Source organism: Taudactylus pleione, unplaced genomic scaffold (assembly GCF_031769625.1).
Source record: "Taudactylus pleione unplaced genomic scaffold, aTauple2 ptg000092l, whole genome shotgun sequence".
In the NCBI taxonomy this organism is placed as follows: domain Eukaryota; kingdom Metazoa; phylum Chordata; class Amphibia; order Anura; family Myobatrachidae; genus Taudactylus; species Taudactylus pleione.
The window spans coordinates 6153933-6630956 of NW_028284494.1; the positions used below are offsets into that span (position 1 = coordinate 6153933).

General features: G+C 46.2%; 1 protein-coding gene across 5 annotated transcripts; it reads right to left on the minus strand.

Annotated features, from left to right (window-relative positions):
* Positions 1–56166: 56166 nt before the first annotated feature.
* On the minus strand, positions 56167–423092 carry DDX4 (DEAD-box helicase 4). Of its 5 annotated transcripts, XM_088469404.1 has the most exons (31): positions 422989–423092; positions 396922–397032; positions 344134–344173; positions 323654–323713; positions 323046–323078; positions 322575–322607; positions 322324–322356; positions 321757–321789; positions 321092–321124; positions 320592–320624; positions 314131–314163; positions 288034–288069; positions 280111–280158; positions 262789–262833; positions 256374–256424; positions 229136–229207; positions 222901–222945; positions 222666–222707; positions 218756–218800; positions 193478–193525; positions 193370–193399; positions 192949–193094; positions 172055–172207; positions 158799–158953; positions 151740–151869; positions 133502–133671; positions 104253–104398; positions 96162–96261; positions 92278–92554; positions 88682–88789; positions 56167–56443 (listed from the first exon to the last, which is right to left on the minus strand). In XM_088469404.1, the coding sequence occupies exons 2-31, from the start codon at positions 396988–396990 to the stop codon at positions 56357–56359; spliced, it is 2334 nt and encodes a 777-aa protein (XP_088325530.1). In that variant the 5' UTR covers positions 396991–397032; positions 422989–423092; the 3' UTR covers positions 56167–56356. The 5 variants fall into 5 exon arrangements, with proteins under 5 accessions (XP_088325530.1, XP_088325532.1, XP_088325531.1 ...); XM_088469406.1 differs by lacking the exon at positions 323046–323078; XM_088469405.1 differs by lacking the exon at positions 314131–314163.
* Positions 423093–477024: the final 53932 nt, after the last annotated feature.

Sequence of the window (477024 nt, forward strand, 5' to 3'; positions counted from 1 at the left end):
AGAAAAGTATATACAGTAATTCACACATATATCACTATATCGCAGTGAGAAACTGCACCTTAGAAAGTCATTTTACACTTCATGCATTAACATAAATTTATATATATATATATATATATATATATATATATATACACACACACACACACACACACTATACAGAACAGCAGCATGTACAGTATTAGTCACATGTTCTCAGGCAGAATGACAAATTACATCCTATCCAGGTAATTCTATTTATTATACACATCCATAAGCCTAAGCGCAAACAGTGACAGAAAACATATACTGTATACACACGTTTAGTGGCCGATGTCTCCACGTGTGTTAGTTGATGTATTGGTAAATGTGTGGTATGAGGAGGAGACTTTTAGTGCCCGGCTTCTGCTGTCTTGCCTTGAATGGCAGATGAGAGAGTGGGTGGTAGTGCTAGAAGAAAGAGAAAAGGGGGAGGAGCTTCTGCTTTCTGATGGTGTAAAAATAGATAGCAGGGAACACCTGCGGTGTGAATCCGCCAATGTGTGTACTAAGATGCACTATCGGAGCATCTTTGGACATATGACAGGTGCAGAATGTCGGAGTGACATGGCCGCTGGTGTCTTTAGATGCAGTCATTGACACCAACACGCCTGGGACTGTTAGCCTCCCCCCCCCTCCCCCAGTTACCACCCAGAATTGCCCATCGAAATTACATGAATCTCCATGCAATTTCTATCTGTCTCTCCCGGCAGTCAACATCGTTGAGACATGCAGTGTGTCTTAGACGCATGGGCAGAGGTGAACAACCGATGTGTAACCTGAATCCACCTCTGAAGCACCCTTTATATGATTACAAATTCAACAATGATATATGATAAAGTTCCCCATATCCTAGCTAACCTCCCAGACCACACCCTTCAACGTCTTAATTGAAAATTGGCTCAATTAAATATTTAGCCATTTCCATACTGAAGACTGATGGCCAGCACTTTCACAAAAGTCTAACCCTTTCCCAATAAGAAATCCCAAAAGTGTATCTCCTTGGAGACTTTCTTACATTTCCTGGGATTTGGAGAATTAAAATTAATATATTACCCTGTAACAGTTATCCCTTCCAGTCTTTGCCAGTTAAGGAGCTACTTCAGACAAAAAACACCCCTGTAAAGGTCTACATTAGCTTTATATAGAACAACTAAAAGGTTAGGCTGAGACTTTTTTGCACTAGCTCCCCCAACATCAGAAGGCCAAGGCCTACAATTATTCTAAAGATATCACAATGCTACATACATAAGTCAGTGACCGCCTTGCACGCAGCTCCAGATGTTAAAGAAAAAAATTAGGTAGATATTGAAAACACCCCGTTACAGTAAATCCCCAAAGAATTTATTCCCTGGCTTCAGACAAAGTTAAAACGGATTCATTATCCCCACTATGAGCATTAACTCTTGAAACATGGGACAGAATTAATGGGAGCCTCCGGCTGTTGCAACTCCCTTCAATACCTATGGGACCATCTCCATCATTTATTCTGTGAATCTGCAGCAAATTTATTTGCAACCTTGAAAAAGGATGTGACCACGTGTTTGAGCATATATCTGATACATTTGTAGCCACTTGCTAGATATACACTACATGTAATCGGGGGAAAAAAAGAGAAAGCCTGACACTCGCAACCACCTTAAAGCATACTTGGTGGTTTGTATAAAGCATCAAATACAGTACAATCTGGGGATAATCACAGCTAAAATAATTAAATTTACAATATATAAATGACATAGTAGCAGCCTCACCTAATAAGCAGATCAGACAATGAAGCAAAAACAGAAGCCTTCAGGAACTTAAAAGGCAATAATAATAATACAATAAATAGCAAAAATGAAATATGACATATTGTATGTGATATGCTCCAATAAAGTTTATAAAAAAAATGTTTCATATAATCTACATAATAAAGATAACTGCAGATTACAATGAGGTCAACGCTTTGGATTTGGAATTTACGGCGCACCAGCCACTGGTCATCTGCTGGGAGCACACATGTGATGCACACATTAGGGCAAATGTGCACTGACCCAGCCCATGACGCTCTGCTGGTGACTGGTCAGTCGCTTTGCCTCTGAAGAGGACAGGCCCATGGAGGAGGATTGGAGGTAAGATAAGTGGAAGAGAAACAAAGAGGGAACAAAAATAATTAAAACATTTTATTTTTAAATGAAGGGCTGTAGAAAAAGACACTCAAGGGCAGGAGAAAGAGACTAAGGGGCAGGAGAGAAAGAGTGAGGGGCAGGAGAGAAAGAGTCTCAGGGGTAAGTCTCAGGGGCAGGAGAGTAAGACTGAGGGGCAGGAGGAAAAGACTGAGGGGCAGGAGAGAAAGTCTCAGGGGCAGGAGAGAAAGTCTCAGGGGCAGGAGAGAAAGAGACTAAGGGGCAGGAGAGAAAGAGACTAAGGGGCAGGAGAGAAAGAGACTAAGGGGCAGGAGAGAAAGAGACTGAGGGGCAGGAGCCAAAGAGACTGAGGGGCAGGAGCCAAAGAGACTGAGGGGCAGGAGCCAAAGAGACTGAGGGGCAGGAGAGAATGAGACTGAGGGTGTACAAAGGGGGAGAACAGGAGGAAATAGAAGAAAAAAACCAGGCAGCGCCAGGGGCAGCTGCTAGTGCCATATAATACCTTACATAAAGTTAAATATTTATATTAAAGAACATACTGTATTTAACCAGTAGAAAATGAGGGTGAAATTTTAATTATGAGCATATAGAATATGAAATAAAACAACCTATATAAATCTTTGATCAATAAATAGGATTCAAAACTAATAGTGTCATATGTTGTATGTTTACACAACCAGTTGGCATCTGAATATCATTCCCAACCAGCTGTACAAATATCCCTTGACTAATGTATCATGTTTTATTCCTGTTGCCAGGAGAATATAGTGACTGTGAATCTACCAAGTTATCTCGCGTAGAGTAATTATTACCCTTCACTTGATTAATTTCTGCAATGTATAATAATAAAAACCTGTAAATTGACATCTCCGAATGATTTCTAACAGCGGTTTAGCAAACTTTTAAAATTCAGACTGCCCTTAATTCATTTATATAACATGTATGGGCTATATGTCTCTAATGAAAACCTTAGTTAGAGAGAATCAAACATCTGAACAGCTGGGCAGTTTAGGAATTGCAATAGGAATTAGCTAAGGACCTCTTTATTACTACTATGTAAGAAATTGCAACAGGTTGTAAAATCCCATTACTAAATAACTTTGGGCCTGATTTTGAAATTTCTGCTAACGCAAATTGCAACTGTCATCTCTTATGGATCGCAATTGTGAAAATATGCTAAGCTTCCAAAGCTCCCCCAAGCATAGGGATGGCCCACTATTGCCTTCTTATATCCGTCCGACAATCTGCATCAGCGTGACCATCAGGAACATCGACACAGATCGGGCAGCCGCGCAGTCTGACCTGTCTGAAACACTGAGTCTCTCCTGACATGCTGAGGGCTCTCATGCTGCAAAGTAGATCGCAATGTCTAATTTATGCACGCTAATGAAACAGAGTTTAAATTGTCCTGACACGTCTGCGTTTACCTAGTCACCCCCCATTACGTCCCCCAAACGCTGACTACCTGTCACTCACTTTGCGAGTGAATCCTCTGTGTGAGTGAAATTGCAACCAATCGCTGCGTGTGTGCAGTATGGCTTTCACACATGCCCAATGGTTACAAATTGCTCAATCTGCGTAAATATTGTCATTGTGTAAATCAAGGAATCAATAGGAAGACTTGTGTATTAAAGAGAAAAGAATTAAAGCGCCGTACGCTTTATCTATTGGGGATAGTCCAGACAATTGGTTTCTTGCATTGCTGAATAATAAAGCAGTTGTCAGGTTGCGGCCTAGGATCGGCCATTACCTCAGCACCGGCTTCCCCTGACCTCTCGAGCAGTCAGACACCAGGTGCGGTGACGAGTGATGCGATGAGGATTATACCTGGGGTCTGCTAGGACATCCATGTGCTCACTCCGTGATTTGGTTCCTGCAGTTACCGTCATGAACGCAGCCATGACAGTCTACATCACCTGATTAGCCCTTTACCCAATGGTAGCATTGGTTGCTGTCAGCTGATACTATCCTCCAATGAACTGCTACCTTAGGGTATTTAACCGTGCTCCAGACAACAGGAAGTTGCCTGTACAATGTTGTTACTTCCAGTGTATGCTAGCTGTTGCCGCGTTAAAAGTTATAAGCTCCTTTCTTCTAGTGCTACTCTCCTAGTGTTTACCCATGGTGCAGTGTATGTATTCAGTACATCATTCGAGTACAATCTCCTAGGGTCATCCTCCTGTGCCAGTTCTGTGTCTGGGACCACAGTGTATGTACTCTGTACGTCATCAGAGTACTATCTCCTAGTGTCATCCTCCTGTGCCAGTTCTGCGTCTTGGACCACAGTGTACTGTATGTACTCAGTACGTCATCCGAGTACTATCTCCTAATGTCATCCTCCTGTGCCAGATCTGCATCAAAAGCTACAGTGTGTGTACTTAGGCCCTGATTCAGAGCCAGACGCTCTGACAGAGCGCTCGCTCTGAATCAGGGCCGTCCTTCTTAATTTTTAGAGCGGCCTCCCGGCCGCTCGTATAGCTGTGGGTGACCACCCACAGCTATTGCGAGCGGCCAGGAAGATGGTCGCGATGGTCAAGAGCATCGTGACCATCGGGTTTGCGACGAGACCCTTGTGGTAGGGTCTCATTGCTGCAAGCCCTGGAGTGCTTTCGGCTCTATCAGAGCCGAGAACACTCCCACTGACATCACTTGTGATGTCAGTGGGTCCGACCCATACGGTAGGCGTTCCCATGGTAACGCCTCCTTCTGGGCAGCCATGCCCCCGGCACACCCACCAAAGGGGGCGTGCTGTCACTCACCATCGACAGCACGCCCCCTTTGGTACGAGACCCGTAGCGACGGCTTGCCCGTCGCTATCCAGGTCTCGCGCATGCGCACGACGGAACCGGCTCCATCATGCGCATGCACACTGGGCCAACATCGACATGCTTGCGAGCGCACAGTGCTCGCGAGCAGGTCTGAATTAGGCCCTTAGTACATCATCCAAGTACAATCTTCTAGTGCCACTCTCCTGTGCCAGCCCTGCGTCTGGATTAACAGGGGGTGTACCCAGTACATCACACAAGTGAAAAACTTCCAGTATCATTCTCCTGTGCTTTCCCTGTGATAGTGTTCTTCCATTTCCCACTTGTGCCAGATACCTGACCAATAGGCTGCGACCTGCTTGCTGGATGCAGCTTAAACCCAAATCCCGCTTGGTTGGGCCACTGGTGAACACCTCCCAGTAAGTTAGACTCCGCGCTTTTGGTCAGCTATAGCCAGCATCTGGTACTTGTGGAAGAGGAAGGCATATATCCAGGCCCCTTGCCTCAGATTCTTTTCTCAAGCTGGGTCCACGTCTTCCAATACTTCTACAGAGGACTACCATAGCCTGAACATGACAGCAGGAAGTGAACTGTGTGTAAAATAGTGTAGGACAGAGATCAACTGGTGTCTATGCAGTGTTGCATGTTCTGTCTACTTGGGCAGCTATTAAATAGGTAACTGGAAGTGAATACAAGCAAAACATGTCTGAATGTGTTATAACTGCTTGTCTACAGTATGAGCCCATAGAGCAGTGATGGACGGCCTTCCGAACCTTCACTATAGCCTCACAGTTCATTACTGTCGGATATTTTCTCTGCTCTGTGCCCCATCACAAGCAACGTTTCTTGTGTTTATGTCAATGGTTACACCTTATACTGCATTTCAATTCATTTTATTTATCACTTACATAAAGTTGGTGGCCCAGGAAATGCAATTGACAACATACTTTTTAAATTTGGTCATCCGAGTGGGTAATCCTACTCACTCCATCCTCCAGTGGGTTACGATATACCCACCTAACTCAACAGACTGGGTTCTTCCAATCCGAATGATCGTGAAGTCAGAAACTCCTCCCTCACTAGCGTGGTGACGGTCCGAGTTTGGGCCTAAGGCACTAACGGTGCGTTTGGATCATTGGTCAGCTTGAGAGGAGCCTTCATCATTCTTCATTATCATTGGGGGCCGTGACACTACCAGCAACACTACTGCCTACACGGACATAGGTGTAATACACCGACATACTGTAGGTGTCCTCTGTCTATCATGAGGCAGCCCAATCAATACACAGCCCCAGATGACATATCATCCTCCCATCGCATTGTTAACATTGTACCTTGATAATGTTTCGTTTGCCGTTGCGTTTCCCCGGACGTCCAACTGACAGAAGAAAAATTGTTGTGTTAGTAGGGAGGGATGATAAATTTCTTGGAAAGTGAGAGTGCTTCCTCAACTTTGCCTTTTGTTCTTAAGTTGTCGCCTGCCACCTCTCTGCCTTTTGTACCTCCCTTCTTTTGTGAGTAGCATTTAACCCTACAGTGTCTGACCCTTACCACAATGTGTTTACAGTATCACATTATGCACTGAAAAGGATTAGACTACCAAATTTTACCCCCAATACCACATCTCTTATCTCCATCACTCTCACTTGCAGATCGCTCTTACCAGTGACTTGCGGTGAGGTCAATGGCTGGGTAGGCACATATGGGGATGGGTGTTGCCTCACTTCTCGCCTGTCCCTGCAATTCTAGGGAGCTCCGCCGATTTGGCCAGTTTTAAGTAAAAAATTATTACAATAAACAAAGAAGATGTTTATAAGTAATAACTATCTTCTTTGTATTATTCTAATAGTTTTTATATCAAATATCAGGAGTATGACAGGGGAATATGATAGGGGAGGGAATATGACTGAACATCCCTGACACTTATGTGTACTTTGTTTTATATCCAGCTGAGGCTCACCCACAGCCCAAGCTCTTATTAAATAACAGCTGGGGCAATGGGTTAAGTTTGTCAGATCATAAGATTAGATATGCCCTTTTGGTTGCAATAGACACTATTCCTGGATGGCCATAGACATGTCCCCCAAGGCAGTACTAGACAGTACATAGCAAGCTCCCTTTGGCACTCCTATGAAATGCCTCAACGGGGTCCACAAAGGTTAGATGAAGCCCTGCCTGTGATCCCTATTTTTCTCAGTCTTCCCTGACTCCAACTCATAGCATCCTCTAGACCTTCGACACGGACTCCTTATCCCGGGGGAACCCTGCAGAGTGCACTGGATGATTCCCAGGTGCAGAATACAAGACTGTCCTTTGTAGTTTATATATTGTGGTCACACTGAGATGTGGGGGTCTACAACCAACCAATGAGTATTTGTAATAGTAACATTGAATTGATGTACGTGTAACTCACCAGTGTTGGATACACTCGATCAGCAATAATATTAAAACCACTGACAAGTGAAGTGAGTAACATTGATTATCTTGTTACAATGGTAACTGACAAGGGGTGGGATATTTTAGGCAGCAAGTGAACAGTCAGTTATTGAAGTTGAGGTGTTGGAAGTCGGAGAAATGGGCAAGTGTAAGGATCTGAGCAACATTGACAAGGGTGAAATTGTGTTGGCTAGGTGACTGGGTCAGAGAATCTCCAAAAGGCAGGGGTGTTCCTGGTATGCACTATGCAGTGGTTAGCACCTATTAAAAATGATCCATGGCAGGACAACCAGTGAGAGAGGGAACTGTTAACCTGTATACACAAATCTGAAGGAAGAAGTAATCCCATCTGCTGTCAGAATCACAGCTCTGATCCCTATGATTAAAATCAGTGACAGAATTCCAGTCATTGAGCTCGATTGATGAGAGTATGATGAAAGTAGAATTTACAGTGGGTGAATGTAGTAGCATTTATAGGTGTTCATATTATTGTTTTTCCAACAGTAGAAAATAAAGACTTAACTGTGTATTGAGTCTTTTTGTATAAACAAAAACATTTTTTATCTTCACAATGCCACTTTAGAAAGAAAAAAAATGAGGGAAATTATAACGTTACTACTCTTTACAATATTAATATGATAGTATCAGACATCGCCTTGAGTGAATATACATAGATATATTCACCAAAAATAAAAAGGACATGCTATATAAACTATCACTCAAACAGGGGTATTCAATATGGAGCGAAAAGTCATTTTTTGCGATAATTTTGCACCTATGACGTCATTTTCGCTGGTTTTGGTTTTACACCGTATTCAATTTCAAAGACTTTTCGCAGGTTCGAAAAGTCTTTGAAAAAAAACGGGGATAACTTTTCACCACTGAATAGGTGGCGAAAAAAAGTGCAGAATTGGGGTTTTGGGGTGCAGGCTTAAAAAAAATAGCCTGCATCCCTGGGAATATCATTTTAAAATAAACTGTGTCAAAAAAAGTTTAAAAAAAAAATAGGGACACCCCAAAAAAAATGTTTTAAATTTGGGGTAAAAAAAAAAATGGGAAAAAAAGTGTTTAAAAATAGGGAAATAGGTTCAGGGCTATTCTGCAAATATGCGGCATGTGTATTCTAGAATAGGCTATTAGCGGCAGGTGCATATTTGCAGAATTTTTAAATAAAGACTTTAGGGACTTATAAATATGCTAGTACCCATTTTCATGTACCCCAAATTTGATGGGACCACTAAAAAAAACGAAAAAAAAATAACCTAAGTGCTCTTCTGCAACACTTCTTCAATGTCGGGAAAAAAACACCTGCAGCCGCTATTTAAATCCCCGACTTTCATTTGCAGGCTAAAACGGGGGTACCCATAGTGATCCCCCATGTTTTTACAGTTTTAGGGGGGTCCTACAATTTATTCCAGGAAAATTTCGTATTTTTTCGCAGATCCCACTTCGCAGGGTCCCGTTTTCGTAGCTTTTATATTGAATACGGGGATAAAGCAGGCGCGCGCCCGATACTTTATCCCTGAAAAATCTTCGATGTGGAGCGAAAAGTCCAGCACGAGCTTTTCGCTCCTATATTGAATACCTCTCAAAAAGTGAAAAGTAAATGATAATTCGCTTGGTGATTGTGTTATTAATATGGGGCCTATTCATGATGTTAATTATCAGGGTCCGAACGGACCCCGATAATTAACAATTCCAACTCGCCGCGACCACTGGAGCAATTCAGCATTTCTCCGGCGCGGTGGCAGCTGATGTGAAATCAGCTGCCCCCGCGAGCGGCTTCACTGCTCGTTTTCGGAGCAGTGAATCTTTTGTGACGGCGGTGCGCATGCGCGACCTACAGGTCACGCATGTGCACAAGAGCCCCGACATCCGGCAGAAGGAGCCAGACAGGGGCGGAGGGATCCGAAAGGATCCTTTCTCGCAACCCGGCCCTTCTTCCCATAGGGAAGAGCGGGTTGTGAATCCCAAGCGGGGGTATTCTCCATCTGAAGATAGCAAATGCCCCCGCAGTCAAGCTCCGAAAATATAATATTTTCGGAGCTTGATGAATTCTGTCCCCATACTAGTGTATGGGGACAGTGGGCCATTCCGCAAACGAAGATAAGTAGGAGATATCTTTGATATCTCCTGCTTCACCTTCTTATGAATGGCCCAAATACTTAATTTTCACAATTGCAGGTGAAAATGTGCTTTTTCACCTGCTTTTGTGACAAGTGATGATGAATAGGCCCCTAAGTCTTAATTTACAGTGCTCTTTTCATAGAGGGATGGCTTTCCTTTACAGTGTCATTTAGGGAGACCGAGGGCAATAATGATCTTGTGACAAAGTTGCCCGCACATGCACCGACCGGCCGCCGCTGCTACCCCCCGGCGCTAAGGACCGCCGCCATCGTTAAGCCCCGCCCCCTGCGATCGCGGACCCCCCCTCCCTTAATATAACTTACCTGCAGTCATCGGTGCTCCGGTGATGTCTTCCATGCCTCCGGTCAGCTGATATCCCATACTGCACTGGGACCTGATCACCGGGCCGCAGTGCACCATGGGAGACCAGCTGACCGGAGGGAGAACATCACCGAAGCCCAGACCACCGGTCCATGGAGTCAGGTAAGTACATTTTTTTTTTACTTTTTTTTATTAATTTTTTTTAGCAGAGATCAGCTTGCGGTCTGTTTAGACCACACAGCTGATCACTGGGACCGGCTCCGGGCCCTGCTCTGCCTTTTAGAGCAGAGTAGGAGAGATCCTGGATAACGCCACCTCCAGGTGCCGTTATTATCACAGGGCTTTCCCCGGTATTTTTTTACAATTTATTTTTAGTAACTTTGGTCAGATCACATTTCCCATTACAATTATGGGAAATGCGATCTGATTACTGAAAATAAGTGATACTTAGGGGTTGGAGTAGAATTTTACGAATTCTACTCCAATTGCCCTGTAATAACTATAAGTAATACTAAAATAATGTGAAAAGGGTGTGAAAACACCCTTTTTCACTTTATTTTAGTAAAAATAATGTCAATAAATTGTGCCCTAAGGGGTCTATTTACTAAGCAGTGTTAGGAGATAGAGTGAAAAGTGATAAGGTGCCAGCCAATCGGCTCCTAACCGTAATTTTTCAAAACACAGCCTGTGGCTGGCACCTTATCACTTTTCACTCTAGTCTCCTAACACTGCTTAGTAAATAAGCCCCCTAAGGGTCTGATTCAGAGGTAAACGCAGTTGCAGTAGTGACTTATTCACATGCTGTGGCCAATAGGCTTCCTACCAAGATGCCTACAGACTGCAGCGTTAATCTGCCCCTGTGCATATTAAGACGCACCGTCCGAGACTGCACCAGCTCTATGGAGGTGCATTCTCTACAACAGAATATTGCCATCTGTCAGTGCCACTATGTCTTTGGCTTGTGCTGTACATCCATCACCTCCAATATGTGCAATTCCGATGTGTGTGTGCACCTCTGAATCAAATTCTGAGAGAGGGAGGAGAAAAACCTTCTTCATCTGCTCATATGTCTGTTTATCAACACACTTCAAACAAGTATTCTAAAGCCCTAAAAAGTTTGTTTCATTTTACTAAGAAAGCAATTTTAAGGGCAATGACCTTGTTAACACCACCACAGGCTGCCTCTGCAATTATTAGGTTGGCAGCTACAAATTAAGATTTCGCAATATAAACTACAACATAAATTTTGGATGAAACTATGAATCATACACTATTTATTATCTCACAATTACAAACAGGGCATTCTTAGGGGAACCAGCGGTGATAAATATATTTTACATGGGCGAAAAAAGTTTAATCTTCAAGCTGTTGCTGCGGCTACGAACACAATGAAATCGCTTCTCCCAACATATATTTTATTTGAGGTGCTCTAGTTGTATTGCTTTGTATTGAGCCCTGTCGCGGAGTGGCCACTCACACCAATGTCACTGTGTGCCCTATGCACAGACTGCTATGAAGCCTATCCTGTTCAACTGAAGATGGGCCCAAAGCACCTCTCCCCCCACCTCTTACCAGCCGCATGCATGGTACCACACCTATTGAATAGATGATGTCAAAAGATTTAGTTTTTGTTATTACTCAGCTTTAACTTGACACAGAGCACAGATTATTTCTAGGCGTTTCCACTATAAAATTAAGCAGTTTTCATGAAATAGGTTCAGCCGTTTTGGCACCAACTTGAAATAGACACAATGTTCTCATATTAGTATAGATCACAGGTTCTCAAACTCGGTCCTCAGGACCCCAAACAGTGCATGTTTTCCATGTCTCCACACTGAATCAAGTGAAATAATTAGCTCCACCTGTGGACCTTTTAAAACGTGTCAGTGAGTAATGACACGTCAGTGAGTAATGACTGCTGGGTGACCTGTGTGGGGTTCTGAGGACCGAGTTTGAGAACCCCTAGTATAGATTATACAATATGGCCTAAGTTTTTAGCACAACCATCAAATGTGGTCCAGGAAGCTCTCATTGGGCTCTATTTATTAACATTATTTTTACTAAAATAAAGTGAAAAAGGGTGTTTTCACACCCTTTTCACATTATTTTAGTTTCACCTGTAGTTATTACAGGGCAATTGGAGTAGAATTAGTAAAATTCTACTCCAACCCCCAGTATCACTTATTTTTAGTAAAGCAGATCGCATTTCCCATAATTGTAATGGGAAATGTGATCCGACCAGAGTTACTAATAATAAATTGTATAAAAATACCGGGGGAAGCCCTGTGATAATAACGCCACCTGGAGGTGGCGTTATCCAGGGTCTCCCCCGGTTACCGGGCTCCCACTCTGCTCTAACGGGGAGAGCAGAGCCGGTACCAGTAATCAGCTATGTGGTCTAAGCAGACCGCAAAGTGATTACTGTAAAAAAAAGAAAAAAAAAATTAAACATTTTTTTTTTACTTACCTGAATCCAGGGACCGGTGATCGGGCCTCCGGTGATGGCTCCTCTCCGGTCAGCTGGTCTCCCATAGTACACTGGGGCCCGGTCATCAGGTGATCAGGCCCCAGTGCAGTATGGGAGATCACCTGATTGGGAAGCCCGGAGAAGATCACCGGAGGCCAGGAGGATGCAGGTAAGTGTAATGAAGGGAGGGGGGGGTCCGCGATCGCGGGGGCGGAGCTTAGCACCAGGGGCGGGGCTTAGCGTCAGTGGGGGGTAGTAGCGGTGGTCGGTCGGCGCATGCGCGGGCTCTTAGTTGCGGTATTTTTTCCGAAAATACCGCGACTAGAGTGCGGATGGGATCCGCAGGGACAGAGCTTTATCGCAAGCTCTGTCCCTGCAAGGGATTTATAGTAAATCCCTGTGATATTGCCTGAATTCACAATGCGAATTCACTCGGTAATATCACACTACAATCCGCATTCAATATGCGGATTGTAGTAAATAGAGCCCATTGTCACAGTTCCTCCAGCATCTGTCAGATGATGAAGAATAAATGGCTTAGAGATAGGTAGGGACCAGATATCATCTATACAATCGCTTGTAACCATTTTCCATTACTCCAACACAAATGGATAATTCTTGCAGCATTTACTCTAATCCAAGCCCATTCCTCAGGGTCCAAGGTCTCTCCAATGTTTCGCTTCCCAGGCAACTTTTTGATTCCTTTTTAAAATATTTAGTACTTTATAAATAAATCACTTTAAATCTAAATTATGTTTAAATAAAATATCCACTCCTTACCCACTTCATTCCAAACAGCTTTCTAAAAGATAAATTTACCTTGCAACAATTGTGACATACAGAATCATGACGAGTCCATCTCCACCCCAAATCTACGTAAACCCCATCCCGATACTATCCAAAATGACCCCTCTTTTATGAAAGCTTTCCCCTACCCTATGATCTCTGCCTCATTCTGCAGATTCCATGTGTGTCCCCCCACCACAAAGGAAAAAACTGTAAAATATAACGCGTGAATCACTAAAAGCAACAGATAGGAAACAGTAATTGTTTAAAACAAAAAAAATACATCATGTCCTAAAAATTGCATAACTAGTTCACACATGAATTTTGGTTACTGTATTATGAAAGTAGTTAACAAGATATGTGATATATAATATGTCTTCGACCTGCTGTAAATAATTTTTAGTAATGTCCCACTTTTCTATGCTATACAATGACATATCTCCAAACACAGATACACACAAAAGTGGTACAAAAAAATTCAGTGCAATCAAATAGCTCACTTTGTAATCTGTGCTGGACATGCTATATTTGTCAACTACCTGTTGCTCGCACTTATATAGTCTACTGTATATTATAGCTATAGAAAAATGAGACCTAGGGCTAAATGTAATAGACATCAAGCTGACGCCGTTGAAGTATTACATGCCAGTATGCCCGTATTTTTAAAGCAGCAGGCATGTTATAGGCCAAACCAGCTTGGTTTAGCCTTTAACATGCTTGCTGCATTAAAAATACAGGCATACCCACATGTATTCTTGGTTTAGCCTCTAACATGCTTGCTGGTTTAAAAATACGGGCATAGTCGCATGTATTCCCGCAGTGGCTCCGGCTTACATTTAGCCCCCAAGGTGAGTCAGGTGTAAGCAGCTGTAACTATCACGTGTAAAGATATATTCAATGCATATTTATATGCATAGGTTTTTGTGGCTTAGTGTGTGTATCATGCAGAGGTTCTTATATATGTGTGTATACAGTGTGTATATATATATATATATATATATATATATATATATATTTGTGAGGTTATCCACTAAGTGACCAGTGATGTACAGCCCTAATATTTATACCAAGCTTCAGCAACCTGTGGACCTCCAGTTGTTGTTTTTGTGGAACTACAAGTCCTAGCCCTGCATGTTGTGACCTGTAGTATTTCTTATTATGTGTTTTGTACTTTGAATTCCACACTGTATATAACTAAACACAACAATATGTGCAATTTAGCTCATGGCTTTCTTTGTTTTGTGAACCAATAGCCCCAATACAATAGCAGCGAAGCACAAATCTTTATATTAGTAATATATATTACTTTAGAGATAACTCTTACCTATCTCCATGTCATCTTGTCTGTATCATCAAGGTACTCATTTCACTCATTTCAAGAGGATTTTGTCCAAAAAATAGATCTTCATAAACAAATGTAAAAGCCAAGCCGCTTCGGTAGCATGTTTTGGTACAGTCAGTATGAGAAAAGGGGAAATTATCCAAGTGCAATTGATTTCAAAATATATCCAGGAAACAGTAGCCGATTGCTACAACTGCCTGTATCCTGCACTGAGAATTGTAAAGTGGAATTTAACCCAAAAATGAGAAGGCTCTGTTATAAACTTACAAATTTAATGGAATTACTTTGTTTTTGCCAAATGTTAAAGCTGCTATGTTTTTGAGAATTTTCAATGTTTTTTATTTATTTATTTTTGCACACGACTGAAATTTTGGTTAGGGGTTAATTTTTCAAGCTGCGGGTTTTACAAAGCTGCCACTTTCAGTTGATTTATGCAGTGGGATTTAAAGCTGCGATTTGTTTTTAAAAAGGCAAAACCAGTGTTTTCCAGCTAATAAGTTGCACCTTTAAATCTCATGGCAAATACTGCAGTTATAAATTTAGTTATGTGACAAATTATTCCTTCGGTTATGCTCATACCACAGGTCTCTTGTGAACTAGCGGGCCTAGGGGATTTAGGGGGGAGATTTATCAAATCTTCTAAAGAAGACAGGTGAAGAGGTTCCCTAGCTATAATTTTATTGAATGCATTTGATCAATGATAGCTACAGTAGAAGCCGATTGGTTGCTATGGTCAACATCTCTCCATATGAGTTGAATATAAAGAGATCTCATTTGTGTATAACAGGGATGGGGAACCTCAGGCCTGGGGACCGTGTAAGGCCCCCGGAATCATTTGGTCTGGCCCTTGGAGCTTTTTTCTGCTAGCCTCACCTAGTTAGCAGGGTGCCAAGAATGGCATCCTGCAGCCAGAATCTATGCAGCAGTGCCGTCTGGAGTGTCTCCTTAGGACGCTTCAGATGGTCACACCGCTGCCCTTACAGCTCCCTGGAGCATCCTCAGGGCATTGCTGTAATCACCGGCGGTTGTGGCACCGTCCCCATGTGACATCACATGGAGCGGACGTGGCCTGCACCGGGCCCGCGAATAATATTATATATCAAAATGGCCCTCAGCAGAAAAAAGGTTCCCCGCCACTGGTGTATAAGCGAGAATATATCTGCACATTCACATTACCATATATACTCTGGCTTGCACACATTTTAGGATAAGTACAACCAGCAGGTGTATGTGCGGAAACCACCACATTTATATTACCCGACTCCCATTCCCCTACTTCTCGACTGAGGAAAAACATTCTATATGATTTGCTGTCAACCCTTCCAAATTGCTTTGTGCCCACATTAGGAGGGGTTTTATTTCCTACATCATTAACTCTCTGGGCCCATGGTGATGGATGTAGGACACTACCTCCAGATTATCCAACAGAATAAAAATCTTCTTTCATATTATCTCTGACCAGAATTACTTAGCTTTGATGGCCAATTGGTTACTGTCTTTTGCCTTTGTCATTGAGCTACGCAGGTTATGCATATGGTGTGTAGCTGGCAGTGGCGGGCTGGGCCGGGGGTCAGGGTGCCATGTGCCCCCCCGGGCCGCTCTATCACCAAGCATCGTCTCCTCAGACAGCAAAGGGCCCTGGTGGTCCAGTGTGTTGTGCTGCTCTGTTGCAGCCGCGGCTGCACTTCGACTTTGACTGTCGGCGGCAGCCGCGGCCACATGATCTTACTGGGTCCTGCAGGCAGCTGCACGGCTACCACCAGGATGAGTGCTGCTGCTGTCAGCCCTGCCTGCGCCGTACAGCTACTGATGAGTGCCACCGCGTGCCATCCGGCGCAGTACACTCGTGACATGCAGTAAAGTTTTTGTTTTGTTTTTTTTCACAAAGACCCGGCGCGTCACGCGCGCCGCAGAAGAGAGAAGAGGACTCAGAGGAGCCGAGTGAGCAGAAGCCTGCAAGGTAAGTGCGGGGACTGGCTGGGTACATAAAACGTGGGCTGCTGGGGTCATAGAAGATGAGCTGCTGGGGCCATAGAAGATGGGCTTACTGGGGACACAAGGGAGCTGACTCTGGATTCAGAAAGGGGGGGGGGGGGGGTTCTGGTTCTAGGGGCACAAGGGGGGGCTGCTGGAGCTGGCTATAGACAGTCACAGAAGGAGGGTTGCTGGGGACACAGAAAGGGGCTGCTGGATCTGGGGACATAATGAGGACTGCTGGGGCTGGCTGGGGACACAGAAGGGGGACTGCTGGGGATAGAGACACAGAAGATGGGCTGCTGGAGCTGGGGACTCAGCAGGGGGGGCTGACTGGAGAGACAGAAAGAATACTGCTGGGGCTGGCAACAGAGAATGGGGGCTGGCTGATAATTATTATTATTATTATTATCCTTTATTTATATGGCGCCACAAGTGTTCCGCAGCACCTTACATAGTACATAGAACTAATAAGTGAACAAGAAACAAGTAACTTACAGTACATTACAGTGCAGGACAGGGACACAACTTATATACATTGCTGAAATAGTGATTAAAGCACTCACAATAAGCTGCCGGGAGTTGGCGGTCCCGTGTTAGGTGCCCTAATGGGGAGTAGAGAGTAGAAGAAAATGTAAAGAGAAGCACATGAGGGAAGAGGTCCCTGCTCATGAGAGCTTACATTCTAAGGGGAGGGGCAAAGAAAATGTAAAGAGAAGCACATGAGGGAAGAGGTCCCTGCTCATGAGAGCTTACATTCTAAGGGGAGGGGCAAACAGACAGGCGTGACACAGAAGGGGAAGATAGGAAGGAAAGAGCATGAGGTGGGTTAGGAGGAGTGCTGGAAGGCCTTGATGAAGTAGTGGGTCTTGAGAGCCCGTTTGAAGATTTGTAGAGAGGTGGAGAGTCTGATAGGGAGAGGGAGAGCATTCCAAAGGTAGGGAGCAGCACGGGCAAAATCTCGGATGCGGGAGTGGGAGGAAGTAATCAGTTGGCAAGAGAGGCGGCATGCATTAGTTGAGCGAAGTGGGCGGGTGGGAGTGTGAAGGGAGAGAAGGTCAGAAATGTATGCGGGAGAGGATTTGGTGAGGGCTTTGTAGGTGAATGTAAGAACCTTGAATTGGCATCTGAAGGGGAAGGGGAGCCAGTGTAGGGCTTGAAGGAGAGGGGAAGCAGATATAGAACGTCTGGAGAGGAAGATGAGCCGAGCAGCAGCATTGAGAACAGATTGTAGTGGAGAGAGGTGAGAGACTGGGAGGCCAGCTAGGAGAAGGTTACAGTAGTCCAATCTGGATATGACCAGTGAGTGGATGAGGGTTTTAGTGGCATCCTGGGTGAGGAAGGGTCTAATCCTGGAGATATTTTTTAGGTGAAAACGGCAGGACTGTGAGATGTGCTGAATGTGCGTTTTAAAGGAGAGGGAGGAGTCTAGGATAACTCCAAGACAGCGCACTTTGGGGCTAGAGGAGATAGTTGTGCCATCAATAGATAACGAAATTGTGGAAAGTGATGTAGTGGAAGAGGGTGGGAAGATGATCAGCTCAGTCTTAGACATGTTAAGTTTAAGAAAGCGCTGGGACATCCACGAAGAGACAGCAGAGAGACAGTTGGAGATACGGGTAAGGAGCTCAGGGGTGAGCTCAGGGGTGGAAAGGTAAATTTGAGTATCATCTGCATAGAGATGATATTGGAGGTCAAAGGAGTTAATGAGTTCACCTAAAGAGGATGTATATAGGGAGAAAAGGAGAGGTCCAAGAACAGAACCTTGGGGAACTCCTACCTTTAGTGGAAGTGGAGGGGAAGAGGAGTCATGAGAGGACACAGCGAAGGAACGATCAGAGAGGTAGGAGGAAAGCCAGGAGAGGGCAGTTTCACGTAAACCGAGAGAGTAAAGGATTTGCAGGAGGAGAGGGTGGTCTACAGTGTCAAATGCAGCAGAGAGGTCAAGGAGAATGAGCAGAGAGTAGTGACCCTTGGATTTGGCAGCAAGGAGGTCGTTGCTGACTTTCGTGAGGGCAGTTTCCGTGGAGTGGAGAGATCGGAAGCCAGATTGAAATGAGTCAAGGAGGGAGTGGGAGGAAAGAAAGGTGGTAAGGCGGTTGTAGACAATACGCTCAAGGAGTTTGGAAGCAAAAGGGAGAAGAGAGATGGGTCGATAGTTTGAAAGTATGTTAGGATCAAGGGTAGGTTTTTTAAGAATGGGGGAGACAAGAGCATGTTTGAATGCAGAAGGGACAGTGCCAGATGATAGGGAAAGATTAAGGAGGTGAGCCAGATGGGAACAGGCAGAAGGAGACAAGTGGGAGAGGAGACGGGAAGGGATAGGGTCAAGAGGGGAGGTGGAAGGAGGGGAGGACCGGATGAGGGCCAAGACTTCCTCTCCAGAAGCAGGGGAGAAGGATGTCAGAGTTGGTGAGACAGAAGGGGAGGGGTGGTAAGGGCAAGGAGGGAGAGGAGTGCTAAGGGTCTGATGGGATATGATGTCCTCACGTATGGAGTCAATTTTAGATGTAAAGTAGGTGGCAAAGTCGAGGGCAGAGAGCGAGGAGGGAAGGCGAGGAGGGGAAGGGCAGAGTAGGGAGTTGAAAGTGGCAAAGAGACGCCGGGGGTTTGAGGACTGGGAGGAGATGAGGTTCTTGAAATATGTTTGTTTGGAGAGAGACAGGGAAGCACTGTAGGAGGAGAGAATAAATTTGAAATGGAGGAAGTCAGCCTTAGAGCGTGACTTTCTCCACTGACGCTCCGCAATTCTTGAACACTTTTGTAGGTATCTGGTGCATTTGGAATGCCAGGGTTGTGGTGTGGATCTGCGAGGGTGAGTGGTTATTGCTGGAGCAACAGAATCAAGAGCAGAAGCAAGGGAGGAATTGTACAGGGAAGTAGCTTGTTCAGGACAGGAGAGAGAAATGATAGGGGAGAGAAGAGAGTCCAGCAGGGAGGAAAAAGCAACAGTGTCAATAGCCTCAATATTACGCTTAGTAATGGTAGCCTTAGGAGTTAGAGGAGGGCAAGGAGAGAGGGATAGGTTAAAAGAGAGAAGGTGATGGTCAGAGAGGGGGAATGGGCAATTGGAGTAATCAGAAATATCACAACGGTGCGTAAAGACCAGGTCAAGTGAGTGCCCACTCACATGGGAGGGTGAGGAGGTCCATTGGGCGAGACCAAATGAAGAGGTGAGGGTAAGGAGTTTAGCTGCAGAGGATTCTGTGGGAATGTCAATAGGAATATTAAAATCACCTAGGATAATGGAGGGAAGATCTGAGGAGAGAAAGTGAGGGAGCCAGGAAGCGAAGTTGTCAAGGAATTTGGAGGGAGAGCCAGGGGGACGGTAAATGACAGCTACTCTGAGGTTTACTGGTTGGAAGAGTCGTATAGCATGAACCTCAAATGTGGGGAATGTAAGGGATGGTTCAGAGGGTATTAGCTGGTATGAGTAACTGGTGGATAGAAGGACCCCAACTCCACCACCATGGCGACCCCCAGGCCGGGGGGTGTGGGAGAAGGCAAAGCCCCCAGAGGATAGAGCAGCAGGAGAAGTGGTGTCAGAGGGTGAAATCCAAGTTTCAGTGATGGCTAGGAGATTCAGAGAGTTGGAGATAAAAAGGTCATGGGTGGGGACCAGTTTATTACAGACTGACCTGGCGTTCCAGAGGGCACAGGATAGAGAGATAGCATTTGTGGGGGAGATGTGAATGAGATTGTCCGGGTTGCTGTAACGTGGAGGTGAGATTAATTTGGGGGACCGATATGAATAGAGTTTAGTGATGGTGCGGGCACCTGAGCTGGAAAGGGAATCAATAGGAGGTGGGCAGGGAGGGAGATGTGGATGGCAGTGGGGTGAAGTGACAGGGAGAGGAGTGTAGGAGGAGGGTTTGGTGGTGGGGTAGTAGGACAGAGGGGGGGTAGAACAGGAAGAAAGTGGAGTAATGGGTGAGGAGTGAAGAGTAGGCAGACAGAGGAGGGGGGAGAAGGGGAGGAGGAAATATACTGCAGAAACATGGAGTACAGTGAAAGGAGAACAACATATAGTGCAGTGAAAGAAGAACATTGAAGGGGAGGGGAAGGGGTGCTGTGCCTCTCCCTGTCACCCACAACAACTTTCCCATATACACTTACCTTATCACCTACTAGACATGCTCCCGCACACTCACCCTGTCACCTATCATTCCTGTCCCCGCACACTCACCCAGTCACCTATAGTACCTGTCCCCGCACTCACCCTGTCACTTATAATACCTGTCCCCGCACACTCAACCTGTCACCTATAATACCTGTCCCGCACACTCACCCTGTCACCTATAATACCTGTCCCCGCACACTCACCCTGTCACCTATAATACCTGTCCCCGCACACTCACCCTGTCACCTATAATACCTGTCCGCGCACACTCACCCTGTCACCTATAATACCTGTCCCCGCACACTCACCCTGTCACCTATCATACCTGTCCCCGCACACTCACCCTGTCACCTATCATACCTGTCCCCGCACACTCACCCTGTCACCTATCATACCTGTCCCCGCACACTCACCCTGTCACCTATCATACCTGTCCCCGCACACTCACCCTGTCACCTATAATACCTGTCCCCGCACACTCACCCTGTCACCTATAATACCTGTCCCCTCACACTCACTTTGTCACCTATCATTCCTGTCCCTGCACACTCACCCTGTCACCTATAATACCTGTCCCCGCACACTCACCCTATCACCTATAATACCTGTCCCCGCACACTCACCCTGTCACCTATCATTCCTGTCCCCGCACACTCACCCTGTCACCTATAATACCTGTCCCCGCACACTCACCCTGTCACCTATCATTCCTGTCCCCAAACACTCACCCTGTCACCTATCATTCCTGTCCCCGCACACTCACCCTGTCACCTATAAGACCTGTCCCCGCACACTCACCCTGTCACCTACCATACCTGTCCCTGCACACTCACCCTGTCACCTATAATACCTGTCCCCGCACACTCACCCTGTCACCTATCATTCCTGTCCCCGCACACTCACCCCGTCACCTATAATACCTGTCCCCGCACACTCACCCTGTCACCTATAATACCTATCCCCGCACACCATGTCACCTATAATACCTGTCCCCGCACACTCACCCTGTCACCTATAATACCTGTCCCAGCACACTCACCCTGTCACCTATAATACCTGTCCCCGCACACTCACCCTGTCACCTATCATTCCTGTCCCCGCACACTCACCGTCACCTATAATACCTGTCCTCGCACACTCACCATGTCACCTATAATACCTGTCCCCGCACACTCACCCTGTCACCTATAATACCTGTCCCCGCACACTCACCTTGTCACCTATAATACCTGTCCCCTCACACTCACCTTGTCACCTATCATTCCTGTCCCCGCACACTCACCCTGTCACCTATAATACCTGTCCCCGCACACTCACCCTATCACCTATAATACCTGTCCCCGCACACTCACCCTGTCACCTATAATACCTGTCCCCGCACACTCACCCTGTCACCTATAATACCTGTCCCCGCACACTCACCCTGTCACCTATAATACCTGTCCCCTCACACTCACCTTGTCACCTATCATTCCTGTCCCCGCACACTCACCCTGTCACCTATAATACCTGTCCCCGCACACTCACCCTATCACCTATAATACCTGTCCCCGCACACTCACCCTGTCACCTATCATTCCTGTCCCCGCACACTCACCCTGTCACCTATCATTCCTGTCCCCGCACACTCACCCTGTCACCTATCATTCCTGTCCCCAAACACTCACCCTGTCACCTATCATTCCTGTCCCCGCACACTCACCCTGTCACCTATAAGACCTGTCCCCGCACACTCACCCTGTCACCTACCATACCTGTCCCTGCACACTCATCCTGTCACCTATAATACCTGTCCCCGCACACTCACCCTGTCACCTATCATTCCTGTCCCCGCACACTCACCCCGTCACCTATAATACCTGTCCCCACACACTCACCCTGTCACCTATAATACCTATCCCCGCACACCATGTCACCTATAATACCTGTCCCCGCACACTCACCCTGTCACCTATAATACCTGTCCCAGCACACTCACCCTGTCACCTATAATACCTGTCCCCGCACACTCACCCTGTCACCTATCATTCCTGTCCCCGCACACTCACCCTGTCACCTATAATACCTGTCCCCGCACACTCACCCTGTCACCTATAATACCTGTCCCCGCACACTCACCTTGTCACCTATAATACCTGTCCCCTCACACTCACCTTGTCACCTATCATTCCTGTCCCTGCACACTCACCCTGTCACCTATAATACCTGTCCCCGCACACTCACCCTATCACCTATAATACCTGTCCCCGCACACTCACCCTGTCACCTATCATTCCTGTCCCCGCACACTCACCCTGTCACCTATAATACCTGTCCCCGCACACTCACCCTGTCACCTATCATTCCTGTCCCCAAACACTCACCCTGTCACCTATCATTCCTGTCCCCGCACACTCACCCTGTCACCTATAAGACCTGTCCCCGCACACTCACCCTGTCACCTACCATACCTGTCCCTGCACACTCACCCTGTCACCTATAATACCTGTCCCCGCACACTCACCCTGTCACCTATCATTCCTGTCCCCGCACACTTACCCCGTCACCTATAATACCTGTCCCCGCACACTCACCCTGTCACCTATAATACCTATCCCCGCACACCATGTCACCTATAATACCTGTCCCCGCACACTCACCCTGTCACCTATAATACCTGTCCCAGCACACTCACCCTGTCACCTATAATACCTGTCCCCGCACACTCACCCTGTCACCTATCATTCCTGTCCCCGCACACTCACCGTCACCTATAATACCTGTCCCCGCACACTCACCATGTCACCTATAATACCTGTCCCCGCACACTCACCCTGTCACCTATAATACCTGTCCCCGCACACACCCTGTCACCTACAATACCTGGCCCCGCACACTCACCCTGTCACCTATAATACCTGTCCTCGCACACTCACCCTGTCACCTACCATACCTGTCCCCGCACACTCACCCTGTCACCTACCATACCTGTCCCCGCACACTCATCCTGTCACCTATCATACCTGTGCCAGGATGTATATTATCATTAATATGTACATGCGTATATATTATACACACATGTACAAATATGCACACTAGATAGATATAATATATGGATAGTAAATAATGTAAATGTATATAACATTTATACTCTATCTATCTATAGTTTTCTGTCAGTTTTTTTTCATTGACAAACCAGGGCCACTTGCTTGTGTTTGCCTCCCAGCATGAAAGTTGCCAGCCAGCCCCTGGTAGCTGGCTTCAATAGTGATGGCTACTTGAGTAGCTGCTGTAAAATATCTGCCCAGTTGTAGAATACGGTTTGTGGTCCACCACATCAAATCTTGTCTGGTCAATAGTTGACAAGGATCCTCTTTGTTTCTTTACTTTAAGATATACTGCTGCATATGTCTCAAAGGGAGCTAGGCCACTGGAATACTTCTATGGCTACCACGATGAGTCCCGGACTTCGTCAGAGTCTTTCACCATCAGCTGCGTTTTCACACTTCGCTGTAACAATTCTCACTTTCATTTTTGAAGTCGTTCTGTATTAAAATATGTTTTCTATACAGCTAAAAATCTTACGTTATCGAACAGAACTGACTGACTTCTGCTTTGTTTACAATATTACGGTAATTAATAGTACAGTACTTGTGGCAACATAAAAATAAATCCTCTATCCATCTTGCTTTTGTACGAGTTTCACTTTGACCTGCCCATCACTGGATGATGCCACCATCAGAAAGTCCAGATAAGACCCCACAAATACACCCGCTTTCCTTAGCTTTGCATTTACTAGCACAAAGACCTTGTTAAATATCCTCAGAATGTTATCAGTCCAAAATGGGGGTATTCGAATTGAAAATGCTAACTGAAGATTGTGAACCTTCCACCAATAGTTCCCAAAATTAACATTATGTAGTCCCATTCTAATTTTGCATGTATATAGAGGTCCCTTATGTCTAGAACACCAGGAAAACCTCCATGTTTATTTTATTTATTTATTTAATAAGTAATTAATATAGTGCACACATATTCTGCAGCGCTTTTCAGAGAATATTTGGACATTCACATCAGTCCCTGCTCCAGTGGAGCTTACAATCTATGTTCTCTAACGCATACACACTGTTGGGAGCCAATTAACCTACCAGTATAGTTTTGAATTTTGGGAGGAAACTGGAGTATCTGGCAAAAAAAACACACAAGCACAAGGAGAATATACAAAATTTACACAGTTAGGACCGTGGTAGGAATCAAACCCAAGACTGCAGTGCTCTGAGGCATTAATGCTATTACACCAATCGTGTTTTCCCACTATAAAAAACTGATGGCAAAAAAAAAAACAGATGCCTTTTGAGACCTTAGAAGCTTTCCATAATCATCTTGATGTAACATGCTTAAGATTTCGCTCATGACTTTTTGATGCTTTTGAGATTCATGAAGAAAAAAGGAGACTTATTTCTTACCTGTTAAGTCCTTATCTTCGAACTCCATAGGGGACACAGGGACTAAGCTGGGGTATAGGCTGGCAGATGGAGTTTGGGCACCAAACAGTTAAAATCATCAGGATTGTGCCTCCCAGGCTCCTCACCCCCTATACCCGCCTCCAGCCCAGTCAAGTTAGCAAGCCTAAAGCAGGAGCGAGAAGAAATAGAAGAACACACACAGATACAAACACTCAAAAAGACAGGGAAACCAGAAAACAAGGAGAAACCCCGCCAGTCTGGTGCGTCATGGTGGGCGCCCTGTGTCCCCTATGGAGTTCAAAGAAAAGGACTTAACAGTCCGCAGAGGCACCAGGACGAGCTGCCCAAGAGGTACCAACCGATCTTGTGGAATGGATGGTTAAGTCGAGCCACCTGGCTAAGGTCTGCTTTGTAACCGGCCAGCCTCGTTTGTGGAAACCATTGAGAATGAAAAGGTAATCCGACTTTCGGATATTCCTGGTACGTTCGACATAGATGCGGAGGGCCCTCACATCTAAAGAGTCCTCTGCCGCCGGATCCTCCAGAGACTGAAAAGCCGGGACAACAATCTCCTGATTGAAATGGAATCTGGAAACCACCTTTGTAAGGTAGCCAAGTCGAGTCCAAAGAATGGCCCAGTCCAAATGAAAGACCAGAAAAGGAGAGCAACATGACACAGCGCTCAAGTCTGACACTTTCCAAGCCTAAACAATAGCTAGAAGGAAAATAGTCTTCCACTTGATTCGACGAAGTCCCACTGAAAGGGAGGTGACTGAAGAGCCCGAAGCACTAGTGACAAGTCCCATGGAGCCACCAGAGGAACAAACAGAGGCTGCAAGTGGAGAACTCCCTGAAAGAATGTACGAACATCCGGCATCAAGGCAATCTATCTCTGAAAGAGAGACGATATACAAAGCCCCAAATCCAGGCCGCCCTATAGAAATGAGAGGACTCGAGAAAGCCGGAAGGATCTGGGGTTAAAACCTCTGGAAGAACACCAGGAGTAGTGCAGAAGATAATCTTTGGGGAAGGTTTCCGCGCTTTCAACATGGTGTGAATGAATGACCACAAAAATCTTTGGCTCTGAAAACAGTTGTCTCAAGAGCCACCCCGTCAAAGCGAGGCAAGTCAGATCCAGATGGAAGCACGGGCCCTGAGATAGAAGATTTGGCCGTGGAGGAAGTCGCAGAAGATCTGCGTACCAAGCCCTCTGCAGCCAATTGGGAGCTACCAGAATCACAGTGCTGCATTCCAAGGCATCCACTAGAAGAGCCCCCAGGTTGCTGGTGCTTGATCCATAATTTGGTACCTTGTGATTATACAGAGACACCATCAGAAGGACATCTGGCAGGGTGCAACGATGAGCTGAAAGACGTCTGGATGAAAGGCCCACACGCCGGAGTGGACGTCTTGATGACTTAGAAAGTCTGCTTCCCAATTTTGGACCCCTGGAATTAAAAATGTAACATTATGCTCCGCCCAATGGAGGATGCGACTGACCTCTTTCATGGCGCCACAACCGCGAGTGCTGCCCTGATGGTTTATGTAAGCGATGGCCGTCGCGTTGTCTGACTGTACCTGGACTGGGCGATGCTGAAGGAATTGCTGAGCCAGACAGGGAGCCCTGAAGACAGCTCGCAGTTCCAGGACATTGATCGGGAGATGGCTCTCCTGAGCTGTCCATTGACCCTGGATGGACTGCTGGCAGGTTACAGCTTCCCACCCCACGAAGACTGGCACCCGTGGTGAGAAGGACCCAGTCCAGAATCCAGAAGGAGCAACCCTTGTCCAAGTGGGAGCTCTGGAGCCACCACGCAAGGGAGAGACGAACCTTCCGAGATAGGATGATTGTCTGCAGCTTGATCTGGAAATGGGATCCGTTCCAACTAGTCAGAATCAAAACTAGTCAGGAAGTGGGCCCATAGAGAACAACGTTGCTGCTGGGTGGGGCCATTACTGGGAGTGGGAGGAGCTAGTCATGTGGCTTGACTAATGTGAAGAAAACATTAGGTACTACAACCACTACTTATGAAGTGTCCATGTGAAGTGGTATAAAGAAAAGGGAGTGTTTAATGGATGAATGGCATAGCACTCAGAATTACGGATTTTGACAAGGAGTTTCTTCCTACAGACTATTGGTACCATTGATGCATGCACTTTCTGACCACTCAGTCCTGAGACTATACCCCAACTAGGGGAGCACAGAAACACACCTTTGTATATTTGACACATAGCAGTGGTGTTTTTCCACTTTGGGTGTTCAGCAGCTTTAGTAGTGCTACTTGTATACACCATTGTTGTTTTGAGTAGTCAGAATATCAGCGTGGAGAGGCCAGGAGTGAAACTGGGCGTACTCCACTATGTTGAAGGTGGAGACCAGAGATCCCAGGATCTGCATGCAGGTGTGAATTGACACCCAGCGATGAAGTAAGAACCCTCAAATCCTGTCCTGCAGATCTCAAATCTTGTCCACTGGGAGAAACACTCTCTGAACACGTGAATCAAACAGGGCCCCGAGGTGGAGCATCTCCTGGGCCGGAATTAGGGAGGACTTCTTCCAATTGATGACCCATCCATGTGACTATATATCTATTGTGAGATGAAGGTGCTCCTTGAGTGGAGATCTGGCTAAGATAAGTAGATCGTCCAGGTAAGGGAGAATTGCACTGCAAGTGAGCTGCCATAACCGCCATGACCTTCATGAACACACGAGGAGCCGTGGAAAGACCAAAGGGCAAGGCCCAAAATGGATAGTGGTCCTCCTTGAATGCAAACCGGATGAAATGCTGGAGACTGAGTCGGATAGGCACATGTAAATAAGCATCCTGGATATCCAAGGAGGCCATGAAATCCCCCGTTTTCCTAGGTCAAAATGGAGTGCAAAGACTCCATACGGAACTTGGGGACCCACAAATACTTGTTGAAGGCTTTGAGGTTGAGAATTGGGCGGAAGGAGCCATTTGGCTACTGAACCAAGAAGAGATTGGCGTAGAAGTCAGAGCCCTTCTGCTCCTGAGGGACAGGAGCTACTACCTTGGAGGCTGGTAGAGTGAATTGACTCCCTCAGTGCTTTTGCCGAAAGGCCTGTGGTAAAAAACCGTGCCGCTGAACACCTCCTGAAAGTCAGAGCGTAGCCCTGTGAGACTACGCCGTGAAACCAGGCATCCAACATAGTTGTCATCCAGACATCGGAGAAAAGCAAAAGCTGGCCTCCCACACTGGTGTCCCACAGGGATGGGCCTGCCCCGTCAATCGGTAAGCTTGTCGGCTGGTTTGGGCTGGATGTCTGGTAGGCCAGGACTGCTTGTTTCTGGGCTTGGAGGTCTTAGCGGAAGAATTCTGGGACTTAGAAAAAGACTGCCCCTTGGCCTTCCTTTGTAGGTGAAAGGACGATGCTCGAGCTCTAGGGGCTGCTGCAGAAGGCAGAAACTCTGTCTTGGAAGCCACCACCATGGCAACTATTATATCCAATTCTGAACAAAATAGAACGTCACTGGAATAAGGAAGGGCCTCCAGGGCCTTCTTAGAGTCAGAGTCAGCAAACCAAGAGCACAGCCAGAGGGTCCTTCTTGCAGACACAGAAGCTGACACCTTGGAAGTTAAGATGCCGGTGTCAAGAGCTGCTTCATCCAATTAGGAAGTAGCCTGCTTGATATACGCCACCAGAGGTAATAGCTGGTTCTCGTGGGCTACAGATGTAAGGCCTTCCTCCAGGGCATCCACCCAAGAGCTCAGAAAGAAACCTTCCATTGGCCTCGGCTAATGTGCAGCAAGTGATTCCTTTGTGGGGCACTCGTTTATAATAAATTAATTGATATCAGTAAATAGACATAATTACAACATAACTTTTAATCGGTTCCCTCTTTAAAGAGATTGGGGATTATTTTGACTCTCAATTTGAAAATATGACAGAGTCACCCATCATTAAACACCCATAAATATCATATAATTGATATCAGGAAATGAACATAATTAAAACATAAAACTTTTAATCGGATCCTTCTTTAAAAGAAATTGGGAATTATTAAGACTCTGATTATGAAAACTCCCTAATCTAATCTAATTTTAGGTAATATAATTTTTTGTGACACCTACAAGGCGTGGTGGAACATTAACCAAAGTCTCAACCGAAACGCCTGCTCTACTAAATACATCACTCTCTGGGGTAATCCGATGTTTAGCCCAAGTTTACATAACTCCCACTTCCTCATTTGGAAGGCTAAAGGCCTTGCAAAAATCAAAGATGTTTTTGACCCAGGGGGCACCATTCTTTCTTTTCAAATTCTTAAGGATAAATTCAATCTTCCTAACTCCCAATTTTTTATGTATCTCCAAGTCAGACATTTTATTCAACACATACCTCCTGCTTTGACAGACCCAAATGCAAAAGATGCATTAGATTCCATATTTACATTCACAATGCAAAATAATTACAAAACTAAACTTTTGACGACTGAATTCACTTCATCTAAAGCAAAATCTTTATGGCATAAATGCGCGATGAGATGGGTAGTAGATATCCCCACAATAGATTCTCCTGAAATTCTTTTAAGTTATTATGAATCCACCCTGAAAATTTTACACTCGGCACGCCTACAGGAAGTCCATGTGAAGGTTTTACACAGGGCATATATTTCACAGAGTAGCAGAGCTCACATGGTAGTAGATGAGACTGGACAATGTGTGAAGTGCAAAGCCTCTAAAGCCACCTTCTGGCACAATATATGGGAATGTGGACGCATCCGCAAATTCTGTGATAAACTTATGTGCTTTATAAATGATTTGTTATCACTACGTCTACTAAAAGATCCCTTAGCTTTAATTCTTGCGAATTTTAGTAATTGGAATGTATTCCCTCATAATAAGAAAACAGTTATTCCGCTCCTTGCGACAATAGTGACGACCGCTAAGAAAGCGATTCTCATGAATTGGACAGTAAGGACCCCTCCTTTTCTTGGTGATGTTAAACGTATGATACTTCAAGTACTTTATTTTGACCGGCGTGATACTCTCCCGGATATAGAGAAGGGGGTGGAACGTTTCCAGAGAAAATGGGGCTTTTATATATCTCACTTGGATAACTCCACTCAAACCCATATCAACAACATTTTTGAAACCACTTCATGGTACCTGCACCAAAAATTGGTTTAACTCATATATTATGTCTGTTTTCCTTGAGGGTTGTGGAAGACTTTTGTTCAAGTTTTCGGTATTAAATTATTAAAAGGTCTCTACTATAGAAGACTCAGTCCTAGAAACACCTAAAAATACGGGTACTTATCTCTCCCCCCCTATTCTATTCCCTCTCTTTCTTCTTCTTCATTATGCATATTGTCTATTTTTATTTATTTTAGTTTTTTATATTATTGTATTATTTTGTATTAGTTGGCTAAGGATATAAAGTGTCTTTATCTAACAGAATACCAGAATCTGGAGCCTGGAAGTTCTCAATCGTTACAGTTTTTATGTGATTTCTGAGATGGGAACTTCTTTTAGAGTTCCTTATTTCTACATTGTTTGAACTCATTTGTATTCAGTCTGAGATACTTGGTAATAACTGTTTGTTTCCTGGTCGACTTTTATGTCTTTATATCATTGAGCAGTATGTTTGTATTTTTGTTATACTTACTCGAATAGTTTGTTACTTTTTTGTATTTTCTTCGTCTGAAAAACTAAAATAAAAAGATATTTAAAAAAAAAAAAAAGACTCTGATTATGAAAATATGATAGTCACCCATCAATAAGCACACACAAATATCATATCCATCAATAAGTACGCATAAATATCATATTAGACATTCTGTTAGTGTGTATGAAATAATTACCTTGTGGTGATCATATTTAATCATTAACAATGTATCCCCTAATGGATAAAATAGGCAGGTTTAGCAGTTATAACATTCACTCCCTTTCTACATTAATTCATTAATGTAGTAGCACTAATGTATATGCAACCAACATACAAATCAATTAGAATTTAAGCACTACTGTATAATGCTTCTAAAAAATTGAATTTGATAAATGTTGAATATTTAGTATATACATACAGGACAGATATATTCTCGACATACTTTTGTTATATGAGATAGTTTGTTTTATCTCTGCCAGCAATTCAGTATCATGTATTAGAAACAAATAGAAAATAAATAAATGACACATCTAGTCATGTGTGTATATGTATATATATATATATATATATATATATATATACCCAAAATTTGGTAACTAATTATTAGAATGTACTAAATTACTGGTCTATAAATTGAATTACATTTTTGTTTTATTTGTGTTTCTTGTCACCCCCCCAAGAGCCAATCGCCTTAGTCACCCATGGAGACTAGGGGGGAAGGAGCCAGTACTGCACAATCCTGAAGATTTTAACTGTTTGGTGCCTAGATTCCATCTGTCAGCCTATACGCCAGCGTAGTCCCTGTGTCTCCTATGGACTTGTGTAAAAGAAAACAATGTTTTCTGGAAGATTCTAAAACTCCAACTTGTATGAATCATTCTAGCTCACAGTACATATGGCAGTGATTGCGCTGAGCGACAAAATATGTGGGTCCCAGGGACCCACAACTTTAAAAAAAATGGGTCCTACCTGACCATTTCTGGGTCCCATTATAATTTATGCTTTAGTGCTCCCCACATGCCCCTCTGCCATCCCACATACTCCTAGAATGCCCATCTGAAACCCCTAATAGCATCAGTTTTGTACATAGATGTCAGACTTCAGTACCCATTGACAATAATGGGGACTGCAGTCTGCTGCGGTAGTTAGCCTTCTGCACGAGATTTCTGTGAAATCTTCTGCATTAGACTGTTCTTACATAGCGGTGATACGTCAAATTATGCAGAAACTGTAGTTGCTGCATAATTTTATGAACAACCATGAACCAATAAATGCATTTTTAAAATATACCAAAAATGCTCAAAGAATTCTCTTTTTCTAGCTGGGTACTGTTCTGCCTTTTTTCTGTGTGAGCTGGATGGGGGTGGCTGCCCTCATGCGGCAGGTCTTTATGGCTCCTACTCGTCTTGATGTGTGGGAGGCGGAGTTGGGGACAGGAGTAAGAAGTGGGAAGCCAGTGACATGAGTAAGAGGTGGGGAGCTGAGAGCAGGAGTAGGAGGTGGGGAGCCATGGACAGGAGTAGGAGGTGGGGAGCCATGGACAGGAATAGGAGGTGGGGAGCCAGAAACAGGAAGAATCGGGGAGTCAAGAGTATAGGTGTTGGGGAGCTGCGAGCTAGGGGCAGGAGGAGGTGGGGTGCCATGGACAGGAGTAGGAGATGGGGAGCCATGGACAGGAGTAGGAGGTGGGGAGCCGGGAACAGGAAGAATCGGGGAGTCAGAGTATAGGTGGAGGGGAGCTGCAAGCTGGGGGCAGAAGTAGGAGGCGGGAAGCCGGGGACAGTTGTAGGAGGTGGAGGGGAGCTGGGTTCAGGAGGAGTAAGCAGAGACAGGAGAAGGGGCTGGGTGCCAGGTATTAGATTGGGAGGGGAGCTAGGAATCGCAGGAGTAAACATGGACAGAAGGGGCCACTGGGTATTAGATGTGGAGATGAGGTGGGGATTGGAGACAGAAAGCCAGGAACTGTTGGGGCCAGATGCGCTGCAGTACTCTATCTTTTTTCACAGCACTATTCTGTCACTCTACCCCCTCCCCCCACCGCCGGCTTCTGCTCCTCCATGTGACCCTGATATCCGCCTCCAAACAGCAGGAGGGGTGGCAGTGCATGATTTCCTTCGGACCGTTTCTATTAATAGCAACACCGCTGCGCATTATAACTAAACCCCCACCGCACCTAGCCCCCGCATTACTGCACACCGCTGCGCATTATAACTAAAAGCCCCCCCACGCTATTGAAGCGCTACCCGCTATCCACTTACCTGTCCCAGGGAGAGTAGCCACACGTGCAGTGTCTTCTTGCCTGCCTGGTCCATGGCTCCTTCTGTATGCCGGGTGCTGTCTTCACTCCGGGAGGACGGGCTGGTCCGTGGCGTCTTCTGTATGCCTGGTGCTGACTTCACTCCAGGGGGCCGGGCCACAGTCTACACGCACGCCAGTACACACCAGTCCTCCCGTATGAGCTGCTGCTGGCTCCACCCCCGTTTTAGTCCTCCCTGCTGCTGGGCCAGGGGAGACATCAATCATCTTACCAGGTGCCAGGGAATTGGTTGGCAGCAAGGCGCATCCCTGGGGACCCACCCATTTTGAAAAAGTGAGTCCCCGGTCCTCATTTGTGAGTAAAATACGCGCTATAGCGCGTATTTGCGATCACTGCTATGACGTCATTAGGGTCCAAACTGCTAAAACAATACTATTCTGCCCCCTCTTTTTAGGAGCACAGACTTCTCTGGTGTCAAAGATGGCTTTCTAGCACACCTTTAGTATTTCTACCATTTTTCCGACTAAATATTTGCATACTGAACCCTGCTTGATTGCACCTTCCATCATTTTTTCCCAGCTTTAGATAACATTTATGCTTTGTAATCTAGTGGTAGACTATGGGGCATATACAATTAGCAGCGGGCTTTACCCCGCAACTAATTGTTGCGCTGGTGGTGAGTCAATTAGTGGGGATTCCACGTGCGGGTGTCCACGAGACCCCGCACGCGAGTCCCCGCTGTCGTGCTTTCCCTCGCACCTCTTGTAGGTGCGAGGTAACAGCTGCACGAAGCCGCCCTTGTCGTCCTCGCACGCAAGACAATAACACACTGTTTCCGCACTTCTCACAGAAACAGTGTGTTCCCGCGCGCGAGAGCACATTTACCGGCGCGGGGAAAAAGCTATTTTATTGAATAGCTTAACCCCGAGCCGCAGGACTTTCGAGCCCCAATTACTCGCGGGAGAAGTCCCGCGGGTAATTGTATATGCCCCTATGATTGAGACATTAGTTATTGGGAACTTACCAGCACCAGGGGAATACATTTGTTTAAAGATGTAGACAGAGACTTGGAATTCTTCAACTAGACTCCAAGGGAAAATACGATAATTTTAAAGATGATTCTGGCAATTCACCAAACTTGTTAGTAAAAATTTTAGGCCAAATGGAAGGGGTAATGAATTCAATATTTATGTCTGTACCAGGAATAAAAGAAAATAGTGTACACTGTGGATAGATGAAAATTCACAAATATTCTATTGCAGTCACCAAATCTGTTTGGAATACACCACATTGTATAATTCTACACTGTTACCAGACTCTGGATACTTAGGCACCAATGTCCTGGGGTACTTCTGCTGTCCTGTAGGAATTCTGTAACACCCCAACAGATTGGGCAAATTGAGTGGTGTGAATTCTCTACTTTTGGTTCTCTTTCTTACTTCAGAGAGGTAAGTACAGGCATCGATAGGCATTAGTTTAGTTTCATGCACAAATCGTAATTTATTGAACAGACAATATCACACAATGGGTAACAACTAGCATATGACAATTTACAAAAATCCTTCTAATGCATACACTAGAAAATCACACCATAACCAAACTGAAGGTTTTATTTTGCTGGAACACTAACAGCAAGTGGAGAAACTGTGGAATTGTAGTGGGTCAGTAAAACAAGCACATACCGTTAAATCAGTATCATACAACAATATAAGCAAGAATAAAGATATTGCAACAATATATAAAAAAAAACAAATCACAAAAGAATTTACCTTTTGAATATATTCAAAACTCAATTTCCCCTAACTATATTTACAGTTTACAATAAGGTCTGAGCTCTTTCTTGAAGGTGGTGCACATTAATGGATGGTCTTTTGGCTCATTTAAATCCCACTTTGTGAAGAATATTATATATTTGCTCTGGTGAAATATACTGCTGGCTGTTGCCCGGGGTTTGTTAGAGGAAGAAGCTGTCCGTTCCACTACAGCACATTTAAAGGCAATCTGAGGCACGGATTTAGTCCCATTATGTCCTGCACATTACTTAAAGGAATAATTTTCTCCCTTATTGCTGTTAGTCTCTTCTGTGATCACTCTGTCAGCTTTTATTTCCCAGCTGGAGACCTGTCTCTGTATAGAGATTTGGAAAAACTATACCACAGCACAACTAAACAGGCGGCATGGAAATATATAACAAGTCACCCGAAATTGTACAATATAACATAAAAACAAAGAATATGACAAACAATCCTTGCGCCAGCAATTTTCCAATAAAAGTTCAGTGTATAAATTACAGATGTGAGTACATTCAAGGATCCAACCTTAGGTACTGGGGCAATCCTCCACCGTCACTCCTCCTTAGAGTGACTTAAGGTTGGATCCTTGTATGTACTCACAACTGTGGAATACCCGAGTTTCACCATTCTGTTGGTGTACATATCTATGTGAACGCTGTTTACCATCTATCTGGTACGGAAGTTAATCCCCACTTTTTAGGTTTATGTCTCTTCTTAATGTGTTTATTACATTTTTGCCAATACCTATTATACTATATTCAGTTTCTTTTCTACTTTTGGGAGCCTTTTTGGGATCATTCATGATTTAAGGGTTTTCTACACACCAGTTCCAAGTAAGCTTTCATGTGAGCATCATACACTTTGTCATCATAAATCTTATGGGTAAAGAAACTTTGAAGTGATTCACACAATGTTCACAGGTAACAATCATGTGAGCATTGATTACCATAACGAGACACTGTGTGGGGTGTTATTTTTCTTGCTTGACACATGAGGATTACACTTTGAAGGGTCTCTCTAACAGTTTCCTTCTGAGGTCTTACTGACAAGCTACTGACAAGCTATCGGTTTTAGATTATTTTCTAACACCGTCTTCTATATATTGTTCTGTTTTTATATATCTATGGAGCCACTACATCCAACCATATAAGAAGATTTGGTTGTCCCAAAATCGTTCTTCACCTGTCTCTGTATAGTCTGATGTTTGCGCTGCATGCAGTGATGCGATACCTGCTTTATAGTCTGTGGAGTTTATAGGCTGGGAGGTACTGAGGACATTCCCTCGGTGCTAGCCTTCCTGAGGAGACTGCGATAAGCTGAAGACACTGATCTGCCTGTGTTTGTCCTATAGTAGGTCGTCTGTGACTGAACTATGCAGGTATACATGGAATAGCCCGGCATAAAAGGTCTCTATAAGGAGAAAGACTGAGGCAGGCACTCGGACTGCATTCATCCTGCTCCCTGTCACTTATACTGTCCCCCTTAGCCACCTGCAGATGGTTCCAGTACGAGTCATGTGACCTGCTGCTGACTCACCACATACTACCTGCACTAGTACATATGTTTTGTTTTTATAGTGGTTTTAAATACATTGGTGATACCCACCATAGGCTTAAACACAGTGTTTGGGTGGGGTATCACAATTCCAGCTGCTCAAAGAGGGATTAGATAAAACTTGTCAGATAATACTATACAAAATGGTGAAATTTCAGTAGTAGTCTGTGAATGGTACTCACCCTGCAGATCTTAAATATAAGTCTTGGACATTCATTTAATATCCCAATGCCAGTCAGTCTTTATTTCTTATTATAAAAGGTCAATCCAAAGATTTACATTTTCAGGTGAAAATTGTAATAAAAGATATATTACAAAAAAACTAATTAACAAAACATTTTAAATATTTATTGCATCAAATGGTGTTATAGGAATATACAAATTTAATTCCCTCAACTAAGGAATTATAAGGATGATGTCTCGCTCAGGCTAAACATTCTAATTAAAGGCAACAGTACATTTAATCTACAGGTACTAGCACTAGTGTATTATTGAATAGCAAATTTACAAATGATCTAACCAAAAGATCCCTACAAGAATCCAACTCTGGTTGCTGTACCCCACAAATTGGAAAGATGGTTCTTCATGAAGTTGAAAAACATATCTATTTTTGTGCATGAACTAATCAGCGTGTGCCTGTTTTTGTACATTCCAATTAATGCTCAATTACACTGCTTTTATATTTAAACTCCGAGTCTGACTATGGTTGGAATAGGGTTCCAAACCCGGATCAGACCTCGAATTTAGCCGGCGCCGACCCAGGAAGTTCTCGAGTCGGCGGCGTTCACACCGGAGCCAGGTCTGCAGGGGTCCGGCTCTTCTTGCGTGGAAGTGGACTTTTGGAGATAACGTCATCTCCAAGAGCCACTGAAGCCGGGATGCGGTGCGCTCCAGGTCATTGTGACCTGGTTCGCGCTGTTTACACTGCAGGGTTTCACAGGGTTATTCCAGTGTTAAATCCTGCAAGTTACCCGGGTTGGATTGCCGAGTCACTCGACCCGGAAATCCAACCCTGTCCTCTTTTACACCAAGGAGCTACCCGGGTTACCCCTACAATAACCCGAGGTTTAGCTTTGGTGTAAAAGGGGTATTATATTAACTACAATCCATTATTTTTGTCAAGAAAACAACACTCCTTATGCTTAATGTGAATAATATTGTGTATGTGAAACTATTTATTTGGTATAATTAGGGATGTGCAGACTCGGGTAGGTTTGAATTTTCCCGCCAAGTTCGGATTTTTCCCGCCAAAAATTGGGTCTCAGAAAGGCAAAAACATCATCTTTCATGGACAAACATCATTCCTGGACAAAAGTCCATGAAAGATGACGTTTTGACTCTGAGTCCCGATTTTTGGTGGGAAAAATACGAACTTGGCGGGAAAATTCGAACCTATCCGAGCCTGCACATCCCTAGGTATAATTAATATCATCGGGACAAGTCATAACAAATATTCATGCTTGTTTTATATGGCTATGGTTTACATATAAAATATTTGCATAGGCTTCTATAAAATGACTGTCGGGACCAGACATTTACAACCCCCTGACAAAATCATAGAAAGTGGCTAAATGCATAAGACTGGTTCAGCCCAATGCACACGAATCATTTAAGAGAGGCTTGCTCCGCAGCAGGACATAACCTAACTCCAATTTGGGAGCTTGTAATTAAACTGGGAGCAGGTAGTTGATCTTTAGTGAAATTACTATCAAAAATTGCAAGAAATACATATAATGCAAATCAATTGATTTAATACAAATCTATTAATTTAAATACTATACTTTTGTATAAAAAAATAATACGATTACTGCCAATAAAAAAGGATGCCGATGTCATTCCCACCCATCTCAATATTGCTGTCAATGTACCATCTAAACCTATAAGGAAACTATATCATAATTCTCATTGAGACCTTTTTTCTTGTGGTTTACACTTACAATAATGAATTATGTACTGAGTAGTCATGTGTAATATATATTTAAATAGCATATAAAAACTGCAGTATACACCTTTATTTTGATTGGCAGTAATCGTATACATTTTTATTATAAATTATAGTCATTAAATCAATAGATATATTTTAAATAAATCGATTTTCTTGCAATTTTGTCAGTACAACCACATTATTATCCCAAACACGTCATTTAGAAGTGCTGTAATTAACTGTGTTTTATATATGAAGTGTATTTTAATATATACTTTTAGACCAGATGGTTCTGATTATGTTAATTGTTGAAAAGGAACGGGAGTATAAGTTTATCAGGGCGTCATTAAGACACACCCATTGACTAAGTCTATAGTGATGAAATATGCATTGACATAATTTGCTCTTAGAATGAGGCTTGTAATACGCGCAGCTAGCAGCGTGCTTGGAGCCTTGAGCAACAGTCCTCACACAGCATGCATGTGAACAGAACCCCATCGGGGAAAGAACATTTGACCATAGGCTAGGTGAAGGCCGTTTAGATGGAAGCAGCATTTTTGAAGACTATAATTGGACTCATTATGACTGAATTTTATTGGGACACAAGAGAATGCACTATACAATACCATAGTTTGTGTGTATATATATTATCCTATTATATGGCACCACAAGTGTACCATAGCGCCTTACAAAGTACATAAACAAAAAACTGAACAAGAAACCAGTAACTTACAATACAATACAGGACAAGGTTTATACACATTGCTGCATTAGCGATAATAACACTCAAAATAAGCAGCAGGGCTTCAGCAACCAAGTGTTAGGTGCCCTTGTGGGGAGTAAAGGAGTACATCCACTTGCCGACCCAGGGAAGACAGTACGATTACAACATCGTAATCGTACAGTCGTTCCCCTAGGGTTGCAGTGCTTACACTAAACGATTGATCGTTCAGTGCAGGCACCCTCCATCATCCCGAACATGGTCAATCTGTCGTTATCGGCAAATTGAATGGCATGTTCGGACAATGGTTGATGTCGGAAACTACCAGCGGGAGCGCACATCGCTGGTCATTTCCAAAATTTTTATGCCCGATTGCTGAGCAATTGCACGATTAGGGTTGTAATCGTGCAATCACTCTGTGTAATCAGCTAGTGGATGTGCACCTTTAGGGGTAGACGAAAATATAAGTAAGCAGAAGCACAAGATGGTAAGAGTGCCCTGCTCATGAGAGCTAACATTCTAAAGGAGAGGGGCAGATAAACAGGCATGACACAGATGGGGTAGACAGGGAGGAAAGATCATTTAGTGGGTTAGGATGAGAGCTAGAAGGCCTTGATGAAGTAGTGGGTCTTGAGAGACCATTTGAAGATTTGTAGAGTCTGATAGGGAGAGCGTTCCAGAGGTAGGGAGTAGCACAACAAATCATTGTTGGCGGTGACGTATCCAATCCATGGGAGGAACTTTCCGATTGCCGGCAGTGACTACAAGCTGGACCAGGAGAGCCCCAGGACTCTAATGGTGAATTACAGAATAAATACTTGAAAGAACTGACCATTGCCAGTTCTAAGCTCCAGCTGGTAATTGTTTTAATGTTCCACCTTTAGGATACAGCTTTAAGTGCTAGACATTGTGGATTCTATTTTGATGAAACCTTGATGTTACCCACTGCGGGCGCTACCTTTTGTGGGTTTCTATCTGTAACCTTGTGTAAATTCCTTTTGTTGCTTTCTATTAAATTCTAAAAAAAAACATTTCACTTTTTTTTAATGTATTTTTCAGCCATGTATCAATATATGCTGAGATATGGTTTGTTTCAAGCTGATCAACGCATCATAATATGGCGTAAAGGAGTATGTTCTGTGGAGGATTCCAGTTTGTTTGTGACAGAAAGAGGGTACATTTTCCATATAAGGAATGTGACTATACTTTATACATTTCTTGTTACATTTGTGATATGAGATAGCTCTGACTAATTGAACTCTAGCCTTATTTTTCATTCTTATATATTTGTGGTGTGGGAAAAAACAGATCTCAACAGTGGCTGCTGTCAAGTTGCGCAGGAGATTCACAATTTCTATCCATACACAGGAATGTTGGTTTAGGATTAGGAGGATGTGAAAGTGAAGAAAGAAAGTAGGTGAGTTTGTGTGTGAAAAACCACAGTAACAAAAAGGCACTAATAATAATTCCCACATGTCTCTTTCCAGAAGCTACAAATAAGGGTATACTCAAAAAGATGCAACAAAGTGAAAAAAATTTAATAAAAATGTAACGCTTAGGAAAAGAGAAAATCACATTCAATTACATTAAAATATATATATTATTCACACACAAAAGTTTATAACACCAGCCGGTTATTAATAAAACAAATGTTAAAAAATAACAATACTCATCTCTGCAATAGACTACATAATGGTCTGCATTTATGCCATTCTGTTGCACATATGGTAGCAATCAGTGTTTCTTATATTATATATACACATTGATATCAATCAAAAGCAGATTTTATTTTTATTTATTAAGCTTTAGCAGTCTTGTCCTCCAGTTGAAAGCAATTATTGTATATTATGCTTTAGCAGTCTTGTCCTTTATTTATTAAGCTTTAGCAGTCTTGTCCTTTATATATAAGCTTTAGCAGTCTTGTCCTTTATTTATTAAGCTTTAGCAGTCTTGTCCTTTATATATAAGCTTTAGCAGTCTTGTCCTTTATTTATTAAGCTTTAGCAGTCTTGTCCTTTATATATAAGCTTTAGCAGTCTTGTCCTTTATATATAAGCTTTAGCAGTCTTGTCCTACAGTTGAAAGCAATTGTTGTATATTCTGCTTTAGCAATCTTGCCCTCCGGTCATAAAAATAAATTAGTAAAGCAATCCTTAAATAGATGTTCTGTATACTCACAGACTTCTCAACTGGACCAAGTGGTATGTCAGTCTCCAATAATTCACAATCCTGGCCAGGCAATGTGTTTGATGTAGCCATTCAAAAGTAACTATGCAGAGTGATCACAGCCCATGCACCTCTGCACTGCTTGCATAGCCTAATAGCGCAGCCTAATACTCTCCTCCTCAGTACTGTGTGCCCCGTAGAATTGTCCCAACTGCAGACTTCAGAGAGGTAATCCAGCTGGTGAGCAAGTGTAGCCTTAACACATTTCCCAACCTGCCTACACGGCTTTCAGCAGCTTCTTCAGAAGGAATAGATCATGTGCTAAACACTCGGATTTAAGTACTGTATTTCACCAGTTAGCACATTCGTTATGCGTGTCCTACCAAAGCCTTGTTTTAGGTTGGCCTGCATGCGCAGTTCAGCTGCTGGTGCGTTTTTAATATGCTTCTTGAATGTCAAGCCTCATTTTCAGCTCATTGCATAAGCACAGACCGAGATCTGTATAAATTAGATTTCTGTTTTTAACGCCAGCAGCTACATTGTCTCAAACATGATTGGCCAATATAGTCATCCACTTTGACCAATATGAATTGTGACACCCTAAAACAAATTAAGAGTTATGGTAGACTTACCTTTGTTAACTCTATTTCTTCAAAGTCCATAAGATCCACAGGAATACCATGGTGTGTGTGGTTGGAGTGATCCAGACACCAGTCAAAAAGCTTTAACTCCCAGGATGCACCGGTCCTCCTCCACATATTCCCCCACCCTTTGCCACAGGCAGACAGTTTTGTAACAATCCCAAGGCAGGAAAGAGGAAAAGGAGGAATAGTACACTCAAGAAAACACTCTCCCAGAAGATGAAGGAATCAGTGACCAAGAGAAAACTACCCAATGAGGCCAGGTGAGTCAGGATGGGCGCCCTGTGGATCCTATGGACTTAATAGAAATAGTTAACAAAGGTAGTCTACTATAACTCCTCATTTCTTCTTCAGGGTAAATCAGGGGATCCACAGGGATACCATGGGGATGTCCCATAAGGGTGGGGATACTCCTGAGCAGAAAAAGAGAATCCGATGCCCAAAGGAAGCATCCTGAAAGGCAAAGGTATCAAAGGCGACGCATCTGAGAAAGGTGTGGATGGAAGACCACGTGGCCGGCTTGCACAATTGTTCAGCAGAAGCGTCCCACAGAGTAGAATGTGCTGAAACCCTGTGTTGAACAGGAAGATTAAATTGTGTGTAGGCCTGAGAGATTGTCATGCAGAGCCATAGTCAGTCTGTTAGCTGGCCAGCCTCGCTTGTGAAAGCCATACAATACAAAAGAGAAACTGATTTCCTAAAGGAATTAGTACAATCCACGTAGATCCGAAGAGCATGAACCACATCCAAGGATGCATCACCTGCAAAAAGATCCGATGACTGGAAGGCCGGAACCACAATCTCTTAATTCAAATGGTACGGGAATACCACTTTAGGTAGATACCCAGCCTTGGTACAGAGGACAACTCTGTCGGGATAAAAGATCAAGAATGGGGAGCGACAGGAGAGTGCTGCCAAGTCAGATACCCTGCAGGCAGAGGAGATAGCAAAGACACTTTCTCCTCGCTATCAGCCACTTGAGGTCTACTGAGCCCAGAGGTTCAAACTGAGGAGCCTATAGAACCAAGGACAAAAGGAGGTGGAAGGTGGAGAACAACCTTAAAGAATGTTCTAACATCAGACAGGGGAGCGAACCTATGCTGGAACCAGACTGGAGAAACCTGAACTCTAAGGGAGGCCAGGCGGAGACCGAGGTCTAACCCAGCCTGGAGAAAGGCAAGTACCTGGGAGACCCTAAAAACTGTAGGGTCACAGCCTCTGGGGGAGCACCATTGAAAGTAAGAGTGCCAAACTAATAGATGCGGGCTGAGGAAGACTTACGCACCCAGAGCATCATCTGGACCACAGTGAGAAACCCTTGGCTCTTAAGGGGGATGATTCAAGAGCCACATCGTCAAAGACAGACTAGGTAGGTCTGGGTACAGGCAATGAGACTGTGCTAGTAGATCCTGCTGTAGAGGAAGTGGAAAAGGAGTATCTATGGAGAGACTCTATAGGTTGGTAAACGAATGTGTCCCCTGGGCCAGGTTGGAGCTATTAGAAACACCGTGCCACTGTCTTGCTTGAACTGACAGAATGTCCACGAATGTGGCAGAGGGGTTTCTGGTCCTGGACCCGTACCTGAGGACCTTGTGGTTGTGACATGAGGTCTATGTCTGGCAGGCTCCATTTGTCCACCAGAAGTTGAAAGACACGCTGGGGAGTGGGCTCTCCACCTGGATATGTCCTGATGGCTTAGAAAGTCCGCTTCCTAGTTGAGGACTCCGGGGATGAATACAGCCGAGATTGCCGGAAGATGACATTTGGCCCAGACCAGGATGTGTGCTACTTCCCTCATGGCTGCCTGACTCTGCATGCCTCCCCGATGGTTGAGGTAATCACGTTGTCGGACTGGATTTGGACCAGCCTGTCCCGGAGAAGATCTTGTGGAAGAGCGCTCTCTACAGTGCTCGCAGCTCCAAGATGTTTATGGGCAGGATACTTTCCTGGGTTGTCCCACGTCCCTGATAGGTATGACAGATTATTGCACCCCATCCACCAAGGGTGGCATCTGTAGTGAGAAGATCCCAATTTGGAATCCAGTAGGGGCGTCCCTTGTCCAGATGGGATGTCTGTAGCCCCCATGAGAGAAAAAGTCAAAGCTTCGGAGAGGATTGTCTGGGACCGGATCAGATGACAATGCCCATTCCACTGGGAGAGAATCAGTTGTTGAAGGGGCCTGGAGTGGAACTGGGCGTACTCCACCATATCGAAGGTGGATAACATGGAATCCAGGACCTGCATTGAATGAATAGACACCCTCCAATTGTAGAGCAAGTTGCCTCATACCCTACCTTGTGAAAGGATCAAGCAGAGGATGTCCAAGGCTTAGAGGCAGCTGCTGAAGGCAGAAATTGAGGCTGCCATGGTAGCCACTATTTTGTCCAACTCTGCGCCGAACAGCCTGTCTCCCGAGAAAAGTAAGAATTCGAGTGCCTTCTTGGATCCTGTGTCTGCCTTCGAGGACCGCAGCCAAAGGACCCGGCGGGCGACTACCGAGGTCGCAGATGTCTTAGAGGCAAGGCGTCCAGTATCAAACACAGCCGATTCCAAATAAGAGGCCGCTTCCTGAATATGGGAGATGTAGGCCAGTTGTTCCCTGGTAGAATCTGATGGCAGGCTCTCTTCCAGTGCATCTGTCCATCCTTCTATAACCTTAGCCACCCAGGCCGTGGCCATAGTGATCGCGCCAGAATGCGAGTAGACTTGACAAGTTTCCAGTTTTCTATCTGTGGCATCCTTAAGGTAGGAAGTATACTGTAAAGGGAGCATAGAGCTTCTGACTAAGCGTGCTACATGCAAATCAACATCAGGAGGGACTTCACACTTTGTACATTCACTAGTAGGGAGAGGGTGAAAAGACTCTAGTGTTTTTGGGACCTGGAACACTTTGCCGGGAGTACCCCAAGCTTCCCCAGTGAACTCAGCTTTAACCAACTTTTGAGGTTTAAACATAAGGCTTTTAGGCTTAGGGGCCGGTTCATCATCCTCTATATTGAGGATCGATTTAACCGCCATCTCTAAAGAAGGGACAGCTACTGTTGAATGAATGTTCTCATCAGAGTGTGACCCGGAGAGAGAACAGTGTGCATCATCTGATGCATCAGAATACGAAAGCTGGGTGGACTGAGGGGATGATACAATCCACCTATGTGCTTTGGTGGCAGGCTTTATGCCAACTCAGTTAAGAATATGGCTCAAACATCCATCCAAGGAGGATGCATGGGGGTACAAGGAGGATGCATGGGGGTACAGACATAGTAGTCTGTAATAGCTGTGGTACCCCATGGTGGGAGACAGCGCGGGGGCTGATAACCAGTCAGTAGCTGCATCATAACCTGGGATAAGGAGGACACCTAAGGTGGCTCCTGGACCGGTACAGTGGCCTGGAGATGTGGTACATAACAGAGCACACAGACTATACTGCACGGAATCCTGAAGGGACAAGCCCGCTGAACAGGATCTGCAAGTAACCAGCACAGGAGCCGCAGGCTCTTGTTAACCCTTGCCTTTAGAAGACATAGTAATAACCAGCAGCACTGGGCAAATCAGTGCAGTGTGACACCCTTCACAAATACAGGAAAAATGAATTATGGTAAAACTTACCTTTGTTAACTCTCTCTCTTCGAAGTCCATAGGGTCCACAGAGAGACCTTGGGGTGTAGGTGGTGGTTGAGGGCTGGGCACCACACAGTTAATGCTTTCAGTTCCCAGGATGCATCAGGCCATCCCCCTATACCCCGCCCCACCTCCGTTCGTGACAAGCCAAAGGCGGGAGGAGAGAAGAAAAACTGGTACACACAAGAATCACACACTCACGTAGGAGATGGGAAACCGGTGACCAGAAAGTCCATAAGAAGCCAGGTGCATCAGGGTGGGTGCCCTGTGGACCCTAAGGACTTCGAAGAGTTAACAAAGGTAAGTTCTATCATAACATTTTCTTCAGGGTCCACAGGGAGTCCTTGGGTATGTCCAAAAGCAGTTATTCAAGGGTGGGGACGCTCCTGCGCTGAGAGGAGAATGCGACATCCTAATGAAGCATCCTGAGAGGCAAACTTATCGAAGGCATAGAACCTCAGAAACGTATTGACAGAGGACCACGTGGCAGCTTTACAAAGCTGTTCAGCTGAAGTGCCACAGGGAGCTGCCTACGAGGGACCCACAGAGCGAGTAAAATGAGCAGTAACAGTAGCAGTGACAGGAAGGCCTGCCTGCGAGTAAGCCTGTGAGATAGTCATGCGAAGCCATGGGGCCAATGTCTGATTGTTGCCTGGCCATCCCTTCTTGTGAAATCCATGGAGCACAAATAAAAGGCATCTGATTTCTGAAGAGAACTGGTACAACAGTCCACATAGATCCTGAGGGCACGGATCACATCCAAGGAGGCCTCACCTGCTGATAGGTCTGGTGATTGAAAGGCCGGGACTACTATTTCCTCATTAATTTGGAAACAAGTAACAACTTTTGGAAGGAAACCAGAGTGAGTCCAATGCACAGTCCTGTCCTGATGGAATATCAGAAATGGGGAGCGACAGGAGAGCGCCCCTAAATCTGACACCCTTCGGGCAGATGCCATAACCAGAAGTCTTCACTGTGAGCCAGTTGAGTTCCACAGATTCCAGGAGTTCAAACGGAGAACCCTGAAGGGCCCAGAGTACTGACAAATCCCATGGAGCCACTGGAAGGACAAAGGGAGGTTGTATACGGAGGACACCCCGGAGGAAGATGTGGACATCCGGGAGTGGAGCGAGTCTATGCTGGAACCAAATGTATATAGAGCAAAGACATGCACTTTCAGCGACGTAAGGTGGAGTCCAAGGTCCAATCCAACTTTAAGGAAGGCCAGGACTCTGGAAATCCTAAACACTTGAGGGACGTAGCTTCTATTACACCATTGGAAATATATATGCCAGAGACTGTGGTAGATCTGAGCAGAGGCTGGCTTACGCGCTCTGAGCATAGTCTGGACAACAGAGCTACAGAATCCTTTGGACCTCAGGAGGGATGTCTCAAGAGCCATGCCATCAAAGACAGACGATTCCGGGTAAGGACCCTGAGACAATAGGTCTGGACATTGAGGCAACAGGCACGGAGTGTCGATGGAGAGACTCCGAAGATCTGAGTACCAATGACGTCTGGTCCAAGCTGGAGCCACTAGCAGGACAGTGCCTCTGTCTTGTTTGAACTTCTGAAGAACTTGAGGAAGAAGGGAGTCTGAAGGGAAAAGGTACACAAACTGGAAGGTCCGCTTCACTGACAATGCCTCTACGAAGATTGCCTTGGAATCCCTTGTTCTGGACCCGTACACCGGCAGTTTGTGATTGTGTTGTGAGGCCATGAGGTCCACCTCTGGTAGACCCCATCTGTTCACTAGGAGTTGAAAAACCTCTGGGTGAAGAGACCATTCCCCGGTATGCATGTCGTGACTGCTGAGGAAGTCTGCTTCCCAATTGAGAACTCCCGAAATGAACACTGCAGAGATTGCCGGGAGCCGACCCTTGGCCCATGTCAGAATGCATGACACTTCTGTCACTGCTGCCCGACTTGAGTGCCTCCTTGATGGTTGATGTAAGCCACTGTTGTGGCATTGTCAGACTGTACCTGTACATGTTTTCACTGAAGTATGTCCTGGGCCAGTATGAGGGCTCTTTAGACAGCTCGAAGTTATAATATGTTGATTGGCAGGGTTAATTCGACTGATGTCCAAAGGCCCTGAAAGGAGTGTAGACTGGTCACTGCGCCCCAGAGACTGGTGTCCATTCCCCAGTTCGGGATCCAAAAAGGGGCGACCCTTGGTTAGATGAGATGTCTGTAGCTACCAAGATAGGGACAGACGAACCTCTAGAGAGAGCACAATCGTCTGAGCTCTGATCCGATGGGGCAGCCTGTTCCACCTGGAGAGCATTAGCCTTTGCAAAGGCCTGGAGTGGAACTGAGCAGACTCCACTGTCGACGGTAAACACCAGGGATCCCAGAACCTGCATTGCTGAGTGGACTGATACTCCACGACTGTGGAGGAATCTGTGCACTTGCAGTTGAAGTGTGGAGATCTTGTCTGATGTCAGAAAGATTCTCTGATCGTGAGAATCTAGCGGGGCTCCCTGATGAACCATTCTTTGTGAAGGATTCAGGGATGACTTTCCAGTTGGTTATCCATCCGTGCTTTTGAAGGAAATTGTTAGCTGCAGATGGCATTGAAGCACCTCCAGGGATCCTGCTAAGAGCAGGAGGTCATCCAGATATGGTAGCAGTCGAACACCCTGACCACGTAGGTGGGCCATGATGGCCATAATTTGGTAAATGTCCGTGGAGCTGTGGATAGAGGGCACACCCATGAGACCACTTCTCTTACCCAAGCGTCCGTGGTGGTTTGACACCAGCACTAGGCAAACTGAAGTCGGCCTCCTACTCTGGGGTCCCCTAGGGGGAGGCCTGTCCCATTAGGCTGAGGGCTTGTCCTCGGATTTTGAAGCAGGTTGTCTGGTGGTCGAGGCATGCTTGGTCCTTGGCTTGGCGGCCCTAGTGGAAGCCTAAAGGTCAGGAAAGGATCTAAAAGATGTATACTGATGCTTTGTAGTAGTAGATGCTGAAGGGAGAAATGCAGTTTTCGATGCTGCCAATGTGGTTACAATAATTGTCAAGGTCTGGGCTAAACAAGATTTCCCCGTTGCAGGGCAAAACTTCTAAGCCCTTCTTAGAATCCGCATTGGCCTTCCATGAGCGTAGCCACAGGGTACGGGGGACAGACACCGCCGTAGCTGAGACTCTAGAAGTTAGGAGACTGGCATCCAATGTCGCTTTTCCAATATAGGAAGCTGTATCACATATTTGAGCTATGAAAGACATCTGAGCCTTAGACGCGTCTGAGGGTAGAGTCTTCAAGTGAGTCAGCCCAGCTTTCTATTGCTTTAGCCACCCATGCAATAGCCATGGTTGGACGAGCAACAGCCCGAGAGTACATCGAATTAAGGCAAGATTCAACCATTCTATCCAAAGGGTCCTTCACAGAGAGAATACTGTAGGGATAGGCAATGTAGCACTCTTAATTAATCGCGTAACATGGGAATCCACCGCAGGGAGAGTCTCCCATTTTGAAAGTTTTTGGAGCTGAAACCTCTTACCAGGTGTCTGCTAGGCTGCTGCCATTTGTTCAGCTAGTTGATCCGATAGAAAAGTGGCTTCAGCAAAATTCCCTCTATCATTTAAACAGTGGGTGCTTTGATTTAGGGGCTGGTTTGTCATCTTCTTTTAGTAAGATGGATCTAAAGGTGCCCATCCACTAGCAGACCTCAAAACAAATGCACGATTATGACATTGTAATCGTTCACTCATTTGTCAGTCGGTGATGTGCCTACACTGAATGAGCAGTCATTCAGTGTAGGCACATCAATCATTTGTAAACATGCTGAACCTGACGTTATTGTCAGTTTGCCCGATGATAGATGTCTAAACGACCAGCGGGAGCGCGCATCGCTTGTCGTTTTAGACATTTTTGCAAACGATTTATGAACGATAACGTTCAATTGCTCAATTTAATAGTCTACTGGATGGGCACCTTTACAGCTCACACCAAAGTAGGAAAATTTATTTTTGACTGACTCTCTCCCTCCCCCCCAAGAGATTAGCATCGGAGTGGTCGGAGAGCAGCTCAGGGAAACGAGACCTCAGAGGAATGGCACTCTGAGCTGAGGGGCCGCTTTAATGGGGGAAAGCTGACCTCCCCATGCTGATTATTAACCACTGGGATGCTGGATTCCCACTCCATAATGTACCCTGGTGGTCTAGTGGATGACTGTGGACAAAGCCTGTGTTCACTCCCAGCACCTCCGGTCCGTCTAGAGACCGGAGGTCCTTACCTGTCCCCGGGATGCAGACTGGGTGCGACCGCGAGGTCGGCTAGCAAGGTCCCCGGGATGCCCACCGAAATCCCCAGCCGCAGCTGGCATTTGTGCGCCTGGAGGGGTGATGGAGCGTGAGCACATATGTCCTATGGGAGGTCTGCTGCTACCTCAACAGAAAAAACAATGAAAAATAAATCAAATCATACAAATAAAGCTATTGGGGCTTCCTAAGCAGCCCACTGCAGAATGGTGACCTGAGAAAACTGAGATTCCTCTGGCTCAGGGTATAGACCGATGCATCCTGGAAGCTGAAAGCTTTATCCTGCGTGGTGCCCGTTCCTCAACCACAACCTACACTCCAAGGTCTCCCTGTGAAGCCTTATGGACCCTGAAGAAATGTGAATAATTGACCCCTACACACCTGGTAGTTGATGGTTCAACGAGAGCAGCAGGGATATATAACGGACACTCAGAATATTTTAAGACAGTATATCACAACAGCAGAGCTAGCACAAGTCACATACAATGCATATAAAATATACTTATAATGGGCACTGAATCAACTACTCAAGCCGCAAAGGGCTGGTAGGATTTGTGCGCTGTATAACCTGACACCAGTGAGATACAGGGAGACTAGACCAGATCTCCTGAGACGTGTAGCTTATGAAAAGCCCTGATTAATGGCTGCTGGGTGTCTCATATAGGGTGGAGGGTGAAAAGGAGCAGCTCAGATGCGGGAAACCTCTTGTGAAGTATCGTCCTCTGGGCTGGGGGAGAGCCTACCTCCCCCAGCTGCTGCATCAACCGCCAGCCTCTACATGGTCCCCGACCCAGCTATTAACTGCCCTGGTGGTCTAGTGGGGGAGCAGACAAACCAGTCGCCCCACTGCAGCATCCTCTGGCAGGCAATTCCCCACTTTATGTTTTTGAGCAAAGGTCCGCTGTAACTACCAGCAGCCTATGTAATTATATAGCTCTTTTCAGAGACTGGACATAAACAACATAACTGCTATTCCTTGCACAATACATTACAGAGTATTCTAAAGGTTCCCATACATCAGCGACTTTGTCGCGATGCAATGGGAAATGCCGACCTCCCACCATCGATGTTCTGCGATCAGCCACCGGATTGCAGGCATTTGTCATGGTAAATGTTGCTTATGTACGGGGCCTATAAGCTGTGCTGTGAAGATTTAACAAATGTCTCTGGAATAAATATTTTCCATGTACGCAAAATATACAGTATATTAATGTTTTTATAGGGAAACAATCTGACTTATTTGTGTTAATGTTTTATTGTGCTTTGGGTAGTTATGCTAATTAAAAACACATGCAATTCAAGGCGCTGTCAATTTTTATATATTTAGTCTGTTTAGTGGGGATGTATAATTCCCATCTGTGGTTAGTTAAGCGCCAGTTTCCTTTTTGTTTTCTCATGTCAGCAAAGCCTACTAAATATATCTCCTCCTCGGTAGGTCGCTTTAATATGTTCAATGGTGACAATCGTTATCTACAAATTAAAATTCTGACATCTTGATAATGTTCTGATAACACTGCACAATGAAAATGTTTCCGATGTGAAAATATAGTTACTTCTAATTGATTTCAGCATGCAAAGAATGAATATGACATTTAAAACTCAAGTTAGCTCTGAGTTCCGAGATATAGCCCATTTAGGACTATGTACGGGTATTCTTAGTGAAGTAGGCAGAATGGATAGAATCTTACCAGCAATCTGCGTTCTGCACAGAGGGGGCAGGGCCTAATGACCCAATTAAATGAATCAGTTATTTGTCCCCTCCCCTATTCAAATATATGCGATTCACAGGATTATCCACTCAAGATAACTGTGGTGCACTGAGTGACAAGCATAGTGAGCAATTCCACCAAGACATTTCAGCAATGGAACAAAGATATCAGGGTAGGTGAATCACTACTGTTGAACAGTGACAAAAGATGCCCCAGAAGAGTACAAGCGACAAGCAAAGAGAAAGCACCCCCATGAATAGGCCACTATATTAGATAGTACTTTCGTATGCTGTACGTTTGTTTCGTTTTGTGATTTTATTTGTGATTGAATTAAAACTTATTTTCTATCAAGAAAATATCAAGATGATTTTAAAATAGCTTTTCACTGACTATATTACTAATGTACATACAGTATAGTGCAACAAAAAATAGAGCTAGTAAAAACATTCTGAAATCATTTGTTTTTCTTGACCTCAAATTAGTAATGTATGACTATTTTTAGAAAGGAAAAATTAAAAGTATTAATTTGTTGTACAGTGTAATTAATGGATGTGTTTTAATGCCGCCTAAAATGTTTCTTCTGTGTTCCAAGTACCTTATATGGTGCATACGGGTTGCGTGCCCCACATACTGTTTCCCACAGCCACAATGAATTACATAAATAGATCACATATGTGGATTTACAATTCAGAAATTCATTTATTTGAAAAACCTCTTGATATATACAATCTAAATTCTGTGGATTTCTTAGGTTTTGTATACATGTTAAACACATGGAATTCCCACATCTATAATAACATGGTGGTCTAGTTGGAAGCCATGCTGTTGTATAGTTGCCTATTTTAAATGGTTGGGAACCAGTTTCAACCTCGAATTATCGGAGTTTCAGAATATAACTAACCTCTAAATTAATTTGTTTCAAAACCTCATCCAACATTAAAGATGTTACTCTTTATAATATATTTAATATTCCCAGAAAAGCTGTTATACTGTGTTGTGAACATTGCCACCCTTTTACTGTGTCCATTTGTCTCTCAGATCCTTACGAACTACTTGAAGTAAGGTTTCCCTATAAATTTGATTAACTTCTTCATATGCCCCTTATAGTAAATCTTCAGGGTATTCCTGCTCGGAAATAGATTTCAATAAGGATGTGGCTTGTCTATGGAATGCCTATTCAGACGAACAACTCAGTCGAATTCACTAGCTGCTCCTTTGGGATATTTTTCTTCCATATTTGAGAGTGTGAACTCTCAAAATGAAGATACCTATGCTGGTCCACTGGTTTAACATAAGTTTCTATCTCAGGTCTATCCCTTCCTGCAGTGTGTGGGATATCTAAGAAATTAATTGACATGGTCTCAAAAGAGTGAATTTTAAACAAAACATAATTAAGGCCATCTATAAACGAACAAAGACGCTAAATCCCCATTCCAAATAATAAAGGTCATCTATATCTCGCCCATAGAGGACCAGGTTTGCCCCGAATTTCTCATGCCATACATGGTTCTCCTAAAAAAAACCAGCATGTACAAATTGGCAAAACTCAGGGCGAACTTGGTCCCCATAGCAGTGCCACATGTATGGAAATTAAATGTCATCACATATATATGAAAACATTAAATAAATGGACAGGGATACCTTCAAGTAGTTCGTAAGAAAGGATCGTAGACAATGAGCACAGTGAAAGGGTGGCAATGTTCACTACACAGTAGAACAGCTTTGCTGGGGAAATTAAAAAGATGAATAAAGATGTTTTATAATGTTGGATGAGGTTTTGAAGCAAGAATTTAACTTGAGGGTAAAGTTATATTCCGAAAATCAGATAATTTGAGGTCTAAAGTGGTTCCCAGCCATTTCAAATAGGCAACTATACAATCACCAAATACAACATGGCTTCCAACTAGACCACCAGGTTATCATAGATGTGGGAATTCCATTTGCTTATCATGCATACAAACCCAAAGGTTTTCAACTAAATTAATTTTTTAATTGTATATCCACATAAATGATCTACACGGCATCCGGAAAGTATTCACAGCGCTTCACTTTTTCAACATTTTCTTGTTACAGCCTTTTTCCAAAATGGAATAAATTAATTTTTGTCTCCAAAATTCTACACACAATACCCCATATTGACAACGTGTAAAAAGTTGAGTTTTTTGCAAATTTGTCCTCTTTCATCTTCTTTTAATAGTGGTATCGAAGTGAGATTGAGTTGTTCTAAGTCGACCTTAACCTTTTGTAGCTCAACACCTACTTCTAAGGACCAAGACCATCAAGTCTAGGGAGCATTTGTTCATAATTGCACACCACCTGCTGCAGAAGACTGTTATTCCTCCTAAGTGTGGGGATATTATGTATGTGAAAACCTCTAGGTAATTGCTTACGGTGGTACTCAGAGAAACTGTTCGTGTAATAGGTCAATTTCTTTTCGTCTGAGTTTTAACAATCTATAGAATATATTGGCAGATTTTTCAGCTGGGAAAGCATTGAAGTCCAATTTCTCAGAGCACCTTTTCTATCTCCATCTGTAAGAGATGGCTCCACATCCTGCTTGCGAGAGTAAACCTTCATCAACTGTGAACCGATCGGTTGCAGCCCAGATTGTTACAGAAATGCGGCATCTGCTTATATGATGTGCTAAGTCGTACTGAGACTTCAATCCATAGGCCGTGGACGATTGACATACGACTCCGGGATGCTGGCTTTCTAGGCAGAGTGGCAAAGAGAAATCCATATCTGAAGACTGGCCAATAAAAGGAAAAGATTTATATGGGCAAAAGAACACAACATTGGAAGATTAGAAAAGTGTTATGGACAGACGAATCGAAGTTTGAGGTGTTTGGATCATACAGAAGAACATTTGTGAGGCGCAGAACAAGTGAAGAGTGCCTGGCACCATCTGTCAAGCATGGTGGATGTAATGTGATGGTCTGGGGTTGCTTTGGTGCTGGTAAAGTGGGAGATTTGTACAAGGTAAAATGGATTTTGAATAAGGAAGGCTATCACTCCATTTTGCAATGCCATACCCTGTGGACAGAGCTTGATTGGAGCCAATTTCCACCTCCAACAGGACAATGACCCAAAGCACACCTCCAAATTATGCAAGAACTATTTAGGGAAGAAGCAGGCAGCTGGTATTCTGTCTGTAATGGAGCGGCCAGCGCAGTCTCCATATCTCAATCCCATTGAGCTGTTGTGGGAACAGCTTGACCGTATGGTACGTAAGAAGTGCCCATCAAGCCAATCCAACTTGTGGGAGGTGCTTCACGAAGCGTGGGGTGAAATTTCTTCAGATTACCTCAACGAATTAACAGCTAGAATGTCAAAAGGTCTGCAATGCTGTAATAGCTGCAAAAGGAGCATTCTTTGAGGAAAGCAAAGTTTGAAGGATAATTAATTCAAATAAAAATCATTATTTCTATGCTTGCCAATGTCTTGACTACATGTTCTATTCATTTTGCAACTCATTTGATAAAGAAGAGTAAATTTTTATGTAAAACACGAAATTATCTGGGTGACCCCAAACTTTTGAACGGTAGTGTACCTCTATCAGTTTGAACCCACAGATGTAGCTCAATTAGTTACATCAAAGCAGTTACTTCTGCTCAGTCAGTATTTAAACCCTGTGGCTATGTGTTTCTGCTCTCACATAACCAGCATGACTCATGTACCACCGCCCGGGCCGACTAGTAGGGGATTTCACTCAGTACCCGTTGATTTAGGCAAACCTCTGTTTTTGACACCTACGGCGTTATTAATCTGTAAGACACGCTCTATTATATCTCTGTCCAGCGCAGCCAGCATGGGGACTTCATTCAGCACTTGGTGATTCAGCAACTTTTCAGGTACCGCTAACTGCCAGCGGTCAGGTTGTACTCACTTTTGCCATGCATCATTTGTGTGCATAAACCATTCCTACCTCGCAACTTTATCATATGTCCGATTGCTATATTATATCCTCTTATCTGTATGTGTATTATACACCAGTGTAGCTTCATCATGAGATGTCTGATTGTTACATTTTATTTCCTTATCTGTATTTATACGATACATTAGCTTATGCCACAGATATGTTGCAATTTGTTTCATCATAGTATGTGAACCCTGCAGTAACATGTATTTGCTCTTACATGCTGTGATTTGTGTCATCATAGTAAGTAATATCAATCAGCATATATTAGCCCTACCCTGGCTTTATACTATACCATTATAATTTTGATAGCTGATTCAGGGTGCACTATACAGATAATATATGATGTTGAAATAGTTATGCTTTTACGTTTTACATAGACATTAAACACATATAGTGTTAGAGATATAAACAAAACATGGCGTATTCCATTGTTTTGTTTAGGTTTCTTCATAATTTAGTGGAGCCCGTTAGACATTGTCTTGATTATCCTTCTTTATTCATTCACAGATGTAATTTCTTTGTATACCACATTGTACTACCCGCCCATCTTCAGAAAAGTTCTCATATTGAACCGAAACGTCGGATTATAAATAACGCCTGCCTAGGCGGATTATAAATATCTATTATATATATATAATAATAATTATATATAATAAAAAGACTGGTTGTTTAAACCTAATTTCCAAGTGCTTTCTATTGATGTTATATTTAAGATCATTGATCTTTAGCAAGCACCCCGAGGTTGATACTTTGAGATGCGAGTGCAGGATTTCTTGGATAGATCGATCTATCAAGCTCTTGTTGCCACTGTCATCTGAATCACAGAAGTTTGTATTCTCTTGCTGCAATAAATATAAATTAACAATAATTGAAAAGACTGATTATTTTCTTTACAGGTGTGATAAAAAAACATTAAAAAAATTTGCCATGTAAAGATGTATTTTGCACTCAGCATATTGTTTGTACATACACGATTATGAAAACACAAAAGCACAACCAAAACTGCATTAGAAAAAAAAACCCAAAAAACTAGTTTTGTGCTCAACAGAAAGTTTAATGAGACGTTACATATAGTACTACAAACCAAAATTTTCAGTTTCCATAACAGGATACTAGCTAACATCATATTTTAGCTAGCAGCAACAAGTATTTTAATGCTCACAACATATAAACACGCGGTTTCCAAAAACGAATTCTATAACAAGTGTTTTCTTGATTTGTTTGATAGCTTTTCACTACCCCCAATTCTCCTCCTCATATACAGCAGTTGCAGCTTGTGAAAATCCTTGACTGCTATAATTGTCTTCTCGAAAGCCACCTTTCTGTATTGGAGAAAGCAAAAAAAACAAAAAACAAAACATTTAAACTGTTAAATCAGTGTTGTGAAGGAAGCAAACATTTACATTCCCCACTTGCTTTAACCTGGTATCGATATATGGGATAGCTACAATAGTGTACGACAGTGCTTCTCAAACACAGTCCTGGAGCACACTAACAGTTCATGTTTTTCAGGTCTCCTCAACATCATAAGTGAAATAATTTAGCACCACCTGTGGATCTTCTGAACTGTGTCAGTCAGTAATGAACACACCATTAATCCAGCAAGGTCATCTGGAAAACATGCACTGTTAAGTGTGCCGACTGGAGTTATTCTTTTAGTTTTCTCAATATTTATTGCACTCTATGTATTAAATGGGACAACATCAAACTACATGAGAGAAAAACCATTAAAGATTTGATTAGGAGTAAGAAAGCTAACATTTCCAGGCAACAAAGATTTAAAAACATATTTCCAGAAAAACAGTTGAACATTTTCAAAAACTTTGTTCATTACTTGTGGTTTTACGATTGTCTAAGTTATAGCTTATATTTAGTATTTCTTTTGTTTATAGTAACAATGTCTGATTTTGCAATATATTGTAGTTAAATTTAAAAAAAAAAAAAATGTGACTTATTTGGGATGTTTACTTTAACCTATTTAAAACAAAAAGACACTGTCAAGATTAACTATTATACCTCGGAGGCAACAAGTTCTCTATTCTAACAGTTTTGAAAAATTGATACATTTTGGTATTATACATTTTATAAAGCAGTTTTTGATACATGTATACAACTACTGTATTATGTATTAAGCCAGAGGTTCTCAAACGCAGTCCTCAAGGCACCCCCACAGTTCAGATATTGGAGATATTCATGGTTGAGCAGAGGTGGTTAAATAAAATGGACTGTGGTATTAATTAAGTCACCTGTGGTCAACCAACCACAGATCGCTCTAAAACCAGAACTGTTGGGGAGCCTTGAGGACCACGTTTGGGAAAGCACTATCATACAAAAAAAAAAAACTTTTGTATTAGAATTAATCTGAACCTCTGTAATATAATTCAATGGGACATACACTGTTGCTTGATTTGTGTTCCAGTGAATGGAATGAGCTTTAACCTGCACCATAAAAGAGTATTTATTAGAAGCTTAGATAGTTATAAGTAGTTTGCCTGTGCAAGAAATTTGGTATTTCAGTAGACTAATTTCTGATTCCAGGGAGCACCACCAACATATAATAAACAGTTAATGCTCCCATAATTATTTTGCACAGTTGGTTTATAGAATACATTTTTCTTTTGCATAATCTTTTCCCAGATACCCTTTCCCTTTTCTTTCTAATTTTGAGGGAATACAGATTGTAAGCTTCACTGGGTCAGGGACTGATGTGAATGGCATATACTATGCTCTTTAAAGCTCTGCAGAATATGCGTGTGCTGTATAAATAACTGATAATACTTTCTACTTTTGGTAGAGGTCCAAAGAAGAGGACACCATGCACTAGTGATGTTAAGAGAGTTTCTATAGGAGATAAGTACTTAAAAACAGCTGTCCACTGTAGTGGACTCAATACATCTCTTCACTACTGAAGCTCTTTTGGCACTATTTTGTGTAATAGCCACATTTATCATACCTTTTATCACAAGGCAAAGATAAACTGCCTAAAATATATTTTTATTGAAATTGCAAGAAACACAAAAGCAAATGAGTAATTTTTTTTAATTAACCAGAACTAAGAGATACTGTACTTTGTGGTTATTGCTTTGGCATTAATCCACACTTTGAAACACAGCAAAAAGCTGATTCTACTGCAGGTTTTTATAATAAAATCTGCACTTTTCGTTTCAATGAAAGGAGTATGAATAATAGTTCAATGGTGCACAGCATTTTACAAAATAGACAACTTGCTGCATTAAATGAAGGGTGACTGTTTATTGATGCCATAGTGTAAGTGATCTGGGCATTAGAACTCTCCCATCTCTGGACTTCTTAGCGCTTTCAAGAAAATATCTACTAACAGGATAAACTGTTGGGACATCTATCCAGACTGTGTAGGTACCAGCATGGGGAAAATCGTACATACTAAGTGCCTGTCCCAAACCACCAGGTCTACTTAGATTTCTGCAGTGCTTAAGATTAAAAGACAGTAACCATTAATAGGGCCACATTATTTTGAAAAAATAAGAGTTATGGTAGGACATACCTTCGTTAACTCTTTTTCTTCAAGGTCCATAGGGTACACAGCCAATACGTTGGGTATGAATCCCGGTCACCACACAGTTAATACAAACGAGCTCTCAGGATGCACCGGGTCCCTCCTCATATTCCCCACCCCCTGCCTCAGGTAGCCAGTTCGTTACCAAGCTCAAGCAAGCAGAGACAAAACAAAGGGTAAGAAAGAAGAAACCCATATTCATGAGAATTTTTTGTTGGAACCAGACCAAAAGAGCAGACACCTGTACCCTCAAAGAGGTCCGGCGGAGCCCTTTTTCCAAACCGCTTTGAAGAAAATCAAGTACTCTGGAGATCAGAAATTTCTCTGGGTCATACCTTTTAAGTTCACACCACTGAAAGAAAGTATGCCAAATTCTATAGTATATACGAGCTGAGGATGGTTTCCGTGTCTTCAGCATCGTCCGTATAACTGATTTGGAAAACCCTTTTTTCTCAAGACGGAGGCCTCAAGAGCCATGTCGTCAAAGATAGCCGATGAAGATCCAGGTACCAGAAGAGACCCTGCAGCAACAGATCCGGTCTCAATGGCAGAGGCCATGGAGTGTCTATGGAGAGAGACTGTAGATCTGTGAACCAGTGCCATCTCGGCCATGCCGGAGCTATTAATGTCATGGTACTGCCCTCTTGTTTGATTTTTCGGACGACCCCGAGAAGAGCAAACGGGGGGAACAGATATGCCAGCTTGTAACGCCACTTTACTGTTAATGCGTCTACAAACTCGGCTCTCGGATCTCTGGTCCAGGATCCGTACCTGGAAACCTTGTTGTTCCTTCTTGACGCCATAAGATCTATTCTGGTAGACCCCACCTGTCAACAAGGTTCCGAAAAACCTGTGGATGTAGGGCCCACTCTCCTGCATTTATCTCCTGCCGACTGAGAAATTCGGCCTCCCAATTCTGGACCCCCGGAATAAATACGGCAGATATCGTGGGAAGATGACTCTCTGCCCACACCAGGATTTTTGATACCTCTGACAAGGCAGCCCGACTCCTTGTGCCCCCTTGATGATTTAGGTAGGCAACAGCGGTGCGATTGTCTAACTGTATCTGCATCGGCCTGCCCTTTAGGATTTCATGAGCCTGCACTAAAGCTTTGAATATAGCTCTTAGTTCCAGGATGTTAATTGGTAGCTGGATTTCCGCCACTGACCACTTCCCTTGGAAAGTGTGTGACCCCCATCATCGCCCCCCAACCCTGAAGACTGGTGTCGGTTTTGAGCAATGTCCAATCCGACACCCAAAAGGGGCGACCCTGCCTGAGATGCTTTGTCTGCAACCACCAGGACAGAGACAACTGTACCTCTGGAGAGAGACGCAGCAACTGAGACCTGATCGTGCGGTGATCCTCGTCCCAGCGAGACAGAATTAATTGCTGCAGCAGTGGTCTGGAGTGGAATTGAGCGTATTCCACCATCCTGAAGGTGGCCACCATCGACCCCAGGACCTGCATGGCCACTAGAACGCATATCTGCCTGTTGCGGAGCAATCTGCGTATTTGCGATTGTAAGGCAAGAATCTTCTCCTCTGGCAGATATATTTTCTGCACCACGGAGTCCAATCTTGCTCCCAAGTGACACATCTGTTGTACCGGACAGGGTGACTACTTCTTCCAGTTTATGATCCAGCCGTGACTGTCCAGACATGATACTGTCAGCCCCAATCGATCCTGTAACTGCTGCGGGGACTGCCCTAACAACAGGTGGTCATCCAAGTAAGGCAAGATCCTGATGCCTTGGCGTCTGAGGCATGCCATCAACGCCATCACCTTGGTGAATACCCGAGGGGCTGTGGACAGCCCTAAATGTAGGGCCTGGAACTGAAAATGTTCCCCCCCCACCGCAAAACGAAGAAACCTTTGATAAGCCTGTGTGATTGGTATGTGGAGGTTGGCATCCTGTATATCTAAGCTAAGGATACCATATAATCCCCCTGCTCCATTGCCAATACAATCGATTGCAATGTTTTCATCCTGAACCCGGGGGCTCGAACAAATTTGTTGAGCTCTCTCAGATTCAGAATGGGCCAGTACGACCCGTTCGTTTTTTGAACCAAGAACAGATTGGAGTAAAATCCGTCTCGGAACTGATTCTCTGGCACCAGAACCACTACCGCCGATGCTAGTAACGCAAGAATTGCTTTCTGAAGGGCCAAAGCTCTTTCTGAACCCTCCTGTGGGTTTATACAAAAAAAATCTTTAAGGAGTCCTCCAAAACGTCAAGGCGTACCCTCGGGAGATGACTCCTCGAACCCAGGTATCCTCCGACGTGAGGTGCCAGGGCTCCGAGAACCGAAGTAGTCGGCCCCTCACCCAGGGATCCCCCAGAGGGAGGCCCGTCCTATCAGGCCACTGGTTTACCCTGGACCCTAGATGTTTGTTCTGCCAGGGCTTCCTGGGTCCTGCCGTTTTTGGTGGAAATCTCGCCGAGGGCTGACCCTTGGCCTTGCCCTGTGGCCGAAACCCCCGAAAGGACGCCAGTCTAAGTTTAGACGAGGTTGCTGATGGCAGACCTGCCGTCTTTGAGGCTGCCATGGAGGCTACAATTTTATCCAATTCTGGACCAAAGAGTACTGCCCCTGTAAATGGAAGGGATTCTAGGACCTTGTTGGACCCAGCATCCGCCTTCCAATCCTTTAACCAGAGAATCCTACGTGCCACCACGGATTCCACTGAAACCCTGGAGGAAAGGATCCCTGCATCCAAGGCGGCATCTCCCAAATAAGACGCCCCTTCTCTAATAAAGGAGATCATGTCCAGCTGCTCCTTAGAGGCATCTGGTAGGGACTCTGCTAAAGTTTTAGCCCACTCCTCAATAGCTCTTGCTACCCAAGCAGTAGCCATAGCTGGACGGGTGGCCGTTCCCGCCAGTCAGAAGATTGATTTGAGGCAACTCTCCTATCCGTGGCGAAGCCGCTGGGATCAGCAGCGTGGTACGCTTAATCAGCTGCGCCACATGTGCATCAACTGACGGTGGATTCTCCCACCTAGCACAGTCCTCTGCTGGAAAAGGATAGAGAAGTGCCATTCTTTTAGAAGGATGGCTTTTCTTATCCGGACAGACCCACGCTTCCTCCATAAGTTCTGATAAATGCTCAGACTTCGGGAATTCTGCCTTGACCACTTTCTGGCGCTTGAACAGGGGTGCCTTCCTAAGCGGAGGATCCCCTTCCTTGATATTTAATACAGATTTCACAGCCCTAATCAGAAAGGGGACATCGGCTACTGGGAAATGATCATCGCCCTCCTCGGAGCTAGACTCCTGAGAAGAGTCCTGTGCCTGTTCCTCCTCAGAGGCGACACTGGAGTACTCACCCACGTGAGAAGGTAAATGGCGCCTAGATTTAGGCTGCTTTGGTTTGACAGCCTGAGGAGGCTGAAAAACCCCACCAGCACCAGGGTCCATCTAAGGTGGCCACATCATGGGCATAGGATGCCTCTGCGGAGGCAAACCCCAAACTGGTACCAGGGCAACCAGCCGCTCCGCCACCTGAGCCATAACCTGAGAAAATGATGCCCAAGGGGGCTCAGGGCCTGTAACAGGCAGAGTTAATTGGTGTGGTGGCTGTCTAAAACAGTTCCCACAAAGCCCATTTTGTAGAAAGTCCTGTGGGGACAAGCCTGCCTTGCAGGCTATACAGGATATCAGCAACGGGGCTCCCGCCACCTGACCCTCAGACTGCTTGCTGCTTTCTACTCTCAACCCACACACCTGCAGTAAGGGAAGGGGAGAGACAGTGACAGTTTACAGGAATTACAGTTCTTTTACAGACGAAACAGTATCCAAACAATCACATGTTATGCATAAACACTTCTATGAGTCATACGCATATAAGCTCTTACTACCATAATCAGAGCTAGGCTTAGTAGGATAGAGCCCTGTAGAACCTGAACCAGCAGTAGGAAAGGTATACAGGGAGACTGCCCAGCGTCCTGAAGGAGCAGCAACTGACATACACGCTGGCTGCCTTATATGGAGGCTGGGAGGAGCAATCCAACCCTCTGCGCGAGAAGACTGGACTAGCGTGTCTCACCGCTGGAGGCCAGACCGCCAGGTGGTCCCGGCGTCATCGGCCGCAGCGACCACCCGCTTACCTGCCATCCCCTTGATCCGAATGCGGCCCAGGGCATGAGAGCCCCTGCCGAAGCCCTAGCCATGGCCTGCCAAGGCTAGCGGTGCGGCGCCGGAGGAGGTAGTTGCAGCGTGTGGCCGGTGCGTCTCCAATCAGAGAGGCTGCTTCCAGGAAAGCTCATACTACCCACCTAGATAGAGTTAAAAAAAGTTTTACTCTTTGTTACTCGTCTGCAGGACTGCTCCTGCAGTCCCACTGTCTATGTGGTGTACACACCAAACAGGTAGAACTGGCTACCTGAGGCAGGGGGTGGGGTATATGAGGAGGGACCCGGTGCATCCTGGGAGCAGAGAGCTTGTTTGTATTAACTGTTTGGTGACTGAGATTCTTACCCAACGTATTGGCTGTGGACCTCAAACAAGAAAAATATGAGATATGGTAAGAACTTACCCTTGTTATCTCTATTTCTACGAAGTCCATAGGGTTCCACAGGATACCTTGGGGTATAGGTGTGACGTCAGTCGCAGGGCACCAAAGAGTTAAGCTTTCAGCCTCCCAGGATGCACTGGGTCCCCCTCCTATACCCCACCCCCGAGCCAAGACACCTCAGTTAGTTACCAAGCCATAGGCCGGAGGAGAAGGAAGAGAGAGAACAAAGATCTGGACACATACAAGAATCACATTCTCACCAGAGGGAGACGGAAAACCGGTGACCAGAACAAAGCCCATTTGCAGCACAGGTGCGACAGGGCGGGAGTCCTGTGGAACCCTATGGACTTCGTAGAAATAGAGATAACAAGGGTAAGTTCTTACCATATCTCATATTTTCTACTTCAGGGTCCATAGGGTATCCACAGGATACCTTGGGGATGTCCCAAAGCAGTATCCTTTAAGGGTGGGGACGCTCCTGTGCTGAAAGGAGAATCCGCCGCCCGAAGGAAGCATCCTGAGAGGCGAAGGTGTCAAACCTGTAATACCTCACGAAGGTATGGACAGAGGACCACGTAGCAGCCTTGCAGATCTGGACTGCAGAGGCACCACGTCGAGCTGCCCACGAAGGACCCACAGACCTAGTGGAATGAGCCTTCAGAGAAGGAGGAACCGGCAGGCCTTCATGAAGATAAGCTTCAGAAATAGCCATACGGATCCAGGCTGCCAAAGTTTGCTTTGAAGCAGGCCAACCCTTTTTACGGAAGCCATAGAGGACAAACAAAGCGTCCGACTTCCTAAACGAAGAAGTGCGGTCAACATAAGTCCTTAAGGCCCGCACAACATCCAAAGAGGCCTCACCCACTGAAAGACCAGGTGAGTTAAAGGCCGGAACAACGATTTCCTCGTTAACATGAAACTGGGAAACAACTTTGGGAAGAAACTCGGGCCGAGTGCGGAGTACTGCCCTGTTCCCATGAAAAAACAAGAAAGGGGGTCTACACGAAAGAGCCCCTAACTCAGAAACACGTCTGGCCGAAGCAATAGCCAGAAGGAAAACAGTCTTAGCTGTTAGCCATTTAAGATCCACTGAGCCCAGTGGTTCAAAACGGCGGTCCCTGGAGAGCCCTCAGGACCACAGCCAAATCCCAAGGCGCCACAGGTGGAACAAAGGGTGGCTGAATGCGAACACCTTGCATAAAGGGGCGCACATCCGGGATTGTAGCAATCCTACGGTGAAACCAGACAGACAGGGCGGAAACCTGTACCTTCAAAGAAGCAAGGCGAAGCCCATGATCTAGTCCCGCTTGCAGGAAGGCGAGAATCCGAGACAGACGAAACTCCCGCGGTGCATAACCTCTCGGTCGACACCACTGAAAGAACGTATGCCACACGCGATGGTATATCCTCGCGGAAGACGGTTTCCGAGCTCGCAACATGGTACGCACCACAGAGCTGGAAAACCCCCGGGACCTCAGCATGGCCGTCTCAACAGCCACGCCGTCAAAGACAGCCGAGTCAGGTCCGGGTGAAGACAAGGACCCTGAGACAAGAGGTCCGGTCGTAGCGGAAACCGCAGAGGACTGTCCACGGACAGACCCTGAAGGTCTGAGAACCAGTGCCGTCTGGGCCACGCGGGAGCTATCAACAGGAGCGTCCCTCCTTCCTGTTAGAATTTCCGGATTACCCATGGAAGAAGGGAGACCGGAGGGAACAGGTATGCGAACCGGAACATCCACCGGACGGACAGAGCATCCACCAGAGACGCCCCTTCGTCTCTTGTGCGAGACCCGTACACCGGCAACTTATTGTTGTGCCGGGACGCCATGAGGTCGATCTCTGGAAGACCCCATCTGTCCACCAGTAGTTGAAAAACGTCCGGGTGCAGGGACCATTCCCCCGGATGAACGTCCTGGCGACTTAGAAAGTCCGCCTCCCAATTGAGCACTCCCGGGATGAAGACCGCTGATATGGCCGGAAGATTGCGCTCCGCCCAAACCAGGATCCGAGACACCTCTACGAGAGCAGCCCGGCTTCGGGTTCCTCCTTGCCTGTTTATGTAGGCCACGGTGGTAGCGTTGTCCGACTGGACCTGTACCGGGTGACCCTGGAGAAACCGATGTGCCTGCTGGAGAGCATTGAAGACCGCACGGAGTTCCAAGATATTGATTGAAAGCTCCGCTTCTGTCGGAGTCCACCTGCCCTGGAACAGATGTGGAGCCGAAACTGCTCCCCAGCCCCGAAGACTGGCGTCCGTAGTCAACAGGACCCAATTTGGAATCAAGAACGGACGTCCCTCGCTGAGGTGGGTCGTCTGTAACCACCAAGCAAGGGACAGGCGAACCTCCGGGGTGAACACAATCGTCTGGGACTTAAGAGACTGAGGCAGCCCGTTCCACTTTGACAGGATTAGGTGCTGCAGAGGTCTGGAGTGAAACTGGGCATATTCCACCATGTCGAACACCGACACCATGGAGCCCAGTAACCTCATCGCCGAGTGTAGAGACACCTGGCGGCTGTGCAGACAACTGCGCACCCTTGACTGCAAAGCAGAGATCTTTTCCTCCGTCACGAAGATCTTTTGCTGTCCCGAGTCCAATAAGGCTCCAAGATGCAGAATCCTCCGAGACGGGATTAGAGTGGACTTCTGCCAGTTGATTAGCCAGCCGTGCCGTTGCAGCAGGGCAATGGTCAGGTCTAAGTGGCGTAACAGGAGCTCTGGAGATCCCGCCACTAATAACAGGTCGTCCAAGTACGGCAACATGCGGACTCCCTGCAGCGCAGAGAAGCAGCCATGACCGCCATCACCTTGGTGAAGACACGTGGTGCTGTCGCCAGGCCAAAAGGTAACGCCCGAAACTGGAAGTGGACGCTGCGGATTGCAAACCTGAGGAACTGTTGATGGCGCAAAAGAATAGGGACATGCAGGTAAGCGTCCTGTATGTCCAATGACACCATGTAGTCCCCCGGTTCCAGCGGCAGAATGATGGACCGTAGGGTCTCCATCCGAAACTTCGGCACCCGCAAAGACTTGTTGAGTGCTTTGAGGTTGAGAATCGGACGATACGACCCATTGGGTTTCTGTACCAAAAAAAGATTTGAGTAGAAACCCTGGCCCCTCTGGGAGAATGGAACAGGCACTATAACTCCAGCCTGGAGCATAGTGTGCAATACCTTCCGCATTTCCGTAGCCTTGTTCCGGTCTGATGGTAGACCCGTGGTGAAGAATCGAGCCGGGGGTCTGTGCCGGAAGGAGAGGGCGTACCCGTGGGAGACCACCTCCAGAACCCAAGTGTCTGTCGTAGCGACCAACCAACACTGGGCGAACTGCAGCAGGCGGCCTCCCACCCTGGGATCCCCCAAAGGGAGGCCCGGACCGTCAGGCCGCAGGCTTGTCATCTGGCTTGGGAGCCGGACGTCTGGTACTCCATGCCTGCTTCCGGGGCTTGACCGATTTCCTAGGGCCAGCCTGACGAGGAAACGACTGTGGTTTGGGCCTGCCCTGGGCCCTAGATGACCGAAAGGACGATGGTCCAGAACCAGAAGGAGCAGCGGCCGACAGGAGAAAAGCCGATTTGGCTGCCGCCAGCGTGGCCACAATCTTATCCAGATCCGGACCGAAGAGAACTTCTCCGGTAAACGGCAAGGCTTCCAGACCCTTCTTGGAATCTGCGTCCGCCTTCCAGGATCGCAGCCACAAGGTGCGACGAGCAGCTACCGCTGCTGAAGAAATTCTAGACACCAGAGTACTAATGTCTAGAGCCGCCTCGTTGATGTAAGTGGCCGAATCACGGAGATTGCCAATCAACTCCGCCTGTTCGGCCGGACAGTCGGAATCAAAAGAAGCCTCTAATGAATCCGCCCAGCGCTCCATCGCTCTGGCAACCCAGCAAATGGCCATAGCTGGCCGTGCTGCCCCCCCCGCAAGGGAATAAGCGGACTTCAGGCAGATTTCCACCTTGTGGTCCGTAGCATCCTTAAGGGAGGACATGGATGGCATCGGCAATGTGGCACTACGGACAAGACGGGTCACGTGAGAATCCACCTGTGGAGGGGATTCCCACTTAGCAAAATAATTATCCGCGAACGGATAAGCCACCGCCAGGCGTCTCTGCGGCTGGTATCTTTTGCCAGGCTGTTTCCACGCCTCCTCTAAATGGTCCACCAACTGACCCGAAAGAGGAAAGACTGTGGCATCGCCCTTCACATCTTTGAAAAAGGCATATTTAGACTTAGCCGCTGGGGGAACTTCGTCCTCAATCACCAAGGCTGTGCGGACCGCCCCAATAAGTCCAGGAATATATACTTTGGACTTAGCATCAGCGTCCTTAGTATGGAGAGGTTCCTGATCGTAAGGATCCAGAATCTCCCCATCATCAGACGTCCCTTCGTCATCCTCATAAGGAGCGGACAGAGACGCCACCGGCCGTTTATGAGGCCGCATCACAGACTCCCCTTGCAACACATCCGACAAGTGCTGTACAGAACTCGTCAGGGAGTTAACCCACGCTGGCTCCTGAGAAACCGGGAGCGGGGAAATAGGGAGACTGTGGGGTACCACCAATTGTCGTGGGAAACCCTGCATGGGTGACGACACCACAGACTGCTGGGACAAACCCATCGGAGTAAACGCGGGCTGCGGAGCTAACTGGCCCACTAAAGCTGTTAGCGCCTGAGCGAAACAAGCCCAGGGCGGCTCCTGTACCGGTACTGTAACCGTAAGAGGCCGCGCCATGGACAAACACTGCCGGCAAAGGCCCTCCGCGCTACCTTCCCCCTCCGCTAACGGTACTTTACACGTGGTACACTGTAGCCGGAGGGGAAAATCACTTTCAGACATGATGGCACCACGTATGTGACCCCTCTCACCAATTATATATTAAATAGGCGAGAGACTACCCTGCAGCACCGCACCGCAAGGGCTTAGCAGAAAGAACAGGGACAGTAATAAAGCTGACAGTTTAGAGAAGAAAAGTTACAGGCAGCGCTAGCACAGTCACATACAATGCAAAGAAAATCAATTCCTGCACTAACAGCGCTGATCACTCAACTACACAGACACAGGGCCTGGTAGGACACAGCGCTGCATACACAGACCTGACCACAGCGGCGGAGAGGTATGCGGGGGGACCCAGACCACGATGCTTCCGTCCAGTGCTTCCAGCAGCGTTCACCATGCGTTCAGGAAGATGGCCGCCGACGAGCAGAGAGGAGGCTGGCCTGGGGGAGGAGCGCTGACACAGGGCCAGTCAGCTCAATGCAGAGAGGGCTGAGTGCAGCGGGGGAGGCGCTGGCTGTGAGACAGGGAAGGCGCGCTCCCCTGGCATGCATTTAACCCCTGGGACGCCGCAGCGCTACCGCTCTGCTGCGGTCCGCTGTCCCAGGGGGTAGTCGCCTGGCTCCACGCTGCAGACAGTCCCCAGGGAGCCCCCTGCCTGGGGACTTAGGACCATGTGATCAGCGGGGACCCACCGCGGGACCCCGCTGCTTACCTCTGTCCCCCTTGAATCCGGCCATGGTCCGGAACATCTGGGGTCACCGCTAGCTGTGACCCCAGATGCCCACCAGCATCCCCGGATCAGTACCGGCGTTCTGGTACCGGCGGGGTGTAGGGAAGACAGCATGGACGTCAGGACTGACTGTCCATGCTGTTCATCCAGATGTGCAGCCACAGCTGCATGAAGAAAAAGCTTCAGGGGCTCTTCTAGCCCCCACTCCAACAGGTGCACCCGACTCCGGCCGGGCACCAAACTAAACTGAGGTGCCTTGGCTCGGGGGCGTAATATATAGGAGGGGGACCCAGTGCATCCTGGGAGGCTGAAAGCTTAACTCTTTGGTGCCCTGCGACTGACGTCACACCTATACCCCAAGGTATCCTGTGGATACCCTATGGACCCTGAAGTAGAAATAAGAGTTATGGTATAACAACTTAGTTAACTCTTTCTTCGAGGTCCATAGGGTCCACAGGAACTACCTTGGGGGTATGTAGTTGGAGTGATTCACTGCACCAAACAGCTTTCCAGTTCCTAGCATGCATAGGGCCTCCTCCCTATATACCCCAGCCATTCAGTTTGTAAACAAGCCTAATGGCAAGAGACGGAAAGTTGAGAAAGAAGTAGATTGTACGCAAGAAGCACTCTCAAAAACCGAAAGAGGGGATCAGTGATACAAAAATTAAGAAACAGATCCCAACTGAGGCCAGGTTCCCTATGGACCTTGAAGAAAGAGTTAACTAAGGTATGTTATACCATAACTCTTATTTTCTTCTTCAGGGTTCACAGGAACTACCTTGGGGATATCCTAAAGCAATTCCTTTAAGAGTGGGGACGCTCCTGAGCAGAAAGGAAAATCCGCCGCCCAAAGGAAGCATCCTGGGAGGCAAACATATCAAATGGAATGAATTTGATAAAAGTGTGGGCCGAAGACCAAGTCGCTGCCTTGCATAATTGTTCTTCAGAGACGCCATGTCTAAATGCCCACGACTGTACCACAGACAGATCTCCCTGTTCCGAACACGATGACAGCACATTCTACTGTATATGAGAATACACATGAGAAAGTCAAACGCAGCCACTGAGCCAGAGTCTACTTGTTAGCTGGCCAGCCTCGCTTATGAAAGCCATAACACAAAAAATGCATCAGATTTTCTGATGGTGCTCGTACGATCCACGTAGATACGAAGAGCTCGAACCACATCCAGTGAATCTTCAACTACAGAATGGCCAGAAGACTGTGAAAGGCTGGGACTACAATTTCCTCATTTATATGAAAATGGGATACCACTTTGGGAAAGGTATACCCCCCCTTGTACGGAGGACGGCTATATTCTGATAAAAAATCAAATATGGAGAGTGACATAGTGCTGCCAAATCAGAAACTGTGCAAGCTGAGGAGATAACGAGGAGAAAAAGTCTTCACTGTAACCATTTGAGGTCCACAGTGTCTAAGGGTTTAAAGGGGGGAGCCTGCAGTGCCCTGAGAACCAAGGATAAATCCCACGGTGCCACAGGAGGGACAAACGAAGGTTGCAGACTGAGAACACCCTGAAATTTTTTTTCTAACAGCTGGCATAGTAGTAATTCTGTATTGGAACCAAACTGACAATGCAGAAACCTGAACTCTTAAGGTAGCCAGACGAAGACTTAAGTCTAGTCCAGCTTCAAGAAAAGCAAGAACTCTGGAGACCCTGAAAACCTTAGGGTCATATTTTCTGTGGGAACACCAATGAAAAAAAAAAGCCAAATCCTGTGATAGATGCGGGCCGAAGCAGGCTTCCTCGCCCTCAGCATCGTCTGGATCACAGAAGTAGAGAAACCTTTGGCCTTTAACAAGGAAGCATCAAGAGCCATGCCATCAAAGTCAGCCGAGATAAATCCGGATATAGGCAGGGACCTTGTACTAGCAAATCGGGTCGTAGAGGCAGTGGAAGCGGACTGTATGGATAGACATGTCAGATCGGTGTAGGAGATATTCGTAAGATCCTGCCGCCTTTCTGATTGAACTTTCCGACGACCCTTGAGAGGAGGGAGATTAGAGGAAACAGTTATGCCAATCTGAAGTCCCACCTTACCGTCAGAGTGTCCACGAAGGCGGCTGAGAGGTCCCTTGATCTGGACCCATACCTGGGGACCTTGTGGTTGTGACGTGATGCCATAAGGTCTACGTCCGGTCGTCCCCACTTGTCCACCAGGAGTTGAAAGACCTCTGGATGAAGAGCCCATTCTCCAGCATGTATGTCCTGACGACTTAGGAAGTCCGCTTCCCAGTTGAGGACTCCTTGGATGAACATTGCAGAGATAGCTGGAAGATGGGATTCTGCCCACAGCAGAATGTTTGCCACTTCCTTAATGACTGCCAGACTTCTTGCGCCTCCCTGATGGCTGATATAGGCCACTGTGGTCACGTTGTTGGACTGAATCTGGACAGGCCTGCCCTGATGGAAGTCCTGCGCCAGAATGAGCGCTCTATGCACTGCACGAAGCTCCAAAATATTTATCGGTAGGTGATCTTGCTAAATCATCCACCTTCCCTGAAAGGTGCGACGACCCATCACCGAGTCGTCTGCAGCCACCATGCGAGGAAGAGCTGAACCTCTGGCGAGATGCGGATCATCTGAGACTTTATCCGATGATACTGACCATCCCAATGAGACAGAATCCATTGTTGCAGGTACCTAAAGTGGAACTGGGAATAAGCCACCATGTCGAAGGTGGACACAATGAAGCCCAGTACCTGCATTGCCAAGTGAACTGACACTTTCTGCTTGCAGAGTAGACTGTGCACATGAGATTGTAGCGCCGCAATCTTGACCATTGGTAGAAGAATCCTTTGCCCCAAGGAATCCAGCAGCACCCCCAAGTGCACCATCAGCAGAGTTGGAGAAAGAGAAGACTTCTTACAATTGATTATCCAGCGGTGATTTTGCAAGCAGGCAATGGTCATTTGGAGCTGACGTAACGCCTCCTGAGATTGTGCCAATATCAGGATGTCGTCCAAATATGGTAGTATCCAGACTCCTTGTCGTCTGAGGTGAGCAGTCATGACTGCCATTATCTTGGTAAATACCTAAGGGGCTGTGAACAGACCGAAGGGTAGAGCCTGAAATTGCTAATGAACTACAGCAAACCTTGCGCAATAGGAATATGCAGATACGCATCCTGTATATCTAGGGAGACCATGAAATCTCCAGGCTCCATCGCCAGCATAATTGACTGTAGGGTTTCCTTACGGAACTTGGGCACATGGATGAACTTGTTGAGAGATCTCAGATTCAGAATAAGGTGATGTGACCCATTTGGTTTCTGAATTAAAGACAAATTAGAAACATAACCCCTTCCCTGTTGCGTAACAGGAACGGGGATTATAACTCCTGACCACAGGAGGCCAACAATAGTCTCCTGGAAGGCCAAGGCCCTGACCGGGTCTGAAGGAAGTGTTGTACCAACGAACCTCTGATAGGGATGGCTCAAGAACGTGAGGGCATAACCCTGAGACCACCTCTCGAACCCAGACATCCGTAGTTGTCTGAAGCCAGGCCTGAGAAAACTGTAGAAGAGACCCCCCCAGGTGGAGGACCACCCCATCAGGCAATAGGCTTACCGTCCGGCTTAGAAGCTGGACCCAATATTTCTTGGTCTGTGGTTTCTTGTTGGAATTACCCCGTCTAGAGGAAGACTGCCCCTTTGCTCTACTCTGTGGGCAAAAGGACTGAACTGACGACTGCCTATACTTAGGGGTAGTCGTAGATGGCAACCCAGCAGATTTAGATGTTGCCAGAGAAGCCACTATGTCATCCAGTTCTGGCCCAAACAGTACTTTACCAACAAAAGGCAAAGATCAGAGCCTTCCAGGTTTTTAGCCAAAGGTTTCTCCGAGCTGCAACTGCCGACACCCTAGAAGCCAAGATACCCACATCAATAACCGCTTCCCCAACATACACAGCTGCCTCTCGCATCTGACAGAGATAAGACAGCTGTTCTCTGGTAGCATCTAGCATGTTATCTTCCAGAGACGTCGTCCATTCTTCCATAGCTTTGGCTACCCAGGCCACAGCCATAGCTGGTCTGGTAATAGTTCCAGATAATGAAAACACTGATTTCCTCTGTAACCTCCTTTAGTGAGGATGCAGAAGGAATGGGTAATGTAGAGCTCCTCATCAATCCAGTTACATGAGTATCAACCATTAGAGGAACTTCCCATTTGTTACATTCACAAAGTGAAAATGGGTACCAAGAGGTTAAATTCCTTGTAGCATGGAAATGCTTATTTGGAGTACACCATGCTTCAGACATGAGAGTCGTCAGTTGCTCAGACTGAGGGAAATAACCTTTAGCCATCTTCTGGTGCCTAAAGACCGGAGTCTTCCTCTATACTTAGGACAGATCTAACTGCTCTCACCAGAGAGGGGACATCCACAGAGGATGAGGCAACGTCTGAAGTGAACCTCTCTTATGTCCCTGCTTTACCGCCACTGGTCTATTTGTCTGCTTTACCTGCTGCGGGGCTATAGAAGGCAGCCTACTCTGACTAGAGTGAGGAAAAGAATTAAACCAGACAGGATTCATGGGGGACATATACATAGAAGGATGCAAATGCTACCCCATAGCAGGAGGCAGCACCGAAGCAGGAGCTTGTGACGCTGCAGCCCTATCCACTAAATGTGACAAAACCGGAGACCAAGAGGCCACCCAGGGTGGTGGTTCTTGTGCCGATGCAGGTATACCTGATAAAAAAAAAAAGGTGGCTGTTTACAACAGAAGCTACACAAACCATCTTGCACAAAATCTTGCTCTGACAGGCCTGCTAAACAGGGTTTACATGACCTTAGCACCGGAGGCTCAGCCTTCTCCCCTTTATCTTTAGACATAGCAATGTGTAACAGGTATAAGGTATAAATACAACGTGACCCTCTTCACATTTGAAAAGCCAATGAAAAACCCCACACACCTTTTCAGAGGGATGAGGAGAAACAGTGATAGATATATCTGACAGTTTGGAAAACAAAAGGCAGTAGAAATACAGCAGCTAGCATTAAAGTCACATACAATGCATATAAACATTCAAATGCTATTGCAAATTGACTTGAATCAACTGACCAGCCCCCCGGGATATTGACAGAATCTACAGCTCTATATACCTGACCCAGGGGAGAGGTATACAGGGAGACAGACCAAACATCTGAGACAAACAGTTTTCAGCAGTGCACCCAAGGCGGACTGTGGGAGTCACACACAAGGTGGTTAGAAATAGCGACCCAGACACGGGTATCCACACCTGAAGTTGCATCTGGGTTGGAGGAGCGCCTATCTCCCTTAAACTGCGATTTTGACGGCACGGGTACGCTGGCCTCAGAGTAGTAGACACATACTAATGCGTCTACTACCCGTCCCCAGCGATAAACGATATGACCCCGGCCGCCTTATTGAGGACTTGCTGCCTAATCCTTCATCCGCAGCAGCCTCCGAAGCGTCTCCTACACCGGAAGCCCGGACTGCAGCGCACGATCCCCCGCAAAGAGGTATCACCTTACCTTACCATTGCTGTGAATCTGATCGCAGTCCGGACCCCAGCGTTGCCGCTAGCCAAGCCTCGCTGTGGTCTTCCGAAATCCCCAGGGCACATAGCGATACTGGCATTTCGGCGTCAGAGGCAGGAGTCGCAGTACAAGCGTCCTATTCGGCGCCTAGTACTGCTAAACTCAGTACTCTCCAAAACGAAGGTAAATCAAAAAGAGAAAAGCCTGGGACTGCCTAAGCAGTCCCGCTGTTATAACCAATGCATCTGGATACTTGCCGCACACCAAAAAAAAAATCCCTGAATGCCTGTGGCTGGGGGCGGGGGTATATAGGATGCTGCTGGGAGCTGGAAGCTGTTTGGTGCAGTGGATCACTCCAACTACATACTCCCCAAGGTAGTTCCTGTGGACCCTGAAGAAAAAAGGGAAATATTTAAAATAAGGGCGCATGTACCGGTATGTTTATTGAAGCCAGGATGGGAGATTCTTTCATCTCAGAACTTCATAATTTCTGTAATAAACGATCACTAGAGAATAAGATGCCCCATTAAAAAAAGTCTCCCCACTTTCAAACCCTGGAGTCTGTGGGTGACTGAGTTAGATATTAATGCTTTTTCCCCTATTTTCTGCATTTGAAAATGCTCTGCAATGTTGATCCTGGAAGTTTCAGGGCTTAAAGCCCGATGTGATGACAAAAAACCAAGCCCCCTATTAACTCCAACTCATTCTTAGCAGCAAAGGGGTTAAATCACCAAGTATTCTATCAAAATGCAACTTATAATATAATGCACTCATAAGTGTCGCTGTCTCTAAGGTATAAAACAGTTAACAATTTATGAAGACAAAAAAAAAAACTGCCAAGATTAAGTAACAAGCCCAAAAGAATTGCCAGGTTTTTTTTTTGATATCGGAGAACAATATAGCGCAATTTCAGAAACAAGTACAGATCTCATTTTGAAATTTGGTATTGACAAGCAAAAACATGAAAACAAAGTATTTGAAAATCTTTGACAATGTATTTCTGGAAACCTGTTTTTAAACATTTCAGTCCATGTACATTAATAGTAGGGGTGGGCAATAAGCTGTCCCCCAGATGTTGTAGAACTACACATCCCAGCAAGCCTTGTAACAGTTTTGCTATTTGGCTATGCTAAAAAAAAGTTCCAAGGCATGCTGGGATTTTAAAGTTGAACAGCAGATAAAGGGCCGCTTATTGCCAACCTCTGCCCTATAGTATTAAATAAAAAAAAGTGAAATGCAATTTGCATTTGATAACTTTAGCCCTTGAAAGTGTTATGGTGCGGTTTTGGGGGATCTTAACACCCCCTATTTAGCCCCCCGAGTGTCTTGTCCGCTCCATACACATGGATACCCCTGGTGTGCTTCCTGATGCTCCCAACACCAGCTTGCAATTGAGGCCTAGCAGGGCTCCAGAAACCGTAGCCTCAATTTTGCCGTGGCTACCTCCCTGGCCCAGATCATCGCCGCCCGGCTCCTCCTCCTACCTTGCTCTGCCCAACTACCTCCAAAAGATACATTCCTACATTTCCTCCTCCGCCAAACATGGAGGGTCTGACTTATACAAAAGCCTCAAGAAGTTTGCATATGCCAGTAATAAAGTCAGAAAACTTAAAGCCTTCCCATAATACGAACTCCGATTCGAAGAACTCTGACCACTCCCCATTGACTCGCAAAGATTTGCAGTCTCTCATGAAATTCAGGAAACGAGACGGTCTGTTCAAGCAGTGGTGCATAAGGCGGTTAATTCTCTTTAAGCTGAGTTGAACGATCTGGACGACAGAACTGACCATCTTGAGTCTAAAATTGATGAGGTGGTTTCCTCTTAACAGGCAGCAGATGCAGAACTCCTTAGTTTGAGGCAGGATACGGATATGGACCATATTTGGAACAACAACCCCTTTGGAGCGAATCTGGTGTCCTGGTCTAGATACATAGACGACGTCTTTTTTATTTGGAGAGGTGATTTTGTCATTTTGGAAGAATTTTTTACTTATTTAAATACTAATGTTTTACATATAGATTTTACATTTACAAGTACTACCACCTCAATCAATTTTTTAGATATTACAATTTTTATTGAAAATAATTCAGTACATACGAAAAATTTTAACAAACCAACAGATTCAAATGCCTATATCCAAGCGAATAGCTGTCATCATTCGACATAGTTAAAGACAATCCCTGGTGGACAGCTAAGAAGACTTAAGAGGAACTGTACAGACCAAAACATGTATGATGTTCAGGCAAGAGAGATGTGCACTAAATTTACAGCATCAGGCTATACTTAAGATGTTTTAAACAAAGCCCTAGAAGTAGTAAGAGAAATTCCAAGGGAAAACCTATTGGAGAATAAAATCAAAGCCAGTATAAGATTATAGAAAAAGTCTTATGTAAACACTGGAAAATCCTACAAAAGGACCCTCTGATAGGCTCTCATTTACCTTCTAGACCGAAGTGTATCTATAGAAAGGCTCCAAACATTGGCACTAGCCTAGTTAGAAGTGCCTTCCCTCGAACAGATTCTGCATTGAGGATTAAATCTCAAGGCTTTTTTCGATGTGGAATGTGTCTAGGCTGTAAAGAAATAAAAGGTGATGGCCAAAGTAAAACTACGGAAGTAACGATTAATGGACATAATTGTAAAATAAAAGAGTTTGTTACATGCAACACTAAAAGCGTGATTTACGCGATAGAATGCAGTTGCAATCTGTATTACATTGGTAGAACCTCCAGGCCCCTTAAGGTACGAATTGGTGAGCACCTTCGAAACATCAAAAGGGGTCTGGAGACCCATGCGTTATTGAATCATTTTAAAGTATTTCACAATAGTAATACGTTAGGCCTTAAAAGCTTTATAGGACTCCAAAATATAAAGGGTCACTGGCGTAGGAGGGACCTAGCCCAGCAATTGGCCCAGGCAGAACTGAAAAGTATTTTCAATTTAGACACATTGAAACCAGGAGGACTCAATCTTGATTAAGAGATAAAATGGTTTTTATAACTGGTATTTGTGGCCATAATACCTACTATATTATATGCACTTTATTGCACGTTTGACACTTTCACTTCTTTTTTATGTATTTTAATATGTACTGCATCTATGGTCTTTTTGGAGTTTTATATTTGATTATTAATTATGCTGTTTTTATTTACCGAGGTTTTGTGACTATTAAATGTCACATGATAGAATGTAAGAGATACCAACATCAAAGAAGAAAATAATGTACCAGAGATTTATCCACATGTGGGAAAACGAATAATACTTCATTTAAAGCCAGTCAGAAACCAGAATATGATACAGAGCTGTTTGTTTACATCACCTTGACGACAAAGCAGAAGTGACGTTACGCATCTGATTCCCTGTCAAAGACAACCGGAAGTATCAGGACTCCAACGGAACGCGATTGGTCGGGCGCAGCTAAGGATCATGGGACTTGTAGTTTGATTTCTGTCTAGGGATCAGCTGCGCCCACGATTGGAAGGGGGATTATTAGGTTAGGCCACGCGATTGGAGGAGGGGGATTATTAGGTTAGGGAAAGAAGTGTGCACCATACTCCCCTTTGAAAAAGACCCCAGTCAGGGGTTGAAACACGTTGGTGATAGACGGGAGAACCACGGACGAGCAGGGAGTGCAGTATCCGTAGTGGAGATCTAAGCCCAGACAAGCGCAGTTCCCGGGACTACTTCTGTGTCTTCATACACTCTGGCTTATCAAGGACTGTTCGTTAACAGCTCCTTTACTCCAATCCGGTAATTGTTACCCTCCAGCTATTTGTGGACACCCGTGTTTTGAAAACTCTCATTTATATGTGTGGATCTATCATATGTTTTACACAGGTGCTTCATATGCACTTTTCAACTTCTTGTGGACATCCTTGTCTTGAAGATTTTCTATCTTTATTTATGTGGATGTGACTATGTTCATTTCATGTGTCATATGTATTAAACTATACTTCACTATATATGTTTTCCCCTTACTTTTTTGGGAATCAACCCTGGGGACGTGAGCATTATGCATCTCATATGAAAGAGAACCAGAAATCTGGTTAAGGTCTGTGATTTTATTATATATCTACAGCGCAGACAAGGAGGTTTTCAAATATTTGGATATATTAGGATACGCATCAAGATCAACAGGAAAACAGAGCTAGGCGTAAAGATCGAATTGCCCTCTTTGGATGATTACCTAAAGAAGCTCTGTCTCCTGCAACCCCTTAAGATCATCTACTACTAGACAGAGCACATAGGGTCCTCCGCCCTCTGTCACAGGACTCTTCTCAACCCAGAGATGTCATTCTCCAGTGCCACTACTACACAGCTAAGGAGGACATCCTGCAGGAGGCTAGAAAACGCCCCTCTGTGTCGTATGGCGGATCCTCTCTACAAATTTATCAAGATATTGCTCCAGCTACACTGGAGGAAGGATTTTAAACCTATCACGTCCATACTTAGAGACAAAAACATTCAGTATCGTTGGGGTTTTCCTTTCCGCATTCTAATATGGCACCAAAACAGATTTCACCCTGCTAAGACCTTGGAGGAGGCTCATCGTTTACTCAAGAACTTGGGTCTACCCTCTCCGGCCCCCTTATCGAGTGATGCGAACTCGAGCCAAGATGCCTGTCCTCCGGTCTCCATGCCTCGACGAGTCTTGGATTCGTGACTGGACGAGGGTATCGTCTGGGAAAAATCTGCCGCTCCTGGTCCTGCAACTTGACCCCAGCAGCCGATGCTTAGTCTTGCTTTACATTTTTATTTATTCCCCTGTACCATGTTGACTGTATCTTTGTTCTCTAATTCTGCTAATTGGTATCTCCATCTCAAATTATGTTGTACCGTAGTATAGGTTTTATGTGTTTATTCTAGTTAGGTATTTTACTTATTGTATAGCTCTTTCACTTCCTTGTTTTTTTTTACGAGCATTACAAAGTAGTAGGAAGTAGTCCCCTCCTTTCAACACCCCTCCTGTGTTATATTTCCATCTTCCATTTATTTACTTCTACCCCAAGTGCGGGAAACTTATCTTTTCACCACGAACTAGCCCATGTTAAGTTCGGTTGGCCATGCCCCCTCCATGGGGTGTAACACCCCGTTCCTGCCTTTGCCACTACCTGGCATCCCTATTTTTTCCCTATGGCCGGCGCCTTACACCAGATCTTGTAATTTATTCTGGTCTTTACCCTGCCCCCACCCAATTTCTTTCCATTTTTTTTTTTGTTCCCATTTCAAGTACCTAGAGTTGTATGGAGCATTTCTTGTATTAAATGTAATGTTTTTCTTTTGTTTTTTTATTCCAGTTTCTGCAACCCTAGTAGGGAGACCCAGAGCGGCTTCTGTGGATGATTTCTATGGCTCTTAGGATCTTCGCAGAATGTCAAAGGTTTGAACACCCCCAAAAAATGCACCTATTTCTTACACTTAAAATACCACAGGGGTGACTGTTCCTCCAGGAAACCCACTTTAAGAAGCGGCTTCATCCGGAACTGAAATCTTGGTTATATCCCCTCACTTTTCATGCTTGTGATTTCAAACAGAAAAAACAGGGGGGTAGCGACTCTTATACTGTAGCTTCTCATTTAAATTTCAAGCTACTGGACACCCATGCTGACAAAGAGGGCAGGTGGCTGATCCTGGTCGGTAAACTTAATACCCTATACACCTTGGTGAATGTTTATGACCCTAACCAAAATCAACAGTTTTTTCTAAACTGGACTCTCTCCTTTCCCATATTCGTAAAAGGAAAAGTAATTATGGCAGGCGATTTTAATGGGGTAGGTAACAGCTCTTATAGATAGGTCTTCCCCACAAAGCAGTGTCTGCCCCGCTCAGAGCACAATATATCTACAGTACACCCTTATTGACTCTTTATAACCACCTTCTTTTTGACTCCTTTAGGATCACTGACCCTACCGCAAGGAACTACACATTTTATTCGGCTGTCCATAAAACTTATTCTAGGATTGATATAATCCTCCTCAGCCGTGATTTAACTCAAACTTCAAAAGGCCTGTATACACCTTCTGACACTCGCTTCTTGCCCACCCCCTTCTAGTTGGAGGATTAATGATTCTCTTTTGCATAATCCAGAATATCTCCAGCAAATTAGGACCCTATTAACTGAATATTTTCAACTAAATATTCATCCAGACATTTCTCCCATGACCTTGTAGGAATCCCATAGGCTGCCATATGTGGTTTTCTTATCAGTATGGCCTCCCAACATAAAAAATGAGTTATGGTAAGAACTTACCTTGGTTAACTCTTTCTTCAAAGTCCATAGGGTCCACAGAGAGACCTTGGGGTGTAGGTTGGATCTGGATCCCGGGCACCACACAGTAAAAGCTTTGCTCCCAGGATGCACTGGTCCATCCTCCCTATACCCCACCCCCGAGCCTAGAGTTGACAAGTAGCCAAAAAGTAGGAGAAGGAAGACTGAAACACTCTCAGAGAGAGAATCACACTCACAGAGAAGGAGACGGGAAACTGGAGACCAGCAACATAGCCCATATGATGCCAGGTGCATCAGGGCGGGTGCCCTGTGGACCCTATAGACTTCGAAGAAAGAGCGTTAATCAAGGTAAGTTCTTACAATAGCTAATTTTCTTCTTCAGGGTCCATAGGCTCCACAGGGAGACCTTGGGGTCGTCCCAAAGCAGTCCTTTTAAGGGTGGGGACACTCCTGTGCTGAGGGGGGAATCCGGCGCCGAAAGGAAGCATCCTGAGAGGTATCAAATGCATAGAACCTTAGAAAAGGTCTAAATGGAAGACCACGTGTCCGACTTACAAAGCTGAACAGCCAAGCGCCACAATGAGCTACACACAAGGGGCCCACAGACTGAGTAGAATGAGCAGTAACAGAAGCAGATACAGGCAGGCCTGCCTGTGTTCACAGAAACAGACAAATCACAGGTGCACAACTCCAAATTACTGATTATATATAAATACATAATGCAATAAAATTTTGCAATCAATAGAGGATTTTAGCATAATCATGGCCAAGGTTATGAGCCTACCCACCATATCCAGGTAACCTCTGTAGGTTAGGTCCCCAACATACTAGGGTTCAAATCCAGAGCGCAGGACACCCCCAAACCAGCTCAGCCGAGCCACCCCAGGGAATCGCTCTAATAAGAAAATATGAGATATGGTAAGAACTTACCCTTGTTATCTCTATTTCTACGAAGTCCATAGGGTTCCACAGGATACCTTGGGGTATAGGTGTGACGTCAGTCGCAGGGCACCAAAGAGTTAAGCTTTCAGCCTCCCAGGATGCACTAGGTCCCCCTCCTATACCCCGCCCCCGGGCCAAGGCACCTCAGTTAGTTACCAAGCCATAGGCCGGAGGAGGAGAAGGAAGAGAGAGAACAAAGATCTGGACACATACAAGAATCACATTCTCACCAGAGGGAGACGGAAAACCGGTGACCAGAACAAAGCCCATCTGCAGCACAGGTGCGACAGGGCGGGAGTCCTGTGGAACCCTATGGACTTCGTAGAAATAGAGATAACAAGGGTAAGTTCTTACCATATCTCATATTTTCTACTTCAGGGTCCATAGGGTATCCACAGGATACCTTGGGGATGTCCCAAAGCAGTATCCTTTAAGGGTGGGGACGCTCCTGTGCAGAAAGGAGAATCCGCCGCCCGAAGGAAGCATCCTGAGAGGCGAAGGTGTCAAACCTGTAATACCTCACGAAGGTATGGACAGAAGACCACGTAGCAGCCTTGCAGATCTGAACTGCCGAGGCACCACGTCGAGCTGCCCACGAAGGACCCACAGACCTAGTGGAATGAGCCTTCAGAGAAGGAGGGACCGGTAGGCCTTCATGAAGATAAGCTTCAGAAATAGCCATACGGATCCAGGCTGCCAAAGTTTGCTTTGAAGCAGGCCAACCCTTTTTACGGAAGCCATAGAGGACAAACAAAGCGTCCGACTTCCTAAACGAAGAAGTGCGGTCAACATAAGTCCTTAAGGCCCGCACAACATCCAAAGAGGCCTCACCCACGGAAAGACGCGGTGAGTTAAAGGCCGGAACAACTATTTCCTCGTTAACATGAAACTGGGAAACAACTTTGGGAAGAAACTCGGGCCGAGTGCGGAGCACTGCCCTGTTCCCATAAAAAACCAAGAAAGGGGGTCTACAAGAAAGAGCCCCTAACTCAGAAACACGTCTGGCCGAAGCAATGGCCAGAAGGAAAACAGTCTTAGCTGTTAGCCATTTAAGATCCACTGAGCACAGTGGTTCAAACGGCGGTCCTTGGAGAGCCCTCAGGACCACAGCCAAATCCCAAGGCGCCACAGGTGGAACAAAGGGCGGCTGAATGCGGAGAACACCCTGCATAAAGGTGCGCACATCCGGGATTGTAGCAATCCTACGGTGAAACCAGACAGATAGGGCCGAAACCTGTACCTTCAAAGAAGCAAGGCGAAGCCCATGATCTAGTCCCGTTTGCAGGAAGGCGAGAATCCGAGACAGACGAAACTCCCGCGGTGCATAACCTCTCGGTCGACACCACTGGAAGAACGTATGCCACACGCGATGGTATATCCTCGCGGAAGACGGTTTCCGAGCTCGTAACATGGTACGCACCACAGAGCTGGAAAACCTCCGGGACCTCAGCATGGCCGTCTCAACAGCCACGCCGTCAAAGACAGCCGAGTCAGGTCCGGGTGAAGGCAAGGACCCTGAGACAGAAGGTCCGGTCGTAGCGGCAACCGCAGAGGACTGTCCACGGACAGACCCTGAAGGTCTGAGAACCAGTGCCGTCTGGGCCACGCGGGAGCTATCAACAGGAGCGTCCCTCCTTCCTGTTTGAATTTCCGGATTACCCGTGGAAGAAGGGAGACCGGAGGGAACAGGTATGCGAACCGGAACGTCCACCGGACGGACAGAGCATCCACCAGAGACGCCCCTTCGTCTCTTGTGCGAGACCCGTACACCGGCAACTTGTTGTTGTGCCGGGACGCCATGAGGTCGATTTCTGGAAGACCCCACCTGTCCACCAGTAGTTGAAAAACGTCCGGGTGCAGGGACCATTCCCCCGGATGAACGTCCTGGCGACTTAGAAAGTCTGCCTCCCAATTAAGCACTCCCGGGATGAAGACCTCTGATATGGCCGGAAGATTGCGCTCCGCCCAAACCAGGATCCGAGAGACCTCTACGAGAGCCGCCCGACTGCGAGTTCCTCCTTGCCTGTTTATGTAGGCCACGGTGGTGGCGTTGTCCGACTGGACCTGCACCGGGCGACCCTGGAGAAACCGCTGTGCCTGCTGGAGAGCATTGAAGACCGCACGGAGTTCCAAGATATTTATTGGAAGCTCCGCTTCTGTCGGCGTCCACCTGCCCTGGAACAAGTGTGGACCCGAAACTGCTCCCCAGCCCCGAAGACTGGCGTCCGTTGTCAACAGGACCCAATTTGGAACCCAGAACGGACGTCCCTTGTTGAGGTGGGTCGTCTGTAACCACCACGCAAGGGACAGGCGAACCTCCTGGGTGAGCACAATCGTCTGGGACTTCAGAGACTGAGTCAGCCCGTTCCACTTGGACAGGATCAGGTGCTGCAGAGGTCTGGAGTGAAACTGGGCATATTCCACCATGTCGAACACCGACACCATGGAGCCCAGTAACCTCATCGCCGAGTGTAAGGACACCCGGCGGCTGTGCAGGCAACTGCGCACCCTTGACTGTAAAGCAGAGATCTTGTCCTCCGTCACGAAGATCCTTTGCTGTCCCGAGTCCAATAAGGTTCCAAGATGCAGAATCCTCCGAGACGGGATTAGAGTGGACTTCTGCCAGTTGATTAGCCAGCCGTGCCGTTGCAGCAGTGCAATGGTAAGGTCCAAGTGGCGTAACAGGAGCTCTGGAGATCCTGCCACCAATAACAGGTCGTCCAAATACGGCAACATGCGGACTCCCTGCAGCCGCAGAGAAGCCGCCATGACCGCCATCACCTTGGTGAAAACACGTGGTGCTGTTGCCAGGCCAAAAGGTAACGCCCGAAACTGGAAGTGGTCGCTGCGGATTGCAAACCTGAGGAACTGTTGATGGCGCAAAAGAATAGGGACATGCAGGTAAGCGTCCTGTATGTCCAATGACACCAAGTAGTCCCCAGGTTCCAGCGCCAGAATGATGGACCGTAGGGTCTCCATCCAAAACTTCGGGACCCGCAAAGACTTGTTGAGTGCTTTGAGGTTGAGAATCGGACGATACGACCCATTGGGTTTCTGTACCAAAAATAGATTTGAATAGAAACCCTGGCCCCTCTGGGAGAATGGAACAAGCACTATAACTCCAGCCTGGAGCATAGTGTGCAATACCTTCCGCAGCTCCGTAGCCTTGTTCCGGTCTGATGGGAGACCCGTGGTGAAGAAGCGAGCCGGGGGTCTGTGCCGGAAGGAGAGGGCGTATCCGTGGGAAACCACCTCCAGAACCCAAGTGTCTGTCGTAGTGGTCGACCAACACTGGGCGAACTGTAGCAGGCGGCCTCCCACCCTGGGATCCCCCAAAGGGAGGCCCGGACCGTCAGGCCGCAGGCTTGTCATCTGGCTTGGGGGCCGGACGTCTGGTACTCCATGCCTGCTTCCGGGGCTTGACCGATTTCTTAGGGCCAGCCTGTCGAGGAAACGACTGTGGTTTGGGCCTGCCCTGGGCCCTAGATGACAGAAAGGACGATGGTCCCGAACCAGAAGGAGCAGCGGCCGACGGGAGACAAGCAGATTTGGCTGCCGCCAGCATGGCCACAATCTTATCCAGATCCGGACCGAAGAGAACTTCTCCGGTAAACGGCAACGCTTCCAGACCTTTCTTGGAATCTGCGTCCGCCTTCCAGGATCGCAGCCACAAGGTGCGACGAGCAGCTACCGCTGCTGAAGAAATTCTAGACACCAGAGTACTAATGTCTAGAGCCGCCTCGTTGATGTAGGTGGCCGAATCACGGAGATTGCCAATCAACTCCGCCTGTTCGGCCGGACAGTCGGAATCAAAAGAAGCCTCTAATGAATCCGCCCAGCGCTCCATCGCTCTGGCAACCCAGCAAATGGCCATAGCCGGCCGTGCTGCCCCCCCTGCAAGGGAATAAGCGGACTTCAGGCAGATTTCTACCTTGCGGTCCGTAGCATCCTTAAGGGAGGACATGGATGGCATCGGCAATGTGGCACTACGGACAAGACGGGTCACGTGAGAATCCACCTGTGGAGGGGATTCCCACTTAGCAAAATAATTATCCGCGAACGGATAAGCCACCGCCAGGCGTCTCTGCGGCTGGTATCTTTTGCCAGGTTGTTTCCACGCCTCCTCTAAATGGTCCACCAACTGACCCGAAAGAGGAAAGACTGTGGCATCGCCCTTCACATCTTTGAAAAAGGCATACTTAGATTTAGCCGCTGGGGGAACTTCGTCCTCAATCACCAAGGCTGTGCGGACCGCCCGAATAAGTCCAGGAATATATACTTTGGACTTAGCATCAGCGTCCTTAGTATGGAGAGGTTCCTGATCGTAAGGATCCAGAATCTCCCCATCATCAGACGTCCCTTCGTCATCCTCATAAGGAGCGGACAGAGACGCCACCGGCCTTTTATGAGGCCGCATCACAGACTCCCCTTGCAACACATCCGACAAGTGCTGTACAGAACTCGTCAGGGAGTTAACCCACGCTGGCTCCTGAGAACCCGGGAGCGGGGAAATAGGGAGACTGTGGGGTACCACCAATTGTCGTGGGAACCCCTGCATGGGTGACGACACCACAGACTGCTGGGACAAACCCATCGGAGTAAACGCGGGCTGCGGAGCTAACTGGCCCACTAAAGCTGTTAACGCCTGAGCGAAACAAGCCCAGGGCGGCTCCTGTACCGGTGCTGTAACCGTAATAGGCCGCGCCATGGACAAACACTGCCGGCAAAGGCCCTCCGCGCTACCCTCCCCCTCCGCTAACGGTACTTTGCACGTGGTACACTGTAGCCGGAGGGGAAAATCACTTTCAGACATGATGGCACCACGTATGTGACCTCTCTCACCAATTAAGTATTAAATAGGCGAGAGACCACCCTGCAGCACCGCACCGCAAGGGCTTTAGCAGAAGAACAGGGACAGTAATAAAGCTGACAGTTTAGAGAAGAAAAGTTACAGGCAGCGCTAGCACAGTCACATACAATGCAGAGAAATAACAATTCCTGCACTAACAGCGCTGATTACTCAACTACACAGACACAGGGCCTGGTAGGACACAGCGCTGCATACACAGACCTGAGCCACAGCGGAGGAGAGGTATGCGGGGGGACCCAGACCACGATGCTTCCGTCCAGCGCTTCCAGCAGCGTTCACCATGCGTTCTGGAGAAGATGGCCGCCGAGGAGCAGAGAGGAGGCTGGCCTGGGGGAGGAGCGCTGCCACAGGACCAGTCGGCAGCATGCAGAGAGGGCTGTGTGCAGCGGGGGAGGCGCCGGCTGTGAGACAGGGAAGGCGCGCTCCCCTGGCATGCATTTAACCCCTGGGATGCCGCAGCGCTACCGCTCTGCTGCGGTCAGCTGTCCCAGGGGGTAGTGGAAGCGCAGGTTGGTCGCCTGGCTCCACGCTGCAGCCAGTCCCCAGGGAGCCCCCTGCCTGGGGACTTAGGACCATGTGATCAGCGGGGACCCACCGCGGGACCCCGCTGCTTACCTCTGTCCCCCTTGAATCCGGCCATGGTCCGGAGCATCTGGGGTCACCGCTAGCTGTGACCCCAGACGCCCACCAGCATCCCCGGATCAGTACCGGCGTTCTGGTACCGGCGGGGTGTAGGGAAGACAGCATGGACGTCAGGACTGACTGTCCATGCTGTTCATCCAGATGTGCAGCCACAGCTGCATGAAGAAAAAGCTTCAGGGGCTCTTCTAGCCCCCACTCCAACAGGTGCACCCGACTCCGGCCGGGCACCAAACTAAACTGAGGTGCCTTGGCCCGGGGGCGGGGTATAGGAGGGGGACCTAGTGCATCCTGGGAGGCTGAAAGCTTAACTCTTTGGTGCCCTGCGACTAACGTCACACCTATACCCCAAGGTATCCTGTGGATACCCTATGGACCCTGAAGTAGAAAAGTGAAGTGTAAAGTAAGAAAGGCAAGAGCAGCTGCTGCTGCATGTATAGGATAGAGAAGTGAAAATACAAATATAATAAAAAACAGTGAAAGTGTTAAAATGTGCCAAAAAATGTGTTATAATGCGATGCCCTGAAGCAGACCAACCAAAGCAATCCAGGGGACCCACGCCCCAAAAATCAACCCAAAGTTGCACTACAGTATATAATTTGTAGGACTTACCTAAAATTGTGCCTGTTACTAGTGTGCATTCACAATACCAGACTCCATACTTTAAACCAATAAGGTAGGGGTGCTAGGCCAGGTTGAAGGTGTCTCAGCCTTAAGGTGTACAAAGAAGCACACTAAATGAAAGGGTCCTGGACTGCACATCCTGAATATTATATATATATATATATATATATATATATATATATATATATATAAAATGGGAGGTGCTACCTCTTGAGACTATTATTGCAGGCACAGAAACAGACAAATCACATGTGCACAACTCCAAATTTCTGATTATATATAAATACATTATGCACTAACAATTTTGCTATCAATAGAGGACCTATGTCTGCAGATATATTCGTGCACCATGCTGTGTGTACAGGCGGTCAGTTTGTTGCATGGACCAGCAGTGATTGATAGCTCAACTGGACAGGCGCATGTCAGTCATGACTAATCGGGCAGTCTGTATGCATAACATATGTTCTGCACAGTCTGCAGATATATCTGCAGATCAGTTGTTCTGTATATATATCGGTCAGGTATAAACCCACCTTAAGCCTGGTACCCTCACATTTGTGACCGGCAGTGGGATCGCTTAACCCTGGGGCTACAACCAGGTGGAGCTTTCAAGGTTAATGAATACAATAGTCGAGTTCAGATACAACACTTGGGGAAAACTTTTCAGGCAATAAAACATTTAGGTCCCAAAATAATAGCTCTGATATGCAGCAGCCCTTCCAAAGAACCAAGAAGCAGCATCTGCAAGACCTGGGCTGGAGCTCTACCCTTAGTGGATACTCTAGAGGTGCCCAATGCCAAACTGACAAAGGTGGGACTGGAAGCAGCCCAGCAAAATGGTCAAGAGAAACTCTGATGACAACATCAGAGCCCTGTAGCCAAGAGCTTTAGAGATAGGAATTGATCCAATGAGGGATCGCCAATTACTCAGTGGCCCATCTATTGGACCTTCAAGCAACTTTTGGTCAAAATTCGCTGAGAGAACTTGCACAATCGAATCAGACATTAAAGTGCCAGTTCGGCAACAGGGATACAAACACTGATAGTGTTTCAATCAATGGTGGTGAAAAGAATTAAGGAGTCAAAAAAAAAAATCTTATACAGAAATGATAATCAACATACAGTATTGCTTCACTATACAGACCATGCTTTCGCTTGTTTAAACCTACCTTTCTGTTATCTACTGAAGCAAATGTATTTGCCTGTGGGTTATAGCTAGACATTCCATGAGCACTGAATGCAATCTCTTCAAGCCAAGCAGGTACCTCCTGATGAGCCTATGCAAAAGAAAAAAAATGGGAGTTGGAAAAAGCATGTTTGTGTACTCACAAGATAGCTCAACTTTATCTTCATATATGTTTTAAAAGATTTTAGAAACACGTTTAACTAAGCTTTAATTCTCAAAATAAGCCCAGGGCCTTATACATTTGTTACTGATTTGGAAGAGAATGAACACAGATTAACCCTGCAGTGTTATACATGTTTAACATTTTCAATGATTGTTTGTGGGGTTTCTTTATATAACCACCAAAGGAAAAAATCTTTACACATCCGAAAAGATTTAACAATCTTCAGACTATCTAAATGAAAATAAGGTGCTATTGTATATCAAATATGTATGGTAAACATAAGATTTCATTATGAATGCAAACTATACAGAGGCTAATTACAAAGTATAACAAAGTATGATTTATTTCAAGCAAAAGATCTAAGAGTGCTTGGTGAATTTTGAAACGTCTGCAGAAATGGATTATCCTATTAGTTGTTCTAATGGACTCTGTTGGTGAGCATTCTCAGGAAAAAGAACTGTAGATGAAATATTACTTTTGTACGGAACATATAATCTCTCTCGGTATCCATATGGAGGATCCTGTTGAACTTTAGAGAATAGAGTAGGCCAGGGCTCGAGCAGGGCACAGTTACACAGAAGAACTTGATGGTCTTTGACACCCCTCTCTATGTCCCTTTACTGTAAGAACCGTAGTTCATTATTAAAGCATATCAGAAGGACTAAACCAATCATACAACCAATCAAAAACACTAGAAAACTACCAAGTTAAGGTGCCATCACGCCAAACTCTGGGCTGACCCCAGTTGTTATTTGTTTCTAAATCTCCACATGGAAAGACCATTCTCCAGGGTGCATGGTTATCAACTGAGGATGTCTTTTCTCTAATGTTCACTGTGACCCTCTGTTCTGGCCAATGCATGATCTTGGAGGTTTCTTGCATGGTCAAATTTTTCCTGGTTATCCCTTTTTGATTGATGTAAGCCACAGCCCTCACATTGTCTGATCTAGTTTTTACTAGTCTGCTCCTCAAAAATATCTGGGACAGATTAAGGGCATTGATAATTGCCCACAACTAGGTCATTTGATAGGAAGTGGCTAATTTTCCTGAGTGTCAAAAGGGATATGGTCCACTGCTCCACAGTCCTATAGGCTGGCATCTGTAGTCGCCACAACCAATTCCATATAAGTAGTATGGCCCCTGTGGAGGTTCTGGACTTTTATCACTCAAGGCAGTGAGATCTCTGGCTGGAAAGGTCTTGAATGAAAACAGAAATGACAAATGCTTTGAAGAAAAGACCATCCTCCCTAGAAACTTCACGTATTGCAGGACGGAAAGTTTCAAGACAAAAGGTTACTGGCCTGGGACTGTACAAGAAGAATGCTCTCATTCGGTAGAAAGGCTCTGATAGCTGGTATCGCAAAGGGACCCAGGAATATCAACCACTGATTCGGAGTTAAACTTAACTCGTTAATTGATTAGACAATCATGTGACTGCAATGTTGTTTTAAGTGTTGGCCAGCCATCCTCGCATTGACTACGGTATCAACCAAGGAATTACCATAATTCTTTTAGCTCAAAAGATAGCTGCCATGGCAGCCAATACTTTCGCAGAAACTATTGGAGCTATGTGGAAGCTGAAAGGGAGTGGCTTGGAATTAAAGGTGGCTTTTCCACACAATAAAGGAGGAGAGCGAGATAGCCATTCCATATAGGAATATGGAGGCAAGAGTTCTTTATGTTCAGAAAACCCAGGAACTCTACCCATCTCTATGGAATACACAAGTAATTGCATAGACTCCACCCAGAATCCGTCCACTCATTAAATATAAAGAAAGAATCTAATCCTTTTTTACCAGAGTCTGAAGGTTTCAGTTTCTGAACAAGGAAAAGATTAGATCATCACCTTAGGCCTCTTACTGCTCTTAGAACAGGTAACAATGCCACTTTTTATTCTGAGGGTTTCCATGGGGGAAGGGGCACGCTGTGGAGGTCTAGGATGCATCATCTGATAACTATATGGATGGCACATGCGTCGAAGAAGACATGGACCACTAGTCTCAGACAGTGTCAAGCACCCACTACAGAATAAACTGGGCAAAGTGAGATCACTTCACAAAGAAGGTTCAACTGTAGGATTCTTAGAGCTTGCCCAACTATGGCTGTCTTCCCAGTTAGAGATCCCTTTGTAGAAAGTGCTTTGACTCCGCACAAAGGAACTGCTGTCTACCCATAACTGATAGACACAAGGACTGGAACTCATTGGCACTAGATTTTTGTTGCATTAACCCAAAGAATTAGAGTTGTCTCCAAAAGGTGTCACCTTCGTTTTGACAAGCTGGTTCAGAGTTTGCATCGCCCAAAAGGAACAATGGTGTTTATTAAGATTGCTGGAAACAAACATCAAAACTATATAAGGAGGAAGAAATGTTGTTAAGTCCCCATTCTAAATTGCAAACCCAGGAAGGCTCTTTGACTACGAGTGGTGGTTGGGGTAATGTGCCAAGGACTGAATTACCAAGAAGTTCTGTAGGGGGCTGATACTCCCACAATTCTGGGCTAATACTTGCCCACTCGGGATCAGCTCGTACATCTAAAGGCGCAAACTTGGGCCTTAGGCTCTACCTTCACAAGTTACAGATTGGGGGATCCTATTTTAAAGGGGCACATCCACTAGACAATCTACTCCCTGTCCAATCTCTAAACGATTTTCCCTTGATTTTTTCCCTTGAAATTTTATCTCTGTGTCTGAACGATTTGCAAACTATCTTTAATAGATCAAGTGAAATTGACCTGCACGTTCAGTCGACTGATGAGACTATCAAACGACCAGCAGGACCGCGCATCGTTGATCGTTAACGACCTTACAGTGCACGATTTATAAACGATTGAACGATAACGACGTCGTTATCGTTCAATTGCCTGCTAAAATCGTGTAGTGGATGCCCCCCTTAAGACTCCATCAGGTAATTTAATCCATTTTGAGCAAGGCAAGTAGTGTACAACATTGGCAGTCTGACTTCGTGATCTCCATGGAGTCTCTAGCAATCTGTGAGTTAGAAATAATAGAGGTGAACTGCACTAACCCTGTCCCTGTTCAGCTGGATTCATTAGAAGACTGCTGTAGAAAGACAAACAAAAGAAAAAGTAAAAATCCTGTGTAAAAAGGTAAAAGTGCCCTATTCCATGGGCGTGAATTGAAGGTAATTCCAGTGGATGGGAATAGAGGCAGGAGTCAGACCTACAAGTTTTTTAGTTAAAGGATGCCCTACTTCAATACTAGCAACCTCTTATATCACAAGGTTCAGCAGTGTCTTAAAAGGATGAAAGAAAAAAAAAACAACTCACATATAATCACTATTGACTAAATTAGTGAATAATTTACAAATTAACTTCTATCTGAAAAAGTTTAGTTATCACACAACTACAAAATAATTCCACGACATTAAATAGACATGTATTTTCTATTAACTTACATCTGTTAAGACTTTGACTAGTGACCGAACAACTCTCTGTTCATCATCCCCTCTTCTATCAAAAAAGGATACTGCTTTTCCAATATTGCCACAGCGCCCAGTGCGTCCAATTCTATGCACATATTCATCAATATCACCTGGGATATCAAAATTTATAACATGAAGAACATTCTCAATATCAAGTCCTCTGGCAGCCACAGAAGTGGCAACAATCACAGGACACTGTCCACAACGAAAAGAATGAAGAGCAGACTCTCTCTCCCTTTGTTCTCTATCTCTGTAAAATAAAATACAGATAAAACGTAAAAAAAATATATTAAAAAGGGAAAGTGCAATTTAGGAGGAATTCTTAAAACAATTGTAAATTGTAGCAAATGTGTCACAAGCAATGTTTTATTACTACGCAAAAGTTTAAGACTTACCAAACTGTTCCTAAAGCAGAAGGAAAATAACCTGGAAGGTGGAGATGCCAGAGATCAATGGTAAATCAGCTAGACAGTCGAGATGCCAGATACCAGTCACATACATAGGCAGAGTAAAGCAGCATACACACTTGGCCATTAGGAAAGACAGTACGATTACGACATTGTACAGTCATTCCTGATCCCCTGTAGTGCCTACACTGAAGCATTCAGTGTAAGCACCCTCCCTCATCCCTGAACATGGCCAATCTGTCGTTATCGGCAGATTGACCTACATGTTCAGGCAATGATAGATGTTGGAAACAACCAGCGGGAGCGCGCATCGCTGGTCGTTTCCGACATTGTAGTGCATGATTAAAGAGCGATTGAACAATTACGATGTTGTAATCGTTCAATCGCTCATTAATATAGCCAAGTGTGTACGCTGCTTAACTGAGGTCCAGATCTGGCTGAGCTACATTAGGGGGATTTGACAATGAACAGATAAAAACCCATTTCAGGCTGCATCAACCTCTGTCCTGTTTGACATCTAAATGGCTAACGCCCAATATATATTTAGACCAGCGGTCTATGGCAAACTTGTAACTCAAATTTTAACATGAATTGGCACACTTATGGTTTCTGAATGTGTTATGCCCTGTGACACATCTGGAACACCAGTATTCAGCCTTTTTTGTTTTCATAAGCGAGTGCCCAGAACAAACAAAATTCACCATGTGGACTTCAATTATGTTTAGTCTCACCAACTCTGGCTTAATTAGTGGGACATGATTATATAGTAACAGGAATATGCTTACCTAATCATAGCCCAACTTCCATGGACTTAAAATCCATTTTAAACATCTACATTTCCAATCAAACCCACAAAATACAGGGCTATTCACGTAACACTAAATGGTGAGAGAAGCATATCAGATGTTTTTATTTTTCCATTTTTGAAGTATGGTATTTTCAGAGCTCATAAACGTCGCCTCTAAAATATCTATTCTCACCTAGCTTTACCACAGCACCCAATTAAATTGGAGACACCAAGGTTTGCCAGTTGCTAGACTTTGTGATACCAACACTACTAGCAATCAAGCCAACCTGTGCCGAAAGTGTTGATCACCAGAAACTATTACAACTGGTTTACTCAAGATACAAACCTGACACTTAAGTATATCATGTTTTATTGTCCAACAAACAGGTTCCTTTGTTCTACACCAAAACTTGCCACTGTTGTAACTTGAGTTACGAGGGTGGCTAACAGACAGGCCTCCGAGGTACCCAAACCAGAAAGGAAACCATATATAAAACCTGGTAAACTGAAGTCCACCATGAGGGAACCAATCCAAGGCTAAAATATAGGATCTTGGCATGCAGCCAAAAGTTCTGCTTATACAAAATACTGACAAGCAGTTAAGACTCCTTTTGGGCTGGTCCAGGATTGTGTTGTGTTCAGTTTCACTGGAGAGAAATAAATTACAGACTAAAAACACTAAAGACGCATATCCACTACACGACTATGTACAATTACGACATCGAACAATCATTCATTATACTGTGCAGTGCCCACACTGAATAATATGTCGTTCAGTGCAGGCACCCTCCCTCATCCCCAAACATGCACAACCTATCGAAATCGGCAGGTTGGGCAATACGTTCAGGCGATGACAGATGCAGACAACGACCAGCGGGAGCGCGCATCGCTGGTCGTTGCCGGCATACTCACTGCACGATTAATGAACAATTGAACTATAACGATGTCGTAATCGTTCAATTGACCATTTATAACGTGTAGTGGATATGCGCCTTAAGGGGTCAATCCAATTAGGTGTGAATTGCGAGTTGCAATCCAATTAGCAACTTGCACTGAGCCAGTCAGATTGAAATCGCATTTTTCCATTCGCACCTCCTTGAGGGTGAGAGATGGAAAGGAAATTTTTATTTTAAGGTTAAAATGTCAGGACCCCTTGGACACCCCCCCCCCCTGATGACTAATTAGGCAATTGGATGTCTCCAATTAGCTTAATTAGTCCAATTATTACATACTTTTGGGGCAAAAAGAACATTGTCCTCAAATCACCCCCAAATCATCTTTTTCGTTACTTTAGGCACCCCTAATTTAATGACATATATATATATATATTTTTTTAGAATTCAAGGTGCTCTCAAAGTAACCCCAAATCACCTTGCTTTTCCTACTTTTTTTTTGCATTTTTAGTTTAATTTGTTTGAGATTAAATGAAAGTTTTTTTTAAATATTTTTTTTTGCATTTGTTTAAATAAAAAAACAAACACAAATCAGTCATTTGACACCATTTAAAAACTTACACTATCTTCCGAATACCCACAAACAGCCTTCTATACGTTCCTGCTAACGAAATTATAAATTTTCGGGGGTCCAAGATAGTCTCCTCACTTTTTCATTCACTTCTCATCGCATTTGGCAGTCAATTCGCAAACCTTTGCTGCGGGTACCGGGAATAGGCATTTTTAATTGGATTGGGGAATTCTCGGAAGCACGCATTCGTGCGAAGTCTGCGAGTTTCAAGAACTCGTCAATCCAATTAGGTGCGAGTAGCATCTAATAGTGAACCATATCAATGTCACACAATACAGTATAAAAGTAAATGTTATCCACTAGTTGACAGTAAAACTATATCTAAGCATGCAAGTAAAAATTTAATAATTACAAATGATTGTTCAATTCATGACATATATAAGCCATATAAGGAAATAATGCAACATTGAAAGAGAGACTACTATATATTGGGAGTCTTGGACCAGGTACACACTTAACAGATAATAACATTGCGTTCTATGTGCTACTGGCATCCTGTGTGATCGATCAATACACACACATACAATAAGACATTTTGTTGGCTAGAGTGATTCCAAACTTAGGGGTATAATGTATTTACTGAAGTGCGGGTTTTTGAAAGTGGAGTTGTTACACATAGCTACCAATCAGATTCTACTTATCACTTCTAGAAGATAATAGCTAGAACAGTATTGGCTAACCTTGACACTCCAGCTGTATGGAACTACATAACCCAGCATGCACTGCTACAGTTTTGCTATTAGGGCATGCGAAAACTGTGGCAGGGCATGCTGGGATATATAGTTCCACAACAGCTGGAGTGTCAAGGTTAACCAACTCTGAGCTAGAATGTGATCAGTTGCTATGGGTAACAACTTCACTTCTAAAAACCCTCACTTTAGTAAATATACCCATTAGAATGAATTTTATAATCGTAGCTTTAACTACAAGCACCCATCTCATTTATAAAATTCCCATACCTTTCAACCCACATAACCTCGTTGGATCTCAATCTCTAAAACTTTCACTACCAGTCCTATTTCTGTATAAACCATGCATTTGTCATATGTTTGTAAAGTTTTGAGAGTCTAAACAATTGTGCATTGTTGTGTCTCTGTTCACTGATTATTTGTTAAGACAATATTTAAGGATTGGCTTACCCATGGATGCTGGTTGTGGATATTTTTTCCTGACAAAGAAATGAAGCAATGAAATCCGCCTTCTTTTTTGTCTTTACAAACACCATTGTGCGTTCATGACCTGAATACAAATGAAGCTTTGCTGCACATAAGAATATCAACAATTTCTGACATTTAAAGATGAGTTCTCATATACTATTGCCACAGTTTATATGCTATGTGTTGGCTCCCTCCAGACCACGTAGCAATATTTGAGGTATAGATGAGAAGGTATGTCTAGGCGCTTTCTTGGTTGGTTTCTAATCTTCCTCTCAATGTGCATATATATGTTAAAACAAGAGAAAGGGGAAGTGTGTGTACTTTTGGATCGTGTGGACGTATACACATTGAGAGTAGGTTTAAGCACCAACCATGAAACCAAAAAAGCACCTGTGACATACCTCCTCATCTAAACTTCACCCACTAGGAAGGGACGTTGAACAGCTCTACTGTCCGGAGCAGCACATCTGTACACAAAATGAAAAGAAAAATAGGTAAAATTGAAGCATTTTAAACTGAATCAAAAATGCATCTACTTTACAATTTGAGGCCATTTACTGAAATAGCTCATACTGAATGTTTAAAACAAAAATAGCATAAAAACAATTACTGATTCATTAAAATTCATAGTTTTAACAGTTTTAATGTTCACCTATTATACATAAATTTGTAGCATGCTTACATTAAATGAGGCTGTGTGTTACTAAAACATGTCAGGTGGTACTGCAGAAATAGCTCATACACTAAATACAGACATAATTCATGGCAATTCCCTGAGATAAATACTCTAAAGTGCTGAATGTAATGTTAAAAGAAAAAATATGAGATATGGTAAAAACTTACCTTTGTTATCTCTATTTCTATGAAGTCCATAGGGTTCCACAGGATACCTTGGGTATAGGTGTGACGTCAGTCATCAGGCACCATAGAGTTAAGCTTTCAGCCTCCAAGGATGCACTAGGGTCCCCCTCCTATAACCCGCCCCCGAGCCAAGGCACCTCAGTTAGTTACCAACCCATAGGCCGGAGGAGGAGAAGGAAGAGAGAGAAAGAAGATCTGGATACACACAAGAATCACACTCTCAGAGGGAGACAGGAAAACCGGTGACCAGACGAAAGCCCATCTGCAGCACAGCTGCGACAGGGCGGGAGTCCTGTGGAACCCTATGGACTTCGTAGAAATAGAGATAACAAAGGTAAGTTCTTACCATATCTCATATTTTCTACTTCAGGGTCCATAGGGTATCCACAGGATACCTTGGGAATGTCCCAAAGCAGTATCCTTTAAGGGTGGGGACGCTCCTGTGCTGAAAGGAGAATCCGCCGGCCGAAGGAAGCATCCTGGGAGGCGAAGGTGTCAAACCTGTAATACCTCACGAAGGTATGGACAGAGGACTACGTAGCAGCCTTGCAGATCTGGACTGCAGAGGCACCACGTCAAGCTGCCCACGAAGGACCCACAGACCTAGTGGAATGAGCCTTCAAAGAAGGAGGAACCGGCAGACCTTCATGAAGATAAGCTTCAGAAATAGCCATACGGATCCAGGCTGCCAAAGTTTGCTTTGAAGCAGGCCAACCCTTTTTACGGAAGCCATAGAGGACTAACAAGGTGTCAGATTTCCTAAACGAAGAAGTGCGGTCAACATAAGTCTTTAAGGCCCGCACAACATCCAAAGTGGCCTCACCCACTGAAAGACCAGGTGAATTAAAGGCCGGTACAACTATTTCCTCGTTAACATGAAACTGGGAAACAACTTTGGGAAGAAATTCAGACCGAGTGCGGAGCACTGCCCTGTTCCCATGAAAAATCAAGAAAGGGGGTCTACAAGAGAGCCCCTAAATCAGAAACACGTCTGGCCGAAGCTATGGCCAGAAGGAAAACAGTCTTAGCTGTTAGCCATTTAAGATCCACTGAGCCCAGTGGTTCAAACGGCGGTCCCTGGAGAGCCCTCAGGACCACAGCCAAATCCCAAGGCGCCACAGGTGGAACAAAGGGCGGCTGAATGCGGAGAACACCTTGCATAAAGGTGCGCACATCCGGGATTGTAGCAATCCTATGGTGAAACCAGACAGACAGGGCCGAAACCTGTACCTTCAAAGAAGCAAGGCGAAGCCCATGATCTAGTCCCGCTTGTAGAAAGGCAAGTATCCTAGACAGATGAAACTCCCGCGGTGCATAACCTCTCGGTCGACACCATTGGAAGAATGTATGCCACACGTGACGGTATATCGTCGCGGACGACGGTTTCGGAGCTCGCAACATGGTACGCACCACAGAGCTGGAAAACCCCCTGGACCTCAACATGGCTGTCTCAACAGCCACGCCGTCAAAGACAGCCGAGCCAGGTCCGGGTGAAGACAAGGACCCTGCGACAGAAGGTCCGGTCGTATCGGCAACCGCAGAGGACTGTCCACGGACAGACCCTGAAGGTCTGAGAACCAGTGCCGTCTGGGCCACGCGGGAGCTATCAACAGGAGCGTCCCTCCTTCCTGTTTGAATTTCCGGATTACCCGTGGAAGAAGGGAAACCGGAGGAAACAGGTATGCGAAACAGAACGTCCACCGGACGGACAGAGCATCCACCAGAGACGCCTCTTCGTCTCTTGTGCGAGACCCATACACCGGCAAGTTGTTGTTGTGCCGGGGCGCCATGAGGTCGATCTCTGGAAGACCCCACCTGTCCACCAGTAGTTGAAAAACGTCCGGGTGCAGGGACCATTCCCCCGGATGAACGTCCTGGCGACTTAGAAAGTCCGCCTCCCAATTTAGCACTCCCGGGATGAAGACCGCTGATATGGCCGGAAGATAGCGCTCCGCCCATACCAGGATCCAAGACACCTCTACGAGAGCCACCCGACTTCGGGTTCCTCCTTGACGATTTATGTAGGCCACGGTGGTAGCGTTGTCCGACTGGACCTGCACCGGACGACCCTGGAGAACCCGATGTGCCTGCTGGAGAGCATTGAAGACCGCCCGGAGTTCCAAGATATTTATAGGAAGCTCCGCTTCTGTCGTCGTCCACCTGCCCTGGAACAAGTGTGGACCCGAAACTGCTCCCCAGCCCCGAAGACTGGCGTCCGTTGTCAACAGGACCCAATTTGGTACCCAGAACGGACGTCCCTTGCTGAGATGGGTCGTCTGCAACAACCAGGCAAGGGACAGGCGAACCTCCGGGGTGAGCACTATCGTCTGGGACTTCAGAGACTGAGGCAGCCCGTTCCACTTGGACAGGATCAGGTGCTGCAGAGGTCTGGAGTGAAACTGAGCATATTCCACCATGTCGAACACCGACACCATGGAGCCCAGTAACCTCATCGCCGAGTGTAGAGACACCCGGCGGCTGTGCAGACAACTGCGCACCCTCGACTGTAAAGCAGAGATCTTTTCCTCCGTCACAAAGATCCTTTGCTGACCCGAGTCCAATAAGGCTCCAGGGTGCAGAATCCGCCGAGACGGGATTAGAGTGGACTTCTGCCAGTTTATTAACCAGCCGTGCCGTTGCAGTAGCGCAATGGTCAGGTCCAAGTGGCGCAGAAGGAGCTCCGGAGATCCTGCCACTAATAAAAGGTCGTCCAAGTACGGCAACATGCGAACTCCCTGCAGCCGCAGAGAAGCCGCCATGACCGCCATCACCTTGGTGAAAACAAGTGGTGCTGTTGCCAGGCCAAAAGGTAATGCCCGAAACTGAAAGTGGTCGCTGCGGACTGCAAACCTGAGAAACTGTTGATGGCACAAAAGAATAGGGACATGCAGGTAAGCGTCCTGTATGTCCAATGACACCATGTAGTCCCCAGGTTCCAGCGCCAGAATGATGGACCGTATGGTCTCCATCCGAAACTTCGGCACCCGCAAAGACTTGTTGAGAGCTTTGAGGTTGAGAATCGGACGATACGACCCATTGGGTTTCTGCACCAAAAAAAGATTGGAATAGAAACCCTGGCCCCTCTGGGAGAATGGAACGGGCACTATAACTCCAGCCTGGAGCATAGTGTGCAAAACCTTCCGCAGCTCCGTGGCCTTGTTCCGGTCTGATGGTAGACCCGTGGTGAAGAATCGAGCCGGGGGTCTGTGCCGGAAAGAGAGGGCGTACCCGTGGGAGACCACCTCGAGAACCCAAGTGTCTGTCGTGGTGACCGACCAACACCGGGCGAACTGCAGCAGGCGGCCTCCCACTTTGGGATCCCCCAACGGGAGGCCCGGACCGTCAGGCCGCAGGCTTGTCATCAGGCTTAGGGGCCGGACGTCTGGTACTCAATGCCTGCTTCCGGGGCTTGGCCGATTTCTTGGGACCAGCCTGTCGGGGAAAAGACTGTGGTTTGGGCCTGCCCTGGGCCCTATAAGACCGATAGGACGATGGTCCTGAACCAGAAGGAACCGCGGCCGACGGGAGACATGCCGATTTGGCTGCCGCCAGCGTGGACACAATCTTGTCCAGATCCGGACCGAAGAGAACTTCTCCGTTAAAGGACAACGCCTCCAAACCCTTTTTGGAGTCAGCGTCCGCCTTCCAGGATCGCAACTACAAGGTGCGACGAGCAGCCACTGCTGCTGAAGAAATTCGAGACACCAGTGTACTAATGTCTAAGGCCGCCTCGTTGATATAAGTGGCCGAATCACGGAGATTACCAATCAACTCCGTTTGTTCGGCCGGACAGTCGGAATCAAAGGACGCCTCCAATGAATCCGCCCAGCGCTCCATCGCTCTGGCAACTCAGCAAATGGCCATAGCCGCCCGCGCTGCCCCCCCCGCAAGGGAATAAGCGGACTTCAGGCAGATCTCCACCTTGCGGTCCGTAGCATCCTTAAGGGAGGACATGGATGGCATCGGCAATGTGGCACTACGGACAAGACGGGTCACATGAGAATCCACCTGTGGAGGGGATTCCCACTTAGCAAAATAATTATCCGCGAACGGATAAGCCACTGCCAGGCGCCTCTGCGGCTGGTATCGCTTGCCAGGCTGTTTCCACGCCTCCTCTAAATGGTCCATTAACTGACCCGAAAGAGGAAAAACTGTGGCGTCACCCTTCACATCCTTAAAAAAGGCACACTTGGATTTAGCAGCTGGGGGAACTTCGGCCTCAATCACCAAGGCTGTGCGGACTGCCCGAATAATTCCAGGAATATACACCTTGGACCTAGCGTCAGCATCCATAGTATGGAGAGGTTCCTGATCGTAAGGATCCAGAATCTCCCCATCATCAGACGTCCCTTCGTCATCCTCATAAGGAGCCGACAGAGACGCCACCGGCCGTTTATGTGGCCGCATCACAGCCTCCCCCTGCAACACATCCGACAAGTGCTGCACAGAACTCGTCAGGGAGTTAACCCACGCCGGCTCCTGAGAAACCGGAAGAGGGGAAATAGGGAGACTGCGGGGTACCACCAATTGTCGTGGGAAACCCTGCATGGGTGACGACACCACTGACTGCTGGGACAAACCCATCTGCGTAAACGCGGGCTGCGGAGCTAACTGGCCCACTAAAGTTGTAAGCGCCTGAGCGAAACAAGCCCAGGGCGGCTCCTGTACCGGTGCTGTAACCGTAAAAGGCCGCGCCATTGACAAACACTGCCGGCAGAGGCCCTCCGCGCTACCCTCCCCCTCCGCTAAACGTACTTTACACGTAGTACACTGTAGCTGGAGAGGAAAATCACTTTCAGACATGATGGTATCAAGTATGTGACCCCTCTCACCAATTGTATTTTAAAGAGGCGAGAGACCACCCTGCAGCACCGCACTGCAAAGGCTTAGCAGAAAGAACAGGGACAGTAATAAAGCGGACAGTCAGAATAGAAGATACAGGCAGCAGTGCTAGCACAGTCACATACAATTCAAAGAAAATCAATTCCTGCACTAACCAGCACTGATCACTCAACTACGCAGACACAGAGTCTGGTAGGACACAGCGCTGCATACACAGACCTGACCACAGCGGAGGAGAGGTATGCGGGGGGACCCAGACCACGATGCTTCCTACCAGGCTTCCAGCAGCGTTCACCATGCGTTCAGGAAGATGGCCGCCGAGGAGCAGAGTGGAGGCTGGCCTGGGGGAGGAGCGCTGCCACAGGGCCAGTCGGCAGAGTGGGCTGTGTGCAGCGGGGGAGGCGCCGGCTGTGAGACAGGGAAGGCGCGCTCCCCTGGAATGCATTTAACCCCCGGGACGCCGCAGCGCTACCGCTCTGCTGCGGTCCGCTGTCCCAGGGGGGTAGTGGAAGCGCAGGTTCTTACCTGGCTCCACGCTGCAGCCAGTCCCCAGGGAGCCCCCTGCCTGGGGACACCGGACCATGTAACAGCGGGGACCCACCGTGGGACCCCGCTGTTTACCTTGCTGTCCCCTTTGATTCCAGCCATGGTCCGGAACATCTGGGGTCACCGCTAGCTGTGACCCCAGATGCTCACCAGCATCCCCGGATCGGTACCGGCGTTCTGGTACCGGCGGGGGTGTAGGGAAGACAGCATGGACGTCAGGACTGACTGTCCATGCTGTACATCCAGATGTGCAGCCACAGCTGCATGCAGGAAAGCTTCAGGGGCTCTTCTTAGCCCCCACTCCAACAGGTGCACCCGACTCCGGCCGGGCACCAAACTAAACTGGGGTGCCTTGGCTCGGGGGCGGGGTATAGGAGGTGGACCCTAGTGCATCCTGGGAGGCTGAAAGCTTAACTCTATGGTGCCCGATGACTGACGTCACACCTATACCCAAGGTATCCTGTGGATACCCTATGGACCCTGAAGTAGAAAAATACAATAAAAAAACAAAAAATAATTGCATGTAAAATAATTAATGAAAAGCGAACAGTCAGTGTATAAGTGCATTAATCACTTGCCTGGCTTTATCGCATCAGATGCAAATAAAGCCAAACTGGGCTTTCCCTGACATAGTTGCATCAGATGTGCCAGCACTTGTCAAAAACGCCTACCAGCAGCTGTGGGAAAAGTCATCTTCCAGCAGCCACAGGGATCACCGTGCCTGGCCATCCAGTCTTGAACCGCGGTTCCTCCCTTCTCTTCCAGGCCATGACTGAGACAGAGAAACTTCCTGCAGCCTCAACTCACATGGCTAACTGAAGCTGCACCACGCCCCAAAGATTGATGTACTTTACAGGATTGCTAGCTCTTTCCAGCAGGTAATCTTCCTGCAGCCTTGATGTCTCTCTGCATAGGTACTCTCATTGGATCTTATACCTATTATGTGATCCTGTGCTGATTTAACAGGATACACTTTAGTTAAAGGCACAGAAGCAGATCCCTCTATCTTTTTCATCCCCTAAATAGTAGAAAGGGTACCGTCACACATTGTTCAATGCTTCTTTAGCATAGTGTTCTGCAGCTACCCACCCGACAAATACTAGGGGCTTACTGACAAGACTGCCATTTGCCATTACATCTGCCCTTATTATGAAGTAACATTCCCCAAATTATACGGTTACCTTTATCGGATACTGTATTATACATCAACACCTGGATTATAGCACCATGATTTTTGACGCAATTGCTGATTTATTTAATTGACCACTAATATATGGATTATGCACTTTTGTTGCAGATTACAGCGATTTATTTACCATATAAATAACAACCATTTTCTTTGGTTTCTTTCCACCACTGATACTATAAATGGTCATTGTGCTGGTTATTTACAAGTTATATTTACCAGAACATAGACGCAACTATAACAGGAGACACCAGCTTTTAACACAATTAAAAGTTTTAACTCTATACTGTATATACATTTTCTATATTTCACTGACCTGCACTAAGCAAAGTTAGATAACTTAATTACTGATTATACTTAGGGACTTGTAGTCTCTCTGGTTTTAGATTTGCGTTTGTCACATCTATTGTATATGGTCATTTAGTGTATGATACATGAGTTGAGTCTGATCAGGACAATTTTAGAATGCATTAATAAATGATAAGTTTGAACCACCACTTTAACATAGAGTGCCCCTATACATACATATACATATATATATATATATTTACCAACATGCTTAATTATCTGGATGGGAAGGGAGCGAGAATAGGGGAAATCTTGTGCACGCACATTCCTTAGACATTTATGAGTAATACCTATATTTTGCAGAATTTCAAGCAACTTGTCTTTCTTTCCGTATTCTTCAACTTCGACTATTCTTTGCTCCACATCGCTGCAAGCACCACCAACTTGTCCAACCACGACAAACAGGTAATCATTCTTCAAAATATCTCTAGCAAGACTTATGGATATAAAAATGTGTTACAATGCAAGATTTAGACGATGGTTAAAAAACATAACATTGATGGGTTTTTATGAAGACCTTTAACTGAGAAAACGGACTGGGTCATTCCATGCCAAATCATCACAGCTTCCAACCCGACTGTTTAAGATTTTTTATGAAATTTGGTAAGATAAGACGGCATAAAGTTACTTTAAAATGTAATATTTTAGCCCTCACGTGATACACTGTGTTCATGCTACAGGGTTGCAAACATGGCAAAAAATTCTAAATTTATGCTTGCAAGGTCAAATAAAAAAATCATAACTTTGCTTCTAATTGTGGTAGAAATTTCATGTTGATCTTGTTTTGAAGCTAAGGGACCATAGTTTTCTTATAAAAATAGTTTTATATTTAAATATTGAGTTTTACAGTTCAAGGTCACATGATTTGACCTTAAATATCTAAAAAATTAAGTGTTATGGTATAACATACCTTTGTTAACTCTTTCTTCGAGGTTCATAGAGTCCACTTGGGGTATGTAGTTGGAGTGATCCAGGCACCAAACAGTTACAAGCTTTCAGCTCCCAGGATGCACTGGGTCCTCCTCCATATATACCCAGCCCCTGGCTACAGGCATTTAGTTTTTTTGTTTGGTGCGAAGGGGTGCACCTTACTGAACAGAGGGACTGCTTCAGCAGTCCCAAACAAGTTATTTTTTCTTTGTACGAGTAAGCAGCACTGGGCGTCCATATGGACGCTTGTATTGCCGCTCCGTCTACCCCCACCGGCGCTGCAACAGTCAGTAGCGTGTACGTCGAGTCCAGGACTGCAGCCGAGAACATCGGGGATGCAGGTAAGGTGACTCCCTGCGGCCGTTGACGGCGGGGAACCACGTGGCATGCCGTGCCTCCGGCGGTGGAGACCTGCCGGGGGACGCTGTAGTAAGGGGCCAGGTGAACTGCCTTCCCCACTAGACCACCAGGACATGAGGGATCCTGACAGCCGGGGGTGACAACGGCGGCGGCCATGATATGTCCGTGTTCCCATTGGATCCATACAGCAGATGGGAGGTACGCTCTCCTCGGCGGCCCCTCCCCCAACCCTGATCCAGAGGCGAGGTTTCCTGCGTCTGGGTTGCCCCGCCCAGCATCCCTGTATATGAGACGGCTAGAGGCCACTCTTCGGTGCTCTCGTGGCTGCAATCTCAGGAGGTTTTGTCAGTCTCCCAGTATACCTCTCCTTAGGTGGCCAGGTTATACAGAGCTCCATATCCTACTTGGCCTTGTGTGCTGTTTATAGCTGACTAAGAGCTGAAGAGCTTATAGCGCATATGTGACTTGTGAAATCTGCTGTGTTATATTGCCTTTTTACTCCTGAATGACAGTCAGTTATAGCCATCCCTGCTGTTTTTCCTCATAAGCCCTCTGCTACAGCTGTGTGGGTTATTGTGGGTGTGGAACATTGACACATTGTGTATTACTTTGCATAACTTTAGGGATATTGTTATGTCTAAAGAAACTGAAAAGCAGGTGGCTGAAGCCCCTGCACTGGTGTCATGGATGACCTGTATAGCGGGGTTATCCTTCAGGATTTAATGCAGAATGGATTATCTGGTCACTGTTACAAGGAGTCACCACATCAATCAAATATACCATTTCCTGGGCAGGAACACCCTTGGGCTTCCTTTTCCCAGATCATGGCACAGGTTGTAGATGGGTTATCTGCTCCTAGGCCGGCCTTTAATATGGGGTACCAATAGCAGCTACAACCTACAATGTTTATGCCCCCTATGCATCCATCCTGCCCACTCAGGTCAGAGTATGACTTCGTTCCCTGCAGCATTTCAGCAAGCAGCTAGGCCGGTACATCCTAAAACCAGAAGGCTGTTGGCTTCTTCCTATCACTCTGTCTAGCCTGTAAACTCTGGTGCATCTTCTGATGTGTGAGAGGATATACAGGGCTCCTCAAGAGTCTCTCAGGAGAGGAGGACCATTTTCCAACAGCGGATGCCCCCCTCCTTGATTAGGGCGGTCAAAGCTGTGCTAAACATAGATAATGAGGAGCCAGAACTAAGAAAGGCTCCAGTGTTCAAACACCAGAAAGTGGTAAAAGCTGAATTTCCCAAATCTGAGCACCTCTCTGAACTTATGGGGGAAGCATGGAGTTCTCCAGATAGACTATTCCATGTTACAAAGAAGATTACAGCCTTAAACCCCCCCCCCCACCAGACAAGTGCGCTAAGTGGGAAGTTCCACCAATGGTAGATGCGCATGTGGCACATCTGGTCAGGAGAGCCACATTGTCCATACCATCTGCATCCTCCCTTAGTGCTTCCACAGATAGAGAAAAGAAAAGCTTTAAGTCTCCTATCAGGTTACCAGCCCGGCCTGAGTTTCTAAGGCCATTGAGAATTGGACAAAGGCACTGGAAAATATACTTCCAGAGAACAGCTGACAATTATCTCCTATATTAAGGAGGTTGCCTCCTATCTAGGAGAGGCAGCATTCTGTCGCCTAAGGCTTCAACTGCCTCAGTTGTAGCTCGCAGAGCCCTATGGTTAAAGGTACTGGAAAGCAGATGAAGGGTCCAAGAAGGCCCTGGAACCCCTTCAGTTTGACACAGAATTGGATTGTAGCTATGGTAGCAGCCCCCAAGGCAGCTGGCCTGTCTTCAACATCTACGCCTAGGAAGTAGTTTTCGAGCCATTCGGTCACAAGGGGCCAGTCTTCCTCTACAACCAGTTCTAGTAAGAGACAGCAATCTAAGAAAACCTTGGCCAAAGACATCCGGCTTCCAGGTCAGACTAATCCCAGGGAAGGGGGCCGACTTCTTCAGTTTTCAGATACCTGGCATCTCACGACAACAGACGCCTGGGTTCGGGAGGTGTTCTCTCAGGGGTACGCCCTTACTTTCCGGAGAAGTACCCCGCAGAGATTCTTCTGCACAACTCCTTCAGAGCAGTCTGCAAAGGCCATGGCCCTCCAACAGGCCATTCAATCGAGTCAGTGGTAATAATCCGGGTTCCAGTGAATCAACTATGAAAGGGTCATTATTCCAACCTAATTTTAATCCAAAAACCCAATATATCTCACCGGCCTATTCTGAATCTAACAAGTCTCAACACATTTATCCAGTTGCCCAGGTTCCGTATGGAAACCTTTCGGTCAATTGTGGTGGCAATGGAACCAGAGTATTTTATGGTGTCCTTGGATATTCAAGATGCATATCTGCATGTGCCAATTACAACGTCCCATTAACAGTTTCTGTTGTTTTGCATAAACCTTTCCAATTTCAGGAGCTGCCTTTTGGTTTGTCAACAGCTCCTCAGGTGTTTACCAAGATAATGGCAGTGGTGACAGCCTGCCTCAAGCACCAGGGAGTCAGAATACTGCCATACCTGGAAGAACTGCTAATATTGGCACAATCTTCACAGGTGTTTCAGCATCATCTCAAGACTGACAATTGCCTGTCTACACAGATACGGCTGGATCACAACAGATGAAGCATTTAGGTGCACGCTTAGATTCTCTGGCGCAGAGGATATCTGCCAGAAGACAAGATTGTGGCACTTCAGTTGTGGATTTCTCCAAATCAGTGTCTGTTCATTCAGCGATGCAGGTTCTGGAACCCATGGTGTCCACCTTCAATATGGTGGAATATGCTCAGTTCCACTCTAGACCACTGCAACGGCTAATCCTCTCCCGCAGGAACGGGGAGCATCACTCGATAAAGTCAGACGATCAGTCTTTCTCCAGAACTGCGGCTGTCCCTCTCATGGTGGTTGCAGGTGTTTTGTCTGAACAGGGGTCGCCCATTCTGGATTCCAGATTGGGTGCTCCTCACTACCTATGCCAGACTCCGCGGATGGGGAGCAATGACAGGCCGGCACACATTTCAGGGAAGATGGACGACCAGGTAAAGTCTCCTGTCCATAAACATCCTGGAACTATGTGCAGTGTTCAAAGCACTCGTTCAGGCACAAGATGTACTGAAGGGCAAGCATGTCCAGGCTCAGTCAGACAATGCCACCGCAGTGGCCTACTTCAACAATCAGGGCGGCGCACGAAGTGAGGCTGCCATGGCGGAAGTTTCAAACATCTAGGCAGAATGTCATCTTCCAGCAATCTTGGCAGTGATCATAACAGGAGTCCTAAAGATATACACGTCAGAGAATGGACTCTTCATCCACAAGTATTCCAGAGCCTTGTGGACAGATGGGGACTACAAGAGGTAGACCTCATGGCCTCAGGCCACAACAACAGGGTCCCCAAGTACGGGTCCAGAACCAGGGCTTCCGCAGCTGAATTTGTGGACCCTCTAGCAGTGAATTGTAACTTCAAGCTAGCATACCTGTTTCCTCCGTTTTCCCTTCTTCCAAGGGTCATCAGGAAATTCAAGCAGGAAGGCGAACAGTAATACTGATCGCCCCTGTTTGGCCCAGACGCCATTGGCCTCTTCCTCTAAGGCCGCACTTGCTAACACAGGGTCCCTGTCTGTATCCGGACCTTCCCCGTCTGTCTTTGACGGCGTGGCTCTTGAAACTTCCATTTTAAAAGCCAAGGGTTTTTCCAGTTCTGTAATTCAGACGATGCTTAGGGCGCGGAAACCTTCCTCGGCTCGCATTTATTAGAGTTTGGTACTTGTATTTTCAGTGGTGTAAACATAGAAAATATGATTCTGGAGTGTTTCAGATCTCTCGAGTGCTTGCTTTTCTTCAGGCTGGATTAGACCGGGGTCTCCGCCTGGCCACCCTGAGGGTTCAGACATCTGCACTCTCAGTTTGGTTTCAGCGAAGCATCGCCCCACTGCATGATGTTAGGACTTTTTTTCAGAGTGTTCTGAGGGTTCAGCCTCCCTTTGTCCTCCAGTAACTCTGTGGAATTTGTCTCTGGTTCTCAGGGCTCTACAGGCTCCCCCATTCGAACCCCTGAAATCAGTAGACCTTAGTTGGTTGACAGCGAATAGTTTTTCTTCTGGCTATCACCTCTGCCCATAGGGTCTCTGATTTGGCAGCTCTTTCTTGTCGCTCTCCCTTTTTAGTTTTTCATCAGGATAGAGCTGTTCTTTGTACCAGGTCGGGTTACCTTCCTAAGGTTGTATCTCATGTAAATGAAGAAATTGTGGTTCCAGCCCTCAGGCCTTTCTAGGGGTGAAGCTTCACTGGATGTGGCACGCGCCCTACGTATTTACGTGGAGCGCACCAACTCCATTAGGAAATCAGATTCTCTTTTTGTGTTGTATGGCTGTCATAAGGTAGGCTGGCAAGCTAACTAACCAACTCTGGCCAGGTGGCTTCGTATGACAGTTTCTCAAGCATACACACAAGTTGATCGCTCTGTTCCAAACACAGTGACAGCACATTCTACTCGATCCTTGGGACCATCATGGTCGTTTCGCCGTGGTGCCTCTGCTGAACAATTCTGCAAGGCAGCCACGTGATCTTCCGTGCACACTTATCAAATTTTACGCATTTGATACATTTGCCTCTCAGGATGCTTTCTTTGGGCGTCATATTCTCCTTTCTACTAAACAGGCGCTTCTCCACCCTTAAAGGGAACTGCTTTGGGACATCCCCAAGGTAACTTCTGTTGACCCTATGGCCCCCAAAGAAGAAATTAAGAGTTATGGTATAACAAACCTTTGTTAACTCTCTTCGAGGTCCATAGGGTCCACAGGACACTCACCCTAACGCACCTGGTGTTATTGGGTAATCTTTTCTTTATGTATTTCTATGATTCCCTATTCCTAAAGAGTGTGTTTCTGAGGTACAATCGTCCTTCCTTCTCCTAGTTTGGGCTTAGTAACAAACCAAGTGCCTGTATCCTGAAGGGATAACCCCGCTTTACAGGCCATGCATGACACCAGCGAAGGGGCTTCAGCCACCTGCTTTTCAGTTTCTTTAGACATAACAATATCCCTAAAGTTATGCAAAGTAATACACAATGTTCCACACCCACAATAAGCCACACACCTGTAGCAGAGGGCTTATGAGGAGAAACAGCAGTGATAGCTATAACTGACAGTCATTCAGGAATAAAAGGGCAGTATAACAGCAGATTTCACAAGTCACATACACTGCAAATAATACATAAAATATATATATGCAATAAGCTCTATGTCAACTATGAACAGCACACAAGGCTAAGTAGGATATGGAGCTCTGTATAACCTGGCCACCTAAGGAGAGGTATACAAGTAGACTGACCAAACCTCCTGAGATTGCAGCAGAGAGTACCTGAGTGTGGTCTCTAGCCGTCTCATATACAGGGAGGCTGTGCGGGGCAACCCAGACGCGGGAAACCTAGCCTCTGGACAAGCGTCTTGGTTGGGGGAGGGGCCGCCGGGGAAAGCATACCTCTGTATGGATCCACCGGGCACACTGACATATCATGGCCGTCGCCATCACCACCCCCGGCTGTCAGGATCCCTCATGTCCTGGTGGTCTAGTGGGGAAGGCAGTTTACCTGGACCCTATGGCCCTGCGCGAAGAAGGAAGTTTCATTTTGGGAAGACTTTTGGAACAGGAGTTAAAAAAAATAAGCATAGCAGTTGAACAATGCAACTGGCGAGTTCAGATTGGTCTTGTAGTGTCTCTCTGTCTTTTAGAGATGGTCATCTGTGGTTTTCCATCGATGTACCATAGATGTTTGTCATCTATGTTGACCAACAACAATCTATGGTGAACCATAAATGGATTGCACCACTCAGTCTAGCTGCAGCTTCTACATTGAGAACAAGTGATACAAGACATGCTTGCATTCGGGAGGGGGCAGTCAGGTCAGCACAGTGGGTGGAGTGGCACGGCACAGGTGGCGTGGCTGGGGATATGGCCCGGCATTAGAAGAGGAGCAGGGGGCATGACCACACGTTCGTGTCATTTTGCCCTGCCACACAATGTCGAGATCACCGGCATTGTGATGTAGGGGGGTGGGGCCATGATGACGCGATTCATCGCAAATTGAATCATGGGGGGGGGCCCTCGCGCAGCGGTGTGAGCTCTGCAAGGAGGGATGGGAAGGCAGCCGGCCGGGAGACTTGCCCGCTTTTCTGGGGGAGCCAGGAAGGCCATCTGAATTGCGGGAGGCTCCCAGCCATTTTGGGAGAGTAGGCAAGTATGATAAAAGGGACTATGACAGTTTATCTCAGAGGATCTTAAACTCAGTTCTCAGGGCACCTTAACAGTCCAGGTTTTAAGGATATATAGGCTTGACCACAGGTGACTTACTTTGTACCTCCGTCAGTTTGATTTAACCACCTGTGCTCAACCATAGATATTTTTAAAACCTGAAATGTTGTGGTGCCTTGGGGACCGCGTTTGGGAACCTCAAATTTATCCAATACAGTTTATCAGCTAAGAATGGTAGTTTAATCAAGACTGTGACAAATGGATAAGAAGTACATTAGAATTCAGTGCTGCAACCCATCTGATATTAAAGGACATGTCAGCAGTAGAAAACTATTAAGGAAGGTGCTACCATGTATGAAAATACAGCCATATGTCAATAGTGATTAAATTATTTGTGATAACTGTAGAAAACAAATTAAAAGGGATTCTTTAACTGCTGAGGAAGGACCAAGCAAATCAATTGATGAGGAAAGTGACGCAGAAGTGGCAACATGCAAGACTGAATCAGCTTTGCGGTCATTAAATGAAAATTCTACAGTGTTTGAGCATCACCTATCAAGAGGAAAATAATGAAAGAAAACTATTGCAAAAGGAAAGCTGTAAACATTTTTTTTTTTTTTTCTTAAATATGAGATATGGTAAGAACTTACCCTTGTTATCTCTATTTCTACGAAGTCCATAGGGTTCCACAGGATACCTTGGGGTATAGGTGTGACGTCAGTCGCAGGGCACCAAAGAGTTAAGCTTTCAGCCTCCCAGGATGCACTAGGTCCCCCTCCTATACCCCGCCCCCGGGCCAAGGCACCTCAGTTAGTTACCAAGCCATAGGCCGGAGGAGGAGAAGGAAGAGAGAGAACAAAGATCTGGACACATACAAGAATCACATTCTCACCAGAGGGAGACGGAAAACCGGTGACCAGAGCAAAGCCCATCTGCAGCACAGGTGCGACAGGGCGGGAGTCCTGTGGAACCCTATGGACTTCGTAGAAATAGAGATAACAAGGGTAAGTTCTTACCATATCTCATATTTTCTACTTCAGGGTCCAAAGGGTATCCACAGCATACCTTGGGGATGTCCCAAAGCAGTATCCTTTAAGGGTGGGGACGCTCCTGTGCAGAAAGGAGAATCCGCCGCCCGAAGGAAGCATCCTGAGAGGCGAAGGTGTCAAACCTGTAATACCTCACGAAGGTATGGACAGAAGACCACGTAGCAGCCTTGCAGATCTGAACTGCCGAGGCACCACGTCGAGCTGCCCACGAAGGACCCACAGACCTAGTGGAATGAGCCTTCAGAGAAGGAGGGACCGGTAGGCCTTCATGAAGATAAGCTTCAGAAATAGCCATACGGATCCAGGCTGCCAAAGTTTGCTTTGAAGCAAGCCAACCCTTTTTACGGAAGCCATAGAGGACAAACAAAGCGTCCGACTTCCTAAACGAAGAAGTGCGGTCAACATAAGTCCTTAAGGCCCGCACAACATCCAAAGAGGCCTCACCCACGGAAAGACCCGGTGAGTTAAAGGCCGGAACAACTATTTCCTCGTTAACATGAAACTGGGAAACAACTTTGGGAAGAAACTCGGGCCGAGTGCGGAGCACTGCCCTGTTCCCATGAAAAACCAAGAAAGGGGGTCTACAAGAAAGAGCCCCTAACTCAGAAACACGTCTGGCCGAAGCAATGGCCAGAAGGAAAACAGTCTTAGCTGTTAGCAATTTAATATCCACTGAGCCCAGCGGTTCAAACGGCGGTCCTTGGAGAGCCCTCAGGACCACAGCCAAATCCCAAGGCGCCACAGGTGGAACAAAGGGTGGCTGAATGCGGACAACACCTTGCATAAAGGTGCGCACATCCGGGATTGTAGCAATCCTACGGTGAAACCAGACAGGGCCGAAACGTGTACCTTCAAAGAAGCAAGGCGAAACCCATGATCTAGTCCCGCTTGCAGGAAGGCGAGAATCCGAGACAGACGAAACTTCCGCGGTGCATAACCTCTCGGTCGACACCACTGGAAGAACGTATGCCACACGCGATGGTATATCCTCGCGGAAGACGGTTTCCGAGCTCGTAACATGGTACGCACCACAGAGCTGGAAAACACCCGGGACCTCAGCATGGCCGTCTCAACAGCCACACCGTCAAAGACAGCAGAGTCAGGTCCGGGTGAAGGCAAGGACCCTGAGACAGAAGGTCCGGTCGTAGCGGCAACCGCAGAGGACTGTCCACGGACAGACCCTGAAGGTCTGAGAAAGAGTGCCGTTTGGGCCACGCGGGAGCTATCAACAGGAGCGTCCCTCCTTCCTGTTTGAATTTCCGGATTACCCGTGGAAGAAGGGAGACCGGAGGGAACAGGTATGCGAACCGGAACGTCCACCGGACGGACAGAGCATCCACCAGAGACGCCCCTTCGTCTCTTGTGCGAGACCCGTACACCGGCAACTTGTTGTTGTGCCGGGACGCCATGAGGTCGATCTCTGGAAGACCCCACCTGTCCACCAGTAGTTGAAAAACGTCCGGGTGCAGGGACCATTCCCCTGGATGAACGTCCTGGCGACTTAGAAAGTCCGCCTCCCAATTTAGCACTCCCGGGATGAAGACCGCTGATATGGCCGGAAGATTGCGCTCCGCCCAAACCAGGATCCGAGAGACCTCTACGAGAGCCGCCCGACTGCGAGTTCCTCCTTGCCTGTTTATGTAGGCCACGGTGGTAGCGTTGTCCGACTGGACCTGCACCGGGTGACCCTGGAGAAACCGCTGTGCCTGCAGGAGAGCATTGAAGACCGCACGGAGTTCCAAGATATTTATTGGAAGCTCCGCTTCTGTCGGCGTCCACCTGCCCTGGAACAAGTGTGGACCCGAAACTGCTCCCCAGCCCCGAAGACTGGCGTCCGTTGTCAACAGGACCCAATTTGGAACCCAGAACGGACGTCCCGTGTTGAGGTGGGTCGTCTTTAACCACCACGCAAGGGACAGGCGAACCTCCGGGGTGAGCACAATCGTCTGGAACTTCAGAGACTGAGGCAGCCCGTTCCACTTGGACAGGATCAGGTGCTGCAGAGGTCTGGAGTGAAACTGGGCGTATTCCACCATGTCGAACACCGACACCATGGAGCCCAGTAACCTCATCGCCGAGTGTAAGGACACCCGGCAGCTGTGCAGACAACTGCGCACCCTTGACTGCAAAGCAGAGATCTTGTCCTCCGTCACGAAGATCCTTTGCTGTCCCGAGTCCAATAAGGCTCCAAGATGCAGAATCCTCCGAGACGGGATTAGAGTGGACTTCTGCCAGTTGATTAGCCAGCCGTGCCGTTGCAGCAGTGCAATGGTCAGGTCCAAGTGGTGTAACAGGAGCTCTGGAGATCCTGCCACCAATAACAGGTCGTCCAAGTACGGCAACATGCGGACTCCTTGCAGCCGCAGAGAAGCCGCCATGACCGCCATCACCTTGGTGAAAACAAGTGGTGCTGTCGCCAGGCCAAAAGGTAACGCCCGAAACTGGAAGTGGTCGCTGCGGATTGCAAACCGAAGGAACTCTTGATGGCGCAAAAGAATAGGGACATGCAGGTAAGCGTCCTGTATGTCCAATGACACCATGTAGTCCCCAGGTTCCAGCGCCAGAATGATGGACCGTAGGGTCTCCATCCGAAACTTCGGGACCCGCAGAGACTTGTTGAGTGCTTTGAGGTTGAGAATCGGACGACATGACCCATTGGGTTTCTGTACCAAAAATAGATTTGAATAGAAACCCTGGCCCCTCTGGGAGAATGGAACAGGCACTATAACTCCAGCCTGGAGCATAGTGTGCAATACCTTCCGCAGCTCCGTAGCCTTGTTCCGGTCTGATGGTAGACCCGTGGTGAAGAATCGAGCCGGGGGTCTGTGCCGGAAGGAGAGGGCGTACCCGTGGGAGACCACCTCCTGAACCCAAGTGTCTGTCGTAGTGAACGACCAACACCGGGCGAACTGCAGCAGGCGGCCTCCCACCCTGGGATCCCCCAAAGGGAGGCCCGGACCATCAGGCCGCAGGCTTGTCATCTGGCTTGGGGGCCGGACGTCTGGTACTCCATGCCTGTTTCCGGGGCTTGACCGATTTCTTAGGGCCAGCCTGTCGAGGAAACGACTGTGGTTTGGGCCTGCCCTGGGCCCTAGATGACCGAAAGGACGATGGTCCAGAACCAGAAGGAGCAGCGGCCAACGGGAGACAAGCAGATTTGGCTGCCGCCAGCGTGGCCACAATCTTATCCAGATCCGGACCGAAGAGAACTTCTCCGGTAAACGGCAACGCTTCCAGACCTTTCTTGGAATCTGCGTCCGCCTTCCAGGATCGCAGCCACAAGGTGCGACGAGCAGCTACCACTGCTGAAGAAATTCTAGACACCAGAGTACTAATGTCTAGAGCCGCCTCGTTGATGTAGGTGGCCGAATCACGGAGATTGCCAATCAACTCCGCCTGTTCGGCCGGTCACTCGGATTCAAAAGAAGCCTCTAATGAATACGCCCAGCGCATCGCTCTGGCAACCCAGCAAATGGCCATAGCCTGCCGTGCTGCCCCCCTGCAAGGGAATAAGCGGACTTCAGGCAGATTTCTACCTTGCGGTCCGTAGCATCCTTAAGGGAGGACATGGATGGCATCGGCAATGTGGCACTACGGACAAGACGGGTCACGTGAGAATCCACCTGTGGAGGGGATTCCCACTTAGCAAAATAATTATCCGCGAACGGATAAGCCACCGCCAGGCGTCTCTGCGGCTGGTATCTTTTGCCAGGTTGTTTCCACGCCTCCTCTAAATGGTCCACCAACTGACCCGAAAGAGGAAAGACTGTGGCATCGCCCTTCACATCTTTGAAAAAGGCATACTTAGATTTAGCCGCTGGGGGAACTTCGTCCTCAATCACCAAGGCTGTGCGGACCGCCCGAATAAGTCCAGGAATATATACTTTGGACTTAGCATCAGCGTCCTTAGTATGGAGAGGTTCCTGATCGTAAGGATCCAGAATCTCCCCATCATCAGACGTCCCTTCGTCATCCTCATAAGGAGCGGACAGAGACGCCACCGGCCTTTTATGAGGCCGCATCACAGACTCCCCTTGCAACACATCCGACAAGTGCTGTACAGAACTCGTCAGGGAGTTAACCCACGCTGGCTCCTGAGAACCCGGGAGCGGGGAAATAGGGAGACTGTGGGGTACCACCAATTGTCGTGGGAACCCCTGCATGGGTGACGACACCACAGACTGCTGGGACAAACCCATCGGAGTAAACGCGGGCTGCGGAGCTAACTGGCCCACTAAAGCTGTTAACGCCTGAGCAAAACAAGCCCAGGGCGGCTCCTGTACCGGTGCTGTAACCGTAATAGGCCGCGCCATGGACAAACACTGCCGGCAAAGGCCCTCCGCGCTACCCTCCCCCTCCGCTAACGGTACTTTGCACGTGGTACACTGTAGCCGGAGGGGAAAATCACTTTCAGACATGATGGCACCACGTATGTGACCTCTCTCACCAATTAAGTATTAAATAGGCGAGAGACCACCCTGCAGCACCGCACTGCAACGGCTTTAGCAGAAAGAACAGGGACAGTAATAAAGCTGACAGTTTTGAGAAGATAAAGTTACAGGCAGCAGCGCTAGCAAAGTCACATACAATGCAGAGAAATAACAATTCCTGCACTAACAGCGCTGATCACTCAACTACACAGACACAGGGCCTGGTAGGACACAGCGCTGCATACACATACCTGAGCCACAGCGGAGAGGTATGCGGGGGGACCCAGACCATGATGCTTCCTTCCAGGCTTCCAGCAGCGTTCACCATGCGTTGCAGAGAAGATGGCCACCGAGGTGCAGAGAGAAGCTGGCCTGGGGGAGGAGCGCTGACACAGGACCAGTCAGCACAGTGCAGAGAGGGCTGTGTGCAGCGGGGGAGGCGCCGGCTGTGAGACAGGGAAGGAGCGCTCCCCTGGCATGCATTAAACCCCTGGGACGCCGCAGCGCTACCGCTCTGCTGCGGTCCGCTGTCCCAGGGGGTAGTGGAAAGCGCAGGTTCAGTACCTGGCTCCACGCTGCAGCCAGTCCCCAGGGAGCCCCCTGCCTGGGGACTTAGGACCATGTGACCAGCGGGGACCCACCGCGGGACCCCGCTGCTTACCTTTGTCCCCCTTGGATCCGGCCATGGTCCGGAACATCTGGGGTCACCGCTAGCTGTGACCCCAGATGCTCACCAGCATCCCCGGATCGGTACCGGCGTTCTGGTACCGGCGGGGGTGTAGGGAAGACAGCATGGAAGTCAGGACTGACTGTCCATGCTGTACATCCAGATGTGCAGCCACAGCTGCACTGAAGAAAGCTTCAGGGGCTCTTCTAGCCCCCACTCCAACAGGTGCACCCGACGCCGGCCGGGCACCAAACTAAACTGAGGTGCCTTGGCCCGGGGGCGGGGTATAGGAGGGGGACCTAGTGCATCCTGGGAGGCTGAAAGCTTAACTCTTTGGTGCCCTGCGACTAACGTCACACCTATACCCCAAGGTATCCTGTGGATACCCTATGGACCCTGAAGTAGAAAAGCACGTTAGGTGGACGTCTCGTAGCCCAGGTCTGTTTGGTCCTAGGCTTGGAGGCCTTAGTTGAAGCCTGATGCCTTGGAAAGGACTGACCTTTAGCTTTTTCCTTGAGAACGAAAGGACCGAAAGGATGACGTCCGTGGCTTTGCATTATATGCAGAAGGCAGAAACGCAGTCTTGGAAGTTGCCAAGGTAGTCACAATTTTACCTGTTTCTGGGCCAAACAGGATATCCCCAGAATAAGGCAGAGACTCCAGAGCCCTTTTAGAGTCTGAATGTGCCGTCCAGGAGCGAAAAAATACAGCAGGCTACCGCCTCCTGCTGCAGTATGTCTGGGGTGCACCCTATGACAGGATACAAGGAGTGCCCCCCAATGCAAGGGGGGGGGGCCTATACCATCCTGGGGTACACTACCCTCTATTAGGGCTCAATGAAAGTTACACCTAAGCACCTGGCCAAATAAGGGGCTGGGATGAAGTCACAGGAGCACTGATGGGGGGTAAGGGCAGCAGGAATGGACCTAGAGAGCTGAAGGAACATTGACCAATAATGTAGAAAGAGACGGGCCTTTCTCCAGTCTTGCACACTGGCAGGACTGGAGAAAGGCGATCTGTGAATACATTAAAGACTTTCAGCAGGCAAATGTCACTGGGGATCTCCGGGGGACTCTCTTCCCTCATCATAGCAGGCTCAGGAGGTACCCTATCGTTCACTGGCATGCAACAACGGTTCGTGGATGGATTTGGAGGGGGGGGGGGGGGGGGGCTGTACTTCTACGAGGGTGAGTCAAAAATTATCAGCACTCAGGCTGTAGAATTTATTTTAATGAACTTTCAGAAAAACACCAAATACATTTTGCAACATAATCTCCTTGCTTTTCAATACGCTATCTGTCAACAAGCTTTCGTATTCCCTAATTTAAAAATGTTTTAGGCTGAGCTGCGAGCCACGAATGCACCCTGCTGTCTTCCCTTGTGGATTATTGCATAGGCAGAGCCATGGCCAATTTGCAAAATAATCCACTGTCACTCATCTATCCAACAGAATCAGTTCACGTGCACGCTGAATGTTCTCAGTCGTGGACAGGTGACCGGCTTCTCCTTCATCGACGACACTTGTGCGATCTTCTTGGAACTTCTCTATCCATCATACACACTTCTTCGCGACATACTGTGCACAAAGTTTTCGAAAAATATCGGTACCAGGCACACCCTCAGACCACAAAAAAAACGAATCACTGCACGCTGCTCTTTTGTGCAAATCACAAGTGGGGCAGCCATTTTTCGTTGCACTGCAGTCACAAATGAACTAACGTAACATTTTCAAACATATACAGCAGTGACTGGGGAGACAGCGACCTATTATGGAAAGCGTTGCTAAGACAGTGCAGCCAACAGAAGTTTAATATAACTGGAGTACGGATAATTTTTGACTCACTCTCGTATTACCTGGGAGAAGAAGCAAAGGGTGGCTCTGCAGCTGTTGTAGAAATAAAAGTAGTAGCATGCCTTTGCCAGTAGCAGAGCACCTCCTCTACAACAGTGGTTGCCAACCTTAATTTAGGTGTAAGGTATTTTAGAAAAATGAAACCTCCTAAAGAGCTACTAAAATTGTAGAAATAAAATATCTGGCTAATGTGAAGGAAATTTAATGAAAAAAAATGTTTCGTAGAAATAATGCATTTATATATTACAGTGATCTCGTAAATTGTAAATAAAATTGAAGCACAGGCACATTTCACAGTTAATTCATGGCTCCAAGGAGGTACGTGCAGTAGAGGAGCAAAAGATATAGGCAGGGCTGCTGTGTGATTTTCTGGTAGGGCTGGGCGGAAGTCACTTGCTGGGAAGCACGTCAGATGCCAGGAAGCACGTCAGATGATTGCTGTAAAGCAGGCATGTCAAACGCAAAATACCAACCGGGCCTAATATTCAAGGTCTAAGAGTGTGTGGGCCGCAAGAGGAAAAAAAAAAAAAGTATTCTATGCAATTTTTAAAGGTTTTTTTAATGTATGTTAATGTTTAATGTTTTGTATTTATAAAAACGAATGTAGTACCCCCTGTAGTAGAGCCCCTTATGCAATGCCCCCTGAAGTTGTGCCCATTATGCAATGCCCCCTGTATTAGAGCCCATTATGCAATGCCCCCTGTATTAGAGCCCATTATGCAATGCCCTCTGTATTAGAGCCCCTTATGCAATGCCACTGTAGTTGTGCCCCTTATGCAATACCCCCTGTATAAGAGCCCCTTATGCAATGCCCACAGTAGTGCCCCTTATGCAGTGTCCCCCGTAATACCTCTAGTAGTACCCCTAATGTAGCGCCCCCTCCCACTGCAGTACTTACCTCACACTTACTTTCCTCTTCACGCTGGCCACCGCTCCAGCGTACATGCTGCCGCTGACTGGATCTAACTAGATCCAGCAGACGCAGGCTCGTTTAATCGCGGGTAACGTCATGAAGTCACCCACAAACTACATCACTGGGGACGCTGTCCTTTTTGGCATTTTATTCTCACATTTTGTACAAGTATCAACAGTGATTTGTTCTTTAGAACCCTTGTCTGGCTTATCCATACTGAGAAAGAAAATCTACTCCAAAACCGATAGCTATCTAATTTCGCATAGAAAAAGTGTAGCCCTGAATAAATAGAAATAAAGAGAGGTTAAAGAAAACTCCTATTGACCCATTTGTTTAAATGCAAAATATCCATGGCCCCTAAATCACCAAATTCTTTGCCAATAAACCAAAAGGTAAAATAAAATGTCACACACACCCCCTTTAGGTTTCAGAGAAAATAGATATATTTAAATTCTATCGAGAGAGAGAGAAAGAGAGAGAGAGAGAGAGAGCGAGAGAAAGAGCGCGAGAGTGTGCGCGCGCGCGTGTGATTGTAAAACTTGACACCAACAGAAAAAGCTTTTCCTATCTCAGGATGGTCCGGTCCTCCCACAGCCTGAAGGAAAATCAGTTTTGTTAACAAGCCCAAGGTAGGAGCAGGATAGGTGAGAAGGAAGACTGGTACACTGAAGAATCACACTCACAGAGAAGGAAATAAGTGACCAAGAGAAGAAACCCATAGAAGCCAGGTGCGGCAGGGCGGTTGCCATGTGGACCATATGGACTTCAAAGAAAGTTAACAAGGGTAGCTTTTACCATAACTCCTTTTCTTCTTCAGCTCCAAAGGGAGACAATGGGGATGTCCCAAAGCAGTTATGGGCGGGGACACTCCTAAACTGAGAAGGAAGTATCCTGAGGCGCAAATGTATCAAAGGCATAGAAAGGTGTGAACAGAAGACCACGTGGCTGCCTTGCATACTGTAGTTGTTCGGCAGACTTGCCACGGCGAGACTCCCACGAGGGACCCACAGAGCGAGTAGAATGAGCAGATATTGTAGCCAGCACAGGAAGGCCAGTCTGAGTGTAAGCCTGTGAGAAAGTCATGTGAAGCAGTCAGGCCAGAGTCTGTCTTAGCTGGCCATCCCTTCTTGTGGAATCCATAAAGGAAAAAGAGGTAGTCCAATTTCCTGATGGAACTAGTATGGTCCACGTAGATCTTCAGAGCACGGAACACGTCCAAAAAGGCCTCACCTCTCGAAACGGTCTGGTGATTGAAAGGCTGGAACCACAATTTCCTCATTGAGGTGAAACAAGAGACACCTTGGGAAGGAAGCCAGGGCGTGTTCTGAAAAAAGCCCTGTCCGGATGAAAGATTAGAAATGGAGAGCGACAGAAGAGCGCACCTAAATAAGATACCCTACGTGCAGATACTATAGCCAAAAGAAACAGAGTTCGCAGTGAGCCATCTGACATCTACTGAATCCAGGGGTTCGAATGGAGATTCCTGAAGTGCGTGGAGAGCCACTGAAAAATCCCACAGAGCCTAAGAAGGGACAAAGGGAGGTTGTATACGGAGAACACCTTGCAGGAATGTGTGAACATCTGGTAGAGGAGCAATTATGCGCTGGAACCAGATGGACAGAGTACAGACGTTTACTTTCAGAGAGGCTAGGCGGAGTCAGAGATGCAATCCAGCCTGAAGAAAGGCAAGGATTCCAGAAACCCAAAAATTCTGAGGGTCAGTTTCTAGTAGTACACCACTGGAAATATGTATACCACACTCTGATCAATCCTGGCAGAGGCCGGTACGCACTCTGAGCATGGTCTGGACCACACAGTTAGATAACCCTTTAGTCCTTAGGAGGGATGTCTCAAGAGCCAAGCCGTTCAAGTCAGACGGGCCAGGTCTGGATGTAGACAAGGTCCCGATGAAAACCAGTCTGGTCACAGAGGAAGTTGGAGAGGAACGCCTATGGAGAGACTTTGAAGGTCAGAGTACCAATGGCGTCTGGGCCAAGCCGGAGCTACCAACAGGACCGTGCCCCCTCTTTCTTGAACTTCTGAAGAACCCGAGGATGAAGGGAGACTGGAGGAAAGAGGTATGCCAAATGGAAGGACCACATCGCAGATTATGTGTCAACGAAGGATGTGTGTCGGGGTCCCATGTCCTGACACACTGGAAGCTTATGGTTGTGTCGTGAGGCCATGAGGTCCACGTCAGGAGCTGAAAGATTTCTGATTGTAGAGACCACTCCCCAGCATGCACGTCATGACGGCTGAGGAAATGGGGATTCTCAATTGAGAATCCCCGAGATGAACACTGCGGGGATGGCATTCGGCCCATGTGAGAATGCGGGACACTTCTGCCGTTGCTGACCAACTTCGAGTGCCTCCTTGGTGATTGAGGTAGGTCACTGCTGTGGCATTGTCAGACTGTACTTGTGAATAAGGGAAAGGGAAAAATGGAAAGAACTTTTGCACTAGTAGGTATATATAAGCTAATAACACGAATGCCCCAATTTAAATATTTTCAAATGATATTATTTATGAAGATAATGGGGGTGCTGCCAAGGACAATGATATATCAAAACACAAGAGAAAAAAAAAAAAAAAAAAAAAAAGAGTGTCCTCTTTGTTGGCGCACTAAAGATCAGACTGTACTTGTACTGGAGTGCCCTGAAGAAGATCTTGAGCCAGAGTGAGGGCTCTGCAAAAGGCTCAGAGTTCCAGGACGTTGATTGGTAAGACCGCCACGGTTGGAGTCCAGCGACCTTGAAAGGAGTGCTGGCCGGTCACTGCGCCCCACCAGCGGATGTTTGCATACGCGGTGAGGAATGCCCAGTCCGGGATCCAAAAGGGCGACCCCTGTTTGAGGGAAATCTGTAGCCACCAGCAGAGGGACAGGCAAACCTCCGGACAGAGGCCCATTGTCTGGGATCTGAGCAGATGGGGCAGCCCGATCCATTTGGATAGGATCAAGTGATGTATGGGCCTGGAGAGAAACTGAATGAACTCCACCATGTGGAAGGTGGACTACATGGATCCCAAGGTCTGCATTGCAGAGTGAATTGACAATCGGCGACTGGAGTAATCTGCGCACTCGATTAAGTAATGCAGAGATTTTGTCTGCTGTTGGGTAGATTCTCTGAGCCTGACAGTCCAGTAGCGCTCCCAGATGTAGCATTCCTTGAGAAAAAGTCGGGGAAGACGTTTTCCAGTTGATCAGCTGTGCGTTTGTAGAAAGGCAATGGTTACTTGTAGATGGCGGTGAAGAATTTCTGGGGAGCTTGCTAAGGGCAAGAGATCGTCCAAACGAAAGAACCGAAAGGATGACATCCGAGGCTTCGTAGTAGATGCAGAGGGCAAGAAGGCAGTCTTGGAAGCTGCCAAGGTAGTCACAAATCTTGTCCAGTTCTGGGCCAAACAGGATGTCCCTAGAATGAAGAATAGACTCCAATGCCTTTTTAGAGTCCGAATCTTCCTTCCAAGAGCGAAGCCAAACAATATGGCGGGCTACGTAGCAGATGCCTTGGAAGCTAGGAGACAAGTATCCAGAGTCACTTCACATAAATAGGAGGCTGCATCTCTAACGCGAGATATGTAGGAGAGTTGTTCCCTCGAAGCATCAGAGGGAAATATATCTTCTAGGGCCTCTGCCCAACTCTTAAGCTGGCCACACATCTAAAGATTATCTGTCCAACCAGCCAACTAGTTGATTGGTTGGAATGAAAATCTGGTAACGTATGGGAGTAAATGATGATCAGCAATTTGCTCCTAAATGCCAGAAAACAGATGAAAATGGTCGTTCAGAAAAGTTTGTTAAATGTTTGGTCTATACAATTTGTTCAAACAACAGTTTTTGTGCATTTTCCGGCGTTTGGGAGCAAGTTGCTGATTGTCATTTGCTTTCACTCCTTACCAGATTTTCATTCCAACCAATCAACTAGTTGGATGGTTGGATGTAAGTTGGTCTAGTGTGTGGCCAGCTTTAATGGCTTTTGCCACCCAGGCCGTAGCCCTGGCAGGACGAGTAATAGCTTCTGTAAGAGTATATTAGATTTCAGGTAAGCTTCTATCCGTAGACTCCTTTAAGGAGGTTGCAATATGGATAGGTAAGGTAGCGTTTTTAACTAGGCGTGTCATGTGGGAATCCACTGCAAGGGGAACTTCCCTTTCAGTGCAATCAGTAGCTGGAAGAGGGTAAAAGGAAATTAAGCATTTAGGCAGCTGAAACCTTTTACTTCGCATATTTCATGCTTCACTCATATGAACAGATAGTTTTGCCAGTGTGTCCTCACTCTGATCAGCTAACTTCTGTCGCATAAATAGTGGATCTACTGCCTTAGGATTGGATCCTGCCTCTTCTAATTGAAGGATAGATTTTACAGATCTCACAAGTGCAGGTATATTTAACTTAGAGGAGTCTTCACCTCTCCCGAGGGAGAGTCAGAGTGAGAGATGCGAGTCTTCTGCCTCCCCAGATGATAATTCAGAATCTGATAGCTGGGTGGACTGGGAAGATAACAGCACGTTTAAAAGGTTTACTAGGTAAGGGTCTCTCCTTATGCAGCATTTGTTCAAAGGCTGTAGAGGTATCCACCAGACTATGGAGGTAGAAAGTATGTCTACCCATGGAAGGGTGGCAAAGAATTTGCAGGGAGTACCTGCTGTGGCCGTCCCATAGGGGTAGCTACCACAACGACTGCAATTTACGCCAACACCTGTAAAAAAGTAGCCATGGGGGGGTCCTGAGGAGAGGACGCAGGGGCTGAGGAGCCAGGTCCCGTATAACAAGATACACAAAGACCATCTTGAATGAGATCCTCTGAAGCTAAGCCTGCTAAGCAGCGCTTGCAATACACCTGAGTGGGAGCAGCAGGCTGCTCGTTAGTCTTGCCTTTGTCAGACATAGCTGCAAGACAATGTTGCACACGATCTGGCACAGTTCAGTGAGCAACCCAGATATACAGTCAGGTCCATAAATATTGGGACATTGACAGAATTTTCAGATTTTAGCCTCTATTCACCACCACAATGGTTTTGAAATTAAACAAAGAAGATGTGATTTAACTGCAGACTTTCAGATATAATTTGAGGGTAATTACATCCAAATCGGGTGAACGGTGTAGGAATTACAACGGTTTCTAAAAATGCCTCCCACTTTTTAAGGGGCCAAAAGTAATGGGACAAACTAAACAATCCTAAATCTAACTTTCACTTTTTAATACTTTGTTGCAAATCCTTTGCAGGCAATTACAGACTGAAGTCTGGAACGCATAGACATCACCAGACGCTGGGTTTCATCCCTGGTGATGCTCTGCCAGGCCTCTACTGCAAATGTCTTCAGTTCCTGCTTGTTCTTGGGGCATTTTCCCTTCAGTTTTGTCTTCATCAAGTGAAATGCATGCTCAATCGGATTCAGGTCAGGGGATTGACTTGGCCATTGCATAACATTCCACTTTTTAGCCTTAAAAAACTCTTTGGTTGCTTTTGCAGTATGCTTCGGGTCATTGTCCATCTGCACTGTGAAGCGCCGTCCAATGAGTTCTGAAGCATTTGACTGAATATGAGCATATAATATTGCCCGAAACACTTCAGAATTCATTCTGCTGCTTTTGTCAGCAGTCACATCATCAATAAATACAAGGGAACCAGTTCCATTGGCAGCCATACATGCCCACGCCATGACACTACCGCCAACATGCTTCACTGATGAGGTGGTATGTTTTGGATCATGAGCAGTTCCTTTCCTTCTCTTCCCATCACTCTGGTACAAGTTGATCTTTGTCTCATCTTTCAATAGGATGTTGTTCCAGAACTGTAATGGCTTTTTAGATGTTGTTTGGCAAACTCTAATCTGGTCTTCCTGTTTTTGTGGCTCACCAATGGTTTGCATCTTGTGGTGAACCCTCTATATTCACTCTTGTGAAGTCTTCTCTTTATTGTTGACTTTGACACATATACATCTACCTCCTGGAGAGTGTTCTTGATTTGGCCAACTGTTGTGAAGGGGTTTTTCTTCACCAGGGAAATAATTCTTTTGTCATCCACCACAGTTGTCTTCCGAGTCTTTTGGTGTTGCTGAGCTCTGCGATGCGTTCTTTCTTTTTAAGAATGTTCCAAACAGTTGATTTGGCCACACCTAATGTATTTGCTATCTCTCTGATGGGTTTGTTTTGATTTTTCAGCCTAATGATGGCTTGCTTCACTGATAGTGACAGCTCTTTGGATCTCATATTGAGAGTTGACAGCAACTGATTCCAAATGCAAATGTCACACCTAGAATCAACTCCAGACCTTTTACCTGCTTAATTGATAATGAAATAACGAGGGAATAGCCCACACCTGTCCATGAAATAGCTTTTGAGTTGATAGTCCCATTACTTTTGGCCCCTTAAAAAGTGGGAGGCACATATTGAAACTGTTGTAATTCCTACACCGTTCACCCGATTTGGATGTAATTACCCTCAAATTAAATCTGAAAGTCTGCGGTTAAAGCACATCTTGTTTGTTTCATTTCAAAACCATTATGGTGGTGAATAGAGGCCAAAATCTGAAAATTCTGTCAATGTCCCAATATTTATGGACCTGATTGTATGTGTATCTATAGTATGTGATAGCCCTCACAAATATAGGGAGATGTGAGGTACAATGAACCCCCTTATACCTCAGTATTCCAGGGTTATAATGAAAACAGGGAAAGGTATAAGTTGACAGTTTGAGAAAAAAAATTAACAGACAGCAGGGCTAGCACAAGTCACATACAATGCAGAGTATACAATATAACAGTGGGCACTAAAATCAACTACACAGACCGCAGTGTCTCGTAAGAAATAGCACTGTATAACCTGGCTCCTGAGAGGGGTATACAGGGAGACAGGACCCAGCGTTCCCTGGAGACCTGAGGCTGATAATGGACGCCGTGAGTCTGAGGGGGCAGAGGGTGAGGGAGGAGCAGCTCAGGGACAGAAAGACCACTGTGGAATGGCGCCCTGAGCTGGGGGAGGGGCCGCATGGATAGGGTCTTCTCCCCTATGCTGACATCAACCACCGGGTCCCTGGCCGTAGTATTCTGTCCCCTGCGCCAGTATATTATACTCTGGGCGTCTAGTGGACTCCCGATGAACCGGTGTCCACATCAGCGCCTTCGGTCTCCTGAGACCGAAGGCAAGACTGCGCATAGACGCAGGTCCACACAAGCAGGGACCCGCCTTACCTGTCCCCATGAGTCCCAGTTGCAGTCTGGGGTCCGAGGAGCCCTGCAAGAACCCCTATCGCCCCACCGAGAGTACCTAGCCAAGGGCTAATGTCGCTGCGCCGCAGAGGGGTGATGGAGCAGCAGTGCAGACGTCCAGAGGATTGTCTAGCACTGCTGCTCTGCATTAAATATTTTAATAAATCATAAAAATAAAGTTTCGGCTGCTTAATAGTAGCCCCACTGTTCAAACAGTGATCCAGCTCCTGCCGGACACCAACGAAACTGATTTGCCTTCAGGCTGTGGGCGGGGTATAGGGGGAAGGACCGGAGCATCCTGGGATAGGAAAAAGCTTTGCTTTTAAGCCCAGACCACCAGGTTAAATACACAATAGTAATAATCCCAGTATACTGTCATACTGACTACAGCAAACCTGTTCCCTAAGGGCTATTTCACACCAGCTGTTATTCACTTAATTGAGCATGGAAAGTGGTGGGTCATTTTAGACGGCACAGTTGACGTGTTACAGCTGGGAATATCCACTGAGCAGGACGGCTGCCGCGCCATGTCCGTGCCGTCCCTGCAAGGCAGTCGAGTATATGATACAATGTTTGCTTTCACACACTGGTTCGCTTGTTCTGTTGCTGCTGCGCATGCCCATTACATGAAGAAAAAAACCCAGAATATTAAAAACGTCTCAAAGCCACTGCATGTGAAAGGCACAGAGTGCTTGAAAAAAAAAAAAATGGTAAGCTTTTGCTTTTTTTTTGACGGCCGGTGAAAGCCGGCTGGTGTGAATTAGTCCTTAGCCTCCGGCAATCCCCGGAAACTACTTGTGGCCGGCCTAATGACATCCCTGCTGTGCACCTGCACGTGCAGTGGTGTCCTGGAACCCAGCAAAGCACCTCTCTCCTTTAAAGGCAGCAGCATGTTGCTGCTTCTGTAAACCCTTCCAGTTGTCCAATGTAAACCCCCTGAGGTTTGAAGCAGTGTGGTGCTGAGCAGCCCATGGAGGTGCAAGACAAGCCGGCTGTACAGTACACTGAGTAATAACAAGCCTCAAAAGCAGTGTGCCGGAAGCAGTATAATGGCAACAAGATTTTACTTGTAACAGATCTTACCTTTTTGTCTGCGGGCCCCCTCAGATGTGTGTCTGGCATGGAGACAGACCCAGGGACATGGTAGTTTGGTGACTCTCTGAAGGGCAGTCTTTAGAGTGGGGATACAGGCTCACACAAACCTTCTAAACTATATAACTCCCACTCTGTTGGTGCTTTTCGCCTGTCTACAGAAACTAAGCACCCAAATCATTAAAACATTAAAATAAAACCTAATGGACCTATCTAGCTACTGCCTTACTCCAAAGGCACTAAAACAAGAATGAGCTTACAGGGAAAGGGAGGGGCTATATAGGGAGTGGGAGACAGTTTTCAATTAGCTAGTGTGACTCCACCCACCACTATACATAAACCAGATTAAGGCATCCCCCAGATAGATGAAAAAGGAATCCGCAAAGCTATTCTATACAGCCCTGTGATTGTGTAACAAATGTGTATAGGAGGACAGCAAGGCAGCCAGAGACCTACAGTTACACAAAGGATAGAGCGCGAGAGTTTGCCTACATACAGTTGGGTGGATGTTGGGACTGAAAAAGGGAGTAGGTCTGGAAGTGGGAGTAAATGACAGAAGCGAAGAGGAGTCAGTATAATTCTTAAACTGCAGCCCCCTAAAAGTTCTAGATCCATCCCTGGTAAGGCTAATGCTATAATAAAGAAAATAAATAACTTACTTCTGCTATAAATGTATATAACTGAGCCTTCTGTCCTAAAGAGCTAAGCCCTTCCCACTGCTTGCTCAGTTTAGGACACAAAATGTCTAACAGAACTGTTTGCAAATGCCTGTCAGTTTAAAAAACCTTGAGCCCACAGAAAACCTTGAGCCCACAGAAAAGATGTAGGAGGAAGTTTATTAAGCGCAAGTTCAGTCCAAATGAAAACTTCATGATCTCCGCCAAGAAGATGGAGCGTACAGAGGACTTCTACACAGTTTGACTTAAATAGAATGAAGTCATTATATAAAAGAGGAATGAAAATGGACTATCATTTTTATTTGAAAGCATTCTCTCAAAGCACACGATTACACAGGTTTTGGGTGTTCAAAATAATAAGGGGAAGGAGCAACACTTGAATTAAATATATGTAATCAGCACTGCCTATTGTGGAAAGGGTTAACTCAGCCCTGCGGTGTGCATGATTCATTCTCAGGAAGTCATGGCAATGCCTAGGCTTAGTACCAGGAAACTCCTGATTAGCGGTATGCAGTTAAAGGAAACCTGTACTTGCAAGACATGAAGAGCCTAGAAGTGGCTCGTGGGAAAGCAAGAATATCTAGAGACAAAATATATATACACAAGTATGGTCATCATCAGTCACAAAGTGAGAAGAGTCCAGTCTGAGTAGAATCTAGCTTATCACCTTTTTTGTAGTTGACAGGCAAGAGTGTTGATGGCATACGGATATTCCATCCACAGAAGAGCAATGACTAGAGTTTAAGCCACCAAGGTCAGAGAAAGCAGACCCCTGTCCAGCGCAGGTGGTGCCAGAATTAGTTTGTAGAGTGGCATCTTAAGACACTTCAAAATAGAAGCTCAGGCTGGAGAGGAGCCGCCGGTACCTACTCCATTTGCCTGGCACCCGCTGAGATTTTGTTACCAGCGGGCTCCCGGCAGCTCCTTTTTTCACTGCAGCAAGATGCAGGAGCTCACTCCTGAGCTGTGCCTTCTGTCTCCAGCAGTGGGTGAAGGGAGAGACGTCACGACACCTTTCAGTGATGAGAGGGAGGAGCAGTGGGATGGCGCCGGGCTCAGGTAGGGGGATTCAGGTAAGTATAGTGTTGCATGTGTCTGTGTGTATAAGGGGGCAACTACTGCTGTGGGCATGATGTGTATAAGGGGGCAACTACTGCTGTGGGCATGATGTGTATAAGGGGGCAACTACTGCTGTGGGCATGATGTGTATAAGGGGCAACTACTGCTGTGGGCATGATGTGTATTAGGGGCAACTACTGCTGTGGGCATGATGTGTATTAGGGGCAACTACTGCTGTGGGCATGATGTGTATAAGGGGCAACTACTGCTGTGGGCATGGTGTGTATAAGGGGCAACTACTGCTGTGGGCATGGTGTGTATAAGGGGCGCTGCTGTGGGCATGGTGTGTATAAGGGGCGCTACAGTGGGCATGGTGTGTATAAGGGGCGCTACAGTGGGCATGGTGTGTATAAGGGGCGCTACAGTGGGCATGGTGTGTATAAGGGGCGCTACAGTGGGCATGGTGTGTATAAGGGGCGCTACAGTGGGCATGGTGTGTATAAGGGGCGCTACAGTGGGCATGGTGTGTATAAGGGGCGCTACAGTGGGCATGGTGTGTATAAGGGGCGCTACAGTGGGCATGTGTATAAGGGGCGCTACAGTGGGCATGTGTATAAGGGGCGCTACAGTGGGCATGTGTATAAGGGGCGCTACAGTGGGCATGTGTATAAGGGGCGCTACTGTGGGCATGTGTATAAGGGGCACTACTGTGGGCATGTGTATAAGGGGCACTACTGTGGGCATGTGTATAAGGGGCACTACTGTGGGCATGTGTATAAGGGGCACTACTGTGGGCATGTGTATAAGGGGCACTACTGTGGGCATGTGTATAAGGGGCACTACTGTGGGCATGTCTGGGCATGTTTATAAGGGGAATTACTGTGGGCCTGTGTAAAAGGGGTACTGCTGTGTTTCATAATCTGAATAAGGGACACAACTATGTGGTGTAATGTGAATCAGGGGCACCCCATGTGCGGTGTAATGTGAAGAATTGTGCTACTCTGTGGCGTAATTTGAAATGGGGATATGGTGTGTGATTTCGGTAAAACAGAACCCACACCCCCTTTTGCATGCCTCGGTAGATCACAAAAGATATTTAGCTTTATAAGTAGATCAGAGTGCAGAAGTCTGGCCATCCCTGACCTATCAGCTCTCGCAACTGTAAAAGTGTGCAACTTCAAAGTGCTTGCAGCATAAAGAGAAAGCCTAGCGAAGCAATATATTTACTTTTCAGCTACTAAATTAAATATGATTTATATATTAGTATTTGCCCAAGATTATGTTGTGTTGCTGCTAGCAATGATTGTTTTATTTATGCGTTATGTTGCACTGATTACAATCAGCTCCCAAGAATTATTTTAATTGCATTTAAAAAATGTTTCGTAAATCATAACATTTGTTTGTGGTTTTTTTTCCAGCACTGCAACACCCGATATGTCCGTGAGCAACGTCGTTCACAGACACGCAGCACAGACTATGTTGATATATCTGACAAAGTGTACGGGCGACCCACCGACCGGAAGTACACTGGCTGCAGGTACCGCCAACATCTCAAATTGGCGGGCAAAATTAAATACCCGCCTAACTGATACCAGTCCAGGCACATCGAGCGAGCTATAGGAAAGTGTGTAGAGCGGTTCCTCAGAACAGTCTACTGACCAATCCGTCGTCCTAGTGTGTAGGCAGCTTTAACCTGGGTACACATCAAACGATTGGACCCCCGGCAAGTGCATACACAATTGCCGATGCTGGGAGGGACGTGCCATGCTGAATTCTGTAGCATGGCATCGTTAGCGACATTCCGTCTGCCCGGCCGACAAGGGATGTCACAAACGACCTGCGAGAGCGTGCATATCATGGGTACACACTAGACGATGAACCCAGTATGTCACTCCGATCTGCGGGATTGGACGACATGTCGTCTAGTGCAGTGGTTCTCAAACTCTGTCCTCACAACTCCAAGCTGGTCACGTTTTCCAGGTCACAGAGGAGGAAAACAGGTGTATTCATTACTCACTGACAAAAGATCCACAAGTGGAGATAATTATTTCACTTGTGTTTCTGTGAGGAGACCAGGAAAACATGCACTGTTTGGGGTCCTGAAGACAAGAGTTTGAGAACCTGTGGTCTAGTGTGTACAGATTTAGACCAGGATCAAATACATTTGGATTCTCAGACACCAGCATTTTTTTTCCTTGTTGTGAAGATAATCTTTACCAGGACAATTCCTGTTTATTTGTGTCGGTACTCACTTTGGTATACAGGTTGAGTCGCCCATATCCAAAATGCTTGGGACCAGGGGTATTTTGGATATCGGAATATTCCGTATTTTGGAATATTTGCATAATATAAAGAAATATCTTGGGTATGGGACCCATATCTAAACACATAATGCATTTATGTGTTATATACACCTTATACACACAGCCTACAGGTCATTTTATACTGTATTTTAATGATTTTGTGCTTTAAAAAAAGTTTGTGTACATTGAACCATCAGAAAGCAAAGGTTTCACTATCTCAGTCATACTAAAAATATTCCGTAATTCTGAATATTCCGTATTTCGGAATATTTGGATATGGGAGACTCAACCTGTATATGTTTTCCAAGGGCCATATAGGGGATTACACGTACTACTCAAAAACTCATTACATTATACTGGTTTAAGAAAAGTTTTAGTAACTATTGCTCTATCCCTGACGGTGAGGGCAATATTCCAATAAAAAAAATAAAAAAAACACAGTAAGGTGCAGAAGTAAAGAAATATTAAATTCAAATAAAGGTGAACTATAAAAGACAAAATTGAACGCGCATACCCATCCAAAAACAGGAAAAATAAAACAAAGTGTACACATCTACTATAGAGCGCTAGGTTTGATCTGAAGGGACCATTTCATATACACATTCACGTGGTTTAAATTGGATTTAACAGCATCTGACTTTACTAAGAGTATGGTGAAAGCACTAGCATTTCAGGTGGCATGGACAAAGAAGAAAAGCTGAATTTGTTAGAATGAGATAGGACAATTTCAGAATTGTTACCTTTGTATGGCTGCAGGAAATGTAGCGCTAAACATTAATGTTTGTCTCTCTTCTCTGCTTGGAATGTCTGGATTTTGCAGCAATCTCATTATGTCCTCTTGAAACCCCATGTCCAGCATACGATCAGCTTCATCCAGTACCAGGTATTTCAATTTACTCAATCCAACTTTCTGAAATAGAAATGTGGACTATAACTCAAGCAACTGAGCCAAACCCGGCCCAAAGCATTGCTTAAGGCAAGATTTGTGTTGGTGCCCCCAAGCAGGAAATCCCACCACAAAGCTTAGTGTTTATACACGGACAGAAAACAACACATTGGTTTATGGCTTATTTTTTATTGTTAAAGAAACATGTGCTAAATGCACAAAATATACAACTATGCAGGAATCCTCCTTTTTTACAGCCCACGGGCGCAAACGTGAACGGCATAGAATGAGTCAGATCAGACATATTATACTGCTGTGGGCCCCTTCACTGTGGCGGGCCCAGATCGATTCAATGTACCAGCTGCGTCACCGCTAGTTCCGCCTCTAACCCAGCACCCCTCTCCCTGTCTCACAGCACCCATCACCAAGCAGCACAGATCACAGAGGCAGCCAACACTAATCACCCCTCTCCCACACAGCAATCCTTACCCAGCACAGCACCCCACGTAGAGAACCACTCTGCTCTCTCCCAGCACAACACCCTTGAACCAGCAGCACAGATCACAGCCACACCCAACACTTATCACCAAACAACCCTCACAGCAGTCAGCTCAGCACCCCATCACTACTTGCTGACCTGACTAATAAAAAAAAAGTTTAAAACCGTCACTTTCTAAAACTGGCTGGCTGCCTGTGCATCTGCCCCTGCTGTTTTGCAGTTCCTGCTGAACCCTCCTCACTATCGCTTTGTGGGGGTGGCGCTAGCAGGCTACAGGGAGTCAGTGTAGCCCCCCCCATACAGTGCCCCTAGTAGCGGCCACTACCCTTATGCAGTGTCAGTGTCTGCGCCCCTTACACACAAAACCCCCTCCCCCCCCCAAAAAAAAACAACCACCGGCTCCCTCCGTAGACTCAGCAGCCAATGAGAGAGTGTCTGACTCTCGTTGGCTGCTATAACAAACACCGCCTGTTTGTTACTGTGTAGTGCGCTCCGCTCTCACTGCGGTCTGCACTACACTTAAATACTGTGGGGCCCGGGGGACACTGGCGGCGGGTGCAGCAGCGCTGTTGGGATGCAGGTGGCTATGGGCCCCTGCACCACTGCGGGCCCCGATGCAAGCTACCGGCTACACCACAGCTAGTTCCGTCACTACGCAGCAGCTCTCCTTTAGAGACCAGCTGACATTTTTGTTGATGCCCAGTGCCCACACTGCTCCAGCCTCCCAGGACCTGCTTGCTTTCGCAGCAGCAGCCCGCTGTTACTGACTGTGAGCTGCCTGCTGCCTGATTGGAGCAGAGAGCTCAAATCGTGGCCGCCTAACCACTAGCAGAGCCCCGACGTCCAGGTGCCCTGCCCCCGCCTCCAGCTATTCCGCCACTGCATGCCTGCTCAGTGTTTGCTGCTGCCAGGCCTGATCGTAGGCCAGCTGACAGGTCATATCGGGCCTGGCAGCAGCAAACAGTGGACCTTGCGCTGCAACAGTAGCAGCTTCCTCAGCCGATGCCCTGTGCTTCAGTGTTTGCCCCAAACCTCCAATCCTAGGCGGGCTTGGATGCCCCTAGGCATTTCAAATGCCCTGGGCAATTGTTTAGTTTGCCTATGCATAGTGCCACATATCACCAAGTGTTCAGCAAAAAAACAATTTTCAGAGAATATTAGACGTATATATTTTGCCACTTATACCCCTTTCAGACATACGACCCGGGAAATTTCCTGCTCAGAGGCGGGAATTTCTCCTGTGCAAAATTCCCGGGTATTTGGTCGAGACCCCCCCCTTTCACACTACAGCGTCTACCCGGGAAATTCCCAGATAGACCCCTTTCAGATATAAGACAGGTTTTTTAGTTTTAAATATTACCTGCCTCTCCTCTGCCTCACCTATCCCCTCTGCGGCTTACACTGATCATATCATGCAGCAGGCAGCCGTCCAATCAAAATGCAGCCACTATTAAAATAGTTAATAAAATAAATAATTTATCTGCCCTTGTGGTCCAGCGGGAGTGCGGGCGGCCAGCTGTGGCTGCGAACCACCGGCGGTCTCCAGCGCCAGTGTGTGTCCGCAGCGTCCGGCTGGGGTTCTCTGTGCCTGAGGACCCGGCAATGGTCGCTGACTCGATTGTCAGCGCCACAGCCACCGGCGTGGGGGGTGGTGAGCAGCAGCGCAGTGTTGTGTCTCAGGGTGGACTGATGATTAGCCCCCCTACTGCAACTGATATCTGCACTTAGATCAGTGTGCTTAAAGGGGAATTTATCTGCAGCACATGCGCTCCAGAATGTTGTTTGCGCGATTCCGGCCGTGATGTCAGCGGTCACAGACTGCCACAGGGCACATAGCAGGGCAGCACGGTGGCAGGTGAGGTGACCGTGCAAGATGAAATACTTCAGGCTGTGGTCGCATCACTTGCGACATCGCCAGTTAATGGTTGAAAACATATTTAAAAAAACAAGTTTACTGATGCCTTGTGGCCTGTCAAAAGGACAAATCCCAAATGTCAGCTACTGAGAGATTTGTGCTCTTTTCCATCTGATATCCTCCTATAGTTACTTTATGTTAATTAGTGAATCCATCATGACCGCTGAAGTTAGAACTACTCAAACATGTTTTACAAATATAGAACAAAGATGGAATTTTAAATATTAGCGTGTACTCGATTTTGCTTACAACTCCTTATTTAAAGGTCTATTTTTTTGTGAAGGGAAAAAAGCACCGCCCTGTCCTGGTGAAAAATCAGAAAAGGAGAACGGCGAGAAAGTGCGCCTAGTTCCGAAACTCCTCTGAACTTGAGTTCCACCGACTCCAGGAGGTTCAAATGGAGGACCCTGCAAGGCCCGAAGCACCACTGACAGATCCCAAGGAGCCAGTGATGGAACAAAAGGGAGGATGAATCCTGAGGACTCCCTGGAAAAAGGTACAGACATTAGGCAGCGTAGCGTTTCTATGCTGGAACCACACAAAGAGCCTGATTCAGAGCCGCTCGTAAGCGGCCGCTCGTTCGTTCCGAGCGATGTTTGCCCAACTGCGCATGCGTACGGATCATAATACACATGCGCGAACCAGTCAGTGCGGCCAAAAATAGTTTGTTCGCAAAATAGCGAATGAGGAGTTTGTGGGTGGTAACAGGGGAAGGTGCTTGAAAACGGGGAGTGGAAATCAGAACGCAGGCGTGCTTAAAGGTCAAAACGGGCGTTTTATGGGTGTGCATAATTAATACAGCAGCGTCATTGACCACGTCACTGGGTTATTTTATAGTCAGAACTGCTCGCAAGATTGTGGTAGGAAAAACCAACCACAAGAATAGTGAGCAGTTCATAGGCTGGTCGATGTACTCGATTAATCTAATAAATAGCGGACATGACGTAGGATGCGAGCGGCCAGGGGGCGTAGTTATCCAAAAAACGACCGCAAGTTTTGTTCGCTCGTTCAGAGGCGTGAACAGACCGCAAAGAGCAAACGGTTCATTTGAATAGCCACCCCCTTTTCCTGAACGACCGTCCGCAAATTGCGTCCGGCTCTGAATCAGGCCCAAAGTGCAGACACATGAACTTTCAATGAAGCGAGGCGTAAACCTAAGTCCAATCCAGACTGAAGGAACGCCAAAATCCTAGAAACACGAAACGCTTGAGGATCGTAGTTTCCGGACTCACAAACATTGAAAATAAGTATGCCACACCCTGTGGTAGATCCTGGTGGAAGCAGGCTTGCGCACTTGTAGCATTGAGCTGATGACTGAGCTGGAAAAACCCCGGGCCCTCAAGACTGATGTCCAAAAGCCACGCCATCAAAGACAGACGACCCTGGTCCGGGTGTAGGCAGGGCCCCTGAGACAACAGGTCCTGACGTTGAGGCAGAAGAAACAATGTCTATGGATAGTCCCAGAAGATCGCTGTACTAGGGACGTCTGGGCCAAGCCGGGGCCACCAGCAGAAGCATGCCACCGTCCTGTTTGAGGCAGCAAGGCTATCGGAGGGAAGAGATACGGCAGTTGAAATGTCCATTTCACTGACAGCACAATCACCAGGCTTGCGCCGGCGTCTCTTGTCCTGGACCCGTACACTGGCAATTTGTGATTGTGACGGGAAGCCATGAGGTCCACCTACAGCAGTCCCCACCTGTCCACAAGCAATTGAAATACATTTGGATGAAGGGACGGGATGCACGTCGTGACAGCAGAGGAAGTCCGCTTCCCAGTTCAGAACTCCTGGAATGAAGACTGCCGAGATGGCCGGAAGGTGGCACTCCGCCCAAGACAGGATGTGCGACACCTCCAACATTGCTGCTCGACTGCGAGTCCCTCCTTGACGGCTGATGTACGCCATTGTGGTGGCGTTGTTGGACTGAACTTGCACTGCTCTTCCGTGAAGAACGTGACCGGACAACTGGAAGGCCGTGTACACGGCCCGAAGTTCCAGAATATTGATGGGAAGAACCGCTTCTTCCGCTGTCCAACGTCCCTGAAGTGAAAGGGGACCCGACATCGCCCCCCAACCCCGGAGACTGGCATCCGTCGTGAGCAGGATCCAGTGTGGGTTCCAAAAGGGGCGGCCCTTGGTGAGATGAGGCATCTGAAGCCACCAGGTCATCGACAGGCGCACCTCCAGAGACAACACAAGCATCTGAGTCGATACGGTGCGGTAACACGTTCCATTTGGATAGAATCAGCCCATGCAGGGGCCTGGAATGAAATTGGGCATATTCCACCATGTCGAATGTTGACACCATGGGCCCCAGATCTCACAATGCCGAGTGAACCGACACCTGGGAACTCTTCAGACAACTGCTCACTCGCAGTTGTAGGGAGGCTACCTTTTCCAGACTCAGGAAGATCCGTTGCTGACGGGAGTCTAGAAGGGCTCCCAAATGAACCATCCTCTGTGATGGAGTGAGAGAGGACTTCTTCCAGTTTATCAGCCAACCATGCGCTTGAAGGCAAGCGATCGTCAGGTGTAGATGTTGCAAAAGGACCTCCGGAGAGCCGGCTAGCAATAGGAGGTCGTCCAGATACGGCAGAAGCCGTATACTCTGGCTGCGTAGATGTGCAGCCATGACTTTGGTGAACACCCTCGGAACCGTGGAAAGACCAAAGGGTAGAGCCTGAAAAGTGAAGATGTTGTATAGCAAACCTCAGATACTGCTGGTGTGAAGTGGCTATAGGAACATGGAAGTAGGCGTCCTGGATATCCAGGGAGACCATATAATCCCCCAGTTGCATAGTCAGAATGATGGAACGCAGTGTTTCCATTCTGAAAGTGGGCACTCTGAGGAACTTGTTCAACGATTTCAGGTTGAGAATGGGCCGATGAGACCCATTAAGTTTTGGAACCAGAAATAGAGAATAGTAACCTGTCCCGCGTTGAGATTGCGGAACAGGAACAACCACCCCTGCTTTCAGCAAGGACTCTATGGCTTCCTGGATCAACAATGCCTAGGTCTTGTCTTGGGAAAGGCTCGTGCAGAAGAACTGTTGAGGGGGGTCTGTACCGGAAGGACAGGGTGTACCCCTGAGAGACCACTTCTTGTGCCCAAGCATCCGTGGTGGTATTGCACCAGCATTGGGCCAGTTGAAGAAGTCGGCCCCCCACCCTGGGATCCCCCAGAGAGGCCCGTCCCATCAGGCTTATCTTCGGGCTTGGAAGCAGGGCGTTTAGTGCTCCAGGCCTGCTTCTTTGCTTTAGGGGCAGTCTTGGTTGACGACTGTCTCGGGGAGGATTGACCCTTGAACTTGCAGAGTCCGAAAGGACCGAAAGGCTGTTGTCCGAGCTTTAGAAGGCGCAGCAGCTGATGGTAAAAATGCCGACTTAGACTTTACCAAGGTATCTACAATTTTGTCCAGGTCAGGACCGAACAAAATTTCCCCATTAAAGGGTAAGAGTATAGACAAATTTGAATCCCAAATTGCGCAAAAGACAAAAACAAGCAGCCTATTAGGAACCAAGGAATATTACCAATTCCTCATAAACATAGCATGAAAAAGACAATGGGTCCTAAAATGGCGCTAATTGTCATAAAGTTCGCTTACATTAGAATAAGTCAATAGTATCAAAGTCCGTCCAGTTCTGTAATGTAAAAAATCCCTGTTGTAGAAATGTGTTGGACCGGTGTTCTTATAAATCGAAAATTCTTCATTTAATCGTGCATTTCAAAGAAGAAAAGAGAAAAAAATCATAGTGCAACACTGTAATCCAGAAAATACATAGGAATTTATTCAAACATTACACTCACATGGTTTAAAAATTAAAACAGCATATAGCCACAAAAAGTGGTAACTCCAAAATAATGTCTGCTGACAAGAGATTTTTTTCACCGTAATTGATACTCCAAATGTATCAGGTTCTCACCGGTCCCGGGCAGCCAGGGTCCCTGAATGTAATGGAGGATGGTAAATCAAATGGTGATCCAGCAGTACACATAGAAAGGTCCTTTCTCACCATGGGCTTAACATGTTTCGGACGCTCTGGTCCTTCCTCAGAAGCCTTCTAAGGAAGTATCAATTACGGTGAAAAAATCTCTTGTCAGCAGACATTATTTTGGAGTTACCACTTTTTGTGGCTATATGCTGTTTTAATTTTTAAACCATGTGAGTGTAATGTTTGAATAAATTCCTATGTATTTTCTGGATTACAGTGTTGCACTATGATTTTTTTCTCTTTTCTTCTTTGAAATGCACGATTAAATGAAGAATTTTCGATTTATAAGAACACCGGTCCAACACGTTTCTACAACAGGGATTTTTTACATTACAGAACTGGACGGACTTTGATACTATTGACTTATTCTAATGTAAGCGAACTTTATGACAATTAGCGCCATTTTAGGACCCATTGTCTTTTCCATTAAAGGGTAAGGCCTCCAGGCCTTTCTTGGAATCTGCATCCGCTCTCACTCTAGACGTGAGAAGACTGGCATCTAAAGACGCCTCCCCAATTATAGGAAGCTGCATCTCTCATCTGACCATTCAAAGCTCTCTGAACTTCCGAAGCTTCCTCAGGAAGTGTATCATCCAGTACATTGGTCCAGCTCTCAATGGCTTTAGCCACCCAAAAGATGGCCATGGACGGACGGGCTGCCGCCCCCGAATAAATGGACTTCAAACAAGTCTCCACTTTCCTGTCCGTGGGGTCCTTTAGGGATGAAATGGACAGCATTGGTAAGGTAGCACTCTTGATCAGGCGAGTGACGTCAGAATCCACCGCCGGCGGGGTTTCCCACTTCTTGCAATGACTAGCACGAAACTGATAACTACTGCTTAAATGTTTCTGCGGCTGGAACTTCTTACTAGGCGACTGCCAGGCCTCCGCCATATGATCAGTCAGTTGGTCAGATAAAGGAAAAACAGGCGACGTCACTTTCGCCTGTTTAAAGTTGGGATATTTGGACTTGGGGGACGGAGCATCATCCTCTATATCCAGAATGGACCGCACCGCCTGCACATTAATGGTAGACTTCGTCTCCACTTCCAGAGCAGGGGAATCTGAACCAGAATCCTCATGCAATTCCCCTCATCAGAAGACGCATCTGAGTCTGATAACTGCGCAGACTGGGATGACGGAACAGTGCGTTTTGGCACCTTGTGAGGCTTGTCACTCCGCAACATGGTTTGAACAGCCGAAGAGGCCGCCAAACTCTGGACAGAATTGGAGAACACATCTACCCACGGTGGGTTAGCTTGCGGGAGACCCTGGAAGGGGATGACAGACTGCTGCATCATCGGAGGAGACTGAACATACATAGGGAACCCCGCATATGGATGAACTGTCTTGAGGCCCAGGGGGAGAGTGCGATAAGTGCGGTACACCCGGGGAAGGCGGGTTGTGGTAACTCCCTATGGGGGAGGGTAGTCTGAACCGCTAGACGGTCCGCAATGGAGGCCAGCACCTGGGAAAATTGCGCCCAAGGGGGATCCTGTCCCGAAGTTGGGGGATTAGAGGGACCAGGTAACTGACGACATCTTACACACACACCATCATGCGATAAATCCTCTCCACTGCAGCGCCTGCAAGTGTGCAGATTGGGAGCCGCAGAGCGCTCAACTTTCTCATAAGACATGCTAAACAATAAAATTATATTGACAAAGGTCCACACTTGGGACCGAAACGTCGACATACTATGATACCTGCTGCTATGTAACATTTAAATAAAGGATTTTATTGGAAGACTGGTGAGTGCACCCCATTTTTTGCATATTTTTATATATATATATATATATATATATATATATATATATATATATATCCAAGGATATATAGCAATACAACCGGGAAACACAGTGTAGCACATAACCATATGTGCCGACCTCACAAATACATGAATTTATATAAGTGAGATTCTTGAAAAGCCCTTCCCACACACACCAGCCAGGGCTGGAGGAGAAGGAAAGAGACAGGTATAGACTAACAGTAAAGTAGAAATACAGCAGATACAGTCAGCACTAGCAAAAGTCACATACCATGCAGAAAGTTAAACAGCCTGCACTTTGTCACTACCATCAACCGCCCAGATTCAGTGTCTGGGAGGGATATAGCGCTGTGTACACTAACCTTTTGTTGGGGAGAGGTAACACAGGGGGATCGACCACACACTTCCAGGAGAGTTCTGCTCTGCCCACCAAGAAAGATGGCCGCCAGAGACCTCAGAGGAGGAGTGGCCACAGGAGGAAGCAGCTCAGCGGTGCCAGAACAAAAGCTAAAGGCTCGCTGAGCTGAGGAGCCGCTAAACAGGGAAGGCTCTCCCCCCTGGCTAGCGTTTAACCCCCGGGACGCCAGTTCCCGCTTCCGGCATGGCATCCCCTGGTGGTCTAGTGGTCTCATGGGTATATCTCCTAGAAGGGGGAGCCCACCGCCCACTTAGCTAGCGCCTCCGGTCTATCCCCAGAGACCGGAGGCAGAAGGCTGTACGCGCGGGTCAGCGCAAGCAGTGACCCGTGGCTTAACTTGTCCCCGGCGACAGTCAAGGGAAAGCCCATGCTAGTGCAGACGCGATCCCCAGATCTGTACTGCCGTTGCCAGCAGGGTTGGAGGAGCGGCAGCTTAGACATCCAATGGACAGTCTGAAGCTGCCACTCTGAAAAGTGTTAAAAAATAAAAATTAATTACACTAATGTTAAGCTTAGGGGCTGCCCAGCAGCCCCCCTGCACTAAGGTGACCAAACTCCTGCCAGACACGAACTATAACTGAGGTGCCTGTGGCGGGGTATATAGGAGGATGGACCAAGTGCATCCTGGGAGCAGCAAAGCTTTAACTGTGTGGTGCCCGTGGATCCAGATCCAGCTATACCCCAAGCTCAACCCTGTGGACCCCCTATGGAACCTGAAGTAGAAATACACTATATGGACAAAAGTAATCGGACGCCTAACCATTACACCAACAGGGACAGTGTGTCGGTGTGCTTTACACCACTTCATCAGACGCTTGCCATTGGACATGGTAATGTGATGCTTGCATGCAGCTGCTCGGCCATGGAAACCCATTCCATTAAGCTCCCGCCGCACAGTTTTTGTGCTTCCATTAATACCAGTGGAAGTTTGGAACTCAGTAAAGCGTTGGCGACTTTTATGCACCATGCGCCTTAGCAGTTGTTGACCCCACTCTGTGATTTTACATGGTTTTCCGCTTTGTGGCCGAGTTGCTGTTGTTCCTAAAAGCTTACATTTTCTAACATCATCACTGACTGTGGAATAGCCAGCAGGGATGAAATTTTATGAACAGTCTTTTTGCAAAGGTGGCATCCTATCACAGTACCACACTAAAGGGGCCTATACATTAGCAGATGGTTTTCTGAACGATGAAAGACAAAAGATATCTATTGAAAATTCCGGTGGCTGTGCTGAAAGATATCGGTCATGTACATGACAGATTTTTGCAAAAGACGAACGATATTGCATGACATCATTGAGGGAGTGAATTTTTTCTTCTCTCCAGTGCTTTGTAGCTACTGTTAATATCGTTCATTGTTCACCACATATAAACTGTCAGATATTTCTTATATCTGGCAGCAATATGCGATAATTGACCAACATGTTAGCGAGACTAAGGATAAAATATATTTGCCGCGGGAGTGCGCATCTGTCATCATTCAGGGCCTATCCATTAGCAGATAAATTGAACGACTGAACGCAATTTATCTGCTAATGGATAGGCCCCTTAAGTCACTGAGCTCTTCAGAACAACCCATTTTGTATCACAAATGTTTGCAAACGGAGACTGCATGGCTAGGTGCTTGATTTTATACACCTGTGGCAACGGGTCTGATTAAAACACCTCAAATCAATAACAGGTGTGGCCAAATACTTTTGTCCATATAGTGTATCTGACTGTTGTGAAAACAATATATTGTTCAGTGTACCCAGCATTAAGAAAATCACTGTAGCTAGTAGGATCAGCTGTGAGTGGCAGTGGGGGAGCAGCAACAACGGTCGGTGGTCCCATACCTATCGTATGGGTAAGCAAACAGTATCAGTCGGTGAAAGTGACAAAAAGTAAGGAAGAGGGGTACTGGTGGTATGGATAGTGCTAGGAGCAGAATAAGGGACAGCCCTATAGTGGGAGCTTACATTCTAAAGGGATTAATAGGGAAAGAGAAGATTGAGTGCCTGAGTGAGGATTTAAGAGCATGGCAAGTAAACTTTAGTAAAGAAAAAAAAAAAAAGTGTTTTAGGACACTGCCACCTGTTTCATGACAGCCAGCATGGGCTCAGAATTTAGTGAAGTCAGATAGGGGTTTTCTACAAGTATCCTCTTCTCTAAAGGAGATATTGTATCTTCTTAATTCATCCTGTGGACCCAACGTCTGTTTCCCAGTACCCTTCAATCTTGGGATGATACAGCTTCTGACGTATCTTCTCAGCCAGAAGAGAAGGCCTTACCAGATTTTGATCATGAGTTCTCTTCTCAGATACGAGGCGAGGCCAGTAATAGCAGGGAGTGGACACTTTGATATTGGCTATAAAACAGGTTCTTCACTTAGAGCAGAGGTCCCCAAACTCTGTCCTCAAGGCACCCTAACGGTCCATGTTTTAAGGCTATCCATGGTTGAGCACAGATGGCGGGTGTGGCCGGAGGCCGACCACACGTGATTAAAATGTCTGCCAAGGCATTGAGGGGATTAACCCTCATACCATTGCTCCATTTTTAAAAGGACAGCACATGGTTCATAGTAAACTGTATGAATATACACATATTGTGCGGTAGAGCACTGCATCGGCAATGCATTGGTATATAAAGTGGAGTAGTATAGTCTATGATATGTTTGAATATATTTTTGTATGTAATATGGGTGTAAATGCACTTATAGAAATGTAAAATGTCTTGACCTTTGGAGACAAACTGCTGGTTAGACATCCTCACCTAGGGAAGGATATGGTAATTACCCTAGACTGGCAGTGGAGGGTTAGGTGTTAACTGAAGAAGCCTTTACTTTGAAATGCAGGCTAGGGAGACACCTGTGTGTCTGTATACGATACCAAGCAAATTTGTGAAAGACAAGTTGTTTGTGCTTAGGAAACCAAATGTTTTTGGGTGGTATCAAGGAAATTGATTTAAATTCTGTGAAATGTAAGACGTATTTATTTATGTTTTCGGAGATAGCCTGATTGGCTAGAAGGAACACAGGGTGGATTTGCCCCCCTGTGATGTTGTGTGTAAGAATGACATAAAAAAAGGGCCTGTGAGCCCCGTATGTGTACATCTTGTAAACCCTGTGTGGAGAAGAATTGCTGTAACATGTTGTACTGTATGCTGAAATTCCCCTTAAATCCGAAGAGAGGGTCTTTTTTAAGACCAAGAGCAATAAACATCTTGCCTGACTTTAATTGTATCTCAATCCTGCGACCAAAAGAATTGCACCAAACGCTATTCCGTTCTCCGACTGATCTGGGTAAGAGCTCCGTGTTTCCAAGTTCAAATCCTCTGCCAAGCTACCGTGCAGACCTGGTCCATTGCGAGGGATCAGGAGGAATCAGCCGACACCAATCAGGGGGTGTGGCCGCAGCTAGTCAAACGCATACGCAGCAGAAGCGGTTCCAGGTGCCGAGGCAAGAGCCTGAGGGTAACGTAAAAAGTGGTTCCAAACGCCGATGGAACAGTTTGGTGGTGGCAGCATCGTTACACGCCCACGGCGCAGTGGGCGGAGTCAGTGACAGGTGGTCACTGACTGTGATTGGAATTTCGAAAGCGCTAACCCGTGACCAGGGCCGGCTTAGGCGAAAGGCGTCCGGTCACAGCAGGAGACTGCAGTACTAATTAACTCACCTGTGCCCAAGCTTGGTCATCGTAAAAACCTGGACCATTAGGGTGCCTTGAGGACAGAGTTTGGGAACCTCTGACTTAAAGGATATGCCAGAACAGAAGTTTCCGGACTATCATCTTCAAGCGTAAAAGAAAGCAGGTTATAATTAGAGGATCTTCTTTCAGAAGCTTGGTCTTGACCAGAATGTAAGTTTCAGGACTCACAGAAACTATAGTCCTGTCAGCTTCCGGAGGTGATGAGTTAAAATGAGAATATCCCTCCCTGGTTGATACCCCGATCACTTTCCTTACAAAGTTTCAGGTTCTGCTTCCTTAAAGGATAGCATTGACTGCAAATTAGACAATTGAAGAGGCAAGTGGATGGAGGTGTAAAATTACCTTTTTTTTTAATGAATGAAGGTGTTATGACCTAGGGATAGTAGTAACAATGTTACTTTAAATGTTGGTAGTTTATTTACAGATATATTTTGTAGCTAAACGTGCATGTCCAATTCATGTCAAATTTATCTTCTAAACGTAACATAACACCTTCATCCACTCACCTCTTATTCATTAGAAGCAGTCTTTTAGCCTCTGCCTGGGTTAACAAGGTGGTTGAAAGATGGGGTTGGAGGAGGGCTTACATTCAGGTATGCCCCGTTTAGATTTATTTTCTTTGGTAGAACACAGAAAACTATTTAGGGAAGGCTGCTTTAGATGCTGCTTTGGTCACAGCTCATGTTTCAGCTTCTGCGGTAGCTGCAAGACGTACCCTTTGGCTCTGTTCTTGGGATGCTGATTCAAAAAAGCCTTACATGCCTTGCCTATTGACGGAAATGTCTTAGTTTGGTCCAGAGAGACAAAATAATTGATTAGGCCAACGGTGGTAAGAGCTCCTTTTTGCCATTGGCAACCTGTTATTATAGACCTTCCTTTCCTCCGAGTCAGGGAGACAAAGATCTGTCATATGAAGCCAAGCCAGAAATAAGCTTGCATGGGCGTTTCCATGCCCAGAGGCCAAGCAGAGAGAAAAACCTTTAGTGTGATGGAATCTCCTCCCGCCTAGGAGATTCGTTGGGAGGTTGTCTGGTTACAGACGACCAAAGCTTCATTTAAAACAGCGATGATGGGGTAAGGGATGATGTTTCAACACGTTACAAACAAGATTTTTTGGGCCCACAACACCATCAGTTTTTACCACGGGTCTCCCCTTCAGACTATCAAGCATTCTGCTTTGCAGAATGCGGTACGGATTTGTAGCTGAATCCGCACTCATCTCTCTGGTTCCACAAACGCAACAAGGAAATGTTTTCTACTGAAATCTTTATCTGGATCAGAAATCAGATGGGTCCTTCCACCCTATACTAATTTTAAAGTCCATGAACCATCATATCGCTATGCAGACTCAAGATTGAGCCCCTGCATTCAGTCATTCAGGGCATGGAGCCAGAAGAATTTTTGGTATTCATGGACATAAACTTACCTCCATATACAAATATATGAACATAATTAATTCCTAAAATACACAGTTCAGAATCAATATTCTAAATGTTGTGCTCTTCTCTTTGGACTTGCTTCTGCTCTAACAGTATTCATAAAGGTTATGTCAGCATATACGAGCGTGCAGAATGGTCGCGATGGTCTTGACCATCGCGACCATCGAAACTGCGAGTAAAAGCCTGCGGTTGGGTTTTTCAACCGCTAGGCCAGGAGTGATTTTGGCTCTATCAATCAGAGCCAAAATCACTCCCACTGACATCACTAGTGATGTCAGTGGGGCCGGCTTCAGACGGTAGGCGTTCCCTTGGGAACGCCTCCGTCTGGCAGGCACGCCCACCAAAGGGGGCGTGCTGTCAGTCACCATCGACAGCACGCCCCCTTTGATGAGACACTCTGAGCGAAGGAAATTCCTTCGCTCGCCGGGTCTCGCGCATGCGCACGACGGAGCTCCCTCCGTCGTGCGCATGCACAGTGGGGACCATCGACCCACTTGCGAGCTGACAAGACGCTCGCGAGTGGGTCTGAATGACCCCCTCTGTCTCCACAGGAACTTTTTTCATGACCAGTTTACGCGGGAGGCTCAAACTTCTCTGGAATGGATCAATGTGAAGAAATCCAATATGACTATCTAAGAAACTGGTCTTCTTGGGCATGATTTTCAATATCTACTCCCGGAGGGGTTTTTTTTCCTCCAGAAAATTTTCAGTCTCTGCAGACCAAGGTTTGTCTGATTATCAGACAAAAGAAAGTGGGGAGTTAATCTTTGCATGAGATTCCTAGGATATATGGTGCCTACCTTTAAGGCAGTTCTCATCTTCAAGTTCCACAGGGAATTGTAGCTACATCTACTCTTGAATTGGAACATGTGTCTTGCCCAGAATACAACCTTAACCGAACAAACTCATCTCTTTGGCGTGGTGGTTGCATATCAGCAATCTGTCCAGAAGTCTGTTCTCCATATAGAACTGAATACTCCTTATCCAACGACGTCTGTCTCATCAGGGGTCAAAACTTTTAGTCAGTCAATGTCTTGAAACTAAAGTCTGTATTCTAAACCATACTTTTGGGTCAGCCGGTGTGCGCATTCAGACAATGTCAAAGCTGTGGAATATCAATCACAAGGATGGCATTTGCAGGGCCTTGGCTATGACAGATTTTAAGATCATAATATGAGTGAAATGCCATATAACAGCCATCTCTGTGGTATTCATACCAGGTGTGGAAAATTGGAAGGCCGATTTCTTTAGCAGGCAGTATCTGCTCCCAGGAGAACTCTTTCACATGGAGGCATTCAAACTCCCAAGTAAATAAGTGGAGGATGCCAGAGGTCAACATGTCGTTGTCTCGGCATAACCACTACGTTCTGCAGTATAACACAACAAGAGATGCGGCAGCCACTCTGATGGACACCTTAACAGCACCTTCAAATTTTCATCTGCCTGCGTCTAGCAATGTTATCCTGAGAGTTCTGAAAAGAATAAAATGGCAAAAGGCCACAATCATCCTCATGGCCCAGGAGGGCATGCATGATTTTCCTCGCGGACACAGAATCTCAAACTCAGTCCCCAAACAGTGCATGTTTTCCAGGTCTTCTCACATGGGGCCAGATGTACTTAACACTGAAAAGTGATAAACTGGAGAGTGATAGACCACCAGCCAATCAGGTCCTGTCATTTCTTCAAACACAGCCTATAACATGACAGTTAGGAACTGAGTGGCTGGTTGTTTATCACTTTCCAATTTATCACTTTCCAGAGCTTCGTACATCTCCATAATCACAAGTGAAATGACTAGCTCCACCTGTGGATCTTTTAAAATGTGTCTGAGTAATGACTACACCTTTGCTCCTGATGGGTGACCTGAAAAACGTGACCTGTGTGGGGTTCTGAGGACAGAGTTTGAGAACCACTGCTCTAACATTTTAGGAATGATGGAGACCCCCTCCTGCTGTGCCTTCCTTTACAACTCAACATTTTCTTGCAAAATTCTTAGCACCATTACGTCATCTGGCTTTAACTAGGTGGCTGTTGAGGCCACCATTTTGAAAGCAAAGGGCATCTCGGACTTGGATATTCAGACTATGCTGAGAGAGAGAAACGCACTCAAAAAATAATTACCTTTAGAGTGACGTGCTTACGGAATCAGTTCCCAACTGCTTCCTGTTTACCGCTTAGTCTTTTGTTTTTACAGCTGGGATTAGACTTAGGTTGGGCTCTCTTAAAGTTGAAATCTGTGTGTTGAAGAAGGCATTTCCAGAAATGCTTAGCCTTCATTCCAAACATTTTTGCATGGGGTTCTGCACATGCAACCAGTCCTTTGTGCCCACCCTGCGCTTGTTTTTTTGTTTTTTGTTTGTACTTACATGTTCATTATTTTTTATTCCTAACCATTAGAGACTCATAGTTCAATCCTATTCAGTGAGAAGGGTGCATGTGCCATTGAAACGGCGTTAAAACGTTAACGGACCAGCACATCGCACCCTTTACAGCCCAACTCAACCCTGAATTTGCCAAACTTTGCTTGCAGCCCTATGGGCGAATCCAGGCTGCCACGATGTCACACACCAGCGAGATCATCGTGGCTAATAGGAGTGACCCCTTATTGTGTTATTTGCTTCTTTCTCCCTTTGTTTTCGCTACTGTGCTTAGTTCTTTCTACTAAATCCCAGTTCACGGACAGTCTAGGCTGCAGTGGTATGTTCTATTTTCTTAAAGTGCCAGCCTGCGCACACCACTTGCCAAAACAATCCTGCAATTCTATTAAAAACATCAACTCACAGGTTCAATTTTGCATTGTGCGTGCTGCGTAAAGTACATTGGTTCAGTTGTACAAATTCAGTTGTAAAATCCACACACAAATGTCCGTTCACCTATACAGCAAGTTGCCATAAAAAACCTGTAACAGGCTGTTAGATCTATGTTGGTGTCCATGATTTGCTATGAAGCTTAATATCAAGTTTAAATTCTAACCTGCGTTTGTACTGCAGCAAACATTTAATGTAGACTTTCCCAAACTCCACTATTACTGTCCACATTTTAAGGATATCTATTGCTTGAGCACAGGTGACTTAATTAGTAACTCAGTCAATTTGATTTAACTACCTGGACTCGAGCATGAATATCCTTAAAAGTTGGGAGTATAATGGTGGAGTTTGGGAACCTCTGATTTACTGGGACGGTTTGTGTTATATATACACACGTCATTTAAGTGTTTATAATATTTGGTGTGCTGTGCCATTTTAACATTTGACAAACCACTTCGTTCTCTTAAAGACATAACCTTGGAGATAAGGTTCTCAGCTCTCCTCCCTTTTCCCCCTCCCCTTTCAACTCCACGTTGACATGACAGCAGTGCAAACCATTTAATAAAATGCTGTGGATGAACCCTAAAGTGTACAGTATTATAAAAGCTCACTATTTAATGACTGGTGTTGATTGGCTACTTAAGTGTTTATTAAGATATGGATGAAGCAAAATAATTGGAATGCTAGTGACAATTATAAAAGGTCAAGACAGTAGTAGCAAACTAATACAGTACTTTAAAAAGTCAGTATCTATATGCTTGACTGATTATATATTTTTAAAAAAGGTTAACATTGCTCGGGTGGAGCTATACATAGGCTAAAGCTGCATACACACACAATGATTTTGTTATTAACGATTTTCTGTCAGATTATTTGTCAGATTTTTAAAGTGTAATGAATGATTTTTTTTAACTAAAAACGATTTTTGCATATTCCCTTAATGAAAATCATTGAATTGACAAGTCTGACTGAACTACAAATGTAAACGCGCATGAACGATGATCGTTCATCGTTTGACTCAAAGTAAATGATAATCGTTAAAAAAAAATCGGTGTGTGTATGCAGCTTTAGCATTTATTTGGGACACATGAATTACACAGGTCCTGTGGCTGATGAAATCTAGGTGAAATTAAGTCAAACATCCACAAAATCATAATTCATGCATGTCCAGAATTAAACGGATGATATGGAAAGCCTAGAAGCATTAAAACGCTAGAGCTTTAAAAATTGGCTAAGAACGGTGAAAGGAAAAAGACAAGTTTTATATTTGTTTGTGTGTTTCTAGTTAGTATATGTCCACACTTAACAGGACTGCAGCAGAAAATGGAGTGCAATTTTCATTCATGTTTCAATTGTGAAGTTTACTTTATATTAAAAGGCCCTATTTAGTCAAAGCAAGAAAACAGTATTTGGTTTATCTTTATGAAGTCATTTTTCCCCCAATGCTTTGTATCAAACATGAAGCTTTCAAGTATTAATAAATGTGTTGAAATCTAGTTTAAAAATTAAAATTTCACGTTCATCGCAAAAAATGTATTTAATGTTCATTACAGCTCATGCTACTTTACCTTCCTTTTGTCAATCACATCCAATAACCTTCCAGGAGTTGCACAGAGAATATTACAACCTTGAGAAATCTGTTGTAATGAATGACCGGTCTGTGTTCCTCCATAGATCACAACTGGACGCACACAGGTTCTGTAAAGTTTTATTTAAATGACAAATGTTACCCATGAATTTTTGTATTTCAAAATGTTTTTTTTTTTAAGAGATGGATATCTGTAACATTGTATGCAGCCCAGTCTGATTGGAAACTTCAGAACCATGCTCTCTTAAAAGGGTGACAATTACTACACTGCAAAAGCAAAAAAAAAGAAAAAAATACAGAAATGTCTATTGGTGTAAAAATATGAGATATGGTAAGAACTTACCCTTGTTATCTCTATTTCTACGAAGTCCATAGGGTTCCACAGAATATCTTGGGGTATAGGTGATGACGTCAGGCATCGGGCACCATAGAGTTAAGCTTTCAGCCTCCCAGGATGCACTAGGGTCCCCCTCCTATAACCCCGCCCCCGAGCCAAGGCATCTCAGTTACGTACCAAGCCATAGGCCGGAGGAGGCGAAGAGAGAAAAAAGATCTGGACACACACAAGAATCACATTCTCACCAGAGAGAGATGGAAAAACCGGTGACCAGAGCAAAGCCCATATGCAGCACAGGTGCGACAGGGCGGGAGTTCTGTGGAACCCTATGGACTTCGTAGAAATAGAGATATAACAAGGGTAAGTTCTTACCATATCTCATATTTTCTACTTCAGGGTCCATAGGGTATCCACAGGATACCTTGGGGATGTCCCAAAGCAGTATCCTTTAAGGGTGGGGACGCTCCTGTGCTGAAAGGAGAATCCGCCGCCCGAAGGAAGCATCCTGAGAGGCAAAGGTGTCAAACGCGTAATACCTCACAAAGGTATGGACAGAGGACCACGTGGCCGCCTTGCAGATCTGGACTGCAGAGGCACCACGTCGAGCTGCCCACGAAGGACCCACAGACCTAGTGGAATGAGCCTTCACAGAAGGAGGAACCGGCAGGCCTTCATGAAGATAAGATTCTGAAATCGCCAGACGGATCCAGGCTGCCAAAGTTTGCTTTGAAGCAGGCCAACCCTTTTTACGGAAGCCATAGAGGACAAACAAGGCGTCCGACTTCCTAAACGAAGAAGTGCGGTCAACATAAGTCATTAAGGCCCGCACAACATCCAAAGTGGCGTCACCCACTGAAAGGCCAGGTGAGTTAAAAGCCGGTACAACTATTTCCTCGTTAACATGAAACTGGGAAACAACTTTGGGAAGAAATTCAGGACGAGTGCGTAGCACTGCCCTGTTCCCATGAAAAATCAAGAAAGGGGGTCTACAAGAGAGAGCCCCTAAATCAGAAACACGTCTGGCCGAAGCTATGGCCAGAAGGAAAACAGTCTTAGCCATTTAAGATCCACTGAGCCCAGTGGTTCAAACGGCGGTCCTTGGAGAGCCCTCAGGACCACAGCCAAGTCCCAAGGCGCCACAGCAATCCTACGATGAAACCAGACAGATAGGGCAGAAACCCGCACCTTCAAAGAAGCAAGGCGAAGCCCATGGTCTAGTCCCGCTTGTAGGAAGGCTAGCACTCTAGACAGACGAAACTCCCGCGGTGCATAACCTCTCGGTCGACACCACTGGAAGAACGTATGCCACACGCGATGGTATATTCTCGCGGAAGACGGTTTCCGAGCTCTTAGCATGGTTCGCACTACAGAGCTGGAAAAACCCCTGGACCTCAACATTGCCGTCTCAACAGCCATGCCGTCAAAGACAGCCGAGTCAGGTCCGGGTGAAGACAAGGACCCCGAGACAGAAGGTCCGGTCGTAGTGGCAACCGCAGAGGACTGTCCACGGACAGACCCTGAAGGTCTGAGAACCAGTGCCCTCTGGGCCATGCGGGAGCTATCAACAGGAGCGTCCCTCCTTCCTGTTTGAATTTCTGGATTACCCGCGGAAGAAGGGCTTACGGAGGAAACAGATAAGCGAACTGGAACGTCCACCGGACGGTCAGAGCATCCACCAGAGACGCCTCTTCGTCTCTTGTGCGAGACCCGTACACCGGCAACTTGTTGTTGTGCCGGGACGCCATGAGGTCGATCTCTGAAAGACCCCACCTGTCCACCAGCAGTTGAAAAACGTCCGGGTGCAGGGACCATTCCCCCGGATGAACGTCCTGGCGACTTAGAAAGTCCGCCTCCCAGTTTAGCACTCCCGGGATGAAGACCGCTGATATGGCCGGAAGATTGCGCTCCGCCCATACCAGGATTCGGGACACCTCTACGAGAGCCGCCCGACTTTGGGTTCCTCCTTGCCGATTTATGTAGGCCACGGTGGTAGCGTTGTCCGACTGGACCTGCACTGGGTGACCTTGGAGAACCCGATGTGCCTGCTGGAGAGCATTGAAAACCGCTCGGAGTTCCAAGATGTTTATTGGAAGCTCTGTTTCTGCCTCAGTCCACCTGCCCTGGAACAAGTGTGGACCAGACACTGCTCCCCAGCCCCGAAGACTGGCGTCCGTTGTTAACAGGACCCAATTCGCTACCCAGAATGGACGACCCTTGTTGAGATGGGTCGTCTGCAACCACCAGGCTAGGGACAGGCGAACCTCCGGAGTGAGCACCATCGTCTGGGACTTTAGACTCTGAGGCAGTCCATTCCATTTGGACAGGATCAGGTGCTGCAGAGGTCTGGAGTGAAAATTGGGCATATTCCACCATGTCGAATACCGACATCATGGAACCCAGTAACCTCATCGCCAAGTGCAGAGACACCCGGCGGCTCTGTAGACAACTGCGCACCCTCAACTGCAAGGCAGAGATCTTTTCCCCCCGTCACAAAGAGGAGAATCCGCCACCCAAAGGAAGCATCCGTGGAAGCAACAGTATCAAATGCATAGAATTTGATAAAAGTATTGATGGAAGACCAAGTGGCCGCCTTGCACAGTTGCGGCACCATGTCCAACTGCCCACGATGGTCCCACAGACCGAGTAAAATGTGCAGTCACCTTGTTTTGGACAGGGAGGCCAACCTGTGTATAGACTTGAGAAATTGTCTTCTCTCACCTGCAGGTAAATGACTACAGCTCCCAGCATATTCTTGCTGCATTGTATTTGTATGTCCCAGGCTCATGAGCTGTATTAGGTAAATGACTACAGCTCCCAGCATATTCTGGCTGCATTGTATTTGTATGCCCCAGGCTCATAATTAGGTAAATTACTACAGCTCCTAGCAATTAACTTAGAAGTTAAGTTAAGTAGTTTATCACTGCATACTAGCTGATGGTTTTGAATTTGAATTTAGTAGAATAAATATGTGCAATTACCTTTGGCGCTGAGCAAAATAGAGCACAGCAGACTAAATATACTGACTAACCAGTAGCTGCTACAAGATGGTTGCCACTATCAATAGCAAGGATACTTAAGAAAAAACACAGCAGCGCTTGGTCTTCAATATATACAATTACCCAACAGTAGAGAATAATTTAAATAACCACAGATCGATATATGTATTTATACCAAAACACAATTTAATAAAATGCATATAAAAAAATTAGAATAGTAATCAAATGAATACACCCGGATACAAATTCCACCCTTATATATACATATGTATGTGGAAATATTACACCCGAGGCATCAACCACATGTAATTAGCACTCCAAATAGGTTTAGAGTGTGTAAAATATCCTCTATTCACACACACAGGATATTAAATCTTAAGATTTGCAACAGAGTGAACTTGTACAGTAGTAACGGTTAAAATTCCTTCAATTAGTCGCAGCTTGAATTATATATTTGAAAAGGCTCTAATGGGAACAACAAATATTGCAATCACATGTAAGGAGCCAGCATCGGCAAATCTTTGAATAATAAATCCAGGTTCAGGTCATCCAAGTCTACCACTGACTGTGCTCCCGGTTCCCAGACATCCTCTGCTTGTTTGGATCCTGACTCACTACAACCAAGCTTCCTTGTGCTTTCCATTTCGCCGGGATATAAGACATCCCATTGAAGAACATTTAGGACACACCTCTGACGAAGTAGTCAGGTGTGAATAAACTCGTTAGGAAATCCAAAGAAGCCCAGTGGTATCCTGTGGCATCTACTGCTACATGTTTGCGGCATAAGAAAGAAGAGCTCCTATAATTCTGCAGCCGGGTTACGCTGGAGCATCCCGCGGCTTTCTGTGAGTGGTCTCTACATCCAGATGTCTTTCAGCTCCTGGTGGACAAATGGGAAGAGGTGCCACTAAGCAGGGAAGGCTGTCTCCCCTGGCTGGCTATTAACCCCCGGGATGCCGGCTCCCGCTTGCCGCATTAAATCCCTGGTAGTCTAGTGGACACGCAGGGTATGAGGGGGGGCCCGACGCGCCACTGCCAGCGCCTCCAGTCTGTCCCCAAAGACAATGGACTGCATGCACACGGTGACGCGCGATTTCTTACCTGCCCCCGTCGATCTAGCAGCAGTCCTGGGAGCCCGCCTAGCACAGACTCTGGGATCCCGCCGTGATCCCCAGATCTGTACTGGCGTTACGGCGCCGGAGGGGAGTAGTATCAGCAGCTTGGATGTCTGCTGGACAGTTCAACGCTGCCGCTCTGAAGAGTCCAAAAGTAAAATAAAAACGAAGAACTCAAAAAAATAAAAATAAATCAAAGCTATGGGGCTGCTAATCAGCCCCCCTGCGTAAACGGTGCCCCGACTCCGGCCGGGCCTGTGGCTCGGGGGCAGGGTATAGAGAAGAATGGACAAAGTGCATCCTGGGAGCTAAAGCTTTAACTTCATAGTGCCCGTGGGTCCAGATCCAGCTATACCCCAAGGTCAACCCTGTGGACCCCCTATGGACCCTGAAGAAGAAATGCAGTTTTTGATGCTGCCAATGTGGTTACAATCTTGTCAAGGTCTGGTCTGGGTAACACTTCTATGCTTTTCTTGGAATCCACATCTGCCTTCCATGAGCGTAGCCACTAGGTACGGCAGGCAGACACTGCCGCAGCCGAAACTCTGGAGGTTAGGAGACTGGCATCCTTACGTCACTTCTCCAATATAGGAAGCTGCATCTCGTATGTGAGCGATGAAAGACATCTGATCCCTAGAAGCATCTGAGGGAAGAGAGTCTTCGAGTGCGTCAGCCCAGCTCTCTATAGCTTTAGCCACCCATGCAATAGTCATGGTCGGACAGGCAACAGCTCCTGAAAGATTATTGATTTAAGGCAAGGTTCCACCTTTCTATCCGTAGGATCCTTCAAGAGATTATTGTAGGGATAGGTAACGTAGCGATTTAAACGCGTAACTTGTGAATCCACCGCAAGGGGAGCCTCCCATTTTGAACAATGAGCCGCATGAAAAGGATAACAGGAAGTCAGACATTTTTGGGGCTGAAACCTCTTACTAAGCGTCTGCCAGGCTGCCATGTGTTCAGCTAGTTTATCTGATAGAGGGAACTCAGTGTTAAGAGAGATCAGCATCTTCTGGCTCTTCAGATGACACTTCAGAATCTGAGAGCTGCGTGGACTGTGATGATAACACAGGACGTTTAGAAGGCTTACTGGGTAGGAGCTTCTCACCTTGCAACATAGTTTGAAAGGCTGTAGAGGTAGCCACCAGACTATGTACTGAGTTAGAGTAGGTCAACCCATGGAGGGGGCACAGGAGACACCTGTATTGCCTGAACCCGTTGTGGCAATCCCATAGGGGAACTTGCAGCTTGTTATGTTGTGGCAGTCCACAATAGTAGCCAGCACCAGAGAAAAGGAAGCCCAGGGGGCCTCTTGTGCAGGAGCTGGAGGGTCTGATGGGCATGGTGGAGTATAACACTTAATCCATATTGTATCAAATCCTCCTTACTTTAACCTGCAGCACATCATTTGCATGATAGCAGTATGGGTGCAGATGCTTGCTTGCTACTCTTGCCTTTGCTAGACATACCATATAACTGCAGAAGGGCACTACAGTCAACTACACAGATTCTGTGGTCCGTGACTCAACATCTGGTAGGCTATAGTGCTACATAACCTGACTACAGGGAGAGGTATGTAGGGGGACCAGACCCTGCGTTTCTCTGAGAGCGCTGTGGCTGAGCTTGGAAAAATGGCAGACGGAGACCTCTGAGGGGGCCTGGTTGAAGGAGGAGAGCAGTTCAGGGAAGCGAGACCTCAGAGGAATGGTGCTCTGAGCTGAGGACGGGGCCGCTTTAATGGGGAAAGCTGACCTCCCCATGCTGATTTTTAACCTCCGGGATGCTGGATTCCAGCTCCATATGTACCCTTGTTGTCTAGTGGATCACTTTGGACAAAGCCTGTGTTCACTCTCGGAGTCTCGAGACCGGAGGTATGACTGCCAATCCACGGGTCACCGCAAGCGATGACCCATCTTACATGTCCCCTTGCGTCCGTCCTGCAGTCTGGGTCCGTCCACGGCGTCGGCTAGCGAGGATCCCGGGACGCCCGCCGAAATCCCCAGCCGAAGCAGGCGTTGCGGCACCCGGAGGGATGTTCTGTGGACAGTCTACTGCAGCACGCCGAGCAAGAAAATATTAAATAAACAAATCATAAAATAAAAGCTATTTGAGCTGCCAAAGCAGCACACTGCATAATGGTGACCCGACTCCGGCATGGCACCGACAAAACGGAGGTGGCTCGGGGGCGGGGTATAGGGGGATGGACCGATGCATCCTGGGAGCTGAAAGCTTTAACTGCGTGGTGCCCGATCCTCAATCACCACCTACACCCCAAGGTCTCAGCTGTGGAGTCCTATGGACCCTGAAGAAGAAAGGTTTATTTCTCGTTCATTTTGTATAGTATAATCTGAGTAATTTTCTAATATATGCTCTTAAAATGACATTTAATGCTGTTATCCACCCTTTCCAAAAATTATTAGATGTGTAATATCTTGAGAATATATATATATATATATATATATATATACACATACATACATACACACACATATACATACACACACACACACACACATATACATACATACACACACACACACATACACACATATACATACATACACACAATTAAAAAAAAAAAAAAAACTTACCCAAAAGAAAATTTCCGAGCTTCCAGATATATTTGGTTAATCAGCTCTCTAGTAGGTGCAATAATTATAGCTTCAGGTTCCTGAATTTCTTTAAATTTACTTGCTGTAACTCCATTTTTCATCATATAAGCCAAAATTGGCAACAGAAAAGCTGCCTATATATGGAGAAAAAAAAAAAAGAAAAACATTTAAGGTGCGTACACACGTAACGATATCTTTCAACAATCTGAATAATAACTATATTGTTCATATCGTTCCGCGTTTGTATGCAATGGACGACATACGATGCGCGCTTCCGCTGGAAGTTAACGATATCGTCCAACGGGGATGTATGGCCAACCTGGACGATATTGTTCATTTTCCATATGGGAGAACGATCATTTGTCATTGACGATATCTTTGGTTAGTGGATGAACAATATTGTTCATCCAGTACACCGGGAATTTCAAGGGAAATCGTTCAGCAATATCGTTCGCTGAACAGATCATCCCGTGTGTACCCAGCATTAAACAGCCATTATTTACGTTCGACTAACTGCAAGTTACCAGGATAATTTCACCAAAAACTAACCAAAAATATGGTTTGAGTAGAGTATTATAAAATAGGAAATCATAACCTGATCTACTTCAGTCTTCAGGTATCACAAGTTCACAGGGTTAGATTTACTTCTTTAGCAGCAGCATTATTCACTGTACTTTACAACTGAGGTGGCGAGCAGTAATGTGTCATAAGTCCCTAACTAGACGGGTTAATAAGTTTTACGCGACTAATCTCTAATTGGGAGCGAAAAGCGCGATAATTAATGGGCGCTCACAAACAACTGAATTGCAAAAATGGGGGGCCATTAGTTAGCACACCTTGCAAAAAGAACCGAATTGCCCTCAAAAAAGTACCCATTCACATTCGGAAGGCTCGAAAAAAGAAGCTAGGACCATTTTTTACCATGGTTCAAGGATAAAAAAGTAAAATGTTACAGATAAAGAGGCTGTAATATAGATCCAAAATGAATCTATATTCAATTGATACGCTGGGTACTGTTAATCCTAGCATATCAAATTAACATATATGTAAAATAACCACAATATTAACAGGTATTAAAACTCAATGGAGAACTAATAATGCAGAGAAATAGAAGGTAACTACAGACCAGTGAGCTCAGTAACCTCAGTAGCAAATAAGATAATGGAACCTTTGCTGAAAACAATTTTACAAATATATAAACTACTTGCAGTAACCTCTACTGAAACTTATTAGTAGGATACAACCGTTTTCTAAGATGAACTGGACATAATCAAAAAGACTTTATAAGCCTTCTGAAACTGTCACATGCTTTGGTAAACAACAGGTTAGAATTAATCATCAAATTGTTTACATTTTGTGAAAGGAATGTAAGTATCAGACTGATGGTGTGCTTAAACAGGAAGGTTCAACAAGCAGTGAGCCCCACTGCCCTCAGATCCATAATCTATATCACGGATGGGGAACCTCAGGCTGGGGGGCTGTATAAGGCCCGCGGAATCATTTGGTCTGGCCCTCTGAGCTTTTTCTGCTAGCCTATTCTGGCTAGCAGGGTGCCTAGAATAGCACCCTGCAGCCAGAATCTATGCATCAATGCAGCCTGGAGCATCCTTACAGTTTCCCAGAGCCTCCTCAGGAAGCATTACTGTAATCACCGACGACTGTGACCCTCGCCCCCGTGTAATGTCACACGGAGGGGCGTGGCCTGCACTGTGCCCACGAATAATGTTATATATATATCAAAATGACCCTCGGCAGAAAAAAGGTTCCCCCATCCCTGATCTATATAATATGCTTTAGAATGCTAAGTGTGAGCCCCCTAAATGCAGAGACAGAGAGAAAGTAGTGAGAATCAAGTGCAGCCGGGTAAGTAAAAGGACTGTTGGTAGGAGAGCCCTTACGACCAGCATTTACCGCATCCTATATACTAGTTAATTATTATATACCACAATGTGATATGAAAAATAAGACATCTAAAGAGAAAGAAAAGTACTGCATTAGGTGTGTCTTCACAACCAAAAGTATTCCATAAAGACCTAGAAGCGATTCTGTGCTTCAACAGAATACCGCTAACAGAGTAGTCAGGCAACAACCCAGCTTTGCTGTAAAGGCAGTTAAATTGGTAGATTTTATAAGTAATATTAAATACCCCTTTCACACTACAAGCAATTGCACCTGAACATGCAGTAACCTGAGTTACTAGCGTTTCTGCTAGGCTGTTTTAGCGGGGCACCTATTTAAAAAGGGCAGACAGCAGCACATGGGGGCAGCCCGGCATGTCCGTAAGTGCCGGGCACACCCCCAAGAGCGAGGAAAAAAGGGTGTGCCCGGCCCTCATTTCAGGGCGGCAGACGTGCCTTTTCTCTAGGTCTGGTCACGAGTGAACACTAAGTAACTATGTAGTGTGAAAGGGACAGGTTGACATAAGCCGGGTTACTGTCGAGAGAACCGGCATTTCAACCCTGGTCACGAGAAGGGTTGAACACCGGTTCAACCTGTCTCGTGATGCAGTGTGAACGAGTAACCCGGGTCGGTGGCATCCGGGTCCCGTTCTCTGCATAGGAAGCGCCGGCTCACAACGTGATGGTGGTGAGGTCATCGACCAAGCATTATTGCCAGGGTCGGACCGCCAGTCTGAAAGGGGTCTCTGCCAGGTCACACCCGGGATGGACCGGTCAACAAAATACCAGGTGTGACCTGACATCTGATATGAAAGTGGTATTACTAAGCACTGTGCCCAGGTTTGAGAAGTCAGTCAGCGTGGAAGACTTCAGGACAAAAGGTAGAAGAGAAAACCTAAAGGTAAAGTCTCAGATGATCAATGTTAAAAATTAAAACCATAAAATAAGAAAGCTACAGACAAAAACAAGAAAAAACAGATTCACATTATATGGGGTATCCATGCACATTACACCCAACTCGTATGAATCAGAGATTTAACGTTCACGTACATTTGCTGAAATGCACTTCCTCAGCCAGCAACCTGCTCAAATCCTTCCCTGAACCCCCTGACACTTTGATCCTACAAATTAAGATGATCTACACTATTCTAATCTTCCTACTATACAGACACTCCTCTTGATCCTATACCCTCACAAATCAGTAGAGCTCTATCTCTGGTGCTCATCCCAACCTTAACTAAAATCTGTATTCGCTCTCTACTGGTATCTTTCAGTCACTGTTCAAGGATGCAGTAATTAGTCCTATTCTGAAAAAAAAAATTCTGACCCGAATCTTAAATTAACGTCCTCTCTCTCAGCTTCCATGCCACTCCAAGCTACTTCAGCCTAGGGGTGAGCGGATTCGGTTCTACTCGGTTCCGTTCGGATTTAAAAACCGAATCTTATTGGCTATCCAAAACTCGTGACAGCTGATACCCAATAAGCTGATACCCAATAAGATTCGTTTTTTAAATCCGAACGGAACCGAGTAGAACCGAATACGCTCACTCCTACTTCAGACACCTTCCGTGAACAAGCCACGCAGGCGAAACGCGCGTCGGTTTCCAGGATGTCCTGCATGTGCACGATGTAGGACACCCCTACACTCAGGTCGTTTTGGATTTAATTATTTTCTTTAATTAGACCATTCCTATATGCAGCGTATATAGTTCCTAGGTTTCGGATGCACTCCCTTTGATTTAATACTGCCATATTATGCTAACTTAGCTTGTAATTCAATGTGTTGTTTATATATACTCTCATGGTTTACTTACCGACCAATGAACACTTTATTAACAAACGCTGCATGATATAATATGTTGACAAGCTACTCAGAGTATCCATGGTCCTTATATTCAAGATACAGTCCCTAGGATTTAATATTGTTACACTATAACAACTGAAAATATACTTTCTAGGATAATTGAATTTTCATTATCTTTTCTGTTGGATTTATTGCCAAGCTGCTACTTTGTTAGGTAAGAACAGATAAAGTATTGAACCTAAACAAAGAGGCTGACTATTCAATATTTTTATCTGGTTAAAGAAAATTGCATGATTGAAATTACTGTTGAATTGCCATTTTATATACCTCTAAAACATTGTAATCCAATATATACACAAAGAGGTTTTCTACTATTTTGTATGATTATATACCTGTATCAATAAAGGGTATACTTTGCTGTACATTCCTATCTCTCCCCACTTGCAGCCGAGTAATTTCCCCCTTCTTTTTGTCCTAGGCATACCAGCAAGACATTAAAGGGGTAGAAACGAATATTTGCTAAAGGGGTTTAATATTGACTACATTTCTATTGGGGCTACTGTGTAGTACGAGTCTCTCACTCCCCAGCCTCTGCCAATTGCAAGATGGGAAGCAGCAGAACTCATTAACGACACGGGCTATTTCAACCCCATACTTTTTTCCTTCTGTACTATATGGTATAAAGGCCACTGTAACAATCTTTTTCTGTGGCCGTTTTGATTGATTTCAATTATTGGTATACTTTATATTTCTCTCACCTCCCGCCTGCAGCCTCTTCCCCTATTCTGTCCAATGCTAATTTAGCATGACAGATAGGAGTTTGAAGTGAATGCCTGCTACAGGGTTGTGACTTTACTTTAATTTCGTGGAGTTACTGTGACACACGGGGTCTCTCACTTCCCATTCTCTGCTATGAAGCATAATGGCAAGAAGCAGAACTTTGTGACAGATCAGGTTCTTTATACCCCCTAATTTTCTTCTTTCTGTACTATACAGTATATTTTATATATCAATTTATCCATTTACAGGTTCTGTCATCTATTATTAAAACCTAAGGACTCTGTTATTACAGGTTAAGCTTGTTCTTATAACAGGAATGTGTCTCCTTTATTATATCGATATTGAATATTAATCCTTACACACCTTTATGACCTGGGTGTATTTTATACACTGTCTTTGTCGCATCAATACTGTTAAGTATTGTGCATTATTGTGAATGTGTATTGTTTCATGTATATTTCGCCTTTCTCATAGGGATAAAATTATTCTCTCTTTCCCTCACATTTTCTTTTCTTACAATGTTCAGTATTTGTTTGTCATGCGAGTCCAAGTTTATAATTAATATTCATTAAAAGTTATATTTTAATTTTGCTTATTAGCTATAAGAGTGCTCTAACAGAGTCTTGGATTTGGTCTTTGGACCTTCTCCCCCTGTTTTGTATTCTGTATCCCCTTACTCTTAGTAGCACCACCACAACTCCTATATATTTACAAATATGTGTTGATGGGAACACTGTGGAGATAGCTTCTTCTTTTTCTCTTAAGCTTTGAGTGATCAATACTAATATCTTTGAATTCAAACATGATATTATGGTGATACTATTAACTGTGCAGTGAGTCCCTTCCCTTTTCACCTTCCTGTTACTTTATCAAACTTTCCTCTAATCACCTCAAATGCTTTCTTCACTCACAACTTGTTTGATCCACTTCAGTCAGGGTTTCGTTCCCAACACTCCACTGAGACAGCACTGAATAAGGTAGTGAATGATCTGATCACTGCCAAGTCTAAATGCCATAAGCTCACTTCTTATTCTTCTAGATCTCTCTTGAGCATTTTACACTGTTGACCACTCTCTTCTCATACAAACCATACGATCCCTAGGTCTTCAGGACACAGTCCTATTCTGGTTCTAACCCTACTTGTCTAATCGCTCTTTCACTGTTTGTTCCTCTGAATCCAGCTCCTCTTTGCTACCTCTATCAGTTGGAGTACTGCAAGACTCAGTCTTAAGTCCTCTGCTTTTCTCAATCAAAACCACATTTCTTGTCAAACTCATCAGCTCATTAAGATTTCAGTTTCATCTGTATGTGGATGATACTCAAATCTACCTATCCTCCCGAGATTTGTCACCTTCTCTATTGATCCGCATTACCGAACGTCTTCCTGCCACTTCATCTTGGATGTCATCTCGCCACCTCAAACTTAACACTTCTTAATATTTCTACCAGCCAATAGTAGTTAACGACCTGATATTGCTATTACTGATTACTCAACAATCAAACACATCACAAGCTCGTTGTCTAGGTGTCATTCGTAACTCTGAACTGTCCTTTGTTGCCCACCTTCAAATCTCCAAATCATGTTACACATATCTAAAAAACACATCCAGGATTGCACAAGACACTGCAAAAGAGGACTTAACCAGGTAAGACAAGTTCGTTTCTTCGAACTCCATAGAGGACACAGACTTAGACCATGGGTATACGGTGAGCAGGAAGAGTCCGGGCAACAAATCTTTAAACTGCTCCCAAAAGCCCCGGCATCTCCCCCCCTAAACCCCGCCCCAGGCAGGCCAGTTAAGTTAGCAAGCCCAAGGCAGGAGCGAGGAAAGGAGAAGGAAGATCGAACTATACATAGGGCCGTAATCAATTAGAAGCGAAAAGCCGTTTACAGCTAAACTTCGCCGGTGATGTCATTTTCGCCAATTTCATATATCGCAGTATTCAATTTCAGCGTCTTTTCGCCGGCGCTATAACGCAATGTAATAGGCAAAAAAGTTTTGCCTATGTACTCCTGGTGGAAATATTTACAGAATTGGGGTTTTGGGGTGCAATGTTGCGAGAACCACCCTGCACCGTTTGTAAGAATCCCTTCGCTAAAAGCCGCGACTAGAAAAGTGGCAAATTAACAGGAATAAAGTATGGGAGTACCACAGGGCATCTCTCATACAAAGCTGCTCAGCAGAGGCAACGCTGGAGAGCCACCAAGGGAGCACAATCGGGTGAAAAAATCTGACCATAAAGACAGAGGACCGCCATCGCAAAAGCACAACGGAACATCAAACGAAGCCAACTGGCTAAGTCCAGCGTGGAATCCGGCCAGCCCCATTTACGAAATTCGTATAGGACTAAAGTGCTGCCCTCCAACGTAGAACTCGAGTTCGAACGCCAAAGATCCGGAGTGCCAGCACAATCCAAAGAGGCCTCCTTCATAGAAAAATATAGCACAGGAACCAAACAGTCCTGGTGAAACCCGAGGGACCACCGAAAGAACGTAGCCTAAGCAAATTCAAATGACAGCCTGGTCCCAGTGAAACAACACCATGGTGAGGGACAGAACAACGCACCCGAGAGAAACACTAGCCGGGAGCAGGAAAGCGGTCATCCATGTAAGCCAACAAATGTCAGCAGAGCCCAAGTGCTCTCCAAGGAGCTGAGGAACAACTCCATCCGAGAAGGAAATATAAGTCAGGTATCCAAGCAAAGAGCTTCTGAAGAGGACAGAAAGTGTAGGAACCTGCAACTTCCAAGAAGAGAGGTAGAGGGACACATCCAGCCCCACCAGCTAAAGGGAGAGGACCCAAGAGAGGGAAACCCGCTGGGCATAAAATTCCACACCGAACCCCAAGCAAAGTAAAGCCGCCGAAGCAGCGTCAAGGCTTGCAGAGGGCAACGTACGGGCATACAGCATAGTACGAATGACCAACCTGGAGAACCTGGAAGTGCTCAAGACTGAGTCAAGAGCAACGAGATGGGCTAGATTCAGACAGAAGCACGGGCCCTGAGACAGAAGCTCCCGCCATAAGGAAGATGCAGCAGAGCGTGGTTAGAAGATCTGCGTATGAGGCTTAACAAGGCCCATTGTAGGCAAACAGGATTGCCTCTCTGCAACTTGCGGAGAACCCGCGGGTCCACGAAATTGGAGGGTGGGCATAGGAGAGAAGGAACACCTGGCGTACTGGCAAGACATCCACCTGAAAAGCTCCCAGAACCCAGGTATGGGTAAGGTAAAATCATCTCAACCCGGATTCGAACCCAGGTACCTTTGCTGTGACTTAGCCCTTTGAGCCACAGCAGCTTCATAACAGTGCCTCAATAGTTGTTCGTGCCGAGATGCCATTAAGACTGCGTCTGGCCACCCCCAGCGAAGAACTGATACGAACGGCGTGTGGACAAAGCCCCCATTCGCCTGGGTAGGTGCCCAGGTGACAGAGGAAGTTCTCTTCCACAACCAAGACTCTAGGGAGGAAGACTACAGACAGAGCCAGAAGCCGACACTATCCAGGTGAGAACTCTACTCACCTTCAATGCGCCGTGACTGCGAGCGCCACTGGTTTACATAGACAATGGCAGTCACTTAATCAGATTGAACCTGGATCGGACCAGGTTGTAGAAGCAGTCAAGCCAGGCAGAGGGTTCTGAAGATTGTTTGGAAGTCTACAAAGTTGATGGGCACCCGAAGGCTGTTCACTGACTTGTAAGGTTGTTGACGACGGTGGTGAGGAGGACCTTGTGTGGAATCTCAAAGGGGGCAGACCCAGTGTAAGTGGGGACACCTGGACCACCAGAAGAGCCTAACCTCCCAGGAAGGTGTGAGTTGGTGGGAACTGTTCCACTGGGACCATCTTTCATCCAAAGAGGCAGAAAGAAACTGGGCATATTCCGCAATGATGAATGTGGTGACAAACAACCCCAGGATTTGATTGAAAGAGTAATGACACTCAGCAATGACTAAAAACTTTGTGAATACTTCACATGGTACATCTCAGGTGATGGAGTCCAGGTGGAATACATCCCAGTGATTACTTATACGTAGGACTGGAGAGAACAAAGAGGCTGATGTGTTCCTTGAGAACATCCGGTGACCGGCAAGGATGAGTCTGTGGGCTCTGGAAAGACCAAATGGAAATGTCTGAAAATGCTCCCTTCTCAGACCGCCAGCCAGAGAAAAAACTCTGGTGACTGGGCCATATAGGAACCATGAAATATGCCTCCTGGAAAACCAAGGAGGCCCAGATTCCCACAGAGCCGGAATGGAGAGAGACTCCCTGGTTCACCAAAAAGCCTGTTGAAAGCAGGTAAACGAAGAGATTAGCCAAAAATTCCCACTCAGGAGGCCAGCAGGGCGTTATCAGTAGGAAGAAATAGGATCTAAGGCCGTTCCAGAAAGGCTACGGCATAGCCCCAAGAGAGAAAAATTCACCCTCAGGCAACCTGTGCGGTCGCCATCCAGGTGATGAAAGCAGCAAAAATAACCCTCCCACGCTGGGAACACCATTAGGTGGAGGTCTGCCTTGTGAAGCGCAAGTTTATCAGTAGGCCTGGAGGTAGGATAACTTGTAGACCAGGCTAACCAGGAGCCCTGAGAAAGGTTGGCCCTTGGACATTCCCTCAGAGGAAAGGAGCAAAAATTATAAGCTCACGATTTAAGTCACAGAAGGGGGGGGGGGGGAGGTTTATCTGGACACCGTCATTGTGGTTACCATCCTGACCAAAACAGGAGCACAGCAAATGACCTGAAAACGGAAGATCTTGTATGGCCTGTCTGAGTCAGCACGCCAGAAATTAAGCCAGAAAGTTCACCTAACCACCACCAAGCATGCAGACACCTGAAGTCAGGACACCAGTAGCTATTGTCGCCTCTTCAATACAAGAGGCCACCCTCTGGCATTCTCACCTGACGCAGCTGAGGCTCTCCTAAAAAGAGCATCCATCCAACCTCCAATGACTTTAGCCACATAAGCAAAAGTCAGGAATGGAAGCGCGATAGCGTCTACAGTATATAAGACTTTTCTGAGGAAATTTCCATTGTCCAGTCTGACAGATCCCAAGGGATGCCATATTTGGACTAGGACAGCATTCTTGACTAGGCGGACCAAGTGAGCATTCCCTGAGGAGGAGGCACAATATGCCCAGTCCGCAGCATGTAGAGAATTGAAGGGAGCAAGGAGCTTAGAAAACCGGAGGTGCCTATTAGGGCGAGCCCTCCACAGAATGTCCACATTCGGCGCAAAAAAACAGGAATGCAGTAACAGTCTACCAAAGCGCTAGCCTTAAGCGTCTGTAGCCTACTGGTAATCCCAGTTGGTCCAAAAACTAACCAGGACCTGTCCCTGTTTAGCTTCTGAGATCAGACGTCATCAGGAGCATTCAGGGTGGTGTGGTCATAGGCCTTGGTAACCTTGTAGCTAATAACAGCTCTTATCCCGTTAAACTGGGCGCTACATTTAGCTACGGTATGGGATAGACAAAAGTCTAAAATATTAGACAGTTTCCCAATGAGCTGAGATCCTTCCAGATACTGGACAAGAACTCAACACTATTGACGCAGCACTACCTAGACTGTCGTGGGAGGGAACCGGAGCACACGGAGGAAACCCACGCAAGGACAGGTAGAATATATTAACTCCACCCAGTTAGGGCCGTAGTGGGAATCAAACATACAACCTCAGTGCTGTGAGGCATGTCAGAAGTGCGGTTCCTGTCCAGCCTCGGCTGGAAAGATACAGGCACCTGCGCTTAAAGCGAGAAGGGCTGCATCCCTGGCTCCTAAGGCAGAATGCTATAAAGGTACCCTGCTAAGCCCCAGTAGGGATACTAGTTGGGGAAGTGAGCCTTGGGGTTGTCAGTCTGTGTGACGGGCAAACTGACACACTGCTGCAAATCTGCGAAACACTAGACACAGCCCATCGTGGTACGGAGCCTGAGAACGTACAGAGGTACAAGTCCTGCAGTTACACAACACTGAAACCACCTTACTCTGGGTGCTTTGCCCTTGGAGAACCTGATAAGCAATCCAGGGCAATTCTCACACACCAGTCAGAAAAACTAGTGTGTGTAATAAAAGGGGGAGTGCAATGAATGTGACCTCACCCCACAATAAAAGACGAGAGATTTACAAAACTGTAAGAAGAAACTGAAAATAAAATGTACTCAACACAATTCTATACACACAAACATTAAATGCTGTATATAGATATACAGGGAGACAGGAGCCCTTTGCTGCTCTCCAGAGACTGACAGAGGCAGGCACTGGGTAAAATGGCCGCTCAGTGTCTTCGTTGGGAGGGAAGAGAGGAGGGAGAATCCCTGTGGCTTGGCTGTCACAGTGAGGAAGCAGGGGAGGGGCTGAATGTGGAGAGCCTACCTCCCTCTTACTGATACTAGTTCCCCCAGGGCAATGGCTGCTTCTAATGAAGAGCCCCATTGCCTGTATGTGCCCTGGTGGTCTAGCATAATACGAGCCTGCATACTCACTTGGTTTGTGTTGTATATTGTGTATTTTTTGTGTGTACGTCATATGATTTGTGATACCCACTTATTTTAAAGTATAAGAATAAAAGTAAAATTTTAATACACTTCAGAATCCTTCACTTTCTGAATAGTGCCCCCAGCAGAGAGTCTTCTTTTTCTTCACCAATGTAGTACCTTTTTCTGACTCTGGGGAGCACCACCAACATATCCAAATGTACACGAATACCCTACGTCAAAACCTGATTAAGTTGGTCCTTGACCATTTTTTCAACCAACTCCATTCTTTAGTCTCTGTTGACAATTCTGAGATGGCACATTTTCTATTTATCCTGTGTGGGACCTTTAAAAACCATATGTTAACCGGTCTAACAGAGGCGCCAGGTGTCCTGGGTGACTGCTGTCAGCACCGCTGGTGGTCTCCCACACCGGTGGTAACAGCCGCTACAGTGCGGTTCCCTGCAAACAGGGAGCCGCATCTTACCTTAGTCCACCGCCCGTGCTCCTTCCACAGCGTCCAGCTGCGGTAGTCAGTGCCGCGGTCACCGGGTGTCGTTGGAGCGACAGTGTGGGCGTCCTATAGGACTCCTAGAGCTGCCTGCTCATAGTAAATTTTAGACTGCAGAGCAGTCTCTACATGTGCCTTACTCCTGCAGGGCACCAAACTAAACTGACCTGGCCTGGGTATAGGGGGGAGGTGCCCTATACCCATGGTCTAAGCCTGTGTCCCCTATGGTTCCTGAAGAAGAAACTTTTATTCATGCAATCATCTCCCGCATTGATTATTGCAATAGTCCAGATGTTCCCAAACTCTGTCTTTAAGACACCCTAATGGTCCAGGTTTTAAGGATAACCATGCTTGGGCACAGATGACGTAATTACTACATCAATTTGATTTAACCATCTGTGCTCAACCATGGCTATCCTTAAAACCTGGACCAAGTTTTGGAATCTCTAATAGTCTCTTCACTGATTTTCCCCAAGACACTTTAAAACTACAATCCATTCTGAATGCAGCTGCGAGGTTAATAGTCTTTGCTAAGTGTTCATCGTCTGCTGCTCTGTCAACCCCTCCACAGGTTATCGTTTTTCTACCGTATTCAATATAAAGTACTTTTACTTACGCAAAAAGGCCATCAACCAAACTACACCAACACATCTCTTCACTTATCTAAAAATATCTCCCAACCCGACCTCTGCGTCACAAACACACACACTACTTCCTTTCATGGTTACAAGACTCTTCGGGCTGCACCCACTCTGTGGAATGCCCTCCAACGCACAATTAGACTCATCTAGTCTTCAAGCGTTCCCTGATAACTCATCTCTTCAGATGAGCTTATCAAATTCCAGAACCACCCACATTACCTTCATAAGTGATCAGACCCAATTAAATCCCCACAACTTTACATACCTTCCCATGTGACTGGGTCATACGGCCCACCAAGAACCTCTGCAATCTGGCGGGACACTTATGCAATAGGTAACACCTATCCTTGTGTAACAAAGCATATTTCCCTATAGATTACATATACGTCGGTTATAACTCAGTTTTATTTATTTTTTTATTACTGTGTTCCCAACTGTAAAGCACAACGGAATATGCTGCACTGTGTAGATATTAATAAAATTAACAGTTTACACATTTTCTTTAAACTGACTTCTCAAGATACATCTGTCTCGTGCACATTCTGATACATGTATGAAGGTGGCTTCAACAATGGCACAAATATGGCTAGGTTGCCCCTATTACATCCACTGCAGGGCCAAGCTCATGACAAAACACTAAACGTCTGGAGGGTAGTGAAGGAACACATGACCCAGACACCACGTAAGCTCAAAGTCGAATGATAAATCAATTTTGTTGTAAGGGAAAAAGTTAGTCTTAACTTTTCTTAATTTAGAAAAGCGACTTATGAACACTGACAGAATGATCATGAACAGAAATCAGAAAGATACTAAACTAGTTAAATTCAGATAAAAATGTACTACTTGTTTATTACCAATTATATAGCACACATTCTGCAGCGCTTTACAGAGAATATTTGGCTATTAACATCAGTCCCTGCCCTAGTGGAGCTTACAATCTAGATTCCCTATCACATGAACACACACATTTGGGGTAATTTTGTTGCGAGAAAATTAACCTACCAGTATATTTTTGGAATGTGGGAGGAATCCGCAGTACCCAGAGGAAAGCTGAGCATTATGAATAATATTGGTGCAGTGAGTTGTAATTTTAGGGAAATTTTTTTTTAAAAATCATCAACTAAAGTACTTACTGTTTTTCCAGATCCAGTTTGGGCACATGCCATTACATCGCGACCAGCAATTATGATAGGAATACTATGTTTTTGAATTGGTGTCAACTTCACGTATCCAGCCTTAAGTACATTTCGGTATAGCATGTCACTCAGATTTGCTTCTTCGAAAGTCTAATGGCAAAATGAAAAGTAGTCAATACTATGAACTATACATTAAATATCAATATATTAAATATTGTGACAGAATTACAATACATTTGAAAATTTTAGAACTTTCGCCATTACTTAACAGGGTGGTATAATCAAAATAAAGCTATAACAATGCTTGTCATGACGTTGACAAAAAATATATAAATATCCAGATATCAAACAGTAATATAGGACCTGGCGCTAGCAGTGGTGTATTGCAAAAAAGTGTCACAATGCTGCACACCTACACAAGAAGCTATGCCAATCTTCTCTCAATCAAAACAGAACAAAGAAATGGTGTGAGGTGGTGCTCATCAGACAAGGCAATAAGGATTAATAACCTATTTTAATCGCAATAAAAATGCAAAATACACATCCTGAAAAAAAAAAAAAAAAAAAAAAAAAAAAAACATTCACATGTACATATTGAATATCCAAAAAGTAAAATGAATCTCAGCAAGGGCCTAAATATATCCTGATTCCAAACGATACTAAACAAATTGGTGCCAGTGTTGTTTCAAATAATTTAAAGTACATATTTATGTAGCCATGATTCTATAAATGTAGCAGACAATGTTGCAGTAAAGTTAATACGTTACTGTATTAAAGTTCTAGTGACACTTCTAAAAGATCTTTTATAGAATGTCCTGAGTGGATTTCATAAACAGGTTGAGTCTCCCATATCCAAATAGTCAGAAATACGGAATATTCCGAAATACGGAATTATTTTAGCATGACAGAGTGAAACCTCTGTTTTTTGATGGATCAATGTGCACAAACTTTGTTTAAAGCAGACAGTTATTAAAACTATTGTAACTGCAGATTGTATGTATAAGGTGTATATAAATCATAAATGCATTTTGTTTATATTTGGGTTCCATTCCCAAGATATTTCATTATGGTATGCAATAACAAGAGATATGGTAAGAACTTACCTTTGTTATCTCTGTCCATAGGGTCCACAGGGTTGACCTTGGGGTATAGCTGGATCTGGATCCACGGGCACCACGCAGTTAAAGCTTTGCTGCTCCCAGGATGCACTTGGGTCCGCCCTCCTCTACACCCCGCCCCCGACCCACAGGCACCTCAGTTGGTAAGCAGCCAAGGCCGGAGGAGGGGACGAAACAGAGAGAAGGAAGACTGGAACACACAAGAAACCATACTCACAGAAATTTGAAGCCAGGTGCGTCAGGGCGGGCGCCCTGTGGACCCTATGGACTTCGTAGAAACAGAGATAACAAAGGTAAGTTCTTACCATATCTCTTGTTTTCTACTTCAGGGTCCATAGGGGGTCCACAGGGTTGACCTTGGGGATGTCCCAAAGCAGTTCAACTAAGGGCGGGGACGCTCCTGTGCTGAAAGGAGTACCCGGTGCCCAAAGGATGCATCCTGAGAGGCGAAGGTGTCAAACGCATAAAACCTCAAAAACGTCTGAATTGAAGACCAAGTAGCCGCGTTACACAGCTGAACAGCGGAGGCGCCACATCTAGCAGCCCAAGAGGGACCCACAGAATGAGTGGAATGAGCCTTAACAGAGGCTGGAACAGGTAAACCCTCCTGTGCATAAGCCTCACAAATAACTGAACGAAGCCAACGGGCTAACGTTTGATTGTTGGCAGGCCAACCCCTCTTGTGAAAACCGAAGAGGACAAACAAAGAATCCGACTTCCTAACCGAAGCAGTCCGGTCCACATAGATTCTAAGTGCCCGGACCACATCCAAGGAAGCCTCACCAGCAGAAAGATCAGGTGACTGAAAAGCTGGCACAACAAGTTCCTGATTAATGTGGAACTTTGAAACCACTTTGGGCAAAAACTCAGGACGCGTGCGGAGCACTGCCCTGTCCTGGTGAAAAATCAGAAAAGGAGGGCGACAGGAAAGCGCCCCCAATTCTGAAACCCTCCTGGCAGAAGCAATTGCCAGGAGAAAAATGGTCTTAAACGTCAGCCACTTGAGCTCCACCGACTCAAGCGGCTCAAAAGGAGGACCCTGCAAGACCCTCAGTACCACCGCCAAGTCCCACGGAGCCACCGGAGGCACGAAGGGAGGTTGGATCCTGAGAACACCTTGGAAAAAGGTGTGAACATCTGGCAGTGTAGCAATCCGTCGCTGAAACCACACGGACAAAGCAGACACATGAACCTTCAGAGAGGCCAGGCGTAAGCCGAGGTCCAAACCCGATTGAAGAAACTCCAAGATTCTGGAAACCCGGAACACCTGCGGATCATAGTTTCTGGATTCACACCACTGAAAATAAGTGCGCCACACCCTGTTGTAAATCCGCGCGGAAGCAGGCTTGCGTGCCCTAAGCATGGTACCAATGAACGAACTGGAGAAACCGCTAGACCTCAAGACGGCTGTCTCAAGAGCCACGCCGTCAAAGACAGCCGACCCAGATCCGGGTAAAGGCAGGGCCCTTGAGACAACAGGTCCCGACGCTGAGGAAGAAGGTACGGAGCGTCGATGGAGAGGCACCTCAGATCGGAGTACCAAGGACGTCTGGGCCACGCCGGAGCCACCAGCACGAGCGTGCCGCCGTCCTGCTTGAATTTCCGCAGAACCCGAGGAAGCCGGGATATCGGAGGAAACAGATACGCCAGGTAAAACGTCCATTTCACCGACAGAGCGTCTACCAGGACAGGCGCCTGCGTCTCTTGTCCTTGACCCGTAAACGGGCAACTTGTGATTGTGACGGGAGGCCATCAGGTCCAGCTCCGGCAGCCCCCACCTGTCCCACGAGTAGCTGAAACACCTCTGGGTGAAGCGACCATTCCCCGGGATGCACGTCGTGACGGCTGAGGAAGTCCGCCTCCCAATTGAGGACTCCGGGAATGAAGACTGCCGAGATCGCTGGAACGTGACACTCCGCCCAAGCAAGAATGCGAGACACCTCCGACATTGCTGCCCGACTGAGTTCCCCCTTGGTGGTTGATGTACGCCACCGTGGTGGAGTTGTCGGACTGCACCTGAACCGCCCTTCCGTGAAGAGCGGGGCCGGACGACTGCAGGGCCCTGTACACAGCCCGCAGTTCCAGAATGTTGATGGGGAGAAGTGCTTCTTCCGCGGACCAACGACCCTGAAGCGATAATGAGCCGGTCACTGCCCCCCAACCCCGGAGACTGGCATCCGTCGTGAGCAGGACCCAGTCCGGGATCCAAAAGGGGCGCCCCTCGACCAGATGCGCTGTTTGAAGCCACCAAGCCAAAGACTGCCGAACCTCCGGGGACAACACCAGCATCTGAGAGCGGTTCAGGTGAGGTAACCCGTTCCATTCCGATAGAATCAGCCCCTGCAGGGGCCGGGAATGGAACTGGGCAAATTCCACCATGTCGACACCATGGACCCCAGAACTCTCATAGCTGAATGGACCGACAGGCGGCAACTGCTCAGGCAACTGTGTATCCGCAGCTGCAGGGAGGAGACCTTCTCCGGAGTCAGGAAAATCCGTTGCTGACGAGAATCCAGCAGGGCTCCCAAATGAACCATCCGCTGTGATGGAATCAGGGAGGACTTCTTCCAATTTATCAACCACCCGTGTGCTTGAAGACAAGCAATGGTCAGGTGGAGATGTCGAAGAAGCACCTCCGGGGAGCTCGCCAGCAGCAGAAGATCGTCCAGGAACGGCAACAGACGTAGACCCTGACCCCGAAGGTGGGCAGCCATAACTGCCATCACCTTGGTGAACACCCTCGGAGCCGTGGAAAGACCGAAAGGCAATGCCCGAAACTGGTAGTGATGGTTCAGGATAGCGAACCTCAGATACCGCTGATGTGCCGATGCTATGGGCACATGGAGATAGGCGTCCTGGATATCGAGGGAGACCATATAATCCCCGGGATCCATCGCCAGAATGATGGACCGTAACGTTTCCATCCTGAACCTGGGAACTCTGAGGTATCTGTTCAGAGACTTCAAATTCAGGATAAGGCGATGAGAACCATTGTGTTTCTGTACCAGAAGCAGAGTAGAATAGTATCCCGTCCCGTGCTGAGACTGCGGAACGGGAACAATGACCCCTGCTTGTAGCAAGGATTCTATAGCTACCTGAATCTGACCAGCTTTGGTCTTGTCCAGAGAAGGACTCGTACAGAAAAACTGGTGGGGCGGCCTGAACTGAAAAGAAAGGGCGTACCCCTGAGAGACTACTTCTCGAACCCAGGCATCCGTGGTGGTATTGTGCCAACACTGGGCGAATTGGAGAAGTCGGCCTCCCACTCCTCTGGGGTCCCCCAGAGAGAGGCCCGTCCCATCAGGCAGCAGGCTTATGTTCCTGCTTGGAAGAAGGGCGCCGAGCACTCCATCCATGCTTGCTTCTTGGGCTTGGGTGCGGCCTTGGTCGCCGAATGTCTCGGGAAGGACTGGCCCTTGGCCTTACCCTGAACCCGAAAGGACCGAAAGACAGAGCTCCTCACTTTAGCCGGCGCAGAGGCCGAAGGGAGGAAAGCCGACTTGGACTTAGCCAAAGTATCCACTATTTTGTCCAAATCCGGACCAAATAGTAAATCACCATTAAAAGGCAAGGCCTCCAGACCCTTTTTTGAATCTGCATCAGCCCTCCAGGACCTCAGCCACAGGGAGCGTCGAGCAGACACCGCTGCAGCCGACACCCTAGAAGTGAGCAGGCTGGCATCCAAAGACGCTTCCCCAATATAGGAAGCTGCATCCCGCATCTGTCCCACTAACGCTCTCTGGCTATCCGGAGCCTCATCAGGAAAGGTATCCTCCAAGGCATTGGCCCATGCCTCAATGGCTTTAGCCACCCAGGAGATAGCCATGGACGGGCGAGCCACCGCCCCGGAAAGAGAATAAATGGACTTTAAACAAGTCTCCATCTTCCTGTCCGTGGGATCCTTCAAAGAGGAGATAGACGGCAATGGCAGCGTCGCGCTTTTGATCAAGCGGCTAACGTGGGAATCCACCGCCGGCGGAGTCTCCCATTTCCTGCAATAAGCTTCAGGAAAAGGATAGTTCGCCGCCAACCTCTTCTGTGGATGGAACCTCTTACTGGGTAACTGCCAGGCCGCCGCCATATGATCCGATAATTGATCAGACAGGGGGAACACAGTTGAAGTCACCTAGGCCTTTTTAAAATTAGGTAACTTCGACCTAGGAGCCGGCGCATCATCCTCAACATGTAGGATAGCCCGCACCGCCATAACTAAGGCTGGAACATTAATAGAGGACTTAGCTTCCACCTCCTGCCCCATGGCATCAGAGTCAGAGTCCTCATGGATTTCTCCATCATCTGAGGACACTTCCGATTCCGACAACTGCGCAGCTAGTGAACTCACAACCGGACGTTTAGACGCCCTTGGTGGCACATCACTTTGCAACATGGACTGAAACGCCGAGGATGAAGCAGCCAGACTCTGTACGGAGCTGGAGAGAACATCCGCCCAAGGCGGAGGAGCCGTCGGAGCAAAACTCTGCAAAGGCGCTACAGACTGACGCGTCACTGGGGAAGACTGCACATACACAGGCAGTCCCGAGTAAGGACCCACAGTCTGGGCCCCAGGGGGGAGACCGCAACACTTGTGGAACACCCGGGGAAAGGGGGATGGTGGGCTGCGGCAACGCCCTAGAAGGGACCGCTGATGGGATCGATAACCGGTCCGCAATAGACGCCAGCACCTGTGAAAACATCGCCCAAGGAGGGTCCTGTGATACAGGGGGGTTGGAGGGGCCCGGTACCAGCTGGCACCGCCCGCACAGACCATCCTGATATAAGTCCTCCCCATCAACTCCAGCAGCACAGCGTCCGCAGGAAAATAGCACAGGAGCCACAGAGCGCTCAGTCTCCTCATCAGACATGATACCGTAAATCACAAGAAATACGTATCACCAGAGGAATTACGGTTTTAACACCCGCGCACTCACCAGTATGCAACACAACAGCCCAGATATGGTACTGTGTAGCACACAACAGTATGTGACTGACCCCACAAATACGTGATTTATATAAGTGAGGGTCTCAGAAAAACGCCCTTCCCCCACACACCTGCCGGACCGTAGGAGAAGGAAAGGGATAGTTATAAGCTGACAGCAAGGAGAATAAGTCACAGACAGGCAGCACTAGCAATAGTCACATACAATGCAGAAAAGTTAGTACTCACTGCACCTTCCGCTACAATCAACCGCCCAGATTCAGTGTCTGGGAGGGCTATAGCGCTGTGTACACTGTCCTTTAGCAGGGGAGAGGTACACAGGGGGACCGGTCCTCTTGATACCGCCTGGGAGTCTGCGATGCCTGCCAGTAAAGATGGCCGCCGGAGACCTCAGAGGAGGAGTGGCCGTAAGATAAGAGCAGCTCAGCGACGCCAGACTGCTTGTTGAAAGGCGCGCTGAGCTGGGGGGAGGAGCCGCTAGACAGGGAAGGCTGCCTCCCCTGGCTAGCAATTAACCCCCGGGTTGCCTGTCCCGCTACCAGCCTGTTACCCTGGTGGTCTAGCGGACACGCGGGGTATTCCTTAATAGAGGGGGAGCCCGCCGCCGCTAGCGCCTCCGGTCTGTCCCCAGAGACCGGAGGCTTCTGACTGCATAAAAAGTATCCGCGGGCCACCGCACGCGGCGACCCGCGGCTTACCTGATCCACGTCGCGTCCGGCAGCAGTCAAGGGAGACCCCAGAGCCCGGCTAGTACAGGCTCTGGGGTCCCGCAGCGATCCCCAGAGCTGTACTGGCGTCGCGGCGCCAGCGGGGGGAAGGAGCGGCAGCGTGGATGTCCTAAAGGACAGACTGATGCTGCCGCTCTAAAAGTGTAAAAAAAGGAGAAAAAAATAAAAAATTTATCTTTTAAAATAAAGCTTAGGGGCTGCTCCTGCAGCCCCACTGCGACAGGGTGACTCCGGCCGGGCACCAACTAAAACTGAGGTGCCTGTGGTCGGGGGCGGGGTATAGAGGAGGACGGACCCAAGTGCATCCTGGGAGCAGCAAAGCTTTAACTGCGTGGTGCCCGTGGATCCAGATCCAGCTATACCCCAAGGTCAACCCTGTGGACCCCCTATGGACCCTGAAGTTGAAATTACAAAATATGGAATATTCCGATATCCAAAATACCCCTGGTCCCAAGCATTTTGGATATGGGAGACTCAACCTGTACTCACAATCCTGGATTAGTATAATGTAGGAAATGATCTAGCTCCTCACTAATTAGGCTGTATGTGTGAGTGAGCTGAATTGTCCAGATCATCCGTATGCACCAAACTGTGCGGCTCTCTGTCAGGAGACCCAGCGTATTCCAGCAGTTGCCCAGCATCTCCAACAAAGTAATGAGAGCAGGGTCTGCATTCACAATAAATTGCAGTGGAACAGTGTTCTTAATACAGAGACTAGGTATTCACTCTCAGTTAAAGCAGCATGCACCCTCAAATAACGGCTTCCATAATAATTGTAATCAGGTAAGGGGCAAACAGAGCAGCAGTCCCAAAGTCTAGCACTTGTATTCTCACCCTCAAATGGAATGTCCGTACTTTGTGGTTTAAATCCAAGGTGCAATAAGAAATAGGTTGATTTTCAGGTCCAGTGAGAGCATCTTAGACAAACTCCTTCTGTATCCTTAACATGTTTGTCCTCACATGGAGGCTTTCTCAAAAAGGCAGCCAGAATTGAATGATTTTGGCATGTGAACAAACCTTAAGTAAAAAAGGGACTCATTTATACAGCTTAAAGGTGTGTTTGTAGTCAGAGAGATTGAATGTCTCCACCACAGTTCTAATTATATTCACAGCCAGTTCAATAACCATTTAGAACCAAATGCTTACAGTTCTATTTTAAGATCTCTGCAAAAATCATAAAAAGGGTATTTCTGTTTTTACCTGGTAAGATCCATGTAGGGCACAGCGACTACGCTGGGGTATAGGCTGTGCAGAAGGACTGGGCACCAAAGAATTAACATCTGACATCACGTCAGCCCAGCCTCATTCTCCCCTATACCTCACCCCCATCCAGGCCAGTTAAATTAGCAAGCCCAAGGCAGAAGCGAGAAAGGAAAAGGAAGACTGGCACAAACACAGATCCAAAAACACTGAAGAGCTGGACAGAGGAACCAGAACAAGCCTCCGCTAGCCTGATTCGTGAGGGTGGGCGCCCTGTGTCCCATATGGATTTCCAAGACAAGTATTTAACCAGGTAAGAACATAAATGTCCTTTTGACAGTACAGCTGTCCTACATGACACTCCAGATCACTTTATTAAAACATGGTCCCCATGGACCGCGCATTTTTCAGCTGAACCACCCCTGACAACGATTTAGTTTTGTCTTATTTGGACATAATTTGTCTCAGCGATTTTGCTCTCTAATTGATTGGTACACCCCCCTCCCTCTTCCCTTCTCTTCTCTTTTTCCCACTTCTTACTATTCTGTATAACCTATTCTTTTGCATTTTTGTATTCAATTTTTACATATATGTTTCTGTATCTATATACAATATATTCCTTTTTTGTGATATATCTTGTGATATATGTTTATTAATTCTAATGTTATTGTAGTTCACAGAGTTTTTTCTGTGATAATGTTATTTTATTTTCTGTGTCAATTATGGTAATGTTACTATTTTAAATGGAATATGAAAAATGATTCAATAAAAATATTTCTCAAAAAAAATAAAATGTCCTTTTGACAGAAGACTACGCAAGCGGCACTGCAAGCTGCTCCAGACCGGCGAGCTGCTCAAGTAGTACCTACCAACCTGGTGGAATAAGCAGTTAACACAACGGGCGCAGGGATATCTGCCGCCGCATACATGTTGCGGATGGTCAAACTCATCGGGCCAAGGTCTGCTTTTAAACCAGCCAGCCCCATTTGCGAAAGCCATAAAGCTCAAAAAGATAATCGGACTTCCAAATATCCCTAGTGCGGTCTACACAGATCCAGAGGGCACTCACCACATCCAAAGAGGCATCATCCGGAGAAGAACAAGATGACTAAAAAGCCGGAACCACAATCTCCTGGTTGATGTGGAATAAACTGCCTTCGGGAGATAGGCTAAACGTGTCCGAAGTACAGGCCAGACTGAGTGACAGACCAGAATAGGAGATGGACATGACAGCACACCCAAGTCAGACACTCGCGAACTGACACGATGGCCAGAAGGAATAATTTTTCACGTAAGCCAGGGAAGGTCCAGACTCTAAAGGCTCGAAGGGAGAAGGCTGGAGAGGCCTAAAGCACTAAAGACAAGTACCATAGAGCCACCAGCGGAACAAATGGGGCAGCATTTGGCGAACTCCCTGAAAGAAAGTTCTGACATCAGGCCACAATACAATCAGTCTCTGAAAGAGTACAAAGAGGGCTGAAACCTGAACCTTCAGGGACAAAAGGCGTAGACCCAAATCCAGACCTGCTTACAGGAAGGAGAGAACTTGGTAAGAACAAAACTACCTGGGTTAAGGCCCCTGGCAGAACATTAAGAGAAGTCTTTCATACCTGGTGATAACTCTTAGCTAAGGCGGGTTTGCAAGCATTTAGCACGGTACGAATTACCGGCCGCAGCAGAAGACGCAATGGAAAGTCGATGGAGGCCTTGAAGATTCGCGTACCAAGTTCGCCACGACCAATCGGGAGCCAATAGGATCACAGTGCTGCCTTCGACTTTCAATTTGCAGAGAACCCGCGGCAAAAGCAAAATAAGAGGGCATAGGTACTTGACACATTAGACCCACCGAACCACTCCTGTATCCCTGGTGCGAGAAAAGTACTTCGGCAGCTTGTGGTTTTCTCCAGACGCTATCAAGTTGATGTCTGGAAGCTGAAAGATGTCCGGATAACGAGCCCACTCACGTACGTTAACATTCTGTCGGCTTAGGAAGTCCCCGTTCCAATTCTAGACACCTGGAATGAAGACCGCCAACAGAGCTGGTAGAAGACGCTCTGCCCAGCTGAGAATGACTCATCTCCATTGCGCCGCAACTGCCTCCTTGATGGTTGATTTAGGAGACACTAGACACGTTGTCAGACTGAAACTGGACCAGACTATGCTGAAGGAGCAGTTGCACGAGGCAAAGAACCCGAAGAAAACTCTGAGCTCTATGATGTTTTTTGTAACTCGGCTCTCCTGAACCATAAGACCCTGAAAGGATTGCTGGCAAGTTACTGTCCCCACCCGCGCAGTCTGGCGTTGATGGTGAACAAAACCCAATTCTGAATCCAAAAGGGATGGCCCTTGTCCAAGCGGAGCCACCACAAGAGGGAGAGCCGGACCTACAGAGTGGGGATGATGGTCTGCATCCTGATCTGGAGATGGGAACTGTTACATCAGTTCAATAAGAAAAGAATCAGCAGAGACGGCCTTAAAACTTAAAAAGTCATCCCCTATATTCTTAATAAAGATAAATCAGTATCTCATTAAGGGGAGGTGCACCCGGGTATAAATTAAATGTAGAAAGAAAAATTACTCCCATAACGGGGCACTCACAGATCACATATATTATTTATTGTAATATCTCAATAGTATTCCTAATATAGTAATGACATCCTATTGAAAAAATTTTTAAATATAACTTTTTTTTAATTCACCAGGTGGAGGTATGTCTGGCAGCTCAAGGTTGTTTCTCCAAGGGCTCCAAGCCCCAAAGCAAAGAACCCCGAAACCTGGAGAAAGACTGGCCCTTGACCTTTCCTTGAAGACATGGAACGAAAATTAGAGGCTTGTGACCTAAGGGTCACCACAGAAGGTAGAAACGCCATAATGGAATGCCACCTTAGGGTCTGGTCGTAAGCCGCGATGGTGATCACCATCGCGACCATCAACCTGGTCGGTCGTTGAGCTGTGGGTGATAACCCACAGCTTAACGATCGACAAGGAGGCAGCCGTTCAGGATGCAAGCGGCCGCCCTGATTCAGAGCGACCGCTTGCAACTAACTACCGCCTCTGAATGAGGTCCAATAACTGGTTCCTAGGAGTACCAGAGGAGAGGTCCTCTTCCAGAGTGTCTGCCCAATTGCGGTTGGCCTTAGCCAACCCAGCGGAAGCCATAGCCAGACGTGCGATGGAATAAATAGCTTTAATAAAGATTTCCAATTTTCTATCCGTCGGATCCTTAAGGGAAACCATATTAGGGATAGGTAGAATTCTTAACTAGGTGGGCAAAAATGCGTGTCAACCGGGGGAGGAGACTCACATTTGTGATGCTGCACAGCAGGGAGAGGATAAAAGGCTACAATGCTTTTGGAAACCTCAAAGAGAATTAGGAATGGTTCAAGCCTCCACTAATACCCCTTTCACACTGAAAATGAAAATCCCAGGTAATTCATTTTTACCCGGTAATTTGTAAAACTACCTGGGATTGTGTGAAAGGGTCATCCCGGGACTAAATTAAATTCCCGGGTCTCCGACCCTGGTTTTTTGCAAGGTCATAGACCCGGAAATTAAGTCCCAAGTTGACCCTTTCACACAGGGAAAAATCCCGGGTTGTTTGGCAAATTACCGGGTAAAAGTGAGTTACCTGGGATAGGATGCTCAGTGCTGCTCACTCAAAAAAAAGGAAGAAGAAAATAAAGACTAAGGCTCCATATGCAGCCCCTATAATAAGAGCCCCCGACTCCTGCCGGCACCAAATGAAAACTGGCTGCCTGGGGCATGGTATAGGGCTGAAGGAAACTGGGCTGTCTGGGAAATAAAATACTTTAAAATGTTTGGTGCTCAGTCCTTTTGCACAGCCTATACCCCCAGCGTAGTCCCTGTGTCCCCTAGGGAGTGTAGAAGAAAAGGAGAGTTATGGTAAAACTTGCCCTTATTAACTGTCTTTCTTCGAGTCCACAGAGAGACAATGAGGTGTAGGTGGTACTCGGAAACCAACAGCAAAGCTTTTTTTTCTATCCCAGATAGCTCCGGTCCTTCCCCCTAAACCACGCCCACATCCTTAAGGCAAACAAGTTTTGTTAACAAGCCCAAGGCAGAAGCAGGATAGGAGAGAAGGAAGACTGATGCACTGAAAAATCACACTCACACAGAGAAGGAAACAAGTGACCAAGACAAGAAACCCATAGAAGCCAGGTGCATCAGGGCGGGTGCCCTGTTGACCCTATGGACTTCGAAGAAAGAGTCAAGATGGGTAAGTTTTACCATAACGCTCCTTTGCTTCTTCAGGGTCCATAGGACTCCACAGGGGAGACCCCGAGTTCTTCCAGGGCGGGGACTCTCTTGAGCTGAGAGGAGAACATGGCACCAGAAGGAAGCATCCTGAGAGGCAAAAGAATCAAAGGCATAAAACCTATGAAAGGCGTGGGCAGAAGACCACGTAGTCGCCTTGCATAACTGTTCAGCAGAGGCACAACGCTAGGCTGCCAACGAGGGACTCACAGAGAGTAGAATGAGCAGATACTGTAGCCGGCACAGGAAGGCCTGTGAGATAGTCATGCGAATCCATCTGGCCAGAGCCGGTTAGCTGGCCATCCCTTCTTATGGAATCCATCTAAAATGAACAGGGAATCAGATTTCCTGATTGACTAGTACGGTCCACGTAGAGCTTCAGACCACAGACCACATCCAAAGATGCATCACCTGCCGAGAGGTCTGGTGATAGAAATGACGGAACCACAATTTTCTCATTAAAGTGGAAACGAGAAACCACCTTGGAAAGGAAGCCTCAGCACATTCTAAGACTAAACCTGTCCTGATGAAATTATTAAATAGGGGGAGAGACATGAAAGCGCCCCTAAAGCCGATACCATATGGGCAGATGCTATAGCCAGAAGAAACAGACGTCTTCGCAGTGAGTCACTTGACAAACTAATTCCAGGGGTATGAATGGAGGTTCCTCAAGTGCGTGAAGAACCAGTGACAATTCCCACAGAGCCACAGGAGGGACAAAGGGAGGTTGTACTCGTAGAACACCATGTAGGAAGGTGTGAACCTCCGGTAGAAGGAGCAATCCTGGAACCAGATGGACAGAGCAGAGACGTGCACTTTCAGAGATACTAGGCGGAGTTCAAGATCCAGTCCAGCCTGAAGAAAGGCAAGTATTCTAGATACCTTAAAAACTTGAGGGTCAGTTTCTAGGAGCACACCACTGGAAATATGTATGCCATACCCGGTGATATATTCTGGACGAGGCCGGTTTAGGTGTTCTGAGCATGGTCTGGACCACAGAGCTAAAAAATCCCTTAGACCCTAGGAGGGATGTCTCAAGAGCAAAGCAGTTAAAGACAGGCGGGCCAGGTCCGGATATAGACAAGGACACAGACAACAGGTCTGGTCGTAGAGGAAGTTGAAGAGTAACGTCTATGGAGAGAGTTTAAAGGCTCGAGTACCAATAGCACCTGGGTTCCTGTTTGAACTTCCCAAGAAAGTAGTGAGATTGGAGGGAAGAGGTACGCCACATAGAATGTCCACCTCACAAACAATGCATCCACGAAGGACACGTTGGGGTCCCTTGTCCAGGCTCCATACACTTTATGTTTGCAGTTGTGTCAAGAGGCCAGTAGACCCTATTTGTCCACCAGGAGACTAAAAGACTTCTGGATGTAAAGACCACTATCTTGCATGCATGTCGTGACGGCTGAAGAAATCTGCTTCACAAATGAGAATTCCTAAGATGAACACTGCCGAGATGGCTGGGATATGGCGTTCGGGCCATGTGAGAATACGGGGCACTTCTGCCATTGCGGTCAGACTGAGTGCCTCCTTGGTGTTTGAGGTAGGCCACTGCCGTGGCGTTGTAGGACTGTACTTGTACTGGCCTGCCATGGAGAATATTCTGAGCCAAAGAAAGCTCTGTAGATGGCTCCAGGACGTTGATTGGTAAAACCGACTCGGCTGGAGTCCAGTGTCTTTAGAAGGAGAGCTGCCAGTCACTGCAGCCCACCCGCGGAGGCTCGCGTCCGTGGTGAGAAGTGCTCAGTCCGGGAACCAACAGGGGAGCCCCTTCTTTAAGTGGGACGGCTGTAGCCACTAGGCTAGGGACAGGCGAACCTCCGGGGAGAGGCCCATCACCTGCGATCTGAGCAGATGGGGCAGCCCGCTTCACTTGGAGATTAGGTGTTGTAGGGGCCTGAAGTAAAACTGAGCAAACTCCACCATGTTGAAAGTGTACACCATGGATCCCAGGGTCTGCATTGCAGAGTGAATTGACACTTGATGACTGCTTAGTAGTCTGCCACACCTGGTGCTGTAATATCAAGATTTTGTCCGCTGTTAGGAAGATTCTCTAAACCTGAGAGCCCAGAAGGGCTCACAGATGTACCATTCTTTGAGTTATTGAGGAAGACTATTTCCAGTTGATCAGTCAACCGTGGATTTGTAGAAAGGCAACGGTTACCTGTAGATGGCGGTGAAGAATTTCTGGGGAGCTGGCCAACAGCAAGAGGTCTTCTATGTATGGGAGCAGTCTGATCCCTTGACGACGAAGACAGGCCGCCATAACTCCCATGATCTTGGTAAAGACCCGAGGAGCCGTTGAAAGGCCAAAAGGCAGAGCTTCAAATTGGTAATGTTGCTGTAGTATAGCAAACCGGAGATATTGTTAATGAGAAGGCGCTATAGGTACATGTAGGTAAGCGTCCTAAATGTCCAGAGACACTATAAAAGTCCCCAGGCTCCATAGCCAAGACAATAAAGCAGAGGGTTTCCACACGAAACTTGGGTACCCTGATAAACTTGTTCTGAGACTTGAGATTGAGGATGGGCCGATTAGACCTGTTGGGCTTCTGAACTAAGAAAAGGTTAGAATAATATCCCTTCCCTTGCTGTAAGGAGGGGACTGGAATTATTACTCCAGAGAGCAGTAAGGACTCAATGGCCTTTTTGGAGCAGCAGAACCTTGCTTGGGACTGAAGGAGGTCCTGTGTGAAAAAAACTGCCGCAAGGGGGGGGTGTTGCCTCAGGAAGGAGAGGACATATCCATGGGAGACCACTTTTCTTACCTAGGCATCTGATTTGGTCTGACACCAGAAATGGGCGAATTGAAGAAATCGCATGTCCTCAGGTTTGGTAGGTGGACGTCTAGTAGCCCAGGTCTATTTGGTCCTAGGCTTGGAGGCCTTAGTTGATGCCATGGAAAGGACTGACCTTTAGCTTTTTCTTGAGGTCGAAAGGAGGACATCCGTGGCTTCACATTATATGCAGAGGGCAAGAATGCTGTCTTGGAAGCTGGCAAGGCAGTCACGATATTGTCCAATTCTGGGCCAAACAGGATATCCCCAGAATAAGGCAGAGACTCTGAATCCGGACCTGCCTTCCATGAGCCGAGCGTAACAATACGGCAGGCTACTACGGAAGTGGCAGATGCCTTGGAAGCTAGGAGAGCAGTATCCAGAGCTGCTTCACCTAAATAGGAGGCTGCATCTCTAATGTGAGATATGTAGGACAACTGTTCCCGAGAAGCATCGGAGGTATATGTATCTTCTAGCTCTCAATGGCTTTTGCCACCCAGGCCGTAGCCCTAGCAGGACGAGTAATAGCTCCTGTAAGAGTACATAGGTTTTAGACAAGTTTCCATCTTTTTATCTGTAGTCTCCTTCAAGAAGAAGTATGGATAGGTAAGGTAGCATTCTTAACCAGATGTGTCACGTGGGAATCCACTGCTGGGGGGACTTCCCATTTAGTGCAATAGGCAGCTGGAAGAGAGTAAAAGGAACTTAAACATTTAGGCAGCTGAAATCTTTTACTGGGCATATTCCATGCCTCACTGATATGATCAGATAGCTGATCAGAGTGAGGAAACCATGGTAAAACTACCTTTTGTCGCTAAAAAGAGGCTCTTTTGCCTAAAGAGTGGGTTTTGGCTCTTTTCACAGCTCTCGTAAGTGCAGGTATATATTCAACTTGGGGGGGGGGGGGGGGGGTTACTCCTCTCCCGATGGGGAGTCGGAGTGAGATTTGTCTCTTCGGCCTCCTGAGACAATAATTCAGAATGAGATAACTGGGTGGACTGGGAAGATAACAGCACGCTTAGTAGGTTTACTAGGTAAGGATCTCTCCTTCTGCAGTATTTGTTGAAAAGCTGTAGAGGTATTAACCAAACTCTGCACTGAGGTAATAAACACGTCTACCCATGGGGTGGGAAAAGGATTTGCAGGGAGTGCCTGCTGTGGCCAACCCATAGGGTGAGCTACCACAGTGACCGCTAGGTGGACCGCAATTTTTCCCAGCACCTGTGAAAAAGTAGCCCAAGGTGGGGCATGAGGAGCGGATGGGCCCGGGGCAGTATAACAAGATGCACAAAGACCATCCTGAATGAGGTCCTCTGAAGCGAAGCCTGCTGAGCAGTACTTACAAGGCACCAGAGTGGGAGCAGAAGGCTGCTTGTTATTCTTGCCTCTGCGAGACATAGCGACAGTGCAGTAGGCAACCCAGATGTGTAATATGGTACAGTGCAGTGCACAACAGCGATATATAGTATGTGATAGCCCTCACAAATATAGGGAGATGTGAGGTACAATGAACCCCCTATACCTTAGTATGCCAGAGTGATAGAAGAATAAATTGAAAGGTATAAGCTGACAGTAAAAGGAAAAAAGAAAACAAACAGCAGCGCTAGCACAAGTCACTTACAATGCAGAATATGCAACATAACTGCGGTGGGCACTAAAATCAACTACACAAACTGCAGTGGATGGTAGGATATAGCGCTGTATAAATCTGGCCCTTGGGAGAGGTATACAAGGAGACTGAAACCAGCCTTCCCGCAAACCTGAATGCAGAAAATGGCCGCCTGAGTCTCAGAGGGGGCAGAGGGTGAGGGAGGAGCAGCTCAGGCAGCAGCAAGACTGCAGTGGAATGGCGCCCTGAGCTGGGGGAGGGGCCGCAGGGAAAGTGCCTTCTCCCCTATGCTGACTTTAACCACCGGTTCCCTGGATTTAATTGTGCCCTGCGCCAGTGCTTGTAATGCCCTGGTGGTCTAGTGGAGTCCCAGGCGAACCGGTGTCCACATCAGCGCCTCCAGTGTATCTCCTGAGACCAGACACAAGACTGCACATAGACGCTTAGATCCGCCCTACCAGTCCCCTTGAGTCCCGGCTACACTCTGGGGAGCCCTGATAGCTAGTCTGTGCCCCCTTGGAGCTCCACCAGGAGTACCTAGCCGAGGGCTGGTGTCACTGCGCCACGGAGGCGTGATGGAGCAGCAGTGCAGACGTAAAAAGGACTGTCTCGCGCTGCTGCTCAGTAGTAAAATAAATGAAAATAAAGGTAAATCATAAAAATAAGTTAAAATGGTGATCCAGACACCAACGAAACTGAGTTGCCCTCAGGCGGGCATATAGGGGAAGGGCAAAAGCATCCTGGAATTGATAAGCTTTGCTGTTGGTGTCCGGTCCTCCAAGTCCCACCTACTCCCACCCCATTGTCTCCACTGTGGAGCCCTATGGACCCTGAAGAAGAAATATGTACAGTCAGGTCCATAAATATTGGGACATTGACAGAATTTTCATATTTTGGCCTCTACTCACCACCACAATGGCTTTGAAATGAAACAAACAAGATGTGATTTAACTGCAGACTTTCAGATTTAATTTGAGTGTAATTACATCCAAATCAGTTGAACGGTGTAGGAATTACAACGGTTTCTATATGGGCCTCCCACTTTTTAAGGGGCCAAAAGCAATGGGACAAACTAAACAATCCTAAATCTAAACTTTCACTTTTTAATACTTTGTTGCAAATCCTTTGCAGGCAATTTCAGCCCGAAGTCTGGAACACATAGACATCACCAGACGCTGGGTTTCATCCCTGGTGATGCTCTGCCAGGCCTCTACTGCAAAGGTCTTCAGTTCCTGCTTGTTCTTGGGGCATTTTCCCTTCAGTTTTGTCTTCATCAAGTGAAATGCATGCTCAATCGGATTCAGGTCAGGGGATTGACTTGGCCATTGCATAACATTCCACTTTTTAGCCTTAAAAAAACTCTTTGGTTGCTTTTGCAGTATGCTTCGGGTCATTGTCCATCTGCACTGTGAAGCGCCGTCCAATGAGTTCTGAAGCATTTGACTGAATATGAGCATATAATATTGCCCGAAACACTTCAGAATTCATTCTGCTGCTTTTGTCAGCAGTCACATCATCAATAAATACAAGGGAACCAGTTCCATTGGCAGCCATACATGCCCACGCCATGACACTACCACTACCATGCTTCAATGATGAGGTGGTATGTTTTGGATCATGAGCAGTTCCTTTCCTTCTCCATACTCTTCTCTTCCCATCACTCTGGTACAAGTTGATCTTTGGTTCATCTGTCCATAGGATGTTGTTCCAGAACTGTAATGGCTTTTTTTGATGTTGTTTGGCAAACTCTAATCTGGTCTTCCTGTTTTTGTGGCTCACCAATGGTCTGCATCTTGTGGTGAACCCTCTATACTCACTCTTGTGAAGTCTTCTCTTGATTGTTGACTTTGACACATACATCTACCTCCTGGAGAGTGTTCTTGATTTGGCCAACTGTTGTGAAGGGGTTTTTCTTCACCAGGGAAATAATTCTTTTGTCATCCACCACAGTTGTCTTCCGAATCTTTTGGTGTTGCTGAGCTCTGCGATGCGTTCTTTCTTTTTAAGAATGTTCCAAACAGTTGATTTGGCCACACCTAATGTTTTTGCTATCTCTCTGATGGGTTTGTTTTGATTTTTCAGCCTAATGATGGCTTGCTTCACTGATAGTGACAGCTCTTTGGATCTCATATTGAGAGTTGACAGCAAATGATTCCAAATGCAAATGTCACACCTAGAATCAACTCCAGACCTTTTACCTGCTTAATTGATAATGAAATAACGAGGGAATAGCCCACACCTGTCCATGAAATCGCTTTTGAGTTGATAGTCCCATTACTTTTGGCCCCTTAAAAAGTGGGAGGCACATATTGAAACCGTTGTAATTCCTACACCGTTCACCCGATTTGGATGTAATTACCCTCAAATTAAATCTGAAAGTCTGCAGTTAAAGCACATCTTGTTTGTTTCATTTCAAAGCCATTGTGGTGGTGAATAGAGGCTAAAATATGAAAATTCTGTCAATGTCCCAATATTTATGGACCTAACTGTATATTCACACATTTCCACAGAAAGATGCACATCTTGTAACACCCAAGTACCAATCATTATATTGTATTATTTTTATGTGTGTAATTGAAAATATTTTGTACTTAATTGAGAACTGTGGGTGTTTTACATTATTTCATGTGATAGGACTTATATAGTGGGGACTAAGATTATAAAGCAAAATATCTCCCAACCCGACCTCTCCTCTCAGCACAAGATATGCGTCTCTCATCCCCGCGCATTACTTGCTCCCATTTACGGTTACAGGACTTTCTTCGGGCTGCACTCACACTATGGAATGCCTTACCACACACAATAAGACTTACCTCTACTCTTCAATCCTTCAAGCGTTCCCTGAAAACTCACCTCTTCAGACAAGCTTATCAGATTCCAGAACCGACCACATAACCTTCATAGCTTCCATGTCTTATTACATCCCCTCTCACAGTCCACACATAACCTCACATATTGTCTTTCTTTCACATACTCCTGACATTTTGCCGACATTCCTGTGTGACTAGATCATGCAGCCCACCAAGAAACTCTGCTTCTGGCCGGACCAAATTGCAATATATAGCACCTATCCTTGTGTAACAATGCCTATTTCCCTATAGATTGTAAGCTTGCAAGCAGGGCCCTCTTACCTCTATGTCTGTCTGTTATTACCCTGTTTTGTTCTATCAATGTTTCCAATTGTAAAGCGCAACGGAATATGCTGCGCTATATAAGAAACTGTTAATAAATAAATAAAGCAAAGAACAGTATAAAGAATTAAATCAAAGAAAAGTATCCCCTAACACGTGACCACCTCTATGTTTGCAACTACATTTCTAGGAGTGCAAAAGTCGTACTTAGAAAATGTGCCATTTCACTTTGGTCCAAATCTACATAGTCTGCAGTTGCGTCACTGCCAAGTTAAAACAACTGCACAACTGTACTTTTCACCTTGTCAGGACAATTTCTGTTCATCTATGCAGAACTAAGGAATTCAGGAACATGGCATCCTCCTTAAAAAATAGATCAGGGATATTACTGCCCAGGCTTACAAGAGGAACTTTGAAATGCACATTCTACAGTGGTGGCAACCTGGTGGGCAAGCACAGCCCAGGTTTCAGGAGATTAACGTAGTAAAGCTTCTTGGCTATTCAACTCAAATTTGGATTTATTTTTCCAAAGACACCAGGGAAGATTTACTGTGTATCTTCAGGGAAAACCACTAATTCAGAAAAGTCAGAAGAACCTCTGATGGTTACTGTACCATAAACCTGTACTTAAGAGATACTGTACACGATTTTGCAAAGTTCTAAACATTTTATTAAAATGGACACAATCACCACACATTTGATCAGAAATAATCAAGGACCTTAAAGGTTAAGAACACGCAAAACATTTTAGCATGTGCAGTTTGTCGACTTCTGTAGATCATTTCAGTAAGCTTACGTGAATTTTCCTCTGCATTCAATCATGCATACATCCGTGGTTATGCAAGTTACTAGTCATGTAGAGTATGAGACTGCTATAAATGAACATGCCCTGTCATAGTTAAAAGGTTAATTTCATTGGAAGTTCTCTGTAAAGGGGCCTGTTCCATCTGCTGCAATGCATTTATTTATTTTAGACAAATTAAGAAAATTCCTCGAGAGGTAGTTTCTATGTAGGTAACTTAAAGAATATCATTTATCCAACAGCCTCGAACATTGTAAAATTAGACAAAACATTCAGTCATTTTTTATTTATATTGCTTATATATGAACTTACCAATATAGCTGGTGGCGCATCGATTCCAGATACATCAACAACAATGTCATCATATTTATCAAAATTAATTCCAGTTTGATAATGTTTAAATATATCATCTTCAGATTCAGGTGGAGGAGGGGGTATATATGACGACACTTTAGGACCTAGAAAAGAAAAATTAAAGGATTATAAATCGTCAAAAAACTAACTACAGATGTGTTATCATACACCTATACATTTTGCGGCATGTAGCGGGAGACGCCTGTTGCGATTTAGATGCTCTGTCATGGGAAGCGAATCCCGTCCTTACATACTTTCCTAAATATTGCTTCGTAATTAGCTATCAAAATAAGTATTTAGCGCTATTTGAGAATAGGTATGTGAAAAAAAAATTGGAACTGTATTGAAATAAATAAATAAGAAATTGCGTATTACATACCCAGGTCTGACTTTTCAAAATCGTCTTGACCTAAAGGAATAGAAACCAACTTACAGTAACAAATCAAGGTATAGAGGAGATATAATTGGCAAATTACAATCCTATTACCTCTTCCAGATTCCACACCTACATCTTCATTTCTCCCCCGGTATCCAGCTAAAACATAAGCATTAGAAAATACATTTATTTAGACCACACCAAAGCACCCCTGAATTCACATCGAGACCACCAAAAGTATGACAACATACTCCCCACACCTGTACCTGGTGGGTTCTAAAGATAAAGTACAAAACGTATTTTAAATCATACCATTTAAATGAAAATTACTTACATTATATTTTTTAAAGCTACTAATATACAATCAGCTTACCTTAATTAGGAGGGTGGTTCAATCAGTAAACTAACAAAACCTCACACGTGTAATGTTCTCCATTTCATTCTAAGCAGGTAGACCCCTGCTTTCCATCATGACCATTAGACTGCGCATCATACCGGTCATACTGTCGCAACATCAGCTGTAACATGGCAAGGTTAACCGAAACATAACATTGAGGTGCGTAGTGTGATCAGATTTCTGCATCTAAAGGGCACATCAGCGACTGAAATTCATCGCTTGTTGAGGTGTATGGCTATAACATGTCAAGGAAATGGGTTTGGTGCACTGCCTTTGATAACGGCAGGACAGATGTCCAAGAGTAGCAATCTGGCAGGCCAAGCACGTCCACCACAGATAACAATTTGTGCCACATAAGGTCCAACTCAAATGCATAGTTTCCCCATGAATCAGTGATATGGCTAATTAACTGAGCATCTCAGTGGCTACTGTGAGCATCATTCGTGAGAAACTGGGGTACAGAAAAAAAAAAAATAGTGTTCACGCTGGGGACCAAAGCAACTCACAGAAGTTCACAAAACCAATAGGATGGGAATCTCTCTCGTGCACTTGACGATGTACCATGAAGAGGGAATGCAGTTCCTGCAGCATATTGTTACAAGCGATAAAACATGGGTGCATCATGTAACACCAGAAACAAAGCAAGCATCCATGACATGGAAACACGCATTGTCCCTACTTTCAAATAACTATGAAAAAAAAAAACTCAATCAGCAAAGAAGGTGACCGTGCTTTGGGATCACAAGGGTTTTTCTTTTTGAATTTCTCACCAAAGGAAATACTGTCAATGCTGTCCCTTATAATGGCACAATGAGCAGATTGCAAAGGGCAATTAGTCGAAAATGACAAGGTTGCTACGGACAGGTGTCGTATTGCTACACGATAACGCCAGGCCAAACTCAGCCAACCGCACACGCGAGTTAAAGAGCTATCATTGGGAGGTACTGGACCATCTTCCCTATAGCTCTGAATTGGCACAGAGTGATTTCCATCTTTTTGGACCATTGAAGAAGCACCTGGACGAAAAACGATTCGCAACCAATGATGAAGTTCAGCAAGACTTCAAGTGCTTAACACTAATTTCTATGCCGGGATAGGTGCCTTGAAGAACCGTTGGAAAAAATTCTTAGACAAGTATGTTGAAAATTGATCTGTACCAAGGCCATACTATTGACTATACGTATAGATGAGTTGAATAAATTTATGCAATAAAAGGTCTTGTTACCTTATTTATTGAACCACCCTTGTACTATACATGCTTTTCAGCTATGTTTTTTATAAAACGAGACAAATATATAGATGAATTGCCCCATGGGACAGAACAAAATGTTTTCTGTTAAAGTACACATACAAGATAAAAGTTGTACCCAAGTGTGAAAACCCCCTCCAGAATTTGAAAGTGCCCTACAAACAGCTAGCGACTGAGCTGACCAAACAGCGTGAAAAAGGTGTATTGGCATGGACAAGCATAGAGAGTTACAAGAACTGAGTAGCATGAAAGATCTAATATGCAAGCATCTCGTGTAATGATTACAAAGCTCTGCACTAGTGCCTAAGCAACCCTGCACTGGCACTTTCATTTGCCCGTCCTGTTGAATTGTCAATCACCGACTGTACCTGCAGCATGTTTACAGGCAGTCGGCGGGTCGCCCGCACACTGCTAGATGCGCTGGTATACTGTATATCTGCAGATATATCGGGCATCAGCTGTGCTGCATGGCCGATGAGATGTCTGAACACACCTGCCGATGCTCAAACAATATATCGTCCAGTGTGTACCCAGCTTAACACACCTCAATTCAGATTTATATGGGCAAGTCAACATAATTTGGACGTTTGCAAGTTGTAACAAGTCCATGGAGTCCATAGGGAGACCTTGGGGTGTGGCGATGGATCTGGAATCCAGGCACCATGCAGTTAAAAGCTTTCAGCTCCCAGGATGCACTGGTCCACTCTCCCTAACCCCACCCCCGAGCAAGAGGCACCTCAGTTTGTAATAAGCCAAAAGGAGGATAAGAGAAGGAAGACTGGTACTCAAGAACCACATTCTCACCAAGGAGATAGAAAACTGGTGATCAGCAACATAGCCCATATGAAGCCAGGTGCGTCAGGGCGGGTGCCCTGTGGACTTCAAAGAAAAGAGTTAACAAAAGGTAAGTTCTTACCGTAACTAATTTTCTTCTACAGGGTCCATAGGCTCCACAGGGAAACCTTGGGGATGTCCCAGAGTAGTCCTTTTAAGAGTGGGGACCGTCATGCGCTGAGAGGAGAATCCGGCGCCCAAAGGAAGCATCCTGAGAGGCAAAAGTATCAAATGCATAGAACCTTAGAAGACCATGTGGCCGCTTTACACAGCTGAACAGCCAAGGCGCCATGTCAAGCAGCCTACGAGGGACCCATAGACCGAGTGGAATCAGCATTAACACAAGCCGGAACAGGAAGGTCTGCCTGTGTGTAGGCCTCAGATAGTCAAACTAAGCCATCTAGCCAATGTTTGTTTATTGGCTGGATATCCTTTCTTGTGAAATCCATAGAGCACAAATAAGGAGTCCGATTTTAGGAGAGAGATGGTACTTTCCACATAAATCCTGAGGGCGCGGACCACATCCAAAGAGGCCTCACCTGCCGAGAGGTCCGGTGATTGAAAGGCCGGGAGTATAATTTCCTCAATAATACGGAAATTAGAAACAACGAAGCACAGCTCTGTCCTGGAGAAATATCAGTAAAGGGGAGCGACAGGAGAGCGCCACCAACTCTGACACTCTCCTGGCAGATGTATTTGCCAGGAAAAAAAGAGCCTTAGCTATTAACCACTTGAGGTCCACCAAATCTTGTGGTTCAATTGGAGGACCCTGGGAGGGCCCGAAAAACCATTGCCAAGTCCCAAGGAGCCACTGGGGGGCAAAGGGAGGCTGAATCCGGAGGACACCTTGGAGGAAGGTGCGGATATCCCGTAACGGAGCAATTCTACGTTGGAACCATACTGACATACTGACAGAGACATACACATTCAGTGGAGCCAGGCGAAGGTCAAGGTCCAATCCAGCTCGAAGGAAGGCCATGACTCTGGAAATGCAAAACACCTGAGGGTCGTAATTTCTTGGACACCACCACTGGAAATATGTATGCCACACTCTGTGGTAGATCCTAGCAAATGCTGGCTTACGAGCTCTAAGCATCGGGATGATGAAAGAGCAAGAAAATCCTTTGGACCTCAGGAGGGATGTCTCAAGAGCCACACCATCAAAGACAGACGATCCAGGTCCAGGTAAAGGCAAGGACCCAGAGAAAACAGGTCCAGACACTGAGGCAACAGGAACAAAGTGTCGATGGAGAGACTCTGAAGTTCTGAGTACCAATGACGTCTGGGCCAAGTTGGAGCCAAAAGCAGAACCGTGCCTCTGTCTTGTTTGAACTTCCAAAGAACTCGAGGAAGAAGGGAGACTGGAGTAAACAGGCATGCAAACTGGAAGGTCCACTTCACTGACAGAGCATCCATCAAGGTTGCCTCGGCATCTCTTGTTTTGGACCCCTACACTGGTAATTTGTGACTGTGTCGGGAGGTCATGAGGTCCACCTCTGGGAGGCCCCATTTGTCCACTAGGAGTTGAAAACCCTCTTGGTGAAGAGACCATTCCCCTGGATGCATGTCTTGACGGCTGAGGAAGACCGCTATGAAAATAGCCGAAACGGCCGGGAGGTGACACTGCCCATGTCAGAATGTGACTTCTGTCATTGCTGCCCGACTTCGAGTACTTCCTTGATGGTTGACGTAAGGCACCGTGGTGGCATTGTAGGACTGAACTTGCACAGGTTTTCCGTGAAGTATGTGCTTGGCCAGCTTGAGGGACCTGTACACCGCCCGAAGTTCCAATATGTTGATTGGAAGGGTTGCTTCGACTGCTGTCTAACGGCCCTGAAAAAGAGTGCGGACTGGTCACTGTGTCCCAGACCCCGGAGACTGGTGTTAGGAGTACCAAGTCCGGGATCCAAAAGGGATGACCTTTGATCAGATGAGAAGTCGCCACAAAGATAGGGACAGATGCACCTCGGGAGAGACCACCATTGTCTGAGCTTTGATCCAGTGGGGTAACCCGTTCCACCTGGAGAGGATTAGCCCCTGCAGAGGCCTGGAACGAAACTGAGCATATTCCACCATGTCGAATGTGGACACCATGGATCCCAGCACTTGCATCGCTGAGTGGACTGACATCCGGCGACTGTGGAGGCATCTGTGAACTCGTAATGGGGAGATCAAAAAGATTCTCTGCTGTTGAGAATCCAAAGGGACTCTCAGATGAACAACTCTCTGTGAGGGGATCAGGGAGGACTTTTTCCAATTGATTAACCACCCGTGCGCCTGTAGAAAAGCAATGGTCAGTTGCAGGTGGTGGTGAAGCACTACTGGAGAACCCACTAACAGGAGTAGGTCGTCCAGGTATGGTAGTAGTCGAATACCCTGACTCTGTAGATGATAGCTATAACTTTGGTAAACACCCTTGGAGCTGTGGACAGGCCAAAGGGTAGCGCCCGAAACTGGAAGTGTTGCTGTATTATAGCAAACCGAAGAGAACGCTGGTGAGAGGGCGTTATAGGAACATGTAGGTATGCGTCCTGAATATCCAGTGATACCATAAAATCTCCAGGTTCCATAGCTATTATGATGGAGCGTAGGGTTTCCATCCTGAACCTGGGCACCCTGAGGAATTTGTTCAGGGATTTGAGGTTGAGGATAGGCTGATGAGACTCATTCGGCTTCTACACCAGATACAGTAGAACAACCAGTCCCTCGCTGCGATAGCAGGACTGGCACAATAACCCCCGCTTGCAGCAGGGACTGTATGGCTTTCCGGATCTGTAAGGCCTTGTTTGTGTCTGAAGGAGGGCCTGTGCAGAAAAACTGGTGGGGAGGTCTTTGAAGAAATGAGAGGGCATACCCATGAGACCACTTCTCTTACCCAAGCGTCCTTGGTGGTTTGACACCAACACTGGGTGAATTGAAGACGGCCTCCCACTCTGAGATCCCCCAGAGGGAGACCCGCCCTGTCCGGCTGAGGGTATATCCTCTGGTTTGGAAGCAGGGCATCTTGTGCTCCAGGCCTGGTTCTTCGGCTTGGCCGGCTTCTTGGCAGCTGACTGTCTAGGAAAAGACTATCCTTTGGGTTTTACTTTGGGACGAAAGGACCGAAAGGAAGAGGTTCCAGACTTTGAAGGAGCAGATGCTGAAGGCAGAAACGCAGATTTCGATGCTGCCAATGTGTCAACAATCTTGTCCAGGTCTGGACCAAGCAAGATCTCCCCATTGTATGGTAAGGCTTCCAGGCCTCTCTTAGAATCAGCATCTGCCCTCCAAGAGCGCAGCCACAGGAAACGGCGAGCAGACACGGCCGCAACCGAGACTCTGGAGGTCAGTAGACTGACATCCAGTGCCGCCTCAAAAATATATGCAGCGTATCCTGAATGTGGCCAACCAATGACACTTTATTCTCAGGAGCTTCCGAGGTGAAGAAGTCCTCAAGTGCATCGGCCCAGCTCTCTATAGCCTTAGCTACCCATGAGATAGCCATGGACGGGCGGGCAACAGCTCCTGAAAAAGAGTACATGGATTTCAGGCAAGCTTCCACTTTCCTATCTGTACAATCTTTTAAAGAAGAAATGGAAGGCATAGGTAATGTAGCCCTTTTAATTAAACGTGTAACTTGGGAATCCACCGCACGAGGAGATTCCCATTTTTAAAGAGAGTCTCAGGAAGTGGGTAACTTGAGGCCAAACGTCTTTGAGGTTGATACCTCTTACCAGGTGATTGCCAAACTGCAGCCATGTGTTCTACTAGCTGATCTGATAGAGGGGAATACTGCCAAAGTCACCTTTACCCATTTAAACAGAGGGTGTTTGGATTGAGGGGTTGGCTCGTCAACCTCTATTACCAATATGGACCTGACAGCACGTACCAAGGCAGGAATATTAATATTTGACTTTGTCTCAGCCTCTTGCTAATGGGATTCGGGGTTAGAGGCATCAGCAATCTCCCCGTTGTCAGATGACATCTCAGAAATAGCTGTGTGGACTGAGATGACAACACAGGACGTTTAGTTGGCTTTAGGGGTTTCTCACTCTGCAACATGGTCTGAAGGGCAGTAGAAGCTGCTGCCAGGCTCTGCAGAGGTAAACATCTACGGATGGTGGACGCATAACCTGTGGAAGTTGCTGTGAGGGAATGAAAGTCTGCTGTGGGACAGGAGGAGTCAGCATAATCTGTGATAGACCCTGCTGAGGTAACCAGATAGGGGAAAAACTGCCGGGACTGCCAGGCGGCCCGCAATGGAGTCCAGGACCTGAGAAAAAGCAGCCCAAGGGGGCTCCTGTACCGGAATCGGTCAGATTTACTGCTGGACTCATGCCCGGCGGTTGGAATCCCAACAGCGGCATCCCGGCAGAGGAAGAAATCCTGATAGTCAAAAGCAAGTATTAACTAACCTATTTCTACCCCATAACCCTAACTTTCCCCCCCAGTGCCTAACTCTAATCCCCCCTCTAAGTGCCTAAACCTAAGTCCCCCGGTGGGGGTGCCTAACCTTAAGTCTCCCTACCCCCGGGAACCTCCCTTCGATCGGGATGCCGGGTTTCGGGCTCCCGGAGTATGTCTAATGACATGCGTCGGCATATCGACGCCTGTCTTTAGACTCATGCCAGGATATGACAGTCGGGAAGCCGCCTGTCGGGATTAGGTCCGCCGGCTTCCCGACTGCATACCCCTGTACAGGTGTTGGGGTGGTTAGAGGTGCATAGAGGATTATAACACCTCACACATAACCCATCCCGAACCAAATGCTCCTCACATGACTCTGCAGTACATAATCTGCAAGACAGCAGAATGGGTGCAGAAGTGTGTTCATTACCCTTGTCAGACATATCTGCAATATGGCACTGGGATCAAAGCAACCACAAGTATATAGGCTACTAGTAGGAGCAGGAACTGTCTGATGCTTGGGTAAGATGCAGTAGCCCACTGCCTAAATATGGCATAGTGCAGCACATAACAGCACGTGAAAGACCTCACAAATATTACTTTTTTATATATATGCGAGGTATAAAAACCACCCTAACTACACCTGTATTAGGGCAGAATTAGAGAAAACAAGAGATAAGGTAAGAACTTTTGTTATCTGTTTCTACGAAGTCCTTAGGGTCCACAGAGATACCTTGGGGTTTTGGCATGGGCTTGTCCCTGGGCACCACACAGTTAAAGCTGTCATCCCAGGATGCACTGTGGCCCCTCCTATACCCGCCCCCAGGCCAAGGCACCACAGTTTTAGTAGCAAACTATAGGCCGGAGGAGGAGAAAAAGGAAGAAGAAAGTCTGGAACAATCAAGATTCACATTCTCACAGAAAAGGAGACAAACTGGCGACCAGAGCACCCTATAGAAGCACAGGGCGTCAGGGTGGGCGGCCTGTGGACTTTAAGGATTTACGTAGAAATAGAGATAAAGGTAAGTTCTTACCAAATCTCTTGTTTTCTACTCCTAAGTCCTTAAGGATCCACAGGGAAACCTTGGGGATGTCCCAAAGCAGTATCCTTCAAGGGTGGGGGACGCTCCTGTGTAGAAAGGAGAACCTGCCGCCCGAAGGAAGCATCCTGAGAAGCAAATGTGTCAAAGGCGTAATATGCCTGACAAAAGTATGGACAGAGGACCACGTGGCCGCCTTACAAAGCTGAACAGCCGAGGCGCCACGGCGAGGAGCCCACTAAGGACCCACAGACCTCGTAGAATGAGCCTTCACAGAGGATGGCACCGGAACACCCTAATGAGCGTAAGAGATTGCCATGCAAATCCACCGTGCCAAAGTCTGTTTATTGGCAGGCCAACCCCTCCTGTGAAAGCCATACAGGACAAACAGTCTGATTTTCTTAAAGAACTGGCACGGTCCACAGATCCGCAGAGCCCGTACCACGTCCAAAGAGGCCTCACCAGCCGAGATATCCAATGAATTAAAGGCTGGGACCACAATTTCCTTGTTAATGTGGAAACTAGACACCAGTTTAGGAAGGAAACCAGGGGGGGCCTGAAGCACCACCCTGTCCGAATGAAAAATCAGAAAGGGGGGGCGACAAGAGAGCCCCAAAATCCGACACTTGTGGTCGAAGCAATAGCCAGAAGGAACACTGTCTTTGTTGTAAGCCATTTCAACTCCACGGAACCCAAAGGCTCGAATGGAGGACCTTGGAGCACCCTCAGAACCACAGCCAAATCCCAAGGAGCCACTGGAGAAACAAAGGGAGGCTGGATGCGAAGGACACCCTGCATAAATGTGCGGATATCAGGCAGCGTAGCAATCCTACGTTGAAACCAAACTGACAGGGCAGAGACATGCACCTTCAGAGAAGCGAGGCGCAGACCTAGATCCAAACCTGCCTATAGGAAAGCACTCTGGATATCGGAAATTCCTGAGGATCATACAGTCTAGGGCAACACCACTCAAAATAAGTATACCACACCCTGTGGTAAATTCTCGCCGAAGCAGGTTTCCGAGCTCGGAGCAAGTATTCACCAACGATCTGGAGAAACCCCTAGACCTTAAGAGAGAAGTCTCAAGAGCCACGCCGTCAAAGACAGAAAACTCAGGTCCGGGTAGAGACAAGGACCTGAGACAACGGGTCCGGGGCGTTGAGGCAACAGCAATATAGTGTCGATAGACAGACTCTGAAGATCCGAGTACCAATGCCGTCTTGGCCACACAGGAGCCACCATACTTACTCGAGGCAGAAGGGAGAACGGAGGAAACAGGTTCGCAAACTGGAAGATCCACCGTACATCCACCAGGAAAACCTCTGCGTCTCTTGTTCAGGATCCGTACATCCACAGCTTGCAGTTTTGTCTGAAAGCCATGAGGTCTATTTCGGGAAGACCCCACATGTCCACCAGGAGTTGAAATACCTCCTGGTGAAGAGACCATTCCCACGGATGTACATTATGACGGCTGAGGAAGTCTGCTTATAGTTGAGTACTCCCGGGATGAACACTGCTGAGATGGCTGGGAGATTGCTTTCCGCCCAAGTTAGATTGCGAGATACCTCCTTTAGAATCGCCTGACTTCGAGTTCCTCCCTGATGGTTTATGCAAGCCACCGTGGTGGCGTTGTCTGACTGAATTTGCACGGGTTTCCCCTGCAGGAAGAGTCTTGCTTGCTGCAGCGCTCTGAACACTACACAAAGCTCCAATATATTGATCGGCAGGACAGATTCATCAGACGTCCACCGTCCCTGGAAGACGTGTGGGTCCGTCACATCGCCCCAGCCCCGCAGGAAGGCATCCATTGTTAGAAGGACCCAAACCGAAATCCAAAACAGACGTCCCGTTGAGATGAGACGTCTGTAACCACCAAGTCAGAGACAAGCGTACCTCAGGGGAGAGCACGATCAATTGAGTCTTTATCCGACGGGGAATTCCGTCCCATCTGGAGAGGATCAACATCTGCAGAGGCCTGGAATGGAACTGGGCATACTCCACCATGTCAAACGTCGACACCATGGAAACCCAGTAGCCTTATTGCCGAGTGAAGAGACACTCGGCGGCGTTGTAGACAATTGCATATCCTGGACTGCAACAGGGCTATCTTTTCTTCCGTCAAGAAGATCCTCTGCTGCCGAGAGTCCAACAATGCTCAGATATGGACTATTCTCTGAGAAGGAATTAGAGAGGATTTCTTCCAGTTCACTAGCCAACTGTGAGCCTGCATATTGTCAGTTGCAGATGGTTGTAAAGGACCTGTGACGACCCCGCCAACAACAGAAAGTCGTCCAAATAGGGCATCAGGCGAACCCCCTGCAACTGCAGGTGTGCACCCATGACCACCGTTACCTTTGTGAACACCCGAGGGGCTGTGGAAAGGCCAAACCGTAGAGCCTGAAACTGGTAATGGTGATCAGACACTGCAAATCTGAGGTAACGCTGATGATCCCTGGCAATGGGGATATGCAGGTAGGCATCATGGATATCCAGGGACACCATAAAAACCTCAGGCTGGTTGAGGATAGGTCGGTATGATCCATTCGGTTTCTGAACCAAAAAGAGGTTGGAATAATATCCCGTCCACCTCAGGGGAGACTGAACAGGCACTATGACTCCCATATGGAGCATAGAGCACACCACCTCCTGGATTGATAGAGCATTCGTTGGTTCTGAAGGAAGGTCTGCTGCAAAGAACTGATGAGGAGGCTGTCTGCGAAAAGAGAGGGCATATCCCTGAGATATCACTTCCCTTACCGAAGTGTCTGTGGTGGTTTGATACCAGCACTGGGCATATTGCAGAAGTCGGCCTCCCACCTTAGGGTCCCCCAAGTGGAGGCCAAACCAGTCAGGCTGAGGTTTTGTCGTCCGGCTTGGCGACTGGATGTCTTGTACTCCAAGCCTGTTTCTTGGGCTTGGCTGTCTTTTTGGGACCTGAAGGTCTTGGAAAGGACTGCACCTTAGATTTGCCCTGTGGGTGATAGGGACGAAAGGACGGGTTCTTAGACCCTGACTGAGTCGGGGCTGAAGGCAGACATGCCGATTTGGGTGCCGCCAGCGTGTCCACAATAGTATCCAAAGCGGGCCCGAACAGGACTTGTACATTATAAGGTAAGCCTTCCAAACCCTTTTTGGATTCAGCATCCGCCCTCCAAGCACATAACCATAAGGAGCGGCGAGCAGACCCAGCCGCAGCGGAAATCCTAGATGTCAGAAGACTAAGATCCAAGGCCGCTTTGTTAATGTAGGTAGCGGAATCTCTGAGATTACCCATTAACACAACCTGTTCACTGGTAGCTTCCGAAGCAAATGATGCTTCAAATGCATCCGCCCTTCTTTCCATAGCCTGGGCCACCCAGCAGACTGCCATAGCTGGCCTGGATGCTCCTCCAGCGAGGGAATAGATGGATTTAAGGCACAGTTCCACCTTAATGTCTTCTCTGACAGACACTACAGACGGTAACAGCATAGGTACTGTGCACTCTTTACTAAGCGCGTCACCCACCTGAGGGGGAAATTCCCATTTAGTGAAATAATCCTCCGCGAAGGGGTATGCACTTGCCAGACGTTTCTGAGGTTGAAACCTCTTACCTGGAGATTTCCACGCCTCCTCCAAGTGATCCACCAGCTGACCAGATAGAGTAAAAACTGCTGCAGCACCTCTAACGTCCTTAAAATAAGCATGTGTAGGTGCTGCTGGTAGATTGTCGTCAGTAATCCCCATGGCCGTACGGACTGCCCGTATGAGACCTGGAATACATATTTTGGACTTAACCTCCACCCCTAATTGAGGAGCATCAGTGTCCGACAAATCCAAAATCTAGCAGTCATCAGACGACCCGTCGTCATCTAGTTGTGTAGCTGGAAACTAAAGTAGCGGTCTTTTAGCATGTGTTGTGTCCTGCTCTGCAATATTCGTAGCAGACACAGAGCACACCCAAATAGGCTCCACCGGAGGAAGAACCTGCTGAGGGGCACACTGCGCCGCCACCATCTGTCACAGACCCCTTAATACGGGGGAAGGGACAACCGCCTGCTGTGCAAACACCTCAATTGGGGAAACACAGGGGGGGGGGGCTGTTAACCTATTCACAAGGACATTCAAGGCTTGTGCAAAGGAAGGCCAAGGGGGTTCCTGTGTGGTGCTGGGTACAGCAGGCGTACCAGGAAGGGTTAATCATGTAGAACATATACCATCCTGAAGTACCATCCCCTCACCCACACCCGCTCTACACTGAGCAGGAAAACGGGAGAGGTGCACCCATAGACACAGAATCCTCACTGGACATAGTGGTATGTGACCCCCGACAGTAATAGGAGGTAAACTCCCACCCTGACAGCAGCCGCCTAAAGGTCACACCAGCCCTGTAAGCACATTTAATCACATAAGCTAGACCTAGCTGTACATTACACCAGATCTCTAAAACATAGTCCTTCCTAATAGCTCTTACAGCTTGTAAGTCCCTAAAATATCTTGCAGGTGACCTGCGCTGAACAGTTATACCAATAGGTCTAGGGCTTGCTGAGTGCATGAAGTTTATTTTACCTATACCTGCAATAGCCATTCTTCGTAATTAAACAATCAATGTTGGATTTGTGTCATAGTAATATAACAAGAATGGTCCTCTCACGATCCTCTCACACCCCACACCCCCCTCCCCCCAGGTACTCAGACTCCTGCCGGACACCAAGCAAAACTCAAAAGTCTCAGGCTCAGGGGCGTGGCAAAGGGAGGGGGCAAAGGGAGGGGGCAAAGGGAGGGGGCAAAGGGAGGGGGCAAAGGGAGGGGGCAAAGGGAGGGGGCAAAGGGAGGGGGCAAAGGGAGGGGGCAAAGGGAGGGGGCAAAGGGAGGGGGCAAAGGGAGGGGGCAAAGGGAGAAAGGGAGAAAGGGAGAAAGGGAGAAAGGGAGAAAGGGAGAAAGGGAGAAAGGGAAAGGGAGAAAGGGAAAGGGAGAAAGGACCGTGGCATCCTGGGAGTCCAAAAAGCTTAATTGTTTGGTGTTCGGTCCTTAACCACCACCTACACCCTAAGGTCTCCCTGTGTATCCCTGTGGACTGAAGAAGAAATACATTTTACACATTTCTCATGGACGTTCTAACAGTTATCTGGTCTAGTTTGCGGATATCAACATCAGGTGTTGTGACCTTGGTGTCTATAGAAAAACTGTTAAGTTGAAACCACATAGGAGATTGGTACAAAGTCAGAAAGCAAAAGAAAAAGGAGAACATAGCATCAATATATTGCGTTGAGAAATAATTTCATAGATAACATTTAGCCAAAGCAGTCTTTGAATGTTAATGAGCAAGCTTACTTGGGCAACAAATTATAATGCTCTCTTTTGGACTGAAAACTACTGAAATGATATTGGCCCTCATTCAGAGCAGTACGCTCTGAGCAGAGCGCACGCTCTGAATGAGGTCCGCCCTCCAAAATTATGGAGCGTCCTCCTGGATGCTCGTATAGCTGTGGGTAACCACCCACAGCCTATACGAGCGTGCAGTTTGATGGCCGCGATGGTCTTGACCATCGCCACTACGTGCCGGAGCCTGAGGTTGAGTTTTTCAACCGCAAGGCCCGGAGTGATCTTGACTCTATCAGAGCCAAAATTACTCCCACTAACATCACTAGTGATGTCAGTGGGCCGGCTTCTGACGGTAGGCGTTCCCTTGGGAACGCCCCCGTCAGGGAGGCACACCCACCAAAGGGGACGTGCTGTCAATCAACATCGACAGCACGCCCCCTTTGATCAGACACAACGAGCGAAGGAAAGTCCTCCGCTCGTCGCGTCTGGCACATGCGCACGACGGAGCTCCCGCCGCCGTGTGCATGCGCAGTGCACAACATCGACCCACTTGCGAGCGGGTCTGAATCAGGCCCATTGTTAGCATTCAGGTGTCTGATAAAGACTCAGAAAGATTATACTATTCAAGGTTGAGAAACAATTGAAGTTGGCACTAGGAGAAGACCAATCACAGACTGTTATACATAATGAATCTTTATGTGCATCATATTTGAGGCTTTTCTCTTTAAGTACTGTTCATTTCTCGGAATTTGACATGATGTGCAAGGAATAATTATGGATATGCATTAGCCTAGTTAGTCTGAAGTTAATAAATATCACAAAGTTAAGAGATGTTAGAGATTCTTATTGAAACCTCTGTAAATGTATTTACTATTTGTACTGCGACACAAAGGGCTGATTTATGGTTATAGTTTTTTCTTATGAATACTGGGACTAAACTTATCTACTTTAATTCTTGCTGTGCAGACATTACCACTAATGGCAGTTATCCGCAAGTCCTTGCATCTGTGGTCAAACGGTTATTTTATTACACCCCATTGATCTCACTTGTGGTAGACATGTTTTATTGCACTGAAATAACCTATCAATAACCACCAACAGAAAAACCAAATTGACTACTGTATTTAAGACTACCCATAGGCCACGAGTGTGAGCCATGTAGAAATATGTAAATTAGCTGCAACAAACGGTATTATGAAAAGGAAAGTGACAGGAAAGAAAAGGCATAAGCACTTATATCGCACTCCAATAAAATCCAGGTGGTAGAGCCTTAAGCTGGGTACAGACCTGAAATATATATCTGCAGATCGACTGATCTGCATTAATGGTTGCTCATACACACTAAAAATCCATCACTGCCATCTGGCCTTGGGTCCAGTTGCTCCCCCCACCCTTGCGGCTTATACAGCTAGCGAACGTGTGGTCGTCTGACCGCCCGTACACACAGCATGATGTGCAGATATATCTGCCATTGGCTGTGCTTCACAGCCAACGTGATATGTCTGAACGACATATGGTCTGTACAGAATGGCAGACAGACGCAATATCGTTCGATTGAACTTTGATCTTACTCTAAGGACACATCTAAAACTGACCCTGCTTATGCCAATCTAGTAGTTCTAGTCGTAAACAACCTTGTCTGCCTTCAGTGGGAGGAGCTTAGGAATGCTGTAAATATTCAGCAAGTTGGCTGAAATAGGAATTAACTATATAAACAGATCAGTGAATATTTAACATCTTACTACACTGTTTAATTGAATCACAACCAGAGAAAGGAAAAACAGCAAATAGGTGAATTTGTCAGTACAGATCTGCATTTGGGCTCGATTCACTGCTACTGTGCTTTCCTGAAATATGGCTTTTGGCACAAAAGACTTTTCAGTTACAATCAATCTAAAAACATGGGGGGGATTAATGTTCTTGCCTGGTTAAATCCTTTTCTTCAAGTTCCATAGGGGACACAAAAACAACGCTGGGGGTATAGGCTGCGCAAGACTGGGCACCAATTAGTCAGGCAGCCCAGCCTCCTTCTCCCCTATACGCCGTCCCCAGAAAGCCAGTTCAGTTAGCAATCCCAAGACAGCAGTGAGAAAGGAGAAGGAAGACTGGCACACACACCAATCCAAACAAACTGAAGAGATGAAAAGGGGAACCAGAAATAGAACAAACCACTGCAAGCCACGTGCGTCAGGGTGGGCGCCCGGTGACCCTTTTGGAACTCGAAGAAAAGGATTTAACCAGGTAAGTACATAAATCTCGTGTTCTTCCTTTCTATAGCTGACACAGGGACAATGCTGGGAACGTCCAAAAGCAATTCCCCCCTAGGGCGGGGGACGCTGATGAGCTGCATTGGAGAACCTGCCGCCCAAATGCTACGTCCGCGGTGGAGAAGGCATCACATGAATAGAAACGGAAAAACATGTGGAGATAGAAGACCTCACAGCCACTCTACAAAGCTGCTTCATCGAGGTACCCCAGGCAAGCTGCCAAAAAAGCTCCTACTGATCTGGTGGAATGAGCAGTCACCACACCCGATACAGGGAGGTCTGACGCTGCGTAGAAGTGGTGGATGGTCAAACGGAGGCAGCCTGCCAAGTGCCTTGCAGCCGGCCAGCCCTGTTTTGAAAAATCATAGAGGGGAACGGACGTACAAAGATCCGGAGGGCCCTCACCACATTCAAAGAGGCCTCCTCCGGCAATTAATCAGGAGACTGAAAAGCCAGAACCACAACCTCCTGGGTGATGTGGAACCGAAAGACTGTCGGAAAGTAGCCTAAGGCCAGTTTCACACCTGCCGATTTTGACTGGCCAGGCATGAATTGGGCGGCAGTCATCCGGGTTTTTCCAGGCACTGTGTGCCTTTCACAAGCAGCGGTTTTGAGCAGCTTTGTATGTTTTAAAAAAATAAAATTAAAAAAAAAAACAAATGGGAATGCGCAGCAGCAGCTGCCCAAGCCCGGCCGGCAGAAGCCAGTGTGTGTGAAAGGAAACATTGTTTCCTTTACACCACTGACGTGCAGGGACGGCACGGACACAGCAGACGTCCTGCACAGTAGATATTTCCGGCTTTAACACGGCGACTGTGCCGTGGCCGTGCCCGTATGAAAAAAGCCAGCAGATTCCCTGCATTACTATATTTCACAGCCGGCTAAAAACAAGGTGGCTTTTTACCGCCCAGCCAAAACCGGTAAATGTGAAATAGCTCTAACCATGTCCGAAGAACGGCCCGGTCCGGGTGAAACACCAGAAACAGAGTGCAACACGAAAGCTGCCCTCTGTTTATTTATTTTTTTTATTTTCTACTTATTATTTTTTTTTAGTTCCAAAGCATACAAAATAGAAATACGATAACGCCTGACATTTTTATAATGCAAATAATGATCAAGAGTGATAAACATTGAAAGGTATAATCCAAAATAAGTACAGGTTGAGTCTCCCATATCCAAAATGCTTGGGACCAGGGGTATTTTGGATAACAATATTCTGTATTTAGGAATATTTGGATATCATAATGAAATATCTTGGGAATGGGACCCCAATATACACATACAATGCATTTATGTGTTATATACACCTTATACACACAGTCTGCAGGTAATTTTATACAATATTTTCAATAATTTTGTGGCTCAAGCTAAGTTTGTGTACATGCATGAAATTAATTTGTTTCATATACACCTTATACACACAGCCTGAAGGTAATTTTATACAGTACTTTTAATAATTTGTGCCTTAGACAAAGTTTGTGTACATTGAACCATCAAAAAAATCAAAGGTTTCATTATCTCAGTCATTCCAAAATTAATTTGTATTTCGGAATATTTGGATATGGGAGACTCAACCTGTATTAAAAAAAAAAAATATATATATATATATATATATACATATATATATATATATACATACATATATATATATATATATACACACACACACTTCAGTACTTCACCTTTTCTCAATTTGCCACCAAGGTAATCTAAATCTCTGCAACCAGAAATTACTGGGGCAGAGAGAAAAATGTAACTATCAGAAAACCTAAATTAACCCCAAGCATGTGAAAAACAAATCTACAACAAAGCTTCTCTCACAATAAGACAATAGTTATGATAACCGTATGAACGTTAGATATTAGAACATAGTACCAGTGACCGCGCTGAGCGACAAAATATGTGGTTCCCGGGGACCAGCCACTTTACAAAAAAAATGGGGTCCTGTCTGACCATTTCTGGGTCCCATCATAATTTATGCTTTAGAGCTTCCCATATACCTTTCAGACCTCCTCACATACTGACATACCCCTAGAATGCCCATCTGATACACCAAATAGCATCGGTTTTGTACCCAGAGATCAGACTGCAGTACCCATTAACAATAATGGGGAATGAAGTCTGCGGAATGGGACTTGCAATGCCGCCGGTTCAACTCTCGACTGCAGATGCCCGACTGGGTTAGGTAAGTATACTAACCTTCCCCTCTTCCCCCGTACCCTCCCTTAGTGGTGCCTAACCTCCCCCCACCAGGGGTGCCTAAACCTAACACCTCCTCCCCGCACCCTAAACCTAGATGATGGGTGTCTAAACCTAACCTCCACCCAGGAGGGAACCCTGGCATTTGGGTTGGCATCTTCAGCGTTCCAGCGTCGGGATTAAAATAGTTGTCGGTATTTCGATGACTATGTTACATTCCTTGCCAGGATTACGCTGTCGGCATTGAGACTGGCTGTCTCATCACTATATCCCAAAATCTGCTGCGGTAGTTAGCCTTCTGCAGGAGATTTCTGTGAATTCTTCTGCATTAGACTATTGTTACATAGCGGTGATAAATAAAATTATGCAGAAACTGCAATTTCAGCATAATTTTATGAAAAAACACAAACCAATAATTGGATTTTAAAAAAATGTTGTTCTCTTACTTTTGAACAAAAATTCTCAAGGAAATATTTGCGTCTAGCTGTGCTGTCTTTTTATACTGTGGGAGCTGAATGGGGGCCAGCTGCGCTCATGCTGCAGGTCCATTTGGCTCCTTGTCTTGATGTATGGGAGGCAGAGCTGAGTACAGGAGTAGGAGATGGGGAACCAGTGACATGTGGATTCGGGGAGGAGAGCCACATACAGGAGGTGGTGGACGGGAGCTGGGGACAAGAGGAATAGACAGGGAGAGCAGAAGGGGCTGGGTGCCACCGGGTATTAGGGGAAGAGGGGAGGCGGGGATTATAGGCAGAAAGCCCAAAATGCTGGGACCAGGTACGCTGCGGTACTCTCACCCTCATTCACAGCAGGCACCTAGCTATTCAAAAATAGGCTGACACACTGTAGCCTATGGCCGCGCTGGGAGCGGGGCCTCGCGTCTCCACTGTCCTACTAGGCAAATAACAGTGGTGCATCGGTCACTCTATCCCCCGACCTGCCCCCTCCCCCCCTCTCCACTGTCCTACTAGGCAAATAACAGTGGCGCATCGGTCGCTCTATCCCCCCCCCCACCCCCCAACCTCAGGAAGATAGTACAGGGAACGTCCATTGAATATCCAATAAAAGAGGGTGGTGTACTTCAGCAGCTTTTTGATAAACACAGGAAGTTTATATGGCAGCATGCAAATATATCCCCCAACACCACCTTCGTCAATCAGCTCCAGTAGAGTAGCAATACACTCTAAGCAGCAGTGGCTCACTGCCTAGCCAGGCACCAGCAGAATAAGTGTTGCTCAGGCTCCAAAAATCAGCAGTAATTGCAAACCCAGTCCCAAGACAGCAAGCTCCGGCAGCCACAGGCATCCAGGAGAGTCACCACACGTGCAGCTCACAGGAAAGCCGATGGCAGCAGAGAAGGGAATCAGGTAGCAGGGCTCCTTCAGCAAAACATTCAGAACAACCCCAAAAGTAGCCACCACCTCAAAGGATTAGGTAAGCAGCAACCAAATGGGGGGGTGTAGATGGAGGAACTGCTGCCGACAGGCTCACGCCAGGTGGGCCCTGGCGATCAAGAAGGCCACCCACGCTGATGGCTTGACTCCGATGTAAATATTGTTCTCCGAGAAAATTGCCGCACCAAAATATTCCTTACACCAAGGATAACTTATAGTGATAAGATGCAGCCCTGTTTTCAGTGTAGATGAGGAGGATAAAAGAAGATTCTGTAATGACTCTCAGGAGACTAGCTAAAAGGCTGCCATACTAGATATCCTGCCCACCGAAAGTCTGCACTCTGGGCCTGATTCAGACCCGGTCACAAGCGCTGAGCACTCGCAAACGGGTCGATGGTGGCCCAGAGCGCATGCGCACGACGGAGCCAGCTCCGTCGTGCGCATGCGTGAGACCCGGATAGCGACAGGCAATCTGTCGCTTCGGGTCTCGTACCAAAGGGGGCCTGCTGTCGATGTTGAGTGACAGCACGCCCCCTTTGGAGGGCGGGCCGGGGGGGGGTGGCTGCCCAAACTGAGGCGTTCCCATGTGAACACCTCCGATTGGGGGCAGCCCCACTGACATCACGAGTGATGTCAGTGGGAGAAATCTCTCTGGGGCTTGCGGCAACGAAACCCTACCACAAGGGTCTCGTCGCAAGCCCGATGGTCGAGATGGTCTTCACCATCGCGACCATCTTCCTGGCTGCTCGCTATAGCTGTAGGTGGTCACCCACAGCTATGCGAGTGGCCAGGAAACCGTTCTAAGAAAAAAATAAAAAAATAGCCCGGCCCTGATTAAGAGCGAGCGCTCTGTGAGAGCATCCGGCTCTGAATCAGGGCCTCTGTTTCTGGTGTTTCATCAGGTACTCTCAAGGCCATAGCAATGGCCAGAAGGAACAGATTTCCACATGAGTCAGCAAAAGGCCACAGACTCAAAAGGCTTGAAGGGAGAAGACTGACTAGCCCTAAGCACTAAGGACACATCCCAAGGAGCCACCAGAGGAACAAAGGGGGACTGCATGCATTCCATGACAGAAAAGCTATGACGTCAGGCAACAACGCGATCAGTCTCAGAGTACAGAGAGGGTGGAAACCTGAGCCCTAAGGGATGAAAGGCCCACCTGCAGGAAAGAGAACCCAGGGAAGATGAAAAGAACAAGGTCTAAAGCCCCTGAACACCAAGAAAAAGAAATCCTCCAAACCCGGTGATAAATCCTAGCTGAAGCGGATTTGCGGGCAAGGAGCATGGTACGAATGACAGACCTGAAAAACCATTAGTCCTCAGAACGGATGTCTCAAGAGCCACCCCATCAAAGAGAGATTGGCCAAATCCGGATGGAAGCATAGACCCTCAGACTAGATCTGGCTGCATCGGGAGACGCAGAGGAGAGACTATGGAGAGGCCCCGAAGAGCCGCGTACCAAGCTCTCCAAGGCCAATTGGGAGCCACAAGGAGCACGGTGCCACCACGAGGAGCACGGTGCCGCCTTTACGTGTAAATCTGAATCAGTGAGTTTGGAGGGAATATGTACGAGTCCAAAGACCCACCAAACCGCTATGGCGTCCACAAAAGATCCCGGTTCCCTGGTGCGAGAAACGTATCTTGCTTTCTTGTCACAACCACAAGATGCCATCAAGTCAACGCCCAGAAGGCCCCAGCAACGAACCAGAAGCTCAAAGACATCTGGATGAAGAGACTTATTGCTCGAGTGATCATCCTGGCGGCTTAGGAAGTCCGCTTCCCAAATCTGGACCCCTGGAACGAAGGCCGCAGACAGCCAGGAGAGTCTGCACAGCTGCGAATGCGACTGACCTCCGTCAAGGTGATGCAACAGCGAGTGTCTCCCTGATGGTTGATGTAGGCAACGGCGGGTGCGTTGTCACACTGAACATGGATCGAACAATGCTGGAGCTCAGGCTGTGCTAGACACAGAGCCCGAAAGACCGCTCTGAACTCCAGAATGCTGAACGAAAGACTGCTCCCCTGAACTGTCCACCGACCCTGGATAAACTGCTGGCAGCCATCGGCCCCCACAAGCACAGGCTTGCGTCGGTGGTAAAAAGGACCCAAGCTTGCATCTAAAAGGGGCAGCCCCTGTCCAAGTGGGATACCTGGAGCCACCACAAAAAAAATAGCCATACCTTTTGAGAGAGGATGATGGGCTGCGACCTGATGAGGCGATAGGAACCGCTCCATCGGGTTATAACTTTCCTCTGAAGTGGCCGGGAGTGAAACTGGGCATACTTCACTCTGTCTCTGGTGGAGCCCATGTAGCCCTGGATACGCATGCTGGAATAAAAGGGCACTCGGTGGTGATGTAAGACTCCACACACACTGTACTGAAGGTCCTGAACCTTGTCCCCCAGAAGGGAGACTCTAACCTGTGGAGTCCCGAAAGACACCCAGGTGGAGCATCTGCTGAGACGGAGTTAAACACTTTCTCCAATAGCTGTTCCACCTGTGAGATTGTAGCAGATCTATAGCCAGACAAAGATGACCCTGGAGGACCACCAGTGTCTGGGCCAGGATAAGAAGTTCGCCCAGGTAAGGGAGAATTCTGACACCTGTGCACTGTAACAGAGGTGTCATAACCACTTACTTATGTGAAAACACAAGGAGCCACGGATACTAAAAGGCAAAGTTCGAAACTGTTACAGATCCCACCGGATAGCAACCGGAGGAAGCACTGCTGACAGTCCTCAATGTCCAGGAAGGCTATAAAAACCCTTAGTTCCAGCACCAGACTGATAAAAGGCAGAGACACCATGTGGAACCTGCGTACCCGGAAGAAGCGGTGAGAGTCTACAGGTTGAGTATTGGCCAAAAAGGCCCGCTCGGCTAAGAAGAAGTTAGTCTAGAATTCAGTGCCTCCCAAAGTACTGGGACAAGTACCCAGAAGACCAGAAGGAAGAAAAATGCACTCCAGCATAGCTCATGCTTTTCCAGGAAACAATGGTAGGCGTGTAGAAAGGACCTGGGTTGGAGGACGCTCCCGGAAGGGTAGAGCGTAGCCCTGAGAAACCACCCCGCATACCATGGGGTTCAAATTGGTCGCTAGTCTGGTCAAAAAAAAAAAAAACAAGCCGGCTTTCTACCCTGGTGCTCCCCAGGTGGAGGTCCGCCTCATCAATATGTGCCACTAGGGGTCGGTTCCTCGTCCTCTATTTGCAGGACCGACTTAATCTTAACCAAGGCCACGAGATTGCCAGGGTAGCCTTAGCCACCCCAGCGGAAGCCATAGCCGAATGTGCAATAGTAACTCCATGGTAATAAAAAAATCTTGGGTTAGGTTTCCAATTTCCTATCAATCAGTTCCGTAAGGGAAGGCGAAGTATAGGAAGGGTAGAGTTCTTAACTAGGCAGGCAATATGTGCATCAACCAGGGAGCAGACTCCCATTTGTGACGCCGCTTGTCAGGCAGCGGAGAAAAGGAAGACCTAGGCTCGGAGACCTGAAAGTCTGTCAGGTCTGGTCTAAGCCTCAGTTAAGAGGTCCTCAAGCCATTCTGACTTTGCTGGGTATTAAACCATCTCCACATCTGTAATAATGGACCCGACCTCCTCAAGGTCAGTCGTAGGCATAAGCAAACTGAAGGGTAGTGTTTTTCTGCCTGGATGGTCCGTGATTCCCTCCTTCCAGCAACTGCTGGATAAGGACAAACACCTGTGTCCAACCCTGAACTCACTGGAAGAGGTAACTAATTCATAGCTGCTCCCAAGTGGATGGCTGCAGGTTAGACTGCAGAACCGCGGCAAGGTGGGCCCCCGTAGGTGGGGGTATAACAAACCCGACCAGCTCATGTGGGATGTTAAACGGTTAAGCAGCTGTCATCTTACCAGCAACAGGGAAACCGACAAAGTTGGCTCCTGGTTGGAGACTAAATGGAACCTCTAGCTGCGCACCCATGCAGTACTAGATAGAGACTAGCCTGGATTGGATACTGAGGGGAGAGACCAAATAAAATGTGCATAACACAGGAGCTCCCACCTCTTTGTTTGCTCTTGGACGACATTATAGAATCAGAGGCAATCCCCACACACGAAGCTGTAGCAACAGATGTGTGCAATAAGGGAAAAGTGCAATGCATGTAAAGCAGCACCAATTGATATGTGGGGCGTAAAGGGGGGCACAGTGAACCCCTCACCCTGTTAATACAGGGGTTAACTGCCAGGGTCAGTGACTGACAGGCAGAAGAGAGAAAAAAAATTCCAATGAAAACAAACACACAAAACATATGCAAAAATATATATATATATTTATTTATTTTCTAGAGCGGTGAGCTGGCAATCCGATGCTTCAATGAGAGCAGCTGCATCCAGTGCCTTCCTATTACTCGGGCAGGGGTATAATACATATAGTGCAAACAGGCGACACTCAAGACAACTTACAAGAAACACAAACTCTGCTGGTAGGTTCCCTGCAGTCTGGCTGCGCACCTCTGTGCCTGTGAAGGACCAGACCAATATCACTGACCCAGTCCCCAGCACCATGGCCACTGGCCCCGAGGGTGGTGGAGGGGCAGCGCTGAACGTCCTACAGGACGCTCTGCGCTGCCACTCAAAATAAAATAAATACTTCAGAAGCAGCATCTGTTTGTAAGTGTGCCTGGCTCCTGCTGGCATCAAATGAGAAGTGGCTTGCCTGGGGCTGGGATGTACGGGAGAAGGAGGCTGGACTGCTTGAGAAGTCAGACTTTAAACCGTTTGGTGCCCAGTCCTACTGCACAGCCTATATCCCCAGCATTGTCTTTCTGCCCGCTATGGAAAGGAAGAAAATAGGACAATTCTTTGTCCATTTTCCTTGGGATGCCATATTGGGTTTCCAGATATTTGGGTTTATTAAGTCCTCCAAAAAACATATTGTCAATGTTCTCCATTGTCTATCACATCCTCAGATTGAGCAGCATGTTCAGCAAATCTGAGGATGCGACGGCCGCCGCCACTGGAGCGCGCATAGGGCCTAATTCAGACCCGCTCGCTAGCATGCGGCCGCTTGTTGCAGACTATGTTCACTAATGTGCACATGCATGTAGTTCGCAGTGCGTGTGCGCAAACTAGTACGAGCGATTGGAATGTGCTCGCTCGCCCTGCAAAGACAGCCCAGTGGAATGAGTGACAGGAGAGGCAGTTTGTGGGTAGTAACAGGGGCAGGCCAGTAGTAACGGGGGAGTAGAGTTGCGGACGCAGGTGTGCCAGAGTGTTTTCATGCCGTTTCTGGGGTGTGCATAATTAACAGGCAGCGTCATAGTACACGTCACCTGGTTGAATAATACACTGTAGTACTCGCAGTGCTTGCGGTAGGGTACAGTCGATGGCTGTATATACTTCCTGGAGATGACGTACGCTAGTGGGCGGCTAAAGACAGGCTGGTGGGCGTCTGTAAACACAAAGTGATCACTTGCCAAGACATAGTGGGCGTGCTTATGCCTTGCCGTGCAAGCGGCTCTTGACGTCACTTAGTGAATTTCCATAAGCAGGGAGCGAGCGGCAGCATCTAGCGAGCGGGTCTGAATCAGGCCCATAGTGTACACACACTGGACGATTTGATGTTCTGACCTGCCGGAAGACAGCAAATAGTTAAAAAAATAGTCTGTGTACCCAGCTTTAGACTGAATTCTGCCCCCAGTGATTGGCTTCTATTTCTCTCCTCTTTGATTAATTTCTCTATTTCTTCCCCCATTTTTTTTCCTTTTTAATGTTGTAGGGTTTAAAATTTGTTGAATACATTTATGTTCTCATTATTTCTGCTACTATTACCGGAACGATGTTCTTTCTTGTTATTACATTTAGCTGCTGAATGGACATTTTTTTTATTCTTACTCTTATGCTGCATACACGGTCAGATTTTGTTAAAGATCTGAACAATAACTATTGTAAAAATCGTTCAATCGTTCATATGTTGGGCATGCATTGACCAACGTTCCCGCATTTCAGATAACGATATCTGACATCGACTGTTTGCAGTAAGATTTGGACGATTTCATTCATTTTAATACTGTCAGAAGTTGTTAAAAAAATCATTCAAATCGTTGATGAAATCGTTCATCGTTGATCTAGCAAGTCTGACTGTGAATACAGCATTACAATAAAAACGATTTTAAAAAAGGTGCACCAATTTGACTTAAACAAAATTATATAAATTGAGCTTTAGTGCATTAAAAGCCAATTAAAAAATATACATTTATCTTATCTGTACAGCTACAAGTTGGTCTGATGAAACTCCTAGAGATGTACTACCATTTCAAGAAGGTTGGCAAGTCACTAGACACAACTGGATCTCACCTCTACTTCCAAAGTCTCTTCTGTTATCAGTATCACCACGATCACCTTAAGAGATAAGTAGATAAGAAATACCATACATCATAAAGGCTAATGTGTGAAATTGACTTTTAAAAGAACCACTATAAGAAACCATCACATAGGATAAGTACTTTGTCGGCAGCTACTTAAGAGAAAAGCTGGGTACACTCTATACGATATATTGTGCAATCATACGACACGTGAATAAACTGTATGACCATCATACAGTGTGTACAAAAAATTATAGTTATGGTAACACTTACCCTTTGTTAACGCCCTCGTCGAAGTCCATAGGGAGACCTTGTGATGTAGGTGGTGGATGAGGACACAGGGCACCACGTAGTTAAAGCTTTAGCTCCCACATTGGTCCATCCCTCTACACCCCACCCCCGAGCTAGAGGCACTTCAGTTCGTGACAAGCCAAAGGAGGAGAAGAGAAGGAAGACTGGTACACGCAAGAATCACACTCTCACAGAGAAGGAGACAGGAAACCGGTGACCAGAAACATAGCCCATATGAAGCCAGGTGTGTCAGGGCTAGTGCCCTGTGAACCCTATGGACTTCGAGGAAAGAGTTAACAAAGGTAAGTTTTACCATAACTCATTTCTTCTTCAGGATCCATAGGGCTCCACAGGGAAACATTGGGGATGTCCCAAAGCAAGTCCGGCGCCCAAAGGAAGCATACTGTGAGACGAAGGTATTGAAGGCATAGAACCTCAGTAAGGTATGGACAGAGGACCACGTGGCCGCCTTACAAAGCTGTTTAGCTGAGGCGCCAAGGCGAGCTGCCCACGAAAGACCCACAGAACAAATAGAATGAGCAGTAACAGAAGCCGGCACAGGAGGGCCTGCCTGCATGTAAGCCTGTGAGTTAGTCATGCGAAGCCATCTAGCCAATGTTTGTTTGTTGGCTGGCCATCCATATAGCACAAATAGGGAGTTCGGTTTCAGAAGGGGACTAGTACGGTCCACATACATCCTGAGGCCACAGACCACATCCAAAAGAGGCCTCGCCTGCCAAGAGGTCCAGTGATTGAAAGGCCGTGACTACAATTTGCTCATTAATGTAGAAACTAGTACAACCTTAGGAAGGAAACCAGGGCGAGTCTGAAGCACAGCCCTGTGGAAGATTAGAAAGGGGGAGCGACATGAGAGCGCCCCCAATTCTGACACCCTTCTGGCAGATGAAACACCAAAAGCAAGCGAATCTTAGCTATTAACCACCCGAGTTCTACCGAATTTAATGGTTCAACTTGAGGAACCTGGAGGGCACGAAGAACAACCGCCAAATCCCAAAGAGCCACTATAGAGACAAAGGGAGGTTGAATATGGAGGACACCCTGGAGGAAGGTGTGGATATCGGGTAGCGAAGCAAGTCACCGTTGGAACCACACTGAGAGCAGAGACATGCACCTTCAGTGAGGGCAGGCGAAGCCCAATGTCCAAACCTGCTTGAAGGAAGTCCAGGACTCTGGAAACTCTAAACACCTGGGGGTCATATTTTCTGGGACACGTATGCCACAATGTGCTCAGGAAGCCCTAAAAGATTTTTTTTATTTTAGAATTTGTTCATTTCAACTGGCTTACATCAACCATCAAGGAGGCACTCGAAGTGGGGCAGCAATGACAGAAGTGTCACTCATTCTGACATGGGCAGAGGGTCACCCCCCAGCTTACGCGCTCTGAGCATGGTTTTGACTACAGAGCTAGTGAATCCTTTGGACCTCAGGAGGGAGGTCTCAATAGCCATGCCGTCAAAGAGAAGATCTAGGTCCGGGTAAAGGCAAGGACCTTGAGCCAACAGGTCGGTCGTTGAAGCAGCAGGAACGAAGTGTCGATGGAGAGACGCTGAAGATCTGAGTACCAATGACGTCTGGGCCATGCTGGAGCCACCAGCAGGACAGTGCCTCCATCTTGTTTGAACTTCCGAAGAACTCTAGGAAGAAGGGAGACTGGAGGGAATAGGTACCCAAACTGGAAGGTCCACTTCACTGAATGCGTCTACAAAGGTTGCCTCGGCAGCTCTTGTTCTGGACCCATACACTGGCAGGTTGTGATGGTGTCGAGAGGCCATGAGGTCCACCTCTGGGAGGCCCCATCTGTTCACTAGGAGTTGAAACACCTCCGGGTGAAGAGACCATTCCCCAGGATGCTCGTCGTGACGGCTGAGGAAGTCCGCTTCCCAAATGGGAACTCCCGGTATGAACACTGCAGAGATGGTCAGGGGGTGACCCTGAACCCTGGTGGGCCCATGTAAGAATGCGTGACACTTCTGTCATTGCTGCCCAACTTAAGAGTGCTTCCTTGATGATTGATGTAAGCCACCGTTGTCGAACTGAACCTTTACAAGTTTTCCATGAAGTGCTGGTTTAGTTTGAGGGCCCTGTAGACAGCTTGTAGTTCCAAAATGTTGATTGGCAGGGTTGATTAGACCAATGTTCAACGGCACCAAAAGAAGTGTGGATCGGTTACTGCGCCCCAGCGACTGACGTCCGTTGTTAGGATTACACAGTCCGTGATCCAAAAGGGGTGACCCTTGGTCAGATGATAGGTCTGTAGCCACCAAGATAGAGACAGACGCACCACCGGAGAGAACCATCGTTTGAGCTTTGATCCGATGGGTAACCCCGTTCCACCTGGAGAGGATCAGCCTTTGCAAAGGCCTGGAATGGAACTGAGCATATTCCACCATGTTGAAGGTGGACACCATGGTTCCCAGGACCTACATTGCTGAGTGGATCGACACTCGGCGACTGTGGAGACATCCGAGCACTCATAGTTTAAGTGTGGAGATGTCAGAAAGATTCTCTGATCCTGAGAATCCAGCAGGGATCCAAGAAATATTCTCTGTGAAGGATTCAGGGAGGACTTATTCCAGTTGATTAACCATCTGTGCTTGTGAAGGAAAAACAATGGTTAACGGTGGATGGCTTTGAAGCACCTCTGGGGACTCTGCTAAGAGCAGGAGGTCAGCCAGATATGATGAGAGGTACACTTCCTGAATTCACACTCACCGTCTCCGGTCTGTCCCGAGACCGGATGTATGACTGCTGCGGTGACCCGCTCTTACCTGTCCCCTTATGTCCGGCTGCAGTCTGGGTCCTTCTACTGGGCCGGCTAGCAGGGACCTCTGGATGCCCGCGGAGATCCCCAGCTCTGTACTGGCATCGCAGCACTGGAGGGGTGACGGAGCGGCAGCGCAGACGCCCTATCGACAGTCTGCTGCTGCACGCTCTAAGTAGAAAAAAAGTAAATGAAAGAAATTAAAATAAAATGCTTTAGGGCTGCCTAAGCAGTCCTCGGTGTAATGGTGACTGGCTCTGGCTGGGCACCAACGAAACTGAGGTGCCTTTGGCTCGGGGGCGGGGGTATAGGGAGAGTGATCAGTGCATCCTGAGAGCTGAAAAGCTTTAACTGCGTGGTGCCAGGATAACTGATCCACCACCTACACCCCAAGGTCTCCCTCTGGAGCCTATGGACCCTGAAGAAGAAATCATGTGTTCTGTGCAAGTCTTGTCTTAAGTGAAATTTGAAAAACTGTTGCATCGTTTGTTACATCTTTCCAGCTTAATGCTGGATACACAGTGTACGACCCAGCGATACATTGAGTACACAGTACACACTGTCTGATCTGGAGCTATGAGTTACATTCTGCATGTAACAGCACTGTGTAGTTCATTGCATCGTCCCACCTGTCGTGCAGTAGAGCAGATGGGACGATGCAATAAACAATGGATCGACCGTACAAACTACACTGTGTACCCGATTCGCTACGGAACTATATATCGTACAATACTTTGTTTAGTGTGTACCCAGCTTAAGGCTCATCCCAAGTCTTCTTGCTCATGATTATATCCCTCCCCACATTACGACCTAGACAGAAAAGACTCACTTCTTCCAAAGTCTCTTCTATTGTCAGTATCACCACGATCACCTAAAATAGATCAGTACATGAGACCTCAACCCAAACATGCTAGGTGTAGGAGCAAGCATCACTATGAGAAAACTAGAGGATAACTAATCTATTGGAAAACTGAGCTACTTATAGTAACTGTCAGATTACACCTTCCTGATAGCAATTATTCCCACCACACATTATTACATAGACCCAAACAGAAACTTCTCACCTCTTCTTCCAAAGTCTCTAGCGTTATCAGTATCACCACGGTCATCTTAAACAAAGAATAAAAATGTGAAAAAAAATTATGAATTTTGCTTCAGAAGTACTATTGCGAGATACTATGGTAGAGTTTTATGCATAGTCAAGAGGGATTATCAAATGTATGTCTAACATTAACATTTTTGCAAAATATAAGAGCAAAACCATTGCGCCCAAACAAAATATATGGAAATATTTATAGGAAAAGCCATACCTGCATAATAAATACAGACCAAGCATAAAACAAATCTATGTGTAGAACTTGCGTCCATGAACATGCCTGAGCACTTCTTATGATTGCTGGGTCTGGGTGAGAGGGGAAACTCAAAAAGTTCCACATTTTAAAAAAAAAATATACAGTAGCTGATGCAGATTGCAGTGAGGGTCTGACACATATAGCAAAGTCGAACAGGAGCAATGCAATAATATTCCACTGGTGCAATTGGCAGAAACGACAGTGTAGAAAAAGAAAAAAACAAACAAACAGCCTTTAAATTCATTCGGATTGTAGAGCTCAGTACAGCAATTGAAATGTAGGCATGTGTAAAATAATGAAGTGACCACCAGAGAGCAGCAGCATCTAACGTAGTAAAATGAAGAACTTGTGACCTGTTTATTTTGAGCAGAAAGTCATTGAACATGAATGTCTGCATTCTGTTAGCAGGCTTATAAACTGGAAGTTGGCTGCATGTGTATTCCCTGCTGCTAGAGAGCTGTGACAGAAATACTATAGAGCAGGGTGTCAGGCTCATACAGCCACACTTTGTGAAGACAAGATGTCATCAAGACGTCAAAGAGGGTGGCTGAACACACAGTAGAGATACATTAGCAAATAAGTGTGGCAGCTAGTCTAGTTTTCTGTTGGCTCCTGAAGGGTGAATAAGCCGAGTGTCATTTGCAGGGAGCTAGCCTAGGCGGCACATAGCTCCTCATATACAAAAAGTGCCTTTTAGGGCAGGGTAAAGAGATCTGCTTCACAGGCAGGAGTTAGTCACCAGGACTAAAATCAGTCAGCAAAGCACATATACATGTGCATGGTGGTATTTGAGGGTAGGGAACCAAAAAAAAAAAAAAAAAAGAGAGTTATGGTAGACTTACCTTTGTTAAGTCTCTTTCTTCGAAGTCCATAGGGTCAACAGGGAGACAATGGGAAGTAGGTGGTGGATAGGAGGATCAGACACCAACAGTTAAAAGCTTTTGCTGTCCCATGATGCTCCGGTCCTTACCCCCCCCTATAGCCCGCCCACAGAGAATCAGTTTGTAAAGAAGCCCAAGGAGCAACATGAAAGAGATGGAAGACTGGTACAGTTAATCACAACAGAGAAACAAACTGGTGACCAAGAGAAGAAACCCATAGAAGCCAGGTGTGTGAAGGCGGGTACCCTGTGGACTCCAAGGACTTCGAAGAAAGAGTTAACAAAGGTAAGTCTACCATAATTTTTTTTCTTCAGGGTCCAAAGGGCTTTATAGGGAGACAATGGGGATGTCCCATAGCATTGTTCAAGGGCAGGAACGCTCCTCAACTGAGAGGAGAATCCGACATCCAAACAAAGCATCTCGAAAGGCAAAGGTATCAAAGACATAGAACCTAAGAAAGGTGTGGACAGAAGATCACATGACCGCCTTGCATAGTTGTTTGGCAGAGGCGCCACGGTGGGTGAGAGAAATGGAGAAATGGTAGAGACAGTTTCCGACACAGGAAGGCCAGCCTGCGTGTAAGCCTGTGAGATGCAAAGCCGTCTGGCCAGAGTACGTATGTTTGTTAGCTGGCAAGCCCTTCCTGTGGAATCAATATAGTGCAAAGAGTGAATCCGTTTTGCTGATAGAACTAGTACGGTTCACGTAGATCTCCAGAGCAAGGACCATATCCAAGGAGGCCTCACCTGCCGAGAGGTCTGGTGATTGGAAGGCCAGAATCACAAATTCCTCATTAAGGTGGAAACGAGAGACCACCTTGGGAAGGAAGCCAGGGTGCGTTCGAAGAACAGTCCTAACTGAATGAAAGTTCAGAAATGGCCCAGAAGAGCGCCCCAAGGGCAGACACGATCGCAAGAAAAAAAAAAAAAAAAAAGTCTTTACAGAGATCCATTTGACATCTACCGATTCCTGGGGTTTAAACAGAGGGGCCTGAAGAGCTTGGAGAACCACTGACAAATCCCACGGAGCCACTGGAGGGACAAAGTGTTTTGAATATGGAGGCCACCTTGAAGGAAGGTGTGAACATCCGGTAGTGGAGCAATTTTATAATGGAACCAGATGGACAGAGCAGAGACAACACTTTCAGATAAGCCAGGCGGAGTCTGAGATCCAATCCAGCTTGAAGAAAGGCAAGGATACTAGAAACCTGAAAAATCTGAGGGTCAAACCTTCTGGTAGCACACCCCAGTCATGCCTGAATTTCCGAAGGACCCGAGGAAGAAGGGAGACTGTAGGGAAGAGGTACGCCAGATGGAAAGTCCACTTCACTTACAAAGCGTCTCTGAAGGCTACTTCGGGATCCCTCGACCTGGACCCGTACACCGGAAGCTTGTGGTATGAGGTCATGAGGGCCACGTCCGGTGGGCCCCCTGTCCACCAGGAGCTGAAAGATCTCTGGGTGTAGAGACCACCCTCCAACGTGCACTTCGTAACGGCTGAGGAAATCTGCTTCCCAATTGAGAATCCCGGTATGAACACTGCCGAGATGGCCGGGAGAGGACATTGGGCCTATGTGAGAATGCAAGACTCTTCCGCCATAACTGCCATGCTCATGGTAAAGGAGTCGTAGGAAGCCTAAAGGGCAGAGCCTGACATTGGTAATGTTGCTGTAGTATAGCAAACCGGAGATACTGCTGATGAGAAGGCGCTATAGGTACATGCAGGTAAGAGTCTTGAATATCCAAAGACATCATAAAGTCCCCAGGCTCCATAGTCAGGACAATAGAGTGTAAGGTTTCCATACGAAACCTGGGTACTCTGATAAACTTGTTCAGAGACTTGAGATTGTGGATAGGCCGATGAGACCCATTGGGCTTCTGAACTAACAAAGGGGTAGAAAAGCCCTTTCCTCGCTGTGAGGGGACCGGAATTATAATCCCTGAGAGCAGTAAGGACTGAATGGCATTCTGGGAGAACACCCACTGGTGCATAAGCCATAAGGAGAGTATACCTGCTTTTACTGTGAATTTTGATGACAGTGCATTTTAATGATTCTGTACATTTTATAAGTTTGTTTATTTCTGGTTACAAGGGCCCAACACGTTTCGTCAGATAAACTATCAAGGGTGTGCACACCCTTGATAGTCTGATGAAACGCGTTGGCCCTTCCCAGACTGCACCACTGTCTCTTGAAAAATTACCATCTTACTCATCTTTTATTTCTTATATTTATCTATTTTTTTTTTTTTAAAAATACATTTAAATTTTCCCTTTAAAAAATAAAAAAGTGCGGTTTTATTTGACTACCAGTGCAGCAGTGTCTGATTTTAGTGCCGATTTATTATTACACCTACTTCTAGCGTATTTTTACCGTGATATTTTATGGAATATATTTTATGCCTGATTTGTTTTTACTAAATAAAATCGTTGTTATATTTAACACACATCTGTCATAAGTTTACGGACTTGGGACACCAGAGGTCGCAGTCACGCTATTTTTGTCTTGCTAATTGTTTATATAGGCTACTTGCCATCAGCTATTTTACTTAAGGTTGAGCTGATGCCTAATATATCCATTGGGAGTATCAAATACGACTTGAGTTCTGCTAAACTGTGTGATAAAGACTGTTGTACTGTGGTGCTGTCTACAGCCTTCATATAAAATGCTTGTTATTCTTGCCTTCGTCAGACAAAGCTGCAAGAATGTATCACACAATCTGGCACAGTGCAGAGAGCAATCCAGATATATGTGCAGTATGGAACAATGTAGTGCACAACACAGATACATATGTGACAGCCCTTACAAATATAGGGAGATGTGAGGTACAATGAACCCCCTATACTTCAGTATTCCAGGGTTATATTGATAAACAGGGAAAGGTATAAGCTGACCATTTGAGAAAAAAAAAGAAAGACAGCAGCGATATTGTAAGTCACATACAATGCAGATTATACAATCTAACTGCAGTGGGCACTAAAATCAACTACACAGACCGCAGTGGCTGGTAGGATAAAGCGCTGTATAAACCTGGACCTTGGGAGAGGTATACAGGGAGACCGGACCTAGCGTTACCAGAGACCTGAAAATGGCTGCCGTGAGTCTGAGAGAGGGGGGAGGGTGAGGGAGGAGTAGTTTAGGGGCGGAAATACTGCAGTGGAATGGCGCCGAAGGGAGAAAGTCTTCTCCCCTATGCTGACAACCACCGGGTCCCTGGCCTTAATCTGTGCCCTATGCCAGTACAGTAATGCCCTGGTGGTCTAGTGGACTCCCGGACGAACTGGTGTCCACATCAGAACCTCTGGCCTATCTCCTGAGGAAAGACTGTGCATAGACGTGGGTCTCCCCACAAGTGAGGATCCACCTTGCCTGTCCCTTTGAGGTTCCGGCTGGGGTCTGAGGAGACTGCTATCTAGGTCCCCCTAGTACCTAGCTGAGGGCTGGTGTCGCAGCGCCGCGGAAGGGTGATGGAGCAGCAATGCAGACATCCAGAGAATTGTCTAGCGCTGCTGCACTTAGTAAAAATGAAAAAAAAAAAAAAAGTTAAATCATTAAAATAAAGTTTGGGCTGCTTAACCTGTTCTAACGGTGGTCCAGCTCCTGCCAGACACCAACGAAACGGAGTTGCCCTCAGGTTGTGGGCGGAGTATAGGGGGAAGGACCAGAGCATCCTGGGACAGGATAAAGCTTTGCTGTTTGTGTCCGGTCCTCCAAGTACCACCTACACCCCATTGTCTAACTGTGCAGCCCTATGGACCCTGAAGAGAAAAAAAAAGTTCCTAACACACATGAACATACATGTAGATTTCTATAGTTTGTGAAATCATTCAAACACATTAAAACATACATGTGAGCAAATCTTTGTTCTTAGCAAGTGACTAATAAAACTTTTTAAATTTAATTTCTATTCGGCTTGTAATCCCGTAATCATTAATCAAGATGACTAATGGTCTGTAGGTGTGACAGGATTAATCAAAGCTAAATGACAATTTACACTCATTAGTGAATACCCACCTCTGCAACCATTAAGATTTAGAGGTTTATGTAACAATGATCGCGGCAGTGCCGCAAGCAGTCCATATTGCGACTGACTAACTTAATTTAAGTATCCCTGCTAGGTACTGAATGTCCCTGGAGTCACATCCCGGCCACATCGGAGGAGTCTTTTACATTTTCTAAAGACGTCTTCTGAGAATCTAACACTGCGCATGTGAAGTGTCAGTTTCCGGAGCCAAGTGGAGGGATCATACATAAAACTACATAGGCATAAAGTGGATTATGCCATCTGTCGACAGCGTAAAGTGAATGCGACCAGTAGAGGTCATAACAGTACGCTGCACATTATATCGTACGGGTTACAGAAGCACAAGTCCTGTCCCTACGTCATTGCAGTCTACTGCAAACAGTGAAACTCCTCTAGTTTGCTCAGCAACACATGTTGGATAGTAGATGATTGGAAACTGGTCATGTGGTCTGACAAATCATGTTATCAATTACACCATGCAAATGGTAGGGTGAGGATATGGTGACACCTGCACAAAAGCATGGATTTCTTTTATCATCATCTTGACTCATCAGCCTGGCAGAGGGCTCCAGATGTAATGAGCGGCATACTGTACTCCAAGAGGCCATCTTAATTGATCAGTTTCAGAATATCAATAATTTGATGCACGGTTGCCTGTCTGTGGGACCGAACAAGTCTGACCACTCTCCATTTAAACAGCATCCAGTACCCACTAACGACCACAGGCCTTGCGCTCAGACCCAGGTTTTGTCTGCTGGTCCATTCTGTGTACACTAACTGCCGCTCTCTAACAATTCACCAGGGCAGCCGTTTTGCTAATGCTCACAACACTGCTGCGAGTGCCAATCATCCAACGTCGTTCAAAGTACATCAGATAGTCTCTGCATACCTTCGCTTTTACAGATTCAGATATGTTCGCACTCTCTGCGTAACAGCCATATAGCATAAAATCAACTAATGTTCATAATTTAGCCAGTATTATGTATATGCACATGGAACGCAATCTTGAGATGGTACTGTAGTTAATAAAAAATATAAACTCACCAGAATTGAATGAACCTCCCCGGCCTCCTCTTCTTCCTCTTGATCCAAAGCCAGAGTTTTCATTGTTAAAGCCTAATTGACAAAGATGGGGGGGAAAAAAAAAAAATAAAACACAGAAATACACACAGATCCTCCATCTAAGCTGTACTAATGCTGCATACACACAAAGATTTTCTGTCCAACCATCCAACTAATCGATTGGTTGGAAAGAAAATCTGGTAAGGTATGGGAGTAACTGATGATCAGCAATTTGCTCCTAAATGCCAGAAAACAGACGAAAATGGTCGTTCATACAAGTTTGCTTAATGTTTGATCTAAACAATTTGTTCAAACTGTTTTTGTTCATTTTCCGGCGTTTGGGAGCAAATTGCTGATTGTCATTTGCCTTATCATACCTTACCAGATTTTCATTCCAACCCATCAACTAGTTGGATGGTGTATTGGGAGAGCAAAATGGCTACTGACAGCCATTTCTATTCATGGTTCTTATGGAATGTGGAAAGCAGACAAGTCATAAATCCACAAGGCGTTGTCTACTGCGATGTACGCTTGCGTTAAGTTTTAGAAAGTCTATCAGTAGTTAACCAATAGAGTAGTTTGAAGTATGTTTATGCCCATATTAGTAAGAGTTAGATGGGTATGACAAGTAGGATACTATATAAACGAAGAACAAAGGAGATACCAGTGGCCTGCCCTATGTCTGGACCAGACTGCAGTTGGTGGCCAGGAAATTGTTCGTCCAGCTATTTCTGAAATAGACCCAGGATCGTATAATCATTTTATATTCCGAAGCTAAATAACTATTATTCTTTAATATCTTGTTATTTCTTGTAATAAATTATATCTTTTTTTAAGATACTGGTATGTGTCGCTTAATTAACCTTCTGTATCCAAGAACCTTATTTCGTACCACCGGGAACAGAAGGTTGGACAGAAAATATTTACGTGTGTACCCAGCTTAAGGCTCATTCACAAACCATCTGCTTTTATTGCGTCAATGAAAGAATGAAAAGCACACAAAAAAGGACAATCCAAATCAATGTTGTAGCTCACACCAACACATTCTAAAACCTTTAACCACTTACCTGGCGCAGCCACATGGGATGCGACTGCAGCCAGCTAAGGCTTTCACAGACAGTGGCATCCTATGAGAAAGGCATTGTAGATTGCCCCTCTGAGCTCTATTGCTGACCTCTGCATGAGTTTTTAATGCTGACTTATGGGCACTGGGATGAGGGTAATGTCACTGGTTGATCTATTGCCACTGTGAAACGTGTTGTCATTGGGGAATCAAAATGGCTCAAAAATATTGACATGTGGTTTTAAAAAATTTGGTAAAAATAGTCAAGTGATAAAAAACCAATAGTCACAATTTAAAACGGTTTTAAAGTTAATTATATAGGTCTATTATTTACATGAACAATATAAATAGTTTTTATATTTGGCTAAAAGGGTATCCCATTCTTTCACTGCTACTAAACAGGATGCAATGAAAGGAAGAGCTTATCTAAAATGAAAGGAATACAGCAGTTGCCAACAAATGTAAAGAAATCAATGAAAAGTTAAAATTACCAAATAAGTTCACTACATCTTCTATTCAAACATCAGAAAATTATTTGTATACAAAATTCAAGGGCAGTCCCCGATGTCCAGGTCCTCTGTCAAATCTAAGATTGCGAGCAGGGCCACCTGTGGACTATTTGGACCAAAGACCATGCATGTCTCGGGGAAGGGGGGTAGGGGGTATGCATCAGATATAGAGGAGCTAAGTCAGGAAAAACAAGAGATATGGTAAGAACTTACCTTTGTTATCTCTGTTTCTACGAAGTCCATAGGGTCCACAGGGTAGACCTTGGGGTATAGCTGAATCTGGATCCATGGGCACCACGCAGTTAAAGCTTTTGCTACTCCCAGGATGCACTGGGTCCATCCTCCTCTATACCCTGCCCCAGAGCCACAGGCACCCAAGTTAGTAAGTAGCCAAGGCCAGAGTAGAAAAAAACAGAGAAGGAAGACAAACACACAAGAACCATACTCACGGAAAGGGAGACTGAAAACCGGTGACCAGCCACATAGCCCATATGAAGCAATAACAAAGGTAAGTTCTTACTATCTCTTGTTTTCTACTTCAGGGTCCATAGGGGGTCCACAGGGTTGAAGCAGTTCAACTAGGAGGGAACGCTCCTGTGCTGAAAGGAGAATCCAGCGCCCGAAGGATGCATCCTGAGAGGCGAAGGTGTCAAACGCATAGAACCTCAGAAAGGTCTGGATGGAAGACCAGGTGGTCGCCTTACATAGCTGAACAGCCGAGGCGCCACGGCCAGCAGCCCACGAGGGACCCACAGACCGAGTAGAATGAGCCTTAACAGAGGCCAGAACAGGCAAACCCTCCTGTGCATAAGCCTCACAAATAACTACACGAAGCCATCGGGGCAAAGTTTATTTGTTGGCAGGCCAACCCCTCTTATGAAAACCAAAGAGGACGAACAAGGAATCCAACTTCCGAATGGAACTAGTCCGGTCCACATAAACTTTGAGAGCACGGACCACATCTAAGGAAGCCTCACCAGCCGAAAGATCAGGCGACTGAAATGCCGTCACACCAATTTCCTGATTAATGTGGAACTTAGAAACCACCTTAGGAAGCAAACTCGGGCGAGTGCGAAGCACCACACTGTCCTGGTGAAAAATCAGAAAAGGAGGACGACAGTACAGCGCCCCCAATTCTGACACCCTCCTGGCCGAAGCAATAGCCAGGAGAAAAGCAGTCTTTACCGTCAACCATTTGAGTACCACCGACTCAAGAGGTTCAAATTGAGGACCCTGCAGGGCCCGAAGCACCATCGCCAAATCCCAAGGAGCCACAGGGGGAACAAAGGGAGGCTGAATCCTGAGAACCCCCTGGAAAAAGGTGCAGACATCTGGCAAAGTAGCGATCCTACGCTGGAACCACACAGATAGTGCAGACACATGAACTTTCAAAGAAGCTAGGCGTAAACCTAGTTCCAAACCAGACAGAAGGAATGCCAAAACCCTAGAAACATGAAACGCCTGCGGATCGTATTTTCTGCACTCACACCACTGAAAATAAGTATGCCACACGCTGCGGTAAATCCTGGCGGAAGCAGGCTTGCGCGCCTGCAGCATCGTGCTGATGACAGAGCTGGAAAAACCCTGTGACCTTAAGACTGATGTCTCAAGAGCCACACTGTCAAAGAGACTACCCAGAGGTCCCTGAGACAACAGGTCCCAACGTTGAGGAAGAAGGAACGGAGCGTCGATGGAGAGGCTCCGAAGATTGGAGTATAAGGACGTCTGGGCCAAGCCGGAGTCACCAACTGAAGTGTGCCGCCGTCCTGCTTGAATTTCCGAAGTACCCGAGGCAGCAGGGATATCGGAGGGAATAGATACGCCAGCTGAAATGTCCATTTCACATACAGCGCTTGCGCCGGCGTCTCTTGTCCAGGACCCGTACAGGGGCAGCTTGTGATTGTGACGAGAGGCCATAAGGTCCACCTCCGGCAGTCCCCATCTGTCCACGAGTAGTTGAAATACCTCTGGGTGAAGCGACCATTCCCTGGGATGCACGTCGTGACGTCTGAGGAAGTCCGCCTCCCAATTGAGGACTCCTGGAATGAAGACTGCCGAGATGGCCGGAAGGTGACACTCCGCCCAGGCCAGGATGCGTGACACCTAACATCGCTGCTCGATTGAGAGTCCCCCCCCCCCCCCCCCATGGTTGATGTATGCCACCGTGGTCGGATTGAACCTGCACGGCCCTTGCTTGAAGAGCGTGACCGTACAACTGGAAGGCCCTGTACACGGCCCGAAGTTGCAGAATGTTAATGGGGAGAACCGCTTCCTCCGCAGTCCATCGGCCCTGAAGTGAAAGTAGACATGTTACTGCTCCCCAACCCCGGAGACTGGCATCTGTCGTGTGCAGAACCCAGTCCGGGATCCAAAAGGGGCGACCCTTGGAAAGATGAGATGTCTGAAGCCACCAAGCTAGCGACAAGGGCACCTCCGGAGACAACGCCAGCATCTGAGTCCTGATCCGATGTGGTAACCCGTTCCATTTGTTTAGAATCAGCCCCTGCAGGGGCTTGGAATGGAACTGGGCATACTCCACCACGTCTAATGTCGACACCATGGACCCCAGAACTCTCATTGCCGAGTGAACACTCTGCAACTCTTCAAGCAACTGCGCACCCGCAGTTGTAAGGAGGAAATCTTTTCTGGAGTCAGAAAAATCTTTTGCTGATGAGAATCCAGCAGGGCTCCCAAAATGAACCATCCGTTATGATGGAATCAGGGAGGACTTTTTCCAATTTATCAACCACCCGTGCGCTTGCAGACAAGCGATCGTCAGGTGGAGATGTTGAAGCAGTAGCTGCGGAGAGTTTGCCAACAAGAGGTGGTCGCCCAAATACGGCAAAAGCCGTATACCCTGGCTCCGTAGATGGGCGGCCAAGACAGCCATAATCTTGGTGAATACCCTTGGAGCTGTGGAGAGGCCAAAGGGCAGAGCCTGAAACTGGTAGTGGTGTTGAAATATAGCAAACCTCAGGTACCGTTGGTGTGAAGGCGCTATAGGAACATGAAGGCAGGAGTCCTGGATGTCCAGGTAGACCATGTAGTCACCAGGTTCCATAGCCAGAATGATGGGACACAAAGTTTCCATCCTGAATTTGGGCAATCTGAGGAACTTGCTCAGCGACTTTAAATTGAGGATAGGGCGAAGAGACCCCATGGGTTTCTGCACCAGAAATAGAGTAGAATAGTAACCCGTGCTGCGTTCAGAAGGCGGAACGGGAACAATGACCCCTGTTTTCAGCAAGGAGTCTATCGCTTCCTGAATCTGCAAGGCCCTGGTCTTGTCCTAAGAAGGACTCGTGCAGAAGAACTGATGGGGAAGTCTGTGACAAAAAGAGAGGGCGTACCCATGAGATACCACTTCTCGAACCCAGGCATCCATGGTGGTGTTGTACCAACAGGGGGAGGCCCGTCCCATCAGGCAGAAGGTTTATCCGCCGGCTTGGAAGAAAGGAGTCTAGCGCCCCACACTTATTTCTTAGGCTTAGAGGTGGCCTTAGTCGCCGACTGCCTCGGGAAGGACTGTCCCTTGGACTTTCCCAGAGTACGAAAGGACCAAAATGCAGAGGTCCTAGACTTAGAAGGTGCAGCTGCCGCAGGGATAAAAGCTGACAGACTTAGCCTAGGTATCCGCTATTTTGTCCAGGTCTGGGCCAAATAATTCCCCATTAAAAGGTAAGGCTCCCAGTCCTTTCTTGGAATCAGCGTCCACTCTCCAAGAACGCAGCCACAAAAGACCGGCGAGCAGACAACGCTGCAGCAGATACTCTGGAAGTCAGAAGACGCTTCTCCAATATAGGAAGCGGCATCCCTCATCTGTCCCACTAAAGCTCTCTGCATTTCTGAAGCATCCTCTGGAAAAGTATCTTCCAGAAAATTGGTCCAGCTCTCAACGGCCTTAGCCACCCAAGAGATGGCAATGGACGGACGGTCCACTGGCCCGGAGGGAGAATAAATTGATTTTAAACAAGTCTCCACTTTCCTGTCTGTGGGATCCTTTAGGGAGGAAATGTACGGCCAAGGCAAAGTAGCGCTTTTGATTAAGCGAGTAACATGAGAATCCACCACGGACGGAGTTTCCCACTTTTTGCAATGACCTGCAGGAAACTGATAACTAGACGCTAAACGTTTCTGCGGCTGGAACCTCTTACTAGACGATTGCCAGGCCTCCGCCATGTGGTCAGTCAGCTGGTCAGATAGGGGAAGAACAGCCGAAGTCACTTTTGTCTGTTTGAAATTTGGATACTTGGATTTAGGAGCTGGTGCGTCATCCTCTATATTAAGAATAGACCGCACAGCCCTAACCAATGGCGGCACATTAATGGAAGATTTAGTTTCCACCTCCCGGACCGGGGAATCAGAGTCAGAGTCCTCAAGCAATTCCCCATCATCTGAGGATGCCTCAGAGTCTGATACCTGCACAGACTGGGACGACGCCTTCTGAGGCTTGCCACTTCGCTGCATAGATTGAAAGGCTGAAGATGAGTCCGCAAAACTCTGGACTGAATTGGATAACACATTCACCCATGGTGGTTGACCCGTCTGAGGTAGACATAGAAAGGGAATGACGGACTGCTGTGTCGCCGGAGGGGACTGAAAATACATATACTTTCCATGCGCTGAAAAGGTGCGCTGAGGAGACTGCAATAGATGCGGTATACCCTGAGAAGGGGAGGGGGGGGTGGCTGGTTGGGGTAATCCCCTAGGGGGAAGGGTAGTCGGGACCGCCAATCGGTCCGCGATGGAAGCCAGCACCTGAGAAAACACCGCCCAAGGAGGTTCTTGCGAAATTGGGGGGTTAGAGGGACCAGGTAACTGCTGGCACCACACACACACAGCCCATCCTGTGATAAATCCTCCTGATTAACACCTACAACATAGCGCCTGCAGAAAAACAGAGTGGGAGCCGCGGAACGCTCAACTTCCTCGTCAGACGGTAAAAAAAAAAAAAAAATATATATATATATATACACACACACACAGATATATCAATGCAATGGGGAAGTTCAGTGATTTACTCCTGGCGCATCCCCAAGCGTGCAGCACACAAGCCCACAGATATGGCACCGTGTAGCGCGCAACCGTATGTGACCGACCTCACAATACATGAATTTATATAAGTGAGATCCAAGAAAAGCCCTTCCCATACAAGGGATAGGTATAGACTGACAGTAAGTAGAAATAAAGCACAGTCAGCACTAGCAAGTCACATACAATGCAGAAAGTTATACTCACTGCACCTTTACACTACAATCAACCTGCCCAGATTCAGTGTCTGGGAGGGCTATAGTGCTGTGTACACTGTCCTACCACCAGGGGAGAGGTACACAGGAGGAACGGTCCACTTGGCTGCCCGAAATCTGCGCTGCCTCTTGATAGAAAAGATGGCCGCCGAATACCTCAGAGGAAGAACGGCCGCAGGAGGAAGCAGCTCAGCGTCGCCAGACCATGCGCTGGAAAGGCGCGCTGAGCTGAGGAGACGCTAGACATGGAAGGCTCTCCCCCCTGGCTAGCATTTAACCCCCGGGATGCCGGCTCCCACTATATTCCCTGGTGGTCTAGTGGACACGCGAGGTATGCCTGCATAGAGGGGGAGCCCGCCGCAACCGCTAGCACCTCCTGTCTGTCCCCAGAGACTGAAAGCTGCATGCACCCGCGACTTCACTGTTCCCCCGGCGATCCGGCAGCAGCCTAGAGATTCCGCCAGAGTCCGGCTAGTACAGACTCTGGGGTCCCACTGCGATCCCCAGATCTATACTGGCATCGCAGCGCCGGCGGGGTGTAGGAGCGGCAGCTTGGACGCACAATGGACAGTCTGATGCTGCCACTCTGAAGAGTGTAAAAAATAAACTAAAAAAAAAAAAACTTAGGGGCTGCGTTACAGGGTGACCCGACTCCGGCCAGGCACCAACTAACTGAGGTGCCTGTGGCACAGGGGCGGGGTATAGAGGATGGATGGACCCAGTGCATCTTGGGAGCAGCAAAAGCATTAACTGCGTGGTGCCCGTGGATCCAAATCCAGCTATACCCCAAGGTCAACCCTGTGGACCCCCTATGGACCCTGAAGAAGAAAAGGTGTTTCTTTGATCAATCACGGAATAGACAAAAAGGTCTGCGCATCCGCAAGTTAAACTCCTCCATCCATTCCAATAACAATATTGGCTGTTAACCCTTCTTCCAACAACAACTTCTCTCAGCAGGACAAGATCCTCCGGTGGTAATCCTGTAATCTCTGTGTATAAATCCCTGTACAAAGGTTTAGCCTAACTTGCACTTTGCAGGACAGGTTCTGAGAGACCTAGACATACAGTGTAGCCTATAATAGTCAGGGTTCCACTAAGCCAGAGGTTTCCAAATTCGGTTCTCAAGGCTCCGCAACAGTTCAGGTTTTAGAGATATCAAAGGATGAAGGATGAAGACAGCCGACTTAACTATTAGTACCTCAGTCAATTTGATTTATCCACCTGTGCTAAATCATGGATATCTGTAAAACCTGAACTGTGGGGGAGCCTTGAGGACCGCGTTTGGGAACCTCTGCACTAGGGACAATCCCCACCATTTATCCAGAGGAAGGAGATAATTCTGAGGACCTCTCACAGGACAGAAGAATGATAACTATGCACTAAATGGGACATCAACGATGCCCTTAAATCTAGAAAGGGTTTGAAAAAGTCAAAATTTTGGTACACGCACATAAAAAAAAATTCATTTTATCAGGTCAAGATTAAGACATTTCTTCAGAATACGATAGGCTTTGATATGCCACATGACAAGGTTGGATTCAACATTTACCAAATTTCAGGTTGGGATCTCCATTAATCTTACATTTGTTAGGTATTTTTGTTCATAGCACCAGTTACATTTTATTTCAGTCAAATACCCAATTTTTTTTTCTTTTTTAATTGCTAGCCCTGGAGGGCGTGGCTTGTCTGTCAAGGACAGAGGACACGTCCTGCGTCAGCTCCCGCGGCCTTGCCACTATTTGGATCGTTTTCGGGAACTCCCCCCACCCAAGGTTTGCCCAGCACATTAACCTTCTGCAGTGACCCCAGTTTTGCTGCTTTCCCATATTAAGAATAGAAGGTGTCTTTGGAGATTCCTGTGCTGGTTCACCTGTGTTGTCCCTCACCTTGGCTTGGCGTTCCCTCTAGAGGAGTGGCAATAGGGAAACCATTCAGCATCCCAAGTAGTAGTCTAGAGGAGAAGCTCCCCCTCGCGAGGCACTATATTAACCCATATTTTTGTATGCTTTGCTGTTAATTTTGTGAGTCACTCACCAGGTGTAGTTATTAAGGCCATCATATGTTACCCATATTGACCCTTGCCGGCAATTCGTCCTTATGCTCCCTGGTTTCATCATACGGGTGATCATCCATTTAGGCTGGTGGTTCGACTAAGCTTCCCATTTGCCCTATTCACCCCTCAGTTAGCAGTTTAAGGTGGTCTCTTTTGTTGAGGAACGCCCTTTCTCAAGCAATGTCTAGTTTGAGAGATTTAACAGTTAGCACAATTTCTTTTGTTTATCTGTTATTACTTTATCATCAAGGACGACAAGGTCATTGGCCACTAGTGCGCCCGCACCGCAATTTTTTTTCCCGTGACATGGGCATCCTGGTGGTCCCCTCCCTGTCTGGATGCAGTTATTTCAAGTTTCTATTGTTCTTTAGTGTATCTCAAATTTTATATTTTTTCCTAATGTGTTTTCCGGTCTTTTTTCCTCTTTTCTTCTTTCTTTGACCTCTTTTCACTCACCTTTCGTTTCTCCCTTATTCCTTCAACTCTCGTTTTCTACAGCCTTTTTTGTTCCACCCCTTTTCTGCCCATGGCTGAATCCCTTAGAATAATTTCTGTTAATGCCAGAGGGCTAAATCTCCCTGAAAAGCAGGTTAAGGCCCTACTCTCCTTTCATGCAGAGAGCCGATTTTGATCTAGTACAAGAGATGCCCTTCTGTCACTGATTCAGCCTCTAGCCTTCACAACAGATTCTACCACACAGTTTACTGCTTCAATTACACTCAATCCAAGTCGAAGGAAGTGGCAAGGTAGAAAACACTGCTGGCTTGAAGCAGCTGAACACTGATTGACGCGGCTTAGACTAGGCTGTGGTGTGAATATTCCGCGGGCTGCGGAGAGGTAGGCCGCGGCTGCAGAAGTCGCTGCTCGAGTACCAACAACAGGGACATGAGCAGGTGAAACAGCAGGATAAACCAGAAGGACTTCTGAATAAGAACAGTAGGTTCAGGTACTGAAAGCAGAAACTGCAGAACAAGGTGGGACCGGCTAAAACTCAGGCTTCTGAGCACAGGGATAAACACTCGAAGTCAGACAATATCAGACAGGAAGTGTAGGGCTGGCTGTAATTTATCAGAAGCAGGAACCAATCAGCGCAATCTCTGCAGAAAACCTCTCTAATCACAGGATAGTATGCAGCTGAGCTCTGCACACAAACTGCAGGAATGCAGCAATGAGTTGCAGACAGACAAAGTTCTAGCTGCCTACAACAGTTGGAACTGAAATCAAAGCATGATGCAGCATCTAAGTTGCCTAATACGGCTGGTAACTGCCACCAAGATGATCCACTGCCGCTGATCATAACAGATAGACCATAGACATCTCCATTTGGTTCAAGATGCCTCCATAAGTCTGATTTGGTCAGTTCACACCCCAGTCCTGCTAAACCTCTCTAGAGGTTACTGAATCCTCCTGTAGATCTTGGTGTTTCAATGATTCCATACTGAATGACCACTATTGTACATCCCAACTTGAAGAGGCTATTGATGACATCTTCTCTTAAACTAGACCTGCTGTTCAGGACAACGCATAGAGGGGGCCTCCGGCTTCATAATATTTAGGGATACTACCCCACACGTCTCCTCACTAGAATCCTGGAATGGTCTAGAGCTGATATACCACAGCTATGGATCCAGATTGAGAAGCAGGCACTAACTGTCCCCATTTCCATAGCTCCATGGCTTCCCATCCTACCATTGGCCCTGCATTGTCCTGCTGGAGTGCTCTCTGAAGGAACCCCTCCATCTAGTCTAGGACTTTCCCATATTTGTCTTTTCTATTGAATGTTCGTTTTCCTCCTGGGTTAGACCTCAGTGCTTTTCATTGCTGGTTGGATAGAGGCCTCTTTCGAGTCGGTCAGCTGGTGAATGGGGGCAATATTGCGTCCATCGCTGACATACAGGGTAACTGACTTACCTCAGGGAGAATACTGGAGATACCTACAGGTGCGCCACTTCCTCCACTCTCTTGGTCCCTCTGCCATCCTTCATGGGGTCCTAACTACTTTTGAACTTCTACGAGCTAGTTCCTCGGCCCCTTCTCACATTATGTGATTTGGAGGATGAGAGTCTCCACCTTCCACATTTTACTAAAACATGGGACCTGGAGTTGGGTGAGGATGTGGGGGAGGCCAACTGGGTTAATATATTTCGCTTGGCACATGCTTTCTCCCCTAGTGTAGGTGTTTGGGAGATCCAATACAAATTATCTCGTTGGTATAGGTGTCCAGATGTCCATACCAAGATGGGGATTGGTGTGCCCAATACATGTCTGTTTAAACGTCCCTAGCAACCCGTTTCCCATATGGTGGCATTGCACCCAGCTCCAACCGTTTTGGTCGGAAGTTCTTAAACTCTCCGTTATAATAGGCGAACCGGTTCCGTCTGATCAGTTATTCTGTTTGTTTCACCTGTCGTCCTCAGCTCCTATCTCCAGATATAAACAGTCCCTGCTGTCTCACTTGAATAAGGCTGCTAAGTTAGTTATCCAGGTAAGGTGGAGCTCCTGCTCTCCTCAAACGGTTTGAGATTGGTTCACTAAAATCAATTTCTGTATGAAAATCAGATATTTTGTCTACTACGGAAGGTAACTATGTAGCCTTCAGGGATACATGGTTCCACTGGATAATTCCTTTTCAATTTTATCAGTAATATGAGGATTTCTTGATCTTTTTCTATTGTGAGACTGTTCTTTATCTTTTTGTTTTTCTATTATATTAGGTGGTCTTCACTGCTTATGTGTATGCAGACTGATATCTATAGCTGACAATGTCTTGTTTGTTTATTATAAACCAATTAAAACTAATTTGCATTTTTAACTGCGAGCCCTAACAATTATTGGCTGCTCCAGCCCACTGGTTCTGTTTATTACCCCAGGAAATTCCTGTATGAGGAAAGGCTTATGTTTTTTGTGTATTACATAATTTTAAATTCTCTCTTGTTTAGGTATTCCAGATTGTATTCTACCTCCTTTCATATATGTTAATTCTATTTTTCATGTTGAAAATGTTACCTGTATACCATTTTTGCATCACTCATGTATTTAAAAAAGGAATTATAAAGAATTTTTTTTAAATTCTGCTCGTTACTTTCTTTGTCTTGAAAATTTTTTCTTCATAAATTAGTTTCATGTAGTTTCATGAACTCTTATACCTGTGAGATGTCAACAAGTTTAGTACAGATTGAGAATGTTTTTACTGAAATTTTTTTTAAAGCCAATAGTTTATTAAATTTAGTTTTTGAATATGCAGATAAATTACATTAATAAAACATTGTAAACATTACAGTAATGCAGTAACAATAAAAAAAAAAATACATACATGTGTGGTTTCACTTCTGGCTATTTAAATCTCTCTGTATAATACAATCTTTCCTCCACATACAGATCAATTAGTAAATATATTAATCAGACATATATAATCATAATAGTGACATTAAATACAGCATTGCACATATAATACTGTACTCTTATTCCTAGGAACTACTCGGTAAGTAGGCAAGGATCTACCGCCCCCGAATGATTGTGTGGGGAATCTTGCCATCTATCCCATACATTATAGTACTTATGTGTTATATCTCTAGCAGTATAAACATTTTTCATGTGAGACAACCGCTCCAACTGCCATTTGCCATCCATTCCCTTGCTATAAATACTTTGGCAAGCGCACAAAGGTTATTAGTATAACGTATAGCAGGCTTATCAATTGCGTCTGCATTTATTACGGACAAAATACATGCCGCAGGGGTAAGAATATCCTGAGGTATGCCCGTAGAAACAAGAACCCTGAATACGCTTTGCCAAAAGGAGTTTACTATAGGACATAACCATAACAAATGCCAAAAATTACCCTCGGACGAATTGCACATGGGACACTTTGAATCTGTCCTACCCCCTATTCTCAATAATCGGACGGGTGTCATATATACTCTATGTAATATGAAATATTGTATCTGCTGATATCTTACAGACCTAGTGGCAAGGCGGGGACTGTCAAGAGCTACACTCACATCATCCTCCGCCAGTACCCAAACGTCATTTTCCCATTATATAAAGAAAGGGGGTGGAAACCTGCGCACTGAGATAGAATGTGGATCTATGGCGAGCTGCAATATACAAATGATAGCGGACTATCGTAAATGGTTAGAAGAAAAGGAATATATGCGCTCAGCTATAGTTCACCATGCTTAAATGCGGAATGTTAAATTGGGAACTAAAGGATATAATCAATATTCTAAATGTGCTTCTAAGTGACAGGATGAGATGTATACAAATGAATAGAATGTAATAAAAGAAAAAACACTTTACTGATATGAAAAACGCAAAACACATGAAAGCAGTGTTTGAAAGAACATAAACACATGCATACAATGAATGCAGTATCAAAATGGCATAGTAATATCGGGTCTGCCAGGGGAACCCCCCAACACAGAATAGATGCTAACAAGCAAATAATGATAATCCAAAGCATCATAGACTCCTAAGTGTTACACTGAGTCTAGTACATGAAAATGTTCCACCAAGTAGAAGTGAGTGTGAAGGAAAAAGCTGGCTTGTACTGATAGTAAATAGCGGCGTCCCGCTAGGGTACAATGTACATACAGTGCTGCTGGCCCAGGGTGATCTTCCCGAGGAAGGCAGTACGGGTATGCGGCAATGGACAGTGGAACTCCACACAACCTGCTAACGTCTGGTGCTCTAGCCGGCAGCACACCCGTCGTGGAGGTCTGCTCGCAGAGCACACTGAGGAAGCTGCTGTGGACGGGGAGGAGATGTCAAAGGCTCGGGCTTGCTGACGCCGTCCCCCGTGCACCCCCTCCTCGAACGGAGACTCACCTTCTGGCGCCTTGCCGATAAGACGCTCCTTCCTCTAGCCGGCTGTGCTGTCCTGCGGCACGAGTTCTTCCTCCCTCTCCGGGATCTTCTGTGTCCGGTCTCCTGTCGTCCTTTATGCCTGTAATCCGTCTGCTTCTTCTGGGTTGTACCACGTGATGGTATAACGTTCAGCAAATTTATATATATTCGGATTATCTTAACTGACAAGGAACTTGCAGCAAGAGTTAACAGATGGGATTACTGGACATTAGACTAAGACGACAAGATAGGGCAGAGGCTGTTTTTTCAGATCTCAGCACACATATTCCATCCAAACATAATGACATTCTGTGACACATTTTTACAGTTAGAAAAACTTATCACTAAGGAGACACGCCTATGGTGGGACACTCATACTCTCCAATGGTATTTAAACAACAAAGTTATACCAAAGGGCTTACGCATTAAGAAAGCACCCACACACAATCAAGACGATACATAATTCATGAACAATTGGAATAACATCTTGTCAGATTGTTCCTATGCATTAATCAAATTACTATTAGACAATCATTCAAAAAAACTCCAAACCCTAGAGCCAAGAGATTCAATTAGTAGACAAATCATTAGATCCCTACAAAGAAGATGCAGAATTCATTACTTCGTCTAAGGTAACGGCAAATAGAGTCACAAAGGGTGAAGATAAATTGATCAAAATTAAAAAGGATAAAATACTTACGGACAAATTTGGTCTCAAAAAGCATTCCATAAAAAAAACGAAACACAACAGGAAACAGCTATTCAATAAAAACACCCAAGAGCAGAGGAGCAAGTCACCTCCTACTAGTTACGGCAACCCAATTGAGAAACATACACCGATATATCGAAGGTTAAATCTGACATATCAGGAGTATATGTCCAAAATACATAATACGTATAAACCTAAAAAACATACATCTTTTGCACGGAACACTCATTTGAACTATCTTCGGAAGATTCAGATGTAGAGACATCCTTCTCAGTATATGAAGCAGATGACATTTCTCAGTACGAACAATTAAAGGTTGGCAAACCAGTGACATCAATATTACATTAAATACTGAATCAAAGATAGACACACCCATTAATAAACCCGAGGTGATTAATGCGGAAGAATGTGTCTCCGAACCAGCTGTTTTTTTAGAGGAACTTCTTCACAAAACGCCTTTCACAACACACAACAATGCACATACAGGAAAAAGAAAAAACTGGACATACAAGAAGAGGTTGTAGGGGGAGAGAAAAAAGCAAGAATATAAATAGGATCAATAATACCATGCCTGGACAAGGTATATTCAATTTGAGTAGTACCATACTATCCAATGACCATTTATCATTACTGGACAAAGGTCTCAAATTTGCCCCTGTGAATATGAACAAATTCCAAACATACATGGACTTACACAAATTTACTAGGAAATTGACCTTAAAGAAATACTTTGCAACGAACACACCAGCAGAGACTAGAAATTATGAAACAGACCATCCTAAAAAACTGACGGAACTCAGACCTCAGTCCACGTTCTACCCTAGTCATATGAAAGGAACACACATAGAAACATTCACCAGACTAATTGAAAAAGATATAGAAAAAAATTACCATCTGTAACACAAAATATAATAACTTAACCAGAGCAATATATCCTGCACACGGAGCTGTATGGATCACTGATAGCAGCTCCTGCCGTGTAACAACAGTACACGCAAAACAACAGTTGACATTTCACTGGGATTATAGTAACCCCTAAGGGAATCTAAGTTTTCAACTGCTATGCTTATATGCTAGAATATAATAACAGCAGAAATACGTAAATATAAGAGCTATCCCAGCATCAAAGGGGTGCTAACAACGGGGTACATATCCAGTAAATGGGCTGATATTGTAAGCAGAGATATTGTTGTAGCACAGTGACCCTAAAATAGAACTAAGAGATCACTGCTAAGTTCTTGGGAAGAAGTGAAAACTGATACATATTAAATACTGTATATGAAACTAACTAACGATCTGTAGATTTAATTCATTGTTACAGTAGTTAGAGACATGAACTGCAAATAAAGCTACTAATCATCATACTGTCACAAACAGTGCCTGGGAATATATTCCCCACGATATTCAGTGTACTGAAGAAATAATAAAGATAAATAAAAGTCAATCAGAACACTGCTTGCATCCTGATCCATATTACCTGTGTGTATAATTGACCAACGGCAGGTGTTATTTTAAGCACCATCTCTTTTTTCTATTTGTATTTATGTGTACACACACATACATACATATCTCACATTCTATCATTTTAATCATTTTCGCCTCTCTAGGACCCAATTTTAAGTGTTAATAATAAAAGTTATATTTTATTGAGGAGTTTAGTTATTGATACTGACTACCAGGATCCCTACAGTGCACCAGAGATCTTTACTTTTCTTTGCTTTTGTTCAATGAATGCAGTATGTTCTTTCAAACACTGCTTTCATATGTGTTTTGCGTTTCTCATATCAGTAAAGTGTTTTTTCTTTTATTACATTCTATTAATTTGTATATATCTCATCCTGTCACTTAGAAGCACATTTAGAATATTGATTATATCCTTTAGTTTCCAATTTAACATTCCGCATTTAAGCATGGTAATTTTCCCATTGTTGTTTTATGGAAACTAAGTCAGACTTATGATGCTTTTTCAATAAATTAGTATAAATTACAGATATCAAGCGACTAGTACTAACAGATTGTAAGAGTTTTAATAGGAGATTCCTGTATAGTCAAAGGGGCTTCAGAGAATTGGGCATTGATAGCATGTCTGAGCTGGAGATATCGAAAGAAAAAAAAAAAGAAAAGATTGGGAAACATCAAACTCTAGCTGCAATTGATGAAAGGAGGACTCCGGCCTGAAATATCTGTCCCAGAGATACTACATCCCACTGACCCCATGCTTCTCCGACCTGGAGGGCAGAGAGCTCTTTAAGGCTATTGACATGAGCTAGCGGAATTTGTGGATCTATGCCTTCCGCCTGCAGTATACGTGAGGCAAGCCTCCAAACAGTGATGGCCTGCTTAATTATGGGCATATTAACTATGTGTATTATCACTCAAGAGTAGACGCAATAGCGATAAACCTGTCTTGGACTGAGCTAGTATTAGGGTAGGTAAGGATTCAGCAGTTTTATCATTCCATTCCCATATATGTGATAATTCTGCGGCATAGTAATATAATTTGAAAAGGGGTAGCGCCAAGCCACCACAATCACGAGGTCTGGTTAAGGTGTCCAACTTGATCGTAACTTTTGTTAATCCAGAGTAATGAGGACAATAGACCATCAAATGTCTGAGGGATATATACCAGGGAATGATTCAAAATGTAGAGGATTTTAGGTTGGAGAACCATTTTGACTAAATTTACTCTGCCTGTTAAAGTTAGTGGCAATTTACCCCATATCGGAACACGTGACTTGAGATATTCAATCTGTGGCTGTATATTCAGTGATGTATACTTTTGAGGTGTATTAGAGATCCAGATTCCCAAGTATTTAAACGAATCCACCCATTTTAAGGGAAGATTTATGATAGGATCATTGGGGCGAGTCCCCCTAAATGGAAGGATACAGGATTTGTTCCAGTTAATTAATAATCCTGAGTATTTCCCAAATAAATCAATAATTTTGAGGGCCTTAGGCATAGAGATCTCATATAGCGAGATAAAGTAGTATGTCTGCATAAAGTGCAATTTTATCTATCCTGGAACCTAGCTGAAACCCATGAATATTTGATTGCGCTCTAATCATACAAGCCAAAGGCTCAATAGCCATAGCAAATAAAATGGGTGACGGGACATCCCTGCCTTGTTCCCCTATAAAATGAAAATGATGTAGACACAAAACCGTTCACCGACACCCTTGCCACAGGATCCATATATAAAGAGTTTTACCCACTTAATATATCCCGGGCCAATACCAAAGCGCTCCATGGTTTCCCAAAGAAACAACCACTTGACCTAATCGAACGCCTTAGCAGCATCCAATGAGACAATAGAGGTTTGTGCATCCTCCCGTTTTAACTGTGTGTGAATAATCAGCGTAAATTGACTGCCGTGGACTTACCATGTATAAAGCCTGTCTGATCAGAATGAATCAGTTGGGTTATGACCTGATTAATCCTGGAAGCCAATACTATTGCTAGGATTTTTACATCTGTGGGGAGGAGTGATATAGGTCTATATGAATTGGGCCGAGTAGTGTCTTTGTCTGGCTTTGGTAAGACAATTATTAATGCCTCAGACATGGATTTAGGTAATTTATTATTCGTATACATTTGATTAAAGAGCTCAAATAGTTGGGGTACAAGCATTATATGTTTTTTGTATATCTCAGGTGGGATCCCATCTAACCCTGGGGCTTTACCATAGGGAAACGAGTTTAAGGCCACCTCAATTTCTTCTAATGTCAAGGGAGAATCCAGCCAATCCCTAGCCTCTGAGGAGAGTGTCGGAAGTGAAACAGCAGACAGGAATTCTCACACTTCCGATTGAGTGTAGACCAACCTAGATTGGTATAATTGATGATAGTACCTTACAAATTCCTCCACTATCTCTGGGGTACGCACATATGCAACGTTATCTGAACCAACTAATTTAACCACAGTATTGGATGACTTCTGTTCTATTCGAGCCAGGTTAGCTAAATATGATCCATGTCTATCACCTGTTGCATAATGTAAATGTGAATTAAAAAGAATCTTATATTGGGCCTTGTCCATTAAGCAATCCTTCCATAATTTTTGGGCATCACACCATGCTCTTTTATTTGTTTCTGTTCCGTGAGAAATATAGGCTAAACTCTAGAGATTTGCAGGAAGCTTCCAGATCCAATTCAGTTTTTTCATAGGAAGACTTTAAATTAGTAACTCTCTGAATTAAAGAACCTCTTAGAAATGACTTAAAGGTATCCCAGAGAACAGCAACAGTTGCAGTGCCATTATTTAATTTAAAAAAATCTTTCAAATTGGCCTCTAATTCCGCTCCAGATCCCATGCGTGACAACCAGAACTGGTTAAATTACCAGTATTGTTGACCCCGTTGTCCCTCCATGTGCAGACTGACTGTCAATGGGGAATGGTCGGATATACCCCTAGTCTCATATCTATTATTGTACTTAGCAGTAAACCTGATGTAACTAATGCCATATCTATCCTGGAAAACAATGTGTGTGTACATGAGAAACAAGAAAATTGTCTCATATTAGGATCTCTCATGCCACAGGCATCCCCGGACCATATTTGAAAAACCAGTTCCCCTCCCCTGTGTAATCAGGAAAAAAGAAAATATATCTGCACTCTACCAATTTTGTTATATCAAGACCCCAAATTATTATACATTAATTGTTTATTAGTTATGGGGGTGCTGCCCTATTCCAACCAAATTTAATGAAATGTAGAAAGAGAAAGACAAGGGGTTGTATACTCCTGGGCGCACAGATCATAATATCTTATACAATAAAAAATAACTTATTAATATACATAAAAATGATCCCCATGAATGGGAAATACAGTGAAATATATATAAAAAAACCATAAATAAAATATAAGTGAAAAAAACATTTTTAAATAAAGTATTGAAAACAAATGATATTTATTAAAAAGCGAAGTCCACTAATGAGTCTCTAATAATACAGGATACTGACTTAGTAAATACTGAAATATATATGAGAATAAAGAATGATATTACTTCAATATCAAAATGCCTAGTATTGGCTGAAACTGTTAATGCATGTCCTAATCATTGGACAAACTTCCTGCCTCATAATAGAAAAATCCTCCTACAAATGACTAGTGTCCGCACAGATGACTAGTCAAGAAAGAAGATATATACTATAATGAGCTAAATCAGATTGGTGAGATAATATATTCCCAAATACGATAAGGACTAAATAATTCCAAAAGGAATAGGACTCTGTTCACTTAGTCATTCATGCTAATGATTTCAATATACTCCTCAGTCAAATTATGCAACATACATACTTGACTGCAATAAAGTCTGTTATATATATTTAGTGTATGTTGTACTTTCAATTAAATATACTATGGGTACATATTGGCATAAATGCTAAAGATATTTATATAATATATATTGGATTACATACATCAGCTGACCCTAACCCTCCCTCCCCCTAGCCTAACCCTAACCTCCCGAGGGGGGGTGCCTAACCCTAAGTCCCCCTCGGGAGCCCTAAACCTAAGCATTGGGCTTTGGCATGGACTTTGGCCCTCATTCAGACCCGCTCGCAAGCGGGTTGATGGCGGGGCACTGCGCATGCGCCGCACTTGCGCAAGCCCCGTAGCGAGTGAGAAATTAATTCGCTCCGGGGGTCACTTCAAACAGGGCGGCTGTCGATGTTGATCGACAGCTCGCCCCGTTTTGTAGGCGGGGAGGGAGCACAGCTGGACAAATGGAGCTGTTCCTTAAGGAACGCCTGCCGTTTGTGGGCGGCCCTACTGACATCACTCGTGATGTCAGTAGTGAGTTTCCTGCTCAATTAGAGCAGGAAATTCACTGGGGCTTGCGGCAGACGAGACTGTACCCACAAGGGTCGCGGCGCAAGCCAGATGGTCGCGACCATCGCCTGGCTGCTCGCAAAAGCTGTGGGTGGTCACCCACAGCTTAGCGAGCGGCCAGGAGGCAAGCTTAAAAAAAAATAAATAAAGCGGCCTCCCTCATTCAGAGCAAGCACTCGCTTTTTGCGGCCGGCTCTGAATGAGGTCCTTTGTCCGTTCTTGCACTTACAATACAGCGATTTGTAAAAAAGGTGTTGACCATGGCAACCTCTTAAGCTGGCCACAGACATAGCGATGTGTTCATGATCAGACATCGAGCACGATTTCCCTTGAAAACTCTTCTCGGCAGCTCTGCACACGATTTAGTGTTTGCAGTGTCCAATCTTCAAACGATCTATCGTGCAGCCAGACATTTCTCCAGTGCATTTGTATCCCAGATTGGCAGATCTGCCCTACAGAACGGCAGATCTGAAGATGCGATGTGCGACCAGCGGGGACCAGATCGTGTAAAATATCGCTATGTCTGGCCAGCATTAAACTCCAGCTATCATTTATCTGGTAGTCTATAAAATGAAACCATTGTTGCAATCTCACATTAGCAGAAAGGTGCAGGTTTTTAAAAGAGCAGTGTCGTAACTAGGGTATTTGGAGCCCAAGTGGAAGATGAAGATGGAGCCGCCCTACCCCTCATGTGTGCAAGCCGAAATGTAGGCATTGTCACATCACATGGGGCATGGCCGCTGAAAAAATGGGGGAGTGTCAACATGTTTCTAATCACTCTGGGAACATTCCTTTTCATATGCACCTAATGCCCCCAGTAGCAGTGCCCCTTATGCAATACCCCCAGTAGCAGCGCACCTTATACAGTGTCCCTAGTAGCAGTGTCTCTTACACAACACAGACAAAATTATACTTACCAGAGTACCAGCACCTGCGCCAGTCGCTGTCCACTCCTCAGGTGGAGGATGGGGAAGAACGATACATCCAGTTTTTGGACGAGAAACAGGTTGGCATGAAATCTGACACTTCTCTTAGACAGGGTACAGGGATAACCCGGAAGGCCAGAAGAGTACTCATGAAGAGTGGAAGAACTGTGGAGAAGATTTGGACCAAAGGACTTTCCCTGAAGTTTGGGGCGTAATGCTGGGACACTACCCTCCAGGAATCAGAAAAAAGCAAAAGACTGATTCCCACTCTGCAAAAAGCTGGAAGGGGATAAATTGTATAATGAGTTTAAAAATAAACGCTTACTGGAGTGAGCCCAGACCTCCGCCAGGAGGTTTTCTGAGCAGAGGAAAGAAATTTAGCTGCGGATTTCTTTTGGAGCTTAAATACAAGAGAATCTGACTTAAGAGGCTTGGTCAGTGTTCTTAATTGAAATGCTGACTTCTCCACCTTGATCAGGGCTTCAACATCTATCTGCGGTTGGGAACCTTCCCGAATGTCTGAATCGACAAGACGTCATCACCCTAGTCTGAGGAAACTTCTGAGTCAGAGTCGTTACCAGAACGGAGCTTATTAATTTTCAGGCTGGAGTGCTTACGCTTGAATGCGTGGTCCTCCTCATCTAGCATCTGTTGGTAAGAAGCAGAAACCTGTACCAGACCCTGAGACGACTGAAAAATGATTTGAACCCAGTGCTGTTTTGTGTCAAAAGGCCACTTGACCCAATACTGTAGTTAGACTAGCAGGGAGTGTTGGCCTAGGGGTTTAGAGCTGGTTTACTAGCTGCAACATTACATGTGAAAGCCCATGCTGGCTTCCGGGACTTCAGGCTGCGAACCAGAGAAACACAAACAGTCATGGTCTGGAACAAGAGAGGAGAGCGCCACAAAGCAATTTCAGCAATAACACGGCAGCACACCTCTCCATGGGTGCATTAGCCGATAGACCCTTGGAAGACATGATGGTGTATTCCAGGTGTTTCCCCCAAACAAACACAAAAGTTCAGAGGTAAAACAGTTGTGTCAAAATCAAGGGGTATAGCACTGAATGATATCGCACCACAGATAATTAATAAGTGGTGCTATTGTGTCAGTAGTAATGGCAGAGTGGACACGATATAACTAAGTGCTCATCAGGCGACAGACATGTTAATTAATTTCCCACAGAAAATACAATGGAAAGAGTTAAAACTTTCGTATAGAAAATCCCCATAAAGAAACACAATAGAAGGAGAGGAACAGAAGTGAAAGGTAGAATGTAATGTTATCAAAGTAAACGTTAAATGTTATCAAAGTAAACGTTAAAATGGCCGCCCAGCATTTTAGGGAAGGAGGGAGAATTGAGTACAATCCACTGTGGCAGGTATCCTGCATGAAGGGATGTGCCAAGAGTTGGGGGAGGAGTCAATAAGGAAGGCCATCCTCCTTTGTCTGACTAAACCCACAGGGATATGGTCACCACTAATTAGTTATGCCCCATTGCCAGCAACTACCCCTGTGGACGGACTAGTGGGGGTGTGGAGACAACCAGGCCCCTGCGGTCAGTACTGCCGATGGCCTCCCTCATCGGTGTTAACAGCTGCTCAGTACACGGCTCCCTTACCTGTTCCCCTATGCATCAGTCTGCAGCTCCCTCTGTTTCCTGTAGCCGTGCCGGGATCACTGACCCAGTCGCCAGTGCTCCAGCCGCAGGTGCAGGAAATTGCAGGAGCGGCAGTGAGGGTCTTTGTCAGACACTGTCTGCTCTGAGAATAAAGTAAAATTAAATAAGTAAAATGGGGCTGCTTAATGGCAGCCCCTCTAAAAACAGTGCCCACTCTTTGGGCTCCAAACGAAAACCGGTCACCTAGTGCTGAAGGCTGTTCTGCCAGGAAAAATAAATTAACTGTTTGGTGCCCAGACTCTAGCTCACTTCTAGAAGATCATGGCTAGAATCGGATTTGTTTCTATGGGCAACTCCACTTGTAAAAATCGTCACTTTAGTAAATATACCACCTCACAGTGGAATTAATGTTGGTGTCAGACAAGGTGGTTTGAGCATTACAGAAACTGCATCTGTCCTGGGACTACCACAAAAGTCTCTACAGTTTGCAGAGAATAGTGCACAAAACAAGAATAAAATAGCGAGACAGTGCGGTGTTCGTAAACGTGTTGTGAAGGTATGTAGTCAAGAAGCCAGCAGTCGGCATTTCGATCGCCAGCTTCCCGACTGTGGGAGTAATAGGCATTGATATCCCAACGCCTAACATCCACCCGCTGAAATCCCGACGCCCGGCATACCAAATGAAGGTAAGCCAGGCATCGCAAACTGACAGCCACTGGGGGTGGGGTAGTTATGGTTAGGCCCCTCTAAGGGAGGGTTGAGGTTAGGGCAGGGGGGGAGAAGAGTACTTACCTGCCCTGTCGGGATTTGCGCTGTTCGGGCTGCCGGCGTCGGGATTTCAACTGCCGGGCTCAAGTCTGGTGGTCATTCATACCGATCCCATTGTTAAATAGCAGAAATCAAAGACAGAAGGGTAAAAGTAACTCAAGAAGCATGTTATAATAGTGGTTCGCAAAATAGTATCACTCTACATACATGTAGAATCTTGAAGTGGATGGACTACAGCAGCAGAAGACAACACCAGAACCTATTCCTATCCACTCAGAATAGGAAAAAGAGGCTACACAGAGGGCACAGACTCAGCAAAACGTGATAATGTTGCTTTGTCTGAGAAACTTATATTTCTGTTGCAACATGCAGACAAGACAGAATTTGGTGTTTAAAGGAATCCACCCAGCATTCAGGTAATGGTGTGGGCAAGTTTTTGTTGGCACATACTAGGTCCCTAAATACCAATTGAGCATTGTTCGAATGCCACAGATTACATGAGCATCCATTTATAGCCAGTCTATCCATCTTCTAAATTGCTACTTTCAGCAGGATAGCATGTCACGTCACACAGCATACATCTCAAGCAGGTTTGACAAAAATGACAGACTTCTCACATCCACCAGACTACACTCTAGTGAACCTCACATATACGAGAAGTCACCTATTAGTGGCAGCGAAACAGGTACATTCCCAGCATACATGTGCATCTGACAACTTTGCAGCAATTTTAGGATATTATAGTAACCTGGATCACAGTCCATGTTTAAAGAACCTTTTTGAATCCATATGCCATTGAAAATTTAATTTCTGGGGGCATCGGGGTCCTAATCAGTAACTAATAAAATGCCCATTGCCTGTATGTTGAATGCAACTATACAATTATTTGACTTTTTTTAATTAAGCATTATGTATGTGGTTTTTTACAAGTTTTCAATGATCCAGATGTAAACATACATTCTAATTTTGAAGCATGTATGGGGTGGCTGTGATATAACAAAATCCAGCGTTGCGCTCCAAGCACCTTTGCCCTTTATAGTATGGAGGCACTTTATTATATTGCTTTATTAATTTTTTTACAACCCTCTGGAGATATACTGTGAGACTGAGAAATATCCAAGACTCAGGACACTTACAGATAAGCTCTCATTTTTCACTGTACACATGCACTTTGCTTGGTGAGTCAGTCTTAATTTAAAATACTACACTAGAGGATGCCAGAGTTCTGCCAGTCACCCATAATTAGGGGGCATATATTGCAGCAAAGGCTTTCGTTTATATGTTTAAATGCAAATTCAAATCAAAGGCAAAATGCTGGGATAGCCCTTTAGATCACTCTGTGCAAGTCACCAACTTGCAATCCAGCAAAAAGCCCCAAGACCTTCCACCTCCATGTTTGACAATTGGTGTCACAGGGGTTTATTTAGAGTCAGGCAATACTTTTAATAACATGTATAAGCCCCTCACATTGAGGACCCATCCTTTTGGCTAGTCGAGGGTGTACAAAAACCTGAGTGATGAGCCAAAAATGTCACATTTCCACCTTAAAACCTTTGTCCAGTCTTCAGTAGGCCAGTGCTACATACCTGAGACAAGCTGCTGAACAGCTTTAAAGCTGGGTACACACTAGATGTGTGTACCCAGCGATGGCAGATGCAACTGGATATATTGGGCAGTCCATACACACTGCACCATCTAGTGTACGACCGCCTGATGTCATTTCCCCACCACTTCCAGATACATTGTGTCGGCTGGCGGATGTTCAGATTAAAAACACACAGAGGACAAACCTCACAATGGCACTAGTGTGACTAAATTCTTACAGCTCTCCACAATAAAGGGAAATAAATGTGATCCTACAGAAATTCTGTGACACCTCAATATGGTTGTGGCTATAAGGAGCTGAGCATTATCTAAAGTAAACAACAGAAAAACTCTCAAAAAGAAATAGCGCTAACCATAAATATCATCACAGTTTAATGATCTTAATAAGCATTCAATAAAGATAAAATGAATAGACATGAAAAAATATTCTGCTGGTCACAATATCCAATTCCAACATAAAATGATTGGCACAATCAATTAGACAAAAAAAACCCCATTAATTCCTAATCATGTGTGCAGTAACTACACATGTAATAACTAGTCAACTGGTTCTCCCATTCAGATAGAAAGATTAAAAACAAAACATATCTGGACTCTGACATATTGGTGATCTTAAATTAATATCAACAGCCTCAAGCACCTGGTATCAAAGATTCCTTTAAAAAAAAATAAAAGTTTATTGCATGCACACAATTGGTGTTATGAACTGCAATTGAGTGCGTCTCAGTATGTGGATTCTTGCAGTTTTCCTTTTCCTATCTTGCGGCAGTATGTTTGTAGCAAGATGAAAATTTGTTAAGGTAAATGGTAACAAACCATCTGTAATGTCTCAATCTGATGGCAACAAAAAACTTAAATTAGTCAGTCCTGAGGCTGATTATCAAGTGGCAGTCTGTTGGCAAACACTTTTGGTAGTGAATAGGTCTTGCGCAGGTTAAATCACCTTAATATTCATTCCAAACAGTCAGAGAAAACGGTCAGTAATTATTATCCTGTGTATTGAGTATGCCCTCCGTGCACGGCCCAATTCCACTTGGAATGTGGTAGAGACCATCAAACACGGTTGGGGCAGAGTAGCGCTATACAGGTGCTGTTTACCACTACTACCTCGTACCTCAGAAGGATTGTTTGTTTCGGATGATCAGTCCGGGCTTTTGACTGCTGAATAGCTGTGTACACGCGCGCTTGTGTGCTCCCGGCAGCTGTGGGAGAAAACTTTTTTTCCAGGTGACGTCCTTAGCAAAGAAAAGAGCGATAGAGGCCGACGCGTTTCTCAGCCACGAACAAGGAGTTGTTTACTCAGAAGTCAGGAAACAGTCACTTGTTCGTGGCTGAGAAATGCATTGATATGTTTTGTTTTTAATAGCTTTCTATCTGAATGGGAGAACCAGTGGACTAATTACATGTGTAGTTACTATACACTATTAGGAATTAATTTTTTTTTATTGTTCTTTTTTGTGTCTAATTGATTGTGCCAATCAATTTATGTTGGAATTGGATATTGTGATCGGCTGAATATTTATTCATGCCTATTAAATTTATCTTCCTTTATTGAATGCTTATTATTAAGATTAAACTGATATTTATGGTTAGCGCTCTTTCTTTTTGAGGGACCTTCAGATTAGCCTGCACTGCAGGCAGATCTGAAGATCAGATGAAAGACGCACGGGAGCGCGCAATAGTATGCACAGTGGACTATGTGAACAATTCAAAACGACAAATCGAACAATATATTGTCCAGCGTGTACACAAATAAGTTTTTAACCCGTTTCTTGTTCCCAGAAAAAGGTTTATTTCTTAAAACTCTCAAATACCTTTTCCTTAACTAGCAGCTTACTACTTACCTCTGTACCATTTCAGGCAATTCACTGGACTTTAATTACTTAAAATTCAATAAAAGCTGGAAAAATGACAATGTTCTAAAAATTTTGACAGGTAGTGTATATAGGAAGTCATTAACGCCGGTTAGCTGGAAAATATCCAATAAATTCATTTAATACTAAACATGACTGCGCTCTGATTCCAGTTCTTGTATGCACTTACCATCTCTGCCAGAAAATCCTTTCGATTCATTTCCATTTTCACCACCAAAACCTAAAATAGAAGTTAAAGTCAGAAATTCAAAACAAACTAAAAAATTTAATTTTCAGCTTATAAACAATTTATCTGGTCACATCTGAACATTTCCTAAAAATGATTCAGCTACACACATTTAAGCAAAAACAAAAACAAACAAAAAATTAGATTTCAGCTCACTACAAACTACTGACTGTTTTTATGATACAATATTGTTTCAAAAAATTCCTATAGTATCACTCCCACACAAATTCTGCTCGAGATTGGATCGGAGTTACAAAAGATCTTCTGAAGAACCCATGCACAAACTAAAAATTAAAATTTTCCATTTCTTAAGCACTTAACCATTTTTCTAGTATGACTTTGAAGTTTAATCTGTCAAAACAAAGAATTTTGGCAGCTGAAAAGCGCTATAAAAATATGAGATATGGTAAGAACTTACCCTTGTTATCTCTATTTCTACGAAGTCCATAGGGTTCCACAGGATACCTTGGGGTATAGGTGTGACGTCAGTCGCAGGGCACCAAAGAGTTAAGCTTTCAGCCTCCCAGGATGCACTAGGTCCCCCTCCTATACCCCGCCCCCGGGCCAAGGCACCTCAGTTAGTTACCAAGCCATAGGCCGGAGGAGGAGAAGGAAGAGAGAGAACAAAGATCTGGACACATACAAGAATCACATTCTCACCAGAGGGAGACGGAAAACCGGTGACCAGAGCAAAGCCCATCTGCAGCACAGGTGCGACAGGGCGGGAGTCCTGTGGAACCCTATGGACTTCGTAGAAATAGAGATAACAAGGGTAAGTTCTTACCATATCTCATTTTCTACTTCAGGGTCCATAGGGTATCCACAGGATACCTTGGGGATGTCCCAAAGCAGTATCCTTTAAGGGTGGGGACGCTCCTGTGCAGAAAGGAGAATCCGCCGCCCGAAGGAAGCATCCTGAGAGGCGAAGGTGTCAAACCTGTAATACCTCACGAAGGTATGGACAGAAGACCACGTAGCAGCCTTGCAGATCTGAACTGCCGAGGCACCACGTCGAGCTGCCCACGAAGGACCCACAGACCTAGTGGAATGAGCCTTCAGAGAAGGAGGGACCGGTAGGCCTTCATGAAGATAAGCTTCAGAAATAGCCATACGGATCCAGGCTGCCAAAGTTTGCTTTGAAGCAGGCCAACCCTTTTTACAGAAGCCATAGAGGACAACAAAGCGTCCGACTTCCTAAACAAAGAAGTGCGGTCAACATAAGTCCTTAAGGCCCGCACAACATCCAAAGAGGCCTCACCCACGGAAAGACCCGGTGAGTTAAAGGCCGGAACAACTATTTCCTCGTTAACATGAAACTGGGAAACAACTTTGGGAAGAAACTCGGGCCGAGTGCGGAGCACTGCCCTGTTCCCATGAAAAACCAAGAAAGGGGGTCTACAAGAAAGAGCCCCTAACTCAGAAACACGTCTGGCTGAAGCAACGGCCAGAAGGAAAACAGTCTTAGCTGTTAGCCATTTAATATCCACTGAGCCCAGTGGTTCAAACGGCGGTCCTCGGAGAGCCCTCAGGACCACAGCCAAATCCCAAGGCGCCACAGGTGGAACAAAGGGCGGCTGAATACGGAGAACACCTTGCATAAAGGTGCGCACATCCGGGATTGTAGCAATCCTATGGTGAAACCAGACAGATAGGGCCGAAACCTGTACCTTCAAAGAAGCAAGGCGAAGCCCATGATCTAGTCCCGCTTGCAGGAAGGCGAGAATCCGAGACAGACGAAACTCCCGCGGTGCATAACCTCTCGGTCGACACCACTGGAAGAACGTATGCCACACGCGATGGTATATCCTCGCGGAAGACGGTTTCCAAGCTCGTAACATGGTACACACCACAGAGCTGGCAAACCCCCAGGACCTCAGCATGGCCGTCTCAACAGCCACGCCGCCAAAGACAGCCGAGTCAGGTCCGGGTGAAGACAAGGACCCTGAGACAGAAGGTCCGGTCGTAGCGGCAACCGCAGAGGACTGTCCACGGACAGACCCTGAAGGTCTGAGAACCAGTGCCGTCTGGGCCACGCGGGAGCTATCAACAGGAGCGTCCCTCCTTCCTGTTTGAATTTCCGGATTACCCGTGGAAGAAGGGAGAACGGAGGGAACAGGTATGCGAACCTGAACGTCCACCGGACGGACAGAGCATCCACCAGAGACGCCCCTTCGTCTCTTGTGCGAGACCCGTACACCGGCCACTTGTTGTTGTGCCGGGACACCATGAGGTCGATTTCTGGAAGACCCCACCTGTCCACCAGTAGTTGAAAAACGTCCGGGTGCAGGGACCATTCCCCTGGATGAACGTCCTGGCGACTTAGAAAGTCCGCCTCCCAATTTAGCACTCCCGGGATGAAGACCGCTGATATGGCCGGAAGATTGCGCTCCGCCCAAACCAGGATCCGAGAGACCTCTACGAGAGCCGCCCGACTGCGAGTTCCTCCTTGCCTGTTTATGTAGGCCACGGTGGTAGCATTGTCCGACTGGACCTGCACCGGGTGACCCTGGAGAAACCGCTGTGCCTGCAGGAGAGCATTGAAGACCGCACGGAGTTCCAAGATATTTATTGGAAGCTCCGCTTCTGTCGGTGTCCACCTGCCCTGGAACAAGTGTGGACCCGAAACTGCTCCCCAGCCCCGAAGACTGGCGTCCGTTGTCAACAGGACCCAATTTGGAACCCAGAACGGACGTCCCTTGTTGAGGTGGGTCGTCTTTAACCACCACGCAAGGGACAGGCGAACCTCCGGGGTGAGCACAATCGTCTGGAACTTCAGAGACTGAGGCAGCCCGTTCCACTTGGACAGGATCAGGTGCTGCAGAGGTCTAGAGTGAAACTGGGCGTATTCCACCATGTCGAACACCGACACCATGGAGCCCAGTAACCTCATCGCCGAGTGTAAGGACACCCGGCGGCTGTGCAGACAACTGCGCACCCTTGACTGTAAAGCAGAGATCTTGTCCTCCGTCACGAAGATCCTTTGCTGTCCCGAGTCCAATAAGGCTCCAAGATGCAGAATCCTCCGAGACGGGATTAGAGTGGACTTCTGCCAGTTGATTAGCCAGCCGTGCCGTTGCAGCAGTGCAATGGTCAGGTCCAAGTGGTGTAACAGGAGCTCTGGAGATCCTGCCACCAATAACAGGTCGTCCAAGTACGGCAACATGCGGACTCCTTGCAGCCGCAGAGAAGCCGCCATGACCGCCATAGCGTCCTGTATGTCCAATGACACCATGTAGTCCCCAGGTTCCAGCGCCAGAATGATGGACCGTAGGGTCTCCATCCGAAACTTCGGGACCCGCAAAGACTTGTTGAGTGCTTTGAGGTTGAGAATCGGACGATATGACCCATTGGGTTTCTGTACCAAAAATAGATTTGAATAGAAACCCTGGCCCCTCTGGGAGAATGGAACAAGCACTATAACTCCAGCCTGGAGCATAGTGTGCAATACCTTCCGCAGCTCCGTAGCCTTGTTCCGGTCTGATGGTAGACCCGTGGTGAAGAATCGAGCCGGGGGTCTGTGCCGGAAGGAGAGGGCGTACCCGTGAGAGACCACCTCCAGAACCCAAGTGTCTGTCGTAGTGAACGACCAACACCGGGAGAACTGCAGCAGGCGGCCTCCCACCCTGGGATCCCCCAAGGGGAGACCCGGACCGTCAGACTGCAGGCTTGTCATCTGGCTTGGGGGCCGGACGTCTGGTACTCCATGCCTGTTTCCGGGGCTTGACCGATTTCTTAGGGCCAGCCTGTCGAGGAAACGACTGTGGTTTGGGCCTGCCCTGGGCCCTAGATGACCGAAAGGACGATGGTCCAGAACCAGAAGGAGCAGCGGCCGACGGGAGACAAGCAGATTTGGCTGCCGCCAGCGTGGCCACAATCTTATCCAGATCCGGACCGAAGAGAACTTCTCCGGTAAACGGCAACGCTTCCAGACCTTTCTTGGATCTGCGTCCGCCTTCCAGGATCGCAGCCACAAGGTGCGACGAGCAGCTACCTCTGCTGAAGAAATTCTAGACACCAGAGTACTAATGTCTAGAGCCGCCTCGTTGATGTAGGTGGCCGAATCACGGAGATTGCCAATCAACTCCGCTTGTTCGGCCGGACAGTCGGATTCAAAAGAAGCCTCTAATGAATCCGCCCAGCGCTCCATCGCTCTGGCAACCCAGCAAATGGCCATAGCCGGCCGTGCTGCCCCCCCTGCAAGGGAATAAGCGGACTTCAGGCAGATTTCTACCTTGCGGTCCGTAGCATCCTTAAGGGAGGACATGGATGGCATCGGCAACGTGGCACTACGGACAAGACGGGTCACGTGAGAATCCACCTGTGGAGGGGATTCACACTTAGCAAAATAATTATCCGCGAACGGATAAGCCACCGCCAGGCGTCTCTGCGGCTGGTATCTTTTGCCAGGTTGTTTCCACGCCTCCTCTAAATGGTCCACCAACTGACCCGAAAGAGGAAAGACTGTGGCATCGCCCTTCACATCTTTGAAAAAGGCATACTTAGATTTAGCCGCTGGGGGAACTTCGTCCTCAATCACCAAGGCTGTGCGGACCGCCCGAATAAGTCCAGGAATATATACTTTGGACTTAGCATCAGCGTCCTTAGTATGGAAAGGTTCCTGATCGTAAGGATCCAGAATCTCCCCATCATCAGACGTCCCTTCGTCATCCTCATAAGGAGCGGACAGAGACGCCACCGGCCTTTTATGAGGCCGCATCACAGACTCCCCTTGCAACACATCCGACAAGTGCTGTAAAGAACTCGTCAGGGAGTTAACCCACGCTGGCTCCTGAGAACCCGGGAGCGGGGAAATAGGGAGACTGTGGGGTACCACCAATTGTCGTGGGAACCCCTGCATGGGTGACGACACCACAGACTGCTGGGACAAACCCATCGGAGTAAACGCGGGCTGCGGAGCTAACTGGCCCACTAAAGCTGTTAACGCCTGAGCGAAACAAGCCCAGGGCGGCTCCTGTACCGGTGCTGTAACCGTAATAGGCCGCGCCATGGACAAACACTGCCGGCAAAGGCCCTCCGCGCTACCCTCCCCCTCCGCTAACGGTACTTTGCACGTGGTACACTGTAGCCGGAGGGGAAAATCACTTTCAGACATGATGGCACCACGTATGTGACCTCTCTCACCAATTAAGTATTAAATAGGCGAGAGACCACCCTGCAGCACCGCACCGCAAGGGCTTTAGCAGAAAGAACAGTAATAAAGCTGACAGTTTAGAGAAGAATAGTTACAGGCAGCGCTAGCACAGTCACATACAATGCAGAGAAATAACAATTCCTGCACTAACAGCGCTGATCACTCAACTACACAGACACAGGGCCTGGTAGGACACAGCGCTGCATACACAGACCTGAGCCACAGCGGAGGAGAGGTATGCGGGGGGACCCAGACCACGATGCTTCCTTCCAGACTTCCAGCAGCGTTCACCATGCGTTGCAGAGAAGATGGCCGCCGAGGAGCAGAGAGAAGCTGGCCTGGGGGAGGAGCGCTGACACAGGACCAGTCAGCACAGTGCAGAGAGGGCTGTGTGCAGCGGGGGAGGCGCCGGCTGTGAGACAGGGAAGGCGCGCTCCCCTGGCATGCATTTAACCCCTGGGACGCCGCAGCGCTACCGCTCTGCTGCGGTCCGCTGTCCCAGGGGGTAGTGGAAGCGCAGGTTGGTCGCCTGGCTCCACGCTGCAGCCAGTCCCCAGGGAGCCCCCTGCCTGGGGACTTAGGACCATGTGATCAGCGGGGACCCACCGCGGGACCCCGCTGCTTACCTCTGTCCCCCTTGAATCCGGCCATGGTCCGGAGCATCTGGGGTCACCGCTAGCTGTGACCCCAGACGCCCACCAGCATCCCCGGATCAGTACCGGCGTTCTGGTACCGGCGGGGTGTAGGGAAGACAGCATGGACGTCAGGACTGACTGTCCATGCTGTTCATCCAGATGTGCAGCCACAGCTGCATGAAGAAAAAGCTTCAGGGGCTCTTCTAGCCCCCACTCCAACAGGTGCACCCGACTCCGGCCGGGCACCAAACTAAACTGAGGTGCCTTGGCCCGGGGGCGGGGTATAGGAGGGGGACCTAGTGCATCCTGGGAGGCTGAAAGCTTAACTCTTTGGTGCCCTGCGACTGACGTCACACCTATACCCCAAGGTATCCTGTGGATACCCTATGGACCCTGAAGTAGAAATATAATTGCGTGACAGGGAAACAATAGATCACATTTAGGACATGGCTTCCGGGAAATGCTTTTAATTTTGCAGTGGCACAACAAGTATTTGACAAACTGAACACTACAAATTATTGAAAGCGTAAAACTGAAAATTCAACCTGATGGGGAAGGCTTTCTTGCTTACCTCCTCTTCTTGGGAAACCATTAAGTTTTGTACCATCATTAAATCCTAAAATTAATGAAAAACATAATACATTACTACATAGCTCTAACTGGTAAAAAAAAACTTCAGGGGGAGAAAACATACTGAACATGGCAAGTGAAGTAAAATGGGGTGCTCCCTAATCATGCTGGTATACAAACTGAAGGATAGTCAACATAATTATATTTACACAAATGTTTAAGACCTAACATACTGCAAGTTCTGATAAACAAAAAGGTCTTCAAGTTTTATCCTTGAAACAAATGTCTGTTTAACAGGAGCATCAGTATCACCAGATGGTGTGCCCTGCTCCTTTCATTCGGAGGCCCTCCACTTAACAATCCTTCTCAGACACTCTTCTATATAGTCCAGTGACTAGCACCACTAGACAAAGATAGTATTCAAAATATTAATGTGCTGCTTGGAACACACTTATTAAACACTTTGCTGCTTAGGACTAGTGGTGTTCAAATAGAGGAGGGGGACTTCCCCAGAAGTCAGCCCCCACACCCCATATAACTATGGTTTCAGACCCCCAGGGCAAGGTTTTATGTACTAAACTAAGGACAATAAATGACATTAAACTCAGCACCTTCTAGGAAAACCAAAAGAAAAATACAATAAAAAAAAAACAGGAAACGTTAAATGTTTCTTTTCCACCCTGACACCTATTCCCGCTTCCAAATGATGTGATGTGTTATCAGAAACTATTGTGATGTCTATGGATGAGGGAGTATCTCCTTATTCTGGCTTCAGGAGGACCTTTATTGAAAAGTGTTATGGTAATTGGACAGACACTTCATTTCTGTGCAATATGAACTCTATCCTTAACACAGGCAGCACCTTCTCCGTATGCAAGGTGTTGCCTTTGTTATTAGGATACTAGTTTAGGATAGATAATATATGCGTACATACACATATATACACAGTGCATCCGGAAAGTATTCACAGCGCTTCACTTTTTACACATTGTTATGTTACAGCCTTATTCCAAAATGTAATAAATTCATTTTTGTCCTCAAAATTCTACACACAATACCCCATAATGACAATGTGTAAAAAGTTTAAGATTTTTGCAAATTTAATTTAAAAAAAAAAAAAAACTAAAATCACAAGTATACATGCTCAATACTTTGTTGATGCACCTTTGGCAGCAATTACAGCCTCCAGTCTTTTTGAAGGTGATGCCAAAAGCTTGGCACACCTATCTTTGAGCGGTTTCGCCCATTCCTCTTTGCAGCACTTCTCAAGCTCCATCAGGTTGGATGGGAAGCGTCGGTGCACAGCCATTTTCAGATCTCTCCAAAGATGTTCAATTGGATTCAAGAAAGGACATTCACAGAGTTGTCCTGAAGCCACTTCTTTGATATCTTGGCTGTGTGCTTAGGATCGTTGTCCTGCTGAAAGATGAACCGTCGCCCCAGTCTGAGGTCAAGAGCGCTCTGGAGCAGGTTTTCATCCAGGATGTGTCTGTACAGTACATTGCTGCATTCATCTTTCCCTCTATCCTGACTAGTCTCCCAGTTCCTGCCACTGAAAAACATACCCACAGCATGATGCTGCCACCACGATGCTTCACTGTAGGGATGGTATTGGCCTGGTGATGAGCGGTGCCTGGTTTCCTCCAAACATAACGCCTGGCATTCACACCAAAGGGTTCAATATTTGTCTCCTCAGAACAGAGAATTTTGTTTCTCATGGTCAGAGAGTCCTCCGGATGCATTTTGGCAGACTCCAGGCGGGCTGCCATGTGATTTTAACTAAGGAGTGGCTTCCGTCTGGCCAATCTACCGTACAGGCCTGATTGGTGGATTGCTGTAGAGATGGTTGTCCTTCTGGAAGGTTCTCCTCTCCCCACAGAGGAATGCTCTACCTCTGACAGAGTGACCATCAGTTTCTTGGTCACCTCCCTGACTAGGGCCCTTCTCCCCCGATCGCTCAGTTTACACGGCCGGCCAACTCTAGGAAAAGTCCTAGTGGTTCCGAACGTCTTCCATTTACGGATGATGGAGGCCACTGTGCTCATTGGGACCTTCAAAGCAGCAGACATTTTTCTGTACCCTTCCCCAGATCTGTGCCTCGAGACAATCCTATCTCGGAGGTCTACAGACAATTCCTTAGACTTCATGCTTGGTTTGTGCTCTGACATGCACTTGCAAGTGTGGGACCTTATATAGACAGGTGTATGCCTTTCAAAATCATGTCCAATCAACTGAATTTACCACAGGTGGACTCCAATTAAGCTGTAGGAACACCTCAAGGATGAACAGTGGAAACAGTATACACTTGAGCTCAATTTTGCACTTCATGGCCAAGGCTGTGAATAACAAGAGATATGGTAAGAACTTACCTTTCTTATCTCTGTTTCTACGAAGTCCATACGGTCCACAGGGTTGACCTTGGGGCACAGCTGGATCTGGATCCACGGGCATCACGCAGTTAAAGCTTTTGCTGCTCCCAGGAAGCACTTGGGTCCATCCTCCTCTATACCCCGCCCCCGAGCCACAGGCATCTCAGTTGGTAAGCAGCCAAGGCCGGAGGAGGAGACGAAACAGAGAGAAGGAAGACTGAAACACACAAGAAACCATACTCACAGAAATGGGAGACTGAAAAACCGGTGACCAGCCACACAGCCCATATGAAGCCAGGTGCGTCAGGGCAGGTGCCCTGTGGACCCTATGGACTTCGTAGAAACAGAGATAAAAGCTAAGTTCTTACCATCTCTCTTGTTTTCTACTTCAGGGTCCATAGGGGGTCCACAAGGTTAACCTTTGGGATGTCCCAAAGCAGTTCAACTAAGGGCGGGGACGCTCCTGTGCAGAAAGGAGAATCCGGCGCCCGAAGGATGCAACCTGAGAGGCAAAAGGTGTCAAATGCATAAAACCTCAAATATGTCTGAATGGAAGACCAGGTGGTCGCCTTACATAGCTGAACAGCCGAGGCGCCACGTCTAGCAGCCCAAGAAGGCCCCACAGACCGAGTGGAATGAGCCTTAACAGAGGCTGGAACAGGTAAACCCTCCTGTGTATAAGCCTCACAAACAGAACAAAGCCATCGGAATAAAGTTTGTTTGTTGGCAGGCCACCCCTCCTGTGAAAACCAAAGAGGACGAACAAGGAATCAGACTTCCTAACGGAATCAGTCCGGTCCACATAAATTCTGAGAGCACGGACTACATCCAAGGAAGCCTCACCAGCCGAAAGATCAGGTGACTGAAAAGCTGGCACAACAAGTTCCTCATTAATGTGGAACTTAGAAACCACTTTAGGCAAAAACTCAGGACGAGTGCGAAGCACCGCTCTGTCCTAGTGAAAAATCAGAAAAGGAGGATGACAGGAAAGCGTCCCCAATTCTGACACCCTCCTGGCAGAAGCAATTGCCAGGAGAAAAACAGTCTTAAACGTCAACCACTTGAGTTCCACCGACTCAAGAGGCTCAAAAGGAGGACCCTGCAGGGCCCGAAGAACCACCGCCAAGTCCCAAGGAGCCACTGGAGGCACAAAGGGAGGCTGGATTCGAAGAACACCCTGGAAAAAGGTGTGAACATCTGGCAGTGTAGTGACCCTACGTTGGAACCACAAAGACAGTACCGACACACAAACCTTCAGCGAGGCAAGACGTAAGCCTAGATCCAAACCTGACTGAAGAAAAGCTAAAATCTTAGAAACCTGGAACACTTGAGGATCATAGTTTCTGGACTCACACCACTGAAAGTGTGCCACACTCTGTGGTAAATCTTAGCGGAAGCAGGCTTGCGTGCCGAAGCATGGTACTAATAACCAAGCCTAAGAAGCCCCGAGATCTTAAGACGGCTGTCTCAAGAGCCATGCCGTCAAAGACAGCCTACCCAGATCCGGGTAAAGCCAGGCCCCTGAGACAACAGGTCCCGTCGCTGAGGAAGATGGTACGGCGCGTCGATGGAGAGGGCCCGCAGATCGGAGTACCAAGGACGTCTGGACCACGCAGGAGCCACTAGCAGAAGCATGCCGCCGTCCTGCTTGAACTTCCGCAGGACCCGAGGCAGCAGGGATATCAAGGGAATAGATATGCCAGTGGAAATGTCCATTTCACCGACAGTGCGTCTACCAGACTTGCACCTGCGTCTCTTGTCCTTGACCCGTACACGGGCAACTTGTGATTGTGACGGGAGGCCATCAGGTCCAGCTCCGGCAGCCCTCATCTGTCCACAAGTAGTTGAAATACCTCTGGGTGAAGCGACCATTCCCCGGGATGCACGTCGTGACGGCTGAGGAAGCCCGCGTCCCAATTGAGGATGACGACTGACGAGATTGCTGGAGGGTGGCACACCGCCCAAGCTAGGATGCGTAACACCTCCGACAGCGCAGCATGACTGCAAGTTCCTCCCTGGCGGTTGATGTATGCCACCGTGGTGTCGTTGTCGGATTGAACCTGTACTGCCCTTCCTTGAAGAGCGGTGCCGGACGACTGCAGGGCCCTGTACACGGCCCGCAGCTCCAGAATGTTGATGGGGAGAACCACTTTTTCCGCAGTCCAACGGCCCTGAAGTGACAACGAGCCTGTCACTGCCCCCCAACCCCGGAGACTGGCATCTGTCGTGAGCAGAACCCAGTCCAGGATCCAAAAGGGGCGACCCTCAACGAGATGAGCTGTCTGAAGCCACCAAGCTAGAGAAAGCCGAACCTCCGGGGACAACACCAGCATCTGAGACCGGATCCGGTAAGGTAACCAGTTCCATTTGGATAGAAGCAGCCCCTGCAGGGGCCTAGAGTGGAACTGGGCAAATTCCACCATGTCGAATGCAGACACCATGGACCCCAGAACTCTCATTGCCGAATGAACAGGCACTCGGCAACTGCTCAGGCAACTGTGTATCCGCAGCTGCAGGGAGGAGGAGACCTTTTCCGGAGACAGGAAGATCCTTTGCTGACGAGAATCTAGCAGGGCTCCCAAATGAACCATCCGCTGTGATGGAATCGTTAAGGACTTTTTCCAATTTATCAACCACCCGTGCGCTTGCAGACAAGCGATCGTCAGGTGGAGATGTTGAAGCTAGCCAGCAAGAGGTGGTCTTCTAGATACGGTAGCAGTTGTATATTCTGGCTCCGAAGGTGGGCGGCCATGATTGCCATCACTTTGGTGAATACCCTTGGCGCCGTGGAGAGGCCAAAGGGTAGCACCCGAAACTGGTAATGATGTTGTAGTATAGCAAACCTCAGACACCGCTGGTGTGAAGGTGCTATAGGAACATGGAGGTAGGCGTACTGGATATCCAGGGAGACTAAGTAATCCCCAGGTTCCATCGCCAGAATGATGGAACGTAACGTTTCCATCTTGAACTTGGGAACTCTGTGGAATTTGTTCAGAGACTTCAAATTGAGGATAGGACGATGAGAACCATTTGGTTTCTGCACCAGAAACAGAGTAGAGTACTCCAACCCCCGTTGTGACTGATGAACGGGAACAATGACCCCTGCTTTCAGCAAGGACTCTATAGCTTCCTGAATTTGTAAAGCTTTGGTTTTGTCCTGAGAAGGACTCGTGCAGAAAAACTGATGGGGCGGTCTATGCCAAAAAGACACGGCATACCCCCTGGGAGACAACTTCTCGAACCCAGGCATCCGTGGTGGTGTTGAACCCCAGAGGGAGGCCCATCCCATCAGGCAGAAGGTTTATCACCGGCTTGAAAGTAGGGCGCCGAGCACTCCATGTTTGCTTCTTAGGTTTAGGGGCGGCCTTGGTCGCTGACTGCCGCGGGAAGCAATGTCCTTTGGACTTACCCTGGGTGCGAAAGTACCGAAATGCACAAGTCCTCACCTTAGAAGGAGCAGCAGCCGAGGGGAGGAAAGCAGACAGACTTAGCCAGAGTATCCACGATTTTTTCCAGGTCTGGACCAAATAACTCCCCATTAAAAGGGTAAGGCCTCCAGGCCCTTCTTGGAATCCGCATCTGCCCTCCAAGAACGCAGCCACAAAAGACCGGCGAGCAGACACCGCTGCCGCCAATACCCTAGAAGTGAGCAGACTGGCGTCCAAAGACTCTTCCCCAATATAGGAAGCGGCATCCCTCATCTGTCCCACTAAAGCTCTCTGTATTTCCGGAGCATCGTCTGGAAAGGTATCTTACAGTGCATTGGCCCAGCAATGTATATTTTGTTAATGGGGTATAAATTTAACCTGTACTCTGTATCTGTGTTAAAGTTTCAAGCACATTATCAGGGTTGTTGAGCAGAAAATTTCAGTCAGTTAAATTGCGCATCTCAATTTTCTGCATAATCTTCATACGATCAGTTTCATTGCTTTGCAACTATTTAGGTGCAATCTCAATAATTTACAAAAAAATTTTTTTTATTAATTTTTTTTTTTTGCAGTACTTTTCTGGGATAACCACTTCTGTATAGTTAGTTTTCCCTTGTTCAATTTACGTGCCCTGTGTATGTTAATTGTAGTGTGCAACTATGGGCCGGATTCAATTACCTGCGATATCATTTACTGACGATTTTTCATTGAAAAATTTAGCTAAATTAACAGGGGGGCAGTTCAAAGGGTTCTGAAGGAAATCCCCACACTTTTACCCAAAAATAGATATTTTACACATTTTTCCCCATTTCTCAAAATGGAGAAAAGTTTAAAATTTTTCAATGAAAAATTGGCGATATAATTATCGCTGGTGCGATAACGCCGGTTATTGAATCCGGCCCTATTTTTGTAAAGGGAAATTCCTCAAGAGCTGCCAAGGAGAAAGGTGCTTATGTGCTGCAACTGTCAGGACAAATTCTCTAGTGCAGCTCAGGATGACAGGGGCTGTGTGACTAGTACTTCACAGCGGCGCAACCGCCAGGTAACCCGGCAGTAGGGCCCATGTACTGTAGGAGCTGGAAATAGCGAAACAATTCACTTGTTCCAGGACTTACGCTATAGACTGCCCTACTGCGGGTACCTTCTCTTGCCAGTCATCGCCCAACTGGCGCCAGTTTAACAGTCTTGGGTGCAAGGATTATTCCAGTCCATACAGGGACTTGCGCAGGTCTCCAACTCTTTACAATAGATGTTAGACCCTGCTGTCCTCCAGAGGCCATTCAATTGTCCTATGACAACCCCCTGCAGTTAGGATGAGAGTTAAACTCAGAGGTCTCATCTATTAGAGGAGAAATGTCCACACAATTCTGAACTGGTGTTGTCCTCAGAGTTAGACCAACGTAGTCCAGTAAATGTTTTGTTTTCCAAAGTTCTGGCAGTCCAGGCCCACCGGTCTCTGTGTGCCCATTATTTCTCTTCTTCCTACTCCCTGTCCATTTCCAATTTGTTACAATTAACTGGCTTTTGCAGGCAGAGGGTGCAGTATAGGGTAGGAGGAGCCTGTGCGGATTTAAACATTAACCTTTTGATGCCCACGCTCCACCTATACCATTGGTTACAGTGTCCTCCATGGAATCAGAGAAGTGTAGTAGTTTGTGATCACCAACACCACAAAAAACATTAAGTAATACTGAGATGAGGGGCACTAATGCAAAGATCTCCCCCACACAGGCTTTAACAATATTATTCCAACACATTTTACAAACAATTATAAAGTACAATTAAAAAAAAAAAATAAGTGTAGATTTTATTATGAAAACCTACATGTAGAATATTACTATTTACTGGTTTTGAAAGCTGGTTTACTTTTGAACCCAAGAACCAAAATAATATGTTGACGGAGGTTAGTAAAAAACCAAAGCACCCTCTTGGTTATTTCGGCCAGATTATCTGCCATGTGAGGAGAAATAAGGTGACCCGGTATATACCGGTTCCCTTTACTAGTTTACTAAATTATAATAACAAAATGAGAAGACAAATCAAACCGTTGAAATACAAAGTCAAACTGCTGAAAATATAGTTTAATATTGTCTACAACACAAATAAAAGAAAACGGTTGACCAGGGTGACGGGTATTCGGGTAATTGTTTAATAATTCATCAAAATGCTATGTTGAGGATATGCCATTAACATTTTTAAAACTCAACCTTCAATTAATTTGTCTGCTCCAGCTAAAGAAAGCTTTCTTCCCCAAACAATTCTTTTATCCACCCATAAAATGATTTAGATAATCAATGAGAATAGTCATTCTCCTGGATAATCTTTTGGTGGTCCGTCTAAAAAACATTCTAATCAGTAGATAAAGGTTACATACAAATTGGGAGAAAAACGGTCAGTGCTCAAATTATTCTGCCAGCACTAAGGTCACTGGGGTCTATTCATTTAGCAGTGAAAAGCCCTTTTTCTTCACCTATCCATAGAGAACACAGGGACTACACTGAGGTAAAGGGCAGTCAATTTCTTCAGAGATGTGAAGCTCAAACTCCTCCTCCCCTATACCTCCCCCCAGCCCAATCTAAAGTGGCCCATACACCGTGCGATTTTTTTGCATGATGTGGCCGATTTCGATCGATCGTAACGATCAATCATGCACATCGTGTGTTTTTGTCCTTTTAGGATGCAGATGCACGTCCTCGCCGTCAGAGCTGGATCGTAGTTCTTAGGGGAAAACCATAAGGTTGCGACCTATCGTGTAGGATGTGATACATACGCATATCAGGATCATATGCTCTTATGTACAATCGTGTACACCATTTGACCACATCGTGTTGAGAATTTCAAAGAAAGAATATCAAGGGAAATCGAACACATCGTTAAGTTTCTAAATTGCACAGTGTATGGACGGCATAAGTTTGGTGCAACAGGAGCATGCACCTATACAGTGGAGCTGCTAATATAACATCAGGGAGCCGCATCATCACTTTAGTCACCGCCGATGTTGAGACCACTAGTGGTGCTGACAAAACAGGAGGCCAGCTCGGCTGCTAGACCACCAGTGCACTTGAAGGCAGCGGGGGGTCTCCAGTGCTGGTGGTATCACTGAAGATTATAGTGACCGCCAGCGGTTCTGTAGGCAGCCATTGCTCAGTGGATCTACGTCAGCAGGGGAGGTAGGTTATCCCAGTTAGCCCCTCCGTTCCCTCACGGAGGCTTCCTGCCATGGGCTTACTCCTCCTCTCTCCTCACTTGCAAGACACAGAGCAGCCATTTTACACAGCTGCTAGCTACAGATGGTCTTCAGAGAGGTTTGGCTCCTGTCTCCCTGTATACCTCCCCTAAGGTCAGGTTATACAGTCTAGCTCCATCCAGCCAACTGGAGTTGGTTTTTTGAGCATTATTTGTCTATCATTATTATTGCATTGAATGTGACTCTGTGCTTGTTCTCATTTTTCACACTATTCTCTCTGTACTATCTTTCTATCTATAGGTGTGCAAGGCGTTAACTTATCCTCTTTTGCCTCATTCATTGTTAAATTTGTGTGGCCTCTACATTCAGTGTACTGTTTCCTACTGCACCTGTTATATAACTAGGTGGGTGGGACTTTTCTTGGAAAACTTTAACATGTCTTCCAAGAACAATGCGCCCAAGGAGGATCCTCTGCTGAGTACATGTAGACACTGTTCTTCAGGTCTTTCCCCACAGGTTGCGGACCAGGATGGTCTCTGTATCAGGTGTTACTCAGACACGCAGCGAGACGTCTCATCTATTGCATCCAACCAGGAACAGACATGGGCGGCCAACTTGTCACAGGTAATGTCGTAGTTGGTGGGGGTCCAAGCCAACCCTATTATGCAGCCTCGCCTGCACTTAAGCCCCTATGAAAGAGCACCTTCTCACAAATCAGTGCAGGGCTTAGGTTTAGCTCAGGTGTCTGCCTCCTTTCAGCAAATGCTGGATAGGGACCGTACTTCCGGACACAAACCGTCCAGACGTGAGAGCTCGGTGCCCCAGATGGTTGAGACTTCTGATTCGGAACTCTCCTCATGCCAATGAGGAGGATTTCTTCCGGTGTCTATGAGGATACGTAGTCTGTTCAGTAGGTGCCTCTCCCTTAAGTAGATGTTGCCTTAGTTAGGGCCGTCAGATCGAACCTATTGAAAACAAGGAACCGGCTCCTAGACCCAAGGCGCCGGTTTTCAAACGTCAAAAAAAGGTCTCAGTGGTTATTCCTAAATCTGAATTTGAGGAAATTCTAGCAGAGGCTTGGACCGCTCGTAACAAGCGATTTCATGTCACCAAGCGCATTGCATTCTTTTATCTGCACCATGCCTTCTCATCAAGAGTTCTATCCTTCCTATTTCCAATAAGGTTTCCCTCAAGGATCCGACGGACAGGAAATTTCCTTAAGGGAATATATACACAAGCAGGAGCTATCGCACGTCCGGCCATTGCGTCTGCATGGGTGGCTAAGGCGATTAGCGCTTGGGCGGATGCCCTGGAGGAGGGCATTACGTCGGGGGCACGTGACTATCAGCTACTACCTGCGGTGGCGCATGTCAAGCAGGATGCGTCCTATGTGGATGAAGCAGCTCTCGACATCTTAAATTCCAAGGTGTCAGCTTCTTCTGTCGGCCAGGAGGGCCCCCTGGCTGCGCTCATGGCGCGCAGACAAGGCCCTAAAAGGCCCATCCTTATGCCAATGACGTTCTATTTAGGCCAGAATTGGAAAAATTGTTGCCACGGTAACAGCTTCCAACATGGCTTTCTGTGGTAGCCACTAGAGCACGAGCTTCCTCCATTCACTTTCAAGGGAAATCCAAGCGGCAGTCTTTCTAGGTCACACAAATCTTCCGCTAAGACCCCCAAATCGAGAGGCACGCAGTCCTGGCCTAGCAGACACCCTGCTGCCAAGCCAGCCGACAAGCCTACCGATTGACGGAGCGGGCTTCTCCCTGGGGTACCCCAGTGTGGGAGTCCGGCTTCTGCTTTTCTCCTGTGTCTGAATGGCCAGCACGTAATCTCGCAGGGCTACGCTTACTTTCAAGAGGCGTCCACCGGCAAACATTTACCACAGGCCTTACAGGTAATCCTTGAAAAGCAAAATCACTGCGGGAGTCAATTCGCTCTCTACTAGCCTATAAAGTAATAGTTCCTGTCCCTCAGGATCAGGGGAGCTCTGGCTTCTACACCAATCTTCTTGGTTCAGAAGCCGAACGGATCCTTCCCCAATTCTCAACATCAAATCCCCCAACAAGTATTTGCGGGTTCCCAAGTTCCGTATGGAGTTTTTGCGCTCCATCATTTTGTCCTTGGATCCGGGAGATTTCATTGTCTCATTAGATATCCTGAAAGCTTATTTACATGTGCTTCAGTCACCAGCATTGTCCCTGGTTTGCAGTCGAGGAGCACTACCAATTTCGGTCCTTGCCCTTTGGTATTTCCACGGCTCCATTTGTGTTCATGAAGGGCATGGCGGTAATTGAAGCTCACTTGCGTTGCAAGGGTATCAGAATTCTCCCTTACCTGGACAATCTTATCCTAGCCAGATCTCGGAATATGCCAAGGGAGAGTCATCGCCTCACAACAGATTTTCTATAGTCGCACGGGTGGGTCAGCAATTCGAAGTCCTCCCTGACTCCGGCCCAGGAAATGCTTCAACCTGGGGGCCCTGTTAGATTCACGGGTTCGGAGAGCGTTTCTCCCAGTGGACAAGATTTGGGATCTGCAGGACAGGATTTGAGGGTTCTTACTTCATCACCAGGTGTCAATTCACACCTGCATACGGTCTCCACTTTCGACATGGTTAAGTACGCCCAGTTTCACTCCCGGCCTCTCCAAGCAGAACTTCTGACTCGTTTGCTCAATCTGAGGACATAATCAAATATTCTCCACAAATCGTGCAGCGCGTAATAACTACCAGGTGATATATTATATAGTTAACGATTAAACGACCGATAAACGCACAATAGATAGCTTGGTCATTTCGAAGTTTGCACAGTGTGTATGCACTATATTGTTTGTCCGGGAGTTCAAGGGAAATCGTGCAGGCACACACTGATCAGCCAGCCAGGCCGCCACGATCGGGGCACAGCTCCGATCGGGCAGTGTTACTGTAGTTAAGAACATGGCCGACGGGGGAGCTGCTGCACATGCCCACCCGCAGCAGCTCCCACCATAAGCCTTTGCAGAGCAGTGTCACCACTGACTACTTCCTCCAACCCATCAGCAAGGCAGCCTGGCCCTTCCCTGCACACAATCACACACAGCAGCAGCCTGCCCTGCAGCGTGCACACCAACAGAAGTAAAGAAGAGGAGCCAGCCCGCAGATTCTGACTGTCACAGTAGTGCGCCAGTCAGTAAGTAAATTTATACTTTAATAAATCTGTCTGCCAAGTGTAAAGGTAGGGTGGGTTGGAGCTGAAGACACGGCTGGTGAATCTGGGGAATGGTGAGGCTCAGAGATGGGCTAAGGAATAGTGAGGCTGGGAGACAGGGGCTGGGGAATGGTGAGGCTGAGATAAAGAGGGAGGACATAGTCTTGTGCAGTGCATGCGTGTAGCGAGGTGAGCAGGGTGGCTGGAGCATATATATAATTTTGTAGGGAGGGGTCTGGAGCATATTATTGGAGGGAGGGGGATGGAGCATATTACTGAGGGAGTGGGGCTGGTGTTTGTGGAGCATATTATTACAAGGGAGGTCTGAAGCATATTATATTATGTCATGTGGTGATGGGGTCTGGAGCATATTACTGAAAGGGGTTCAGGAGCATATTATTGTATTAGGTCATGCGATTGTTATATTCACTTACTTTGCAACCTAACTTTGCCTGCAATTTTTATAATGTTATATTGATTGAACCTTATATTGAACCTTTCAAAATTGCATATAGGACACTTTCTTGCAGCCCACACACTTAGACCTTGAATATTCGGCCCGGTTGGGATTTTTAGTTTGACATGCCTGGTCTTTTGTGTATCCAGCTTTAATCATAGAAGGGGTTATTATTGAGAAATCTTAGATATCCCCAAAGGTTCCCCTGATTTTTGTAGTGATCGCTTCCCCATACACTAGTATGGAGAGATTCATATAAGCAAAGAAAATAGTTTTCCATTTCGCTTCGCTAAATCCATTTGCCATCTCAGGATGGCGTAAGGAGACTTGTTAGTGGAGAAGAGCAGTGAAGACCGCTGTCTCCCTGCCTCCTTCATGGACAGGAGCCAATCAGGAGCCCAGGATATAGGCCTATTTATAAGCCAAGTCACCTCATGAGTCCCAACTGCCTGCTGTCCCTGTATCCCCTTGCTCCGCCCCACAGCACTGCCGGCGTTATTAGTAAGGTGACCCAACATATGCATATGCTGGATCACCACCTCCTTACTGCCCATGGACCCAGCTGCCCCAGTGCCATCTTGATTTGCCATACCACCACCGCAGTTAGTAAGGTGACACGACATATGCCGGGTCACCACCTATTAACTGCCAGTGCCCCCAGTTAGGTCTTAGTAAGGTGAGCTGACATATGCATATATGCCAGGTCACCACCTCTTAGCTAGAGATGAGCAGTAAAACCAAACCGCTCATTTCTACTCTTAACTGCCTGCTGCCCCCTCGCACTGCCCCACACCAGTCGCAGCACTGATGTGAGTTGGCAGCCGGTACATGTGCAAAAGGGGAGAGACTTCCCGAATCCAGAGGATTGCAGAAAAAAAGACTGCATCGCTGGAGCCCTGGATACCGGATCACATTGCATAAAAAAGTCAAATATACTTATTGCTACATAGTCAAGATATAAATCGCATCAAAATGATCCCATATATAGTGAAAAGTACTGCAATACTTTATGAATAGATCACACTATCTGGAACTGAATTCCCCACTTATAGATGAACTCTTTGTTCATACACTATTGAAGGTTGTGACAAGATGAAGTCATCATGTTTTTACATTTTCACTGATTCAGCCTGTTATGCGACAGGATGGGCTTACAATGTCAGCAGAGCTGAGCTGTGGTTCTAGGGTTCTGTTACCATAAGTAATCTGACTTTAAAGACCACCCTTACACTGCCACTACTTACCATTTGCACAGTGGTTGTAGAAGAGAAGAAGCTGCCAATACCAGGCTCCTTCAAGAACACCTGGAAACACTTCTGGGTAGTCTGTACAGCTGCTGCAGCACCTCTTTGCGGTTGACTATGGCTTGTACCTCCTAACTATATTAGGTCAGAACAAAGCAGCAGACAAGCGGGGAATGGACTTGCATGCTAATTCTAAACTGTAGGTCATAGATGACCACATGCAACAGGAGTCATGTAGAATCTGTTTATAGCTCAGAAGACCGCTCATACAAGAGCTGCTGCACACCAGTACAAGAGGGGGCTCTAAAAGTCTTATTCACTGTTGCTGTACATATGTTCGCAGAATGTGTATCCATGCATAATCAACTTTGGCCTGAGACATTACATAATACATCAGTAGAGTGAACAAGAATCTAAGCATGAGCTAATGTTAAGTTTAAAACAGAAAACTGCAAATAAAAGAATACTCCTCATTCATCACAATTGGATATAAACAAAATTCACAATAATTCTGCACTTTAACAAATGAATGTGTATACTTAACAGACAGAAAACCTTCTGCTGTGCACTCTAGTGCAAACTATGCGGTGCAGAGGGCTGACATACAGCTCAATTGCTGAGCGCATCTTGATCACACATACTGTGGCTGCTAAAAGCTATTCACAGCCTGCGGCAAGAGAACAGATGCACATGATTTTTTTATTTTTTTTTAATGGGGAAGACTATTGATGTTATCATTTACCTTAATTAGTAAATTTTTTTGTATTTGAGTCTATATTATGTGGTATAAATGCAACTTTGTATACATAAGTGTCCAATTCACCCCATTGATCTTATGTATGTGTTAAGCAGAACATACACGGTGCGATTTGAAAATGTACGACACCTCGGTATGTTTTCAAATACAGCCCGATGCATCGCATGCTGTTGTGAATAGTAAACGATACATCTTACAAGATGTTTCGTTTACCTATTTAACAACATGATTGAACGCATATATTATGGTTTTTCCATAAGATCTACGATGCCTATGTACGATGGTGGGGACGAGCATCGCCATCGTACAGCATGCCAAACCACACATGATATGCACGATTGATCATTGCGATCGATCGAAATCGTGCATATAGTTTGTAAAATTGTCCCGTGTATGGGCAGCTTTACATAAGTACAGTGGTAAGAATTACATACTGGAACTTTAGCATTTACTACAACCACATTCTAGTGGGGAAGTAGTCACCATCTCAGCGTTCAGAACCCTGGCTCCAGAATCCCGACAGTCGGCATTCCGGCTGTATTAGCGTTAGACACTACTGGGAGGGTTAAGATCAGACTGTGGATGGATGCCAACTCCATTTTGCATATCCCAAAACTACCTAGACATGTCCAAAACAATCACTTTCCTCCCTTCCTAGTTTAGACTTCCTCACAGATTACATCATCCTTGACTCCACCCTCAATTAAATTCACATAACCAGCCCTACTTGTGCAGTCTTTTATGCCCCTATTCTGCCACAGTCTTAAGGTGTTAATAAAATGCTTACCCATTATCAATTACTATCCGCCTTGACTATTGTAACCCCATATATGACCTACCTCCTTGTGGTATTTAGAATACGTTCTAAATACCACAACAGACATTCCTGTCACTGTTCCACAAATACTGCACCACTCTGAAAATAGCTACATTTCCTCCAGAATTTAATTCAAGCTTCTCTTACCAATTCCACCTCCTCTGGTAGCAGACTCTCACTTCTACCTAAAAGGCATCTCTCCCCCACTTATGGAACTGTTTACACCAGACTGAATATTAACCTTCAAATCATCTAGCACTCTCAAAACTCACCTTTTCCTAATTTTCTATGGTGGCGCCACCTGATACTACTTTATCTGCATGTTTGTCTAGCTCCAGACCTACTGTATGTCCACTCTAAGTCCTACAAGCTCCTATTGTCAGAAATGCCCTCATCTAGACTGTAAAATCTCAGAGGCAGCACCAGCTACCTCTGTCTTTCAACTACTTAGTATTTACAATTATTATACTCAAATCTAAAGGATTTGTAAGAAACTGTCCAGGGCAAGTATTGCAACACGTTCCAAATAATTGTATGAGCACTAGTTTTATTCTTGTAAAAAAAAAAAAAAAAAAAAAAAAATAGATTAATACGCCTCCTTTACATTTTTTTAAAATGTTGTAAGTTTTGTAATTTTAAGAAACACTACAAAAAAATTTTCCCCACCACAAACATTACCTAGCTCTATGGAAAACTACTTTAAGATAGAACTGGTTCAAAACAGAAATGTTATTAGTGGGTTTTTTTTGGTGAGGGGGTGGACACATTTAATCATAAGTCATTATTTGTGCAGTACCAACACATACCATTTTTTTTTTTTCAGTAGACCATTTGTTTTCTTCTTACACAAGAATGTACAAAAAAAATGGGCAATTTAGATAAAAATGTAAAGAAAATGAACTAAAAGGCAAAATAGTTGTATATTAATTTGTAATCACCACCAGAAAAAACACTGTGCTCTTGCATCAATTTTAACTTTAGAAAACTCCAACAAAACAGGATTCTGCACATACGTTAAACCTCTCCCCTTAGTGCCTAATTGGACCCCCCACCTTCCTTCCTTTCTTTTTCCCCCATGACGTAAAGCTAACCCGGCCCACTATACTTGCGTTCAGGACGCCTGCTGCCGGGATTACGGCTTTGGCATCTCAACTGATAACGTGATTCCGGCGCCTGTTTCTTGCTCGCGGGTTGGGACTCCGGCACTGGGAATTCTTCCAGTGGCATCCCGTGTGGCGGCAAATTAACTACATCCCCATGTAATCACCAGGGAAAGGCCATTAAGGGGTCACATTTAAAAAATGTGACTTCTTTAAATAAAGGTGCCATTAAATTAAATGAAGCCAAAATGGGAAAGAAACTCCCCCATCTCAGGACTTCCAAAATGAATTGTACATTGCAGGGGTTTTCTCTGGTTGATACAGAGATCAATTCATTTGAAAAAGGGGGCTTCCCTCTTTCAAGCAATGGTACACTTGAGTCTTTGGGTGGCAAGATGCGCGTGAACACTTTTAATGCTCTCTTTTATGACTTGTAAATATGTATGCAGTGTGTCTTGCCTGGAAAGGACAAGGCTTAGGGGCAGATTCAATTAGCCACAGGGTTCTCCCTGCGACCAGACGGTGCCGCACGCATCCGTGGGAGCACGCATATTAGCCATACACACAGTGATGAGGTAGAAATGTTGTTCCGACTCGGCCAGAAACTACATATCGCGCCGATATCGTTTCAATGTGTACCCCACTTACCAATAACAATAATTCTGCACCTTTTTCCATAAGTCATAAGCCAGAGTAAAATAAACAGAAAAATATACAGAAAAATTAAAATCAGCCTCCAGATTACATTGTGTGAAAGTAGGCTAACAAATTCCTACCTCCTCTCCATGAAGATTGAGATTGATCATTTTCTTTTTCACCATATTCTATAAAAAAAAGGAGAGAGAAAAAAAAACTAACTAAATACTAGGAACACCTCTACTTTGACCTGGGGCCGCAGCATACAGACCTTTAACAACCGGACAACTTACCTTAGAACAGCAGTTAGGAAATACTACAGTGACGTTTTCACAAATTAGATTAAAGTGGACAGATTGGCAAGAAACTACAAAATATAACATTGGAGGTTAAATCAATTGTTTTATTGCAGCCAATCTCCTGACTCCACTGACAGTTCAGGGTGCGATATGGAATTGTTTTTGGGTACCTATATGCCTTATAACAAATACCGCCCCTAAACAGACAAGGTTTTGCTGCCTAAAGCCCCCCATTATGTAATATATGGTTATGACCCAAAACTTGCAGGCCTGAGACTAAACCCTTATAAACAGATAAACTGTTTGTGCACTGTACTATTTAACACCAGATTAGAGAGAAGAATTCTTAGATGCAGAGAATGATGACTCAGGAGCAAGGCCGGGTATACACTAGAATGACAAATCGGGACCATGGCTGGAACAAATTCCCTTAGGCCCAGACCATCCTTGTCCATACGCTCTGCAATGTACAGACGTACCGATATTTCGTTCCGCCCTTCATTAAACTGCACTACCTCGTACACAATATCTTCTGATTGGCCGTGCTGCACAGCCAACCAAAAAATTGTGCACGACCCGCAGGAGCATGCAATTGGGCATACACAGCACGATATGCACGATCTGTTCCAACTTGCGTGGAAACGACAAATCATGCAGATGATATTGTGTGTACCCGACCTAAGATCAATTTGAAAGCACAAAAGAGAGTCTACCAGTGTAGTGAACAAACTCCCTTTCTGCACCCAACAGCTATCCCCTGCTGTGTGGACAGGAGATAGCTGGCCAGAGAATAGTAAATTAACCGATCACCCCAAGGCTTACTAATAACCCTTGGTGTAGAGGTTGACTATTCATACAACATAATGCAAAAGTCATTTTGTCATTGCTTTACTTTACAACCTAGGCCCGTATTCAATGTTTCGCTCCTGCAATACTTTTCAGCTTACATTGCGTGTTTTGCAGGCGAATAAAGTATCGCGCGTATTCAATTTGACAGGACGCGAAAACGGGACCCGGCGAAACTGAAACAGGCAAAAAGTCCTGTCAGTTTTGAGGAAATCTGTCCGACACCCCCCCCCAAAAGAAGCACTGACATGGGGGTTCACTATGGATACCCCCGAATAGGCCTGCTGAAGGAACTTAAATGTTCTAAATAGGTTGTAATTAGCGTCTTTGCATAAGTGGTGAATAGCATTTAGCATTTTTTTCCCAGCAAATTTGGGGTACCTGAAAATGGGGGGTAGCATATTTAAAAATTGCTAAATTGAAGTTTAAAAAATAGTAAAAAATCCACCTCCCGCAAGCACCTGCAATCAAAAAACACCTGGGGCATACTTGGGGACCCCTGGAGTCTATTTCGCTAGCTTTTAACTTTGTCCCCCAACTTTATTTTCCGCCCCCAAAACGTAAGTACTTTTTTGGGGGGGGTTCTTAAGTGTTTTTAAAAAAATTGACAGTTTACCTTTGGGGGACTATCTTAAGGCTGCACGGAGGTTCCCTCAATGTTCCACCCCAAAAGCACAATTCTGCACTTTTTTCCGCCTGGTATTCATTGGCGAAACTTCCTCCGGGTCCATTACATTGACTTTCCGCCTGGCAAAATTACGTTACCGGCGATACTTTTTAGTCTCAAATTGAATACGGCCCCTAGTGAACACCACGAGTATAACATATAAAGGGGAGATCTCTAAAGGAATCTAGAATGAGAGATTAGGTCAGGTTCAATGCACTTGGAAACCCATAGTCAGCCGCTAAAGCTTATAATTATAATACAGCACTAAAAAAAGGCAACCTCCATCTCTTGCAGTCATAGGAAATAATTTTTCTAATATTTATTCTATCAATAAAAAAAAAAAAAGACAGAAGATGAAAAAAAAAAAAAAAACGACTGCATGAATATTTAAAGCAAATTTTTAGTTTTATTATAAAACTAGAAAAAAAAAATTCAAGATAACTCCACCAGTGTTGTGGATCACAGATTAAACTCCTTGGTAAAAAAATTTTGGGAAAGGAAGCTTTTATATACACATTGTAGGAGGAGGTGTCATACTAGCTCAAAAGACCTCATATCACATGAGAAAGAATGTAGTTTGCCCAAGTAGACACTGGAAAAAGAAAAATGAGAGCTATGGTAAGAACTTACCTTTGTTATCTTTCTACGAAGTCCATAGGGTCCACAGGGAGACCATGGGGTAAAGATCATGCAGAGTCATCCAGGCACCTTACGCAGTAAACTTTTCTCCCAGGATGCACTTGGGTCTTCCTCTAAACCCCGCCCCCGGGCCAGAGGCACCTCAGTTTCGTAGCAAGTCAAAGGCCGGAGGAGGATAAGAGAAAGTGAAGAAAGTCTGGAACATACAAGAATCACATTCTCACACAGAAGGAGACGGAAAACCGGTGACTGGAGCAAAGCCCTTCTTAAGCACAGGAGTGTTAGGGTGGATGCCCTGTGGACTTCGTAGAAAGATAAAGGTAAGTTCTTACCATAATCTATTTTCTACTTCAGGGTCCATAGGCTCCACAGGGAGACCTTAGGGATGTCCCAAAGCAGTACCTTCAAGGATGGGGACGCTCCTGCGCAGAGGAGAATCCGCTGCCCGAAGGAAGCATCCTGAGAGACAAAAGGTATCAATAGCATAATACCTCAAAAAAGTCAGGACAAGACAACGTGGCTACCTTACAAAGCTGAACAGCCAAGTAGCCACGGCGAGCTGCCAACAAAGTACCCACAGACCAAGTAGAATGAGCAGTAACAGAGGGCGGCACTGTAAGGCCCTCATGAGTGTAAGCCTCAGAGATTGTCATGCAAAGCCATCTAGCCAAAGTTTGTGGAAACCATAAAGGACAAACAAGAAGTGTTGGCCAGCTAATTAACAATGAGTTTGACTTCCGAAGGGAACTGGTACGGTCCACATAAATCCTGAGGGCGCGCGCCACATCCAAAGAGGCCTCTCACCTGCTGAGGTGTCAGGGGAATTAATAGCCGACAATAATTTCCTCATTGATGTGGAAACTAGAGACCACCTTAGGAATGAAACCAGGGCGAGTCCGAAGCACCGCCCTGTCATGATGAAAACCCAGAAATGGGGAATGACAAAAGAGCCCCCAAATCTGACACTCTTCTGACAGACGCTTTAGCTGTAAGCCATTTGAGAACCACTGAGTCCAGGCATTCAAATGGAGGGCCCAAAGGACAACAGCCAAATCCCAAGGTGCCACAGGAGGGACTAAGGAAGGCTGAATGCGAAGGACTCCCTGCAGGAAAGTGCGGACATCAGGAAGATGAGAGATTCTACTCTGAAACCACACTGAAAGGACAGAGACATGCACCTTCAGTGAAGCAAGACTGAGACGAAGGTCCAAACCCGTTTGCAGGAATGCCAAAACTCTAGATATCCGAAACATTTGGGGGTATGCCACACCCTGTGGTAAATCTTGGCATAGGCAGGTTTTCTTGCTCTGAGCATGGTGTTAACCACAAAGACAGAAAAACCCTTGGACCTCAGGAGGGATGTCTCAAGCACCAAGCCGTCAAAGACAGATTACCCAGGTCCGGGTAAAGGCAAGGACCTTGAGACAACAAGTCCGGACGTTGAGGCAACAGCAACGGAGTGTCTATGGAGAGACTCAGAAGAGCTGAGTACTAGTGACATCTGGGCCACGCTGGAGAGGAAGAAGGGAGATTGGAGGAGACAGGTACGCAAACTGGAAGGCCCACTTGACTGAGAGCAACTACCAAGAGAGCCTTGGCATCTCTTGTCCTGGACCCGCACACTTATTGTATTGGGAGGCAATGAGTTCCACGTCCGGAAGGCCCCACTTGTTCACTAGGAGCTTTAACACTTCTTGTTGAAGAGACGATTCTCCGGGACGCACGACATGATGCCTGAGGAAGTCCACTTCCCAATTGAGAACTCCTAGAATGAACACTGCCGATATGGCTGGGAGATAACCTTCCGCCCATGTCAGAATGCGTGACACCTGTCATTGCCGCCTGACTTGTAGTTGGTTGACGCAAGCCACGGTCATGGCGTTGTCTGACTAAACTTGCACGGGCTTTCCGTGAAGGATGAGTCTGGCATGTTGCAGGGCCCTGAAGACCATCCGAAGTTCCAAAATGTTAATTGGTAGGGCAGACTCCTCTGCTGTCCACAGTCCCCGAAATGTGGGGACGTGTCACTGCGCCCCATCCCCAGAGAGTGGCGTCCATTGTTAGAAGGACCCGGACTGGAATCCAAAAGGAAAAAAAAAGCAGAACTCCGTGCTTACACCATAGTAAGCTCAATATACATAGTATAATAAGAAATAACAATGGAATGCATGAATATATACATATATTATTTAATTGCCACTACTGACATAAAAACACAACTTGACAAAATATGTTCAGAAATCAAATTAAAAAATGAAAGGTAATAAAAACAATAACGACAGATATTGATTCAAACTTGAATACTGTAACAATTACAAATAATATGGCTAATCACTGTGCTCCTTTTGCAAACAATACAAAAAATAATCTGTATTGAAGGGCTGTATGTTGGATCTTCATACGGAACTAATTAGCACTTCCGCAGACAGATATAGCAAATTAAGTTTAGCTGGATAAAACAGTGATATCCTGATATCGGTGGTGGTATTGTCAATTTCAGATGGTTAATCCCACAAAGTATCAGCCGTTCAAGTAACAGTCTCTGTATATTTAATCGTAATAGTGTGCTGGCTCCTAAGAATAACATTCGCATTCAGCTGTATTTAGAACTTCATTCACAGCTGATCAGTTAGAATTCTCCTGAGTAAATATTGAGCCAGTTACGGGATATTTAGAGTTACTAGGCAAATGATGATCGTTCAGCTAGGAGAAATATGTGTCCACAGGCAGCTCGTAAGCAAGGCCTTTAGCCTACTAGCCGGACCACTTTGAAAATAAATATCTGTGAGTACTCATGGTGTAGATACAGAGTGGGGGTCCCCTTTTTATATTCTTATTTCCGAAGTGCCCACGATGTTTGAGCAAGCAGGTCCGCACACTGTAGGGATGCCTTCCGACCCGCACGTGGCAGAGCGTGGAACTGGTCGGACAATAGCAGGATAGCAACAGAGTAGCAGTGAAAAGTTGAGAGAGCGTCCCGCTAACGCGTTTCGTCACCTGTCATGTGACTATCACCTTTGATACAGTATATATATATATATATATATATACATATATATATATATATATATATATATATATATACACACACATACATACATATATATATATATATACACACATACACATATATATATATATATATATATATATATATATATATATATATACACACACATACATATATATATATATATATATATATATATATATATATATACACATACATACATACATACACACACACCCTGTCACTAAGCAAGCTAATCGCCTGCAGAGTAAACAAAAAACCAGCACTCACGTTCAGATGAATCCACAGGTTTATTCACAAGGCATGTGAACAGACATACCACGCCTTGTGAATTCATTTCTATATTGTCTGAACCTGGAATGACCACCACCACAAAATCCTGTAGTCCTTTCATTGCCAAAGAACGCTGGGTGCCCCACAGATGATTCAGCTATGCACTCACCATGGTGTCGGACTGGATTGTTAGGGGTCAACTCAATTGTTTTAGCCAAGGTTATTTTGCAACTTCGTCGGAGCAATTCTATTGTTGATCCGTTCGTGGGCCAATAGCCGCAGCTGCGGGCGCAAATAGCAGAGGTTGCACACACTTCTGCTCGCAGTCTCCTGGTGTGGCAAGCAGAAATGTGCAATAAGTCAGCCATTTGGCCACCCAAACTAGGACTTTAGACGGGGTTAGCTGCTCAACCGTGTTCTTTTGGGCGCACATACTTGACACTGACGCACGAAAGAAGCAACAATTGATTTGCTCTGTTGGGCACCCAAAACTCATTTTAATCACTACCATAGATCAGACCACACAAGAGGATATTCGCTTACAAAAACTTTTAACACCGCCATTCACTTATGGAGATTAACTGGAATTCTGGGGTCTTACAAGTCCTCAAAGTGCCCATGAAGTATGACGGCTTCCCAATCCTGATGGCTTGCATCCATGTTCACTAGCAGACACATGTTTAAAGAATATTCCGTGCTCTTAAAAAAAAAAAAAAACACAAATGCACTTGGTGAAGGCTGATTAGACTTTCGAAACTTCAAAATGAGTGACTTAAAATCCCTCAAATGAAAATGTGAATACCTGTCCTATTTCGAGACCATCTTTTGTCAGAACCCTGATGAAAATATAAACCAGTCAGCATGCAAGTCCAGTATGAACTGCACCAAACCCTGAAATAAAAGGTTGTCTACAGCAGAAATAACCAGTGTATCAGGGTGTAAAATGAGATCCAGAAAAACTAGATCCTTGGGTAGGGGTAAATTTTGACTTCTTTTAATTGACAATTTCAATATATCCACCCCATGGGTTTGGAGCAAAGATAGGGAAAGAGCACTGATCAATTGATTCTTCAGAAAGGAAACAATAGCCACCATTCAAACAAACGGCCATTCACTGCCATGATCGTGACCATAAGCAGAGCTGTTGCCATACCAAAAGAAGTATACTGAACTGGTAATGCCGGTTCTCAACTGCAAACTGAAAAAGGCACTGATGTCCCTCCCCATATGAGGGTGCGCAAATACATAACCTTGATGTCCAAAGATAAGAGGAGCTCACACTTCTCAATACTGTTCATCATATATCTCAAACCCCATCTGTAGTCAGTTCACCATGAAAGATTGCTTTAGTTTCCACACTAGGAAAAGATTTGAATAAAAAACTCCAAATACCCCCAGTAAATATCAAATAACTTTCCAAAAAAGAAAGATTCTTTTGCTTGGTGTCCGAGAAGACCAGTGGTGATTAATCATATGGGAGAGAGGCCTAGGAGATCTAGAATTACACAGCTCACAATACCTTTAACCATACATCTGTAGTGGATTCTGAACTCTGAAGAAAATGTGCTCCCATCACATTCATGGTGGGAGAGTTATAGTCCTACATTACTTCTTGACAATTGTCAATGAATGCAGTGGTTAAAGAAATATTTTTACATATGGTTGAGAAGTTGAATTTAAATACCTGAGATGATACAGGCTCCGTGATTACTTTCTGACAAATTTGTAAGGCGCAAATTGTATTTCATACCAATATTCAATGAGATGACTTAAGGGGGGCATCCACTAGACGATAAAGTTGAACGATTATGATAAAATCGTTCGAACCTCGTGCAGTAATTGTTTCTAACGATGTACGATGCGTGCTCCCGCTGGTCGTTTATAGTCTCCTCCATCGACTGAACATGCAGGTCAATTTTACGTGACTGCTTACAAATCGTTTATACATCGTTTACACACTGTTCACGCTGAACAATCAAACGATGAACCACTGTCTGCCCACTATAGCTGAAAGCTCTAAATCACAGAATGAAACAGTTTATCGTTAGATCTTTTGCAAATCTTTTACAAATTGTTCAGAGTGGAAGATCAAATTTCAAGGGAAACTTCAAGGGAAAATCGTTAAGAGGTTGGACAGGGATAAAATCGTCTAGTGGATGCCCCCCATTACTAATTAGATTGCTCAACTCTACTACAGCATATGTCTTATGGAAATTGTTAACACCCATATGTCCTACTACACAGATTAAGGAACAATAAAAAAAATTCAACAATTAGGCATTAAGAAAAAAAATAAATAGCTGTGTACCTCTACTGAACATGCCAGATCCTCCTCTACCTCGACCTGGAAAAGGATGAGGAAAATTTAGGTTACCAATTCAAAGTCTTAAATAAATAAAAATGCTATCTGACTGTTTGACACTTACTATATAGAACAGTTTTATGAAGTCCTTTGCAATTCTTTCAGAGATAAAATGAGTTTGTAAATATAGGATCTGTATTACCAATTGTGAAATATAACAAATGACAAGCCAAAATCTTGCTGAACGCGAGCACAAATCAAGGGAAGTCAAACAAATGGGCAAGCATTAAACTACATGGTAGGCATGTTACAACGCACACAACGAATGCTAATAGTTTAGCTATATTGTCGCCATTACATATGTAATTCAGACACCTACACACAAAAAATTACTAGTTTTCTATAAAAAGCCTCCACATTATGCACAGAGCTGTAAAGAGAATACAACAGTATATGCTGATGCAATATATAAAAATGTTAATTCACATCAGTATCTGCGCCAATGGAGCTTAATATGCTTTTGTATGGTATGGAAGAGATTAGACAATAAGTTCTGTTTTTTGGCAACATGGAAAAATATACAGCTATGGCCAAAAGATTTGAGAATGACAGTATTGGTTTTCACAAAGCTTGCTGCTTTAGTGTTTTTAAACCTTTTTGTCAGATGTTACTATGGTATACTGAAGTAAAATTACAAGCATTTCATAAGTGTCAAAGGCTTTTGACAATTACAATAAGTTTATGAAGAGAGTCAATATTTGCAGTGTTGACCCTTCATTTTCAAGACCTCTGCAATTCGCCCTGGCATGCTGTCAATCAACTTCTGGGACACATACTAACTGATAGCCACCCATTCTTGCCTAATCAATGCTTTGAGTTTGTCAGAATTTGTGGGTTTTTTTTGTCCACCTGCCTCTTGAGGATTGAACATAACTTCTCAATGGGATTAAGGTCTGGGGAGTTTCCCGGCCATGGACCGAAAATTTTGATGTTTTGTTCCCCGGGCCACTTAGTTATCACTTTTGCCTTATGGCAAGGTGCCCCATCATACTGGAAAAGGCATTGTTCGCCACCAAACTGTTCTTGGATGGTTGGAAGCAGTTGCTCTTGGAGGATGTTTTGGTACCATTCTTTATTCATGACTGTGTTCTTAAGCAAAATTGTGAGTGAGCCCACTCCCTTGGCTGAGAAGCAACCCCACACATGAATGGTCTCAGGATGCTTTTACTGTTGGCATGACAGGACTGATGGTAACACGCTCACCTGTCCTTCTCCGGACAAGTGTTTTTCCAGATGCCCAAAACAATCTGAAAGGGGCTTCAGAGAAATAACTTTACCCCAATTCTCATCAGTCCAATCCCTGTACCTTTTGCAGAATATCAGTCTGTCCCTGATGTTTTTCCTGGAGAGAAGTGGCTTCTTTGCTGCCCTTCTTGACACCAGGACATCCTCAAAAAGTGTTCGCCTCACTATGTGTGAAGATGCACTCACACCTGCCTGCTGCCATTCCTAAGCAAGGTCTGCACTGGTGGTGCCCCGATCCCGCCGCTGAATTAACTTTAGGAGACTGTCCTGGGGCTTGCTGGACGTTCTTGGGTGCCTTGAAGCCTTCATCACAACTATTGAACCTCTCTCCTTGAAGTTCTTGATGATCCAATAGTTGATTTAGGTGCAATCTTACTAGCAGCAATATCCTTGCCTGTGAAGCGCTTTTTGTGCAAAGCAATGATGACTGCACGCATTTCCTTGCAGGTAACCAGGGTTAACAGAGGAACAACAATGATTTCAAGCTCCACCCTCCTTTTAAAGCTTCCAGGTGCAGATGTATGAAGCTATGGAAAGTGATAAACTGCGGAGTGATAAACAAAGAGCCACTCAGCTCCTAACTGTCATTTTACAGGCTGTTTGAAAAATAACAGTTGGAGCGGATTGGTTGGTCGTTTATCACTCTGCACTTTATCACTATCCAGAGCTTCATACATCTGCCCCCAGTCTGTTATTGTAACTCAATCAGCCTGACAGTGATCTCCAGTCTTGTCCTCGTCAACACTCTCACCTGTGTTAACGAGAGAATCACTGACATGTCAGCTGGTCCTTTTGTGGCAGGGCTAAAATGCAGTGGAAAGGTTTTTGGGATTAAGTTAATTGTCATGGCAAAGAGGGACTTAATAATTAATTACAATTCATCTGATCACTCTTCATGACATTCTGGAGTATATGCAAATTGCCATCATAAAAACTGAATCAGTAGACTGAAAACTCATACTTGTGTCATTCTCAAAACTTTTGGCCATGGTAATACATACTAACACAGACAGCACCCTGTTTGGTCTCGAACATATGGTCTCAGAGGTGTCAAACAGCGATGCTGTAAAACCATACAGTTTCAAAAGAAGACAACTGGGGGAGTATGGCCTAGCTGTTATTCAGGTTGGCCGCCTCTTGTTGGAGCTTCCGCCTGCTAAACACACAGCCCAGGGCTCCACGCTCTACCAGCTCCCTTACCCTCCATCGGCCCTCTCCCATCATTGGGGGACCTCGCTGGAAAGGACTCTTACCCCGGCACAAGGCCAACTTGCGACTCCGGAAATTGGAGGCATTTAACTCCATTAGAAGTTCGGAACTGCTGTTTCAATAGCCACTATCGTGGCAATAGGTACGCATGTTAATTTTTATTATTGCCCAAGCTGCACTTTAAATTATTTCCCAGTATCCAGAGGAAGTCCCATAAATGGTCACTGTTTAGTTACATATATTCAGCATTTCTTCATTGTCCTAACTGGGAACTGCTACTTGTTTACTCAACTGAGCTCCACTGAGCTGCATTATATCATTCTCTACACAGTGCAGATGTGACTTCCTTTATGATGGAATAATAATCTGTGTGTCTCCTATATCACAGGCTTCTTAATGGCTTAACTTCTACAAAACATAATGGAGTCTCAATTCTTGTAATACACTATTGAGTTTATTTTCTTAAAATTACCTCAACTTTATTATGGGCCCTAAAAAGTTCAAAGTGTCAGTCTGTCTCCAAGCTTGCTTTTTTTCAAACCATCTTAGCTTACTAAAGCTAAAGGCCCAGGGACGACAGTTTCTCAAAAGGAGACACCTGCCTCTTCATCTAGTGTGAACTTCTCTTCAACCCATGTTGGCTCTGCTCTGAGTTCTCCTAATGACTGAAGCCCTCACGGTTGGCACTATGAAACAGCTACAATCACAAGTTAAGGAGGTAGTGGCAGCAGATTTCCACGCCACTTTTCAAGCATGTCAGCAATCCATAGATGATCTAGGTGGGAGGACAGACTATCTAAACTGGAGAAGGTGGTTGAGTCACACAAAAATCTTATAGTACTACAAGACAGCCTGCAAGCTGAGGTTGCAACTCAGACAAGGAAGGAAATTTGGAAGACAGGGTTACAAAGTAATCATTAAATCCAGGAGAGTCCCAGAAACCGTTTCAAATAGTAGCATTCATCACTTTGAGGGTGATTTTTTAAGAAGCTTCTACCTAATATCCAGTCAGTTGACCTTTCATTTACCGCATCCATCGGCTTCCAAAGGCCAGGGATGCCCCGGGAGGGGCTCCTAGGGATGTGTTCCTAGGGATGTGTTTATGAGGATGCACTACTTTCACATTAAAGCATTGTTGAAAGCTGCTAGACCTTCAGAGCGGGCAGCCCATATCCTTAATGGCTTCAGGCTTTCGGTTACTTATCTCAAGCAACATTGGCCAAACGTCGTTCTCTTTATCGGCTTACAAGTGCCCTTAGGAAAGCGAATATTCTCTAATGGCGTTTTTCTACCAAGTTATTAATATCGCATATTGGCTCCACTGTTTCGAATACCAACCTAGAAGAGGGGTGGAAAGCGCTCTCTGAATAGCACATTGATGGAACTTCCTCAGGTTCTCAACCATAAGTACCACTTGCTCAAAATGTTTTTGATTGCTGCTCTACATTTATTATGAATTCTTTTTTCCTCCTTTAAGTGATTAATGCGATTTAGTTTAATTTTAAGCAGCCTTAATATTTCTGCTTGAAATACTTTACCCATGTTATTTGCAGGCTAAGTCGTTAAGCCTTCATTTGTTCTCAATGCCTTTCTCGTTTCAATTTTCTGTGTTACATTAAGGTTTTACACTGCGCCATTGTTAGGCTTATTACTATTATAGTGTTTACTACACCCATGCCAGTTTATTTATGGGTAGACTAAATTACTGTAATATGTTATTGTTTACAAATATATGGGTGAAGGAGAACTGGCCTCTACCCCATCCCCCCCACACTACTTTTTAATAGTCACCTTATGGCGACACTTTCTGCCAAGTGGTTTCATTGCAGTTTCCCCTTTAAGTCTCTCATATGTTACCCTTGTACACCTTTGATTGTCCCTACCTTGCCAGGGTTGCATCACAACTATGTATCCTTAGTGTGTCGGTCAGTGTAAACTACCCTTTTATTACCTGCTATATTGAATATTATGTCAATGTTAAAGGATGAAACTCACCCCCGAAAGAGATGGCTAGCTTTAAATCATTTTCACAGACTTAAGGCCCATATTGTGGCGTTTCAAGAAACCCATTTTCAACTGTCTGCTCCACCACTCTTTAGTAACACTCGATTTTCTCATTGTTAAACAGCCAATGGTCCTACTAAGAAAGCTGGTGTGGCCATCCTCGTGTCTCAGCAATGTGCATTCTCATTGATATCACAACACGCTGATCCTGATGGGAGGTACTTAACTTTCGAGGGACACCTGGAAAATGTTGATGCTCCTTTAGTTGCTATGCACCCAATAGTAGGCAGTTGTCCTTTAGTAGGAAGTTTTGCTTGATACTTCAGAAACACTCCAAAAGGAGCAGTGTTGATCCTTGGGGACTTTAACATGGTTTTAGACCCTGTAATGGATAGATCTCATTTGACTGTTTCACGCTCAAGTCAGCCCAAAGACTTTGCTAAAGGTTTTCATCACTTATTAGCAGAATATGACTTATTTGATGTGTGGAGAACTAAGCACCCCACACAGTAGGGACTTCTCCTTTTACTCGCATGTACATAGATCCAACTCTAGGATTTAGCACTGTCGTTCCCAGGCCCGTGGAGGTTAGGAAACTATATCCTGTCTAAGCCAGAGGCTCACCAAGCTATACAGAAATCTCTCTCTTTGTATCGAAGTACTAATAATCCCGAGGATACTCAAAATTGAATTTTTGGTGCTCCATAAAAGAAATTGTGAGAGGTTCGGTGATTAGGCTACAGCTAGATTTGAGATTATAAACAGCGTTATGAACAAGCGGAAACTGAAGCAGCTAGGTTAGTGGCAGCTCAAAGCTGATCCTGTTAACAGAACAGTGTTTAAATAACTTCTTAGCGCTCGAGAGAAGGTAAATGTTTTCCAGCTTCAAAAAGTTCAGCGCAATTTAGCTAGTTTTAACCAGAAATTAGTAACCGTAAATTGAGAAAACGGCGGGCAAGAGTGGGTACAGAACCATCTATACCTCTAGAGGAGCAAATGTACCTGACCCAGTTGAGATTGCAAATATGTTTGCTAACTATTACTCAATTGTACAACCTTAAAGAAGACCCTAACACTCCTCAGCCAACTAAGGTTGAAATTGATACATTACTAAATGATCTCTCTCTTCTTTAGACCAGTCTGTCCCTTAACTCTCCTTGGTCATTGGAAGATGGTTATCATTCAAATTTTTATAAGACTTAAAACTGATCTGGCTCCAGTGCTGTTGTATTTAATGAAGCCTCGGAGACTAAAGCGTTCCCGAAGGTAAAGATCCTACATCTGTGCACAATTATCGCTCTATTGCTTCATTGAATACAGATGTCAAATTATTTGCTAAATTAGTAGATAATAGTCTGTGCAATCTTCTACCTGCTCTTACTAAACCTGACCAGGTGGGGTTTGTGTTGGGCAGAAAGGCCCCAGATAATACGCGCCGGGTTCTTATTATAGAATATGGTGATAACCTTAAGGAGCCTTTGTTAATTTTGTCTTTGGATGCCAAAAAGGAGTTAGACTGCATTGGGGGTATTTGCAAACTATTTTACGGTGATTTGGTTTTAGAGATAGAATACTCAATTTTGGTTGTTTATACTCGGGTGTAAACTAACAGCAGCCTTTCCTCAAGGTTTAACATTGCCAATGGCAAGTGTCAGGGGTGCCCCCTTTCACTTCTCATTTTTGTACTGGCAATTGAGCCTCTAGCTGAAAGGATTAGGTCCACTCTGCCTGTCTCACTAGTCAAGCCAGAGTTTGATTCGAACTGAACTTATCGAAACCTTGGGTAGTCATAGAAAGAATTTATACTCCCTTTTCCTCTCCCTGATTTGTTTTGGCTGCCTCCATCTGCAGTCCCCTCTTGGACCAGTCCTTGCAAGGCAATCCAAATTACACTATCAGCTTGGCACAAGTTGGTATATTCTAGTGAGGAGCCATCTTTACCCTCTCCAGCTCTGTCCCTAAGATCTGTAGCTAACATGATTGCAGATTCATAATTAGAATCCTGGCCCAGAGGCGGTCTTTACTCCGAGCGATATCCTCTTCGAGAACGGCTTGGCATCCTTCTCTTTCAAACGCATTATGGTCTTATGAAGGAAGATTTTTATAAGTATCTACAACTGCGGCATTGGTTGCAGAATTACCTCCCCTCGCCACGTAGAAATAACATGGGAAAGGACTTTTTTTTTTTTTTTAACTCATTTACAATCTTCTAAACATAAAGGGGGCATTTCTTGGTGGTATCAGTATCAATTTGATGGTAAGAAAGGGCAACTGCCATCCCATTATTAAGTAGGAAAGAGACCTATTTAGGACTGAGGATGAGTGGGATATATTCCGCTCTTGTCTTACAATCTCTAAATGTATCATTCAGAAATGTTTAATAAACTGCTTTTTCCAGAGCAGCAGCGCAAAATCTGTCCCTCTGTTTCTCAGTACTGTTGGAGGAATTGTGGATTTGTAGAAGATATTTACCATGTTTTTTGGCCGTGCCCTCTACTTCGGCCACTTTACTAATCATGAGAAATTCTGCTGTCCAAAGTGATAGGGGTCAGTATTCATGTAAAGCCTTTGACTGCTCCATTTCATTTCTATTCTGGGAAGCTGATCCGTGGAGATAGGTACCTTATGTGTTCATTTTAGTAGCCACCAAAGCCTCCGTTGCCCAGTTGTGGAAGAGCACTCCTGTACCCAATCTTAGTTATTGAAAATAAAGTCCTTAAGCATTTTCTTTTTAAAACAATAGACTGTAAACAGGTGCGGATTTGGCCATAGAATTTAGCAGGAATATTCCTGGTGGGCCAACACACTATGAGGCACCCGTCAGACAGTTTTTATATCAATTAAATTTAAAAAAAAAAAAACAACATGCCGGAGGTGAGTGATCAGGTGAAGGTGTTGCAGGTGGGGCCACGGGTGACAGTGTCGGAGGAGAGTTGAGCCAGTCTACGTGCACAGCAGCATTGGTTGCTTCATTGGGAGGGGGGGAGAACAGAGCAGTCCAGCGCAGATACCAGTGAGAAGTAAGCTGTAGGCAGGTCACCAGCAGAATCATCATGGTGGAGAAAAACGCTCCTGCATGTACAGAAGCTAAGCAGCACTGAGGAGGAAGCTGGAGAGGACGACGAGGGTTTGCTGGTGGAGCCATCCATGAAGAGGCCGCTGGCCACTCACAGACAGCCCCGGCCGCAAGCCGATGGCGCCATCAACTGGGACAAGAGGCTCCTGTGTGGAGAAGGTAAAGGCCAACTGAGGCTGGGGCACACTTACTGTGGGTGATACAGGCGCAGGGGGGTACTATGTGAAACAGGCATAGGGCATTAATTGTGGGTGATGTAGGGGTAGGAAGGCACTTACTGTGGGTGATGTAGGGGCAGGAGGGCACTTACTGAAGGTGAAACAGGGCCAGAGGGGCACTTACTGTGGGTAATACAAGAGCTGTTTACTGTGTGACAATGAGAGATATGGTAAGAACTTACCTTGGTTCTCTCTCTACGAAGTCCGTAGAGTCCACAGGGAAACCTTGGGGGATAGGAGATTATGGGAGTCATGCGGGAAGCACGCAGTTAAAATTTTCTACCCTGCCCCCGGGCCAGAGGCACCACAGTTTCGTAGCAAATTACCTTAGGAAGGAACCCAGGGAGAATCCGAAGCACCGCCCTGTCCTGATGAAAAACCAGAAATGGGAGACAAGAAAGAGCCCCAAGTCTGAAACTCTTCTGGAGGAAGCTATAGCCAGAAGAAAAAAAGTCTTTGCTGTAAGCCATTTGAGATACAGTGAGTCCAGGAGATCAAATGGAGGACAACAGCCAAATTCCAAGGCGCCACAGGAGGGACAAAGGGAGGCTGAATGCAAAGGACACCCTGTAGGAAAGTGCGGATATCAGGAAGAGGAGCAATCCTTCGCTGGAATCACACTGAAAGAGCAGATACATGCACTTTCAGCTAGGCAAGGCAGAGACCAAGTTCCAAACCCGCCTGCAGGAAAGCCAAAACTCAGGAAATTCCAAACACCTGGTGATCCTAACATGGGACGATACCATTGAAAGTAGGTGTGCCACACCCTGCTGTAAATCCTGGCAGAGACTGGTTTACGCCCTCTGAGCATGGTGTTAACCACAGAGCCAGAAAAACCCTTGGACCTCAGGAGGGATGTCTCAAGCGCCACAGCCGTCAGACACAGACAACCCACGTCCGGGTAAAGGCATGTACCTTGAGACAACAGGTCCGGACATTGAGGTAACAGGAGTGTCTATGGAGAGACGCTGAAGAGATGAGTACCAGTGAAGGGCCACACTGGAGCCACCAGAAGTACCTGAGGAAGAATGGAGATTGGAGGAAAAACGTAAGCAAACTGGAAGGCCCACTTGACTGACAGAGCAACTACCAAGAGAGCCTTGGCATCTCTTGTCCTGGACTCGCACACTTGTGTCGGTAGGCCATGAGGTCCACGTCCTCAAGGCCCCACTTGTCCACTAGGAGCTGAAATATCTTGGTGAAGAGACCATTACCCGGGACGCACGTAGTGACGGCTGAGTAAGTCCACTTCCCAATTGAGAACTCCTAAAATGAACACTGCCGATATGGCTGGGAGATGACCTTCCACCCATGCCAGAATGAGTGACCCCTCCATCATTGCTGTCTGACCTAAAGTTCCTCCTTGATGGTTGACGTAAGCCACAGTCGTGGCGTTGTCTGACTGAACTTGCACTGGTTTTTCATGAAGTATGAGTATGGCTTGATGCAGGGCTCTGATGACCGCCCAAAGTTACAATATGTTGATTGGAGGGCAGACTCCTCTGCCGTCCACCATCCCCGAAATGTGTGGACCGGTCACTGCGCCCCAACCCCAGAAAGTCTGGCGTCCGTTGTCAGAAGGACTCAGACTGGAATCCAAAAGGGGCACCCCTTGGTGAAGTGGCCCTTCTACAGCCACCAAGCAAGAGACAGACGCACCTCCGGAGAGAGCACCAATGTTAGCGCCTTCATCCGATGGGGCATCCAGTCCCACCTGGAGAGGATCAATTTCTGCAGAGGCCAGGAATGAAACTGGGCACATTTCACCATGTCGAACAAAGACACCAAGGAAACCAGCAACTGCATCGGAGTGGATGGACCCTTGGCGACTGTGGAGTCATCTGCGTACTTGCGTCTGCAAAGTGGAGTTCTTTTCCGTTGCTGTTGTGAATCCAACATAGCTCCCAGATGTAGCATCCTTTGGGATGGGATCAGGGAGGACTTATTCCAATTGATTAACCATCCGTGCATCTGTAACATAGATATAGTCAGCTGTAGGTGGTGGTGAATTCCCTCTGGAGACCCTGCCAACAGTAAAAAAAAATCATCCAGGTATGGTAACAGGCGGACCCCCTGCAGCTGCAGATGGGCTGCCATAACTTTGGTAAATGCCCGAGGTGTAGTAGATAGGCCAAACAGCAGAGCCCGAAACTGGAAATGTTGTTGCAGTATAGCAATCCTGAGAAAAAGCTGGTGAGCCGAAGCAATTGGAATATGCAGGCAAACATCCTGAATATCCAGACACCATAAAAGCCCCAGGTTCCATAGCCAGCAATATTGAGCGTAGGTACCCTGAGGAATTTGTTCAGGGAGTTAAGATTAAGGATAGGCAGGTGGGATCCGGTCGGAATTTGAACCAGAAAAAAATGGAACAACCACCCGTTCCCCTCAGGGGCAACGGGACAGGTACAATTGACTTCTGCTTGAAGCAAGGATTGTAATGCTTTCTGGATTTATAAAGCCCTTTCTTCCCATGAGAGACTACTTCTCTTATCCATGTGTCTACGGTGGTCCAACACAAACACTGGGTGAACTGAAGTCGGCCTCCCACCCTGGTATCCCCCAGAGGGAGGCCCGTCCCGTTAGGCTGAGGGCTTATCCTCTGACTTGGAAGCAGGACGGTTTTTACTCCAGGCCTGCTTCTCAGGTTGACAGGCCTACTGGAAGCTGACGGCCTTGGGAAAGCCTGATCTGTAGGTTAACCCTGAGGACGTAAGGAACGAAAGGAGAAGGTGCAAGACTTCGCCGAAGCGCAGCCGAAGACAATCGCAGAATTAACCGCTGCCAAAGCATCCACAATCCTATCCATGTCAGGACCGAACAATACTTCACCAGTGTATGGGAAGCATTGTAGGCCTTTCTTGGAATCAACCTCTGCCAAGAACGCCACCACAGGAAACGGCGAGCCGACACAGCTGAAGCCGAGACACTGGAAGTCAGGAGACTGATATCCAGAACAGCCTTCCCAATATGTGTGGCTGCATCTCTGATGTTACAAACCAAGAAAAGGCCTAGAAGCATTTGAGGGAAGGTATATAGACTTCCGGCAAACATCTACCTTCCGAACATTCAGGGAAGAAATGGAAGGCATAGGTAACGTAGCACTTGCATATTACATGTCCACTGCAGGGGATGTTCTATTTCGAGCAAGGTTGATACCTCTTACCGGGTGTTCGCCAGGCTGTAGCCCTGCGATCAACTAAATGCTTCAATAAAAGGAATGCTGCAAAAGTAGCCCTTTATTTGTACAAACAGAGCCTGCTTGAACAGCTGGACATCCTCTGACTCAGACGGCTCTGACAGTTCACACCAAAGCAGGATAGTATCTGAGTCTCCATCTCCAGTGGAGGGGGACTCAGGGTTATCTATCGGTCAGCAGGTGACATCTCAAAGGTGTGTGTGGACTATGCGGACACCATACGACGCCTAGATGGCTTAGCGGCTTTCTCCTCCTGCAACAAGTCTGTAGAGTAGTAGAGATAGCCGCCATCTACACCTGGTGGGGGCACAGGAGGAATCTACATAGCAGCAATTTGTTGTGGCAATCCCTACAAGGGAAAAAAAACAGACTGCTGTGGTAACCCCATAGAGGGGAAGACAGCTGGCACCACTAAGCGTCCCATAATAGTGGCCAGGACCTGAGATAAAAGGAAGCCCCAATGAAGAGGTTCCTGCACAGGGACAGGGACATTAGAAGGGCCTGGTGGATTATACCACATAATCCATCCTGTACCATCTCCTCCTCACAAAAGCCTGCAGCACCTGACCTGCAAAATAGAGTGGGTGCAGCAGAGCGCACATTGTCTCTCCCAGACGTAGCTGTAGAGCAATATCGCACACAATACGGCACTGAGTATTAATGCCACCACTAAGTATATATACAAAATACTAGGTAGGAAGGCAAATTACTGGACCAGTCTTACGCTAGGGCAAGCTGGAGGAGTTTACTGCTGTGAGTGCGACGTACAACAGTATGTGTTAATTCTCACAAATACCTAGCTTTATGTATGTGAGATATCTAGAAAGACCCTGACTACACCTGTAAGCAGGGCATATATCAGAGATAGAGACAGTTGGAAGAAATGACAGTTTGGTACTGACAGTTGGTGAAAAATATAGAGACAGAGACAGCGCTAGCATAAGTCACATACCATGCAGAAATGAACCTGCACCATGGCACTATAATCTACTACGCATAGTATCTGGTAGGCAATAATGCTGCATACACTGACCCAAAAGGGAGAGGTATGCAGGGGGACCGGGCACACACTGGCCAGAGAGAACTGCGACATTGCCATTCAAGAAAACGGCCGCCGGAAACCTCAGAGGTGGAGTGGCCAGAGGAGAGCAGCTTAGCCCAGCCAGACCGCAGTGGAAAGGTTAGCTGAGAGGAGGAGCCGGCTGTTACGACAGGGAAGCAGCCTCCCCATGCCAGCGTTTAGCTCCCGAGACACTGAAGCATTTCCGTTATCCCTCCAGCCTGCTGTCCCTGGTGGCCTAGTGTCTGGCTCCACATGCTGTCATCCCCAGGGAGTCCCCAGCCCTGGGGAAAAGGACTGCGCCTTGGCAAGTCACCACCGCTTACCTTAGTTCCCGCATCGCCCGGCTGCAGCCCGCCGAGATCCCTGGATCCATACCGGTGTCGGCGGGGTGACGGAGCGGCAGCGCAGACGTCCCCTGGACTGAAGTTAAATTTGTTTAAAAATAAGATCTTAAGGGGCTGTTTATCAGCCCCCCCCCACGTAGCAGTGACCCAACTCCGGCCGGGCACCCAACGAATCTGAGGTGCCTCTGGCCCAGGGGCGGGGTATAGGAGGGAAACCCAGTTCATCCTGGAAGAAAATTTTAACTGCGTGGTGCCTGGATGACTCCCATCACCTATACCCCAATGTCTCCCGTGGAGCCTATGGACACTGAAGTAGAAATATTCCTCTGCTTCTTCCATTCATATGAAATAGTTCAGATGGAGAGAATATAGAGAACAGGGACACGTCCTATATATAGAGCTCCTGTTGATCTTACTGTTCTCTCTTCCCCTCAATCTGACTCTTAATGTGTTAGACTAATGCTAGACCCTGTTTCGGTTTATTTTTTCATATTAATGTGGGATTTGACCCTTTGGATATGGTATTTGCCTTGCTTCCCTTCCTTACATCTCATTTCTTTTGCACCCCATCTTATTTCTGTTAAATTTCAATACAAATTGTAAAAAAAAAACAACTGGGTATATGCTATGCGTGCGCATGAGCAAAAGTTACCCAGTTGCAAGTTACAACGTGATTCGTCTACACCTCGGCATCAATGGATTTACCCTTTCACTTATAAAGTACCTTATATTTGCATGCTCATCAGTGCTCCACATGATTTGTATTCCCCATATAAAGTTAGTACCCTGGCATACAGCAGATGTAAACTGTACTTTTGACACTTGAAGATATGCACTACCCAACTCTCACTTGCTGTTCACTGCTGAATGCACACAGAAAACAGAAAATTAGAGCGCATATGACAAGTCTTCCCTAATTTGACTATTTTAGTAATTCAGCTATGACATACTTCATCTCTGGAGAAATTCCTACCAGTGCAATATTACAAGTAGTGTGACCATATCAAATGTGAGCCCTGGTTAGTGGTGCAGTGTTCATTTAACAGTTATAAAAAAAAAAAAAAAGAAGGAATATATCCAATTATTGTATATATTGGAGTATCACCAAGGATAACCACTTAATTGGCACATTCTCACATGTCCATTCAAGTTAGGGGTGTTTTTTTTTATACAAGTTATATATATTTATTTGTTGGTTTATGACCAAGACATTTAAACTGCAATTTTATTTTTAGGTTATGCTAATTAAATTATGATTTATTGATACTTAAGTGTCCCCAAAGATTCTTGTCTTCTATCAAACATATTCCATCAACTTTGGAATGCATTCCCAAAGTGTATCATTAATTTATTGGTGAATGTATTTGCTAATAATCTCTCAACTACTGGTCATCAGATTTCCAATGTAACCAGTGCAGGATACTACCTCTACCTTCTCAAGTAACTTATGCAGCATAATAAATGGAATAAAAAAAAAATGCTTGGGACCAGGGGTATTTTGGATATCGGAATATTCCGTATTTTGGAATAATTTCATACTATAATGAGACATCTTGTTAATAAGACCCTAATCTAAACACAGAATGCTTTTATGTATTATATACACATTATACACACAGTCTGCAGGTAATTTTATACAATATTTTCAATAATTTTCTGGCTCAAATAAAGTTTGTGTACATACATGAAATTTATGTTTCATGTACACCTTATACACACACAGCCTGAAGGTAATGTTATACAATTATTTGAATAATTTTGTGCCTTAAACAAAGTTTGTGTACATTGAACCAACAGAAAACAAAGGTTTCACTATCTCAATTCCGTATTTTGGAATATTCCATATTTTGGAATATTTGAATATGGGAGACAACCTGTATTTCACTACTTGATTAGTGAAATTTAAAATGCAATGTGAATGCCAAGTTCCAATATGAAAATCTAAAGGGGCCTATCCATTAGCAGATAAATTGAACAACTGAACGATATATCGTTCAGTCGTTCAATTTATCTGCTATGGATAGGCCCTGAACGATGACAGATGCGCACTCCTGCGGCCGATAAAACAAGAGATATGGTAAGAACTTACCTTTGTTATCTCTGTTTCTACGAAGTCCATAGGGTCCACAGGGTGACCTTGGGGTATAGCTGGATCCTGGATCCTCGGGCACCACAGAGTTAAAGCTTTCAGCTGCTCCCAGGATGCACTTGGGTCCAACCTCCCCTATACCCCGCCCCCGAGCCACAGGCACCTCAGTTGGTAAGCAGCCCAGGCCGGAGGAGGAGACGAAACAGAGAGAAGGAAGACTGGAACACACAAGAACCATACTCACAGAAATGGGAGACGGAAAACCGGTGACCAGTCACAGAGCCCATATGAAGCCAGGTGCGTCAGGGCGGGTGCCCTGTGGACCCTATGGACTTCGTAGAAAGAGATAACAAAGGTAAGTTCTTACCATATCTCTTGTTTTCTACTTCAGGGTCCATAGGGGTCCACAGGGTGACCTTGGGGATGTCCCAAAGCAGTCCAACTAAGGGCGGGGACGCTCCTGTGCTGATAGGAGAACCCGGCGCCCAAAGGATGCATCCTGAGAGGCAAAGGTGTTAAACGCATAGAACCTCAAAAAGGTCTGAATGGAAGACCAGGTGGCCGCCTTACAGAGCTGAACAGCAGAGGCGCCACGGCTAGCAGCCCAAGAAGGGCCCACGGACCGAGTGGAATGAGCCTTAACAGAGGCTGGAACAGGTAAACCCTCCTGCATATAAGCCTCAATAATAACAGAACGAAGCCAACGGGCTAGAGTCTGTTTGTTGGCAGGCCAACCCCTCTTGTGAAAACCAAAGAGGATAAACAAAGAATCCGACTTCCTCACAGAACTAGTCCGGTCCACATAAACCTGGAGTGCCCTTACAACGTCTAAGGAAGTCTCCCCAGCCGAAAGATCAGGTGACTGAAAGGCTGGTACAACAATTTCCTGATCAATGTGGAACCTGGAAACCACCTTAGGTAGGAAATCAGGACGAGTGCGAAGCACCGCTCTGTCCTGATGAAAAATCAGAAAAGGGGGACGACAAGAAAGCGCCCCCAAATCTGAAACCCTCCTGGCAGAAGCAATTGCCAAGAGGAAAACAGTTTTAAAAGTTAGCCACTTGAGCTCCACTGACTCCAAGGGCTCAAAAGGAGGACCCTGTAAGGCCCTAAGAACCACCGCCAAATCCCACGGGGCCACAAGTGGCACAAAGGGAGGCTGGATTCTCAAAACACCCTGGAAAAAGGTGTGTACGTCCGGCATAGCAGCGATCCTGCGCTGGAACCACACCGACAGACCAGACACGTGTACCTTCAGTGAAGAAAGACGTAATCCTAAGTCCAAACCGGACTGAAAGCCAGAATACGCGAAACTCGGTACACCTGGGGATCATAGTTTCTGGCCTCGCACCACTGAAAGTAAGTGTGCCACACTCTGTGATAGATCCTCGCGGAAGCAGGCTTGCGCGCCCTCAGCATGGTGGTAATAACGGAGCTAGAAAAGCCCCGAGACCTCAGGACGGCTGTCTCAAGAGCCACGCGGTCAAAGATAGTCGACCCAGATCCGGGTGAAGACAGGGCCCCTGAGACAACAGGTCCCGCCGTTGAGGTAGGAGGTACGGAGCGTCGATGGACAGGCTCCGCAGATCGGAGTACCACGGCCTTCTGGGCCACGCTGGGGCCACCAGGATCAGTGTGCCTCCGTCCTGTTTGAACTTGCGCAGGACCCGAGGCAGCAGAGATATCGGAGGGAACAAGTAAGCCAGTTGAAACAGCCATTTCACCGACACCGCGTCTATCAGACTTGCGCCTGCGTCCCTTGTCCTTGTCCATCAGGTCCAGCTCTGGCAGCCCCCACTTGTCCACGAGTAGTTGGAATACCTCTGGATGAAGCGCCCATTCCCCGGGATGCACATCGTAACGGCTGAGGAAGTCTGCCTCCCAATTGAGGACTCCTGGGATGAAAACTGCCGAGAGAGCTGGAAGATAGCGCTCCGCCCAAGCCAGGACGCGGGACACCTCTGACATCGCAGCTCGACTGCGAGTCCCTCCCTGGTGATTGATGTACGCCACCGTGGTGGCGTTGTCTGACTGCACCTGAACGGCCCTTCCGTGAAGAGCGGTGCCGGACGACTGCAGGGCTCTGTATACTGCCCGCAGTTCCAGGATGTTGATGGGAAGAATCGCTTCCTCCGCCGACCAACGACCCTGAAGTGACAAGGAGCCTGTCACCGCCCCCCAACCCCGGAGACTGGCATCTGTCGTGAGCAGAACCCATTCCGGGATCCAAAAGGGGCGCCCCTCCAGGAGATGCGCTGTCTGCAGCCACCAGGCTAGGGACAGACGCACCTCCGAGGACAACACCAGCATCTGAGAGCGGATCCTGTGTGGCAATCCGTTCCATTCTGAAAGAATCAGCCCCTGCAGGGGCCTGGAATGGAACTGGGCAAACTCCACCATGTCGAATGCCGACACCATGGACCCCAAAACTCTCATCGCTGAGTGCACCGACACTCTGCCACTGCTCAGACAACTGTGAATCCGCAGCTGTAAGGAGGAGACCTTCTCTGGAGTCAGAAAAATCCGTTGCTGACGAGAGTCCAGCAGGGCCCCCAAATGAACCATCCGTTGTGATGGGATGAGGGAGGATTTCTTCCAGTTGATCAACCAGCCGTGCGCCTGTAGACAAGCGACCGTCAGGTGGAGATGCTGGATCAGTACCTCCGGGGAGCTTGCCAGCAAGAGGAGGTCGTCTAGATACGGTAGCAACCGTATCCCCTGGCTCCGAAGGTGAGCCGCCATGACCGCCATCACCTTGGTAAATACCCTTGGTGCCGTGGAGAGACCAAAGGGTAGAGCCCTGAATTGGTAGCGGTTGTGGAGAATAGCAAACCGCAGAAACCGTTGGTGCGATGTTGCTATAGGCACATGGAGGTAGGCGTCCTGGATATCCAGGGAGACCATATAATCCCCCGGTTCCATCGCCAGTATGATGGAACGCAAAGTTTCCATCCTGAATTTGGGAACCCTGAGAAACCTGTTCAGGGACTTCAAATTGAGGATGGGGCGATGAGAGCCATTGGGTTTCTGCACCAGAAACAGCGTAGAGTAATACCCCATCCCACGTTGAGACTGTGGTACGGGTATAATGACCCCCGCAGTCAGCAAGGCCTCTATGGCTTCCTGAACCTGCAAGGCCTTGGTTTTGTCCTGAGAAGGACTTGTGCAAAAAAACTGGCAAGGCGGCCTGTGCCGAAAAGACAGGGCGTACCCCTGGGAGACCACTTCTCGCACCCAGGCATCCGTGGTGGTATTGTGCCAGCACTGGGCGAATTGAAGAAGTCGGCCTCCCACTCTGGGGTCCCCCAGAGGGAGGCCCGTCCCATCACGCAGAAGGCTTATCTTCTGGCTTGGAAGAAGGGCGCCTAGCACTCCAGGCTTGCTTCTTTGGCTTTGAGGCGGTCTTGGGTGCGGACTGCCTCGGGAAGGACTGACCCTTTGCCTTGCCCTGAACCCGAAAGGAACGAAACGCCGAGCTCCGGACCTTAGCAGGTGTAGTAGCTGAAGGGAGGAAGGCTGACTTGGATTTTGCCAGGGTATCTACTATTTTGTCCAGGTCCGGACCAAATAGTAATTCCCCATTAAAAGGTAAGGCCTCCAAGCCTTTCTTTGAATCCGCGTCTGCTCTCCAAGACCGCAACCACAAGGATCTACGAGCAGACACTGCTGCCGCCGAAACCCTAGAGGTCAACAGGCTAGCATCCAAAGATGCTTCTCCAATGTAGGAGGCGGCATCTCTCATCTGTCCTAACAACGCCCCCTGGACGTCTGGAGATTCATCCGTAAACGTGTCCTCCAAGGCGTTGGCCCACCCCTCAATGGCCTTGGCCACCCAGGAGATGGCCATGGACGGCCGGGCTACAGCCCCTGAGAGAGAATAAATAGACTTTAGACAAGTCTCCACCTTCCTGTCCGTAGGATCCTTCAGCGAGGATATAGACAGTAATGGCAAAGTAGCACTCCTGATGAGGCGTGTTACATGGGAATCGACTGCAGGCGGAGTTTCCCATTTCTTACAATGCGCTTCCGGGAATGGATAATTGGACGCCAAGCGTTTCTGTGGCAGGAAACGCTTACTGGGCGTCTGCCAGGCCACCGCCATGTGATCAGTCAACTGATCAGACAAGGGGAACGCTGCAGAAGTAACCTTAGCTTTTTTAAAACTAGGATACCTTGACTTGGGAGCGGGTGCCTCATCCTCAATCAGAAGAATAGCCCGCACCGCCTTAACCAGAGCCCGCACATTGATGGAAGACTTAGTGTCTACCTCCTGGACTGAGGCATCTGAGGCTGAGTCATCCTGTACCTCACCATCATCTGAGAACCCCTCAGAATCCGAAAGATGCGCAGCCTGTGCCATGACTGAGCGTTTAGACGCCCTGGAGGGCACGTCACTGCGTAACATCGACTGAAAAGCCGAAGATGCTGCCGCCAAATCTTGGACAGTGTGGGAAAGCGCATCCACCCAGGGTGGAGGAGCTGTCACAGGAGCCTGAAACGGCACCACAGCCGGCTGTGCCACAGGGGTGGACTGAATATACATTGGCAACCCCGCATAGGGACCAACAGGCTGAGACCCCGGGGGAGTCTGCAATAATTGTGGGACACCCGGGGAATGGGGGATGGCAGGCTGGGGCAACGCCCTAGTAGGGGCGGCAGTCGGGACCGACAGACGGTCCGCGATGGACACCAGCACCTGGGAAAACATCGCCCATGGTGGCTCCTGCGAAATGGGAGGTTTAGACGTACCAGGAACCGCCTGGCACCGTCCGCACAGGCCGTCCTGTGACAAATCCTCCCTATCCACTCCTGCAGAACAGCGCCTGCAGGAGAACAATGCTGGAGCCCCGGAGTGCTCAATCTCCTCCTCAGACATGACTTAGGAAGAAAACGTGCGCACTCACCAGTGTGCTGAACAACAGCCCACAATATGGCACCGTGTAGCACACAACTGTATGTGACGGACCTCACAAATACGTGATCTATATAGGTGAGGTCAGTAGAAACACCCTTCCCCCGCACACCTGTAGGGCTTGTAGGAGAAGGAAAGGGATAGGTACAGGCTGACAGTAAGTAGAAAAAAGACACAGACAGGCAGCACTAGTAAAAGTCACATACCATGCAGGAAGATATACTCACTGCACCTTTCCACTACAATCAACCTCCCAGATTGTGTCTGGGAGGGCTATAGCGCTGTGTACACTGTCCTTCTGCAGGGGAGAGGTACACAGGGGGACCGGTCCGCGTGCTCCCTGAGAGTATCTGCGCTGCCACAGAGAAAATGGCCGCTGGAGACCTCAGAGGAGGAGTGGCCGTGTATCTGCAGCTCAGCGACGCCAGACTACGAGCTGAAAGGCGCGCTGAGCTGAGGGGAGGAGCCGCTAGACAGGGAAGGCTTCCTCCCCTGGCTAGCATATTAACCCCCGGGTTGCCGGCATCCCGCTTGCCGCGATATTAACCCTGGTGGTCTAGTGGTCTGGCGGGGTATGCCTCCGCTGGAGGGGGGGCCCGCCGCCACCGCTAGCGCCCCCGGTCTGTCCCCTAGACCGGGGGCATGGGACTGCATTTGAAAGGAACCCGCGCACCACCGCTAATCAGCGGTGCGCGGCTTACCTGATCTCCCCGGCGTCTTCCGGCAGCAGTCCCGGGGGAAGCCAGAGTCCGGCTAGTACAGACTCTGGCTTCCCCCGCCGCGATCCCCAGTTCAGTGCTGGCGTCGCGGCGCCAGCAGGGAGAAGGAGCGGCAGCGTGGGCGTCTGTACAGACAGCCCAGCGCTGCCGCTCTGTAGAAAAACTGTAGTAAAAAAATAAATAAATTTAACTAAGTTAAAAAAAGCTTTAGGGGGCTGCTCCTGCAGACCCCCCCCCGCAGGGTGACCCGACTCCGGCCGGGCACCATCTAAAACTGAGGTGCCTGTGGCTCGGGGGCAGGGTATAGGGGAGGTTGGACCCAAGTGCATCCTGGGAGCAGCTGAAAGCTTTAACTCCGTGGTGCCCGAGGATCCAGGATCCAGCTATACCCCAAGGTCACCCTGTGGACCCCTATGGACCCTGAAGTAGAAATTTAATCTTTCATCTCTCCAACATGTTGGTCAATAATCACATATCGCTGCCAGATATTAAAAATCTGTCAGTTTATATGCGGTTAACGACGAAAGATATTAGCAGCAGCTACAAAGCGCTGCAGAGAAAAAAATCCACTCCCTGCATGTCATGTGTTAACATTCACCTTTTGCCAAAATCTGTCATGTACATGACAGATATCTTTCAGCACAGTCACCGGAATTTTCAATAGATATATCTATTGTCTTTCATCTTTCAGAAAAACATCTGCTAATGGATAGGCACCTCAAGTTCTGCGTTGGGGTTGATACAAACATACATATACAACATACATACAAATGGGGCAAGAAAGTATTTGGACAGCCACAGATTGGGGCAAGTTGTTGCACTTTAAAAGATGAGATTGGTCTGTAATTTCCATCATAGGTACACTAACTGTGAGACAGAATCAGAACAAAAAATTCTGGAAATCACATTGTATTTTTAAACAATTTATTTGTATATTCTTGCGGAAAACATATTTGGACACCTACCAACCAGCAAGAAATCTGGCTTTCACAGACCTACTACTTCTACTTTAGGAAGCTCATCTATCCTCCACTCGTTACCTGATTTAATGGCACCTGTTTGAACTGGTTAACTGTATAAAAGACACCTGTCCACACCCTCAGTAAGACTGCAACCTCTCCACCATGGCCAAGACCAGAGAGCTGTCTAAGGACACCAGGGACAAAATTGTAGACCTGCACAAGGCTGGGATGAGCTACTTGACAATAGGCAAGCAGTTTGGTGAGGAGAGATCAACTGTTGGCGCAATTATTAAAAAATGGAAGAAATAAAAGATCACTGACAATCTCCCTCGACCAGGGGCTCCATGCAAGATCTCACCTCGTGGGGTATCAATGATCTTGAGAACAGTGAGGGATCAGCCCAGAACTACACGGGGGGACCTGGTCAATGATCTCAAGAGAGCTGGGAACACAGTCACAAAGGTTACCATTAGTAACACACTACGTCGTCATGGATTCAAATCCTTTAGCGCCCGAAAGGGCCCCCTGTTTAAGCCAGCACATGTACAGGCCTGTCTAAAGTTTGCCCGTGACCATCTGGATGATCCAGAGGAGGATTGGGAGAATGTCATGTGGTCAGATGAGACCAAAATAGAACTTTTTGATATAAACCACACACGCCATGTTTGGAGGGAGAAGAATGATGAGTGGCATCCCAAAAACACCATACCCACTGTGAAGCATGGGGGTGGAAACATCATGCTTTGGGGATGCCTTTCTGCAAAGTGGACAGGATGACTGATCCGTATTACAGAGAGGATGAATGGGGCCATGTATCGTGACATTTTGGGGAAAAACCTCCTTCCCTCAGTAAGAGCATTGAAGATGCAACGTGGCTGGGTCTTCCAGCATGACAATGACCCCAAACACACCGCCCGGGAAACTAAGGAGTGGCTCCGTAAGAAGCATTTCAAGGTCCTGGATTGGCCTAGCCAGTCTCCAGACCTCAACCTAATAGAAAATCTGTGGAGAGAGTTGCAAGTCCGGTGTTGCCCGGCGACAGCTTAAAAACATGACACATCTAGAGAAGATCTGCATTGACGAGTGGGCCAAAATACCTGCTGCAGTGTGTGCAAACCTGGTCAAGAACAGGAAACGTTTGACCTCTAATTGCCAACCAAGGTTACTTTACAAAGTATTAAGTTAAACTTTTTGATTGTCCAAATATTTATTTTTCGCAAGAATATACAAATAAATTGTTTAAAAATCATACAATATGATTTCCGGACTTTTTTGTTCTGATTCTGTCTCTCACAGTTGGAAGTGTACCTATGATGGAAATTACAGACCTCTCTCATCTTTTAAAGTGCAACAACTTGCACAATCGGTGGCTGTGCAAATACTTTTTTGCCCCACTGTATATACATAAACATACATATATACACAAACATACATATATCCTAGATTTTTATCTGAACAAACTTAATTTTTTTAGGGAAAGGGAAAAGGAAAGTTATGGTAGAACTTACCCTTGTTAACTCGCTTTTTTCGAAAACCATAGGGTCCCCCAGGAGACAATGGGATGTACTGTAGGTGGTACTTTGAGAGCAGACACCAACAGCAAAGCTTTTTTCTATCCAATGATGCTCTATTCCTCCCCATATACCCCGCCCACAGCCTGAAGGCTACTCAGTTTGTTTGTTTTTTTAACAAGCCCAAGGTTGGAGCAGGATAGGAGAGAAGGAAGACTGGTACACTGAGGAATCACACTCTCACACAGAAGGAAACAAGTGACCAAGAGAAAAAAACCCATAGAAGCCAGGTGCATCAGGACGGGTGCCATGCGGACCCTATGGAAGAAAGTTAACTATGGGTAAGTTTTATCATAACTATAGTTTTCTTCATCATGGTCCATAGGGCATCACAGGGAAACAATGGGGATTTCCCAAATCAGTTGTTCACGGTGGGGACGCTCCCGAGTTGAGAAGAGAACCCAGCGCCCGAAGAAAGCATCCTGAGAGGCAAAAGTATCAAAGGCATAAAACCTAAGAAAGGTGAGGACAGAAGACCACGTGGCCGTTGTGCATAGTTGTTCGGCAGACGCTTCACAGTGGGCTGCCCGCGAGAGAACCACAGAGGGAGTAGAATGAGCAGAGACTGGAGCCCGCGCAGGAAGGTCAGCCTGGCTGTAAGCCTGTGAAATTGTCATGCAAAGCCATCTGGCTAGAGTCTGTTAGCTGGCCATCCCTTCTTGTGGAGTCCATATAGGACAAAGAGGAAAACATTTTCCTGATGGAACTAGTACGGTTCACGTAGATCTTCAGAGCACGGACCACATTCAAGGAGGCCTCACCTGCCGGGAATTCTGGTGATTGAAAGGTGGGAACCACAATTTCCTCATTAAAGGTGGAAACGAGAGACTACCTTGGGAAAGTAGCCAAGGGCACATTCAAAAAACAGCCCTGTCCAGAAAAAAAATAAAAAGTGGGGAGCAACAGGAGAGCGCCCCTAAATAAGATACCATACGGACAGATGCTATAGCCAGAACAAAAAGTCAGTGAGCCATTTGACATCTTCTGAATCCAGAGCGTCCATGGAGAGCCTTTGAAGATCGTAGTACCAATAGAGCTTGGACCAAGCTGCAGTTATCAACAGGACCGCGCCCCCTTCGTGCTTGAACGTCCGAAGAACCTGAGGAAGAAGGGAGACTGGTGGGAAGAGGTACAACAAATGGAAGGCCCACCTCACAGATAATGCGTCCACGAAGGCTGCGTCGGGATCCCTTGTCCTTGCCTCGTACACTGGAAGCTTGTGGTTGTGTTGGGAGGCGATGAGGATCACGTCCGGTAGATCCCATTTGTTCACCAGGAGCTGAAAGACGTCTGGATGTAGAGACCACTTGTCTGCATGCACATCGTGACGGCTAAGAATATCAGTTTCCCAATTGAGAATCCCCAAGATGAACAATGCGGAGATGGCGTTTGGCCCATGTGAGAATGTGGGACACTATTGCCATTGCTGGCAGACTGAGTGCCTCCTTGGTGATTGAGGTAGGCCACTGCTGTGAAGTTGTCGGACAGTACTGTACTGGCCTACCGTGAAGTATATCCTGAGCCAGAGTGAGGGCTCTGTAGATGGCGGAGTTCCAGGACGTTGATAGGTAAGATAGCCTTGGCTGGAGTACAGCGTCATTGGAAATGTGCTGAACGGTCCCTGGGCCGCACCCGCGGAGGCTTGCATCCGCGGTGAGGAGTGAGCTGTCCCCCTGTGCCAGTATAGCTTATGCCCTGGTGGTCTAGTGGAATCCCGGATGAGCCGGTGTCCACATCAGTGCTTCCAGTCGACACGCATATCCCCTACACGAGTAATGAACGATTCTATGAATACAACAGTTATCGTACAATCGTTCATTATACTGTGCAGTGCCCACACTGAACGAAATATCGTTCAGTACTGGCACCCTCATTCATCCCCGAATATGCACAACTAGACGATATCGTCAGGTTGGGCAGTATATGTTCAGGCGATTACATATGCCAAAGACAGCAGGAACGCGCATCGCTGGTCGTTGCCGGCATATTAACTCCACGAATAATGAATGATAACGATGTCATAATCGTTCAATTGTATCTTGTAGTGGATATGCGCTTTAAGACTGCCTAATTCCAAAATGGAATAAATTAATTTGGTCATCAAAATTCTACACACCATAAAGAAAACGTGCAAAAAGTTATTAGGAGATTTTTGAAAATTTAATAAAAAATAGAAAAACTCAGGAACATTCACAGAGCTGTCCTGAATCCACTCCTTTCATATCTTGGCTGTGTGCTTAGGGTCGCTGTCCCGCTGAAAGATGAACAGTCGCCCCAGTCTGAGGTCAAGAGCGCTCTGGAGCAGATTTTCATCCAGGATGTCTCTGTACATTGCTGCATTCATCTTTCCCTCTATCCTGACGTCTCCTAGTTCCTGCCACTGAAAAATATCCCCACAGCATGATGCTGCCACCACCATGCTTCACTGTAGGGATGGTATTGGCCAGGTGATGAGCGGTGCCTGGTTTCCTCCAAACATAACGCCTGGCATTGACGCCAAAGAGTTTTGTCTCATCAGACCAGAGAATTTTGTTTCTCATGATCTGAGAGTCCAACTGCATTTTGGCAAATTCCAGGCGGGCTGCCATGGGCTTTTTACTAAGGAGTGGCTTCCGTCTGGCCACTCTACCATACAGGCCTGAATGGTGGATTACTGCAGAGATGTTTGTCCTGTTGGAAGGTTCTCCTCTCTCCACAGAGGAATGCTCTAGCTCTGACAGAGTGACCGTTGGGTTCTTGGTCACCTCCCTGACAAGGGCCCTAACTCCCCCGCACGCTCAGTTTAAACAGCCGGCCAACTCTAGGAAGAGTCCTGGTGGTTCCGAACGTCTTCCATTTACGGATGGAGGCCACTGTGCTCATTGGGTCCTTCAAAGCAGCAGATATTTTTCTGTACCCTTCCTCAGCTTTGTGCCTCGAGACAATCCTGTCTCAGAGGTCTACAGACAATTCCTTGGACTTCATGCTTGGTTTGTGCTTTGACATTCACTCAAGTGTGGGACCTTATATAGACAGGTGTATGCTTTTCAATAATGTACAATCAATTGAATTTACCACAGGTGGACTCCAATTTTGAGCTTCATGGCAAAGGCTGTGAATACTTATGTACATGTGATCTTAGTTTTTTTTTTTATCATTAAATTTGCAAAAGTCTTAAAAAAAAAAAAAAAAAACTTTACACGTGGTCATTAAGGGGTATTGTGTGTAGAATTTTGAGGACAAAATGAATATTTTCCATTTTGGAATAAGGCTGTAACATAAAATGTGGAAAAAGTGAAGCGTTGTGAATACTTTCCAGATGCACTGTATGTCCACTAACACTGGACTATGGCCATCTATCAAGCAAAGCCAATAAGAATCATTATCAAATTGGAGATTTAATAAATGTACCCAGAATTTACATTTAAGCAAACTTTTATTCTTAATTCTCACCTCTATCAAAACTACTTCCGTCAGATCTGTTCCCTTAAAGAATGGTAGAAAAGAAATTCAATATTGTGCAAACTAATAAAAAAAGGATGACTCATCTAAATAAGCAGAGTGCATAAAATGGTGGGGAGAGTTTGGGGGCAACATCTTCAAGTGTTATTTACTTAACCTATACAGAAGTGATGTCATTTTATTTACTCAGGGATTAGAACAGAAGGTTTATCTATTTACGGTAGTTACAGCTTAATAAATCTGTCTATATGTGCAGGGCACCAACGTTTTTCAAAACATTAAATAAAATCACACATTTTACCACAAATCACTAGAGACGTGCAGGCTCGGATCGGTTCGGATTTCCGGCCAAATTCTGATTTTTCCTGCCAAATTTGGGGTCTCAGAAAGAGGCAAAACATCATCTTACGTGAGTCATTAGACTGAAACATACCAGTGGATAAAGGGAATCTATTTATTTGTTTGGAGCATTGCATCAGTGACTGACATTAGAAGTACGGATACCTGGCTGGTTAAGAACATCCTGCCTAAAGTTATTGCAAACCTAGACTCCATATACACTTCCAGGACATTAGACTTCACTATAAAGAACGCCCACCCTACAGATAACTAAGTGGTTCACACCAGGACAATAGGCCTGATTACAAGAAAACCCACCTTATAGTTAAACAGTATATTAGGTGACATACACCATGTCTCATATTCAGCTTTGAGCTTAATTTACATGTGTCTCAGTGCAAGTCAATTATCTATTAAGTAATAACATCTAGCTGTCCACTAGATCACAGTTCTATCTCGCAGCGCTAGCACCTTTGCTTGTGATTACTAGTATACATTTGTATGAGGTTGGGATACCTCTTTTGTGTATAGCAGCTAGAGATAGGAGAATTATCCTGTAGCGCGGACCACTATAGAAAGTCCAAGGTCCAGTCCAGCTTGAAGGTAGGCAAGGACTCGAGACCCTAAAAATATGCGGGTCATAAATTCTTTAGTTATACCACTGGAAGTAAGCACCACAGTGTGATAGATCCGGGCATAAGCCGGTTTACGTGCCCTGAGCATAGTCTTTACTACTGCCCGAGAAAATACCTTAGATCTTAAGAGGGATGTCTGAAAAGCCACGCTGTCAAAGACAGACGACCCAAGTCCCAGTGTAGACATGGACCCTGAGATAACAGATCCGACCTTTGAGGCAGCAAAAGAGAAGCATCGAAGGAGAGTCTCTGAAGGTCTGAGTACTAATGTTGTCTGGGTCACGCTGGAGCCACAAGGTCAGTGCATCAGTCTTGTTTGAACTTCCGAAGAACTCGAGGAAGGAGGGAAACAGGAGGAAACCGGTACGCAAACTGAAAGTTCCACTTTATGGACCATGAGTCTAAGAAGGTTGCCGCGGCATTTTTTGTTCTTGAACCGTACACCATCAGCTTGTGTTTGTGTTGAGAGGCCATGAGGTCTACATCAGTTAGGCCCCACTTGTCCACAAGGAGTTCACTTGTCCAACACTTCAGGGTGGAGAGACCACTTCCCGGCCTGTACATCATAACGGTTGAGGAAGTACGCTTCCCAATTCAGGACTCGGGGAATGAACACTGCTGAGATTGCCAGAAGGTTTTTTTTCCCCCAAGTGAGAATGTGAACCACTTCGGACATGGCTGCCTGACTTCAAGTGCCTCCTTGGTGATTGAGGTAGGCTACTGCCGTGGCATTGTCGGACTGTACCTGTACAGGTCGTCCCTGAAGAATATGTTGCGCCAGAGTGAGGGCTTTGTATACTGCTCGGCGTGCCAACAACGTTGATTGGTAGAGCTGTCTCGACCGGTGGCGGCCCTGGAAGGAGTGCGGCCCGGTCACCATGCTCCAACCCCAGAGACAGGCATCTGTCGTCAGGATGACCCAGTCCAGGAGAGACGTCTGGTTAGGTGAGACGTCTGTAACCATGAGAGGGAAAGACTAACCTTTGGAGATAGAACCATTGTTTGGGATTTTAATCGATGAGACAATCTGTTCCACCTGGAGAGGATCAGGAGTTCATTACGTTTTAACATAGTGCACTACTCATGACATTTCACCTCTCTTCCTTTGTTCTTGGATACTTTATATTGATGTCTGTGGTAGCAGTACAATATAGCAGGGCCCATGTTTCTCTAATCTTTGAGAAGTAACCCAAATATTCTTCTGCGATTGTTAATTCTTTATTGAGGATCAGGAGTTGCAGAGGTCTTGAGTGGAATTGGGCGTACTCCACCATGTCTAAGGTGGAGACCATGGATCCCAGGACCAGCATTGCTTTGTGAATGGACACTTAGCGACTGTGAAGTAGTCTACGCACACGCTGCTGCAGTGTGGAGATCTTGTCAGCTGTTAGGAAGATTCTTTGAACATGAGAATCTAGGAGAGCCAGACACCCCCAAACTAGCCCAGCTAAACCACTCCAAGGCACCGCTCTAATAAGAAAAGTGAAGTGTAAAGAAAATAGTTAAGAGCAGCCACAGCTGCATATACAGAATAAAAATAAAAAATGAAATACATACTGTATATAAAAAACAGGCCGTGAAACGTTAAAATGTGCTGTAAAGAAAAACTATTATAATGCAGCGCCCTGAAGCAGATCAACCAAAGCAATCCATGGGGACCAGCACCCCAAAAATGAACCAAAGCTGGACTACAGAGTCTAATTATTTGCAGGACTTACCTATATTGTGCCTCTGACTGGTGTGCATATTACAATGCCAGACTCCATGCTATAAACCAATGTGGTAGGGGTGCTAGTCCATTTCCTTTACACTTAACTTTTATTAGAGCGGTGCCTTGGGGTGGCTTAGCTGGGCTAGTTGGGGGTTTCCTGAGCTCTGGATTTGAACCCTAGTATGTTAGGGACCTACCGTACAGAGGTATAACGGAAGTGGTGGGTAGGCCCATAACCTTGGCCAAGATTATGCCAAAAACCTCTATTTACTGCAAAAAATGTATTTATATACAAACAGTTAATTTGGAATTGTGCACTTGTATTTCTTCTTTTTGTATAAAAAAATTGAGATATATATATATATATATATATATATATATATATATATATATATATATATCTCTATATCAATGGTCTCCACAGGTAGCACCTCCAATTAACAAAAAAAAATTTATATATATATATATATACACACATACACACTTGGTATGTGATATTGCCATTTTGGAGCCCTTGGAGTGCTGTGTCTTATTTGGATGGCATGGAAATTTTCACGCAAGTACCAGGGTCAGATGCATTGGACAGTGCAGACTGCCGGCAGTTCTGGGACAAATATACACACACACACACACACACACACACAGTGTGCAGTCTGAGGCCCATTTTCTATGTACTCTAGCCCCCAAGATGGACCATTCTTTGTGAAGGAACCAGGGAGGATTTCTTCCAATTGATTAACCAGCCATGATTCTGAAGAAAGGCAATGATAACCTGAAGATGTTGAAGAGCCTCTGGGGAGCATGCTAAAAACAAGGTAGTCGTCCAGGTATGGTAAGCAGTCTGACTCCCTGACAATCGAGGTGACCTGCCATAATCCTGGTAAAAACCTGTGGTGCTGTAGAAAGTCCAAAGGGCAGAGACTGGAACTGGAAATGTTGCTGTAGAACAGCAAGCCTGAGAAATATCTGGTGAGAAGGCGCTTTAGGAATATGTAGGTAAGCGTCCCAAATATCCAGTGACACCATAAACTCCCAAGGCTCCATAGCTAGGACTATAGAGTGCAGGGTTTCCATCCACAACCTGGGTACCCCGATAAATTTGTTCAGGAATTTGAGGTTGAGAATAGGCCGGTAAGACCCATTTGGCTTCTGATCCAGAAACGAGGTGGAATAATAAACCTGTCCCTCTCTGAGATAAAGGGACCGGAACTATCACCCCCGCCTGCAGTAATGACTGAATAGCCTTCTGTATAAGCAGGGCCTTGATTGGGTCAGAGTAAGTGCCTATGCAGAAAAACGGTTGGGGCGGTATTAGGAAAGAGGGCGTACCCGTAAGAGACCACTTCCTGTACCCAAGCGTCTGAGGTAATTTGACGCCAGCGCCAGGTAAAGAGAAGAAGTCGGCCTCCTACTCTGATCACACAGAGGACGGTTTATCCTCTGATTTTGCAGCAGGAAGGCGGGTGGCCCATGCCTGCTTGGGCCTAGGTTTGGTTGACTTAGAGGAAGCCTGCTGTCGAGGAAAGGACTGATGTGAAAAAAAAAAATCAAAACAGACAGCGCTAGCAGATCACATACAATGCAAAAAAGTAACTTCAGAATTGGCACTAAAATCAACTACTCAGACTCTGTGTGGTAGGCTATAGCGCTACATAACCTGGCTCAAGGGAGCGGTATGTACGGGGACCCGGACCTTGCCTTCCCAGAGAGCTGTGGCTGAACCTTGGAGAAAATGGCCGCCGGAGACCTGAAGGGGCGGGGCCGGAGAGGAAATGCAGCTTAGACTCCAAGGAATAGCGCCTTGAGCTGGCGGAGGAACCGCTTAAACAGGGAAACCTGGCCTCCCCTGGCTGATCCTTGACCCCAGGGACACTGGTTTCCAGCACCATATGTACCCTGGTGGTCTTAGTGGAGCATGCGGACTGCCCCGGTGTACACTCAGCTTCCTCCAGTCTGTGCCGAGACCAGAGGAAAGACTGCCACCCACGCTCGGTCTACCGCAAGCGATAATCCACCTTACCTGTCTCCTAGTTCAGAGTTCAAGTCTATGGTCATCCCGCAGGGCCAGCTAGCAAGGTCCCTGGGTGCCCGTTGAAGAGTACCAGACGAAACTGGAGTCGCTACGCCCGGAGGGGTGATGGAGTGTCAGCACAGACGTGTCATGGACAGTCTGATGCTGAATACTCAGTGGTAAAATAAGTAAAAACTATTAAATCAAAGAAATAAAAGCTTAGGAGCTGCCAAAAGCAGTCAACTGTCTAAAGGGTGATCTGACTCCTGCAGACACCAGAACTAACTGGGGGAGGAGTATAGGGGGAAGGACCAGTGCCCCTGGGAGTCAGCAGCTTTAACTAACTGGTTTTAACCTCCACCTAAACCCCAAGGTATCCCTGTGGATCCCTATGGACCCTGAAGAAGAAATCGCAGTGACAGTTATAACAGTTATTCAGGAATAAAAAAGGCAGTATAACACAGCAGAACTTACGCAAGTCACATAAAACGCAATGATATTGATATATAATATATGTCAACTACGAAAAACACAAAATCTTAGTAGGATATTGAGCTCTGTATAACCTGGCCACCAAGGAGATGTATACAGGGAGACTGACCAAACCTCCTGAGATTCGCAGCTACAGTAGAGCACCTGAAAATGATCTCTGGGCGTCTCAAATACAAGGGAGGCAGTGAGGAGCAACCCAGATGTGGGTAACCTAGTCTCTGGAGCTGCATCTGGGCTGGGGGAGGGACTGCCAGGGAGAGCCTACCGCCCCCTAGGCTGTCTCAATCCACTGCCGCCACTGTCCCCAGCGCCAAAATTAACTGCCCCAGTGGTCTAGTGGAAAAAGCAGTCCTCAGGGACAACAGCAGCCTCCGGCAGGTCTCCACTGCCGGAGGTACGGACTGCCACGTGGTTGCCCCCCCAAGTGGGGAACCACCTTACCTGTATCCCCGTGTCTCCGGCTGCATCCTAGGCTCAGTGTCTATTCAAACTCCGCTGGCGCACGCCAAAATCTCCAGTTCCCTCACTGGTTTTGCGGCGCCAGTGGGAGTAGATGGAGCAGCAGCACGGGCGTCCATCCGGACACCTAGCGCTGCTTACTCATTAAAAATGAAAAAAAAACGGGACTGCCCAAGCAGTCCCCTGTTCCAAGGTACACTGATTCTGCGCACCAAACAAAACATGCTAGAAGATAATTTCTGTGGACCCTATGTAACCCGAAGAAGAAACATGGGCTGTTAATGCTCCCTGAGGAATCAGTTTTGGAAACACTGGTCTAGATGGATGCAGTACCCATATGCCAAACAGGGATTTCACTATGGAGTCCATTTCTTCTCCTATTTCGCAGGGTCACTGATTTCTAAAGTATGTTTATAGTGTGCTCAGTTTTTTTCAGTAAAGCCTTCACACCCTGCTATACTTGTTCACTACTGCTCTACCAATAACTTTATTATTAATAGTGCTCCCCATGACAATATTGCTGTACTGTACCTCCTGATGCCTGTGCTCCCTGACTTCTCCATTACTTTTTGTTATTCATAAACATGTATTTTCATGTATTTACAATGTCTTGTGTATACTTAATATTCGTGCCAGTTTGTTATACTAACTTCATACTCTTATTGTATAGCACCTTGAGATGTTTTTTTTCTGTATTAGTTTTGTTAATTAGTATTGTTTCTTTTTCTGTTAATTGAAAAAAAAAAAATCAATAAAGATTTCTCAATTAAAAATAAGTCACAACATTAAGACAATCTTAACTCACCTCTGCCGAAACTGCCCCTGTCAGATCTTTTCCCTAAAACAATGACAGAAATGAAATTCAACTTTTGCAAACTATTTCCAAAAACAAAAACATAAATTTGATATACAAAAGGGGTGTGACAAATGGCGGATTAAATGAACTAAAACAGCAGATTGATTTCTACTTATGGTAGATATTAGCAAAGACAAATTGGTATATGCAGAGTAACCTTTAATTGAAAAGAAAAAAAATTTAAATAGGATTTTATTACATTTTAGCTGTGCAATTTTTCGGAATCCATTAACCCATACTTTAAACTTACAGAAAATTATGGCTCGACCAAATTAGGTGCGAAGGGCTTGCAGCTTGAGTGCCACTTACGGTACCACCTGTCACGCAAATTTTTGCTCGCAGCTTTATGGGGAAGGGGGGGGGGGGATTGTACACAGTTACAAAAGCAACTCGCCTTTTCGTTCCTAATTCGATCAAGCTGTGTGTCAATAATACTGATGCAAATTTACCTCTGTCAAAACTGCCCCCATCTGATCTGTTACCTTAAAAAAAAAAGGTAGAACATAATATCAGACATTGGTATGTAATGAAAAAAAAAAACACCTTAACGTGGATATATGAAGCTAGGCATTCCTCTAGATTTGTGGAGATAGATTATAAGGGGGTGTAACTTTTCTAAAGCAATCATAAAAAAAAAAAATCACAGGGTGAGAATCTTCGGCTTACGCACGATAACTCAGATTCCGGAAAAAGTACCCGGGGATATGGGTTAAAGTATTTGCAGCGGTGGCAATATGGGGAGATAAGCCAACTTGCCGCAGGTCATTGTTCAAGCGAGGAGGTGAATAGAAATCCACGTTAAGTGCAGCCTACAGACACACTGAATGTATGATAATTGATTTTTTCCCAAAATGCCATTTTATATACTTAGGGATTAAAATAGTGGGGGTTGATCTCTATTTTGGGTAGTTACAGGTCAGGAAATCTCAAATCAGTATGTTTAGAGTACCTACAATTTTCAAAAAAATTTAACAAAATTTAAAGTTTCAATTACAATACAGCAGGTGCATTTCTTTGGTTACTATTAGTAACCCAACAATTAAACCCATACGTTAAAAAAAAAAAAAAAAAACTTGCAGCAATTTCTATTTCATAAATACTGATGCCAACTCACCTCTGTCGAAACTGCCCCCATCAGTTCTGTTTCCTTAAAAAATTTATAAATAAATTCAACATTTTTTAACCCCCCAAATAAAACAACAGAGGACAAGAAAAACAAAGCAAAAATTTGTTTTATAAAGGGGTGTGCGCAAATTGGTGGGGAAGGCATAGATGGTAAAATCTACAAGTTGGTGAGAATTTCTAATTAAAAAATAGTAAAAATGTACCCAAGCTAAATTGATGTAAAATGATCTACACAGATTACAAATGTGGGGGTTGATAAATAATTTGGGCAGAAACTGGTTCAGAAAAATTAAATCAGTATGTATAGAGTGCCTACAAATTTTCAAAACACAAAATCCAAAGTTTGCTATGAATTTTAGCAGGTTTTGCATCAAGCTGTTTTATACAGATAATTATGCAGAAACTACAGTGCCTGCAGAATTTTAAAAATGAAAAAATTCCCAGCGATATGGATACATAATTGCGGAATTCATTAATAACCCCACAATTCACCCATTCTTTAGACTAATTGGAAATTTTACATTATAAATACACCTTTTATATCATAAAAACTCACCTCTGTCGAAACTACCCCCATCAGATCTATTTCCTTAAAGAACAAAAGGCAAACTTAATATTTTGTAAACAAAAAACCCACAAGAAAAAAATATATATATTTTTTACTATATAAACGTGTGCACAAACTGGTGGTGGGAAGTTGGGGGTAATATTTTCAAGTTGGTTGGCTACAAAACATAATAAATGCTATTTAAACCATAATTGAAACATACATCATAAATACATCTATTTTACATCGTATAAACTCACCTCTGTCGAAACTGCCCCCATCAGATTTATTTCCTTAAAGAACAAAGGTAAAATTCAACGTTTTGTAAACAAATTAAAACCTCTCTCCAAAAATAAGTAACTTAGGAAAAAACGTCGTTTTTTTTTTTTTATATAAAACGTGCACGCAAACTGGGGGGGAGGGGGGAGGCTTGGGGGTAATATTTTCAAATTGGGTGATTAAAAAAAAAAAAAAACAGAAAAACATTGTTACTTAAACCATTCTATCCAGTCTAACTAAAACAGTGGGTTGAGTGCTACTCTGGGTAGATATTGGTTAGGAAATCTGAAATGAGTATGTGCATAGCAACGTTCAATATCCAGGACATTTTTAATACGATATTGTAGTGGGATATCTTTAAGCTTTGAGTTGCAGCAGGTACAAATCTCAAGAGCAACAATTCACTCATATTTTGCCTGTCAAATTATATGTCAACACTGATGTAAACTCACCTCTGTCGAAATTGCCCCAGTCAGATCTATTCCCTTAAAAAATTGTGGAAATTAAATTCAATATTTGCACATAAAGCATACTCCCCCAACACACTTTGTAATGTAGGAATGTATTTTATACATCGGGGTAATACAGGCATGACATCAACACCTCCCCCAAAATAAATAAAAAAAACACACAATTTGAGTGGATAATAATTTCCATAACTTTTCTTAAAAAGATTTTAAGCGTTATTGAAGTTGCTGCAATTCTTAAAGTTTATAATTCACCTCAAATTCCTAATGATTATTTTTATGGAAAAAGTCAAGATGGTGGTGATGCAGTTTGAAAAAGCATATACCGTGAAACTAAGACTAACAGTGTACTAGTTCTAGTACCACAGAACTGCACATAACCAATAAGCTTTGCTCTACAGCAGATAATTTTGTTTGACCCCCCATGTATTTAAGAAATGTAAGTGTTTGGTGTCTTGGATGGCTCATACTATGGAACAGTGAAGTGATCTAGCAATGACTGCTGCAGACCTGGGACCTATCACATGCAGTGCAATAATTTCTTTGGAGAGCTCACTACTATTACTTTTAACTTTCTGAGTAAAATCAATTACCTCTTTGGCTTCCAAAACATCTTTCCACGGATCCAAAGTTTTGATTGAAATCACTGTTGGCTAAAATTGAGAAAAACAGTTCTATGGTGGGAATATGAAATGTCTACATTTACTTTATTTTATACCTCATGAAACAGAAACAAGACATTTATAACATGTATTTCACTAATAGAAAAATTAACGAGAGATTGCATACAAGATAACACTATACAAAACTCATATTTTGGATATGAACGAGCCACAGACTTGAAGCATAATTAGTGGTTATATTTAAAATAATCGCAATAAGTAGTGGCAGTTTGTTTGCAGTTTATCATGACAAATGTTCATATTACACCTTTACAATAAAACACTAAATATATTTAAAAAAAAAAAACATTTAATTTTTTTTTTGTTACCTGAAACGAGCTATATTAAAACATTTTAAACTAATTCAGTAATAGCAAAGTATGTGTGCATATCTAAATCTCTCATCCCCTATAAAAGTCTGATTCAATAAGGTTAAAGAATGTGTATTTTTAAGATCACCATTTGTAGACTAATTAATATAAAAAAAATTATATATATATATATATATATATATATATATATATATATATATATATAAAAAAAATTCCTATTCAAGTCAGTCACACACTGTAACAAGATGACTATAGCAGACTCAGAACTGGTTTACCAGGTCACTTAACATATCGGGATGTGGTCTGGAACCAGACGGTCTAAATGCCGACCGCCGGCTTCCAGAATGCTTTATCCCGACTAAAAAGTGGGAGGCACATATAGAAACCGTTGTAATTCCTACACCGTTCACCTGATTTGGTTGTAATTACCCTCAAATTAAATCTGAAAGTCTGCAGTTAAAGCACATCTTGTTTGTTTCATTTCAAAGCTTTTGTGGTGGTGAATAGAGGCCAAAATATGAAAATTCTGTCAATGTCCCAATATATATGCACCTGACTGTAGATGGACAATCTGGCATACTGAAATTCGGCACTTAACCTTTTAGAAACTTATCACCGGAACACACAGCATTGGCAAATGTTCACTTATAGCCTCTGACGTTAAAAGAGAAACGAGTGTAAACCACTGTGCTATGAGAAATTTCCTATCAAGCATTGCCATGGTTCTGCTACTAATATCCCTACCTTGTAAAAGCACAATACAAGCTGTATAATCAAAGCTAAGAATTTCGTTATTCACAACACTCATCTCTTTCAATAAAAGGGGAGACTTATTTTACCTGTTAAGTCCTTTTCTTCGAACTCCATAGAGGACATAGGGACTACACTGGGTATAAGCTGGCAGGTGGAGTTTGGGAACCAAATAGTCAATTTCTTCAGAGATGTCCAAGCTCAGGCTCCTCCCCCCATTACTTGCCCCAAGACCAGTCAAGTTAGCAAGGCAGGAACTGGAAGAAGGAGAAGGAAAACACACAGAGAAACAACCGAAGACACAGGGAAACCAGAAAACGAGGAAAAAACCCTGCCAGTCATGTGTGTTAGGGTGGGCACCGTGTTTGAAGTTAAGGACTTAACCAGGTATAACGAATCTCCTTTTCTTATTCACCTATCCATAGGGGACACAGGGACTATGCTGGGGATAGTCCCAAAGCAATCCTCCTAAGGTTGGGGATGCTCATGAGCTGCCCTGAGTACCCGTCGCCCAAAGACCGCATCCGTGGAGGCGAAGGTATCAAACACATAAAAGTGGATAAACATGTTAACAGAATACCAATTGGCCGCCTTGCAAAACTGCTTCACAGAAGAACTACGACCAGCTGCCCAAGAGGTACCAACCGACCTTGTGGAATGAGCAGTCACCACGGCTGGACCAGAAGTTTCACCGCTACATACGCGTGCCGGATGGATTAAGGTCTGTTTCGTAGCTGGCCAACCTCGCTTGTGGAATCCAGAGAATGAATAGGGAATCCAACTTCCGGATATCCCTGGCACAATCGACAGATGCGGAGGGCCCTTACAACATTCAAAGAGGCCTTAAATGCCGAATTCTCCAGAGACTGAAAGGCCAGTACCAATCTCCTGATTGAGGTGGAATCTAGAAACCACTTTCAGAAGGTAACCTAGTCTACTCCGAAGAACGTCCCGGTCCGAGTGAAAGACCAGAAAAGGAAAGCGATACGACAGTACGCCCAAGTCTGACACTCTTAGCCAAAGCAATAGCCAGGAGTAAAATAGTCTGTCAGCCAACGAAGGCCCACCAAATCCAAAGGCTCGTCCCACGGAGCCACCGGAGGAACAAACAGAGGCTGCACGTGGAGAACACCCTAAAAGAAGGTATGAACATCCGGCATCAAGGCAATCTGTCTGTGAAAGAGAACAGAACGGGCCAAGCCTATACTTTTTTCTGTAAAAGCATTTTATAAATTTTTCAATAGTACAAAATAGAAAGTATTGACATTGGGACCATACAATTTGTCATCAACAGGTAAACAATGCAAGAATACAGTGTACAAACATAAGGATGACTCAAGAAGCAGCTAAATGGCAAAAGTACTCCGCATGGCACATTCATGTATCAGTAAAAAAAAGTCTTCGTGGTCCATAAGGCAGAAGTCACAACAAGAAAATACTATGGTGATCCTGCAGTAGCATGGGCTGAAGCATAACACAGGATTATGATATGCGGAAGCAATACTGTATATATGAAACACAAGTTTTAATGACCCGTATAACAAACCAATACCAGCAACACCCTCAAAAAATAATAAAAAATAAAAGAAACAGATGTAGGCAATAAAGAGGGAAGAGGGGAGACAAGACAAAGGGTCTTAGCTTAAAGCATATGTTTTCCATTAACTAGATGTCTAATGTAATAAGGCGCTTAAAAAGAGAAAAAAATAAAATGTACAGCAAACTGAAGCATAAATAATCATGAGAACTGTCTAAGACGGTACCAAGTGGCGGATGCAAACATCTTCTGGATCTGTTGTTGAACAGTAGAGTAACTTAACAATACAGGTTTCCCACTTTTTATTGAAATGCTCCACCTCAATCTCCAGCAATGCAGTCTGGCGATCATAATAGATCAGTTCTAGCACTACAGCCTTAACCTCAGCGAGTAAAGGAGGGTTTTTTTTGATCCAGTGCATCAAAATCAGCTTTTGAGCCACCGTTAAAACAGAGTGCCGGAACTATGTTTCTAAAACCTAAGTTCCAATGTGAAAAATTTAGAAACAGACAGGGAATAGGACGTTTGATCAGATTGATAGAAAAGACTTGGTTTAGAAATGCTACTACTTTATCCCAAACACACCTTATTTTGACGCATTCCCAGAAATTGTGGAAGAATGAAGCATTTATCGCACCACATTTTGGACAGTAACCAGATTCACCCGGGACCATGTGTTTTCTCTGTGCTTGCGAGACATGCTCTGTGAACAACTTTTAGGTGAACCTCCAGTAGATCCATTGAGTGTAAGTATTTCAAAGAAGTGGAACAATGCTGTATCAACACTTCAGAAGTCTCCAGGGAAGGGATATCATTGACCCAATTTTTCAGTGTACCAGCCCAAGGGAAGTGTTTTTTATTTTTAAGTAAAGATGGGTATCAAGTCTGTACTTTTAAAGGAAGACAGACGAAGACCCAAATCTAGGCCGCACTGTAAAAACTAGACGACTCGGGAAAGCCGGAAGGTTCTGGGGGTTAAAACCTCTGTAAGAACACCAGGAGAACAGCACCAATTCCGATGAGAACTTGCCGGAAAGTTTCCACGCATTGGACATGGTGCGAATGACTGACCCTGACAGAGTCCTGAAAACACCTCGAAATTCGAGGACATTGATCTGGAGATCTGGTTAGGATAAATAGGTCGTCCGGGTAAGGGAGAATTCTGATACCCTTGATCCGCAAGTGAGCTGCCATGACCTTCATAAACACCCGGGGAGCCGTGGAAAGACCAAAGGACAAGGCCCGAAACTGGTAGTGCTCTTCATTGACTGCAAACCGGAGGAAATGCTGGTGACAGAGTCGGATAGGCACATGTAGAAAAGAATCCTGGATGTCTAAAAGCCGCCATGAAATCCCCCGGCTCCAGGACCAAAATGATGGAGCGCAAAGACTACATACGGAACTAAGGGGACCCGCATATACTTGAGGTATTTGAGGTTGAGAATTGGGCGGAAGGAGCGGTTTGGCTTCTGAATTGACCCCCGCTGCGCTTTTGCGGGATCTCTTGGAATGCTTGTGGTAAAAAAACATGTCTGTGTACAACTCCAAAGTCAGAACGTATCCCTACGAGACCACGCCGCCAACCAAGGTGTCTGACGTGGTCATCTAGACGTTGGAGAAAAGCAGAAGCCAGCCTCCCACACTGAGGTCACCCAGGGAGAGGCCCGCCACGTTAATAGGTGGGCTTGTTGACTGGTTTGGCAGACGGGCGTCTGTTAGGCCAGGACTGCTTGCTTTTGGGTTTTGAAATCTTAGCTGAAAAATTCGGGGACCTAGAAAAAGACTGCCCCATGCCTTCCCTTGTGGGTGAATTGAGTACGCTCAAGCTCTAGGGGCTACTGCCAAAGGCAGAAACACAGTCTTGGAAGCAGCCACTGTGGCAACTACTTTATACTATTCTGCTATAAATAGAGCGTCACCGGAATAAGGAAGGGCCGCTTTAGAAACTGAGTCAGCGCAACAGGAACGCAGCCAGAAGGCCCTTCTTGCAGACACAGGAAGAAGATGACGACATCTTGGAAGTTAAGATGCTGCTTCATCCAAATAGGAAGCAGCCCGCTATATATGCACAGGAAATAGCTGGTCGCCATGGGGCCCCCCCGACGTAAGGCCCTCCTCCAGGGTATCCAACCAAGGGCTAATCGGCACCTATGCAGGTGCCATGGCCGGACGTGCAATAGTACCTGCATGTGTATAAATTCCCTTAAGGAAAATTTTTAACTTCCTGTCAGTCGGATCCTTGAGAGAAGCTACCTGAACAGACGAGGTCTCATCCTCAGAGATACCGGAAAAATCCTCCTCTTGGTCTGAGGAGAGTGCCGAATAAGAAACCTCAACGGTCTGGTGGACAGAGCTCTCACGTCTGGACGGTCTGCATCTGGAAGTACGGTCCATTTGCTGAAAGGAGACAGACACCTGTGCTAAACCCTGCAATGATTGTGAGAAGGTGGTCATACATGGGGGTTCCAGGGCAGGCAGCTGCAATTGAGGCTGCATAATAGGGGTGGCATGGAACTCCAAAGTAGGAAGGACAGGAGCTGTAAGGCAATCCACCAACAGCGACAAGTTGGCCGCCCATGTCTGTTCCTGGCTGGAAGCAGCAGATGGGACGTCTCGCTGCATGCCTGAGCAACACCGGATACCATCCTGAACCACATCCTGTGAGGAAAGACCAGCAGAACAAGTTCTACATGTACGCAGCAAAGCCTCCTGCTCATTGGGCGCTTTGTTCTTGGAAGACATGTTAGTGTTCCAAGAAAAGTTCCACACACCGTTATATAACAGGGGTGCGCAATAGGGAACAGTGCACTGTAAGTAGGGGCCACACAAATTTAACAGAAAATAAGAGATATGGTAAGACCTTACCTTTGTTATCTCTATTTCTACGAAGTCCATATGGGTCCACAGGAGACCTTGGGGTATAGGTTGATGACGTCAGTCGTCGAGCACCTCAATAGTTACATTTGTGCTCCCAGGAAGCACCGGGCTCCTCTCCTATACCCCGCCCCCAGGCCAAGGTACCTCAGTTTCGTAACAAGCCAACACTTAATTATCACATTCTCACATACAGGAGACATAAAACAGATGACCAGAACACAGCCCATCTGCAGCACAAGTGTGACAGGGCGGAAGTCCTGTGGAACCGTATGGACTTCGAAGAAATAGAGATAACAAAGGTAAGGTCTTAACCATATCTCTTATTTTCTACTGCAGGGTCCATAGGGCTCCACAGGGGACCTTGGGGATGTCCCAAAGCAGTCTCCTTAAGGGTGGGGATGCTCCTGTGCAGAAAGGAGAATCCGCCGCCCGAAGGACGCATCCTGAGAGGTAAAGATATCAAATGCATAATACCTTAAGAAAGTATGGACAGTAGACCGCGTGGCCGACTTGCACAGCTGAACAGCAGAGGCGCCATGACGAGCTGCACACGAAGGACCCACAGACCGAGTAGAATGAGCCTTAACAGAGGACGGTACAGGAAGGCCCTCATGAAGGTAAGCCTCTGAAATTGCCAAGCGAATCCAGCCTGCCAAAGTCTGCTTAGTGGCAGGCCATCCTTTCTTTCGGAAACCAAAAAAGACAAACAACGAGTCCGACTTCCGAAATGAGTTGGTAAGGTCCACATAAGTTTGTAGAGCACGTACCACATCCAAAGAAACCTCACCAGCTGAAAGGTCTGGGGAGTTAAAAGCTGGTACTACAATTTCCTCATTAATGTGGAAGACCACCTTAGGTAGGAAACCAGGGCGAGCACGAAGAACCGCCCTGTCCCTATGAAAAATCAGAAAGGGAGGCCGACATGAAAGAGCCCCCAAATCTGACACCCTTCTGGCCGAAGCAATGGCTAGTAGAAACAGTTTTAATTTTGAGCCATTTTAAATCCACTGAGCCCAGTGGTTCAAATGGCGGTCCTTGTAGAGCCCTAAGGACCACAGTCAAATCCCAAGGAGCCACCAGTGGGATAAAGGGAGGTTGGATGCGAAGCACACCTTGCATAAAAGGTGTGTACATCCGTAAGAGTAGCAATCCTACGGTGAAAGATTACTGACAGGGCAGAAACCTGCACCTTCAGAGAAGCAAGGCAAAGACCGTGATCTAAGCCCACCTGTAGGAATGCCAAAATCCTGGATAATCCAAATGTCTGAGGATTATAACCTCTGGGGTGACACCAAAGAAGGTGTGCCACACACTGATAAATTCTCGCAGAGGCAGGCTTGCAAGCTCTGAGCATGGTGTTTCACCACAGAGCTGGAAAAACTGCCCTCTTGGAAATCAAGAGGGCAGTCTCAAGAGCCACGCCATCAAAGACTGACAAATCAGGTCCGGGTAGAGGCAACAGCATCGGAGTGTCAATGGATAGACTTCGAAGACCTGCGTACCAGTGACGTCTGGGCCACGCTGGAGCTACCAGCAGTAGCATACCTCCTCCTTGCTTGAACTTCCGAATCACCCAAGGCAGAAGGGAGAATGGAGGAAACAGGTACGCGAACTGGAAGGCCCATTTGACCAACAGAGCGTCTACTGGCAGAGCCCCCCACAGGATCAGAGTCTGTAGAGGCCGGGAATGGAACTGGCCATACTCCACCATGTCGAAGGTCAACATCATGGAGCCCAGTAACTGCATTGCCGAGTGAATCGACACCCGGCAACTGTGCAGGCAGCTGCAAACCCGCTGCTGCAGCGTGGTTATCTTGTCCCTGGTCAAGAAAATCCTCTGTTGTTGAGAATCCAACAATGCCCTAAGATGTAGCATCCTCTCTGAGGGTGTCAGCGAGGACTTCTTCCAGTTGATCAACCAATCGTGGCTTTGTAGCACTGTTATTGTCAGCTGTAGATGCTGAAGTAGTAATTCCAGAAACCTGGCTAGCAATAGTAGGTCGTCCAGGTAGGGCAACAGACTGCAGCCCCCCCAGCAGCAGCAGTTGGGCCGCCATCACTGCCATAAGTTTGGTGAACACCTTTGGTGCCATGGATAGTCCAAACGGCAGGGCCTGAAACTGGAAGTGTTGTTGCAACACTGCGAACCTGAGGTACCTCTGGTGAGCCGAAGCTATCGGGACATGCAGGTAGGCATCCTGAATGTCCAGACACACCATAAAATCCCCAGGTTCCATAGCCAGTATAATTGACCGCAGGGTTTCTATTATGAACCGAGGCACTCGGAGAAACTTGTTTAGGGACTTGAGGTTTAGGACAGGCCTGTATGCACCATTCGGTTTTGGAACCAAAAAGAGTGGAATAATAGCCCATTCCCCTTTGGGGAGTAGCTACAGGAACTATAACTCCCTGTAGGAGCATAGATCGTATAACTTTCTGCAATGCCTTTTCCTGATCCATCTGAAGTCCCGTAGGGAAGAATTGATGAGGTCTGAATTGGAAGGAAAGGGCATACCCTTGAGACCACTTCCCTTACCCAAGTGTCTGTTGAAGAAGTCAGCCTCCCACCTTGGGGTCACCCCAAGGAGAGGCCAGCCCCGTCAGGCTGAGAGTTTAGTGTCGGGCTTCGCAGCTGGACGCCTGGTACTCCAAGCCTGCTTCTTGGGCTTTGTGACCTTCTTAGCTCCTGACGGTCTGGGAAAGGACTGAACCTTGACCTTACCCGGAGGATGGAAAATCCAAAAGGACTGAGTTCCAGATCCTGATTGCATTGGGGCCGAAGGTAAACAGGCAGACTTGGCAGCAGCCAGAGTGTCCACGATTTTGTCCAAATCTGGCCCAAATAAGACCTGGCCACTAAAGGGTAAACCTTCTAACCCTTTCTTGGAATCAGCATCCGCTCTCCAAGATCGCAACCAAAGAGCGTCTAGTTGATACTGCAGCCGATGAAATGCGAGATGTTAGGAGACTAACATCCAAAGCAGCCTCATTCACATATGTAGCAGAGTCTCTGAGGTAAGCTACCAGTTCAATTTATTTACTGGTAGCCTCTACAGTCAAGGACGCTTCCAAGGCATTTGCCCAATGTTCCATGGCCCTGTCCACCCATCATATAGCCATAGCTGGCCTGGAGGGGCAGCAAGCCGACCCATCAGGGTAGTTAGTGCTTGTGCAAAACAAGCCCAGGGCGGCTCTTGAGAAGAGCTGGGCCCAGCAGGTAATCCTGCATTTCTGGTACACACAGGGTACACAATCCTCCCACAATAATCTCTCCCTCCTTCTGTCCAGCAAAGCACCTGTTGCAGGACTGTGTAAGGGGGATATCAGCCTGAGCAGAATCACTGCCAGACATAATGAATGTATGTGTCAAACTCCTCAGCTCAGCTTAGGCTCCGCCTTTCACCACTGTGAACTAATTTGATCCCTCAGCAGCAATGTCACCACAAGGGCTAGAGAAAGAGAAATAACAGGAATAGCTAAAATGGCTGACAGAAAGAGTTGTACAGTCATACAGCGCTAGCAACACATACAATGCCAAGAAAACCTGCACTATACTGCACTATTATCAACTAACTAGACCATGTGTTTAGTAGGAATAGTGCTACATACACCGACCTGCTTGGAGCAGGGGTATGTAGTGGGACCCAGGCTCCGCAGCTCCCTGTGAGGCTAGTATTTTATGCACACTAAAATGGCCGCTGGAGGACTCACAGGGAGGAGAGCTGCCTGCAACCGCCAAATCACTGTGGAGGCGTGCAGTGCAGCGGGGGAGGGGCCGGCTGTGCCATACAGGAAAGGTCTGCTCCCCTGGCATGCTATTATAACCCCTGGGTTGCCACAACTTCCGCACGCGGTGACCCCCTATCCTTGGTGGTCTAGTGACAGCGCAGGCACGGCAGGCAGCCTCTTCCCAGGGACCCCCCAGCCATGGTAAGTAAATGAACTGCGATATCAGCGGGCACCCGCCGCAGACGCCCGATGCTTACCTGAATGTCCCCCGTGACGTACGGCCACAGTCCTGGGCTTCTGGGGGCTTTTGCTAGCCAAAACCCACAGACACTTGCCGCAATCCCTAGCACAGTGCCAGCGTCTCGGCGCCAACGTGGTGTCGGAGTGGCAGCATGGGCCATGCTGACCACTCTTGCAGTAAAAAACTATTTTCTGGGCTGTCAACCCAGCCCCTCTTGAAGTGACCCGACTCCGTGCCAAGCACCTATGAAACTGAGGTGCTTTGGCCTGGGGGCGGAGTATAGGAGAGGAACCCGATGCATCCTGGGAGCACAAATTTAACTATTGAGGATCTCGACGACTGACGTCATCAACCTATACACCAAGGTCTCCTGTGGAGCCCTATGGACCCTGCAGTAGAAAGTGGAGCTTAATAGAGGGGAAGTTAACCCCTTTCACAGCTATATCAAGAAAAGTAGACAGACAATAGTGAAAAATAACAAGCACACAGTCATAATCAATGCAATAATAGGCAAATCATGCTCACCAATCCAACCCCATTCAGCTGGATGGAGCTTGACTGTATAACCTAACCTGAGGGAAAGTATACAGGGAGACAGGAGCCAAACCTCTTAGACTAATGGTGGGTACACACTGGGCGATATTACTGAGCGACTGCACGATTACAACATCGTAATCGTACAATCGCTCAGTAATCGTGCACAACATGTCGGAAACGACCAGCGATGCACACTCCCGCTGGTCGTTTCCGACATTGTCCATCGCCTGAACATGCAGCACAATCTGACGACCTCGTCAGGTTGCTGCATGTTGGGGAATGGGGGAGAGAGCCTGGCGCTGAACGATATCGTTAATGATATCGTTCAGCGCCTGTGCTCAATGTCATGAACGACATTGAGCACAGCCTGCCGGGGACACACTACACGATATCGCTCAGGGAGCATATCGTGTAGTGTGTACGCACCATAACTGTAGCCAGCACCTCACTGAAATGGCTGCTGAACATCTGCTTGAAGTAGGAGAGAGGTAGAGGAGTAATCCTGTAGCGGTATTACTCCGTGAGGGATCACACTAAGGGCTGGGGGAGGGGCTAACTAGGAGAGCCTATCTCCTCCTGCTGACAGATGCCCCCTGGCAACGGTCGCCTACAGTTCCGCTGGCGTTCGCTAATTCTTTGGTGATCCGCCAGCACTATAGACCACCCACTGCCCAAGTGCCTGGTGGTCTAGCAGGGGTGCAGCCTTCCCGGGGGTTCCCACTGTCAGCACCGCCGGTGGTCTCCACACCGGCGGTGACAGCCTTGCTTGATGCGGCTCCCTGCATGCAGGGAGCCGTCCTTACCTTGTGCTGCCCCAGGTGTCTGGCTGCAGCTGGGTTCGTCCGTGTGCAGAGAGGACCTGGCTGAAGTAACCAACCTGCTCGCCAGCGCCGCAGAGACACCTGGCGCTGCCTGCTCAAAAAAAAATACAAAGAAATATGAGGCTGCCTCAGCAGCCCCACTAATAGAGGTGCATGCTCCTGTGGCACCAAACTTGCCTGGCCTGCCGGGGGTGGGGTAAAGAGGGGGAGAAGACTGGGCTGCACATCTGTAAGTAATCAACGGTTTGGTGCACAGATTCCACCTGCCAGCCTATACCCAGCGTAGTCCCTGTGTCCCCTATGCATAGGTGAAGAAAAAAGCCTACACAATCAGGAGCATGTGATATTGGGACAGTTTCCCATATATTCAGTTATTTTACATTTACAAAGCTTTATTCTGTTTAAAGATTATCTGCTTTATCATTAAACATCTTAGACCAAGTGCATCACCCAACTTCGCCAAAACATCTGCTACTATGTATGAGAATATAAAAAAAAAAAAAAAAAAGTTAAAAACTATTTAAGATGGCTTTTAATCTCATACTTATACATCCTTATAATAAAGACTGAAAAAATTCCTATCAACACATTTAAGAAAATCAGTTGCTGAAACTGAAACTTTGGCAAATCAGGTCACAAGTCCCCTATATTTGCACCCCTTCCATTGAGTTTGACCCGTTACAATACTTCGAATGCAGAGAGTGATTGTCTTTGTGATCTTATACATGTTCCATTAAAATCTGTTTCTTTAACTATACAGGCAATTCTTTTTACAAAAAAATTAAAATCAAAAGCCAAGCAGGGTAATGCAAAAGATGCGATATGGTAAGAACTTAACTTTGTTATCTCTTTCTACGATGTCCATAAGGTCCACAGGGTGACCTTGGTGGGTGGGGAGGGGGATGTATAGGTGATGCAGCATCATCCGGGCACCGTACGAAGTAATTTTTCTCCCAGGATGCACTTGGCCTCTATACCCCGCCCCCGGGCCAGAGGCACCTCAGTTTCATAGAAAGCCAAAGGTCTGAGGAGGATAAGAAGAGAGCAGAAAGTCTGGAACACACAAGAATCACATTCTCACACAGAAGGAGACTGACCAGAGCGAAGCCCATCTGAAGAACAAGTGCGTCAGGGTGGGTGCTCTGTGAACCCTATGGACTTCGTAGAAAGAGATAACAAAAGTTCTTAACATATCTCTAATTTTTCTTTTTTCCAGTGTCTACTTGGGCAAACTACATTCTCTCATTTTCTACTTCAAGGTCCACAGGGTGACCTTGGGGATGTCCCAAAGCAGTACCTTCAAGGGTGGGGACGCTCCTGTGCAGAGGGGAGAATCCGCCGCCCGAAGGAAGCATCCTGAGAGGCAAAAGGTATCAAAAGCATAATAACGCAAAAAAGTCTAGACAGAACACCACGTGGCCGCCTTACAAAGCTGAAAAGCCAAGGCGCCACGGCAAGCTGCCCACGAAGGACCCACAGGCAGTAGAATGAGCAGTAACAGAGGGCGGCACTGGAAGGCCCTCATGAGTGTAAGCCTCATAGTCATGCGAAGCCATCTAGCCCAGGTCTTGACAAATTATTCTAAAATCTAGGAGCCAGAATGAAAGTGTAGAAGCCAGACCGCCGTCCTCCCAAAAAAATTACTGGAGTGAGGGAGGAGCACAGCTGTGTGTTATGCAATTGTTATACACACTATACTAGTCCACAAAATGTAAGCAGTTGAATGGATATAGAAAAATGGAGGCACCCTCACTGCTCTCCACAGCTCCCACGGGGCCACATTCCTGAGCACCTACCCTCCAGGCAACCATCCCCCACAGACACACTACTGAGGGGGTACCCCCAAAGCAAACCACCGCTCTGCAGCAACATTGCTGTGCAGCTTCCCCCTGGGCAAACAACCTCCCCCGCGGTCACATTACTTAGAGCCCCCAAATCTGACACTCTTCTGGCAGACGCAATAGCCAGAAGAAAAACAGTCTTCACTGTGAGCCATTTGAGAACTACTGAGTCCAGGGGTTCAAATGGCGGGCCCTAAGGACAACAGCCAAACCCCAAGGCGCCATAGGAGGGACGAAGGAAGGCTGAATGCGAAGGACCCGCTGCAGGAAAGTGCAGATATCAGGAAGAGGAGCGATCCTACGCTGAAACCACACTGAAAGGGCAGAGACATGCCTGCCTGCTGGAAAGCCAAAACTCTAGATAACCTGAACACTTATGGTCGTAAACCTCTGAGACAACACCATACAAAGTAGGTATGCTACACCCTTTGGTAAATCTTGGCAGACAGGTTTTCTTGCTCTGAGCATGCTGTTAACCACAGAGCCAGAAAAACCCTTGGACCTCAGGAGGGATGTCTCAAGAGCCACGCGTCAAAAGACAGACGACCCAGGTCCGGGTAAAGGCAAGGAACTTGAGGCAACAGCAACGGAGTGTCTATGGAGGGACTCCGAAGAGCTGAGTACCAGTGATATCTGGGGCACACTGGAGCCACCAGCAGGACAGTGCCTCCTTGTTTGAACTTGCAAAGTACTCGAGGAAGAAGGGAGTTTGGAGGGTAAAGTTACGCAAACTGAAAGGTCCACTCGACTAAGTCTACCAAGAGAGCCTTGGCATCCCTTCTCCTGGACCCGTACAGAGGCAGTTTGTGATTTTGTCAAGAGGCCATGAGGTCCACGTCCGGAAGGCCCCACCTGTCCACTAGGAGCATAAACACTTCTTGGTTAAGAGACCATTCCCCGGGGATGCACGTCGTGACTGCTGAGGAAGTACACTTCCCAATTGAAAACTCCTGGAATGAACACTGCCGATATAGCTCGTAGATGGCCTTCCACCCATGTCAGGATGCGGACACCTCTGACATTGCCGCTGGATTTAGAGTTCCTCCTTGATGGTTTATGCAAGTCAAATACGTGGCGTTGTCGGACTGACCTTGCACAGGTCTTCCGTGAAGTATAAGTCGGGCTTGTTACAGGGCCCTGAAGACTGCCCGAAGTTCCAAAATGTTGAGTGGCAGAGCAGACTCCTCTGCTGTCTACCGTCCCTGAAAAGCGTGGACCTGTCACTGCGCCCCAACCCCGGAGACTGGCGTCAGTAATTAGAAGGACCCAGTCCAGAATCCAAAAAGGGCGCCCCCTGGTGAGGTGGACCATCTACAGCGACCAAGTCAGTGACGACGCACCTCCGGAGAGAGCACCATCGTATATGACCTTATCCGATGGGGTAATCCGACCCACCTGGAGAGGATCAATATCTGCAGAGGCTGGGAATGAAACTGGGTATATTCCACCATGTCAAACGTCGACACTATGGATCCCAGTAACTGCATTGCCAAGTGTATCGACACTCAGCGACTGTGGAGGCATCTGCGCACCCACATCTGCAAAGTGGAGAACATGTTTGCGGTCAGAAAAATCCTTTGCTATTGGGAATCTAACAGAGCCCCCAGATCCGTGCATCTGCAGCACAGATAGTGTGCTGCAGGTGGTGGTGGTGAAGTACCTCTGGAGACCCCTATAACATTAAGAGGTCGTCCAGGTATTGTAATAGGCGGACCCCTGGCAGCCGCAGATGTCCTGCCATTACCGCCATAATTTTTGTAAATGCCCGAGGTGCAGTAGAAAGGCCAAACTGCAGAGCCCGAAACCAGAAATGTTGTGACACAGCAAACCTGAGAAAACTCTGGTGAGCGAAGCAATCGGGATATGCAGATATGTATCCTGCATATCCAGTGACACCATAAAATCCCCAGGTTCCATAACCAGTATGATCGAGCATCCTGAACAAAGGTACCCTGAGGAATTTGTTCAGAGACTTGAGATTGAGGATAGGTCGGTGGGATCCGTTCGGTTTTTGAACCAGAAAGACTGGAATTACCAGTTCCCCTCTGGGATAACGGGACCGGAACAATAACCCCTGCCTGAAGCAAGGACTGTACTGCTTCCTGAATAGCCAAAGCCTTGTCTTTGCTGGACAGGAGGCCTGTGCAGTAGAACTGATGGGGAGGCCTTCTGCGGAAGGAGAGGGCGTACCCCTGAGAGACCACTTCTCACCCAGGTGTCTGTGGTAGTCTGACACCAGTATTGGGCAAACTGAAGAAGTTTGCCTCCCACCCTGGGATCATGCTTACCAGCCAGACATCGCGCACACCAAGCTCGTTTCTTGGGCTTGGTAGTTTTTTTAGTGGTTGACTGCCTAGGAAAGGACTGAGTTTTAACTTTCCCTGGGGTCAGATAGGACGAAAACCGAGACCCCGAGGGAGCAGGAGCAAAAGGCAGACAAACCGGCCTAGGCGCTGCCAATATATCCACGGTTTTGTCCAAATACGGTGCAAACATGACTACTGTTATAAGGTAAACTAGGCCCTTTTTGGAGTCCACACCGGCCCTCCAAGAGCGAAGCCACAGAGCAGCGAGCTGCAATGGAAAACCTAGCATTCAACAAGTTGACATCCAAGGCAGCCTCGTTAATATAGGTAGCTGAATCTCGTAGTTTACCCACCAGATTCAACTGCTCCCTGGTCGCATCCGAAGACAAGGACCTGTCCAGGTTGTTTGCCCAACATTCCATAGCCCGAGCCACCAAGCAGATAGCCATGGCTGGTCTGCACGCTTCACCTGAAAGGGTGTGCAGTCCAGAAATCTTTCCCATATACTCTATTTAATGTGCTTTATTGCACACCTGAGGTAAAGGAGATGCCCTCAGTCTGGATTAGCACCCCTACCTTATTGGTTTAAAAGCATGGAGTCTTGTAATGAATATGCACACTAGTAATAGGCACAATTCTAGGTAAGTCCTACAAGTTTTATATACTGTAGTGCAACTTTGGTTCATTTTTGGGGCGTGGGTCCCCCTGGATTGCCTTTGTTGATCTGTTTCAGGGCACCGCATTATAACACATTTTTCTTTTATAACACATTTTAACCCTTCACTGTTTGTTTATTATATATGTACCTCACTTTTTATTTTCATTCTTTATATGCAGCAGTAGCTGCTCCTAACTATCTCTTTCACACTGCACTTTTCTTACTATGGCGGTGCCCTGGGGTGGCTTAGCTGGGCTAGTTTGGGGGTGTCCTGCGCTCTTGATTTGAATCGTAGTATGTTAGGGACCTACCCTACAGAGGTTACCTGGATATGGTGGGTAGGCCCATAACCTTGGCCAAGATTATGCTAAATATCTCTATTGATTGCAAAATTGTATTGCATTTATATATTAATAATTTGGAGTTGTGCACCTGAGATTTGTCTGTTTTTGTGCCTGCAATTTGTCTCATCAGGTAGCACCTCCCATTATATATATATTCAGGGTGTGCAGTCCAGAAATCTTTCCCATATAGGGAATAAATGGATGTCAGGCAAACCTCCATCTTCCTATCTGTAGAATCCTTCAGGAACGACATGGAAAGCATAGGGAGTGTCGCGCTTTTAACCAAGCTCGTTACATGGGAATCCACTGCCGGTCAAGTCCTCGGCAAAAGGGTAAGTATAGGCCAGACACATCTGCGGCTGGTAACGCTTTCCAGGTGTTTTCCAAGCCACCTCCAGCTGGTCAGATAAAGGAAATATAGCCGCAGTCGCCTTTATGTCCTTGAAATATGCATGCTGGGGACTTAGGTGCTGAAGGTTCATCCTCCTCTATGACCAAGGCTGCCCGGACAGCTTGTATCAGACCCGAATTATATATTTTTGATTTGGTGTCTACCTCACGTGTAGAGGATTCAGAGTCAGATTCATCCGGGAGCACCCCATCATCATACAGAGTAGATTGAGACGGCAAAAATCTATGGGAAGCATCCCCCTGCCGCACCTCAGCCAAACTTTACACCCATACAGGTGTTCTCCCCTCCGTATGTTAATATGATTCCCACTGCGTTACAGTCTGCTGAAGCAGGCTCTGAGAGGGCAGAAGCTGCTGCTGTATGAACCCTAGTGGGGAAAACACAGGAGGGGCAGCTAAACGTCCCACAATGGCCGCAAGTGGGGTTCCTGCGGAGTGGCAGACACTGCAGAGGGACCTGAAGGAGCATAACACCTCAAACATAATCCCTCAAGTACCATGTCTCCCACCCCTAATTCCGCTGTACACTTTTACATGACAGCTGGGTGGGAGCCAAATTTGGCATATCACTTTCACTACCAGACATGGTGAAGAGGATACCAATATACTGTATGTGACCCACCACACAGAATAACAGACTGAGGCTGCACCCTGACAACACTTGTATTAGGGCTCAGTGAGAAAAAGACACAGGGAAAGGTAAAATGACTGACAGATTTAGAAAGTGAAACTCAGACAGACAGCCCTAGCATAAAGTCACATACAATGCAGACCACCACCTGCACTTAACAGCACTACCAATACACTACAGAGACTTAAGGCACACATCCACTTAGCAATAATACTGAGCGATGGAACGATTACGACATCGTAATCATGCAATCTCTTGGTAATCGTGCACAAACCATGCACTTTTATGTTGGAAACGACCAGCGATGCCTGCTTCCGCTGGTCGTTACAGACATCAGTCATCGCACGAAAATGCTGTACGACCTGACGATAACGTCAGGTTCAGCATGGTATTGGATTGATGCGTTTACACTGAACGTTCAGTGTAGGCACAGTGCAGACTGACAGACGACTGCACAATTACAATGTCGTAATCATGCAGTCGTTTTGATGTCTGCAAGTGGATGTGTGCAGTTAAGAGTCTGGTAGGATATAGTGCTACATACACTGACCAGGTATGTAGGGGGTCCCGGAGCTCCGCACCGCCTGTGTGATCTGCGACTCAGCCAGGAGAAAAAGGCCACCGCAGACCTCTGAGGGGGCGGATCCGGAGGAGGAGAGCTGCCACAGTCCAGCCAGACCGCGGTGGAAAGGCGCGTTGTGCAGTGGGGAGGAGCCAGCTGTTGAACAGGTAAGGCAGCCTTTCCTGGCCAGCATTTAACCCCAGGGACGCTGGAGCATATCCAGAACGCTGCAGCCCGCTGTCCTTGGTGGCCTAGTGGAAGCGCAGGACTCAGTGCCTGGCTCCACTTGCTGTCACCACCAGGGAGTCCCCAAACCTGAGGCAAAAAAGACTGCGCGCCGCTTACCTGAATCCCCGTAGTGCCTGGCCACAGTCCAGGGATCCTCCAGGGTCCCTGCTAGCGGAGACCCATCGAGATCCCGGATCCGTACTGGCGTCAGCGGGGTGACGGAGCGGCAGCGCGGACGTCCCCTGGACTGTCCACACAAGAAATTAAACTAGTTTAAAACCAAACTTTTCAGGGGCTGTCATCAGCCGCCCCACGTAGTAGTGACCCAACTAAAATGAGGTGACTATGGCCCGGGGTATAGAGGAAGGCCAAAGTGTGCCCTGGGAGAAAAATTCACTGTATAAGGTGCCTGGTGCCCCGATGACCCGCCTTACCTGTCCCCTTAGAATAATAATACAGAATAATTTAAAGAGAGCTAACACATTGCAAACATCTCTTACTGCAAGCTACATCCCGCTAGCAGAACCAAGCACAAACAATGGCAGCAAGGGATTCTTCCATTGTAACCACTGCAAAGGATGTACAACATTGGAAAAGGTAACAACGAAAGGGATACACAGTTTCCTATCAAAAGTAACAAATAAGGAATATACGGTGAAAGAACATCTAACTTGCAATACAGAAGGAGTAATATATTTGCTACAATGTGACTGTGGACTTCAATATGTGGGCCGCACGAAAAGAAAGTTCAAAATTAGAATATGTGAACATATCAATAACATCAGGAAAGGCTTAAGAACACTGAGCGTCTCTGACCATTTCTTCATTAAACACAACAGTAATCCTAAGGGGTTAAGATTCATGGCTATACAGAAAATAGAAGATTGGAGAGGGGGGAATTTTATACAACGAATGTCCAAAAAAGAAACACAATGGATTTATGAACTGAAAACTTTGCATCCCGGAGGACTCAATATAGATTTTGAACTGAGTTCATTTTTAACTAGTGCTTAATAACCTGTTTTTATACATCCTGTGGTCCACTATTTATTATTTTTACTTCATTCTATTTTATTTTATTTCATTACATTTAATTTTTTTATATGCATTTCCAAATTTTTATTTTCAAAAAAAAAAAAAAAAAAAATTTATTTTATTTTCATTTTTACATAGTTATCTTATTTTTTATCTATACCATTATCAAACTTGTCGTTACCAATTCATTTATCTATATAAGCATTATGCTATTTTTAATTATTAGTTTCATTTAGTCAGCAATTAGGCTGATATATAGTTTTTGCTTCTAATAAAGTTTTTTTTTTTTTTTAAATCTATCACACAGCTGCATTAACTTGCAGTAATTGGTGCAATCAGCATAGTATAATTAAAGCAACGACCAACAGCCTGGCTTCCTTGAAAAAGTCCATTGTGGATGAAACATGTTGGAGCCCAGACCACTACCCAAGCCACCTTTCATCAATAGAGCCAGAGGCCAGAAAGATTGCCGGAGGCACAGCGGAGATCGCTGCATGCTGAGCAGCAACCCCCGCTAACAGACTGGGTACAGTCCGCTGACAGCAGAGTGGGAGCGAGTACAGCATCAAGCAGCACATGTTCACCAGCAACAAAGGACAAACGCCGCTTTTAGGGTAAGATAGGGACAGTTACCGGTTTGCACTGCACCAAAGCAGCGGGCACCTATCATTCCCACAAAAGGAGTGTAAACATTTATGCTTAAATATCACTGGTACTTTATCAATTTCATTTAATTTTGCACTAGCCACATTTAGTTTTTGTTGTTTGATATTATTTTTATTTTATTTTATCTTCATTTCTATTCAAAGTAACTCATCCTCTTTTCTTCTTTTTAATTTTATTTAAGTATTTACATACCTCCTTTTTATTTGTTCGTTTGGTTTGCAGTTTGATTATTTATTTATTCATCTTTCTGTGGACCAGCAGGTATCAATAGTAATTAGTACATCCGAATCCCAAAAAAAAAAAAAAAAGCGCTTCTTGCATTAACCATGTTTTCAGGATATTCTTAGTCTACTTGGTGGAGTCAGTAACTATCCTACCAGTTCCAAGACAAACCCACATAACGAACTATTAGGGGGTGTGTGAAGGCTTAAACATTTAACAAGGTACTCTTCAAATCTAGGAGCCAGCTTAAATATAGGAGGAAATAAAAAAATTATGTAAAATCTGCTAATGTAATACACCTAGCCCCACCCATATTTTTTCCCTACAGCTAAGGCTTCTTAAGAAACATCACCCCATTCAATACACTTCTCGATTCTCCATCCTTCTTGTCTCTCTGCTATACCCACCTAGTTGCTTCTCTATGCTCCCTTCTCAGACCCACTTATGTTCCAAATTAACATCCCATTTAGCAGTTATATATTCAGCACCCTGCTCACACTCTCCTGTTTCAATATAAACCACCCTCACCACCTCCATTTTTAAGTAATGTTAAGCCCTACATTTAGTCTATAAATGTTGAACCTGTATGTACCCTTATTCTGTAAACACAGCTTGTACAGTTAGGTAACAAAATTAGATGCTTGGTGGTCATCCTCGAACACAAGATTTTGAAGTATACTTACATGCATATGAACTTTTAACATTCTCTTGTGAATCTGGCTCCTGAATTTAAAGAAAAATTAAAGGTTAGTTTTGTGCAACATAAAAAACGTTACAAATAACAGACTAATAGAACAATAAACCACTTTACACATCTGTAAAAAGTATTCCCTCAGCACTCAGAATAAAATCAGCAAAAAGCTTTGAAAAAGAACATGGTGGTAGATAATTCAGAGATCTCGCTTGCATATATTTGCAAAAAAATGTGTAAGCCTCCAGGCCACATCATGGCTTCTGATACTGGAGGATCCCTAATATTTGCTCAAAGTCTGGGGTGCAGAACCCCAAAAGCCGGCGAACTCCAGCCACTCTAGGGAAGCACACCAGTGAAAGACTAAAGTGTTTAGTGTTAATAAGAATAAAGCAAAAACTGCGGGTTAATAGGAGATATATAAGTGAAAGGTGTAATTACAAATCAAACTGTAAAAATGTTTTTGGGATCAAGTTCATGGTCATGGCAATGAGGGACTTTGCAATGAATTGAAATTTATCTGATCACTCTTCATGACATTCTGTAGTATATGCAACTGTCATCATCAAAAGTGAAGCAGCAGACTTTGTGAAAACCAATACTTGTGTCACTCAAAACTTTTGGCCATGGCTGTATATAGCCATTTCCAAAAAACAAAATACAGCTCTGAAATTGTATTCCTTCCCACTGAAATACAATCAAAAAAATAGACCTTTCTTAAAATCTGGCAATTAACTTTGGGATTAAATTTCAGACATAAGGAAGTGAGGTAGGTAAATAGTTACATGACAACAATGTAGCTTGAAATGTGCTGAAAATAATGATTTTTTGATCCCAGCTTTCTATGACTTTTCAGAGCTGAAATATTGCATTTACCCCAAAAGTCAGCAACAGTGAAAACTGTCATACGCCATGATACAAAAATGGTCCAATCTTCATAGGAAGGTAAATAAAGTAATGATGGTTTCTGACTACTAACTTACAGGGGTCATTACACAAAATAAATGTAAAATATGGTCAAGCAACCAATTAATTTAATTCTGGACCATTTAATATGGATTGACCCTGCAGTCAGGTATTCCTAGTGAAGCCTATCGAATGCATTCTCTGCATCTAAAGAAAGCAACAATGGTTCACCAGTGGTGATGAAAGCCTCCACAAAGTCAATAACACCTAGTATTGTCTATGGTTTGCCGGCCAAGAACGAAACCCACCTGGTCCTGATTAATTCGGAAAGGGAGCAATGGACTCAATTAGCTATAAGTTTGGCAGAGTTTAACATCAGAATTTAATACTACTATTGGGAGATAATTAGGAATCAAGGTAGGGTTCTTCCCTGTTTTAGAGAACGCCAATATCCTCGCTTCCAGCATCTCTTTGGGAAAAAACCCTGCTCAGAGACCTCGTTGAAAAAGTCAAACCAAAATAGGGGTTAGCGTATCCTTAAACTCCTTATAAAATTTAAGGACCAGGGTCTTTATATAAGGGTAGAGTCAATAACCACACCCACCTCTTCTGCTGACCGTGGTTCATCTAAAGCAGGGGTAGGGAACCTTTTTTCTGCCGAGGGCCATTTTGATATATATATAACATTTGCTGGCCCAGTGCAGGCCACGCCCCCTCCACGTGACATCACACGGGAGTGGGGCCACAATCGCCACTGATTACAGCAATGCCCAGAGCATCCTGAAGATGGTCTGCGGAGCTGTAAGGGCAACGGTGTGACCATCTGAAGCGTCCTAAGGACGCTCCAGGCGGAACTGCTGCATAGATTCGGGCTGTAGGGTCCCATTCTATGCACCCTGCTAGCCACATGAGGCTAGCAGAAAAAAAACCTGAGGGCCACACCAAATTATTCCGCGGGCCTTATACAGCCCCCGGGAAGGAGGTTCCCCATCCCTGATCTAAAGATTGAGCAGATGTTTAATCCGACAAAGGTAACTACAGTATTTAGAAATATCCATCGGAGTTGGCTGTGGTACTTGGGGATCCTCTGACAAGTTAGAATTTGGAAAAGTAATCTGCGAATGCATTCGCTATTTCCAGAGGATCAGTATTTTAGTTCCTACAGTATTAAAAACAGCTCGAATCTTCTACCTTCGCCCTCAACTTCCGCACTAATAATCTCCCGGGCCCTATTGCCATAAACAAAATTTCTGTTTCAATTTAAAAATAGTTTTATGCACCTCCTTTAGGGCCAATATATTCCATTCTTCCCAGGTCTTCAGTTCGCGATATAATTTACCATTGAGAGAAGAGATCTTTATGTCTAGATTCCAGATCTGACAATTTAAGTTCCAGATCCGCTTGATGTTTAATAGAGGCCTTCTTAAGTCGTGCAGCAGATTGAATTGCGGAACCTAGTGAAACTGCTTTTGAGGAGCACCGGAATGCAAACAACGATGGTTTATTGGTCTCTGAATATATTGTGTCTGAAAAATATTTTGTTTAGTCACAAGGAAGCCAGGGTCTGGGAGTGGTTTTAATTAAATCTACATTCCAAAACAATACAAGAGCTGAATGAACAGCAGGATAGAAGTTTTCATCTGCTGCAACGTCCATTTATCAGCAAGAGCTAATTAGATCTGCAAAAAGGAGCGTTGTACATGTGAGTAAAATGTATAGTCTCTAGATGAGGGATTCTTTGCCCTCCAAATATCATAGCTCATACTAAAAAACACTAAATAAATAAATGAGACTGATCAGATAGTTTAAGGACGTAATTTACATGAAGGGTAGATTTATCCATAGCCGAATCTAGGATCATATTAAAGTCCCCCAAAATGATCCTGTACAATCTTTTTGGAGGGTAGTACAAAATTTCCTACAGAATAAAACTTTTATGGAATTGGCGTAAATACAGGTTGAGTCTCCCATATCCAAATATTCCGAAATACAGAATATTCTGAAACAGAATTTTTTTGGCTTGACAGATAATGAAACCTTTGATTTTTGATGGTTCAATGTACGCAAACTTTGTCTAAGGCACAATTATTAAAAATATTGTATAAAATTACCTTCAGGATGTGTGTATAAGGTGTATAGAACACAAATGCATTCTGTGTGTATATTTGGGTCCCATTCCCAAGAATATTTCATTATAAGCAAATATTCGAAAATACGGGATTATACAGTTATCCAAAATATCCCATGTCCCAAGCATTTTGGATATCGGAGACTCAACCTGTAGTAGCAATTAAAGCGACCCGATCCTCCAGTTTCCCAATCAGAATTAGAAAGCAGCCATTAGGATCTGGAATAGGTTCAAACACAAAATTACAAGTGTGCTCAAACAAAATGGCCACACCAGCCTTTTTCTGAAGGCCATTAGACATAACAGTGAGAACAATGAGTCAAAAAATTTAGGAGGTGACAGATAAAATGTGTTTCCTGAACCGCAACTATGTGCGCTCTAGAAAATATATTATAGAGCAAGTCAACTCTTATTAGGTGAATTTAAACTTTTGACATATAAAGACAATAGTTTAACCATTGCACCAAGCAAAACCAGCGATCTGAACACATATGGACTTGGAGAAATATAACAAAGCTACAGACTTTGTACCCAATCTGGAAAAAAAATAGGGAGACAAACACTACTATAGAAACAAAAAAAGTGTAAAAAGAAAAACCGAAATAGCACCCGAAAGGGGCTAGAGAAGACCACCTCCAGATGTGGCACAGAGAGGAAATAGGGGGTAGCGGCCTCTCCCCACCACTCTCTTTCCCCACCACTGTACATATAACAGTTTTGAAACATTGTAGAACATTGTAGTAAATAACATTAATAAGAAAACACCAGCTAACCAAAAAGGAGAGTTATGGTAGACTTACCTTTAACTCTTTCTACGAAGTCCATAGGCTCCACAAGGGAGACTATGGGGGTATAGGTGGTGGTTAGGAAAACTGGACACCAACAATTAAAGCTTTTCTGTCCCAGGATGTTCTGGTCCTTCCCCCCTATACCCCGCCCACAGCAAATTCAGTTTTGTCAACAAGCCCAAGGCAGGAGCAACATAGGATAGATGGAAGACTGGTACACAAGAATCACACTCACACAATATAAAGGAAACAGGTGACCAAGAGAAGAAACCCATAGAAGCCAGGTGCGTCAGGGCGGGTGCCCTGTAGACGCCTATGGACTTCGATAAAGAGTTAAAAGTCTACCACAACTCCTCTATCTTCAGGGTCCATAGGGCTCCACAGGGGAGACTATGGGGATGTCCCAAAGCAGATGTTAAAGGGCGGGACGCTCCCGAGCTGGGAGGAGAATCAGACACCCAAAGGAAGCATCCTGACAGGTAAAGGTATCAAAGGCATAGAACCTAAGAAAGGTGTGAGCAGAAGACCATGTGACCGCCTTCCATAGTTATTAGGCAGATGCACCACAGCGGGCTGCCCACGAGGGACTCACAGAGCGAGTAGAATGACAGTATCCGGCACAGGAAGGCCAGCTTGCGTGTAAGAATGTGAAATGGTCATGCGAAGCCATCTGGCCAGAGTGTTAGCTGGCCAACCCTTCTTGTGGAATCCATATAGGACATAAAGGTAATCAGTTATCCTGACTGAACCAGTAGGGTCCACGTAGATCCTCAGAGCACGGACCACATCTAAGGAGGCCTCACCTACCGAGATGTCTGGTGATTGGAAGGCCGGAACTACAATTCCTAATTACTACGACCACCTTGGGAAGGAAGCCAGGGCAAGTTCGAAGCACAGCCCTGTCCTGATGAAAGATCAGAAAAGGAGAGCCACAGTAGAGCGCCCCCAAATCTGACACCCTATGGGCAGACGTGATAGCCAGAAGAAAAAGCATCTTTGCAGTGAGCCATTTGATGTCTACCGAGCCCAAGGGTTCAAACTGTGGTCCCTGAAGTGGAGAACCACTGACAAATCCCATTAAGCCACAGGAGGGACAAAGGGGAAGACACCCTGAAGGAAGGTGTAAACATATGGCTGTGGAGCAATTTTGCGCTGGAACCAGATGGATAGAGCAGAGACGTGCACTTTAAGAGAGGCCAGGCGGAGTCAGAGATCCAATCCAGCATGAAAGTAGGCAAGGATCCAAGATACCTGAAAAGCCTAGAGGGTCATAGCTTCTGGTAGCACACCACTGGAAGTATGTATGCCATACCCAGTGATAGATCAGGGCAGAGGCCAGCTTACGCGCTCTGAGAATGGTCTGGGCCAAGCCGGAGCTACCAATATGGATTCCATATATGATTAAGAGGGAGTCTGATTTCCTGATAAAGCCAGTGCGGTCCACGTAGATCTTCAGAGCACGGACAATATCCAAAGAGGCCTCACCTGCCGAGAGGTCTGATGATTAAAAGGCCGGAACCACAATTTCCCCATTAATGTGGAAACGAGAAACCACTTTGGGAAGGAAGCCCGGACGCTTTCTAAGAAAGGCCCTGTCCTGATGAAAATTAAAAATGGGGAGCGTCAGGAAAGCACCCCTAAATCAGATACCCTGTGGGAACATGCTATAGCCAGAAGAAAAGTCTTTGCAGTGATCCACTTGACACCCACTGATTCCAAGGGTTCGAATGGAGGTGCTTGAAGTGCGTGGAGAACCACTGACAAATCCAACGGAGCCACAGGAGGGACAAAGGGAGGTCTGAACATCCGGAAGAGGAGCAATTCTGCACTGGAACCAGATGGACAGAGCAGACGCGTGCACTTTTAGAGATGCTAGGTGGAGTCCCACGTCCAGTCAAGCCTGAAGAAAGGCAAGTATTTTAGAAAAACTGAAAACTTTAGTGTTAGTTTCTAGGAGCACACTACTGGAAATATGTATGCCATACCCTGTGATAAATCCTGGCCAAGGCCAGTTTACAAGCTCTGATCATGGTCTGGTCACAGAGCTAGAAAATCTATCAGACCTTAGGTGGGATGTCTTAAGAGCCAAGCCGTTAAAAACAGGCGGGCCAGGTCCGGACATAGACAGGGAGTCCCTGTCTGGGACAACAGGTCTGGTCGTAGAAGAAGTTGAAGAGTAACGTCTATGGAGAGACTTTGAAGGTCGGAGTACCAATAGCGACTGGGCCAAGCTGGAGCTACCAACAGGACTGTGCCCCATTTCTGTTTGCGTTTCTAAAGAACTTGAGGAAGAAGGGATATTGAAGGGAAGAGGTACGCCAACTGGAAGGTCCACCACAGATAATGCGTCCATGAAAGCCGCATTTGGGTCCCTTGTCCTTGCTCCATACACAAAGTTTCTGGTTGTATCTTAATGCCATGAGTTCCACATCTGGTAGACCCCATTTTTCCACCAGAAGCTGAAACACTTCTGGATGTAGAGACCACTCTCTGGCATGCACGTCGTGACGGATGAGGAATTCAGATTCCCAAATGAGAATTCCTGGGAGGAACACTGCGGAGATAACTGGGAGTTGGCGCTCGGTCCATGTGAGAATGCGGGTCACCTCTGCTATTGCTGCCCGACTTCGAGTGCCGCCTTGGTGATTGAGGTAGGCCACTGCAGTGGCGTTGCCGGACTGTACTGGTCTGCTCTGAAGAATATCCTGAGCCCGAAAGCTCTGTAGATGGCTTGGTTCTAGGAGTTTGACTGGAAAGACTGCCATGGCTGGAGTCCAGCAGCCCTGGAAGTAGTGCTGGCTGGTCACCACTCCCCACCCGCGGAGGCTTGCATCCGTGGTTAGGAGTACCCAGTTCAGGATCCAAAAAGGATGTCCCTTGTTTAAGTGGGACGTCTGTAGCCACCAGACTAGGGACAGGTGAACCTCCGAGGAGAGACTCACCATCATCTGGGATCTGAGCAGAGAGGCAGCCCGTTCCACCTGGAGAGGATCAGGTGTTGTAGGGGCCTGGAGTGAAACTGAGCGAACTCCACCATGTCGAAGGTGGACACCATGGATCCCAAGGTCTGCATTGCAGAATAAATTGACACTTGGCGACTGTGTAGTAGTCTACGCACTTGGTGCTGTAATACCCAGATATTTCTGTCGTTAGAAAGTTTCTCTGAACCTGAGAGCCCAGGAAGGCTCCCAGATGTACCACTCTTTGAGAAGGTGTCAAGGAAGACTTTTTCCAGTTGATCAGCCAACCGTGTGTTTGTAGAAAGGCAATGGTTAACTGTAGTTGGCAGTGAAGAATTTCTGGGGAGCTGTCCAACAGCAAGAGTTAGGCCGCCATAACTGCCATGATCTTGGTAAAGACCAGAGGAGCCGTTGAAAGGCCAAAAGGGCAGAGCCTGAAATTGGTAATGTTGCTGTAGTATAGCAAACCGGAGATATTATTGATAAGGCGGCAGATATAGGTACAGGTGGGTAAGCATCCTGAATGTTTAGAGACACCATAAAGTCCCCAGGCTCCAAAGCCAGGATAATAGAGTAGAGGGTTTCCATACAAAACCTGGGCACCCTGATAAACTTGTTCAGAGACTTGAGGTTGAGGATAGGCCGATGAGACCCGTTGGGCTTCTCAACTAAGAAAAGGACAGAATAATAGCCCTTGTCTCGCTGTGAGGAGGGGACCAGAATTATTACTCCTGAGAGCAGTATGGACGGTATTGCAATCTGGAGCAGCAGAGAATTGCTTGGGTCCGATGGAGGTCCTGTGCAAAAGAACTGCTGGGGCGGGGGTTGCCTCAAAAAGGAGAGGGCATATCCGTAGGAGACCACTTCTCTTACCCAGGAGTCTGATGTGGTCTGACGCCAGAACTGGGCGAATTGGAGAAGTCTGTCTCCCACCCTGGGAATCCCCAGAGAGGCCCGTCCCATCAAGCTGAGGGCTTGTCCCCAGATTTGGCAGGTGGACGTCTTGTCGCCCATGTCTGTTTGGGCTTAGGCTTGGAGTTGGAGTTGATGCCTGATGCCTTGGAAAGGACTGACTTCTAGCTTTTCCTTGAGGGTGAAAGGACCTAAAGGATGACATCCGAGAGTTTGTATTATATGCCAAGGGCAGGAACGTCGCAGTCTTAGAAGCTGCCAAGGTAGTCACAATTTTGCCCAATTCTGGGCCAAACAGGATATCCACAGAATAAGGCAGAAACTCCAATGCCTTTTTGGAGTCCAAATCTGCCTTCCCATAAGCATAGCCAAACAATACGGTGGGTTACTAAAGTGGAGGCAGATGTCTTGGAAGCTAGGAGAGCCGTATACAGAGTTGCTTCACCAAAATAGGAGACTGCATCTCTAATGTGAGATATGTAAGGCAGCTGTTCCCTCGAAGTGTCAAAGAAGAATGTCTCCTCTAGGGCCTCTGCTCAACTCTCAATGGCTTTAGCCACCCAGGCCATAGCTCTAGCAGGACGGATTTTAGACAAGTGTCCATCCTTCTATGAATAGTCTCCTTTAAGGAGTTTGCAGTATAGATAGGTAAGGTAGCATTCTTGATCACACGTGTCACATGGGAATCCACTGCTGGGAGACCTTCCCATTTAGTCCTATCAGTGAAAAAGAGGGTAAAAGGAACTTAAACGTTTAGGCAGTAGAAATCTTTTACTGGGCATTTTCCATGCCTCACTCATATGATCATATAGCTACCTTTTGACGCTTAAAATACTGGCTCTTTTGCCTTAGGAGAGTGTTCTGCCTTTTCTATTTGAAGAATAGTTTTAACAGCTCTCACAACAGCAGGTATATTTAGTGTAGAGGGCGGCTCTTCTCCTGAGAAGTAGGAGAGAGAGGTCTGCGTCTTCTGCCTCCCCAGATAATTCAGAATCTGATAGCTGGGTGGACTGGGAAGATAACAGCACGCTTAGGTTTACAATACCTTTTGCAGCATTTGTTGAAAGGCTGTAGAGGTATCCGCCAGACTCTGCAGGTAGAAAGTACTTCTACCCATGTGGGAGGCAAAGGATTTGCAGGGAGTACCTGCTGTGGCCATCCCATAGGGGAAGCTACCACAGGGGCCGCTAGGTGGACTGCAATTTTTACCAGAACCTGTGAAAAAGTAGCCCAGGGTGGGTCCTGAGGAGAGGACACTGAGGCTGATGGGCCCGGGGCAGTATAACAAGATGCACAAAGACCAACCTGAATGAGGTCCTCTAAAGCGAAGCCTGCTGAGCACGACTTACAAGACAACAGAGTGGAAGCAACAGGCTAATAGAGAACAGGTGCGCAGTATTGTCTGTGTAAGAATTAGTTGTGCTACTGAGCTGCCACACTAAGTGGGACCTGCAACCCACAAAAATAGCAAAATGGAAAAAGAAAAAAGTGCAGCGCTAGTAGACAATAACAATTAAAACACAATGTTTGTTATTCTTACCTCTGCCAGACATAGCTGCAAAAATAATGTAACACAATCTGGCACAGAGCAGTGAGCAACCCAGATGTATGTGCAATATGGCACAGTGTAGTGCGAATCAGCGATATATAGTATGTAATAGCCCTCACAAATATGAGCTGTGAGGTACAATTAACCCCCTATACCTTAGTAAGCCAGGGTGATAATAGAATCAGGAAAGGTATAAGCTGACCGTAATAGGAAAAAGAAACCAGACAGCAGCGCTAGAACAAGTCACATACAATGCAGAATCGACAATATACCTGCAGTGGGCACTAAAATCAACTACACAGACTGCAGTGGCTAGTAGAATATAGCGCTGTATAAACCTGGCTGTTGAGAGAGGTATACAAGAACACTGGACCCTGCAATCCCGGAGACCTGAATGCAGAAAATTGCTTCGCTCCCAGGATCCATCCTCCTTAAAACCTGCCCCCGTGGCACCTCAGTTTGTAAGTAGCCAAAGGCCGGAGGAAAAAAAAGAGAAGTTAGACTGGAAAACTCGAGAATCACACAGAGAAGGAGATGGGGAACCGATGACCGGACATATAGTTCATAGGAACCCAGGTGCATCAGGGTGTGTGCCCTGTGGACCCTATGGACTTCGAAGAATGATTTAACAAAGGTAAGTTCTTACCCAAGCTAATTTTCTACTTCAAGGTCCATAGGCTCCACAGGGAGACCATGGGGATGTCCCAATGCAGTCCTTTTAAGGCGGGGGGGGGGGGCTCCTGCGTTGAGAGGAGAACCCGGCGCCCAACGGAAGCATCCTGAGAGGCTAAGGTATCATATGCATAAAACCTTAGAAAGGTCTGAAGGAAGACCACGTGGCCGCCTTACAAAGCTGTACAGCCGAGGCGCCATGGCGAGCCACCCATGAGGGGCCCACAGAGTAGAATGAGCAGTAACAGAAGACGGAACAGGCAGACCTGCCTGCGTGTAAGCCTGAGTTAGTCATACAAAGTCATCTGCTCAATGTTTATTGGCTGGCCATCCCTTTTGTGAAATCCATAGAGCACCAACAAGGAGTGCGATTTCCGAAGGGAACTGGAATAGTACACAAAAATCCTGAGAGCGTGGACCACATTTAATGAGGCCTCACCAGCAGAGGGGTCTGGTGACTGAAAGGCCATCCTGTTTTATATGGAAATGAGAAACCACCTTAGGAAGAAACTCAGGGCGAGTGCGAAGCACAGTCCTGTTCCAGTGAAATATTAGCGCCCTTAATTCTGACACCCTCCTGGCAGATGCAAGAGCCAGAAGAAGAAAAAAAAAAAAAGTCTTCGCTGTGAACCGCTTGACTTCTACAGAATCCAGGGGTTCAAATGGAGTACCCTAGAGGTAACGAAGAACTACTGAAATCCCACGGAAAAACGAAGGACAAAGGGAGGTTGAATCTAGAGGACACCCAGGAGGAAGGTGTGCACATCAGTGGAGCAAGTCTACACTGCAGCCAAATGGATAGGGCAGAGACAAGCACTTTCAATGAAGCCAGGCGAAGTCCAAAGTCCAATCCAGCTTGAAGGAAGGCCAGGACTCGGGAACCCCTAAAACTTTAAGATCGTAGCTTCTGGCACGACGTCATTGGAAATATGTACGGCACACTTTGTGGTAGTTCCAAGCAAAGGATGGCTTACGCGCTCTGAGCATAGTGCTGACTACAGAGCTAGAGAACCCTTCTGACCTCAGGAGGGATGTCTCAAGAGCCACGCCGTCACTGACAGACAACCCAGGTCCAGGTAATGGCAAGAACAACAGGTCCGGACGTTGAGACAGCAGGAACGGAGTGTCGATGGAGACTCCATAAGATCTGAGTACCAGTGACGCCTGGGCCAAGCTGGAGTCACCAGCAGAACAGTGCCTCCGCCTTGTTTGAAATTCCGAGCAACTCAAGGAAAAAAGGGGGCTGGAGGGAATAGTTAAGCAAACTGGAAGGTCCACTTCACTCTCGTACATAAGCAGTTCGTGATTGTGTCGGGAGGGCTACCAGTTGAATCATTCTCTGTGAGGGATTCAGGGAGGACTTTTGCCAGCTGATTAACCCTACGTGCTCCATAGCTAGGTTGATGGAACATGGGGTTTACATCCTGAACCAGAGTACCCTGAGGAATTTGTTGAGGATAGGCCGATGTGACCCATTCTGCTTCTGAACTAGAAAGAGTAGAATAATAACCTGTCCCTCACTGAGATAGTGGGACCGGCACAATTCCCCTACTTGCAGCAAAGACTGTATTGTAAGGCCTTGTTCGGGTCTGAAGGAGTACTTGTGTAGAAAAACTGGTGGGGAGGCCATCTGAGAAATGAGAGGGCGTACCCGTGAGAGACCACTTCTCTTACCCAAGCATCCGTGGTGGTTTGACACCAGCGCTAGGCGAACTGAAGACGTCGACTTTCCACTCTGGGTTATCCCAGAGGGAGGCCAGTCCCGTCAGGCTGAGTGTTTATCCTCGAGTTTTGAAGCAGGGCATCTTGTGTTTCAAGTCTGCTTGGTCCTGGGTTTGGCAGCCCTAGTGGAAGCAGACTGCCTAGGAAAGGACTAACCTATAGGCTTTCCCTGAGGACGACAGGACTTAAATGATGTAGACCAAGGCCTAATAGAAGTAGTTGCTGAAGGCAGAAATGTAGTTTCTAATGCTGCCAACGTGGTTACAAACTTGTCAGGGTCTGAGCCAAACAAGATCTCCCGATTGTAGGGTAACCCTTCTAGGCCTTTCTTGGAATCCGCATCTGCCTTCCATGAGCATAGCCACAGGGTACGGCGGGCAGACAGCCGCGGCCAAGACTCTGGAGGTTAGGAGACTGGCATCCACTGTCGCTTCTCCAATATTGGAAGCTGCATCTCGTATGTGAGCGATGAAAGACATCTGATCCCTAAAAGCATCTGAGGGAAAAGAGTCTTCAAGTGCGTCAGCCCAGCTCTCTATAGCTTTAGCAATCCATGCAATAGCCATGGTTTGATGGGCAACATCCCCTGAAAGAGTATATCGATTTCTGGCAAGCTTACACTTCCCTATCTGTAGGAACCCTAGGAAAAGGCAACTTGGCGCTTTAAATAAAACGCGCAAGATGTGAATCCACCGCAGGGTGTGTTTCCCATTTTGCACAATGAGCAACAGGAAGAGACTAACATGAGACTAGCGTGAAACCTCTTACCAGGCTGCAGCCCTGAGTTCAGCTAGATGATCTAATATAGGGGGATTTCTGCTGAAGCTACTTTGTCGTTTAAACAGAGGGTGCTTGGATTTAGGGGCTGGCTTGTTACCTTCTATTAATAAGATGGATCTGACAGCTCTCACCAAGGAATAAAATTTCTGACCCATTCATCCTCCTCCGGAGGAGAGTCAGGGTTAGAGAGATCAGCATCTGTGACGATAACAGGACGTGTAAAGGATTTACTGGGTAGAGGTTTCCCACTTTGCAACAGGGGTTGAAGGGCATGAGATGTAGCCATCAGACTCTGAACTGAGTTAGAGAGCACGTCTACCCATGGTGGGGGTACAGGAGGTACCTGTATCCCCTGAACCTGATGCCCCAAAGGGGGCATTACAGCCGGATCCGCAAGGCGGTCCGAAATAGTAGCCAGTACCTGAACAAAAGGAGCCCAGGTTATATGTATATAGCCCCTATCAAATCCCCCTCATTAAACCTGCAGCCCATTACTTGCTTGATAGCTGTATGGGGGCAGATGAATGGTTAATACTCCTGCCTTTTCTAGACATAGCTGCAGAGTAAATGGAACACAATATGGCACTGGGTATAATGCAACCACCGTGTATGTAGGGAACTAGTAGGAAGCAATATACTGGTCCTGTCTTATGCCTGGGTAAGCTGCAAGGGAAACAGCCCAAATATGGCACAGTGCAAAGAAAGAATGAATGTCACAAAACCACAAATAGTTCTATAAATGTGAGGCACAGGAAAACCCCTGAATACACCTGTATGTTAAGGTAATAGTACAAGAAATAAAACACTGGTCCTAACTGATGCTTGTATAAGTTGCAAGAGCCCACTGTCTAAGTATGCGATACACTGGTCCTGTCTGACACTTTGGTAAGCTGCAGGAGCCCCTTTGCCTAAATATGGTACAGTGCAGCACACAACAGTATGTGCCCGACCTCACAAACATCTTTTATATATGCGAGGTAAAAGAACCACCTTAACTTCACCTGCATTAGGGCAGAATTAGAGGAAAGGTATAGATATATGCTGACAGTGAGGAACAAAGACACAAACAGGCAGTTCTAGCATTAGTCACATACAATGCAGTAAGTATACTACAAAGTGGCACTACAATCAACTGGCCAGCTTCAGTGCCTGGGAAGGCTATAGTATTGCATACATCAACCCAAAGGAGAGGTATGCAGGGGGACTGGACCACACGCTGGCCTGAGAGATGCGATTAACCACCAGAGAAAATGGCCACCAGAGACCTCTCAGAGGGGTGTGGCCACAGGAGGAAACCACTCAGCAAATCCAAACCACAGTGGAAAAGTGCGCTGAGGGGAGGAGCAGCTACAACAGGGAAGGTTAACTCCCCTGGCTGAAAATTAACCCCTGGGACGCTGGCTTCCCGCGCCGATACTGTCCCTGGTGGTCTAGTGGAAGCGCACAGCATGGGGGGGACTGCGTCCACCTCAATGACTGCTAATACGCAAGCGGTGAGCCGCCTTACCTGCCCCCGTACGTCCAGCCGCAGTCTGGGAAGTCCGCGAGCCCCAGCTAACACGGACCCCAGGATCCCGCCGAGTTACCCAGAACGGTACTGACATTGCGGCGCTGGCGGGGTGACGGAGCAGCAGCACAGACATCCCATGGAGAGTCTGTTGCTGCGCGCTCTGAAGATAGTTTAAAAACTATAAAAATCAAACTAAAAGTAAAATAAAAAAGCTTTAGGGGCAACTAAGTATCCCCTTTGCGTTAAAGTGACCCGACTCCGGCCTAGCACCAACTCAAACTGAGGTGCCTCTGGCTCGGGGGCGGGGTATAGGGAGGATGGACCGATGCATCCTGGAGCAAAGCTTTAAATGTGTGGTGCCCAAGATTCAGGTCCAACCTACACCACAAGGTCTCCCTGTGGAGCCTATGGACCCTGAAGAAGAAAAGTTTTGGTACACTTACCTTTGATAACTTTCTTCGAAGTACATAGGGTCCACAGGGATATAGGGTAATGTGGTTGGAGAGATCTAGGCACCAAATAGATAAAGCTTTCAGCTCCCAGGATGCCTTGGGGCCTCCCCCATATATACCCCACCCACAAGCCTTCAGTTTTGTAAACAAGCCTCAAGGCATGAGAAGGAAAGAGAAGGAATTACAATCGTACACCAAAAACTCACAAGATGAGGGAATCCGTGACCGAAATAAAAGAAAATGTATCGGGGCGTGGTCTGACTGCAGAGCTGAACAGCAGCACTTGGGAAGAGCTCCAAGGAAAAAACCCGGTTAAACCCCTTTTTTACAAATAAGAGGGGCGCACACAACCTCAAACTACAGCTTGTGACCTGCTGTATCCTGTGAGCGCCAACAGGAAGTTTATCTGACCCCAGTGAGCGGCTCCTGGACTCCGGAATATCTGCGGCCTACACAGCGCCAAAAGCCGCGGGTTGATTACGGGTGATACCCGCTGCCGCCAGCAGAACAACGTAGACTTCACAGCGACGTTGCCGACAATACCGCGACATTGTGGACCCCGCAGGTACCTCTATTACCCTCCCAACAATCCCCGGAGAGCCCTGGGAGGTCGCCGCTGCCCGTCGCATTTAGTTGGGTGAGCGCGGTGAAGAATGCGGTGAAGCAAGCCGCCGGTCCTAATCATTGCCGCTTACCTGCAGCCGCTATGGTGTGTGCCGGTGCCCTTCTCTTCCCCTCTGATTACCCTGGGGACCTGCGTTACTCCAGCTTTACACTCCACACACTGGAGGGTTAATGGAGGGGCACTAGCAGTAATACACAGCCTCTCACTGTGCACAAGGCCTTAACTAAACACTCCTATATCTGGCTGGATTGTCTATTGACCCGCTACTACAAAAAACATATAGACAAATATTTGTAAGAAAACTAAAAGGTATTCACAAAGTACGCATTGCTGCTACAAATACCTTACATCACTGAATACTTGGTGTGGAGCTCCCTCCTGTGGACACTAGTGAAATTACAAATAAACTCCAAACAAAATACTGGACACTTCTCATCTGTTACATAAGCACCAGGAGCCCTCCGTAGAATCTTTATACGATCATTCGTTGGATCTGTGGTGACGTTGGGAGATTCCTGTTTGCAATAAATTTCGCAGGGAGACACGTAGTAGAGAAACACCAGTTTAGATGGCCCCCAACAAACCGGGACATAACTAAAAAGGATCTGAAAATTCTTTAAACAAATACAAGAGGACCTCCAGTGGGCGGTTCAGATTGACTGGCCGCTTTTAAATAAGAGCTCCCTGCAGGGCACCTGAGTCAAAACCGCTATTGGCCACGAATACCATTACTTGGCTCTCTCGAATCAACAAAGGCCCCAGGGACACTGCCAGGAAAGAGTGGCTATAGCCCCGGCTCCCTGTGCAACATACCACTGGAGTCTAGCTGCACGTAAGAGCAGCGTCGCTCATAGCCGCAACTTTGAGTTTGTGGCTGAGCATTTACTTCCACATCAACCCCTTGTTCTAAATTACTATAAAAAATTTTAGTAATAAATCTGAACAGTTACCTAAGCTCTAGGTGATTACGCGCACCATTATAGGTGAAGTTGTTCCATTGAACCCCAGATAAGAGATCAATCTCAACTTATCATGGAGAAGTTTGTAAAGTCCCAGAGGTGCCCCAGAGGCTCTCAAGTAACAAAAAATAAGGATAAAGCGACGATCTCGGGACCCTCTTCCTCTCCGACCTCCCCGTCTCCGTCTCCTCAGGATCCTCTAGACAATCTGTTTGATTCAAATAAATACAGTACGGTTTCCGTTCAAAAAGCTAAAGAAATAGCTGACAATTTCACCTTTACTAGACCAAAAATTAGCCCCACTGACGGAAGCTATAAATTCAGCTGTTACCCAACTATCGCAACACTCACTGAGGCTGACGGAAGTGGAGGAAAGAGTGTCGGTGCTACAAGATGAGTTACATGAGACCAAAAAAATGGTACAAACCCATGAATCTCACTATAACGGCAATGCATGATAAAATAGAGGACCTGGAGAATAGAAGTAGATGTAACAACCTCAGACTAATCGGACTTCCTGAATCGATCAAACCAAGAGAACTCCTGTCGTTTGTCTCCTCATGGGTACCTACTGCTTTAGATCTTGAGACATCGGCGAATCTCATCCTGGTTGAGAGAGCACACAGAATTGGTCCACTCCGACAGGAAACACAACAGCGCCCAAGACCGGTAATCTTCAAGATCCTGAATTATGCTGACAAGATGCGAATTATGGAGGCATATCGCAAAAATAATTCTCTAACCTTTGAGGGCCACAAGTTGCTCCTATTTCAAGACTCTTCGTTCCAAGTCTCATCACAACGTCGAGAATTTTCTCCTTTCTGCAAGGAACTATTTAACAAGGGAATACGCTTCGCACTGATGTACCCAGCAAAACTACGTATAATGCACGATGGCAAGCCGGTATATTTCGATTCACCTAAACCCGCTCAGAACTTTCTGAAATCTCTGGACACTAGCTCTGCTTTGCCTCGCCCAATCCGAAATGACGACTGATCCATGAAGGAGATGTATTTTTGATATCAATATGTTGAGGAAAATGTATTTTCTACTATTCTATGTGATGTTTATATTGTGCACTACATCTAATGTTTCGGGGAGTAATGCACCATTTGGTTCTGATTTATAATATCAGTTTTACTACACGTATTATATTCGATACCTTTTAGGGTTGTTCTACTGGAATCATTACTTATGTTTATTTCATAGTAATTATGAGCAACTATTTTGGTTGCTCTCCTGGGTTCTTAAAATTAAAAATGTTGTTAGGATTCTATGGATAATTGCTATTAATTGCTACCAAAATGCAGTTTTTGTTTCGAACTTGCGTACCATGGTAAATAGATTGAGTTACACGATCTTTCTCCCTTGTCCGGCTTGCTGGGACCGGATGGGAGAAACCGATAGGTATATACACGAATACTTGTTGCCTAAGACTGATATTGAATGATGACTACTTCAAATTCAGTGGAGCCATTAGCTAAGAGTACATTGAAATTCCTTACATGGAATGTTGAAGGGCTAAATACCCCTATAAAGAGGAAGAAAATATTGCGCCATTTAAAACGTTTCTCACCAGATGTGGCGTTCTTGCAGGAATCCCACTGGAAGCAAGGAGACTCAAACACTCTTAGAGATAATTGGGTAAAAGAATTTAAAAGTGCATCTTTCGCTACTAAAACCAGAGGGGTGATTATTTTGTTTAGTAAATTTATTACCTATGAGATATTAGATGAAAAAGCTGACCCAAATGGTAGATTTTTATTTTTGAAATTGCGGATAGAGGGAGACATGTTTACTTTTGCATGTGTTTATATGCTCCTCCTGGCCCTAATGCATCTTTTTTTTCTGACATATACTCAAATATACAGTTTTGGGCAGAAGGGACTCTAATTTTAGGGGGAGATCTTAATGTGACTATGGAACCAGCTGTAGATTATTCAAGCAGCTTGGGGAGGGATGGACTCGACAAGGTGCACCACCCACTATCGTTACTTAAAGAAATTACACTTGATAGACCCTTGGCGCTATTTACATCCTGTATCCAGAGAATATACTTTCTTTTCCCATCTGCATAACTCGTTTTCTAGGTTGGACTACTGGTTGATTTCTGAAACTTTACTACATAGAGTGATAGACTCAGAGATAGCGGATATCCTGATCTCTCACCATGCTCCAGTGTGGTTTTCTCTCAGTTTGCAATCCCCTACTCTCTTCTTATAATTGGCGTTTCCCAGACTATTTCTCCTCCTCGGAAGACTTTAAACAGCAATTAATAAGTAATTTTCAAAACTATATAAATGATAATCTTATTCATAAACAGGATATAAATCTTCTCTGGCAAGCCTCTAAGCCAGTCATGAGGGGCCATGTGATAGCTTATGTCTCATACAGGAGAAAATCTTTTAAGCAAAGATTCCATCAAGCCAGTATTTCGGTAGCCACAGCTTATGCCAAAATGTTACAAGATCCTTCTGATTCTCATACTAAGGGATAATGGGATTTTGGTACCTACCGGTAAATCCTTTTCTCCGATTCCACAAGGGACACTGGAGGTGCTTACGCTGGGGTATAGAGGCGTGGATAGCTGGAGCTGGCACTTTAAAATTTAGAAGTGTGAAGCTCCTCCCCCTCTATGCCCCACCAGCCCTCAGTTTAGAAAATGAAGACCGAGAGGAGGTGGAGAACAAGCGGAGTGAAAGGATAGAAGAACACACAATAACTAAATCATACAACATACAGAACAAAACCGAACAGGCAGACAGAGCGCAGAGGTGGGCGTCCAGTGTACCCTGTGGAATCAGAGAAAAGGATTTACCAGTGGGTACCAAAATCCCATTCTCTTTCATCCACTAGGGGACACTGGAGGTGCTTACGCTGGGGACGTCCCAAAGTTTTCCCCACGGGCGGGAGCGCTCTGCGGCGCCTGTAGAACAAGGCGGCCAAAACGGGATGCCGAAGTAGCAAACATATCAAATTTGTAAAACCTGACAAACGTGTGAACTGAAGACCAAGTAGCCGCACGACACAACTGACGTGGAGGCTCCTCTACCGGCCGCCCATGACAGAACGTGTGCAATGAGCCGAAATGGACGAAGGAGGCCGACTGTCAGCACTATCATAAGCCTGATGAATAGTCAGCCGGATCCAACGTGCCAAAGTCTGCTTAGACGCCAGCCAACCCCTCCGAACAGCATCATAGAGGACAAAAAGCGACTCAGACTTACGGAGGGACGCTGTCCTGGCAACATAAATGTGGAGAGCCCTAACCACATCCAAGGTAGAAGACCCACCAGAGTCCTCCAGCAACGACGGTACCACAATAGGCTGATTGATATGGAAAGCCGACACAACCTTGGGAAGGAAGGTGGCTACCGTCCAGAGTTCCGCCCTATCAGCATGAAACACAAGGTAAGGTGGCTTACAGGACAGAGCACCCAATTCCGAAACTCTACGAGCCGAAGCGAGAGCCAGGAGGAGGACAGTCTTCCAAGACAACTACTTAAGATCGACCTCCTCCAAAGGTTCAAACATGGGCAACTGAAGAAACAGAAACACTAAGTTTAGGTCCCAGGGAGCTATCGGAGGTACAAAAGGAGGCTGCACGCGCAAGACCCCTTGAAGAAACGTCTGCACCTCAGGAATGAGGGCCAATTTTCTTCGAAAGAAAATTGAGAGGGCAGAAACCTGCACCTTTAGAGTTCCCAGCCGAAGGCCAGAATCCAGACCCATCTGAAGGAATAGCAGAAACCGGGACAACCAAAAAATTCTAGACGGAAGACCCCGACTGGAACACCATGAGATATAAGCACGCCAGATGCGATGATAATGCGCAGCCGAAACTGACTTTCTGGCGCGTAGCATGGTGGGAATAACCGCGTCTGGGATGCCCCTGCGTCTTAGGATATCGGTTTCAAGAGCCACCCCGTTAAACGCAGTTGCGCTAAGTTGGGGTGTACGAATGGACCCTGCTGTAGAAGATCCGGGCGTAGAGGAAGGGGCCACGGATCGTCTGACAATAGGGACCGAAGGTCCGAGAACCAACTTCTCCGAGGCCAGTTCGGAGCTACGAGAATTACAGAGGCCGATTCTTGTTTTATCCTTTTTAGAAGACGAGGAAGAAGCGGAATAGGAGGAAAAAGGTAAACAAAGTCGTAGATCCACGGACTTGTCAGGGCGTCTACCGCTCCCGCCTGCGGATCCCGAGTTCTTGAGACGTATGCTGGGAGCTGACGATTCAATCGCGACGCCATGAGGTCCACCTGAGGAGATCCCCATCGACGTATCAGCGCGTTGAACACCTCTGGATGAAGCTTCCATTCCCCGGGATGCATATCCTGTCGACTCAGGTAATCTGCTTCCCAGTTGTCCACACCCGGAATGAATACCGCCGACAGGATTACTGACTTTTTCGGCCCACCGAAGGATCTGAGTTACTTCCCGCATAGCCATGCCACTCCGAGTCCCTCCTTGGCGGTTGATGTAAGCGACGGCCGTCGCGTTGTCGGACTGAACTCTTACTGGACGAGCCTTTAGAAAGTCTGTTGCCTCTATCAGAGCATTGTAAATCGCTCTGAGTTCCAACACATTTATGGGCCACTTCTAGAGGGGACCATCGACCCTGAAAGTGATAATCGAGGACTAATGCTCCCCATCCTCGAAGGCTGGCATCAGTTGTTACGATGATCCAGTCCCACACTCCGAATATTCTGCCCGCTAACAGATTGTTGGATTGTGTCCACCAAAGAAGGGCCACTCTGGTAACCGGGCTGAGACGGATCTGTCGATGAAGAAGCAGATGAGATCCTGACCCCTGTGCTAGCAGGTTGTTACCAGTGGTTAAATAGTTAATTTCTACATAAGTATATAAGTTACAAACACATATACCCCTTGCTAGGCCTCCTGTAAAATCTTGGCCTTGCTTGCAGGCATTGGCAGACTTGTGGTGAAGAACCAAGGTGGAGGGGGGGGGCTTAGAAGTCTATTCGGTACCCCAGGGAAATTAGTCTGCGGATCCACGGTTCTGTAGAGATCTGGTTCCAAACCTGTTGAAAGTTTTGCAGGCGAGCTCCCACTGCAGGAGGTCCCAGGTTGGACAGAAGACCGTCATGCCACCTGCTTTTCCGCTGGTTTAGGCTCTGGTCTACGTGCAACAGGGTGTGGACGACCTCTACCTCTGCCACCTCTATGTTGCGTGGGAGCACCTCTGGCTCTACCACGAAAGGAATGTGGCGCACGAAAGGAATGAAACGAAGGTCCATTGTAAGATCTTCTGGGAGCTGGAGCAACCGACGGGAGGAAGGAAGACTTACCCCCCGTGGCCTGGGATATCCATTTGTCCAGTTTCCGGGCCAAACACCGCACGCACCGCACGCTTGGATTCTGCGTCCGCTTGCCAAGCGCGCAACCAGAGGGCTCTGCGGCCCGAAATAGCAGAAACAGATATGCGAGCACTAATCTAACTAATATCTTTCAAAGCTTCTCCCAGGTAAACTGCAGACTCATGGATGTGTTCTGCTAGTAGACGTAACTCTGCTCTGGAGGTACCAGAGTCCAAACCGGTAATCAACTGGTCAGCCCAGCCGACCACTGCCTTGTTAACCCAAGCGGTAAACAAGGGTGGGTCTAAGTTGAGCACCCGCTGCAGTAATTGATTTTAGCGTTGTCTCCAACTTACGATCCGAAGGATCTTTTAGTACTGTAGCTCCCGGTACTGGGAGTGCAGTTTTCTTAGAGACGGGAAACTGACACATCTACTGGAGGGGGTGTTTCCCACTTTTCCATCATGGATGATGGAAAAGGATAGCTAGACGGAAACCGGCGCAGAATTAGGAACCGTTTTTCCGGTTGCTTCCAGGCCACTGAGAGCTGCTGTTGAAGTTGCTGTGAGAACGGAAAAACCGCAGAGCTCTTTGGTTGTTCATGAAATAATTCACACTCCTGGGATGCAGGTATTACATCCTCAGGTAGATTCAGAACTTTTCTGACCGCCAAAATTAGAGATTCCACCCTGGAAGAAATGCCCTCTAATTCTTGAGGGGGAAGCGTCCTGTAACGCTTCCTCCAATTCCCCTTCTTCTGTTTCCTCCGTAGCGAGGAATTCTTCGTCCGACTCTTCTGATTGGAGAACAGTCGCCAAAGTACGCTTTTGTGTCGGTCTTTGGTAGGAGGTGGAGGGTGCAGGCACCACTGTACCCATAACCTGTACCAGGGTGTCTAGAGACTTGGTTAGCCCCGCCACCCATGGAGGTTGAGACTTGCGTGCCTCAGCTAACTCAGACGTTAAATCCGTCATTACTCCTACCATGTCAGCGCCCCATGGGGGAGCAGGTGAGGCAGTAATAGCCATAGGTGGATCTACTGCCATACAAGCATCACATAACGTGGACCCAGCGGCATGCGGCTTGGATAGTTTGTTGTTACACTTCGAACAGACAAACATCTTTGAGCCGCTTTTGTTCTGTTTGACATGGATACACACAGTCACCCAGACAGAGGGACAGAGTATATACAGAAGTAAAGAAAAAAACAGAAGGCTGGTTTGGGACACAGAGAAAGAGGCACTCCCCACTCTTTCCCACAGATTAGATTCCCTGCCAAACACCCCAGTGTTACTCACAACCTCTTGCCAGGGATGTAGTCAGAAGAATCAGCCTTCTGTATATACTGCATACGACCTGTAGTGGAGAGATGCAGTCTTTAAAACACGTTAAACACGGCAGCCACGCTGTGCACACAGCCGCTGCCGCGTTATCTAGACAGGGAGCCGCTCTATTGAGACAGGGAGCCCGCGCTGTTAGGCTCCGCCCCCTTTCTTTATGCCCTAAGGGCCGGAAAATGGCTTCCCCCGCCTGCAGGATCATCTACCCCCTGTGCAAGCCCCGCTGAGTAGGAGCCGCTAGCCGCGCTCATCAGCGGGGAGAGGGGATATAGTGTAATCAATGAGCAGCGCTATCGCGCTCTCTGAAGCCAGCACTGGCCGTGGGACAGGAGACTGGGGATGTGCATGTGATTAGTACTCACTGCGCTCCCTCTCCGGACGGCTCCTCTGAACAGCACTCACGTGAAGGCAGCTGTGGTGTGTGTGCTGTGTGCGGCATTAAGGAGCTGTCAGATGCTTTTGGTTAAGCACTGCACACTCCTTCCTGTAACCCAGGAGGTTAACAGGGTGCCAGTAACCCGGACCCCACCTTTAGAGAGGTGGCGAAGGGTACTAAGAAAAATTATGTAAAAGATGCTTAAAATAATAAAGAAAAACTAAAAATAAAATATATATGAAATAAAAAATAAATTCTGTGGCTTGGTGGATCACAGCAGGTTGTGACTAGCTCCAAGGGCACATTTTCTAAAGTGAGGGCTGGTGGGGCATAGAGGGGGAGGAGCTTCACACTTCTAAATTTTAAAGTACCAGCTCCAGCTATCCACGCCTCTATACCCCAGCGTAAGCACCTCCAGTGTCCCCTAGTGGATGAAAGAGAAATAGGAATGCTAAGGCTTTATATGACCAGATATGTACCGAACAAGCCCAAAAAACCTCAATTATCAAAAAAACAAATACTTTTGGGGAAACAGTCTTGGTAAGCTTTTAGCAAGAATGGTTAAATCTTACACGTTTTCTAAGCCTATTTCTTTAGTCAATTAGACCCCCTCCGAATCCACTAGGATGCCTGATAAAATCGCAGAAGCATTTTTACAATATTATGAAACATTATACCAGGCACCTATAGATGACTCGGATAAAGGAATGAAGTTTTTAGAACAGGCAGGATTAACCAAACTTACGCCATTAGATCCAGTCTTCTTTTACCCATAACCGAGCAGGAGAATACTTCTATTATAAAAGCGTTACCTACTGGCAAAACCCCGGGCCCTGACGGATTATTAGCGGCATACTATAAAATGCTCACACCGCAGATCACACCCCATCTTTCAGCTTTATATAATTCAAATACTTAACGGAAATCCTGCACCACCTGCATTTAATACCGCGCGCATTATAGTTATACCGAAACCCAATAAAGACCCTGCTTTAGTCGCCTCATACCGCCTAATTTCTTTGCTTAATCAGGACCTGAAATTGTTTTCCAAAATTATGGCCCAGCGCTTACAATCTTTACTACCTAAATTATTGCATCCGGCTCAAACAGGCTTCATTAAAGGACATCACTCTACTCACAATATACGAACAGTTTTAGCAGCAATCAGTCACATACTGAGAAAAAACATTGTGAGTTGTGACGCTGACAAGGCATTCGAAAATTGATTAAATATCAAGAGTTTGGTCCTGATTTTATTCATATATTTGAAAGATCCGAAAGCCTTTTTGACAATAAATCTTTTAAATACCAGACCATTTTGCCTAACTCGAGGCACGAGACAAGGTTGCCCACTTTCGCCACTACTTTTTGATTTAGCCCTAGATCCCCTCTTACGTCACTTTGAAAAAGCAAGAGGCTGGCGAGGCATTTTTTTTGGGCCAAACACGAGATCAAATTTTCGGTATTTGCTGATGACCTCTTACTATATTTTGACAACCCTAAGGAAGCTATCCCACTACTCCTACAAATTCTGCAGGTGTTCGAGGAGATAGCGGGTTTTAAAATTAACTATGCGAAAAATATACGAAGTCCATAGGGTTCCACAGGATACCTTGGGGTATAGGTGTGACGTCAGCCACAGGGCACCAAAGAGTTAAGCTTTCAGCCTCCCAGGATGCACTAGGTCCCCCTCCTATACCCCACCCCCGAGCCAAGGCACCTCAGTTAGTTACCAAGCCATAGGCCGGAGGAGGAGAAGGAAGAGAGAGAACAAAGATCTGGACACATACAAGAATCACATTCTCACCAGAGGGAGACGGAAAACCGGTGACCAGAGCAAAGCCCATCTGCAGCACAGGTGCGACAGGGCGGGAGTCCTGTGGAACCCTATGGACTTCGTAGAAATAGAGATAACAAGGGTAAGTTCTTACCATATCTCATATTTTCTACTTCAGGGTCCATAGGGTATCCACAGGATACCTTGGGGATGTCCCAAAGCAGTATCCTTTAAGGGTGGGGACGCTCCTGTGCAGAAAGGAGAATCCGCCGCCTGAAGGAAGCATCCTGAGAGGCGAAGGTGTCAAACCTGTAATACCTCACGAAGGTATGGACAGAGGACCACGTAGCAGCCTTCCAGATCTGGACTGCAGAGGCACCACGTCGAGCTGCCCACAAAGGACCCACAGACCTAGTGGAATGAGCCTTCAGAGAAGGAGGAACCGGTAGGCCTTCATGAAGAGAAGCTTCAGAAATAGCCATACGGATCCAGGCTGCCAAAGTTTGCTTTGAAGCAGGCAAACCCTTTTTACGGAAGCCATAGAGGACAAACAAAGCGTCCGACTTCCTAAACGAAGAAGTGCGGTCAACATAAGTCCTTAAGGCCCGCACAACATCCAAAGAGGCCTCACCCACTGAAAGACCAGGTGAGTTAAAGGCCGGAACAACTATTTCCTCGTTAACATGAAACTGGGAAACAACTTTGGGAAGAAACTCGGGCCGAGTGCGGAGTACTGCCCTGTTCCCATGAAAAACCAAGAAAGGGGGTCTACAAGAAAGAGCCCCTAACTCAGAAACACGTCTGGCCGAAGCAATAGCCAGAAGGAAAACAGTCTTAGCTGTTAGCCATTTAAGATCCACTGATCCCAGTGGTTGAAACGGCGGTCCTTGGAGAGCCCTCAGGACCACAGCCAAATCCCAAGGCGCCACAGGTGGAACAAAGGGCGGCTGAATGCGGACAACACCTTGCATAAAGGTGCACACATCCGGGATTGTAGCAATCCTACGGTGAAACCAGACAGGGCCGAAACCTGTACCTTCAAAGAAGCAAGGCGAAGCCCATGATCTAGTCCCGCTTGCAAGGAAGGCGAGAATCCGAGACAGACGAAACTCCCGCGGAGCATAACCTCTCGGTCGACACCACTGGAAGAACGTATGCCACACGGGATGGTATATCCTCGCGGAAGACTGTTTCAGAGCTCGCAACATGGTACGCACCACAGAGCTGGAAAACCCCCGAGACCTCAGCATGGCCGTCTCAACAGCCACGCCGTCAAAGACAGCCGAGTCAGGTCCGGGTGACGACAAGGACCCTGAGACAGGAGGTCCGGTCACAGCGGCAACCGCAGAGGACTGTCCACGGACAGACCCTGAAGGTCTGAGAACCAGTGCCGTCTGGGCCACGCGGGAGCTATCAACAGGAGCGTCCCTCCTTCCTGTTTGAATTTCCGGATTACCCGTGGAAGAAGGGAGACCGGAGGGAACAGGTATGCGAACCGGAACGTCCAACGAACGGACAGAGCATCCACCAGAGACGCCCCTTCGTCTCTTGTGCGAGACCCGTACACCGGCAACTTGTTGTTGTGCCGGGACGCCATGAGGTCGATCTCTGGAAGACCCCATCTGTCCACCAGTAGTTGAAAAACGTCCGGGTGCAGGGACCATTCCCCCGGATGAACGTCCTGGCAACTTAGAAAGTCCGCCTCCCAATTGAGCACTCCCGGGATGAAGACCGCTGATATGGCCGGAAGATTGCGCTCCGCCCAAACCAGGATCCGAGACACCTCTATGAGAGCCGCCCGGCTTCGGGTTCCTCCTTGCCTGTTTATGTAGGCCACGGTGGTAGCGTTGTCCGACTGGACCTGTACCGGGTGACCCTGGAGAAACCGATGTGGCTGCTGGAGAGCATTGAAGACCGCACGAGTTCCAAGATATTGATTGGAAGCTCCGCTTCTGTCGGCGTCCACCTGCCCTGGAACAGATGTGGACCCGAAACTGCTCCCCAGCCCCGAAGACTGGCGTCCGTTGTCAACAGGACCCAATTTGGAACCCAGAACGGACATCCCTCACTGAGGTGGGTCGTCTGTAACCACCAAGCAAGGGACAGTCGAACCTCCGGGGTGAACACAATCGTTGTCTGGGACTAAAGAGACTGAGGGAGCCCGTTCCACTTGGACAGGATCAGGTGCTGCAGAGGTCTGGAGTGAAACTGGGCATATTCCACCATGTCGAACACCGACACCATGGAGCCCAGTAACCTCATCGCTGAGTGTAGAGACACCCGGCGGCTGTGCAGACAACTGCGCACCCTTGACTGTAAAGCAGAGATCTTTTCCTCCGTCACTAAGATCTTTTGCTGTCCCGAGTCCAATAAGGCTCCAAGATGCAGAATCCTCCGAGACGGGATTAGAGTGGACTTCTGCCAGTTGATTAGCCAGCCGTGCCGTTGCAGCAGGGCAATGGTCAGGTCCAAGTGGCGTAACAGGAGCTCTGGAGATCCCGCCACCAATAACAGGTCGTCCAAGTACGGCAACATGCGGACTCCCTGCAGCCGCAGAGAAGCCGCCATGACCGCCATCACCTTGGTGAAAACACGTGGTGCTGTCTCCAGGCCAAAAGGTAACGCCCGAAACTGGAAGTGGTCGCTGCGGATTGCAAACCTGAGGAACTGTTGATGGCGCAAAAGAATAGGGACATGCAGGTAAGCGTCCTGTATGTCCAATGACACCATGTAGTCCCCAGGTTCCAGCGCCAGAATGATGGACCGTAGGGTCTCCATCCGAAACTTCGGTACCCGCAAAGACTTGTTGAGTGCTTTGAGGTTGAGAATCGGACGATACGACCCATTGGGTTTCTGTACCAAAAAAAGATTTGAATAGAAACCCTGGCCCCTCTGGGAGAATGGAACAAGCACTATAACTCCAGCCTGGAGCATAGTGTGCAATACCTTCCGCAGCTCCGTAGCCTTGTTCCGGTCTGATGGTAGACCCGTGGTGAAGAATCGAGCCGGGGGTCTGTGCCGGAAGCAGAGGGCGTACCCGTGGGAGACCACCTCCAGAACCCAAGTGTCTGTCATAGTGACCGACCAGCACTGGGCGAACTGCAGCAGGCGGCCTCCCACCCTGGGATCCCCCAAAGGGAGGCCCGGACCGTCAGGCCGCAGGCTTGTCATCTGGCTTGGGAGCCGGACGTCTGGTACTCCATGCCTGCTTCCGGGGCTTGACCGATTTCCTAGGGCCAGCCTGACGAGGAAACGACTGTGGTTTGGGCCTGCCCTGGGCCCTAGATGACCGAAAGGACGATGGTCCAGAACCAGAAGGAGCAGCGGCCGACGGGAGACAAGCCGATTTGGCTGCCGCCAGCGTGGCCACAATCTTATCCAGATCCGGACCGAAGAGAACTTCTCCGGTAAACGGCAACGCTTCCAGACCCTTCTTGGAATCTGCGTCCGCCTTCCAGGATCGCAGCCACAAGGTGCGACGAGCAGCTACCGCTGCTGAAGAAATTCTAGACACCAGAGTACTAATGTCTAGAGCCGCCTCGTTGATGTAGGTGGCCGAATCACGGAGATTGCCAATCAACTCCGCCTGTTCGGCCGGACAGTCGGAATCAAAAGAAGCCTCTAATGAATCCGCCCAGCGCTCCATCACTCTGGCAACCCAGCAAATGGCCATAGCCGGCCGTGCTGCCCCCCCCCCGCAAGGGAATAAGCGGACTTCAGGCAGATTTCCACCTTGTGGTCCATAGCATCCTTAAGGGAGGACATGGATGGCATCGGCAATGTGGCACTACGGACAAGACGGGTCACGTGAGAATCCACCTGTGGAGGGGATTCCCACTTAGCAAAATAATTATCCGCGAACGGATAAGCCACCACCAGGCGTCGCTGCGGCTGGTATCTTTTGCCAGGCTGTTTCCACGCCTCCTCTAAATGGTCCACCAACTGACCCGAAAGAGGAAAGACTGTGGCATCGCCCTTCACGTCTTTGAAAAAGGCATACTTAGATTTAGCCGCTGGGGGAACTTCGTCCTCAATCACCAAGGCTGTGCGGACCGCCCGAATAAGTCCAGGAATATATACTTTGGACTTAGCATCAGCGTCCTTAGTATGGAGAGGTTCCTGATCGTAAGGATCCAGAATCTCCCCATCATCAGACGTCCCTTCGTCATCCTCATAAGGAGCGGACAGAGACGCCACCGGCCGTTTATGAGGCCGCATCACAGACTCCCCTTGCAACACATCCGACAAGTGCTGTACAGAACTCGTCAGTGAGTTAACCCACGCTGGCTCCTGAGAAACCGGGAGCGGGGAAATAAGGAGACTGTGGGGTACCACCAATTGTCGTGGGAAACCCTGCATGGGTGACGACACCACAGACTGCTGGGACAAACCCATCGGAGTAAACGCGGGCTGCGGAGCTAACTGGCCCACTAAAGCTGTTAGCGCCTGAGCGAAACAAGCCCAGGGCGGCTCCTGTACCGGTGCTGTAACCGTAAGAGGCCGCGCCATGGACAAACACTGCCGGCAAAGGCCCTCCGCGCTACCCTCCCCCTCCGCTAACTGTACTTTACACGTGGTACACTGTAGCCGGAGGGGAAAATCACTTTCAGACATGATGGCACCACGTATGTGACCCCTCTCACCAATTATATATTAAATAGGCGAGAGACCACCCTGCAGCAGCGCACCGCAAGGGCTTAGCAGAAAGAACAGGGACAGTAATAAAGCTGACAGTCTTGAGAAGAAAAGTTACAGGCAGCAGCGCTAGCACAGTCACATACAATGCAAAGAAAATCAATTCCTGCACTAACAGCGCTGATCACTCAACTACACAGACACAGGGCCTGGTAGGACACAGCGCTGCATACATAGACCTGACCACAGCGGAGGAGAGGTATGCAGGGGGACCCAGACCACGATGCTTCCAATGCAGGCTTCCAGCAGCGTTCACCATGCTTCTGAAAAGATGGCCGCCGAGGAGCAGAGAGAAGGCTGGCCTGGGGGAGGAGCGCTGACACAGGGCCAGTCAGCACAGTGCAGAGAGGGCTGTGTGCAGCGGGGGAGGCACCGGCTGTGAGACAGGGAAGGAGCGCTCCCCTGGCATGCATTTAACCCCTGGGATGCCGCAGCGCTACCGCACTGCTGCGGTCCGCTGTCCCAGGGAGTAGTGGAAGCGCAGGTTGGTCGTCTGGCTCCATGCTGCAGCCAGTCCCCAGGGAGCCCCCTGCCTGGGGACTTAGGACCATGTGGCGGGACCACGCTGCTTACCTCTGTCCCCCTTGAATCCGGCCATGGTCCGGAACATCTGGGGTCAACGCTAGCTGTGACCCCAGATGCCCACCAGCATCCCCGGATCAGTACCGGCATTCTGGTACCGGCAGGGTGTAGGGAAGACAGCATGGACGTCAGGACTGACTGTCCATGCTGTTCATCCAGATGTGCAGCCACAGCTGCATGAAGAAAAAGCTTCAGGGGCTCTTCTAGCCCCCACTCCAACAGGTGCACCCGACTCCGGCCGAGCACCAAACTAAACTGAGGTGCCTTGGCTCAGGGGCGGGGTATAGGACGGGGACCTAGTGCATCCTGGGAGGCTGAAAGCTTAACTCTTTGGTGCCCTGCGACTGACGTCACACCTATACCCCAAGGTATCCTGTGGATACCCTATGGACCCTGAAGTAGAAACAGAGGCCTTGGCCTTTTTTAGGGAGGCAAAGGCAGGCTGGGAAAATTCCTTTCCCTTCAAATGGGCAGATAAATACATTACTTACTTAGGGGTCAATGTTCCTTCACACCCTTCTCAGCTATATGATGTTAACTATACCCCACTATTGCTAAAAACATATGATTTCAATAAATGGGCCCATCTTCCACTATCCTATATAGGTAGATGTCACCTTTACAAAATGATCAGTTTCCCCAGATTCCTTTACATTCTCCAAATGTTGCCAATTATTCCAGACAAAAGAGACCTCAAATTTTGTAAGCAGGCCCTACAAAAATTTATATGGGCAGGAAAACGACCCAGAATTTCATTGTTTAAATTGCAACAGCAGACACATTTAGGAGGGGTAAATTTGCCATGTCTCAGACAATATGCTATGGCTGCTAATTATCGTATAGCAATGGACTGCATTGGAGGCCATAACATTTATACCACATACTCTATGGAGCAGGCATTTATTCCCCACCACAACTTGGTATCTCTTTTACATACCCATCCTCGTAGTATACCTACAGAAGCTAGAGAAAACATTAATACGACATATATAGCATGGTGAGTTATTAGATCACAATCCCATTTATCCAAATTGACCTAAATTTTTTTACCATTATGGAAAAATCCGTCTTTTCACCTGGTAATTTAAATGCTGGTACGCCAGTGGTGTTCGGTACATTTACCAATTTTTACACGACCAAACACTTCAACCTCTCACCCGTTCACAAATGCAGGAGAAATTTCCTCTGGTCACTATCCCTTTATTTCCATATTTACAGGCGATGAGTTATATTCAAAATATGTTACATGGACTTTCGGAAACCGATCTAAATTGGAGTCTAGATAGTGCACTACGCTGTAGACCAAAAGGACCATTTTCAACAGCTTATATACTCCTGTGCCCGACCACTTATAGATTTAGAAACAAGTACTACAGGACTTGCAAAATGGAAGGAGTTCTTCCCACAAATCCCCATAGAGTCTATTGCTCTTTCATGTTTTAAAATGAACTGGGATCAGTATCTTATGCTGAAATGCATCTAAAAATATTACACAGAGCATATTACACCCCTAAATTGAAATATATTATTGGTGATGCGCCTGACGCCAACTGTTATAAATGCTCAGCGCCTAACGCTGATATCGTACATTGCCTGTGGGATTGTCCACAGGTACAAGTTTTCTGGGAGGAACTTTATATTAAAGAAATAATAAAAATTGATTTTGTGATCCTTAGAGAATGGGCTTTTTTGGAATATATCGGAAAACACACATTCTCAAGAGATTGACTAAGGGAAATAAGCTACTTATGACCAAATTGACGGCAGCAGCTAAAAAGACCATCCTCTCACAATGGATTGACCGTCACCCACCTACTCTTACATTATTACACCCTAGAATTATATTTGTGTTTACAATGGATTGGACAGACGTCCACAGATAAAGAAAAATATACTGAAACATTTTTTGGCACATGGCTGCCCTATATTCATACTCTATCCCCATCACTTAAATACTCCGTACGGAAATGCTTCCAACTATCATGGTATAATTTAGAAGTGCTTGATAATGGCCCCCCTTTTTGACTTAACTCAATCTATGATTTTGAGCTATGTCATTAATGGTTACCGATTTACTGACAGTACTAATATATGTAACAATGTATGTAAATATTTCTTATTTGTGCAACTACAATTTATATCTGGATTTTCGCACTGCAAATATAATTATTTTGTTGTATGATCGTTCTTGCAAAGTGATTGTTCTATTTACCATGTTGAAGATGATTATGCATATATCTGTAGCACAATATTTCGTTGTCCTAACAAAAATTATTTTGAAAAAAAATAAAAAAATGTACCCAATGCAGCCAGGTGCGTCAGGGTAAGAGCCCTGTGGACCCCAAAGAAAAAGTTGTCTATCATTACTCTTTTCTTCAGGGATCCACAGGGATACCATGGGGATGTCCTAAAGCAGTTACCCTAAGGGTGGGGGACGCTCCCGAGCAGAAAGGAGAACTTGTCGCCCAAAGGAAGCATTCTAAGGCAAAAGTATCAAAGGCATAGCACCTAAGATAAGTGTTGACAGAAAACCACGTGGTTGCCTTGCACAATTGTTCAGCAGAGGCACCACGACTAAATGCCCACGATGGCCCTACAGACCGAGATTGTTGTTTGGGACAGGGAGATTAGCCTGTGTATACACCTTAAGGATAGTCATGCATAACCATCGAGCCAGGGTCTGCTTGTCAGCTGGCCATCCTCGTTTGTGAAAACCATATAAAACAGCATCTGATTTTCTAACAATTTGTATGCTCCACAGACACGGAGAGCACGAAGTACATCTAGGGAGGCTTCACCTACAGAAAGATCTGGAGCCTGAAAAGCTAGAACTACAATTTCTTCATTTACATGAAAACTGGACAATACCTTAGGAAGATAACTCTCCCTTGTACGAAGATCAGCTCTATCCTGGTGAAAAAGCAAAAATAGGGAGCGACAAGATAGCGCTGCCAAATCAGAGATTCTGCATGCAAAAAGATAGCGAGGAGAAAAAAGGTGTCTTCGCTGTCATCCATTTCAAGTCTACAGTGTCCAGAGGTTCAAACCGGGGAGCTTGTAGCCCCTTAACCAAAAAGACAGATCCCAGACCAGTCGGACAAAAGGAGGCTGAACTCGCAGGACTCCCTGAAAACATTTTATTAACATCTGGTAATGAAGCAATCTTTCCCTGGAACCAGGGTGACAATGCAGAAACCTGCACTCTCAAATTGGCCAGGCAGAGACTAAGGTCTAAACTAGCCTGGAGAAAAGCCAGTACCCAGGCGACCCCTGAACACCTTAGAGTCATACTTCCTATGGGAACACCATTAACAAAAAGAGTGCCAAACTAACAAATGCAGACAGAGGCAGACTTTCGTGCCATAAGCATCGCTTGAATCACAGAGCTGGAAAAACCTTTGGCTCTTAAGATGGAAGATTCAAGAGCCACGCTGTCAAAGCCAGGCAAGGTAAATCCAGATGCCGGCAGGGACCCTGCGTGAACAGATCCTGCCATAGAGGAAGAGGTTACGGACTATCTATGGATAGATTCTGTATGTCTGAACCAATGACGTCTGGGCCAAGCCGGAGCCACTAGTATTACTGTTCCACCTTCCTGCTTGAATTTCCTGAGGACTCTTGGGAAGAGGGAAATTGGAGGAAAGATACACCAGCTTGAAGTCCCCATCTTACTGACAGTCCGTCCACAAGTGCTGCTGATTGGTCTCTGGACCTGGACCCGTACCTGGGGACCTTGTGGCTGTGACGTGATGCCATGAGGTCTATGTCTGGTAGACCTCATTTGTTCACAAAGAGCTGAAACACTGCCAGGTGGAGAGACCACTCTCCAGCGTGTATGTCCTGACGACTTAGGAAGTCTGCTTCCCAACTGAGGACCATGGTATGAATACTGCAGAGATGGCCACAAGTTAACGCTCAATCAGAACCTTTGTCACTTCCTTCATGGCTGCATGACTCTGCGTGCCTACCTGATTGTTGAGATAGGCCACTGTGGTCGCCTTGTCAGAATGGATCTGGATCGGCCTGCCCTGGAGCAGGTCCTGTTCCATGATGAGTGCATTGTATACTGCTCACAGCTCCAGAATGTTTACTGGCAGATGACTTTCCCGATTTGTCCATCTTCCCTGAAAGGTGTAGTCATTGCCCCGTTACCACAGCTAGCTGGTAATCAATTGTAAAATTAAATCTATTTTAGGAATATGACATTTTAAAGTGAGAAATAGATTAAATAGGTTTGAATATACTGTATAAGTATGTTTAGAGCTGGTATTTAGAGATATGCTTTAATTGTAAGGTTTAGTAATTGTGGAAGAAACAAGTTTTCATGCTTATGTCATAAACAAGGAATGGGCACTGGTATGCACAGGCGTATACTGTAGGTGACACACACATAATAAAGATCGGAATCAAAATATAGCATATCTTTGGCAATTATAAACCAGCTCATCTATCCTCCAGCCAAGGGGCAATCTATCTACTATATCATCAAGAGGGCACATTATTGATTATCACCTCAGACAAAACCGATCTGTGTGCACATCAAATAATCAAAGGTAAAATGTTTGATGAACAAACGAATACCAAATTTTATGATCCCAAAACACATTCCCTGCTGCCCACCTAAGGGGTGAAATTGAGCTGACACTTTTACAACACTCCAGAATCACGTTTAGGGAAACCCGTAATTATCTGCCACATTGGAACAGAATGACAGAAGCAAAACTGTATTGAAGGATTTGGGATAAAATACAGCACTGCTAGCTAGTCAGTTCAGAGGGACAGAGACAAAGAAAGGATCATAAGACATTAAGCAGGTAGCTATGCATTGTTCCCTTACATATCCTTGCAAGTGTACAGTACAGGTTGAGTCTCCCTTATCCAAAATGCTTGGGACCAGGGGTATTTTGGATAACGAAATATTCCATATTTTGGAATATTTGAATATCATAATGAAATATCTTGGGAATGGGACCCCAATATACACACAGAATGCATTTATGTGTTATATACACCTTATACGCACAGCCTGCAGGTAATTTTATACAATATTTTCTATAATTTTCTGGCTCAAGAAAACTTTGTGTACAGAAATTAAATTTATGTTTCATATACACCTTATACACAAAGCCTGAAGGTCATTTTATACAATATTTTTAATAATTTATGCTTTAGACAAAGTTTGTGTACATTTAACAATCAAAAGTTTCATTATCTCAGTCATGCCGAAATTATTCCGTATTTCGGAATATTCCGTATTTCAGAATATTTGGATATGGGAGACTCAACCTGTATGTGTATTAATTGTTTAAGTTTGTAATAGTGTTTGTGTTTTGTTATGTATGCATCATAGTTAAGGAAGCGTAATAAGACTTATTATCATTGTGTTTTTCGTATCTTGTATACCTATAATAAAGCGTTCGTGAAATAGAGCTGATATTCCATGTTTCGAACTCATTTTTGGAATCTCTAAGATATACATGAAAACTGCATATATTATATGCTCTGCAAGGTTGGACAATATTTGTACTGCTACAGCATAGAATTTATATGTAAAAGGGTCCAGGAGAATACATCCCTGCATAAAGTATATTTACAACTTGCATAAATGTATTGCCTGGATAGTTGCTGTTTGCAACAGAGATATCTATACATAGTCAATGAGCCAGGATTATACATCTCCGTAAAGTATATTAGACTTTGCCGGGACATATTTCTTGGACAGTAGAGCTATAACTCCTTATACCATATGAGCCAAACTAATTTGTAAGCCTATTATAATATATTTGCAGAAATAAGATACATAAGACATATCAATATATGATATAATATATAGATATAAGATTCCACATTTCAATACCCCCATTTGTAAAAACTGGCGTCCGTAGTGAAAAGCATCCAATTTGGAAACCAGAATGGGCACCCTTTGTAAAGATTATCCTTTTTCAGCCACCACAGGAGGGAGAGACAAGCCTCTGGAGTGAGAAGGAACCTCTCGAACCTTATTAGATTATACTGTCCGTTCAACCTGGAGAAAATCAATTTTTGCAGAGGCCTGGAATGAAAGAGCATTTCCCACCATGTCGAAGGTAGATACCATTGATCCCAGGACCTGCATCGTTGATAGAATGGATACCCTTCGCTAGCGTAGCAGTTAGCATACTTGCAATGATAGGGCCGGAATCTTGTACTCTGATTGTATTGGGATAGCAAAATGGCTACTGACAGCCATTTCTATTCATGGTTCTTGTGTGTATCAGACATGAGGTGGTGTATCAGGCATGAAATGGTACACTAATGTGGAAAGCAGACAGGCCATAAATCCACAAGGCGTTGTCTACTGCGATGTACGCTTGCGCTAAGTTTTAGAAAGTCTATCAGTAGTTAACCAATACAGTAGTTTGAAGTATGTTTATGCCCATATTAGTAAGAGTTAGATGGGTATGACAAGTAGGATACTATATAAAACGAAGAACAAATGAGATTCCAGTGGCCTGCCCTATGCCTGGACTAGACTGCAGTTAGTGGCCAGGAAATTGTTCATTCCAGCTCTCCATTCTGAGAGAGGAGGCTCCTGGATCATGTAACCAGCTTATATTCCGAAGCTAAGTAACTATTATTCTTTCATATCTCATTTGTTGTGATAAATGTTATCATTTTTCAAGAAACTGGTTTGTGTGGCTTAATTAACCTTCTGTATCCAAGAACCTTCTCGTTCCACCAGGAACATTAAAGTGGTGTCAGAAAGTGGGATACAGAGAGTTAATAGTCATAAACATGCTTGGAATGTGTAGTTGATTGTTTTAGCATTGCTGTGCAAACGTAGTGTTTTGCAAATGCAGGTTGTGCAAACCCATGTAAAAAATCCTGTCTCATAAGTGAATGAGGGAGGTGTGACCTGATCAGTCACAGAGTGTATACTGTACGTCACAGTATATCTGTATGTTCTCTGTTTACTGTCTTTGTGTTTAGACAACGAGAATAATGCATTTTAAGATTTTCAAGAAATATGTAAATATGTTGAAAGATGAATTGGGATTTCAGCTGGCTGTTTTCCAGAAAAAGCATAATGTTGGTTTCTCACTGCCTGGTATTGATCATAGTAAAATTAGTGAAATTTTGCATAGAATATATGTTGAAATAAAATCTGTTCAGAGAAATGCAGTGATAAAGCCTGTCTCACAGACAGAGTAATCCTGAATTCACATTGTCCCAGAAATTCCCAAGGGAGGGGTAGTGAATGTTCACAAGTAGCAGACATTTTAGGTGATTTACACAGCAGAAATTGGTGAGTTAGAGATATACAGAGAAGTGTTTCAGAAAGAACTTGAAATAGAAAATGTGATTGATCAGAGGAGTGTGTGATGAAAATGTCTTATGATTTCACAAAATGTGAACATAATGTTGAAATCCATTAATGCAAAGAATATGTCCAGAAATCAGAGTCAAAATTTAATGCAAATGAGGTTTCTGACAACATGCCATTAATTTGTTGTACTCATGAGATGAATGATATGTCTGAATTGTCCAGGACTGTCCAGCTTGCCACCCATTGTGATATAAATGGAGAACAGGATGTGTTTTCGTGGCCATTCAAAGGGGTGTTGCTAAGTGAAGGGGTGGTGATGCCTTTTGCCTTGCCCAATGAGAAAAGTGAAGGGGTGGGAATTAGGCAGTATCGCAGTTAAAGACCATGCCCCTGAGATTGAAGACTCCCCCCGTGACAACATTAAATTTACTTGGCATGATCAACGTGTCATTGTTGAGTTTAAAAATGCATAAAGTGAACAAGATGTGTTTTCCGTTCAAACATCCATTGCCAATGATGTTCATGGTTTACTTGCTCATTGTGAAGGAGGGGTTGGTGGGTACACACTGAACACAAGGGGCATACATACATCAGACACACTGATTGTAGGTTTGTTTTGTGACAAAGTTGCAGATTTTGTGTTTGGTAATGAAATTCGCTTCCCAGTGTATTTCCTTACAAAGTCTTACCAGCCAAAGGTTTTGAAGTAGCTGAAAGACAGTTGCTAACTACAACGGCAGAAACTGATGCTGATTAAGGAGATTAAAGTGCTACTTGCTGGCCGAGGGAAATTTAAACCAATGTTTGAACTGTTCATACTGGATTTCTTTATGATCACAGCTCCACGGTGATGGAAAGATTTCCAATACAGAGCATTATTGGTTCATGGACTATGGTGCTACCGGGACCCATACAGAACTGCTGATCTTTGCTGAAGCAAAGCAGCTTTTTTTACAAGCTGACAGCCGACAGACCGAAGAAGGAGCTAGTGAACTTGTTGCATCTATGACTTATCCAAGTCACTGACAAGACTAAAGACCCTGTAAGTCTTCACACTGAGAAATGGACATTTGACACAGTCTATATGGACTGCTGCTGTCCAAAGCTGAAAGATCGACGTGGGACATGCTGATACACATACCTACAGCTTCAATGGTGTGTGCACAAGTGAACTGAGCACAGAGCATTGTGTGCAATTCACAGCAAAGACAGCACTGATGGTGCTAGGAGAACTGTTAAGCCATGATGGAGCTGATGCTGCATTCGAGCAAGCTCAAATCAAAGGGATTCCTTATAGCCAAACCATGGTCAGAGATATTGCAAAAACCTGTTATGTTTGCCAACAGCTGGAAATGTTGTCTACCTTGCTTGTTACCGAAGGCCTAAATAACTGTAATTACTGCACAAGTCTGGAAATTTGAATTCATTGTTTGCCACCAAGAAGATGGAGAACAAGTGTTGTACTGAACAGCTACAAAACACAGTCATTCAGGAGTGAAGTTGTCTTAAGCAGAGTGATACAAGATAAGAGACTTTCCTGTACATGTGACAGACTGATTTGTTGATATTATGGGATGTCCTAGAGGATTCAAGCAGACACCCATTTTACAGAACCACATGGAGTATATTGGGTTTTCTATGCTTCATACCATACACAAAACTGACATCAGTATGATTGAATGAGTGGATGTGTTTAGGAAACAGGAATGTTCATATTTACAGTCAGGTGCATAAATATTGGGACATTGACAGAATTTTCATATTTTGGCCTTTATTCACCACCACAATGGCTTTGAAATGAAACAAACAAGATGTGCTTTAACTGCAGACTTTCAGATTTAATTTGAGGGTAATTACATCCAAATCAGTTGAACGGTGTAGGAATTACAACGGTTACTATATGTGCCTCACACTTTTTAAGGGGCCAAAAGTAATGGGACAAACTAAACAATCCTAAATCTAACTTTCACTTAATACGTTGTTGCAAATCCTTTGCAGGCAATTACAGCCTGAAGTCTGGAATGCATAGACATCACCAGACGCTGGGTTTCATCCCTGGTGATGCTCTGCCAGGCCTCTACTGCAAATGTCTTCGGTTCCTGCTTGTTCTTGGGGCATTTTCCCTTCAGTTTTGTCTTCATCAAGTGAAATGCATGCTCAATCGGATTCAGGTCAGAGGATTGACTTGGCCATTGCATAACATTCCACTTTATAGCCTTAAAAAACTATTTGGTTGCTTTTGCAGTATGTTTCGGGTCATTGTCCATCTGCACTGTGAAGCGCCGTCCAATGAGTTCTGAAGCATTTGACTGAATATGAGCATATAATATTGCCCGAAACACTTCCGAATTCATTCTGCTGCTTATGTCAGCAGTCACATCATCAATCTATACAAGGGAACCAGTTCCATTGGCAGCCAAACATGCCCACGCCATGACACTACTACCACCACCATGCTTCAATGATGTGGTATGTTTTGGATCATGAGCAGTTCCTTTCCTTCTCCATACTCTTCTCTTCCCATCACTCTGGTACAAGTTGATCTTTGTCTCATCTGTCCATAGGATGTTGTTCCAGAACTGTAATGGCTTTTTTAGATGTTGTTTGGCAAACTAATCTGGTCTTCCTGTTTTTGAGGCTCACCAATGGTTTACATCTTGTTGTGAACCCTCTATATTCACTCTTGTGAAGTCTTCTCTTGATTGTTGACTTTGACACATATACACCTACCTCCTGGAGAGTGTTCTTGATTTGGCCAACTATTGTGAAGGGGTTTTTCTTCACCAGGGAAATGATTCTTCTGTCATCCACCACAGTTGTTTTCCGTGGTCTTCCGGGTCTTTTGGTGTTGCTGAGCTCTCCGGCGCGTTCTTTCTTTTTAAGAATGTTCCAAACAGTTGATTTGGCCACACCTAATGCTTTTGCTATCTCTGATGGGTTTGTTTTGATTTTTCAGCCTAATGATGGCTTGCTTCACTGATAGTGACAGCACTTTGGATCTCAGAGTCGACAGCAACTGATTCCAAATGCAAATGTCACACCTAGAATCAACTCCAGACCTTTTACCTGCTTAATTGATAATGAAATAACGAGGGAATAGCCCACACCTGTCCATGAAATAGCTTTGGAGTTGATAGTCCCATTACTTTGGGCCCCTTAAAAAGTGGGAGGCACACATAGAAACCGTTGTAATTCCTACACCGTTCACCTGATTTGGATGTAATTACCCTCAAATTAAATCATCTGAAAGTCTGCAGTTAAAGCACATCTTGTTTCATTTCAAAGCCATTGTGGTGGTGAATAGAGGCCAAAATATGAAAATTATGTCAATGTCCCAATATTTATGCACCTGACTGTATATATACAATATTGGGTTTTTAGAGCAGGATGTACAGTTCATATATTTTGATACCCGGAGGGTGGTAAAAGGTTGAACTTTTAAAGTACTATATCTGGTGCACAGACTCAAACATTTATGATGAGGTTGTTGTGAAGAAATGTTTAGTAGGAAGAGAAGAGAGACAGGTGTAAGACAATTGCAGCAGGATAAGTAAATGCTTATTTTATTTTGTTGTTATGGTTTATCTCACACTGTTTCTTTAAGCCAACAGGTTGATGGTTGGAGCAGGAGGTGAGAGAATGTCGCTGGAGGTGTGCCTGAGATGACGATGGCCAGAGAGTGATTTCTTATACAGGAGAGAGTCCTGGAGGACAAAAGTTATAAGATCTGATGCCACATACATCTATGTGTATTCTGTAAGACTGAACTTGTGCCTTATATCGGTCGGATCCACACACCAATATTCTTAAGACTTTTTCAAGATTTCATTGAACTGAACTTTACTGATAATTATCTTATAAGTAACTGATATATATTGATATAATTATATGTATTATTCACTGTTTTATTAGAGTATTCACATATAAAAGGGGATTGTTTGTCTGAATGTAGGGTGGATAGGAAGACATTTAAAATACGGGATGTAGGAGCTCAATTGGTTAATATTGCCAGGGAATGGTGGGCTCTGTTAAACATTACACGTAATTGTAGTGATACCCCAAACATGATGCAATTAACACCGGATCCTGATAAGAGCAGAGATCTTTTGGTCAATGTATATACTGTGGTGGCTAATATTCCATATATTTTTCCAGATGTGTATTACCTTTGTGGGAGAAAGGCATACAAATGGTTGCCCTATGGGGGGATTTGGTAATTGTACATTGGGACGTTTGATACCCACCACATTCTTTACAGATGGGAATCAAGTTAATACCAATCAGATTCCACATCATTTGTTAACAGAGAGCAGTGCAGCCTTTAAAACAGTATTATGAGGAAAGTTGGTTACGGTGGTTCAACCCTGTTCAAAAATAGGGGGTAGGTTCATTGGTTTACTGCACATGCTCATCTATGGAATCATGATTAGAATGTATGCATCTTGGGATCAAGGTATTTCTTTGTGCAGGGAAATGTTGCAACACGCTGGATTCTGCTAAATTGATGATGAGAACATGACATACACGTCTTCCACACCATAGCAAAATGGCTAACAGCCATTTCTATTCATGGTTCTTATGTGTGTATCAGACATGAAGTGGTGTATCAGGCATGAAATGGTACAGGAATGTGGAAAGCAGACAGGCCATAAATCCACGAGGCGTTGTCTACTGCGATGTACGCTTGCGTTAAGTTTTAGAATGTCCTTATCAGTAGTTAACCAATAGTGTAGTTTTAAGTATGTTTATGCCCATATTAGTAAGAGCTAGATGGGTATGACAAGTAGGATACTATATAAACGAAGAACAAAGGAGATTCCAGTGGCCTGCCCTATGCCTGGACTAGACTGCAGTTAGTGGCCAGGAAATTGTTCATTCCAGCTCTCCATTCTGAGAGGAGGCGGCTCCTGGATCGTGTAACCATCTTATATTCCAAAGCTAAGTAACTATTATTCTTTCATATCTTATTTGTTGTAATAAATTATATATTTTTTCAAGATACTGGTTTGTGTGGCTTAATTAACTTTCTGTATCCAAGAACCTTATCTCGTTCCACCGGGAATACTGATAGAAAGACCCTTTTGTGCCCGAGTCTCCAGAATTGCTCCCAGATGTACCATCTGCTGTGTTGGAGAAAGAGGATTTCTTCCAATTGATGATCCAGCCGTGCTTTTGAAGGCAGGCTATGGTCAGTTAAAGATGGTATTGTAAATGTGTTGTGCCAATATCAGGTCGTCCAGATATGGTAGTATTCTGACTCCATTCCGCGTGATCAGTAATTTAATGGGAAGACCCCAGTGATCAGGAATATCAGCCTTTTGGAGGGCTGTGACTGGATAAAAGGATCTGCGTTTGGCCAAGGCAGTTAGAGAAATCTCCAAACACTTGAAGGACCCCCAGGATTGGAGTAGAGCTCTTATAAAGTCTGGCTGCACTGTGGAAATAATGCATTCGCATAAGTGTCTCTCGGGGGGAACATTGCTGGAGAATATTTCGCTTTAGGAAGGCAGTGGTTGCGGTCCAAGAGAAAGTCTGTAATGGGAACCGAAAGAAGGAGTTTGGAGCACACAAACCATCATTGTCATAGTTGCAGGGTTACTAAAGAAAAAAAAATAGTGCAACTGGTCGGCACAGATTAGAAGAATAAAAATAAAATGAAATTAACACCAGGCCACTACTAGTAAGAGCTAATAGTTGGACTGCCTATACCAGTGGTGGCGAACACCGGCACTCAAGCTGCTGTGGGGTTACATAGCCCGGCATGCACTGCCAGAGTTTTGCTATTCGGGAATGCTAAAACTGTGGCAGGGCATGCTGGGATATGTAGTCCCACAGCAGTTGGAGTGCCAGGGCTCGCCACCACTGGCCTATACCATAAAATGGCAGATAAAATTAACTGATATTGCCCACATTATAGGGCCAATGAGAAAAAATTAGAGATATGGTAACTTACCCTTGTTATCTCTCTTTATTCGAAGTCCATAGGGTCCACAGGGTTTACCTTGGGGTATAGGTTGGGAACCAAATCAGGGCACCACACAGTTAAAGTTTTCAGCTCCCAGGATGCAGTGGGTCCATGCTACCTATAACCCCGCCCCCAAGCCAGGGGCACCTCAGTCTGTAAGTAGCCAAAGGCAGGAGGAGGAAGGAAAGAAGACTGGAACACTCAAGAACCATACTCAGAGAAGGAGACGGGAAACCAGTGACCAGTAACAACACAGACCATATGAAGCCAGGTGAGTCAGGGCAGGTGTGACAAAGTTTGGGTGGAGAACGAAAACTTAAAAAAAAGACAAATATGTCTGACTGGGTGCACTCTTATAACAGTATATATAAAGAGAAATAGAAAAATAGGAATTAATTAAAACTTAACTTTTAATGAAAATCAATTACGAAGGCAAAATCTCTTCACCGTATTAGATCACACTTATTTATGGGCCTACGTATAGATACAATGATCAATATATGTAGATGTTGAGTCTAGGTGATACATACACAATAATTGTTGTGTTTCCTGCGAGGAAAGTCTAGGCACAGAAAGCATGGGGTGATATACAATATATGAGATATGTCTATTATAATTAGTCCATGCTAAAAGGCATAATGCAGGAAAGGATGGCGAAAATAAATGTTTAAGTAAAAGGATCTCTAAAGTCCTGTTTTGTGATTGAAGTCCACAATGGACACAGGAACACCACACATAACACACATCAAAAATGACTGACAAAAAATAATAAATAATGAATCAATTCTATACGAATGATATGTACAGTGTCAGTCAATATGATCGCTACTGACACTAGTTATCGTTGATTGGTGAAGTCTGCAATGGACACGGAGACACCATACACAAAAAGAATCAAACATAAAATGAATCAATGCAGTGCGTTTGATATATATGAAGTCAATCGGTAAGATCGCCACCGATGCCAATCACTGTTAAATTCTCCCAATATTAATAGGTATTATTAACACAGATAATTGTAAAACTATTAATTAACAAGGTGCAAGACCAGGCTAGACCTCAAAACAAAGGGGTCTAAAACATGGGTGTATAGGAATAATGTTGGGAGTCACATGAGTGGAGAGAAACAGTAAAGTCTGAGGTGAGAGAAACGCTCTAAGTCTCTTCTGCTGTTCCCAGTCAATCAAACTGGAAATGAGAGTGACAATGGCGTACCCTCAGATGAAACAACAGAAAGGCACTTCTGCTTTCTGAGGTGTAGCTGTGTCTGAGCCCTGATACCGCTGGGCATTGCAGGGGGAGTCACTTGCTAAGAACTCAGATGAGAAAGCGCATCTGAGCGATAGTGAAAATACCTGTGTCAGAGGTGATTTGGCTGGAGTGTGGTGTGTGTGAGATCCAGGAGCTGAATGCTGTCACCACACTCCAGCCAAATCACCTCTGACACAGGTATTTTCACTATCGCTCAGATGCGCTCTCTCTTTTATGTTTGATGCTTTTGTGTATGGTGTCTCCGTGTCCATTGCAGACTTCACCAATCAACGATAACTAGTGCCAGTAGCGATCATATTGACTGACACTGTACATATCATTCGTATAGAATTGATTCATTATTATTTTTTGTCAGTCATTTTTGATGTGTGTTATGTGTGGTGTTCCTGTGTCCATTGTGGACTTCAATCACAAAACAGGACTTTAGAGATCCTTTTACTTAAACATTTATTTTCGCCATCCTTTCCTACATTATGCCTTTTAGCATGGACTAATTATAATAGACATATCTCATATATTGTATATCACCCCATGCTTTCTGTGCCTAGACTTTCCTCGCAGGAAACACAACAATTATTGTGTATGTAACACCTAGACTCAACATCTACATATATTGATCACTGTATCTATACGTAGGCCCATAAATAAGTGTGATCTAATACGGTGAAGAGATTTTGCCTTCGTAATTGATTTTCATTAAAAGTTAAGTTTTAATTAATTCCTATTTTTCTATTTCTCTTTATATATACTGTTATAAGAGTGCGCCCAGTCAGACATATTTGTCTTTTTTTTAAGTTTTCGTTCTCCACCCAAACTTTGTCATATGTGTTTTGCACAAATTTGGGGTGCACCACCAACCCAATGTCATCCAGAATTTATTTGATGTGATAGACTATTATGTTGGTATTTTCTAATTCTATTCCATTATAACCAAACAATTTAACATTACATTACTTGTGCGGACTCTCTCCCTTCTTATTTGGAGTCAGGGCAGGTGCCCTGTGGACCCTATGGACTTTGAAGAAAGATAACAAGGGTAAGTTCTTACCATCTCATTTTCTTCTTCAGGGTCCATTGGGGGTCCACAGGGTTGACCTTGGGGTTGTCCCAAAGCAGTCCTTACAAGGGTGGGGACGCTCCTGTGCAGAAAGGAGAATCAGTCGCCCAAAGGTAGCATCCTGAGAGGCAAAGGAAGCCAATGCATAGAACCTTAGAAAGGTCTGGACATAAGACCACATGGCCACCTTGCAAGGCAGAACAGCCGAGGCGCCACAGCAAGCCGCCCACGAGGGGCCCTCAGCCCGAGTAGAATAAGCATCAACAGAAACAGAAAGGCCTTCCTATGTGTAGGCTCCTGAGATAGTCATACGAAGCCAACTAGCCAATGTCTGTTTATTGGCCGGCCATTCTTTCCAGTGAAATCCATAGAACACAAGTAAGGACTCTGATTTCCTGGAGGAACCTGAATGGACCACGTAAATCCTGAGAGGCCGGTCCACAGTCAATGAAGCCACCCCAAGCGATCGGACTGGAGACTGAAATGTCTGTACAATTAGTTCCTGATCATCATGTTACTTAAAAACCACTTTAGGAAGAAACACAGGGCAAGTTCGACTCACAACCCTGTCTTGGTGAAATATCCAGAAGAGGGAGCCACATGAGAACGCTCCCAATTTCGACACTATCCTGGCAGATGCAAACGCCATAAGAAAGCCTAAGCCATAAACCACGTTAGGGCTATCAAAACTAGTGGTTCAAATGGAGGCCCTCAGGAAGGCACGAAGAACCACTGCCAATTCCCATGAAGATGAAGGGAGGTAGAATCCAGAAAACACCTTGAAGGAAGGTCTGGATACCCGAGAGTGGACCACATCCGAACCATACAGACAGTGTAAAGACCCGCACTTTCAGGAAGGCCAGGCAGAGGGCCAAACCCAAGCCAGCTGGAAGGAATGCCAGAACCTCTGGAATTATGTATGCCATAATCTGTGGTAGATCCCAGCAAAAGCCGGCCTAAGCGCTCTAAACATCCCGATGACAGAGCCAGAGAAGCCTTAGGACCACAGTAGGGACGCAGTCAAAGAAACAATCCAGGTCCAGGGAAACCCTGAGACAGCAGGTCCGGATATTGAGGCAGTAGGAAAAGTGTGTCGATGGAGAGACTCCGAAAATCTAAGTACCAGAGACGTCTGGGTCAATCTGGAGCCACTAGCAGGACAGTACCTCCATCTCGATTTAACTTCCAAAGAACTCGAGGAAGAAGGGAGACCGGAGGAAACGGGTACACAAATTGGAAGGTCCACTTCACTAACAACATGTTTACGAAGGTTGCTTCAGTACCTCTAGTTCTGGACCCTACCACCGGCACTGTGTGATAGTCAGGATGCCATGAAGACCACCTCTGCAAGGCCCTCTCTGCTCACTAGGAGTTGAAACCTCTCTTGAAAAGACCAGTCCCTGGGATGCACGTCGTAATGGCTGAGGAAGTCCGCTTCCCAATGGAGAACTCCTGGAATGTCCACATTGGTCTATGTCAGAAGGTGTTACATTCCTGGCATTGCTGCCCAACTACGAGTGTCTCTTAGATGTAAGCCACTGTTGTGACATCGTCGGACTGAACCTTTACAGTTTTTACTGTAATGTATGTGTTAGGCCACAGCGAGGGCCCAAGATAGTTTGAATGTCCAATATGATTGGCAGGGCGGAATCGACAGACTTCCAATCGCCCCAAAAGGATTGCAGACCGGTCACTGCGCCCCAGAGACTGGCGTCCGTTGCAAGGATTACCCTAGAGGAAATGGTCTAAGCCACCCAGATAGAGACAGACGCACCTCTGGAGAGAGCATCATCGTCTGAACAGTGATCTGATGGGAGAAATCCGTTCCATCTGGAGAGGATCAGTATTTGCAAAGGCCTGGAATGGAGCATATTCCACCCTTCTGAAGGTAGACACCCGGGCTTCCAGAACCCGTATAGAGTGTAATGACACTTGTCGATATCTGCGAAATCTTATCGGACGTCAGAAGGATTCTCCGATAATGATAATCCAGCAGGGCTCCCAGATGAATCATACCCTGTGAGGGATTCAGGGAGGACTTTTCCCAGTTGATGAAGGAAAGCAATGGTTAACTGGAAATGGCTTTAAAGTACCTCGGTGATCCTGCTAAGAGGAGGAGGCCGTCCAGATACAGGAGCAGTCAGATACCCTGAACAGGTGGGCTGTCATAAAATCCATTAATCTGGTAAACCCCGATGGTGTTGTGGACAGTCCAAAGGGCAGAGCCCGAAAACTGGAAGTATTGCTGTGGCACAGCAAACCTGAGCCAACGCTGATGAGAGGGTTCTATAGGTACCTGTAGGTACGCATCCTGAATATCCAGGGATAGCGTAAAGTCCCCAGGCTCCATAGCTCGGATGATGGAGCATAGGGGTTCCCTCCTGAACCTAGGCACCTTTAGGAATTGGTTCAGGGATTTGATATAGAGGACAGGTCCATGAGGACCATTCGGCCTCTGCACCAGAAAGAAAGAAGAACCAGTCCCTCACTGAGATAGTGGGGCTGGCATAATTACCCCTGCTTACCGCAAGGACTGTATAGCTTTCTGGATTTGTAAGGCCTTGTTTGGGTCTGAAGAAGGGCCTGTGTAGCAAAACGTGGGGAGGCCGTCTGAGCAATGAGAGGGCGTACCTGTAAGAGACTTCAACTCTTACCCAAGCATTCGTGGTGACTTGACACCAGCACTGAGCAAACTGAAAAAGTCGGTATCTCACTCTGGGATCCCCCAGATGAAGACCTGTCCCGTCAGACTGAAGGTTTACCCTTAGGTTTAGGAGCAGGGCGTTTGGATGTCAAGGTCGGCTCGGTTCCGTGGAGGCCGACAGTTTATGAAAAGACTGGCCTTCAGGCTGTCCCTGAGGACAAAAAGAATTAACAGATTTAGCCCAAGGGCTTGTAGTAGGCGTAACCGAAGGCGGAAATTTTCCGTTCGTGATACTGCCAACATTGCTACATTCTTGTCAAGGTCAGGACCAATCAAGATCTCCCCAATATAGGGTATCAAATTTAAGACCTATCTTGGAGTCCACCTCTGCCTTCCTTGAGCGCAGCCATAGGGTATGGCAGTGATACAGTCGCAGCCGAAACCCTGAAGGTTAGGGAGACTGGCATCAAAACTGCTTTTTGAATGTGGTCAACAAAAGGCACCTGATCCCCTGAAGTTTTTGAGGGAAAAAGTTCTACAAATGCATCAGCCCAGCACTCAATAGAATCAACCACCCATGCGATAGCCATGGATGGGCAGGCAACAGCCCCTGAAAGAGTATATTGATTTCAGGCAAATTTAACACCTACGGCCCGGTAGAATCCGTCCGGGCAGGGAGGCTTAGTAGCGCTCTTACTGAGACGAGTAACATGACAATCCACTCCAGGAGGTGATTCCTATTACTTGTAATGACCCTCAGGGAATGGGAAACATGAGGCCAAACGCTTTTGTGATACCTCTTATCTGGCGATAGCCAGACCCCCGTAATGTGATCTACCCGCTGGTCAGAGAAGGGGAAAACAGCCGAAGACACTTTAATGCTTAAACTGATGGTGATGTGATTTAGGTACAGGTTCGGCATCCTCTATAACTAGGATGGACTTGACCGGCAGCACCACTTGATTTAGGCTCCCCCCTCGTGTGAGAAGGAAGGAGTCCGATACAAAGTCCAATTCACCCTTGGCTGACTATGTTAGACAGCAGTGCAGACTGAGAAGTAACCACAGGGTGTTTATTACGCCATTTTGTGTTTCACAGAAACTACATCCACCCAGGGTGGCTGTTGTGGTGATCCCTGCACGGGAAATGACAAGACTGTTGTGGTACCTGAGGGAATTGCATGTACTGTGAAAAACCCCGGTAGGGAGCGATAGTCTGTCACAGGGGTAAACCACAAGGAACTGCGAGCTACCCAGAGATGAAACTAACATATTGATGTAACCCCAAATGAGTTATAACAACGGGGGCTGTCAGGCAATCCGCAATGGAGGCCAGGGTCTTGAGAAAAACCGCCCAAGGGGGTCCTGTAAGGGGCCCGGGCACCTGATGGCGCTGTATACGTAACCCTTTCTGAGTCAAATCCTCCGTACTCATACCTGCAGTACGACTTGCAGGATAGCAAAAATGGGTGCAGTATCGTGCACTATTTTGTGGTCAGATCAATCTGACTAACCATCATGGTGGAAATATCAAGTAGCCCTATAATGGTTCTGACTAACGTTAAGATTAGCTGCAGGGACCCATTATCAGCGTATGCAACAGCTTCATCTAAAATATGGCAACGTGCAGCACGCAACAGTATGTGACAAACCTCACAAATATTAGGGCAGATTGTAAAGAAAAGGGTTAGATATACACTGACAGGTGAGAGAAAAAGCACAGTCAGCACTAGCATAAGTCACATACAATGCAGAAATATATATACATAAACATTACATATAATATACCGCAAATGGCACTACATTCAACTGCCCAGATTCAGTGTCTGGGAAGGCTATAGTGCTGTGTACACTGATTTAAATGGTGAGGTACGCATGGGTACTGGACCAACTCACATCCTAGGAGATCTGCTGCACCAGAGGGAACATGCCCGCCCAAAGGCCTCAGAGGAAGCGTGGCCCACGGAGGTAGCAGCTGAGGTACGCCAGACCATGCGCTGGAATGGCGCCGCTGAGCTGAGGGGAGGAGCCGCTGAACAGAGAAAGGCTGCCTCCCTGGCCAGCTATTAACACCCGGCTGCCGATTATTAACTCCCTGGTGGTCCCAGCTGCCGATCGTTAAGCCCCTGGTGGTCTAGTGGACACGCGGGGTATGGGGGGGAGCCTGCCGCCACTGCTAGCGCCCCCGGTCTGTCCCCAGGGTATGCAATTGGGAAGCAGACAGCCTAAATACCGGCAGCCGGCTTCCCGACTGTCATATCCGGCAAGGGTGAAATGCTGGGCGTCTAGATGTAGACGCCCGGCATTTCCCCGACGCCGGGAGACCGGCGCCCGGCATCCCGATCGTAGTGAGGCCGGGTGCCGCGAGCAGACAGCAGCAGGGGGGGGTTAGGTTTAGGGCTCCTGGGGGGACTTAGGGTTAGGCACCCCCCCCCGGGAGGGTTAGGCTAGGGGGAGGGAGGGTTAGGCACCCCTAAGGAGGGTTAGGTTAGACAAAACTTCCCTATCCACGATCGGGATTTCCAGCGCTGTCGGGCTTCCGCTGCCGGGATCTCTGCTGATGTCGGGCTGCAGCTGCCGGGAATCGAACCATACGAATTTCACACCAATTCCGTCCCCAGAGACCGGAAGCAATAGACTGCAGAAATGCGCAGAACACCGCAAGCGGTGATCCTCGACCTTACCTGCTCCCCGTTGAACCGGCCGCAGTCCTGGGCGCCCGCAGAGTCCGGCTAGCACAGACTCTGGGGTCCGCCAAGATCCCCAGATCTGTACTGGCGTCGCGGCGCCAGTGGGGTGACGGAGTGGCAGCTTGGACGTCCAACAGACAGTCCGATGCTGTCGCTCAGAAGAGTCAAAAGTAATCACTCATAAAATAAAAAGTAGCTTAGGGGCTGCTAATCAGCCCCCCCTGCGATAATGGTGGCCCAACTCCGGCCGAGCACCTACTCACCTGCCTCTGGCTTGGGGGCGGGGTTATAGGGAGAGTGGACCCAGTGCATCCTGGGAGCTGAAGCTTTAACTGCGTGGTGCCTGGATTTGGTCCCAACCTATACCCCAAGGTCAACCCTGTGGACCCCCTATGGACCTTGAAGAAGGGAAAAAAAAAAGTGTGGTTATAATGAAGTTAAAAAAAAAATCACCACTACCAAATTATATCAGGTACAGTGGCCACTTCACTCTGGTCTGCCAGTATACACAAAGGAGGCAAGCAGGCTGGAAACAGAGTATGCTGCAGGGAGGAATAGGGAAGATGGTGTCTGCCCAACTCCTAAGGACGGCTTTTCCCCTCCTCAGGCCGGTTGCAGTAAAGGAGGAAATCTAGAAATGGAAGCAGATGCCAGATTCTACCTCCCTTAGCTAGTAACAAAGGAGCCGTGGTGGGAGCCAAGACTGTAGGCGGGTCTGCTCCAAGTCACTCACCACCACAGGAGGAAGCGTCGGCTGCAGTCGCAACTTGAGACCTTATACCGGTCAGGTGAGCAGGCTGCAACCCGCAATTTTGCAGGTGGCGTCCCACGACTCCGCCAGACCTTGCTCACCGTCATGTGCCGCCTGTATAACAAATGTGGGGTCGGTCTGGGGTCTCATGGCAGCAGTGGTGGGCAGTTTAAATAGATGCCGTCCCGGAGCTCCTATGCCGCACGCCTATTCATGTTGCCTGTCAGGCCACGCCCCCAATAAACTAAGTAACAGATTTCTGCATATAAGTTCTACATACACCAGGTCCAACACCCCACCCAGATAAAATCACCTGAGTTTGGTTTGCTGGACCTCCGCCTCTCAAAACACAAAACTATCAGCCTGATTGTACACTAAATTGACACCTCGACAGTTAAATATATCACTAGTGTCACATCAACCGGCCTAGCCTCGGACAGACAACTAATAGCCTTACATGACGATGAGGTCAAAGAGAACAGCTGAAGTGCACAATGAGGAGCACATTTAAGATATGTTTCCAGTGCCACTATACAGCCCGATGGCATTAGTGGCAAAGGTGTCCAGGTCAAACCCTGTCATAGCAGTCACTGGGTACCAAATCCCCCCCCCCCCCCTCTTAATGCCAAACTCGCATAAGTAGTTGTGCCAGCACTGACTACTCAAAGCATCCTGCAGCAGTCTCAATGCCGACAGAATGGAGAAGAATCTTAGTTGAAAAAGTGTAAATAAAATAAATGGCTAAAGGTAGTGGCTACAACTAATGTCCATTAACAGTGAGCCCAGTTTCAGCAAGCACCTTAAAAAGCTAAAGCTTTCAGTGAAGATTGGTAATGTAGAGATGGGGAGGAAGTTGAGCTTTTTGGAGTTGAATTTTAAAGTGTCCAAGCTCCTGCAACTAGCATGTCAGTGCATCATGACCTCAGGTGAACATTTCTGAAAAAAAAAACTAGTGCTGAAACAAATATGGATAGTGTTACAGGTGTAAAACATGATAACAATGAACACAAAAATGTCAACACTGCACATAATCATGCCCTACCAAGTTTGAAAAATTTGGAACACACGCAGGTGAGCTGTCAAGTTCACTCTCCCAGTCTTCCCCAGACATGGTCAGTCAGAAATAGGATGATCCCTTTTCTCCAGAAATGCACTGTAAAAAAAAAAAAAATATTAAATTATGTACAGTTTTGAAAAAAAGATATCAGACAATGGGGGCAATACAATTCAACGCGAATTGAATAGCGCCGGGAGCGAGCTTCCGGGGCTATTCAATTCAGTGCGCTGTGTGGTCGGAGAATGCAGGTTATCGTGCCTTTATAAAGGTGTTAAGGCGCGGTAACCGGCATTCTGACCAAAGTGCCAGGCGCGCGGCTGTTAGCACCGTGCTATGTAGAAAAAGAGCCACGCACCCGGCATTTTGGTCGGATTTCTCTTCGCATCCCCAGGGGGGTGCGAGAAGAAATCCTTAGCGCGCCCAAATAGCGCAGTGTATTGAATAGCTGCAGGAGTCCCTCCCGTCGCTATTCAATAGCGCGTTGAATTGAATTCCCCTTTATGTGATTTACCAAATGCCTATCACAGGCATTTTAAACAATATCTTAAATTTAAGTAGGCACTGAAAGAAAAGATAAAGTATGTAGTGATCACACTGAGTGACAAAATATGTGGGTCCCAGGTACCCTCCACTTTAAAAATAAATGGGGTCCTAACCTGACCATTTCTGGGTTCCATCATAATTTATGCTTTAGAGCTCCCCATATGCCTCTCAAATCTCCCCACATCCCCCTAAAATGCCCATCTGATACCCCCAATAGCATTAGATATCCCCACATGCTCCTTAAAGGCATGGTTAATGAATCCATGATCTTACAGGTGATATGACTTGTCTGTACGCAAAACCCATAGTGAAATAAGTAGGCTTACCATATCATCCCTTTAAACTGGGACACTCATGGATTATACAGGTTCTGTGGTTCATTAAAACCAGGTGAAATCCAGGCTTGAAGTCAGCCAGCCACATAACCAGTGTAATTAATTCATGTGTCCCATTTTAAAGGGATAGTATGGTTAGCCTATGAATAAAGCTTTAGGTAAAGAGGCATATTTATCAAAGGATATATGTGGTATATCCTAAAAGGCAACCATTTTCTGAGGTGGTATATAAATATTAAAAACTACCAGGGTGTATATGTACAGGAGACCACAACAGATATTCCAGGCATCTGCTGCAATGCCCTAGTCGTCTTCTTAGGGTAGGCTGGGGCCGCTTTTCAGAAAGGGACACTCCGCACGCCAAAGGCGCGCACCCGAAAAAGGGGACGTGCCCTTGAGCTGCGTCCCCTTTTCAGCACTGTAGGGGGTGTGCCCAGCACTCACAGAGATGCTGGGCTGTCCTCAAGTTCTCCTTGCAGTGTGAATACAAGCCATGCCATGCCGGTCACTGCGGCCCGCGAGTGGGGATGGCAGTTTTAGCTTTTCACTGTATAGTAGGCCCTATTCACGTTCTGTCACACAGAAGTGCCCTTTATAACATATGCCACGCAGTACTGCCCAGTCTTTACACATTTTGCCACACCGTAATACCCAGTGTCTCTACATTATGCCACATATTAAGGCAGGCTTTTACACATTAAGCCACACTGCAGTGCCCAGCCTTTACATATTATGCCACACAATGCCCTGCCTTTACACATTATGCCACATATTAATGCCCGGCATTTACACATTGTGCCACATATTAATGCTCAGCACTTACACATTATGCCACACAGTAATGCCCCTTACAAATTATGCCACACAGCCATGCCCGGCATTTACACATTATGCTATTTATACCCCTTATATTTTATGCATCACCCCCTCCCCGGCAACCTTTTACCCAACAGTGTCCCTCTAGCAGACCTCACCTGCTGCCGAGCCCCCCCGCATCAGCAGGCAGCCGCACAAGCTTGACACTCAGTGGAGCCCATGAGAATAGCGCTGCTGTCATACAAATTTGGCACCGTGCGCAAGCCAATCGGAGCTCGCGGACCGGCAGCTGCTGCGGATTGGCTGCCGGTCCGCAAGCTCCAATTGGAGTTTATAGATACGCGTGCAGGGCGGCTGGGCACCGAAGATGTGATGTGGTGCGGCCAATCCCTGACAGCCTGAGGGGGATTGACATTGGCACAGCGCATCCCCGGCTCTTTTTATAATGTGAATCCCCAGTCTTTATAACCGGGTAAAATTAGTGCAGTAGCGCGTATTTGCGATCACTGTGTATGAAAGGGGCAGCTGAATAAAAAAGCTGACAAAGTAGGCCTCTGAAGCGTCCATTTCCTTGGCTACATCACTAAGGGCAGAGTAACTAGCAGTGCAACTAGTGCGCATGCATGACCCGCACAAGAGCCCTGATGTCTGGCGGAAGGAGCTATACAGGAGCGGAGGGATCTGAAAGGATCACTTTTCGCGACCATGGGCTCCTTCCCATAGGAAAGGAGCAGGTTTGGTTGCAGGAGTACACTCAGTCTGAAGATCGCAATTGCTCCCCGCAGTCAAGCTCCGTAAATATTGAAATTTCGAAGCTTTATGAATACTGTCCCCAGACTAGTGTATGGGGACAGCGGGCCATTTCGGTATAGAAAGGTAAGCAGGAGAGATCAGTGATCTCTCCTGCTTTACGTTCTTGATTAATAGCGGAAAACTTAATTTCTACAATTGCAGGTGAAAGTTAATTTTCACCTGCTTTTGTATAAATTAAGTGATGAATAGAGTCCCAATGTTTCTAATAAACCAGACAATCCATAGTTTGCAAAGGTTATTAAATTATGAATAGCAACTGTGTATAGTTAACGAAATCACTTAATTCTTAAAAAAACACTGCGTGGGTTCCGAAAAGGGATAGGTGGGGTCAGCTGACCTATAAAATCCACTATTTACAATTGCCGTCACATATACCCTGACAGGGGTTAGATTCTTGCTGTAATATCGCTGGTCAAAAAAAAAAACACAATCAAGCCTCACCATTACAGGCAAACCAGTAAATGGGATAGAGAGCATTAGAAGTGCTGTACCTCCAATATCCTGGTACGCACACATTCGTTTGTTTAAAATAAAGCCCAATTTTCCAAATGATGTGAGAAATTAATCTCTGGTAATCATTAGGGACCACTGTACTGCAGACATTGTTTTATAGGGCGCCTAAACTAATGGATGCCCGACAGCAATTCAATTGTTGCTCCATTCAGGCGCGCATAGCCGCGGTTACACATTTTTGCTTGCAGCCTCCTGAAGTGGAGAGCAGAAATGTGTGATAAGTCTGCTGTTTTGGTGCCCACGGTAGAAGAACCCAAATGGAGTAACAGAATTGCTCCATTGGGCACCCAAAAAACAATTATATTGACCCCAATTAAATCCAGGTGCAGGGGAATACAGAAATGTGCGTAAAGTATGTGGTTTGGGCGTTTAAACAGCAGTCTGGGTGCCCTAACCAAGATTTTAGACTAAGTTTAGACTAGTTTAGCAGTGTTACGCAGCTAAACCAAGTCTAATAGCGTGCAACAACCTCGATTAGTGGGCATCCAAAAACAGTTGCAAAATTGTGCGCAAATTAAATTAAATTCACCCCTCTACAACGACTGAGGAATTTATTCTATGGTGAGGGCTAATTCCTCTATAGTCTTACGTCCTTATCTGAAGGACAAAGCAGATTGTAGGACTTCCAAGAGCAAGCCGCACGAAGGAGGGGGTGGTCCAGATTAGCCATGCACAAAACCTTATGGTTAAAACTGGAGTCTGGCAAAATGTGTGAAAGCGATAAAATTAAGCCAAGGTGCACACAGATAATAGTAGCCACCCAGCACAGCTGTAACCGAGGCATCCTGCCACGCTCCCCAAGATGCACTCACCATGTACCTGGTCACGCACAGGAACACCTATTAGACATAAGCCTGCTTAATAGCAGAAGTGATTCAAAGAGCCAGACTGTGGGCTTCAAGGGATCAATAGACTGCCGAACATCTGACAAGACACGGTCGGTCCACATACACCTTCAATGCCAAGATAACATCCAAGAAACGAAGGAAAGACTGGAGTACAGAGCACTGCTGGGTGAGTGGAAAATCAAAAGAAGGTCAATAGCAGACCCTCTGAGCGAAGGCAGTTGCGAACAGAGAAGCCACCTTCCAAGTTTGCCACCCCAGGTCAATCTACTGTACCATCAGGGGCTCAAAAGCAGCATGCTGAAGGGCCTCGAAGATCAAATTGAGGTTGCAAGGCGGGACCAGCAGAATGTATCGAGGCTGTACATGCAGTGCTCCCTGCATGAAAAACTGAACATCCAGCAGCAAGGCCAGACACTTTTGGAACAGGACGAACAAGGAAGAAACCAGACCCTATAACAAAGCCAGAGACCCTGAGACAATGCGACCTGTAAGGAGGAAAGGCGACGCGGCAAGCAGAACTGAAATAAGATGAAACTCCCTGTCACTCTCACCAGCCAATGCAAGTTTTCCATTCATTTTTTTAGTGCAATCTGCACCATCCAAAACAGCGATATGCCATCTCTGAAAATTATTGCTCAGGATGCATAAGCCTACAACACCTGGTATTCCCAGACGGTTGCTTAGCTTCCGAGATCAATTGTATTCAGGGTGGTGTGGTCGTAGGCTATTTTACAGGGAGAGCACACAAACTCCACACAGCCAGAGTCGCAGTTCCAGTGCAGCAACACAGCAATGCCAACCATCACACCATCTGTGCTACACAATAGGGAGTTAGATGACTGTCCCTGTGTAAACTATTCTGCACAATATTTGCAGGTAAATCGTAGAGACGCTTGAGAGCCTCACCATACAGACCCTACACAAAGTGTAGTGAAAAAGGTCAAAATAAGAAACTGGGATATAGAGGCAGGAGAGAGCCACACTTAACCTAATAGCACTCCTAGCAGTGCCAGAAAACACTAGGCATAGAAGGAAGTATTCAGATGCTCTCCTGACTTGCCTAACCACTGCTGTGTACTTACAGTCCAAGATTAGGCTACCAGTTCTATGCAGCTGCGATTCATTCATTCAACAAACAGGGTCCCTCCATGTAATGGCCACCAGCACTTCCAGAGAAGCACTGGGGCCGTTGGGAGGAAGAAGCAGGACTCTGGAGCTAAGCTCCGCACCCCCCAGCTACAGCGCTCAAATTTAGTTATAAGCGCGCTGTGTGAACATAAATCTGTGCGCGTCAACCTGTGGAGCCACAGCGATACACTTATACCTGTCTGCCGTTTTGCTGCTCCGCTAGTCAGAGCAGCCTGCTGCTAATTATACCGCCTTTTAAGATAATAACCTGGCTACCCTGCTACTCGGGGAGCCAGGAAATACTCAGAGCTGCTCATGCTGCCGGCAGCAGGATGACTGATTGGGAACCTTATGCGCGCTGCAAGCAGCGGCATGTGAAACCCCCTACGTGTAGACCATGGTCTAAGCAGTTAGGGACCCCAGGCGAAGTGCATGCACTTGCGAGTCTGTAACCTCGACAGATTCATCGTTGCAGACAGGCAGTGCAGCTACTGCAGTTTTGCCCTCAATGTTTCCTCAAACTTCAGCGCAGCAGCGCTCTTTCAATTAAAAAAGCCTGAGAAGCGTGTATACAGATCCAGCTTTACTTGGGCACAAATTAAGACTGGGGCTAGAGGGGAAAGAGCTAGTCACATCTTGAAATATAAAGTGCCAGCTCCTACTTAGCAGTCTATAACCCACTGTCTTTGGCCTCCAGTGTCCCCTAGTGGACGAAGGAGAAATAGAGCCATGGCTTTTGAGAACCCATCCATAGATTGAGCCAAGGACCTAGCCCATGCTGGTTCTTCTAGAGCCGCTGACCTGGAAGCCTCTCTTTCTTTCCGAGAAGCCTCCAGCTTAGCAGCGTCAGCTACTATGTTAAGCATGGTAAGTCTGGACAGCTCACTACATACCCATGAAACTGTCAGATGATGTTAAACTACCAGCCAGGTATGTAGGTTTCAAATACATTTCATAACAAGTGTATCATTAAGAATTCATAACAGATTTTGATGTATAAGGTTATATAGAAATGCCCTTATGGGTGAAATTAGCCACAAGCATTGGGTGGATCAAAGCCAAACTCTCTGCGGCTAAGCAAAATGCATTCTTTGTTCTGCTGTAATATCCCTGACATTCAAATGTTTTTCAAAAGTAGGCAAGTATGTAATGGGGTGGATGGGTGAGTATTTTATTTGTAATATATGTAGATTTAGTGTTTTGTTAAGTTGCTTATTGACATTAGGATGAATGCATTTTATTTTAATATTGGATTTTGAGATGGTACATACAACCAGTAAACAAGCAATAGGGTCATGGGTGATGGGAGTAGCGTAGGCTAGCCCATATGGTCCTATCCAAAAAAAAAAGTGCTACTTTAGCACAAATTGCTGAAAAAATTAAAGCTGGCTATAGAAAGGAGTCAGAACACATTGCATTGTAGCTTGAATGGCCATAGACTGGTCAGTGCCCAGCATGGTCAGTGCCAATGCTGACCACTATTTGACGCAAAATGCAACTACAAAGGGAATTGTGGTATTACACAATAAAGAAATCAACTCCAAATGGTAGACATACAATTGGTAGACAGGGACAAATGCGAACAAGTTCAAATGGTCAACAGTCTTTGTAATTTACCTCTCATCCTAACCTAACCCGCTAATCTTAAAAATAATTTTAAAAAAATACATAAAAACACATGTAAATCTTAACAGGTCAACCTTTTTATTGTTGATCTTCTATCCGATACCACAATGGGCACGTGTGCGTTAGAACCGTATCATGGAGCAATGGAAGGTGGCCTGGTCTGATGACTCATGTTTTCTTTTACATCGTGTGGATGTAAACTCAGGGTGCATCTTTTACCTGGGGAAGAGATGGCACCAGGATGTTCTATGGGAAGAAGGCAAGCTGTCAGGCAGTGTGATGTTCTGGGCATTGTTCTGCTGGAAAACCAGACAACTGGTTGCAAAAACAGAGTTGGAAAATAGTCAGGGGAGGGCTGGCAAATTAGTGTCCTATTAACTCATACCTTGCTGTTTAGCCAGAGACCAGTCAGAGTGATCATGCTGACCAATGCCCCCTGCTGAAAGTGACTACAATGAGCTTGTGAGCTTCAAAATAGGACCATGGAGTAATAGAAGGTAGCCTGTTCTGAATAATCAAGCTCTCTTAAATCATGTGACTGGGCGAGTGAGTGGACGTCAATTACCTGGGAAAAAGATGGCATCAGGATGCTCAATGGGAACAATACAAGCCAGCTGACATGGCGCGGAAGGTCTGGGGATATAGTATCTGCACGTGCTCCAGAAAGTAGTGTCTGAGTGAAGGAGGGGTGTGTTCTTGTGACACACCCCCAATTGGTCACACATGGGGGCATGCCCAGCACTTAGAGATGCTAGGCTTCCCCAAAGCGTTTACCTCACGGTGAAAGATGCATCTATTCACTTGGCGGTTATTGGTCACTGCAGCTTTTCCCACCCACGGAACACTGCGGCCCGTGGGCGGAAAAGGCAGAGGGCAGGCTGCTTTAGCGGGGTGCCGTTAAGGACATTCACATTATGCCCCTTTAAAATCGGGCAGAGAGTGGCGCCCTGCTAAAACAGTGTGATGCTCTGGACAATGCTCTCAGATCATTACGTTTGCCCATGTTCCCTGCTCCCAAACAACAACTTCAAGAACTGAGTGTTTACTTACTGCCCAATATATCCCACCCTTTGACAGGTGCCATTGTAATGAGGTAATCAATGCTATTCACTTCACCTGTTTAAGTTTAATGCAAACTTTCATCAGGGTTTTAATTTAACTGAAAAATTTACCATATCTGTGCCAAGACGGCACTTGGGCACATTGAAATAATAACTAGGGATAGAGTGACAGTCAATATCTCTCCCTCTATTAATACATACATAAACATCCAGGGATACTGGCACTCAACCTCACTACGTTTCATCTTATGGTACACCTTAATACCATAGTCTGATCACATTAAGATAGCACTTCAGGTACTTCATATTGCAATCACAGGTCCATGCTAAGCGGCTCTAACAGTCTCACAACTTTAATTAACTTTCCTCAGGGATGGACATAGATATAGATATAGATATATATATACACACACACACACACATATATATACACACACACAGATAAATATATATATATAGATATATAGACAGATATATATCTATCTATATCAAAAATAATCCGGCACAAATATACACCAGGCTCAATTGTGTGTATGCCAGCTTGGCATGTGTGTATGACAGGACCCTGTGCAGTCCAGAAATGTTGCTGCGGACATGACACGATATTACTATATTTCTATTATACTGCAGTGCCGCACCATATATATACTATATATATCGCAATTATGCGCGTGCCGGGAAAAGGGGTATCTCCCTTACCATTCCAGCCCAACAGGTCTCAGGCTGCTCCCCCACTGGCTCTCAGTCAAGTGACCATTATACAGTGCCCACTGTAGTAATCACCATATGCAGTGCCCCCTGTAATTGTGCCCTTTATACAGTGCCCCCTGTAGTTTTCCCTTTTATACAGTGCCCCCTGTAGTTTTGATTTGCCCATATGCAGTGCCCCCAGGCAGTAGTGCCCCTATGTAGTGCCCCCAGGCTTAAATAGTGCCCAGACTGGCCCCTTAAGCAGTGCCCCCAGGCTTAAATAGTGTCCCTTAAACAGTGACCCCAGGCTGGCCCGTTATGCAGTGCCCCCAGGCTTAAATAGTGCCCCGTAGGCAGTGCCCCCAGACTGGTCCCGGTCCCAGCCCAGAACTTACCTTAATTTGCTCGCCACTCGCGCTGCCTTGCTCTGACTGGATCTAATTAGATCCAGCAGATGCGTGGGGCAGGCTCCTCACGTCGCCCGCGCACTGCATCACTGGGAACGCTTGCCTCTGAAGCGATCAGAGGCTTCTTTCTCCTCCGGTCACTTCAGAGGCCAGCGTTCTACTGCAGGGGTCGGCAGGGGAAGTGCCGGGCGGTAGGCTGTTTCGGCCGGGCATTGCGCCCGCAGAAAACAGCCAGGGGAGAACACTGTATATACACACACACTTGTGCCACCACATGTCAGGTTCTAAGAGAGGGTGGAGTTGAAAACAGGTCAGTGGTACTTTACCCAATACATATCAGTACTTGACAGGAGGAGGAGCTGGGAGCTCCGACTCTGGACTTCCCCATTGGCCGCATGTCTTGTTGAAGGGACGCGCGCACCACAGGTATGTGAGTGCGCCACCCTTTAACTCTTTCAAGAGGGCCCCTAGGCATATGGTGTCTACTGCTCAGATGCAAGACAGGGCTTTATACAAGATATATACTGTACGTATGAACATATTAATACAGTGTATACCTCAACCATATTGTCACCCCAACATCTTTCCCTCGCTATGTGTATGTGGGTTATACAAACACATAAAAACTAGATTCTCAAAGCAAGTATAGAAAGTTTACCACTTTTAGGTGGTTTAGTGTTCACTCTAGGTGGCGCCAGACCTATAAAATGGGCACTCTTGGATGCGCAACCCAAAAGGGGGCATGTCTAATATGCGCACCCTTTTCATCACTCTTGGGGGTGTGCCCGGAACTTACGGAAATGCCGGGCTGACCCCAAGCGCTTATGTCTCTTGAGAATAAACGCCATTCACCCACAGAAATAGATATACAGCAATTTTCCCCACCCGCAGAACACTGCAGCACGCGGGTGGTGACGTCATCAGCAGTTTTAGCGGAGCACCACCAATGGGGACAGGACGCATTCTGCCCTCTGAAATCGGGTAGGGCACAGCACCCCGCTAAAACAGCCTAGCATGAACACAAGTTGTCCACTTTAGACATGAGCTGCACGAAGTGGCCTATGTATTAATAATCACAGAACTGCCAAGTAACCATTTTGTATTTTTAATGAAAATATCCCCCCTATATATTAAGTAAAACTCGCAGGGACAGTGGCACAGAGTAAATTCCTTGGCTTTATGGAGAAGATTTTCACATTTGTTAAAGACTCCTCTGGAATCAGACACTGAGGGCAGTATTTACAAACCAGCGGCTTCTGTAAGCCGCTGCTTCCCGGCTGGTTGCAGGTGAATATTTGAAACTGCACTCTGAGTCAGTGTAAAGCACGCCGGGCTTTACACTGACTCCAGGTGCCATTTTAAATATGTACCTGCAACCCACTGGAAAGCAGCGGATTACAGAAGTCACTGATTCGTAAATTCAGCTCTGAGCATACGGGAGCGATCAGAAAACTTTTCCTGCTTGCAACCCTCCTTCTAAAGATGGTATACACTAATAGGGTCAAACTCTGAAAAGCTTAGATTTTTCGAATTTGGTACATAGGGGTAGGATCTTAGACCCCCATTGATCATGAATACTGCATTTATAGGGCACAATTAATTTTTTTTTTGGCCCCTCCTCCCGCCCCATCGGTGCTGTTCTATTGTTGCTCGTTGGGTGTGAACAGCTGCCGGCGCAAAAAATTACCCCTATGGCCGCCAAAACAGCACTTCGCGATTGCGCCCAGAACTTTGGTCAGGTGTAGCAGTTTTACACAGCTAACCCGACCTCTTTGGACATGATCGACGCGAAGATAGGCATCGATTGAATAGCTCCCCACAATATCCTGTCACTTTAGACGGGGGGAGATCGGGCGAGTTAAAACAATTAAAATGTGCCCTGACAGTTCTGTTAAATCTCCTGCATTACGCTATTAGTACATTACAACAAACCATGGAATTGGGCAGAAAACAGGATTTTGGTACTTACCGATAAATCCCTTTCTCCGATTCCACAGGGGACACTGGAGTCTCAGTACAGTGGGGTATAGAAGTGGGTTAACCGGGGAGCTGGCACCTTTAAAAATTTGAATGGTAGCTAGCTCCTCCCCCTCTATACCCCCTACAGGTTAATCTGAATAAACTGTGCCCAAGGGGAGCTGGGACATGACGAGAAAGGAGATAGAAAAGCTACTGCACTCATGAACAAAAGTAAATCGTGTTATAAAAGAAACATTCCAAGCAGACCCTGGATAAAAACAACCATCTGAACCTGGAAATCAATAACTTATGCAGGTGGAACAGCAGAGGGTGGGCGTCCAGTGTCCTCTGTGGAATCACAGAAAGGGATTTAATCGGTAAGTACCAAAATCCTGTTTTCTCCTTCATCCACTAGGGGACACTGTAGTCTCAGTACAGTGGAGAAGTCCCAGAGCTCACATCCCGGGCTGGAGAGCGCTGAGATCCCTGCAAACTGCACGGCCAAACTCCGAAGCAGAGGCCGTAAATGTATCAAAATGATTAAACTTTATAAAAGTATGCCTGACTGACCAAGTGGCCGCTCGACAAAGATGGTTTAAGGAGACCCCACGAGCAGCTGCCCATGAAGGACCTACCGAGCGCGTAGAATGCGCCGTAAAGGAAACGTGGCTGTCTTGAAGCCGCCTGATAAGCCTGTCTGATAGTCAGACGAATCCACCTAGAAATGGTTTGCTTTGAAGCCGGCTAACCTGGTCGCGCCAGATCAAACCGAACAAAAAGTGCATCAGACTTTCGGAGAGAAGCAGTTCTGTCAACATAAATCCGGAGCACTCTAACATCTAAGGATTTAGAGGTCGGAGACTCATCCTTAAACACTGGGCGCACAATCGGTTGGTTTATATGAAAAGCAGATACAACCTTAGGAAAGAAAGACATCTGCGTACGCAGCTCCGCCCTATCCTCGTGGAAAATGAGATAATATGAGATATGGTAAGAACTTACCCTTGTTATCTCTATTTCTACGAAGTCCATAGGGATCCACAGGATACCTTGGGGGTATAGGTGTGACGTCAGTCATCGGGCGCCATAGAGTCTTTCAGCCTCCCAGGATGCACTTGGGTCCCCCTCCTATACCCCGCCCCCGAGCCAAGGCACCTCAGTTAGTTACCAAGCCATAGGCCGGAGGAGGAGAAGGAAGAGAGAAAAAAAATCTGGACACACACAAGAATCACATTCTCACCAGAGGGAGACGGAAAAACCGGTGACCAGAGCAAAGCCCATCTGCAGCACAGGTGCGACAGGGCGGGAGTCCTGTGGAACCCTATGGACTTCGTAGAAATAGAGATAACAAGGGTAAGTTCTTACCATATCTCATATTTTCTACTTCAGGGTCCATAGGGTATCCACAGGATACCTTGGGGATGTCCCAAAGCAGTATCCTTTAAGGGTGGGGACACTCCTGTGCAGAAAGGAGAATCCGCCGCCTGAAGGAAGCATCCTGAGAGGCGAAGGTGTCAAACCTGTAATACCTCACGAAGGTATGGACAGAGGACCACGTAGCAGCCTTGCAGATCTGGACTGCAGAGGCACCACGTCGAGCTGCCCACGAAGGACCCACAGACCTAAAGGAATGAGCCTTCACAGAAGGAGGAACCGGCAGGCCTTCATGAAGATAAGCTTCAGAAATAGCCATACGGATCCAGGCCGCCAAAGTTTGCTTTGAAGCAGGCCAACCCTTTTTACGGAAGCCATAGAGGACAAACAAAGCGTCCGACTTCCTAAACGAAGAAGTGCGGTCAACATAAGTCCTTAAGGCCCGCACGACATCCAAAGAGGCCTCACCCACTGAAAGACCAGGTGAGTTAAAGGCCGGAACAACGATTTCCTCGTTAACATGAAACTGGGAAACAACTTTGGGAAGAAACTCGGGCCGAGTGCGGAGCACTGCCCTGTTCCCATGAAAAACCAAGAAAGGGGGTTTACAAGAAAGAGCCCCTAAATCAGAAACACGTCTGGCCGAAGCAATAGCCAGAAGGAAAACAGTCTTAGCTGTTACCCATTTAAGATCCACTGAGCCCAGTGGTTCAAACGGCGGTCCCTGGAGAGCCCTCAGGACCACAGCCAAATCGCAAGGCGCCACAGGTGGAACAAAGGGCGGCTGAATGCGGAGAACACCTTGCATAAAGGTGCGCACATCCGGGATTGTAGCAATCCTACGGTGAAACCAGACAGGGCCGAAACCTGTACCTTCAAAGAAGCAAGGCGAAGCCCATGATCTAGTCCTGCTTGTAGGAAGGCGAGTATCCGAGACAGACGAAACTCCCGCGGTGCATAACCTCTCGGTCGACACCACTGGAAGAACGTATGCCACACGCGATGGTATATCCTCGCGGAAGACTGCTTCCGAGCTCGTAACATGGTACGCACCACAGAGCTGGAAAATCCCCTGGACCTCAGCATGGCTGTCTCAACAGCCACGCCGTCAAAGACAGCCGAGTCAGGTCCGGGTGAAGACAAGGACCCTGTGACAGAAGGTCCGGTCGCAGCGGCAACAGCAGAGGACTGTCCACGGACAGACCCTGAAGGTCTGAGAACCAGTGCCGTCTGGGCCACGCGGGAGCTATCAACAGGAGCGTCCCTCCTTCCTGTTTGAATTTCCGGATTACCCGTGGAAGAAGGGAGACCGGAGGGAACAGGTATGCGAACCGGAACGTCCACCGGACGGACAGAGCATCCACCAGAGACGCCCCTTCGTCTCTTGTGCGAGACCCGTACACCGGCAACTTGTTGTTGTGCCGGGACGCCATGAGGTCGATCTCTGGAAGACCCCATCTGTCCACCAGCAGTTGAAAAACGTCCGGGTGCAGGGACCATTCCCCCGGATGAACGTCCTGGCGACTTAGAAAGTCCGCCTCCCAATTTAGCACTCCCGGGATGAAGACCTCTGATATGGCCGGAAGATTGCGCTCCGTCCATACCAGGATCCGAGAGACCTCCACGAGAGCCGCCCAACTTTGGGTTCCTCCTTGCCTGTTTATGTAGGCCACGGTGGTAGCGTTGTCCGACTGGACCTGTACCGGACGACAATGGAGAACCCGATGTGCCTGCTGGAGAGCATTGAAGACCGCACGGAATTCCAAGATATTGATTGGAAGCTCCGCTTCTGTCGGCATCCACCTGCCCTGGAACAAGTGTGGACCCGAAACTGCTCCCCAGCCCCGAAGACTGGCGTCCGTTGTCAAGAGGACCCAATTTGGAACCCAGAACGGACGTCCCTTGCTGAGATGGGTCGTCTGTAACCAACAGGCAAGGGACAGGCGAACCTACGGGGTGAACACAATCATCTGGGACTTCAGAAACTGAGGCAGCCCGTTCCACTTGGACAGGATCAGGTGCTGCAGAGGTCTGGAGTGAAACTGGGCATATTCCACCATGTCGAACACCGACACCATGGAGCCCAGTAACCTCATCGCCGAGTGTAGAGACACCCAGCGGCTGTGCAGACAACTGCGCACCCTCGACTGTAAAGCTGAGATCTTTTCCCCCGTCACGAAGATCCTTTGCTGTTCCGAGTCCAATAAGGCTCCGAGGTGCAGAATCCGCCGAGACGGGATTAGAATGGACTTCTGCCAGTTGATTAGCCAGCCGTGCCGTTGCAGCAGCGCAATGGTCAGGTCCAAGTGGCGTAGAAGGAGCTCTGGAGATCCCGCCACCAATAAAAGGTCGTCCAAGTACGACAACATGCGGACTCCCTGCAGCCGCAGAGAAGCCGCCATGACCGCCATCACCTTGGTGAACACACGTGGTGCTGTCGCCAGGCAAAAAGGTAACGCCCGAAACTGGAAGTGGTCGCTGCGGATTGCAAACCTGAGGAACTGTTGATGGCGCAAAAGAATAGGGACATGCAGGTAAGCGTCCTGTATGTCCAATGACACCATGTAGTCCCCAGGTTCCAGCGCCAGAATGATGGACCGTAGGGTCTCCATCCGAAACTTCGGTACCCGCAAAGACTTGTTGAGAGCTTTGAGGTTGAGAATCGGACGATACGACCCATTGGGTTTCTGTACCAAAAAAAGATTTGAATAGAAACCCCGGCCCCTCTGGGAGAATGGAACAGGCACTATAACTCCAGCCTGGAGCATAGTGTGCAATACCTTCCGCAGCTCCTTACTGCAGCAGGCGGCCTCCCACTTTGGGATCCCCCAAAGGGAGGCCCAGACCGTCAGGCCGCAGGCTTGTCATCTGGCTTAGGGGCCGGACGTCTGGTACTCCATGCCTGCTTCCGGGGCTTGGCCGATTTCTTAGGGCCAGTCTGTCGAGGAAAAGACTGTGGTTTGGGCCTGCCCTGGGCCCTATAAGACCGAAAGGACGATGGTCCAGAACCAGAAGGAGCAGCGGCCGGCGGGAGACAAGCCGATTTGGCTGCCGCCAGCGTGGCCACAATCTTGTCCAGATCCGGACCGAAGAGAACTTCTCCGGTAAATGGCAACGCCTCCAAACCCTTTTTGGAATCTGCGTCCGCCTTCCAGGATCGCAGCCACAAGGTGTGACGAGCAGCCACCACTGCTGAGGAAATTCTAGACACCAGAGTACTAATGTCTAAGGCCGCCTCGTTGATACAAGTGGCCAAATCACGGAGATTACCAATCAACTCCGCCTGTTCGGCCGGACAGTCGGAATCAAAAGACGCCTCTAATGAATCCGCCCAGCGCTCCATCGCTCTGGCAACCCAGCAAATGGCCATAGCCGGCCGTGCTGCCCCCCCCCCCGCAAGGGAATAAGCGGACTTCAGGCAGATCTCCACCTTGCGGTCCGTAGCATCCTTAAGGGAGGACATGGATGGCATCGGCAATGTGGCACTACGGACAAGACGGGTCACGTGAGAATCCACCTGTGGAGGGGATTCCCACTTAGCATAATAATTATCCGCGAACGGATAAGCCACTGCCAGGCGCCTCTGCGGCTGGTATCTTTTGCCAGGCTGTTTCCACGCCTCCTCTAAATGGTCCACTAACTGACCCGAAAGAGGAAAGACTGTGGCATCGCCCTTCACATCTTTAAAAAAGGCATACTTGGATTTAGCCGCTGGGGGAACTTCGTCCTCAATCACCAAGGCTGTGCGGACTACCCGAATAAGTCCAGGAATATATACCTTGGACTTAGCGTCAGCGTCCTTAGTATGGAGAGGTTCCTGATCGTAAGGATCCAGAATCTCCCCATCAGACGTCCCCTCATCATCCTCATAAGGAGCCGACAGAGACGCCACCGGCCGTTTATGTGGCCGCATCACAGACTCCCCTTGCAACACATCCAACAAGTGCTGTACAGAACTCGTCAGGGAGTTAACCCACGCCGGCTCCTGAGATACCGGGAGCGGGGAAATCGGGAGACTGTGGGGTACCACCAATTGTCGTGGGAAACCCTGCATGGGTGACGACACCACTGACTGCTGGGACAAACCCATCGGCGGAAACGCGGGCTGCGGAGCTAACTGGCCCTCTAAGGTTGTAAGCGCCTGAGCGAAACAAGCCCAGGGCGGCTCCTGTACCGGTGCTGTAACCGTAATAGGCCGCGCCATGGACAAACACTGCCGGCAGAGGCCCTCCACGCTACCCTCCCCCTCCGCTAACGGTACTTTACACGTAGCACACTGTAGTCGGAGAGGAAAATCACTTTCAGACATGATGGCACCAAGTATGTGACCCCTCTCACCAATTATATATTAAATAGGCGAGAGACAACCCTGCAGCGCCGCACCGCAAGGGCTTAGCAGAAAGGACAGGGGCAGTAATAAAGCTGACAGTTAGAAGAAAAGTTACAGGCAGCAGCGCTAGCACAGTCACATACAATGCAAAGAAAAATCAATTCCTGCACCAACAGCGCTGATCACTCAAATACGCAGACACAGGGCCTGGTAGGACACAGCGCTGCATACACAGACCTGACCCAAATCGGAGGAGAGGTATGCGGGGGGACCCAGACCACGATGCTTCCGTCCAGCGCTTCCAGCAGCGTTCACCATGCGTTGAAAAGATGGCCGCCGAGGAGCAGAGAGGAGGTTGGCCTGGGGGAGGAGCGCTGCTACAGGACCAGTCGGCAGTGTGCAGAGAGGGCTGTGTGCAGCAGGGGAGGCGCCGGCTGTGAGACAGGGAAGGCGCGCTCCCCTGGCATGCATTTAACCCCCGGGACGCCGCAGCGCTACGGCTCTGCTGCGGTCCGCTGTCCCAGGGGGTAGTGGAAGCGCAGGTTCAATACCTGGCTCCACGCTGCAGCCAGTCCCCAGGGAGCCCCCTGCCTGGGGACTCTGGACCATGTGTCAGTGGGGACCCACTGCGGGACCCCGCTGCTTACCTGCTGTCCCCCTTGAATCCGGCCATGGTCCGGAACATCTGGGGTCACCGCTAGCTGTGAGCCCAGATGCTCACCAGCATCCCCAGATCGGTACCGGCGGGGGTGTAGGGAAGACAGCATGGACGTCAGGACTGACTGCCCATGCTGTTCATCCAGATGTGCAGCCACAGCTGCATGAAGAAAAAGCTTCAGGGGCTCTTCTAGCCCCCACTCCAACAGGTACACCCGACTCCGGCCGGGCACCAAACTAAACTGAGGTGCCTTGGCTCGGGGTATAGGAGGGGGACCCTAGTGCATCCTGGGAGGCTGAAAGCTTAACTCTATGGTGCCCGATGACTGACGTCACACCTATACCCCCAAGGTATCCTGTGAATACCCTATGGACCCTGAAGTAGAAAAGGCAGACAACAGGATAGAGCACCCAGCTCAACAATCCAGGTTAAATACTTAATCTCCACCCTCTGTAACGGCTCAAAGTTGTCAGACTGGAGAAAAGACAGGACCAAATCCAAGTCCCATGGTGCCGTGGGAGGCACAAAAGTAGGCGGAATTCTGACCACTCCCTGGAGAAAGGTCTGGATATCCGGCAATGAGGCTAATTTTCTCTGAGAGAAAATAGACAGCGCGGATACCTGCACCTTTAAGGAACCAAGACGAAGACCAGCTGTTAAACCAGCTTGTAGGAAAAGGAGGCGTGATACCTTAAATTCTGACGGAGGTAAACTGCTTCATTCACACCAAGCTACGTACGTCTTCCATATCCGGTAATGATGTTAAGGCGTGACCTCCTTCCGAGCCCGAATCATGGTAGGAATCACACTGGACAGGATACCCTTTTTCCTGAGGATGGCCCTTTCAATAGCCACGCCGTCAAATGAAGCCGCTTTAATTCTTGATAAATAAACTGACCCTGAAGGAGGTCTTCTTGTAGAGGTAGCAGCTACAGCTCGTTTATCAGACTCCATATGTGGGAGTACCACACTCGTCTGGGCCAATCCGGAGCTACGAGTAGAACCTTGACTTTCTCAATTGATTCTTTGAAGCAATCGAGGGAGGAGCGGAAAAGGAGGGAACAGGTATACGTAGTGAAACGGCCACGGTGTTGTCAGTGCATCCACTGCGACTTCCTGCGGGTCCCTCATTCGAGAGCAGTAAACTGGCAATTGGTAGTTCAATCTCAACGCCATGAGGTCGGCATGAGGTCGACCCCAACGTAGAGTCAGTTTGTGAAATACTTGTGGATTGAGCGACCATTCCCCCGGATGAATGTCCTGCCGACTGAGGTAGTCGGCCACCCAATTTTCTACTCCTGGGATGAAGATGGCTGAAATAGCCACTGAAAAATCCTCTGCCCAAAGCAGAATTTGGCTTACCTCCCCCCATGGCAGCCCGGCTTTTGGTGCCGCCCTGCCTGTTTATATATGCCACTGCCGTGGCATTGTCAGACTGTACTCCGATTGCCTGACCCTGCAACAGAGGTTGCACCAGCCCGTATTTCTAGGATGTTTATAGGCAGTCTTGCCTGCCGCTGAGTCCAGTGACCCTGAAAATGTCTTCCCAGAGTCACTGCCCCCCACCCTCTCAGACTTGCGTCCGTGGTAAGGAGAATCCAATCCCATACTGCAAACAGTCTTCCTGCTAAAAGGTGAGAGATTCAACCACCAAACGAGAGATGTGCGAGTTTGGGGGGAAAGTAGAACTCGCTGGTGGAGAAAGATGGGATTCTGACCACTGGGAGAGAAGGTCCAATTGAAATGGCCAGGCATGAAATCTCACGTATTGAATCGCCTCGAAGGTCGCCACCATCTTCCCCAGATGGCGAATACACAGATGTACAGAGTCTGCGATGTTGCAGTATCAGACGCACCATGTGCTGAATGGAGGAGACCTTGTCTTGAGGGAGGAACACCTTTTGTTCTACAATGTCCAAGATCATGTCCAGGAATAGCAGGCGTTGTGTTGGTATTAGAGAGGATTTTGGGAAATTGAGAATCAACCCATGTTGTAAGAGCAGCATGAGGTAATTGAATATCCAGTAACAAACGAGCTACTGACGGGGCCTTGATCAGGAGATCGTCCAAATAAGGAACTATTATAACCCCCTGAAGCCGAAGCAGGTCCATCATAACGGCCATGACCTTCGTGAACACTCTTGGTGCAACGAAAGACCGAAAGGTAAGGCCTGAAATTGCATATGAGAGTCTAGCACCGCAAACCGAAGAAATGCCTGCTGAGGCCAGATGAGGATGTGGAGATAGGCATCTTTTATGTCTGACACAAGAAACTCGTCCTTCTCGAGTCCTGCTATAACAGACTGGAGGGACTCCATCTTGAACTTGAAGGCTCGTAGATAGGGGTTGAGATCCCAGAGGTTGAGAATGGGTCTTCATTGATCTGTCCGGCTTGGGCACCACAAACAAGCTGGAATAAAAACCCTGACCTCTCATGGTTCGGAACATTCACTACCACCTGAGACAATAGCAGTTTGTGTATGGCTTCCTGAATTATCACCCGCTTTTCTGTTGCCAGTGGTAAACTGGTCATGAAAAAACAAGAAGGTGGTTGGATTTTGAAGTCCAACTTCAGTCCCCAAGTAATGATGTCCCAGACCCAGGCAACCAGACGAGATTTGATTCACACCTTTGAAGTTCAGAAGACTAGCTGCCACCCTGGGATCCCCCAAGTGAGAAGGGATAGCGTCATGCAGTGGGCCTTGCTGCGGCCTTGTCCTGCTGGGACGAAGATGCAGAAGCTCTACCACGGCCTCCAGAACCGTGGGAGAAAGCAAGAGCTCCTCTGGAACAACCTCTAAACCTTCCTGGGGCACGAAAGTACCGAAAGGACGGTCCTGCAGCAGGTCTTCTAGGAGGAGGAGCAGCGGATGGTAGACAAGTGGATTTACCACCTGTGGCCTGTGAGATCCACTTATCTAACTGTTCCAAATAGAACGTCCCCAGTAAAAGGAAGAGCCTCTACTGCTCTTTTAGATTCCGCATCTGCTTGCCATTGACGCAGCCAAAGAGCTCTTCTAGCTGAGATAGCTAAAGCCGAGGATCTAGCAGAATGACTACTTATGCCCTTAGAAGCTTCCCCAAGGAAATAGGCTGATTCAGCAACCTGTTCGGCCAGCTGAATGAGATCCTTGGTTTGTGCTCCAGTCTTAAAACCCTCTGAAAGCTGCGTAGCCCAAGCTTCTACAGCCTTGTGTACCCAACAGCTAAATAGCGCTGACGAAGGGATACCCCTGCAACTGTATGTATAGATTTTAACGCGTTTTCCAACTTCCTGTCAGAGGATTCTTTAAGGGAAACTGCCCCTGGTACCGGGAGTACTGTCTTTTTAGAAAGACGGGACACTGAGGGATCCACTACTGGTGGAGTCTCACATAATTTCCTGCTTTCTGTGAGAAAAAGGTAATAAGATAAAAGTTTCCGAAACATTTGAAACTTATCTGGGTGTTTCCACGCTGAGGTTAGGATCTCATCCAATTCCTCCGACGCTGGAAAAGTGGCAGCCTGTCTTTGTCTTTTACTACACAGACGGTCTAGCAGCCACTTCTAAGTCCTCCACATGTAAAACTTGGCGTACTGCAGTAATCAAGGCTTCTACCCCTGAGTTTGCAGGTTCTGACTCTTCAAGAATCTGAATCTCTTCTGGTTCTTGAACCTAGTCTTCCTCTGACTTGTGCATTTCTTCCTCCTCTGATTCATCCCACCTTAAGGGATTCTGAATCAGTCTCTTATTAGGGACTTTAGAAGACGAGGTTGCAGGAGGGTCCTGGGACATCACCTTTGTGAGCCCCTCTACAGACCTGGCTAATGAACGAGCCCAATCTGGTTCTGAGATGGAAGACGTCTGTCTGATCACCTTCCTCTCTCTGCGAGCTGCTTCCATTAGATTAGACATAACTGATGTTAATTGATCAGAACATATAGGCTGTATTAGTAAGCCAGCTGTCTGACATTGAGAAACACACTTGTCACACAGCGGGAAAGTATTAGACTGCCTCTGTGTGAATTTCTCTGCACAATTCTTGCAGGAGAATGATTTTTGTGCAGCCTTAGAACCCTTGGTAGACATGACTAGCACTTCACTGTCACACACACACCAGTGAAAGGACAGTGAGATTAACACAAAGACTGAAGAAATCGAAAGGGGCATAGAGGGAGATATGCTATGACCCTGGCAGCGCTGATTGAATAGTGCTATTATGTAATAAATGCTGTGAAAACAGCTGTACTGGCATGACTTGTGTCACAGAGCCGAGAATCAGACAGTCTCAGCGTGTAGCATTAAAATGTCTGACGGCCTCCTTGTGGAAGCGCCTGGGGCTGTTGGGAGGCAGGAGTAGAATAGTACATTAGGCTCCGCCCCCCACGCTATGGCGCCCGTTCTTAGCGCTAGCGGACCGCTTTTGTTTGCCCGCCTAATGTCCTGGCTCCCCTGCTATTCAGAGTGCCAGGACACACTAACCTAGATGCTGCCGGCGGGCTCTGTTGTGGGAGACCGCGACTTGCGGCGCCTGCAGCGCGTCTTGGACCTCCCCAGAGACTGAGGTCTCTGTAGCAGGAGACCACAGCGCATACCGCGAGCAGCTGCGGTGAGGTCTCCCCGGCAGCTCCAACGTAGCAGACAGGCAAGGGCAGTGAGCTGCCTGTCTGTGTTCTCAATGCTTGTTGTAGAGGAAGTTTTCTTCGAGAGCCCTAAGGAGTATAGGTCCAGCTCCGAGGGCATACATTTTAGACTGACCTGTAGGTGGTATAGAGGGGGAGGAGCTAGCTACCATTCAAATTATTAAAGGTGCCAGCTCCCGGTTAACCCACTTCTATACCCCACTGTACTGAGACTCCAGTGTACCCTAGTGGATGAAGGAGATACTCAAATTTCTACATAATTTTATGACAAACAAGCAAAGACATGTAATACTTCTAGTTAACAGCACTGTATCTGGAGAAAGTTGTTTGTGTATTTCTTTTGTATATAACCCTTCCACTGAGCACCTGCTGCACATTTACACAAAATGGAAGTTAAGCGAATAATTTGTATCAGGGATATAGAGACTTCTTGTAAATGGATTAAACTCCGGCTGCATAGAGCTCTCCGGTAAGAGGGTCAGGGCTTGCGGAGCAGCTTCAGAGGCATAGTGGTGTGACCACGAGCGGGGCGGCATGGCTGCGAGGAGTGGTGGTATGCTGGAGGTACCTCACTAGTTGTGTGGCCAATGGGAGGGGCCAGCTGCTCAATAATGTGACCACAAGGGGGGGGGGGGAGCTGCACAGCAATGTCGCTGCAGAGCGGTGGTTTGCCTGGCGGTACCCCCTCAGTAGTGTGGCTGTGGGGGTTGGTTGCCTGGGGGGTAGGTGCTCAGAAATGTGGCCCCGGGGGAGCTGTGCAGAGCAGTGGGGGACTTCATTTTACTATATCCATTCAACCACGTACATTTTGTGGACTAGTATAGTGTGTATAACAGTTGCATAACACACAGCTGTGCTCCTCACTCCTGTAATTTTTTGGGGGGGACGGCGGTCTGGCTCCTACACTTTCATCCTGGCTCCTAGTTTTTAGAAAAATTAGTCAAGCCCTGATCTAAAGTGTCGTTTTTGGGCGCCCCAACTGTGGTTTGAGTGCAAAAACAACTGTTTGGGTGCCCTAACCTCCTAGACTGGTTTAGCCGCTTTGTGCTCATGGACTGGCGGCATACTAATGAGTCAGTCTGAGTCAGTCTGATAATAGAACTGCGGGCACTGCCATTAATTCCACCCTTGACAGCCAGGGGCTTGGACTCGGTGGAGGTCTGGAGGAAGCAGCATGCATATAGAGGAGAATGGAAGGGGCGGAGCCAGAGCGCTCAGCACTGTGTAAATGGCCGCACGCTGTAGTTATGGCTAAAGCAGCGTGAGGGCAGTCTAATAACTTGATGCCCTAAATTCCTTTTGGGACCAGAGTAGACCAGCAGGTCGCGGCACCCCTTTAAGTGCACTGCGGCACCCCAGTGTGCCGGGCACACAGTTTGGGGAACACTGTACTAGAGTATAGATATAATGAAAGATGAATGTCAAACCAACCATATAAGAAATACTAGATATTGTGTGCCTTGCAGAATGTTATTCGTTATATTGGTGGTGCCCCCAGAGACAAAATTAGTACCAGTATGTATTTATATTTAGTTATTATAGCCAAAGAGCAACAAAACAAAATTACTCTTTGGAGGCTCACTAGAGATGGACATCGGAAGTTGGTCAGCAACCATCGTTGTTTCCGATTAGATTAAAGTACATTTTTTCATCAAATAGAGGTAATTCGATGGTTGCCAACAATTGGATGTAACTTTCCGATGGCCATCCGATGGCTGGCTGTGTGCGAGAGCACAGGGTGAATAAATGGTGTGCATTCACACGACATCTATTCAGTGTTAGGGGGGGTTGGAGCCTGAGGGCAGCCCAGCATCTCAGCGTTTGCTGGGCACACCCCCAGTGACGTAAAAGGGTGGATCCGTGAGGCTACACCCCTTTTCCATTAGCCCCACCTCCTTTCAGGCACAAGTATAACAATCGTAATGGTAATACTATTGAATGGTCGCAATGCAATGGCTAGTTGCCATCACATTGCTGGATTTGACGACAGATGCCCAGCAACCAATCGATGCCGGGCTTCCCATGTCCCTTCCCTTGGGTACACATTTAGAAATATGTTTCAAAATATAACTAAATAGTTCAACAAATTATATTAACAAGTCTCAGTGTTCACTTGCTCCACTTTTTTTAATCTTTTCAAAAATGTTTTTTATTGAAGTCAGCAGGTATAATGCAATGTACAAATACGTATACCAGAAAAGTATCATTCATAATATCAAGACACTTGAATGAAAAAAAAGTTACAGCTTGTATTAAAATACAAGAAAAACACACATCAAGTCAACTACCTGCATAATTATTAGTTTGGTTCATTTACACTAGCCCAGTGGTTCCCAAACTTTTGAACCATAGCGCCCTGGAGTATCAGCACTGTATTCACGACACCCCTAAGCCAAAAGTTTGTTATTGAGAAATTTTGAAGAAATTTAAGTATTTAAGTGAAGTAAATTGTGCTTACCTGTCATCCTTCAGTTATGTGGTGGTTAAAAGGCTTGCGCTTGTTTATCCACATATTTACATTACATTGAACAAAAATAATTTGATTTGATGCTGGACCACAACCTGAGGCATCCCTGCAAGTGTCTTGAGGCACCCCAGGGTGCCAAGGTGCACAGTTTGGGAACCACTGCACTAGCCAATTATCAAGTGTATAATTTCAACTTGTCTTGAAAGAAGGACTTTGCCAGACTTATTTTTCTTAAATCATCTATTTCTATAAACCCTGATTTTAATTGAGTATAATATACAATGTATAGAAATGGAAAGGCGTTAAGATGGGTACACACTGAACAGATATCTGCAGATCGAGTGACCTGCAGATGGGCGTTCATACACAATGAACGACCTTCAGTCTCTGGCCGCCAGCCACACTGGATCAATTGATCGGCCATTATATTTGTCAGTGTGTAACCAGCTTTTAAAGAGTGCACACAATACAAATAGCCGATTGTGTACTCCTTACACCATGATCTGAATTGTCAATGTGAAAATATGTGATCCAAAGGGAATCAGTAAGTATAAACTAACCTAATTCTACCCCCTAACCCTCCCCAAGTGCCTAACCCTAAATCCCCCCCCTTCCCCGCAGCCTAACCCTTAGCCTCCCGGGGGGTGCCTAACCCTAACCCCCCCCATTCCCCTAAACTAACCCTAACCCCCCCCATTCCCCTAAACTAACCCTAACCTCCCGTGGGGGGGCTAACCCTAAATCCCCCCCGGGAGCCCCTAACCTTACCCCCCCTCCCCCCTCCTCCCCTGTCCGCACCTGGCTTAAATTCAATCGGTAAGCCGGGTGTTGGGCTCCCGGGACAGGTCTAAAGACAGGCGTCGAGATTTCCACGCCTGTCATTTGTACCTTGCCAAGATTAAGCAGTCAAAAAGCCAGGGGTCGGCATTGCGACCGACTGCTTCCCATCCAAAACACCGCTGAGTGAGTGTCAAGACATTATATTTTATTAATTATTATTATTATATTATTATTATTATTAAGTTACATTTTAAAACCCTCAAATCCAAAAGTGTGCCCCCTAACTCGCATTGTCACTCTGTGGCAAAAGGAACAAAACATAAAAACAAAATAATTACAGCCACCCTGTACATAAAAAAAAAAAAAAAAAAAATTAGAAAGGCCAAGGAAATAGTATGCGCCATCCCGTGCCCTAGAAGCTTATATTAAAAAAAAAAAAAAAAAAAAAGCAGTTCAGTCTTTTCCTAGAGGGGGATGAGCAAAGGAGGTCCGGCAGTCTATGACCCATCACAAATTTAAAAAAATATTACACAGTTGACACGTATTACACTAATGGCTAATCAGAGGATAAGAAAGCAAATAAAACTATGTACTTGGCACATCTATCGCTATAGGCAACTGTCTCCCTCTCTTAAACAGCCCTGGGCAAGCGGAGTGGGGACTATATGCCAGGAGGAAAGCCCTTTCTCTAAAGAAGAGGGGACACTGGCTGACAGTGGAGTGGAGGTGGCTCCAACACTACAGAAGGGGCACGCCGCCATCCACGTTAGCAACCTCTGCCACGGTGCCGTACCGTTACTCCGGGAAATACATTACCCCCCCTCACCCATAGAGGAAAGCAGTGACCACCCGACCCCGATAGCTCTACTCTCGCTACGAACAGCTGGCTATGGAGAACGCGACAAAGGCCCGGCACCCGCGTGTTACCCACGTACACACTGGGCCCACCGACCCCCGCCGGGCCATAACCACCAATGGATAAACGCCCTCGCACAAGCGACAGACGCAGAGATTAGGTTAGGAGCGTGTGTACGCCGCCTGGGCCGGTTCTCTTGTCGCGGATACCCGCCACAGTTCTCACCTCAGCAGTTACCGGCCGGGACAGAATGGTTCCGGCGAAGAGCGGCGACTGGACAGTCTGGGGCGTGACCCGCGGCAACTCACTCCCTCATATACATTCGAGGCGGTGGCGCCAACAGCGCCCGGCCAATCAGAGAGCGAGATCTTTCCCGCGAGCCAAGGGCAGCACGGTCACGAGGTGTGACAGCCGTCCCGAGAAGTGCGCCGCGGCCGTGGTGTCTGTGTAATGTGTTGCTATACCCACCACGCCCTTTCTCCTGTTCAAGAAGAACCCATGGTGCGGCCTGCAAGTCTGCAAAAGGACATTACTTTAAGCAATAAAAAAAACTTTGTAGCTATCTACCTATCTATATATATTTAGATGTGTGTGTGTAAACAGACACATATTATTAGGGCACAGGCGTGTCCTCAAATTAAAAACTGAATAGAAAAAAAAAAAACTGAATTCTTCCATAGAGAACTCCAGGGTTGGGGGCATGGTGTTTAAGGCGCTACACCTCAAAACCTACTGGAGGTACTGAGCTGAAATTTGGCAGGGATGTGTACAGCTGTCGCTTGGTGCTGCATGCCAAATAAAGGTCAAAAACATAAAAAATTAGTATTTGGGAGTAATCCAGACTTGCAGGGGTGGCTTTGGATGGAAATCCAGCCTGGAAAGCAGCCCTAATGAGGGTGGGGTCTGCCTAGGGGGGAAGAATCCCTCCTCGTAGAGCCTGATTCTGAGTCAGACGCAAAAATATCTATATAAAGCAGCAATGTTTTTATATGAGCGCAGGGACACTGAGGGAACGTTACAGGGAGGGTGAGGGCTGGGACACGGGGATTTACAGGGATAGTGAGGGCAGGGACACTGAGGGGACCTTACAAGGAGGGTGAGGGCTGGGCCACTGAGGGGACATTACAGGGATAGTGAGGGCAGAGTAGGTGAGGACAGAGGGCCAGATTCAGACCCGCTTGCAAGCGGGTCGATGGTGCCCGAGTGTGCAATGCGCGTGCGTGAGCCCCGGAGCGAGTGAGAACTTCACTCGCTACAAGACTGTGGTCACCCACAGCTTAGCGAGCAGCCTGGAGGCCGGGGGAAAAAAAAAACGGCCCGCCCTGATTAAGAGCGAGCGCTCGCAAATAGCGAGCGCCTCTGAATCAGGGCCAAAGACACTGAGGGAAATTACAGGGATATTGAGGAGACGTTACAGGGAGGGTGAAGGCTGGGACACAGGAGACGTTACAGGGATAGTGACGGCAAGCACATTGAGGGGAGTACAGGGATAGTGTGGGCAAGGTGGGTTAGGGTGAGGACAGGGACACTGAGGGGAGGGATAATGTGGGCAGGGACACTGGGGGGACATTGCAGGGAGGGTGGTCTAATTCTTGTATGAGTGCCGCCTCCTATTCCATTATGAATTGACGTTCCCTGCATCTAAGAAGGCACTTGGGCAGATACCATTATTGTGACACACACAGTGTATCATATTACTAAAGCAGACTGAATTCACAAATTCATAGAAAAGTAGGCATTATATATATATATATATATATATATATATATATATATACATATATATAACAATTTGTCTTTTCATGGCCCTTATAACAGTGATGGCACTACAAGTCTCAGCACATCCAGTTGACAAAGTGTGCTAGGGACTTGTAATCACATCTCAGCTGGACAGGCACTCAGTGATTTACGTGCGCATACAGTAGGACCCCCGGACGTCTTCTTCAGGTAGAGCTTCATGCTATGCTGTAACAGTGCACAGGAGCCGCAGGGTCCTCCAGGATCACTGTATGTTTATAGTTATATTCTGACTCGCGCTGGCCGAAGAGAAGGCGACCCACCCCCGGCTAAATCTTCTATCCACGTGACCCGCTGTTGAGTCCGTCATCTGACCGGTGATGCGTTACCTAGCCACTGCTTGCACTGCTAAGGGCTGGTCTTGTGCACAAACAGATCACCCCTTGGTTTCACAGGGCTCAGTCTAACACAGCCACTGCCCCCACAGAGGTTCACTCTGGCTGGAGCACAAGCTCCAGCCTCCATACACTACGCTGCACCACCGCTGCTCCTGACTAACGGAACCCCGAAGTGCCCGGCCGCTAGTTGGAGCAGCTGATAGCTTCCGGTTTGCGTTCCAGTGGAACGCAAATCCAGGTAGCGTGGCAGCTGGCACATAGCACTTGGCCTGGGCTGGCAGCCGGCCTGGCAGGCAGTGTCAGCCGGCCCTGCAGAGAGGTGAATGGGACCGGCCCAGCGGGAACTGTCCCGGTGGCCCAATCTGCCCCTGCAGGCTTGCCTACCCTCCCGATTTGGCCGGAGCCTTCCAAATATCAGGTGTCGCTCCCAGCCCCCAGAAAGGCAAACAAGCCTCCGGGCGGCCGCCAGGGAGCAGTGACGCGATTTGCGCTGAATCGCATCATCGTGGCCCCGTTCCCTGCTTCACAATGTCGTTCATTTCGGCATTGTGAAGAGGGGGCGGGGCCACAATTGTACGACCCCGATACTTTATCACTGCCCGGCCACGCCCCTCTAGTATGCAGACATTGAGCTCCCTCCCGGAAGGAGGGAGCTGAATGTCGGCAAGTATTGAGTAATCTAAAGTTTCATCTGTCAGTTTTTTCTGACACTCAATTAGGACCACTTTTCTGCTGTTCTCTGTGGGGGATTTTTGGAAAGGCATAGGTAAGGGTACAGGTGAATTTAGACTTGGGGTTTGTTTCATTAGGTAGCTATTGTTACAGGGTAGCTGCTTTTGGGGTTCAGGTAAATTAGAAAGTTACAGTTTTTAACTATTACTTCACAAATGCCCCTTTATATACAGTAGTTAGGGAGCTTCAACTTGTTGCGCAGCCTCAGTAGGTGCCACCAGCAGGGGGGTGTACTCACTGTGGCTTTACTTGGGTGCACAAAGATGGCTGTCCTTTGCGGGCGGTAGCGGCGGTGGGACTTGGGGGAAGGAAGCGAGTGTTAGCTGCGGCCGGGAATTTAACTTGTGTAAGAAACCTAAAATGTTTTGCACCATATCGTGTCATGGAGTGCTGGGAAGTGTTTTTATAGGAAATCATTCACGATATCGCATTGTGAGCACATCGTTCTGTGTGTAGGGGCCTTAAGAAGCAGTTCAGGGCTGGGACCGTCAGTGCCAGTGAGCCCCTTTGCCCCCTGCTGCTGCCACTGCTCTGCACCCCCACTGCTTCCCCTCTGCACTGCTGCCACTGCCCCGCACGCCTGCAGCCTGCCCCCATCAGCGTCTCTCCCTCTGCACTCCTGAAACACCTCCTGTATGCAGTCCCCTCCACCACCAGCGCTAGTGAACCATTTTCTTGCCCTTCTCCCCTGCTGGTGGCCCAATTTGCTGCTCCAAACCCTGATGGTTAATATATTATAAAAAATAAATGAAATTTCATAGACAAAAAATCTTATGGTTTCACATGTCCCTTTAAGGCTTCTTAGATCTGATATTTCACAAAACTTACTGAATTTCTGCCACTCAAAACAAAAAAGCAATGAAATTCCTAACATTCAGTCTGACGCCTTAATGGACATGTTCCTTCACAATACAGATATGGTATGCCATCACACCCTGTGGTTAACTGCAGATTCAGCACTCTAGCAGTGTGAGATTGCGGTCACTCACAAAATGGTGGAGCTGCTAATTCTCAGAATTGTGTGCTCATTGGAATACACACATGCAGTATATGCAGCTGAGCTCTGAGCAGTAATGTGGCACACACATTCTACTCAGTGCTCACAATCTTCCCATTCGGTCACCACAACAATTCCACTGGGTTGCAACATCCTTCTCACTCCATACATCTATTTCATTTAGAAAACACATTCAGCTCCCTAATTGCTAAAATTATTATACTGTATCTATGCATGTACACTTTCTTCCCCTATACGCCTGCTCTATCTTCCCCAATCTCTACTGCTGTGTGGTCTCCCAACTGTTCTAGTCCGTATTCCCTCATCCGCACCAATCTGTCTTTCCCCATCAGTGCTGCCCTGCCTTGCAGCATCCATGCCATTCCGTTTCTTTACATCTGCACCACTTCCTTCCCCCCAGCCACACTGCTCTGTCTTCCCCTCATCTTTACCACTCTTTCTTCATTCTTCTACACAATTCTGTGAATCAGCAGCTCCACCATGTTGTGAGTGACAGCAATCTCACTCTGTGAGAGTGCTGAATCTGCAGTTAACCACAGGATGTGATGGCACACCATATCTGAATTGCGCAAGGAACATGTCCGTTAAGGTGTCAGCCTAAACGATCAGAATTTCATTGCTTATTTTAGTTTGAGTGGCAGAAATTCAGTAAGTTTTGTGAAATTTCAGATCATATCGAAGAAGCTTTAATGGGACATGCGAAACCGTAAGGTTTTTTGCCTATGGAATATATATATATATATTATATATAAAGCAATATAATGACTGGAACTCCACTAAACAAATATAAATCTTGCCTTGGTGCCCTCCCGGGTGTGATGTACACCATTGTAATAGGTAGCTTGAAGGGCGGCACTCACAGGACTTCCAAACATTAATGTAATAAAGGAACAATTAGACCTTCATGTAGCTGACGTTTCAATCTCCTTTATTAGAGATTTTCCTAAGAGGCACGATCAGAGGCCAGTGCCGGGGGAGGTGACGTCATCATGCAGCGCCCCACAGGTTTAGTGTTTTCATTGTTTGTCATCTGTTGGTGTATATTCTTTTTGATATTGGTTATGAGTCAGTTATGTTGTCTATCACTATGGTTACCAGACGCAGCCTGGAGTGTGAGGGCACCGCACGCCCCGGCAGCGGGGCGCTGCATGATGACGTCACCTCCCCCGGCATTGGCCTCTGATCGTGCTCTACACGGGTGAGTGTTCTTCCGTTTCTTTGTCTATATAAGTGTATGTGTCTATATTTTGGTTGATCCCTGAGGAAAATCTCTAAGAAAGGAGATTGAAACGTCGGCTACATGAAGGTCTAATTGTTCCTTTATTACATTAATGTTGGGAAGTCCTGTGAGTGCCGCCCTTCAAGCTACATATATATATATATATATATATATATATATACATACATACACACAGCGGGTAAAATAAGTGTTGAACACATCAACCATCAACATTTTACTCAGTAAATATATTTGTAATAGGGCTATTGTAATGAAATTTGCACCAAATGTCAGCAACAACCCATGCAATCCACACATGCAAAGAAATCAAACCATGGATATCCATAAATTAAGTTATGTGTACTAATGTCAAATGACACAGGGAAAAAGTATTTAACAAATGAAGAAAGGGCGGTGCAAAAGCTGAAATCTATCAGTTACTAGAAATCAATCCTGCCCCTTGTCATTGCAAATTAATATAAGCTGGTTCAGTGCCAACTGATGGCCTATAAAAAGGTGTCTCATTACCAAGGTGTCACACAAGAAACATCTCATGATGGGTAAAAGCAAAGAGCTCTCTCAAGACCTTCACAACCTTAATCGGCGTCAGGAGGCTGATTAAAAAAAAAATGCCGCCCTAATTCAGAGCAAGCGCTCTGAAAGAGCGTCCGGCTCTGAATCAGGCCCAGAGAACGGGAGAGAGCATCAGCCTTTTGATTCAGGGATCCTGGTTGAAAAGTTAAAGTAAAGTTAAATCGGGAAAAGAATATTGCCCATCAAGCCAAACGGGAACTGAGGCACTGAATGTTTTTTAAGAATAGTAGGTTCTGATGATCCGTATATACAGTGATGGGAAGTTTAGCTCCCTCAAGGAGATAACGCCATTCTGTGAAAGCTGATTTGATTGGCAACAATTCTTGATCCCCGATAGGATAATTTCTCTCTGCTGGTAAAAAATTTTTTGAAAAATATCCACAAGGGTGAATCCGGTCATCTTCAAATGTTTGTGATAACACCACCCCCACAGCCTCGGATGAGGCATCTACCTCCAAGAAAAAAGGACTGTTGACATCGGGTTGTCTCAAGATAGGTGCAGAAATGAAGGCCTGTTTCAGCATTTGGAAGGTTGTCCTGGCCTCAGTAGGCCACTGAGAGGGATTAGCTCCTTTGCGGGTCAAAGGCGAAATGGGGGCCACTAGAGTAGAGAATCCCTTTATGAATCTTCTGTAGTAGTTGGAAACCCCAAAAATCTCTGTACTGCTTTTAATGAGTTAGGACGAGACCAATTCAAAATGGCTTGTACTTTCTTGGGATCCATCTCCAACCCGGAACCCGAGATAACATATGCCAAAAACAGAATGGAGGGTACCTCGAACACACACTTTTCCAGCTTGCAGTACAAATGATTCTCCCTCAGGCGAGACAAGACTTCCTTAATGTGTGATTGATGTTTCGTAAGGGTAGAGGAAAAGATCAAGATGTCATCCAGATACATAAAGTAGATCTCATTCACAAAGTTCTGGAAAACCGCTGGTGCATTACAGAGACCGAAGGGCATTACTAAGTACTCGAAATGTCTGTCTTGGGCATTGAAGGTGGTTTTCCATTCATCGTCTGGACATATTCTGAGATTGTACGCTCCTCTTAGATCCAATTTTGAAAATACTGTGGCCCCTTTGACGGTTGAATAATTCAGTGATAAGGGACAATGGATATCCATTTTTCACCATAATGTAATTCAAGCCTCAGTAGTCAATGCAGGGTTGGAGACCCCCGTCTACAAAAAATAACCCAGCACCAGCAGGAGAAGTGGAAAGGCAGATGAAGCCCTTTTGAAGATTCTCTTGTATGTATTCTGACATGGCCTTGGTCTCAGGTAACAACAATGGGTACGTACGACCTCATGGAGGAACCTTGCCTGGAATCAGATCAATGGGACAATCCCAATCTCAGTGCAGAGGTAAAGCGTCAGCCCCAGTTTTACAGAACACATCACAAAAAGAACTATAGTGACCAGGAAATTGTGGATTTTCTGAAATTTGTATATTTTTAATAGGTTTTATACACGGTAGACAGGAAGCATGACAGGAATCTCCCCAGGATAAAACTTGCATGGAGCTCCAGTCGATTCTGGGACTGTGTTTACATAACCATGGATACCCCAGAATAATTCTGTGAGAGGTTTTCGGAATAACCAGAAACTGAATCAGTTCTGAATGAAGCACCCCACACGAACTTGAATAGCATGAGTTTGCAAGGAAACAGTTCCATATAATAATAATAATAATAATAATAATAATAATAATAATAATTTGACTGCCATCTACTGCTGACAAGGTGATGATGTGGTCGAGGGGTTTAACAGGGATCTGAAAATCTTGGACAAGTTCTGCGGTGCCAAAATTCTCAGCCCCCCCTGAATCGAGGAGAGAAAAAAACAATTTCAGACCTTTGTCTAAATTCCAAAGTAACAGATATAGTTGGTTTGTTCTTAATTGGAGACAATGACATAACTCCCAACCTGGTGTCTCTGGTGCCAGTTAGGAGCAGAAGTTTCCCGGACAATGAGAGCATGAAACTACTAGATGACCAGTCTCTCCGCAGTATATACAGAGATTCTCATGGCAACGTCTTTGTTGTTCCTCAATCATGAGGCGAGCCCGGTTGATCTGCATCTGTTCGTCATTTACTGATTCTGGTGTAGATTTAACAGGAGGGTTGGGAGCGCGAAGCCTGAAACAATCCCCCTTATTTCTTTCAATTTGCCTCTCCCGATAACGTGAATCCACTTTATTACAAAAGGAGAACATTTCATTTAAATTCATAGGAACGTCTCGAGTGGCAAGGTCATCCTTGAGTCGATCCAAAAGGTTGAAACTAGAGCTTCTTCGTTCCACTTTAGTTCAGAAGCCAAAGTTTGAAACTGGATAACGTATTGGCTAAGTGGACGATTCCCTTGACGGAGACGCATAAGCTCAGTGGAGGCGGATGTCGTTCTTCCTGGTTCATCAAATATCCTCTGAAAGGATGTCAGAAAGTCAGTGTAATTGTCCAGCAATGGATCTGATCTCTCCCAAAGTGGAGAGACCCAGTCTAAAGCATGAATTGGACAGAAGGGACACAATGTATGTGACCTTGGATTTAGAGGTAGGGAAGTTCGACGGTAATGTAAACTGGACATCACACTGATTAAGAAATCCGTGGCACATTTTAGTGTTTCCATCAAATTTGCTCAGAGTAGGTAAATGCAGGTGTGATGGAGCAGCTGGGGCAGTAACAACCGGAGTGTATTGCTGATTGGTAGTGGCAGGAATATTCATTGTAACGAGAGAAGCTTGCAGAGCATCCTGACGGAGCGACATATCTTGCAGAAATTGGGCTAACTGCCGTTGAGAGGCTTCTAGTCCTTCCAGGCAGTTGGCAATACCCTGAAGTACATCCGCACTTGGACCCTGTCCACTAGCTGCATGAATTGGGCCAGTGCAAACTGACAGAACTTGATTGAAATTTGAATACGGAGTGGAGACAAGTGATGTCCATGGAACGGTTTGTTGATACTCAAAATAAGTCAGTCTTAAGGGGGTGTTATTCATGAATAAGAAATTCAATGGTGGAAATCCAGTCTGTAATATAGAAAAGACGTGGAGTATTTCAGACACTGGAAATGAGATCTGGAGGGAACACTTGAACCCCGGGGATGGCAGGACCTCCAGCTGGGTAGGCAAACAGGAAGGTGTATACAGTAACTGGAACCAGAGGTGGAAAGGCTGGAACTGACACTGAGTTGAATGGCAGGCAGACTGCTAACGAGCTGCAGCAAAGCACTTAGCACTAAGGTAAAGGGAGCACAGGAACTAGCACACAGCTTGCGCTGTGTATAACGTTGCACTGACAACTAAAGGACTTCCAGCCAGCACTTATATACCATGGGATGGTGCAGGATTGGTTGCTAGAACTCCCAGGAATGTGCAGTGACTGGATTGGCTCAACCAGGTCACATGTCCAAATCCAAGAAGGCAGCCCCCAGTGGTCAGCAGCACTGGAGCACTGCCAGTAAAACCACCAGCCAGTTGTCCTGCCTACTTCCCTGAGATATCACCTGTACCAGCACTACCTCCAGAAGCCAGCACCACTGCTGAAGGGACCCCACCAGAGCGTCCGGACAGGTAAGGTCCGCGATCTCCAGTGACACACAGCTCTGGTTATGACATATAGGAGGTGTCTTCAAGATGTCATTGCCAACAAAGGCTTTCGTACAAAGTATTAAATACATTTCAGGAAGCATGTTCAATACTTTTTCCCTGTGTCATTTAACATTATTACACATAACTTAATTTATGGACATCTATGGTTTGATTTGATTACATGTGTGGATTGCATGGGTTGTTGCTAACATTTTGGTAAAAATGAAATTACAATAGCTCCATTAAAAATATATTTACAGATAGAAATGTTGATATGTTCAATACCTATTTTACCAGCTTTGTGTGTATATATATGCCCTTATATTAAGGTTGAATAGAAAAAAACGGAAATCTCCGTAGAGAATACCGAAGGGGGGGGCAGGGTGTTTAAGGGGATACACCTCAAAAGCTATTGGAGGTACTGAGCTGAAATTTGGCACGGACGGGTAGAACTGTCGCTCGGTGTTGTGTGCAAAATTTCAGGGCAAAAACTTAAAAAATTAGGATTTGGGAGTAATCTAAAGCTCCAACTGTCACTTTTTTCTGACATTCTCAATTAGGACAACTTTTCTGCTGTTCTCTATAGGGGATTTTTGGGAAAGCATACCTCAGGGTAGGGGACGAATTTAGACTTGGGGTTTGTTATATTAGGTAGCTATTATTCCAGAATAAGGCCTTTTGGGGTTCAGGTAATTGTGAAACTTACAGTTTTTAAACTATTACCTCACAAATCACCATTATTACCATTATACAGATAGGAAGTTTCAATTCCTTGCGTAGCCGCAGTAGGAGCCTTCAGCAGGTGTATTCACTGTGGCTTCACTTGGGTACAGCAAGATGGCTGCCTTTTGCTGACGGTAGCGGGGGCCAGGTCCGGGGGGAGGAATCCAGCGTTTGCTGCCGTCGGGATGCGGGGGAGAGGGGGTAGGGGTTAGCGGGCATTAGCTGCGGCCGGGAACCAGGGACGGTAGCGGGCATTAGTGTTGGCAGTGCGGGCGGCGATGTAGCAGGCATTAGGACTCGAGGGAGATAGCAACACACAGATGCAGGCTCGGATCTGGAATATCCATAATACCTGCATCTCTGTTTAAAAAACAAATAAACACAGAAGCAGGGATGTGTTTAACCCCAAAAAAAAAATCTGTGTAAAAAAAAAATGCCGTGGCCCCCTCCCCAAAAACAACAACCAGCACCGGGCTTTGGAAAGCCAGTGCTAGTTGTGCTAAATACAGGGGATAAATGACGTAGTGGTCCCCTGTATGAAGCACAACCAGCACCAGGCTTTGCAGAACCAGTCCTGGTTGCCAAAATACGGGGGTACAAATGACGTAGGGGTCTCACGTATTCAGATCAACCAGCACTGGGTTCTGAGCCAGCCCTGGTTCTGGAAATACAGGTGGAAAAAATGCGTAGGGTCCCTCTGTATTTACCAGAACCAGCACCTGACTTTTTCTAGCGGGGGGGTGATTCCACAGCCAGGGGTGCCCTTTCACTGGGCCCCCCAGCCGAAGCATCACCCCTGACCGCTAGTCAGCCTAGGTCGGGGATTCTTGGGGAGCTGGGGTCCCCCCGCGTAAGAGTGCCCCCCTCTCCAGGGCACCCCAGGCCCAGACTGATAGCCCAGGGCTATCCCTGGGCGGTGGGTGCCGGGTTGATTGTGTAGTGTTGTGCAAGTAAAGTAAAAATATTGTCTTTTGCTGTGGAACTACAGTTCCCAGCAAGCCTCCCCCGCATGCTGGTACTTGGAGAACCACAAGTATCAGCATGCGGGGCATTACGGGCCTGCTGGTACCTGTAGTTCCACAGCAAAAGCAATATTAAAAAACCACAGAACACACACACCGTAGAAAAGTACAATTTTATTAAAACATACATGCACACACTATCTCACATACTCACCTAGTATCCCCAATCTGTCCTCTTCTCCAGTAGACCATCCTATGGATTACCTGTAATAAAAATTTCGTTCTCACCTCCTCCTATGCGTGGATCTGTCCTCTTTAGGCAAGCCAGGGTCTTGGCAAAAAAAAAAACTAAAGTACGCGGACCCTCGTACATTAGTAGTGTCCTCTAAGGACACTACTACCTGAATGACAGCTCCACCCGGAATTTCAGTTCAGAAATCCCGTTGCTGAGTGCTCATTGGCTGAGAGAGACAAGCCTTCCGCCTGTCAGCCAATGAGCTGTTCTCACCATTGACTTCAATGGTGAGTACCGAGCGTGCGCTTTTCAAAAATGGTGCCTTGTAATTCTAAGATGGCAGTCGCGAGCCAATGTCATCGCCCCGTATCTTTGGCTGGCTTATATACAGCCAGCATGAGGCGCCGTGCACTCAGTCGTCGGCCGGGGAGCTGGAGAGAAGACCAGTTTAGAGGACACTACTAATGTACGAGGGTCCGCGTACTTTATTTTATTTTTTTGCCAAGTTCCTGGATTGCCTAAAGACAGGGCAGAAACTTGGATCTTTGTCACCCGGGGCAAAGCAGTATTTGGCGCCCCCCCGTTTGTGACGAGCAGCCCCATTTTGGGGGTGAGTCTGCGAGTCATGTCCTTGTTCTTGCCATGATGTGGGCTTGGCCAGAGCTCTGAAGCTGTGGGGCAGCCCCATTGTCTCCCGTCTCAACGCGGATGAAGAGCGCATGTGCGACAGTGCCCAAACAACCTCCCTCCGGACTGCAGGACACTGTGGCCTGCAGGTGGTATAGCGGTACAATCTCCAAAAAGTGGGACTGTCCCGCTGAAATGGGGACAGTTGGGAGGTATGCAAAATATAATAAATATATATATATATAATTATATATATATATATATATATATATATATAGAACAATAGGAATCCGGCACTCAGATAAACCAAAAAAACAGCTTGCCCGGGTTCCCCTCCAGAGAAACACTCGTATATAGCAGGAAAAAGCGGACGGAACTCCGGGGCTTAACAGTGTAAAGATCACAGCAGGCTGCAAAAGGTAGAAGTCAACGTTTCAGAGCTTTAAGCTCTTTTATCAAGACAATATCACAAAAAACAAAAGACAAAAAACATTTAAATATACATACCATAATCAGACACCCGGGTGCTCGTGTCACGCTGACCCAGCAGAGTCCCGATGATGTCATGGGCGTCAAATGCGCCGGCGGTTGGTGACTCACTAGGGGGCGTGGTCTACATATGTTCATAACGTGAACCTTCACCAGGGGAGCAGAGAGAAGCATAGTAAATAAATAGCCAGCAACCTAAGACCATAGAAACACATACGCGAAATATGTAGTGGTCAAACAACCCTAATAATTATGTAAGCACTATGCTATATCAGAAATACTGTATAGTCGGCAAAAGCCGACACTGTCAAGCCCCGGAGTTCCGTCCGCTTTTCCCTGATATATATATATTATATATATATATATATATATATATATAATATATACAAAATTACTTTATGAAGAAACACTTGCTAACAAATTTAATAAATAATTTGTTTTCTATGATACAAGCTGGTGAGTGCAGGCTATTTTTTATATATATATATATATATATATATATATATGTGAGTGTATATATACAGTACACACACATCATATATACATAGACACACACACATTATATATGTATATATATTGTGATAGGATCATTGGTAAAGTGGTCGGTGGCAGGTACATTTGTCCCAGATTCCTGTCTTATGTGTTTTAAACCCCCAGGAGAAAGTCTGCAGTGTAGCAGGCTTGAGTCTCGGCTTTTTGAAAAGCCGGTTTGGGACCTGGGGGTTGTGGGTGAGAGGAGAGGGAGGGCACCACCCACGGCCACTCCAGGTTTTGGGCCTTGCAACCTGGTAACAGGCTTGTTAAGGTTTCCACCTGAGAGTGGCCAATATAAGCCTAGTGTGTTTAGGGCTGAGTGTCTCACCTGGGAGAGCAGACAGGGAGTTTGCTCAGAGACACTTGAAAACCTAACTGTAAGTGTTGTGCTGTGCCCTTGTTGCTGGTGAGGGCATTAGGCCCTGCCAGGTTCTGGTAGTGAGGGAACTACCTGTGAAGTTAGTGCCCCGACAGGGCTAGGATTTTTGTTTATGTTTTCTTTATGTTGTTTCTGACATTGTACAATAAAGACTGGCGCCGACCAGCTTGTACTTGCCTCCAGTCTGGCGTACTGTTTCCCAGCTGCTGTGTGTGAAAGGAAGGAGTCCTCTACCCAGGAGAGGGACCCCCTAACCTAACTGTGTCACAATATATAGCCTCCCAAAAACGCTCGGCACTCCCGCTGTAGTGATAGAAAAAGTCCTGGGTGCCTTCCCCAAATGGATATCCCAAGTACAAACAACTAGATATGGGCGGCACTCTCAGTATACTGGAATAAATAAGAGAGGATTCCCAGCCTCTAACTCGTTCAACGTTTCAAATTTACTTCAAATTTTTCGTCAGGAACACAGAAATACGATCAGACCTTTCGGTCTGAATGAAAATTTATCATTGACTTGTTTTCTGTAATTCTATTTTTTTTCTTATTAGTCACACAATCCCATACATTTGATCTTTTCATCACGTATTTTTGATCATTCGTATACACCTATGATACATTATTTGCTAGCCCTCTTTTGCGATATTTTATGGCTTAGTAGGTATTATATTATTCTATTTTTTTTATATATGTATCTTCCTGCTCTTTCCAGATTTGCTTGGGTGTTCCTGTTTGTTAATGTTGGTGTTGATCACACGATATCTTTTTTGGTGTTAGTTTGCGTTGCCTGGCAACCTCGGACCTGGCGTCTGCCGTCAGACCCGCAGACAGACGGCGCGGTGGATGACGTCATTATTGCAGCCCAGACATGAGCGTGCCAGGATCAGTCACGGTGGAGGGTGTCTTTCACTGATATTTAAGGTAAGATGTTTGCATTATTTCTGTGTTCCTGACGAAAAATTTGAAGTAAATTTGAAACGTTGAACGAGTTAGAGGCTGGGAATCCTCTCTTATTTATTCCAGTATACTGAGAGTGCCGCCCATATCTAGTTGTGTGTGTGTATATATATATATATATATATATATATACAAACACACACACACACACACACACACACACACACACACACACACACACACACACACACACACTCAGAAATAAGAAGCTTTAATTTACTATTTGCAGGAGCAGGTAGGGCTGGGATGTGATGTGATGTGCAGGGCTGGGCTGGCAGGCAGGGGCCAGGGAGGGAGGCTCTTCTCCACTGGCTACCATGGTCTTTATGCCGGGGACTTCAGACTCCCGACGGTGCTGTGGAAACAGCAGGAAGTGCGGAGTCGCACCAGCTTAGAGAAGAGGCGCCGGGGTGTGATGAAAGAAGGGTAGGGGAGGGACTTCCTCTGCCTCTCCTACAACCCGACTGTTTCCTAGCTTCTCCCGTGGCAGCCACCAGCATGCCTTGCTTGCCTGCTGTTATTGACACTGGCCGCGGGTCCCTTTATTGCGGCGATGCACTGGCTGCACCGCCGCTAGTTCCTCATGACCCCGGAGCAGTCCTGCGGCACCCCCTCAAATCTGTCACCCGGTGCACACGCACCCCTAGCCCCCCCAGTTGCGGCCCTGCTAAAGAGGACAGATCCACGCATAGGAGGAGGTGAGAATGGAATTTTTATTACAGGTAATCCATAGGATTGTCTACTGGAGAAGAGGACAGATTGGGGATACTAGGTGAGTATGTGAGATAGTGTGTGCATGTGTGAGTACATGTGTGTGTGCATGTATGTTTTAATAAAATTGTACTTTTCTACGGTGTGTGTGTTCTGTGGTTTTTTTAATATTGCTTTTGCTGTGGAACTACAGGTACCAGCAGGCCTGTAATGCCCCGCATGCTGATACTTGTGGTTCTCCAAGTACCAGCATGCGGGGGAGGCTTGTTGGGAACTGTAGTTCCACAGCAAAAGACAATATTTTTACTTTACTTGCACAACACTACACAATCAACCCGGCACCCACCGCCCAGGGATAGCCCTGGGCTATCAGTCTGGGCCTGGGGTGCCCTGGAGAGGGGGACACTCTTACTGGGGGGGTACCCAGCTCCCCAAGAATCCCCGACCTAGGCTGACTAGCGGTCAGGGGTGATGCTTCGGCTGGGGGGCCCAGTGAAAGGGCACCCCTGGCTGTGGAATCACCCCCCCGCTAGAAAAAGTCAGGTGCTGGTTCTGGTAAATACAGAGGGACCCTACGCAATTTTTCCCCCTGTATTTCCAGAACCAGGGCCGGCTCAGAACCCAGTACTGGTTGCTCTGCATACGGGGGACCCCTACGTCATTTGTCCCCCGTATTTTGGCAACCAGGACTGGTTCTGCAAAGCCTGGTGCTGGTTGTGCTTCATACAGGGGACTCCTACGACATTTGTCCCCTGAATTTAGCACAACCAGTACTGGCTTTCCAAAGCCCGGTGCTGGTTATTTTTGGGGAGGGGGCCACGCCATATTTTTTTTTTTTTTACACAGCAGCACAGACAGGTCTCACTGACCCGTCTCTGCTTCTGTGTTTATTTAAATACAGGTATCACAGATCATTCAGATCCGAGCCTGCATCAGTCTGCTGCTACCTCCCCTGGGTCCTGCCTCCTGCACCACAGCCACCGCTAACACCCATGGGTACCAGTGGCAGCTAACGCCTGCTATCCCCCAAGTCTGGCCGCAGCTTACGGCTGCTTCCTTCCCCCGAGCCCACCGACACTACCACCCACACTGATTTGCCATCCTGGTGCACCCAAGTAAAGCCACAGTGAAACTTCCCAGTGGCAAACACAGGATTTTGAAAGGGGGGTTTCCAATACTTGGTTACAAAACCAATGGCAAAAAATCTAACCAAATACAGGCATCACTCCTCGGGTACTCAATAATCCAAGTTTGTTAATCCATTACTGTCACGACCAGGGCTGTGTGTGCTCGGGGGCAGCGGACCTTATCTGTCTGGACGCTATGGCGCGGTCCCGCTGGTGGAGGTTTGGGCACTTGGAGATCTGCACTGCATGCCAGGGGGTTCCGGAGACATACTGTCCTGAATGCTTGTAGTGAGTCTGGGTCAGGTTTCGCAGTGCTGCAGCGTGACATGGGGGCTGCCATCTTGGATTTCAGTCGGTACCCATGTGCCTTTCTGGGTAAACGGCCATCTGAGACACTCACTATCTAATGGGCCACTCATGAGCAGTACTCCTCTCAAGCCAGTGTCCTTCCAGTATCAGAAGACTGTTAAACACACTCCTGATTCCACTCTGGGTCCAAGTCCACAACCATCCGTGACAGTTGCACTGGCCATATGGATTTGGCCAGTGGACAGGATCCTAGGACAGAACTTCTCCTAGGCATTGCCAGCCGCCTAGAGGGACTGGAGGCTTCCCAGTGACAAATGGCCCAATTTCTTCAGGAGATGTCGCTACAGCAGGATGATCTTCAGGCTTCCCTGGTCACAGTGAATATGCCCTCTGCCACTAATCCACAAGCCTCTCCAGGAGCTTCCACTCCAGCCGTACCAGCCACTCCGGCCACTCCACCCAATCTGCATTTGCCGACTCCCAATAAGTTTGATGGAAGTCCAAAGCTGTGTAGGGGCCTCCTGAATCAGTGTAATGTTCACTTCACTCTCCAACCCACAAATTTCCTGTCCACCAAATCCAAGGTGGCCTATATAGTGTCTCTATTATACGGGTCTGCTCTGGACCGGGTGTCACTACTCTGGGAGAGATCCGATCCTTTATTGGAGAATTATCCTGAATTCCTGTCCTCCTCCAGACAAATTTTTGATGAACCAGGGAGAACAACCTCAGCAGCTGCTGAGATACTACGACTTCGCCAAGGCAGCTGTCCCATGAGTCATATGAATACCTAATGATCTGTATACCTAAATGTCGCTATTTAGCGTTGTAGGTCGCACAAGAAATAATTGCTTTCCAGACTTTGAGTGTGGTTCCAAAGCACAAAAAGTTATTATTCATATAAAAAGCATTTAGTTACATGCTGTGATCTAAATACAATTAGCGCAAAAGATTATACATAAACAAGGTACAGTCACTCTGGATCCAGATTTCATACACAGGCGCTCTCCATACACAGGCGCTCTGGATCGAGATTTCCAGCATCAAAGGTGAAACCTCCGTCAAAAGAAAGAATATGATGACTGACTACCAGAAATAGAGAGCTTGCATATATACCCTTACAGAGATAGGCAATACAATAGAATGAGTTGGCATAATCCCATTGGTTCTTCCTCTTGGTTCTTCTGTCATAGGTCAGTTTGTGCAATGTTAGTTCAGCCCTCCAATGGCTCTTTGTGTGTGTTTTAACTAATCAATAGACACTACATACAAAGTACATTCTAACACTTAATCTCTATAATCCATAACTTGCAGATGCTTGTTGCGATCTCCTTGCCGATGGAACCAGATTTCTGCAAATAGACAGTGGTTTACAATGGTACCAAACATGGTCTGCTTACCATGTACTAAACCTTAGCTATCAAATACATACATTTTACATCATAATTAATAACTATCAATACCTATTTAAAACCTCTATTCAATCCTGTCTATACCTTCTAAAATAAAATACAATAGGCGGGCACTGATTCAGAGCGAGCACTCTGAAAGAGCGTCCGGCTCTGAATCAGGCCCATATATACACTTACAGGGATATGCAATACAATAGAACAGATTGGCATGATTCCATTGGTTCTTCTTAAAGGTGCTTCTGTTACAGGATAGTTCATAGGTCGATTCAAATGGACACAAGTCAGCCTCCAACAGCCCTTTGTATCCTTTTTCCCCCTGCATGCTAATCTAAGCTGGTAACATTACAAAGTACATTTTAATGTTCTAACTCTCTATAGTCCATAATTTGCAGATGCATGTTGCGATCTTCTCACCGATGATACTGGAAATCTGTTGAGACACAGTGGATCAGTACAACACCAAACACGGTCTGCTTATCTTGTACTAAACCTTAGATATCAAATAACCTTTATTTCACAACATTAATCATTACTGAATAAACCTTGAATATTACACTTTAATGTTAGGGAACCTTTTGTGTAAGTGTGCAGTGCGTAAGTATTGGGGAATTGGCAAAAGACACTAGTTAGCGCTGTGCTACTGTGTTTTGTAGAGTACGCCATGGTACGTGTTTTGCAAGGTTGATCATTTAATATGTTTTGGTGACTGTCTGTATTTATATGGTGCAGACTTTTAACTTCTTTCTATTGCGTGGGATCACACGGCGCTAAATAATAGCATCGCCGTATGTAATATTATTTAATGTTATATTTATGGGATGGCACAAGGTGGTTCTTAATCCATCAATAATGTGTCTCTAGGAGGGGACATAAAACTACCCTTATACGCACACCGCGGATCTTGGAAGATCATGGGAAAGATGTGGGGATGCACCAATCCTATAAAGAAAGTCTTGAGGGGGGAATAGTGACTTACATCATTTAAGATGTATTAAAATAACATTTTAATAACACATTTTATGCATGTCTAAGTCTTATATATTATACGATGGTACCTTCTAGTTCAGAGTTGTAATACAGTCCTACATTTACCTCAGTATTCATATTGTTACTACTGACCACCATCATAATTTCATTCTTCTGGTTTACCTTATCTTTACATTTTCCACATTTCAACACAGTAGGAGCACACCTGACAAATATGCCAATTACTATGATGACACCCAGTATAAACATCAGGAGTTTACCTATGCTCGCAATCATTTCCTGGACCCATTCTCCTAGACTTGAGAACCATTTCACTGGGTTCAACCATGAAACCCATTCCTCTAGTTTCTCCTCTACTTTAGCCACTGAAGCATTACGGTTTTTTCGAAATTCCCATTTTAACTGCAGAATTTCATCCATCTTCCGGTCTATCACCTCTTTGGGATCGCTGGTATCGTTTGTAATGTAAGTACAACACTTTACTCCAAATTGGGTGGACAAAGTTACGCAATACCCTCCAGTGACAGCTGTTAAATAATTTAGTCTATGTTGCACGAGTTCTTTCTTGTAAGAAAACGTGTCATCATACATCTCGGTGATATTATCTATTAATTTAGTAAGGTCTTGGATATACCTAAAATTTTGTGTACACCGAGCGATCCTGGTGGGATCCAATGCTACCAAAACTTGAAAGCCAGTTGTCTCACTAATTAGCTGAGTGGCTTTATGCACATCACCAGGTATCATATTTATTTTGTCTCTGTGTTCATACTGTGTGTGAAGATATGGTGATGGTGTTTTTTTATGAATACCAAGCATTTCACCATGCGTAAAGGTCGTAACCTCTGGGACTACTCTTCCCAGGTAGTACAAACCCTCGGAACTCGGAGAGAGCCACTTATACGCTTTCCTTCCACATATAAAATATACATCATCGGGGAGAACATAAGGAATAGAATGCATCATAATCATCCAACACATTTCCCTAACAAATGATCCTATCTCAAGTTCTCCCATCTGGCTAATACATGTTTCTGGTTGTATAACTCTGGCACAGTACCCTTCTGATACTCTGTCAACCATTTCTTTGGTGTTACTCAGTGTATATTTATACCGGAAGTGTCTTCCACCTGACCTAATTTGTGTAATAGTTCATAATGATAATAATGTTTAAACATAAAAGTGATTTATCTACTTGGTACTGGTGGAGTTTAAAATGGGGTGGTTTGGTGTTAAGAAATTTTCCATCCAGTGTCTTCTCTTTTTGCAATTCTAGAATTTCAAAGATATTTAATGGGAATGGTACTAACCCTACATTATGTTGTCCTTGGGGCACGTGAGAGCACACCCAACAGTTGGTTTGGTTCAAAATTTTGCCCACCATGGTGTGATAATCCTCTACAGGATACCCACCCCAATACTGGTTATACTTAGGTTGACACTGTTGGATGCATCTCTCATTGACTACGGACCCACAGAACGCACACATACAATAATCCTCAGACGATAGACCTTCACACTGTCTCTGAGTATCCAAAATAGCAGATCTCTTAACAATTACTGTACTAAGATTGGTCAAACACTCCCCTGATTGGCATAGCACTCCTCCTCTCGATTCCACTCCATCAATACTGCCATTAGCTCCCATCTCCTCTATCGGTCCCCCGTCACAGAAACCAGAAATCCCCAAACAAACCAGGATGATGGAAACTCTGGAAGAGAATACAAAAATACAGTAGACCAGTCCATTGCCGTAGCAAGGATCTCCAAATTTCTTTAGCTCAGATATCTCACTGCAACCTTTTAATCCTCCCAGAACAAGCTCGCGATCGTCAGGTCCATGTTATCTGCCTCGTCTCCGCCTTGTTTCTCCACCGGTTGGTTGACCTTTTTACAGTGAGTGGAATGGACAAAGGTATCTCTCTCGGCCACCTTCAAAGATGTGGTACTCGTCAGCAACACCTGATACAGGCCTTCCCACCGATCTGTCAGACAACCTGAACGTAAGAAATTTCTGATCATAACAAATTCTCCAGGTTCAACATCATGACAGTTTGTTTCAGGCATATCAGGTGACAACAATTTCAATTTCTGTTGCTGTTGCTTCAACTGTTTACTCATTGTTATAAGATACTTCACAGTAACCTTATTGTTACTCTTCAAATCTTTCATGTGGACTTACAATCAAATGAGGTTGTCTACCAAACAGTATCTCAAAGGGGGACAGATTAAGAGGGGGCCTAGGAGTTGTCCTGATGCTCTGAAGGACTAGCGGTAATGCTTCTGGCCATCCCAGTCCAGTTTCTGCCATGATCTTACTCAATTTATTTTTAATAGTACCGTTCATCCTCTCCACCTTGGCGCTGGCTTGCGGTCGGTAAGGGGTGTGAAGTCTACTATTAATACCCATCAACTTACACATGTTCTGGAAGACATCTCCTGTGAAATGAGTACCCCTATCACTTTCAATAATTCTGGGGATACCGTATCTGCATACAAATTCCTGAACAATCTTCTTAGCAGTGAACGCAGCAGTATTAGTGGCAGCTGGGTATGCCTCTACCCAGTTAGAAAATACATCTGTACAAACTAATACATACTTGAGATTCCTGCAGGGTGGTAATTGGATGAAATCAATTTGTATTACCTGGAAAGGTCCGTCAGTCGGAAGAATGTGGGATGGTTCGGTAGGGATCGTTTTCCCAATGTTTTTCCTCAAGCAGGTCAGACAGGACATTGCTCTCTTTTCTGCTTGCGAAGAAAACCCTGGGTCACACCAATATACTCTCACCAATTTGCACATACCTTGCTTTCCCAAATGAGTCAGACCGTGCGCTGCCTCAGCCAGGCTTGGGTAGTATGCCTTGGGAGCCACTGGCTTACCTTGTCCGTCTCTCCAGAGTCCAGAGGACTCTTGCCCACATCCCTTGGACCTCCAGACTGACTTTTCCTGGATAGAACACAAATTTTGCATCTCAATTAATTTCAGCATATCAATTGTTTGAAAAGTCATGATTTGTTCAGTTAGTACATTCATTTTTAACCCTGCTGCCCATTTTGCAGCTTTGTCTGCCCTGTTGTTGCCCAGTGACACCGGATCATCCTCACATGTATGGGCTTTACACTTTATTACTGCCACTGCCTTTGGCAATTCGATTGCCCTTAATAGTCCTTTTATATGTTTGGAATGTGCAATTGGTGTGCCTGCTGCTGTCAAACTTTCTCAGACGCCATAGGGCACCGAAATCGTGTACTACCCTGGAGGCGTACCTAGAGTCAGTGTAGATATTAGCAGATTTACCTTCCGCTAATTCACATGCTCTCTTTAGTGCCACCGGTTCCGCCACTTGAGCCGAGTGTGGTGGGCCTAAAGGTTCGGCTCCTATAACAACCTCATCATTTACCACAGCATAACCTGTACATAACTCTCCAGTGTCAGTTTGTCTATGACAACTCCTATCCATGTAAAATGTCACATCTACATTTTCTAAAGGTGTATCCCGTATGTCAGGTCTTGCAGTAAAGGTTTGATTCAGATATTCCATACAATCATGTGCATCAATATACCTGCAGAACTCACCTTTCGCCAGTGACTCACCTCTCTCCACCCTTTGTGCATCATGTTGCACATATGGTAAATACGTAGCTGGATTTAACGTACTGCACCTATTGATGGTGATGTTTGCAGGTGCTATTAAGGCTAGTTCCCATTTCGTGAACCTAGCTGAGGAGACATGTCTGGTTTGGAAAGAGTTTAGCAAAGCAGATACAGCATGGGGAGTATAGACAAGCATTTCATGGCCTAGTACCAAATCCCCACTCTTACTAACCAATAGAGCAGTTGCTGCTACACTTCTTAAACACGTTGGGAGTGATCTTACCACAGTGTCCAATTGTGCACTGTAGTATGCTACGGGCCTACTGGCATCACCATGTTTTTGTGTGAGGACACCTGCTGCACAGCCATCGGCTTCCGTACAATACAAATCAAAAGGTTTTTCATAATCAGGTATTCCCAATGCAGGTGCTCTTCTCAGACTATCCTTAAGATTAAGGAAAGCCTGCTCTGATTCTTCTGTGTGCATGACACAATCTGGCTTTGAGGAAGAGACTAAGGGCCTGATTCAGAGCCGGACGCTATTTGCGGACGCTCATTCAGAAAAAGGGTCTGGCTATTTAAATTGAGCGCTCGCTCTTTGCGGTCTGTTGACGCCTCTATGTCTGAGCGAGCGAACGAAACATGCGCTCGCTATTTTGTAAAGACGCCCCTTGGCCGCTCGCATCACACGTCATCTCCGCTATTTATTAGATTAATCGAGTACATCGAAAGGCGTATGAACTGCTCGCTATTCTTGTGGTAGCATTTTCCTACCGCAATCATGCGAGCAGTTCAGGCTAAAAGACAACCAAGTGACGTGGTCGATGACGCTGCTTTGTTAATTATGCACACCCTTAAAACGCCCGTTTTGACCGTTTGGCATGCCTGCGTTCGGATCTCCACTCCCCATTTTCAAGCACCTTCCCCTGTTACCACCCAAAAACGCCTCATCCTGTCACTCAAATTAGCAGGCATTCGCTATTTTGTGAGCACACGATTTTCGACCGCACTGACTGGTTGGCGCATGCGCATTACAACCCATAGGCATGCGCAGATGTGCGAACATCGCTCGGAGCGAACGAGCGGCAGCTTACGAGCAGCTCTGAATCAGGCAAGGCCAAAATAGAAAAACCTGGGATCCACATTCTGCAGTATCCACACATTCCCAAGAAGGTACGAATTTGCTGTTGATTCTGCAGCAGTGTCATGTTCTGTATGGCCTGGATTCTGTCATTTGTGAGATGTCGTAACCCCTGGGTTAGGCAGTGTCCCAATTATTTAACCCTGTACTGGCATGGCTGTAGTTTGTCTTTAGCAACTTTGTGTCCTGTTTGTGAGAGATGAAGCAATAAGAGTTTAGCATCATTTAAACATGACATAAACAAATCAGAACATAACAATAAATCGTCCACATATTGTATTAGAACAAATCCATTGGCAGGTTGAAAAGATTGTAAACAGTCATGTAAGGCCTGGGAGAAGATACTGGGGCTGTCTATGAAACCCTGGGGCAATCATGTCCATGTGTATTGTACACCCCTGTATGTAAAAGTGAATAGGTACTGACAGTCAGGATGAAGAGGTACAGAGAAGAAAGCAGAGCAGAGGTCAATGACAGTGAAATGGGTTGCATTTGGTGGGATCTGCATGAGAATGACAGCTGGATATGGCACTATGGGAAATTGGCTCTCTATCACCTTATTAACCCCTCTAAGGTCTTCTACCAGCCTATAACCCCTCCCACCACTTTTCTTCACAGGAAAGATGGGACTGTTGGCTACACTTGCTGTACGTACCAAAATTCCCTGCTGTAATAATCGTTCCATTATGGGATAAACCCCTAACTCTACCTCCTGTATTAATTGGTACTGTGGAATTTTTGGAGCTTGCCTACCGCTTTTTAGGTTTACCATTACGGGAGCTACATTTGCCATTAATCCAGTGTCCTGTCCATCCTTGGTCCAAAGTGAATCTGGAATTTGGGATAACATTTGATCTACCTGAGATGGATTTTTATCTGACCCGGTAGAGTGGTACATTATCCTTTGGGGAGTGTCCAACATATCCCTCATCTCATGCCCAAGTCTCTCTGGGATATCTAGAAATATACCATCAGGGGTACAATATATGACACATCCCAGGAGGAAAGAATGCCTGGTATGCAATGGCCCGATAGTGACCTCTGTGGATTTTGTTAAAGGATAATGTTGCACTTTACCCGTTACACCCATTGTTGGTACTGTCTCGCTGGTCACCTGTAAGTTAGCGGGAGATTTTATCACTGACCTGGTCACCCCTGTGCCTACAAGAAAAGGATATTTAGTACCAGCTACATCAACCATCATCACCGGTTCTTCCCTAGTACTTCCCGTTAACCTGACTATCTGTAGACTACAGGTATGACCTGACCCCTAGAGTTGACTCTCACCCTCCAATACAGCATTTACGGCTACAATTGGAGCTGTGACTGCTAGAAATTCCCTGTACTCTGTGTATATCCCTTAAGAGGATATCCAGGTACTACCTGGTTAGGGGGTCCTGCCCTCTTTACCTTACAGTTCTTACTTATTTGTCCCACTTGGTTGCAGTTGAAGCACCTTCATGAGTGGGGTGGGCAAAAAGGTTGTTGTGTGGGTTGAGCGGTAGGGAATGATTGTGGGTGTGGATAAGGAGTTTGTGGGTAATATGGTGGTTGTGGGTAGTATGGGTTTTGTGGCTGTGTGTGATATGTGGGGTAGGGCTGTGTTTGTGGTGGTACAGGATTGGTGAGAACGTGTAGTTGTACAGGTGCAGGTGTGTCCGTTGGCTGTGATGTCACAGTAATTCCTTCTAGAGCTTGAATACTAATAGCCATTAGCTTCTCGCTTTGGGTCTCTCTCGTTTTAAGAATGTTCTTATCATGTTCAAAAGTGGATTTTGATGAGGTTGTCTACAGTGACTCCCCTCCAGCCAGGTAGTGAGGTCTGAACTCGGGTCTTTAGGTTCTCTTTTAGACCATCCATAAGTACAGTGATGATCATTCCCCTGTGATGAGTGCTATCTTTAATATCCTCTAACCCAGTGTACTGAGTGATAGCCTGCAGAGCTCGGTTACAATAATCCTCTGCAGATTCACTCTCTTTTTGTTTTATGGTGAAAATTTTGCTCCAGTTAACTACTACTGGAAAATATACACCCAATTGAGTTATAATGCGGGTAATGTTACCTTGGTTATTTTCGTCTGTTAAAGGAACTTCTCCATCCAATACGCAATCCGTGATAAACTTTTTCACGTCGGTATTGCGTGGAAGACAAGCCCTTAACACCACTCGCCAATCTTTATTGGTTGGCTCGTGAGCACTACCCAAATTCTTTAAAAATATTTGGCATTTGGCTAATTCCTTTTTAGGGTCAGGGAAATAATTCATTATGGAATTTAGCTCTGCTCTTGTCCAAGGACAATGCATTACTACTTCCCTTGTGGGCACTACACCGTTCGCATCTGCATTCCTATTCGGAACAGTTATTTTCCTAATGGGATGCAGACCGGCCGCACTGCTACTTTTGACCTTGTTACCTGGCTGGGGATTCAGTCTATTACTGCTACATATATGGTTAACAACTTCATGTACGGGCGCAGGGGATGTTAACACTTCCTGTACTGTCACTGATGAAGATGGGGCCACCATTTGTGCTTGTTGTGATGGAGCATCTAACATGTGTACAGCATGGGAAATGGCAGACATAACAATAGGCTCATCATCCGCATCAAACATTTTGTTTGTGATTACTTAAGAGAGGGTACAAGTTATTTGTTACATTTTTATGGTTTTTTTCAACAACTATACCTGCACCCCCATCCGCATAGGGCGGTGGTGGTGCGCGTGAACCACTGGCAATACCTTCCGCAACACTACCTTGCTGCACGTGCGTGCCATTTTGCGGCGTGCACGCACCACAGTTTAGCGCTGAAGGTGCGTTCTCCTGTAACATGCTCATGATGCTAGTTTGCGTCACGTGCACACCTTTAAGCCACACATCCCCCTCATGCTGCCATAACTTTAAACACTCATTATATATATGCGCGCGGCATCCATTCACTATCCGGGGGTCCGGCTCCGCCGCACAGCTTTGGCGGTGGGGGTCCCCAAACTCCCGATTAGACTACCCGCGGGCCACTTCAGCACGCGGGTGGAGCAGCGGGACAGTACTGTCCCGCTGAAATCAGGGTGCTGGGGAAGGGTCCGCCCTCTAGGGGTGGCGCCCTTGTGCGACCGCACTGGTCGAACACCCCTAGAGCCGGCCATGCAGGACAGCACATACATAGGAGCATACAGAGAGCACTGACACTAGGTGACAGGCCCTGCCCGTACCTGCACTGCCTTCCGCTGTCTTGCAGATCTGTCCATGCAGCTGGCTGTTAGTGTTCCCAATTTTTCTGGGTCAGTGTCCGTACACCCCGTGCTCCGTGTGATTGAGCCTGCACCCAGCTGGCTGCCACGTTCTAGTGGCCAAGCCTGACCGACATGGTAGTGCCCGACTAGAGCAGTGGGATGTCTCTCCCCTGCGCATTGGGATATCTTCACGGCTGACGGCCACGCCTGGCATTCTGGGACACCCAGAATGCCGCGGGGGGTGCTGCAGGGCACTATGGGAGGAAAGTGAGAGGGAAAGTGGCAGCGCCGCTGTGGTGGGCTTAGGTGGCGGGCAAGTGTGGGCGGACGCCATCTAATTAGACAGCGCCAGTGGGGACACCGCGACTGCGCCCTTAGGCTGCAGCGCCCATTCAATAGCCCTGCTTGCCCACCCCTAGAACCGCCACTGTGTGTATAGAACGGTATCTACTACCGAGCTACTAGGTCGACCCTTGCGCCTAGTCTTTAAGGGTCCTACGATACCCTTAACTAGGGAACAGTTGTCCCTATCAACAAATACTCAGTTACACACCCTTTTCCTGTGCAGAAAAATACACATTTTCCCAGACTATGGCAACACTGATCAAGATGCTTACAACAATGCTATCTATCAATTCGCTCTCAACGGCTTTGTTCAAAACACGTGGCAGCACTACCGTAAGTACGTATACGCTATTGAGCGACTAGTTGCATACACAATAATGCGACCACTACACAAAACATATTATGACTTTTACGCTATAGTGCGACTGGTCGCATACACACTAATGCGACTTCCCCTTTTTAGCACACAAAAAAAACTATCGATGAAGGAAAACAAACTTTTTCCTCCCTCGTCCCTGGATTCTTAATCAGCGCTCCTAAAGCCACAATAACAGGTAGCGGACTCTCAGCAACAAAGTGGTAGCAGATTTCAAAGGCACAATGCGTTCTCCTGCTATGGCGCCTCCACCCTTTTGCTGAGAGATCGCTACCGAGTGTTACCTAGTGACCGGTAGAGTGATTTCACACTGCGAGCCCCCAACTATCGATACCTATTTAAAACCTCTATGCAATCCAGTCTATACCTTCTAAAATCCTGCCTATACCTTCTAAAATTGTCGCTATTTAGCGTAATGAGTCGCAAAGTAAATAAATACTTTCAGACTTTGAGTGTGGTTCCAAAGCACAAAAAATTATTATTAAATATAAAAACAGATGGTTACATGCTGTGATCTAAAGACAACTAGCGCAAATAAATCATACAGACCCAAGGTACAGTTGTTACATACGCACGCGCTCTGGACCCAGATACCGGCATCAGCAATAGGAACCTCCGTCAACAGCGCAGCAAGAAGACTCTCGACTGGGGTCAGAGAGCACACATATATACACTTACAGGGATAGGCAATACAGTAGAACAGATTGGCATGATTCCATTTGTTCTTCTTAAAGGTGCTTCTGTTACAGGATAGTTCATAGGTCAATTCAAATGGACACAAGTCAGCCTCCAACAGCCCTTTGTATTCTTTTTCCCCCTGCATGCTAATCTAAGCTGGTAACATTGCAAAGTACATTTTAATGTTCTAACTCTCTATAGTCCATAATTTGCAGACGCATGTTGCGATCTCACCGATGATACTGGAAATCTGTTGAGACACAGTGGATCAGTACAACACCAAACACGGTCTGCTTATCATGTACTAAACCTTAGATATCAAGTAACCTTTATTTCACAACATTAATCATTATGGAATAAACCTTGAATATTACACTTTAATGTTAAGGAACATTTTGTGTAAGTGTGCAGTGTGTAAGTATTGGGGAATTGGGAAAAGACGCTAGTTAGCGCTGTGCGACTATGTGTTTTGTGGAGTACACCATGGTACGTATTTTGCAGGGTTGATCATTTTATATGTTTTGGTAACTGTCTGTATTTATATGGTGCAGACTTAACTTCTTTCTATTGCATGGGAATCACATGATGCTAAATAATAGCATCGCCGTCTGTACTTATAATGGGCGATATTCACTAAAATGACGCTGGGCAGCCAGTCGCAAAATGAAGTCTCATTGCCATTTGCAAAATGGCATCGTCCCAATCTAATTTTAAACCGATCCTGTCTCAGACAATTATCCGGCTTCAACATACCTTTAATATAAACCATAGTGTGCAGGAACCTTTTATGAGTGCGTGTATATTTATGATTATATGTAAGTATGCGCTGTGTGTCTTCATGCAGCGTAAAAGGTGCACTGTGTGTGTTTCTATTTATAATTGCAACTGTATATATATGTGTGCACCCATTGTGGATACCCATGTGATCGTTTCAGTGTATATATATATCTCAACAGTGGACATGTTAATAGCTGGAAAACAAATATTCCATTCTCACAATTTTGTCGTCTACGAAGGAATTGTAGTTCAACTAAAACCTTTGAAGACCAGATGGGAAGATATTCAGAGAGATTTCGTGAAAGAGAATATCCTGAAGAAATCATAAATGAAGCAACAGATAAAGCAAGTATTTTAAAGCATGAAGATCTTTTACTCTATAAGCCAAAGAATACGAATGATAACAAAATCATTTTCATCACCCAGTATAACCATAAAGAAAAAGAGATTAGAAGAATTTTCAATAAACACTGGAACATCCTGAAAACAGATACTATCCTCTGTAAGACACTCCCAGATAAACCCATGCTAGCCTTCAGGAAAGCCAACAACTTGAAGAACCATCTTGCTCCAAGCAACCTAAGACCTTTGGATATAAAACCCACACAATGGATTAAACAGACAAAAGTTTTTTTTAAGTGCAACAACTGCAATGTATGTAAGCTAGTTAGTAACACTAATACAAAATTTTCCAACCACGATAATACTGCTTCATTCAATATAAAGAGCCTCATGAACTGCATGAGCAGGTGGGTTATATATGTCATAGAATGCCCATGACATTTAAAATATGTAGTCAAAACAAAAAGAAATATTAAATTCAGAATTCAGGAGCATGTACGTGCTATTAGAAACAAAGTGGAAAACCATTCCGTCCCAAAACATTTTAGCAAATATCATAATGCTGATCCTTCGGGATTAAGGTATAAAGCAATAGAGCATGTTCAATTAGGGGACAGAGGTGGTGACAGGGATAAAAAACTGTCACAAAGGGAGATGTTTTGGGTGTTCTCCTTAAATACAATGGCTCCTTTTGGTTTAAACGAGTCATATGAAATTGCACCTTTTTTATAAAACTGTTCTAATAATGCACCTTTTTTGTATGCTTTTATTGTCATATTTATTCCTAAAATGGAGAGTTTTATGCATGTATATACCACATATATGTATAGGTGTATTGTGCCCTCTGCATATACATATATATATATATATATATATTATTTTTTTTTTTAAAACAAATAATGATCATGAGTACTGTGCTGTTATAATCTATTTTATGCACTAAATGTCTTATATACCCTATATCTCTTTTAAAATATATATTTTTATATGTTTATAACTACTATTGTAGTAATTGATATGTAATTTATTGTATTTTAATAAGTTTTATATATATATCTTTTTAAAATATTTATTGGGATTAAGATTCCTAGCATAAGAGGAATGGGGCTATATATCTCCATAATGAAATGCTTCAATAAAATGGCCACCACATTTTGGAATATTTCTAATTAGAATATAAAGGTTTGTGCCATTTTAGTTGTGGAAAACACCCCCCCTTTTTTTCGCAGGCGGAGCTATAAGTATCAAGTCCTAAAGGAATACATAAATTTGTCCCGAGCATAGTTACCCGCTGATCTGCGCGGTAACGAATGCACGGGGAAACACAATATGGCAGTAATGTCCGCGCATAGCGCTATTGCGTATGCGCGAGAAAACAAACGATGACGCCGGACTATAGATACTGGTATACTTGCGGATCAATAGTGAATCCCGCGCATGCGCAGTGGCATGCAAAATGGCGTCGATTACCGGAAACTCAGTGTATGGAGATCCGGTAATTACCCTTAGGGTATATAAGACAGTTACATGTGTTTACCTATATCCTCCTGAGGAAGTCCAGATATATTATAAGGGACGAAATGCATTGAGGACTAGAGTGTACCCTGCCTCTCTATGACCAGTGATTATCAGATAAGCCCAATATCTATTTCATTAATGTAATTATTCATTTTTATGTGTGTGTTTGTTTCTGTGATTAAACCTATTTGAGAATTACTACACTATGAGAGTACCTCTCCTTTTGCTCTTTTATATGGCTCTGGAGTAATGGTGATGTGCATTGGAGTATGAGAGGAATCCTACTTGTGGAACAAGAGAAGGTTAATACACACAAAACCTGATGCTCTTTCATGTGGGTTAATACGGTACGCATTATCTATACAGAGTGTGCCCTTCATGCCCTAAATTACTACACTATACGGCGCTTTTTGTCACTCCTCTTTTTCATATATATATATATATATATATATATATATATATACATACATACATAGCTTTAAACAGTAATATTACTTCTGTCTGAACTAAAATAATGACAGACAATGGAGTTTGTCCTGTTCACAGGTGGAGCAAGCTTTGGCAAGAAGTCTGATAACTTTGACAAAAGGCTATCCTATGTTTATTCAGAATACACTTGTCAGTCCCTCTTAACCACATCAGCATGGAACACAAGGCCTACAATTTCTAACGATAGCTAAATGTCTGACAATTGTTTCTAAATCCACATTCAGAACACTCTCTCTGAGCATATCAGTGGCTGTGTTATACTTCAATTGCCACAGACATACTGCTTCTATATGTGAAGTAAACACTCACAGTATCTTTGTGTATTCCAATTACTGGTCCCAGACATGTCCACAAGACTTGTTTGCCAGCACTGAATATCCAAAGTCTTTAAATATATGTATATTCATGATTATGTAAAGACTTTAACAGTGTGCAGTAACACGGCAAATGTACACAACGCTAAAATAGCGCCGTGCACAATAATAGTATACTGACTACGCCAGATGGCATCGTGCAAATATTATTTGTACAATTTAGGTCTCAGCCAACCATCCGGCTTCGACAGTCCACCCTTTGATAGCAAACAATACGCTATCACACTCTGGTCTTACTTTTTATTTTTAGTCTTACACTATGAAATATTATTCAATGTTATATTATGGGATGGCACAATGTGGTCATTAAACCATCAATAATGTGTCCCTGAGAGGGACATAAAACTACCCTTATGTGCACACCGCTGATCTTGGAAGATCATGGGAAAGATGTGGGGATGCATCTATCCTATAAAGGAAGTCTTGAAGGGGATAGGGACTTACATTATTTAGGATGTTTAAAATAACATTTAATAATACATTTCATGCATGGCTAAATCTATATATCATCTGATGTTACATTCTAGTTCAGGGTTTTAATGCAGTTCTTCCTTGACCTTGGTATCCATAATATCATTGCTCACCACCATCATCTTGATTTCTCATTTCGCACTGGTACATTTTCCGCACTTCAATACATTAGGAACACACCTGACACATAAGCCAATTACTAAGATGATGATCAGTATAAGGATCAGGAGTTTACCCGCAATAGCAACCAGTTCCTGGACCCATTCTCCTAGGCCGGAGAACCATCTCACACGGTTCAACCACGATAACCACTCTTCTACCTCTTCCTCTTCTTCAGCCACTGAAGCATTATGGTTCTTCCGAAATTCCCATTTTAGCTGCAGAATCTCGTCCATCTTCCGGTCTATCACCTCCTTGGGGTCACTAGTGTTATTTGTGATATACGTGCAGCATTTGACACCAAATTGGGTGGCCAAAGTCACACAGTACCCTCCAGTGACAGCTGTTAAATAATTTAACACTAACCTATGTTGCACAAGTTCTTTCTTATAAGCATGTAACTCCCTACCTGTATACCTGAATGTGTCATCATACATCTCGGTGATATTATCTATTAATTTAGCAAGGCCTTGGATATATTTAAAATTTAAAGTACCCCGAGCGATTCTTGTGGGATCTAGTGCTACCAAAATTTGGAAACCAGTTGTTTCACTAATCAACTGTGTAGCTGCATGTATGTCACCAGGTATCATGTTTCTCTTGTCACGGTGTTCATAATGCATATGAAGATATGGAGATGGTGTGTTTTTATGGATACCAAGCATTTCACCATGTGTAAGGGTCATAACCTCTGGAAGTATCCTTCCCAAATAACATAAACCTTCGGAACTCGGAGAGAGCCACTTAGACGTTTTCCTTCCACATATAAAATACACATCATCTGGGAGTACATAAGGGATAGAATGCATCATTGTCGTTGAACATAATTCTCTAACAAATAATCCTACTCCAGATTTTCCCATTTGACGAATACACATTTCTGGTTGTACAACCCTGGCACAGATCCCTTCTGGTACCCTACCAACCATTTCCTTGGTGGAACTAAGGGCCTGATTCAGACCCGCTTGCGAGCACTGAGTGCTCTCAAGCGGGTCGATGTTGGCCCAGTGCGCATGCGCACGAGGGAGCCGGCTCCGTCATGCGCATGCGCGAGACCCGGATAGCGACGGCCAAGCCGTCGCTCCGGGTCTTGCTACAAAGGGGGCGTGCTGTCGATGTTGAGTGACAGCACGCCCCCTTTGGTGGGCGTGCCGGGGGCGTGTCTGCCCAGACGGAGGCGTTCCCAAGTGATGTCAGTGGGAGTGCTCTCGGCTCTGATAGAGCTGAAAGCACTCCAGGGCTTGCGGCAACGAGACCCTACCACAAGGGTTTCATCGCAAGCCCGATGGTCGTGATGGTCTTGACCATCGCGACCATCTTTTTGGCCGCTCGCTATAGCTGTGGGTGGTCACCCACAGCTATGCGAGTGACCAGGAGGCCGCTCTAAGAAAAGAGAAGGATGGCCCTGATTCAGAGCGAGCGCTCTGTCAGAGCGTCCGGCTCTGAATCAGGGCCTAAGTGTATAGCTATACCTGAAGTGTCTTCCACCTGACCTATTTGTGCGTAATAGTTTATAATTCATAGGCTCACGGTCAGCTCTTTGTGAGAAGGTCATCGTCTGGTTATTCCCAATCACCTCTCAACTTCCTGGTTTCTTGGAGTTGGTGATGTTCAAACATAAAAGTGATCTATCTACTTGGTACTGGTGGAGTTTAAAATGGGGTGGTTTGGACATAAGACATTTTCCATCCAGTGCCTCCCCTTTTTGCAATTCTAAAACCTCAGAGACATTCAGTGGGAATGGCACTAATCCTACATTATACTGTCCCTGAGGCACGTGAGAGCACACCACACAGTCAGTTTGGTTTAAAACTTTGCCCACCATGTTATGATAATCCTCTAAAGGATACAGGTCCTCATTCAGAGCCACTCGCTAGCGGCAGTACGCTCGTTCCGAGCGATGTTCGCACATCTGCGCATGCGTACGGATCGTTATACGCATGCGCGAACCAGTCAGTGCGGCCGAAATTCATGTGCTCGCAATATAGCGAATGCCTGCTATTTTGAGTGACAGAATGAGGCGTATGTGGGTGGTAACAGGGGAAGGTGCTTGAAAATGGGGAGTGGAGATCCGAACGCAGGCGTGCTTAAAGGTCAAAACGGGCGTTTTATGGGTGTGCATAATTAATCCAGCAGCGTCATTGACCACGTCACTTGGTTTTTTTTAACTCAGAACTGCTCGCAAAATACTGGTTGAAAAAACCAACCACAAGAATAGCGAGCAGTTCATACGCTGGTCGATGTACTCGATTAATCTAATAAATAGCGGACATGACGTATGGTGCGAGCGGCCAGGGGGCGTTTTTAACAAATAAACGAGCGTATGTTTTGCTCGCTCGTTCAGACTTAGAGGTGTGAACAGACTGCAATTTGCGAACGGATCATTTGAATAGCCACCCCTTGTTTTTGAACGAACGACCGCAAATAGCGAACGGGTCTGAATCAGGCCCACAATCCCCAATACAGGTTATACTTAGGCTTGTACCTTTGGATGCATTTCTCATCGGCTAGGGACCCACAAACCTCACAAATACAATATTACTCAGACGATAAACCTTCACACTGTCTCCAAGTTTTTAAAATAACAGATCTCTTAGCAATTACGGTACTGAGTTTGGTCAGATACTCCCCCGATTGGTTTAGCACTCCTTTTTCCGACTCCACTCCATCGATATCATCATCAGCTCCTCTCTCCGTCATCTGTACTCCATCACAGAAGCCAGAAATCCCGAAACAAACTAGGATGATAAAAACTCTGGAAGAAGACACAGACCTAATCCCAACACACCGCTCCATTGCTGGAACAGTGATCTACAAATTTCTTTTTAGCTCAGGTGTCTCACCGCAACTTTAACTCTCCCGGAACAAGCTTGCAATTGACAGGTCTACGTTATCTGTCTCGACTCCGCCTCGTATCTCCACCAGTTGGTTGACCTTTTTGCAGTGAGTGGAATGGACCCAGGTATCTCTCTCTGCCACTTTCAAGGAAGTTGTATTCGTCAGCAACACTTGATACAGGCCTTCCCACCGATCTGTCAGACAACCTGAACGTAAGAAATTTCTGATCATAACAAATTCTCCAGGTTCAACATCATGACAGTTTGTTTCAGGCATATCAGGTGACAACAATTTCAATTTCTGTTGCTGTTGCTTCAACTGTTTACTCATTGTTATAAGATACTTCACAGTAACCTCATTGTTACTCTTCAAATCTTTCATGTGGACTTACAATCAAATGAGGTTGTCTACCAAACAGTATCTCAAAGGGGGACAGATTAAGAGGGGGCCTAGGAGTTGTCCTGATGCTCTGAAGGACTAGCGGTAATGCTTCTGGCCATCCCAGTCCAGTTTCTGCCATGATCTTACTCAATTTATTTTTAATAGTACAGTTCATCCTCTCCACCTTGGCGCTGGCTTGCGGTCGGTAAGGGGTGTGAAGTCTACTATTAATACCCATCAACTTACACATGTTCTGGAAGACATCTCCTGTGAAATGAGTACCCCTATCACTTTCAATAATTCTGGGGATACCGTATCTGCATACAAATTCCTGAACAATCTTCTTAGCAGTGAACGCAGCAGTATTAGTGGCAGCTGGGTATGCCTCTACCCAGTTAGAAAATACATCTGTACAAACTAATACATACTTGAGATTCCTGCAGGGTGGTAATTGGATGAAATCAATTTGTATTACCTGAAAAGTCAGTCTGTCAGAGGGATGTTCGATGTCTCGGTTGGTATTGTTTTTCCAACGTTCTTCCTCAAGCATGTCAAGCAGGACATTGCCCCCCTTTCGGCTTCAGAAGAAAAACCCGATGCGCACCAGTACGCCCTCACCAACTTGCACATACCTTACTTTCCCAGGTGAGTCAGACCGTGTGCTGCCTCAGCCAAGCTTGGGTAGTATGCCTTGGGTGCCACCGGCTTACCTTGTCCATCTCTCCAGAATCCAGAGGAATCTTGCCCACATCCCTTGGATCTCCAGACTGCCTTTTCCTGAATGGAACACAAATTTTGCATATCAATTAATTTCTGCATATCAATCATTTCAAACATCATCATTTGGTTAATTGGCATGTTCACTCTTAAACCTGCTGCCCATTTGGCAGCTTTGTTTGCCCTGTTATTGCCCAGTGACACCGCATCATCCTCACATGTATGGGCTTTACACTTAATGACGGCCACTGCCTTTGGTTTCTGAATCGCTGTCAACAGTCCTTTTATGTGGTATGAATGTGCTACTGGTGTGCCTGCTGCTGTCATAAAATTTTGAAGACGCCAAAGAGCACCAAAATCATGCACTACCCCGAAGGCATACCTGGAGTCAGTGTAGATGTTAGCTGACTTACCTTCTGCCAGTTCACACGCTCTCCTTAATGCCACCAGCTCAGCTACTTGTGCTGATGAGGTGGACCAAGTGGTTCAGCTTCTACAACATCTTCATCATTTACAACAGCATAACCTGTGCATAACTCTCCAGTGTCAGTTTGTCTATGACAACTCCCATCTGTGTAAAATGTCACATCTACAATTTTTAAAGGTGTATCACATATGTCAGGTCTTGCAGTAAAGGTCTGATTCAAATATTCCATACAATCTTGTGCATCAATATATCTGCAGAACTCACCTTCCGCCAGCGACTCACCTCTCTCCACCCTTTGTGCATCCTGAGGCACATATGGTAAATACGATGCTGGGTTTAACGTACTGCACCTTTTGATGGTGATGTTTGCCGATGCTATCAGGGCTAGTTCCCATTTCGGGAACCTAGCTGTGGAAACATATCTGGTTTGGGCAGAATTCATCAAAGCAGATGCAGCATGGGGTGTATGAACAATCATATCATGGCCTAATACTACATTCTCACTCTTACTGACCAATAGAGCAGTTGCTGCTACACTTCTTAAACACATTGGGAGTGATCTTGCCACAGTGTCCAATTCTGCACTGTAGTATGCTACGGGTCTGCTAGCGTCACCATGTTTTTGTGTGAGGACACCTGCTGCACAACCGTCAGTTTCCGTACAATACAAATCAAAAGGTTTTTCATAATCAGGTATTCCCAATGCAGGTGCTCTTGTCAGACTGTCCTTAAGGATAAGGAAAGCCTGCTCTGTTTCCTCTGTGCGTATGACACGATCGGGCTTTGAGGAAGAGACTAAGTCCTGCAATGGTAAAGCCAAAATAGAAAAACCTGGGATCCATGATCTGCAGTATCCACACATCCCCAAGAAGGTATGGATTTGCTGTTGGTTCTGCAGCAGTGTCATGGTCTGTATGGCATGTATCCTGTCATTAGTCAGATGGCGTAACCCTTGGGTTAGGCAGTGTCAGAAGTATTTAACCCTGGTCTGGCATAGCTGTAATTTGTCCTAAGCAACCTTGTGTCCTGTCTGTGAGAGATGAAGCAACAGTAGTTTAGTAGCATTTAAACATGACAAACGAATCAGAACACAACAATAAATTGTCTACATATTGCATTAGAACAGATCAATTGGCAGGTTGAAAAGATTGTAAACAGTCGTGTAAGGCTTGGGAGAAGATACTGGGGCTGTCTATGAAACCCTGGGGCAATCGTGTCCATGTGTATTGTATGTAAAAGTGAATAGGTACTGACAGTCAGGATGAAGAGGGACAGAGAAAAGGCAGAACAGAGGTCAATGACAGTAAAATGGGTTGCAGTTGGTGGGATCTGAGAATAACAGCTGGATTTGGCACTACAGGAAATTGGCTTTCAACTACCTTATTAACCCCTCTAAGGTCCTGTACTAATCTATAGCCCCTCCCTCCAGCCTTCTTTACTGGAAAAATGGGACTATTGGCTACACTTGCTGTACGGACCAAAATTCCCTGTTGTAATAACCGCTCAATTATGGGATAAACCCCTATATCTATCTCTGGTTTTAACGGGTACTGGGGAATTTTTGGAGCTTGCCTACCACTTTTTAGATTTACCATTACGGGTGCTACATTTGCCTTCAATCCAGTGTCCTGTCCATCTTTGGTCCAAAGTGAACCTGGTATTTGGGATAACATCTGCTCTACCTGAGATGGATTTTTATCTGAAATAGTAGAGTGAAACATTAACCTTTGGGGAGTGTCCAATATATCCCTCACCTCATGCGCAACTCTCTATGGGATATCTAAAAATATACCATATGGGGTACAATAAATGACACATCCCATTTTACATAACAAATCCCTTCCCAGTAGGGTAGTAGGGGCCGCTGCTGCCAGGAGAAAGGAATGCCTGGTATGCAATGGACCGATAGTAACCTTTGCAGATTTGGTTAAAGGATAAAGGCCCTCATTCAGAGCCGTACGCTCTGAGCAGAGCGCACGCTCTGAATGAGGGCCGGGCTCCATTTTCATGGAGCGTCCTCCTGGACGCTCGTATAGCTGTGGGTCACCACCCACAGGCTATACGAGCGTGCTTTGTGATGGCCGCGATGGTTGAGACCATCGCGACCATCGAAATTGCGAGCCGGAGCCTGCGGTTGAGGTTTTCAACCGCAAGCTCCGGAGTGATTTTGGCTCTATCAGAGCCAAAATCACTCCCACTGACATCACTAGTGATGTCAGTGGGCCGGCTTCTGACGGGAGGCGTTCCCGTGGGAACGCCCCCATCAGGGAGGCACGCCCCCGGCACGCCCACCAAAGGGGGCGTGCTGTCAATCAACATTGACAGCACGCCCCCTTTGATCGGACACAACGAGCAAAGGACTTTCCTTCGCTCGTCGCGTCTGGCGCATGCGCACGACGGAGCTCCCTCCGTCGTGCGCATGCTCAGTCCATAACATCGACCCACTTGCGAGCGGACAGCCGCTCGCGAGTGGGTCTGAATCAGGCCCAATGTTGCACTTTACCCGTTACACCCATTGCTGGTAATGTTTTGCTGGTCACCTCTAAATTGGATGAAGAATTTAACACTGATCTGGTCGCCCCTATGTCTACAAGAAAAGAATGTTTGTTACCAGCTATATCGACTATCATTACAGGTTCTTCCCTAGTATCCTCAGTTAACCTGACTGGTTGTAGACTACAGGTGTGACCTGACCCCTAGAGCTGACTATCTTCCTCCAGTAAAGCATTTACTGCTACAATCTGAGCAGGTGATTGCTGAAACGGTCCTGACTGTGGTGGGTGCCCCCCTGGCAAGTATCCCCGTGTTCCCTGGTTTGGCGGTTCCCACTTTCTAGCTTTACAAAACCTACTTATATGTCCCACCTTGTTACAAATATAACACCTTCGTGGTTGACGTGTATTGGAAGGTTGTTTTTGTGTGGGTTCTGGAGTGTGGAAAGATTGTGGTTGTGTATGGGGATGTGAGTTTGGAGGTTGTGTGGGACAGGTGTATTGTGGCCGTGAGTGATAAGAATGATGCGGTGATATTTGCATTGCGTCCAGAGCTAGAATACTAAAGACCATTAGTTTCTCGCTCTGCATTTCTCTCTTCCTGAAGATGTTTTTATCATGTTCATTTACAGATTCCCTGAATGTGTCTACCGTAACTCCCCTCCATCCAGGAAGTGAGGTCTGAACCCTGGCCTTTAGAGTGTCTTTAAGACTATCCATAAGCACCGTGATTGTCATTTCCCTATGGTGTGTGTTGCCCTTTATATCTTCTATACCTGTGTATTGGGTAATAGTTAATAGCCTGCACCACTCTGGTGAAATAATCTGCTGCAGACTCACTCTCTTTCTGCTTAATTATAAAAATTTTACTCCAGTTAACTACTACTGGAAAATAAACGGCCAATTGGGTGACAATGCGGGTTATGTTGTATTGATTACGTTCATCAGTTATAGGACCATCTCCATCCAATACACAGGCCGTAATAAACTTTTTCACATCGGTATTGTGTGGGAGACATGCCCGTAATACCACACGCCAATCTTTGTTGGTTGGCTCATGAGCATTACCTAAATCCTTCACAAATCTCTGGCACTTTGCTAGTTCTTTCCTAGGGTCAGGGAAATATGGGGGCCATTCAGACCCGCTTGCGAGCAAAGGACGCTCGCAAGCGGGTCGATGTTGCCCCACTGCGCATGCGCGCGACTGAGGGAGCTCTGTCGTGCGCATGCGCGAGACCCGGATAGCGACGGGCTCTCCGTCGCTCCGGGTCTCGCACCAAAGGGGGCGTGCTGTCGATGTTGATTGACAGCACGCCCCCTTTGGTGGGCGTGCCGGGGGGTGTGGCTGCCAGACGGAGGCGTTCCCATGGTAATGATGTCAGTGGGAGTGATTTTGGCTCTGATAGAGCCAAAATCACTCCTGGGCTTGCGGAAGTGAGACCCTACTGCAGGGTCTCGTCGCAAGCCCGATGGTCGCGATGGTCAAAGACCATCGCGACCATCTTTTTGGCCGCTCGCATATGCTGTGGGTGGTCACCCACAGCTATGCGAGCGGCCAGGAGGCCGCTCCATTTTCAGGTAGGAGGGCACTGATTCAGAGCGAGCGCTCTGGTCAGAGCGTTCAGCTCTGCATCAGGCCCTCTGTCATTATGGAATGTAGCTCCGCTCTCGTCCATGGACAATGCATCACTACATCCCTGTGGTCACTATTCCATTTGCGTCCGGATTCCCATTGGGAACAGTTATTGTCCGGATGGGATGGAGGCCTGCCACACTGCTACCTTTGGCCTTGCTACCTGTTTGAGGGTTCAGCCTATTACTACTACGTATGGTATTAACAACCTCTGCTACTGTTACAGCGGGTGTTAATACTTCCTGCACTGGTGGGGCTACCTCCATTTCTGGTACTAGTGGGTCAGTTACCTGTGCTTGCGGTGATGGTATATTTAACATTTGGGCAACATGGGAAAGAGCTGACATTACAACAGGTTTATCATCTGCATTATAAACATGTTCCTTATAGTTATTCAGGAGAGAGTACAAGTTACTTGTTACATTTTCATGTTTTTTTAGATCGACTTTACCTTCACCCCCATCTGCATAGGGCGGAGGTGATGTGCATGCGCTACTAACATTACCTTCCACAATGCTATCTTGCCATGCGTGCGCGCTCTTTTGTGGCACGCACACAGTGCTATTTTGCATTGCGTATGCGCTCCCTTGCGGTGTGAGCATGACACTAGTTTGCGTCGCGTGCATACCGCTAAGCCACATGTTCCCTTCGTGCTGCCACAACTTTAAACAATCATTAAACTTTATCCTTTTCTTTAGAGATTTCACTAAACATATACTATCTCTAACATTATTCAGTACCTCCAAATCAAAGCTACCAAACTTAGGAAAAAATTTTCTACATTGCTTGGTCATAATGACCCATATGCTACAGTACGCTGTAGCGTACGCACCATACTTTTTAAACATGATATACCTGGCCGATCCAGCCGGCCCTTCCATCAGCAGCACATCATCGACCATTACCAGAGATTGCTTTGCACCCATCTGAGAAAATGCTTAGCAATTTCTAGAGGATTTCGATTGGTGAACGATTTTGAGAGAGCTACGTTTACGCACTCCCTTCCGTTATACACAGCTGGCCCGCAGGGCGTTACAGTCAGCTTGCACAATGAGGAACAGAATAATCACCTATTGTACATTATACTACCTGCGGTGAATTCAAACAAGCTTCAGCCGCTCGCTTCATCCAGTCATGTACCACTTTCCCGATAAGCGATATGGTCCGTGTGCATAAACGAGGAGTAAAATAATCACCTAGCTGATTATTCTACTTGTGGTGAATTCACCTCAAGCTTCACCACTTGGCTTCCTACTTTGAGTTTACTCCCAGCTGGTAGCATCTAGGAGCTCCAATAACTCCTAACATTGCCAGCAGTTTCACTCCCACAACAATCCATTTCACAATCACAGTATTATATAACCGTGTGGTTTGATCGCATTGCCCAAAGAACCGAACTGATCAATGGACTTTGCGATTAATGGGTGTCGGACCAAGAAACCCCTTCATTTCTCGATAACCACAATGTACCTGCTTTGTACACTGGCCCAGTAGTTTGTACGGCCCCGTCGGGCACCTACTGAGTTTCAACCTAGGCTTAACCTAATAAATAATCAATAGACACTACATACAAAGTACATTCTAACACTTAATTCTCTACAATCCATAACTTGCAGACGCATGTTGCGATCTCCTTGCTGATGGAACCAGATTTCTGTAAATAGATAGTGGTTTAGAATGGTACCAAACATGGTCTGCTTATCATATACTAAACCTTAGATATCAAATACATACATTTTACATCATAATTAATAACTTTAATATAAACAATAATGTGCAGAAACCTTTTATAGGAGTGCGTGTATATTTATGATTATATGTAAGTATGTGTTGTGTCTTCATGCAGCGTAAAAGGTGTGCTGTGCGTGTTTCTATTTCTAATTGCAACTGTGTATATATATATATATATATATATATATATATACCGTGTTTCCCCGATAATAAGACACTGTCTTATTTTTTTTTTGGCTCCAAAAAACACCATAGGGCTTATTTTCGGGGTAGGTCTTATTTTAACTAACATTGACAGCCCCTTATGCAGGCCCCCCTGTAGCAGTGCCCCTTATGCAGCCCCCCCCCTGTAGCAGTGCCCCTTGTGCAGGCCCCCCTGTAGCAGTGCCCCTTATGCAGGCCCCCCATGTAGCAGTGCCCCTTATGCAGGCCCCCCTGTAGCAGTGCCCCTTATGCAGCCTCCCTTGTGTAGCAGTGCCCCTTATGCAGGCCCCCCCTGTAGCAGTGTCCTTTATGCAGGCCCCCTTATTGCAGTGCAAGTACGTACTTACCTGAGTCACCGCCATCCGGGATGTCCTTTCACCTGCGCGCTGACTGGATCTAATATGATCCAGCAGGCGCGGCCGCACAGGATCCTCAGCGCGCGGGTGACGTCATGACGTCACCCGCGCACTGCATGACTGGGAACGCTGGTCTCTGCAGCGTTCCCAGCTAAAAAGAAAAAAGGTAGGTCTTATTTTCGGGGTAGGGCTTATTTTAGACCGGGCTTCACAAGTAAGGGTAGGGCTTATTTTCAGGGTAGGTCTTATTATCGAGGAAACATGGTATATATATATGTGTGCACCCATTGTGGATACCCATGTGATCGTTTAAGTGTGTATATATATATATATATATATATATATACACACACACACACACATACATACATAGCTTCAGACAGTAATATTACTTCTGTCTGAACTAAAATAATGACAGACAATGGAGTTTGTCCTGTTCACAGGTGGAGCAAGCTTTGGCAAGAAGTCTGATAACTTTGACAAAAGGCTATCCTATGTTTATTCAGAATACAATTGTCAGTCCCTCTTAACCACATCAGCATGGGACACAAGGCCTACAATTTCTAACGATAGCTAAATGTCTGACAATTGTTTCTAAATCCACATTCAGAACACTCTCTGTCTGTGTTATACTTCAATTGCCACAGACATACTGTTTCTATATACGAAGTAAACACTCACAGTATCTTTGTGTATTCCAATTACTGATCCCAGACATGTCCACAAGACTTGTTTGCCAGCACTGAATATATAAAGTATTAAAATATATGTGTATTCATGATTATGTAAAGACTTTAACAGTGTGCAGTAACATGGAAAATGTACACAATGCTAAAATAGCGCCATGCACAATAATATTATACTGACTACGCCAGATGGCATTGTGCAAATATTATTTGTACAATTTAGGTCTCAGCCAACGATCCGGCTTCGACAGTCAGTACATTGTTCAGTTCCAGACGCTGGACTGAATTAAAATGGAATGAGGAAGCATTGATTGCAGCTTTCTGGAGTGGGCTGTCGGACCGTATTAAGGATGATCTCGCCACAAGAGACCTTCCCACTTCACTGGATCAAGTTATCTCACTATATCTCTCAATAAAGTGGATCTTAGATACTGAGAATGTCAAGTGGAAAAGACCAAAGGAGACCGCTATCGGTATCGCCCTACCAACCTCCCTAGTTTGCCTATGCCCGAGCCCGTGACGGATGAACCCATGCAGATTATTAGTGGCAAAGACATCGCCGTGAAAATCTGTGCATGTATTGCGGAGGGACTGGTCATCTGGTGGCTTCCTGTCATCCAGGAAACTCCAGCTCCTAACTGGCATCGGAGACACCAGGTTAGGAGTCATGTCTCAGTCTCCAGCCATGAAAGAATCTACCCTGTCCCTTTCCCTGAAACTTACACAGGGTTCTAAAACTGTGCTTTCTCTCCTAGAGTCAGGGGCAGCGGAGAACTTCATTACCTCCGAACTCGTCCTCCAACTACAGATACCAGTCATGACTCTCGATCATGGCATCACTCTATCAGCAGTTGATGGCAGCCGAATCCATAATGGGACTGTGACTTCCAAAACCCAATCTGTACGAGTCCAGGTAGGGGCTCTCCATACCAAACTTATCCAGTTTCTAGTTCTTCTTAAAGCCTCACATGGGATTATCTTGGGATACCGCTGGTTATGCAGACATAACCCCAAAATTGATTGGGACTCTATGCAAATACTGTCCTGGGGTGAAGATTGTCATGCCTTCTGTTTACCCCATGTCAAACCAGTAAAGAAAATACAAATGTCTGATAATCCACAAATTCCTTGTCAGTATGTTTTGTTTAGTGATGTGTTCTGTAAAGCTGGAGAAGATTCTTTACCTCCGCACCGGGACTGGGACTGTCCTATTGAAATGATGCCGGGCAAGACTTCTCCTAGGGGTCACACATATCCTCTGTCCCTGCCTGAAACTAAAGCCATGTCTGAATATATCTGGGAGAATCTAGAAAAAGGTTTCATCAGACCTTCCACTTCACCAGCTGGTGCAGGATTCTTTTTTGTGGCCAAGAAAGATGGAGGTCTCCGACTCTGTATAGACTATTGAGGGTTAAACGATATCACAGTGAAGAATCATTACCCTCTGCCTCTTATTACGGAACTATTCGACAGAGTCAAGGGGGCTATAGTATTTACAAAACTGGACTTGAGAGGGGCATACAACCTCATCAGGATTCATTCAGGGGACGAATGGAAGACCACATTCAATACCAGGGATGGACATTTTGAGTATCTGGTGATACCTTTTGGCTTATGCAATGCCCCCACGGTCTTCCAGGGATTCGTGAATGAGATCTTCAGAGATTTGCTTTACTCCTCAGTCGTAGTGTATCTTGATGATATTTTGATCTTCTCTACTTCACTCGAGAAACATCGACGCCACGTAAAAGAAGTCTTATCCCATTTGAGAAGGAATCAGTTATACTGTAAGCTTGAGAAATGCGTCTTCGAGGTGCCTTCTATCCCTTTCCTAGGTTACATCATCTCAGGGTCTGGATTGGAGATGGACCCAAAGAAGATACAGGCCATTCTCGATTGGTCCCGACCTACTTCCCTAAAGGCAGTTCAGAGGTTCCTCGCCTAGCCCGATGGGCAATTTTCTTCTTCTGCTTTGAATTCATTCTAACCTTTCGCCCAGGATAACAGAATTTAAGAGCTGATGCACTGTCACGATCTTTCTCTTCCGAGGGTTCTGCCAGAGATCTTGTAGTAGCACCTATCCTAGAGTCCAAAGTATTTGCCGCTACCAATATCCAGCCACCTCCAGGGAAGATCTATGTAGTTCCAGACCTAAGGAAGCAACTTCTAACCTGGGCACATTCATCACGATTTTCCGATCATGCTGGCACCCAAAAAACCCTAGAATTCCTTCAACAATCCTATTGGTGGCCTACCATGAGAACCAAAGTCACAGAATTCATTGCCTCCTGCATCCAGTGTGCCTGACACAAGACTTCTCGACAAGCACCAGTAGGAGAGCTCAGACCCCTTTCCATCCCAACTCGTCCTTGGTCCCACTTGTCCATGAATTTTGTGACTGACCTGCCCGTCTCAAAAGGCTACACCACCATTTGGGTAGTGATAGACCATTTCTCAAAGATGGTACATTATATCCCTCTCAAGACATTGCCTTCTGCCCATGAATTGGCTCAAGTCTTCGTTTCCCATATTTTTCGTCTACACGGATTACCAACTGAAATTGTGTCTGACCGTGGACTCCAGTTCGTGGCAAAGTTTTGGAGAGCTTTATGTTCAGCCCTGCAGGTCAAGTTAAAATTATCCACAGCTTATCATCCCCAAACTAATGGGAGCACAGAGAGTGAACCAGGACCTTGAGACATGTTTGAGGATCTACAAGTCTTCCTCTCAAGACAATTGAGCAGATTCCTTACTATGGGCAGAGTTTGCACATAACAGCTCATATCACTCTTCTACTGGACAAACTCCGTTCCTCGTGGTGTTTGGCTACCATCCCAGAGTTCCAGAGTTCACAAGTCTGCCAGCCTTTGACGTGCCAGCAGCGACTACTTTTTTACGGAACTTTTCTCAAATTTGGTCCCAGATTCGTTCTTCGCTGTTGAAAATATCCCATCGATACAAATTAGGGGCGGATAGGAAGAGAAGAGTTGCTCCCAGCATGAAAGCAGGGGATCAGGTATGGCTCTCCACCCGTAAACTATGTTTAAGGGTTCCCTCCATGAAGTTTGCCCCCTGCTTCATTGGCCCATTTACCATCACAGAGGTAATTAATACTGTAGCTTACAATTCAGGCTACCTACTTACCTCAAGGTTCCAAACGCTTTCCATGTCTCCTTACTCAAGCCACTTGTTCTTAACCAATTCTTACAAGTCCTGCCACCATCTCCCAAAGTCCAGACAGAGAGAGGGGTTGAGTTCGAGCTTAAGCAGGTCTTGGATTCTCGATTCCGTTATGGACAACTTCAGTACCTGTTGGACTGGAAGGGCTATGGCCCAGAAGAAAGATATTGGGTGAAAGAAGGAGATGTCATCGCACCCCGTCTCTTTAAAACATTTCATTCAAAAAACCCAGAGAAACCCAAGAGGTGCCCAGAGGTCACCCATAAAGGAGAGGGTACTGTCACGACCAGGGCTGTGTGTGCTCGAGGGCAGTGGACCTTACCTGTCTGGATGCTATGGCGGGGTCCCGCTGGTGGAGGTTCGGGCACTTGGAGATCTGCGCTGCATGCCAGGGGGTTCCAGAGACATACTGTCCTGAATGCTTGTGAGTCTGGGTCAGGTTTGGCAGTGCTGCAGCGTGACATGGGGGCTGCCATCTTGGATTTCAGCATGTGACACATTCCAGCCAATCCAGGCAGAGCATTCTGGGAGTCCTAGCAACCAATCTTGCACTTCCTCTGGGTATTTAAGGGCTGATCTGCAGTCCTTTCATTGCCAGTGCAACGTTATTCCCAGCTCTTGCTGGGTGCTAGTTCTCTGTGCTCCTTTGCTGTGTTTCCAGTCCAGTTTGCCATTACAACTCTGCTTACTTCAGGATCCAGCTACCATTGTTTACCTCCATGTACAGCAGTGCTTCTCCTGGCACTCGCTCCCAGCTGGGGATCCCTGCTAAAGTCCGCGACATCAACGTACCCTCCGGCTATCCAGTTACCTACAGTCGGTACCCACATGCCTTTCTGGGTAAACGGCCATCTAAGACACTCACTACCTAACGGGCCACTCGTGAGCAGTACTCCTCTCAAGCCAGCGTCCTTCCAGTATCAGAAGACTGTTCTTAAACCCACTCCTGATTCCACTCTGGGTTGAAGTCCACAACCATTGGTGACAATTACTGTACAACGTTTCAGATGAATTTATCACATATTTTGGCAAAGCTTTGATGAAATATGTAATCATTGCATCTGAAACCTTGCACAGTAATGGATTAACAAGCTTGGATTATTGAGTACCCGAGGAGTGCTGCCTGTATTTGATTGTGTGATAAAGACTGAGTGGTCTGCACCCCGGCTCCTGAACTTTATTTGGAGTGCTGGTCTACTTGACTATATTTATGCTGAGCTTTTCAGCTCCTCGAAGAAATAAAAATACGGCACTGCAAACATACACACGCACACAGACGCACATACTGAGAAAGCCTAAAATGCACACACTGACAGAAACACTCACTGCACTGACAAAGGGCGTGATTCAGACCGGCTCGGAAGTGCACAGCGCCCGCAAGTGGGTCGATGGTCCCCCACTGCGCATGCGCTGCCTCCGGCATGCGCGAGACCTGTCCTGCGTTTATCATGCTCCGTGGACTTTGACCCTCATATTCGTTTGGCACCATCTTTTCACCGCTGCTAACTTCCTGTGGACTTGTCTTCAATGCACCTCCTGGATGGTGGATTCAATTTCTGGGTCTCTCCGACTTCTGCACTCTCGGCAGCATCTAACGCTGAGCCTCTCAGGTAATCTGTACACTATTGCTGATACTCGGTTAGGTGTCCATCTGTGAAGTTGTAACCCAGCCGTTTGTGCCTGCCTGCCTGGTACTACACCAATCTCCTGGATTTACATTCTCAGCTGTACCTGTGTCCTTACTACCGATCTGCTTAAGAACAGGGACATTGTCAATGGCATTATAATATTGCTGGACTCACTCAAACTTTATCAGCTTTCTAGTATTGTTGTGATTGAATTTACCAATATGCCATCTAGTGGTAAATTATATTCAATACGACTTACCTACCGATTACACTTTTATCACATTGTCACTGATATTTTCAAACCTGTAATTTTTTTGGTTACAGTTTATGTTTTCAGTTGACCTGTGTTCTAATTGTACCTTACTGCTCATACAATATTGAATTTGTACTGTTTTGCATTACCTGTGTTCCTTTGACTGTACCTTTATTTGGCTATGGATTCCTTGCTCAAATTTTCCATTGTAAACAGTACACAATTAACAGATTTCGTATCTCAGCTCTGTAACAAGTTGGATGTTATCTGGCTTTCTCTCCAAGCAGTGCTGTCACGATTAAGCGCTATTGCACCACCTATCTCCAACTTCCAACAGAATCTAGAGGATGGTGATTATGTACCAGCTTTACTGGCAAATATTGCTCAGTCTCCTTCTCTAGTTCTTGTTTTCCCACCCACTGATCTGGTTGACCTGGGTACTGTAGTCATGATGCTAGTCCTAACCTTTAAATCCCTTTTGTGCCGGGGGAATCGGGAAATCTGAGCTGCCTAATTCGTTTAATGATGATTTATCTCTCCCTCCCATTTCCACCTTTGGCCTCGCACATGTGCCTCCTGGGACTCCCAAAATGTTTTTTTTTTAATGTTTCTGGCTACCAGGGCTCTGCTTGCTTAATATCCGTGGATGAGTTGGATACTCCAAGGTTGGTTTCAGGCATTCCCATTCATTTATTAAATCACCCCTTTTTCTTCCCTAGAAGCAGTATGGGATGATGCATACATTTTTTGGGCTAATCTACCTCTCTCCTGATGATTTATTGTCGTCTAAGACAGTTTACTCAACTCCAAGCTGGCCGCATTTAAACCATGATTAATGTCTCACTCCTCAAATATTACTTTACTTGCCATTGTCTGCAACTAAGATTTCATATCTCAAAGTTGATCGCATGTACAAAATGTATCCAATACATTATGTTTTACTATCTGACATGTGACATTTAGACCAATTTGTGTTATTGCTGCTTTCCTTGTTTTTCCTTTCCTGGACTCCTCTTATCCGATGATTATACTATTTAGTTTTGCTTACATTTAAAAATTAGAAAGTTTCTTGTTACATTATCATCCTTTGACATATACTGTATCTATCTATATGTACACCTTTGTTTCTCCTTATTTATTATTTGGAATAATGTTTTCTTGTGTGTGTGTTATACAACCATGTTGTATGTCTCTCTCAATGGTTGTACATCTGTAGAAACTTTCTTGCAATAAAAACATTTTGGAAACCCTATTTCAATTTCCCTCATGCTACCCCGTTTAGCCTATTTATACCAGATGGATTGGACTGAGTGTTCCATTGATGTAGAATCCTGAGCAGATACATTTTTCATGATTTGGCTCCCCTATTTAGTCACTCTTCCACCATCTACTATAGATCATGTTAGAAAAGTGGTTAGTTTGTCCACATGGTATAACACGGAAGTACTTGCTAGAGGGTCTCTTCCGTTTTAACTTTGCCTGTTGCCACAATTTTCTCAAGTGTAGTTTTTTTTTGTAATTCTATTTTATTTCTTTGTAAAATGTTTCTGTTTTGTCATTTCTAATTGGATAATGTATTTTTGTGTCTATTTTTCTTTTCTGATTGCCATGTTGCATTTTATATATAATACCAACTGTTATTGTATGATGTATTTTTTTTTCTTCATAATAAAAACATTGTGCAAAAACAAAAACAAAAAAAGAAAACAAAGGAAGTTGTGTAGTGGATAACCCACCGATCAAGTACAGTAGGCAAAGAAATGCTATATATAAAAAAATTAAAAAAACACATTGGATGATTTGCAGGAAGAACAGCAATATTAAATAGAAAAAAGAAAATATATAGATGGTGTCACGATTCCAAGCTGACTCTCAGATACAGTAATCTGGACCAGCTGGTCGTGATGACGGTGCAACTCGGTCCTTTACCAAAATCACATTGCCACCATAAAAGAAGCTTCACAGAGTTTTTGCGTTCTCTAAACAATTATTACTTATTCACCTTCAGTTACACACAGGTATGTAGCATGGGCCCCACAGGCTCGAAGGTTCAATAAGAATCACGGAGAATATGCTAGATTAAATGTGTTTAAGATGAAGAAATCTTTCAAGGCTTAGTTACAAAAAATGATTAAATAAAATTACATATCTTTTTATACAAGCAAATAAATTAAGAAATAAAATAAAAGGGAGGAATCAGAGAATACGGAACGTACAATAAGGCATATCTCTCTGTTGTGCAGCTCACATGAAAGTTAGTTTTGGTGCATCTCAACCTGAAGGCTGCTCCCTGGAAATGGACTTTGAATGTTGGATGGCATGTCTTTTTATGGACATCCACCTTTTTTGTTTCCACATAAACAGGGTCTCCGTGTCAGGTGATCAATAGCATTTCCAATACACCTCTTATCATAATGATATGTGCCTGGTATTCTGGCAGGAAATATTTTGCGTTCAGTGATTTTCAATGTCCTGTAACCTGTGTAATGTCACTTCAAAAGGTTTGTCCTCTATGCTCTTGATGGGGAATATAAGGGTTAAAAAAAACCCACAGACTTCTCGTTCAGATCAAGCTGGGGTAAATAAACAGGGCTCTGCCCTTTGATGTGAACCCTGACTCACAGGGTTCACATTGGTTACACACTACAAAGATATATCTGCAGATCGGGTGATCTGCAGATATATCTGTAGATGATGGTTGTTCATATACACTGGATGACCATCATCTTCCAGGCGGCCGCAGGTCCCACTGGCCGTGTGGCGAGTCCGCCCCCCTCCCCGCTGCTGCCACTGCATGTGTACAGGCAATTGGCTAATCGCCCGTACACACTTGCTGATAGACAGATATGTCTGCAGATATATCTGTCCATCGGCTGTGCAGCACAGCCGACGTGATATGTCTGGGAACGTTGTTCACAGACATATCGCTGGTACACACTGGCCGACGGGCACCAGATATATTGACCGATCAATTGTAATTACATTTGCAATTGACATACAGTTTGAAAAATAGCATGTTTTCCATAGAGAATAAACATTGATACAACAGATAATCTGCATGATTGCGACAGATGGCAGCACGAGAAGTTCTTTCCGAGAACTCACTAGCAGCTCCCTCTTAGGGGGAGTTATTAGAAGTTGATTGGATAATTATCTTGTGGAGAAAGTCTTTCCTTTCATTGACTGATCGCATGTCTTTCCATTGGCTTCTATCAAATGATGAAAGGGGAACCCCCATTTGTACTTATATTCATTATTTCTTAAGAGTCGAAGTGACTGCACACAGGTCCCGTCTTTTGGTGGGGGAGCCAGGTTCTGGAAAATCTGAAGTTTTGCTCCTTCAAATAAAATACATGAGGATGTCCTGCTGGCTGAAGTAATAATGTACTTGGTTTTAAAAGAGAGGAGATTTATCACCACAGCCCAGGGAAGGTCAATGTTCTTCGGTTTAGGCCATAAAGCTCTGTGGGTCATTTTAGAAGGATATCTGAAGTCAAAATCGTAGGGAGCAAATGAGTGAATAGATGTATAAGGTAGGATTCCAATTCGCCAGACGTGATAGACTCTGATACATTACATATATGGCAATCCGGCCGGCAGGCTACTGTGCTCTCAGGATGTGGACAAGGTAGGCCCAGCTCCGGCAGTGCAGAGTGGATGGTGGTACTCGCAGGCACAAAAGGCTGATCTAAATGACTCGGCGGATCCCCCGGCCTCTAGCATACTTAGTTAGCATGTGCAGGTGTATGGGAACTGGGGTTAATGGCTGAAAAACCCTGGTGTTATCAGGAGCTGAGAAGATGCCCATCTGCCTAAGATGGCCACCAAGTCACGCCCCCAATAAAGGTCTTTTCTGTACTCACTCACATCATTTTATTCCCTGTTGTTGCATCTGTGTTTTTGGTATCGCACATGCTGGTGACCTGCTCCCACCTATTGGCAGATCCTATGTTGATAGGTGTCAGCGGTGTGTGATGGAGGTTAGTCCGCACTATGAATAGCTTAATCAGGCATTGGTTTATATCCAGCTAGAACAGCAGGATGTAAGACAACACAGGGTTAATGCAGCACAATGCAGGAACATGCAATATGAGACAGATCCAGCAAAGAGCGGTTAATGCAGATGGTGTGCAGTGTTTGTAATACGCATCTGCAGATACATGCAGTGGTGACGGTGGAACTTGTAGTGCGGCCAGAGGGGGTGACATAGTGATGTGTGGTAGCACCGCTGTGCTTATAAATAGTACTGATATATGTCTGGGCCACAGTCTTTCTCCGGAGACATTCAGGAACATGGCCTTACTGTCCAAAGGACAGAGGAAGGAGACGTGCGGTAATGATAGATCATACATGAAGATTGATCTTTCTGAAGGATTTATCTTTGACTTCATGGACTACATTGAGAGCACCATACCCAGGGGCGGGCTGGGCCAGGGGGCAGGGTGACATTTGCCCCCCGGGCCGCTACAATTTTAAAGTGTAGGGGCCGCCGGGTGGCTGCAGCTGCACGCTGCATCACATACCCTGCGGCCGGGAGACAGAGAGAAGATGCTCCCCGACTGCTCCATTTATGTTATTCACACAGTCAGAGCGGCCAGGGAGCATCTTCTCTCTGTCTCCCGGCCGCCTGTGTCACATACCTGTGATCATAATGCAGCCGCACTGTTTCCGTCAGTATTTGTCAGAATGCTGATTGGTGGATGGCTCTAGTCCCATCCACCAATCACAGTGGTGGGATGTCTTTCCACATTGAGTGGTGGATGGCTGGAGCTATCCACCAATCAGAATTCAGAAGGCTTAAGGAGGACTACGCAGGTAAGAGTGGCTGGGCAGAGTCATTGTCTGCGGGCATCTGCGGGCATAGTGTATGTGTCTCCCCCAGCTGTCGGTCACAGTGGGGGTTGGTGGGGATGGGGTGGTGGCTGGGGCACGTTGTCTTTGGACTTATTTTATTCAACTACTGGCAGGAGCGCTGCGCACTTCCTGCATGCATGTACCTCTCCAATCCTGTCCCAAGCATGTGGCCCCACTTTCTGCACTGTTCAGCATGGTGCATGTCACTTACATGCAGCAGCTGCTCCCAGTGTCCCATGTGAGCACTGCTGGAATAACTCTGGCGGGCAAAATCTATCAGACGATGGCTCGGTGGCTGGGCTGTAATCGGGGACAGTATATATATATATATATATATTATTTTTTTAATAAGTTTAAAAGAAACCGAACTAGGCACTGGAGTGGTTTTGCAATAATCCACTCAAGTACCACACCAGAATTCTGGCATATTTAATCTGGAGAAGGGGAAGGGGTCACCTCATAACTTAATGCCAGACCCTGATCTCTTATCATCTACTCCTCCCCTAGCCTATGATGTCCCCTGCTTCTCCTCCCTCCTGCAAGAATAATAAGGACTGAAGGAAAAAAGTATCTTCCTGACCCTTTTTATTTATCATTCTCTTTGTGTTCCTGTTTAAATCAGCATTATGTGGTATGAGGTT

Coding starts and splice junctions, on each gene's coding strand:
- DDX4 (XM_088469404.1), bottom strand. CDS start 396,990: ATGTCTGGGGAAGACTGGGAGAGTGAACTTGACAGCTCACCTGCGTGT. Junction 222,946..229,135: donor GGGAGGTTCATTCAATTCTG/GTGAGTTTATAT, acceptor TCTTTGTTTAAG/ATGACCGTGGTGATACTGAT. Junction 218,801..222,665: donor TAGAAGAGACTTTGGAAGAA/GTGAGTCTTTTC, acceptor TTATCTCTTAAG/GTGATCGTGGTGATACTGAT.